This window comes from Tetrao urogallus (assembly GCF_951394365.1).
Source record: "Tetrao urogallus genome assembly, chromosome: 6".
Lineage (NCBI taxonomy): Eukaryota > Metazoa > Chordata > Aves > Galliformes > Phasianidae > Tetrao > Tetrao urogallus.
In genome coordinates, this window is record NC_136819.1 from 12,188,824 (window position 1) to 12,733,044 (window position 544,221).

The 544,221-nt window shown below is 41.0% G+C and overlaps 10 protein-coding genes and 1 long non-coding RNA gene across 12 annotated transcripts; 5 read left to right on the forward strand and 6 right to left on the reverse strand.

Annotated features, from left to right (window-relative positions):
* Window positions 1–514: 514 nt before the first annotated feature.
* Window positions 515–93,074, forward strand: OTOG (otogelin; the record flags this gene model as incomplete). The annotated part of the gene is made up of 56 exons (XM_079537080.1): window positions 515–566; window positions 643–703; window positions 785–839; window positions 2,317–2,407; window positions 8,801–8,893; window positions 9,103–9,257; window positions 9,623–9,741; window positions 10,051–10,256; window positions 12,118–12,248; window positions 13,059–13,165; window positions 14,020–14,129; window positions 14,894–15,019; window positions 16,068–16,176; window positions 16,627–16,673; window positions 17,601–17,746; window positions 24,732–24,864; window positions 25,706–25,883; window positions 27,295–27,419; window positions 28,225–28,437; window positions 29,837–30,002; window positions 30,364–30,438; window positions 31,741–31,784; window positions 32,504–32,657; window positions 39,209–39,316; window positions 43,302–43,440; window positions 43,668–43,799; window positions 44,822–44,968; window positions 46,104–46,223; window positions 46,988–47,104; window positions 47,656–47,812; window positions 48,839–48,865; window positions 50,544–50,711; window positions 52,602–52,880; window positions 61,182–61,293; window positions 62,159–62,238; window positions 63,290–66,801; window positions 67,402–67,570; window positions 68,483–68,619; window positions 70,033–70,122; window positions 70,513–70,696; window positions 73,452–73,672; window positions 74,594–74,732; window positions 76,715–76,909; window positions 77,486–77,698; window positions 78,579–78,683; window positions 78,975–79,085; window positions 80,345–80,446; window positions 80,909–81,007; window positions 81,756–81,796; window positions 82,875–82,950; window positions 83,900–84,078; window positions 85,265–85,369; window positions 85,833–85,952; window positions 86,760–86,805; window positions 91,535–91,614; window positions 92,874–93,074. The coding sequence occupies 56 exons, from the start codon at window positions 515–517 to the stop codon at window positions 93,072–93,074; spliced, it is 10,407 nt and encodes a 3,468-aa protein (XP_079393206.1).
* A 55,937-nt stretch (window positions 93,075–149,011) lies between these two features.
* LOC306948278 lies at window positions 149,012–183,637 on the reverse strand. The gene is made up of 5 exons (XR_013792588.1): window positions 183,561–183,637; window positions 180,638–180,866; window positions 179,393–179,457; window positions 168,857–168,952; window positions 149,012–149,099 (listed from the first exon to the last, which is right to left on the reverse strand). It is a non-coding gene; the product is annotated as an uncharacterized lncRNA (long non-coding RNA).
* LOC306948277 (ferritin light chain-like) lies at window positions 179,043–181,725 on the forward strand (the record flags this gene model as incomplete). Its single annotated transcript, XM_079537833.1, is given in 4 exon segments — window positions 179,043–179,225; window positions 180,801–180,947; window positions 181,221–181,705; window positions 181,707–181,725. Coding segments are annotated over 4 exon segments (834 nt in total).
* A 3,298-nt stretch (window positions 183,638–186,935) lies between the features above and the next one.
* MYOD1 (myogenic differentiation 1) lies at window positions 186,936–189,582 on the forward strand (the record flags this gene model as incomplete). Its single annotated transcript, XM_079537192.1, has 3 exons — window positions 186,936–187,496; window positions 188,645–188,723; window positions 189,320–189,582. The coding sequence occupies 3 exons, from the start codon at window positions 186,936–186,938 to the stop codon at window positions 189,580–189,582; spliced, it is 903 nt and encodes a 300-aa protein (XP_079393318.1).
* A 16,754-nt stretch (window positions 189,583–206,336) lies between these two features.
* Window positions 206,337–307,219, forward strand: KCNC1 (potassium voltage-gated channel subfamily C member 1; the record flags this gene model as incomplete). Its single annotated transcript, XM_079536888.1, has 4 exons — window positions 206,337–206,906; window positions 288,968–289,901; window positions 304,147–304,335; window positions 307,155–307,219. The coding sequence occupies 4 exons, from the start codon at window positions 206,337–206,339 to the stop codon at window positions 307,217–307,219; spliced, it is 1,758 nt and encodes a 585-aa protein (XP_079393014.1).
* Window positions 307,220–316,988: 9,769 nt separating this feature from the next.
* SERGEF (secretion regulating guanine nucleotide exchange factor) lies at window positions 316,989–443,897 on the reverse strand (the record flags this gene model as incomplete). Its single annotated transcript, XM_079536889.1, has 11 exons — window positions 316,989–317,179; window positions 370,377–370,413; window positions 410,512–410,672; window positions 436,013–436,171; window positions 439,232–439,294; window positions 439,596–439,709; window positions 440,024–440,087; window positions 441,502–441,596; window positions 441,894–442,049; window positions 442,699–442,837; window positions 443,874–443,897. The coding sequence occupies 11 exons, from the start codon at window positions 443,895–443,897 to the stop codon at window positions 316,989–316,991; spliced, it is 1,203 nt and encodes a 400-aa protein (XP_079393015.1).
* A 2,688-nt stretch (window positions 443,898–446,585) lies between these two features.
* Window positions 446,586–459,262, reverse strand: TPH1 (tryptophan hydroxylase 1; the record flags this gene model as incomplete). 2 transcript variants are annotated; one of them, XM_079537613.1, is made up of 11 exons in its annotated part: window positions 446,586–446,760; window positions 447,048–447,181; window positions 447,720–447,815; window positions 448,863–448,989; window positions 449,469–449,604; window positions 450,105–450,301; window positions 451,822–451,889; window positions 452,567–452,667; window positions 454,144–454,327; window positions 455,279–455,416; window positions 459,073–459,262. In XM_079537613.1, the coding sequence occupies 10 exons, from the start codon at window positions 455,396–455,398 to the stop codon at window positions 446,586–446,588; spliced, it is 1,338 nt and encodes a 445-aa protein (XP_079393739.1). The 2 variants fall into 2 exon arrangements, with proteins under 2 accessions (XP_079393739.1, XP_079393740.1); XM_079537614.1 differs by lacking the exon at window positions 459,073–459,262 and adding an exon at window positions 456,949–457,017.
* A 10,623-nt stretch (window positions 459,263–469,885) lies between these two features.
* Window positions 469,886–477,860, reverse strand: SAAL1 (serum amyloid A like 1; the record flags this gene model as incomplete). Its single annotated transcript, XM_079537812.1, has 12 exons — window positions 469,886–469,978; window positions 470,525–470,617; window positions 471,384–471,580; window positions 472,601–472,789; window positions 472,926–473,008; window positions 473,096–473,279; window positions 474,344–474,459; window positions 474,727–474,786; window positions 475,181–475,260; window positions 475,870–475,953; window positions 477,442–477,555; window positions 477,747–477,860. 12 exons carry the CDS (start codon window positions 477,858–477,860, stop codon window positions 469,886–469,888), a joined length of 1,407 nt encoding a protein of 468 aa, XP_079393938.1.
* A 248-nt stretch (window positions 477,861–478,108) lies between these two features.
* Window positions 478,109–479,426, reverse strand: LOC306947391 (serum amyloid A protein-like; the record flags this gene model as incomplete). Its single annotated transcript, XM_079536689.1, has 3 exons — window positions 478,109–478,250; window positions 478,463–478,601; window positions 479,324–479,426. 3 exons carry the CDS (start codon window positions 479,424–479,426, stop codon window positions 478,109–478,111), a joined length of 384 nt encoding a protein of 127 aa, XP_079392815.1.
* Window positions 479,427–485,140: 5,714 nt separating this feature from the next.
* On the reverse strand, window positions 485,141–503,394 carry HPS5 (HPS5 biogenesis of lysosomal organelles complex 2 subunit 2; the record flags this gene model as incomplete). Its single annotated transcript, XM_079536658.1, has 22 exons — window positions 485,141–485,201; window positions 485,616–485,904; window positions 486,370–486,476; window positions 486,783–486,896; window positions 487,218–487,337; window positions 487,784–487,939; window positions 488,135–488,258; window positions 489,322–489,923; window positions 490,464–490,538; window positions 491,262–491,408; window positions 493,049–493,172; window positions 495,104–495,263; window positions 496,388–496,546; window positions 496,773–496,951; window positions 497,682–497,770; window positions 497,860–497,931; window positions 498,215–498,426; window positions 499,729–499,866; window positions 501,024–501,216; window positions 501,820–501,884; window positions 502,746–502,856; window positions 503,263–503,394. 22 exons carry the CDS (start codon window positions 503,392–503,394, stop codon window positions 485,141–485,143), a joined length of 3,429 nt encoding a protein of 1,142 aa, XP_079392784.1.
* A 4,218-nt stretch (window positions 503,395–507,612) lies between these two features.
* Window positions 507,613–525,004, forward strand: GTF2H1 (general transcription factor IIH subunit 1; the record flags this gene model as incomplete). The annotated part of the gene is made up of 14 exons (XM_079537620.1): window positions 507,613–507,775; window positions 509,535–509,727; window positions 512,153–512,315; window positions 513,657–513,750; window positions 514,411–514,560; window positions 515,638–515,717; window positions 516,954–517,084; window positions 518,789–518,876; window positions 520,127–520,215; window positions 520,971–521,088; window positions 521,929–522,019; window positions 523,400–523,515; window positions 524,260–524,352; window positions 524,918–525,004. Exons 1-14 carry the CDS (start codon window positions 507,622–507,624, stop codon window positions 525,002–525,004), a joined length of 1,647 nt encoding a protein of 548 aa, XP_079393746.1. The 5' UTR covers window positions 507,613–507,621.
* Between the last annotated feature and the right edge of the window lie 19,217 nt (window positions 525,005–544,221).

Here is a 544,221-nt window from a genome sequence, read left to right on the forward strand (position 1 = left end):
GAAAAGGGAGGAAAAAAGAGGGTAGGGAAGGTAGAAAGAGCAGAAAAGAAAAGAAAAAAAGCTCTAAATTCAAGACTGAGTGTGCAGCTGTGAGAAGCTGCAGAAACAATCACTACATCATCAGCTGCACGCTGCATTCTGCACCAGCACGACTGTTGTTGTTAACAGAGTTCTGTCGGTCGCTCCAGCAAGCAGCCTCGAGCCTTCAGCTCACGAGGCACTGACAACCCCTGTACCAGCAGCACGGGCGTTATAGCATAGAGCTCAGATACGCAACCCCATCGCTGCGTAGGAAATGCGGGCAGCCAAGGCGCTGCGCGTGCCCCTCACCTGCAGCAGATGCAGGGCTGCACGATGGGGGGTGGTGATCAGGGTGGGGGCTCAGGGAAGGGCCGGGGCGGAGGGCGGGAGGCCACTTATACCCCCCGGCCGCTGCGCCTGGGAGGGCGGAGTGAGCTTAAGTAGCGGTCGGTGTGAGGGGCTGTTGCTTCTCAGAACATCCCTGCCTGTCCGCATGGAGGCTAGGTTGCTCCTTGGGGCGCTGCTGTGCGCCGGGCTGCCGCCGGGTGAGCTCCTAACTCGGGTTAGCATGGCACGACAAAGTGGTCTGACCGCCGTTAACCTGGTGCTTTTGCTTTGCAGCTTGGTCTCCGCGAGGTGCTAGCGCGAAGACTCCTGTTGGTGACGACTTCCCCATCCACAGGTAAGAGCAACCGGGGTGGAGCGGGGCTCCTGCGAGATGGGCTGCCCGAGCCGACCAAACCCCGCCGTGTTCTGCCCGCAGCCCAAGCAGCGCCGCGGGACCTTGGAGAGAGGACGGCCTCGGTGCGGCCATGCAGGTAGGGAGAGCGGGAGAGAGTGGGGGGTCTGCGCTCATCCCTTTGGACCATGGGGTGGTGTGTTACGAAGCGTGAATGGGGTAGCGGTAGGTCCTTCGTGGCACGAGGTGATGCCTCGTCCTGCCTGTCTGGTGGAGATATGAGGCGGGGCTGCTGTGGGGTCACGGTTTTAGGCATGGGTAACACCAGGTGCTTGGGGACTGAGGCTCCCCCCAGGGGGTCACTGTACAGAAATAAGCTTCATTTCCTTCTGTGGTGGCTTCTGGGGCTTTTAATACTTCTTCGGTAAGAAATATGTGCAGGAGGAATGGGAAAAAAATACATACGTTTCTTAATCAAAAATATGAGGTAGAACAAACCATTTTTACATGTTCTCCCTTTTAATAAGCTGTCTTAAAAGAAAGAGGTACAGCAATGCTAAGGTTGTTCTTACACTCTCTGCAGGGTTTATGTTCACAGAGACATAGCTCTTAATGTCAGTTTTCAGTCAGATGTGTCAATAGATATCTAGGGCATGGAAAGCACTTGCTGTTTTACAGATGCTTTATAGAAACCTTCACAGGACTGAGAAAACCCAATAAACATGATAAACATTGCATCCTTATCTAAAACCCCATAGATGCTGCTGTTGGTGTTCCTGGTGGGATTTGGGCATGTTTATTGCTATTTCTATTGCTTTGTAAACAATAAGAGGTAGATAGTATGTTATCCTATTTTACTGAGTGACATGTTTATTACTGAATTTACTTTGATGAAAACTGTACTTTATTTCAGTGGCATAGTAGTTACTTATATAACCATTGTAACAATGCAGCTGCAGTTCTTCAATCTTTAAAATTCCATGGTGGAATAGATGAAGACTTGAAATAGGAATGGCTGTAGTGTTTGTTTTACTTTAGTAAATAAGCTATGTAAATGAAAGTAAATGCATTTATAATAAGGAAGAAACTTATGACAAGTTTTAGGCTTCTGAGGATAGAAATGTCCACATTGACTTGAGAAACATGTTAGTTGCCTTGGATGCAGGCTATGATAGAACAAAGGTAGGTTATTGTGAAGATAAGGGATGTGTTTTTAACATAGTCATGCTAATTATTCTAAGCTGTAGCTAATTGTTATTCTGTGAATTACGTGATAGTCTAGAGGCAGTTAAGAGTTGATGGGGAAGATAAGAGTATGGGATAGGGTATGCAAGAAAGTATGTAGATGTGAGTTTTGGGTATTTTAGTTAACAGGCTGAAAATCTATTTGCTCTTTTTGTGCCTATTTTGCCTATCCTGTGCATACTGATAGTAGCTTACTGGAGTCATTGGAGTGATGATAGATTTTAATATACAGTAATGGTTTTTTGATAAATTTTTAGTAAATTAAATATGAAGAGTGAGGTTTATAAAATTGGTAAATTCATGGAGAGATTGGGAAGAGTTTTTGCTACTCTTGGCTTTAGCAGCTTAAATAGCTTTCTTCTTCCTTAAAGGAGTCTGGAATGACAGTTCATAATGCTTCAGCTACTGCAGTATCGTTGCCTCAGAACAGAAGACTTCACAGTATGAAATGTGGACCATCCAGTAAGCTGAACTTTTTTTTTCATGGAAATAACTTCATTTGTCCCTGATATTCTGCATGATTTAATTATTGCTGTGAAGGAAAAAAAGTTGAATAATACAAACCTGTTAATAATAATAATTAACATATAAGTTGGTGCTACAAAATTATGCTGAGAAATTTATTACTGCTGTGATTGTAATGCAGAATTTAGTTCATTGTGTTTCTTGCTAAGTTAATTTTTTTAATGGCACAAATGATTTTTGTGTTCTGCTTCAGAGAAAGCGACTGAAAGGGTTAAGAGTCATGGTCCTACTTGAATAGAACTATTGCAGAAAGATCATGAGATAAATCACTTCAGAGTAGGCCTAGTACTAAAGCAGAGAAGAAATCTAGAGTGGAGAATGAAAGTGTTTCAAGCTAACTCATCATGTCTGAGCTTTTAAAAGAGGATGTAGTTATGACAAATAATTGTTTCATTGCCCTCTGTAGATGCTATAGAATGAACCTCCTAGAATCATAGAAAGGTTTTGGTTGGCAGGGAACTGTAGGACCATCTATCCAAACCCCTGCTATAGGCCACTCTGCATGGCCTTGAATGCCTCCAGGGAGGGGGTGTTCACAACTTCTCCAGGCAACCTCTTTCAGCATCTCACCACCCTCACAGTAAAGAATTTCTTCCTAATATCTAGTCTAAATCTATTCTCTTCCAGTTTAAAGTCATTTCCCCTTGTGCTGTTGTTGCTAATTGTCCTTATAAAAAATCCCTCCACAGCTTTCCTGTAGGCCTCCTTCAGGTACTGGTAGGACTGTTTTCTTTCTCTATAATGCATTTCTACTGGTCAAACATTTCATAAAAGCTTTCTATTTTTGTTGTCCTTGCTTTAGCAGTATAAAGTTGTTGGAGACATGCTTTAAAAAAAAATCACTATCTATACTTGCAGGTGGAATATTTTTCTCCTCTTTGTAGCAAGTTCAATATCTAGACTCAGAAGTGTCCTTCTAAAATCCCAGTGAACCCCCTGTGGGAAATAGAATCCATTGTTGCCTGTTTGTGATAGGCACATATGAAAAACAAAGCAAAAGAAAGCCCTATTTTCTGAAAGAGTTTAGTTAAAATTTTCTAAACACTTGAAGTTTTTTTTTCAACCCTCTCTATCTGGAGGGAGATGCAAGTTGCTGTTGTTCTGTCCATGGGTTTCACTTTGCGCCAATCTGGGGATATATAAAATACTCAAACCCTTTTATTATTATTTTTTAAGCCAGAAAAGGAAGCTATCAACTTCTTTCTCCTAGTTTAGCGCTGTCTCTCTAGATGTGTTGGAGATGTTTTTCAAAACTGACTATCACAGACATATTTCACACTGACTGTTGCAGTCGTTCATTGTTACAGTGGTATTTTTCTTCCTACAAATGTCTGCATAGATAAAATCAAACATGTTTGATATGAACTCTTTATGTGATGTGTGCAGTGTCTTCACTATTGTGTTCTATTACTCAAGTATGTGCAGTTTAGGAAGCAATATAGTGTCTTAAGTCAATGGAACAACAGCAAAAGGTATAGGTAAGTATCAAGAGGTGAATTGTTGGCTTAGTTTCTTGTCACTGGGGAATATAGGTTTTGGTTTTAGATATTAATCACAATAATTGATTGCAGTTAATCACAAATCACAATTGACAGCAGTTAACTGTCCATAGCTCTTTAAGCTACAGCTACCTTCTGCACATCTGTTTTTAATTCTATGCCATGAGCTAAGAAACTCAACCGAACAAAACACACATAGGCAGGTGCATACACACCTCAAAATGTACAAACAAAACCAACCAAACAAAAACAACTGGTCAGCATGTTAAGAACTTGAAGTGACCAAAACTAATTATTTCTGGAAGTAACTTCCAAACTATTGCTGAAAATTCCTAACAAGTTAAATACTTTAAACACTTCTGTGTTGAAATGCTGAAGGAGGCCACGTTGGAGATTTATGTAGATTCTGCTAGATGCTTACAGTGTATGTGTCGTGATGGTGAATAGCAGAAAATCTGCAGTTAACTAGAAAGCTGTGAGTGAAGTGTTAAAAAATAACATCTCATTCATCTCAGGAAAAAGTTTTGCATCCTGAAGTAATGAGGTCTTTGTCCTCGTTTAAAGGTTGCATTGCAGCCTGCTGAAGACTGTTTCAGTAGACTTGTGCCATTACTAACAGATTCTTTGAAAGACTATTATTATGCTGAAGGTTAAAAGATAATGCGAATAATAGTAGTTGTGTTAATTCTCCCATAGTTAAAGTGATATCTGAAAGCACTCTTGGGAAAGTATGCAGTGGAAATTATGCTCTTAATAAAATCAAACTTTTGAGAATTTTAACGGTTAATATTCTATATATTATATTCTATATAGTCTAATGTTCTAAGCGTTCTTCCTGCTCTTATGAAATGAAAGTAGCCCAGTTGATGCTTCTTGCAAAGTCTGATTTCAAAATGCCGTGGTTTTCTTTCATTTTACTTTTCCATTTCAGAATAAAATTTGCTGCTTTTGAAGTAAAGAATCTTTTTAGTGCTTTGATAATTTTCAGGTCGATTGTCTACATTTGCTTGAAACTTTTTAATAGCTTATATGAAACTTATTCACTTTCAGATCTCCTCCAAATAAATCTTCCATGTTAACTTTTCTATCCAAGTGAATCTTAACCTGAACATCCTGAAAGCAAACCTGCCTTCAGTGATTTGTGATTTTTTTTTGTGTGTGTGCTCTGTCTTGGAAATAACAGTAACAGGCACTTGTAAGTATTAGAATTCTGCATTCTAATGCTTTGTAGAAAAATACCTAAATGAAAAGTCTACATCAATCAAAAAAGCTTTCAAGCATTGATGGTGTATTGATGATAATGGTGTATTACTGTTAAGTTGCTGGAGCGATTGGACTGACTTGATTAAAAATAAAGCACCCTAAAACTGATATGTATGGTAATGCGCGTGTCAGACATGTTCTTGAATGCTTGCTTTTACATTTGTTTAAACTTTTGAGTGTCTCCTTGGCTTATTATTTTAACTTTTGTATGAGATTAAGATAATGGTTTCCTTTGCATTCAGCTCTTTGTGGAACTGCAGGAGGACTGCTGTCCTTTAATGCCTGTATCCTGCTTTCTTCTGACGGACTTTATATCATATGAATTATTAAAGTTGTACTTTTTTCTTCTGCTAAGTATGTGAGCAAATTTGAAGAACAAACTTTGGGTGAGGGAACCCAAACTTGTACTTGGCTAACAACAGAATAGGTTCATACCTTAGATGCTATGTAGTTTGTTATGCCTTATTGCCATACTGATTCTCTAACTGAACACAAAATGTTGTGATATTCTGAAGTACATTTATTTTGACAAAGATGCAAGATTTCTTTGACCAGTTGCCATACAAAATCAGCAAGATTTATAGTCAGAGCCCAGGTGTTGAACACTTGAGAAGCCAGCCAGAGTTGGATGGGATTACAGTTTATTTCAAAATGGATTTTATAACATCCTTTTGTCAAGTCTGTATGATGTTGTTCAAGCATCTCTATTCAGAACAAAAACAGTCACCTCTGACTCTTGGACACTGATTGTCAGGAAACATTTACAACAAAGTGCAAACAGACTGGGTTATGGTGTCTAAAGAGCTGTAGTGATCTTATTTAACATACTAGTCCATACCGGGTTGGAATGCAGCCTCTTCAGTAGTTAAGAGATGTTTAGGCTTAATGAGAGAATAAGAGGAGCAGAGAACTCAGACCTTCTCTGTAAGATGGTTCTAAATCTTCACCTTCTTTAATAAAGGAGTTTCTGACACTTGGCTTTGTGATGATGATGCTTATGTTATCAGGGTGACCTGCAGAGTGTAAGGGTAGAGTGCATACATTCCTTTCATGACAGAGATCTATGTTAACCTTTTGTTATGGGATGTTTATTCTTGGAAGCTGAGGAATTTTTTCAATGTTAATTGAACAGAAATAGATGTTCTGAGTTCCTGATTAAAGGAGCCTATACTGTTGTAGTAAGATCATTGAATGTAATTGGTATTAACTCTATGTTTTTCTGATTACCTAATGAAAAATTACTTTGGCTTTGCACACAAATTTTCCATGCTGTGGAAAGATGCCCTGCAGTAATGTAAAAAGGGATATGAGCAGACACAACAGCTCAGTTTATCGTGTTTTCTTAGAATCACATTTGTGGAAATAAAAGAGGACTTCATAAAGAAGAAAACACTCTTCAAACTGAATTAACTGACTTCTAACTGGGAGTTGATTTCTTTCTAAAAGGAAGCAAGCAGCTTGTTTCCCAGCTACTGACTATGAACTTGCTGCTGACAGATCAGCTGACTATGTCCACAATTGAAATAAATGCAGCTTCAGGCAGGTTACCTGAGCCATGCTTAAAGGGGAATCGTTCAACCTGAAACATCAAAAGGGAGCAACTTTGTCTACAGCAAAGAGGAACATGACTTGCAATCTAATTGCAGATTATTGTAGCTTGACAGGCAAGAGGGTATAGTCTTAGAGAAGCCAAGAACAGAGACCTGAGCTCTGATTACACAGGTCTCACAACACTCAAGATGAAAGAGCTATTCTGCCCTTCTTGACAAGAGGGATAAGGTTATTGTATTAGTGACAAGATTGATCACTGAGGATGTAAATGAGGTGGCTTAGTAGGGACCTTTCTACATGGTGCTTGCATTAGTGCATGAACTTGCTCAAGCTGGCCAGGCAGGGGAAGCGTTCCAGCTCAGCAGTTTCTGCAAATAAAAATTGCCATAGGAAACACCAACAGTGTACTGACAAACTAAATTAGCACAAGCTAATTTAGGAGATTAGAATGAAGCTGGAGTTTATAATGTTTTGTTAAAATATTGGATGTTCTTGTCAAAAATACTGTTTCTGATCCTTGTTAGAAGTTTGGTTATTTTCACAGGATACTATCTTTCAAATTTAGTGAGTTTAAAGCTTTTAAGTATGGCTTCCTGGTTCCTTTAATGTTCTCTAGTGCAGGTAAAGCAAACTAAATATCTGCTCTTAAAATACGTTGATTCGAAAATTACTATTGATAATACATCAATAAAATGAGATTCTAGAAAGGAAAGAAAAGTTGCATTGGTCTTACTGGAGTGAGGAATTCAGCATCTGTTCAGCAGCAGTAGGTTGTCAGTGTTCAACTCTTGACCTGTTTGGATGCATTTGTTAGCTTTATGGAATTAAACAATTAGTTTGTGGAAAAACATTCCAACCATTCTATAAAACAGTTTAGAATCTACTTTTGATATTTAAATTTTCCATGCATGTTTAATGAATGTCAGCATTGAGAATAAAACCTGAAGATGGTGTGACCCATCAAATCATAAAGCAGTGTATTTTGTTTAAATAAATTGCAGTTTGTATAGATTTTTCAGAAATCAGCTTTGCCTGCATTGACAAAGCCTCAAACCACATTTAATTACTATTTCTCAAAAGCTTAAGGGGTAATCTAGGTGCGTTACGGCTTCTGTGTGTTAACTAATGTTAACACATTTCATATGTCAGGGTTTTAACAAAATGGAAGAAAGGTCCTTTTCTTTAAATTCTGCTTTTCAGAACAGCACTTATACAATACATGTTTTATTTTTCAAGACAAATATATTTTTAAAGGCAAAGGAAATAAAAAGGATTAAACTGCCTTCTCTACCTGAAATAATTTCTTCTTAACTTGCGTGCTTAGTTTCTGTCTTTACATATTAGTATATTTATTCGTACACGACAAATAATGTTTTCTCTGAACAACAGAACTTACTAGATTTTTTTTTGCATAGTAGGCAATTATTAAAATGCAAATGCTTTCCTAAATAGACTTAAATTTTAGAAGGTCAAATGTTAGAAAAATAAGTGATTATATTGTAAGAGTGAGAATAGCATTTGATTATAGTGTCTAAACTTGGTAGCAAGAAGCTTAGAACTTATGGCATGGAAGGAGAGCAGACAGTTGAAAGATGTATAGCTGGGATCTCAAGATCTATATGTCTGTGACAGAGCTGGCAGAGCTTACACATCCAGTATTATTTGTAGCATTCTTTTAAAGAAGGATATGGGCACTGAGCTGTTTTGTGTTATGATAACTGTTTACTTCATTTATTCAGTATATGAATGGACAGAAAGTATGTCAGAATGTCAGAACCCACAGCCATTTTGATTTGTCCTTCTGAATGAGTAATACGTTCATAGCATCTGGTTGTATTTCTTAAGATGGAGTTTTTTTTCAGCATGTTTCCTGCTGGTGGGATCCTGTGGCATTCTCTTGGGCTCATGCAGAATTTAAATGCCAAGACATCGTCTGTCTGTAAAGATCAGTAACAGAACAGGGTCGTAAGAATGAAGATTGTAATTTATTTTTGATGTGCCTTGTTTTTCAACTCAGGTTCATTTGTGTGTTTTAATGGAGGTGAATGTGTCTACAGGGAACTCTGCAACTGCAGTCGATTTAATGCATCTGGACCAAGATGTCAGACAGGTGTGTTGGGAGGAAACAGAATGGATTTCTGTGTAATTGCATGTGGGTTCCCACAGATGCAAAAATTACTTCTGCCTAAAGTTTCCTTCATCTTCTGGTATTTTTCCTTTCCTCTCCCTTCTGTGGTACTGTATTGCTCTATGTTACATTTCAATACAGATTAAATCTAAACGACAGCAGTACTTCTCAAGTGACTCTCCTTTTATTAGTGTACAACACAGGTGCTGAAAGAGATCATATATGCAGAACGTGGGGTCAATATCACTTTGAAACTTTCGATGGACTCTATTACTATTTTTCTGGGAAATCCACATATGCACTTGTGAGACAAACTGAATTAGATGAGCAGAGTTTTTCTATACAGGTAGGGATTGCACTTCTATATTCCCTTTTACTGTTTTTGAATATGCTGTTGCAATAATTTTAGTAGATTAAAAATAACTTGAGATGGTAGTATAGACGGATCTAGAACATACATGTAATTCTAACATAATATATGCTACCAGCTAATCTTGCAAAAATTATAGAGATCTGTAAGAAAACAGTTGTCTGTACTTTCTAAACCAACTGCTGTTGTGTAAAGACTGCTAATTGTACTCAGATTTTTGGGAAGAGTGGAATTCTTTTCACATGCTGAAGGTGGGATTGTGAGTTTTAGTTGTATAGCATATGCACTGTGAAGAATTCAATTATAGTCTTAACTTTGACAATAATAATTTTGTTTTACAGGTGAATAATGATCCTGAATGCCTTTCTTCTCCATACTCTTGCAAACGGTCTGTTAGTTTATTCTTTTCCGGAGATGAACAAATAAAAATGAGCAGTGAAGTCACCTATAAAGGATTTGGGTAATGGTACTCACCTTTCTGAGGCTGTAACAATAGTTGTAATTTCATGATATGGTTTTAATAAGATATAAACAAGATTGATTACTTATAGCTTAAAGAAAAGAAATAAATTCATACCACAGCTGTAACCAGCCCTCCTCAGCTAGAGGAGTAGTACAGATACAGAGTAGTATCTGAGGGTGGAGGTATCTAACTAAACAGTAGTAATGTCAAGAATCATTACATCAAGTAACTAGTAGTGGTATTCCTTATTTGAGGTGTGTTGTTTTTTTTTTTTTTTTTTTTTTTTAATCCTGTCTTGCTTCACAGACTTCAGTTGCCTTCTGTTATTGGAAACTTACACATCCAGAAACTAGCTGGATACTTTCTAGTCAGGCACCAGCATGCCTTTACTCTGGCTTGGGATGGTATATCTGCAGTGTATATCAAAATGGCACCAGAGTACCTGGGCAAAACACATGGACTGTGTGGGAACAATAATGCTGTCCTGCAGGATGATCTTGAAACTAGTTATGGTGAGTATTCAAAATAATTTCAGTGGTGTAATACATTTTTTTTCCCAGGTAACTGTTACTTTGTTTAGTTTTCAATTGCAATGCTAATTGAATTTAAATGCACCATTTTTTTGAAATGAAAAATGTTGTATGGAAGCACTTCTTGATGATACTGTCAACGAACAGGACTGAATTCAGTATGAATGGGAGCCTGGAGGGTTATGAGCTTTTAAAAAGCATAGCTAGAATCTGGAGTACTCCACTACTTACAGTGGTATTTGCACTTCAGATTCCCGGGACCTAAAAAATGCAATTGTACTTTTAAATGTTCACTGCGCTCTAAGCAGTTTTACATAGGAACCTATGGAAGCCTGAGGTATTACTATTGGAATGGAATAGATAACTTTATTTAGCAAATAATGAAGATTGCCAATTCCCATTTGATACAAAACTTCATTTATACTAATACTTTCAGAAGTGACCAGTGATTCTCAGAGTCCCAGTCCCTTAGATGCCAACTTCAGATACTTGAAGAGTCTTGGCTTTCAATAAATTCTAAATAAACACCTCTATGAACTAAAAAGAACAAGGGGGAAAACAAACAAACAAACAAAAACAGGTCCACTTAAAAAATATTTCAGTCTAGGCAATCAAAACTTCTGGAAAATTGTTGCTTTGGGCTCTTTAACTCTTCACTCCTTTAAAAGTAGGACATTTCTTTAGAATACAATTTCAAAGATCAAAGTACAATATATATAGTAGGTTTCCTTTTGCTGTTAAGGCATGTCACTCAATTTTGTAAAGCCTCAGCCCATTAAACAGTTAGCTCTCTAAATCAAAATGCTTTTAAGTTAATTCCGAGATCAATAGCTCGTTGTGCTCGTTGCCATCAAACATTTCCCTACCCTCTCAACTTCCTCATGGTATCTCAGTTGCATAAAGCTGCAATTGTAGCACAAATAGATGCACTGCATACTACTTTTATCTGAATATCTTGAGAAGCATTAGTAATGCAGATAAGGCATGATATGCATTTATGGATAATTTGAGCAGTAATCAATGTCACCATATCTCTTTGGATTATACCATTCTTACCTAGTTGAAAGCTGGCATTGGACATATCTACTCATGAAAAGGCATACTTGTAGATGTTTACATAGATAATGTAGATAATTATATTGTACCCTTGCAGTGACTCAGGAATGCCTTATTATTCTTGAGTTTTAGGCTATCTGTTTAGAAGCATTTTAGATCTATGCATATTATTACAGATTTCTTTCCTGCTTTCATTCAAAGATGGCAGTAGGCACAGTCCTACTCCCCTAATGTCCTTCTTTGTTAGATCACCTGTTGAGTTAGGCTCTTTCTGCCCTTCTAAAACTTTTTCTCTATATTCCCTTTTAAAGGGCTTTCTGTGTCTTATAGGGACCAGTATGTTTTCAGACTTAGACCTGATTCATCTTGTTGTAGGTAGTTGTATGGTAACTATTGAGTCATGGCCTGAACCACTGATTGAGCACTTGGGGAAAGGACCCAGGCAGCCCTGGGAGTGCAGGTGAAGGCAATTCAGCTGTGTGACTGGGAGGGGTAGAGCCTGGCTCCACCTGTCCCAGACCCACTTATAGGCTGACTGCCACTAGGGTAGGATCTCTTTCAGGAGATCCTTCCCTGGTGGAACTTTTGCCTGCAAACCTGGAATCTTCTGATATGGGTAAGCAATCTTCTTCCATTGTACTTTTCCGTGGTGTCAATCCTCCCATCTTATTTTTCTGTCCAATTTCTACAGTAATATTTGTCTCTTGTTAACATGATAGTATGTTTGTTCAGATGTTTTCTTAGTATAGCAGCATTGTCAAATCACTCTATTGACTGTCTTGTTTAGGAAAATTGACAGATGATATAACAGAGTTTGTGGAGAGTTGGCAGGAAAATCCTCCGCAAGGACAACCCACGTGGGATAACTCTTTTCTCAATGAGCCACCTTGCCTGACTCAAAGCCATGAATCTTTACAGGTTTGGATCCTCATGAAAGGATTATTACCATAGTCTATATTTCTTACAAGAATTTGACTCTAAATATTCTCAACTCTCCTTTGGAGAGGTGGATTAAGAAGGCTGCTGTAACAGCATGTAGTTTATTCCTCTCTTTTGCTATGCTGATCTTCTGTATAAGTTTGTAATTTAATATTTGTTCTTCTGGGGATATTATGCTGTCTGGTTAGCAGACAAAATAAGTGTTTGAATTTTGGCTTCAATTAGTGAGAAGTTGTGAACTAGAAGCTTGTTCCAGAGCTGATTCCCATTACTTCCTTTAAGAAGGATAAGAAGAAGCAGGCATATGAAAATAGAGCGAGAGGGTGTTTTATTTACTAGTATTAAAAAAAAACCAACAAATTCTGTCACTTTGGTTCACCACATCAAAATAGTTCTCATTTGTAAGTAATATTTTGATAATAATAATAGTAATAGTTATAGCCCTGAAATGAAGTTCTTTGAAACTGGTGATGTGAGGCATCTTATTTCTGTTAGCTTATATTTTTTAATTTGAATAAAATGAAGACTCTTGCATTTTGTCTAGGCTTAGTTGCAATACTATCTATCCTTTTCTGGGAAAGGATATATTATTAGCATTATTATGACCTTGTATAAAGTTTCAATATTATCAATACTCTGACATGTGGAGCACTACGTTGCTAGCCATAGCTTCTAGTTGATGAATGGAGAGGGATTCCTGGTCAGCCTGAGAGATGTCTGTTCTGTTTTTGCTTAGTATGTTATTCTGCTTAGGTTTACTTTTTAAAACTTTCACAACTCTAATTTCAGAGAGCATATGCTCTGTGTAATATTCTACTACATCCTCCATTTGAACAATGTCACGAATATGTGAGCCCTCTTCCTTTTATGGCAAGCTGTACCAGTGATCTTTGCATGTAAGTGAATGTTTTTGAGAGAATATTGAAAATTATGAAAAACATTGTCCTTTATTGTGAGAGTGAATTCTAACTAACTGGTAACAACAGTAACGTGGCTTTTTTATGTGTACTGATTATCTGAAATTCTTTTAAGAAGTTAAAATGCGTTGCTTTTCTCACTCCTGGTTGTACTCTGTAGTCAGATTTCTGTGGAATTGTTTGTTTGGTGTAAGGATTGCAAGATCCAGTTATTAGTTTATTAGTAATAATAAACATAATTTATTAATTTACCTTTCCTTCAGTGTGGCATTTATTTTCATGCTGAATATATGACATCATTAGTATTTTGAATCTAATGAAAGGTAATTTTGAATAGATTAATTGGGCATTCCTAAGCAGAAAACATTAATTGAACCAAAACTTGAAATTAATTACCTGCATGCTCACAAACTATTTGAGTTTATGCTGTCATTTAAAAATCTCATTTCAAAGCAGCTTTGGCTGTTTAAAAGGCAGGGCAGAAAACTATTTCTATTTCTTGCACCATGACAACACTCTGGTGGAAATCTTATGCCTTCTTCTGAGTGTTCTGTTGGATACTGTTTCTCTTCTAAAAACCCAGACCAGTATTCACATCTCTCTTTATTGCTGTATTGCTGGCTTCAATGGATTTAATGTCAGGTTTCCAATATATCGATCTTCTGTCTCCAAGCATAGTAGAATGACATATCCATTTAAGACTTTTAGCCTCTTCAGTAAACACATTAAAGCTATATTAATGTGAACTCAAACTGTGCTAGTAGGCAGTGTAGGAGCAGTCATGAGATTGAAAGAAAGACAAAAATAATATGACAATTTTTCTTTGTTGTAAGGTCAGCAGTTGATAATGCAACTTGGTGTCGAGCATTAACTGAATATGCCAGAGCATGTGCCCAAGCAGGGAAACCTCTTCATGGATGGAGGAGGCACTTTCAGCCATGTGGTATGCAGACATCTCAGTACTTGGAAATACTGCACAGTAGTTGATTGCTCTTCACAATTTACTTTCTTTCCTCCTATTATGAACAAATATAGTTACCAGTGAAAGCATAACTATGGACTCCAATGCTGTGTACAAGTTAAGAATTTTTTTGGTATACGTAATCTGTGGTGAGTATATTGGGTATGTTTTTATAAGCTTAGTCCTTAAAGAGTCCCTGATAATCAGTAAGATTGAAGTGTTTTTCTCATGGGGCTTCTCTTTCAAATATTGACCAAGACTTCATAGATTTCTGATATGTAAAATAAATTATGACTGTTAAAAATCAATTTGAATTACACTTGAAGTCTTCATGTTAGAAATCACAAGAAGTAAATTTGAAAGAGATCGTCTTAATTTGTCTGTCTGGAAAACAAGAACAACATTGTTTTATCATTCATGAAAGAAACATTTCCCACGTGCTTCCAGCAATGTTGGTTAATGAATATTCTATGGTTTGCTACGCTGATCTCACAGCTTTGCTGTAAGAAATGTCCTACCTGTCCTGTGACTTAAGATTTATTGTTTCTTGATGCACCTGCAATAGACAGACTATGGATATATGAATATTCTGTTTGCATGTTAGAAAGTCATTGTATTACTGGTACAGATAACATATTCGGTTGACTTACCAAAGAGTAAATACCTGAAATCAGTGTGTGCATCTATTCATGTCATGGGCCAGTAGCCCAAGAGATGTTTGTTTCTCTATCTTTTCTGTTTTGTAGTGATTACCTGTCTTGAACCACTGACCTACAATGAGTGCATCAGCTGTTGCCCTGCTTCATGTCATCAGCAATCACAGTGTATTGACAGTGAACTTCCTTGCATTGATGGATGCTATTGTCCAGATGGTAATAGTTTTGCTACTCAGATATATATTAGCTTGTGCTACTTTATTTTCTGATTGCTTTCCCCCAGGTTTACATGGCCTGTAAAGCATTCATAATAATTCTTTATAAACACCATGCAAAGAGGGTGTGGATAACTTACTGTGTTTTCTCATTTGGTGACAAGAGGCTTTTCCTCAATCTAGCAAGTAGGAATATTTTCAGCACAGATCCAAATTCCAGGTGTAGAGTTCTGTAGTTGGGTAAAAAATGTGCTTTGCTCTCGTGATTATTTTATGCATAGTGAAGCCAGCCTCCCAATTCTTGTGGTCGCTGCTTGGTTTCATTTTATTTTTTCCTCACAAAGGATGTCTGTGGTTTCAGGTGTTCATGAGAGCATGAGTAGAAATCATTCATGAGGCTAGAAACAAGTTTTATACTGAGACATTTACTGTTGTATGGTTCTGGCAAGCAAGATATTTGGTAATTCAGCCTATAGCAAAACTCTGCACTTGATATTTTTATGTCTAGTTTTCATCTTCTTACTGACTTCTTATGTATGTAATTCTATCTGATCATTATAGAGAAAATGATATGCCATAGATCCTTGAACCCTGTCTGCTCTAAGTGTGATCATCTTTGTCACATGCTTCATCTTATATGGGCTAGTAATCTCTTTTAGTTTCTGGATCTCTAATAGTTGAATAATTGAAAAACAAAACAGCCCCTTCCCTCTACACCTTCCCCTCCTCCAAAAACAACAACAACAACCCTGCTGTAGTAAAATAAGGACCAAACAGTGCCTTAAAACAGAGTTTTAAGGATAAAAGATTTATTCAGCTGTCAAAAAAAGTCAAGTATACCAAATAAAGCAGCATGGGGTTTTTTTCCACATTATTGAGCACTAGTGACTCACACTACTAATACATCTCAAGCAATTTAGGAATAGAATATAAAATGACTTCAAAATAGCCTACAACTTTATATTCAATGGAATATGACCATTTGTTGCTCCCAGTTGTCTGTTGATATTTATAAATATTTCAATCTTTCTTCCTTTTTCTTCTTCTAGGCTTAATTTATGAAAATGAATTGTGTGTCAAGCCTATGGACTGTCCTTGCGATTACCATGGCAGTTCTTTTGAAATAGGTTCTGTGGTTTATGAGGAATGTAATAATTGGTTAGTACTTTTTCTTTTAATACTGTAAACTTAATCCTTCCATTGTTATGAGAGGGAGAGATGGCACTTGAGGCCTATTGGACAAAATTGACAAATCACTACGTTTTCTACATACAAAACTGTTGTTCTCTAGACAACTAGTTGCTATTAACGGACATATAAAAGAAACAAAGAAAAAAAAAGAAAAAGAAAAAAAAAAAAGAAAAGAAATGGATCTGTTAATGGAGAAGAAGAGCAAATCATGGATATTGCAGAGAGTAAGGGAATATTTAGATTTTTTTTTTTACTTGAACTCTAAAAGCGATCTGGAATTAAAAGTTTTAGTAGGAAAATTACTTTAAATTTTCTTTCTTCTGTTGTTGCTCTTGGAATCCAGGAAAAACAACTGAGAATAGCCATATATTTTTCATATTGAGATTTTATTTTGTAACCTTTTTGCCTTTATTTCAGCACTTGCATTGGAGGAAAATGGATTTGTACCAACCTTACATGTCCAGGTATGTTTTTTTTTAAAAAAAAAAAAAGTCTTGGTTACTTTTTTCAATGACTATGAATTTTTGAGATAATATTGATGCTCATTTTAAATTTTCCCCCAGTGTATTTTCTATACAGTTGGGTTTTTTGTTTGTATCTGCTTATTAACATATTCACACACAGATTAAATTAATAAGTGCTCTAAATAGCAGACGTGCCTTTCAACTTAGCTCAGTACTGCATCTGCCCTTAGGTCACTATAGCGTCTCTGATAGATGACACTACCTGGTTGTTCTTGGCATTCAACTGAAGTTTCCTCTGCGGTCTCCAATTGATAGACTTACAGATATGTTTCATGGAAGAGTTTCCAAGTGCAAGAGTAGTATTTCATTGGTTTTGTGTTTGTTTGTTTGGTTGGTTTTTTTTGCTTTTCCTCATGGTATTCATGCCTAGTGATGTTGTAGCTAGGCATTAGATAAAAGCCTGTTAATTGTTTTCCAAGTTGCTTGTCAAATGAGGAGTGCAACTCTCATTTCACTCATAAACAACAAAGCTACAGAGCTTAGTTAAAAGGATTTTGCATGTTAGAGGGTACTCATAGCCTCATGGTTTATACAGCTATTAATAGAATTAAGCACTGATCTAGGAGTTGTGAAACAGTGTTTCTGGAAATCGGTTTTTAGAGCCACACATCACACTCAGAAGGCAAGGAGTGTACATTATTGTCTCATTGCAGTGGTGGAACTGCTTCAATATTTTGGGCTGGCATCAGATACTAGCTTTTTTTTTTTTTTTTTTTAAATAAGGCTAGGGTTCAGTTCCTCACTGTTTTCCTAGTTCCTGTTTATAATGTAAGCACAATTTTATAAATTATAGCATATATCAGGAATAACACTTCATAATACATAATACTTTGTCTACATACTTAATTCCATTGTTGTATTTCTCAGCTGAATGTTCAGTTTCGGGAGACATTCATTTTATGACATTTGATGGACGTGAATACACTTTTCAAGCCACTTGCCAATACATTCTAGCAAAAAGTCGTACATCTGGAGAGTTTACAGTATCCTTGCAAAATGCTCCCTGTGGACAGGTAAGGCTTAGAAATTCCTTGTTACGTTTGTATCTTGAAGGGAAAATATATATTAAGGAGAAAACAATATCAAAGCCATTGAATACATTAAAATTATTAGCAACAGTTGTCCTCACTGATGAAATAAATGTGAGCAAAAGCATTCAACTAATAGGAAGGATCATGCCAGTGTTCTCATCCGGTGTTCACTGAAGTCATTCAATAGCGCGCTGTGGTTTTTGTGGCAAATCTTGGATGACTTGTTTTCTTTCAGCTTTCTGGATCTTTGTGGCTTTGCAATGAGCACAAAACTATCTTACTGCTTATTACTACTAAAAAGAAGAATGAGGCTATCGGTTTGTTTTTGTTGTTTTTTTTTTTTTCTTTTTGCATTTAGAATATAGATTTCTCATTTGGCTTTGTTATTGCAGCTTGAAATTCACTTTATGTTGATGTGGGAAATTTTGGGTAGCTTTTGAACAACTCTCTTGGCTTTAGGTATAGATGTGTCTGTGTTACTGTTGGAAGTTTGTAGTCTGTACAGCTGAAAACCCATGTGTGTATGTGTAGCTGATGCTCTGGATGCTACTTTGTTAGAGTTCTGATATTAAATACAGAAGTCAAAAATGTTTTTCATTTGCTTTACACTGAAGACCACTTCTTGTTCTGTGTGTAGATTACTGAACATGTATGATGCTCTTGTACTTGTGAGGTATACACACTAAGATTTTCATTGAAATTGCACGTTGCTAGTATGCTTCTTTTGAGTTACAACAAGGTATAGTATTTTATTCAGTGCATTTCAAGTCATGTTGCAGTCATGAAGCTTCTCTGCAACTTATATTGTTCATACACTTGACACTGCCTTGGGAAGACAAGTGGTCATGCCACATTTTCTGAAGTCATATTTCAGTGAGATCTATTTGTTCTAGTGTGACAAAAGCTAAGTCACAGGGAAGACCTTTAAGTAGAAGGAAGTCATATGAAACTGTCACTGAAAGTTCACCGTAATAGAAATTTTATAGTATTCAATAGAATAAAATAGAGTAGGTAGAATTATAGTAAAAAAAAAAAAAAAAAAAAAAGTGATAGAATTAAATGGTTATCTGGACACAGATACAGGATGGGAGATGAGTGACTAGAGAACAACTTTGCAGAAAGGGATCTGACAGTCAAGAGTGCTGACTGCATTGTAGGATGTGTTGAACACAGTGTGTATACACCAGGTCACAAGAGGTGATTCACGTGCAGTATTGTATTTAGCGCTGATGCTACTTTGCCTTGAATATTGTGCGCAGTTCTGGGCTTCACAATATAAAAAGGATGTTAAAGTCCGTGAAGCTTGTGACAGTCTCTTGTATGTTTAAGTTGTCCTGTAGTACACTGTTACCAAAACTGGCAGAAACTTGCTTTTTGGTTTAGTAGTTCTAATGCTTTTGTTGAGGAGGGTGAGACAAATTAGTTAACTATCTGTAACACTCCTGACACTGCAAATGCCTTGTATATTCTTTGCCCTGGGTGAGGAATTGTGCTTAAGGCATTCAAGTGGCTTGGAGGTGGGGAAAAAAAGACTTTGGCTTTTACTACATGTGGGCTTCCTATTTCACTTTGCTGTTAAAAAATTAACCTGATCAGTCCCTAGTAAGAATAGACTTCTACGAAGCTTTGAATGGAGTGTTCTGAACATTACAGCCAGGTAGTTGAGCCAAGGCTTGGGTGATCTTTTCCAGAGTTAAATGCTGCTAAATCAGTTATTGGTAGGAAAATAGTGAGAGAATAGTAAGATCAGTTTGGGTGTACTGTAATTCAAAAGCCTGGGGTTTCAGTGCAGCTGTTTGGGTGCCTAACTATCAAAAGAATACCACTTGGCAGAAGGACTGCTTTACAGTTCTGTAGGCACCAGACAGACTCTCTGGCAGGGTCTGTGGTAGTAGAACAACAGGTAAAGGTTTCAAGCTCCAAGAGGATAGATTTAGCTTGGATTTAAGGAAAAAGTCTTATGCAGTGAGGATGAGGTACTAGAGCAGGTTGCCCAGTGATGTGGTTGATGCCCCATCCCTGGAGACTTTTAAGGTGAGGCTGAATACAGTCTTGGGCAACCTGATCTAGCTGTGGTGTCCCTGTTCATTGCAGGGGAATTGGAATAGTTGGCCACCAGATGTCCCTTTCAACTCTAAGAATTCTACAATTCTTGATTCCCATTTATAAAAATGAATGAATTGAAATGGGAAGCTAAAAGATTTGTTATGTAGAACCTCATCTTCCAATAGTTGGAGATTTGTATGCTCTTAAAATTCTGACTGTCTTTTCAGTTATCAGTCCCATGGCATTGAAGCAGATTAAAAAGCGTAGAAAGAAAATACCTGAGGAGATTTTTAGTTCTCAGTCACAAAGAGTTCAGTCATCTCATGCTTTAGAGCTGATGACATAAACTGTCATCAGGCAACAAGTGATTTGAAAATGTGGAATTTTGTTTAAGCGCTTCTCAGGGTGAGAATCAGTCAAGAGATCAGCACAGCTTAACCTTATCTAGGTTTCAGGTGACAACCTCGCTGTCTTTGTAGTCTGTATGATGAGAAAGTAGTCTGAATATAGGATTTTTTTTTTAAAATGTGGAGTGAGAGAAATGGCCGTCCTTGTGAAAACACTTGCTGAAAGTTGGCAAGGGCAGTGCTGTGAAAGGAGCAGTTCATTGAAATGGAGAATAATTGTCAAACAGCATTTCTTCAGTTTTGAGTATGAAGGAATAACGCAGCTTTTGTACTATTGTGTAGCAATGTATGTACTATGGAGAGTTGTTCCCTTGGCTCTGCTCTGTGGGTAGGAGCTTGCATGTTTTATTTTTAGCTTCTTAAAAGGTAGGCGAAATTCTGTATTTGTAGCTGCTATTTCTGAATGATATGCACAGAAACTCTTAGTGAAGAAGCTGGAGAACAAAATAAATAGGAGTGTTGTTTGGCAATTCAGATGCCTATCTTTGCCAGCAGTCTAGGTGAGGTGGTTGAACTGATGAAATATATCTCCATATTATTATTATAATTCAATATTTTAAAGTTTCATTCTGTAATGATGGATGACTTGCATTATTTTTTAGAGATGTTGAAATTCTGAATGCATTTTTTTTTTATTCTTACCACTTTGCATTCATGGTACTTGAAGGACAGAGAGATGATCACTGTCTATTTCAGCATGTGTCTGCCGCCTAGTAATGTTCAGAAATCTTGGCAGCTGTAGTGGCTGTTTTGGGGATATAAAGTAAGACTTCATGTTAGGCAAATCTTAGTGAAAGTCACTAGGAATACAGATCTTTGAGCTGAAAGTCTTCATCTAGTTTGTACTGTTAGTGGTGCCAGTTTGACTGTCCAAAGATAGGATTTTTTTTAAAGGAATTTTTGTTCAGTGCCTTTTTCAATGTTGAAGGTGCTTGACATTTTACTTGATAAAAACATCAACAGGTGAGTCTTTACTGCAAGCAGTGGGACTGTGTAGCACAGCCCCCAGCAACTCTCCTGGAGGTTTCTGTGTAGCTACTCAGGATTGAAATCCAATCAAGGAAAAACCTAGATCACACTCTAGTGATTTTTGCATATATCTGCATATGTTTATCACAAGACTTAAAAGATGCATAATCAAGAACAGAGTAAAATGAGCTTATGCAGTGTACCAAAAGTAAATAGCCTTACTTTTGTCTTTGTGCTTGAGTGTCTTTTAAATGGGTACAAGATCTTGCAGTGACAGAGCTGGAACAGAAGAAACAGCAGTTAGGTGCTGACCTCTTTCCTCAGCACAGTAAGTCAGTGTAAATAAGCCTTAGAATCTAGAGCAGAGGTATAACAGGAGTGGCAGAAATTTAATTCCTTCCTGAAACAAGGAGAATGTAATAACTCCCATTTTTGAAAGGAAGATGTGGAGAACTACAGGCTGGTGAGCCTCATGTATGTGACTAGAAAGATCATGGAGCACATCCTCCTGTAAACTTTGTTAAACCACATGGAAGACAAGGAGTTGATTTGAGACAGCGTAGCTTCACCAAGAGCAGATTGTTCCTGACCTATTTGATGGCTTTCTATGATGGAGTGACAGCACTGGTGGACAAAGGAAAGGCAACAGATGTTATCTACCTGACTCGTGTAAAGCCTTTGGTATAGTTCTGCACTACATCCTTATCTCTAAATAGGAGATAAATGAATTTGAAGGTTGAACTGTTAGGTGGATAAAGAATGGGTTGGATAGTCACATCCAGAGGATTGTGATCAATGTCAAGGTGGAGGCCAGTCATGAGTGATGTCCTCCAGGGTTCTGACTTGGAACCTGTGCTCTTCAACATCTTTATCAATGACAAAAACAGTGGGATTGAGTGCATTTATGTAGATGACACCAAGGTGAGTGCTACAGCTGACAGAGCAGAAGAAAGGGATGCTATCCAAAGGGACCTGGACAGTCTTGAGAAGTGGGTCCAGAAGAACCGAGTGTGAGATATTGTACTTGGATTGGAGCAATCTCAGGTGTGTGTACAGACTGGGAGAAGAACTCATTGAGAGCAGCCCTGCAGAGGAGGACTTGGGAGTCCTGGTGGACAAAAAACTGGATAAAAGCTGTCAGGGTAACTTCTTGTAACTCTAAAGACCAGTTGTATCCTGGGCAGCACTTAAAGAGGAGCTGCCAACAGGGCAAGGGACAGGATTGTCCCCCCTCTACTCTGCCCTTGTGAGGCACCATCTGGAGTACAGCATCCAAGTCTTATGTCCCCAGCACAGAAAGATGTGGAGCTGTTTGAGAGGGTCCAGAGGAGGGTCATGTATATGATCAAGGGGCTGGAGCATCTATCATATGAAGAAGGGCTGAACGGCTGGGCTTGTTTAACATGGAGAAAGCTCTAGGGAGACCTCATTGTACTTAAAAGAAGCTAATAAACAAGAATGAGGACTTTTTACATGGACAAACAGTAATAGGATGAAGAGGAAGGGCTTTAAACTAGAAGAGGAGAGATTTAGGTTAGGTGTTAGGAGGTGTTAGGTTTTTTCTTCAGGGTGTGTGAGGCACTGGCAGAGACTGTCCAGAGAGACTGTGCGCCCCATCCCTGGAGGCATTCAAGGCCAGATTGGGTTGGACCCTGGGCAGCCTGGTAACCCTGCTGATTGCAGGGACTTTGGAACAAGGTCGTTTTTAAGGTTATTTCTAATGTGTGCCCTTCTGGGGTAAAAGTAGATTCTGATTTTTTTTTCAGGATGTAGCAAGGTGAGAAAGTAGCATGCTGAGATGTCAAAGATTGAAACGTCTCAGTCCATCTCTATGCCTGCTCCACTATGCTAGAAAATTTTTCTCATAAAATTGATTAATTATCAGTTTCATTCTAATAATAAAATTCTGATAGTCTTCTGTCACTAATAAGCATTATTGTGTCAGATGTACTGAAAGCCAAAGGATAATTAGCTTTTGAAGTCCTAACCTGGAAACTTTGATAGTAACCAAGTAGTGTTAATCATCTCTCTGGCTAGCTGCCCTGTTATGTAGTACAGGTGTATTTGTTACTGTGATACACCAGATAAATTCAATATTTGGTAGCTTGTGCTGCATTCCAGCTGGTATGTTGTCTAGATGAAGATCGCTCATGTAACATGAGTTGTGCAGGAATATTAAGTAGCTTGGGACTTCATTTAAGTATCACAGGACTTTTAGGATTTTTCTTAGACTATCTCATGAGCAATTCTATCTGCTTATTTGATTTTTTTTTCTTCCTGCTGAAGTTTATAAATTGTCAGCTGTTAGGCTTTTATTTTGCTTTGATCCTGGGAATCATCCATCTCCAACTGTAATTTCATTAGTTTTAGGTCAAAGTACGCCCTTTTTGAAGTTAAAAATGAGTGACTGAAGGTTTGAAAATAAATCTATCTGTAACTTAGCTTAGGCCTTAAAGAAGTTCCTTAGAAATACACAAATAATGGGCCAAAATCACAAATGGAAAGAAATATCTAGTTTCACATAGAACACATGCTATAGTTGATTCCAGCTTTGATGGAAGCAATTAACTTGTATTAGACTCTTCATCTTTAAGCTGATATAAAATTTTCCTGTGCTGGCCACCTATTTTCTTTCTGTTGTGAGACTTTAGCACATCAGCCTCAATACTTTGCTTTTAGAATTTCGGTTGATTAGATTTTGATAATGTTGACAGTTGAGTGCTGAAGAATAAAATGTAAGTCGGTAAGGCAGATGAAGTTAATCTAAAATATTTTTTTCAATGTATTTCCTGCTGAGTGAAGTACACTTTTTTTTTTTAAATGGTTTTCCTAAATTATATTTTCTTTGAATTAGAGAATTGAAATTATGGGAAGAATAAGCAATGCAATGGTAATAAAAGCAAGTCAGGCCAGCTGGGTGCTGTGATATGTTGCTGCTTTTTTTAAAATCAGTATTAAATTAGGGAGCTTATGAATATATTCCACAATTCTTCTCTTAGAAATAATGAACTTAAAAGCTGGAGTGTGTGTTTGTTTGTTTGTTTGTTTAGAAATGAGTTACAAGATGGTTTTATCTTTCATTACTTTGAAAAAGTGATGTACCTTGAATATGCTGTAAGGGAACCTGGGTTTATCAGAACACTTTAAAGAAAAAGAATTCAAAATCAGACTTGTGTCCTGCTGTGTGGATAATGCAGCTTTGTTTGTATACAGGAACTCACCCACAGTGTGTTTTGAATCAGTGGATATCATGAATTGCACATGTCTTTGTAGTAAGCCCTGGAAGGGCTGTTTACGTTTTTATTTTCATATCCCACTTTTAAGCAGTGTTGGCTTAATGTGGTTGAGTTGCATCTAAACATACATTTGAAATGATTAGAAAATTAGTTTTATCTTAACAATTATGCTATACGTTTTTAAAGTGCAATCTGCCAGGAAGCAGCATAAAGCTGGTAATTTTCAATTTCTTCTTGTTAACTTGCAGTCTTATTTAACATTCATCCTGCTTAAAACCAACTGTATCTTTAAATTGCTGTCTTTTGTAGAACCAGGATGGATCATGTATCCAATCAATCAGCATTATTCTTAAGCAGGATCCCAAGAGGCAAGTGACTCTGACTCATTCAGGAGATGTTTTGATATATGACCAGTACAAAATTAACCTGCCTTATGCAGATGGTAAGGAACAATATATGAATGTACAATGCTTATCAAGTGCTGAAGCAGTGCTTTAATGCCATGTGTGTGTTGCGATATCATCAGTATTGTTAACATACTAATGCTAAGTGATTGTTGATGATCATTTTGGATGAAATATTTCATAATTTAGCTGCTAGCATATGTTGTGCTCTGATGTTAGGAGTTGTACTGTGCTAGTTTCTCTTATGTTAAGATAAAGTACGTTGTGTCCCCCCCCCAAATATCATCCTTCATAAGGCTGCTTAGTTATTTCTTGAGGCAACGTGATTTTCTCTAATGACTAATTTCTCTTTTTGTTTCAATGAGGTTTGTAAATGTTTCCCTCTGAAGATACTAGCAAGTATTTTACATATGAATATATGGCTGTGTTCTGTGAGGATTGGTGCTTGCTTTAGGATGATATGCAAACTATGAGTTCATTTGATGTCTGGGGGAAATGTGATTGTTTGGGAATCCTTAAAAGGGACTTCAATACAGGAAGAACATTGCCACTGCTAGAACTAGATTGTCTGAAAGAAGTGAATGGAAATACTGTCTCCAGTGTTGACATCTTGAAATTGATGTACTTTCTTTAGTTAATTTGTATGAATATTTTGGTGAACTCCAGATGCGTTGTTACTAAGTTTGACTGTCATTAATTTCTTACTTTTTTCTTTTAAAACGTTACTTTTTGTAATAAATCAAGAGTTTGGGGCCAGAGTATGAAAAAAGTCACTTATATTAAACAAAAGAAAAGTAAAAAAGTGAAATGACAAGAACAAAATGCAAGTTATAGGCAGGTTTCCTTTGCCCTTCAACAATCTCTATTCTTATTTACTAGATTTATTTGAAATACGAAAACTCTCCTCTGTATTTCTTCAAGTAAAGACACACATTGGATTACAGATACTGTATGACAGAGAAGGACTGAGGCTTTATCTTCAAGCTGATGGACGGTGGAAGGATGATACTGTTGGACTTTGTGGAACCTTCAATGGAAATATGGAGGATGATTTTTTGTATGAGTACATGAATATTTCCAATTATAACGGTGAATCAGCTGTACTGAGCTAAATAGATGGCTAAAAAAATGTTTTGAGATTTGGTGTTAGTTGGCTAGATAGTAGGTTTTGGTTTGCAAACAGAAAAACTGTCCTTCAAATACAGAATTTCAAAAACAAGTTCTGTATAGAGTATTTTAATGTAAAAACACAGTGAAATGTATACCATTACTAAGGGATAGTTTATCTGAACATTTGTCCAGAAGATGGACTGCCCTCTGTAAGGGACTACATCCCTCCCCACAATCCTTTGTCTGTTCAGCTTCTATTCTCTACTGCAAGTTCTAATCTGCTTTTGCCAACAGAGCCTCCTTTGTTCAGTGCCTGCAGGTCAGCAAAAGGAATTGACTGTTGCCTGAACTTCACTTGCGGTGTTGCAGTGAAAGATGGTCAGAGCTGCATGAGCATCATAATAAATGGGCAATTCGGGCTAAATAATTGGCCGCCACAGGGTGAAGAAGCCTCAGGGAAGAGGGGATAGGGGAATGGGAATTTAGAATACATCAGAAGGCTTGGTTAATGAAGGAAAAGTAATAAGCTTTAAAGAAGACAACAGGAGAATTACTGTCTCAGATTTGGAATATGAGTCAGAATTGATTGAAAAAATAGCACTAAAAAAATAGAAAAGAGGAGATAATATACTGAGTTTTCAAATAATTCATTTTTTTTGAAGTTAGAAGAATTTCCATAGACATTGCTGTCTTTTGCAGCACATCCACCAGAGGTATTACTAGTTGTGTGCCTATACAACTTTTTACCTAGTGTGCAACACACCATGTTTAAGATATAGTTTTGATTATTCTCTATACATAATGTGCACAGAGTTATTTTGATCAAAATCTGTTTTTCAGTTTCTGCTACACCTCTTCTTAACAGCCTCATGGATATCCAATGCTTTTTCACTTATCTCTGGCCCATTGAATTTCCATTCCCTCTTCCTCCTCCTCTCAGAGAATTGACAGCCAGAAAAGTCAGCTACTCGGTGTCAGTCATGAAATTATAGACAGAGGAGAGATCAAAATGGATCAAGTATCACTGAGGAGGCAGAAGTATGAACAAGAGAGTGCATACTTTCTGGACAGCAGCGCTATTTGCACTCCTGTGAAAGTGGAACTTGGTCTGATTTGATCTGAGCTTTCATGCAGAATATCTAATGATCCTAGATCACATCATCATTTTATTTTCTGTGCTTTTGCCTGGATAGAAAGAGAGAGGTCTGAAACTTTACCTGATGGTTTAGTGCTTTGGGGATGAGTGCAGTGGAAAGGGAACTTGAATTAGCTGTGCTGAAGGCTACAGTAGAACTGATATTGATTACAGTTCTGAAAATTCACTGTCTCTTTTGTGACTGATTTATATTTTGTTAAAGATCTCCAGTTGGAGTAACTGAAAGCACTCCACAGCTGTTTGGAAATGCGTGGAAAACATTATCAGCATGCGTTCTTGTGCATGATAGTTCACAAATGGATCCATGTGATATTCATCTGCAGTCAGGTGGGCAGTGATCAATTTTTATTGTCAAATGCATTAGTACTTATTACATCTGTGATGTTTTCCTAATTGGAAGAGAGAAATGAAACAAACCAGTCCTTTCCACTGACAAAATATAGTGAGATTTATTAAGCTCAGTCCTCTAACAAACCACATTATTAAAGTGTGTTTTGGGACTTGCGTAAGCACATAAAATACTCTTTTTTTCTAGTAGTAACGTTTTTATTTTTGACCATTACTGAGCACACATTAAATGCGTTCCAAAATAAGGTATTAAGGTGGGTGTTGGAGCTTATTTAACAATTTCTTAATATTATTGTCTTCTTTGTGGTGGTGTCACTCCAAGCTTGCAGCTCTAAGCATGGTTGCAGCCTTACCTAGTGTGAAACAATGTGTGACAACAGGTTATTCTTTACAATGCAGACTGAAGTAGTTGCTGACTATGACTTAAACTACAGAAATATGTACTCTTGTGTTGTTATGAAAGGAAGTGGATAGAGTCTAGTGTCTTGTACCTAACCTACATCAATGAATAAAGATAGATGACTGCCTGCACGTTGTACTTTTCCAGATATCTTAAAATGATTCTAAGAAAAAGCTCAAAACTGAGTAGCTAACTTTTCTATCCTTCAGTACAATTGTGTTGATATGAAGAATAGTAAGAGAGATAGATATATATATATATATATATATATATATATATATATATAGTATTTATCTGTGATCAATAGCAAAGATTTAAAAAAAAAAACAACAAAACTCTTCTTAAACTCCTCCACTGAAAGTGTTTTATCTCTTATTTGTGTAGCCTCTTATGCAGCGGAAGCTTGTAGCATCCTTACGAAAGACGTTTTTGCTCAATGCTACCCTTTTTTGAGTCCCATTCCCTATTTTGAGCAGTGCAGGAAAGACACTTGCAAATGTGGACAGAATTGTTTTTGCTCTGCTCTGGCTCATTATGCTCATCATTGCAAAAGATTTGGAATAGTAATAGATTTCAGAAGAAGTGTTCCAGACTGCGGTGAGTTGTCTTTAACTTCTAGTCATAATAATTACTCTTTGAGGACTTGAATTAATCCACTTCTGTCTGATACTCATTTAGTTTTATTTTCTGATTGTCATTTTATCATGGTGCACAGGACAAGGCTCTTTTTCTTGGTAGGAAAAATATGACTTTAAATGTCTCATCATACCTGTGTTACTATTATTCATTGGCTGTGTAAATATATTTATTCCTTTTCTCATAAACTTTAGGTAAATCTAATTCTTTAAATGAACCCTTGACAAATGAAAAATTTTGTTGCCATACATAGCAGTTTTATTTGGATTGTCATCAACTTCTACTCTGATAATCTCCAAGATCTTATTTTCTTACTGTCAATAGCACTAACGTGCATATTGACTGCTGACATACATGTGTATAATTCATCTCACTGATATTTTAATTAAGATGAATGGAAGAATATACGTACTATAGAAATAGCCAAAGCTCACTTCTGTTTCTGGTTTGTAGTATTTTCACCTTTAGAGGAGTGGCTAATGTTATTTAATTCCTCATTTTACATGAACTTTTGGTGATACCCTTGTGCATTTTTGGAAGTTTTAGGGTTAGGGACTCATAAAACAGCCCTTAACTGACACCTGTGTTGTGCTAATAGGCTTTGCTCCATAAGCAAGACTGAAAATCTTATCTAAAGAACATTCAGAAATTCCACATTGGGTAACTCATCACGTCATCTGGTTATCCATGTCATAATGTATAATAAAGAGGATTTTTGAAAGTTTGTCCTGCTGAAGTATCTCATGCCAGATTATCTGTATACGTACTCTAAAAAAAACCCAGCTTGATTAAATTTTGTGGCACAGTTGGTGGTGCCTACTGTTACTGAATGAAGTTGTTTCAAAATATTTAATTTTCTTTTAAAAAAGCAAGTGTAGATTTTCTAGAGCGTATGTAAAAAGTAATGCTTGTGGGGTTTAAAGGATTAATCTTTTTAATATAACAAGCACTTCAAATCTGTTTTTTTAATGTAGAACTTTATGGAATGTATAAGAAAAGATGGTATGTGCAACAGCTGTAAAGTGCACACATTTCATTTACAGTTTCTAATATTTCCATTAAGATGCTGTATGTTTTCCAAAGGCCATGTAAAAAGCCATACATCTTGGAGTTAGAGGAAAAAACTTGAACAGTTCAGTTTTCCCAATCTGGATTCTGGATTAACTGCACAGACTTAATTGTATCTGTTATTACTGTAGATTTACGTCTGTGTAGTGTACACAGTGTAGTACCAAGATAGCAATTTTAGTGGAATTTCATGTAATTGGGAATGAAAGAATGGAGATGTTTATCAGAAAACTGTTGGGAGCTACTTGACTCTCTTGCATGGTAATCTGAGAGATTTTCTTCATTTGGACAGCTCTTTCATGTGAAGATACAAAGGAGTACAGTACTTGTGTATCTACCTGTGGCAGAACCTGCCAAGCACTGTCTGTGCCAGAGACATGCAGCAGTGATTGTGTTGAAGGCTGTGCTTGTCCCTTTGGAATGTACTTGGACTCCAAGACTGAAAGATGTGTAGAGAGGTAGGTAAAGTTGCACTTCTGATAGTTACACTCACTGTCTTACACCATTGCCTTTACATGACATTTAAACATCAATTTAAACGTGAAACACATAGATACTGTGCATTAGCAAAATTGCCAGGAACTTAAGTACATGGAGCCTGCTTGTTGATCAAAAACAATTGGAGTATTTAAATTCATCAAGCACTGACAAAGCTGATTGTCACATACTGCCTGTTTCTGGCATATGAGAAACACAAAATGTCTCCATTGTTATATGAAGGTTGCTGATTGTTTGTTGCTGATTTCGCAGGGATTGCAATTAATTTTTTCCTTCAGTTTCTGTGGTAATCAGAGTTGCTTTTATTTTCTTCTACTCTAGAAATGAATGCCCCTGTTATTTTCAAGGAATCGACTATCCACCTGGAGACAATGTCATCACATCTTTGGGTAAATGGTAAGAGAATAAAACTGTTCTTTCATCTGACAGAATGTGCTCTCTGTCTCTGTTCTGAAAACTCTAGCAGATCGTTCTATTTACCCCATTTTTTGTTGTTGCTGTTAATGTTAAACAGAATAATCCTGCATTGATTTCTATGCATATTTGGATGGAGCTTCTTTAGAATTTAGTTTTTCAGTTTGCTGTGCTTGCATTTCTTTATGCTGAAGTGCAGATTAGAATGAAAAGCTGCTGTCATTAGATAGATTCATACTAACACAGAGCTCTGGAAAACCCCAGCTTTTTTCTCATTTAAGTATGCTAAGCACTATGGTAAACAATTGGCTGAGTCACACTGTTGATGTGATTGTCCACAAATGGATTTTTTTTATTTTTAAGAAATGGCTGCACATGAAAGTCATCTTTCTGTTGATTTCAGGGAATTTATATTGGAATTTGGCAGCTGGGATTTCAGATAAAATAACAAATGTGTCTCATTTAGTCATGACTTTTGCTTGCAACATTTTTGCCAGTGGCAATCAAATTTTCTAACATTACAAAAAAAAAAAAAATACTAGAGCATTTTGGCTGGAATTTTCAGATGGATAGTTTGTTAATGGCCCGTGATAGGAGTGGGTGAGAGAGGAATCAATCTATTCTTACTGTGTTTTGGTTGGGGAAAAGTTGCCCTGGTTTAGCACAAGAAATGCTGCAGTCTCAGTAGCTCATGTTTGTATTATATTCAGTGCTGAAATTTACCTGCAACTGTGGGATAATGTGGGGCTGTTGGTATGGTTCTAAGCTACTGTTGAAGAAAAAAAAAAGAGAAAGGAATACTTACAATAATGATATGAATGTTTGTATAATAGTACATAGAGCAGAGTAGCTTGCTGTAACTGTGTATGTATTTAAGACCTTGTTTTATTTTGCTACTGTTACTGCATTTTCTTAGATGATGATGATAATCCTATTTATAGGGCTTGGTTTGCTATTCCTGCACTAATGTCTTTGGGAGCAATATAGTGGTGTATTTCTGGAGATATTTTTGTGTCAACCCAGGTACTCTAAATCCTCAGAATAATACTTGTACTATTCAATGGTTGTTATTTGTAAGGATTATCCTACATCTTATATTACATAGAAAGCAAAAGATTGGAGTTCAATACTCTCTGAGATAATATATGCTTTTATCATAGTTCTAATTTTCAATGCAAATCTTACACAATTTTTAATTGATTTGTACTGTACATTTCATTATTGAACAGAAAATAGCAATATCTGACATCTTCCCGGCCCTCATATCTTATATTTTCATTCCAGCCATTGCAGTAATGGAGTCATGAATTGTGATAACAACATAATTGGTGAGTGAAGCAGCACAGGGAGATTATGTTTGAAGTCTAATGAATATTTGCCCTCGAATCTATGTGAAATTTTGTATTTGGTACAAAATGGTGCTATGTGTAGAAATGAATGATATGTTAGATGGAATCCCTGAGAACTGTCTAAAATGCTTTAAAATCTGAGCAACTTTTTTTCCCCAGTGCTCTGAAGTAGTTTAATATATTTTCTTTTTTAAGATTGCTAATGTAAATGAATTTAAGCTCATGACAAATAGCAGAACTTGAGTAGAGATTACAAAGGCTAGCATTATCACTTAATATCATTGTAGGAATTGAACACTAATTTCTCAGATACTTTTCTTTCACTCTACAAATTCTGAATAAGAGATAAAGACTAATATTGCATTTCTCATTTAAATAAAAATCAGAATTTCCTTTTCTTTTAAAGTATATTTCATGTTAAGTTTTATGGCCTAGACTCTGTGATGGTGCTCATTTTATTTCGTTGCAGCTGCTGAGAAAGTTATGTCCCTTATTAAATATATGTATGAATTTGAGTATTTTGTATGAGATTTGTAGAGGTACTGGGAAGTTAACTATGCTCAGAAAAGACAGTTGGTCAGAAGTTATAGAGACACTACATTTGTAGCTTTATTTGAACAGTGTATTGCAGACCACTGTTGGATACAAAATTTGAAGTGTGGAGAACTAATGTGTTTGTCAATTTATTTCCCCCCCAGCACAGCACTGCCCAGTTGGGCAGATTTATATTAACTGCAGTAATCCAAAAGTTGATGCTGAACTCAGCAGAGAGAGAACTTGTGAGAACCAACTGCTAAACCTCACTTTTTCAGCACACCTTCCTTGTGTTTCAGGTTGTGTCTGCCCACCAGGGTGAGTAGTATTTTGTATTGTGTTTTGGTGCACAACCACAGTTCGGTAACTTTAGTAGTTATCACTACTGAAGATGTACCATAGCATTACTTGGAGAACTTGGGTTGACTGATACCCTCCAAACCCAGCGGCTACTTTCAGCAGCACTGTATGGCTGAGAACTCAGAAAAGAACAGAAAGTTTATATGATCTACTCCTTTGCTGTGACTGGTCCTAGGATTATGAAAATTTTCCACTGCTTCCTGAGCCAAGTTAGTTCTTGCATTTAAGTAGAGAAAAAAAATGTCTGTAACTGTTGACGTTAAAGATCTTGTAGTGTATTTGTATGGTTACATGAGGGAGAGGCTTGTAATATTTTCAAGACAAAAATCAAAAAAGTAGAAAGTTCCTGTAGAAAGTTTAACTTTTGCAAATCTGTTTGTAGGACCACATCCTCAGTTTGTAAAGCAGAAGTAGGAAATGGTATCCTCAGGCCCAGGATTTTGACCAGAAATATTACTCTGTACTGCTGAGGTAGAAAAGCTCTGGGGAGACCTCACTGTGGCCTTCCAATATTGAAGGGAGCATGTAAACAGGAGAGAGAATGGTAGTTTACAAGGATGGATAGAGATAGAATAAGGAGGAATGGGGAGACGGGGAGTTTTAGGTTAGATGTTAGAAGGAAGTTTTTCACACAGAGGGTGGTGAGACACTGGAACAGGTTGCCCAAGGAGGCTGTGGATGCCCCATCCCTGGAGGCATTCAAGGCCAGGTTGGATGTGGCTCTGGGCAACCTGGTCTGGTGGTTGGTGACCCTGCACACAGCAGGGGGTTGGAACTAGATGAGCATTGTGGTCTTTTTCAAACCAGGCCATTCTATGATTCTATTCTATGAATCTATGAAATGTCTGCTTATTTCTTTCCATCCATCTTTCTAGGCAATCAGTTCATACTGGAGAAACACAAAACTGAAGCCACATAGTCAGCTTTACAAGAGTAAAATAGCTGTGGAATTTCTTTGATCTTAACATCAGCTCTTGAACTGAAATCATTAGTTTCCACTCCTTTATTTATGCTTTTGTGAGATCTTGCATCAGTTTTGTTTGATTTGCTGCCCATAATCTAACCTGACTTAATCAATAGTTAGGCCAGTTTAGCATGTTTGATTAGTTTTAATTGATATTAGGTAAAGAAATGGGGAAAAAGTAGTGTAGAAAATGAATATATCAGAATTTAAAAATAGCTACATTTATTGCGGGAGGAAGGATCCTTCCAATCTGTGCAATGATTATTTTGTGATATAAGGAAAGGTATTTAACATGTACACCACAGAAGGAGAAAACTTGTTTTTTTGCTGAAAGTAATGTGAAGACTTTAAAGGGCATTTTTTAACTTATTTTGCAGTCTATCTAAGATCTGGAGTTTGAAATATTCTTTCAAATAGATCACAATACTTGCAGCAGTACTCTTGTTTTTGTGCTCAGAGTGCATTCTAGTGCAACTTCTATGAAATAGAAGTTAAATACAGTTAATAAGTAAATCATAGTGAAATGTAGCAGTTTTCGTGTTACTTGACTCCAGTTTTAGTCTACAGTGGATAGATCAGACACAACTGTGCTCTAAATACTTTATGGGAGATCATTTTCAGTCTGAGTTACAATTCTTGCAGTATAAAAATTATGATCATATAGTCTCCCTCTAGTTTAGAAGAACTGAGAGCATTAAATCTCCTAGAATACACATTCTAATATTTCTCTACTCTGCTTTGCTGACACCTTTAAAGCTACTGTGCTTTTTAAGATCAGCACTTCTGTCTATTTCTCAGTTTCTCATCTCATATAAATAACATTTTCTCCCTTGCTGCATTTCTGAAGGATAAGTAGTACCCTGTTCACAACAGTTTGCAACTTTGCCATATTAGTCCAAGTTGCGTTTTCTGCTTCTGTGTTGCTATGATTCAGATGGCTTGTCCTTCCAACTTGAAGACTGAGTCTTCAGTTGGAGAGCAAAGAGTTTAAAAAAAAAAATAATATATATATATGTATATATGTAGAAATATGAAACGATAATACTTAAAGGAAATTTTTTCTTCCTCATATGCAAGTTTTAGTTGCTATTGATATTTCTTAATATATAGTTGGGTAACTTAAATGCATCCATTTAAATTTCTCTGCCGGGAGAAAAAATGGGATGGTAGAAGTACACCTGCTATGTTTTTGTTATCCATTTGCTGTCAAGGATTTTTGTCTAAACTGACTTAACTGAAATACTTAACAACCAGAAATAAACACTAATATATATTATCTATTCATATTTCTGGTATCAGAGGTATTTAATAAATCTAGGTATTTATTTTTCATTAATTCAGTCTTTCTATAGAAAAGAAGAGGCTGTTCTGCACAAACTCTGAGTTTTTTTTTCAATAACTTGCAATACATGTGGACCCAGTTGCAAATATTAATTTCCTGCTTCTGTTAATTTCTGCTACTACTTTTTTTATTTTGTAGTTTCAGGAAAAAAACAACACAAAACATGAGTTCTTCTTTCCTGAACTTTATGACGGTGTATTTCTTTAGACTTGGTTTGTGATTGGCACTCCCAACATTGGCAGTGTTGATTCATGTTATAATTCTTTTGGTGCAAGAGTATATGCTTTTTAAAATTACATACACCTTATGGTTGGCAAAATGAATTATAGTCATTAAGACACCATAGACATATAATTTTCACTTCATTTTTTTTCTTGAATGAGTGTTGTAGCATCACATGGAGTTTCCAGGTTGGTTGTGATGTTCTCCACCTCTGCAGGCATCTATTAATGATGGCAGAGGATGCTCTCCAGTTAGATGAACTTGGACAGTATTACACTTGAGCTGTTTTAACATAGTGAGAGTTTTTTAGGTCTGTTTCTTTTTCTCTTGCTTGCTCTCATGAAATGGAGCTGTGAAAATACAGTGCACTGGAGGCTGTAATAACCTGCAGTTGTAATGAGGTTTTTTCTCTAAGAAAGAGATATTGAATCACTTTAAAAATATCTGATTTATCACTGTGTTTCTAAGATGATGTACCGTATCAAATAACATGTAAGGAGCTTAAATACAATTTTGGAATGTTTCATTGAAACAGAAAAAGTTCTTATTCAGTTCCAGTGTTGCAGCATTCTTTCCAAAATTAGAATTAGGTTTTGCTTTAGGGGGGTTTTGGAGGAGGCAGAGGCAGCTGGGTGAGCCAAATACTCAGAAGCCTCTTGGAAGAGTTAATGAAAATGCATAGGAAGAGGGAGGAATCTACAAAAGAGGTTGCAGAGTATGGGAGCCTAGATGAAACTTAACCATTCCACTTCATTATTTTTCTTACTCTCACCTACCTTTTGTATCTAAGTTGTTAATGCTGTTTCTATCAATTTTATTTTTTATGGCCCATGCTGCTTAGCACTGATAGTATGCTGGTGGTAAGGGTTAGTGCAGGAATTCTACCATTACAAGGTGAAACAACAGGAGTGCAGGTGTCTCAGTTGAAGAACTGGAGGAGTTGGTACTCAGAGGGGTACAGCAAGGGCATGATAAAACCACTCAAGCATTATATAAAATAAACTTTACCAAGTACCTAGCATATTATTGATAAAATATGAAGAAGAAAGGAATGGGTGTATCTCAAAAAGCTCCCCAGACAATTAAAAGATTCAGCAGGATTGTAGTAACTCCTCCCAGCTAGACAGTGAGTGAACCAAAATGAAGTCATCAGGCACTATACTCATATTATCAGCATTTCATGCTTTAAAAAGAAAATAATGGTTTACCTATTTTCTTGTTAGAGAAGTTGTGTGCAGTGATTGTATTCTGGTACTAGAGACATGTTGTTTATTTCATTCCTTTTACCTCTCTTGCACTCTATCATTGGTCTTTACAGGAAATGCATAGAAATGTGTAGATGTGGCACTTAGGGACATGGTGCAGCCATTGTGGTGGTGATGGGTTGATGGTTGGATTTGATGATCTTAGAGATCATTTTCAACCTTAATGATTCCATTGTTCTATTGTTTGTGGGCATCTCAGACAGCAGAATTGTTGGTGGGCCAAAAGTGTCCATGGCTGTGTGTATCAGTTGGCAGTAGGCTGTTACTCAAGGGCAAAAGCTGGATATTCACAAACTATTAATAACTGTTCTGGTGGATGTTGTTGGAGACTTATTATTTTCCCTCAGATCTATGAGCTTTCCAAAAGTGAAGATCTCACTCACAAGATACATTTATTCTAATTACGACTTTACAAAAGCTATTTAATTATGTGGTTATATGAATGAATAAATATGTAGTTAATAAAACAGTAATGAAACTGAATATTGGTTAGGCACAATGAAATGCGATAGCTATCCTTGTATCTTTGGAATTCACTGTGGGCTGGACAGTAAAATATAGGTGTCAAGAAAAATGTCTGATACTTCAAAGGGGAACAGTGCAAAGCCTGTCATGCATTTGTGGTGAATTCTTAGATCACTGAAATCTATCCACTTGCTTGGCTTCACAAGAGAGAAAGCTGTTATCACCTGTTTTAGCCACTCTGAGGGAAAAACTGCATTTAATGTTGCCTTGCCAGTATGATGCTCTTCGTGTCTGAATGTTCTCTTCAGTTCTGAGCTTTAAGCCAGTGGGAATTTCAGTCTTCCAGTCAGTTGTCTTCCAGTGGCACAATAGTTGAATTAAGTATGGATTACAAAGAACATGTCATGTACCCTGGGATAGCACTGTGGTTCTTCAGTTTAGTGTAGGGTTTTTGCTAATGACTAGACCTTTGACTAGGTCTTTGCTCTTGGAAATGAAGGGAAAAAACCCATCATCACTCCGTAAAGATGTCTCATACCTCTGGTCTGTTGTCCTTGGTCCAGTGTCTTGCTGAAATTGCAGTGCTAAGTAACAGAAATGCTTAATCTGAAATTACTGCTGTAGCTTATCAAGAGTTCAGATTTACAAAAGTTGCATGTCATTAGACTTATTTGTCATCAAAGGTGTTCTATCAGTTGTTATGCCAGTAGGTCTCATGTATGGAAACTGTTCAGTCATGGCCTGAACCACTGATCTGGGGAGAAGACCTGGTCAGCCCTGGGAGCACAGGTGAAAGCAATCCATCTGTGCAACTTGGGGGAGGTGGAGCCTGGCTGCACCTCTTAGACTCCATTTAAAGGTTGATTTCCATTGTGGAAGGATCTCTGATTGGACTCCCCTTGTGGAGTCTTTGCTGTGAGCCTAGATCTTTGGAGATGGGTGAGCACCTTTATTTTTCCTGTGAAATACCATCCTATATGTGCTAGTCCCTTTTGCTGTTACATTCCTATATTGCCCTTCCACTGTGTTAGTCTTTCCAATTACAACAGTCCTATCTTGATATCTACTTGACTATCAAACAGCATTAAAATAGCTTTGGAAGAAATACTAGAGAAAAAACATTTAAATGAAAACATTCGATATTTCTGGTGTATTTCCTGAGACTTATTTGTAGAATCTGAGATCTCTCTTTTATAAAATACTGCTATTTCAATTTCTATGGATATCATTAAAAGCCACAAATATTTTACTTCAGAATGAAGACTGGCTGCTTTTTGTCTTGCTGGACATGAATTCTTCCTTCTTTTCTACTGGAATTTTTTTCAGCATTTTTTTTTTTTTATAATTCAGGTTTTATCTGCTTCTGTAGGAGTTGTAATTATTTCTAAATACAGATTTATAGCTTGAACTACAATTTTTTTTTTAGCCTTGATCTACAAATACCTGTGCATGTTGTCTCCCTTGGAGGCTTTTTTATAAGTATTTTTATGATTGTTTGCTTAAAGGTAAGAAGTCCTTAATACAGAAATATGTACTCATTTGATGCATTTGAGAAAGTTCTTTTGATAATCTCAATATGTTATTCATAGAAAAAGAGGTTAATAACAGATATGGGAAAACAATGCAATGTCTGAAAGCGCTCTAATTCTGATGGCTAAAGAAATACACATTTAAATCTACACAAATTGTTACAATGATTAAGTCACTTTTTTAAAATGGATTTATACTTCTAGAGGAAATGTCTGTTATGGCAATTCTGCTGTAGTTAGAATCATAGAAACCCAGAATTATTTGTGTTGGATGGGACTTTAAAGACCATTTAGTTCCAACACCCATGACATGGGCAGGAACAACTTCTGTGAGGTCAGGTTGCTCAAGGTCCCATCCAACATGACCTTGGACTTTTAAGTGACTAAATTCAAAGAAATTTGGAGAAATCTGTGGGAGGTCTGAAAGACCTTAGTTTGCATGGTCTTGAAGCGTGTACATCAACGAATGTTTTCAGAAGGTTACTGCTTGAAGAGCTAATGCCCCACGTGCTTGTATTTACTTACTAAAGGTACAACATATAGCTGCTGTGAGATTAAATTGCCAAATTACACATACAAGTATTACTAAAACTGTACCTACTCAGTCTGAGATTTAAAATATTTTTCAATAATAACATAATTTGCAGCTTCGGAAAATATTTTTGTATATAGGTATCTGGTTTGGATGTACTTCTATTGAATGTATATATCTTTTTTAATAGTCTTGTTAAGCATGGGGATGTATGCTTGGAAACAGATGAATGTCCATGTTTGTGGAAAGGAAAGGAATACTTCCCAGGTGACAAAGTGATTTCATCCTGTCATACGTGGTAAGCAGAGATCTGTTTATTTTTCATTTTAACTTTTAACTATGTCTTGACTACTATTTTGTTTTTTACCTTTGTCTTTCTAATTTGTAAGTTCACTCTAGATTCTTCTTATCCACCCACCATAATTTTGTATTGCTCTCATGTGAAGAACTATTGGAACTACATGTTTTTAGAGTTTGTTTTGAGAGACTTTTACATAGCAAAACAGCAATATGTTGTTTAGGAATAAAAATAACTGGATTTGGACAATAGCTTGATTTGGAAAAATCATGGTTTTGACTATTAGCCTACCAAGATTCTCTAAATAAATATTTCTTGAAGAGTGTTTCTAGAGCACAGGAAGAAGTCCTTCAGGTAGTATACCTGTATGGCATTTGTGAAATCAAAGCTCTCTATCTTGTTTTTACATTTATGATGGAATCTGAACGCTCTGAGGGCTCAAAACATAACCCTGTGGCCTTCTATGATAGAACTGTAGGATGGCTTGGGTTAAAAGGGACCTCAAATATAATCTAATTCTAACCCCTTGCCATCAGCATCACTAGATCATGCTGCCCAGGGCCCCGTTCAGCCTGGCCGTGAGTGTCTCCAGGGATGGGACATTCACTGCTTCTTTTGGCAGCCTGTTCTAGTGTCTCACCACCTTCTTGAGTAAAGAATTTCCTGCTAATACCTAATCTAAGTCTTCTCCTTTTGGTGTAAAAGCCATTCCTTTTTTTTGGTATTACTATCTATGTGAAAAGTCGGCTCTCTCCTGTTTACAAGCTCCCTTTAAGTATTGGAAGGACACAATTAGGTCTCCACAGAGCCTTCTCTTCTCCAGACTGAACAAGCCCAGCTCCCTCAACCTTTCTTTGCTGTAGGGATGCCCCATTCCTTTGATCATCTTTGTCATGAGAGATTAGGGCATTGTGCTGAGCATAGTTAGTTAACTTATTTGTTTTATTTGTAGGTGAGATAATTGACACATCAATTGGCTTCTACTGGAATTGGTGTAAATAGGTGATGGTTGATAGAATCACTGAATAACCTGCAGAAACCTAGTTGTTCACTATCCAGTGTTGCCCTGGTGCATGGTGCCTGCCTTGTAGCTAGGTTACTCTGTGGAGTTTCCTTCAGTGCCCTCAGTAGAACACTACACTACCATTTCAATAAGCTTCACTGGAAATAGGATGTGAAAAAATACCTGACTGATGGACCTACCTGTCTTGATCTTAGTCTAGTGTTGAATTTTGCAAGCTGGCACTAAGTCTTATCAGAGTCTTAGAAAAATGTCAAGTACTGAGATACCATGGTAGTGCTGTAGCCTCCAGCCTCTCAGCAGAGTAATCTGCCCTTTTGTCGCCTTATTCTAAGCTTGCCAGGAGCATTTAACAGATGTCACCTGGTAAACTACTACTTCTGGCCTGTGCAGTTCAGTACAGCCTTGTACAGTGAAGGCTTGTCCAGTCAGCGCTAGACGTTGCCTTGTCTGGATATCAATGCCCCCTCCAGCCTTGTGCTGACTGCCTACCTCTGCCTCTCGTCAGGTCCTCAGTATCTGCTCTAGAAGATATTTGTAGCCCTTTGGTCGACTGGTGAAGCGACTTACAAGCCATCTCCACTGGGCAGGCAGGTAAAGCGACCCGGGTTATTCACCCCGTTATTTCAAAAGCCATCTTCACACCAGTTGGACCTGGTGTGTTATTGCTTACATCAGAAAGAACTACTATATCTTATTTGTGTCAGAGTTTGCCAAAGACGGCAGCAGGGCAGGTGAAAATTCTCTGGATTTTTAGCTTGATGTTACTTTTCTGAGGCCAGGCCCATGAATTTCTGAAGGTTGTCATGGTTTTTCAATGCTTCCACATCCAAGAAGCAAAGAAATGTGAAGTGATAATGTCTTTTTGGCGATCAGTAGTTTGCTGATGAGAAGTCTGTAGCCAGCTCTGCTTCCCTTAGAAGTGACATACTTGATAAAAGATGGAGAAAGTCTTTGAGAATGCTGTATACGTATGCATAGATATGTTTTATATGGTAAGGGAAAGGTGTGTTTTTGCCTCTGTAAACAAAGAGAATACTCAGTAAGCCCATTAAACATTCCTAGTAGTTGTAATGATGTTTATGTAATTTAGTGTATAGAAATAGTGCATTGGTATTGCATAGCATTGGTATTAAATACCATTATTGTCATTCGTATCTGATTTAGTATTAACAGCACAACTACTAATCTGATTTCTCTATGGAACAGTAAAATGACAAACTTCTTAAACTGGCAGAGCTAGTGTTGGAAGGCTGATCTGCTATCGGAGATAGCAGTTTTGGGATGGCTAGTTTTGTTTCCAGTGCAACTGCCTGAATAATATGCTGGCTAGATTAAACACAAAAGGTTGTGGTAGCAGCTAACCTTATCAGAGCAGCATTTTGGTGCTGTGTTGTGCAATGTAACATGGGTGGTGCAGTTAGCTGTGCTGGTTTGCTGTCGTACATTGAGAATATAGGAAAAATGCTGTTTAGTTGCTGGGGGATGCTGAATTGGGCTTTCTGTGTACTTACAATACTACTTTGCAACGCACTGTTATAAAACAGCTAGTCAAAGTCTGAAAGCAGCCTGTAGCTCTGCTTTTTCAATTTGAACTCCCTAGACTCTGTTAATGAAATATCAGTTTACTTGATATGCAAGAAATGTGGAGAGTGGGACACCCAGGACATAATGTACCTCTGAAGCCCTTCATTCTGACTGTGACTGTGTTAAGGCTTCTGAAAGGGAGCTCTCCATTCTTTGCATGTTGAGAAATGTTTCTGCACAAGAGTGCATCTGAATTCTAATGTGTCTCAGAGAACGTGAGAAGCATCAGTTATTTTTTCAGCCCACATGTGCTTTCATCACTTTTTTTTCCTCTCTCCATTGGCTTTGGTAGGCTCCTGCCTTAGGTGATGCTACAGAATGACTATTAGAAGCTGGGTTACAGCCTGAACTTTTCACCTAAAATTTCTAAAAGTCAGGCTCATACGTAGTTGTAAATATAGAATGTTCATTTAATCAGGATATTAATTGTGTAATGTTTTTGTGAAAAATTTAGGTATGTATTGAAGTTATTTTATGTAATATATTTATTTTAGCCTGGATCTATAACACGTATCTAGTTGTGTCTGTAATAAAGCTGCCAGGGCACCAACTTGCTGTCTTTGTTGAGGACTGTTTTTAAAATGTTCATGTGGCTTAGAAACTTAAAATGTAACATTTAAAAAATTACTTGTGGAAAGCTGACATAATTTTATCCATTATCTATAAACGCTTATATTTCCAAAAATTATATTCAAATACCAAGAGGATGATGCACAGGGAGACACTGTGATTCTTAAGGTGAATGTAGGCAGAACCTGAGCTACTTTGAGGCTAGACTTAAGGGACAGTAATACCTACATATAAGAAAAAAAAACAAAAAACAAAGCACAGTTATTTAAAGGAGCCTAATGGAATAGGACCGCATATAAATATACATATAATTATAAATTATAATGTGTAATATATATATTCACTATATTATAATAAAGTTCATGTAAAATCTCTGTTCAATCAGGAAGTGAATAAGGACTGTAGTAATAGGACACATTGCCTATTGATTCTAAGAAATCAGCTAGTGTACAGACAAATGTGCTGATAGTTAGCTTCATCCTTGAAACACATCTCTGGTGTGTGCGAGTAAGGAATAAATTGTTATGTTGGGTGGCATTTTTCTTGCTTCAACAAAATAAATGCTCTTTCCTGATCTGTAGTGTCTGTATATTCTGAAACCTATTGATTCTTACAGGAGAGAACGCAGGCTACCTGAGTTATGTATGTAAAAACAAATTCTAGGGAATAAATTTGTTCAATCTGCTTTTAGATGAAACAATTGTCATTCTTATGCATTCTTGGTGGTTTTGCTTCTCAATGCAGAAGCTGTAATGGTTTGTTGGAGGTTACAGTTGATATTACCACTGTTGGTCATACATTTTTCAGCATTTGCCAGCATGGATCGTTTCAGTGCACCTTCCATCCCTGCCCATCCATGTGTACTGCTTACGGGGATCGTCATTACAGAACATTTGATGGACTTACATATGACTTTGTTGGAACTTGTAAGGCTTATCTAGTTAAGGTGAGACATTTTATGAAGCCTCTGCAAAACGGGGTTAAAATCTACCATTCTACTCATTTTTTTTATCAGTGCCACATACCACATCCAACACTTTTTTTAAGCTTTGCTGTGTTTTAGATATTGAGTTATACTTAACATAAATGCTGAAGTTTCTGCTAATTTATCTGTGTAACAATATATGTAGTTATATTAGTATATTTAAAAGTGCCTTTTTTTTTTCTCTGCAGAGCACTTCAGCAAGTTTCTCAGTAGTTATACAGAATATTAACTGCTTTAATACTGGAATCATTTGCAGAAAAGACATTTTCATTAATGTTGGAAAATCTTCTCTAATATTTGATGATGAAACTGGGAATCCAGTAAGTGTCAGTCTTGAACATGGCAAAAAGGTAGCAAGTATACATCTCTGAATATTTTTTATCTTGATGGCTAAAAAATGACTGTATCACTTAAGTAGCCAAGATGTAAATATCTTTTCACTGAAAGCTGATTACATCCGCATTGTTGAATGAGAACCTTCAGCAAAATCTTGGCTGTATTTCATGAAAATGTTAGATTTGACAATTATAATTCTTCTATTTTAGCCTTGATGTGTCTATGAAAATTATTTTGAAGCCAGTGGGAGTCTTGATATTAATTCCACTGGAACTAAGTTTTTAGTCTGTTTTGGAGTGTAGTTATAGGAGGAATGCATTTCATTTTTATTATAGTCAAACTGCAAGCTTTATTTCTGTGAATATTTAGTATTTATAGTAGTCTTAGTATAGGTAGTACTATTCATAGTTTACGAACCAACTACACAGAAAAGTGATTTGTTTCTGTATGAAGCTTAATGCGGCTCTGTGCAAAGCTGTATGTAGTTAAACCAGGCATCTTATTCTGTGGTATAAATAATTTGGCATCAAAATGATGCTGATTTAAAAAAAAAAAAAAAAAAAGCTTTATGTATAGAAGATCACAATCTCTAAACGTACTTAATTCTAGTGTGCTGCATGCATACTTATTCCTATCTGTATTCAAAAAAGCATGTCAGTGGTTAAGACCTTCTGCATGTAATGTTGTGTATTTAAGTTAAAATCATAGCCAGGGACAATTTGAATTTTGAACATTCCTGATGACCCAATAACGTTTTGACCTTAACTTCTCTTGTCATTACCATCCTGTGAATTTGATATAAAATGAACTTTTAAGGTAATTCAACACTGTTTATGGTCAAAATCCAGAGCACTTCAGTTCAATCATTTATTCCTGCATGACCTTCTGTCAGTTTTGAGACGCATAACCATCTACGTCATTTGTTTTATCACATATTTCAGTTTCTCTCAAATGAATATTTTGTGAAAATGTTACATTTTAAGCTGCCTTCTTTGATTTTGAACAGAGCTCATCTAGTTACATGGACAAACTACAAAAAATACAGTTATGGAAAGCTGGGTTTTTCACTGTTGTTCATTTTCCTGATGAACACATCACTATTCTTTGGGATCAGAGGACAACAGTTCATGTACAGATGGGTCATCAGTGGCAGGTAAGGGGAAGATGCCATTCTTAATGCCATTTCTTTGCAGTATGTATGTAAGTCTTAAGTTTGTGCTATGAATGTTTGTAGAATAGACAATGCCATGAATCCTATAGGAACACAGTAGTAGAGTCAAGGAGATAAGTATTCAGCTGCCTTGACAAATTAATCATTCTCACTGGCAATCTTTATTCATTTTTTAATAATTTCTGTAATAGCAGAAACAAATATCTTCAGAGGTAACGTTCTTCTTCAGTACTCATTTCCTATGTGACTGGAGCAGATGTTATTTTGCTGCAAGTTGCTAGCAAACAGGTTGCTTCTCTGAACAAAAGATCAGTCCTGTTCTCAGAGGCTCAGTGACACTCAGTCTAAAAGAAATTGTCTCCTTTTACTCTGCTCTTGTGAGGCCTCATTTGGAGTACTGTGTTCATGTCTAGAGCCCCCAGTACAAGAAAAACAGGGAGCTGTTGGAGAGGGTCCAGAGGAGGGCCACAAAGATGATCAGGGACTGGAGCACCTCCCCTACGAAGACTGGCTGAGGGAGCTGGGCTTGTTCAGCTTGGAGAAAAGAAGGCTGCAGAGTGACCTCATTGCAGCCTTTCAGTACCTAAAGGGAGCCTACAAACAGGAGGGGAATCAACTCTTTGAAAGGGTAGATAACTGCAGAACAAGGGGAAATGGTTTTAAGTTGAGGGAGGGAAGATTTAGGTTGGATGTCAGGGGGAAATTCTTTGCTATGAGTGCTGGAACAGCTGCCCAGAGAGGTCGTGGATGCCCTGTCCCTGGAGGTGTTCAAGGCCAGGTTGGATGGGGCCCTGGGCAGCCTGGTCTGGTATTAAATGGGGAGGTTGGTGGCCTTGCATGTGGCAGGGGGGTTGGAGATTCATGATCCTGGAGGTCCCTTCCAACCCTGGCCATTCTGTGAAATAATACTGAGACTATCGGCATAAAATATTTCCCACTGTTTTTATTATCACAAATAGCTGAACTTCTCAGGCTCAGAAACTGGTGAAAATGTGTTGAGTCCTGACAAATTTTGATTGAGCAACTGAAGACAAAAACATAGAAAGCATGTTTTGAAAATAGTTGGGACGGATAGCATTTTATATCATGCAGGAAAATGATTGGTTTTGTTTTCCAGGGTGAATTGTCTGGGTTGTGTGGAAATTTTGATTTGAAAACGGTAAATGAATTGAGGACTCCAGATAATTTTGAACTAACAAACTCACAAGAATTTGGAAACAGCTGGACAGCTGTAGAGGTACATAGTAAGACAAATATATTTGCTTATAGATTTTGGACGTTTGCATCATACAGTTTATCTAGAATGAAATCAGAAGTTGCTGGAAATCTCAGTCAAGCATCAGTGCAACCACCATGTCTGTGGTTCTTAAAGGTATCATAATCCATTAAGCAGAATAAAGTAATCAGTTTTTTACACACTACCAAAGTGTAGAGAAGAATGCAGTGTAGTATTCTTCATCTACAGCTGCTCTGTTTTCAGGAGGTTTTTTGAACAGCAACAGTTCCACAGTCATTCAGTGTGTATTTGTTATTTAACTAACAGTTCTGTATCTTGTAAAGTGAAATACTGAACTTTTTTCTTATGTGCAATGGTATTCACAGAGATTTTCCTTCCTGGTAGTTAGGGTAAAAAACCTGATTTCTAACCCTTCTAATGCAAGTTATCCAAGTCTTTGTCACTTATGTAAATTGGAGCAGTTCAAGTGAGTAAGGACAACAGATTAGGACTGCCTTGAATCTTTGTTTAGAGCTATGTATGTATGTGAATGCATCACACATGACACATTTCTTCAGATTGTGTATTTTTCATTTTCCTTGTATTAGCAGATAAGCCTCTTTTAATTCCTTACCTGAATCTCTTAATTTTCCCAAATGATGTGGGTTTTTTTGTTTTACATCTCTTCAAACAAACACTGACAAAACAAACCCATTTTGTATGCTCAAACATGAAGTACTAATTAAACAAGCTGTTTCTTCCCTGGATTTTACTTTCGTGTTAAGTGTATTGACAGGTCTGACATTCAGAATCCATGCTTTTTGAATCCACTGAGAGAGCCATTTGCAAAGAAGGAATGCGGAATACTCTTTAGTGAAGCATTTGAAGCTTGCCATCCAGTGGTGAGTTGTAGTCGCATGTAAAGAGATGTTAAAGTCATTGTCTTACTGCAGAGGAACTGCTCTTCAGCTCAAATCACTTTACATCTTCTCCTTATTTGCCATACCTTTGCTTTTTCATTACTACAGCAATAAAGAACATGAAATCTGAGCCATCCCTGTTTAACCCTGTAATGGGAATGTTTAATTAGATCTGTCACAAGGGCTACCTACAATTAGCTGACTTTGCCTCTATTTTATTATTTATGTTTTATGTATATTTAACTTTATTAATGTTTGAGATACATTTTCTTGTGGTCAGTTGACTCTCTCTTATTAAATAAGATTCTAAGTAGCTTATTATGGTTTAAATATTACTAAACCATGAGAAAACATCTCACATAAGCATCTGTGTATTTTGTGTTCTAATAGTTATTTCTCTTGTATATAATGCAGATATTTAAATTAAAGCCCTTAACACTTAAAAGTCTTATGTTAAAATTTTGAAGTAATCACAGGTTTGTGTGGAGATGATTGTTGCCTTTGTCTACGTGAGTATTTTCTTATATTTCTAGATTGATGTCACTTGGTTTTACTCGAACTGCTTGGCAGATACATGTGGTTGTAACCAAGGAGGAGACTGTGAATGTTTCTGTACAAGTGTATCAGCATATGCTCATCAGTGCTGCCAGCACGGAGTTTCTGTAGACTGGAGGACTCCTAGAGTGTGTCGTAAGTTTACTTAACTAGCACAGCCACTGCTTGCTGTTGTATTTATGAGATTTAGACCTGAGAAAACACTGAATTGCCTGGGGGTGTGAATTGCTAAGCCACAGTATCAGAACTGATATGAGAATGAGCTGCTTGGGGGATAGGAAAGCAAGTGAGTGCCTCGTACTGGTCTCCATGTTCGTTTTTTGTCTAGCTAGATTGCATGCTTCTTTCATATTGCTGGTAGGCACTTAGTTTTTCTTCCTTGTCCCATGATGTGGAAGAAAAAGTCATGGAAAATCTGTATATTTATGGATATGGTATGCAGGGCATCCCTCAAACCAGAGTTAGGCAATTAGCAGCTTGTGTAACTTCAGTAGAACTGTATTTATTAAGCAGGTCTTGAAAACATAGGTGTGACTCAGTGCTGCCCCTGGAAGTCTTCTAAATGAAGACAAATAAGATTTTAAACTGGACTTTGTTAGTCTGTTAGTATCCCCATTCAACAATGATGAGAGGTAAAACATTATCTGAGGCCTTTTTCTATGGCACCTGGGTCACGTGCTCGGCAGGAGAGAGTTGCTACCTGGAAATTGTATTGGAAGAGAGCAAGAAAGGAAAAAACAGAAGAAAAAAATCATTTTTCTAATTTTGTAGTGTCTCAAAGAAAGCATGTAGTTTGATCAAAGTTACAGAGGAAATTTGTTGTAAAGCAAGAGGTATATTCAATTTTGTTTTGTAGAAATGGTGCATGTGTTTTTAATGAGAATGGAAAGACAGCAAAGCTTAGTCTTAAACACTAGAGGTCGCAAAAAGACAACTTATGGGAATGTGTATTTCTTGCTGGGAAACAGTATTTAAATCAGTATGATTTGAGAATTTTATTAAGGTAGTAAAAAAATTTGGCAATAAATGTTACAATAAATTGTCATGTGTGAACTAACTTGACCAAGCAGTTGGCTTAGACCTTAACTAGCGAAGGGTAGCGGCAAAGCTGTTAAATGCAGAATGCCCACAGTTTCTTTTTTATTTCTTTCTATTTTTCAGCTTATGATTGTGAATATTTCAACAAAGGTAAGTCCTAAAGGACCTGATAAAAGTTCAGTATAATATTTGGCTTCCTTATACCAAAGTTATCTTTATATTCCTTGTTGCGTTTTGTATGAGAATAATTGCAAATGATGAATTTTTTACAGGTGATGTTTTACAGGTTCATTTTTTTCCCAATAGCTTGTAATTTCATGATCCTTTTAATATTGTGTCTTTCCCAAAAGTCTGATTAACTCAGTTGCTTTGCATTTATAGGTAATGGTTAAATAATTAAATCACTGTGTAATTTATATAATGTTCCATTCAAGTGGCAGTATGCTTAAAGGCTTACTGCAGTCCAGAGTTGATAACCACTTGTTCTGTCAAACCACTCAGCTCCTGTGCAGCCTCCAGATGGAGCTAGTTACAAAGATAATTCAGCTTTCTGTGATATGGAATAACGATCTATTTAGGTATGTCTGACCTGGCTTTACATTTTTGAGCAACAAGTTTTGTTGCTTACTAGAATTGATCTCAGAGGGAGGTGTGAAATTTGTGTAAGCTACTTGAGTAAAACATCAGTTGCTAATTTGTGCTGGGTGCTGCACTACTGCAGAAGTGCTGGAATCTCTATGCAGACTGTTTCAAAGTTATATGGAGAACGTCTGCATCGTTAGACATGGCAAAAAATCTAAGCACTGCAAGCCAACCTGATGTGAGGAGCAAACAGGATTCCTGCTGTTTATTCTGTAATTACTTTTTGTCAAGCTCATCAAGCAATCTGCATATTTAGATGGTCAATGATATTTTGATCTTCTGCTAGACTTCATACTGCAACAACTTAGCCTGAGAAAGATCCTGGGGAGGAATTGTCTTAAGCAGCAGCTGCCCCTACTTCCTCTCCTCTTTATCTAGTGAGGATGTATCAAGCTGTAGCCCAATATGTAGTATGAATGTGACTTAAGCAACATGTCAGCTTCAAATTATATGGCTAAATAAATAACCTTTTCTGATACACAGTTGGCTGAAAAAATTTGAAATTAAAATTGATAGTGTGGTGGAATTTAAGTTGAATCACGTTTAAGCCCTTAACGCGTAGTTAAGTGAGTTGACTGCAGTTCTGAATTTTTGTACTGTTTTGTCTTATATGTGCAATTTGAGACTAAGTGATCTTCTTGCAGTTATAACAGATTGGAAGCACAGTGCCCCTAACACCTGTGCTGTAGTGTGTGCTAGTGGTGAAAAGAACTTGGATATAAAGTGTGGTATTAGTTTTCTTACTGAATTTTTATTGGCAAAAACTTGTTGATATACTGAAGTGCTGTACATGTGATAAGCTTGCAATAAACATAGTTACCATATACCACTTCCTGCTGTTTGCTTATCCAGCTCATCAGTACTCCTCATAAGATGTTCCAGAGTGGCCAATGAGGGGACAAAAAGCTATTTCTGTGCTAAATATTTTCTTTTCTACCTGAGTAACTGAAGATTCATCTAACTTTGAAGTGGATAAGAACAAGGGAGAGAAGCTGATGACAATTCCCTAGAATTTAAGATAGGTAGTTTTGAGTGTGAATGCTTTCCAAATGTGTAGTTTTGTTTGTCATTAACAAATTGCACCTGGAGTTTTCAGCTGTAGTTTCTCTCTATATCATAATATTTAGGACTCAAGAACTCGTGACACTTGACATGAAAGGTAATTCTGACTACTTTTTCTCAACAGCTCTGGGAAGGGGCCCATACAAACTTCTCAGCTACGTCAATGGAGAATTTGTAATGGCAGCAAAACTGGTGAATGGTTTTGTTTTCGCAGTGAGAGAAGATGATATTGTTCCCGGACATGTAGTGAGCTTTATGCTTACTTCAGGACTTTATAAACCCAAAGCACATGGTAAAGTGATTGCAACGTAGAGGCTTAAGCCAAAGCATGTTCTATCCTTTAATACTTATATCTAAGTGTAGATCTGGGTTAAAAAAATTCTTTTCTCTTTATCTAACTCTGCACGTAAATGTCTGCTAAAATTTCCACTTGATTAATTTTAATTACGTGATTTCAGCTTTATGAACAGATACTTTTATTTGATAAACAGTCATCCCTCCCTAACTACAACTTTAACAAGCATCACAGTCAGTATTGTAGCCAGTGCCTCAGGTTTATATTGTCCACTCCACTCTTCCTCTGGGAGAAGAGGAAGGGGTGATATAAGAAAAGTACTCTTATTCACTTGGTCACCATCACGTATTTTCTATTGTCATGTACAGAGATGGCCATTGGCTCTAACCTGAGCTAAAGGTACTGTGCTATGAATTTGTCTACTTCACATCCTGAATTAGGTTTCTCAGTGAATGAATCTTGTTTATTCGGAAGATGGAATAAATCTTGCACACCTTCAGACAAGTATACAAGAATTTATTCAGCACTTTGTGACAATGATTAAATGCTGTAGTAGCCTGCATACCCAATTTCACTGCCCCCAGAGCACTCAAGCCTCAATAAAATTTTACTACAGATCAGGAATTTGGACAGTCTGAGTGTAGTTGTCACTTGTATAATCAGAAAAAATGGATGTAGGTCAGTTGAAAAAGCAGGCATTTGATTAACTGTTGTCTGTAGAACACACAGGAGCTCATGTAATAGAGTATCCAGGGCCAGACTGCTTTTATTAGTCATAGTTTTGAGACGCTTGTGCTCTTGTATTTGTTTTAGGCTTGGAAAGTGAAGGTCACTCCCAGTGTTCTACTTGTATAAAATCTCTCTCTCAAAATAGAACTTAACAAGTGGATTTTGTGTCTTATAATACAAATTAGGAGAATGGAATTTCATTTTTTGGACATAGAGGAGTTTGTAAAATCAATGCAGTAATTGTCATATTTTTCATACTCATTTATATTATCTGTGTTCTTGGTTGTTCACCTCCCCCGAATTGGATGTATTTCATCTGTTTAAGACAAATCACCGGTAGTAGAAAGTTTTGGATCTATAAATTATGGTGATTGTCTCATTACTTTCCAATCACTAGCAGACATCTATTAAAAAAGATAGTCTTGTTTTTTTCAAGTAAGTCATAGTTTTAATCCTCAGAAAACTCATCAAATCAAAATCAACTCTTCCAGAACTGTTATAGGAGAATATAAAGTATCTGTTTAATAGAGATCATTTATTTTCTGAGCTCTTTTAAAAATTTTCTAAGAAATGCTATCTAGGCCTGGTGAGTTAGTTGATTTTACACTAGTTTAATGGCTGCTTTCCACAGAAGAGCAGAATTTACAGCAAAACAGAATGAAGTACTTCTGTGAGTAACAGATGCCTGTAACAGGCTCAAAATCTGCCACTCTGCAATTGATTGTACAAGGGCTTGCTTGAAATCAACAGTACTGCTTTAAGGGTAAGGTATGGTGTGGGTATGTTTGTCAGAAGACAGACTTTGCTGTTGTTAGGGGGAAGGCTGGAGAGCTGGCTGCTTAGAGATGCAACACAAAGCTGCAAGCTGAATGCGAAATAGCATTTTTGAATTTATTTTTAATGCAAGGCTGAGCTCTTGAGCTGTATGCTTCTGATTGCAAACGTTACAAAAAGATTATTTTGTTATCTGTAGTGAATTTAGAAAAATAAACATTCATTAATCTAGGATTCTGTAATATATATATAGAATATTTCCTTAAATTCTGTTTTACTGATAAGGTCAATGCTGTTACATTGCTCATGCTACTGATAGCAATTATGTTACATTTGAATGAGTTTAGTTTATTAAAGAACATAAATGAGTCCTCTGTTTTTCAGATTCCAACTTGGTTTCATTTGAAGCAGCTGAGAGACCTAATTATTTTCTTCAGTTGTCCTCAAGTAATACCCTTGTTCTTTCTAAATGGGAAAAAAGTGAAGAATTTCACAAAAAATCAACATTTGTTATCCACAAGAATACATGGCTTTCAGGATATAGTTCCTTTGAGTCATTTGCAAAACCAGGATACTTCATCCACATTTCAATGTCTTCAGTTAAGCTTCTGAAGTATCATCATTCAGAGGAGTTCAGACTGTCAGTACTTCTGAAACTTGTGGGTAGGTAATCAAATTTATATTTGATTAACAGCAGTTTGCTTCCTATGGAAATACAGGCCAAATACTATTGGCATTTTTAAGAGGTGATGAACTTTTCCCTGACATAACTGGGAGCTGTTGTTAATCTCTTTGTGACACTCTTCCTGAAAATCATCTTTGAGCTCTGTAGAAGAACGTGATTGTTTTCTTGTCATGAGCCATTAAATATCCTCATGACTACACTGTATTTGCCAATGGTTTTGGGTATTAATAGAAGAGTACAGTGTTTCTGGGCCATACTTACTTTATGATGAAATGCGTAAGGAACAGGAAATTTATTCAGATAAATAATTTCATTGAAAAAAAAGTAGAAAAGAAAAAGAATACTTCTCTCAAAGATAAGGTCTGTGCATGATGTTTTTTTCCTTCTTTCCCTCCGATTGTCACTGAAAGAGTTTTCAGTACAATGAGTTCTCCTTGCAAACTTTGTAGCCTTCTTACTAGAGGTCATGCCATCCAGTGCAAAAGACAGCCTAAAGACTGCATTCCTTAAATCTTGCATTTCCCCTGAAAAGCAACTTTACCTTTATCTATGTTCCCATTCTCAAAAGCTCTGCCTTTTCAGCAAATAACTGCTAGCATTTCAAGTGCAGTGGAAATAGAGGCCTCTTCTTGGGGATGTAGTTGTCTGTTTCGCTGAAGTTAGACTGCTGCATATTCAGGAGCTGTAATGGAGATTGCTGTGAGACTGCTTTGGTTTCTGCCTTCTGGAGAGATTGCCATTCCTATAACAGTAATCACATTCTACTGAGTGTAAAGATCAGAAATGTAGGCAACGTTCTTAGGATCTTTTTGTCAGAGCTGGATGCAGAAGTTGCTCCAATAAGAACCAGTGACCAACACCATACATTTAGGATTCCATAACTGATCAAGCTTAGCTAGTTTTAGATTAGTAAGGAAAAACATACTCTTTAACTTTTAAACTTAAAAAAGAGCTATATCCTGAAGTGAAGATGGTGTTAAAGATCAGAATGAGACGCAATAAATTATATTGTCCTGTAAAGCAAAAATACAGCATATTATTCGTGAAACTATCACTTGCATTATTGTCAATTTGGGTTAATACATCAGATATTTATAGTGAATCTATACGACTTTATTTACAAACCTCGGTATCAACTACTACTTGCTGGCTCCCATGGCATTTATGTGGTATGTAAAGTACCCAAATCATCATAACTATTACTTTTATGTTCTAATGCTTTTTATTTTGTTGCAATTTTGAATTTAATGGTAATTAATTTGTTGGGATAGAAGAATTTTAAAGATGTTCTTGGTAATACGATTTTCTTAAATCAGTTCTTCATTCTCTGAAATAAAAACTGTTTAAAAAAAAAAAGAAAAGAAACAAAGAACAAAGGTGAAATATTTTAACAAATGAATCATTGCCTAGCTGTTTTTTATAGTGATCAGTTTGAATCTCTTGGCACAGGCAAATCTGAAGCAAGCACTGACTTCTGTGACAGAAGAGGCCAACTGTATGCCTCGTGGAGCTTCTTGTTATCAAAACATTGAATTAAAGTGTTAATGGTAGTATTGTGAATCTGCTGCTGTTTTGTGGTGCATTATGATGACAGCCTAATGCAGCTGTTGACTGGCACACTCCAACTTCTGAAAAAATGACAGATTTTGTCATTGCCAAATGCCTGTTGTCTCTTGACAAATGCTTGTAATTGCAGAGCTGTTGAGGTTTTTGAACAGCAGAGTTATGAGCTGAGCCTGTTACCAGGATGTTCGTGCAGCATTTAAAGCAAAGAACTTTTTTTGGATGTAACAAAAATATCTCCTTTCGTCTTTTATCTTTGAGACAGGAATGAAGAAGGTTAAAACGTGTTCCAATTCTCAGTGGTCATCCATTAACACAGAGTGGTATATCTTTTCAAGTGTGAAGTCTTTACCATTCAGTCATTATAGCAAAAAATCCTATCTATGCCAGTGGAAAACTAAAACAATTCACCTCAGCATGTGGGATCAGATCAAATGGTCGAGGCATTTCATTAATCACCACATCCGAGGGCTTGGGTTTCAGAATTTTATAAGCAGAGAAACACAGGGCTCGAATCTTTCTCCAGTGTACGTTCACAAGGCCCAGCCTGCTGATGTAGGGTAATTACATGGTCTAAAAATACAGCAGCATTTGTTTTAGTTAATGGAAAAGTTACACCGGCTCCAGAGTGCGAGGCAAAAGCATATTGGGTTTCCTGCTGACTATTGTAAATGCTTTGCATATTAGATCAGAAACCCTTGAACCAGGAACAGCTATTCCTCTGGAATCAGAGGATAAATATCAGGAGCAGAATAATAGGCCCAGTAAATCCCCTTGGCCAGAAAGTTCCTCATGAGACTTCTTCATGCTCTGTGACGCACGTTCAAAAGGAGGAATTTTAAATGACCCTATCATCACAGCAATAGATACATGGTCATTGAAAGTCAGCTGACGAGTCACTTTTTTCAGTCTCGTAGCAGTAAATATTGTCACATTCAGATACCTTGACTATGAATTACGCAGATAGGATGGGCTAAACTGGAAAGTGTTTTCCAGATATAGTCACTGCAGTTTGTAAATTCAGTTGTTTTAATTATGATCAGATTTCTTTGCCCTCCTTCCCACAAACATTTGAGAGTCTGAGTTGATAATGGAATTTGACTATCTAGAGTATGTGTATTCACAAGAAAATATTTATCTTCAGAAGAAAATAGACTTAATATTCTATGCAGGGTTTTGTTTTTTTTTACAACCAATGGATTATTACTCATTAAGCTGAAAGAATACACTTAGTCTTACCTTAGTCTTCTAGAGACAAATGTTGTGCGAGAGCTGTCATTAGTTCATCATTAGAAATCATTAGTTAGGGAAAGTCAGGAGGAAGAAGGAAACTGTTTTTTTTTTTAATGCATATACCTGTAGTTTCCTTATCTTTTTTTAATCACATGCTCAAGCTAGTTGATTTTTATCATTCACAGAGTGATAATAACATACTTCACATTTTAATATGGCTGTGGGTTAATATTATAAGAATGTGACTTGTTTTATATAAATTCTGTGGCAAAGCTTTTGTGGAAAGTGTTGCTAGCTATGTGCTTTAGAGACTAAGTGGCTGTAAATGAAAACCTGTCAGAATTTTCAGCAAAAATTTAAATCTCAAGAAGTAGGTGGGCATATGTGCACTGCACATAAGTATCTATCAGTATTTGTGCTTCACACAGGACATTTTACATCTTTGTAGTATTTGTACCTTAACTGAAATATTCAGAAATTATGCAAAACTGGAAATGAAAATATATACTTTAACAAAAGCCTTTTCCATCTTAAGTCAGGTTTCATATATAATGTAGTTGACTGGCTAAAAGTCAACTTAGTTTCAGCATTTCCACCAATATAACTCTTTTTTTAACCTATCCTGTTTTAATTACAATGCATTGCTTTGAAGTGTAGTTCAAGCTCTAATGCTTTGCCAGTCCCAAAGATTATGGCCTGGACTTGATACTGGATAATTCTGAGCAACTCTTGTTGTACCTGCAAATTCCACTGTGACCATTAACACACCTTCTGTGTAGCTCTTGGAATTGAACTGATGTTCCCTGGAATTATAAAATCTTTCTTACTTATACTGCAAATACAGGCATTTGACCTTCTGGCTTCTGAGTGAGTAAATAGGAGGAGATTAGATAATTACGTTAACAGGATTATATCAATCTAACAGTATAATAAACTAAAGCGTAAGTATTTGAATGGTAGGCAATTATATTTCATTTTCAATTATGTTTATGCTAGGCACAGAGTTCTTTTTTTTTTCCTGTGATATTTCATTACATTTCTCATTGCAGAAACTTGAAAGTCATGAGCAGAGTTTGTTGGTAGTTTGTGTGTGTTAAGTGGCTAGATAGGATTTCATGTTTCTAAACTTGTAGCAGAAGAGATTGGCAATCTGAGTTACTAAGCAGAGTTTTGCTGCTGTTATAAATAGAGGTAACTCTGAATCAGATTTTCTTCCTTCCAAATTATTTGAAGTCTGAGGGAAAAAAAAAAAACAAAGTGTCAGATGAGAATGAAAGTTTAAGTATTTTTTTTCATGTTTTAAAAAAGTTTTATTCTGAATACAGTCTTTTATAGCTCAATTTTTAGGTTCTTCCCCCTTCCTCTCCCCCTCACCCCTTTTAAAGTAAATTGGAATTTTTTGAGTATAGCAGAAGTTGAAAATATATCAAAACTCTGACAGCGGCAAATGTTGTCCTTGTGGTAGATGTCAACATTAAAAAAAAAGGCAGGATGGACTTGTAAACTAGTAGGAATTGTCAAAACACACAAATTGTGGCCAGGGTTTTTGTAATCAACATCACTAGCAGACTCTGATGTTATGAAAAATAATATTCTTTATCAGATCCAGGAATCAGAGAATGGCTTGGGTTGCAAGGCACCTCAAGGATCATCAAGCTCCAACATCCTGCTGCATGCAGGGCCTCCATATTTAATACTAGACCAGGCTGCCCAGGGCCCCATCCAACCTGGCCTTGAACACCCCCAGGGATGGGGCATCCACAGCCTCTCTGGGCAGCCTGTTCCAGCACCTCACCACTCTCTCTGTAAAGAATTTCCCCCTGACATCCAACCTAAATCTTCCCTTCCTCAACTTAAAACCATTTCCCCTTGTCCTGCAGTTATCTACCCTTTCAAAGAGTTGATTCCCCTCCTGTTTGTAGGCTCCCTTTAGGTCAGGCTGCAATGAGGTCACCCTGCAGCCTTCTTTTCTCCAAGCTGAACAAGCCCAGCTCCCTCAGCCTGTCTTCATAGGGGAGGTGCTCCAGTCCCTGATTATCTTTGTGGCCCCTCCTCTGGACCCTCTCCAACAGCTCCATATAGTAGTTGTTGTTTTTATTACCACAGACCTAAATTTGAAAGCCAGTAGGAATGAAGATCCTGAATGCTTCTCTGATGCTTAAGGAAGTGAGAAAATTATGTATAGGTTTGGGAAGTATTTTTTTAATGTATTGTCTTTGGCAAAGTGTATACTATATTGTTATGAAAGTTTTCTACAGTATCATCACGTGTTTATATGTTTAGCTCCTATTAGACAAAGTAAATGAGGGCATATTTAGTGGAATGTTTCCCATCCAAGATATACTTTACCATTTTATTAAGGATTTGTTATGTCACGAAGTAGAAGACAGTGCTGATAGACTTCACTGGGATGCACGTGGTTACTTCTAAATGACATGACAAATCCTTTTGAGGAGCATATACCTGATATAAGAACCATGACTCTGTGTGTCCTTCTTTTGTTGGGAGTGAATTGTACACAGAATATGGTAAGCTCCTATTACTGTTTGCTGGTGGGGGAATTTTAGTATAAAAAAGGGAAGCATGTGTTGGAGATGGCTGATTAACTTCCTGGGTAGCGTAAGGCCTTCATGCTATTACACTGGTGAAATCCACAGTTTTACTGGTGAAATTTTCTGTAATTGGATTAGCAGTACTCTAGATCTTACTGGCATGAAAGTTAATGTCTAAAATCAAAAGAGAGAGAAAAGGTGTATTTCTTTCAGTTTAGGGAGGGAGAGGAGGATTTAAATGGCTTTAGAGCATGTTTTTGTCATTTTTCTTTTCTTTTTCTTTTCTCCTTTGAAGACAGTTTCTATGACAAAGGTCCTGATTTCATCTGTTGTCTCTTATGTTCTGCAGATGCAGAGGCAAAATTTGCAGAAAAGCATAATTTTGTTAGTTCTTTGCAGAAAGTGGTATTCATGAGCAACAAATTATGTGCAGGTTCTCACCATTTCCTCCCAAGTCATGCAGCACCTGCAAACTCCATGAACTTAATCTGCAGGAGTACTTGAGGCAAATGTAGCTATCACTTTGAGTCTAAGCTCACGTGAAAAATAGGAAAAAGTATGTCAGTTCCACACTTAACAGTGTTAATTCAAGATCACTCTTCTAAACTCAGAAACTAACATTCCTCGTGAGGTTTGTGTATGTTCTCTACAGAGCTTGTGCATTTGTTGTTTGGAACTTCTCTTACTGTTAGTGGTGAGGTTTATGGCACGAGTTAGAAGTTATGGATCTGTGTACTTACCTTTGGGTAATCTGAATGAGATTTCCTAGGTTGCACTAGAATATTCTGTGATTGCTGGTCCACATTAGGGTGATGATAACCTGTTCCAGTAAATCTTGGGTATATTGTCTTTTTGTCACACATCCTCTTCATGTGTCATTAAACCTTTTCACTTCGACCTGCCTTTTTATGCAAAGCTCCAGGCATCTGTCAGCAAAATGTACAGAAATAATTCCCTTCCTCCATTAAATGTTATTTAAGTTGGCTTCACTAGAAGGGGTTAGATTAGTTCAGTGAAGCGTATTTAGTTTTATATAGGGATGTAATTATGTGTAAGTGCATTTGTTACTGTCTTTGAAGTCATGTTTTTGAAAATGGTGACAGTTTAAGTCCTTGGACAGAGCACCACTGAAAGGATAACACTAGATGGCAACATGCACATTCTTTGACTATAAGAAGGATGTAGGCAGCTGAGTTTGAGTTATAGTTTGTTTTGAAGAGAATTATTTTTACTAAGAAGAAAGATGTTTATGATTAATAATGGCAGAGAACTAACTATCCATGAGTGCAGATGTCTGAAATTTGCAGGGAAAAGCAATTTCTTAGGATCTTCAGGGAAGGATGAATGCCTTCAGGAAGATGTAAAAGAGCTAGCCACAAAACTTGAGAGCAAAAAAGACTTAAGACAGAAGTGGAAATTCTTTGTAAGCAGTAATCATTTCTTTCTGATCATTAACATAAATATTGTTCCATTGCAGTTAGACTTCACAGACTCTTAACCACGTAGGTCTAAAATCAGTCTTAATACTCTGTTATATATCATGGTAGTGGTCGTCTCTGTATAGACATAAGGAAACTGTCACTGTCTTGCCTTGGCTGCTACGGGAGGGAGCTGTAGTGAGTTGTAGTTCAGGTACCAATATCCAGATGGATCGCTTAAGCCACATAGACTTGAAAGAGCCTCTTGGCTGTGCACATAGCACTGACATGGGAGCCATTCTGCACACAAATGGGACAGGATTGTAGTGAAAAAGAAAACACAATGCATTTGAACATGCGAGCGTATACACCGTGTGTGTTATCCATATGACTACTGAGAATTTGCTTCTCTGAAGCTTTATATTCAATCTAAGCTGAGTCTGTTTATTTTTCTTCTTTACATTCATTCTGAATAAACTAATAAGCATTAGAACTGTAGCTGATCCTTACTTCCATTTATTTCCACTTTGAAGTTTAATTCTTCCTCTATCTGAATTTGCACTTTGAGTTTCAGTTATCTGGGCTTGAAATATTTCAGTAAACACTATCTATGTTCTTTAGATATTCTGAAGGGAAGTTGGGTAGGTATGAGTGATTTTTGGGTGGGGGGTTGTTGTGTTTTTTTTTCATTTGTCATAGTGTTTGACTTTTTTTGAAATACTTAGTTTGGAGAAATGTTTTTATTTTTTCCAATCTATGTATGTGATCATGTCTGAGTTGCTTTGGCATGTTAGGAGCGGTTAGGCATTTGAAGAAAACAATTTAAACCTCAAGTCATTTTGAGTCTGAAATTCTATCTTCTACTGCTTCTGAAAAGATGAACTGTTAAGAGACGTGGTAGTAAAGAGCCTAAATTGACCTCAGATCAGATTGTTTGTTTTGATTTTTAAAAGGCAGCTACATTACAAGTTATGTACCTTCTATCACCTGATTTTACACAGCAGGCAAACCACTTTTCTGATGCACAGTGTTAGTGCATTGGTGTGGTGCTGGTGCTTTTAATTTTGATTACAATAGCAGTAATTGTTCAGAATCTGTATCTTACCTTTCCGTCTTGTTTGAATAACCCAAAATACAGATTCATTGTTGACATGGTTTTTAAAACATAAGAAAGCAGCGCGCTGACTTACCTGGCTTTATTTTCAAGTGATTGTAATATACAGTAAGCGTGAGAAATTCAGTGGCAGGTTTTATCTCTGCTAAGAGCAAGACAGGTTGCAGAATACTCTGTACTGTATGTAAAAGTAAACTTTCACTTTAAAAAGAGCTACACAGTTTGAAAAATGCTGCTATTAATTTTGTTTGTAAAGAATGCTGGTAGAAATAGTGAGTGTTCTAGAGCTGCAGTGAACTTGAGCTATCTTTCTTAGTGAGATGTGTGTATGTTTTTAGAAATAAATGAGATTAACAGATTTTGGTTGTCTTTCAGATGTAAATTTTGGTTGTCTTTCAGATGTAAAATTTCTATCACGTTCTGCATGTGAATGGCATTATGATGCCTGTGCAAGCCCATGTTTCAAAACCTGCAGGGATCCTTTGGGAAAAAACTGTCAGACAGTACCAAAGTAAGTTTTTGTAAATGTAAAACTTTATAATTTGCATAATAATAGGCATATGAGTAACCAAACATAAGACCAGTACAGAAGGACCGTGTTAATTTGGAAGATGAGTAAAGGATGAAAGAATTGAAACTGCTGTAGCAGCTACATGTAACTGAAGTTTCTAGATGCCACCAGTAATAAGTATTGTCAGAGTCTGTAACAACAAGTATTTGTAACTTTGAAACTGGAGAGAGTGAGAGTGCACTGATAAAACAAGTTATGTTTGTTTCAGATAGTTGTGTCCTTATGTTTTTGTTGGGGTAGAATCACAGAATGGTTTGGATTGGAAGGCACTATGAAGATAATCTACCTTCAACTTCCCTACCACAGAAAGGGATACTTCAAACTAAATCAGGTTGCCTAAAGCGCCCCACTCACTGGCCTTGAACACTTCAAGGAATGGAAAATCCACAGCTATTCTGGGCAACCTGTTCAATTTTCTCACCATGCTCAACTATAGAGTTGCAACAGCCACATCTCTTTGCCTTTTCCCTTTATGTACTCTGTGCACTGTGCTTCTCAGCAGGATTGAAACTTGCACTAAGTCTTGTAAAAGTGACATTTGGACTTTGGTTTGCAAAAAAGGTTTCACATTTTTTAAGTAAGTGTTTACAATGTGAACTTTCATTTCACAAGCTAATTGCGATGTTCCTGCTTTAGCTTTGGTCTGTGAGAATGTATGCCATATCAATGACATTTTGAAGGAGAAACTGAGGTGATGAGAGCAAGGATGTCTGTTAAAAAAGATACTATAAATAGTGTTTGCCTGAAATTTAATTACTTGATCAAGAAGATGCTGTTCACCTAAATGATATTGTTTTTCTTTTAGAGTGGAAGGCTGCATCCCTGCATGTCCTCTCAATATGTTGTTGGATGAAGTCACTCAAAGATGCGTGTATTTTGAAGACTGTATGTTTGAAAAATTGTGTATATATGCATGATAGATTTAGCTTATTAATGTCTGAGGTGATATCTTAGTCAAACTTTTAAATAAGGGTGCTTAAATTGGTATAACTCTGACCTCAGTTATGCAAATCTTAAGATTCACTGAACATGCAGTTTAATTAAAATAGTTTAAGTCTTTGCAAATCTAACATTTTACAATATGAAAGATATTCTTCATAAAACATTTCAGTAACATGAAAAGTGAAGCAACTTATTGAAATTTACTTTTGAGTTTGGCTCGGAATTTCCAAAGAATCATCAAGGTTTGAGAACAAGATCACTGAGTCTAACCATCCACCTATCACCAGCAGTTCTCTCTAAACCACATCCCTCAACATGGTGTCTAAACATGGACACCTCTGGGGTCAGTGACTCCACCACATCTCTGGGCATACCATTCCAGCACCTGACCACTCTTTCAGAAAAGCAGTATTTCCTAATGTCCAGTCTGATTCTCCCTTGGCACAACTTGAGGCCATTCCCTCTAGTCCTTCTCTAGTTACCACTAGAGAAGAGGCTGACCCTCAGCTCACTACAACCTCCCTTCAGGTAGCAATAAGGTCTCCCCTGAGCCTCCTCTTCTTCCAGACTAAACAATCCCAGCTTCGTCAGCTGCCTCCCTTGTAAGACCTGTGCCCCAGACCCTTCACCAGCTTCACTGCCCTTCTTTGGACATGCTCCAGGGCCTCAATGTCTTTCTTGTAGTGAGGGGCACTCAAAACCGAACACCGTACTCAAGGTGTGGCCTCACCAGAGCTGAGTACAGAGGGACAGTTACTTCCCTGCTTGTGCTAGCAACACTATTTCTGATACAAGCTAGGATGCCTTTGGCCTTCTTGGCCACCTGAGTGCTCTGCTGGATCATGCTCAGCTGAGCATCAACCAATTTTACAAGCTTAAAGGTAGTTGAAAAGATCAGAGCTATATGAATTGTTATATAATCTTTCTAGCTTCACTAGCTTTGTCTGTAATTTAGCTGTTAATGTCAGACTACCATTTATTTGTCTGATTCCAGGCATTGAACCTGCAGATGGTATTTCACCTTTGCCTGCCAGCATTCAAACACCAGCAGTTTCCCACTTAACATTTAGTACAACTTTGGCAGCCATCAGTGAAGTAACTTCATTTCCCTTACTTGCAACAACGGACATGAAAACAACGCTTGCTTCAAAGTTGAAACTCCCTGCAACTACAGAGGAAACTAAATTTTCAACTGTAACATCTAATACAACACTTCTAGCCATAACTTTGTCATATCTTTCTTCACAGCCAAGAGAAATGACATCAGCTGAGAGAACTACAACACTGCCTGAGATAGCAAAATCTAATGTAAGCTTGTCTTCTCTTGCTGATGTTTCTCTGTTGTTTCCATCTCCTGTCACTTCAGAAACCTCCACAAAAATACAAATGATCAGTAGTAGTTCCACTAAGCTTCTGAGGGCTACAGAGCCTCTGATAGTAACTGCTCCACATACAGCGTCTAGAAGCCCAGAATTAGAAGGCCAACCAGTTTCTACTTTTATTTTTACTGGGACACCCGTTACATTTAAAACAACGGAAGTGCCAGTCAAAACTAAAATGATGGAAATATCAGAAATAGCCACAATGGCACTTCCTACAAAGGAAGCACAAGTAAAACCAGAAGGACTTGCAACGTTTACACACTCTTCATTTGAATCAGAAAAAACTACTGTGTATCAGCCCAAGGATTTCACCTTATCACCTTTGGGTGTAGGTTCATATACATCATCAACAAATGTAACATCAACTTCAGAAATGACAAAAACAAGCATAGGCCAGTCTTCTACCACAGTACCTAATGTTACAGTAACATCATCTTCTCCTGTGATCACTACTTTTTTTTTGCTAAAACCAGTATCTTCAGAAATGACAAAAACAGCAGTTGTTTTAACTGAACAAAGCACTAAGACTGTACTTTCACCAGCATCCACACTGCCTTCATCACTAGGTAAGGCAATTACAGAACTTCCTATTGAAAAGGTTCACCATCTGACAGATGCTGTGGGGGTACCTTTCTCTACAACTCTAGGTCCAAAGATGACAACTCTGCAAACAACTTTGTTACCTTTTACAACTGAAGAAAAAGAAACTCCTAAAGTAACACCTCACGTGCAGCATACATCTAGCTCCCATTTCCTTCCATATTCACTGCATCTTAGTTCTACAGTTGGAAAACCCATCAGTCTTTCTACAGAAGGGCCTTCAGAGTCGGTTCCTACTCCTGCTACTCCAGCTTTGACTGAATTAAAAAAAACATTTAAAACTGTGTCAACTACAGCATATCCATCATACGCAGTTCTAAATTCAACAGAGTTCTTGACTACATTATACACTAAATACCCTGTTTTGCCTCAGACTACCACAATGCCACCTTTGTTTGTTAAGGTAACTTCTGAAATAACATCACCTTTTGAATTAGAAGCAAAATCAACTGGAAAAGCATTTACCGATTACAAGTCACCTCTGGTTTTAAGTACAGGGAAGAGAAGCACTTCAGTGTATTCAGGTAGCATTGCCACATCAGCAATGAAAACCTTTATCTCATCAAAAGAAACTGCTACACTTCCTTCCATATCTACTAAAAGAGAGTCAGCTCAAACAATGTCCTTCACTGGATCTCCACATACTCTCCTTAGTGCAACTGAAACCACATTGTTACCAGCACAGCCTGATGAATCGGAAGAGGAAAGAATTACTAGCATCTCCACTACAAAGACATCTGTTTTTCCTTCTTCACCATCAAGCTCTCTAATCTCTTTAAATATTTCTCTTCCTTCACTGTCCATATACGGAAAAGAAGCATCAGTGACACCTCTCAGTCCTGTGCATACATCCCATGCTGTACTTCCAGTAACAAAGTCTTTTCACACTTTCTCTACCTCTCAGCATCTGGAAGACCAATCAGTTTCTTCAACTTCTTTAACACAATCGATACTGAAAGTAACAACCACACCAAAATATCCAGTAGTAGAAACTAAAGTAGTCCCTACAGCATCACAGTCTACAGTTGAAAGTATAACAATTATGGCAAAACCTGCCACTGCTACAGCTCAGACATCTCTTATTCCATCTACAGGAGATAAAGTTCCAGTACAGACCACAAAGGCTATGACTGTATCACATCTTCCTCCTACAATGGTAATGGAACTTGCTCATCAGACATCTAAGCCTTCCTTGACAAGCAAAAGCAGTATCTCAACTTACCAGCATCCTGAAGAAACTTTAACAAAATCCACTGATCAGCCACGAATTCTATTAAGCACAACTGAAGCTACAGTAGAATCAACTCTCTCATCCTCTTTAACTACTTCACTACCTAAAGGTATTCATTCAAATGTATTATCTATCTCATTGGACCCTACACGAGTTATTTTACCAACTGAAAAAGAGTTAATTTTAAGTGATTCAGTTACGCAGCCATATGTACCAAGAACTACTGTTTTCCAGTCTACATTCCCAGCTAGAAAAACAGCTGACATTATTTTTGGAACCAGTACTCTCCCTTCCTCACCAAAATTACTTGCAACTTCCTCTTCTTCAGCGACCATCGAAAAAGATGCCTTTCCTTTTATTTCCACAGATACTGGTCTAAAATCCACATGGCAGGCCCCAGTTACCGAATCACTTGTTTCAAGTCAAACTCCTAAAACAACTACAACTTCATCTGTTTTATTACCTGAAACAACAGAAATTCCCATCGTGATGGAAAGTGAGCCATCCATAGGTGCCTTTTTAACACCTGTAATTTCAACAGCATCCACATCAGTGGTTAAAACTACTACAGAGAAAATCGTTGTGTTGCCAAAGGAAGACATACTTTCAACCACTGCCTACAGTTCCACTTTTCTAGCAACTACAGTGCTTCCAGCTACTGCCCATTCATCACACGTATCTTCAGGCTCTTCAACAATAAGAGGTACGGGGCAAAGCATTACTGTTCCATCAGCAACATCTGACAAAACAGAAACTCTAACAAAATCCACCACAACCTTGGTGAAACCCACCTATTTTTCTGTTTCTTCAAAATCAAAAGAACTTATGTTCCCTGATACAGAAAAATCAGAAGAGCTGGATGTCCAACCTGTCCACGCTCAAGGTGTTGCCATTACCTCAGAAATACCTCAGAAATTTTATTCTCCATATTTCACAACCACAACTGCAGCTCCTTCTAATGTAAGTGTACTGATACCATTCACCATACATTCATCCTCTGAAACAAAACCTTTTTCTTCTGTAGCTGCTGCATCATTGGCCACTCAAACTTCCAGGCATGGAATAACATCTGAAGTACAAACACCTTCAAAGAGTTTGCTCTTAACAGTACCTGACTACTTAAATGATACAACAGCTCCATCAGTTTCCTCCTTTGCCTATTTATCTACCAAACCACTTTATGGGTTGCCTACAACAATTGCTGATGGATTGGCAACAGCTGAAGCCATGCCAGGAGTCACACAGCCAGCTTCAGTTCTCCCTACAGAAACAGCAGCTCTCCAAACCTGTACAGTGAGTAACATCATAACATTATTGCGTTTGGTTTTGAATAAATCCAGGTTACTTTTATATGCTGATAAAACCATCATGTGTGAGACATACTTTGATCTCCTCATGATTTAAACGTGTGCATTAGGTGGGGCTATTTGTTATTTTTACAGTTGTATCTGTAAGTCTGAACAACTTCAAAACTTCAGTTGTGCATGATGATTTTCATGAGGGTTACATTTCACTGTGTTTTGGACCTTGGTTTTCTGAGTGTGACTGTTACAGGAATGTTTGGGGTTGTTTTGGTAAAATGCAACGCTTCATGTAGTTCATGTACTTTGTATATCATGTAGCCTTCCTGCCCACATATCCATGTTACTTTCTTCTCAAATTCTTTTAATTAGAAGTAAACAAACAAAAAAATGTTCTGCACTTTACAGCAGGACAGAATTTTAAACTATCCTCAGAAGGGTCAGATTTTCAACGATGCTCTTTGCTTAAATCTTCCACCGTTGTTGTCATGAGGATTTATAAATATTTGGTGCCTGAAGGATGTGAGCCTCTTTTATGAGCAAATACTATGCATTATTGTGATGTTACTTGTGTCTTTTAAATACGTCTTAGCCACTCACAGAGAATGAGTGCATAAAATACATTTGCTTGGATGGACAACTGATTCAAGTTAATAAGTCACAGAACTGCCCATACAATGCAACTCAACCTAGCTGTGGAGTTTTAGGATACGCTGCTCAAGTAAATGGGGACAAATGCTGCCCAAAGTGGGAATGTGCATGTAAGTTTTAATTACTTGGTTCTTTTGAAGTGAATTTGAGTAACAATTTAATACATGTCTAAGAAGGCAAAGCTCCTATAACCATGGTGAAGAAAAGAAAGATCTATATTGTACAGATTGTTGCTTAATTAAATTTATAATTCTAGTTCTGCATCTAGTTAAGGGAAATGAAAATGCTCCTTTACTGTAGGATAAATATCTTAACTAGCTTCTGGTAACATCAGGAGACTTGTCTAGGTATGACTTAGACCTGTCTTCTGTTTAGTCAGATGAGATACAGTGGATATAGGCAGTGGATTTTGTGGGATATCTTGTATCTACTTCAGGGTGAGAAGTTAATTGTTAACAATTTATGGACTCTAGCAGCATAGCTGTGCTGTAGGCACTCCTACCAATTATGCAGAACTAGGCAGAATGAATCCTAACCTCAAAGAAAATTGAATTTAGTCCATAATGGCAAAATAGTTGTGCAGAGATAAGCAATGTAAATTTCCATTTATGAACTCCAGTCTCTGAAACAGAGCAGTATGACTGTAAAGAAGAGAACTTGAAACAAGATCTCCCTCCTTATGAATGAGACTGGAGAGAAACTAAAGATCTGGCATGGTTCACTGTCATCTGTGTTTTTGCTGGTTTAGGGTTGTGAAAGTTATAAATTTGTGCTGCTAAAAATTGTATGAATAGCAGAGCGCTGTGGATTGTGCCACTGGACTATGTAGAATTTGACTATGCTGTCCATTTACAGGGATGCAATAGTAATAAAACACATCTGAAAATGTGCTAAATATCTGAAACTGTACAGCAAAGAAGTTGGTCTTAGTTCATTGCTATATCTTCATATCTTTGTATTTGGTTACATTTACAGAAACTATAAAATAAGTGAGCAAATACAATTTTTTTTTTTTTCCTTAGGTCGTTGCACAATTTTTTCTGATCTGAGTGTTGTAACATATGATGGAAATCGTTTGGCTTTATTCAAAGAAGCATCATACATTGTTAGTCAAACTCAAGATGAAACTATAACCATCCATGTCCTTGACTGTAGAATGGTAATTATAATTTATCAACTAACGAAGGATGTTGAGTGTTGCTAATAAGATGCATCTTGGGAATGAGTTACACATATATTCCTCTGAAGTGCATCCTTGTCAATAAAACTGCTAGTATGTAATTGTAGTAAATTATTCACTCCTTTGCAATGTCTGTGAATTATACTTGCAATTTTCAGCATTTAAGAGTTGGGTAGAGTTCCTTCGGAAGCAGCAGAAAGGTAGGAGGCAGATCCATGTTATCTTGTATGTAGAATAGACAGTGTTGTGAGCGGGTAAGTGGATGATGTTTATTAGTCACTTTTGTGAGTACCGTCATGTAAAAAGTATTGATGTAGAGTTCTATTTTTTTGTGTATCTAGGTTTACTCAATTTTACTGCACTAAAGAGGCTATACACAGAACTAAAAAGAACTTTCCAAAGGAGCATTCACTCTCTTTACATTTCATCAGGCTATACCTTGCAGAGTAAGGATTCACACACCCGAATTCCCTATATTAATTCAGCTCTAAATTGGTTTCAAGACCAGTACAGTATTTAAATGCACCACTTTTCCGTATTTTCATATGGAAAATTTACTGGAATGACCAATCTTGAGAGCCCTAAAAGTATGTAGTATTGTTAGACTAAATTAGACTACCTTGTACATTACAAGTTTCAGACGGACACAAGTATTTGCTATTTCAGAGAGGAAAGAGAGAAACCCTACGGGATGCAATTACAGAGTATCCTATCCTAATGGATAGTATAGAGGTTGGCTGTATGTTGTGAAGAGTTAATTGCTCATGAGCATTTACAAAATTCTTTTAACCCCAGTTTCTTCTATGAAAGCTAGGCAATTCTGATGTCCATATAGATGTTCATCTCAAGAGTTGGTCGTGAATAGTACCTTATGAAAGTTAATTTCAGAAGCCCAGTATGATTGAAAGGAGAAAGCAGATCTGCTTCTGACTTTCAGAATTTTTGTTCTCCACTGTATTGAATACTATTTAATCCTTTGGAACCTTGAATCTCAACATGTGCATGTATTTCTGATTCATTTCTTCTTTAAGATTCGTTTATCATATCAATTCACCAGTCCTTGTCCCATTTCTGCTCACCTTGGCTATGTAGTTCTTATTTTTCAGTGTCCAAACAGATATTCTCCTGTATCTTTTCTTTTCCAGAATGAAAGAAATAAGAGGTGATACAACACAGTTCGTGAATGCAATAATATTACATTTGTAATATTTTGCAAGAATGCTATCTATTAACCTCGTAGACTGGACTTGAAAGTACAGTAATCAGCAACTTTCTTCACTTCAAAATATGTGCAAACAATCCTCAATGTCCCAGTACCTAAAAATATTAGACAGCTAATGTATACGTTTTTATGTTATAACTATGGCTAATAAATTTTTGCTTTCTCCACAGAATAATTCAAATTCCACTTCCTTGTGCCTGGCAATGTTGAATTTAACCTATGTATCAAACCAAATTATTATCAATCGTTTAAGTAGAAAAGTGAGTATTTTGAGGCTTTTTTTTTCCTCTGCAATTTAGATAGCGTCTTACTTCTGTAATCATCAGCTGCCTTCTCGTGTGTGTACTGAAGATCAGAGTAGGGCATGATAGGAAATGTATTTCATTGTTACCACTTTGGAGTTTAGTAAACTGCTGATAAATTCAGAGTCAAATTATGATAAAAGGACAGTTAATGAGGTAAGTCACAAAGCAAGGCATTTAAAATGACCACTGGTCCCTTTAATGCCTTGATAACTTTGTGGAGATGAGCCTGAGTTCTTTTGAAATTAGTTATGAGTTAGATTCCTACGCTGTTGAAAATCCAGCCATAGTTGTTCTTCTGCAGCATTCGGTGCCTGACATTTAAAATCTTCTCCGTGTGTGTTTTAGATAACAGTAAATTCAAGATTTGCTTGGCCTACTGTTAGAAAATATGGATACAAAGTAGAGGATTCAGGCTTCATGTATGCAGTTGAGACCCCAACAAAAATCAAAATTCAGTGGTTTCACTACACAGGTGTGATGATTATAGAGTTTAATACTACCAGAGAACCAAAAGCTTTGGGACTATGTGGTAAGTATTGAGAACTGCAAAATTAAAGACATTGAGATGCTTTTCTAGGAAGGCACATTTTCCTAACTGTATCTTTTGCTGGATATTGCTTAAAAAAGTTATTGTAGATTATTGCAAATTTTTTAGGTACTATTAACATGAAATGATTCATGATTTCGGTAGTTGTTGACATAAAGCTCAATACCTGTCAGTGTAATCACTTTTTAATGACAGTTCTGCTTTTAACTGTAGCCCGTTTGAATCGCAAGCATGGTTGCTGTAACCAAACCCAAATAAGTCAAGCATAAATCTATAAAGTCAAATAAGGTCATTTAAAGATTTAGTGTTTGCTATCCATCTGATAGGAAGCGATATGTGCTATTTTCAGTATCTAAAGGTCAGAATTCACAGGAACTGTTAACTTGAGATAAGCTATTTTAGTTTATCTGTTAGAAGAAATATTTTAAAGGGAATTTTTGTAATTGTAATGGGTTAAATAACCCTAATGCTGCACTGTCTCAAGTCTGCTGAATCACCTCGTGTAGTTACTTTCTCTTTAAAAACCATGAACTTGAATAATTTAACAGAGCAGTAGCTTTTGTAAGCATGTTTTTCTGTTGTTCTCAATCTTTACTGTGACACCTGAATCTGTAAATTTATCTGCTGTAATTTGTAGCTGGAAAACAAGGTTACAGGGTTCATAATTACAGTGGAAATCTTGCCAGTTTCAGAAAGGGCAAATGCCTGTAGCTCAATATCAAATACCAGTGATAGCTTGGTTGAGTTCCAAGTCCTGCAGACAGTAATGTGCTCCTTGTAAAGGAAGAGAGCTTAAATTTATTGCCATTTTGAAATTGGATTATTATCTGTAATTGCTTCCGTCTTTTTTAACATCATTCTTATTCTATGTGGCTGTTACTGTAATTAGATCAAACAGAAACAAGAATGTAAAGGTAGTATTTTTCAGTGCGTCTGATTCAAACGATTCTTCAAAGTCTGTTTTGCCTTTACGTACTTGATTACTGTAATGGGGAGAATTAGAGACACTACAGTCCTGGTATATGTGGCCTATTAACAAGATGACAGCATACCTCTCTGGCTTCTTTGGAGAATATGCTGTGTTTTTCTAGTATTCATCTCTGCATAAATCTGCGCAGTGCTGTCCACTGGGACTCACCAGAACCTGCTTTAAATGAGGTGGTTGCTCTGCACCTCTTCAGGGTAAATTAATCTATCTGAAGCTCCTGTGCTTGCTGTGCTACTCTGCTTCTTGTATTTGAGTTTTCTCAGAATGTCTTTAGGCTGCAGTATTCATGTATCCCAATTTCTCAGCTTTGTAGAAATGAAGGCACTGTTCCAGATTTGTAGCACCAAGTATCACTTGGAAGGGTCTTTTTCTGACAGCAGTGTATTTTATAGTGACTGGATCAGGCAAAGATGGCAATTGGTGAAGAGCTGATGTGGGAGATGGGGGATGTCACAAAGGAGCAAGGGATTTCTCTGTAGTAACACTGGTGGAACAGAGTGCAAGTGTGTCAGTGATGTAGGTGCAGCCAGATCCAGCCAAGCCAAATGCGAAACTTTAGTTTTGCTGTGTTACATCTTGTCAGTGTACAAGAAAGGTGGAAAACGGTAAATCAGACATGGTAGCATTCCCTTTAAGCCAAGTAATTCCTCTTTTGCTGTATAGGCTCACAACTTCAAAACATTCAAGCAGAAACATTTTTGATTGATTAATATTTATAGCTTCAAAAGCTATTTTACTCTCAGAATGATTACTGTTCTCCTTGATTGTCAGTGGCTTGCTTATAATGAAAAATGCTCAAACAGACCCATAATTATTGAACAGATATCCTTAGAATTGCCATGAAAGTCTATGGAAACATCAGAAGAATGCTTTCTAGAAGTCAATTACAAAATTATCAGCAATTGGGATGAGGAATAAAGAATGGGAGACTGATCTGTTACTCAGTTTTTGTATAACTATTGGCTCTCAAAGATAAAGTATCAGTAAGATGCTCTTGTAATACTTGGATGTTCTGTGTTGACCAAATCGCTCTCTCTGTGTTAGGATTCTTCCTTCATTCCATAGTCTTTTGAAATTGCCAGCTACCTTAATGTAAACAAAAACAAAATGTGATGCTGCCTTGTGTGAATCAAATACAGAAAAGATTGCTTTCTTCTTGCTGTGTGCTGTTATAAATGTTAGCCTGGAAGTGACAAAAGTAACACTTCTAGGTTAGCTCTTATGCACAACGCTGCCCAGAAGCGTAAGTAGAAGAGAGTATTAAATTTTTGAACTGCAGTTTCAGATAGGCATCTTTTTTGTCAATCTTAATTGGAATTTAATGAGAATTGCCTTTTCTGATAACATTTTTCATTTGTCGCTATACATGGTTGTGCTTTGTAACCTTCTTTTATCTTTTTATTTTTTTTTAACATATATATTTTTTGTGCTCGTGCAACTGCGTGGTGAAGGCTGTGTGCCATTGCTGGGATCTCTGAACCTGTCTGGTGTGATAGATCTTGTTTCATGCATGTGCAATTCACAGGTGCATCTTCACTTTCACTTTGTGTCATTTGTGTGCAGTTTGTGTATTTTGATCCTACTAGACTTTCCACATCTGTTGTGTTTTATGAGACTGTACATTTTTTGAAAGTTCCTTGCTTACTGTAAGTTTCTTAAAGGAGTTCACTTTTTGAATGAGGTATTTCAAACGTACTTCAGAATAAACATGTGCGGCGTTAACCAGCTTTTTCTTCTGTTCATACATAGGTTTTTGTGATAGAAGCTTGGAAAATGACCTGATGCTACCCAACAGGACAGTGTTAAGCAAAAGTGATGCTTCATCAACATTTATAGACAGCTGGCAAGTGCCAGACACATTAAAGTATGTTGGAGAAGACAGGCATCAGGAAGCTAATTGTTCAGTCATGGACTGCTCAGAGTGCTTAAGACTGGTGTTGAACCAGACCTTCAGCAGCTGTCATCCTTATGTATGTTAACTATTTTGGAAGCTTACATTTTGGGAGAGATGCAGTTCTGATATACTTTTGTACTCTTGATAATTTAATTAATGTGGAACTACATGTAACCACATCTGTGGAAAGAGATACATACTTTTCTGTATCTACAGTTGCAAGATAAAAAGAATTGAAGAGTGCTGCAGCTTGGTAGGAGAGTTGCAGTAAGCAGCTGACAATTTCAGAATTCCTAATAAATCTCTATTAGTTTTGCTAATAGCATCTAATTTATAAATCAGTCCCAGAAAATTCACTTGGACCAACAGGATGTACAGCAAAGTAAGATGAAGTAATTTTAGTATTTAGTTCTTACTTAAACATTCTGTAATTTAACCAGTTCCAAATCACATTAGATAATGTAAGGGCCTGAATTCTCAAAGGCTGTAGAGAGTAGGAGCTCCAGCTTAGAGTGATGAGAGGGTAGAGCAGAACCTTTACAGCAAACTTAAAGCAAAAAAAAACAAAGTGTAAACAGAAAATATTTATTTGTGCTCATTCAAGAATATTTATCATTTCAACTTTTGTATATTGGTGAGTTTGATGAACAGGAGGCCAAAAACAGACAAAAGCATAGAGGAAGGAAGAACAAAGTTCAATGTGTAATTATGTCTTCTGTTGGAAAATTTCTATAAGCTGTTCCTTTGGCATTTATAATACGTGAAACAGAAGAATATAAGGATGTCTTTTTTTTTCCTCATGCTCAGGAAGCCTTGCTTTTAAATACCAGTAGACTCTCTTTGTAGACCAATAAAGGCTAGCATTTTTTTCTTTTTTACTGTCAGCCAAGAACTTTTTACTTTGCTGTTTGTAGCTGATATTTACAAAGTTCAATTTTTTTTTTGCTACATACCAGAGTCTCTATGAAAATATGTTTTTCATTTTTTTCCTTTTTAGGTTCCACCTGAGATATTCTGTGATATCTGGGTTCAAGATACTGAGTACATTCAAAACCCATGTGTCTCACTAGCTGCCTATGTGGCAATGTGCAACAAATTTAATATCTGTATAGAATGGAGGAGCAACGATTACTGCCGTAAGTATTCCACATGTTTGTGTAACTCTAGTGTATGCTGAGACAAAACCTACCTAGTAATAAGAGTTAGCGTAAATTGGAACTATCTGTGCTCCCTGAGTTCTCAGATACTTTGGAAGTTATTACTGAGATTATAAATTCAGCAGCTTTTATCATATAATTCAAAGTAGCACGTAGAAGGAATCATGCTCATTATGCCCACTTCACAGATGAAAAAGTTAAGCTGAAGTGACTTGCTCATGGGCCACTCTCTGGCTTGCAATGTATTTAATTGTGGAAATTGAATCCTCTTCCGTGCCGTGTTCATTTATCCTAGTCGCTATTCATTAATAAAGCCAAAACACAAGAGAATTGATTTTGGAAAGGAGGAAGCCACAGAAACTTCACTAGTATTTTGAGCTGGCACTTTGAGTCTGCTTGATGCTGCTCCAGAATGCTGCATCTTGACTGGAGAAAACGTTGTAGTAAACGTTGTAGGGAACCTTTGTAATGAAACAGAAAGTAGGGAGTAAAACACTGAGAGCTTGTGGATCCTGTGAGAATCTATTTCCCAAAGGCCAAATGGAATCTGTAGTTGTCAGTGATTCCCTAGGAAAAGTTGTATGCAGTGATAACCCAGAGAGGTCTGCAGTTTCAGTATTGGAAAAGGAAAGACCTGTTGGTCAACAGTGATCACCAGATTGCACAATTGATTGTGCATAGTAATCATAAGAGCTGCCTTGGTAAAAGTGATTTCAGGTGAATATCTGCATACAGGCTCCATGTGGGCGTGTCATAATGAGCTGCAAGTTGAACCAGTAGTCATGCAGTCTAAAGCTTAAAAATGGTCAGATTTAAAACAAAACAAACAAACAAGAAACAACAACAAACCAGCCTCATCACCTCTTCAGTTTGTGTGGTTCTTACTAGCAAACACCATTTTAAAAAGATACCTTACAAAATGTATCTGTATATACAGAGTTAAGTACTGCGCCCACTGCGAGGGGACACATACTCTTATTTTTATACCACAGTGACCTCTGGTGGTGCCTACAAAGGAAGAACCATGAAGTCACATCTGGATTTTGTGATTACTGTGCATCGATGTGCTTTAGAGTGATTTTCAAAAGCCCAAGCTTTTCTATTTACAGGGCTGTGCTAAGTATTTCCTGTGGGGCATTACTGTCATTTATAGCAGGGAGGAACTGAACAGAATTGACCTCCACTTTAATATATAAACTGGAACGTTCTTTACAGTTGAGCAGGTAATCTCCTGTATGAACTGAACATCATCTCATTTGCCATCATTCCAGATTGGATTACTGGGTGACTTACATAGATAAGGATCCTATTGGCTGTTCACAGAACCATATTGTTGGCATTTGTAGTCATTTTCTTTTAGTCATATTTATGTAGCTTGTATACAATTGGCATTTAAACACTATTTTGAACCAATGAAGTATCATAGTAAATTCTCAAAAACTTATTCTGACATATACCCATTCGATACCAAAGAATTTACATTAAAATTATAATGCATGTTCAATTTAATTCTGTTGGTTCACTTTAAAATAACAAACCTCATCCATGAGAGTAATATATGTGGATGTCTGCTAAATATAATCATGAATTCATCCCATTTTTTATTATTCAAGGTAAAACAATGCTGAACTGGACTTTACATTTACCTTTTTTAGTCATAGACTAGGCTTCGTCCATTAGCAATCGCTTTTCTTTGTCAACTGCAAAGTACTTTGAATGTTTAAAAACACTGTATTACCAAACTTAGGTAGATCAGAGTGTAAGAAAAATGAAGTAGAAGTGCTTGCAGAATATTATTATGTTTGAATTCATGTGGAAGGTCTGCGTCAGTGTTTCAGGTTGGCAGATCCTACTGAGTTGGCAGACATCACGAGTTGACAAGGAGACAACAGTGTCTTCCTTTAGGTAGTACATGGCTCATGTGACTACATCTTCAGATGAGTGATTTTTTTCCTTTCTAGCCTTTGCCTGCTCTGAAAACTTCTCCTATCAGGCATGTATAGCTGCCTGTGAGGTTGCAGAGAGTTGTCAGAATAACGAGGTTGCTGCTTTGGACTCAGACACCTGCTTGGTGTTGACAGAAGGCTGTGTCTGTGCTGGAGGGACCATCCTTCACCGAGCTCACACTGCTGTCTGTATTCCTGAAGAAAAATGTGGTATGTTTTGATGTGATTTTCCTCTTTATTATCTTCAAGCTGGGGGTCAGATTCTTCACAATTAATAAATTCATGCCTGGCCTGATGTTGTGAAGGTTTTGCATATATTATTCAGTTGACGATTCAGGAGTTTTAGTAAATAATTAGCTTTACAATTGAGAAAGCATTAAGTGTCCTTGTGACATAGCATTTTGCTTACTTTTCTGAGCTGGAAGATGCTCTTCAAAATGGTTGTTTTTGCTTATGCACTCCATTATTGGAAGTATGTTAGTCTTAGCCCCCTTTTCACCTAGCCTTTTGCCAAGGAGTCCAACTATTGATATTAAATGGCAATCAAAAGCTTTGTAACAGTGAATTATATGGTTTGAATTATTTATGTCTTTCGTTCTTTTTGTGTTCATTTATATTTATTCTCATTACAATTCTACTTGAAGACACCATATTGTGGACAAATACTTAACACAAATCTTAAAGATGCCATTTATTATAAACAAAATTGCATAAAGGACTGTAATTAATAATAGCTTTGGAAATAAAAAGGAATTACTTCAATTTTCTGTTGTCCTCATTGTCTAGCTTGTACAGACAGCTCAGGAGCACCTCATGCAATAGGTGACATCTGGAAAACATCTTTGAGTGGATGCTGCATGGAAAAATGTGTTGACACTGAGACGATTATTCCAGTGGAGTACGACTGTTCTGATAGCCACAATTTTGACTGTCAGAGATTTGCAGAAGTGGTCTTGCTTGTTCCTGGTGATCAGACATGTTGTCCTCAGAAGACCTGTAGTGAGTATTCTTTAATGGTTACAATTAGATTACAATTGTTCTTGGACAACAAAAGGACGGGGCCCCGGGCAGCCTGGTCTGGTATTAGATGTGGAGGCTGGTGGCCGTGCATGCGGCAGGGGGGTTGGAGCTTCATGATCTTTGAGGTCCCATCCAACCCAAGCTACTCTATGATTCTATGACTATGATGCTCACTGAAATACATGGATAATCTTTCCTGTGGTTTGTTGTCATGTTACCTTATTTTTGAAGCGAATGGTAATTATCTGAATTCATAAGTTGTGAAGAAAACTGAAAACTTTTTATCACTGACTCAGAATCTAGTGGGATTTATCAGAGAGGTAGGAGGAGGGGACACATTTTAAAAGGAGTTAAATAGCTCTGTGATTATTTGGTATGCATTTATTTATCTCAGCAGTACAGTCTAGTGATACACTTTTAACATCCAAATACAAATCAGTGATGTAAGTAATGACTAGAAAAAAAAAGATTAGATGTTTGTGTATGTGTTTTACAAATTTAGCAGTAAAAAAAGGATATAAAAGCTTTTATTCATATTTAGGTTAGAAAATTCATCTTGAAAACAAGTTGCAGAGGGTTTTACTCTTTTTGCCATCTGGGTTGATATAGTTATCATGAATTTTCCACTGGAATTGCATTTATTAAGTGGAATTTCCAAAACAACTCAACTGTAGCTTGATTTTTACCTCAAGAGAGTGAGGCTAGACAATTCTGAACATAATCTGAGGGGTTTTTGCTAATTTGTTGTGGTTACTCAGAGATTTGTGTTATCAGACTGCAAATACTGCTTGCCACTACTCCATTTATAAATGCATAAAGTAGTTTAGATGTTTTTTTTTTCTTTCCTTTTATGAAATAGTTTGTAATCAGAGCCTATGTGAACCCCTAATCCCAGAGTGTAATGGCTTGGAAAAACTGGTCACTTACTACAATGAAGAATCCTGTTGTCCCAACTATGTTTGCGGTAGGTGACAGTAAACTAAATAGATCAACTTATAAGCAAAAATGAACTTAGTATAGAAACCATTTTTAAAATGTCAGCTTACAAAACTTTCTTTCATCTAAAAACTCATGGTTGGAACACGCCTCAGTGCAGACATAACGGAGTCCTGCGTTCAAGGATCAGGCGAGAATGTGTGCATCACTCTGTCATAGAAAGTTCTGTAGTACTTCAGTTTTCTCATTTCTTACTGATGTAGCAATACAAAATGGGAATGATGTACATAAATAAATAAATCTGTTGTGCTTGTTTCAGAATGTGATCCAGCAAAATGTGAACCAATGGAGCACATGCCAAGCTGTCAAGAGGATCAAACACTTATTGCTGCTCGGGTGGAGAGTACATGCTGCATATCCTATATCTGTGGTATAGAATCTTGGCTGGTTGAATCTCTAAGAGTTTTAATGCATGTGATGATATCTGCTAAAACTTAGCAGTTAAGATTACTCGTACTTTCTTGAGCTCTCCCAGCATAGTAAGGCTTGAAAGTGGTTAAGGAAAAGAGCATTAAGTTTATAGGACATAGGTAATGACAACTACCATCAAGTGTCATAAAGTGGCTTTGTGTAGCTGAGTAGTATTTTTAGGTCAAGTAGAAGATTGATGATGTACTACATGAATTAATGATTTGCCTTTGATCTTGGCCTTTGAGAGACTGACCATGCATTGTATGCAACTGTGGTTGATTGTTTTCCCTAAAGAAAGGCTGAAATTATATATGCTCTGGCTCTCTGTATCCTGTTGTTGTATCATCTATGGCCTATTTTAACTTGATGGTAAATATCCGATATAAAAGTATTATGCAAATTTGTTCAATTTTCTTGGGATTTGGTCCTTACTAACTTAATATAGTAATAAAATGGCACTTTTGGTATCAGTTTAGGAGTTCTATTTGCTATCAAGTAGATGTTTTCTTCATGATATTAAGTTTATAATTATATATCCCATATGTTTCTCTTGAATGGGTTCTGTTTTTGAACATAGAATTCTGTGAATCACAGACTGATTCATCTTGATTAGCATTTGTGTGCAAAATTTGAACCTTAAAAGAGAACAAGAGAAGTCTGAAATAAACTTCTGTCATTTACAGTATTTAGGAAGCACTCTGAACATGTTACAGTAGTGTTCTACCTTTGACTCTTGTTTATCCATGTAACATCCTTCTGTTTCTTTTTTTTGATATAATGAATCTTTGAGCTGGTATTTGCACAGAATATATCTGCTGTGATTTTGCCGTGTGTTTAAGTGGGAGGATAAAACCGGGATCACTTTTAACTGCCTTTAATTGAGGGTCAAAGGTACTGTATTTGTAGCAGAGGAAGCATTCCTGAAAATAGGTCCTGATTGGAGAGAAAAACCAGCAAAATTTTTCACAACAAAAAGTGTGGAGAGAAAGTCCTGTTCATTATGATCTGACACAGTTACTATATTTATTATTTTTTTTAAGCAGATGACAAAGAAAAGGCAAGCTGCACTGAAAATTAGCGTCTTCTGTATGGGAGGAACAACTTTACAGTACATCTGCTCTTTTTAATATGTCTGTGAGGAACTTAACGGGCGTGTGTTTCTAGGCAGTGATAAAATTTCTTCCTGTGTTTTAGATTTAATTTTTTTTTTTTTTCTAGCATGTGGGGCTTGCTCTGATAATATACCCAAATGTCAAGAAGGAGAAGTTCTTATTGTGGATGACAACACTACAGAAAGGTGTTGCCCTACCTACCAGTGTAGTAAGTTTGACTTGATTTTGTTATTTTAGGTAATAGAGAACATGGCAAATTTTGTAGTGTGGATGTTCAGTGCAAAAAAAAAAAAAAAAAAAAAGGTGGATTAGAGATACAGCTTCACTGCATATGAGCAAGCAATCATCTGCTTACTCTTTTAAAACTTCACGTGTCTGAAGCATAATCTGAATATCTGTATCATGGAGACAAACTTCATACCCCAAATTCTGGAAATATTTAATTTTGGCTTATTTTATTAAATATTTATTTGGCTGTGTTAAATATTCAGTTAGGGTAGCTGTGTTCCACACTACTGATGGCTAACAAATTTCAATCATCAGTCTATTCAACTAACGTGTTTTCTAAAGGTTTCATTAAATAAACCATTTAGTCTCTCTTGATTCATATTTCTACTCATCAAAATATGACATCCTTGTTTTTACTGGACTTTCTTTTCTTTAATTTTAGTTTGTGAAGTACATCGTTGTCCTGAATTCAAATGCATGCTAGGCATGTCTTTGGTGGAGGTATGGAGCCCAGAGAAGTGCTGCCCCTTTCGGACATGTGGTAAAATGACTAATTTTCATTTTAGTTGCCTTAGACAATAAAACACAGGAGCTTTGGCAACTTGTATTTAAGTCTAAGACTTTATTAAATACATGAGCCAATGATGATGTGATATGCATACAAGCCAGTTTTATAAGGGTGTCTTACTCATGAACAGATGAGATTGTAAATCATCTCATGGTAAAGAGCTTGAATCTGCCTGGTTTGTTTTTTTTCTTGCTTCATGAGGATGATAGCATACTGTAGAATTTGTCCATCCAAAATGGGTGACTTCCTATTTTGGCATTTTCTTAACAGTAATTTATTTATGGCTTAAAAAAAAGGGTGAAGTGTCTATGGGTCAGGAATTTTCCAGTTTACAAGGGTGGCAGTGCAACTGTTTATTATGCACTAGACACAATTCTCCATTGCTTTGTGTTGTTTATGAAGACTGTCAACACTGCAAGGAAGCAATAGGCTGCAATGATCATATTTTTATCAGTATATTCAGACAGACTGTAGATAATAAAGCACTGCAATTTTTTCTAAATGGATAAAGGTGGTCACAGAAGCTGGAATTCATTTTTATGATGGATTAGCAATCAGACATAATTCTGGACTCCCCAAGTTATGTATTTCAAATAGCTGCAAAGCTTCTTCAGTGATGACTCGAAAATGTGGAGCTTCTTTTTTCTTTGATGCTCTGTTTAGAAGAAATGGTATATAGATTTTTTTTAACCATTGTTTCTGTAATTGTGTTTTGTTTTAGAATGCTCATGTGAAACGATCCCCAAACCTCAATGCAAACTGGTATGGAATCTACCTCATCTGTCAGAATTCTTTTATAATTTTCTCATGGAATCAATCAGTATTTTATTAAAAGTTAAATGTGTCATTCTCTTTTATTGAAATTGTTTTACTAGAAGCTAGATCACTTTTTAAGAAGTCAGATTTAAATGTCCTGCAGAATAAAATGACCGTATGACACTGATATTTCTTCAGATTTTTTATTGCCTGTGGCCCCTGAGTATTCATGGAATGGATCTACTTTCATGCTTTTGAATACATAATCTTGTTCTTCAGTTATCGTACAGTGCATCAGTGTTTTGTTAATCCTATTTGTCATAGTGACAAATAGTCAAGTTAGTATGTGCTCATCTGTAGCACGTACTCAAATCATTGACTCATCACAGTGTTTTTTAAGTTGTATTCCACTGTGACTTGTTCTGCACTACAAAAATGCTTATTAGCATTATTGGGTTAGGTTCTCAGTCAATATCAGATATTTTATCCAGAAAACAATGCTGCAAAGGGAATAATTAATGAAAAATCTAATTGGAAACTCTCTGGATACTGTACTTAGATTTTCTTGAGGGTTTCTAGTTAGTAAACTTCAAAAGGCTTTGCAAATGATGTTGTTGTTAGTATTTCCATCTTACAGATGAAGAAACTTAGGCACAAGATATTACAAGGTACTAGGAAAGTCTTGATTTTCATCTATGTAAACCAGTAAAAAGTACAGCCATACAAGCATAATACTACTTGTGTCTGTTAAGTCAATGCATGCAAAAATAAACTCCATATTGCTTGGAGAGTTCTGTATAAAAGCAAGCTACTGCATTTCTTTTTTTTTGTCTTAAATGTTTCCTGTACTGACACCGATAATGGCTCCTATTTTTCAGATGTAAAACAAAAATAACAAATATAGTATTTGCTTTTCATTACTAAATTAAATATCACTATGGAAGAGCAAAGTGAATTCTAAAGTAGTTACTGGGTGTCAAGAGATACTGCTACTTGAATCCCAGAGGAAAGATGTGTAAAGTAAAAAGATACAGATGAGCAAACTGTCATTCCACTTCTCTTTTTTCTGCTTTTACATCCACAGGGACAGAAACTTCAGATAGATGAACAATTTCAGAACAGTTCAGAAAATATATGTAACTGTGTTAAATACAAATGTGGTAAGTCCAGAAATAATCTAATTCAAAGAAATACCCTTTCAAGTGTAAAATAAAATTAGTAGTTATAATTTGGATGTTTCAGCTTTGCACATGGTACATAGGAGGAAAGAATTGACTGACATAATTCACAAATAGCAGGAAAGGGCAAGAGAATAGGATCACTCACTAAATACTTGGTTGATTATAGCCTATCCTTGGATTCTGTTAGTTCCTGTAGCAAAGTCTGTGCACAGAAATAGTAGACAGAATTTGGGAAATGTTGGGTGGTGTTCACTGAGCAGTCTGTGCATTAGTGAGCTGGATGGAGAACTCCAGCAAGAGACTAAAATCCATACTTGATGTCTAGGAGTAGCCCCATTAGCCCATTTTGAGGTTACTCGGGAACTGGTTAGATACACTTACATGTTTTATGTGAGCAAGGAGCTGGTATTCAGTGCCATGCAGAGCTCGTCTTGGAGCATGCCCAGTAGTGCCAGAGAAAACTAATTCTGTGGGGCACGCAGCTGGCTGACAGTTGAGACTGTCTCTGCATAGATTTCTGCAACAAAGATACATACTTCTGAGCTAATTGTGCTCTATTCCCTCCATAATCAGTGGGGAGAAATAGACATTTACCAGGCACAATTCTTCTTACCATAAAGTAGAATTAAAGCCAGTTGAATTCTCCACTGTCAATTTTGTGGTGCTGCTGATAAAATGTTAAATTCATGAGGAATTATGTTTGAAGTAATTTGGCAACTGTAGTGAAACATTAGGCTATTATTATTAGCAGTTGAAAATCTGAAAATTTGAAAATCTCTCCCATAATTGTTGAAGAGGTAGAGTAGCTTTTTCCATGCCTATTTTACTCTTTGAAGCATATTTATTTAATGTTTTGGATACCAAGATAATTGTACTGAGTTTGTTGGTGTTTTTTCATTTTTTTCTGTGTGTGCTTTTTTTCTTGCAGTGAGAGACAAAGTTTGCCTGAGTAATGAGAGAGGTGTGCTGCTGCCTGGACAGACAATTGTGGAACGCAGTCTAGATGGCATTTGCCATATTTCTTACTGTACAAATGTGATTGATCCTTCCACTAAGTACTACAGAATAAACACTTCTTCAGTAGCCTGTGCTGTCAAGTGCAAAGCTGTAAGAAATTCAGATTCTAGACATGTATATTGTGACTGGTATTTTTAATTACTATTTTTTCTTGAGTAGACTGTAGTCATGAGAACAAGATGGAATAAGTAACTGTGAGACCCCCCCCCCCCTCTCCCGCCAGTGATTTACTACCTATCTTGGATAGAAGTTTATTGAAATCTCTCTCCCTTCACTGTTTTCCTGGAATATAATCTGTTTATGCTGTCTTTGTTTCTGCGTGTTGAATGTCATAAATTCATGAAGTGTTTTATTACATGATTTACTCTCTCCATAAATTACCAATTTTGATGAATAATAAGTACCATAAATGGATAAAATACCAGGTGCCTGGCTGAGGCACAGAACAGATACAATTAAGTCATTAATAATCACACTATTGCTCCTCTTTGGAAAGACAAGAGGACCTTATTTGATCTTAATTTTCTTAAAACTGCAATTGTATTTAGGGAGAGTTGAGCACTAGCCCTATGGAGAGATGGCTTGAAGGTTTGGACAGTTTTATTCTCACTGAGAATAAAGAAGGTGACAAGCTGTGTTACCATCTCATGCATTTGAACGAGCTGCTGCAGGGACCCAATGCTCAGCAGGGTCCCATACAGAGTAGCAGTGGACTAAGGGACTAATATCATACTGCCTCTGTGAATCTTTAGCTTTAGCTGTGTTCTGCTGGCACAAATTGCCAGACATAGCAGCCATTAGGTCAGTAAGAACTGAGAAGAGAATAATCAGAAGAATTTTAAATGCGATGAAAACAGCTACGTTAAATTTGGAAATGATATCTTGGTGGTTTTTTTACAAACCATGATACATAACCATGGGAATATTATATGGATTACTTTTCAAATTATGTTTTTGCTTGTTATCTAATGTGTAAAAAGTTAAAATTTCAATGGTTGTTGATGTAAGTTGTCAGACTAACATTTAAAAATTATAGAAAGACTAGTTAATTCTATGAGCTGGATCGTCTTCTCATTGTAGTTAGCATCAATGGTATTTCATATTTTATAAAAGGTTCCTGAACATACAGAGCATACAAGCACAAACTGTGTGCTTTGAAAGTTATTTTAAAACTGTCTCTAAAATAAAATACCCCTAAGAAATCTGCCCATTACTTTAATAAAATGTCAAGTTGCTCAGTAGTTTCATACAAGGAATAATCTGTTTATATTGGCAGAACCAAGTCTATCAACCTCCAAAGGATTTAACAACTTGCTGTGGTAGCTGTAAGAACATATCATGTCTCCACACTTTCAACAATGGCACAGTTTCCAATTTTAAGGTAAGTTTATAAATCCCTCAAAGTATTCAGAAGTAAAGAAAAAAAAAACAGATAATACTATACACGCGTTCCCAAATAAACTGTGCAAAGAAGAGATACTTTTGGCTAAATACTAGGAATAATTTTGCATTTACTCAACATTATTTTTTGGAGTGTCAATCATATAGCTGTCTACAAGGATTAAGGAATTTTGATACTTATTAATTATTATTATTTATAATTATATATATTATATATATTATTATTAATTTTGATTATTGGAGAATAATAGCTTGACTATTTTAGAACCTCCTTACATGATCTAATAGACTTTAAAAGAACTTTAAGGTGCATCCAAATCATATTTTGCTCTATTACTTTTGTTTCAGACAAAGTTTTATTCAGTGGAATTGTATAATAAATATTTGTAGTACTGTTTTTTCTGAGTTGCTGAGTATAGATTCTGTCTTAACATTTTTAACAGCCTGGTAGTACTTGGATTTCAAACTGCATGAGGTATGAATGCATAAACACAGCAATCGGATCAGTTCTGGTTGCATCTTCAGTTGGCTGCCCACCCTTTAATGAAACCGAATGTGTAAAGGTCAGTGCTTAATACGTTGCTTACATTCCACCTATGATTCATGACTTCATGAAAAGATTAACATTGACAAAGGATTCTCTGACCTCAAGAAGGGAGACATTCGTAAGTTCTTGCAATGCCTGGAGTTTTATCCAGATATTTGAAGATGTAAAACTCTAACTATACATGTACAGCATGCCACCAGACTCCCCATTTACACAGCTGCAGATGCTGCATTCTGAGAAGGTATTTTCACTTCTCCTGGAGGTTTGTAACATCAAACTAGTTCTTCATGCAGCTGTCTGAACTTGGATGATTTTCTGGGTTAAATAACTTTATAACTGACTTCATCTGTAGCGATTTATTACGGTGGTAAGGAACGTTGAAGAACAGGAAAGATTGTCCAAATATCATTAAAATTTTCAACATTCAGACATAAGGCTTTTGGGACTAGATTTGCAGGGGAAGCAACAGTTCTTTTAATTTGTGAAATTATTTTGGACTAAGTGCCAGCAAATGTATGCAGGGAACAACTCCATTTCACTCGAATTCTACATTTACATGGTACACAAGCAGGGAGCAGTCCTAGAATAACTAGGTGGTTATAGTTCTTTGTTACTGATAACAATGGATTGGTTTTTCAGAGAGAATCTTTTGCCCATGCAAGGTTATAAAAATATATTTGTATTAAATTTGTAAATTTCTATTAAATGTAAATTTGTAGAGCTTTCCTAATAAAGACTTCCCTGGTAGCGAAGACATGCAGATATACGTGAACAAATGTTTGAAAAAATTGACTTTTTTTTCCCTGTCATCTTTCTTGATCAGGTTGGAGGCTATGTTGTACCATTCCTGGAAGGATGTTGCAAAACATGTAAGTGATTAATGAAGCTCACAAATTTCCACTTACTGAGACTCACCAGACTGTCTGATCTGTTGTTACTTCAGAAATATGTTTGATTCCTTACTGCCTGGAAGCTTGATTCTGATCACAAAAGATGTGCTCTTCTCAATCACATTTATGTGAATACTAATTAAGCTAGTGCAATTAAACCAGAAAAAAGTGGTTTAGCACTGAAGGATTTACTCCAGTGACACACACTCTGGCTGGCCAAGTCTCTAACCTTGGTATCTTGAGTACTTTCTTCTTCTCATGTAAAACTCTTACAAATAATTTTTTTATTTATTATTATTTTTATTTTTATTGTATATATATTTAATTATTATTTTTTATTTATATATTATTAATATACTGCCTCTAATGCTACTGTATTTTGGAATGTGCCTTAAAAAATGCTTCAGCTACACTCACCTCTTCATATCTGGCTGAAAAAAAAAAAGAATTTATCTATGCTGTTTGTAAGTTAACGCTGCAAATACTTAACTAATTATAATGTAGTCTTGGATTCTGTTAATAGACACATTTCAAAAGCTTTCAAGCAATGTCTTTTAAAATAACTTAGAAAAAAAACCACCCTTACCTGATACCAAGATCTGTTTTTATGTCTATGAGAGCTAGTAAAGGGGTTCTGGAAAAAGTAAAATAATTCTTTACAGAACGTTTTCTAAATTTCATAATTCTCAACTACAAATCATGGCCTAAGTACCCTTTTTCTTCATGTCCTGGTACATAAATATATGTAACTGGGGCTCATGCAGTGAATGAGCCCAACACCTAACCTGTAGAAATTACGTTCTAATTCTTGAAGTTGACCACCTTAAAAGCAGTGTAAAAGGAGATTTGTTTTACTGGACAGTATTACATTATCTTTTTAAAAAGTACAAAATTCTTATTCTATTTGCGTAAGTGGGTGAAATAGGAGATAAACTGTAGGAGAGAGTTGGAGAAATGTGCATATCCTACTGGTTGGGATAAGACTTGATCGTGACTACCAGCTATGACATTCAGAGTTACTGCAATGAGGTATACGTTGTGAGTCAGGACACACTTTTTCATTTCATTTATTACGTATTACGCGCTGTGGTACAGAGCTGCTTGAAATTATAGATTGCTTTTTTTTTCTGCTCCCAATCACCGTAAGGTAATAGTACTACATCTTCGTGATTGAAGATGAAAGATTCATCTTTCATTGTAATGGACCTGTGCTTTAAGCACTTGTTCCCAGTTCTTTAGCTGACTCTCGATTGGCTCTTTGAGATTGGTTCTTTGAGATTATCTGACATTATTGTTCCGTGCCTTACTAGCCAGACAAGCCAGTTTCTGAACAAAACTTATTAACACAGCTAAAACTATTAAGCTGATTCTGATTTTCAGCAAGGCAGAAGATACTACTAATATATTTAGGAGGGATCATAACCACACTCTTAATTATTTAAGACAAATTAAACTTTTTAATGTAGGCAGAATAGAAAATTAGTGGTTAATAGAAAATTAACCACTTAAAAATAGCCACTGACTTTGGAGATTTGCTTTTACAAGTATATTCATGTTGTTGATTTCACAGCTGTTTATAGATAGCATGGCCAGTGAATCATGTAGTTAAGTCTGACTCAGAACAAATCTGGCATGAGAGCTATCAGTCAATTGTTATTGTGTGAGACACTTTATGAGAAGGGTTATCAGCATACCTTTTTTTTTTTTTTAAATACTTTATGATTAGAAATCGTTGTGATGTTTGCTTTCATTTTAAAAAATGAAGCCCTCTCTGTAAGCCTCAAGAGTTCCACAAAAATCCAAAGAGTTTTTTTTTACCAACATGGGTAGGAAAAAAAAATACTGTTTCTTTCTCACAGTCCCAGAGAGCAGCTTAAATCTGGGATACTAGATAGTCTTAGTTATACTGACATAGATCAGAAATAACTTTTTTTAAGATACCTGGGCTTGAACCAGTTAAACAAATAAAAGTAATAGAGCCATGATGTAATGCAGCATTCTTAGTGGTATGTTTGAATTGTTCCTGGCTTTGACATTATGCATTGCAAATAGTACACAGACTTTTTAATGTTGAATTCCTTTCTCAACTATGTTGAAATCTAATAGCTTCAAAGTGTTTCATATTGATAGGGAATCCTTTGTAACATATAAGCTGTTCAACATGTAATATTCTTACCAGGTTCTTCCGTGTCAATGCTCCTCCCATTCCCTGTTAGCCCAGTCACTCCTACAGCCTATGCTAGCTGTAATAAAGGTACATTTTCCTGAAATTAGTAGAATCAACCCAAACAGCATCATTGTTGATTTCCAACAATGTACTCCCTGATAGGAGCATCAGGCCTTATGTCATCCGGTTATACCAAAAGCTGCAGTGTAGTAGAGCTGCTTATGGTTCAGAATGGCTCACGTTGTGGTTTGGTTTTGTTTTTCATTTTGCACTGCGTGGGCAGTGCATTGTTGTTAGCCAACAATATACTGTTGGTAGTAAGCACTCGCGTAGTCTTTAGCTTGCTGCATGTGTAAATTATTGTCTTTGAAAAACGTATGCTAATTCCATTATGTGTATGGTGCTGTAGAACATAGACACTAATGGCTTTGCTTGTTAAAGTTAATTGAATAAATAACTTTTTTGCATATGCTGTTTCATATAGCTTTGCCTACAGTGGCATATTTAGTAGAAGCAGCTCATTTCTTTCCCTGCTGTAGTAGGGGCAGTTTACTGAAAATAGCAAGCCTGTGCTTGCTCCATGAAAACTGGAGATTTTATTTGTTGTGTTTAATAGAGGATGATAACTTCTAGAGTTGTAAATGGTATGAATGCGGTTAGCTTGGCATTTATTTTGTGAAAACATCTCTCTGTATTTCTGTAAGAAAAACAGTGTTGACTGTAATTTTGTACATTGCTGAGTGACACATTTTTCATTAAACTGCGCTCCTGATTCTAGGAATACTCCATTGAAGTCTGTATTACTCCTTTAAATTGACATCACTTTAAATGACAGAGCTGTTGAATCAACTCAACATGAAAAAGAAATTCATTAACACAACCCATACAAGAAAATTTTCACATGTTTTGAAAGGCTCTTCAGAGAAGAGTATACCATAGTTAGAGCTCATTAAAAGCCACTGGACATTAAAATACATACAAGGAAATACTTTATATATTTATTTCTATGTGAAATGTGATGCAGTTTTGCTGTAGCCCAGATGAAGTCATAGCCACAGCTGCACTGATTTCTGCATCCTACACACCATATGTAACGTAAGAGAAGAAAGTACATGAAAAAGACTGAGAAACGTAAAACAATGGTGAGTTTTTTATATTCAAAAGTATTTTTTTCTTCTTTTCTCAATTTCTTTTTTTACCTAAGGAAATATAATTCAATAATAGTTGAGCACTAGCAGCTATTTCTTGATTGTAGATGTTAATTTCCTTCCAGGAAAGTTCATTGCTATCCTTTCTTTCAGATTCTAGAAACTTATGCTATGCCTAGAGTCAGTAGCAGGTCCTCAAGTCCTTATGTTGTTTGAAAAGTGGAGAAAAAAAAAAAGAAAAAAGAAAAAAAACAAAACAAACAAAAAAAAAACACCCCCCCCCCCAAAAATTCACAAAAAATATTTCTCTTTTGGAAGCAGTTTTAACCTGAGTTGACAGTGATTAGAGCAGGAAACTGGACATTGGGCATGAAGATGCAATAAAACTCTGTCACACTTTAGTATTAGACATTGGTAAAGCCAATGGGTCTTTAATTGCCCTGGCTTTTCTGAAGCTAACACCTTTGGTTTGCTTAGCTGAAAGAAAATGCAGTTTTCTAAGTAGAGAGATGTGGGAGTGCATCATGCTGTGTAAAATATGTTAAACTGTGGAAGCTTTTATAGTGGAATGAACTATTTGTTTTTCTTGCAGATCTTCAATGTGATGTGATTTCTTCAACATAGAGAGGATCACCTTGAGAAAATACTGTGCTTTCTGATTTCAGACAACTGAATTTTAGACTGAACTTCGTTGCTTTTCTTCAAAATGCCCAGGATTCTCTCTTTAAGTCAAGTTTAATTGCTTCTATTTCATTTCTTAATATCTTTTGTTATTTCATCACATACTTTGTAAACACTTTTGTGAGATAAAATGAATGCAAATGAAAATGTAAATAAAATATTTAATTTATTCATCTATGTTCTTTTTCTTATTTAAAAAAAAATATGCAGAATCCCCCCCTCCCTCCCCCCTTCCCCCGCCCGCTCCCTCTGCTGAGCCCTAATTACTTTCAGATCCTGGTGTTGTGTTCATTTTAAAGCTTATTTACATCACTGGAATTTGGTTATTACTATTAAGGTTTGATTTATTTAATAGAAAATGCAGTTCATGCATCTTGAAAAAGCCATTTCACATGAGTAATTGATCAGTTTTACAAAATTTTGTGAAAGACAACATAGACTTACTCTGTAAAAAGATTCTGAATGAAGAATAAAACTTTCAGAGATACAAGATAATGGAGATACAAGGAGATGTATTTTAATGAGTGAACTAGAATGTTTTAAAAGCAGTGACTTCAATGCAAAGTACGGCTAATGTCACAAGAACTTTTGTAGAGATGTATGGGGTATATTCTTTGCCTCTTAACACCATAACACATTCAGGAATGTTCTTATCTCTGAAATGTTAAGAAGTTTGAGCTCATATTTTTTTCAATCAATACCCATTTTGCAGGTAAGGAAGATGGAAAATTCTGTAAAAAGGTGACTGTTAGGATGACTATCCGCAAGAATGACTGCAGGAGTAACACACCAGTAAGTAAATAACTATTAAAATTTCTTTGATAATAAGAAAAATAGGGTGAAAGAAAACAAAAATCTCACGGTGCTACTGTCTGCATCTCTCTGTATCACAGAGATGGAAGTCTGTGTTTCCTTATATTATCAGCAATCATCTTCCCAATTAAGAAGAAAAATGAGTATGTCTCCCCCACTTTTGAACACTTCTAGGCTGAAGTTAATTTAGTGCAATCCTAGCTCTCATCTTTCCCTACAATGCAATTAGTAGGGTATGATGCAGTTAACTTTAATATAACAGACACTTGCCAGTGATATACTGCAATTAAAACTACTGCAGATGTGTTTAGTTTTCCGTCTGTCCCGGGAAAGTGCTTCAATGCCATCTTAAATGCCAACAAAGAAAGGAATCTTGGCTCCTGAAGTTCATCTTTAGACAGCAGCATGAGCATATTGTGATATATATAGGAAGAACGAGGCGCTATCTGTATGTCTACTGAATGATTTATGGCTGGAAGACACCAACCTCTTGCTGGGCAGTAACGCAATGTGAGCAGTAACAAGAGTGCAGACGTCTTGGGTGAGATGTGCAAGAGCACCTGAAAAAGCTGTAATAGAAGAGTATAGCATAACAGCTGTAACCTCCAAAGTGACACTGAGCACATATTGCAGACTGAATTGTTGTACAGCCAGAAAATTTAGTCTCAGTGTTAAGAAATGCATCAAACAGCAATGCAAAACCTGGTTACTGAACTTGAAAAAATTACAAGTTTTGGTGTCTTTTTCTGTCACAGGGCATCCTGCTGTTTTAACACAGTGACGATTGTTGGCTTTTTCGTTGTATTCCTGCTTACTGCTGCCAGCATATTAACACCGCATGAGTATATTGCTGAAATTAATACTGTAGGAAGTTGTTGGGAACATTCAGTGCCATGTTCAAGCCACGGTTGCTATGAATACTTTTAAATTCAAAACTGAAGTTGTTTCTTTGTGTGTATTTATAGCCAAAACCTGCTGTTACTGAAATCAACAGGAAAGTCATCATTAAGCTCAGTGAGATGAAAGTTGAGACATATCTAGGCAACATGCTTTAGTGTTTATTTATTACTCAATTGCAGTGGAATTCCATAAGAGGATAAAATAAATACCTACTTTTTCATTGCTTTGCTGTCGGTTTGGGGTGCCTAATTTCTTTAGACTTCTTTTTTTTTTAGGAACTCCTAATATTATTTCCTAATTGCTTAATTTTGTTGATGTTCTTTATATTTTTTTACCAGGTGAACATTGTTTCATGTGATGGAAAGTGCCCGTCTGCAAGTATATATAACTACAACATCAACACATACGCAAGATTCTGCAAATGCTGCAGGGAGCTTGGACTACAGAGACGAACTGTGCAATTGTATTGCACTAGTAATTCAACCTGGGTCAGCTATTCAATCCAAGAGCCTACAGACTGTTCTTGCCAATGGTCTTAAGAATAAATAAATACAAGGAAAGTAAACAGTCCAGCTGCTGCTAGCATAAGATAATTTGAATGTCTGTAAAAAAAAATTTACCAGCTTAATGTTAAAAGATAAAGGAACAAAAATATTTTTGGACTTTCCTCTATTTCTAAAGAATGGGTTTGCATCATTTTTGTTGGGATTTGTCTTCACAGGCATTATTTTAAGAGTTCTTGTGATATGTGCCAATTTAGAAGGTGATTTATATTTGAAACACCTCAAGGGAAAGAACACCACCTATTTTGTTCTCTGAGGCTGACCCAGTGCTCCGAGGCACCCATTCCTGTTTTAAATCATTGATACATGGGTATATCTAGCAGCAGTCTACTATTTTGAATGCATTGCAATGCTGCAAATACATTCAGTGTCTTCTAAGAAAAAATGATTGGACAATATGAGAAGAATTTTTCAGTTCAAATCATCTTCCTAATGCAAAATAGAGTATGAATGGGAAATGAAGATACAGATATTATTTTTTAATCAGGGAAAAATTCTTGCTATTAATAACAGTATGTAATATTCCCTGGTAATAATTTCAATATTTTGTAGCGTATTTTATATTGTAGTAAAAAGTAGTATGGCCAACATGTAATGTATAGCACAGACAGACAGTTTTGTTAGTCATCAGTAGTAACGTTTTCTTTTTTCTAAACAGTATGATACAAACTGAAAATACAGAGATTGAGCAAATAAAAACCATTTTACATTCATTAACATAGCTAATACTTTAAATGAAAATGGGCATCTTACGAAACATTTACAATATTTCTTTAGCAGAATGAACTGTGTTTTACACCAATATTAAAGATGTGAAAATTCATTAGGGAATTAAAAAGCAGGACTATTAGTCTATCTAAAGGAAAAATGTAAGTAGAAATATTTTGTCATCAATATATGTCAAGTGTTTGATATTGAAAATGTACAATTATAAGACTTGGAATTTCAAAAGCAATTCTGTTGATGAATTTGAACAATTAACATTTTGTTGTAACAAACTACTCTTTTTTTTTTTCCCTCTAAGCTAATGTTATTGACCTGTTCATTCCTGACGCTGCAAAAATTTAGTTGCTTTAGTTTTGTAGATCAAACTGTAGATAGCACAGTGATATGCTTAAAATTGGAAAATGTAAAAATGGATCTCAGCAGAACTTGTTAGAAAGCTGCTTGTGTAGTTAATCCAAAGAAAAATGTGTTGTCAAAACCAGTTGTGAACAGTTTTGATATGAATTTTTATACTGTACATTTCATTCTTACAATATCTAATAAACAATAAGGAGTCTTATTTTGTTACAATTAATTTTCTGTCATTGTTGAAGCAGCTTACTATGTGATTCAACATGCGATGTTTACTGATTTGTTTTTCAGCAGTGCATATGCTTCAGAAATCCACAAACTGAGGAGAAGGAAAATGCTGTTTATGGGATGCTGGGTCAAGTCTTCAGTTGCCTAAAATTCAAAATTGCGAAGATGAACTTCAGCCACTCTTTATACCAACTGGCAGATGTCATCTTAGAGGGTAGGAATTAAAAGAAAGCTGCTGCTTTTGCTCTCAAGTAAGGTGTTTCTCAGCACAAAGTGCCAACCACCAAAATGAGAGACTGAACAAAACAAGAATTAGTCTTGCCACCATGCTTCCATGGGCCCTTATCTTGCTGCTCAAGCTAATGGTAGGATGCTTGTTGCTTCCAGCACAAGGCACTTACTTTGAAAGGCATTTGAGAGGCAGACATTTCTCTGCTGCTTTTAAGTGCAAGTAAATACTGGCTTCTATCAGCAACAGTAGAAAGTAGAGTGTGGTGTCCAGAAACCATAACTGAACACTGATTTGTTTCCACTTCGGGAATGAAATAATAAACATTGTGTTAAGTCCCTGCTTCTGGATTTGTAAACATTAGACTTATGCTGAGAGAAACAGGAGGAAAGATCCATACTGCTTATGGCATGACAAAGGAAGCCCCTTTACCCCATTGATTAGCGTTCAATTCCTTCACAGATGCTTGGCCTGTCTGTCTGTGGTTAGTTCAAAGCAATCCAAGCCCTTCACATGTATTTACCTTACTTGGTGTTTGCACAAAGCAACTCAGCTGGAAAAAGATTTGGCTTTATTTGTACTTCAGCATCTTCAGAAGCAAAGGCAACCCTAACTGATGGAGGAGTTTATCTGACCCTTGCTTAGAGGAGGCACTATATTGCCATATGGTTATGTAGGTGAAGTAGCCAAGGTGGGCAGCATTGAAGCTGTGCTCTTGAAGATAAATACATTCTACCATAATGGTGTTAACTCCAGTTTTTTAGTAGTGCAGCCGGGCCCCAGCACCCTGATGACTGGGCTGCCTCAGCTGTGTGCAACTGCACAGCTGTGTCAGGAAGGCTGTGAGAAGTTACACCTGCATCTCCTGGGCTCTCTGCTAAATTAAAGGTGCCCTGCTTTCCAGGCTAGCTTCACCTGCCACTGGGCTGCCTTGCTTCTGAGAGCCATATGTTGATACTAATTGGTTCTCCAGCGAGGGGCACAGTGCCTTAGAAGTTAACAAACCAACCAGAATTTGGGTGCTAGTCCTGCAGATACTGGGTGGTTTTGGAGGGCCACCTCATCTAGGGTAGGAGTGGAGTTGAAGGCTAGAGCGTACCATGCTGCCATGGGGAAGGGAGGAAAGTTTAACCAGCATAAAGCAGGAAAGCATGTTTGTGCTGCTCTTGTGGACTCACTACATTTCTGAAAGATGGGCACTGGTGGCCACAGCCTGGAAAGGGTTAAGGTGCAGTCTGAGGCAGGTGAGGGAGCTGAGGCTGATGAGCTACAGCTGGATCCTCCTTGTGCCCCTATAGAAAGGCTGAAGATAAGGATGTAGGTGCTACTGGGGTGAAGCACAAGAAGCATGGAGAGTGGCCTACAAGGTTGTGGTGAGTCTTGTTTTCTTAAATTGATCTTTAATTTTTAGGAGTGAGGATGGGGGGGACTCCCGGGTTTTAAAACTGAGGAGAGGAATGTAGCCTCTGGGGCTTTCCTCAGGTCTGCCCCAGTGGGTCTGTGGGCAGGTATTGAAAATACGACCTTTTTTTGTTAGGAAAGCTGAGTTCAAGTGGTGAAAGCAACAGGGAAATAAATACAAAAGCTGTTGGTGTAGCAATCTGTTTGCTTTTAAAGCTGTACTGAATTTTAGTAGCTTGCTGGTGTAGCTTACCAGGTTCTTGAACCTGCTACGTGGTGATGGGAGAGAGGTTTACCTAGTTTCTGCTAATCTGCACCTATAGTAACTGCAACAGGAAGGTAAAGTTGCCAGCTGCTGATGCCTTCTGGTTTTCTTGTAGTTGTCTTTAAGGCAGCCTGCAGAAGCAGACTTCAGGAATCAGATTAATCGGATTGCAAAAACAAATGGCTTGTCTGGCTTTTGGCAGGTCTGACAGGGTGCACTGTGAAGTTGTTTCTCCTGAACAAACAAAACCAAATCTAGATTTTGAAACGTCCTCTTTAGAAGCTGGCAGCAAACTTTTTTTTTTTTTTCTTTCGTTCTCTGCCCCCTTGAAGAAGGTGAGGGGCGAATGAAAATGTGCTGAAGTGTTTTTCTTTCGTTCTTTCCTGATCTCTAATGTCCGAATCAAGAACTTATGGCTTAACATGAAATTAGATGCTGTGTGAACAAACCCCAGTCTTCTGGAAACTGAGGGTTGATGCATGTTCTTCACAAGCCTTAGAGTTTTACTCCACTGCTGAGGGTTATATTCTTCTCATAAGTTTTTCTACACGTTGATTTCTCTACCAAAGTTATTCCTAGTGCAGATATGAAAATACCTTAGGCTTATATCGTGTTAAAGTTAGGACTTCATATCTTTCCAATGCTAGGCTGTTTTACATATTTACATAAAATATTCATTAAGTGATTTGAGTATGAGAATGTTACTTTGTTATGGTATTAATGTCTCATTGGTACCTCCTTTAAAAAACACTTCGCTTGCGTTACTTCAAATAAGCTTACCCAACTTGATTCATGGAACAACAGAATTGATTTGGCACCTGGAACTTCAAGTGTGATGAATATTGGCCATTAAGGAAGGCTCTTAAAAAGCATAATTTGTATCACTGTATTTCCATGTGAACTCTTACTGTCTAGCTTGTTAGTATGTTATTTGGTCTCAGAGTAACAGCCTCTTGAGTAATGATTCATGTAGTTAATGATACTGCTGCTTGGTAAATTGACTAATTGGCAATACTGGCATCTGGTAGTCTATAGTTTAAAGTAAACTGTTAATTACAAATTAAATAACTTGCATCTCCTTACAATAGTATGCAGTCCATGAAGTCAGACAACGTTCAGAAAATTCCATTCTCATTCTCTCTACCCACACCATCTTCTTTATTCCTAGTACAAGTGTCTAGACATGAATAATTAAAAATGAGGTAACAGCTGCTATGCAAAGGGTGATTGGGGGGGGAAAATCCCCTCTCAGTGCGATGATAACATCTAACCTGTTTAGAAATAGTACCTGACAGACTGTCATCCTCTCGGGTCTGGTTTCTGAGCAGACTTTGACCAAGGTTTTGATCATATCAGCTGACTTAGATCTGTGAATCTGGAAAAATGGCACCCGCTGACATTCATCAACACTTGCTGAACATTTCTGGAGACAGTAGGTGGTATATTTCAGCAGTGAAGACAGTGGGTCTCCTTTGCTGGTGCAGATGTCTACAAGGATGGCGTGCAGGTTGTTGTCTGTGTCTGGTGAAAATATATAGCTAATAAGGGTGATTGTGTTGAAAGTCAGGGTTTTGTACCTGAGCATTTGCTCTATCAGTCTTGTTGTGCTCTTTGTGTCTGTTGTACATGGAAATAAATCAGGGATGTGTAGCAACAGGATGAGGGGATGTGGTTTTAAACTGGAAGAGCGTAGGCTTAGACCAGATATTAAGAAGAAATTCTTTACTGTGAGAGTGTTGAGACACTGGAATAGGTTGCCCAATGAGGTTGAGGATGTACTTTCCCTGGAGATGTTCAAGGCTATGCTGGATGGGGCTTTGAGCAACCTGCTCTACTGGGAGCTGTCTCTGTCTATAACAGGGGGTTGGAACTAGATGATCTCAAAGGTTCCTTCCAGCCCAAACCATTCTATTATTCTTTCAGAGCAACCCAATGTACTTTGCCTTATGTAGCTTTTCCTGTATGTCTTAAGGTAAAGTCATTTATTGTGACAGCTATACTGAAATTATATCTGTATCTCCAGAGCTAAAGAAAGTTGCTATCATCTGCCGAATCTTCAAGCAGGAAAGGCACAGCTAGCTGCATTCGTTACCTGTCCAGCTGAATTTGGAAAGATGTACTGCATTTATCACCATTACTAGCTGAAGAAGATCTGGTCAGTGAAATTTTAAGTACTTCTGTTTTATAGACTTTTATAGCGTAAGCATTGGCTTGAAATCTTAGAATCCTGGAGCTCTTGTCCTGGGCAAGATTGTCATCCACCAGCTCAGACTGCCCAGGACCCCATCCAGCCTGGCTTTGAACACCTCCAGGGATTGGGTATCCGCAGCTTCTCTGGGCAGCCTGTACCATGGCCTCACTGCCCTCTGAGTAAAGAATTTACACCTAATATCTCACCTAACTCTCCCCTCCTTTATTCTTAAACCATTCCTTGTTGTCTTATCACTGTCAGAACTTGTAAAAAAAATTAGTATCTCTCCTGTTATAAGATCCCTTCAAATTCAAATCCTAAAAGGCCACAGTGAGGTCTTCCTGGAGCCTTGTCATCTCTAGGCTAAACAACCTCAGCCTTTCTTGTACAAGAGGTGCCCTGAGGAACTCCATCCATTAGCAGCATTCACAAGTTGTGTCATCTGGCCCCATAGACCTTACGTATTCAGTTTTTGCTGCTTTTCTTTCAAAATAGTTTTAGAACTTAACTATTTTCAATAGTAGTAGGTAATCTTTCTACCCTGTGTTGCGGACCTAAATAAGAGCTTGTATCCTTCAGGTAGACAGTAGTATGAGTCCTATAATTACCTACAATGTAAATGCATCCCTAAAGCTAATGCTCCATAAATACTGTACTTGATGTAATCTCTGGAATTAAATTCATAGCACTGTTTCACATTTATTTCTCTGCTCTATGACCACTGTGGGACAAGAGGGGGGAAGAGGGAAAGTAGTGTTCTTAGGCTTTGTTTGGCTGTGTTGCAGCACTTCTAAATCTTCTGTCAACACTGGCATGATGTTGCATTCATTAAAAATGCACGACCTTTTTAAAGATCCATCTGTTATATAAATATAAATAATGCAGCCCTATATTTTTATGGTATGCTAATCCTGTGTAGCCATGGTCTAATTATCAAATGATTTCATGCCACCCTGGTGGCAGGCAACGTCCAGACCACTGAACACTTGCTATGGATCTGTTGCTAAATCCTTCTTGCACAGTTTCATTCATAAATTTACCACGGCTTTTAAAACAAAATAGTTTGATGCTTATACAGCAATATCAAATAAGAGCAGTATGTTTCCAGAACGCAGCAACACTTTTCAGATGCTCTGCTTCATGCATGACTGAATAATTGGTGGCAAACTCAGTTATTGCTTTCTTCTGCCTTAAGTGGAAGCCATACTGCGTGGCGGATAATGCGTGCTGTTGTGTTCAAAGGCGAGATAGAGGCCTTGTGTGCAATTTGGCCATACCAAGCTGTGAAGCTTGAACATTTGACTGTCTGTGTCAAGCTTCATTTTGGTGATGGTTGTCCTAAGTCAGATGCAACGCTCCTGATCAGCAGTTGTTTTTCTTGCTCTGTTTTAACTGTCTTGGAGCTAGTGTAGGTGTGCCAGGTCCTGGGGTGCCTGTGGTTCTTGCCTCCTCTGGTGTTCCTTTAACACTGCCCTCTATCAACTCCCAAGGGAGACAGTCAAAATTCAAAGAAAATGCCATTTTTGTTAGTTAAGTCATTGCTTTATCTTTGAAAAAAACATAGAACATCACTTGATGGAAGTGATTGGTGAAACTGCTTGTTTGTTGGTTTTTTTTTTTTCTATAAGGCAATTTTATTTATTAATTTATTTATTAATTACCATTGACTTCAGAGTAACAATGGAGCTATTAAGAACAGAATTGAAGTGCTTTGCCCAGATGTAGTTTAGATTTCAATTTAACTTGAACAGTTTGATGTCATCTGTGCCAGTTTAGTGCCATCTGGTCACTTACAAGATGAGATTTGCAGCTTAAATGAAATTCTTCCTTTTCTTGTGTAACTGAGAGCGTTCTTGTAGTGTCATTTTCTCTGGGTTCACATCATCCACCACTATGTGGTTTTTTTTTTGTTTTTTTTTTTAAGGCTGTATGTATCTCATAAATGCATCTTTCTTTGTCTTTGGCTACAGTGAAATGTACAGAAATTTAAAACTTTAATAATTACATATGTTTTCAACAAAACCTGCTTCTAGCGTGGAATTGAACAGGATATATTTTACCTCTTTGTTTTTGTCCTGAGTGTTTCTGCCTTTGTATGAGGGCTGCTGGGGACCTAGCGTGCAGTACACACAGGCTTTGGTGTTGTGACATGGAAGAGCCACTCTCCTGGGGGATGTGGAGGCACTGCTGGCAGCAGGGAGCATCACATGCAGGCAGCAGGGCTGCTGGCCAGGCATAGAGGGTATGGTCTGGAGATAAAGCCCATGAGCAGACTGGAAATCTGAATTGATTTCCCAGTCTTTCTGCAGTTTGTCTTCTGCTCAATGAAATGTTTGTTATTTCAAGTACTTGCATATTCTAGTTCAAGCTGCCTGGAACAGGCAGAACATATTTTTATTAACCTTTTCTGTTTGCCCAGATAAATCTGCTTCATGTAAATCAGAGCTAGTAACACGACGGGAATGTTTTTCACCCACGTGTTACCAGCATCCTTGATCTCTTGTGAGAATTACAAAGTAATTTCCATCTTCTCTGACACAGCTAATCCTGATGTATTTGTAATAAGCTGGGAATTTCATTGAGTTGAATGCTTACTCACAGAAATGTGACTTGCTGGTTGCTCACTGGATCTGTTACCACGCCATTTGGAGCTCAAAGTAGTTAATGTCTGCCACATACTGTTCTGTGTAAGAAAATCCAGAACCCTTTAAGAAGTTTTTACAGGACATGGAATTCAAGCAAAATCTCTTCTAATTAATTTGGATGAGAAGTGGCTGGAGACCACCTTGGAAATTTTGCTGGTAGCGCCAGTGCTCAGGCCTGCTTAAATGGTGGGTCATGTCCTCAGGTGGCTCGACTGCCACTCTCAACAAAGGCTATAAAAACACAGAGAAGGCAGAACAGATCTTCTTTTTACTTATATAAATAGATATATACAAATATTTGTGTGCCAGTCTCCTTTGCAAACTGTCTGAAAGCTGCAGCAATGCAGATAATAATAGACTTCCAGAACTAGAATTTCAGGGCTTGCAGGGATTTCCTCCTTGTACCCATTGGATAGTTCACTGAAACACCTTTCATTTTATGTGCATGCCTGTTTATACAAGTAGGTAAAACTAGATACTATATATAGTATGTGAAATAATACATTTTTTTAAATTCAAAGCACAAGCACTAATCAGATTTTCAGGTCATTGACATTGTCCCATCTCTGGTGGGTTTCAAAATGATAAGAATATTTTCCAAATGGTCAAATCTCGTATTTAAAATTCTGATTTACTTTACATAACATAAGAGATTTGCAGTACCAGAAAAATTCCATTTTCCTCAGCCCAGTTTCAGGTTCCTAACCTGATTTTCTGGGCTTAATTTTCTTCCTGTTGAAATCAATAAGTACATTGTAATATAATGATTCACGTTCAAGGTTTGACCATAGAAAATTAAGACTACATGCTGATTTGACTGCCATTGTTGAAAGATGATCCCTAGAAATGTGTAAATGCACAATAAATTCTTTAACTCTTTCAGCCCTATTTTTTTTTTTTTCTTTCCCTTTTCATTGGGCCTAAATACATAAAAATGGATCTTTGCGTAAGACCTAACGATGGCAGGAAGATTTATGCTGAGATGTTGTTTAGACACGAATATCTTTTGTGGTTTCGAGTACTTTGTAGTGGATACTCAAATGCAAAGATCCTGTCACTGGGCAGCATAGATCGTGGTGAGGTGCCAGGGAAACTGCAGCTTACTCTGTGCAACTTGTCTGTCCAATCTCCAGCACTGCTTTTCATTAGAACTTTCTGTGCTGGATGCTGACATCCTGGTACTGTGTGGCTCCTTCCTGTGGTTAAATGCCTACACACATCCTATAGCTTCTGTTCCCTAAATCGTGAGCCAGTTAATGAGGTAAATCTACCTGCAGTGTGAACTTCAGACTCATCAGCATCCCAGCTGAACTCCTCTTGTTTTCTTCTAACCTCACAGTTTTCTAGGAAAGAAGGAAAATCATCTCTTTCTCTTCCCTCCCTGACCTGCAAGTCATTGCAAAGAAACCAGACCCTTCCTTCTAGGTTTGCCAGTCTCATTTGGGCTCAGGGATTTTCCCTTCAGCTGCTGAGCTCTCCTCCCTTTCTGACTCAGGTGGAGAATATGCTGCTGAAATATGGCCTTTTCCTGTTTTACAGGAGCAGTCAGGCACTCCTGCCCTGTCCGTGGCTTTAGGGCCCCAGAAGGAAGTATGGAACTCTGTACAGGAAAGTCTGTGTCTGCAATGTGGGGGAACCACGCTGTGCAGAAAGGGCAGGGAAAACAAATGACGTTTTCATGTATTCCAGCTGGCAGAATTACATGCTCTTGTTTCCTGTGATGAGGGGATGGGTAGCTGGGTTTTCCTTTTTTTTTTTTTTTTTTTTTTTTTTTTAATTGGTTAGTTTTAAACCCACAGGCTTGTGGGAAAACTGTGGACTGAATATTTCCAGCGCTTGTAGAGCCATACCTTCTCCTAAGGATGGTAGTCAAAAGCTTAGTCTGAAACTATATGCTACCAATGAGGTAGACTTGCTTTGGAGACCCCTCTTGATTCTAGTTCAAATATATCCATTATGGTATAAAACACTGTTTTCTTCCACTTTTTTGCCTTTTTTTTTTTTTTTTTTTTTCTTCCCTCTGGTGGTTTTCCTATGTTAGACCAGTGAAGCTCCACTGAGGAGAAAAGGCTTTGAAAGGTGAAAACCAGGAGGATAGGAGAGAGTTTGCTGTCTTTTGGGGTGTTTTGCTTCATTAGCAAAAGAAACGAGTTTGCGGGTTTGAAAAGGGTGGTAGGTATGTGTGCACAAGGCCAGAAGAACCAGTCTTCGAGACTCCTTAGTAAAAAGAAAACTATTAATAAGAACTAATTTCAAGGCCAAGAGCTGCTGATATGCTGGACTTCTCTGAGTACCATAGTAGAAATGAGCAATGAGAAAACCTGGAGCCTTTTTTCCCACTCATATTAGTGAAGAATACTTTGATGCAAATATTCTTGTCTTGGTGTCTTTTTTCGTGGGGGTAGGGGGCTTTCTCCTTGCTTACCACAGCATATTTCATAAGTCTGAGTCTTAGATGTAGCTCAGGGACACTGTAAGGTGGGTCTTGCTTCATTCCAGAATTTCTTTGACCATAATCATTCTGGCTTCTTTGGTAAGAGTGGAAGTAAGATGGTTGCAAGGAGCCAGTGTTGCTACTCTGCTTTCTGGACCAGAGGAAATTAACTTATTTTTAGAATGGTCTTGGTGTGGCTGTGGGCTGCTAGTACACTTCAGGAATTCATGTTGCATAGTTTTCCCAGCAGAATCTAACCCTTGACTTCTAGAAGTGTAATACAATATATGTCCTTGATAAAAGCCTCCTGGTGATAATGCTACTTGGATTCAGAGTGAAAATTTTGGCGCAGATGGGAATAATTCTTAGAAAGATGCTACAGGAAGTACTTGGAAAAGCTCCAATCAATTTGCAGTATGTACTGATATTTTTATATGCTTTTTAGAATCGCACAGAATCACTCAGGTTGGAAAAGACCTTAAAGATCATTGAGTCCAACCACAACCTAACCAAACTATCCTAACTAACCACCCCCTGCTAAATCAGGTCCCTGAGCACCATATCCAAGTGGTTTTTAAACACATCCAGGGATGGTGACTCAACCACCTCCCTGGGGAGCCTATTCCAGTGCTTAACAACACCTTCTGTAAAGGAGTTTTTCTGATATCCAAACTAAATTTACCCTGGCGCAACTTGTGGCCGTTTCCCCTTGTCCTGTCACCAGTGAGAAGAGGCCAACCCTGCTCTCGTTGTAAGCACCTTTCAGATATTGGAAGAGAGCAATAAGGTCTCCCCTCAGCCTCCTTTTTCCCCAGACTAAACAGCCCCAGCTCCCCCTTCACAAGCCTTGTTGCCCTTCTTTGGACCTGCTCCAGCACCTCCATGTCCTTTCTGTACTGAGGTGCCCAACACAGTGCTCGAGATGAAGCCTCACCGATGCCAGATACAGGGCAGGTTGACTTCCCTAGTCCTGCTCACCACACCATTCCTGATACAGGCCATTGGCCTTCTTTTTATTGGAGATCTTGGAAACAATACGATTTATAGGTAAACAGAGGTTTTTGCTACTGCCTATTGTGAAAGGAAAGGTTGCATAAAACAAGAGAATACGTGGTTATCTGGATCTTGGAAATATTTGGCTCTGGATCTAACAGCGAGAATACTGTCAGATCATATTGAAGATGGAGGCTTGCAGTTCTGTCAGGGCTGGTTTTGATGAAGAGGCTATTCAAAAACAGTATTAAAGTGCTTATTCCATTAGTGAAAAGCCTTTATAAAACAAACAAGAAACATAATCTTAAAAAAAAAAAAAAAAAAAAAAAAAAAACACTAAACCAACCCAATGGGAAAAAAAAAAAAAAACACCCTATGATTAAGTGTTACAGACTGGTAGAATCTAATTTCTAAGTTAGTTGAGGACATTGCTGTATTTTCCACCTGTGGTTGATGGTTGAAGTATATTCTGTATCTGGCTGTCTGTTATACCTACTCATGAGCCAGCCTCTGGGATGGAAGCAGGCTGACTTCAGTCCTGTGCTGGGTGGCAGCTGGGCTTTACAAAGCAGTGACTCTTTAAGATGTTTGTGAGAAAACGCGCATAGGTTGCAGTGTGCTTTTTATGTTTTTGTTTTGTTTTTAAATGCTGTAATTTTCATGCTATGTCTGTTAACTCAGGTTTTTGACTGACATGACAAACCTCATAGCTGGCATCCAGTTACAAATGAAGAGCTGGGGAATTGGCAGAATTTTCATTTGGTGGGTCCTGTTTGAAGTTAGATTGAAGACTCATCTGAGTTGCACAAGTGTTTGCATTGTTGATGTTAAGACAGAGCTCTATATAAGGGGTCTCATTAAGCTCCATTTCTAATTTATTTTTCATTCTTGTTCTAGCTTCATTACTTGCAAATTGTCATTTTGTGAAACAGATGTCTGTGTGTTGAATATGATAAGCTCTTGTCTATTGTGAACCTTTAAATAGAGAGCAGAGCAGCTTTGAGTTGGCGGGGGAGTGAGCCAAGGCCTCTCATGGTAGAAATGGATAGGGCTTCACTGAGGCTATTTGCAGTAGCTGAGAATTTGCTGCAGTGTCAAAGTGCAGGTGTTAGCATTGGAGCAGGAGTTGAGAGACAGAGCACTGACCGCAACCAGAGAGATGAATGTTTTTATGTGAAGTGAATGTAAAAAGTTACCTTATATAAATTATTTTTATATTAATGGAAAACATAAAATAAGAAAAATAAAGCCACGGGCTAAAAAATGGATTTTAAGTAGTCAGGGTGTCGTTACTTCTTGCGGGTCCGTATAGCTACATTTTCATTATTCAGACTTGTCAGAAGTTGGCAGTCTCTTTGGGCTCATATTGGTGGCTTTCTTTTTTCACTGCTCTTTGTCTGGCCTTTCACCTGAGATGCTGTAGTACCAGCTAAGGCAGGGCAGGTTGCCTTATGTTAAGATTATCTATTAGATAGATTATCTGTGTCTAGACTATACTTCAGTGTTGCTGAAATGATGCTTGAGTATTTAAGATAAAAATACTGCTTTGGATTTAATCATACTACTTCTGCTCCTGAGGTCCTTATGTAGTTCCACGTGTAAATGCCAGAATCAAGTGTGCTAAGAGTCAAGATGGGCAGAACTGCTATAGGTGTATTGCTCAGAAAGGGTGGTGGAAAAGCTCAGGCAGATTGTTGTAATGTGGCTATTCCTGTGAAGTGGCAAAGAAGGGGCCAAAGTCTGCAGACCAGAGAGGTGCGTGTTGTCTCCCCCATATAGAGGAGGCTAGCAAAAGTCTTCATTTATGAGGGAAAGCTGAGAAACCTGACAAGGAATTCAGCCCTTGAGCACAGATTGATGGCTAGTCCTAAAAATTACCACCAGGCAGAAGTAATTAGTGATATAAAAACTGTCTCCGTTACTCGGTTTATAAGCACTTCTGGTAAGAAAGAGGTTAATAACTCTGTTTATAGTAAGAAAAGACCCTTGCCCTTCAGTACACACACTTCACTGTACCCAGATAATCCCTGGAGCAAGGAGGTTTAAGGTAATTTGTGGCGCAGCTGTCCTTTTCTGGAACATGAGCAAATTCTCCTGCACATGGTCAGCTGCAAGAACAAATGTCTATAACAAATGAAAAAACAAGATGTTCAACCCCAGCCTTCTGCACTCGCAAGAGGAGCACATGAGCTGGGCTGTTCGTCTTGCTCGAATCAACTCCATGGCACGAAGGGGTTTAGCGCACAGCTTATGGCCAAGTGGAAGCAACATGTCAGCGGTGAGGGAGGAATGCTGGTGATGGAAACCTGACTGATTGACAGACGGTGGCCATACAGTCATAGGCAATCTATTGTTTCACCAGAAGGAAGCAGGATTAGAAAATGTATAATCGTTACAATCCCCAATATAAAGCTTCAAGTGACGGTTGCTTTGCTGTTGCTGGTGTGACTTACACTAGGTCTAATCCCACCAAGCCTGTACTTAAGCAAAATCTTCACGTGTTCCATGTGGCTCGTGCCTCGCTCCCTGGACGTCTCACTAAAAACACCTCTGTGGCACTGCAGAAATGAGCTCTGTGATTTTCAGGAGCTACTTCTTCCTGCGGTGTTGCTGCAGAGTGCCACTACAGTGCACACAGCGAGTCCACAAATTATGTTCTGGGAAGAAATTCTCACTATTAACAAAAATCATCTTAGTTGTTATGAGCAGCAGAATTCATTGCTCTGAAACAGATGTCATTTATCTACCAAAAAAAAAAAATTAACATACAAAAAAATGGCGAAGAAAGGTAATTGGACAGGAAGGCCAATGGCATCCTGGCTTATATCAGAAGCAATGTTGCCAACAAGAACAAGAGGTGATCGTCCCTCTGTTCTCAGCTTTGGTGAGGCTGTGCCTCGAGTGCTGTGTTCAGTTCTGGGCCCCTCACTGCAAAAAAGGCATCGAGGCTCTGGAGCTTGTCCAGAGAAGGGCAGTGAAGTTGTGAAGGGTTTGGAGCACAAGCCTTATGGCAGGGAGCTGAGAGAGCTGGGATTGTTTAGTCTGGAGAAGAGGAGGCTTAGGAGACAGTAAGCTGAAAGGAGGTTGTAGTGAGATGGGGGTGGGGGCTTCTTCTCGTGGGTCACAGTGATAGGATGAAAGGTGATGGTGTCAAGATGCACTGGGGATGTTTCGGATAAAATTATAGTTGATGGCTTTTTTTGGTTCTGTTTTGTTTTGTTTGAATAGTTCTCTTTGCTACCATTTCTTGTTTGACCTGTATTGAGCCTGAGCTGTGGCCTGCTTCCTGCCTGAATGCTGGCACCCTGGTTTCAGCCAAAACAGTGTTGGCTGGTTGGTACAGAAGTTCTGCTTATTTAAAAATGCTGAATAGTGTTCAGTACTACTGGTAAAATTTTCTGGAAGTCTCTCTAATGTGGCCATAACATCAGACCAGTCCTTCACTGTGTTTCTCCTTGGCAACTGAACAACTTTTCTAGCAGGAACTCATAAAAATGGCAATAGTGTGTTCTGTGTATAGGACAGAAATAGTTATTGGGAGCAAATAAAAATGTAGTGCTATTAAGTAAAAACAAAACTGCTGAAGTACAGTGTCAATGCTCAGGAACTACCCTGCAAGTGAAATAATGATGCTTGAATCTCATTTGCTGGAGAAGGTGGAGAAGTTTGATAATTACAGACAAAAACAGTGACATAGCACATGATGAAGTGATTCCATATCTACTTCTTTTTGTTTTAACAGAGATATCTTTCTTAACTAGAATATCAAAAGCACAAACCATATGTTTAGTTACCACGAGCTGTATGTAGGAGGGTGTTCTGCTGGATGTGGGCAGTGATGCCCTTTTGCACGAACAAGGCTGGACTGACAGACATCTTGTATAGAGTGCATATGGTCAGGACTTTTTGCATAGGATCTGAAGAGCTGGCAAAATAACTCTGTTTAGAGTGAAGTGAAATAATTACACTCCCTGTGAAGGGGAATTTTCAATAGTATACTAAAGCCATTTTGTTTTAGCAAATCGAACCTGAAATCCCAATGCTCCAAGCTGAATGGAGTTTCAGCATCTTGCCTTCACTCTGTTTTGGGTAAGACTCTCCACAAATTACAACTTCAAAATGTCTGAATTCAAATGGGAAATAGACAAGCTGAAGTTTTTTGAATAAACTTTAGCAATATGCGTGTTTTTGTTTGTAGCTTTTGGAGTGAGAAGCTGACAACATGAGCAGTGCGTGATGAGTGCCTCCTAAAGTTATATGTGCGTGTTTGTTGGGTAGGAATGCATGTCCAGAAACTTACGGGGCAATACCTCCATCTTTTGACTTAGAATAGAGCTTGCATTTGCAGTAAAATGCTGTGCCTTGTGTATCCTAGCTCAGTATTGAGGTTTATTCTGTTTGTTTGTTGATGCTGATGTCAACCTGCCCTTTGCAGCATGGAATAAGGAAGCTTTATTTAAACATTTCATAACCTGGAGGGCTGAATTTAATGACTGATTGAAACCTAGAACAACTCCTTGTTTGGAGTGGGTTCTGCTGGGTGTATGTCAGTGTAAATCTCATCCAGGCTTCTGGAGAACACTGAATTTCTCTTCCTTATTTGAAGTGGAGGGAGGACTACCTGCGCTCCCAAAAAATTTGGTCACAACAGGGGCTGTTGAGATCCTTGACTGAAAGGAGGGAGGAAGGAATTGGACTTCAAATTCATTATCCCGATATGTGTGAAAGTCCTAAAATGAGTGGGGGGAAAAATAAATGGAGGTGGGGTGGGATGTGGAAATAACTGTAATTCATCCTTGGGTTTTGCAAGCAGCTGAGCTCCACTGAGGTGATCTCGTGAAGGGTTAACGCAGCAGCAGCTGGCCGCAAGGCTTGGTCCTTATCTCACTCTTATCCTCTGCTATTAACTGGCCACAATTACGGGCTGTATCAGTTACTGCCATCTGTTTTTTTCGTGAGGCACTCGTCGGATTGCAGCCAGCAAAGGGGATTAGGTGGAGAAAGGCTGAAATGCCAAAACGGTTCCGCAGCGCCGGGCTCCCGCGTGTGCCCGCGGCCGCTCCGCGCCGCCCGCCTGACAGCTGCAAGGAGTGAGCGTAAAGATAAACTGTGAAGGCTGGTTCAAAGCCCTGCAAGGGAAGCGCATTTCTGCCTGCAGTTGTTGTAATGCGGGATTGTGCAGAGAGAATTGAAGTGTGGAACGTGGGTGTTCGGCACCAGGGGGGTGATTTTAGTTTCCAGTGTGGGTTGCTGCTGGTAGGGTTAAACTCCAGCATGAGCCGTGTGCAAATGGCAGCAAGAGGTGGGCATTGGGTGTGTTGAATATGGGGGCAAACAGCCACAGGCAGTGGGTTGAAATGAGCCTTCAACTCTCCGTGTTGCACTAGGTGTTGCTGTCTGGGTGCTGGTCAAAGACTGGGGCAAACTGGGCTGAGATGCATGACCAGGCAGGGCGGTGTGATCCAGTCCTGATCATCAGCGTTTTAAAGAGCACTGAGACTTTCGATAAGTACTGACTGTAGTGGTTGTTCTATTGTTTAAACTTTTGAAATGTCAAACCAACTTGCAGTAATGAGAGAAAGGAAAAGGTTCCAGTGTGATACCGGGGATTCAGGAATCATTATGGCTCAACAGCTGTACTTTGATTCTAGGTTTTACTAAGACCAGATTAATTACGTTATTCTGAAGTATGGCATACTGCCAAAATAAGGCTCTTTGGATTTTATTATTTTGAGTAAATTAAATTAAGGATAATACAGATTTTATTGTTAGAAAATTAATACTTAACTAATATTTAATATCCTTTCATAATTTTGAATTAATACATGTTAGTCAATATCCTAAGGATTAACATCAATGGAGGAACAAATCTATTTCTTTATAACACACAAGTTAAAGGAATAATGGGGGATGCCCTGCGCTACTCCTTCCCCTCTACCCTTTCCTGATAGATATGATTAGCAAATTGGAGAAATGATTGTAGACTCATAAAATGGCCTGGGTTGAAAAGGACCACAATGCTCATCTAGTTTCAACCCTCTTGCTATGTGCAGGGTTGCCAACCACCAAACCAGGCTGCCCAGAGCCACATCCAGCCTGGTCTTGAATGTCTCCAGGGATGGGGCATCCACAGCCTCCTTGGGCATGTTATATGATGCTCTAATGCCTTTGGTGTGCTCATCTTTTCAGATCAGTTGAAGCTTTTTGGATCATGCAGTGGAGCACTGATGCTCCAACCATGGTGCTGGCAGAACTCAGGTGATCACTTTCCTCTGGAAATGTCACTTCAGCCTCTGTGCCAGAGAACCATCTTCCAGGTCATACAGAGAGAGGCCTTTTTCAGCTTTGTGTGTGAGAGCTGGCGTTGCTGAGCTCTGTGTCCTCAAGAGTCAAAGTTAATCTCCCAATGGAAGTCACAACTAAATGTTAACATGTTCCATCTGGTAAAACCAGTTTACTTTTTTGTACCTTCTTTCCTTGCCTCACAGAAATAGCGTGCTCTTCATTTGCCAAAAAGCACAATGGGTTGTACTGGTACCCTGTGAGTGATAGAATCCTTTCCAGGATTTCTTCCTGTGTAGTTAGATTTCTATGAATGAAAACCTTTGCATAGAAGGTTGTGCTATGTACACATAATCGCATATCAGGCTGCACTGTGTTTGAGGACTTGGATAAAGTATTTGCTAGCCTGGCAGTAGCTCTTATTTTCCCTTTTTTCCTCAGAGAAAATTCATACCTCATTTACTGCTGCTTCAGATGCACCCAGGCCTCCTTTCTGAGCATCAGGTAACATGTGGCTTCCAAGTTGTTGGTATAAACCTCTTGTCGAACTGCAATATTCAGAGATCTTTAGGGGCAGAAAAAGCCTCCAATTTTTGCTTGAAGCTTTTAATTCTATTTAATTTGTAAACATTTGCAAAATGATGTGAATTTTGTTCCTCTTAAAAAAAAAAAAAAAAAAAAAAAAAAAAAAAAAAAGGACATTGTGAGTAATAGTTCAAAGCATAGATATTTCTTTGCCATCATTGTGCTCCAGCAGTGATGCCTTGGAAAGAAAAGAATAAGTTCTGAAGTATGTTGCCATGTTGACCCTCTGGGTTGGAGTTTTGGAAGGCATTTGCTGCCAAAGGGATCTGGTTGTGTTTGTCACACATTCCTGGGGGTTGTGGCTGCCCGCCTTGGCTGTGGCACTGCTGGTTGGTGGGCACAGGAGCGACCAGCCTGGGCAGGTGGGACCCCAGCACACTTGGCTCAGGAGGGCTGCCTGCAGAGCGGGGCAGAGGGGAGGTCAGGTCATGGCAGCCGCTGGCTGTCAGGGCTGTGAGCTGTGCACCTCCCCTCCAGGCAGGGCAGGATGTCGAGGAGGTGCAGCCCAGTGTGCAAAACAGAAAGCAGCTGGTGGTCCCGGCGTAGGAGGTCGGGCCATGCTATCGGTGCTCCCCTGCTATGGGGTAGAACTAATGAATGCCCATGCTGCTTCGTGGGTGGCAGCATCTCACAGCCAGGGCTTGCTGGTAGCTCTGCGGGAGGGAAATGATTTGTGAGTGACCCGGGTTCACGGCCATCACAGCCTCCCTAACGAGATGTCTCCTCACCTCGCCGTGTAAATGGGGCTGCGGCCCACCTGCCAGCTCTGCCCAAAGTGAGCACAGTATGTGAAGGAACTTAAAGGTGGTGAATGTGTGGAAAGGGTGGGTTTTTTGCTTTTTATTTATCAGTAGCATTATCTCTTATTATCCCTTGGCCTGGAGCAGTGGAGGGGAGAATGTTTTCTGCAGCGAGCTCGATTAACAGAGGGTGTTACAGACTGGAATGCAGAATGAGCTAGCATGACTTGTATGAGCTGTCACGGGGAGTGTATTGGAGGAGAAAGGGAGCTGCAGTGATGTTCTGTAAGTTATTCTTCTTGGAAGGCACACAGGGCATTGCTGGCCCCTGTACCGTGCTACTTGTAGGGCAAGCCCTGCCCTTGCCCCAGCACAGCCTTACAGGGGATCTGCCTCCCCATGGGGCTGGGTGATGGCTGCAGCTCTGCGTGGGTCAGGGGGGAGATGCCTGCAGTCAGTGCAGCATTCGGTGCCAGCTAGACTCTTCTTGCTGGGAGGGAGGATCAGCTCTTTCACACATCCTGTGGCATGAAACAAGATCTCTCCTTGCCCCAGCAAGGGTAGGAGGTCACTTCTCCAGCAGGTGACATGGTCTTGTGGTGCACTTGGCTAAATAGATTAGGCTGGGCTTGGTTTCTGTTAACTTACTTATTTTCCACCAAAAAAAATTCAACTTCTCTTGAATAGAGGGAGGCATTTCTGAAATGTAGGATATGTATGGTTATAGGCTGAAACCTATATAAAAATATAAACTATATAAACTGGATTTATTTTCCATGTATCCTGTAGGGATGGAGAAACTGTAGAAATCTCATATGTGTTAGTAAGCCAAAGAAACCTCATTTGTTTTCTTATCCTACATTTCAAAACATATTTTTTTGATCCTTTGGGTATTTATATTAATATATAAATGCATATATTATATGTCCAGTCAGGTTGTGGATGCCTCCTCCCTGGAAGCATTCAAGGCCAGGCAGGATGGTCTGGTGGGAGGTATCCCTGCCTATAGTAGAGAGTTGGAACTAGGTAATCTTAACAATCCCTTCTAACCCAAACCATTCTGTGATTTCAAACAGTCTTTTGAATGATTAAAGTAAATCCACTGGATTTGTTTGTATATATTGATGCTTTATTTAGGGCATGATATAGTGATCTAAAATCTCTTTTGTAGTGAAAAAATAAAGGTACATGGGTGAAACATAGCTAATATGGGGAGAGAGTGGTAATTTTATGAAAATCTCAGCAGAAGTAAATGATGTTTAAACAATGAAAACAGCAGTTTGAATTCAATAGGAAAACAAAAACTAGTTTCACTGAGGTCACATTTTAATCTATTCCAATAATTCACTTTCTTTAGCTTGAAGAAGAAAAATAGCCGAGTTCCAGTTTCTGCCTTCCAAAGAACTGATACCGACTACAGCAATGAGCTTACCTCATGGCACTGATCCCTGGGAATTAAGCAGCTTCAGAAAAATCACTGGTAAAGTTAGGTTGTTTCTTTGAACAGAAGGTGCCTTTTGTCTTTCTTCTGTTTGCTTATTCTGTGTGATACTGTTGTTTTTTGCTGTGGCAGTGAGGAATGATGAAGGTGAAATGTTATACTGCAGTACTTAAAGGTTTTCTTAGCCCAGGAATTAGGGTACAAATGCAGAGACTAAGAGGAAGGGAGTGTGGAGTCTTTCCTGTCCCCTATTTGGATTCATCTGGAGGGATAAGTGTAAACATGGAGGTGAAGCATGTGTCACTCAAACATGCTGTGCTATTTTATAGCATTGTAAGTAACCAAGTCACTATACTGAAAGAAAATAAAATCCTTTTTGAAATAGAAATTATTTAAATTTTAATGCCTGATAAGGAATCTTTTATTTAATGAATGCTGACAACTTTAAGGCTACAGAGTGTAATAGTATCCTTATAAAGGGCAGAAAAATATATGTTAGGCCAGGCAAGCTAGGCACCATTTGCTCTCTCAACAGTTAGACTTATAATTCTATACAGAGTATGTAACTTAAAGCTTCACTAAAATATATAGAGACATTTAATAATATTTATGTGTATATATATGCTTATAATTGTACTATACCAACAATCAAACCATATCTCTCAGTCCAATGTCCATTACAGTCTGATGGTGCATTTACAGAGAGCTAGCTCCCCTGGGCTCAGGTGCCTGCAGATGACAACAGAGCCCAGCCATAACTGCAGTGCTGGCTTGCTGTGACTTCTTTTCTACAGCTGTTTGGCACAGATGAAGGTAGGATAAGATACAGGCTCAAGAAACAGCAAAGGCCCTGTTTTTATGGCATCTGTGCTATGTGCTTGGTTAGAGAAAACTCCTGCAGGACTGGAGAAGAAACTCAGTTGAAGGTGTTTGGCAGCAACATTCTGACTGATGACAATTCAGCTTCACCCAAGGATTGTGCCACATGCCATTAAAGAATGGGTCACATACAACTGTGCCTGCTGTTAATGCTGCCAAGCACTCTGGATGTCTTCTGTGCTTCAGAGTGCAACAATGCCCTGTGGGGACTAAAAGGCCTCACTTAGTGTATCTTCCCAGATAGAGAAAAGGGAACCTTCAGAATGAAAAGGAGATGTCTCTTAAGGAAAGCATTCTTCCCTCTGCATTACCAAAAAGCAGGAATTGTTTGAAGCAGAACAAAAACACAGAACCAAAAAGAAATGTTTACAATATTTAGCGTTCAACATTTACGCTTTCAAAAGATGTTTCCTTGCAGAGCCCAGCAGTTGACTCCCTGCCACTAATACCATTATTTATAGTGTGGCACAGGCAAAGGGACTTAATCCAGCAGACCCCAAATAGGTGGGTAATATTTTTACACTCTGATGTTTCAGTGGAAAGTAACCAAAGAGGGACTCACATTAGTCACAGTGCAAGCGGTTTAAAAAAGTAATCCTCCGACTCTTTTCTCTATTTCATCACTTATACGTGCAACACATTTCTGTGGATAGAGTTATAGTTTTTTCCTTCCAGAGTTGTCGCATAACTTTCAAAGAGCCTAGTGTTCAGCATAACAGCTGCTCTTGCTTTTTTTAAACAGGGCTTCTTCATTCATAAGAAATATAAGGAAAGTGTGTCTGTACAGCGTCTGGCAAAGTAGTCCCCTGATCCCTTGCTGGACAGGGAGGAGCTGCCAGCATTAAGGTATGTTTTGATGGAGCTGGGTAGCAGCTTGATTTATGCTTTCAAGGGTTTTCTCCTTTGTGACCTTTTTGAAACACCCATATTCATTGTTCCTCCATTAAACACAGAGGTTTAAAAATCTCTGGCACATAGGGGCAGAAATCCAAAAACATTACACACAGCACATGGACAGCAAAAGGACTGTTTGCTGTTATGCTAAACATCTGTCTTGGAGCTGTGCACTTTGCTTTTCTGCTGGCAGCGTTTTTGTATTTGCCTTTGACCAATACTTGAATGTGGTGGAGGGTGAATGCAGGGCTGCAAGGAGAAAGCTGCTTACCTATCAAGACTTCTAGCACCTAAAAGCAATAAATACACGGGAAAACTAGCCTAAAAGCTTAACTTGGTGTGTTACTGTCTTAACTTGCCTTTAAATGTGCTTTCATTGTAGTCAGTAACAGAGAGGCAGCTGTTAATTACAGTAATACTTGTAAATACTCTCTCCTGTTGGTTATTGCCAGCATTTCTGCCTGCCTTCTTATCTCCAAGACAAAGTTTAAATGGAGCTATTTTAAATTTGAATAAGAACACCATTACATGTATGTAAAAGCATTTTCACATCCTCCAGTACACGTTTTTCAACAACAAGGAGGTACTGCAGTGCTTCTGTTCTTTGCCACTATTTTTGTGAGTGCGTCTCCTGCCTCTGTCTTGTGTGTTAGGCATCATGTCAGCATTTCAAAAGAGGGGGGAAAAAAATGATATTCCTCATTTCTGGTGTAGCTGTGTAATCTTTAGGTCTGTTCTTCCATGAATTGACAGTGAACTAAGGTTGTCAAGGGGAATACAAGTTTATCCCTGTCAAGTGAAAGGAAATAGCTTTATCCACTATTCTGAACTGCATTGTATTAGCCAAATACCTATTAAACCACTGCAGTGTTATTGCTTCTCCATGATATTCCAGAATGCCTGACCTCCTTATATTTTTTTTTTTCTGATTATAATTTTTTTTAAGACTGGGAACAGTATCATGCAAAGATAAAATCCTTCCACTGAATTCTACATCCTAGCCTAATGGATAGGGCTGTTTTTAAGGGCAAGTGCTCAGCTGGTGTGTCTTGCTTCAGTTCCATGTTTTCAGTGGATTCCTGATAGCTTATCCCAGCAAAGGGCCTGCCCTTTCCTCCACAACTATCAGATTACATTGACCAAGCATTCTGTTTGCAGCAGAAAAGTACAGCAAATTGTGATTAGTAACATCAACTGAATGCAGTTCAGAAAACAGCTTCAGTTGTACTTTTACATGACTTATTTTCAGCGAATGAGAAATGTATTTAATCCGATATTTTAGGGTATCTGTTAAGGAAACTGATAGGGTAGGACAGAGGACTGTGAAGATCACTTGCAGTATTGAACAAGGGCTGAATGTGCCAGTGACCCATGACACAGGAAGGTAAAATTGCATATTAAGTCAGAAAGAAAGATGGATGAAATTGGAAAAAAGAGACCAGGCACAAAAAGACATGGTTTTGTTGCCACTCAGAGAATGCCATAGCCCAGGGCTCATGACATGAGTCAACAAAGTGCTGGGGTCAGGAGCTGCACATCTGGGCTCACACTGGGGAACTGGGATCCTGAAGTTCCTTGAGGTGCAGGGGCTCTAGGCAGCTTCTCTGTTGCTTTCAGTCCTCTATTAAATGGTCAGATGAGATGCTCTACTTTTCTGGCTCTGTGGCAATGCCAGTGATGGGGGGGAAAAAAGGCCTGCTGCTGTGGGGCACTTGGATGCTGAGTGTGTCACGATGAAGCAAAGCATAGTTGTTTTTTTTTCCCGCTTAGTCATGCCCCCAGCCTGATGCTAGCACTTCAGTTTGGTTTTCCAGTTCTGTGATGGTGTAACTAAAGTTAGAGTAATGCATCAGAATTGGGATGATTTGCATTGCCTGTGATCAAGTTGGAAATTCTACAGGCATTAAGCATTTCTTGGTAGGGTTTTTTCACTGCTTATGTGTAATGCTGAAGGATATATCAGCAATAATTAGTGATACTATTTTTCGTTTATTTCTGGCTTAGTTGAATGTAATGTACCAGAAGAAATCCTGTTATCCTACCTAGTGCTTTGACTCAAGCTGAATCAGTGGCACTCTTTGGCCCTAAATTTTGTACTAGAGAGTTTATGGCCTGTATTTCTACAGATATTTACTATGACAGAACACTTTCTTCCCTGGCCTGTCTGCTAGACAACATAAACCATCCAGGAGTACTGCCCATATGTTGTGACTGTGCGTACTGCTTTTGTACACACAATAGTGGTTCTTGAAATGGCTTTTGAATCCTCAAGCAATAAAGATGTATGTGTCCGGGTAGCTGTTGCTGTGGTTAGCTGTATTTTTATTTATTTATTTATTGAAATAGTAAGCTATGAGATACAAAACCAAACTTTACTGGCTTACAACTTGAGAGCAATTCCAGAGTTGAGTTTATAAGCCTCTGGGAAGGATTTTGCAACAGCTTTTTTTTTTTTTTTTTTTTTTTTTTTTTTTTTTCTAATGGGGGTTTAGGTATCCCAGCTATGACAGGACTGAATTTCATGCTCCTCCAGTATCAGACACCATTACTTAAAATAGTTCCACCCTGCGGTGGGCTGAGCTGGTTTCCCTTACTCTGTGGCGGATGGCAGCTCCCTGGGAGAAGGGCAATGCAGGGGCATGCCTGAACTGCTCAGGAAAAATTCACTCAAACAGTGATCTGTAGATGAAAGTGAGAGATTACTGATCGGAAAGATCAGTTGTTAAACTGTTAATAGTACTGATGGAGTATCTTTGTAAGACACAGCCACGTGCCTTTGGGTATTTCTAGCCAGAGCAGCCCCTGATGAGAATTTGGGTGGTTTCTGTGGGCTTTTTCCTCAAGCAGCCCATATGGGTTGGTACAGTGGGATGTCCTTTGGAGCTCAAGTAATTTCAGTGGTTGAAGACTTTGCTTTAATGCTGCTTGGTGTTGCTGTAAGAGTGTAGTAAATAGTACCTGGTGAGCATGTGTGGTTGTACCTGCTGTTCTTGCAAGCTGTTTGCTTTCCCTAGAAAGGTTTTCCTCTGAAAAGTCTGGATTGTATGGAGCATTGGATATGAAATGGCTGCAGTGAAAGAGCAAGCTGGAGGAGCATGGCATTGTCTTCCATGTGCAGGGATGCAAGGATAGCATCCTTCAGTACGGGCTGATCTGGCTGAAAGGACTGAGTTAGAAACGAGACAAGAATGTGGATCTGTGCACAGCCTGCTGGTTTTGTCAGGCATATGCTATTTGCCAGGCATATGCTTTGCTGATGGAGGAGTCTTAAACGTCAGAGAAGTGCTACTCTGACATTCAGGGCCTCTTCTGGTTTGAGCTGTGGAAAGTAGAGTTGAGAAGAGGAAAGAATTCATGAGAAGAAACGTTCCTAGCTGGCTGATGCCCACCGCACTGCTTTTAAACATTGCTTATGTAACTGCTGAGGAAGATGGAAGGTTTATCTGACCTACAGGGAGCTCTAAAATATCTCCAATGTTTCCCATACGGTTTCTTTTCAAAGAAAATATTTGCTGAGACTGAAACAGCCACAAAATGCACTGTTTTGAGGCCACTGACAACAGCAGAGCACTTCCAATCTGTAAACTGCTGCCTACATCCTAAGCAGACGATAGTTCTGGAGCTTTTAAGAGAGTTTGCATGTTGAGTTAAAGAGAAGCTGCTATTGTCTGCAGTACTAATAGTAGCCAATTTGAGTAGCCAGTTATGTGCAAGAGGTTGCAGTGATGATGAAGTCAGACGCAGGAAAGAGCAGCACCTTGGTTTATAGATAAGGTCACAGCATTAGCAATGTTCAGAGTTTAATTGCTTGAATTATCAGGGGGATTTTTTTCATCTGTGAAGAAGAGTAAACTTAAGGAAAATGTTGCAAGAAAGTGCAGCTGCTTGTTGGAAAGGCAAGCAGTTGCTTGGTTGAGCAGGAATACAGAATATCTGTCTTTGTGCAACACTGTAGTGCTTGTTGAGCAGAAATTGTTTAAAGTTCAGGAGCTTCTAAAGAGCATATCCATATATATAAATTGATGGACACGTCACTACTCGACCTTTTGCAATAAACGAAGTGTACAAACACATGTTAAATGTACATGAGGCAGTCATGCATTGAGGAAAAATCCAAGTCAAGCATTTTTTGTCTTGGAAAGATCAGTTCAAGATCACTTCTTGGATACTGAAGCCTTTCAGAAAACTTTGAAATCTTAAAGCATAACCAAAAAATGCCTCTTTTAAGGAGGGTCAGTCCTGCGTGAGCGCACTTTTTGTGAAAGTCAGGTGAAAGCAGAAGTTCTTTTGCATTTGGCGAATGTTATCCAGGCCCTGAGCAGTGCATAGCGAGCAGTTTGGAAGGATCCATCTGCCTCTGGTGACTGTGAGAAGTCTGTTAGCCCAGCCCAGCATGTGAACCATCGCTGCTGACCCGGAGTAAGGCATTCAGGCCTTGTTTAGAACAGCCTGGGGAGCAGAACCCTCTGAAGAAGGGAGGGCAAAGGTTCATAGTGAAGGTGACTGTACAGCCCCAGAGAGCGGTGATTTCAGCATGCTGCTGCCTGGCTTAGCCAAGTGGGTGCATCTAGAAAATCTTCAAGTTATGTTTGCTGCTGTGGTCGGTGACATTATCAGATTTCCTAGTGCGAATGCTTTTGAGAGGAGCAAGCATTCAGTTTTTCTTCTTAGGATCACTTAATGAGTCATTATTTACTTTTGTCTCACAGCAACAAGAAACTGGATTTCTGGGAAAAAAATCTAATTGTGCCAGGGTTGGTGCTGAGCAGAAGCAGCATGCTTCCTGTAATAAAGTGTCAGCTCATCACTTGCATAGTTTCCAGATACAACTTCTGTTGTGATTTCTTATTCGCCACTATGATGCCCAAGGACAACAGCCTCCTTTCAGATAAGGTTTGCTCTGTCAGGAGCTTAGAAAGCGCTTCTTCTGCTTGAAAAAGGGAAATCCATTAACAACATGGGGAAAGTAGTATAAAATATTAGGATGCAGAGTTGAGTACAATCAATTTTTGGTTATGACAGCAGGAATTTTTGAGCTGATCGGATGCATTGTTTGCAAGGAGGATGTGCATTTCCCCAGTTGTGATTTTTGGGTTGGTGTTTTGCTCTGACTCTTGAAGCCAAGAAGTTATGGGAGTCTGAGCTTTCAGTACCTTGCTGGTGTCTGGAGAACAGAGGGAGAAAAAATTCACTTGTTTGCCTTAAACTCCATTAGTGTGTTTTCCCTCATACAAACTGTGGTTGGATTTTTGTTTTTGTTTTCATTCTCTTTGGTTTGTTTGTTTGTTTTTTAAAGCCAAATAATAAAACAAACATGCCAAGCAAGTTTACAGGGTGCTCTCAGACTTGAAAAAAGCTGAGTGGACTATGCTGTGTCCACCTCAGCTCTGGAGTGATGGAGGACAAGTGCTCATGTTCATAGTCAAACATGCATCAGACAAGTGTTGACCTTCCTACTGCTGGACAAGAGTAATTGTTAATCTTCGTTTACCTAGAGAACTTGTTTATAAAATATCCCAGTCAGCATGCAGGCTGTGCAAGAACGGAAAAGGCAGCTATAATAATATTGATTTAGGAAGTTGTTTAGGAAGAAGTAGGGAATGGTTTTTGACACCGTGACACATGTGACGTCTGTCTCCTTGGCTGCAAACCGAGTAGGAGCTGTCTATGTACAAACCAGCTCTTCTGCATGACTACAGGGCCAGAGCCTGACCTGTCATAAATAGATGCTGACTTCTGCAAAGCTACTCTGATTTGTGCCAGTTGGGGATTTGGCCCAAGGTGGCAGGCTGAAATGTTGCTAAGAACTTTCTGGTTTTGTTTTCAAAGACTCTTCAGTCCAGCAGCTCTTAATCCCTTAGGGCTACTCTTTGTTCCCCCACCTCCCCCCCCCCCCCCCCCCCCCCCATCTTTCTTGCTGCTCTTGTACATTCTGTTTCTCAGCTTTGAAATTGCATCAAATTAAATTGCATATATAAAAAATTTTTGTTGTTGTTGTTGGTTTTTGTTTTTTTTGGTTCCTAACTTTTTCTCCTTTTGAATGTCAACTCCAGTGGTAATACAAGAAGTTTTGGCTCAGCACCTGAGGAATGAACTGACTGTAGCCTGTTTCTAAGATGTATTTCTCTTAACCAAAATGTGTAATGGATACCTTGTAGCACAAGGCTGCAAGAGACTCCTTGCAGCTTTCTTTAAAATAGATCTAGGCAAGCAGTCAGCAATCTTACATGAGTCTCCCCACTTCAAGAACTGCTTGGATACAAACCATGGGTCACTTGCAGTGCTCTATTAGCAATTACTACTGGAGCTCAAATCATTACGTGAAAAATATGAAACAAGAATCTGTCTTCACAGAGCAAGACTGCTAAATTTTGCGAACTGTTAAGGCAGTTCTTGACATGCTTACAGGGATGCTTCTTAGTTGACGACTTGACTTGAGCTTACAAGTGCCACCATGAAATCTTGACTGTTTGCCCAAATCCTATTATCATTCAGGAAGTTCGTGATGAGTAGATTTAAGCACTAATCATGCAAAGCATAGGAAAGTATGTGAGAATACCCACCTTTTATGGCATAGCATTTGTTGGCAGTATCAGCTTGGTTGTAGCAGATGAGATTAAAGGATTAGGAACTAAGCCAGATACCAAACTGCTGCTGCTAAAGTTGTAATTTGCCAGTATATTGATTACAGTGGATTTTTCTTAAGCCTTCAGCACAGCATCCTGTATCCTTATTTCTCTGCTAGCTTGTAACCGTATATCTTTAATAAAATGGAGTCCATATTTCATAAGAAATGTGAGGTCTCCTATTGCTGATGTGTAACCCATTCATTTGATCTATTTTCGTAGCTGTGTGCGTGATTTTTTTTTCTTTCTCCCCTGTAATATTTGCTGTGAGAGCAAAAACTAGGCTTTGTAAGTGTTAATATGAGCAGGGAGAGTTGAGCTAAGTCTCTTCTTTCTGATATTGGAGGGAGAACAAACTTCTCAGCCTCCTTTGCTGAGGATCCTGAAGGTACTTCCTGTCTGTGATCCAAATTTGTTCCTAGAAGACTTTGCAGAAGAGAGCCCTGAAGTTTGTCCCAGTCCCCGACTGATTTACTTGTTTGCTATTATTATTATTTTTTTATTTAATAATGTTAATGTAAGGAATTGAATTTAAGCTCCAGACTTTCTATTCTGTGTAAGGTTATGCTTAGTCGGAAGCATTTCTGCAGGGCTCTCTGTCTGGGAGTGTGTGTTTGTTTTTTTAATAGCACTAAGGGAGCAAGCTGATAGGAAATGCATCTGACCTATTGAGGTGGCACAAAGGCTGAAGTGTGATCCTGGTGAAGGGGAAATTCAGAGAAATTGCTCCATCAAGTGTTGAAAGGTAAAACTGGCACTGTTACTGGCAAGCACATGAGTCTGCCTTGAGGCCAGGAGCAAAGTGCTCTACTCGTGTCTCATACAGGTGAAACCCACGAAATCCCTACTAAGTTTCCTAGGGACAGATTTCACTTTGAGCTGCATAGGGTGGGTGACCTTCTTTTTAATCTCATGTTCACTCTACTTTAAATATCCACAGGAGCACTCAACTCAAAGCTGCCTTTTTTTTTCCAACAAAAGCAAAATATCTTGTATGCGTATCTTGTATGCGTGCAAACATGTTCAAATGCAAGAATTAGAGGTAAAAATTCATATGCTTTGCAATTATGCAAGAACATTTGCAAGATCTTTAGGGAAAGAAAAGTAAGCAGTCATTTCACCTTGGATTTTAAGAGTATTCTGTTAAATGTTGGAAGATATACAAAAGATGATGTACCTGTACAAAATTCCCTGAAATAATGCATAGCCTTAAATTATCGCCAGCTTTGTTGCTTCCTTCCGTCGTGGAACCAGTACCGATGTTTCGCTTACTCATTTAGGATATTTGTACTGTTCATCTCCAAGGAAAAGTTCAGCATCCTTGCGTAGCCCTCGGTTTCTATCAGAGTGAATCAGCTCTCAAGGAGCTAATTCAATCAAGTGAAACAGTTTGTTAAAATAAACTTTTGACTTCTGGGGTTTTGTGCCAGGCAGCTAGACTGAAAAGGTGCATATCTGTATATTTGCTTTCTTCTTTTAGAAAACAGAGCATTCGCAAGTAGGAAATGGTCAGGAATAACCTATAATGGTGACTTGCTTTTTTCTTAAAAAGCAGTGTGATGAATAATTGCATTAAAAATGTGAACAGGGCTCTTAAATATTGTTTCTTCAAAACATGATTATTATTTAGCTTTAAAAGCTCTTGCTGTTAGAGACTTTTAGCTGTGCAATAGATAATATATAAATGGTTTCTTCTAGTATTTTCAGCTAAAGTCACTGAGTGCCTGTTTCTGCCTGCTTCCATTAGCTGCCTAGGACTTGTAGACCATACACTGCACTGCTGTATCACCTCTGTTCCCAGATGGTGAATGAAGTTAGTGGAGTGTACAAATCTTGCGTTTTCTGGTCAACCTCAGTAACAAGTGCAGAATACTTGTGCTGTTTTCCGGCCAGCACTGTGAATTCCTTCTCACTTTACCAGCACATAAGGTGTTGCTTGAATTTCATGTTGGTGTGAGAATGATCAGTGCAGAGATCATCAGAAACCCCAAATCCTACTTCTTCTAGCAATGTGGAGGGTGAGTTACCTGCATAGGGCCTCCTGCCTTCAATGGGATGCAGAAGTGTGCAGTGGAAAGGCTTCAGGTGCCTCCCTCATTTCAGTGAGAATATTTTGTGATTTTTTTTTTTATTTTTTGTAAATAGTGCATTTTTCAACACAGTTGAAAACCAAGCTGGTAAGGAGAGAGGTAATTGCTGGGAGACCTATCAACCAAGAGCAAAGGAAAGGAGGCTGAGTCAGAGCAGAGCAATACTTTTTTTTTTTCGGTCTAAAATCCTCCAAACCCCCTCCACTACTGTGCAGAGTAACAGGTGTAACTGCAGGCTTTCCCTGCTGCTACCCTCAGCCCAAACTAATTTAGATTTCTAAGCCTATGGAATGAATACGACGTGATGGAGCCAAAACTTACAAAAAATATCCGTGCTAATACAGACTGTAAAATAAATGTAAGCTAAAGCAAAACAGCCTTTATTCACATGAAAAAATAAACCTGTTAGCTCTGATAATCGATTAAAATATTATACAATCAGGCAATCACAGATGTAGAAGCTTATCCTCCTTAAAGTCATTATAGATCACATCCTTTCCTAAATCTCTCTATTCCCCCTTATTGCTTATATTATAATCCCTGCCTGGGTATCATTTTCATTGCTAAACATAGTGTTTGCCAGTCAGTTTATTAAGGTTTGTCTTGACAGTGCCAAAACAAATGCCCTTGTTCAAAGATAAAAGGAAGCCTAATATTAAAATAATAATTTCACTTCTTTGCTTACAGAGCCTAATTATTGCAGAAATTGGCACGTGAAATCTCTGAGGTGATATGGCATTAATACATCAACAGGAGCCTGCTTTGAAGTTGACCTGTCTCCTCCTCTCAGTTGTGTTGGATGTATGGGGTCTTCTGGGATGTCATGTTGGGGAAGAAAACTTTTTTTTTTTCTTCTCTTTTTTTGGGGAGAGGTTTTATGGAGGGGGGTGGTGGGAAAACAACAGAACTCTTGAGGCTGCCTTACCTTTGCCTTATACTAAATACTGTTTTCTCCAATAATTACACAGCCTTTGCTTAAATCTGCAACCGTATTCTCCTGGGTGTTTTTGAGGCATGTGAACTTCTTCCTGAGAAGTGAGTAAAACAAGAAGTATCAGTTGAGCATTCAAGAGTCCTCCAGTAGAACTGCATTTCACTCAGCATTAAATGGAAAATTTCATGTACCTTTTAAACATCAAAACAGCAAAAAAAAACATTGATGGTTCGTTATTTTCATCGAGTTGTAAGTTACTTCTGGTTTTATGTGAACTTTCCCCAGCTGGCAGTCTGGATACTACTTCCATAAAGGCTGACAGTACGGCAGCTTAGAGACAGGTAAATGTTTTGAGTCAAGTGAGGAGCTGTGGTTGAGCTGTATGCTTGTGCTAAAGTAACTCTCCTGATTTCAGTCACTCCTTTGAATTGGTCAAGAATAGTCATGTCTCTTAGGGTTTATCAGTGAGGCACTACCTGTTTAGCTGAGGAAAGCAAGTCTTCAATTTAGAAATACTATTTATCTATGGCTAAAGATGAAGCATAAATGCTGTCATCAGATTTGACTGCTTGGTTTTGTGTTATGGAATAGGATGGAGTCGCTAGGGACAACTGAAAGAATTTCACCTAAGAATGTGTCTGAAGTTAGTCTGTATTTTAATTTTATGCATGCTGTTGGACATTTCAAGCTTAGATGCAAGTAAGCTCAATCCCAATGTGATCAATCTTGCCTTGGATGTATTTGGATAACTCTAGAGAGAGAAACATGAGCTACCAGTTCCTTTCTTTAAAGCAGTAATGATGAGCTTATTGAGTTAATTTTCTGTAGGAGTTAGAAATAAACTAAATTTATCTTCCTCTGTTCAGAGAAGACAATGTGATGGAAAACTTTCTTATGTTTTAAAATGAATTTTGATTTGAATAATTCTGCATCTATATTAAGTTTTCAGTGGAGAGGGAGGAAGAAGGCTTTTGATAATTTGGTTTCTGAAATGATTTTCAAAGAGGAGCCAGGCTGGTGATGGGCCCTGCATGGCCAACTTCAAAAAACAAGCTCTGGTCCTTTCTTGACACGTGTGCTCTGGACGGAAAGAGATTCTGACGTTTTTAATGTCATGTGGAAACATGGATATGCTCCCATGAAATATAGTGAACTTAAATCTTTTATTTCGCTCTGCTTTGGGACAGCTGGGACTGAAGATGAGCTGTAATTCTGAACACCATTAGTTCTTTTTTGTTTCCATTGCTATGAAGCACAACCTACCTGCCCCACCTGCAATGACTGGGCATGGAGAGGTGCCAGGCCAGCAGAGGCACCTAGGCTATCGTCTGTAAAAGGTTGCATTAATATTTTCTGGCTCTGCAAGTGTTCAATGAACACTTGCGCCTTAAGATCATTGGGAAAAGTTCATGAGAGAGCTTTCAAGTTTTTGTATATTAAAAAACAAAAAGAAGAGGGAAGGGAAGTAAAACCAGGTTGCTGTACATAAAGTGAGGCTTTGGATCAAACAGGGATCGTTTCATGAGTCCCTCAAAAATCTGTGGGGTTTATTAAGGTACGTTGTTGCTGTCAAGTCCTAACAGGATTTTAACTGTTTATAATTGTTCTCTGTTGACCAAAGCTGAATTTCAGTGTTGAGCAGCAGTGGCGTGGTTTAATTTATTTTGTCTTTTAAAAGCAGTGTAATGTGAGCTGAGGCACAGCAGCAGCAGGAGAGTCTCTGGGGCAGTAACTCTCCTGTTACTGCCCAGAGACTGTTAGTCCCATAGAGTATGGGAGTAACAGTCTATGGGAGGCCGCTAGCAGAGATTGGAATGCTCCTAATTGTCAGGGCACAGTCAGGGGACGAGAGCCACAGCATGGCCACGGAAACAGGGACAGTCAGCAGGGTGGGGACTCCTTATGGACACATGCTCTGATGGAGCAGTCTCCTGAGCTTTCATCATGTAATGTCAGCAGTGAAGGCTGTTGCCTTGCTTTGGATACCGTGCACACTGCAAGTGCTGGGTAACAAGCACACCAACCTTGCTGGGTCTGCAGGCAGAACTGATGGCTGGAGGAGGGCAGTAGGCATGCATGTGCTGGTGAGCCCTCAGCCCCTGGGCAAAGCACTTCCCTAAAGCCCTTGGAAGGGGAGAGCTCCTCCATGCTGGGCTCAGCTTGCCCAAGGGCAGAGCTCCACAAAGCCTTTTGCAGCCGTTAGTGCTGTCCCATGCTGCAAGATGACTGCAAGGAGCATATCAACATCTCTGCAACGTGCTCAGATTTCAAAGGCGGTCCACCAAACCAGCTGCATCTAAAAAAATTTAGTATTTTTTTTTATGATTTTTTTTTTTTTTTTTTTTTTGGAAGATACCATGCCAAGCCTTTTGAAATGAAAGCTGGGGCAGGCCTAGTGGAGATTACTGTAGGAAAAATGCTGCTGGCTTGATAAGCCGCAGATGTCTGTGAGATTTGCTGAGGCTGCTGACAGCTCATGACGATTCACAGCTTGCAAAGTCCTCCATCCATGGCTTGTGTGCTGGGTACATGGCTGCTGGTGGGGCAGGGATTGGAGGAAATCTACAAGAAAAATGATGAGATTTTTAGACTTGATCTGGACCTGTTTTCATAATAGGCGTTTCTTGCAGCTATTTAGGCAAAAAGAGTGATGTTTTTGACAAAATAGCGTTGCTACAGACAACTGTGGTTATAGCACTGTAATGAAAAGATGTAAGCTGATGAAATTCTCTGAAAGTATGAGATGGTGGAAATACAGCTTATTACAGTGATGTATTTATTATTTTAGAGAAGACCTTCACTGGGTCTTACCAATTAGTAAGTCTTAACAAATCAGCAGCAATTAGTATGACTTCTTTTCCTTTTTTTTAATAGCATCCTCTCATCACAGTGTTGCAGTCACTGTGCTGAGTGTGACAGCAGGTCCCCCTGCAGCCCATTAGGAGACAGGATTCATGGAAAGATCTCAAATTTCTGTGAAGAAAAGCTAAGCAATACATCAGTCTCACAATAAGGCAATTAAATAGTTTTGCTCTTGTACTGGTTCACATACATATGCCCTTATTTTTTTGGACGATGCTACTAGTTAGACTATTTCTGAATCAAACTGTTGTTTTTGCCATATCAGTGTCTTCACTGACTCTTAAGATGTAGATGTGAAATTATCCCCTGCACACCGTCAGTGACCTTTCCTGCAGAAATCCCGTGGGTATTTCATCCTCTGCTCAGATTAATGTTCTTCCAAGCCTGCGCTCTTGAATGCCCTGATATCATGTGTTCAAGTTTATTTTAGACAAACAATGAATTTAATTAAATTTGATGTTAGTTTTAATTTAAGTGATGCTTGTTTTCCATCACCTTAAAATACCTTCATATGCTGGTGTTCACGTTGGACCTTCTTTGTCCCAGTACTTTGAGCATCTGGATAATGGGTTGGAATTAGTACAACCACAGTGCTCAGCAAGTCTCAAAAAACTGCTTTTCCAAAATATTTTAAAGCAAAGTATTCTTTGCATCATTCACCGGGATGGCAGAGTTCCCTACTAAATCGTGATAAACATCAGGCCAGAAGGGATATTTGCACGATCTTGAAAGGGATTTAGCAATTTAAAAGCAGATTTGACTCTTAATGTGAATCCCTACAGGTGTAGGGTAAGACAAAGATCAGTTTAAGGCTCTAGAAAAGAATATGTTTAATGAGTTTTGAGTAATTCATGTGTTCGTGTAATTTCTGACAAACAACTGTGCTGTAGCTGAGCTTTGAATTCCAAATGGTTCCTAGTGCCTTCAGTCTCATGCTTCTATTAGTTTTGTTTAATTTCATTATCTGTTGGGAGTAAAGGGTCTATAATGTGAAAATGTTTCAACAAAATGGGTATCTGAATAAAATGACAGTGCTACATAAAACCCCAGCAGGACGTTTTGTTAAAAGAGAAGTAATTTATGCCTAGATAATTAGTGGTGTTTTACCACCAAAATGTACACCACTTGGAAGAATAGGCACTGGAGCCTTTCACACCTGCATAGGATATGAAATCCCAAACAATTAAAGCAATTAATATTTCCTTCTGAAAAGAAGGCGTCCATTGTGCGTTAGCTAACAGCGCATTGCAGGAGTGAAAACAAATGTGGTGAAGCAGGATGTGCCATCAGTGGAAAATGTACTGCTGGAGATTTTCTGACACATCTTCTATTCCAGAAACACGGAGTGATTTTGTGAGTGAGTGGCATTTACAAGGCTGATTTTATCATAATATTCCTAGTGCAAGGCTTTGCTTTTAAAGAATGGTTACAAAGAGTTGTGGGTTTTCCTATTAAGAATTAAATGATGTTTGGTCTTTTGGTTGAAAACTGAATACAAGTAATATATGGGGTTAAAAGTAATCTTACAAAAAATAGAATCATAGAATGGCCTGGTTTAAAAAGGACCACAAATGATCATCTAGTTTCAACCCCCCTGCTGTCTGCAGGGTCACCAACTACCAGACCAGCTGCCCTCTATTTCCACTTTTAGTCTAGGTCCCAGTCAGGGCCTTTGGAAGACAAAAATTAATGATGTTGTTTGACTGAAAATGCCACATTTGACTTCCACCAGTCTGTGTTCTTGTGGTCATTTTAGCAAAGAGGAGGAAAACTGAAATCCCCTTTGCGTTTCCTGTGCAAAGCGGGCGCAGTCTGTGGGCGCTCGGAGCCATCCCTCTCCTGGTTCCCTATTTTTGGAAGCCTGTAGAAGGTCAGTGGGAAACATAACCCCCAGTTCCTAAGGCAAAAGCAGCCTGGATTATCATTCACAAGAAACTAAAGACGGAGAGCTATTAGAGAGCAAATAGCTATTCCTAATAGTATTTCCTAGATGAACGCAAGCAGCTTAAATTTCGGTGGTTCAAAATTAGTTGCTGAATTAGAAAAATGTTCAGGTCAATTTTTTTTTCCTTAATTACTGCCGCTGTCTAACTTCTGAAATCTAACTTGTTGCTGAGAAAAGACTTCAGGAACCTATCCACAAGAAGCCTTTTAATATTAAGAGCACAGTAATTTATCAATTGCTAAGAAAAATGAATACTATAGCATATATTTTTAATTGTTATGTACCGCTTTAACGTGCGGTTGCTGCACTTGCATTGAGAATCGTAGGATTGGCTGTAACCAGTATTTTGTGTCTTTTATTAGAAAACAGGTATTGAAAACTACATAAAATGCTTTGTTTCCCTGATGGCTGTCTTGTGTTGGAGCCTCATGGATGTAATCTCTGCTCTGAGCAGGATGTGCAAGACAGAAAGGTGCTTACTCTCTGAAAGCCTTTGTCTTTAATCAAAACAAAAACAAAAAAGCGAAAGTAAAAAATGGAAAGGAATAATGGTAGAAGAAAAAAGGGTGAGGGGCAGGGATGATTGTGATATGTGGTGGGTGAGAAGCTTTCTACACCTGTATTTTTAATGCCTGCTGTCCCAGGAGAGCATTGCAGAACTGTATGCTGGAGGTGGAAGGCAAAACATTCTTCTCTGTCTTGTTCAGTGAGACACAGGGAGGGTTTAACTTGGGTTTGTGATCCTGGAACACTCAGTCCCTGTACTACTCAAGCTCAGCTGCCCAGCCACTGTGGCTCTGTGGTACTCAGTGTGGTACTCTGTAGTACTCAGTGTGGTAGTGCTGGGAAGCAGCTGTACTGGGGCCATGGCTCTGCTCGGGGATTCTGGCTTCCATCTTCTTGTGCATATTGGTGACTGTGAGTATCTTCAGGGAAGGATGAGTCTTCTCCAAGAAAGCTGGAAAAAAAGAAAAATAAATTAAATCTTTTAGGTATTAATTAAGTAATGTGTGCTTTGTTTTTAAAGTTGTCATCCTTCAGAAGGGGAGAAAGCACCAAATTCATTGTTTGGTGAACAGCAGAAGTTGATTTATGGCTCCTCTTGACTCAGTCATGCAGCAGAGGAGCAGCTGGTAATGCGACCAGTTAAAATAACATAAAGAGGAGGAAATGCTATATAACCGAAGCAAAGGGATATTATTAGCTCCTGTACTCTGCTAGTGAAGATCCAGGGAATGAGAGAAGCTCATTAGGAGGCCAAGGAAGCTTCCCCACAGCTCCCATTCCCCTCTCCTGCAGGCTGGCTCCCAGGACTGTGCAGCTGTCTGCAGCAGGCAGCGTGTACCTGGCTGTGCTGTGCTGGGGGCAGAGAGGTGCTGGGCAGTCCTATGGAGGAGTTCGGCACTCGTGTGTTTCTGTTGGGAGGGATTTCTGCATTGTGCTTTGCTGTTCTGTGTCAGAAACAAAAATGTCATGCATTGGAGCAGCTTTGAGGATAGAAAACAGGCATTTTCTATGTGTTGTGTTGATCAAATTGGGCAGGAGACAAGTGTTTGAAGGTGTGGGGCAAGGTACTGACCTGCTGGATGGGCAGTGAAGCGGTTGCTGTGCTCTGAGGATGCCTCATTAGTAACGTGGCAAATTGGGATTCCTGTCCTATACAGCCCTGTCATGGGTACATAGGACAGACATTCCCCTAAACTTCATCTTAAAGTGCTGAAGCTTTTGCTCATACCTCTCTCAGAGAAACAGTTCTGGACTTTGCTTGCTCTGACAAAACAATCTTCTCCTATTTGTTTACTTGCTCTCTAATGCAAGCTACAAGCTCAGCAGGCCAGCTGTGAGATACTGCCATGTGCTCAAATTCCTACAAGGGCTGAAAAGGAAAACGAACATCAGTGATTTTCAACTTAAAATGCAAACCCACAAGACTTCACCAACTTCATTAAAACAAGAAGCTCTTCTTTTTGTTTGTTCTACGTTTTCCTATATGAATTTAAACCCTGGAGAATGTGCATGTGAGGCCATCTGAGTCCAGGTTGGCTTAGGATCATTCTTGTGACTGTGCTCTGTGTGCATTTCAGATTAAATTCCTCTTTCATGAATATTGGGAGAGCTGAAGCTTGTGCCATATGCTGCATGAGATATCACTGATACTTGCATAGTAGCATGAAGGCCTCCTTGTTTCTGCTTGAGGATGTTTCTAGTGACATTCTGCTGCATGGTTGTCCTAAGTGTATCCCACTGATGCTGACAGCTATTGCAGGATCACCTCAGGCACACAATAACAACTCCATTTTTGCAGCTTTAAAATGAGGTATCAAATGGTAAAGTCAATCCTTTCAACTAATCTCATGCTTCTGATATTGCATTTTATGTTATGAAAAGGCCATTCTTTTGCATTTTTTCCTTCATTCAACCATTTCCTTCCATACAGTAGTTCCCAGATTCTTTGTGTTGACAGGACTCTTCACCTTATTTCGTTGGACTAATTTGGTTTTGTCTCAAGATGCTGAAGAAAAATATTTGGACCATTTGTCCCATACCTATTTTTGACGATCTCCGCTAGCGAGTTTTCTCCAGCTTGATACCAAACTTCTCAAAAATGCTCATTTCCATTTTGTCTTGCTTCAATTCTCATTCAATTTACAGTTTCTCTGCTAAACTTTAGTGTTTTCTTCAGAGAAATGTTTTTCCTAAGTCACCATTTCAGGCAGTGCATTAATATCTAACCACAAGAGATCTGTTACATCAGCTTTCTTTGGTAAGTTTTTTAGAAAAAGTCACTTAATTGGACACACACGATAGGTGTCCATATACACAACAGTCTGTGAAGGTCTGTCTCGGATATAAATTCACCTCCCTTTTCTTCAGGTTCTTTACTCCTCCAAGATTTCTTCTTCAGAATGATTGACTAGAATATAATTGCTTGAAGTAATTTCTCAGCCCTGTTCATAAATATCAGTGCTATGTTCTTGCTCTCTGTTCAGCTGGAATCACTGGTGACCCGATGGATCTTTCATAAGTATTTAATGTAGCTTCTGCTGTTCTTTTGTTTCCGCTTCTGCCAGCCCAGATGTATTAAATCTTTTGAGTTTTGCTTCCATCTTAGTTGCGATCATCTCATATCCTCGTTGCTACCTATATAAACCTGTTTCATCTTGAAAACTGACATCAGATTCTCATTTAAACCTGTACCTAGATCCTCATTCTCTATCCTACCTGTACCATATGTTGCCCTTTTATTGCTCCCTTCCTGGTTCTCCTTTTATTTGGATGCAATGGACTTGTCGCTGTCTGTTCTGAGATACTTTTCAAATTTTGCAGAATCACATTTGCTCAAGATGTATGCAAAATGAAATATTTTTTCTTAATGTTTTTCCTGTGCCTTACATTTTTCTTAATCTGTTTTGTGCTTCCTGAAATCATGTGTGCATAGGCACTGTCTTAGTGAGACGTGTTTTATTTAAATGTAGTAATAAAAAAAAATGTAAAGAGAGAGCAACAGCTCCCAATCTCCAGATTGAAAATTAGTTTGTCCTTAGCAAGTGAGATGGTTTTGGCAGCAATCACGCTAAACAGGGATTTTCCAATCTTGGCTGCTAACATGAGATTCCTTGTTTAGGATCACATTGCTTGTAGATTACAGAATTGGCCACAGAATAGACACACTGCTCAAATGACAGATTTGTCCAACCTGTGCCGTGTTACAGGAAACGGGGCCATGTTTTGTAAACCAGAGCTAATATTTTCCATCTGTAACCAAGTAAAGACTGATGAAGGACATAAAGAATATTATGCAATGGAGAACGACTGAAAGGAGAAATCTCAAGTCTTAAGATATTGTGTTTCACTTATGTTTGTTTCTCTCATTAATTTTCAGGATGCTTCAAATAATACAATTCTTACCTAGCAAGTATATCTTAAACAATCCAAAGCAGCTATAATCAGATTCTCCAGAGAAACTTTCACAGCTATTCTGGGCTTTAAGACAAAATATTTCCATTTAGTAGCTGGCTTTGTAGCATCCCCATGGAAAGACATTGCGTGTGTTATTGGGTAAAACATTTAGGTTGTGCTTTTTGCCTCCCTCCTCGTTAAAGAACTGAACAGGCTCTGCTGAATTTCTAGCGTACTCAAACAGGTATGTTATGAGAAATCCAGGACTCCCATTTCTGTCCTAGCTATCCCCCCTGAAGATGACAAATTTAGAAATGAAGTGCCTGGTATTAGCCACAAAGAGCTTTCTATTTCTAATTAGAACAACAGTCAAGTCTATAATGCACATCTACTTCTACAAATGCCTTAGTACTCAAGGATTGTCAACTTTTGTCATCTGTTAATTGGATATTTGCTTACAGTGGTACTAAGAAAGCTGTGCCGATTCAAGTGTAGGAATGGTAGGGAGGGAAGGAACTCTCCTAAACAATTTGTGAGATAGTAGCAGAAATAAAAAATAATCTATTCCTGAAGTATTTCTAGTAGGTCAGATGATGCATCACAGGCTCCAGAAATGAATTAAGGATAGATGGGTGACCCCATATCTTTGGATGGGTGTTGGGTTGTGTGCCACCTCTTGGTTGTTGAATTGTTGGTTTTTTAATGGTGACCATTTCCTCAAGGGTTTTCCTGCTGGCTTTTTTCCCCTCTGCACAGAGGAGATATCTCAGGCATTGTATTCCCAAAATTTACTTTGAGGGAAGAGAGGCTCTGGTTTGGAGGTTCTCCAGGACAAACTCTTACTGAGCTCATCACATGAGCACCAAGTGTATACAGACAGGATTTCAAACCTGCAAGACTGGAACCGTATTTTGGAAGACAGTGCCTGGAAGTGCTGATGTGAAAGTATGGGCTGAGCAAAGGAGACTGTGAACTTTACTGAAGGAAAAAAAAAAAAAAAAAAGTAAAAGATGACTAAATGACTGCAAGGTGTGAAGGGAAAATGCTTGCCAGGCTGGGTCTTTCAGGGAGCTGGGACAAAGAACCTAGCAAGCATTGCTGGCTTTGCGCTGAACAGATGGCCACAAAAATGTCATGCTCATAGAAGGGGATTTCCAAAAGGGCAGAATTTGGCTCCGTTTCTTCTAGCTTGTGGTGTCTACAGCAGTCGTGGGGCTGTGTTTTAACTGCAGAGTGAAAAAGCTTTGTCTGTAAAGGAAATAGTCCTCTGCTAGGTTGTACTGATAGTGAATGAATGTATAAAGACTGAGTGGTGTGCAATTTTTTTCCTTTCCTACTGTAAACCATTTCAAGTACTTCTGCCCTAATTTCCATCTACCTCCAGAGTACCACTTGACCAGTCTAGGACTGTGATGATACTGTGTAAATACATTTAAGTGCTTCTAGAAAGCAAGTTTTCTGCACAGAACTATGGCAAATAATTAAAGAGAAAGAAAGAAGCATAGGTGACTTTCTTTTACCGGACAATAAACCCAGATATAAAATCTGGGGTTTCTAATAATATATTTCTGATGTATGCAGAGAATGATAATTTCTTGGTGCTTCCAGAATGCGTTTTCAAGCAAAATTTAGTATCAAACAGAATGGTTTTCTTATACTGAGCAACAAACTTTTTTAGGTGCTAAAAGCTTGCAGTGATGCTATAGTCTACAGTAAGATGTGGCTGCATAAGGGAGAGAAATGTTGGTACCCCTTTGTTGGTAACATTGCTGAGGGCTGCTGCTTCAAAGAAGTTGTCATCCTATCTCAAGCAGTCAGATGTGGAAAAAATGAAAGGTCAGTCTTTAAAAGAACACCCCTAAACTCCTTGCTGGTTGACGTGACAGGGGTATGTGTTTTAGGGGTAGGTATGCTCCAAAAAGTAATTGTTGACAAATGTGAAGTATAGGGATTCTGCCTGAAATCAGCTCCTGCCCATTGCATTTTCCCCTCTAATCCATGTGCTCCTCTCACACCTCATGCTTTCAGCAGTAAGACTTGTAAAGTTTGTTTTGATATTTTAGCACTTTCTGAAAGATGGAAGATCAATAAGAGTGCAGTTGTGCAAATTTCGTGTGGTAAACTACTCGTGTCTGCTGCTAGATAAGGGCACAGTTGCTTTCATAGCAGCATCTCAATCTCTGCACATAAGATGAAGTAGTGATGGGACTGGGCAGGACTCAGGGTTCGTTTCTGCTAGTATTCTACAAAAAATCTAGGATGGATAACAACTGTGTTGGCAGTGTCCTCCAGTTACAGGAAGCATGTATGCTCTGGACAGAAGTTTGGAATTGGTTTTCCTCTCAGTTGTAAGTTTCTGGGATTTTTTGTTTGCTTGTTTCAAAAGAAATTCCTTCATTTAATAATTGTTTCTAAATATCATTCGTTATTCTCACGTGTATGTTTGTCTCTTCCACCTTCCTGTTTTATATATTTAACCCAGTCATCGTGGTTCTCTATCACCTTTTTCACTACGGCTTCTCCAAGTAATAGAAAAATATACTGTATTGGGTAGTCCTTTCTGCTTGAGACCATGTTATTTTGGCAAATTGCGATCTTTGACTCTAAAACTTATCCCTCTTGCCAGACTCTGATTCAAATGCTGGTGGTCTGATCATAGTTCACACTGAAAAATTAAAGGTGAGCAGGACTGCCCTCAGGCCTCACACTTCTCTTTGAAAAAAAAAAACAAACCAAAAAAACAGCTCATAAATAACGCAGGCTCTCCCACCCTGCTCTTTAGCAACCCTCGCACATAGCCCTAGACCTATTCGCATTTGTCACAGCATGTCCCAAGAGCTCAGCCAAGGCAGGAATTCAGCTTTACTAATCCCAAGCAGCTTCCTGCAAGATCAAGTATCAGGGAAAGAAATATGTTCTTTTATAGCAAAACTAAATTTCTAACCCCTTGCCTCATGCCAGAACCAATGCTGCCACTCGCTCCAGTCTCAGTGGTGAGTCAAAGGTGGCAGATGTCCCTGCTGCCTTCAGCCTTCCTCCCCCATTTGATCTGGAGTCTGCGAGTTGTGAGTGGTAATTCATGCCTATTGGTTTCCCAGCCCTAACCTGTGCTGTATTCACTGGAGTCCCTCAGAAGAATCCAGATGCAGAGAGGGAATTGTCTTTATGCTTTCTGGAAGTGCTGACTTTACCAAATGCTGTTCCATCTCTCCTAGAAACAATCTGAGGCTGGAACGTTTGAGTTTGCTTTAAATTAGAGCTTAAAGTAAGAGTTCACCTTTCATCTTTGGCCAAGATGTAGATGTATTCTGTATTTGGTGACACTAATTCTTCTACATGCTGATATTGTTGTAAAGTAGAACCTTCTTCAGCTTATAAAGCTCTAACTGTTGATATTTGATTGCTTTTTTTTTTAAGGGTAAGCCTATGCTTCAGGCCCTGCTTAGGTCTGATTTGAGAAATAGAGAAGACTTTTGATACCTGTTCATTTTAGTCTCTGGGAGCTGGGACAGCAGGGCTGAGTGCTATTTCCCACTTGTGTAGCCTTTGTTGGTCACTGTTTGGAGGCAAAGTTAGGTTTGGAATCGGAGATCTTAATCTGACCTAAATAACAGGGACCACAATAAAGCCAATCCTTCCAAAATGAGAGGTGCTGCTGGAGTTGTTAATTGCCTCCTTGATGCTGGGGACAACTGGCTTTCTGTTTTCTGGTCTGGGCTCAGTTAGGGTGGTGGTCTGTCTGGTTCAACCAGGTGTGGGTCTGCTGCCTTGGAGCAGTTCTGAGGCAGTTTAAGGATAGATGTTAGTTGCTGTGTGCATGGACTTTACCTCTCGTCTTATTTTAAGGTGAGTAGCAAAGATAGACAATAAAGTTGCTTCAGAAAATCGGTGGCAGAGAGCCTCTATAACTAGCTGATCTGACATTTGCTGCAACAAGCTAAAGGCCAGCTGCAGCAAAGGGACGTATTCCTGTGCAGTGTTTGCTAGAAATACTTGTGATGACTGTGACAAGGGCTAGCACTGAGACAGGGGCTAGGACTGAGAAAAGCAGATCATCTTAAGCTTATTTATGGGGGTCCTGTTGATTGTAGTTTTGATTGCAAATGACTGTTGATACAGGGGATTGCAGGAACCCACTTCTCCTTGGAGCACAATTAAGTTTAAGTCTTCCTAAACCGATTAAACATTTTCATAGTGGTAAGACAGTGGTTAGCACTTGACATGGAGGCTCCAGCTCAGGAAAACCTTGGCTGTTGATTCAGGTCTTGGATCCTTCATCTAATTTGGATGAAGGAGGATACTTCACTATTTTCATTGCTGATCAGAGGTACAGCTATGTTACTGAATGGAGTCAGGAAACAGGTTCAAAGAATTCATAATGGATGGTGCCTGAGTTGGAAAGTTGGAACTGAGATGTCACAACAGAATTAAAAGCTGTCATGGCTGTGACTTTGAGTCAGATCTGTGGGCTGATTTATTGCCAGCCCTTTGCAGTTCCTCGCACCAAGATTCCAACTTATCCTGATAACTGGTTTTCCTGTCTTGATTCAAGACTGAATTGGTGAAGGGCAAGTGCAATGATAACTAATAGAGGTCGGTAGCAGGACACAACCCTGCTCTTTGCGCTGCCTTTAGGTTTGGGCTGAAGGCTGGGTGTGGGTGTGTGGCTGACTCACTCCGTGGTTACAGGAGGGAAAATATGGGGCCATAATGAATTGAACGCCTTATTTGTTCAGTAGTTCCCATTGTTTCCCATTTTCGGAAATTCACTATTCAGTCTGCGTCCAACTACCTCGGAAGCCTCATGTATGATACATGGATCTCTAAGAACAGCTCTGACCCTTTACATTTCTTTTCAATGGTAAAATGTTATTTATAGTAAGGAGTTTGAGGCTATGAAGTTATTGGCTGTATGTCTTATAAAGCAAGCCAAATGGGGAACCAAAATAATTCTGATTCAAGTTTCTCTAAGCCCAAGCTCTGCTGCTATTTGTGAGATCCATTTAAAAAAAAAAAAAAAAAAAAAAAAAAAAACCACCCTCATTAAAGCCTTTCAGATCTGTTCAGTTCTTTCTTTATCTTGCAGAATTTTGACCTTTCATCCAATTAAAGCACTGAAAAACAAGAATTTAGCGTAGCTGGAAATTTTGGGGGAACAAGTTATGAAGTTATGCTCTCCTTCTGTGAGAAAGGTTTATTGTATCTTTTGCTGGTTTTCTACCTGGATGTGAGGCAAGGGCATGTGCATACCTGAATCTACACAGTGGAAAAGTGGAGGCACTGGGGAAACATGCATCTTTTATCCCAGGAAACTGCAGATGTGGGATGCCTCAAAGGACAGAAGGGCAAAGGATGCTGCAACAGGAGACTAAAATTTGGTATTTCACTATTTCAGATGCTCAAGTGGGCTGGGTTCTGTTTTTTTAATTGAAGTCTCTGTCCCTACTTTGATCACCTGCTTTTCTGCTGAGTATTTCCCTTTACTTGTACAGATGTAATTGAGCAACCGTATGACAAAAAGTCCCGGATTTCTTCTTCTTGTCAGTTATAATAATGCAGGTTGGCATTTGAATTCAATGCCACGGTGAGCAGCTCATAGAAGAGCAAAGGTGATGCTGGGTTTGAATCGTCTTTGTCTGGGCAGCAAGCTGGCACTGGGCCTGGACCAGCCGGGGTTTACCAACTGAGAGCTGCCCATTTCCCTGCTCCCCAGGCACTGTGCTCCATTCGCACTTTCCTCCCCACGGGGCACATCCCTGAAGGCTGATATTTCATATCACCACGTTGCCACAACCCTCCATGACGGGGAGAAAATGTCAGTCGTTCGCCTCATTTACTTGCAAACCTTTATAAATACCGCAACTAATAGCCCGGGTGAGTGGAAGATTAATTTCCATACCACCTGGCGGCAAGCTGTGGATTAGGCTGTTGTCCCTCTTGTGGGTTTAATGTTCGAGGAACAGAGCACTCAAGTGCCCAGACAATTGGCCTCTTGTTTAAACAATGAGCTTATAGGTCTTGTTAGCCAGCGCTCTTAAATTTTCATTTTATTCCGGTATGCAGGCTTGTGTGATGTGGAGAATTGCTTCAGTGCAGAAAGACTGTAAACCTGTTCAATTAAAGGAAGTGCTCAGATCCAGCTGTTGGTGTCCCATGAATGCCAGCGGTCCTAGCAAAGTAAATAAGGCAGACACACTCCGCCTTTGGAACAGATACGAAGATTTGCGTCTTAATTCTCCTGAAAGAAGAGTCTTTGTTTGGAAAAGACCGTTAGCAAAAGTAAGAGGAATGTAAAACTTGATGCATAAAATACCCGGTTAGACAAAGTCTTCTGCAGATAACAGAGAGGGCTCTATAGTACGGGTCCAGTAAAAAAAAAAAAAAGCCACTGTAAATATCACGTACAGTACAAGATCCTGTTACAGTTACAGAATTTTCTTCTAAATTCTGAATGCCTTCCTCTCTTATGGGGAGACATATGTTGCAGATTAATTTATCCTATACTTTCTCTTCCAAGAAAGAGACTAACAAGCATAGCTGTGGCGTGCACACACTTGCAGCGTGTGCAAGAACATTCTCTGCGCTGTTTGTGTGCACTTTTGGAGATCTTTGTGCCGTTTTCTCTTGGGGTTTTCAGTTTCCTTGCTTTTGGTGACAGTGGAGCACTTATTCGTGGGTGACTGAAGGGTTTTTGGAGGCACTGAGTGGTTATGGCAAATGTCTTTGTAGGGGTTGGAGTATATATGTTTGTTTTTATGTATATATGTGGGCTGCTTTGAAAGTAGTGCCTCTTGTTTTAGAAGGGGGTGGTGGTGCTATGGCAGTAGAGTTAAACCTTCCTGACAATATTCTCTTATGTGTTGTTGCAGTGAAATAGATGGCAGCAGAAGGGCAGTATGACACAGAAGAAACAAAGGTGTGTCACTGAACTCCTCCATACAGGGAAAAAATGGCACTACTGAAAACAGAGTGAACACAAACATCAATAAAGCAAACGCAAATAAAAACAACACAAAGTTAACCTAAACGAAAAATAAATGTAAGCAAAGTTAATGTAAACAAAGTCAATGTAAATGTAAACAAAAACAATGTAAACAAAAAACAATCTAAACAAAATAGAAGCTAACATATGCAAACTTAATGTAAACAAACTAAAGGTAAACTAAAACAAAGTAAATGAAAACAAAATTAATGTAAATGCAAACAAACTTAACATAAATGTAAACAAAGTTAATGTAAACAAAATAGATGCTAACATAAACAGTTAACGTTAACCAAGTTAATGTCAACCAAAACAAAGCTAATGAACTTAAGGTAAACAAAAATGTTAATGTCATGCAAACTAAAAGAAAGCTAATCTAAACAAAGTTAATGTAAACATAAAATTAACATAAACAAATACAAAATATAAACAAAAGCAAAGTTAATGTAAACAAAGGTAATGTAAACATAAGCGAAGCTAATGTAAAGAAAAACAAGGTGAACGTAAACAAAATAGGAGCTTGTGTAAACAAAGTTAAAGTGAGCATAAACAATGTTAATGTAAAGAAAAACAAAACTAATGTAAACAAACTTAACATAAACGAGAACAAACTTAATGTAAAGGAAGTTTTAATGTAAACAAAGTTAATGTAATTGAAAACAGTTAATGTAAACAAGAGCAAAGGTGAAGTAAATAAAGCTAAAGAAAACAGACCACGTAAATGTAAACAATGTAAATGAAAATAAGGTTAATGTGAACAAAAACAACGTGAACATAGAAAAATCAACGTCATCAAAAACAAAGTTAGCATAAACAAAGGTAATGTCAACAGAAATTTAATGTCAACAGAAGGACGTTAAGGTAATGACAACGTTTATCTAAACAAAGTAAATGCAAACAAAGCTAAGGACACAAAGTTAACAAAAACAAAAACTAATGGTAAAGAAAGCTAAGGTGAACAAAAATAAACAGAGAGACAGTTAATGTGAACAGAAACAATGTTAATGTAAACAAGAACAAAGCAGGCTTCAGCTTACTGTAAACAGAAACAACGGAAATGTTCTCACGTTTAATGTAAAGAAATGCAATGTAAATGTAAACAAACCTAATGTAAGCAAAAACAAAGTAAATGATAACAAAGTCGAATCAAAATCAAGTGAAACAAAGCAAACGTAAAAAAATCAAATTTAACGTAAACAAAAATGAAGACTGTAGACAAAAACAAAGTAAGCATAAACAAAGTAAATGTAAATACAATCAAATAAGCAAAGTACACATAAATAATAAAGAAAACAAACTGCTATGAAATAAATATTTTGTTTATTGTTTATTTTTTTGTCTATGTGTGCTTTATTGTTTCTTGTTTATTCATTTGTTTTTGTTTATATTCATTATTTTTGTTTATATTGTTTATTATTTTTTACTGTATAAACAATATAAACATAAATAATAAACACACTAGAAACAATGTAAACATCAAATTAATAAGCGGGTCCAGAGGAGGGATCTAAGATGATCAGAGGGCTGGAGCAGCTCTCCTAGGAGGAAAGGTTGAGGGAACTAGGCTTGTTTAGCTTGGAGAAAAGAAGGCTTTGGGAAGATCTCATTGTGGCCTTCCAGTACTTGAAGGAAGCATATAAAAAGGAGGGGGAATGGCTGTTTACAAAGGTGGATAGAGATAGGACAAGGGGGAATGGTTTTAAACTGAGACAGCGGAGGTTTAGGTTAGATTTTAGGAGGAAGTTTTTCACGCAGAGGGTGGTGAGGCACTGGAACAGGTTGCCCAAGGAGGCTGTGGATGCCCCATCCCTGGAGGCATTCAAGGCCAGGCTGGATGTGGCTCTGGGCAGCCTGGTCTGATGGTTGGCGACCCTGCACATAGTAGGGGGTTGGACCTGGATGAGCATTGTGGTCCTTTTCAACCCAGGCCTTTCTATGAATCTGTGGTTATAAACAACAAAAATAATAAAAACAACAAAAAATAAATAATAAATAATAAAAAATAAAGAATATTATAAAAATTAGAAAACCCAAAATATAACAATACAAATAAAAAACAATATACAGAAAGAAACAAAAAAGAAACTATAAATAGCAATAAAAACAGAGATAAAAACAACAAAAAATAGAAATATTAAAATTAATAAAATACAAAATAAGAACAATTAAAAAGAAAAATACTTATGTTTACTATAACGTATAATTGTATTTTTTAGTACCTCAAAGATATTATGTATTTTTATGCATACATACACACACATGTGTGTATATATATACATAGTCTCCATATTTTTAAAGCATTTCCATAGACACAGGGCCATGCATATATTGAGTAACCCAACGCTTGCCTGCCTTGCCTGGTTTGGAAATGCCTACAGTGTGTCCAATAAGCACAGAAGATGCTTTGACCCAACAGTCAGTGCTTTGCAGCTTACCTGACTTTTGCTGAAGAAATCCCTTCTGCAAGTGCTCAGTAGCCCTCATCATCTTTATCTAGTGTATGGTGAAGCACTGAAAGGCCTCTGAAAGGCTGTACTGGAGGCAAGGAGGTTGTAGCCACCGGGTTCATCTTGCTGTGTAGGTGAGGTGTAACTGTAACAGCGGTGGCTTTGGCTTTGTTGTGTATTTTAAGTGTGCAACACATTGAAAGAGGTGCTCTGTAAATTAAACAGTAGTTACTTCCAGACTCAGCATGATGTCATGCGTTTGTTTTCTTTCACCTAAGATCTCCCCCCCCAGGAGGGGACAATCACCTCCCTCTGCCTGCTGCCTCTTCTCTTCTAATGTCACCATGGCATAAGGCCACACTGAGAGGGTGAGGTGATGGGACTGAAAGCACTGAATGTGGGACAAAGAAAGACGTTAGTAACAGAACTTGCAAATGAGTAAACAAGCTTGGTAGCTACTTACAGCAGATGTAAACAGCAGGAGGCCCTGGCTGTGAGCACCTGCAATAAAGTTCTTCGTTCTGCACCAGCAACTGAGACTGTGACTCTCCTGCTACAAATGACACCCAAACAGGGACCCTGTATTGATCAGCTTCAGGAGATCATCAGCTGGCAAGGAATTAGGGCCGCTGAAAGAAGCTGGATCCAAAAACTGCTGGATGAGGCAGCACAGCCAGAATCACTTCTGCAGGATGGAGGTGAGCAACGGGAACAATGGGAAGAAGTATAACAAAGGCGCAGGAGGAGGTTTGCCAAATAATGGAAATTATTTTGCAGAAGCACCACGCTGGTGCTCATGGTCAGCTTGTGGGAGCTGGAGCTGTGGGAAGTTGCTGCTGAGACGTGTGCTTGTGTTTGGACCCTCGCTCATTCCGGCTGTTAGCATTGATGCAGTGTATTTTTCTGAACCTTTTACCTGTTGTAGCAGTTGCTCAAATGCTCCAGGAAATTCTAAGATAAAAGATGATGGTATGCAGATTGAGAAGGCCCAACAACATTGGAAGTATGTTTGAAAACCGTGCTATGTCTGAATTCCTCTGATACTCAGTCAAATGCACAGCTGAAAGTGGTGAAAATACATTGCCTTGCAGATGTGAAAGACACTTCAGTAAACAGGTTCCTGATTTTAAACTGTTATTTTCTACAGTAGGTAGTATAGTCTCTCTTACAAGAGCAGCAATCTTTCACTTATAAACAGATCTCTTTTTTCTTTCTGTTAAAAGAAAACATTATGGGATACTTGTGGGAATCCAAAGATTCTCTTCTTTACAAAAAGGATCAGAGATTGACTAGAAGCAGATATTCAAGGTGAACATTGGCAATGTAGGAAGCTTTCTCGTATTTGGTTGTATAATCCAATTTGACAGGCTGAATATCTTCTGGCATTTAGGAATGTAATGTGTATATTTACAACTGTATATCTTACCTGCACCTGCCTGGCTTTCATAATTCTGGTTCTGAAGGTGTAATTTCAGTGATTTAATAATAGATTTTCCCATCCTTGGAAAAAAAAAAAAAGGGGGGGGGAGGGTGGAGGAAGAGGTTATACCTGTGTTTCCACAGGTGCTGGACCATGATGGGTTCCTGCCAGAGTCATAAAGCCCTGCTTGACTGAACCATCAGCATCTGCTGCTGCTTCTTCAGATCCATAACAACCTTCTGGGTATTTTCCCAACTGAAGCCTATGGAGGCAACTGGACTGTGGATAGTGCAGCCAGTCTCTCAGCATCAAGCAATGCAACAACTACCTCAGAAAATTTTTGGTTTGTGGGGCAGAAGCTACGTTTGAAAACTCATTTAGTTTTTAGGGTTTAGTTTGAGGGGTGGTATCAAGGTTTGGGACCGTGGGTTGGAAAGGTGATGGGGATTATTGTGTTTTTTGGTTTTTGCATGTTTAATGGTATATATTCTTTATATTAACAAGGTTATCAACCACCTGCTTATTGTTCAAACTAATAAAGAAGGGGGAGATGTGGGACAAAGAAAGACATGAACTAAAGACCTTGCATATGAGTAAACAAGCTTGGTAGCTACTTGCACCAGATGTAAACATGCACAAGGCTCATATACTTGTGACCAAGGGGTTTTTGTGTGGGTATAAAGGTTGTGAGCATCTGCAATAAAGGTCTTCATTTTCTACCAGCAAGAGAGTTTGTGACTCTCGTGACAAAACTGAGTGCTTCCCAAAGATGTGGCTTTGTGTTTTCATCAACTGTTGTTGTATTGTAGGAACCAGAGAGTCAGTGCACAAATAGCCAAGCAAGTGAGGATCCAAAGCACCACTGAGGTTCTTGGCTCTTAACTGAGATGTTTTCAAACTTCTCCTGCTAGCTATCAGGTTAACCAGTTAACTATCTAGTTATCAGGTTTATTGCTATTATAAAAATATTTACAGAGCAGAGTAAATTCTGCTTGTTATTTTTAAAAAATATTATTTCTCTGACATAAGTAAGTGACCAGCAAACAACAGTGGCCTCCACACACTGGGAGTACAGTGACTGCTGTGCAGCTGGCTTCTGGGTAACTTGCTGCATCTAACATCCTGGTTGTTCTAGTGATGGAAGACTCCAGCCATTACCCTTCTTCTGGCTTTGGCAGAAGTGCTGCCATCATGCTGTTCTCTGGACAAGGCAACCCCAACCCAGTATTCTCTACAGCTGAGCTCCTGCTCACCAAACTGTTGACAGGTCTATGCGTGCTCCTGCAGTTTGCTCCAGTTTCAGCACAACACTGGGGTGTTGTACAAAAGTAGCATAGGTTTCAGGATTATGGCTGAGAGCGTGGGTCACACTGTGCAAAAACAAGTGCTCACGTGCTTGGATAAGGCATTTGCAGGGTAGAGCCTTACCCAATCCACTGAGGACTCTCAGCTCCATGTGGCTGTGTGGTACAATGGTAGGAGGTGGGGACACACGACAAAAGTCCAGTCTTCAAAAAAGCCACCAGGGATCCTGGCAGTGTCCTGTTGCAAAGCAGTCAGACTGGCTGGCACCCCAACAGGGGCTTCTTCATCCCCAAACAGCTGCAGCAAGGATATGACGACGCACTGCACCAGTCAGCAGCGAGCTGGATGAAATCTGTCAGAGCACACCCAGAGTGCATGGATGCCAGCGCCAAAGAGCCAGCTGCTCGGGGACAGTAAACACCATTCCGGCTGCTGGAGGACAAGCAGCACAGCCAGGCAGCCACAGGAACCAGCAGCTCTGTGCCTCAGCCTCTTCCACACATGCTCAGGGGAGAGGGCTGCCGAGGGGACAGTGGCAACAGGACAGAGACCACAGGACCAGAGGAAGACAGAACAGGAAAGAAGTTAATGCATCACACAGGCCTGCAGTGGCCACACACAAACCCCACAAACAGGACACACACACAGCACATCTGTACCACCTCAGGGCTGTGCCACGCGTGAGATACACAACATCCATAGCACAAATAACACATGCTTTACAAACGCAATACAAATACACTGCACAGCACGTTCACACTCCCTTGCCTCTCTCCCCTTCATTGGTGAGTACCAAACCCACTGCAAACTGCTGCCTCTCACTGCCAACTCCCGGCAACCTTTGTGCCTTACTGCTATAGAAGGGTGCACTGAATACCACCACCAAACCCCAAACCAGTTACAACATGACATCACAGGGTGAATGCTGCCATGTATGAAGTACAGCCATTGCAGATAAGGATGCAATATGCTGACTCTGTTAGGCTATGTTTCTTCCACAGCTTTTTATATTCAGCCACTTAGAACCATAGTATGTTTTTAGAGTGACCAAAGCAAAACCAAACTTCACCCACAGAAGCAGTCAACCCCTTTTTAAACAACAACGAGACTGCATCACAACCTGCAATTTTGCTCTGACATTGTATCCAGCATGTATTTGACAGCTTAATCATTACCACAGCATCTTCCAGCACATCACACCACAGTGCCATGAAATCCCAACACCTGCTAAGCTGCCACCACCATCATTGAGGCGGCAAGCTCTTTCCACTAGCACACCATGGTCTGAGCATCTCAGGAGTGCGTGCTTGAGCCCTGCTCTCCAGGTCCCCAGCTCATGCACAAAGCCCCTAGGGAGGACTGAAGGTAAAACCATGATCATAGAATCATAGAATTGCTCAGGTTGGAAAAGATCTTAAAGACCTTAAAGATCGTATCTCAGTTCAATGCTACTTATTTTATTGTCTAAAGAGTTTTTCCTTTGCACAGCTACATTTCATCTGACAGGGTCTTTTTGAGAACAGTAAGTAGTCCCCTCACGCCACTCCCTCCCACCCCCCCAGTATCAATTTTCAAGGCTCAGTTATTGAAAATATAACTGCCAAAAGCCAGAGAAAGGCCAGAGAAAGCAACAACTTCCTCCATCTTTGCATAATGATTGAAGTCACGCAGCAAATCCACTTAATCAGCAGTTTTTACCCTGCGACATTTTTGCGACGTTTCTGTCACAATTTAGACAATATTTCTGGAGCAAGGTAGAAAATACCATTTGCTGGAGGCCACACCCTTGGAAAGGTTTCCTGCTCATCACCACACCTACCAAGGGCAAAAACAAGTTGTACATCTGTCTTGGGCATGGCCATGGTGGGAACAGAAGCCAGCCTGCAAGCATCCTTTCAGGAGAAGGACAGACACCAGTGAAACCTAAGGCATACACAGCTGGTTTATTATTTAGAATAGAGATTAGACTGGAATAGTTCCATTGGAAGAGACCTTCGGAAGGTCTTCCAGTCCAACTGCCTGACCACTTCAAGGCTAACTGAAAGAGACCTGTTTCCCCCAGTATCATGTCAGGCAGTGGAACACCACCCCATTACACCACACACACAGCCAGAGCTTTCAGAGCTTTACATGCACCTTTCTTTCCCAGCATCTACAGAAGCTCTGTTAGTCAGTCTAACGAAGCAGTGACCACTGAGCAAGCTGAGTGCAAGGCCATGTTTAGTCCAGGACTTTGCACCGAAGCACTGCAGCTACTAAAGGTACTCGAACCTGGGAAGAGCACTACAAGGCATCAGCCTTCACTAAAAGAAATGCCAGAAGGTTTGCTTTGCCCTCCTCCCCAGCGCATAGACACATCATATGTTCTGGAGACAATGAGCATCTGAAACAAGAGACAGACATTTGACTTTACGGGCTGCATCAAATGGCAGATTTAAAACAGTTGGAAGTGTGCAGAGCAAGGATAGGAATGAGGAAACATCGCTTGCTCCCTTGGTAACAAAATCTACAACACGGCAGGAGAATGGAGCATGATAATTAGGGAATTACAGCTGTTAGTCACAGAGAATATGCTGCAGTTGCAGGTCAGGGCCCTGAGGTCGTGGCACAGGAAGCAAAACTGTAATTTAGAGTTTGTGAGGAGCTCCCTGCAAGCATTAGGCTCCTTGCTACTTATAGCAGCTCTACACCTGTTTTCCAGGATGGCAGTCAAGCTGACAGGAACATTAATTACACACAAGCATGAACTTCTCTAGAAAGAGGGCTCCAAACTAGAACCACTTCCCTAAGAGTCATTAAAATAACTAAATAAATAAAAATTTAGAAAACCCATAACCAGAAAGTTGAGGTTTCACCACTTATGCTTATTGCCCTCATTTTCTACTGGCTCTTTCTAATCAGGACAATTTTAAGCATGAACTTTTAAAGAGGGAGATGACAAAACTCAATCCCCAGAGTCTCATCCTGGGAAACAGCAGCTCCCATACATAGCACCCATCCAGGCTCGCTAGAGATGAGCCCAGGGGCAGCAAGCTGCCAAGTGTTCATGTCTGCTGCCCAGCTCTTGCTCTTCCACTCACTGCACTTACACCTAAGGACATGAACTTACTTGGCATCACTCCCATGTCACAGCCAGCTGCAGTCTCCAGGTGCCTCAGCTTCTTGCACTCGCTTCAAAAACACGGTCATTCTGCAGACACCACAGCCTTGGAGAGGAAAATAGTGCAAAGATTTTTTTCTGACCCTGCTTAGCAGGCAGCTCTGTGCTTTGGTCTTGACTGCCTTTATAAAATAATCAGGGAACAGACTGGCACTCTCCCGTTAGGTCTCTTGCAAACTAGAAGGACCCCAAAGCAGAGGCTCGTCTCCTTACAGCTTGGGACAAGCTGACAGACACCCACAACACAGAACAGGCACTGGTGTACATAATTGAGGCCCCTAAAGCAAAAAGTCAATATTCAGCAATCCCTAATTTCTCATCCCTAAGGATGAGAACACTGAACCCTCCTGGCAGTGCCTTCCACGCTGTGGGCACCAGGGCAAGAGCTGCAACTGGAATAGCAAAGTACTGCTTTGAAACACTGCGGCTCTGGACATGATGGGAAGAGCATAAACGTGAGCTGACCACCATGGTCTCTGTATCAGAAGACTGCAGTCAAACCAGGCAGGACTTTCATTATTCTCCTGGCCTCCCCAAGAAGAGGAGCAGAGGTTCTGAGGCCCATATCATGGGTAACAGCTCCAGTGAGAGCTCTGAGCACGTCCTGAGCAGCAGCCTGGTGTTACGTGTGAGGGATTATAAACCCCACAAACATTACTTTGTGGGAGTTTTAGAGAACAGCCAGCGTCTTTAAAGCTTAGAAAGGAAAGCTCACTTGAAGAGGAGGTGCTGTTACCCAACTGCTGTTAAGAGAGTTATCTAACAGGGTGACCTGAAGAGAACATTGCAGTACATAGCAAAATTCCACTGCAATTTTTTTTTAGGTGTGTCCAATTATTTCCAGTATGAGTTAGCCAAAGAGTTGAAAGCAGGTTTGTAGGAAGTGAATTTAATAGTATTAGGACAGGTAAAGATTTGTTTCCCATGAAATATCTGTAGAAGACTGCAGACATGGAGCTCTCACACCTTGCACAGTCCTTCAGATTTCTCAGTTTCCTGCTGAGATCCGGGACACCAGTGATGGCACTTGATGGTTCAATTTGGGAAAACAGAGCAAGTCCTGTTGCACAAAAGCACTACAGCTCACTTCAAAGCACACCTCTGAGCACTAAGCGATGAGATTCAACCCAGCTAACATGTTGCTGACAGAGTCACGGAACTGCTGTCACAACCCACCCTCCTCCAAAGCCCTGCTGCAGTTTCAGTGGCCACTCGTGCCACCAATAAGACAGCCCCAGCTCCTCTGCAAGGCCAGAAGGCAAATCTGCACTTGGCTGCTTGCACCCGGGTGGAACCAGCAGGCACTGCAGGCAGCTGTGTGTGATGGAGATGGGAAGAGACGTGGCTCGAACCCCCCGGGCTGTCCCAGAGCATCCTGTCACCCAGCATAAGGATCACAGCAAAGAGCTGTCTTACCTGAGCTGGACATGAAAAAGGGCTGTCAAGAGCCAACATTAATTTAACGAGCGCTTGCTTGAGCAGAAGTCAGTAGCACAGAGGTAGGCCAGGTGGTTCCTGTATTAGCACCCAGTTTCAACAGGAAAGAGCATGCAAGACCAGAGAAATGAACCAGCTGTGCTGCACCATTATCAAACAGGAGTTCTGCTAGGGAATGCTTGTACTGCTTTGTTCAAGGCAGAGTTTCAACCACTGCAGGGGCACTAAGACCACATTATTTCATGGCAGAAGGGCTATTCTTCAAAGTAACATCTCTTGCTAGTTACAAAACTAACAAAATACTGATACTCCGCTGCAAAATACTTCCAATAACCAAGTTAAAGGTTATGATGTTTCATACGGTAGTCTATGATACTTTATCAGGAACAAGTGAAAGCTAGAGCCAAAGTTGGTAAAGCTATCTTGACTAGACAAGAACACTCAAAAGGTCTAAGAAATCCTGCTATTGCTCCCCACCACAGGCAGAGGCAGGCCCCCCTGCCCACAGCATCAGCCATCCTCAGGCAGGCAGCTCCCACAACAGCTCTTGGAAGCAGCCACAACAAACCCCATGGCAGAAAGCAGTCACAGCCCCTGAATGAGGGCAGGAGGAATGGAAGCCCTCCCCCATTGCAGCACATGTGTCCTCCCTACCATGCAGCTTTATGGCAGAGTTGGAGCTCAGCCTTGTAGTCCTGAGCTAGGAACACTGGTATTACAGGAACAGCTGTTTGATTACTGGAACATCTGTTTTCACCTACAGTCTGATTTACACAAATATCAAACCTTCCCTCTCTTGCATCCGGACCAGGCACTGCTTAATCAGCAAAATCCAATTACAGAAAGTCTTAAACTCGCTAAGAAAAGCAGGTAATGATCTCAAATCCCACGTACAACAGTGAGCTGATGTGGTTTGTGAGAGAGCCACAAAGCAGCAGGGGACATCCGAGATGTCACAACAGCCCTAATTCAGGGCAAAATTGTATTGCTTTTAGTCACGTGCAGTATGAAAGCTGCATAGCAGATGGGGTTACACATGGACAGAAGTCAAAGGAGTAGCAGATTACAACCTCCAGTGGGTCTGTGACTGGTGCTATGTGGAGTAGGTGGGTTGCACTGATCACACAACAGGCTTGAATAGGGAATCCCAGACAGGAGTGATGAGGTGATGAGTGCTGAAGAGGCTCTTCTATAAAATAAACTGCCAGAGAATGAGAAGAAATATGTCTTGTTCACTGATGAGTCCTGCTGCACTGTGGGAAAGCGCTGGTGGTGGAAGGCTGCTGTATGGAGTCCTATATGATGAGTTGCAGAAGCTACTAAAGGAAAGGGTGAATCGAGCCAAGTTGCAGAAGTGGAGGCCATCCAGGTGGCTTCAGGCATTGCAGAACAAAAGCAGCAGCCAGCGCTCTACCTCTGACTTGTGGCTGGTGGCAAATGTCCTACAGGGGTGGTTACAGCAATGCAAGCACAACTGGCAGTGCAGAGGCAAACCCAGGCATCTGGGTTGCTGCAGTATGGAGATACATTGCTGCCCATGAAGAGAACATGGTTGTAAAGGTACATCGTGTAGATGCTCACGTACCTGAGTTGTACCACTAAAAATCAAAACAACCAGCAGGTGGATCAGGCTGCTATGATTAAAACTGCTCAAGTATATCTGAACAGGAAACACAACTATTACTACATCGGTGGGCCCATGACACTTCAGGCCATCAAGGAAGAGATGCAACATAGTGATGGGCTTGAAACTGAGGGGTGGATTTGACTATGGACACTACTGCACAGATTGTTCATGACTGCGAAAGGTAGTTGGCAGGGGACCAAACAGGACAGCTGACCTAAACTGGCCAAAGGGATATTCCATACCATATGGAATCATGCGACAAAAAGCTACATACAGGAGTCTAATGGATGGGGCCAGGCTCTTTTCAGCAGTGCTCTGCAACAGGGCAAGGGGCAATGGGCACAAACTGGAATGCAGGAAGTTCCATCTGAATATGAGAAAGAACTTTACTTTGAAGTTGACAGACCATTGGAACAAGCTGGTGTATGGGAACTGTTGAGTCACGGCCTGAACCACTGATTCATCACCTGAGGCAAGGACTGGGTCAGCCCTGGGAGCACAGGTGAAGGCAATTCACCTGTTGACTGGAAGGGGTGGAGCCTGGCTGCACCTCTCCTAGACCCCATTTAAGAGCTGACTGCCACAGGGGAAGGGTCTCTTTCTGGAGATCCCTCCTTTGTGGAGTCTTCCACTGTAAGCCTGAATCCTCAAATATGGGTGAGTATTTCTTCTCTGTTTGCTTCTTCCCCTTTCTCAATGATATTCTTTCCAGCTGTAATAGCTGGCCAGAGAGGTTGTGTAGTCTCTTCCTCCACTGATGCTCAAAACCTGCTTTGTTTCCTGTGCAACCTATGTAGAGAACCTGGAGGGAAACTACTTCAGTAGTGAGCTGGACTAAGGTCCCTTCCAACCCCTACAGTTCTGTGACTCTAAAAACTGAGGGGGTTGGTCTGGAGGCAGCTGCTGCTTGGGGACTCGTTGGGTATCAGTCAGCAAGCAACTGTTTTGTGCTTCATTTGTTTTGTGTATATATAATTGTTATTCTTGTTACTGTTATTTCTATCTTTTCTGTTCTAGTAAAGGTTTTATCTTAACCTATGAGTTCTACTACCTTCCCTTCCCCTCTCCCTCATCTCGTGAAAGACGAGAGTGGGGGGGGGGGGGGGGGGGGGGGGGGCATGAGCAAAGGGCTGTGTGGTGTTCAGCTGCTGCCAGGTTAAACCACAATGCTAGTCCTTAATTATCGTCACATTTCTGCCCATGAGGGAGAAACAAGGGGACAGAGGGGCAACTCACTTAGAGGCTTCGCTCACTGCCCGCTTCCATGCGGTGACATCCTAAACAGTACCAAAGCTTTGTGAGACTTTTTGGAAGTTGCAAGAGACCTCACAACACCCCCGTGCAGCTAAGAAAAGGATATTGGCTCATGCCACCCACCATTGAAACAGACACCTCTGTGCTGGAACGAAGCAGCTGTATGACACCATGCAGCAATACTTCACAGCATTTTAGGGTAGACAGCAATTAACCTTTGGTTGAATCTCCTTCACCCCAAGCCACAAGAAAGTGTTTGTTCTGTTTTCTTCTCTGCCCCACCTCCAGAGTCTCACAGCTCTGGTGTTCTCATTAGCTGTCTGCTCAGGTTGTGTTCCGGATCCTAGTGCTGGGAATAACAGTCCTCAAATGAATGGGCTGTTTATTCAGATACTAGTTTTGGTTCTCTGTGACTGACCCAGAGTAGAGGCAGCTGATTCTGATGAAAGTAAAGGGAAGCTGTACAGCACTGTACATGTTTTCTAAGAGTTGAAACACTGCGGCAGAGATCCAAGTCTTCAAGTTGAAGGAGTTAGGGCAGCACCTTCTCCTCACAGGCCTGAAATGAGCCACTATTTCTGCTCAAGGAATGCATCTGTTCATGACAATGGAAACTGAGCAATCGAAACTCCCACAAAGGTTTCATCCTCAAGCCCTCACTCAGAGCATGGCTAACCAGGATTCAGGTCTGTAAGGCACATTTTGAAAGCCCAGAAATTCCAGAGCCAAATGTCTCTTAGGTTTTGAAGTCTGAACAAGGATCCTGTGCAGCACAGGCAAAAGTTGAGTGCCTTTGAGAAAGTGTGGAGGCAGGGAAGCAATGAGTCCAAGAGGGTCTGGCTCACCAGGAAGGCTTCCTTCCAGTTCAGCCTAAGCATGTATCTCTACCTTCACCTGGCCTGTAGCCAGGGGATTAACTCATCTCATGCTAAGACTGCCACCTAAGACAGGCCTAGCAAGTCCTGCCATGAAAGACCAGCACTTCCATCACTGTGGCTCACTCTCGTCAATTGAGCTCACAGACAATTCCTATACTGCACTACAGCAGCCATCTACATGCCCAGTTCTTCCCACAGCTCTATGTTTTTGCACAGACAGGAGCTGTGTTGTCTAAAAGCAGTGCATAAAGCTCCATGGTTTTCACCAATTAATGACTTGCACGCCATGAAATCCAACTGGTTCCCTGTTAGCATCAAGGAGTGGCATTAAGTGGCTGTAAAAGGTCGTTTCACACAAAGAAAAGATTGTGTAAGCACTGCTTCAAGTGATGTGATGATGAGAACGTACTTGGCTACCTCACTTTGGTGCAGGCTGCTCTTTCTGTTGGGTCTCACAGGAGCAATGCGGGCAGGAAGAGCTCAGGCGGGATAGTGTGTTGCTGGGGGGCTTGTGGGAGGAGGCACCAGAATGCATTCCAGGAGGCTGAGCACCAAGGATCGTGTTCACAGTTTAGGAAACAGTTTCACTACAGCCCCCACAAACTGACCTTGGCAGAACACTGTTTGCACATAACAGCCATGTTTCTGCTGTGAGTAATGCTGTACCCTCAGTTAACACTGTGTTGTTGGTGGAACAAACATCTTGTTATCAAGTGCATAAGGCATGGGAGGGCAGAGAGGATAAATCAAACCATGTTAGTATTATGATACTGATGAAAATATACAAAGTTCAGAGTGACACGATTGTTCTGCCCTTGGAATTCCATCGTTTTATGCATCTTCTCTTTCTGACGTTCCAATTGTACACCTCCCCACCTTTCCCAGTAAGCCAGAAGCAGAGCTCATATTTCTCGGGCTGAAATAATGCACACAGGTCAGTTTGGTGGGAAGCTTCTTCATCGGAGCAATCTGCACGATTGCTGGATGGTGGCCCACAGTTCAGATAATGGGGAAAAGGGAGGTAGCTGTACACTCAGAGACAGTTTGCGTTGCTTTACATTATCCCACTTCCTACTTTGCCAAACCTATTGCATACACTCAGAGATAACCCCACTCCACAGCAGAGGCTGGAGACCCACTGTGAGCAGAGCAGGCATCTATTTCCTGCTACTAATAGCCTGCAGGGAAAGGAAGAGCACACCTGAGCAGCCAACATGGGAAACACTGCTCACACCCATCCTAACAGGCAGCTCTGGCAGAAATTAGAGAGCCATGTTTAATGATCTGTAGCTAAATAAATTGCATTTGTTTATTATTCATCTCACCTCCTAAGTCAACCAGTTAAAGACCACAGTACATGGGGAGGAAATATTAAGAGTCATCTCCGTATCCTGGAAATGCACCAGGATTGCAAACCTCCACCTGCAAGACTTGCTTCTGCCCCTTGGGAAGACAGCAGCTTTAGCAAGGAACCTGAGCTGACCACATTAAAATCAGGCCAGGTGCCTCACCTCCAGCACAGCCAGGCTGTAGCCAGCTCAGATGCTCCAGACACAGGGTTTCAGGAAGAAAAATCTAAGATTTGGCCATGTAAGCCAAAGGGGCAGAGAAGTACCTCCAGGCTGATAAGGAGCTGAAGTTCAATTGAAGAGGTGCCTGCTTTGCTAATAAATGGCCATTTTGAGGATAGGCATTATGTTTGTTTGTTTTATAACTGCTTTTTAAAAGCCTGAATCTAGAGCCAGTGACAAGATCTTGCTGTGGCAAGATATTAACATTCAAGTCACAGCACACCTTGGGCCACAGAACACGTTGGGCTGTTCTCTGCACACAGGAGGAAAAATAATGCACTAAGCAGGATGGTATCACGGCTTCTCACATTCTCACAGAATCAGCACATTCTCCATACCTTTGGCTGCGTTAATGCCATGCTTATATTAGTACTAATGGTATTCATAGGCAACCTTTGTCTCCCATCTTTTCCATAACACTCAGCTGTATTAGGATTTATTCTGTAGGCAGATGCTTCCATATGAGTAGCAAAAACTTGTCCCTTTGAAAACCCACCGAGAAGGGCAGTTCCAGAGGCAGGTATGCAGCGTTTCTGCTGCTTGAAGAGGGGGGAAGCAAAGCAAGAAGAAATGCATTCAGTCCAGCGTTATTTGACAAGGTTTGAAACAAGAGAACAGGTATAAAGACTCAGAACTTTCATACCAAGGCACTCTGACGGGCGCCTGGAAGACCTCCCAAATGCCCCTTCCTTCTTGCCTGCCCCAAGAGAGGCAGCTGCAGGCGCAAGGCAGGAGTGCGGAAAGAAACTCTTAGTCCTCCAGACAGTACCGTCTCCGGAGCTGATGTTATGGCCAAACAGAGCAGCCCATAGAGCAGCCTCTTTCCGTCTGTCATCGTTCCTGCCTGATTGTGCCGGGCTCAGCTCAGCGCGCAGCACGCTCCGCTTGCAGCCCATGGCAGCAGGCAGGCTGGCAGGGCGCCCACACCCAGCGCCGCGCAGGCAGGATGGCGCCGCCCGTACTTAAACCAATAGTTACTGTTTTACATCATCGAGGGCCCGCAGATTATGTTCTAAATCCATGAAGTAACAGCGGATCAGCGTGCAGTTCGCTAATGCCGCGCTAGGAAATAATGCATGAGGGGGAAGGGATTAGTGCACAGCACATGGGGCTGTAGTTGGCATTAGCTGTAGAACAGTGTATAGCAAGCAACATGCTGCACGTCCTGGGCTCCATGGGGCAGTCAGCAAGTCCACATGGAGGAAAGCTACACAAGCATGCTGCTGCTGTGCTCTTCCTGTTCTGCCCTCTCTGAAGTCCTTGAAGAAAATTTTCTTTAGAAACAACCACTTGGATGCTGCCTACCGGTAGGAACATTCCAGCAGAGAGGATGCAAGTTCAAAACCCAGGAAACAAGCCTGCTTCATGTGCATGATGAAACCCAATGGCAGATGGTGAAGGCTCCATGGACACCTATTGTGGCCTTGAAGGGAGCATATAAAGAGGAGGGGGAACTGCTATTTACAAGGGTGGATAGTGATAGGACAAGGGGGAATGGTTTTAAACTGAGACAGAGGAGGTTTGGTTAGATATTAGGAGGAAGTTTTTCCACACAAAAGGTGGTGACACACTGGAACAGGTTGCCCAAGGAGGCTGTGGATGCCCCATCCCTGGAGGCATTCAAGGCCAGGCTGGATGTGGCTCTGGGCAGCCTGGTCTGGTGCCTGGCGATCATAGCAGGGGGTTGGAACTAGGTGATCACTGTGGTTCTTTTCAACCCAGGCCATTATATGATTCCATGGTAAATGATACTCTCAGGTTGATGTGTACCACTGTGTACCGTTCACCCTGCTGGCAGCCTCAGATTCATGCCTACTGAGTGACTATAGGTTTGTTTTCTGATACTGCTTATGGCCCAAGCCAATACCATGGCACTGAAGTGATAAAAAGTAAAAAATTCTAATAATTTTAATAAACGCGGTGTTTGTAACTAGGAGACAGTTGCCACAAGATATCTTGCATCATCTTCCCAGCTATATTTGCTCATTCAGTGATCAGCACCACTCCAAAATTAATTTCACAGGAATGGAGAGAAGTCCCACTTGGTGATCCCGGTGTCACTGAGGAGGTGGGCAGCGAGAAGCATTTCCCAAACAAGGGTTTGATAACAGAAGTCCGTCTGGGACAGCAAGGCTTGCTGAGACCTAAATCAAGGTCAAATTCAATCCTAAGCACTCCAATTAAATAAGTCATTGTGGATGAGTGCAACAGCTCCTCAGCAGTTACTTCAGTGTGTGACCAGCAGCAGTGAGATGTTGCCACGAACACCAAGATCAAGTGGGAGAGCAAGCTGCTCCCCTGGCAGGAGACACCGACAACAAAACAGCTTTTCATCGCAGTACTAAAACTCACTGAAGTCACCTCAACGCAAGTGCTGTGGGGCAGCAGCCCTCCCTGGCTCTGCAAGAGCTTCCCTGCAACTTTGGGACTTAGCAAGGACTGACTGCTTGAGTCACCCATTCACGTCTTTGTTGCTTGTTTACAGCGCAGCAACAAAATGTATTTTTGAAGACACCTTTATCACAGTTAGAACCACCACCCCAAGCACTGCTTCTTGTTGGCCTCTTAGAACCACCACCCCAAGCACTGCTTCTTGTTGGCCTCTTAGAACCACCACCCCAAGCACTGCTTCTTGTTGGCCTCTTTGCACTTTGCTAATGGCATTCTTGTATTACTTCTCTCCAAATGTTTCCAACCATAGCTGGACACAAAGTGCATCTAAACCAGTTGTGCGCTGGAGATGCACTCCTGCCCTACTATCACATTTTCCTCTAAAAGTTGGTAGGGAGACGTGTGCTGCTTTGCAGTGTGATCCATTTCAACTGTGTTCCAGTGCAGGTAATCCTACACTACTCAGTTTTGTAAGAATCCAGACAATCTGAATTAATAGCATGAGCACAGCACTTGCCATAAATATGGAACAGTTGCTTTATTGCACTTGTCAAATGCATTCCTCTCTTTGGTCACAGCTATGGTCAAACCAAGAATTAAAAAAAAAAAAAAAAAATTAACAAGTAATTCACAATAAAAAGGAATTCAGAAAGTCACAAAAACAAGGATCTACGGAAAGCATCAAATCCCTATGCTTTCCAACCAGTTTTCACTCTTACTTCAGCATGTTTCTGACCAGCTGTATCCCCTGCCCAACACCATTCCACTTCACACTTTGGTTTGGAGGATACTACTTAAAGGGAGCTTATAAAGAGGAGGGAGACAAGACAAGGGGAGGTGTCTTTAAACTAAAAGAAGGGAGGAATTAGATGAGAAGTCAGAAACTCTTCACTCAGGGAGTGGTAAGCCCCCAGAAGCTGCGAATGCCACATGGAGATGGTCAAGGCCAGACTGGATAGGGCCCTGGGCAGCCTGAGCTGGTACGAGGCAGCCTTGCCCACTGCAAGGTTGGGGCTGGATGGGCTTAAGGTCCCTTCCAGCCCAAGCCATTCTGTGATGATCATTTGCAAAATACTTAAACTGAGCTAAAAGCAATCTCATGTTTGCTGTAGTAGAGGCAAACAGCTTGACAGATCCATTGTAAAACAAACACCTGACCATTTTGATGTGGCATAGCAGTGGCAGAAAACACAACTCTATCTGCTTTTCCTGCAGTGACCTCTGGACCCCAGCAGCACCAGCTGTGCTCAACTCAGGACACCCCACAGTGTGCCTGAGCCCCAGGCAGGCACAGAAGTACCACTGGGGGAAGCAGCTCAGTCAGGGGACCCGATGTCCCCAACCCAGCAGTTGCTCAGTGCTTTCATGTTTTCAGTACATATCAGAGCTGACTGTTATCAGTTATCTGTAACTGCAATGCTGACCCACAAGAGCCCCCAGTGGGTTGTTTTTAGCATCACAATTGCTCCCTGCACAGGCCACTTCCTCCCAGCAGTGTAACAGGAAGGTACTGGGATCAGAGCTGAAGATACTGCAGCACATGTTCTTGAACAGAAGAGAAAGTATCCTATAAAAGCTAGTCTGAAGTCAACATAAACAAAGACGTTTCTGTCAAGTCTTCATACAAGAATAATCTTCAGGTAGTCCCTGGTAAAGCACAAAGCTCACAGCACAGCCAAACCTCATGGGCTCATTACCATGAGACTGTCTAACACTTAGCACCCAGCACTCATCAGTCACAGCTCTGTCAGTAGCCCCCAGCCCGGGGGTTCACCAGGGGTACCGAGCACTACTGGTTACTTGAGAGCATCAGGGCACCCCAGCTACAAGCACTGGGCCCTGATCCAAGAAAGCACTTAAGCACATGCTTAACTTTAAGCACCTAGCCACATGAAAGGCCCACTTAGTGAAAATTAAGCATCTGCAGAAATGCTTTACTCTATCAGCTTCTCCACTGAGCATCTTACAGGATTACACAAGTGACTCTCAGAAGGGTTACTGCTCCTGAACGGAGCACACAGGTGGGATCACCAGGGGCTGGGTCAGGCTCCTAACACCTGGGAGCACAGGCAGAAGGGGTGGGGAGGGGTGAGAGCAGCCCAGAACTCATCTCAAGGTATCTACCATGTGCACATTTGACTATTCCACATAAAAAGGAATGTGATCTAGCACGAGCTGTTTGCCTCCCACAGGTGCCTGGCAAGGACAGAGATCAAGGGCTCTTCCTTTCCCCTACTTGAATTTGTGTGGCCTCTCCATGGCAGCAAGCTGCTTGTTCCCCACGTGGCCCTGCTTTAAAGCAGGACATGTTTGTGTAAGGCACTGATGGCGAGTGCAGGCCCAGCACAGTAGGGCACCGGGGAACTGTCAGGGAGGAATGGCCAGCCCTGATTGACGAGCACAATGTAGTTACTCAGGTGGAGCCCAGGGCCGGGCAGCCAGCACTGCTGCAGGATCAGATGTGCTCTGAGTTCACAGATCAGCCTGATGTGCAGCTCAGCCCCACCGGGCTGCGGCAGGGGAACTTGCCCTCTATTTTTAAAGTGAAAAGCAGTCTAAAGGAGAAAGCCACCCTCCTTCTTAAACATGAGGGACCAAGAGCCTAAACCATCCTTACGGACATTGTTCTACAGCTCGATGGCAGCACATACGCAGATTCAGAGCCTGGGATGGTTGTGCTCAGCCACAAGCTTGACTTGTTACAGCATTCTTTAAGCCCCGTTCACACACTGCTTCTGGATACTCTGTCCAGCTACTTACAAAGATTCCTCCACTTCCTCCCTGTATGGGAACTGTTGAGTCACGGCCTGAACCACTGATTCATCACCTGAGGCAAGGACTGGGTCAGCCCTGGGAGCACAGGTGAAGGCAATTCACCTGTTGACTGGAAGGGGTGGAGCCTGGCTGCACCTCTCCTAGACCCCATTTAAGGGCTGATTGCCACAGGGGAAGGATCTATTTCTGGAGATCCCTCCCTTTGGAGTTTTCTACTGCAAGTCTAGGACATGGGTGAGCATTTCATTTATTTTTGATTGTCTCTTTTCACCATGATAATCTTTCATACTATAAACCTGTTAAATACCGTTTATCCACACCACTCTTCTAACTGTATGTTTGTTAATTGCACATAACTGCATTATGTGTAACAAGTACATGAAAAAGCAATGTTCCTTAGAGCTGTTTTCAAGGTGAAATCTGCAGTCAAAGCCCACCTGCTCTCCTGCAGCCCTCAAAAAAAAAAAACAAAAACAAAAAACCAACTTTGAGGCACCACCCAGCAGCCAGCCCCATTCCCAGCCTTGGGCCTGACCCTCCTGTGCAGGCACTCTTCATTGAGAGCTGAAGGTGTGGAGAAGAATTTTCTGCATTTCCTTCATAGTGTGAACAGTTTTGCAGCTTGTTCACAGCTGAAGCTTACACCTTCAATTAGGAGGAACTCAACACCACAGTTCATCCAAGAGCCCAGGCCAAATGCTACAAAACTATAGGAGAGTGCACTTTATGAGGAGGGGCAGAAAACTTGTTTTCCTTTCTCATGCTAAAGCTCATGAAATTAATTTAAATGGAGTTTTAGATGATGTTTAAGAAAGATTTGTCCTTGGGAAAAGCATACAGGACTCCAAAACCAGCTCATTTAGGCAAGGCTTATGCTACTGTTCTCCTAGATTGAGTCAGTTATCAGTCTCTACACAGCAAGCACACAAATGAACACTTACTGTCTTTACTATTCCTGTTGTAATAAAAGACCCACAAATACCATCCTCTCTGGGAAAAAAAAAAACAACAACACAAACCAACACAAAACAGGAGCCCCCTACGCTAGGGGCAACACACCGACAGTTCAGCTCAACATACAGTCCCCCACTCAGCAACAACTTGAAGCAGCAGTCCCTGCGACCATACTGACTTTGTACCCACCAGAATAACCCCACACCCACCATTTATTGCTTTAGAAGAACATACCTTTTAGATGCTAATTTTAAGCCAGCTCCCTTCCAGCAGGGCTAGCCTTGCTCTGTCCTGCCGAGGAAGCTGCCGTGCCTTTATCCCTACAGCCATCAAGCCTAAGTGCCTGCAGCTGTGTAGCTGGGTGGGGCAGTGCTGGGCCCAGTGCTCAGACCTGCACACACCACAGAACCCAGAGGTCTGCGCTGGGCTCCACGCAAGCAACCAGACGCGTGCCTGCCTTCTGCCTTTTCCTCCTGTCACAGCCTCAGGTGCACAAAGCTGACGGAGATACCAAAGGCCGCGTCTGGGGATGGCATCAGGCAGCTGCTTGGGCTGGAGCTCAGGTGAACCTCATCAGTGACACAGCTAGGAAAGAAGCAAAGGAGCCACTGGCAGCTAGTTTTGCTACTGGAGTTCTTTAACTTCTGCTACTTTTTTCTTTTTCTGGTGCTAGTATTACTTATCACATGATAAACCTAAGAGGTAAGGATACAAAATACAAGCTTGATGATTGCCCCAGAATATTCTCCTCGGAACAAGAGGATAACTTCTAAAAAACTTGAGGACCAATGAAGCATACCAGGTGGTGGGGGCTGCGTGGCTCTAAAGTGTGCTACCCCAGCTGTGCTGAGAGAGCAGGGGCTTCTGTGGGTTCATTCTGCTTTCGTTTGGTCCCCAGAGATACTAATTGCAAATGGAAAGCCTGGTCTGCAACTGAGATCTTGCAAATGTTATTTACCAGCAGAGTACAAGAGTAATCAAATGCTAAGAGGTCAATGAGCAAGAGCTTGTTTCTTGAAGAAATACAGAATTCCAATGTTTTTTTCTCTCAGCTGCTCTTCAAAAAAGTCATGTTTGGAGTTAGGTGATTTTTTACGATACATTTTTGTAATTATCCAAAAACTTCGGGCTATTGGAAAGTACAATGAGTTATTTTAATTAACTACCATTAAAATGATTCCACCTCCTCTCTGGGCTCCTGCTCCAAAGCCTAGCATGCTCTGAGGAGTACTTTTGTCAAGCACCCAGCTGGAAATTCCCTTGCTCCACTGGGGTGGGTTTGTTCCCTCTCCCTCTGTCCAAGCCCAGCCCTTACCTCCATGTACTCCCCCACCCCACAGCAAGTGGCTGTAGGCAGTGGTAGACAAGATGTCTGCTCTGCCTTCTCTTCCAGGCTGAATAGGCCCAGCTCTGGGTGTTGCGTGTGCCCCAGCCCCTCTCCGCTGTGGTGGCCTGTTCCAGCACAACAATAACTGTCTTGCACCAGTAAGACCATGATGCTTCAGATGCCATCTCTCAGGTGCTGTGTGGAGGGGAATAATTGCTCTTCTTCAGCTGCTGCTCCTGCTGGTTTGGTGCGGGATGATGCAGTGAGGATTAGGCAACTGACTATAGACTGCTTGTGTAAAACTGCCCGAAGAAGTTGTCCATACAAGTCACTGTTTGGGTATCAAGCTAGATAATTGGTAAGCACGTGCAGATTACATGGATTTTTCCATTTAATTCTAATAATTTATTGGTGTGCAAAACTAAAAATTGAATTGTGTTCCTGAACTTGAGGTTCTTGCACTCAAACGTTCATCTCTCTTTCAGAAAAGACCTGTAGGCAATGATGTGTTTTGTTTTTTATCTTAGTACCAAAGAGAATACAATAGACTGTGTGGCACTGCAGTTGTCATCACAGTGTCCTTGGACCATCAGGCCTTTCACAGCTGGACAATCTCAGTGTATTATTCGTGTTTTTCCTTTACGTATTCCTCTATGAGAACTACAGTTGCGATCTTCTCCATAATGCTGATCCTCAGATGGTAAATAAAGACATAAAAATCCAAGTGAAAACTGTAACATAAAACCTAGGTTGGATGGATTTCACAGGAGCTTAATAAAATTATGTGAACCAGAATTAGGAGACTGTTTCCTTTCCGAGTACAAAATAATTGAAGCTGAGATGTCCTTTAGTCCAACCTCCTGCTCAAATCAGGGCCAGCGTCAAAGTCAAAACCAAGAGGGGCTGCCTCTCAATGTCCACACTTCAGAGAGTCACAGTCTTTTTGAAATACCTTGTTTCAACTCCAGTGCTGTCAACTCCTCCATGACCCTGCATTGCCATATGAAATACCTGCTTCTTTTGAGGTATAAACTGGAAATAATGCAGGTGACATATGTTAGTTTACCATTTAAGTGGCGTAATTATCTTAAGAAAAATCACTGGTGCGCAAATGATTCCTTCAAAATCTCATGATCTGAGTTAGCACTGCGAGGGCTTTAGTAGGAACATACATACACAGCATTTTAAATCTACGACGACAAATCTGTTCTACAGAAACCAAACAGGAGCAAAAAAAAAAAACCAAAAAAACTGCACCCTGCTGGTGCCTATTAGATGGATGCAGCCAGATCTTTCCCTAGTCCTAGCATACTTCAGCATTTACAGATGTGGAGCAGCCCGATGAGCTGGTCCCTCTGTACTCACAGCTTCTTTGAGCATTCTGCTGACACTGACCACAGTGCTTGCATGGTATGAAGCAGGGCTGTGTAAGCCTAGCTGACCATCCTGCTTTGGTTCCAGGCTGTGCAAAGGAAATAAAAGCTTCCTTTTTTTTCATCTACTGAAATGCTTTTAGCTCCTTTCAGATTTGTCATAATAACAATACCCTTAAGGAATAATCTAACATTGGCTTAAACCTGTGTTTGGTACAGACTGCTAAAAATGCCTTTCTCAATTTGATATGCTACACTGACGTATTGCACCTTTACATATCTGTTTCATTCCCTTATGGTAGATGTAATTGAAAGGTATCACACGAAGTAATAGCTAGCCCCAAGTGAGTGAGCTAAACCTACAAATCTGGATGTATAATGAATACGGTGTAGTCAAAGATCATTAATTGTTCCACATTCAACATCATTCTGCCATTACAAAGTTCCTCCTCCTTTCTCGCAAGGGCTTTTCTCCTTCACTCCATACCATTTCTGACTTCTTTCCTCTGGTGTCCAAAACTCTAAGGCACTCTTAAATAACATAGGCTTCTCCTCCAAGTCTGATGACACAATTCTCATGTTTGTCTGAACTTCCAGGTTTATTTCCTTCCAAAGGTCTTTAGTCTTGAACATCTGAGTAACACAAGTCATCTGTGCCTTCTGAACATGGCTCAGTAGCACCATCTCCTCTCCTCCTGTGCCAGAGCAGTGATGACTAGGCAGGGAGCAGATCCTCAGACGCTCACAGCCTTTTGGAGCAGAGGCTGAGGCGCACCCGCAGAGAAGCATCACACCAACTGGCAGCTGGCACTGTCTGTCTCCCAGCAGCAGAGCATTAATAACCACTGACAAAATGCTATGCAGTTCCAGCATGATGTCAGCGGTGTTAACCTTTGTCAATCCTGTACCAGCACTACTGAATGACTATTTTTCATTGTTTTTCTTTAAAACATACCTTTGAAATATTCCATTTGAACAAAACAGTGGCTACTTAGAATAATTCTCTGTTTTTCTATATTTCTCTGTTTTTGAAAGCGAAACATAAGCAATCCCTACTGACTGTGTTGAACAACAGCTGAATTCAACCCATGTATGACTTTTTATTGAGCTTTAAAAAAAAAAAAAAAAAGGAAAAAGGAAAATCAACCAACCCAAGCCAACTTCTACTTATCACACACAGTTGTTAGCACCTTTTGGGAGGTACTGGTAATTTTCCATCTATTAGATAGCTGAAAGAATTTGAGGGGTTTTCTGGAACTTGCAGTGTTTGAACAAATTGCTCTGAACTGGTGCGTTACAGTAAATCTGCTACTGCTTTTAAGAATATGAAATATGTTTGTTTTTTTTTCTCAGTTCCAACTAGAGAACACAAAGAAGCATTTTTAAATGACATAACCAGAAAGCCCCGTTTACAATCTTACAGGATTTTGGTATTACTTGCTTCCCAGCTTGAAAAATGCCAACACTATAAACAGGTGAGATAAAGTCTAGAGGGAGAGATAGTATGGTTTATTACAGTAGCAAAGAATACCAGAAGAAAACAGTTTTCCACATATGCAATCAGATCTGTATTCTTAGTCCATTAGCAAGAACATCCCTGTTGAATTTCACTGTGATGATACAGGGTCAATAGGCATTCAGCTTATTTGAAAGGTAAGGATTTTTAAAGAAAGATAGGATTTTTTAGACTTTTTTTTTTTTTTTGTGCTTGCAGATTAATTAGTCATGTTTTCATTTATCATATACTTCATTATTCACTGGCAAACTTCAAGATAGCTACAGAATCACAGACCGAGTTCAGGTCAAGTGCAGTCACATCCTTCTACCTCCTACAATCCTTTAAGATGTCAGCTTTACCATAGGGAAATCTTTGGTTCTAGAAAACTGGATGGGTCCGTAAGGAAAATGTCTGGCACTGCAAAGTACTCCTGCCCATCTCTGTGCTTACACTTGTGCCAGTAGCTGTTGCATTCAGTATGTGCAGGGAGTGGAAGCACAAGATCAGATGGAACGCAAATGCTCTGCACTCCCAACCACAACATGTGATGCAGTTGTTTCTCCTGTTTGTATTTAACCTGCTTTTCTTAAAACAATAAAAGCTCAGCCTCTCCAAAAAAAACAAACCAGTTGATGTGCCATAAACTTTTCAACAAAAATTGGAAGAGGATGTAAGAGGATTTGCCACCTTTAACACCTGTGTGTAGAGCAACTGGTCCCAGTGGAATCAAAGCAAGAATAAACCCAAAGAATATTGTTATGAAGTCTTCTGTGCCAGCTCTGTACTTACTTCCATTGCAAGAAGCATTTGCAGGGTGAGCTAAGAGCACAGCACAGGCTCTGCAGTCACGTGGGACCAGATAACGAGAGGGAAAGGATGCAACACTTGCAACGCTTCAACCTGTTGTAGACCTCCTGAATAAGGATATACTTTGGGTTAAATCAGCTCTTAGGGACACCATCACCAGGCAGTAAACAAGCCAGCAGCACCTCAGTAAGAGAGGTAAATCACAAACTTCTGCAACCATGTGGAAATGGCAGAAGACTGATTTGCTTAATCCCATGCCCTTTTTAACAGAAGACAGAAAGAGACAGTGATGGGCAAAGTTCATATGAATGCACCAGCACCTTCTGCCTTCTTTGGGAGAGAAAAGGAGGAGCAGAGTCTACATGTCCACCCCTCCCCAAATCACAGCAGGCGGTTGAAGCAGGGGGGAGAAGGGGTTTTCTGCAAAGCCTGTGCCTTTGAGGGCAGAGCTCAGTTTTACGACTGCTGGCCCCAACACAATTTACCATTTACAAACTAATCCTCCTCCCTGCGAGAGCACAAGGCCTGCTAAAGCTCTCATGTCCACTTCTCTGATTCTTCATTGTCCACACTGACAGAGAGAAGCCCAGGACCTAATCGGTGTGTAATTCAATCGCTGTCCAGGCTGTGTCACAGCACAATGCTCTGCTTGTAGAGCCATGGGTTAACTCAGCCAGCTACTGTTATGCACCACAGCAGGTGTGAAGAATGTCCCTCAGCCTAACTGTATGTTGCCACTCTGTCAGAGTCCATTTCTGATACTACTTTCACTTACCACTTATTGATTGTTTTTCTTACTGGCAGCAAACTAATTGTCGGCTGTATGGAAAAAGGGCACTTACAGTATTTTTGATCTTGAATTGCAAATTCCTCAATAGCATAACATAGGTCTCACATGACGTCAAACACTCTGTCTTCCAGATGCCCAAAACACGGAGGGCTGCTAAAAATCTCTTTTCTTCCTTCGTCTTAATCCAGCAATTAATAAGTTATGACATCTAAAATGCTTCACTCTGTTCCTCACACCAGCTCAGATCTGCAATGCTAATTCCATTGAAATCAGCATCGGGAAGGTGCTCAAAAAAATCCTACCCACAATTGAAGTGGTTAAAAATCTCTGGGAAGTGAGATTATATGTACTGCCATATTTAAATGCAGATCAGGCTGCTCTGAGAATGGCATTTGGTGTGGGTCTTTTTGGTGGGGAGCTTTTTTTCATATTTACCACACTAAAAGGAGTAGAAAGTTGAACTTCCACTTCACTGAGTTAATACCACAATGCAAGAAAGCTGGGGAACACTTACCACTCCATCCCCAGTGAAGGAGTACTGGGGGTGTGTAGCACCCAGCCATGCCACTGGGCAGATAAGGAGACAGTGGGGAACTACTGTTCCCCACTATAAGCCTGCAGTGGTTAAAACACAGGGATGATAAACAGGAGAATGGCTGCCTTCTCCACAGATGGACCTCATGCACTTTTAAGTCACACACAGCGTTTCTTTCCAGTGACAGGCCCAAAGGCTGTGAGCACAGAATGAGCAGATACCACCTATTTCTAATGCATCTATTTTTCTAAAAGCCTTAAGTCTTTCTTTCCTGCAGAGAGAGCCAGCTTCTGACGCTATTTCTCTAAGCTTCTAATTTTAATGTGGAAGCAATAAATACAGGAGGAATACCTGATGGAAGAACTACACTGGGAAAGAAACTGTACAGGTCTGTAGCAGGACAAGCAGTTTTTAGTTCAAAAGAGCAAACTGAAGTCACCTGGATAGCCTAACTAATCCAAGTGGTAAGTAAAATAAAATGGCAATAATTTCCCTGCAACCACATAGATGATTTTAAATCAATGCATCTGGCTATCTGGAGTTTTAGTATGTAATTCCATACGAGCATTACAGTTACTAAGCTTACCCAATCCTGTGAAGGGATGAAATACTTCGTCACTCTTTCAAATCCTGGGATGGCAGAAAGGAGCTGAAGAAGGGCTGTTGAACTTCTTACCACTAGCTGCACAAAAAGTCAAAATATTCATTATTCAAAATGTGAATTGGACCATCTGTACTTACAGTGTTCAACAAGTCTTGCTCCGTGCTGAAGTCAAGCTGCTCATTTCACCCATACTTGTCTAGTGCCATCACTGAGGGATGACTTCCAAACATGGGCGGACAACAGTTTACATGGCAGGGGCCACGAGACATTCTTGCATCCTGAATCAGGATTTAGCAATGCCATATGCCAAGCCTTAGAAGCATGCACAGTATTTGCAACTGAGCACCTGCGGAAATCCCATTTCCTGACAAAGAAAGGCCTCTAATATTCATGTTTTTCTTCTGGGTTTGCGCCACACTGTAATGAAAAACGAAATATGGGAGTTCACTGAGAGCTTGCTTGAGCAATTAGCAAAGGCACGCAGAATGAGAAGCCAGGCTGATAGGATCTGACCAAAACCATATGCAATGTAGAAAGAAGAAACATGCATCCTTGCCCTGCTCCCTTCAGTCTAGCCCTCCCCGGGTTACCACTGCTCTACCTTTGGCATTGCCTTTCTATACTCCTTCCTCAAATTCTGGCTGCTGCCTTCCAATCTTCCCTATCTCCGAATGCCCACACGTCTCCTCACCCTCCACTGACCTGGCACAGTCCCCTGCACTCCTGTGGCAGCATCTTAACCCATTTCCCTCTGCTTTTGTCATCTTCCCTTGCTGCTGGTTTTGGCTGTCACACCTCACAGGTATCACCCTGCATGCTGCTCTGCACCTATCTCACCTCTGCCAGGCAGCTTTTAAAGCTTTGAACCAATGGCTGTAAACACTGAACAACTGTTAGATGCCAGCAGCAGTCTCACACAAGGCCACATAACTGACAAGACAGATTCAGCATCTTACAGATCCAGCATTTGTCAGGGTCCTGCTGGTCTCTCATTTTGGGAACCAGCATCCATCACTGGGTCATGCAGGCATGCTGCATGCAGAATGCCAGCCACTGTTTCCCATTTCCACCATGATATGCTGCAACACTGTCTCCCTGCTAAACGCTGGGTATAAGAAACACAACTCTGTGGCACAGTGCCTTTTCCTTGCCTCCTGCTGACCAGCTCTTCCCCTGGTAGTTCAGAGGACTCACCCTGCCTATTGGCCAGGACACTGTGCATTCAAACAGCTGCTCAGGCTGGATGAAGCACCTGCTCCGGGCACAGCAGCTGGAGTTCATTTTGGGTCCAAAGGGCCGAGGCCAAGCGGGCTGACCGCATGTACACTAATCCAGTATCATCACCAGCTCCTCCAACAACAGGTGCCTCTTTGAAGAGAGAGGGAAAAACTATTTGGGGAGGAATCAGATCTTTATAAAGAACATTATGGGCCAGGTCCTCAGCTGGTACATGCTCAATTCAATCATGTACTCTCTTTAAGTTGTATGAGTAATGCTCATATACACCAGTGAAAGATTTGGCCTGCTCTTAGTGCTGCCTCTCTGTTCAGTTTTCCTCGGAACTTTTCACCTATCTTTGCTCTGCACCGATCTTCCTTTAAAAAGGAAAGTAAATCTTCCTGTCTCCTGCTTCAAAACAAACAGCTACAAGTCAGAAGCTACACATGGCAAACCTCACTACCCTCCCTCTGCCATTTACCATGGCCTTACTGCTGCCTCACAAGACGTGTCCCTCAGTCCTGTTTGCATCCCAGACTGCAGACCACAAGCATCCTTCCACAGAAACATGGACGATCCCATTCTGGGACACATCAGACAAAATCCCTCGGAGCCCCTTAAGAGAAGTCTGTCAGCCCAGGCATCACAACAATGGCCACATACTTGCTCTGGCCAGTGGTCCATGTGCCCAGTGTTTTATTTCAATCAATGGCCATGACAAAATGATCTGGAAAGCATGCAGGAATCCTGCCAGAAGCAGTTATTGGCTCAGCTGGCTCCAAAGAAAATTTTCTTCTTATCTTTTTTTGCCAGAAGCTGATTTATGAAGCAACGTGTACAAATCTCTTTTTGTACTCTCAGCATCTTACGATTGGTTTGGGTTAATGAAAGCCTCCATGATTTCTCCTTCCTGAGTGCTGCCACACCGAGCTCTACACAACAGTTTCACACATTTGGTCTCACTCCTGGCAGTGACCCTAGTGCCTGTTTCAGGAGAACCAGGGAGCTCTCTCCAGCCTGAGCACAGAGCAAGACTCACACAGGTGGCCTTGCAGGACACTGCCGGGAGCAGTCCATAAAACATGAGCAAAAGTAGGCTTTCCAAAGTGCTTCAATGCACTGTTAGGGGAAAACACGGCCTTGCTACAAGCTGCTCATATTCACCGGTCACAACTTGCCTAACTTTGTATTCTAACATTTATTTCCCTGAACTGCATCTCTTTTCATTCGTGACCTTCTGAGGTTTGATTGGTTTGAGTCACTTTCCACTTGGAACCACGTCCCAGCTGGGTTATATTACAGAAAGAAGCAAAGTAGAGTCAGTTCAAGGAGCAGAGCTGGTGGCCAGAATGGCACAGGCAGAAAAAACAATCTCAAATCCAAACAGTCATTGACCTCACCACAAATACGCACAAGTGTCAGTGCTACTGTGTTGGCTTTCACATTTAAATAAGACTCAGAGAATCTCCCTTGACAAACACTGCAGTTCATGATCACTGACACCATTTGCTCACCACATTCACAGCACGGCAGGAACGCCCTGTGCTAGAAACATAGGCTCAGCTGCTGTGGACTCCTGGATTCCCTTTGAGGCTTTAACCACAGCTCCAAAGTTGGAAAATATCAAAGCATATCTAAATATACAAAAGAAGGCAACGTGGCCCAGTTATGCATCTGTTTTGTCCACACATATGCCTGAGGGAGCTGCATGTGATTGCACCCTGAACACTGAGCACTCTGATACTGCTCTGTCACTGCCTTGCACAGCATAAGACCCTACCAGCATCTGAGAGACCCAGAAAGAGAGACCCTTGCAATCCTCTCCATGGCGTGCTGTCACTGGGCACATTTCACGCAGACCAGCTGCACGGGATTTACGCAGCCCATTTCGGAGTATCAAAGCTAAGATTTTTGTCTCTGCCTCAGGCAGGCGCTTGGCATGTGGGATTTCAAGCGGAGAACAAACTGTTCTGTGAGAGCGTTAAATGCTCAGCACAGTAATTTCTGAATTACACAAATGATAGCAATGGGAGCTAGTGGTTTAAAAATCAAGAAGGAAAGCCCTTGAGCGCATCGCTGTGGGCAATGCCACAGAGTCCTACAGACCAGAGTAACTTTCCAAGAGTACCAGTTAATGTTGCTGGCTGCCTTAAGTGAGATGAGCCAGATCCACCCTATGTTATATCCCATAATTACGAGGAAATCAGGCTAACGCCCAAATCAACAGGTCCTCTGCACAAAGATAATGAAATCAAAATCAATCTGCCTGAGCTGCACAGAAGGATTTGCCACAAACAGACAACAATCTAACACCTATCACTGTAAGAACCTTATAATATATTGAAAATCATTAAAATTAGGCAAAATGTGATAGGGAAATAAATATCCGAATGATCTACACCTTCACTTCACTGGAGTTTAGCACAGTCTTTAAGGTCAGATGTTTGAAGGAAGTTATCCACTTCTGTTTTGTCTGACTCACCTCCACTAAATCATAAAATCATACAATCATAGAATGGTTTGGGTTGGAAGGGACCCTAAAGATCACCTAGCTCCAACCCCCTCTGCTGTGGGCAGGGCTGCCCCCCACCAGCTCAGGCTGCCCAGGGCCCCATCCAGCCTGACCTTGTATACCTCCAGGGATGGGGTATCCACAGCTGTGCCAGGGCCTCACCACTTTGAGCAAAAAACATATTCCTAATGTCTAACCTAAATCTCATCTCTTTAGTTTTAAGCCATTCCACCTTGTCCTGTCACTATCAGACCATGTAAAAAGCTGGTTCCCCTTCTGCTTGTATGCTCCTCTCATGTACTGGAAGGCAGCAATGAGGTGCCCACGGAGCATTCTCTTCTCCAAGCTGAACAAGCCCTCAGCTCAAATTTTCACAGCAGAGGTGCTCCAGCCCTTTGATCAGCTTTGTGACCCTTCTCTGAACACACTCCAACAGCTCCGTATCTTTCTTGTGCTGCGGCCTCCAGGCCTGAACGTGAGGCCAGATGGGGCCTCACAAGGGCAGAATAGAGGGGGACAATCCTCTCCCTCTTGCTGCTGCCACCCCTCCATTGATGCAGCTCAGGTTGGCCTTCCAGGCTGCATGAGTTCAGTGCTGGCTCACATCCAGCTTTCTGTCCATCAAGACCCCGAAGTCTCTCTCCACAGGGCTGCTCTGATACAAACCCATATGAATCCCAAATTTAAAACATTTACCTGATGAAAGTACACTTTAAAGTTAAAGAAGAAAGAAAGAAAAAAAAGAAGCTCAGCTTCATAGAAACTTTCAGGAGGCTTTTCCTCAAATAAAAACTGTGAATATGGCTCGCTCTCAACTTTTTGGTGAATGCAAAACCAAAAACACTTGGAACAATTTCCCCTTCACCTGCAACATCTTGCACACCTCTCTCCACAACTGTGGCCTCAATGCCTTCCCTCTTTAGCCAAACAGTAAAGGGCATCAGTCAAACCATTCAACTCCCTGGAGTACCTGCATTTTGGAAGCAGGTGCTCTTGGTACCAGCAAGAACTCTACAAACATTGATTGTCAGTGACATAGAGCAGCAAGACAATAAAGGGTTCCTGGACTTTCATCAGAAGATGTTGTTTACTACTGGCAAATATTACTGCAGTCTCAAACTCTGTGAACAAGTACAGAGTGCATCTGCTCATGCTCATCTCAAAGATGTCTGATGCTCTTTCAAGGGCTGCTGAGCATAGAGTGCACCACTAGAGTTCACACTGCCTGGAAGGCATTACCTGCAGTCACTGACTTCAGTGGCACAAACTGTACCAGAAAAGGGCAGTGCCTCTTCCAAAACGTCAAGTCTTATTTTCTCATTTGTCTGAAAACAAGCACAGATTCTTATTCATATCTGTGCAAAGAAAAGCAGAACAAGAAGGGGAAGGGCTACAAACCGTGAGAGACTCCAGGCAGTTGGGGACTGCACAAACCCCTTATGTAATGCATTGCCTGGGGCACACCACATGTTTTTAGAAATTCCTCAGAATCCCTTTATACTTGCTCCAGCTCTAAGACCCAGTAGCTCCATCCTCCAAAAAGTGACTGGAATTACAATGTACCATGGACAGAAGCCTCAAGTTTGCAGTCCAATGCTTTTTAAAATATAACTTGAAATAACAATTGCAGTATCTCAGAGGAGGAGTGACTGGAGATGAAACTTGGTGTAGGTAAATTGCCAAAATGTAACTCTACTTTGGAAAGAGCGACATGTGCTTAAGAGAAACTGGAGCTATACAGCTGGTGGCCACAAATTAGTAGTGTCCGCAGTGCAGTTTTACCAGAGAAGCCAGCATTAAGGAGCCTACGAGCATGCACAGTCACAGAGGTTCCAACAAGGCCTGTGTTTAGCCTGCCAGAGACAAGCTAGGGCTGCCTCATCTCTGCTCCAGGCTACCTGAAGTACACTCTTCTGCAGGAAGGGAAAAGACAGCATTAATTACAGAGAGCCTCACTTAGGTACTGCAAAGAGGAAGCTGCATGAATTAGGAAGCCCTTCTAGACCTGCTCCAATACACAAGGTTAAAGATAAGGACAATTTTAATCAGCAAAGATTTCTCTAAATAACACAGTGGTTTCAATTATCCAGCGTTTGAAAGTTCTTTACGAAAGAACTTCATTGCAGAAGAAGAAAGAGGGATCAGCCAAATTCTCCATACCCGTGTGATGCAGGCTTAAGTAAAAAGAAAACCATGGAACAAAACTAACCAAGATAAAGCTTACATCACAGCTGCAAACAGTGTCACAATTTTATTCCGCTACTGTTGCAAAGTGGGAAAACTAGATGATGGTCAGCAAGACATTCCATGACAACTGAAAAACATGCTTGCACACCTCAGCTGACTTCTAGCACTGCAATGTGGTTTGCATATGAAAAAGTATCGGTGAACAGAAGAAAACAGAAGAAAATTCTCTAGGAAAGGAAAGCAACAAAAACAAAGCTTTGGAATATTTGAGGCAAGCTCCAGAAAAATGCACTTAAAAAATGACTTCAAAATGAATCCAAGTAGTTGCATACAGGATTTCAGTGTGATATCTGGCCTTAGTAAATGGAATACATAAATAGTAGATACTGCACAGTCACACAGTAATGTCCAGTACATACGAGCCCCCAAAATAGGCTCCTGTCTGCTCTGTTTGACATCAAGGACAAGATACTTCAGAGGAACTACATTCTAGCTTGTACTTTTGAGAAGCTCTTACCTTGTATCGCTAAAGCATACTGATTTCACACCATTACAGCAAAGCGGACCTTTCTGAACACTTTACATTTGCTCAGAGACACAAAAATAGAAAATATATCCCAGAATGACCAACTCACAGCTCAGTCACAGGGCTATAGTCATCCCAGGGCCACCCCACGTTTTGTTGATGACGGTAAGACCATTTTTAAGAAAGCCCAGATTTCAGGCTGCTTTTTTAACTCTATGAGTCATACAGAACAAAAAAACAAAGAACTCAGAAGTCTTGCTGGCTTTTCTTCCATGGAAAACGGGAAATAAAACAGAGTGGGATCAGACAAAACATGAAATGAAGCACCTGTTAAGCGTAGCAAAGCATATGGATAAATGGGTAAAGTGACTTCATGTCCAATAGAAGAGATTATGAATTCACGGGTGCTCATATGAATCATTCTCCATTTCCTGCCAGAAAGCTTAGGTTTCACTTAATTATGAAATAAAATCATGAATGAAGAAGGCTAATTTACAGACATACATATCACACATTTATTTACAGCTTTTTGTTCATGTAGCCTTCAATCTTCATTATTGCTATTGATGGGCACAGAATGATCACACATGAAAAATATTTGGTGGCATTTGATAGATCACTTACAAAGCACACAGCTATAAAGCAGCTAACAGATGGTGGCTGGACAGAAGCAACAGCCACAATTTTTGCTACCTGTGGTTACAGAACAGACAATGCGATCTCCGAAGTACAACTTCAAATGACAGAGAATCAAGGCAGAAAGCAGCCAGATACAATTAAATATCTGCAAAGCACTCTCAGCAGAAAAATATTTTCAGGTGACTGCTGAAGCCTTTTGACAATAACTCTGTCCTCTCTGCTACTCTCAGCCAACAAATTCACAGGAGGGGTGTGTTGTACGAGAGCTTCTTTTTCTGGAACATGAACTGCACTCCTGCATACCATGCTGTGGTTGCTTGGGCTCCCACTCTGGCATACCACTTTGAGCACTTTAAAATGTGCTGTGTCAATATCATCCCAAATCATAGAAATAAACTGAGGCATGTGCCTAACATAACACATTTAAATAATCCTGGATTTTGGGGATAAGGAGGGCCAGTCTTGTCACCAATCCTGTTTGCAGAGTCCTTGTGTGCAATGGCTTGCACAGAACTATCTGCTCTTCTCTCCCTCAGCATCCATCCCCACCACACCGTCGGTGTCTGTTCATTCAGGATTCTTGTATGGCATCTTCATACTTCAGGACATGTGGGAATAAAGTTCTGAAGCTGATTTACTTGTACGAAAGTAATATATGGACACATCTCAAGTGAATAAAAACTTTTCTAAAGCATAGAGTTTGAAAGAAATACCTGAAGCCTTCCCCTCATGGTTAGTGCAATTGACCAGCAGTTCCTCTACCTTAAAAGCCCCCACCTGATAGCAGACAGTTGCCCTTATTAAAGACCATGCTGCAATGTTGTAACTAAGAAATTGAACAAAGCATTTGTCTCCTAGGATACAGCTTTACTTAAAAACCAAGATTTGAGATCATGTGTTTTTGGAACAGATGGTACTGTCCACCATCCAGATACTATCAGTGACACCGTCTCACCCTGTGTAGCAATAACCCCTATGTTACTTTGTATGGATTTTCTCCATAACAAATACAATTGCAGCAGAAATTGCATGTGTTTCCTTTAGTTCTGTGACGCAGAATGGAAAACAAACCAAACGGTGTTCTCATGAAAAAAAAGAAAAGGAGTTAAGGAATAACTGGAATTAAGGAATTCTGGAGTGAGTCAGAGCAGGCCCATGCTTCCTATATGGCCTTAAAAATGTCTTTGTGTCACTGCCATGCGATAACTTAAGACACGAACTTCCAAAAGACAGCATGCGATCAAGTCTACTATGCTCAGAAATTGAACATTAAAGGCCCACCAAACAAAATAAACTACAGGTTTCTCCAGAGGTACTAATTGGCTTTTAATTCTGATTTCACACTTCATATTATAGAATCATAGAATCACTTGAGTTGGAAAGGACCCTTAAAGGCCATCTAATCCAACTTCCCTGCAATGAATAGGGACACCTACAGCTCAGAGCCCCACCTAGCCTGACCTTCAATGTCTCCAGGGGCAGGGCATCCAACAGCTCTTGGGGCAACCTATTCCAGTGTCTCAATACCCTACCTGTGGAAAAAAAAAAAGAACACCTTTTCCTTACATTCAGTCTAAATCTCCTCTCTTCTAGCTTGAAACCATTTCCCCTTGTCTTATCACAACAGATGCTGCTAAAGAGTCTGTTCCTCTTCTTTCTTATAGACCTCCTTTAGACACTAAAAGGTTGCTCTCAAGTCTCCCCAGGTATCTCCTGCAGGTATCCACAGGAGGAGATCCCCATGAGCCTCTTCTCCAGGCTGAACAGCCCCATCTCTCTCAGCCTGTCCTCTTAGGGGACCTTATAGAGGTGTTCCACCCCTTGGATCATTTTTGCGGCCCTCCTCTGGACACGCTCTAAGAGGTCCATATCTCTCCTGTACTGAGGACTCCACATCTGGATGCAGTATTCCAGGTGAGGTCTCACCAGCGCAGACTAGAGGGGCAGGATCACCTCCTTTGCCTTTCTGACCACGCTCTTTTTGATGCAGCCCAGAATACAGTTGGCTTTCTGCCCTGCAAGGCCGCATCATTGGCTCACATCCAGCTTGCTGTCCACCAGCACCACCACGTCCAAAGCCAAGACCTTGCCTTTGGCTTTGTTGAACCTCATGAGGTTCACGCCTGGGCCCACTGCTTGAGCCTGTCTAGGTTCTCTCTGAACAGCACCCATCCTTTAGGCATGTCCACTGAACCACAGAACCACAAAGCTTAGTGTTATCCGCTAACTTGCTGAGAGAGCACTCAATCCCACTGTTGATGTCATTGCTGAAGAACAGCAATGGTCACAGCACTGACCTGAGGCACTGGCACTTGTCATTGATCTCCACCTGGACAGTGAACCATTGACCACCACTCTCCAGGTACAATCTCACAACCAGTTCCTTTGTCCATTAAACAGTCCACCCATCAAATCCATAGCTGTCCAATCTGGGTGGGCTTTAAGATCCCCACCAACCCAAGCCATTCTGTGATTCTAAGCACTAAAATATGATTAGTTACATTAAACAACGAGGGCAGAGTACTGCAGAAGATGGAGGCACCAAAGTGGAAATAGGCAGGTTTCTGCAGAGGAGCTCTCACACCCGTACCACCAGCTCTCAGGCAGTCGAACCCAATTACAATTACAGTGTGGAACAGGCTAACAGGGCTGCCCTTAATCCTCAGAACAGGTCTGCGAGGGAGCAGAACGAGCTGCTAGAATACATTGCACAAAGCGGCACGCAGGGTTGAGCTGACTCAGCACAAGATCCCACGTGAAAGTCATCCCATCTGCAGGGCGTTGGGCCACATTTCCACTCCAGCGGCTTCTATGCGTTGAAAGCAAACGCTCAAAGAACAGCACGCGGAGCTGCACCTCCGTGACATGGCGGCTGAAGGAGCCTAGCACAGTGCAAACCGAGCAGCGCCGCTAACACAGCTGACGTGACCCTGCAGGGCTCGGGGCGCGCCGCCCACGGGCACGCAGGAAATGGCGGCGCCGCGGCTCCCTCCTCCCCCGGTCGGGCAGGAGGCGGGCGGAGGCGAGGTGCGGCCCAGGTGCCCGCCGCTATATCAGCCGGGGCGGCGCGGCGGCGCGGCTGCCCCATGGCGGCGCCCACTATGGCCGAGCCGCGCTTCAAGCGGCCCCGCGTCACGCTGCCCGCCTGCACGGCGCACCGCCCGCTGCCCGGCAGCCGCGTGAGGCAGAACCTCCCGGCTGCCGTGGAGGAGGGCCTGTGCGGGGTGACCGGCGCCCTGCTGGAGCTCGCCTACAGCCTGCAGGAGCTGGTAAGGCGGCGGGAGGGCCGGGCGGTGGGTGACCCTGGTGGCTGGTAGGGGCGTGGGGTGGATGCTGCTCAGTTAAGAACAGACGGTGGATAAATTAAATAAAAAAAAAACAACTTGAAAACGTTAACATCCTATAAGTAGTTTAATTATGTACATAAAATATTTACCTGAGCGGTTAAGCAGGCATGGTAACTTTCCTTCTGTGGCTGCAAAATATGGAATCTCGTTGCTTCTGTGAACAGCAAGGTGAAAGTGAGCGCAGGACAAGGCTCGGGGGTTGTTAATGCAGCATTCCAGCGTGGCCCTGCTCTCAGAAGCTTTATTGCCATGCACAGGTTGGGGAATCCCAGCTGGTTATCACAGTAACAAAACACTGTCTTGCATGCGTAACTTTTCTGCAAGTTTTTTTAAAGAGATGAACAACACAGATGAAGCATTTACTTTGTATTTACACACAGCAACAGAACAAGGCGAGCAGGACAGGAAGAAGCAGAAAAACCTATGAAATCATAGAAGCACAGAATGGCTTAAATGGGAGCCCACCCAGCCCCAACTCCCTGCCATGGGCAGGGCTGCCCCCTGCCAGCTCAGGCTGCCCAGAGCCCCATCCAGCTGGCCTGGTGTGCCTCCAGAATTAGGGCACGCATTTGTCCTGTATCCCTCCTAGACTACAAGCATACAGCAGAGCTCCAGTCCAGAGCCCATCCAAGAGGCAAAAGCTGTGCTGTACTGCATATGCATACTTAGGGAACTAGCAGATCACAACACTGTAACTCCCTCAGTTCCACTGAAGCCCCTCTCCTATGAAGGCTGATGGAGTTGGGCTTATTCAGCTTGGAGAAGAGAAGCCTCTGGGGAGACCTTGTTGCAGCCTTACAGTACTTGAAGGGAACATACAGAGCGAGAGGACTGGCTTTTTACACAGTTTGGTAGTGGTAGAACAAGGAGGTGTGGCTCTAAACCGAAAGAGGGGAAAATTAGGCTAGGTGCTAGGAAGAAGCTTCGGAGGTGGTGTGGGCCTGGCACAGGCTGCCCAGAGTAGCTGCAGATGCCCCATTCCTGGAGGCATTCAAGGTTGGATGGGGTCCCGGGCAGCCTAAGCTTGTGAAGGCAGCCCTGCCTATGGCAAGGGGTGTTGGAACTAGTTGAAGATGCAAAACTGTGCTTGTTCTCTTTTGCACTTGCCTCATCTTAATAGTTTTGAAAGCTTATTTTTCACCTATGTTCCCTGTTCTGGGACTATGCCTTGAAATTTATTTGTATTCCAAGGATCTCTGCCAACAAGAAAGAACATCAGTATTGGAGACAAACAACAGTACTATATCAGTATTACAGTTACCTCTCTAGAATTAAAAGCTAGAGGGATTTGTAATAGAAGTAAACAGACTTTTTAGTAAAGACACCAAACTTACTGTATTGTAGAAACTTGGATGAAGGTCTTCAAAGTGATTGTGGGTAGATAAAGTCCCATTGGAAAAGTCTCCTGGATTCTAGCAAATCTTAACAATGTGTCGTGTGGGTTTTTTTTTGTGGTTTTTTTTTTTTTTTTTTTTTTTGTTTTGTTTTTTTTTTTAGGGTGAATATTTTGATCAGTCACACGTGGCTCTACCAAATGTTTCGAAGTTCTTCCTGCATCAAGCTCTAGAAGAGAGAAAAGCCGCAGAGGCTTTGATGAAGTATCAGCAAGAAAGAGGAGGCTATTACTGTTCTAAAACCATCCAGGTGTGTAGCAAGGAATGAGCTTTCAAGCATTTGCAGTAAGCAGTAGTTACTCTAATTTCTTGCATTATATTGTTGGTACTTCAGATCTCTGCGTTCATCCCCTTTGATTTCCAGGTTTAATTTTCTAGGAGTTATAAAATCCTAAAAAGAAACGCTCCAGACTAGGAGTTTTAAATCCTAATGTGACTTCTTGATAGGAAGCTGCAGGAAAACAGTGAGTATGGAAAGATGAGCTGTTCTTCTAAATAAATGTAATTCTGTCTTTGTTTCTAGAAACCAAATTGTGACTATGCTGTTGGTTTGGTGAAAGCTCTGGAACTAGCTATGATGCAGTGGAAAACAATGACACGATACTTCGAAGAGCTTTATGCCGTAAGCATTGAAAATGCAGACCCTCATAGTGCAAGCACTATCAAGAAACAATTTATTGGGCCCAAAATCCAGAAGATCAAGATGATGGGAGATCTCCTGACCAATGCTCGCAGGCTTGATTGTTCCCAAGTTGGCAGAAATAGTCTTGGGGATTACTTTATGGACCGGTTGCAGAAAGAGTTCAGAACAGGCATAGAGCCAGAATCTAATCAGCAGTGCAGCCCCTGTCCACCTCTCCAGCAGTGTGCAGGAGCTTCAGAGGGTCTGAAGCGACCGCAGAAAGAATTTTCCCAGCACAGGAACAGCATAGGGCCAATATATGCAACCATACACTGCACTGCCACACTGCCACAGTGTAATAACGATGGGATGGGAGCAAAAATGAAACGGGAGGGAGGTACTTTAATGCTGTAGCTCTTATCACTGTGGTCCAGCTCTGAAGGCAGACCTGCACAGAGAAGAGTGGCCTGGAGACTAGAACTCGGGGGACTCGATGATTTTCACTTCCCCCTCTTTACACCCTGTCCCTCATCCTCATTTGAGCCACAGCTCAAAATCCAGCCCATTCCATTGTTTTGTTTAAATGACAGCAAGGTTGCTAGTTACTGAAATTGATAAGCATTCATTGCATTTTTACCTATGCAATTCTTCCTAGAAACCAAAAGCTTCTAGGCCTCTTCTGTCTTAATAGGGTTAGCTAATGCAAATTATGTTAGCAGTATATACAACTTTTATTAACAACAACAACAAAAAAAAACTTTAGTAAAAAGAAATGTCTATATGGGAGGAAACTCAAAGATTTAGTTTTATATTATCAGATTTTATATTAGAAATTTTATATTAGCATACTAACACAATGTAATGGACTTTTTAAAAGACTTGCTTTAAGACAAGGTTTTATTTGCTTATTTCTATCATAGTAGCAGTTAAAATAAGTAGTCCAATTAATTTACTTACAACTCAGCTGTTTCTATAGTTGTATACTTCTCCAAGATGAAGGATGCAAATACTTCCTCCACAGCAGGAATAAGACCAATGCTCTTAGGCACATGGCTTAACTCTTACATTGTCCTGTGTGGAGTCAGGAGTTGGACTCGATGATCCTCATGGATCTTTACCAACCCTGGATATTCTGTGATTCTAAATTCCTTCCATTCACCTCCTACAGGAGTGCCTCTCTTTCACTATACTGGCTACCAAGGTCACCTAGGAAGAGCAGCTGGCTAGATCAGCTGTTTGCAGCTAGGTTGTGAATTGTTTTGGTTTTTTTTATATACCACATTTTATGCATTTGGGGTTTGCTTCCTTGAAAGATTCTTAGTTTTATGTAATGCTGCAAACAATGTTCCTATAATGTTTGACAATAAATTCAGTTCCATATTAAAAAATGGTACTTTGCATTTGCATTGTATTCCTCATTTTATATTATAAGCATGACAGTACTTTCCAAGAGATTTTGCATACGTACATGAAACAACACCAGTAACTGTGATTGAGAAGGTTGCACGGATGAATTTAAAGATGAAAGCAATAGACCACAGAATGAAAATAAATGCTAGAAGACTGTAGTAAGGTGAAAAAAAAGCACAATGAAACACTCCCAGTAGATGCTTTGACTCCCTTACACAGCTGCAGTTAAGTACTCATTGCTGTAAAGCTGTGTAGACCACTTAATTTCTGTTAGTGTTGCAACACAAGACATGATTACAGCACTGATGCTTTCCTCATCTTTCTAGTACAATGACTCAACTTTTTTTTTTTTTCTTTTAGTTGAGAAAATTTAAAACATCTCCTGTATTCTCCAGTAAAAATACTGCATTGTGCCACAAGAATGGTTTGAAATGCTTTTAGCAACATGCTGGATTCATCTGTTTGGGGTGGCTGCTCTCAAACACAGCAGTAGTTCAACAGATATTTCCATCTGGGCTAGATTCCAAAACTCACCCTCACACTGAGTATACCTTATTCAACAATTAGTTCCACTGACTGCAACTCAACATGAATAAGAGCAATGGAATTCATCCTTCTCAGTATTAATACATAGCTCACTAAGTATGAACAGACCAAAACTGCTAGTTGAGTTATAAACTACATGGCTAGTAGGCAACATTTGATATACAGCGGTCTCCTTTAAGAGTTGTTAACCTACAATACAGGCATCAGTTTCAAGTACTGAAGATCTTAAATGAATTCTAACAGAACAAGGAGCCCAACACTTAAACTTTTCAATGTGAGACTTACTTGCTGCTGCTTCTTCCCTGAAATATTGTTGGTCGTGCTTCTCAGAGGCTCTTCTCTCATTATCTTTGTAGCCAAACATGCCAGTACTCTTTCAGATTTTAGGCCTTTCTCTCTCTCTTCTGAAATACCTTCCAGATTCTGCCCGAAGAGACAATTGTTTTTAGGTAATCTCACAGTCAGCTGTTTTCCCAGTGTATCTTCTGAAAAAGAAAAAATCAGGTACCGTAGATAACCAAAGCTTTTCTTGTTCATGTGACAAGGCTGTGAGGCACATGTGCCTGTGATCTCTTTGTCATCAGTACCTGTCTGCTGTGTACAGGATGATCCTCTCCATGCTTCGCAGTGCAGGAAGTACAACCTGCCACTCTTTTCTCAGCTTCATTTCAACCACGCCCTGTGAAAATGAGATTAAGGCTCAGAGTAAAACAGGTATAAGGTCAACAGCATTTAGAGCAGCTGTACAGATACTCTTCCTCTGCTGAACGCTCGGTCATAGGTCATACATGCGCTCTGTATCTGTTCTTGCAAAGCAAAGCCCAAATAATCCAGTATGGCCACAGAAGCATCACTGCAGTAAATATAGCATTCAAACTGGAAGCTCTGAAGAGACCTATTCTTTACTTAAAATTATGAGTTACAGCAACAGAGGCTTCCAAAGAGGAATCAAAAGCGGTGTATTTCCAAATGCTGGCATAAGAAATTCCTGTGGTTGTAGGGAAAGGGAGCTTGCTGCTGTCTGCAACCAGAGTGTGGAATTCACTTCAAGTCCCTTGGAGAAGATCATGGCATACCCTTCCTCTTCTCCACTCTGGCCGCACAACATTGAGAAGAGCATCTTGGAATACTGTTCTTTGCTTGTTTCTGGCCCACAACATCTTTTTGGACAAACCTATCCTTGGGCAAAATATTAGAAAGATAAATGGACTTTTGGTGCCAGCAGCAGGGAATGCATCCTCGCAGAATCACAGAGGCCAGAAGGCCAGGGGAGATGATCTAGTCTAACCCCCTGTTAAAGCAGGTTGAAACTGCTCAAGGGCAGCTTCACTGCAAGACAATTCTGAGCAGAATTCACCAGCTGGTCATGGCTTTCTCCTGACTTTTCCACTTAGGTGAGCTCATGCACTTACGAGCATTCATAGGCAATTACTGGCAGTCTCTCAGTATTGCCTGTCCAAGTCTCACCATCTGTTACCACTCTGCCCAAATTAACCACTATGCGTGCCAGTCCTCAAATGCCTTTTCCTGGTGTCCTGGGGTCAGATACAACCTAGATGCACACTCACAGTGACAGATTATGCTGTAGCTTTAGGTAAATATTAGCAAAATTAGCATTTCCACAAATTAAACCAATGACCTGAGGAAAGCTTCCGTGTTTTGAGTGGATCAGCAAGGCCAGCACCAATGCTTGACAACCAATGCACAGCTGTTAAACCATACAACTATTTATCATTTATACTTGTTTTTTCTTACTGTATACAAAACATTGTTTTGAATACAAATTATTTTTACTTTGGCTGTTCTGTAAAGGTTAAAACAAACATTCTGTTCTCTCCTTCCGTATCAAAGAGCCTCTACAATAACAGTGGAGTGTTTTCATGAGCTTGCTGCTCTGCCTCAGAACAGCTGGGAGATACACTTCTGCATGTGTAGGGCTGATTAATAGCTGCTCTCCTTGGGGTGGATTGTTTTTCAGCACTGGATACAGTGAAAGAACAAACTTGTACAGAGTCCAAAACATCTACTTTAAAAAATTGATCTTTGGGGTAATGACAGAATGTGACTAACAATTCTTATCTCTGTACTTCAAAACAAGTAAGTAAGTAGAAAATGAGGGCTGCAGATTGGGAATTTTTGCAAAAATTGAATGATAGAACAGCAGAAGAACCCAGCATAGTGACAGCCCATCTGAGCTGCCACAGGCCTGGGGACCACGGGCCCGACCGCCAGCTGATGCTCTGTCACCTTCTGAGATGCTCTCAGCTTTGCTGCAGGGGGAGCTTTGCCTTTGATTTTAAAGGAGTAGGAATGTCACCAGCACTTATAACTGCAGAATGGAGGCTAATTTTAGCCCGTGGAATCCATAACTCCCTGAATCATAAAGTTAATGAAATCACACAGCTGAACTGCTGCAGTACTTCTGTATTGGAGAAAGACCCAAACTTCCCAGCTTAAGTGATATTCCAAACGCAGACTCCGGCAGCCTTAAGAGACATTACCAAAGCCGTCCTGCTCTTCCACATCCCTGACCGCCATGCCTATCGGCCCGAAGCAACACAGCCGTATTGCACAAGCAATAGGGCCGCAGCACCGTTACACGTGCAGCACAACACTACTCACGACGCAACGTCAATCTCTTCAACGGCTTTGGAATTAAGGTAAGCTGAGTCTCGAACTCAAAGAGAAACCTGAAACGCAGATGTACACACGTGAGCCGAGGCGCAAAGAGTCACTTACTGTAACTCAGGTGTGTCACTGCAGAGACACGGCCGCAGGCTCAGCTGAGGAGCCACGCGCTTCCCGCAGTCGCCGTGCCCGCAGCGCGCTCGGACAAGGCTCGCCCTCCCGCTCAGCCCCGCGCCTCAGCCCGAGCTCCGATAGCCGCGCCCGAGCCCCGCCCGACACCTCGCGGCTCCGGGGCCCGTCCTGCGGGCGCTGCGCTGCGGTTCTGACAGAACAGCTCCCGCCCGGCGTCTCGCGCCCGGCCGCCGACGGAAGGCACGCGGCAGCAGCCCCGTTGCCTCGCTGCGGGGCGAAGGGCGCAGGGCTCCGCGAGCCGCCGGACGGGCCCGGAGCCTTTTCCCGCAGCTCCGACGGGGCGGTTCGCTCCCCTTCCCTCCGCTTCGCCGAGCTCCGCCGACGGCCGCGAGCCGCTACTCCCCCCTGCAGGCGGCCGCGCCGCGCCGCAGCCCCGACCCCGTCGCCGCTCTCGCCCCGCCGCCCCGGCTCCGTCGCGGACGCCCCCTCAGTTACCGCGCGGCCGCGGCCGTCCCGCCGGGCGAGGCGCGGGACTCCGGCACCCGCGGGCCGCTCGGCCCGAGCCGTGCCGCCGCGCGCGGCTCCCCCTCCCCACCCCGCAGGGGGCCGAGGCTCCGGGGGGCTCCGTCAGCCGCGGCCCCCTCCCCGCCCCGCCGCGCCCCGCCCCGGCCCGCCGGGGGCTCCGGCATAAATACGGCCCCGAGCGGCGCTCCCGGGGCGGCGCGGCTGTAGAGGGGTCCGTAGTGGTGGTGGTGCTGGTGGCGGCAGCGACCCGCACCGGTAGCCTCGCCTGGCTCAGGGTGCGACGGCCCCGCTCCGTGCCCGCCTCATACAGCCGCCCTCGGGACCCCCCGTGCCCCCCGACCGCCGTCCTGCCCCGCTCCGCTCCCAATCGCCCCCATGGACTTACTGGGCCCCATGGAGATGACGGAGGGCTCCCTCTGCTCCTTCACAGCTGCCGACGACTTCTACGATGACCCGTGCTTCAACACGTCGGACATGCACTTCTTTGAGGACCTCGACCCCCGGCTGGTGCACGTGGGTGGGCTGCTGAAGCCCGAGGAGCACCCGCACCACCACGGGCACCACCACGGGCACCCGCACGAGGAGGAACATGTGCGGGCGCCCAGCGGGCACCACCAGGCCGGCCGCTGCCTGCTGTGGGCGTGCAAGGCCTGCAAGAGGAAGACCACCAACGCCGACCGCCGCAAAGCCGCCACCATGAGGGAGCGGCGGCGGCTCAGCAAGGTCAACGAGGCCTTCGAGACCCTCAAGCGCTGCACCTCCACCAACCCCAACCAGCGCCTGCCCAAGGTGGAGATCCTGCGCAACGCCATCCGCTACATTGAGAGCCTACAGGCCCTGCTGCGCGAGCAGGAGGATGCGTACTACCCGGTGCTGGAGCACTACAGCGGGGAGTCAGATGCCTCCAGCCCTCGCTCCAACTGCTCCGATGGCATGGTGAGTGCCCCGGGCAGGAGATGAGGTCCTTCCTCCTTGTAGTCCAGCAGCAGAGGGAGGCAGGGTCCCCACACGCCAGGTCTCTGGGAAGAGAAAGGAAATCTGTTAGATTCCTGGGAGGAAGGTTAGGCAGTCCCTGTGTGCCTGGGAGCTCTGTGGGAGGTTGCCTGGGAGCACATGGTCCCTGGGCACCTTTGATTTCATGCTCTGCTGTCTGTTCCTCGAAGGACAGCAGTGAGGCAGATCCCCTTGGGTATGGGAATTGCAGAGGAAAACACGCAGGGCAGCCGATCAAGTCTAAGGTTTGTTTTCTGTCATTCATCAGGGTAACAAGAGGATGGCCCAAGTAGCGGGAGTTGTTTTCCTTGACCCTTATGAAGAAAGCCAGCTTTCCTCTCACTTGATCCCTCTGCAGACATTTACTGGCAGCAGAAAAAAGAGCCCAGGCTTAGAGCCTTGGGTTATGGGGAGAGGACAAGGGTGGCTACAGGACTGCTGCTGAGAACGGGACCACAAGGGCACTTCTGGGATTTTTTCTGTTTTCTAGTGGGAATAATAATCACTGAGCTGAGTACTTGGGACTGTGAAATAGTTGGCAGATGGGAGAGAGTTACAAATGTCCCCTCTTCAAAATATAGCCTTTTTCATTGTAGATTCACATATTGACCACATATATATTGGTCAGGGTTTAGCGGTTTTTCTTTACAAAACCAGAGTAGGAAGAGAAACTGAAAGAAATCCAAAGGTAGAGTAGTGGCTTTCTCAGAGGAAAAGTGGCTTTCTCATGTTTGGGAAAGTCTTTCAAAGTTACATCAAAAGAATCCCTTCCTCTCTTGAGTTGCCTTTTCTAAACTGACCATAGGCATACATGAAACTGCTGGAAAACCTCATCTCTGATAAAACCACAGCGTCAGTCATAGGGATGGTGGTAATTTCCCTTTGGAACGAACACGACACACAAATATTCTAGTGTAAATCCATTCCTTTTTTTTAGTTAATTTTGTCTGCTTCATTCTACAACACAAACTTGACAGCATTTTGGCTGAGAGTGATGGCACAGATTAGCCACTGAAATACAAAATCAGATGGCTCCTGGACCTGTGGAATAGGCAGTCCCCCAGCCTCACTCAGATTATTCTCCTTTCTAGATGGAGTACAGTGGGCCGCCTTGCAGCTCTCGCAGGAGAAACAGCTACGACAGCAGCTACTACGCGGAATCACCAAATGGTGAGTATCTGCTGTTGAGAATATGGCTGTGTGAAGCATGGAGGATGGGGGCAGCCAGTGGCCTTCTCTGTCCCCAGTCACTTAGCCAGGCTGGAGAAGGAGCCTGACTGTCCAGCCAATGAGCTGCTGATGCTGGCAGAAGCACTGGATTTCATGTAAATGTATTTGCAAGTATAGGGGATATGTTAGAGCTGCATTTCCTGTTTCACAAATAGAGCATCTAGGTATACATCCCTCTCTGCGACTGATTTTTAGTCTTAACCCCATTTTGCATGAAGCCTAATACCTGTTCTAACCAGGTATCATTAATCCAAACTGGAGAGATGCCTGACAGAATTCCAATCTTCCATTCCCTTTCTGAAGACTGAATCCACCCTCCCTGAGTAGCAGCGTGTTTCACTTGGGTCTCTTCTCTGTTTCACAGATTACAATTCCTTTCCTGACAGCTGGCACCCTTCACTCATACTCATTTCCTCTGATTTTTTGCATGCTCTCAGACACGTACTTCAGCCGCTTGCTGGGGTTTTATGAAGGAACTACATCTTACAATTTAAGTACACAGTGGATAAATGGATCACATTTCTCTTTGTTTTTAGACCCGAAGCATGGGAAGAGTTCCGTTGTTTCCAGCCTCGACTGCCTCTCAAGCATTGTGGAGAGGATTTCCACAGACAACTCCACATGTCCAATACTGCCTCCAGCTGAAGCTGTTGCTGAAGGGAGTCCTTGTTCCCCCCAGGAAGGAGCAAGCCTGAATGACAGTGGAGCCCAGATTCCTTCCCCCACCAACTGCACCCCACTTCCCCAGGACAGCAGCAGCAGCAGCAGCAGCAGCAATCCGATTTACCAAGTGCTATAAAGGCAGGTCCAGCCGGACTGCGCCGAGAACAAATTGCTCCATTCAGCCAAGCTCCAAGACTTGCCTTCTAAAGCAGAAGGGACTTCAAGACTTGTTTCAGTTTTAAAATATCATGCAAAATTCCTTCTGTAAGTTTTCAAACCTGTACTACTACAGAATACACTTAGTTATTTATTGGTTGCTAAACTAAAGTTATTTAATACGTCTAGAGATAAAAGCGTATACGGGGAAATGGCCAATGTTAAATTTGGGCTTTGGAGAATAGGAACCTGGCTCTTGAATACGGAGGAAAAAAGAAATCTACAACAGCAGTGGCATGACAGATACTTCTTCTTATTACCCCTGTTCTGGCCAAAATAAGGTTGTGGACCATTTTTTATAAAACTTTTTGTATAATTGTAAATAAGAGTTGCTTTGCAAAAAAAAAAAAAAAAAGAAAAAAAAAAAAAAAAAAAGAAAAGAAAAAAGGAAAAAAGAAAAGGAAAACAGAAGAAAAAGGGAAAAAAATGAAAGCTAAAATTAAAAACAAACATAGGAAAAATTAAAAATATATATATTTAATGTTGCTTGGTTTGTTGTGCCAAACTTTAACTTTATATATTTATACGATGTGATTGCCAAGAATGTCTTCAACAGTATTCTAAATAAAGACCCTTATTTATAAAATCTGTGGCATTATCTTGACTTTCATTAGAGCTTCTAGAGTTACTGGTGCATTTAGGAACGGTGTTAAGATCGCTGCCTTGGCAGGAAGAAGACACAGGCTCTGATTCAGCAAAGACATCAAGTGCTTGCTTCAGCTGCGCCACTTTCAGTTAATTTGTGCAAAGACATTGCTGAAAAGGGGTTGGCTTTCTCCCTGTGGTATCCTACTGATTTCTAAACCAAGTCTTACACATCAGTGGTCTTCACTAAGAAGGTCTGTGAGGTAAATAAGCACATTTACCTCACAATTACATGATGAGAGCTTACAAAGCTGTAATAGAGGTGGGAGTTCCTAATAAATTAAACTCTCCAGATTCCATTGCAGCTACTATGAATTAAAGCCTTACGACAATATTTTGCAAGATCAGGAACTACATTCCCAAATATTCAGATTTTCCACGTAAGATCTAGTTTTAGGTGACTTTACCATATTCATATACACTCAGGCATTAGAAAACACTTAGAAGTCGCTTTCTGTCACAAAGTTCAAGGTACAGATCACAGTTTTCCTCAAGTTCAGATTGGAATTTAAGCCCAAGATTGGCAGTTTTAATTTGGATTTGAACTTTAAGCATCTCTGGCAGCACTGCTCCAGGGATTTGCTTCTTGTTTAGAGCCTCTCTAAAAATAACCGGTGGGGTATGTTTCATTCAGTGTATATATGTAACCTTGCAAGCTTGCCACAAAACTGAAAAACATGAAGCTCTGAGCAGATTGTCATTGATAAGCAAGTATCAGGGTGTATCTGTACATTTGGACAGTTGCTGAAGCCCACACACAACAACCTGATCCTTGTCATATCCCTGTGACTTATGGCTCTTGTTTAAACTTCACAGAGAAAAGAACAGCCAAACAAATAAACAGATACCATCATCAGCTCTGAGCATTTGATGACAGATCAGTCACTGTATTCCCCCTTAGGTGATTATTACTGAAGGAATTAGTGCAGCTTGTACCTCTTCAAAAGGAAGAAGGAAGGAACAACTCATGAGCTCCATCGTGCATGCGGCGGTGACCACAGTGGATGACGAATGGGGGCACAGAGGACACAGGGCTGCTGTGCAGGCACACCAGGCTTGGCTGGTCAGAGAGGCTGGGGCAGGGCTGCCCTCTCGGCACCTTAACCAACATCCAGCTTTGTAAGAGTCTCCTGTTGGCTTCGCTGTGGGCAGAAAACACAGTCCAGCTTGTAAAAGTTCAGCTTTTCCCTTTTTTATTCCCCGTATTTTCATTCATTTTTTCCCCCTAAAAATAAGAATTAAATGAATTTCAGTGTTCTAATTCGCACTAGCATGAATCAGGAGCAACTGCTAAGATCAGAAAAAAGTCCCACTTTAGTCTGATTGGAGGCAGTGTCATTGACTCACAAAAACTAAAGAAACACAGTCAGATCCCCGCAAATCAGAGCTTCCCATATAGATGATAATTCCATTGCCTCCAGTGAACAATCAGGCCCATATGGAAAAGATGATACTGAGAAGTACTATAGACCTTGCCATCCCTGTGCTCTGGGGCTGGTGAAAGTGTCATGAATTCAAACGTACAGGCACAGTAATGGCAATCAAGAAATATTTTCCAGAGTCAGGAACTAAGAAGATCCAACTAAGAAGAACAAAGATCACCCCTGCCTCACTCTGGGACCCCATGGGGTACAATAGGAAGCACCCTGGGTCCAGCTGGCATGGCACAGCGGACACAGAGTGCTTGTGCTCAACAATGTACATGCAGTTCTATGTGAAGTCATGTATATTGCATTTCACTGATTTATTTTAGCAACCCAAGTTTCCACATACTGATGTTAATGTTACAACAGAGAGCAAGCATTTAGCACATCCCAAAATAGATGGATGGATAAAGAAGAAAAAAGTATTCCTAGATCTACTGTGCAGAGCCCATCTTTTTCCCACTGATGTCAGTGAGAGAAATCCACTGGAGTAAGGCCAAGGGGCATCAGTGCTGATAAACATACCTTTAGATTACAGCTGTATTTATTTTTCAACTTAAGAAAACGCGTGCATTTTTTCACGTCTGTTTCTAAGGTGATATATTTAAAATAAATGCCTGAAGTTACTCCATGCATCAAGGGGACAGCACATTGCTAATACAGCCCTGCCAACGTGGAAACATCTCAAAGTTGGACATCATTTGGACTCAGAGCTTTGTTTTGGTGGTGACATGGGACACAGGCAGGGCAGAGAATGGGCACAAGGCTGACCCAACATTTGCAAATGTTGCTTCCTTAATTGGGATCCATTATCATCCCAGTTAGGATCATGTAGGGATCATCCTGCAAGACAGACTGCAGTCTAGCTTGACCTACAGGAACACACAAGTGTGCACTACACACACCAACACTCTGAAGTCATCAACTTATAGTATAATTCTGAATCAATGTGCTGCAGGATGGGAAAGACCAAAAAGGACTGAATCTGGACAATTGTACTGACATGCAGAGCTTGGGGAGAACTGAGGACTCTGCAAGCCTGAGTCCTCATTTATCCAAGCTGATTTGACAAGACAGGACAGGGCCAGACGGAACGTGGGTGGAAAACTTTTCAGTGAAGGTTTTAGAGCTGTCTGGCATTTCCTATGGAAGGCCACCTCCAAGGAAAAGTCAGCAAACTACTAATAATTAAAGGAAAGCAGATGTTCTGAATGTGAAAAAATATTAAAATATTTTATCTTCTGTATCTAACACTATTAAATAAATACAAAGTGGGCAATTGCCTTGTATCAGTGCTGCTCTTTTAGAATGACTTGCTATTTCGAAGACATGATAGGCATTGCTGAATGTGGAAGAGAAGGGAGTTTTCATTTTACAGATTGCATTTTGCAGAGATATTTCAAAGGGTCAAATATTGCAAAGGGGAGAGCTGGCTCATTCTACTCACAGAACTGGTATTAACATCTCCAGAAGAACATCATCCAAAGGTGAACCTTTGGATCATGTGCTTTCCTGTAAATCTCTTCCACAGCCAAGACCTTCCCTCAATGGCCTGTGCAGAGTCTGTTGTACACCTGGGAATGTTGTTGAGTAGAAACTTGTGGTTTGACAGTCAATAGTTGAGATTCAGGGCAAACGGCACGAAATGAGCCCTAGTGTCATACAGAAGAGCCTCCTTTGCCTTTTCCCACCAAGGTCTCACCAGCAGTTAGCAATGTCTGACAAAGCTATCTGAGCCAGCAGAAGGAACCTAAAGACATCCCTATGGGCAAGACCCAGAAATATAACTTTCACATATGTAGACATTTCTGAATAACATCTGAACAATATAAGTTAATGAATGCTGATCTACCCTATAACCACAGAGTTACAAAAAACCTGAGGGTCTTCGCAGTAATACAGCTGGCATGACACTAAGCTCACATTTCTTTCTAAAACATCACCAACTTATCTTCCTCGTGGGTCTTAGCAACATCGGATAAGACTCAACAAATAATCCTATATTCATCAACAGGAAGGAAAATGCTGCCTGTGAAGTGAAGCTTTCCATTACTTATATGAAAATGCATTAAAAACTGACAACCAATAACCCACTTCATCAGAGAGAGACAAAACTGACAACCAATAACCCACTTCATCAGAGAGAGAGAGTAATGGCAGTGGGTTTGGTGCTTTGCTTGGGTTTTTTTTGTTTGTATTTATTTTTTTTGCTTGGAATCAGATTGAATTATTCAGAGTTCTGGGGCTCAGCACAGTCACCTAATATTGCAAGCACATGGTTGTGAGATGGGTCTCCCAGTCTATACGAACCGGATTTGAGGTCTGAGTAACAACCTGGAACTGCAAAAGCCCTCTGAAGCACAGGTTCTCCCTAACCCACTGAAACTGACCTTGAGCTGTTTGGTTTTCTTTGTCCAACAGCAGCATCTGCTGGACACCGTGCAAATTGCAGTTATTTCCGAAACCCCTTTCGGTGAGTTCAATGTTCTGTTTTCTCATCTTTTCAGTAACAGGTAATCAGTAGGTGGGGAAACAGCAAAAACAGTCACAGCCTTCATTCAGCACCTGAAGCCCCATAAACCAGGAAAAACATGTTGGAAAAAGTCAAGTATTTCATTACCAAAGAGGCTTCAAAGGAGAGAGAGTGAAAAATTGAAGGAATAGCTAGGTTTTTGTCTATTAATGCACAAATTTGGGAAAAGCAACCTATTTTCATTTGGTTTATTTATGTGAAAAAGAAGACAAAAGGAAAGAGAAAAGGTTTGAACTCACTGCGCAGTAGAGATGTCAGAAGTGCTGGGGGAGACTGTTTACAAAACAGAAGGCACGTGCACAAGAGCAGGAGGTGGCAGAAGGATTGCAGTGCCATTCTCTGGTGGAGGAGTCCTTCAGCAGGGTGTGAATTTCCTGGCATGCAGTCACCTCCAGCTAAAATGGAAGTGTAGAACAGGACGTGCTGAGAAATGGTCTCACACGTTTGGAAAGAACATTTCAAGCCATGCAAGGAAGTGTGGAGGCAATACACCTAGGGATCATCTACCTTACACTTTGGTCATGCAACATTCCTTCACATTGACGCTTTCCTAAAACAATCGTAACGCTGCTTGCCATATTCGAAAGACAAAATCTGAATGACTTGTGCTTTACGTGTGGCTCAATAGGATTTATACTCTGCATCAGGATTCATATTCTGGGAGGATAGAATGGTCCCCTTGGTTGACTGACAGCCACTGAGTGCTGCACTGTCTCTGACTGACTGCCAGCCAGGCTGCTTTTGTTCAGAAAATCCAAACGTTGGGGAACAAATGCCCTCTGAAACCTGTTCGTTCAACTCATAACTATTTCCTCACATGAGGTTCTATTTGAAGTCAGCAGTTTTGACTGTCACTGAGTGGCAGAGCATTACGATTCCGCCATTAATGAGAAAGAATTTATTTTCAGCTGATCATTCACAGAAGAGAGCCAGTAGGCCTATACTGGTAAAGCAATACCCTGTTGTTACAGCTGCCTTCACCTTGCCTTATGCCACGTGTGGGTTTCCTGAGGCTGGAGCCTAGACAATCCAAGTGATACTGAGAGGTACAATTCTTTTCTACTTGCTACAATGTGAGCAGAAATTACATTCCTGCAATCAATAAGCACTGTGTTTATCGGTTGTTGTTTGGTGTGCTGTTTATTTTTCCAGACCACTGGAGGGCAGCATTTGTATAAAAAAAAGAGAGAGAGACCATTTCTCCAATGCACGGATCTATTTTTTTCCTAAATTTTTATATATACTTCTTCAATTCAGGTACAGAATATCTTCTCATGCCAAGACAACTGAAATTAATGAGCTGGATGTCTGTCTAGTGTAACTCCATCAGTCTTTCTTGCCAGTTGACACAACTTTGGTACCCTTATCTGTAGGAATTCATGACTTGCAAGATTCACTTACGTGTGAAAAACCACAGGCTTTTATGTCTATATGGTAACATGTCCCCATGAGTTGCATAAAGGTGATTGGGACAAAGACTATAGTATAGGCAAATATTATCACAGCAGCTTGTAGATGAAGTTCTCTTTCTCAAACAGAACATTCAATGTTCCCATTACAAGCGTAATGCCATAGAAATACAAATGTACACAGGGCAGAACATGTGTCACACCAGTCATTTCCTTCATTTTGGAAAGGAAGCATGGGATGTACTTAGCACAGATGTTCTACACTCCGAAGGCGGTCTTCTAGAGAACTAAACACTTGAAATAGCTTGCAGATCAGAGCCAGCTGTACAAAATGTAGGCCCAAACATGGCTTTAAAAAGCTGCACAAATGCCAATTACATTAAACAATGTGAAGAAAGAAACAAAGTAATGTGCTTAATTAACAAAGCTAGAGATGGAGTCAGCCATTTGGTTTAGAAGTACTCCCAAGAGAGAGGTTAAATCCAACAGCCAGGGCAACTCTGGAAGAAATAAATTAACGTGCTGGGTTAATATTTCAAGCTCTGTGGGAGTGAGCAGTGTGTTTGGTGAGGAGAAGCAAAGGTAAAAATATCACAGGGTGCTATTTTGTTTGTTTGTTTGCCAAGGACACTTCAGCTTCTGCAATTTATTTATTCTTCATGGTGTGCTAGAAAATATGCAAGACAACATAAAATTATCAGCATTACGTCACTGGATTTCCTAAATTTATCTTTTTGCCACCTGTTAAATCTTATCTCAAGGTCAAGAGAAACCACTGCTTTGAGTGAATGAATTATGGCACAAGCATATTCACAAAAAATACATTAGCAGTGTTCTTTTAATTTTAGTACTATGTACAACCACAGATTAAAGAAGCCTCTTACTGTAGGACTTCTCTGAGAAATAAGCCCTGGTGGCTTGCTTCCATCCAGGCAAAACTCACTTATAAGCATTACAGGCTCCTGTGGGGGGCTTTGACTTCATCCTGGGCACGAAAGAGGAAGACACTGTTCTACCAAAAGCACTGTTTGGTTCAAGTGCTGAGAAAGGTCATCAGGGCTCAGTTTTCCAACGTCTCTCTTGGTATCCTCTTCTGTAAGAAAGACAACCGGATTAAAAAATTGCAAGCTCCTATTAGTTAAATGCAATCCACCTGAACTCTCCATGCAGAAGTGTAAGCAAGACTTTACAGACCCAACAGCTCAGATCTGTTTTGTCTGGGAGCATGAAGGAATTCAGTTTGACAAATTTGTTCTGGAGCACTGTGGTTAGAGACGTACTTTACTTTTTCATACTGGAATTACAAAGATCCTGGAGAATGTCTTGTAGACGGATTTCATTCTATAGCAGCTTTTTCTGGTCTCATATCCAAGGATTGACCGACAGCTGCCTGGTTCACAATCTTAATACCTGTCATGGTAACCTCAGGCCTCTAACTCCCGAGTTGCAGCAAGTACTGTGGCTTGAATCCTTTCCAGTGTTCATCTGTTGGCAGCTGTTTCCATCTGTTCTTTCTGAGGCAGTTCTGCCCCATCTCCAGGGAAGAGCAGGACTGGCACGCACTGCATTACTTGTTGTGAGCCGCCTGCTCATGTTTTACCTGAATCTGTCATTTTGCCTCATCTGCTCTCTGGCATCTTTTTGCAGCCAGAATTCAGAATTCTGCTGCACATCAATGATGAAAAAAATTTCTGTATCTCAGAAATGAATGACAAAATAATGCTCCCTCTTTTAAATGCAAGTTATTGGATAGACAGGAAAGATTGATCAGTTCATTTAACCCTCATACCTCCTAGGTATGTAGTGTTCCTGCATGCATGTTTTGTAGCTAAAGCAAAATAACTTTGACATATCTTTGCTTTGTTGTGACTTAAGGCATATGCCTTTCAAGCAATTCTTGACCACCACCATTACATGGGGCTCTGGTATGTTTGTTTGTTCGTCTGCTGGTTGGTTGGATTTTGCCTCCTTTCTTTTTTCTTCTGGTACAGCATACAATATGGGAAAAAAAAAAAAACAACCAACAAAAAACAACCAACAAACAAACCCAACAAATAAACAACTTCTGCTTCCCTATCTTCTATTTTAGACACCAGTGGTTACGTTTCCAGACATGCAGCTGATCTTTTGGAAATCTTTGTTGGCTGAGCAGATGTCTAGCTACATAGGACTCATCTGTTAAGTTTTCCTATCACTACTTATTGCTTGTTAACTTGCTGTCTATGGACTGTTTATTGGCTGGAGTGAACTAAAAGACTGTACTTTTTTCTTTTTTTTTTTTTTTTAAGCCAAGGTCGTTAGCTTTATGTTTTCAACACTGAAAGTTTTAATTCATATTTGATATATCATCCCTAGCCTGATTTCCAACTGGATTAAATGCTCTTCAAACCTCTTGGACTTTTGCTGTGTGTGGCAAAAAATGAAAGCCTTTATGTCTAAACATTTTTTCTTTCAAACTACTTCAAAATACCTCTAAAAAAATTAGACACGTTCTGCAGTTCTTACTCAGACTTAGTGAGGATGGGGGGGAAATAATCAGTAGGATAAGAGATGTAACATAATGTGGAAATGAAGCTGACAAAGGTACTCATCCACATTTTGTCCCAATGAGTATTATACACATTTTTGTACATATGGACAAATACACCTGCTAACAACTGTATAAACATACACTGAGGAGAATGGACAGTAATTTCATTGAATTCCCACACCACCTTTTCTAGGATGCACTGTTCCTTTCAGGATGTATTTCTCTGCTTGTTTTATGCGATAGTCAGACTGAACTACAGAAGCACAGCACCACTGAGTACTTCTGCATGAGATCTCTTAATCTGCTGAAGGGATCTTAAGGGATTAACATAATAAACCAAATAAAAGGCTAAAACACTTTGACATTAATTTTAGGAAGCAATATTTTTCTCTATGTTTTAAATAGGCTGGATGTCTGTAAGCTGGAGAACAACTTTAAAATAACCTGTAGAAATATGTTTTGTTTTTAATTACAGGCTGGAAAATTTCACAGAAGACTGGCCCTTATGGATTTGCAAACTGGGTACCCCTTTTCTCTCATCCCTTCATAGGAAAGCCAGTAAGTACGCTCCTGCAGGCTCTGTTGCAGGACAGGCATCCATCCTAAAAGCACAGAAAGGTCCAGCTTTCCATGAGAACAGAGCCTGAATTAGGAGGACGCACTTCTGAATTCTTTTTGGCCAACTCTGAGCACCTTGAGTCACCATGATATTTCTTTGCTTCCCTGTTATTCCCTAACCCTTTACTTCAAGGATACCTACAGGCGGGGAGTACATCTGCAAAGCCTGGCAGAACCCACCCATGAATCATTCCATGAGTAAACAATGACTAAACAAGCCGTGTCTTAGGAACAAGCATAGCACTGTGCTTAGTAAGCCAACCATTTAAATACAGACCTGCTGAAAATCTTGTGTGCTAGCAGGAACATCAGCCACTATCTGCTGGGCCAGTACGGCCCTTCTGCACTGCGATTCCTAGAGAAGGCTTTTTCCCACGGCCAGCAACCTATGGGTAGAGCATCTTCCTGTTCCCTGGAGCACAAAGCTACAATACATCCTGGCACTATTAGCTCTGATCTAGCTCTCATTGGAACAATAGACTGCTGGTAGTGCTGAGCCACAGGTTCAAAAACAAACAAAAATCAGGAAATCTGCATGCCCAACAGCTGGCTGAAGATTTGTGTTAGAATGTAGATTTTGCTTTCCATTTACTCGCACTTGTATTGTATAAATCCTTTTACTTACAAAAGAAACACAGTCCATTTTACCCTTAGTGCCAATTATTGAACTACAACCATATGCAGCATGTAAGAATTACTTCAACAGGATTAAACATCATATTTCATGGCACTGCCCACATAAATAATCACAAAGCCAGAGAAAAGCAGAGACATCTCAAAATTATTGATCCATGTCAAAAAGTGAGGAGCTGGGTTAATCAAGAGACTTAACCAATGCTTTAAACGTTGGAGTCAGCACTGCTCAGATTTATTTCAACTACTCTTACCTTTCAACACCCAGCTTTATGAACCATTTATACCAATAAACATTTACAGGCTATTTTCCTTCTTGTTTGTCTGAGAACATTTCAGTTGCTGCTGCAGACTCAGTGTAAGCTTGAGAAATAATAACAGTTGTGAAAAGTGAATCATTCAACAAAAGTAAACCTCCCGTTTCATTTTAAAAACAGAGAAAGAAATGTTCTAATTATTTTGATGTATTAGAGAAATAGTCAGCTGTTAGGCAAGCATGTGTTTTGTGCATAATGCAACATGTTCTGTCCTCTTCCATTAGAAAGAGACCCTCATTTTTGCATGCATGTGGTCAAATGAAAAGGATGTACTTGAGGCACTGAGAACGGCACACTTTGCTCAAGAAAAGACCAGTGCCTCCTGTTCTGTATTCTGCAAATAGTCTGTGTGATGGGTTTGTGCCTGTTGCTGTGTTCATGCACCTGCAAGTTGGCTAAGATTTTAGAAACGTCACCCAGCATTAGCAGACTTTCATTTTCAGAAGGAAAAAAAAAAAGTTGATTAGGTCAATCTCAGAAAGTCAAGGACCTCATAGGACTCCCCCCCCCAGAACAGATCAACTACAAATAAAGCAAAGCCAAATCACTAGCCACTTTTGGAACTGCAGTGGTAGCACGTGGTAGGAGCTACACAGTTCAGCTCTACGTGCATGCATTTACTCTTTTGAACATGCAGATTTAGAGCCTTCAGGATTCCTGCACTCAGCTCCTAGTAACACACATTTAGCAGCTTCTATAAGCGTGTTTTCGCTGACACGAATCTTCCAATACTGTAAGTTGACTTTTCCTCATCACCAGCTGCTTGTTTTGTTGGATCTCTCCCAGATCAGCATCAGGAAGACAGAGACTAATCTATACCCTTCATAGAACAAAGCATCACATTAGCAAAGCTGCATGCTTTATTTCAGTTACTGAAAGCAGATTTTTGCTGTGATTTTGCTCCATAATTTCTTGATGATTTCTATGCTAGGGAATGTTCATATAAGATAAATCCTGTCACTTTTACTATGGTCTTGAGTAAAGTATATCATGAAAATCATTTGAGGTTAATACATGCTCCAAGAGCAGCACAGTGCCTGGCCCAGCCCACTTATGTGCTGCTTTCAGGCAGGTGCTGGCTCTCAGGCAGATTATAGCCATTTTTAGTGTTCACTGCTGCTCTCTCTCCCTATGAGAAACAGGGTCTGGACAGCATCCCAGGCCTTCAGAAAGCAGAACATTCCTGCCACCTTGCCTTGTGTGCATGCACAATCTCACACCAATTTACTCAGTTTCACCTCCCAGGAACTTTCAGTGAAATCAGATCATTGCAGGTGGGAATTCCACTAAGTTAACGGAACGAGTAAAGACCTGTGATGATCTCTAACATAACATGATATTACTTTCTTCTTTTTTTTTTTTTTTTTTTTTCTTCCCAGGACAACTTTCATTTGTCTCACAGTTTGATATGCATCTGTTCAATACTGATATTTCTACACTGGAACTCTTTGTTAAGGATCCTAAAGGGATTCTTAAAACAACCTTCACTCACAATCGAATGCAGCCCAGTACAAACGGATAGAGAACAAAATGCAGTCAGCAGGTGCAGCACAGCAAATAGTTCTCAGCTCACAGCAAAGCCAAGCGATATTTGAAGAACACAGATAAAAACGAAGTACATATTTAAGCAAAATTTAAGTAACCATATGAAAATAACCTCCAAAGCACTGGAACAAGCTGCCAAGAGAGGTTGTTGTGGAGATTCCATCTCTGGAGATACTCAAAATTCCTCTGGATTCTTCCCTATGCAACCTACTGTAGGGAACCATTAGCAGAGGGGTTTGGACTAAATGATCTCCCGAGGTTCCTTCCAACCTCTATAATTCTGTGCTTCTGTGAAGAAAGGGGAAAAAAAATGCCCAAACCTAGCCAGGTAAGCGTGCAGGGGCTAGCATTTAATCTGTCTAGCTTCTATTTCTGTGACTAAAAGCAGGATGACTTCTTTTGAATCAGGCTTTGTGACTGTGATGTGAGCCCTTCAGGCATGCGGCACCTCTGTGTCTCCCTCAGTCAACATCAAGCAACAACAAATTATTTTCTCCCTCATTCTCATTTTTTTCCATGGAAGGCTTTCATCCAACTATTGATAGTCCAAAAGGGTAAATCTCACCTTGCAGAAAAGTAATATCATCTTTGCAAGTGCAGCTTTGTTTGTTTTTAAATCAGTTTCAAGGACAGAGTGAGTACATTGCATGTTGAAGTGCATCACAGCTTTCCATTGATTCCAAATGATTTACAAAGATCAATATTAACAGACAGCAATTCACAGCATGATGTAATCTAGAACTGATAAAGAACTGCATTGGAATACTGTTGAATTGTCATGAATTTAATGCAAGACAGCACAGACTGAGTTATAGCATTCGACCATTGCAAAATCAGTGCTCCAACCCTGGCTGCTTTTTGTTTTGAGATTATAACTCTCAGAAATAAATCTCTCCCTCTCAGCTTCCCCCAGCTTTAAAACATTTTAAATGTGTTCTCCGTAGTTGTACATAAAGTCATAGGTTTTATAAATGTCTCTTTTCCCTCTTTATATTGTCACTTTTCTTAGAATTGGTCAATAAGTTTTTATAAGAAGCTGTGTCTTTGAGTACAAACTGGTTGATGAACTCTGAATGGCAGGCTTAAATTTAAGGAGTGAGCGTTTCATTACTTATCACTACTGTTGGTATGTCCTTGTTAAGTACCTCAGGTGCTCTCAGGTATGCAAAATGAGACACTGTTATACTAGGAAAGTACCAAAGCATAAAGCAAAGCTTCCCTGTGTATTTCTCGTGCCTACACAACCTTCTAAAATTTTGATCTACCAAAGAAAACAAAGCTATAATTTTGCTCAAAGGTGAATACTCACTAAATACAGAAATATTAGGGAATAAATGCTCAGTCATCCCCCCCATCCACTGAAAAGAAAACTCCTTCAACCCCTGTGGAGATATGATTAGAAATCACTGAAATTCTCAGCTGAATTATTAGGTAGAGACTTCTTTCTGGAAGACAACCTACCTTTCATTGTATCCTGTTACCCTGGGGATGCTGAAGCATAGGTCAGCAAAGGTGATGCCAGGACTCCAGAGACAGAAGCGAAAGAAAGACTTCCTCTGCCTGTATCATCACAACACAGGAGGCAGTAGGGTGACCTAACACAAAGGATAAAATTAGTAAGGGGACAGATGATCTTTTGCATAGGAGTTTGAAAAATAAAACAGATCCATGGCTCAAAGCTGTATTTCCACTGTCACCACTAAAAGCGTTGATTCAGATGAACAGCTAAGGTTGTAAGCACTCCCAGTGACTTTAATAGGGCTGCTCAAAGCACATATATTCTCTCCTGAACAGCAGCTGTGCAGCTCCAGCCTCTCACATTGAAAAGTCTTTCTGAACTCTGCAGCTGTTTTTCTCCTACTCACACCAGGCTTTGGTTAGCCACAGCTCGAGGCAGATGACCATCAAAATCTGTCACCAGTATCAGCTAGGGAAATAAAACACAATTCTGAGGCCAACATCATTTGGGAATTTATGATAACATTCCCTCCTCCTGCTGCTGTTTAACCAGAATCCTTTTCCAGACTGTGATCTCCTTGCTCAATCTACCAAATCCGTGCCTCCCACACAGGTCTCCCAGCGCTCTTAAAACTGTTTTCATTCCTTTTTAGCAAGTAAATCTTAGTAAGCTTAACTGCTAATTTAACTTAAATCTGACAAGAACTAGCAGAGAAAAATAAGGTGATTCCTGGACATGCATATCCACCTTCCTATAAAGTCCTCCCTGCACAACTTCTTTTTCCTGGGTAGAGAAAACACCCAACAGGGATACACAGAGGACTTTTTTCAGGTGGTTGACATGAAACCCAAACTTTCACTCTTTCATTCATTCTTTAATTGAAGTCAGTGGAGCTATATAGGTGATGCTGCTTCCACAAGCGAGTGCATCGTCTGTAACACAAGTCTGAAAGCAGAGAAGAGGAGCCACTGCTATTGAAACTGAAAAGGACGAATGCCTGACTGTGACAAATATATACATACGTTCATCTCATGTACACACTGGATTACAGAACCTCATTACAGCCCTGGAAAACACTGCAGAGTTAGGGGAGATCCTTCAGCATCCCAGCAGGTGGAGGCTGGTAGAATGAGACAGATCAAGGAATGGTTGCAGCACCATTATGGTTCAGTGGGGTGAGAGGAGCCAGGAGTGCCACGATGCAGTTTGGTATTGAACAAGCCTCTGTGGAAAACATTTTATCCCTAAATTTGACAATCTTTGAAAATGATTTGGTTTCTTTTATCCGTTGTAGTCCAAACCTTTATATCCATGGAAAAATATTTTGTTAAACAAAACCAGAATTTTATATTGCTACCAGACAGGCTCCTGGCAGCAAAGCTTTTTTTTTTTTTTGTCAATATGATGTTACTGTCTACGTTCCTTGTTCAATAAAGATCTTATTTTCTGATACTTCACCTCCCAAACTGCAATATAAGCTTTGGAAATGATGCTATCTTTCATTTTCCCCATGAAAATAATGTATAAACACAAACTTATGTTTCCACTGTATGTTTTTAAGACAGTTTCCTGTTTTTGCAGCTGTCTTGCTCCAATCCTCTGCTTCCCCTCACCCACCGATCTATGATTTGGAGCCTTCACACTCTCTTTTTGAAATACCCTGCTCATCTGCGACTGCCAACTCTCCTTTATCAATTGCAGCCTTTGTATCTTCAAAGAAACTTCACAGGTCACTTAAGCGTGGCCTCCCCACCTGAGCCCATGAAAACCGCCTTTGAGCAAACTTCCAATTTCTTAATGCACGCTTTCAGGTTCTTCTGAGGTCCTGCAGCACGCTCCTGCCAATGCCCAGGCAGAGAGGAAGATGGAGTGCCAGAAGCCGCAAGGGGCTCCTTTCATCCTCACCGCCACCTGAGAGCTCAACACTGATGTTCCTACAGAGGAAATGCTGATATGGGTAATGGATGGCAAGACTAAAGGGCTGGGAGAGAACCTCAAATCTCTTCTGGATTAACCCCCATGGCCCTCAGAACCTGCCCTGCTCTGCTTCCCCTTGGCCCCTGGATCCATCACCATAAGAAACAATAGGTGAGTGGGACTATAAAACAATTACCATCATTTTATCAACAAACTACAATCTTCATTTCCTTTCTCTTTCCAAATTTCAGGTTCGAGCTCACCGCTCTCCTCTCATTCTATGCTTTCCTTCTGCCAACTCTCAAGGACTTTGGATGGCCTTTCTGTTTTGGGGCTTCTCAGACCCCTCCCTGTACCTCAGTCTTCCATGTTCAACCCGGCGCTCAGCTGCTGCCTGGCCGCTCTTCTTGGAGGCTCTGTCAGCAGCTGAGGGTGGCTGCGGTACAGCATTGCGTTGGTTCAGCCTCATGTTCCTTAACTTCACCGTGCTTCAGATTCCCGTGCTCATTTCCCACAGTTCAGGCAAACAAACATCCAGCTCCTCTGGCCTTCCTTCTGTCCCGCCAGCCTCGTAACCAACCTGTTGCCATTCACGCAGGGGAAGCAGGCATTCAGGCCTCTCCGGTGTATCCTGCCACAGCTCCTGCAACGCTTCCCTCAGCACCCAAGCTGCTGCCACACCCGTCTCCTTCCCCTGCATACCGCACGGGAACACGTACCAGGGCAGACGAGGGGTTTTGCCGCTTTGCCCGAAGGTGAGCGGCGGGGATTCACCCCAGCGCCGCCGGAGTCGTCCCGGAGACGCCACTCGGGCGGGCTCTGAGACGGGGGCACGGGGCACCACTCCCGCTGGCGGGCAGCTCCGGACTCTCGCCGTGGGGGGGGCGGGGGCGAGCGGGCGCGGCGCCCTCGGGGCGCGGCCGGCATTAGGACCCGGCGCGCGGCGGCGGGCGGGAGCGGCGCGCCTGCGCGAGCGAGCGGGCGGGCTGCACCGAGCCGCCGGAGAGCGGCGGCGGCAGCGGGAGGAGCGGCGGCGGCGTCGCGGGTCCCCGCCGCCCGCACCGGCCCCGACCCCGGCCAGGCAGCGCGCTCGGCACGGCGAGGAGCGCAGGAGGAGGAAGCGGCGGCGCGGCGCTGTCCGTTCAGCACCAGCGGGGCCCCTCCGCCCCCGCCAGGCGGGGCGGGCGCAGCCCCGCCGCCCCCGGCTGCCGCCGGCTCCGACCCCGCAGCCCCACTGCCGCGCGCCGGAGGGCACCGCCGCTGCCGCGATTTTTCTTTTTTCCTTAGTATTTCTTTTTTTCCCCTCCCTCCCTCCTGGGTGTCTTGGCCACATCCAACCGGCACGGACCTCCCCCTCCGCCCCGTCCCCGCTCCCCAGCCTCCGCAGCTCCCGGAGCATGTCCCCGCCGCCCCTTCCCGCCCCACCGCCGCGGCCGCAGCCTCCGCGGCCCCCGCGCCCCTGACTGAGCCGACGGCGGCGCGGCCCCGGCAGTCCCCGGCCGCGGGCGCCGAGCGGGCGCGGGGCCCTGACCCGGAGCGGGGCTCGGCTTCGCAGCGCCTGCCGCCGAGCAGCCGTCCCCTCGCGGGCTCGCCGCCCTCCGTGCTCGCTTGGATGAGGCTGCGACATGCCTGATAAGAGACGAGATGGGCCAGGGCGACGAGAGCGACCGCATCGTGATCAACGTGGGAGGGACTAGGCACCAGACTTACCGCAGCACCCTGCGCACCCTGCCCGGCACGCGGCTGGCCTGGATCGCCGAGCCCGATGCCCACAGCCACTTCGACTATGACCCCCGCACGGATGAGTTTTTCTTCGACCGGCACCCGGGCGTCTTCGCCCACATCCTGAATTACTACCGTACCGGCAAGCTGCACTGCCCCGCCGACGTGTGCGGGCCCCTGTACGAGGAGGAGCTGGCCTTCTGGGGCATCGATGAGACCGACGTGGAGCCCTGCTGCTGGATGACCTACCGGCAGCACCGCGACGCCGAAGAGGCTCTGGACAGCTTTGGTGGGGCGCCCCTGGATAGCAGCGCCGAGGACGGAGACATAGATGGCACCGGAGACTCTGGTGATGGCGAAGAGGAGCTGGAGATGACAAAACGCCTCGCGCTTAGTGACTCCCCGGATGGCAGGTCTGGAGGCTTCTGGAGACGGTGGCAGCCTCGCATCTGGGCGCTCTTTGAGGACCCCTACTCCTCCAGATATGCAAGGGTAAGCTACGCAACCAGCACCCTCACAAAACGTTTCTCCCCTCGGTCCCACCTCCGCCCGGTGGCACCAGGCTTAGTGCCACAGGCAGAGTAGAGCAGGCATCCCAACAACTGTGCACAGGGCCTGGGGATGCAGGCCACACTCAGGAAAGTCCCATGTGTGGGGCCCAACTGGATGCCGTGGCATGAGCTCATGTACTTACGTGAGCTTCTGAGACCCTTGTTCTCCAGCGGGCTCCTAGTAATACACAGCATGGGGCAGGTCCCATTCATAGGCCAGGCAGTCCTGTGGGAGAACGGAGATCTCTGTTACACCAGGTATTTCCCTCCATACACAGGTTTCCACAGTCAGCTATGCCCCAGCAGAGAGGCATCTACTCCAGCCCTCTTCCTGTATGAGATGGAAAAGGGATCATGGAAACAGGGAGCTTGGAGAGCTGCTTAGCTTGGACTGGAGAGGCTGTCTGTTCCCTTCTCTTTTCTCATACGTATCATGTTAAATATTTATGATCCTGCTTCTCCGAGAATGGATAATTCAGTTGCTCACTTACCTCCCCACTCTGTCTTTTCCCTTGAGGGAAATGCAAAGTATTAATCAGAGGAGAGGGTTCATTCATGGTGAAGGGACACTGTCTGAGAGGCTTCTCACCTGGCTACCAAAGGCCAACCTCTCCCTCCCGGTGCCAGCAGTTTTGGAAAGGGAATGCACACATCAGTTCACCACATAGATGGCAATAAAGATGGCCCTAAATAGGCACCCAACTCCTCTAAGGAGTGCCTTGGTGCTTTTACATATGGGAATAGTGACATTGATTAGGGCCTGATTCTGCATGTGCAGTCAAATGTAAAGAAAAGATCAAGTTCAGAGAAAGAGAGCAGAATTAACCCCTAAGGCATCTGTCTTGGTAAGCAGGAGGGATAGGTGGAGGACAGTGCCTTCAGAAAGGCATCAGCTTGGACAGGTGTCACTTCTCTCCTAAACGTACCTTTATGGAGGTATAAAATTGCTGCTGGCCCTCCATGGTGATGGTTGGTGCTTCAGTGTTGGAGGATAAACATTGTTCCTGAGGAGGATCAAAGGAATCAGCAGATTAAGGAGCAAACAGGATGGATGGAGGAAAGAAGTGGAAACACAGGGCACAGAGATAGGGAAGCTGCCTGGACATGAATGGGGGGGCACAGAGCTGCTGAAGGCTGCTGAGCTGAGCAGAGATCTCCATCAGGGAGCCGCCAGGTCTGCAGCCTGAATGAATGGGAAAAGCTGGAGCAGAGCCTGCACTTATATCTTGGTGCATTTCTAAACGTTCTTGTTTGCATACCCTTTGGAGGTTTCCTTCTTGAACAAAGAAGTGAATATTTTAAATGAATTCTTTTAAACAGCATGGAGGGTAAAGGAATAATAAAATATTTACCACAACATGAAAGGATGATGCTGTTGAATTGCAGCTTTCAAATCCCCGATTTCTGCCAAGGGAACATGGACACAGAGAGGGAAGGCTGGAGGGCATCCTTCAAATGGCTTCATTAGCTTCCTTTAATCAAGCCCAACATTAGCAGGCATTAATTTGAAGAGCAGATCTCTGGTGGCCAGGAATCTGTCGGTAAATAGATCTCAGGTCAAAGCAGTGTTCTTGTCCAAGATGTTGTGGAATGGTCCAAAGGCTAAATGGATAAAGCTGCTCCAATGAAAAGGCTACAGAGACTAAAACACCGTTTTTCTTGGAAGCATTCCAGTATTTTAGTTTAGAGGGCAGAATATATAACTGATAATGAGTCTTTCTTTGTGATCTACAGGCTGGAATCCTAGGAGGATATAAATCCCATTTCCTAATTCTCTATGGGGATGGGGTATTTCCATTTAGAAACAGGCATTTTATAGACAGAATTTTTTTTCCAGTGGTTGCCATATCATTTATTCACAGTTACATATGCATACGTGGTAGAATTCAAGCCCTGATTTACCTTTAACTCCTTCCTTCCCTAAAGGATTGTTAACTATAGAAAATACAAATTCTGAACTTAATGTATATACTGAATATTTCATAGGTTAAATATCATTCCTTACCTTGTATCTATGGAGACACAGGCTCTATGCATTAATATTTTGTATGAAGGAAGATGGCTTTCATCATCAACACATGCACACACTGTCCATTAAGAAGACATTAAAAGACACTTAACATTTTCTAATAAAAGCCATACGTTATGGTTATGGATGTAAAAAGAGATAGGAGTCTGATTTATGCTCCTGTAACCTAATGACAGACAGTGCAAAAAGATCTCAAGCTTACAATAGCTAATTTACAGTAAAATAATTGATAGCATCATTAACAAGTGAATGGTATATTAAAGCAATCCTTAGTATAGCCAGGCAACAAATGATGCTGCCTCCCTTACAATTGTGTACGCTGCTTTCATTTGCTAACTGTATCCTAGCTTTGCAAAGATTTAGATTCACACTGCCATTTTGTCAAAAGTTTACATCACAAAATTTGTCATCCTAATACATCTTAGACCTGTAATAGTGATGATTACTGTAAACATATATATTGGACACCAAACAGTACGTCTGAGTAACATCTTAATATAAGCACTGATTTACATAATCCTTATACTATATTACACTTGGGCAAGTACTAGTACTAGGAACGTGATACATGAATGTTAAGTGAAACCCTGCAGAAAACAAGATTTCTCTGGACTATATGGGGCACATGAATGCAATGAACATTCAGGAACTGTCTGTGGAAGGCTCAGCATTTACTCAAACCTAGCCATTCCTGGAGGCCTGTGATGAACACTGTTTACAAATACAAGAACCTACAACTACCTTGCCTCACCAGCATCCATCTCATACTAAATATCTGATCTCATTGTAGATCTTGACGTAGGTGGCCAGGGGAGAAGGGAAGAGCACTTGTGTGTTGCAGGCAAAATCAGCTAACTGCACATTTTGTCTGTTCACAAACTTCAGCAAAGCATGAGGTCCCAGTTACTAGCAGTTTGTACTGGCTGGGTTTAATTACATTCATGTTTTCTAAATACTAATTTCTTAATATAGTTCTTTCTAAAAAGATCAAACGTAATAAAACTGCTGCATGGGCTTCCAAATCTTATGAGAAGGTGGCTTGTTTCACATCACACCTTGCCTCAGACGCCCATCTTAGTAAAGTAAAGCATAATGCGCTTCTCCATAACAGAAAGGCTCCATGTTTTAGGTAACAGAGGCCAAGGCAGGTACCTGGAGGTCAGAACAGAACAGCAGATAAGGTGGTGGGAAAGATCAGCTTTACAAAGATACCAGGTACACATGCAGACAGGTGAGCTTCCAGGTAGATTTTCCAAAGCATCTCCTCAGGCAGCTGAGTGCTGCCTCACATTCCAGGCACCCAAACTGGTGAGCCATTTCTTCAAAGCTTAATAGAAATCTTTTCACATCTTCAGACAACTTTGAGAATTTATTTTCTGCAAGTAGATGCAAAGGGAAAACCCTGCTCAGAGCTGCACAGAAAGCTGCACAGAAAGCTGCACAGACGCTGGAGCAGAGTATCTGAGAGTTATGTTGTAATAGTTCCTGCCTTCTGCACTCATTAGATGTCGCAGGCTGCTCTGCACACACACAGTGCATGGAAAATATTTTCCTAGCACCCTGTCTCCTTCATTTTTACATCTGGGCACGCTGTTTGTACACAAGCAAAGCTCCCACTGACTTCAGAGGGAATCTGGCCAGCATGTATCTAACATCTCTGCCCCCTTCCTCCTCCTTCCCAGCAGGATAAGATGGTGCTGGTGTTCAAGCACAGCTGCTAGGTTAGTCAGTGGTTGGGAATTTGGAGCTCTCAGCTGAGATTCCATGTCAGTGCTCACGTTCAGATTGGAGAGTTAAGCTTCATTAATGGATCCTAAGGAAAGCTTTGCAGTCCTTCCAAATAAACACTTGAACTGTTCTTAAACAAAAGCTGGTTGGGGTCCCATGGAAAGTCCTCAACAGCTTGACTTGCCATTCTGGCATGCGTTATATGGCTCTGATCTGGAGGAAGAGAGGCTTATGGCAAACATCACTCACTCTTCCCTCCTCTCTCCCTTTGCAAACCTGCTTTCCTCGGCAGGCGATTTCTGAAAGATAGATTTCTGACACAAGGAAGGAGGTAGTAAAAGGATAGCAGGGAAGAGATGAGAAAAGGGTGGTCCCAGGGACTTCTTCCAGCTTTCTTTTGAATATTCTAGAGTGCTTCCACCTTGCTGTGATCATTTCTCTGTACCGAATACATCCTGCAGGTATGAGAAAGGCTTACGGGTCCCGGCTCCTGACAACTGTACTGTCTTGGTGCTGAGAGGCTATGGGGATATTCCTGCTCATCCCTTAACCTGGCCAAGCTCAAGAGAGCATCACTGCACAAGGAGAGCTTCTCCTGCTGCTGTCCCACAGGACAGCCTAAGGATATACCAGGAACAGGTGCCTCAGGTGGTCCCACTACGTGTGAGCAGATAGAGAGGAAGAGGAGATCCTCTCCCCACCTCCCCTCCCCACAGGCACCCCTCTCCTGGGGGGGTTCTTTCAAGGGGCCCTGGTGGAGCTGCTGTCCCTCCCTGGGCCCTTCTGCAAAGCTTCCCTGCAGAGGCATGTCTAATCCTGCACTGAAGCGATTCTCACTGCACACTGACAATTAACCAGACAGCCTAATTTTAACTGCACGCTGCATTACAGCTCTGCAAAAATGAGAATCCTGCATAAAATGAAGTTTCCCCTGCGCTTGTAGTATAATGGAATTACAGATAGACATCTATTAACCACCATTCTGTCATTCATTATTAACACAGCTCCTAAAATCCCATCTTGTTCCTATTTTCTCCCATCGAGGGGAAAGCTACTACAAATCCTTACATAACCCATGAGGAAGCCGGGTATTGGCTCCTCTGCATGCTGTCCAAAGCAGCCTCTGCCATCCCAGCTGGAAAGCATTGGCCACCTCCCAGGCTCTGTCCCTGCTGAGTTAGCCAAGGTGGGAACAAGCACACTCACAAATAACTCCTGTGAATTGTTCCTCTGGCTTCAGAAGTAATAAATTGTAAAGCCACCGCCAAGAAAAAAAAAACTGATCGTGGCAGCTGTGCAGAATCATGACTTCATTGGTTCAAGTTGTTCAAAAACACACAGGAAGATGTGATGTCTGCCCGCAAAGTCTGACAGTCTTTGAAGTCACAACCTCACAGGGAGATTAGAGGGATGATGTTATCCACCTGACCAATTTCTGGCTGCGTAGTGCATACTTAGGAGTTCTAATTCATGGAAGGGTTGTTTTCTAATCCATTTGCCCATTTCCAATTTTATTTCTATTATTTTGAAACCTTAAAAAAGAACGGCATCTGTTGCCATTTTCATAATATTTTTTTAAATCTTACTTAATTATAATGTTTCTAGGTTACAAAATTTACTCGATTTAGCCAAGGCTAAGATTGCATGGATCATACAATCATATGCATACACATATATATGCCTTCCTATCACCACCACCTCCCACAGTGCTGAGTGGGACTTCCATATGAGGAAGGACTTCAGAACTAAACAATCCCAAAATACTTCTAGAAATGTAACCTCGGTGCCACTGAAATCGATGCGAATTCAGCGACCGGTTTCAGGATGGTATTTGGGCTCTTCTGTCTTTAATCCATCCCTATGTGTCTTCAGTTATTTTCCTTGCCCTTCTCCTGACATTTGCTGTTTTGGTTTTGGTTAGGAATGAAAGGCAACAAAATACTGTATTCTGTGTTGGTGCATCACGAGTCAAAGGATAAAAAAATCTCTGGATCATTTATAATATTTCTGTTTTAGAACAGCTCACAAAAATGCGATGCATTAGACTATGCCTAGGAAAATTATTTTCCTAATTTGTTTTTCCTTATTCTGTATGGTCTAGCATTGAGTGATACTCATCTTTTTAGCTTTTTTAAAATACGTGACTGATCTGTGTATATTTATGGTACTACTTCAGTACAGTCTATACATACTGCCTTTCTTTTAACATAAGGAGAGATGGTAGCAAATCAGCAGAGAGGGAGCAGCCTTACTGTTGCTGAAATTCAGTGCCAGCATTTCCAGCAGCTTCAAGGATAGAACTGCATCTTCCTGCAGTGTGGTTCAAGAAAACAGATTAATTGCAGCGTACTGCCTTTTTAATAAATGGATTGTGTATTTCCATTCCAGAGCACTGAGGTGTGATAGATGTTAGCAATTTATTAGGAATGTACATATTTAAATATGTATTTTCATAATCATTTAAAGTCCTGAGAATCTTTAGCACATTGCATCTAAACACTGAGCTCTGATATCGACAGAGCTCTTCATAATCTTAATGGCATTTTTCACTGCAAAGGGCTATAGAATACATCCCCATTCAAGCCACATGACTTCAATTAATACTCAATCAAATCATATCCAAGTGCTGTATTTCATAATAAGAAGGGCAAGAGGGGTATTCAGATTGAAAAATTGAGCCCTAATTGATAATCAAGTAAGTAATCCTTTCTCATGCAAATACAGATGGCAAAGCTGAGTTTCCATTTTGTATAGGCTTGATTTAAAGAAATTTCAGTGCATTCTTATGGTATCACACTAACAGAACAGCCATTTTGAGATCTTTGCAACTGTATTGCAATTAGCTTAGATGCTATATGCTGAATTTGGTCTGAGGAAAGAACAGTATTAGAAGGCTGACTGGGTTTTCTTTGCTGAATGCTGCGTTATATAAATATGTGATTCACTCCAAATGGTACCCAGGAGGTACAGTGCTAGGATCGCATGAAATCAGCAATATCTCTCAAGCTATGGAGAACCACCCCCTCTCCCCAGAAGATCAACAAAGCGCTGTCATTTCTCAGATAATTTGTGCATTTCTCTCCTGTGCTCAGTTAGGACCCAGATTTGGCTGTCTGTAGTCTTCGTCTCATAGCAATCCCTTACTCCAGGAATGTCCCCGTTTCCTTCAGGCTGAGCACAAGGCACTACCCAGCACGGGTAAAGGTGAAAGGGCCAGGTCCTAATTGATTTTTATTTCCTTCAGATATGAATTATAAGATATAATGGGGGCTCTAATAAATCATGCTATAAAAATGAAGAATAAATCTCAGTCCGAGGCTTTTTACAGCGATTGCTTATGATGTAAGGCCCTTTAATGACAGTAAGTTAAAATTGCACTGTAATGGCTCTTTGTAAATGCAATAAATCTCTGCTTTCAGTGCGCTGCGGACAGCCAGCAATGTGTGTGCTGCACATGATCCACCAGCACAGGCACCGGCTGCTGGCATGCACTTATGTAATTATGTTGATACTTCAGAAGCAGCTGCAAACCTCAGCACTGCTAGATTTACATTGAGGAAATGCTCAGTCAAGAACATCGTGGTATCTTGACAATGCGAAACAGTTTAAAATATCCAACTGCATTCTTATTTGAAAACCTGGGAAAGAATGCCCCTTTTAAAAAGAAGGGAGATGGATTGCTTGCTTTTAAATAACAAAAGGCAAAGCCTAGTCCTACTGAGTCTTAGGATTTCCCAGAGACAAATATGAGCTACGTCAGGCATTTTGGTCTGCACAACATAACTGAATACATCTTCTTTACCCAGTTTCCTGTATCATCTACTCAGCATTCACACACACAGGCACGCACACACCAAAACGTGCACAGAAATACACCAACAGAATAACAGCTCATTCTACTGCAGCAGAATCCCTAATCCTGTCCATCTTTGCCCTCCGAAGCATTACCCTTATCACCCCAGTTAAATACAGAAAGATCTAGTCAGATCAGGTTGCTTATTATTTCACATGCATCAGAAATTCAGCTGCAGATTTCACTTTGAAAAACTCATTCCATTAACCCTACTCTGTTTTTCACCTTGGATTCTTGCACTGTCTTCATTATGCCAGAGCAATTGACAGGTATGAATGGTGGAGGCCAGTGTTGTGATTTGTCTGGTCACAAATTAAATGAAAAACTTCAGTCAGAACGTTCTGAATTTATAACAGACTTCAGGAAAATGTATAAGGAGAAATCTCTAAAAATGCTGAGCACCTACAACCTCCAGTGGATTGGAGGTCATGTCTACAGCAGAGAAGGACACAAATGAGGAGCTAAGAGACCTTCAGCCAAATCCAACCCCAATGTGTGGGGACATGAACACAGCTACCACTGATGTTAATGGGATCCAGCTAGAGACCCTTGTCTCTGCCGAAACTTTTCAGGACAAGGACAGTTGTGAAATTGCCTCAACACTAAAGGCAAAAGGACTCATCTTCACAGCAGGCTTTGATCTCTACTCCAAAAACAAAACAACATATCGGCCACATTGTGCTGTTCCGCTTTCTTTTCTTAGCACGGATCTCCCCGTTGCTTGTAGTGTGGAGTTTTGCAAGAAACCTAGTGACAATACATCTTAGCACTTCTTGGCAATGTGTCCTGCATACTGCAGAACTATTTTAACTCAAGTTCTTTCGGTAGAGCACTTGTCAGGACAAACCTAACAACCTAACTACACTACAACTCAACCATTACCAGATTGAGTCAATTGCTCTTGTTTTTGTTGTTGTTGTCTGAGAGGAAAGGGAGGTAGCAGCTAACTTGTATCCAAACGTTGCTTAAGCAATGATGAAATCATGCGTTCAGCTGATAAGAGTTCAGTGTTCATCCTGCCAAGGAGTCCCAAAGGTGCTAGTGATTTTATTAAAAGACCTAAGGTAAATTTTAATCATGTATAGATCTCCTGAAATGTTAGTTATGTCTATGCAGCAGGAAATCAATACTGCAAAAGTGCATTTGCTGTTGCAAAGAAGAAAAAAAAAAACCCATCTTTTGGAGAACCTGCTTCACTAAGAAAAGCCTATTTTACTTTGTGTCAGTGTGACACAGACTGAAAGCAAATGTTTGAATTTCGGGAGCATTTCTATGATGTCTTCAACTCCAAAGCACATATTTACCTTCACACGTACATAATCATCAGCTATCATAACTCCTAACCAGCACACTGACTGTCTTCAAAAGATATCTGAGATAGGACAACAGGGTAAACCTTTGTTCTGATAGGGCATCTTTGGTGCTCATGCAGACCTGCCCACACACTGCACTTTCAAGATCTCATTTAAACAGAAATATACACAGAGCTACATGGTGTGAGTTTATTAGAAAGCAAATTAAAAAAAAAAAAACAACAGAGATTTGGAAAGATGATTGAGATGATTGCAAGCAATTGAATTAATGCAGATTATCAAGAGAGCATTTGTTAGCAGTTCTAACTAAAGTCATTATGTATGTGCCCTGTGTGATTGTGCCTGTTAGTTCTGAAGAAACCACTCTGGGGTTTTGGTTAGCATTTACAGCACACCGGCTGTACGAGGGAAGGCCTCACTCATGTAGCTCAGTGGAAGAACATTTGCAGTGAGGCACAAACACACAAACAGCACTTGGTATTAGCTCATTAATCCACATCATTTGGTTATGTCTCAGCCCACCTCACCTTCTATGAACTTTACTTCACAAGACATTGAGTCTTAGTACGTCATTTTTAAAATAAGAGAACTTTTCCTGGGTTACTTGCATTCTTTGGCTTCCCCTTAAGAAAGGGGAACCCCTTTTCACTTCTCATAAGTGAAAGAACAACGGAGTGCTTTCAAACAACTTAACTGGAGCTATTCAGCTTTCCATATTCTTCCCTTACCTAGCATGCCTTATATGATTTGTAAAAAGATTTCTTGCCAATATAAACAATGCTTTTATACTTTGATTGAGTTTTGAATGCATGCGTTGCAGTAACTAGCACAATAGGCTTCAAATTTCCACTGAGACCTCGAGATGCTATTGCCATAAAAACACCAAGTTATCAATAACCATATGTGGAAGGATTTTGTACTATGCTTAGATAGTTTCCCAAATGAACATGGACTAGTGGGGGAGTACACCTAAAGCTAGGATCCTTCTCAGGGTACAATGTGCATATGAGATGTACCAACCAGTGCAAGGACAGCAGGGGGTGGCACCCTCATCCCTCCTGCATCATGGGGACTTAGCACTTAGTTCCTGCATCCTTACTTCCAAAGCCATACTTGTGAAAGGATGTAGCCATCTGAGTTCTAATTTACAATTCTCCAAGCACAAGCCCTGCAGACTTAATTTTTTCAGATGCACATTAAAACTTACCAGTTGCCTACAGTACTGCTTCTGCATGTGCCCAAAATTACCTTAGTACTGCTAATAGCTACCTTCTATCCCAGTCTCATTAATGCTGACAACTTTTTGTCACTAACAGGCACAGTCCTTTAAATGTACTTGAGCACACCAACTACATACAGAATATAAGCTGCTTTCAGAAATGTGCTGAAAACACTAGGATACCAGTCTGTGTGCAAGTTTCCCTTACAGAGTAATCCAGAGGCTATGGAGGGTTTGGTGTCTTTGGTGTCTTTTTTTTTTTTTTTTTTTTTGCTAGGAATATAAAATTTGAAGTTCAGTAAATTTCTGTAACTGCGAGGTTTCATATTTTCATCCGTCTCTGCTCAAGAGACTTCCTGACTTAGAAAAATGCATCATCCAGACAGTGAAATTGGTAGCTTGTACAGCTTGAGGAATTCACAAAATAATACAGTGGGTACATGACAGAGCAGCATTTCCCAGAAAGATGGAACTAAGAAGCTGTCTCATGTGATAATTCTATGCTGACTTCAGCAAGGTTAACAGCAGATAATAGATACAGGTAGTAAGGTTGCTAGAGACCGCTCAGCTTAAGTTTTGTGGTTCTTCATATTCAATTTCTCACTAGTTCAGAGTTAGTGCCTGTTACGAAGTGACCAAATGTCATCAGGTGGCTCCACAATGAGCTTTAGGGGTCTCTGCACAGTCTCTATGGAGAAGGAAGGTACAAAATGTACAAAAAAGTATCATCTCAATGGACATAGAGAGGACTCTTGTTACCCCAGAGCCAAGGCAGTTCTGCCACGCTGGAATGCGAGCTCCCAAGTGAGCGTAAGGACACATTGCATAATTTGTTCTGAACAGACCTGTATTTCCCAGGGCTATCAGTCACCTTGTAGTCATGCCATGTAAATACAAGTATTCTCAAAATCTCTGAAGGCTGCGTTTTCATCAATATTTTAACATAAACATTCTTTTCATTTAAACTGATATTGATCTTTCGCATTTTATTACTTTTGAATGTTTCAAAGTGCATTGAAGAAAAGCAATCTCAATTAAACTACTGCCAGGATAAGCTTAACTTGGAAAAGCACTGGAACCAGTCTTTGCAAGGTTAGTGCCTTTTACAGCACATACGCCTTAGGTCTGGCATAAACAAATAACATGGAAATAAGTGATCAATAAGCATTCCTGCTATTACATTCACTGCCTTCAAGATACACACAAAACCAGTCCAAAATCTTAGTGGAAACTATGAAAGGTAGATTGTTAAGTCTCTTCCTACTGTAACTTACCTTGTATAGGAGTCTTGGAAAGTGCTCTCATGAAGCAGAGGCAGTTCTTCAGTTTTGCAACACTTTATCAAATCTTCTCCTGCTATAATAGAAACAATTGGGATAGAATTCAAAAGTGACAAATATCAGAAAAACAAATCGGTGCTTCAGTAGCTTTGTTGTGCAGTCAAAAGAGCAAAACATTGGCACAATAAAACATCTTTAAAAATGATTTCATTAAAACAAGATATAGCAAAAGAATAAATGCAATCGTAAGAATTGTTGTACGTAACCACGGCACCAAAAAGAGGAATAAATAAGAAACGATGTTTTAATCCACAGCGTTTGGATTTAGGATTTAATTCAGTGTAACACCTTATTTTTATACCCCGATGAAGAAAAACAAAATAAGAAGAAAAGATTTTGAAATGTGAACATCGTTGAACACTTTAAAACCACCACATTTACTCCATTTAATGTATGGCCATAAAGCCACATTGCAAAGTATTCTCTAAAGGAATCTGCCTGTCCCATTTCCCAGACCTAAGGAAAGACCTGCAGGGTAAAACTCCAAAGAACATTACAGTTTAGCTTCACTTATGTGCAATGGACTAAAAATGAATACTTAATATTTATATGAATCATTGTCAGTGTCAAGTAAGATGAAGTTTTTAAAAATAGAACCAAATCAGGGAAAGAGATTTAAGACTCAGTGGGTAAATGCCACTTTATGTACGGTATTATTTATAGGCATTTTTCTAATCTGTTCTGTCATCTTGTCTCTTAGATTATTAGAAAGGGAGAAACTGGGAACTACAGCTAATGTAGATGCAAAAGAACCTTGCTGAGAACAGTGGCACAAATATGAGCCAAAGCTGGAAAGTGTGGAGCTGTGCCTGTTGGTCTCTTAATGTCTGTGTGTACTACAAGAAAACCATTTCAGCCTATTTTGTATACATAGTCACCTGCATGAAGTAGCCTTCTGCACTTCCTTCATTCAAGTAGTATTTCTCAGTAGCTGTATGGTGGGAACAGCATACGCAGCTGTTCTTTGATTTTATGGCATTCCTTGCAAACATAAAGTTAACTAGCTCTTGACTTCAGTGGCAAGGTCCAGTTCAAGCCATCAAGGATTTTAATCTTCTCTCTTTTTGGCAAGACAGTCCTAAATTTATTTTAGCAGGAAGATGTATGTGTTTACAGGTGTGAGAACTGTGGTCAATGTAAGCAGAGATCCTAGACATGAACGTGAGGAACAGCAGCTCTTTTTTTAGCCACCATGATATCCTGTTTGTGTTCTTCATCCCAGGAGCCCAGGAGGTTTCTGCCAGCCTAGCAGGCGATTTCCACTTGCAGTGGCTGTGGGCATGTCACCAGTTCTCATAGCTGCAAAACTTCTAGTAGAAATCCCTTTTTCTGTGGCATCCCCAGCTGTTCATTTTGACAACTTGAGCAAAAGAAAAAAACTAAGATTTCTGCTTCGTGGCTGTGCACAACTTTGTCCAGATACAGCAGAAGTTTGGTGTAAAGATTTCTCTAAAAGAGCTGTAATGTACACAGATGGCACAAGGCTGAGAAAGATCTTCAGGAAAAACTCAGTAGATGATTTTTAAGCAGAAAATACCTTCCCAAGCCCTGTACCAAGTTTAGTGGAGACCAGAAGCTGTAAAAGCAATAAAGATTTGGATACGGATGGAAAATGAATCTTCTCATTCATTACCTGTGCTGCCTGTGATGCGAGCTGTAATCAAGAACAAATTCCAGATGACACAAAGCCATCAAGCTGCAAAATCCCTGTTAGTGCTCACTGCAAGTCCTCGCCACAGGCCTGCTATTAAAATGCCCACAGGCCACAGAAACACTCCCAAGCCAAGCCATTAGCTCCAATGACAAACTCTACTAGTTAAAAGTAGTCACCACTGACTTGCAGCTTAGGGTATAATCCTCTTTTTAATAACTAACAAACTAAGAAAAAAGGATCTCTCTTTCTAATTTCCTTTGTGTTGTTATTTCTGAATTTCATTCCATGTGTTTTGCTTGCAGTCCTTTAGCCTGTTTGAGGTGTGCTTTTCTTATTTGTTTGTAAATCAGTTGAGAAAAAAACAGGCTTCTATGTAGATCAGGAAGATAAGTGCTGGCTTGTGAACTTTCATCACACGATTCTCTGCCTGGCTTTGCATTTCTGTAGCTCTTTCTGGATACAAAATTGCTCTCCCTTTAGAGGGATCAACATCTTGCCTTCTGGCTGTGCCCCTTTCACCCGGAGTCTGGGGCACCAATTATGTTTTTAGGCAATGTTTGTCACTGGATAACTGACTAGCAGCACAGAGAGCACAGGCTTATGCAGGAGGAACAGCACTCATCAGCAGACATTCAAAAGACATTGTGTTGAAGCAGAAGTACAGAAAATAGCAGGTCCAGTGTAAGCAATAAGGAGGAAAATGTAGGAAACGGGACAAAGCAACAAGAAGACAGGCTTTAGAATTAGAAGAACAGATGACTGTGAGGATGGGGAAGTCCTGCTCTTCAATGTTCTCTGCCGAAGAACAGCGCTGGGACACTGGAAGGGGAAAGCAGGATGACAGATCACCTGCCTAGTGGCAGAGGAACGAGACAGTCAAGAGCACGAAATCTCAAACTGTGTTAACTAACAACAAATCCCCCCTTCTTTTTCAGCAAGGTGAGAATGACCTAATCAGAGTAATTCTAATGACAGCAATATGCCATTACATTCTGCATGTGCCACAAGCAAGAAAGCAACCCTCTCAAGAGGCCAGGAAGAAGGGAATTTGCAGTAATAGATTTTGTGGTCAAAAGAGCACATTTTGCTGTTGCAAACTTGCCAATGAATAAAAAAAGGGTTAGGCTCCACAGAGAAAAACCTCGTGTATTATTACCAGCGCTTGCACAGGAGAAGTCTTTGCTGTAAGGACATTTGAGGATTTTGGACAGTGTGTTCTGATACACTCATTTTTTACTGTGGCATGTGAAGGTCAAACATGTTGACAGCTGGCACAAGAGCTTGGCAGAAAGAAATGAAAAAAAGAAAGTCAATTTCATCTCTTTAAGAGCTCTACCAGCAGAGGCGTCACCTTTCCAACCTGGCCAAAACAGCTTTTCCTCTTAGGAGTCCTGCACAAGCATTATGGCCACCACCACGCACACATGCACACATACTCACTCCTTTTCAGCTGTGATCCAACACCAAATGGGATTATGGGATTTCAGTAGGAAAACAAAACAAAACAAAACAAAAAACCTGGCATAATAACTATATAGGGTACTCATGGACATGAGAAGGAGCCATAATCTCTTGCCCTGTCAGACCAAAGGAGGCAGATGTCAGTGTCTAACCCCATAAGTATTATTCCAGGGATGATTCTCATGGCACATTAAATCTAGGGACAGTTAGCAGTCCTCGGCCCTTAACACACATTACTCAAGAAGAAGGCATGGAATAAACAGGCAGTCTTTAACTGAGGATATATGCTGTCTAATGAAAAAATGTGGCTTCTTATAAGTCTGTTCACTGAGGACTCCAATATGAAATGCCTAGGGTCCAGTGACAGGTACAGCATGGAAACAATAGGCAAGAGGCATGGTAGAATAGAGAAGCAGTACCATCTCACATAGGAGACACAGGAATGCCCCAAGTCTTGATCTGACTTCAGAAGTGACCTCTGACTACTCCCAGCTTCCTGAAAGTGATTTTTCAGCTATAATCAAGATAATAGAACATTATTTATCTACCTTTTCTGGGTATCCTGATGTATGCGCTGTAAATTGGTGATAAAGTTTTACGAATTTTCAGATCATGTTTGCTTTAAGCAGGTGATGCAAGGACATCATTTTGACAGCAGAAAGGTTTTCTCAAAATAAAGTTCTTATCAAAATAAATTAGGTGGACCAAAAGGTAATCTTATCTTTGCTCTGTTCTGATTATTCAGCATTCCCCAATAAGATTGATGAAAAATGAGAAAGAAAAGCTTTAATGATTCAAGAAAGTAGAATTTAGGACAATTTAAGGCCATATCTACAAAACTTATGCCAACAGTTAAAAAATCAGAAGATTCTTTTTGCTCTGTCAGATGAAAAATTAATGCAGGATGCTCTTAGCAGATTACGGACACTGTTGACTACTAAATAATATTTAGGTAATGATAGAGTTCAAAAATAGAATACATACACCCCCAAGTTAATATTCCAAAACAAAGCATACAGAATTCAAGCTCTTGGTGAGCTTGAATTCAAGCTCACACCCCACATTTTAACTGGCCCCAGTTTGTAGGAACCTCATAAAGCCAGAAAACAGTCAAAGTGAATCAACCTCTTACTTTCATAACCTTTGCAATCTGAGCAGAGATCTCAAACTGAAGGAGGAAGTGGCAATGGGATGAGCCCTTGACTTTCATCTTGCCCACTGCTGGAAAACACACATCCTTCTCAGAACAGGCAAACTTAGTAAGAGCTGAGGGCAGCATCTAAGCAGAGTGGGTCTCTTCCAAGAAGCCCAACACCCTACAGAATGAGATGTCAGAGCAGATGATGTGCACACTGAAGGCAGACATACGCTGATACTCCCTGAGCAATTGCAAGAAGGCAAAAAGCACAGTGGGATCAGATACATTTTTCTCAGCTGGGGCGGTCTTATCTCTGGGAAAATCTTTAGTATTATGTGCCCTCTGACACGAAGGCAGCAGACAGATACTGAGGATAAACTAATAGCTTCCTGAGGAAACATTCAGCTGGAGGTGGTGGAGGTACTGCTACAGATCAAGATGAGAGGCAAAGCAGTCAAGAGGGACACAGAGGAATGACACTTGGACCTTTTCTGTCACTTGCAGCGTGCTGGAACAAGCAGTAATGTAGCTATTCCCCAGAAGACTCAAGGAGTGAAGCAGACAACACAAGAGTGCACATCTCCTTTGGAGATACGCAGACCACAGAGTGTTAGAGGTGCGCAGGACCTCCTCCCAGTGATAGCCCAGTAAGTCTTGTAGGCAAGCAGCAAATGCCTAGGGGTCTGGTACTGCTCAGGGAACATTGTGTTCTTCAAAAGAACTGCACTGATTTAAAAGAGTTCATTCTAATCACTATTTGATTTTTCAGTATGAGATACAATGATGGACTGTAATTGCCTTTATCCTGGTTGTCTTATTCAAGGGATCAAAACTGGCAAATCTGACCTCCCTGTTTGTTTTCTAGATCTGTCTCTGAAGGTGTCGCAAAATAACTCATTTTTTATATGGAAGAACGAGGGAAAGCTGCTGGAAGTTTAACAAAATAATAAACTTTCTTCTCCAGTGTTCACTGATTAAAATTAATGTGAAGTTAATCAAAACTCAGAGTGAAACAAAAAAAAACAAAAAAAAAAAAAAAAGGTCAGAAAGAAATTATATTAGAAATATGTTCCCCAGTCAATTGCTTGCTTTTCAGGCTTCAGCAATGCTGTAATTTCAATACTTATGCAACCACCACAGAATTTTCTAGCTCTGAATTTTACTTTGAAGGCACCCATGAGCAGAAACTTCTCAACAAGCAGCTCCTTCATGTCTAAGCCTAAAAACATTATTTTTCCTAAGAAAAAATTTAAAGGAATAAAATTCCTTTCAAGTCTCCTTCATATTTTCAGCCTCCTCAGATGCCACTGCTGCATCAGAGAAAAAAAATACCAGGCACCTTCCTTCCTGCTTACTGCAGATCAAGTCAAGGGCACTTTGATTCACACAGGAGACACTGCCTCACAGCACGCAGCTCTTGCAGAAGGAAATCCACTGGGTGAATCAGTTTGTAGCAGACTTTGTGTTGTGCCAGGTTAACAACATACGCATCCCTGTCCTTGTAGCACAGACTGGAAAAAAATGCTATTTGCTAAAGCGACGTAGCCACAAACATTTTAAACATATACACAAATGTCGGTGTGTAACATTTATGATTCCGCAAATTAACTTGCGCCTCAGGCACACATTTTGATGGTTAATTTTGAGCCCTAATGCAGCAGAGCAGTCTTCTATCTGGCTGGTGTCTATCCTTTTCAAAAGGCAAAGGAGTGCATAAATTATGTTTTAAAAGAGGTAGGCATTTTCTGCCCACGGTGTAGAGTCACCGTAGGTGGATTATTACCCAGGAATACCAACGAGGTAGGAAGTCTGTGATTTAACCCATTCTTTGTACTGTCTCTTTGCCTGTTTTGTTTTTTTCTTTTCTGCTGATAGCCTGAAATTATCCATATGACAAGATTTTTCAGGTAGTACAGCAGCACCATAGCTACATTTCAGAGAGTCAGCAGGAGTTAAAGCCCTAAAGCAAAGATTTTGTTCTGAAATAATACCAGGTAAGCCCTGCAGGAGCATCCAGTTGCCTCTGCTGATGTTGGCACTGAAATTACTATTTATTAGCAGGACAAGGTGGACTCTGAACCATCCTGCAGATAACCGGCAAGATTTTGAAGACTATTTCTTCAGCAGGTCAAAAGCAAGAATACTAAATTCATGAGAATCTCTCATGCTTAGTTTGAAAGAGCACTGCTCTAAAATCCAGTGATTCTTCTCACTGAGAATGTCAGACAAGACTGAGTAACTTCCAGGCAACCTGGCATCTTCCATGCTACCTTGGGGCTTACCTGAATACTCTTTTTATCTCTAGAAAATAAACAAGCATCTTATTAGATTCAGCTAGTGCCACAAAGGTAAAGGTTGGGACATAGGGCTGCCCAGTCCCCTCCCATCACAGCGAGGATGCAGAGAGCTGCTGGGCAGCTTGATCTCCATGAGAAAGACCAAGGCAGACTCACTTTATGAAAGGAGAGAGGAAAGGTATTTTTCTCTTGCAATGAAAGTAGTAGCTACAACCATGTTAGTTCACAGATCTAGTCATGCTTGAGGACACCACTGGGGGAGAACCACCCTCCCCCGAGGGGAGCACAGGAACATTTCACCCCTGGGTGGCAGCAGCACAGCAGCTGCCCTTGCCACCTTTCTTGCCCTCTTTGATTTTAAGCTGTCACCAACAGGCTGAAATTCTCATTTTTCACTCTGATCCTCAGGGGACACTTGGCAGAGGTTCAATCACAGTCAGAGATTTCCTACTTAATCAAAACGGATGCTAAACAGCACCAGACCACCTTTCCTTCCTTCAGCAGCCTGCACACGGGATTGCTTAAGGGACCCGTTTTAAATCCCCTGTGAAATTTTTTCTTCGTATCCCAGTTTCTGCTTGCAGTGTTTGTAGAACACAAAGTTATTTCAATTAACCTGCTGAAATCAGCCATCACATATGGAACATTAGAGTCAGGCTCCTTGCTAAACTGAAATTTGGGCAATGGCTTTCTGACCACAGTAAGCTCTTCAGCTCACCTCTTCTCCTGAAGTTGTATTTTGTTCAATAATTGACCCTATCACCCTGTATGTGCTCATATAGCTGAGCTCAAATTCTCACCTGTCATCTCGTCAGGGCTGAAATTTCTACTTTGCAACTATTTCCACTCAAGGCAGAGGGAATACATACCACAGCTTTTATCACTTTATTGCCCTGAATGTTATTTCATATTTGTTTACTGAAACAGCCAAAGGCGCTGATAAAGAACAAGGTCAAGCTATGCTTGCTCACTGAACTGAGAAGACTGAGATTTTTTTCAATGGTAATTAATATAAGCAAATGAACCTTAATTTACATCTGCATACCTGTATATAGATGTGTGTGTGTGTATTTAAACTGAGAAACACTTTTTTTTTTTAAACCTACAAATATGGCATTGTTCTGCACTAACAACGCATTGATGGAGACTAGAAAAGATGTATTTCTATAGAAAATAGACCTTTTAGAATTAACCTCTTGGAGCTTAAGCCACTCCATGTTTTAATTTAGGAAAATTATTGGGAATTTTACAGAATTCTCATACTCCTCTTACTGCCAGAAAAGATGAACTGATAACAGCCAAGTTTTTTTTTAAATAGGTATGACTAGTTGATTATTAACTGATCCTCACACGTGTCTCTAGCATTCATAAAGTAGTTGTGTAATACAGACCCATGTGAGGTAAAACTATTGACTTCCTGTATCAGAGTCCTCTAATTATTCTAGATTTCTTTTTGTTTGTTCCTAAGTTTGTGCCCATCTGCATGCATAGGATAACACCAATGGAAATAGGTGTTTAAATGCCACTGCTCATTCATGACCTGAAGCTGTTTCTTTATTGCCTATATTCTGTACCTTTTTCTCAGCAGAACAGTTTCTCATCATAATAAGACAAAAATGTAAGACAATACATTAATACCTGTGTATCCAATTTTAAATCCCTTACTACAGCCTATCAAAACCAGCTTCCCTGGGTGATGGACGTTCTCCTCAAAGACGGCCACCATCTTACGCTTCATCAGAATTCTGCTTTCAGCTTTCTTAGTCAAGCAGTTATTACTAGGTTATTAGCAGTTATTAGGTACTTTAATTATTATTTTTAAAGTCATCTTTTAGCAAAGACCATCCTAAAAGGAAAACACATTCAGAAGCTTCTGGTTAGAGAAGCTGAACACAGAGAGGCTCAGAGCACAGCTGAACGCTTGTAAGGCATCTGATGAAGTCAAGCACATGGTGTAAAGTGCTTCTGTATTATCTTCAAAGCATTAGATACCATATTGTTTATATACTATATGCAATTGCAGCTTTCTCAGGAGGTTGGTTTTACACACCGTCAGCGTGCACCCACTTTAAAAGAGACCAAATGCAGAAGCAAAGCTGTAGGTTTTATCCAACTGAAGCAGGATGTGTTAGGAGCCACAATAACGGGAGCTCATGGATCCAGTGCAGCAGCCTGGATGTTATCCGTCTCATTTCAGTATCTAATCTCTCTAGACACTTATAATATGCCACTCACTGGTGTGCTCCATCTTAGCTGATAGTGAAATCATTTAATAGAAGTGGGTAGTGAGGTAGGTGACAGGCTGATTGATGGCAGCGTCTTCATTTAAAGCTATACAACAATGCCAGACAGAGGTCTAGAGCAGCTCAGGATTACAGCTCTGCCTAAAGTTGTCGGTATCCATGCAAGTTTATCGTGCTGAGTGTGGCCTATACAGTCTAGCAAAGTGTTTTCCTAAAAAACAAGTTGAGATACTTCAAATCCATTTCTCAAAACAAAGAGCATCAGCATTTCACAGGATAGCAAACGGTGAGACGATGGTGAGAACAGTCATTTCTCCCTCCTGACAGTGAGAATCTGCTTTTCTGCTTCCTTAGAGAAACAAGGAAAAGTACCAGGCTCTTGAAGCTACTTCTGATTTCACTGATCCCTAATATCTCAGTGGCAAAACCAAATACATACACACCTCGAGACTACTCACCCTCAGTGGCACAGCTCCGTCCCACATAGCATGCACACTGGAATCTCACAGATCCTTCAGGACAAATTTTATTTCCTACAGATAGATGAGGGAAGCCAACAAGCATCAGAAATACAAATGCTAATACAGTCTAATCCTGTAGAGAGCCATTCCTGCACAACAACAATTATTATCACAGCTCTGGAAAGCCTTTGCCTCTCTGTCTCTTCATGGTGCTCCTGCTTTAAGATCCTGTGAGGATGGCAGAGCCCACAGGGATTGCCATAGAAAGTCCATTCTTACTTGATGTGGCTCCAGCCAAAGCCTAAAGACAGGTTCTCACATCAAAGGAAAAGGGTATTTGAGTTAGGGAGCAGGAAAGTTTGTTCTTTTCCTTTCTTAAGAGTCTTGAGTACATCAGGTTAATCATTCATGGTCACCTCTTCCCTGTTCCTTAAAGCCAGCTGGTTCTAGGGAAAGTAAAGGCAGAGGAGTCCCTGCCCACCCTTGTACTTTAATGGAGATATAGCCTGACTTCAGCTTCCGCTGCAGCAAATTCCCTTGAATCCAATGGCTTTTCAATCCATAACCAACCTCTTGTTCTGCCTTAAGGAAACAGACAAAGATGAATCTGGTCCTTTCCACCTCCATCAGTGCTCTCACAGAAACTCTGAGCTCAGATCATTCAGTAGTGACCAGCTCAAGAGTGTTTGAATGCATATTTATTTAGTCCCTCTGGAAAAAAAAAAAAAAATCAAAGCACATTTCACTTAATTTATAAAAGAATATCTGGAGGTGGTCGCTAATTCTGTCCCGATTATTCCATGCTCCATTCAAGCTCTACCTTGTGGGGCTCTTTCCAATCCAACAGTAGCACAAAGACAAGAATTCTGTAAAACTAGTATTGTCCAAGGTGTTCAAATGGGCATAATTGAAAATATTTCCTTACCAGAGGCTCATCTGCAATGAGACTGTGACATACCAGGAGTTTTACCTCCTTCAAATGGCAGCAATAAGATGGAGAGAATTTGTCTGCCTATGATTGACTTTCTTAATGAAGGAGCTTTATCTCGCCCAGTGCCATGTGTTGTTGCAGTTTCTGTGGTAACGACTGACTGCAGAGAGCAAGAAGTGGTGGCACAGAAATCACTGTGAACTGCTAGCATGTAAGCAAAGGCTACCTTTGGCTATGTCTTACATACATACATTTTTTATTCACTTAATGTTCATTTTCTGGAATGCAATTGTTAATGTCTATGATATTTATTACTTGTATTTTGGAAGTCACTGACTAAATGTCCTATATGACGTATTTTATGTGCCATCCTTTGCCAGTACGTAAATGCAGCTTCTAATTTAGGATAAAACCCATTTGATTTTTGTCCATATAGTCAAAATTCAATCTTTAATCTAGCCTAGAAAATCAGAGGAAAATCTCTCAATAAAAATCAGAAGCTACTAAATATAAAAGCATAAAGTATAAAAATATATACGTGTATTAACATATATGAGCTAACCAAAACAAATAGAAGCTGACATGAAATGGAAATTAGAGCAGGTAAAGCTTTTTTTTATTCTGTTTGCTTGGAAGATATTGATAAACATTAATCTCAGGAGCGAGCTCAGGTCAGAGCACCAGAACTGTGTAAGCACTTTAAGTGACTGAAATGAAGTGCTGAGGAAGACTAGGCTGAATATCTTTCATTTAAAAAGACAATTCATATTCTGAGTTAAGATTCCAGCAGCCATACGCAAGACCTTTAAAATAACTCAGGAAATGCCTTCAGAAATCAAGACTGCAATGGTTGGTGCCATTTCTTTCACTACCCACATTTACTCACACCCTACTTCTCTAGAAACACATTCTCAAAATGGAAGCAAATTCTCAAGCACCAAGCCGAGATTCCAGTTTACTAAATTCTTGCAGAGTACTGAAGTTCCATTGAATAGAAACTAAGGCATCTAGAGCAGTTTGTTTAGTCATGAAAATACCAGAAGAATGGAAGACAAACAAGTTGCAGGAATGGAAACTCCTGAACTAGTTTCCTACCAGCTTCTCACAGTCCACATATGCTTTATGAAATGTGTTTGTGTTGGCTAGGAGAGAGCTGCTTAAAAATGGGGCAGTTATTCCGTTCTTACAGTCCAGATCTCAAGAGGGCTCTTCCACAGAGATTTCAGGCTGCCATAACCACAGTATTAACTAAATTATTTTCTTACCTAACGGGTAATAGCAATATTAAACATCCCATAAAAATATTCTGACATATACTAACTGCTCGGAAGCCCAAATCCTTTGTAGTCAATGGCTGATTGATGCTCGCAGAAGCAAGACGGAGCTGTTTATGGACATCACTGAGTGTAAGAGTTACATGGCCAGAATCAAACAGTGTTAGCACAAGATAGTGTGCTTGAAGCATCCAGTTGTTCTGCTGCGAGATCATACCACAGTAGAGTCAACTTCACACAACTGCCAGCTGCAGTCCCTGTAAGCTGGGGTGCCATAACGGAGGTTTCCAGTTTGTTCTGCGACACTCAGCTTGTGCAGTGCTACAGCTGCATTTCCAGCTGGTACAGCATGTTCTTTAATATTATATTACCTCAGTTTCTGAGCAGAGGTGGACCTTGTGTTGCTTTTCACAAAGGAGTCCTCCTAGGCAGTGTTGCTCTTTGGCTTTTAGCATCTCCTTTCACAATGGGCATGAGCTATTTCTGTCACCTCTTGCCTGTTTTGTCACCATGATGTCAGCCTATCAGCAGCAGGACTGCTACTGAGCTGCTAGCATAATGTAGTCCGTGCAGCTTTGCATCAAGAGAGGTGGCCACAACAACCCTCCTCATCCAGCTCAACAGCTGCTCCACTGGGAACAGCCTCAAGTCACCCAGAGCCATTCTCATACCACCTGAGCAGTGCAAAAGAGAGGAAAAAAGCAAAGTCCTAAAGGCCAAGCTAACGAAGCCCCCATGGATTAACTTTGTTTCAACCAATTGAAATTACACAGCTGCCATGTGTCAGCGTAGCCTTCACTCCTCACTGTTCCTTCTCCTTGGTCTCACAGCACTATCGTGTAATCTCCCTCATTTGGCTCAGAACACCAAACATGGGCCAAACCCAGCTTTCTGTTTAGGCCTCTTCCTCCTCATCCCCAAATTTAAATAATAAAGAATGATTTCAAGAGGGGCAGGTATCTAAGCTAATAACAAATCCCATTATGGATTTCTCCATTTGAAGAATGATCCTCTGATTAAGTTTTTTAATTGTAGAACAACTTCAACAGTTGACATTTTCTAAACAAAGAAGACAAAAGATGAATAACCATTCTTGTACAGATTGCTAACTCTCATTTTACTGTAGGTAATGCAATTTTTTTTTTTTTTTTTTTTAATGAAAATGAATGTAATTTGCAAGCTAACTACAGGTTTTCTATTTATTTGGCCATCATTTCATCGTATCCAGAGAAACATCATTCCCAGCTTTTATCCAGGGTAAATACATCTCATTGCTTCAGTACATAAACCATCATCTACCCTTTGGCTTATGAGATAACAGCCTTTAAATTATGATCAGCTAATATTTACTCTAGAATTAAAACAGTGATAATATCTATGCCATTCCTTGGACCTAACAAATCGGACTATTATCCCCATGCAAGCAGAAAGAAGATGCAAGTTACGTGCAAAATGATCAAGCATTTCAGGTTACTAGTGACTATTTCAATATGTCATGGGTTGACATGGTTTGAAACCCATGACATCCCCAGATATTAATTACACTGACCTTGTAGATCTGTAAACATTTCATTATCTACTGCAATGGGAACAGCAGCTCACTTGTATTCTGCTCTCCATACTCAACCAAACAATTCATTTGGTATTGACAGATGTCTAGGACAGCAAGACTTTTATGTTGCACTGATACTAAATACAGCAGTTGGCAGTGATCTCTCTGGCCAAGTGAATTTGGGCCATCAGACATAGCTCCTAAACCGAATGACAAGTTGGTGCCAATATCTTTTATGGTTTTGTTCAGAATCACTTAGCAGCCTACTTTTGAAGGAAAAGGCAGATGATCTTCATGATTTCCTGTGATTTATGAAGAAGACAATATATCGTCAGCCTAAAATCCTCCAAGTCTTTCAAGTATCATCGGAGCACTATAAGAAGAAAGGTCCTCAAACCAGTGCCAGCCAGGCGCAGGCTGCTGCCACCACTATCACAGTCCATTTCTCATGTGCTTGGAAGTCAACATGAAAAAACATGAGACTGCTTCAGGCTTCTGCTCATCCAGGTCTGCTGAGGAGGATGCTAGGGCATGTGGGGGTACCCCATGCTTATTTAGGCAGAACAGTAAGGTCAATAATAAACGAGCACCTCAGGTGTTCTAAATGCATGCAGTCCATCTTTTCTGCACATATGGAAGGGCACTGGTCGGAGTGCAGCCTTATCTTCTGCTTCTGGCTTAGGCAACACTTTTTGGGAAACAAAGATGATCAGAAGAACAATATATTAATGATCAAGGTTTCACGTTTCTGTTCAGCCGGTGGGGTTATGGCTAGAAGCAAGCCTTGGATGCCAAGAGATCTATATAAAGAGCATAGCCTTAGTGATTAAGTCCTAAGATGTGGGATGCAAAACAAAAACAAACAAGAGAAGAGAAAAAGATCTAGATTTACGACCCAAACCAGGAAGCAAGAGGACCTGGGGAGATTTCCACAGCAAGGGAAGAACAATGAGTGAGAACATGAAGTACTACAGAATTGTCAGTTGTTTAAGGCTGAACTGGTAAAAATGAATTGGAAAGTTTCCAGAGGATGCCTTTTTGCTCTATTATTTATAATGGCAACTACTTTGTATAAACTACCTTACACAATTGTTTTTGCCTTTACCCTGATTTATCTTGCTTTCCTTGACAGATTCTGCCAGAATTGTTTAAATAATAATTTGATGTGCTGCATGCAGATTTCCCCTCATCTGCTCTCTGCCTAAACATGCACTCAACCCAGTAGTCTTACTGCACGTTGCGCAGGGATCAGCCATACAGTTTCTCTAACATGAAAGAGGCCACTGATTTCAGGCAGAAGAGGCTTGACTTTCTCCTAAAACATCCAGAGATCCTGGAAATTAGAGGAGGGGGAAAGATGTTACTACTCTGACACTTAAAGAGATTTGTCTCATTAGAGATATATCATGCTCCCCATTCACACACTCCCCTTCATCTGCATGCAGAGCTTTCAGCAACACTAGAGAAAGAGTCAGAGAGCGAAACACAACTGAGACACAAAACTGGATGGTTAACAAAATAGATTTTCGCCTTCTGAATACTTTGCCCTATTTGAAAAAAAAAAAAAAACTCGGTCAATTTATTTGGCACGGACTCTTTAACTTTTTAACTCTTTGTTTTCTAAAGTGCTTTGCAGAATTTGAAAAAGAATATTAAAAAAAAAAAAAAAGGAGATTGAGAAGGAGTACAAAGAATAGAAACACAACAAAACAAGTAGTTTAATTTCTAAAAAGTAAATACGCAGAAGAAGATTAAAGTGGCAGGAGCTGCAGGAACTAACAGCAATGGGTGATGTGGAGCTGCAAAGACTTTAGACCACTTTAGGATAACCAGAAAATGTGCAGGCAGACCGAATTTGCTGGATGGGTTGAAGTAAGCCATGAGACAACAAACAACAGGCCAGATGTTAAAAAAAAAATGACAACATAATTTGTTTGTCAAAGTAATTTTCTTACAGTTGACAGTAGTAAGAAATCACAACTGTGTTCTTTTGAGCAGGGTGAGCACAAAAGGACACGTTCAAACATTAGGTGCAGTTTTTTTCATTTGTGTTCAAGTCAAATGTGAGCTCCCTCAGTTAACTAAACATAATGGCAGCATTCCAGACCATGTATCTGATTTTGCATGGATTTTACACGCTGAGTTCAGATTTTCTAGGATGAAAGGAAATAAAACAGTCACCAGATCTTGATGAGGTGCTAACTAGAGTAGGAGAAAAGTGGTGCTTTCATATACACAGCCTGTTAGCTAACGTCACTTAAACTTACGGTTAAGAGTTACCAGCCAGGCTGTTCACTTCTAGTGGTGCTTTACAACAGAAATCTTACTTCCCTGTGTCGCCTCTGTGAAGCAATGACTTGCAGATATCCATCAAGCTTTTTCAAACAAAAGCTAAGAGCTTTAAGTATACTTGAGACCATGGCACACTTCAAAGGTCATAATTTATCACCATTCATCAAACAGGAAGCAATTAATTTTAATGGAAAATCAAGTCAATACATCACGGTGATGGTGGTTGTTGTTTTTCAGCTTTATGAACTGCTGGAAGAAAATGAAGTAGCCCATAGGACAGCAGGAAATATTTTATTTACTTGCCAGGAGAATCCCTCGAGGTGGGGATCAGGGAAGCAAAATCCCTTCCACTGTAAGAGACAGAACAATTCCGAGACCACCTCACAAGACTGAACATGTGCAAGGTCCATAGGGCATGATGATATGAACCCCAGGGTACTGAAGGAACAGCCTAATGTGGTTGCCAAGACTCTTCATTATATTTGAAAAGTCGTGGCTGTCAGAAGCAGTCCCCAAGGACTGTAAAGAGGGAAATATCATTCCCATTTTTAACAAAGAGAGAAAAGAAGTCCTGGGGAACTATAGGCCAGTAAGCCAGTTGTCCAGCTGCAGAACAACAGATAATGCCCAACACTGGGGGAGCACCTAGATGAACAGGAGTGAGACTTGCTTGTGATGGCTATCATACTCTCATGGATGGGACTTGCTCATTCAACAGCTCCAGGCTGGTGCCTACTGAAAACTTCATTTAAAAAAAAAAAAAAACAACAAACAACAACAAAAAAAAACATCATGGACTCTGAAATAGTTAGAAAAAAAATATTTAACTGTACATGAAGAGGAACAAAATAATTATTTTTCCACTTCAATCCAATTTCCCACGAACAATTAATATTGTTCGGGCAAGGTAGAAAAACATGATGCAGTGTTCTACAGCAACAAGGATAAACAGGATGCTGAACTCAGATTAACTCTCAGAAGGATCATCTAACAAAAACACAACAGAAATGAAACGTTTCTTAGACCTTTTGTGTATGTTATTGCTCCAAAACTGCAGAGCATCTAAATGAGGCTGTGACATTAAGCTCAGTGTTAACCATTTTGCCATGGAGATCATGGAGCAAATTTCAGACCTTACTTTGTGAAAGAGTGAAATCTTTATGTCAGTAATGATTTTTTGATACCAATGGGAAAGAAATTGGAGGAAGACTTTTAATTTGAGTCTAACAGGTGGCAACGTTTTGGGAAAAAGAAAGCAGAAAGCAAATTCACTGCCACCAGGACATCATTGTTATTTTACAGTTGCCACTCTGCAGTACTGCACAAATGCTCTGAATATTTAAGGCAGTTGGAAAGCCAAGCAGAGAGACAAGTATGGAGGAATGAGCAGTGATGTGTCAGCTGGACCAGGTGGGTATGAACCAAAACTGAGAAAGCAACAATGCATTTCACAGTGATTTGAGAAAATACTACAGTCTCAGCCCTTCCATACTGACTGGAATTAGGAGATAATGGATCTGAGTACATTCTCACATTGCTATTACCACTGCTACTATGTTAATTTTAGATTGGCTTACTGATTTATGGAAGTCCCAAGAGATCAAAACCAAACCACTAATCTCCCCACTCCTTCCCTTCTTTTATCTTACTGCCAGAGAATCCATAACAGAGCTGCTCAGACTTAGTCTGAGCATAATTCTAACTTCAATCCAAAAGCTCTACTGTAATGTGAAATTTGCTCTTATTTACTGTACTTACAGTTTTAAAGAGATTATGCTAAGCTTAGTATAAATCACTATGGAAGAAAGTCTGCATGCAAGAGTGGGGATTTACAGGCTACTTAATGACTTATCTCAACTCTCTATTTCATTTTAATGAAATAACTAGAGTTCTCTGACCCTGTGAAATATCTCCAGTACCAAAGAGTCTTTATTAAAGATACATAACTGTGATGCTAGGAAAAAAATAGAAATAAAAATCCCACAACCTTGTATCCCTTGTTCTGTAGTTCTAAAACTAGCATAACTTCAATGTAGTCCATAAGCAAGACAAAATATTGAAAGTCTGACAGTGTCCACAGGAAGATTAGTGCTAATTGGTAGTGATCTTTGAAAATAAATCAGATTGGGAATGTTAAAAGGGAAATAATAAAGAGGCGACTTACCACTAAGTCATGGGAAATATCTTTGCTAAGCAGTTGCACTAATTAGTGGATAGGGGCTGGGAAATGACCCCAGTCAAGCAAAGAACTCAAATAACTTGAAGCCATGTGAACCGGACATCAAAGTTACTTGCTCTTAAGAATTAATTCATGGTTTTTATTTGCCTAGCTGGACAAGGGCCCAGAAATAGGAAACATAATGTAATTGAAGCAGTTTTCAGAATGAAAAGGAGAATTATGTGCTGGTGATCTAAGTAAGAATTGACCCCCAGCTCTTTGGGAGCAGCCTTCAAGTTCTGCAGTTCTCAGCCTGCCCAGCTTTAGGTTCACAGGAAAAAGCATTATGCTGGGTACTTGCAAAAGGCCCAGGTGCCACCTTCCCCGGATCCAAGTGCCTCCAGCCATCAGCCCATCCCTCATCCAGAGCCACACAAAGCCGACATCCTGTGGCCCAGTTCTGCTCCATCTCTCCAGCCTTGTGTCTCACAGTAACCCACCCCATTTCCTGCAACTCCTCCTTATTGCAAATAATTCTGTAAATTCTGAATGATGTGTCTGTTCTCCTCAGGCTCTGTGACATTAGTTAAAGGAGAAAAGCCTGGGAGTGGGATCCTTCTCTCATTAAAGAACTAGTGACAGGTATTTAAGATCATTTTCTGACCCAGGAAGATGGTCAACAGCTTTGAAAAATAGGTCCATTTTTAGCCAGACAACAACAGGCATCTTTAAAGTCCAAGAAGCCAAATTAAAGGAAATGTTCCCTGAAGTGGCATCCCATTCTTCACTCCTGATTTCAAAGGCAATGTATTCCTTTGTCATGTTGCAATGAAGAGAGAGGGTTTCACACCATCTTCATTTTATTTTTCTCTGTTCAAAAGGCCTACAGTAAAGAATAGCTTTCACTGAAGTCAGAGCCATCCGAGTGTGGTATTGAAAAATGGACCAGAATTTCATTTCACACTTCTTGCTTTAAGGCTAGTTTCTAAATGTGTGTAAGGACTGCAGGATAGTATGGCTTCATGACAATGTGATAATCCCAAGCTATCAACAGGCCAGGGACTCTGCTTGTGCTCTGATCAATAGCTTTCACAGACAATGAAGAGTTCATCCTCATCTTCAGTACAGAAGTGGCGGCCAGCACCCCTTATCTGCTTATTCTCAGGTGCAGAAGTAGTGGTGTTACTGGTTGGGCACATAAGATGATTCCTATCTATTATCACACTCTAAAACTCACTGAAATGCAATAACATTGTTGCACATTTATTGCTTTTAACCAATTGTAAAAACTAAAATATAAGCCTAGTTTCTCTCCATTGGTTCTGGGAGAATGCCAACCCTTACTCCACAAAGCATTATTTGCAAAGTGTTCCTGCCTTGCCAAACCATTAGATGTAAACCTTTTTAAACAGTGCACCGGATATCATAAACCATAGATAGGCTTTGAATGTCTTTCCATCTCCATTCTTTCCCTTCAGTGTCATACAAGTGCTGTTTAAACACGATACGTGATTTAATACAACATCATTACTTCATATCTTTAGTCAATTACTTCCCAAGCACAACCAAAGCAATCCTTTCTGCTTAACATTAAGGACTTACTGACAGGGCTGTTAAGGAGAAGGAAGGCTTGTCTTAAGGACATACGGAGATTCTCTAGATAACCAACCATGGAGGAGGGACGACGTGAGGAGTAGGGTCTACAAGTCAACTCAACCACTGTAAATCCATGATTGTGTCTTGACTCTAATGTTAACTGTGCATTAACTCGATTGGCCTTAGCAGTCATCCTTTCCTTAGTAGTTATTTTTACCTCATCACTTTAATTTTGGAAAAAAAAAAAAAAAAAGGAAAAAAAAGAGGAGAACCTCAAATCCAGCATCTGTAGGAAGCTTGAAACCTGCCATTCAAAAGAAACAGCAATGACAACCACTTGATCCAAAGAGGATTAGAAAAAATATCCGACCGGTAATATTTTCTTGGCTTTCAGAAAGAATGCTATTCTACTTGAAATCCATTCACACGGCAGACCAGAATTGCCTAGATGCAGTTCTCTTCTGCATAAACTTTACATTTTTAGTCTCTTTTAATTACTTTGATTTAGACAAAATGAAGCCACTTAAGAGCTGGCAGGAAATAACCCAATTATTATTTCCCTTCTCATCAAGTCTGGAGATTAATTATGCATTCTAATAAAGGCTTAAGGACTTGTTTCTAACAGCTGCTGACCATTTTCATCTTAAACCAACAATGCCTTTAAACACATCCTTAACTTAATTGCTTAAATACTCCTTTCAGAGTAAATGGCTCTGAAGTTAGGCAGCTGAGATGGCCAGAACTTGAGAGCTCAGAACCTGTCAAACAAACAAAAAACCAAAGAACACATATCAAAACATATTGTTTTTCTCAGCACCACTTAGAATGTCAGTTATTCCAATACTCTGTGTAAAAGATGATAAAGAAATACCATTGTCTTGTCAATAAAATTTAAAAAACCCTAACTGTTAAAGTCTATCCTCTCTGTAGTGCAGAAACCAGGCTACATAACAGGCAGATCATACAGTTATAGAAGGGTCAGAGTTGGAAGAGATCCTCAAAGAACTGGACTGAGACAACACAGTATACATCTCCTGCCATGGGCATGGACACCTTCCACTAGATCAGGCTGCTCAAAGCCCCAGCCAACCTGGCCTTGATCCTATGAAGTCTCCTCATGAAATTTCACTGACTGTTAAAGCAATTCTGAATGCAACAGAAGTATTTCTAACTAGAGTTTAAAATAGAAATATACTCATTCCAAGTTTAGTGCAAAACACAGGTTCAGTAAACTGACATAATCTGTGTTGCTACACAGTGCAAAATAAATCAGCTAGTGAAAATTAGGGTAGCAATGGACCAATCACCACCAAGTGACACAAGATTTGCAAAAGTCCAGGTAAATTAAAATGTACAAAGCCTCTAATTATTAAACAGCAGTAGAGCTAAACAAATACAAATCTTTCATGTGTCTTGATGGCAGGTACATGTCAGCCTTGAAAGTACGCAGGTAGTCTTCCTTGTGACTTCAGTACAATGAACAAAACATACATATGATGTTCTGCTTGGCCAGGAATTCAGGGACTGTATTCCAAGTGCAAAAATTAAGTAATATCTTATGTGCTTTTACAAAGGAAGAACTTCTAACACAGGAAAAGAGGGGATAAGGGAAGACAGATCCCACTACCTTTGGCAAACAGTTTCCCATGAGCTGCTGGTAGGTAGATAGCAGCTGTAATCCTAACTGTGACTGCCTTCAGCTCTCACATACATCACTTGGAAGTGAACAGAATTAGAAATACTGGATGTTTTCATTTGTCTTTGATTTCCTTGCTTAAAAAAAAAAAAAAAAAAAAAAAAAGGAGATAACTAACCCATGTAACTTGCCCATGATTAAAGCAGGTAGTGCATTTAAGCACTTTAAACAATAAAAGTTTCCCATGAATTTAAGCATGAACAAAGCCCACTAAAACAGGGCTAAAACTAGACTTCACATCAGGATTTCACCAGTGCAGTTTGTGGTATCCACAGAATGCAGAAAGGTGGCAGCTTCTTAGTGCAATGATCGCCAACACTGAGAGACAAGCGTACCCTGCCCCACACACCAATAATGACTGTGTTTTTAAAAACCAAGTGTGGTATTAAAAAAAAAGAAAAAAAAAAAAAAAAGGGAAAGCAGAAGCAAGATTACCAGTCCCATAATTTCACTGAATGGTTGGTCTGATACAAGTGCACATCAGAACTGACACAAAACTTGCTGAAATGAGGGGCAGTCTTTAACTAAGCATTATGAGAGCTCTGCCGGACACATGCTTGTGTGTTAGTGACAGTTAATCAAGTAGTTATCTTCTGGAAGAACTCTGCACCTCTTTACTTTGCTGAAAACATCTGAAATAGATCTGCTGGTGGAAACTATGACAAACATGACACAGTGAACAACTGAAACAACAACAAAAAAAAAAGAAAAATCAAACCAAAACCTAACTCCAACCCAAACTAAGACTACAGTCCTCAGATTTTATTTATCAGTCTTCATGGTGAGAAATAATTGGTTATCATTCTGGGAGCAAGGTCTCAGTATGAACCCAGGATTACCTAACAACTGCTCATTACAGTTCCAGTACAGCTAGAGCTGCCTTGATAAAAGCAAAAACAAAGTGACTTGGAATTTGATTTCAACTCTGCCAACGTAATCAAACAAAGCCATTACTGAAGAAATATTTTGTAGTTTCTCAATCCAGCCTTATGCTTCCGGTGTTTGCTATGAATTTCTTTTTAATTAGAAATGAGATAGCTTTCCCTCCTCGCTCTCCTACATTGTACTAGCTCACTAAGCTCAACACTGAATGGGCTAATGCAGTGTTCTTCATTTATGCCCTAGAATTTCTATTTGGTACTGAGCCACTGCTGTCAGGTCATTACATGTTTTCACTCTGTGCTCCAAATGCTGCTCACAGGATGCAACCTGAATGGAAAACAGCAGGAGCCTGAAATGCAATAACAGAAGTTCACACAGGCACTAAAAGGGAAAAAAAATTAGTGCCCAGTTACTCTTTAAGAATCCTAAAACTGAGAGGAATAAGAGGACCAACAGTACATTGTCCACTGCTTTTAAGAACAGATGAAGATCTGTTAGACTTCCAACAGAAAACTCGCTGGTCAGAAAGCACAGCTCCAGTTTTGAACTGCTGAAATTCAGTATTGTTCAGATAGCAGGTTTTAGCTTAGGACCCATTTGGGTGTCTCCACATCCATACAGAACTGCTTGGAGAATGTTTTCATGTGAATAAAATTATTCTGTCAAATGGCTGGATGCAATTGAAACTACTTTCCTGGGTACAGAAAATAAAATCTGCGCAGGAAAGATCATCTGAATTCACTGCAGTGGCTGAGTCTGGGCTGAGTTCCAGTCTCATTAAAATCAGAGAATCATGGGCCAGTCCAGTATGTTGGCACAGACACATGAGCAATAGAGAAGTTCCTCCCTGCTTTCCTGATCTTGACATTCACAGATGAGGACAAGGACGCGTGCCGGTGTCACCCCACGCATTAATGTAGTGGACTGTACAAATGAGTTGGAACTGAAGTTTTTGACTGGTGGCCAAAAAAAGGTGGCAAGCGTCTCTTCTGCAGGAAAAGGTAGTTTTGAATCTACAGTTTGCTATTCATAGGATCACAGAATGGCTTGAGCTGGAACGGACCTCAGAGTCCACTCAGTTCTACCCCTGCCATGGGCAGGGCTACCCCCCACCAGCTCAGCTGCCCAGGGCCCCATCCAGCCTGACCTCGAGCTTTCGCAGGGATAGGGCACCACAGCTTCTCTGGGAAGCTGTGCCAGCACCTCACCACTCTCATCCTCACTCACCTACTCTGGAGATGCATTCTGTTCCATCCACATATCCAACTCCAGCCCTTTGGAAATTTGAAGGAATTCTTCTTTTGACTTAGATAACCAGGGAACAGCGGGGAAGTGGGGACAGAGTATGACTGTGGAAAATGTCAGACTGTAAGGCAGTTTTCTTCCAGTTCTGCTCAGGTAGAGGCCGCTACATACGCTGTGGCTGTTTGCAAAGTCTAACATTGCCCCTTAGGCAGTAGAGAACATCTTTCTCCATTTGTGAAGAGTTCAAATTAATGTGATCATTTGATCAGTAGCTAGTTTTCCTCCACACAAGTGCACGCACACACACACACGCACACACACACACGCCCTACCAGCACAGGTGGACGGAGGAAAGATAACATTAGAAAGTTGGGTGCGTGTTGTACTATTCTAATATAATTGCTCCTCTCTGAGAGAGCATCCCCACTGAATTAGAGGTAGTCACTTTATTTCTGACAGATCAATGCCGCTGCAACTAGACTGGTTGTGAAGTTGCTATGGAATATTGTAACTTCAAAGAATCTAATACAATTACTATTGCTATCCTAATTTGCTTTCTTATGACGCAGATTTCTAATGGAGAAGAGCTTCTGATGACTGATCCTTAACTGATATGAAGGAAAAAGGAATTTGCTTTGTCCTTCAAGCAGCTCCTTCTTTCATCTAACATTCAGAGCAATTCTCCAACTGGAAACAATCCTTAAAAAAAAAAAAAAAAAAAACCTCAAAACATTATGATGTCAAAGAGTTTGATACAAGCGAAACGATTGCTTTGAAAGACAATCATTAAAGATGTACCCTGCACAGAGCACTTGTCGTTAATAACATCATAAACTTGAAGCTGAAATTGGGAGCAGTTTTAAAATGCAAAAAAGAATCCGTAGATCAAACACTACAAAGGAGGAGAACATAATGTAGCTTTCACACAGATGCAGATGGAGCTGATGGGGAGAGGTTAACTTGGGTTAGAAACATTTTCTGAGGGGAAGAAAGTTCAGGGCATGTAACTCAATTTTATTGTTAATTTATTTGACTGGGCCCTACTTAAGTGATTCTTTTCATTTAGATATTTTTATTGTGGCTTTCTTGTCCTTTTAAAAATGCTAGTGCTGGGGCAAGAGAGGAAAGGGAGAAGGGGCATACTCACTGCGCAAGCACAATCTGGGATAAAACTCAATTTATGTTAAATTATTCTGCTGAAATTCTTAAATTGTTTTCAAACGTTTAAATTAGCAACTAGAGCCTGTGAAACTAATAAGACATATTAAACCAATGTTATTATTAAAAGGAGATTACAACTTGTTAGAAACTCAGTGGCAGAGTTGAAATTTAAAGGAATAACCTCCGTTTGGAACAGGGGAACTGGTAAAAACCACTGGTTTGTCAACAGCATTTGGTTTTAGCCTGCCTTTGAGATAGGAGAGATGTCTAAGAGGTGTTCTCATTCTGCTCTCCGGATCAGTTGTAATTTTTACCTTTTAAGTCTGGGGAAGAACATCCCTGACTCATTTTCTCCAGTAATGAGATATGCCTCATAGGAATTACAGGGTTGTTTCCTGTGGTTACAATCAAGAAGCAGCTTTACCCATGAAAGGCTGTAGTCCCATCTCAATATGTGAGTTGCAGAAGCTCACCATACAGCTAAACAAGGGTGAGGCAAAAGCATCAAGGTAAAGGTGAGGACAGTAAGATAAGAATAGATCATACGCTTATCAAGAAGTCAAACATTTACTGGGAAAATAGATGCATTCTCTACTCCTATGAAATGATCAATTTCTGAATTTACAGTGGCTTTTTTGCAGCTCAGCTCCTGTACTGTTAGGACCACAAGAACGCTGAAGACTGCTAGACTGGGGGAGTTGATGGATATTACAACCCAATAAAACACAGCTACATTAAAATAGTAAGGAAATAATTGTGCAGGTATTTTTGATAAAACTTGTTTGCCCATTACCCACTTTGCTTAAGTTTCCAATGTCATTTTTCTTCAGAACAGCTGTACAGACTCTCAACCTCTAGCTATCTGCAGGCTGGCTGCTGGCTATGCCATATCACATGGCAGCAAACCCACCCATCACGCACCAACAGCAGCAGTCTGTGTGCTGCTGTGACCGGTCCTTCTGCCACAGCCACCACCCATACTAGTACCAAGGGCATGGTTACACAGTGCTGGAGGAAAAGCTTGAGGAAGAAAATACCTCCGGCAGAAAAGCATTCCTGCTTTCAGTGCTCCTCTTTGCTTCTCCCTCTGCACTGCAGGGGTGCAACGGGGAATACTGCTAAAAAGTGAATGCAGAGCAACACAAGTCTAACCATGAACTAAGTAGCATTTGAAGGTCATTTCTACCACTAATTTGAGAGTAAAAAACAAATCTTAGTAAGCCATATTCGCTACTACAATGCTAAAGATCTAAATGAAGGTACTTACCATGCTGGAGATTTAGGGCATGTCCTCCTCTCCCAGAATACAAAGGAGTCTGGTAAAGATGGCACACAGCAATTTTAATTCGCCCCAAATTAGGGGAAAATTAATATGATTATAGCAACTCATGGAACAGTTAAAAGGAGATTGTTCTGTATCATGGGAAAAACAATGTGAGCTCTCTAAGTAGCCTGTAAAAGCAAGAGTCAAAGGAAGCAGCAGAATTCCCACCAAGCACTGAACTTCTACCATATAAAGTCTGATTCATTTTGAACAGATCACAAGTGCTATAACTTCAATTGCTGTTTCTCTAAGAGAGGATTAAAATACTTCAACTGAATTGAAGTTTTCTGAGATAATACTGAGATAATACAAAAGGGAATAAAAATCAGATGTTCCAGAACATGCAAATTTAATTAACTGAAATCTATCTCAATGGAAAATTCCCAAATGCTACCACCTAGTCCAGAAAGACAGACAGTCCCCCACCACCACCACTATACAGCTATGCTTTGTGCAAAGGGGTGCAAGAAGCAAGGATGCCTGCTGAGCTCTGACTGCCACTTCCCAGGTCTGCCCCCAGGGCTCAAACGTAGGCAGAAGACCTCTCCTCCCCTCACTCACACCATACTTCAGTCCAGGACTGTGGAGCTGGAAACGAGAAGAAATCATCAGCTAACCCTCAACTCTAAGACTGCTCATTAATTGTTTTTGGTAAGAATATTATTTTGTTCCTCCATTATTAGGAATAGTGTGAGGCAATAGACAAACACATTCTTTTCAAAAACAAAATCATGAAATCACTGCACAAAGAAATACATTTTAAGAGGCATGTGTCTCTGTAAAACAGTTATGGAAATGCTGCTGACTTGCATTCAGTGAAAACTCATCTGAAAATGACTAATTCCGTTTTAAGTCTTCCAGACCCACAGACAGCAAGGAGAGAAATTCAGTTTTTTGGAAAAACCTCCTATTTGGAAGATTAAGAGGTGGAATCTGCGATACGTGACAATGAAATTTTAATTGTCGGAAGTTTGGCACAGCAATAGATTTTGCTGCGCTGCTTTGCCAGTAGACTCTGTTCCAGAGTCCCAGCTTCACACCCAGCCTCGAGCTCTGTCTAGTTTGTTGCTTGAAGCCTGCCTCTCTCCAAGGTGCTCCTTTTCAGAACTGATGAGGGAGGAAACAGTCATTTGCTATTGATAAAGGCCTCAGGGTAGCTTACTCACTGCAGTGATATTGGCCCTCCTGCAGTCACAGGGGAGAGGAATTTCTGCATCTGATTCTCGGGGCTGGTCACCCTCGGGGAAAAAAAAAAAACTTCTGCAGCACAAAGTGAGATCTACAGACCACTCTCTCTGCATTGACAGGGCTATCATTGCTCGCACCCTTGTTCTCCAAATTCCCTCTGCACTGAAAAGCAGTGGGTCAGTGAGTACAGTAACAGGTGCATGAGCTCTGTGCCAGCACACCATTCCTTTTTGCCTGGTAAACTCCCAGATGGCCCTCAGCATCCAGCTATCAGCTGTATACTTTCCAAAGCACATAACACAGTGTCTGCGCTCATGCCAGACTCCCATAGGGTGATCACAACCATACAACGCTCACTGCAGCTCCTCCAGCAGTTTTGTTTAGATGTGGAGCACACTTTCAGTCCATACTTTCTGTCGATAAACATACTCCATGTTCATTCCCTTTCATTCCAGAGGTGAGCCAAACTCACTTTCGTATGTTATGTACCTGTGTTGTGTATGGCTTTCATATTTGAGAGTTGGATTCTTGTTTGAGTTAAACCAGAGTAGCTTTAGAAATACGCTGATTTATGGCAAAAGAATTCTTGCAGATAGAAGCTTTAGGATAAAAGGCAGTACAGAAAAGATGGACATTCTTAATAGTCTGTTTTAGCCCTCCTACATAAAAGCAAAAATTCAGTGTTGTGAAAGCAGCTCAGGAGAAAACATTGTCTTGATAGTAAAGAGATTAAGTATGCTGCATGTTAACTATATATTCTCTGCATGGCCTTTCATAGACTACTGTGCTATTCACAATCACTTTGTCTGTTTAGGATAAAGCTCTCCCTAGGGTCCTCATCCAAGAGTAAATAGTTATTTCAAGAATTAAAATAGATTGCTGGAACTATATCACACTTTATGGCAACTGCAGTTTTTCTCTCAAGTATGAATCATAGAGATAAAGCAAAGGTCTGCAGCAGAAGTAGGGCTGGAAAGGGGCAGACCTCAGAGCAGCTGCTGGAAACACTGTCTTTTAAGAAGTTCTTCCTCCAGACCTTCCTAGTATTTCTCGGCTCAGCCCAAGTTGATACCTGGAGTTAGGTTTGGGATAGAGAAAATGCCAGTAGCTGCTTTTGGAGCAGGGCTGGAAAAGGGCCACAAATTCTGCTACTGAACTTTGGTTTTAGTTGAGTACCTTGAAAGAAAGGGTAAGAAATGCATATTCCCTCTTAGGGATCTCAGAAAGGATAAACTTCAGAAAGGACCTGGGTAAGCTTGAGACCTTGTAAGGTTAAGACCTTGATCTGGAAGGAAGGTACAGCTTTCTGAAGCTAAGCAGAGCTGAGGAAATTCAAGCACTCTCCAGTTTGCTAGGAGTGAAGAAAAATAGCTTACTTTGTTAGCAAGGAGAGGCAAATAACCAGAGGGACTTGGAGAATCACACCCACTCACCTGCAAGGAAGGACAATTTTACATATAAAGAAAGAACTAAATGTAATTGTTGTTGATCTTCATAAGAGCTGGAAATAAAATAAGTCAAGTGGATCTGATTGTGGCTTTGCAATCTATATAAAGAAAACCTTCCCTATTTTTTTTAAATAACAAGCTTATATTTAGGATCCTAAATCTGTATTTGGAAACCTAAGGAACTGACCTGATTTTCTGAAGTGTTCAGCACCCACTGAATGAGTGGAAACATTTGAAAGAGACTTCTGTGAGAACTGCTGGATTCAAGAGCTTTGGATGGGGAGAGGGAATCAAAGTTTCTCTGTATTTCTTAATTTAATTTCTTGGCTTAAAAATTTAAGCCAAGATTTGCATTTTCAGAATTCATCACTCTACACTAACGTCTACTTTTACTTTAAAGAGCATGCAGCTAGAACTGGGTGTACAATCTTTTAAAGAAAGCTTTCAGGCCTATTGCTACCATTTAAACTGGGATATTTAACACAGAGTAAACACTTTGCTGCAGTGCTAGTTAGAAATCTAGATAAAATAACCCTTACAGCAAAAGCAAAGCCATATGAAAAAGTCATAACAAAGCCAAAGCAAAGTCATGTGAAAGCCACCAGCAATCATATTTGGGAACATTTCTATTAAGTAAAAGATAAATCTCTAATATATCAGTTATATATACTATACTATAATATAGTAAATATCTAATTATCAGTTGAGGATGAAAGGAAAATAGGTAAATTCTGCAGGACTCTCTTTCCGTAGAAATGGCCTTTCCTCACCAGATTCTCAATTATTTTTTGAGACAATTTTGTTCACACACTGGAAAGGGTGCTGGTATCTCTTCCATTCACAAACTTTCTTTTATCCTCTCAAGACCACAACAGTATTTGAAAATAGACTACACAAATCTAGGGCCTAGCCAATCCATATCAAAGCAAGGGGCACATGATGAATTACTCATCCCCTATTTCCACTAACAGCATGGTTACATGAAAATGCAAGAGATCTCTCATAATATTTGCAAATGCTAACATTTTTCAAGTGCCTTTCTTTAGAAGTTCTGCAAAATGGGAGAACAAAAAGGCATATATGCACTGCTTTCTTCTTTTTAACTTCACAGTGATTACTTCAAAGTTTTAATCAGATTAAATTAAGAATTGAATCCCACCAAATGCGTCACAGAAGCATCGGGGCCTACAAATCTCATGAAAACCTGCCTGATAACAACCTGTACATTGAATCCACTAATGCAGGCACTCTAAATTAGGCGATTTTCTACAGAGAGAAGTTTTACAGTTTCACATACTCCTTGTATTATAAACACCATTATCAGTAGTTGTGAAGCAACTGGAGCCTTAGGTTATTCTCAATGCGGTAATGCAACTACCCAGGACAAGAATAATGTCAAGACTGTTATTTTAGGCATAGAAAGGTCTACAGGCCACAAGCAGGGCTGGCAACCTGTTCTGGTAGGCTGCACAAACACCAGCCAAAGGCAGTCTTTACATTTGTAAGCTGACAGACAAAAGACAAAGCGGAGCAGACAAACAGAGAGAGATGATCTATTGGGTAAGACCAGCGAGGAATTAAATAGATCCCTCAAGTCCCTCCTGCTATAACAGCAGCTTTACCCCCAGACAGCACTGCCATTTCTACAGCATGCTTTAATACTAACTGTAACTAAAGCAAAGAACAACTCATTTTTCTACATCAAAGCCTTCTTTTGAAGCCTTATCACCTGTTTCCAAATTCCCTATTGACTGTGGATTGCCACTATACCCAGGCAAACAATTTGCCACCCTCTTCAATAATTCAGTGGCGTACAGATCACAAATTCAGGCTCTCTGCTGTCTGAAAGCTTTTATATCACTCTGGGGCAGAATTTCAAGGCAAGATTTCCAAAGCACTGCAGAATATAATTGCTCCGTGCTATTTTCAGTGGAAGACACATGAAGCAATGCCTAGGAACCCTCAAAGAGTTTAGGCCAAGCCTTCCATCTAATCCCTGCCCAAGTCTTCACTGAGCAGTCTCTCAGACTCAAACTTATATCTATACTGGGTTTACTGTTCATAACATGACTTTCAGTAATCATTTCTTACATTTCTTTTTACTTCATATTTTAGGCAACCCTTAAGGCATCCCTTAAAGCATCACTAGATGAAATACGTGATCATGATACCTACAGACCAGTTCATTTATGAAGTCAATTGATAAGTGACAAGGGATAACTAGAATAAAAATTTCTGCATTTCCAGCAGATACTACAGATGCTCAGGGGCTGACAGCTCCAGAGGTGCAGGAGCACTGGAAGAGAGGCTTGTAAAGGAAAGGGAAGTGACAGGAAGGAAGCATTAACTCTTCAGTTTAAAGCTGGTTACAAGAAGCCTCCACAAAGCTCAGCATTACCTTCAGCATAGGAAGTAGTATCACAGCTTTTCCTAATTCCATCCTGCCAAGTCACTGTACAGCCCAAAACACTCCTGTCTCCAAGATTTATAGTCCATGCTACAGAATGGAAGTGGTCTTATGGATGTCAGGATGTCACATAACCAAAGCCCAGAGGAAATGCATCAGAAATAGGCTGCTGTTTACAGAGCTTGTGCAGAACTGATTTGTCCACTGAAAAGCAGCAAAGTTTTCCATTAAATTGTTGGCTCAACTGCTAGGAAAGGACCCATTAGAAAGGAAATAGATTTCACTGTTAAAAGTTGCAAAAGTTAAATGACAAAGCTGCTTAGCTACAGGAACAAATGGGATAATACTTGAAGCCAGAAGAGTAGACTTCACACAGTCTATTCCATCCCTTGCAAAAAATATCTAGAGAGGAGTATGGAAATAACTTTCGTAATCAGAACTCCAGTGAAATAGTAACGTTCAAAGCTTTAAGTGTCAGTTACCCATAACTATCCCTTACATTTTAAGTCAACTGTTTCCAAGTGGACTTCTGAACTCAAGCTCACAAATCTCAGCACAGACAGAGGACCAACACAATCTATGAATAACAGCCTGCCTGCAGCTGGTAACGAGCTGTATAGTCTAACATTCTCTGCACTGGAGAGGGGCAGCTGATGGTGTTAAAAATGATTCAGTAAGCCACAGCATTTCAGACTGAATCTTCAAATCAAAGGGAACTTTCCAGAATTAAAGTCTGCCTGACTGAAGCAATGGCCTTCCTTCCCTACGTGGATGGCACAGAATTTCAGTGCAAGGAGAACAAGAAACACACAGCAATTTCCTCCTGAAGTTACCTTCAGTAACATCAAAGAGAATTCATGGAAGAGGCAGCCAAGTTCTATTTCCTCCTGAGATGTGTCTGCCCAGCCAGTTCTGTAGGGCACAAGTAGGCAAGTAGGCAAAGTCTACAGAGAATCAGCTGACAACGAGACATTAGTCAGGGGAATGCACAGATGTTACAAACACCTACCCTGCATTCCAAAATTAACTTTTCTATTAGCAAACATTTGACAGTCTCAGGTCTGCCTCAGAAAACACAAAGAACAGGCTGCTTGTGAACACAGATTGGGAAAACAGTACCTATTAGTTCAGGTAATATAATCTTAGAAGATAGATGTATAATATTAACGTGAACCAATAGGCAGAGAAAAAGTGCTATTTAATCATATCCTCAGCACTACTCATTACTTCTCCCTAGCCTGCTACCAGTGATTAGTCATTTATTGTACATCGTGATGTGTTCTGGATGGTTCAGATGCAGGATTATGGCAATGGAACCATTTCTGATGAAGTTCTCAGGGCAGCTTTCCTGCCAGATTTAGTATTCTCTTGTCCTGAAGTTCAGACTCCCATATACCGATTTTCTATATGAATTGCACTGTCTTCCAGGACGTTTGGTCAGACTCTGATCTGATGTAAGTGAACCTGGCAGCACTGCAGGGAAGAGAGTGATTTCCATTTCCACCAGCTGAGTGTCTGGCACGTACTTTCTCCTAATTACTATTCATCTTTAGGTCTGTTGAATTTATGGGAGGGATTTTGCTGCCCATGGAAGTCCTAATTGTTTAGAAATCTGGACAGTTTCCCTTGTAGCCTGCAACCTATTATATCAACTGTACTCAAAAAACAGGATATGCAAAATAACATAGATCTTAAGAAGTATTTAGGAGACCTTTCACCTTCTCATATCACTTGATTTAGCATCTAAGCAAAAAGCAATATTATAAATGAAAGATCTTGACAATGTCTTTAAATGGAGAAATATTTAAGGTGCCTGCACCCAAGTAGCAGAGTTGCCACGCATTTTTTTGTTCCAATTCGTTCCAAGAAGAGTCATAAGAGTCAAGACAGATTGTCAGCACTTCTACCAAACACAATTATGCAGGCAGCTCTCTTTAGCAACAATTGGAAAAAGTTGATGGTAACAGCGGAGCCTTCAGTCTTCTACAGGAGCAGATCCTTGTCATTCAGCAGCGTAGCGAGAGTATAACTTGCTACAAGTTTTGTTGTGAAATCCAACAGAACTTTTTCAAAAAAATATTTTGGCTACAAGTTAATGAGAAAGAATTGACCCATAGCCTTGAAAGTGCCCTTCCACACACGAAATACAGCATGTCAATACTCACATGGAAGGAAAAGGTGGAGCAGAAGCCTCCAGGAAACTAAAGATCTAGATACTTCATGGCTTTAGATAATCCTCTGCATGTACTAATTTATGGCTCAAAGGAGTTTATCAAGCAAGATAGAAAGCTTAAAAAGAATTAGAAATCTTGAATGCAGGAGGTAGAAAAAAAAAAATGGTGAAAGAAATCTCTGAGGTACTTTTAAATTCTGTTCTCACACTCCAGAAATCTCAACAGAGCTAACTGCCAAGGCAGTAATTGAAGGGACAGAAGCCCACTCAGTGCCTGCTGCCCAGGTTTGCTACTCAATGGAAACAGATTAATCCAAATAAAACATATCTTCTGCAGCCTCAGGTCATTTCAGGTGCTAGAAAATTCTAACCATATCCAGATAAAATTCTTTTTCATTTAAAGAAATTTGTGGATAAATTACGGCAACTTGGGAAGGAAAAGTAGTCCTGAAAAGATTTTAAATGCTTTCTAGAAGCACTGGTACTGGACAAGCCAAAGTTGACTTTATCAGAAAGCAAGAGACTTCAAATCCCACAGATATTCTAACAAATATAACTCAAATCTGGCTGAAAATGCCCTCAGACTAAGTCACTTGGGTACACTTACCATTTTAAAATCAGATACACACCGTATAATCAAAGAATATTGGGATGTTGTAACCACAAAATAAACAAGAGAGTTAGGCAAAGTAGACTATGACAACAAAAGAGAATAAATAGAAGGCTTACCCCTATCCTGGGCTCACCCACAAAACACCAGTAGAGGCAATCTCCAGAAGAGATCCTTCCCCCCTGGTAGCCAGCTCTTAAATAGGTCTAGGAGGGGTGGAGCCAGGCTCCAACCCTTCTGGCAGCACAGGTGAATTGCCTTCACCTGTGCTCCTCTGGCTGGCTCATGGCTTGCCTCAGGTGGTCAGTCAGAGGTTCAGGCTGTGACTCAGCAGTTCCCATACACACACACTACTCTAGACTTTGAAAATCACAAGGGGAAACATTCATGTATGAAGAACAGTTACAGGGAAACTCAGGAATGCTTTCTGTTCTCTCCAGCCTCCTGTTAACATCATCATGTAGCATGCAAACTACAAAAATATAAATTTTTATTTTTTAGTCCATTTAGGCCATTTATTTTTCTGCCCAAAGAAACATCTGCCCCAACTTTCATTTAAGTCATCATTTCCTCGTCTTCTTTTGTTTTCCCTCATTTTCTCCTTTTTAGCTCCTCCTATCAAACAGAATAGACTTTCATGGCTAAGGGACAAAGTCAGACCTTCTGTAGCATGAGTGATTTGCTTAGGTGGTAGACCAACACCAACACTAACACTGACTTCAACAAGTGCTCACTCAACACAGGCAGAAATGGCACCACCTCCTCCAGATTTTGTACTTGGTTGTAGACCCAATAGTGTTTCAGTGTAGACCCCCAGAAGTATTTCACTTCTCTCTCTCCTCTCTACCCTTCCCAACATTTCATCTACTGTAAAGTTTGAGTGAGATTTTATCTGCAGGTAGTTTGGAATTGAAAGAGGGCCACAGAGGCAACATGTAGGGTACAACCTATAAATATATTTTTAATCACTTTTCAATAGGGATGTTCCTGGCCTTTCAAAATGATAGTTTCAGTCTGAATGAACACATCAAATACCACTGCAAAATAGCACTGGTTTTTCAAACTCTGAATAGATTTAATTTGCAAAGAGTTAAAGACACGTGCAACACAAATCATAGTTCTATGAAAAATCTCCGATACAACCACGCATAACTTCACCTAAAAAGAGAAGCCTTTAACTAAAAAAATGCACATTCGTTGTTTGACAATAATACACCTGGCAGAAAACATTAGAAGGTAATAGCTTCCATCAAGGATTGCCTTCATTAAACTCAAGTTCTTGGTTCATACAGGAAAATTGCAGCGATTTGTGTGAAATTTTCTTCTGCGAATGACAACTGAATTCTACTGTATACTTTCTTGGGAGAAATAGCAGCTGCAACCGTATAGTTAGGTTCAATTTAAAGCTTTTTATTCTGGACACCTCTCAACAGAAGTCCACATGTTTTAAATTAAAAAAAAAAAAATGCAAAGCTGACAAGAACATTGTCCAAGACATGGCAAAGCTCCAGACCTGGTACAGGATGCTAATTAATAGCTCCTTAGCTGATCATTACCCATGTGCGCTAAGTTTTATAATTAATATTTCAGTTTGGACTAAAAAACTTACAGTTAATTATACTGAATGCCTAATAATAAGAATTTAATTTGATCTCTCTGACCAAACTTGCACTCCAGGAATCAGTGTTCATGACATGTGGCAACGCTTGAAAAAAGGCAGTAAAGAATAAATGAGGATATTTGAGTGCAGAAAAATATTAAAATTGCTTGTTTTCCTTTTTAAAGAAAATCTCAGTTGTAATCTTAGCAGCTATCTTCAGCTATCTTAGCGTGGATCTGCCTGGGGGTAGCGAGGCCCTACAGAGGGATCTGGACAGGCTGGAGAGCTGGGCTGAAGCCAATGGGATGAGTTTCAACAAGGCCAAATGCCGGGTCCTGCACTTCAGCTACAACAACCCCAGGTGACGCTACAGGCTTGGGGCGGTGTGGCTGGAGGACTGCGTAGAGGAAACGGACCTGGGGGTATTGATTGATGCTCGGCTGAACATGAGCCGACAGTGTGCCCAGGTGGCCAAGAAGGCCAATGGCATCCTGGCTTGCATCAAAAACAGTGTTGCAAGCAGGAGCAGAGAGGTGATTGTTCCCCTATATTCAGCACTCGTGAGGCCGCACCTCGAGTACTGTGTCCAGTTTTGGGCCCCTCACTGCAAGAAAGATATTGAGGCCCTGGAACGTGTTCAAAGGAGGGCAACAAAGCTGGTGAGGGGTCTGGAACACAGGCCGTATGAGGAGAGGCTGAAGGAGCTGGGAATGTTCAGCCTGGAGAAGAGGAGGCTCAGGGGAGACCTCATTGCTCTCTATAACTTCCTGAAGGGAGGTTGTAGTGAGCTGGGGGTCGGCCTCTTCTCTCTTGTCATTAGTGATAGGACCAGAGGGAATGGCTTCAAGCTACGGCAGGGGAGATTCAGGCTGGACATTAGGAAGTATTACTTTTCAGAAAGGGTGGTCAGGCACTGGAATGGACTGCCCAGGGAGGTGGTGGAGTCACCGAGCCTGGGGGTGTTCAAGGAAAGGCTGGATGTTGTGCTGAGGGACATGGTTTAGTGGGAGCTATTGGGAATAGGTGAACAGTTGGACTGGATGATCTCTTAGGTCTTTTCCAACCTTGGTGATTCTATGATTCTATGATTCATGTTTTACCACTGTCAGGTCATCCCTTTCTCACACTCCCAAACATCGTCCCTGCTCTATGTTTTGACCTAAACTCTCTGAGGATAGGGATTGCATCTAGATACCATGCTGGGATGGTTCCTAGCAAAACAAGACTCCAGACCTGAACAGAAAAGGAGATTTTCCATTGGCAGACCAGTCAAACACAGAACTCAGAGCTTTCCAGCTGGGAATGATCAGATTCCCACCAGGGACAAACCATGCAGCTCACAGCTTATCACTAGAACTAGAATGTGATGGAGAAACCAGTGAGCATAGAGTTATCTGGCAGATGAGGAAGATGATGGGGTCCATTAAGTCAAGAGCTTGGTGTCACTGGCAATGCAGCTACAGCCTTTTATTACAGGAACAATCTGCTCCACAACAAGAAGTAACATTTCTTATTTTCTCCAATAAAACAACCAAAGGCTCACTGTGAACTATTCAAAATGATAGCAGAATTTTTCCTTTGAATGATCTGTAGCCTAATATTGCTTCAGTGAGGAGCAAGGAGGATGTTGTCAAACTAAGTTCTCCAGAAGAGAGTTCCTTCAAAGCACTCTGTAACAAACAATTATGTTTTGCATCTGTTTGTTTCCCCACTCCCCCTCACACTTAGGAGAGAACTTTTAAGCAGAAGGCATATGCAATTTGATAAATCTGCATTTTGGATACTTGCAATTAATCTATGAGGATGTATTTTTTTCATCAGAGAAAAATTATTTTAACAGCCATAATCAACACCATCAAATATAATCAGTCTGTCAAGTTAATCACAATTTAGAATCACTTACAATAATTTTGTACCTTGCTAGCTCACTTCTATGTGAAGATGATTACATCTAGAAAAGATATACAACTCCAAAGTCTTCCACCTCTATTGAAATAACAGTGCTGTTACATATTTTGATTTTTGTTCCTTCTGTATCCTCATTCCATCCTCCCCCACTCTGTCTTTAATTTGCTGAGACTTTTATTGTTGGCCTTTTCTTCCTCCTTCTGCACGCTCCTCTGCTTTATGCATAGCTGTATGCAAATGATTAAGATAATCAGTGAAAATTTTCCAAGAACCTCAAGGAACATATTAGCTTTGCTTCCTAAACTTACTTTTTCCTATTTATCCCCTAGATCTATGCACAAACATGGCCATTTCCAACCATGCCCAAGACATACTCGGTTGTGTTGGCCAACTTCTCCTTTTAAATTTTATTCCAAATATCCCTCCAGTGCTCTTATTCTGAATCTGCCACAACACAGATATCACCTTCTCTCTCCCATCCTACAGCAACGCAGTATCTGTTCCCATGCCTTGTTGTCATTTAAATTTTTCATTGCAGTCTTCCACTCTTGATCCCTGAAGTCCCTTCCAACCCAAGCCATTATGTGATTCTATGACTCCTTTTCCTTCTTCAACATAAAAAAAAATTTTTTGAAGAGTCCCATTCTACTGCTTCAATCCCTTTACTTCTGCACTATACATTTAGCTGCCTTTGCTTAGCACTGACAACCGTCAATATTAAATTGAAGCTTACCTTTGATTCTCCTCTTGAGTATGCTACACTCTGCACAGACTTCTCTGACTGCAGCTCAGATCTCTGCCTGTTCTCAGTTTCTCCTAAGCTCCTCATCTTTGCTCTTGACCTCTCAAGTCCTTTTTCTCTACCCCTGCTTTCCACCTCATGTTTTTAACGAGAACAGTTTGAATTTCCTTGGCCAAGAATTCCCCCTTTTTTTTCTTCCAAAGAAATCTCTGGATGCCCTCCCTCGCTTTTCAACAAAAAGCCTGTGTGTCTTCAGTTTATCAGTCTCTGGAAAAAGATAATTTGCAATGCAATCTAAGTAGAGACAACTACAGCAGGTAGAATTCTCTCTGTAGAAATACAAGTCCATTTGCAGTAGTTCATGTTAATGTAAGATACAAAATACACCATGCTTACATGGTGTTAATAATTAATAATAATTAATACAATTATAGCTTTGATCTCCTACATTTTGACTGTTCTATCAGAGTCTTCATGGACAGATGATCTTCTAATTGAAAAAAAAAAAAAAAGGAACGATAAACTTAAGTTAATGCACTGGAATCTCTCTACATCAGGACAGCCTCCTGGTTGCTACTGTTGCAAAAACTTGTGTTTACACTTCTTTCATTAATGAAATGTATGATTTTGATGATCTAGTCAACAGCTTCTAGTGCAGGAATTAAACCGAGTTAATTAGGAGAAAATATTGCACTTTACAGAGATAGGTGAAAAAGAGCAAGACAATACAATATACAAGACACATTCCTCCCTCCTTGAAACCATTATCTTAACTTCAAGAATCAAATGAGGAACTTAGCAACTTATCTGAGCACTCAGTCAATTTTGTGACAGAAAGTGAAAGAGGAGAAGCCTTTTGCCCTGGTTTAAATTATTGTGATAGACTAAGAAAGTGAAGTTAGGTTGATTTTAACACCGGGGAAGACATTCTTTCATTATTGCAGTCTACAGATAGTAATAAAAATTGCAGCTGTTGTTCATCCAGATGCCTCATTATCTAAATAAAACAATTCTGTTCAAAAACATACACTATAGACCCACAGTAGGTCAAAGTATCATACTGAAGTCACAGACATGATAGAAAAGTGAAAAGACAGGAAGGAGGCGAAAGTACTCAAAACCTATGCTGGAGACTGATGTAGTTGTTCTTTGAGCACCTTTATCTTATCTCTTGGATCTACTTCCCACTACTATACAAGTAATTTTCTAAAATTAAATGGGAAAAAAATCACATTACCTACCATAGGGCCACAATATATTAATGTGTTTCTTGGAGGTTGCATTTTTGTGATTTTTTTGTGGGGTTTTGTTGCCTTTTTTTTTTTCCTCCTTCAAACAAAGAACATCTAGAACCAGTCCAAGGAAGATGGGCAGTCTGATGGAGATGCCTGTTATTCTTTTTTGTAATAGTCTTCTTTCCTAGTCATTCAATATGCAAACAAACAAACAAACAACCTTAAGATGCTTGTGAACTCTAACACTTACTGATTGTTATTGATTCTGCTTTATGATGAAATGGAAGCAAGCCACATTCCAATCAGCATTATAGAAACTGTCCACATACAAGTGATGACAGCACAATCACAAATCTTGGCCATATTTCCCTTCTTGCTAGAAGGAAGCCTCGAGCTCCTTCTGAAATTCTGTTGCCAAAAGCAGACCTAAACTATCCTCTTCAGCTGATCTTAATTTACAAGAGCGTTTGTCCTAAAAGCTCAAAGTGCTGAAAACTAGAAAGGTTTGGACTATATTTTTGAGGGATGATATACTATATCATGAAAGCGTAACAAAGAGCTTTAGATGTAAACAACTTCTCAGTATACAATTCATCAACATGTAACAGAGATCTCCCCTTGCTATTCTCCTACTTCGCAGTTGACCTTACCTAGGGCACAAACCTACCTGCCCTGAGAGACATGGCTGAGGCATTTTATTGCCATGGCAATCCCAATAGCTTCTGCTTTCAGTGCTAACAGTGTCTTCTCCAGGTTCCTGAGATGACAGGTACAGTTCTGAGTATAGTACAGTAGAAGAAACAGACCATATCTAGTTTACAGTCTTAGCGGGACTGTCAAAAGCTATCAAAAAAATGGAAGTACTATGAATCATATTTTACCTACAATTACTAAAAAAGACTAAGTTAAACACCACCAGAAGGAAGTTTGTTGCAGAGCTGTGAAAAACTTTGACATCATCAGAGTCTTGGCCAAGCACTTTGACTGATTCTGGGTACTTACTCTATTAGAAGCTTTTTGCAGGGAAGTGGATCTGGGAGTGAGGAGGAGCATAGCATGGAAAAGGACACTGTATATTGTCTCATGAGCCCTAAGCTAAGGCAATTTATGACAGCCTTATGGGGCATTATGGTACCTAAGCGTAGGTCAGTAAAAAAAAACACTGTGGAATTCTATGTAACAGAGATCTGTCTCCTGTATAAGAGTGAACAGAGAGCTTTTTAGAAGGTTTTGACATCTTAAAAATAATTTTTGATCCAAAGAAAAATACAGAAGGTAAACGATCACCATCCCAGATTTATCTAACAGTGGTTGCATTTGGAACATTGCTAAGTTTCTCAGGTATGTAGAAGCAGATGTGCAGGCATTGATATAAATAAATCTCTACGTATTTCAAGGAAACATAATTCAAGGATCTCGTCATTAAATCACAAGACCAAGAGCCAGAAAATCTGTTTCCACTTGAACCACATATTTAACATGCGAGAATGAGAGACAAAATACATCAGTAAATATTTGTCTTTTCACAGTTCAGTATCCAATCTTCGGCAACTCTAAACAAATGGACCACGTATTGGACTTATTTCTGTCTTTAGACTTCCAATATTTAAAAAAAATAAAAAATATCTTCTGGAAATGGTACCTGGCTGGTGCCTCAGTATCTTTCCTGAGTAGATGAGTAATTTGGGGAAGAAGGAAAGGGCATGACTTCAAGTTTGTTTTCTTGTTGAAAGAACCCACTGCCAGTGTTCTAGGAAGGTTCATTACCAAGGTCACTGCAGTCATTCTGGAGACCAACCAAGTCAAATTCCTGCGAAGCAAAATGGCTTTTGAAACGCAACCTCCCTATGCATATACTAACAATGATACCACATAAGGACTTCAAAATCTATTCCAAAATGTAAGAATTAAACCAGTCAGTTAAGATGAAAGCTATCAATGCTAGCTTGAATTGTTCGTGTTAGTGTAGAATGTAACATACCTACTAAAACATGAAGGTTACATATTTACTATCAAATTCAGCGTAGCACGTGTCTCCTAATTAGAAAGGCATTTAGGTATTGTCAGCACCAGCTTTACATTACATGTTCTGAAATGTTTAGCAGAGTGTTAACTAGGTGTTGAAAGCCAGGTGAAATCACAGCACTGCTGAACCTTAAATTAAGCAGCAGGGGCAGCTTTTGCTGCAGTGCTTGCTCAGAACAGAGAGAAGGCGGGCAAGGCTGACCGGGAGCGCTGAGGGAAAGCAAGACTAGGATTAGCAGACCCAGGGGACTGGCAGAAGGAGCCAGGAGACCAGAAGGAGCCGAGGAAAGTATAAGGAAGAGAAGAGGATAACAAATAAAGGGTATCTGTACCTCTGTGCAAGAAAGAGCCAAGTTCTAGAATATGAACAGTGAGAGAGGGGGAAAAAAACATTTCGCCATGAAAATACGTTGGTGTCACTTGAAGATACCCCACATGCTGAGTCAGTGATAAAACTGCCATACATGACAGCTAAAAATTAGAAAAACAATGTAAGGATTACTTCAGTCAGAAAAGGAAACACCACAACAATGAATGCTGACTTTCCTACCTTTGGTTTCATAGCAAAAGAACTGTTCTAATTTTCAATGGAAAACATGCATAGAAGTAATATATACTTTTCAGCAAATTCTTCAATGTGTTTCAATGAAAATAATTTTTAAAAATGCTTAAAAACAAATAAGGAGTTTTCCAAAGTTTAAAAAAAAAAAAAAAAAAAAAAAAAAGTGCTTAAATTTTCAAAATAGAATCTGCATTGGTCAAATACTGTAAAAATATATCTGTGGAGGTAGACAACACACTACCAGGGAGGATAGCTTCATAATGTGAACAATGAATTTAAACATGTACTAAAAAGGCAATTAGATCTAAAATGATTTGCACAGTCCCTAGTTGGCATACTGAAGTGAGGTGCATTCTGCCTTATCAGCAGTTGAAATGTTTTGGCCACAAGCTGGAAAAGTCTTTATTTGTTGTGCGTGCTCAATATGACGATCCAAGGTGAGGTGAACCTCAAATTTTTGCAAATGCTGCACATATGCCTTCTGTCATTTGGGTGCCTCATCTTGCTGTACATAAAATCCAGTGCATTGGTCTTGGTCTTTTATACATACTACAGCACAGTGATTTTATAGATAGTCTTCTACTATACGAGCATTTTGCTAGAAATGGAAACGCCTGCCATGCAGCATTGCTGGTCGATTTTCAATGACACATATGGTTGTCAACAATGTGAAGTGAAGAATTTAATTTCTGGTGCTGATCTTACATGTTCCTTTATTGTTTAAATATACCAGACTCATTTTTACATGTAAAAATAGTACCTCTGCTTGCTTGGGAGCTGAAAACGCAAACGAATAGCTGAACAGTCAAGTCCTCGTTCTGCCTGAGCAAGCGTCAGTTTTGGGAATGTTCGTATTCCCCTGCAACAGCTTTAGGCACTGAATATGAAAATCCACTCCTAAAATGGAACAGATCTGCTAATTATGTGAAAAGAGTTGCTATAAATATAGGAGAGAAGCACAGTTTAAGTCCAAAATGTGTTCTGTAGATAAGTAATAGCTCAGTTCTGCCCTTATCAACCTGAGGAAGTTTTTAATGCTGAGATGGAATATCAGAACTGGTTGGATAGAACAGAAATAAACACAACACTAATCAGAAAACATACTTTGCATTCTTCATCCACTCTCTAGTAGCAGCTGTTTTGAGATATTGCTATAAGGATGATCCCGCTGCAATTCTGGCTTTTGAAAGCCTTCCAAATCCTGTAAAATGTATTAATTTCCAACACAGATATGAATAGCATAGACAAATGAAAGCAATTACTTTCTCCTCTTCATTGTGATTTGTTATCTCTGTTTAATACAGATAGTCCATGCCAAGCACCTATCAGTGATACTTTCATGATCTGGTTTAAAGGTTTGTGTTCATTTTTTTGTTTGGCTTTTTTTTTTCTTTAATATTTTAAATATTTAGTTATTTTTAGGCTTTAAATAATAAGTGAGGAAAATGGAACAGTCTTACGACGTAATAAAATAGATGACTGATTCCCTTCCTCCCTCCAGTACCTCAGATTTGGAGGCCTTTGTTAAGCTAGCTTTTGGAATTAAAAAAAAGACAAGAGTGGGAAGGAATGGGAGGGAAGATCATTTTCCCAACGACTGCACAATCTGCTATCATCAGCAGATCTCTACAAAAGTCTGAGGAGAAGGAGAAATTACTGCAAATCATAATGGAGAAACATTTTTAGAAAGTTGCAGAAATGCAGCAGAAAGCCTCACTGCAGAATTCCTGGACCAAGCCAGAGGTTGCCCAGTCTATGTTTTTTCTTCCACTGATTAAACATGATCAAGAAGAAGGAGGCCCTTCTGTCTGTCCTGAAGACAAAACACGAACAGTAGCAGCTGCATGGATTTAGGGGACAAAGGGAAATGGCACCACCTCCTGCTGCTGGAACTTAGGATACTCTCAGAGCTGTTTCAGAAACGTGGCCAACCCCAGACCACTCCACTGCAAATTGCTAATGCTTAGTGAAAGGCTGCAGGAAACATTTGAAATCTGCAGAAGCCCTGTTAATATAGCTCTATCTCCTATGGATGTCAGTGAGCTCAGTGCAGAAAGGAAGGGCAGAAACATAGGGACAAGGTGCAGAGGCTACATATCAGAGCTCCGTGGTTTGGCTTCCCATCCTAAAGCAATGAGATCTCTCCTCTTTGGGAAGCACCTGGAAAATCCCAAGAAAGGCTAGTGGCCATATTTTGAAATAATAGAAGACAGAACCATTTTCTAATAAACAAAAGTGAAGGGAATTGAGAAAAGGACTGCCATAAGGCAGTCACCAGAGGAAGGCAAGGGAATGGCAAGCTTGGAGGGCTCTTTCTAACATCCCAGAGTAGCAGGCTCCTGCTTTTATAGAATCATTTGAGTTGGAAGGGACCCTTGAAGGCCATCTAGACCCAAGTCCTTTGTAATGAACAGGGACACCTACAGCTACATCAGGTGCTCAGAACCCCATTCAGCCTCACCTTGAGCGTCTCCAAGGATGAGGCTTCCACCATCTCTGTTTTGCTGCTTCTTTTCTTCTACCTTCTGAAGCAGTCACATTAGCTAGGATACAATTTGGATACTAATTGATTTTCACCCTTGCAATGCACAATTTGTTAAGATAAAGGATGTGAGGGGAGAGAATTCTCCTTGACGAGGCTAAAACGCTTGAGAGATTACTGCCATCACAGCTACATGTACTTTGTAAAAACAAATAGATTGGTGATCTGAAGCCAAGCTTGCTCAGCACAGAGTCCCCAGCCTTGCTGCCAGTTTTTAAAACAAAAGACAGGATCCAAAAGCCCAAATGGCTTTGGATCACACCCTAAGCCTGCAGCATAGCTTATGTCCCTGGCATTGTTGAAGCAGCATGTGAAGGCAAGGCTTCCAACTGCCCTGGATCAAAACTCAACCAAATGGCAGAAAGGGAAGGGGCAGTCCAGGACAGGAAAACCTGACAGATGCAAGCCAGTTGGTAGTGCTGCTCTCAACGGGCACAGCAAGGGGACAGGAAAGAAGGGGTCATGAGCCAGGGGCGGACAGGATGGCATGAAAAATATAAATAGTTCTGTCACATATTGTGTTCAAGGATTAAAGATTAGAATTTGCTCCTGACAGTGGTTTTACGGAGGTTTTGGTTTTTTTTCTTTTTTTCTTTTTTTTTTTTTTTTTTTGTTATGGCCTCTTTTTTTTATTATTGTTTTTTTAAATGCATACATCACATTACCCCAAACTGACAACTCAAGTCAACCGTTATGGCAGAGCAGCAACCCTGCAGATCCCCTTCTGTGCATTCTGCTTGCCTGGGCGCCCTGATGCCTCCTTCCTGACAGCTCTGGAGACCTTAAGACACTCTCCCTCTAATGCACAGGCACAGCTCCCAGGAGTGCTGATCGTCATCACTACCCAGGCTAATCGAGCTTCTTTTTTCCAGTCCCCAGCAGGTGTCCTTTCACGGGAAACCCATGTTGGTAGGTCATGCAGTCTTTCACTGCGTACCACAGAGGATGTCTGATGTTTGTCTGCTATTGCTACTCCTGGCCCACTTTTCTCACAGACCCTTAAGAAAATGACATCCGAGAAGTAGCTGTTCGTAGTCTGCCACAGAAGGCAAGAGCAGATATAGAGGAATGAAATGAATGATTGGCTCCTCAAATTAGACTCCAGTAATTATTTCTAAAGACCTGAATGCATCCATTTGTATCTTATAAAGGAATACAAAGTCAGCTTTTTGCAAGGAATCCTTGGAAATCGCAGGTCTCATTCCATTCACTCGGGAAGAGTGCTGGGTTCCCCCTGTACTTTGGTTCACTTAGGAAAATCCTAGCTCCTGCAGATAACACCCTCAAATCTGTATTCTATTTCTGGCACTGTCACCACCTGTAAATTTGGACAAAGTCAGAATTTTCTGAATGACTCATCCCTAACAACTGGGAGCAGCAAAACCTGAGCTCCCAATGCAGTAAAAAAGCCAAGAGTACCCCCTAGTGTTCTGGGTACAACCTCAAAATTTGGCCAGATTCAAATTGGAGACAAGCTCTTTTTAAACAGCCTTTCATCTTCCTCTGGCAGAGGACAGTTGCACCGCAACAAGTATCCAAACACACCTCCAAACCTTTACATTACTATGGCTTAATCATTAATATCCACTGTCATGATTTAAATTAACTCCAGCGGATTTATACCACTGAACCCTTCTTTGCATTGGCAACAGATTAAGGGCACTCCCTGTCACCTAGAGTCGCTCAGATGACGTTCAAAACTCATTAGGGTACAGTAAGTCAATAGCTTTTGATGCACTACAGATCTCCTATGAAAGTTGCATGCCTTAATTAATCTGTCGAGTGCTTCAAAATCCATGGAGAGGAGGCAGAGTATAATGCAAGAGATTATAATTTATAACTCTCCCTCCTTTCTGCACAAAAATGCACGTTATCTCAGATTAAATCCTACTTTAATAACAAGGTTATAGCAATTGTGTAACTTCTGTTAACTGAAAGCAGTCCAGACGCCTCACCTTCTTGCCTGGAAGGTCAGCAGACCTGCAGGTTCTGCCATTAACCTCCTGCTATGCAAGCATGCCACCTCTTGGAACTCCTCTGGACTTTTATTTCTTTCAGCTCATTTCAGCTGGAAATGATTTGTCAGGGTTTGTGGCCATGTGCATCTAGTAACAGTAACTACTTAATCAATAACAAAGGAAATCTGCCCTTGATATTAGCAATAGTCTTAACGTACTTAGTCTTAATTTCTTTTCTGGAAAAACTGGAGGGCAAGTTTAATTTAAAGTCAGGGAGGCACACGTGGAGTGCAGCACCTTGCAGTACATATGCAGCTGATACCATGCTTGAGCAGCCTAATCAACGGGGCACTTGTAGTAGCTCATATATCAAGACTATGTTCTAGCAGATGATGTAAATTTCAAGATTAAACATAAAACCTTAAAAAGGCAGCTAGTAGCAGGTGCTTATGGTGCAAAAAAAGTCATGAAAGCTCATCACCTAAACTTCATGCCATATTGAAAAATACCTTCCTGTAGCAAGGCAAGCACATTAATAATGCAGCAGCACTAGCTGAGAAAAATGGCTGGTTTATAAAAGCAATTCCAACTCTAAGGGTCCAGGAAATGGAATCTCAACAGGATAAGCAACACTTACAGGCTCCTGCTAAGATGACTCCTCCTGCAAGCCAGAAAATAACTTACAAACAGTTCACGGTTTGCACTTCTGCAGTACTTTGTGCATGTTTCAAGAGTCCAGCTTGGAGGAAGAAACATTGCAATTATAGAAACACTGTAAATTATGCAGGCAAGCGCCCACAAGATGCCCATTGTGGGTCTTTCAGAACTTCTAGATTTGCAAGAGGTGACATTAACACTCAGGGACATTAAAGCTCAGGGTGGTTTTTGCTGCAGACACTGTAAGGCATGCTAACACTTCACTTGCTGTGATTTCTGCAAATACTGATCTTTGAGATGTTAACTTTTTGGGATAGCCAGTTTTGCAGCTTGTCTGGGATAGTACTTAGTCCAGAGACGTTTTGCAATTATTAAGTTATCTAATTGTCTATGCTTAAGGCTCTAAATCAGTTCATCAATAGCCACTTAAATCCATGCAAATTGCTTTGAGCATAGGAAGCACTGAGATGCTGAGCAGCTTTACTGTGTGATACCTTATAATGCTCTTGAAGCATCTGGTCAGTCCTCTAAAAGGCAGAAAGGATGAAAGCTCTGGTGGTTATTTTTGTTCGTTTGTTTTGTTAATGGACTGCATAAAAACTGTTTACACTTCACATTGTGCACAAAAACTCCCAGAAAAATAAAATCTCCATCTCTAAACATCCTCAGGTAAAGCTAACCCGCTCCATCATACTATTGTGCCACCTAAATACTATTATGTCACCTAAACAGCCTGCTATGGGTGCACCACACCATAATTAACTGCAGAAAAATGAGAAGGAAGAGAAAAATCAATGCAAACATGGAAGACCTCTCACTACACCTACCAGGTGGCAATTTGTTTACTGTGGATTTTTTAGCATGCTAGATCGCTTTATTTTTACTACTCCATCATTTGCTGAGTTCACTTCCCATTTTATTGGACTTGCTCATTGCCTTATTACATATGAAAAGGCTTTTTTTTTTTTTTTTTTTGTATTGTCACACATCCCTTAGCTTAGCAGCAGAAAGCAGCTTCTCAAAGAGCAACATGAGCATGGCATGCAGGCCATCGGTGTACACACCACAGTGCCTGAATGTGTTTGTCATGGTTCAGAATTACACAGCCCTGAGCAAAACACACTCTAGGCACTGTGCTTATTTTCCTGTCAAGAAGCTGAACTGAAAATAAACACAAAACTCACATAAAAAGATAATGCAGTTTTCCTAGCTATACGAAGAACAAAAGAGCAAATGGGATATGTCCCATCACTTATCCACACTCCAGTTCACCTGTGTATACCCAGTGCTCTACAGCACATTCACAGATAGCCCACCTTCTTCTGCTGCCCCATCCACTACAACCTCAAAAGTGATGATATGTGCTGCACAGATATCACTTAAATTGTGCACTGAGCCCCTCTCTGCACTCCCATGCTGAACTCTGCTTCACTGGAAATTCTGCTGCAGCTTCAAGGAAAATTAAGGAGAGCATTTTTGTCAAATGGAGTCACTCAGCTATTTAGCTAATACAGAACTTCTCGCATCATGGTGCAACATCAGTGTGCCACGCCAACAACTCCCTTAAGGTGGACGGCAGAAGGTGGATGATGTCAGGCAGAAGGCATTCAGCATGAGAAGGTGGGGATCAGGTGAGAGGAGGCTGAACCTCTTTGTTGAGAACCAGAGTCTGAGGATTGTTTAGAGGCTGCTGCTTCCACTGTCAAGTATTCATTTTTGTGCGTACAACTTGCAGCTGTTCCAGTGACCCCTCCTCCCCACCATCTCCAATTCCAATTTATCAAGGATTAACAAAGGTACAGCATGCTGAAAAAACACAGGACTGCTCCATATAACAGCTACAAAGGGTGACTTTCATCAGATTGGGTGACAGATCAGTGCAGGCTGTTTTCCTGATGCTTCATAAGTTAAAAAGTATACATGAGTTCAGAGAGAGCTATTAAGCCTGGATATTTCTGCTAGTTTCTTGAAATGATCAGCACACAGTCAAAGTATTAGCAGTGATGTTTCTGCCTTTTGCTACCTGCTGTCAAATGCTCTCATTTTGGCTAGGAAGAAAATAATACCAACTGTAACCTAATAAAGGAATAATAATAATAATAATAATAATAATAATAATAAAGGAAAAAGCCTTGGACTTTGCATGCATAACCATACTTGCTGCACTGACACAATAACCCTGCTGTTGCAGGGCTTGTGTTCTCAAGAACATACAGTTGAGCATAAAATGAAGGGTGACAGAGGAAGATACAGGTATCTTTACTGCACAGACCTACGAACACACGCAACCCAATATTTGAAGCTGAAGCCAATAATGTCAACTTGATGTATGGATTTTGACGTGAGATTTGCTTAGCACTTACACTATATGTATTTTTGCTTTAACTCAGCCTCTTTCTCTCCCAACAAAAAATAAAAAAAATAAAATAAACAAGTGCCAATCTCTCACCTCCCTCCTACCAGGAACTGGCTGCTTTCCTCCTTATCGCTGGCTCTAGCCAGCCCTGAGCGTGCCCAGGAATCTCACTGCCTGCATCACTGATGCTATTTCTTGGCAGTCCCTCATAAGTATGGGACATCATGTTCTGCCCTCAGGAGACCCACACCACTTGAGTGAGGAACCTAGTCTAGTTTAAAGGATAGGTATTCCCCTGCATGAGGGACCAGTATTTTGGGCTACATTAATTTGGGTGCACATCCTCTGGCAAAATGTGGGGACAAAGCAGTGGAGAAGGGGAGAAAGCTTTATTTATGTTCTCATCCAGGTGTTTCACAGGTGCTCTTCAGAGACGGAACTGATCAAACTTCTAGGTTTGGGTAGTGGGTTAGAAGGATATTTCTGTTATCTCATTATCCAACTCAAACTACTGACTAACAATATCCACTAGTTCTGTCCTCATAGGATAGCAAACTTCCATTTCAGCAGGTCTCTAGTGTTCTCTGTTGTATTCGCAGATGGAAGAGCACTGGTTCTATTATGGAGCATAGGTTTATCCCAGATGAAATACCCAACCTTTTCACTCATCACCTACATGCACCCAATACATCAGACAAAGATGTTTCTCCATCAAACCCAGCAATTCAGAGTTTTGGTATCACTTCAATACCTGCTACGAAACATAGTTAATCCATTACAAGTAGAAAAGGTGAACTTTTCCATCCACGACAAGCTCAAAATCAAATTCATGACAAGAAACTGAGAAAGGAAAAAGCTCTAGACTGAGTTTTTATGAGTCTGGCTTGAAAATGAAAGGTTCACAACTAATCTAGTGACTGCAAACAGCTTTGGACAGATCATGCAATTTACTGCTCCACAGACACCAGAAGCTGAATTTTCCACTCACTGAAACAAGTCACAGAATATCTACCAATTTCAGCCACAGCATGATTCTGGCATAGCTGGATGTTCTCTCTGAAAGAAGGAAAATATGACCAAAATAATAGTCTTGCAATTGGAGCACTGAATCCAAAGAGTCACATGTAGCTCCTTACTCTTTAACAAGGTTCTTAAGACATTCAGGAAAGTTGCTTCAGAGTAAAGTCATCTCCTCTGGGGCGTAAATGAGCAGACAAACTCTATAACCTGTGTTCTTCCTTTGGCCACTTTAGAAAGAATGGCTTCTTGTCCCAGGTTAAAAAAAAAAATTAAAAAAATGCATGCACTATTTTGTAAATATAACTTTCTGTGACAAAGAAGTCTATTATGAATATCTTGATGCTCAAGTTAAAAGGACAGCCTGCCAAGAAAATTATGATCATCCGTCCAGTCTGCGAAATCCTACTTTTTCCACTAGACCTATTCTGTATACCACATGCAAGCAGAATTTATATGAATTTTCCCCAAATAAAAACAGTGAGCAGACTTGGAAAGTACATCATATGCATGTACAGTTTGTCCTTGCTCTCCCAGCAGTCTCACTGCTCTGTAATAGCTACTCAGGAATTGATTTCCCAAGGGGCTCATTACCTTCAATTGTGATATTCCTGTTATCTCACTAACCTCCTTCGTTACCACAATTTGGTCTGATGTGGACATTGGGGAGATAAAAAACACATGTATATAATTTTAAACCTATGGTTGAGAGGCATAGCCTGAATGCAGCCTCAAATATAATAAAGTACTTTCCCAAAAACTGCTGCATTTAGTCATACCAAGGATTAAAAAAAACAACCCATCAGCTAATGAAAGTGATGTCTCAACCAACTTCATTATTCAACTATGTTATGTTCTTTTAAATAAGTTACAAGTCTGAAAATGACATTGTGAAATGAAGCCCATTTCATTTACCGGTTTCACTAGTTCTTTAATTAATGAATCAGGGGAAAAATAAGCCGTCAAGCAATATCCTTTTTTTTGGAGACACAACATCTTTGAAGTAGTGGGAAAATGTTCTTGTTTAAGAACAGAATAAGATGGACTACAAACCTTGGTTTTCTAAACAGTCTTAGATTCAAGTCATGTTGAACAAGGTAAAGCCATCGCTGACTAACATTTGCGTTTTCTTTTGCCGTTGTATTGTTAATGCAGTAAATGAATAGAAGCATCATAAGTCATAGTGCTCTGCTACATCAGGAGTTGGCTGGCTCCTGCTCCACATTTAACACAACTTTCAAAGAAACAGACTTAATGAATGTTTAGTCAAGCCTTAATGCTCACTGCCACCATAGCTTAAAAGCAATACCAGCTCTCCAGGGACACTTTTACCACATCTGTGTTCCACGCTAAGTCTAGAGTTGTATTTATTTAGCTCCTATGATAACGTACATTTCACTGGAGAAAAAAAACCAAGAGTTTCATCCTTGTTGCAGAGTTCTCCCCATCTGCAAGTGGGAAATTAATACTAGCCTACCTCTTTCGTAAGTCATTTGAAGATATGGGAAAAACTACTTAACACAAAGCTACTACTCTTTGCTATTGGTTGGTATGGAAAGAGAAGCAGGACACTGACTGTTTCTTCTCTTTTTTCCAACTATTTCTTTCTCTCCTCCTTAGACTAGTTCAAAAACCCGCAAATGCAGGTAATGGAACTGAGGTGAGCTCTGCAGCTTGACCCCACTGTGAAAGTAGGTTCTACCAGACTGAGGTTTGGGAGCAGCTCTGTTTGCTGGATCAGAGCCTATCTAACTGTGAAACGAGAGAGAAAGTAAAAAGAATCACTAATATAAAAATCAATACACACAGCTATCAAAATTTCAGACTCAGTGCATCATATTGGGCTTTTACTCAGGAATCATGCTGCCTCACTACATCTTCTTCCAGGTCCAGAGCCCAACAGCAAGAGCCAAACGGTCAGTGCCAGCAGGAAGATGGCCCAACAGCCAGTGCAGTGGCTTCTGCTGCGTATGCTGCTCTGAAAAACTGGTTTTCAGAGATGATCAGCTAAATACCAAAATCTAACGCTAGTCTGAAAAGCTTTCACAAGCAGTAGTAGAAACTTTCACTAATTCACTGGTTTCCAATCCTTATGCATTTTTCTATAATTTTAGTGTAGTTTAGTTGCATTGATGTTCTTATCACAAAAAACAAAACAAAACAAAAAAAAAACCCATACACCTCACACACACTTAAAAGCTACAGAGCTCATCATAATAGATGAAAAATGCCACTGCCTTCTGACACATGCTAGGCAGCCTCATACATCTGAGATCCTCTACAGCATTAACATCAAAAACTGCCAGGAGCATACCTTGCACAGAAGGTTTTTAGCTGCCTGAAAATTAACGTGCCACTTGCAAACAGAAAAGGCATAAAAGTGTCTGATCCAATTCTGTGGTGAAGGGAACAGCTGGAGCAACTGAGGGCGAGGGGTGTGAAGGGAGAGCCAGCTGTGTCCTTCGCTGGGGCACTGCAGAGGAGGAAGGCTGAGGAACAGCTCAGGGCATCCCAGCCAGTGCTGCAGGTGCCATCAAGCACAAACCTGGCTGCAGACAATCTCTGTAATTTCAGTGGCATGTCCTAGGTTACCACATGAAACATGGCTTGTGAGGCGATTAGGGTGAAGATTTTCTTTTAATACATTTTCTATATTGTCAATCTCTTTCCGAGCCAATTATATCCATAGTAATTAGATTTCATTTTTTTGTCCTTTCCCCAGTGCAGCAGAACAGGTTGTCATTTCTAGTCTGACTTTGCTAATTCGGGGAGAAGAAACATTACAAGTTTTTCTTCCTCAATTCAGCTACCTGCTCCTCTTTTCAGTATTGCTCTTGTTGCTCTCAGTATGTATTTGTTGCCAAGCAGCAGAGAGCTAATTAATGCAATGTCATGTTTCCTTGTTTTCTTCACTTGCTCCTTCCCTGCTTTATGCACGCTGCTCCTCACTTCAGCTTTACAGGATGAAATCCCAGAAAAAGGGAGAGAAAGACTGGCAGCAAGAAGCAAGACACTGAAAGCACAGCCTTGCACTCAACCTATACAAATACCTCATTCCCTTACAGAACTTGCTCTTGTGAGTAAATTACTCCTTACATTTTGGCCACGGACGAGGTATTAAAACCTCTTGCCAAGCAGCTGGCAGGCTTGTGCTGTGCTGCTGTGCCGCTGTGCCTAGCCAAACCAGGCAGCTGGAAGCTAAAGCAGGCAGCCTCTCAAGAGACACAGTCACTGCAGTACTGGTGAAGCTCCTGTTGAGGGCAATTTAGAGAACTCAGTATTTGTGCTGCAGCACACGTTGGAAAAAAGGCTGCCAGATAATCTAACAACAGCTTCTGTCAATCAATTTGCTAGAATAAAAGAGAAGTCTTATTTTAAACTACCCACTATGAACCATTTAGACACACCACCTTCTCCCCATTTTGTCTTTCTTTGCTTCCTCACAATAGTAATCTTCTTCAGAGTGGGAGAGAACAAAAAGATTTTGTCTTCCAAGACACAGACTAGTTTTGTATCAGCAATTTATTTTTTCTTCCTTTTAATACAGCAATATATGTCCCTGGTGTTGTAAGAAAAACTCGCTGTCTTCTCAGAAGGCTCCAGTATATTCCTCTTTTTGAAATGGCAGAAGGACTTAGGAAGAAATATCCCTCTCCTTTCATTATTTGAAAGCCCAGAGGAGAAAGGGATCCCGCAACACAGAAGCTGACTGCACATTTTAAAATAACATCGAAGGAAGAGAAAGGGTTTAGAAGGTCAAAATAAGGCAGCCATGGCAATGCCAAGCACAGACTGGCTGCACTGCAGACTGAGTTCACCCAAGTATAGTAAAACAAGGAAAGATGTTTTCCAGCTCTCATTGCCACCATACTTCACCACTGCCCAGAGGCTGTATTTTTCTGTGCTGTTTTCTATCCCAACACTTCTGCCAAATGCTATCAAGTTATGGTGAAACAGAGGCTTGGTCTAAATTTCTGCTTATAAGACTGTTGCCTGAAGAGTCAACCCAAACACCCTTTATACCTTAGAAAAACGAGTTAATGAAATTAATTGTGTCAGGAGCAGAAGGAATCCCCAGTGTGCCTTCCAGCAGAAGAGCAACAGTTAACCTCTCATTTTCATAACTGCAGACATACCACCTTCCACTACAAGAGGAAGTGGAAAATAAAGCAGGTGTTACAAAACAAGGAACACCTCTCTGCATGCCCATCTTTGACCCAATTATCTTCTGTTTTAGCCCTGCCTTAACTGAGCAGCTCACTTACAGGGTTCCCTGCCCCACAGGATCGATGAAAGCAAGCAATTCCCAAATCTCTTATGTAACAGTGTCAGCTGGCATTTTCAAAGCCCAGAGTGGAAAGTCCAGCCACCTGGCTTCCATTAATTTTGATGAGAGATGGAAAAGAGAAGCCCCCTAGTCGTTGTTGAAAAATATTCAACCTCAGAGAGCCAGCCAGGAATTCAAGTCCACTGATAAGGGCATGACACTAACAAATGCATTGCACGATACTTCTTGCACCCATGTGCCACTGAATCAGCTGAGATACTCTTTATGTTCAGGCAGCTCAGTTATCTCCATACAGATCCCTGTCTGGCAGGCAATGGGGAGGGCTGGGGAAGTGCAGCAGATCTGTCAGTTGCAGCAGACAAGAACATCTTGTACTTGAGCTGCTTGTTGAGTAGCTTTGAGAGGCAGACAAACCGGCAGACTAATTAGATTTTTTAACCACAGTATTCAAAAGTAAAATCCTCATAACATGCTATCAACTTACACATGCCTGTTTGTGATGTCAGATCATCCCCTTCAACCACATTTAAGCTTCAACAGAAATATCAGGGAAAGGGTTAATATTTGAATGAAAAATATTCCAATTTAAATTGAGCTTTGAAGAGATTTCTGCATTCCCCTTCTTTATTTCTTACGGTATTGTGGTTAAAACCAAAAGATCTCTGCAGGCTGGAACTGAGACTAAGGAGACTGAACGAGTTCAATATATCCAGATTTGCTGAGCACTTACTGAAAAGATAACAGAGCAGTATGCAGTGACCTGAAGGGCACTTGACAGAAGGAAAACGAGAGCAAAACAAAGTGGCACATAAATAGGAATCGATGGTTGAAAAAGGGTGGTGAGGCTACAAAACATTCCACTCTGGAATTCTGCCTCAAAGGAAGAGATGTTCATCTCACATAATCCTCTAAATAACCCTGGAAAGGCCTCCCAGCTGCAGCAGGAAGTATAAAATACACCTTTTATCACTTCTAGATTTCAAGATTTGTAAGAGCGGTGACTCATCTGATATGCCAGAGACCCAGGTTAAAGCAGCACCTATTAACAGATTTGTTCGTCTTTGGTACTAATGGGAGTTTTGTATGCATGTGAAGAAAAGAATGAACAGGATTTTCTGAGTAAGCAGCAATGACTCACACTAATAGCCATTACACAAGGACACTGAGAGTACTGTAACATCATACTCACAGGAAAGCTTATGTCGCACAGAGAAAATAAGCCAAGCATCTTTAATGGCTATATTAAGTCCTATGACATCTGGCTAAATATTTATGGGTTTTTAAAGACATCTTAGTCTAGTCAGTCCCCTACACCTGAAGGAACTGTGGGTGACTGAGCTGAGAAGCCACTTGAAGGTTAAGAAAAAGGCAAAGAACAAAACCATGGTAGCTTCCATTTTTAATCTCTCTCCACTTGCTTTTGAGAACTCTCTATGCAAGTTGTTCATATCAGTTCTGTGCTGGTCCATCACGTGATCTTGCAGCATTGCTGACACCACTGTTCAAACAACTCAGCTCTTCAATAACTTACAATTGTAGAATCGTAGAATGGCTTGGGTTGGAAGAGACCTTAAAGATCATCTATTTCCAACCCCCCGCTGTGGGGATTGACCTTATTTGATTTCAGACTCTAAGCTTTTGCATAATTATTGAAACAACACAGCTATAAACACTGCTCACATTTTTGAAGGGAGATAGTTTGCTCCCTTGCCAGTGACCTGCTCACCCCATGTCTCTGAACGAGTCATCTGTGCGGGACAAGCACCTCCAAGTTGGCAGATGAGGAACAGCAGTTCATGCAGTCTTGGGCACAGTGTCAAAGCCACACTTCATGCAGATCTGAGCTGCCTCTGCGCACTTGTGGCTTTGATAACCACAGGTGCACATCCCAACAGGGCCACCTTCTGCTGAGCATCAGGCAGCATAGAGTATCAGCATAACATTCCACTGAGACAAAAAAAAGCATTGACAGCTCATTCTGCTACAAGGGCACTTCTTCCTTTGTGTGTCTGGACAGAGAGGAGAGACAGGAAGCGCAGTGTATAGCCCTGCTGCACCCATTCTAAGCAGCACTGCAGGTTCAGAAGGCAGCTCCTGGCCTTCGCTGCAGATCTACTCTGGGACACAGGTGTGTGAGCCAGTCCCATCCCCTGCACTGAGTTATGCAGACCATAAGGATCCGTTAACTACCAGATGCTATCACCAGCTATTAGTGAGAACGATCTAACAAGGGGAATTCCTGAATAAACATGACCTGTTTTAACAATATGCAAACCATGACCAAGCAATCATGCAATTATCCCCGAAATAAAAGTTAATGAGCTAAACAGTGACTACTAGTATTGGGAAATACACATCTAGGAGTATGCTTATTTGCATGAATTGTAGTTGATCTTATTTGATAAGAATACAAATGTCCTGATTTGGTTTTAAAAATAAAATCAATTGTAAGTTTATTTAGAGAAATTTACCTGCCTGCCTGTTATACATCACTGAGCCTGTATTGATTGTTTGAGATGGAACTCATTCCAAACTGTATTGATTTAATTCATTAGCAAATTTTTAGCAGAACCTACTTGGTAGTTCTAGGCCATTAGTATGGAAGGCTTCATTTAGAGACTGTAGGACTGCAGGGGGAGCGTTGGCAAGGGGGTAGGGCTTCTCCAGTGTAGAAGATTTATAGGCAACAATAATGTGAATTACCTGTTTTGGACAGAAGAGTCATTTTCCAAACAATGAATGAGGAAAAGCCAAGAGTGGAAAAAGCCTAGATATATTGATAGGGGAAAAGAAATCCAGTTGGTGAAGATAAGAGCAAAGTGAATAATTCATAAATAGTACAGTGCATCAGTCATTTTAAAAGACACTTAGGTTTGTAAAATTAAGTGTGTAAAGTAGCTCAACAGCTTACAAAGTACCTCAAAACCGACAGCCCTGGAGCTGACCTGCAGACCTGCCCAGTCTGGCACCCCGCAGCTCACTTCTGTGGCTTCAGCAGGGAAACAACTCAGTACTGCATCAGCTCCTGCTGGAGACAACAGGTGTGCCAAGTGCAGATGTCCTCAGCCACAGGGCCACGTGAAGAGCCAGCAAATGTTTCTGCTGCAAATCATTACCTGACTCAGCCTGTGTGCCACAAGGAAACAAACCACCATGTACCCAAACAACAGGCGCTCTTTGCATCTCAAACAATTCAAGCACAGTCATTCTTTTTCCAAATTCTGGGTTTCAAGGCATATGTTCTGAAAGGCATCCCTCGATTTTGCCCCAACCAGAGACATTATTACTGGTAGCTGTGCAGTCAAAATTAAAACAATGTACTTGAGAAACATCTCCTGTAACCTCTCAGCCCCCCAGTCACCTTCCCTGTAAAACAGAAATAGAATCTACTTGTTTTGTCTTACAAAATGGCTGCAGACTGATTTTTAAATCAACATTTCAACAGCACTTTCAAGGTATAAAGGGTTGCACAATGTTATGTAGTATCTTTGTAGCACAGGTAAATGCACGATACTCCAAACAAAGCTATTCCAAATAAAGAACGTTTCCCTTATGGCAGAGGATAGCATTTGTAAACTAAGTTGGTTCTTCAGCTGTGGTTCACATCATACCTGCTCATGTGCTTGAATAAACCAAAGACAAGCAAATAGACTGCAGCTGGTACAGCCAGAATGCAGCAAACAGTAAAAGATGAGAGAATCAATCCTATTATCCCCCAAGATGTTCGGCATACTGCAGGACACAAGCTAAACAGTTGCATAACACAGCTGGCATACTTCTCAAAACACTGCAAATTCCTTTCATCTTATGTAGAAAGCTCTGGGTTCAGGCTATGACTTACCTTGTATTCCTTTTCTAATATTTTCAATGGTTTAATTTAACATTGAATGCACAAGACATTATTTTAAGTAGACGCGTTTTCTTGTTGCTTATGCAATGCACCTCACAGTAAGTGTTGAAAGGCCTCTCTCTCTCTCAGAAGCCTTTTACAGTCCCAGCCAAAAAGCCCTGACTATAGGAGTTAATGGAGAGCAGTCCTTAACTCAGCACCAGACAAGACAGTAGCTCTTACAGCAGTTACCTGCAAAGGGCTGTTGGAAAACCTTCTGAACTGCTGCAAGCAGGTCAACCATACCATAGGATTAATCCACAGTGCCGTAATACCCCTAGAAATCTTTTCTCTACAAGAATTTCACAGCTGCTAACACAGTTACTAATGCTCAGAGGAGAGTCATTGCACATACCCCATAGCTGGGTTAGTATCACGGGTTTTACACATTTCTCATCAGTGCTCCTTGAAAAGCAGGTGACCGTGTCAGCTTGGGTTCTGGCTGGTTTCTTCCTGAAGTTCTCTATGGCTGCAGTATGTCTTTAATGACTGAATGTCTTAGACAGGCAATAGTATTTCAGAGGCTGAATACTGAATAGTATTTCAGAGGCTGTAGTAGCTTTGTGGGCAAAATCAAAAACCTACTAGAGTTTCAGTGCCAAGCTCAAAATAATTCTTTCTACGTAGGCAAATTGAAATTCTCAAAGGCATCTTTGAAATGTGATATGTTGCCTAAGCTAAGAAAAATTATTAGAACATCCTGAAAAATAGGAAACCTAACTAGTGCCACCAAGGTGTATAGCAAAAGGATATTTTCCTTGTTTTTCACCTACAAAAGCAATAACATCTTAAGGCAAGGGTCTAAACATTCTTTAGAGACTTTGAGAAAACACCCTAGGATACTTAAAACAGACTAAGGTGCTCACTGTTGGGAAAAAAAAATATGTCTTTCTCTAAATATCATATATGCATTTGAACCTTACCACAAATAAAATGAGCCATTTCTTATGAGAAGTGAGAAAAATGAAATCTACCTGGGAATCGAAGTGCTTGACCACTTGAACAGGTGACAAAATGACAAAGCTGCAAACTAGCATAAAATGGCCACCTTACTGGCTCCAGCTGTTTACTTCCAGCACATTTAAGAGCTAAGCCCCAGAAACATCAGCATGAAAACTCTCCACTTCAAAGAGACAGAAGAATTGATGCTGACAAAAGAGGGTGATGAAATACCAGATATCATCACCGTAACACCTTCATTCCCTGACAAATATGAAAACACAGCAGAAGAGGGTTCTGCAGGTAGGAAGCTATCACAAGTCTAACTTGTTCCTGGGAACAAATGAAGCAGAACACCATAAAATGAAACTGTTAACTGCCTCAGCAGGAAAAGCCGAGACAAAAGTTTGTACTGCAGAGGACTCGTGGTCAGATTTTGGAGCAGGAATCAGATGGTTTCACACAACTACACTTCACACATCAACTTGCACTCAGGTAGCAGATGCCACCTCCTATCCATGTCTCTCTAGTAAGCAAATACCTGGAAGTCCATGCTGCATCAAGAGCGCTGGCAGTAAGGAGGGCAATCACCTTGTCTGGCCCCAGGTCTGTCCTCTTGGTGAAGCCTCATTCCAGAGAGCAGTGTTTCCAGCAAGTTGCCCTTGCTTGGGAGGTGCAGCCCTGGCATACCTGGAAGGGAAGAGAGGGGCTGTGTCTGACAGAAAGAGAGGTAGCATAGAACATAGAAGTCAAGGAAACAAGTCCTTCCTCTCTCTGTTTAGAAGAGGAAAAGCCCAGGAAACACAGTGACAGAAAAGTCATAGTACAAATTTGAGGCTGTAGTGATTTCATGATAGCAGGTACATTTCCATAAGGTCTCTGGTCCCCCCAAATGGCTTCTGTCTTCCTCTGGGTAGCATGTCCTTCCCATTTAGAGGGTTCTCTTAAACCTAAGGACTCTTCTAGTAATTACTGCTACTGCAGGGCTGTGCACAGAGGAGAGAACAGGCCCTCTGTGTGCTACAGCCAGGCATCGCCAGACTTCTTGAGACAGGCATTAGATACTTAACATACAAGGGCTCTCCAAAAGTAATGCCTCTTATTTTGTTGTATCAGCCTATAACTTAAGAGGCAGATGTTGATGGTATGGCAGTAGAGGTTGAACCTTCCCACCTATATTCTGTTACGTTTTCTTGTGTGACAGACGGCAGCAGAAGGGCAGTCTGACAAAATGGTGTCTGACATGGAAGTGCGGATGAAGCAAAGGAGTGGAATTGAATTCCTCCACATGGAAAAAATGGCACCCGTTAACATTCACATACCGTTATTGTGCTCTTTGTATGTGTTGTTATTTCCATGGAAATAAATAGTTGGCATTACTTTCAGAGTGACCTATGTATAAACACATAGTTAGCATATTTCTCTGTGTTCTAGCAAATAAGAGTTTATATTTATAATAGCATAATATTTACAGCACATACTACATATGATTGTAACTATAATATGAATAAGTTGTAGGACATTACAACAAAAGAGTCTAGAATGCACTGGTAAGCATAATCCAGAAAATAAAATTGATGAGAAAGGTTTTCACCAAACAACGTGAATTTATCTAACATGAAATAATCACTGAAATGTCTGGGTTTGGACATCTAGTTGCCATCCATTTTGCTAAGAAGCCTAGCTTTTCAAGGACTACTTTACCTACCGCGTCTTTCCATATAAACTACAGTGAAAACAGGAAATCCTGAGCTTAACATTTTGTGGCACTCAGAGCTTTCAGTTTTCAGTGATGAGTTATTTTGAGTGCTTCAGTTCTGATGTGCTCAGCTGAATGCTCAGATGGTAAAAACTCATCCACTCCTTGAATTTAAAACTCTGGAACATCTCTTGTGGAGCAGTCAGAAATTGGTGTTGCAAAAATCCATGGTCAAATATGAAAAAGCTTGGTCTGTGCCTCCATCAAGGAATTTTACAACTACTTTTGCTACAGTGTTGCATTGGGGGAGAAAATGAAGTAGGGACTTCACCTGTGCAGGTTCTGCTCACCTCTGTATGCTCATATTTTCTGAATCTTCCCCTTAGTCTTACATAGGAACCATCAGTATCTTACTGAATGAGCCTATCAGTCTGCTCATGGAAGACAAGCAGGTAGATTTCACACCTTGTTCAAGGGTGGTTATGTAGCCAGCCTAGCCACATTTTAAAGATCTGAGAGCTGCTTATTCTAATTTGTCTTGAAGCAAAAGCATCGTTGTCTAAATGCAGGCACAATCTGGCACATACTCCAAACATCTTGGCTTAAAATCTACAGGAAGTAAAGACTGCCTTGTTTATTATGTTAGAGTGTTCTGTATTCAGAGCAAGGACTCACTGCATATTTCAAGTGTCTCCTTGTGGAGTTTTGCACTTGGCAATTTCACACATTGGAGTGTTTCTTCTTGTAAAAAATAAGTAAATCGGGTGTGCTCTTTCTATGGAGTTGAAGACCAACAGGCATTCTGCCTGCTCCACACTTGTAAAAATTTCATTCCTTGAGTGTATATTCCTTGTACATCTGATGTTGGTGAATCAGCCCTCACTTGGGGTGGGCCTGAGAGGCTACAGAACTATTTCATCTGTGCTTTGAAAGCCTTCTGGCACCCCAGTAATGAGATGTAGGTTTGAGAGAGGCTGTACTTCTTAGAATCGTGAGTGTATGAATTTAGCCACTCTTAGGCAAGCCACAGTGCAGAAGCTGTAGCAAAAATGTAAGTAGAAGGGATTCCTGAGTTAACAACTGAAGAGTTTTTGTGCATGCTTGTATGAGAGTAAGACTTGTAAACCAATCATCTATTTTCACACTTTTGAATTCCAAACGTGAGTCTTAGGCAGAGATACATACTTAGCTTAATCTGGCTGCGCAGGATCATAAGCACGAGCACATGCAATTTCTATTCAGTCTGGAAGAAGAAAGACAAAAACAACTCCTAAGCCATAGGAAACCTTAGAACTAAGCATATTTTGCAAAATCTTTGAGTTTTCCCAGTTGGATTCTGCCAAGCTCTAGTCAGGAATTCCCCTCTCTTGTTAAGGAGTTGCATAAGAAATGGCTCTTCCTACAAAGAAGGACTGGCAGTGAGTTAGAGAGGGAGGAAGTGTGATATTCTCAAGAGATAAAATAGCATCTAGTACAAAGGTAGTGAGGCAAGATCCTGAGAATCATAACTCCTGACACTGCCACCAGTCATCGCTACAAAACTCTTCAGCTAAGAACAGAAATTGTGCCTAGCACATAGTGTACAAAGTTGCCTAACAGAAAAGACTGAAAAACCTAGTAATAATGAGCAGTTGCAGAAAAAGTTGCCTAGTTTCATTCGTCATGCTCCAGTGTATGAGAGATTAAATGACTTCTCAGTTTCTTTAATTCTAGAACATTTGACAGAACTGACAGCATAAACGTCTGTAGCATCATCTGAAAATGAGATTAATAATTATATTGATTTTATGCAGCAAAGTATGAGAATATGAGAACATAAGTCTAGGACTCGTGAAAAATTTGAATGTTTTGTGGCTGTTAGCTTAGAAAAAAAGGAAAACATCTACAGATTTCCAAATCCATAGCTGTCTGTGACAGATAAGACAAAAGCAAACACGCTTAAAACGTAGCAGAGATGATTTATGTTAGGCATTAGGAAGGAATAATTACAGATAAAATATTGTGAAGTACTGGGCTAAATTTCTTGCAGAATGTTTGGAATATTCACCACTGAAGGTCCTTAAAAACAGCCAATTTAGCTATCTTTAGAGAATGAACAAAGACAGCTTTGGGACAAGGGCATGGCCAGATAACATTTGGAGGTCCCTTCAAAATATAAGTTTCTGCAGTCCCTTGAAGAAATGCAACATTTCCTTTCAACACTTGCAGCTCTTTCTGCAGTGTCCCATATACCTAGGTGCAGAATTCTTGGGGCACTTTTGGATAAGGAATCCATACGTGTTAAGATGACAATTTCGCACTGAGCTGTTGCTGAGCAATATGAAACATTTCTCACTCCCGCCATACTATCTCTATACAGTTCTCCCTAGCCAGACTAGGCAGCTAGCAAGAAAGCTTACAAAATAAATTCACATCCCTGCGTTGACCATGCATGGTGCTCCTACTAAATCACAAGATTGAGTCTATCCTAAATAAGACTGGAAAACTTGCCTGTGACCTACAAAGAACCATTCCAAACTTTGCCTGGTGACCAGCTGGCTGGCCATGTGGTTACAGAGAAATACTGTACGTACTACACTTCCAGTTCTGATTCAGTCTTGCTTATCCCTGTAACTACCTTCTCAAAGCACATGGCTGCCTGCTAGGACTAACATTTGAGAGATCTGCTTCTCATTTACTTATTGCAATGTCAACACCGAATAACTTAAGCATATTTTCCACAGATGACTGCACATTTTTTTTAATATGCTGTTTCATGTCTGCATGCCAGTAAGCGTTCCAAGATTTTTCTGCAAGCTGTCACATATTTTTGGGGGACATTACATAATCATTCCATCCCTGAGCTGCTAGTTGGACTAGCAATTTATCTGACTCCAGAGCAAGCTCTGTTTATCTGTAAGTTTATCTGTAAGAAGTCTTACTTCTTTCATTAGCCTCAGCTAAGATGCATGACTTTGAACAACCTCATGACTGAACCAGTGTGTTCACAGAAGTGAGCTGTATTGATTGTCTTTATTATACCACTGACAGAAGACAGACAGACAGATGGACTGCTAAGGTGGTCACCTGTCCCTTCAGAGACAAAGGCTTGGCAGTTACATCTGATTGTGCCCTTGTGTACTTATTTCACACCTTCAAATGGATTTTCCCCCTTTCAAACACTTTCAATTTCATAATTGTCACTCAGAAGATCTGCAAGCATCTTATATTAGGATTAGTATTAAGGAAATGTTGCCCAAGTGGCTTTTTTGACAAAGTCCTTGCTTTTGCTCACTTTCACAGCACTAGCAGGTTGCTAGTATCGTGTGCCCACATTTAGTCATTTCATCAGTCATACAGATTCAATATTTCTTTCAAAAATTCAGCAAAATTACTTAGATATTCAGAATGAATCATTTGCTTGAATCAGGATTCATATCTCTAAGTGAGGCTGGAGAATCAGTCTTGACAGATTACAGAGATGTTATAAAGTTCAAGTAGCTTTCATTTAACTCAAGCTTTGGCTGAGCTGTGACAAAAAGATTTCTCTATTGTTATAAATTTTGTTAATATCTGAGCTAAGTTTTGAGTGAATAGTGGTTAAAATATAGTTTTAAAAGTAAGTTAGAAAGGCAAAGCTCAGCTCAGTGATTCATGTCACAGACAGGCAAAAGTTGGCAACTTCAAGCAGGCTTAACAGGAGTTCCAGACACAAACTTTAAATAGATGAATACTGATGCTTTATAGAAAACAAGCTCATGAGTTACCAGACCTGGGATTCTTTTCAGTTGAGAGAAAAAAAATAGAAAAACGAAGCATGTAGGATCTCAATAGTGTCATAACTTACATTTATGTAAGCACTGCAGCACTAATGGCTCCACCATTCCTCCTTTGGAGATGAAGATTTATGATCAGAATGTCTTCTGCTCCCATTTTAGTCTTGCAAAGTCCTTGGTTCTCTTGTGGGAGAACTTCATGCTCAGAGGCCCTGTTCATACTAAGAAGACAACTTCTTAGCTCCTGTGCTTTGTGTATTCAACAGGACCAGGATAATTGTGATCTAGTAGATTAAGTATTTTTGTCACTAAAACCATAACTCACCAGAATAGAGTAGCAGAAAGTCAAGCTGCCACTTCTATCGAAAATGTTCTGATGCTTGTAGTTAAAGCAAAATGCTATCTTCCTCTGTCTTTCATTCAGAGGTAGGATAGGGTAGAATTTTATGAATTTCCCTGCAACATGAGAGGGATTAAGAATCACTTTTTAGAAAATAGTTCTGTTTGCAGTTGCAAAGTCTGGCAAACCTCCTGTGAGTGTCATCTGTTCCTTTTCTCCTCTCTAGCTTTAGCCAGAATTGTTATATGTTTCTGAGCAGTATCAAAGGAGAAGAGTCCCCATCTGCAGTGCGCAGTTTCTACCAACTCACACTGAACACATGATCTAGAATGAGTAATGAATGGTGTGTTTTGTAGCTAACTGTTTCCTAGAAAACAGACTCTGTGGTAACTGAAACTTGACTTGCAAAAGCAGGGCTCCTGCTGCCATCACCAACTTCTCTTGCCTATGGTCCAAGAGCAGTGTCTCTATTGCAAAGGACTCGGTCAAGGCTTCCCTTCACAGGTCTCCACGCACACTGAGTGGACATCAAGCTACTGTCAAACAGCAGACAGAGCCAAGCTCTGGGATGTTTGTTGTTTCACTTTTAAAAAGTAGATAAGCAATGGTACAAAAGATTCAGGAATACATGTTTGAAGGCAAGAAATGAGTCAGATGCTGGAAAAGAGACTCAATCATTTAATTTCTATCCCAATGTTTTAAACACCAGCCTTCACTGCCTATTCTGCATTGAAACCTGGTAATTCCAGGCACTATATTAATGAATTCTAGGGGGCTATTGGGCTTATTTTTAAAGTGGAACATAAAAATGCTTCTTATCTTCAATATAAGAACTGTCTCAGAAATGCAAGATGAAGTACTGTTTTAAAAGGTGATTCTCAGAAGCAGGCAGTCACACTTAGGTATTTAATACTACCCGGTCCAATCCTCAGACTTTTTCCTGAATCAACCTGGTCTCCTAATCCTCGTGTATTACAACCTTTATCCGTGTTTTTTATCCATCTGTTTCCTTTCCACAATGAATGGAAATATACTGGCTGATCATGAGAGGCTAGATCTGATTCTGTTATCTTGCACCTTTCACAGCAATGCAAAGCAGGTGTGAAACACTACTATATATGAACTAATTCACATGGCACTGACAAAAATGGCTGGGCTAGATACATGGCAGTGGAGAAGCAGGCCATATAGAAATACACACATATGTATGTATGATATGTATATGTATGTACATACATATATGTATGTATGCTTTTTTATCATAGAACAGCTTGGGTTGAAAGGGACTTAAGAGACTCATCTAGCTTCAAGCCCCTGCCACGGGCAGGGTTACCACCCACGAAATCAGGCACCAGCTCAGACTGCCCAGAACTTCATCCAACCTAGCCTAAAACACCTCCAGAGATGGCATCCACAGCTTCTCCGAGCAGCCTGTGCCAGCACCTCATCATCCTCTCAGGGAAATATTTCCTCCTGACATCTAATCTAAGTCTCCCCTTTCAGTTTAAAGCTGCAATATAAATTAGATGGTGAAATTCTCCACTTTATGGGCATGATGCATTTTAGCATGTTTCAAAATAGCCTTGTTGAAAAATAGAACCTCTATTAGCAGAAATTATGCAGAAGTGTAATTTTTTTTCCTCTTCATAATGAAGGCATTTTAACATAATTTACATTTTAATCAAAACATCCCTTTAAAAGTCTTTCTGTCTTCTCATATGGTTTCTGCCATTCTGGACAATCTGAGAATTTTCTTTGTTGGTATTAAAGACAGAAAAAGCAATGGAAGCACCATCTCCGGGCTAAGTAGGAATCATTCACATGTGTCAAAGCAGATAAAAGAGTTTTGATCACTTCAAACACATTACCACAGTATTTTCTTTAATTGTAGAACATTTTAGCTGCCATTATGTAACTCAATAACACATGACATCACTCTTTTACCCCAGCAGATTCTGGTCCTAGAGATTCTGAGAGATTCTGTTGTAAAATGTAAGCAGAAAGAAGATTAAGAAACACTAAATATCACTAGAACAATCCACTGAATCAATCTGGGTTTGGGCTGTTATTACTGATATAAAGAGATAGCCTTATTTTCCAAGACAGAAAACAGATAAAAGTCCAAAATCTTCACTAGATTTTACCAGCTTTGCTCATCTCTGGATCTGACTAGCTATCATGTTAGGCATGATAGCTGATTTTAGTTTTTTGATAGATGGATAATGATATATCATTAATATATTTTTATACCAATTATATATTACACATTCATTTACAGAAGGCTTCCAAATTTCTACATCCAATCGTGGGTAAATGCACCAGAGGTGGGTGCCAGTGAATGAACTATCAGGTGTGGTTCTCATTCACTTCTGCACTTCTTTGGATCAGCCAAAGGACTGGGAAACTCTAATGGGACGTTTATTAAGAGGCTGCTCAGTAGTTGCTCTGTGTGCAGTTTAGTAGAACTTTCTGGTCTTTTTAAAGTCCCTTTTGTGGGATGCCTTGGTAGGAAGAGCACTGAACACCAGTTTCCATCTTATGAGTGGCCCTGTGGCAATGGAGGCAGGAGCCTTCTGCAAAAAATCTATGTTACGTTACCAAAATGTTGTCACAAAACAATTGTCTCCTTTGCAGCTTACAGGGCACATCTGCTTCCCTGACCACTGAGCTGCTATATCTCGAGGATATTTCTGGAGGACTATACATTGCTGAAGTACTGTAATTTGCTTGTACAAAACAACCATACACTACAGAAGCTGTAAATTTCACAGAATCACGGCATCACAGAACAATAGGGTTTAGAAGGGACCTTTGGAAATCAACTAGTCCAACCCCTCTGTAAAGCAGGCTCCCTGCACAGGAAAGTGTCCAGGAAGGTTTTAAATATCTTCCAGAGCTGTGAAATGTAGATAGCACAAGGCACATTCTAGACGTGGCAAGATGTAAAAATACTCATTGGGACACATTGGTATAATTGTTACATTTAAAATCAAGGGCCTTTCAGTACTGAAGCGTGGAATGGCTTAGGAGTATTTTTTCTTCTCAAACACAAAGTAGGCTTTATGATTAGATAGTAATTTGACAGTGAAAAAAAATACAAAATTGAGATCCATCTTGTCAATAACATTGCTTGGAGTCAGTTTTATGAAATCTTGAAAGCAGACCTACAGCTCCAAAGAAGCAAAGTATTTAAGAGCACACTTGTATGTGTGAAGGAACTCTGCATGTTCTTAAATACAGACAGAACCATTCATGCTCATTCAACAGATACTTCCCTGCTCTGCTGAACCGGAGACTAAAAGTTTTCAATTCCCCTCAGAAACCAAAGAGAACGCACACAGCTAACAGCAAGAGAGAGGATGGTTGTGATGTTCTCTACTGATAACACTGCTGGCATTTACCACTGCAGAGAATTTAAATATCCTGTCAGAATTGGTCATTTCTTCCCTTCACTATTGGAAAACAGCACTTTTTAACACAGTTGATGTGAAAGAGCAGCCTGACAGTTATCCTAAGCAGGAAAAACTCACTCGGGAGATGTATTCATATATGAGAAGAATCACATTTTGAGTCAGCATAAAAGGGCCTTTTCACAGATCCCTTAAAATGCAAAATGGTTCAATTCCCCTCTCTGCTTCTTATCGGCGAGTGCTACCTGGTTTAATGAAGTGTCAGCATTTCCTTCTGCATCCTGAATTCTCAAGGCTCCAAAACTCTACAGTAAAAATCTGCTCCAGGCTGAAATGGAGCAGCCATGCTCCAAGGCTGCTGGGAACATATTCCTGAATTCTTGTTGAAAAATGTTTTTTGGTTCTTGTTTTACTGATACTCAGAAAATTGGGCAACTAACCCTTGCTTAATTATGCTCTGAACATTAACAATATCATGCACAATCTGACTTCGACCACTCAAAAGACTCTTTGACTTATTTTTCAGAAAGACTATTGAGAATTGGTGAAGTCAGTAACAAAAAAATGAAAACTGGGCAACCTGATTCAGCTGTGCATATCCCTGTTCATTGCAGGAGAGTTGGACTAGATGACCTTTAAAGATCCCTTCCAACTCTAAGGATCCTATGATTCTATAACATATAGGAGCTGTTCACCTAGGATCACAAAGCACATACCACAACTTATCATTTTTTAACCTATTTTACAGATGAAGACACTTTGCCTCGAGAAATTTCCCTAATAGGACAATCCAATAAAAAGATACCAGCAGTCCTACTTCTTACCTTCCCTAACCTCTAGTTTGCTTATCTTCCTAGACTACCATATTAAGCTGTGATTTTAGCATGTATTAACATGTACATTGGACCATTACATAAGAATGCTCTGATAGACTGATGCAAGGGAAGGTACTTGGTTTTGTATCTGTGACAGCGGCTAAGTTTCTCATCTGTTTGGCAGTAAGGCTGGATTGAAAATGGAGAAAAGCCTGTTTGCTTCTGTATCTTCCAAGCTTATTTCCTCATACTGGTTAAATACTGGCACAGGCTGCCCCAGCTATGGAGATACTCAGGATCTGACAAGGCCCCAGGCATGCCTGGGTACAACTTTGAAGTTGCCCCAAATGACCTGCAGAGGACCCTTCCAACCTAAATAATTCTGTGATGTCTCTCTATTAAACAGCTTACTTTAAACTTGGCAAATACTTGCTTTTGACTTTGTTTGCTAATAGGGAAGGTCAAGTGCAGTTTTGTACTATGTCTACCTAAAAGAGCAGACAGGAGGAACTTCTCGATTGCAGGAGAGCATTGGTAGCATGAAGCAGAAGTTATTTTTAACTATTCTATTCCTTTGGCAGTGATTTGTTTCAGAGTATTGCTCTGCATTTACTGGCAGCAGACAATTAAAAGAAACCAGCTCTTTTTAACCTCTGCTCTGGCTACACTACTAAAAAAGGGACAGTACAATTAATGGAATACTACGAGAGTATCTAAATAATATTTTAATTTATATAGTTCTTCTTGTTTATACAGTGATCTACTTGATCTGTTAAAGGAGGATTGAGCAGAGAAAGTGTGGTCGTTACAGTTGCTAATTTCATCCTGACTGTTCCCCTCAGTTATAATGGAATATAACCAAGGGATCTCCTTTAAGATGAGGAGAGCAGGAGCTGAAGCAGAAAAAGCAAATAATTCTTACAAAAACATTCACTGACTTTGGGGGCTGCTTCCGTCTTCAGCATAACTTGGTTAACCAAACTGAAGTCGTGTACTGCAGGAAAGCTTGGTTTGGTAAGTGCCTGTTCCTTGACCTGTCCCTAGGATTTAGTAATATAACCTAACAATGCCAAACCAGACTCTGATCCTTACTGTGGAGGCCACCTGAGACTGCCATTTGTATTTACCAGCACCTTACTGAGGAATCTGAAGTGCCACAGCTCTCACCTGGCTGGGAGCAAGAGGCAGCCACCATACCTCTGACACAGTGCCGTGAAAGGACTCCTGCATGACCACTGTCCTGGGAGGTGTTCACTATCTTTAAGACCAGAAAGACTCAGTTTAGGCAGGTACAATTTGACTATGTTCTTAAACGGAAATACCAAAGAAAGCTCTGAGATTCAAATGCTTGCTTAAATTCATACTCACACTGAAGCGCTATCTGTAGAGGAATGGACATCAGCATGTACTTGTGTACTGGTTTCCCTCCAAGTTTGAATGTCAAGCTATCTTTGCTGGTCAGACTTGGCACCTTCAGTCCAGAGGAAGAAGGCTTGGTATAATCTTCAGTTCTAGCACAGCTCTTGTCTCTCTTTTTTGTCAGAATCAAAGCTTCTGTGCTTAACATTTCTCTCATATCTTTCTTTTCACAGTACGTGGCATTTGCCTCCCTCTTCTTCATTCTGGTCTCCATCACCACCTTCTGCCTCGAGACCCACGAGAGATTTAACCCCATTGTGAACAAGACAGAAACTGAATTCATCGGGAATGACACCCAGGTGCGGCACTACAGGGAAGCAGAGACCGAAGCCTTCCTCACCTACATCGAAGGTGTCTGTGTGGTCTGGTTTACATTTGAGTTCTTGATGAGAGTCACTTTCTGCCCAAACAAGGTGGAATTTATCAAAAACTCTTTGAACATCATTGACTTTGTGGCCATACTGCCTTTCTATCTAGAGGTTGGACTCAGTGGCCTGTCTTCCAAAGCTGCTAAGGATGTCCTGGGCTTCCTCCGTGTAGTCCGTTTCGTGCGAATCCTGCGAATTTTCAAGCTGACCCGCCACTTCGTTGGGTTGCGGGTCTTGGGACACACCCTCCGTGCCAGCACAAACGAATTCTTGCTGCTCATCATATTTCTGGCATTGGGCGTCTTAATCTTTGCCACGATGATCTATTATGCCGAGAGAATAGGTGCTAAACCAAATGACCCTAGTGCCAGTGAACACACACACTTTAAAAACATCCCCATCGGCTTCTGGTGGGCTGTTGTCACCATGACGACCCTGGGCTACGGAGACATGTATCCTCAGACTTGGTCAGGCATGCTGGTGGGGGCCCTCTGCGCTCTCGCTGGCGTGCTGACCATTGCCATGCCTGTCCCTGTCATTGTGAACAATTTCGGAATGTATTACTCCTTAGCTATGGCTAAGCAGAAGCTACCAAAGAAAAAAAAGAAGCATATCCCGAGGCCACCCCAGCTGGGATCCCCCAATTATTGTAAATCTGTCGTAAACTCTCCACACCACAGTACTCAGAGCGACACTTGCCCACTGGCCCAAGAAGAAATTTTAGAAATTAACAGAGCAGGTAGGAAACCTCTTAGAGGAATGTCCATCTGACCGTTAACCTCCATCCCGCGTAGTGATTTAAGATTCAGCCAGACTGCTTTCTTAGAGCAATGGGTAGCACATTTATCCATTCTAGTCCCACCATCACACAGTGAATAATATGTGTGAAATCTAGGTTGCAGGGACAAATGGTACAAGTGGAGGCTGATCAGCAAAACTAAGCATGAGAGCACGCTCTAGGAGCCCAAACTTTGGTCCTGGTTAAGGGCATACAAGTCTCAAGATATTTTGAAGAGCTGTTACATCTAGTGGAAGAATTTTGAGAGTTCTACAGCTATTTTGCTGGACTGTGTAATGCATCTCAGAGGCTCCTGAGAGCTGAATGCTTCATAGAGCAGAGTAGGAGCCAAGTACTCAGCAATTACAGAGTTCTCTGACAAAACAGGGCTGGAATTCGAAACAGCCAGATGCTTTCTCATTTGTTCCCAAGTGGGACCTTTCAGCTGTTTTAAATGGCAGATATTGTACATCTCATTACAGAAACTAGGTGCCTAGTAAGTTGAAGGGACAACTATACCACTATACCATCATGCATATTCATGAGACGATCCGTCTCTTTCTGATGATTAACTGCAAAGTAGAACAACAGCTCAAATTCTTGACACTAATACAAAATGACTCATTCTGAGACAAGACTAGATGTAAGGATGTTTATTCCATGGCATGTTAACCAGTTATTCTATAATATTCCACTAGAAATTAGCATTTAGAACTATGAAGAGTTTTGAACTACATTTTCTAAACCACACTCCTTTTTTGGGTTGGTGAGTTACAGCTCTCAACCTAGCGGCAGAGGCTGACTGGAAAAGGTCTGACTGGTCATTACTGGCTGGTTTGACCTGAACAGTGATTGCCTCATATTATGGTATTTTTACTTTTAATTATACTGATTTATGTCAGCAATAGGTGAAACCAGAGCAAAATTAATCATACTAATTCTACCAGGGGGGAGGGAAATGAAAAAAATACTAGTCACCATGGAATATATTATAATATCCCATGGCTAGTGGTTAATTATGGGAATATCTCAGTTTTATGAGAATCCTCCTATAGCACATAAAGTTACGGGGCTCCAATTTGATTGTTTCAACCCCATAATCTACCTCTACCCACGGAATATCACTATTTATTCTATGGAGTAATTTCAAAGTAGATAATAATGTCAAAAACAAAGCCAACTGCATTTTTGGCAGATGTCCCAACCGAGATGCATAGTAGACATTTTACAGCCTATTCAGAATATTCCCCTGTGTTGCATTAGATAAAACAGATCTCCAATCAAGTGATTTTAACTGACATCTAGACAAGGGATGTTTGGAAAGAGCTAGAGTATACCTATGATGGTCTTGTGTTATCATTTCTTTTACTTTGAAGAAAATTCTAATTTGTTACTCATCCTGAGTGAGGTATTTTCTTGTCATCTCATAGCCATGCATGTTGATGTCATTGTGAGAAGCACAAAGAAAGTGAGACTTTCCTTTGTGTATAACTTCACCTATGCCAATGCTAATTTTGGAGGGGAAGAGCTGGTGGGAACTTTTCTCTCTTCTTTTGTCTTTTTCCTTTTGTGCAACTGTGTAAAATCCATTCAGAAGGTAAAGAGCTTTCTTTTTTTTTTTTTTTCTTTTTTCTTTTTTTTTTTGTTAAAGACTATTCCATTGCAACAGGCCAATCACAATTCACGTGACTGATAGACTGTCTCTTTCCTATTGTATCTTTGGTGCATAAGCGTATGGTTTTATCATCCATTCCCTTCAGGTTGCAAATGCTTATCACGAGTCATGTCCAAGCAGCAAACTTCCTCGTAAGTGATGCCCATGGGGCATCATGTATCAAGAGGGATAGAGTGCACAGACAATATGGTGCATTTTCTACCACAAGCAATATGCCAACCACCCTCTCGTAAAGTGTGTAAGACATCTCACTTCTGAGTACTTTAGCAAACAGCTACAGAGCGACCTTCTCAGAAATCCTTTCCTTTATAAAGTTCCTTCCATTACATATCCTGGTCATCTCTGGGAACTAGAGGACTAAGAATTCTACAAGTTCAATGCAAATCCACACTGGTATCCTGAGAATACATGTTATTTTGGTTCAATGTGGAACTGTTTTGCCACCACCAGTGCTCTAAAATCAGCTGTTACCACGATATCCATGAAATATCGACAGTAACAGCAACTTATCTATTTCTGCAATAATTAATTAGAAGAGGCTATTTTTATACATGTGTACAAGCATATACATTTTGAGAAGTAACAAAGCACACTTGTATTTCAGCTAACAAAATGGACTTGGTAACACTGTTGCTGAAGACCTGTTTCTGATAATTATTATGCACCACTAGCAGCAAAAAATATTGCCTACATCTCTCAGCTTTCTCACAAGGAAAGATCTATATGTGTGCAAGAGATAATTGCAAAATGATAAGGTCAGAACTAACTGTTAAAACAAGATCTGCACTGCCTTGGATGTCGAGGTTCACTTTATGTATATGAAGCTTTCATAGGCTCTAACTTGTTCCTGAAACTATAACCGCACATCATATAAAAACAGAGACTTGCAAGTAGTGATGCTCTCCTTACTGTAGAATATTTGCATTAGTTAACCCCACCTAGCCGTAGGCAACCAGTTAGCATCATGCTAGGTACTCAGAATGGGTCCTTCAGACCTAATGCTTCTGAAATAATGCTGAGTTGCTCAAGATATTTTTTGTAATTTTTAACAGGAAATGTTCGGTGTGGCGGTGTCTACGTGATATACAGCCATACTATGCATATCTAATTACATTATTCAGACTCATAAAAAGGCCTATTTACCTGCTCAAGAGTAAGAGGCATCACATGAAGTTACTAATTCCATATATTATTTTTGGTGGAATGATTAAATTCTTCACAAAACAATGATGAGTATGAAATAGTTCCATGTATGATTACCTCTTCACAGCCAAATGCCCCCATCCGTACTCGGTCAGTAGTTCACAGCTGTTCTCAGTCCATACATGCAGGGCCAAGGGGTCTCTATGGAGATCTCTGCACAGCCATACCCCAGTGCCTCCTCACAGGCTAAGGAGCACTTTCCTGGCACAGACATGCAAAGAGCAGAACTTTGCCCAACGGCTGCACAGCTGCTGCCAATGATACTATGGTGATTTGCATGCAAAGCAAATATGTTTTGAATTGAAATTAGGGTAAGTTTGAATTGAATTTTTAAATAGACCCCAACACTTTCAGCAGCCCAGTCCTGTGTAATCTACATCTGGCAGGAGATATCTTTAAATAACTGCTCTTGGTTTTAATTTCACAAAGAGCTCTATCATGCCCTTCCCTGCCTGCAACAACTCTCCCTGCTCTCCACTTTATCCTTTCCTGCCAGTGGGCAGCTGGGAGAGCAGCAGAAGGGGAGGAAAGGCATTTCAGAGGCCCTCACCAGTAGCATTAAGAAAGCAAAGATTACCCCTATAAAAAAAACGTTCTCCAAGATAGCTTCTGGTGTCCTTAAATTCTCAAGATAATGTTTATATAGTGCCAGGAGGAACTGGGCCTATGACAGCACAAAGGAGCAGATCTTCATCTTTGGATATCTGTAGTGTCCAAAGGAGGGCTACAAAGATGGTGAAGGATCTGCAGGGCAAGACGTATGAGGAGCAGTTGAAGTCCCCTGGTTGGCACAGCCCAGAGCAGAGGAGCTGAGGGGAGGCCTCATGGCAGCCTATAGCTCCTCACAGGGAGCTGAGGGGCAGAGCTGAGCCCTGCTCTGTGTGACAGCAACAGGACCTAAGGGAACAGCATGGAGCTGTGTCAGGGAAGGGGCAGATGGAGGTTAGGGAAAGGTTCTGCACCAGAGGGCTGTGGGCATGGAACAGGCTGCCCAAGGCAGTGGACACGACCCCGAGCTGCTGTTGTTCAAGGAGCACTTGGACAATACTGTCAGACATAGGGTTTGAATTTTCCACGATCCTGCATGGAGCCAAGATTTGGAATCAGGGGACTTTGTGGATTTCAAAATTGGGATATTTTATGATTCCAATATTTTCATTTTATACAGGGTGTAATTTAACTGAGCAAGATCATATGAAAGGTCTGTGACAAAGCTGTTAGTAGAACGTAACAACTGAGCAGCAGTCACAACCATAGTGCCCTGTACTGCAGTGTCTTTCATCTTCATAACAAAGCAAAATAAGAAGACGGGAAGGGGAAGGCAAAATTAACTTCAAATAGAAACAAAGCAGAAGAAGACAGACTCCAACAGCCAAACTCCATGATTTCTGCTTCAAACCACACATCGTCCTACAGATACTAAGTAATTTATCTCAGTAAACACAAACGGACTTCAAGGTACAAGTTTGTAAGAAAACCTTAAAACACACAAAACAAATATTGAAAGTTTTGCTATGAAAATGTTACTTAGCTCTTAAGGCTCTCTCTTCTGTGAGCTGTGCACTTACCTTAAGTATAGGCTGTCTGCACAGTTACATCTCAAAGGTGATGTAGATGAAGAAATGAAAGTCGTTTTCCAACACTGCAAAAGAAATTAAAATATGAATGGAATTATAATTTCATTTGATGTCTGCACACTCTCTAGTGCCACAGAGTAATGATCTTAAAAATGTATCCTTAATACACTACCAGAGATGAAGGTTATTTGGGTTTTGCTAAGAAGCCAATCCCAGCCTTTTATTATTTCTGTAGGTATATTTAAAACATCTGCACACAAAATGCTTATGTTAATTTTAACATAGCCAAAATAAGAACTTGTCATCTCTGATCAATTCTGCACACAGCTTCACATAAACTGTACTCCAAGAATATTGTATCTTTATACAAATGTGTTGTGCAGACACATTTGGTAACTTTTTCATAGTGTACTGATAGCAAAATTTCCTGCTTTATTGCATAGCTTGAAAAATTTCGGATAAATATTATTAGAATTCAGGAATTCTAAGAGGAAGTGAAAAATATCTATTCTTACTAATGTATCTTTAGCTTTGGAAAAACTTCTGCAGTTGTTTTAGTTCCCTGCCCCTCAAACTTTTTCCAGAACCCACTCCATAACTATCCTGCTGTCTGAATAGTTAAGGCCATCTTACTCCTGACAGAGAGGAAAAACACTGCTATAGTGACTTCATTGTACTCCATGGGCAGATGAATGGGAGCAAGCTGTGACATTATAACTTACCATTTCAATGCAATTTACTGAGATAGAGCTGATTTCTTTTAAAAGAAATAATGTGGAGTATTTCAATTTTATCAGTCATGTCTTCTGGAAGCACTGCTCTTTTCTCAGGGTTTCCTTTTTCTTCCCTTCTGTCACTGTAACCTAAATAACCTGTATTTTTTGTGCAACGCATTGGTTCTAACGTCAGAAGTCTGCTGAGCATTGTAATTCCAGTGCCAGTGCTCAGTGGGAGCTGGAGAGTCTTGGCAGATCTTGTCACGGGCCTATTATGCTGCTTAACATATAGCTGTAGACTGTGAACTTCAGTGTTGTGTTTTTTTTTATGGATAGCAAACCATTGTTGAAGCATAGGTATGCAGTCACTGCGGTGGTCCTTCCATCCACAGGAAAAGAAAAGGTTGCTAGATTTTGTGTCATAAAATCTTTGACCATCTCTGCAGGAAGGACTGTAGATAGCAGTGTAACTGCAAAGAGTTTAGGTCTGTTTCAGCTCAGATAGCTTTGATGTTTGTATACATTGCATACCAAATATGCAAAAAGGCAGTGAATATAAGATAGCAGGAAGATGCTTTTCTTTCCTCCTTGTATTTAATCTGTTTGGCCTTTAAAACATCAGAATTCATCATTCCAAATAGCAAATGAGGCAGTGATTACATCTTAACATTACTGAAGATGGGGGCTGGTCCTCAAGATCTAACACAGAAATGTTAACAACTCAAAAGTAATAATGCTCAGTTCTTCTTTTTTAGATTAAAATGCACTTGCCTGAGGTCCCCCCATATGTTGAAGGAAGAATTAGGAGTCTCAGAGAGTAACTTACTCATTTATGACCTGAACTGCTCTCCAGAGGTGGTTTTCTCAACAATTGATCTCAGGTGACTGCAGCTCTAACTTAACTTCAGTTAAGTGCCTACAGATAGGTGAAAATAATTTGGACTTTTTTCTTGCTTACCAAGTAACATTTCTGCAATCTCACTGCTGTGGATCACACACAAAGCAGAATTTATAACCAATACAATGTAATATTTTCTTGCACAATTATTCATTTATCATTTCCTGTAGAGATAAAATCAGTGGCTGTCTCTTGTACCACATGCTTGTTTACATTAGGATTTGAGTAGGAATATCAGTCTCTGTACCATATCTATTGAAAGCAAAAAGGAAGAGCAATGAACTCAAGTACAAAACTTCAGGTTTCTATTTTTTTTTGGTCCACGTGCATGCCAAGTCCACAATGGCTGAAGAGTTTTGCCATCCAGTGAGTTAAATGAAAGTGTGCAGTAGCCACAGCCAAATCCCTAATGAGGAAGGTTTGGACAAAGCCCCAGAGCCGTACGAGTAATTAATGAGAAAGTAAAAAGAGCCCCTTGCAGCTCTGAACTGGCTTCTGTCCCTCTGCCAGCAGAGGAGTCTGGGGATTTCCTTCAGCACTGCTGTCCTTTCGCTGTTGTTTCCCATAGCAGATACATAGACACATTTCTCTGGCACTGTGTGAAAAACCGATAAATAAATAAATAAATAAATAAAATTAAAATAAAATAAAAAGGAGAATCTTATTAAACAGTCCCCTGTGGCCCAGCCACAGTCAGACATAATTATGGGGACTAGCAGGACTATACTGAGCTGAAAAACAATCCTAGAACTAAATAATAAATCTTTGGACTTTTCATGCCTTAATAATTTAATGAGCACACGAGACACTTTTAGTGATGGGAAAACAGAAACAAACACTCCAGTCAAATAAGCCTAGCCAGTGCCAATCCTGCAGTGTGAGGCAGCTGTAAATGTGGTAAACCATCTTTCTCGAGTGCCCTTTCAAACACATGTGCCTGCCACCATAGCTTCCATGCCATCCACTGCCAAATGCAATCCTGGGATATGAAAGAAGTACTCTTGGCATCTCTCCCTCCTGCTGTATTAAGTATGAATGATATTTGTAGGATAGATACAACAAAAGGCATCTTTGCTGCAATAGCACTAGTCAGATGGGGTATCCATTATTACAAAAGAACAGGGGAAAAAAGGGCCTAGGGTATGATATGATAGTGCTGTGCCCAGCCCATTATCTTATATCCCTCTTACTTTGTACATAATGGACATTTTCTCCATTGGCTATTTGCTTGTCTGTTTATAAGAAAAAAGCTGAACTAACAAACAATCCACCATTCCTCCATTCTCACTGTCACTGTTCACTGTATTCATCCATGTTCCATGTCTCAGACACTCTCCATACTGTACAGATCATCATACTGTATTCTTCAGTCAGGGCGGTGTTACAAGAGTATAGCATTCCTCACTCAACTGCAACCCGTACCTGACAGGTCGAGGACTACAGAATTTGCTGTTGATGGGGTTCTCAGAAGGCCAGAATGAGAGCAAGTGAATCCACAGAAGGGTCAGGATACAAGTAGGAGGGATCTTCCAGAGCTCTTTGCACTGCAGCATTTCCAGGAGAAACAGTTATCAGTACTGCATTAAGCACATATCCATTACTAAATCTGTAATGGCAGAATGCACTGGATCTACTTAATTAGAGCTCCTGTATTTCCTCCAGCATACCGGTAGGTAGGCAGCCAACATACTGTCACCTCACTTCAAGATGTAGTGCCTCTTAAATTTGATACTCTCTGGGAGTGATGTTACTATGTTGGTCAGTTAGTTCTGGGAGAGGTGGTCAGCACTGTCACTGGAGTGCCTTTCCTGGGGGACACGGCTTCCTGGAGGAACCCAGGTCAACAAGGTGGTGAGTAAATGCTGAAGAGGTAGGTTGGGTCGGAAGGCCTCTGCGTATACATGTAGCGTATTAAACTCTGCTCTCGTTTGTGCCAGTGTAAAGTCCATCAGTGTGAAAGCTACTCAGAAGAGCTTCCTAGTAACTTTCAAAAACTGCAGTAATTTAAAAATCAGGAAACCTTAATAAAGATACCTAGAACTAACAAACATTTTTGCATTTTAATGGCCTTAGAATATTGGGATAACTAAATCGAGTTGTTATATAGGAATCTATTAATTCTTTTACATGTTCTTCACCTTTTCTCTCTCTCTTTTTTCTCTTTCCCTCTTTCACTCTGTTTGTTAACATTTGTTATTACTGTGCGTTGCTTGCAACTTGTGTATGTTACAGACTGTCACTTTTTATTCTGTGAAGCTTTCCTCCAATTCCCATCAACCTGAGCTCCATTGGGCAGCCGAGGAGATTACAATACAGTTATTAAATGCAAAAGAACAAGGAATGTCACAGACTATAGGTAACTTCATTGAGGTTGTGACACAAAACCTGATGCAAGGTATTAATGCAATGAGTAAGTACTTGGTATGACAACAGAACTACTTAGTTAAATTACTTTCTTTTTTTTTTTTTTCAGATAGTCTGCATGGAAAAAATAAAAATGTAGAACAATTCCCAAGCCTACCAATTTAGGATTTTTTTCACTGTCATTTTGAAAACTAATGATGCCCACATTGATGCATCATTATTCATTTTCAGAGGCTTATATCCATATATTCACTGTTCTCCTCTATGCTATACTTCCTTCCATACTGTCCAAGCCATCATTTCATCATCCTTTGTCTGTGGTTTACTATATCTTCTTCATAATTCTTTTTTATAATTTAATAAAGTTATATCCCTTTCACTCTAAGGACCTGCTTTAACAACAACAAAAATGAGCCTCTACCCATGGGATCCATGTTTCTTAATCCTTCATGAGACTCTGGAGCCCATAAAAATTGATTTCTGCAGCCAAAAATGATCTGACACACAAGGGTAATTATTATTTTGCTGAATCAGGTCCTGACCAAGGTATTTTGTTACAATCTCCCCCAATTACACAAACAATACTTTAGAAGAACAGTAAAAAATAGGTGATAGACATCTCTGGCAATTTCCTAGAGGGAGAGCATCAAATCTATTGCTTCTAATTGTCTTCTTGGATGCTAATAAATTCCATGTTAACTCAGAAATCACTATAGAGAAATACTAATTCAAGAAAAGCTCCATGTCTTCTCAGTCTGCAGCTTCTTTGTTTCCTAATTGGCTATTATGTTCTGAGCCTCCCTTAACCTGTGAAAAAGTTTAGATGGAGTCCAGTTTCAGAGAAAAATAAAATGACGTATACTGATGCAACTGTTGAGAGGCCAACGAATATTAATGGCCTGTTACTACTATCCAGGCAGCCAAAAGAGAAACAACTTGATATCACAGGGGTGAAATCTGAGTTAAGGAGACTTGAGAGAACAGGGAATTGAGCTGTGGTTACTGTCTTTCTACACAACATCGCAGAGAGAAATAAAATCAATGGGGAGTTTCTCAGTAGCTCTTCATTGCACCACAGATTAGAGTAAATGTTTTTGGAAAGTTGCATTCACACCCTGAGTTTCATCGTAATCATATATGCTCAGCCTAGAAATATCAGGCAAAAGTTGCACTACAGAAGCAGGATGCAAAAAAGGAACACAAAATCTTCGCATTTTGTCTACAGCAGTAAAATAGCTGGGAAATTTTCTGTTCTCCATCAGCAGCTGTAGCAGCCTCATAACTACTCTATTGTGCACTTCCAGTGAAAAGCCTTGTAGCTGAGAAAATCTAGAGCACAACAGTTCTCCAACCTCACCTTTGCCATGTCGTCCCTTTTCCTATATTATTCTGTTAGCCTGAGACAGGAAAGGCCATCGTTCCAAGTATGCCATCTTCAGTATAGTATGACATTGTTTGCCACATTAAAAGTCCTTTGATACCATCAGAAAAGTGTAAAAAGACTGAAAAACAAGAGAGTAATTAACTCATTAAATGGACAATATAACATTGCTTTCTTCAGAGATCCAGCTGGATTAAAGGTCTCTGCTGACAGGGACCTCACAGATTCTTCTTCATGAGAGACTTCTGGCAGCTACTGAATGTTAGGAGCCATGCAGAGTGACATGGGTTGAAATTGGGCAGATGCTTAAGCTGCAAATGAGTAACAAAACACTCTCAATTGATCAGGAATGAGCTTATCCATAGACTGAAAACCAGGATTGGGATCAGGGCTATAAGAGTACAGTTGAGATCTCAGTAAGTGTAGATTCATTTTTAGGTCTACATAAGATGGTGGGATGGAATGTAACTTCAGTTACATAATGTTTCCCTAGTAAACAGATCTTCATGTTTCAAGCAGCTTTCACAGTTTTAGCACTGGTTTTTCACTTAACTGCTCCTACCTCCTTCCTGTGCATCAATCCTCTTCCCTGCAGGCCCTTCAAGTCTCCTGAGTCGTTGTGAGATGGCAAAAGGCTGCTCAGGGAAGTTGTAAATACTCAGCCTGGGTTCCTGTCTCTTTTAATCCTTAAACAAGGGTGGCTAGGAGGAAAACAGTCTGTTTCCTTCTGGAAGAGATTGCTAGTGACCTACTGGGGCCGAAGAAAACAAATCTATCTAATTGCTGAGTTTCTGATCTGAGCCTGTGAAGGCCCTATCTTCTTTAGCACAATGCCAGTAAACCTGGAGCGATTCACAAAACCAGTTAAGTAAAGCCAGTAAGGTGACTGTGATAATCTACTAGTTGTAATTGGTGTATTTGAAATTGTTTGTAACCAATGCTATGAGCAAAGAGAGAGCAAAGAGACAAGTTGTGCACTAGTGCGTGGATGATCTCTCCAGAGCTTCTCCCACATTAAGCAAAAGAAGATACCCTAAGTCTTTTTCAGAACACCCCCCAATTTAAAATTCTTTGTCTGCTTGAAAATAACTGAGGCATTTCAACTGTAGTTTTCTGCAAATGGAGGCTGAGAAAACAGGAAGGAGGAGGTTAAAAAAAATAATCAAGTGGAAACCATACAAATGTAGCTGTGAAACGAACTACACACCCGGGAGATCTGCTGAACACTTTCTTCAGCCTCTAAGCCAAATCTCTGCAGGAGAATGTTTTAAGCTGGTGCAGTTAACTAGGTATTCGCAGATAGGATGATTATGGAGATAAGGTTCCATGCTGTGAGTCAGAAGATTTTGTTGTAAATAACTTCTTACATAGCAATGGGCTTGTCGTTTCACTGCAGGGTAGTTTTACCCATCTGTAAAACAGAGATGATAACACTAGCTTTTCATCACGGAACAGTATATGATACAAAGAGGAAAAAGGTTAGACAAGCCTACAAAAATGTTATACAAGCCTAGATTCAATTCTGCTAACAGGGATGGAAAGACTTGTAAATCCGGTAGGGCACAATCAAGTGTGTGAAATTTTAAGTGCCTAGAAGTTGCTGTCATTGGTATAACTCTGCTAATAGTCACCAGACAGTAATTATTTCAGGATCTCTGCCTTGTCTACAGTCCTCTCAAAGCCCAGGTCAATCTTGGAAAGAACAAATCAAAACTTAAGAAATCAACCTCAATAATGTAATTTCATTCCATCTTTAGACTTAATACCTGAAATTGTTCAGCATGTGGGTCTGCTAATGAAAGCAATGAAAACTTCTCACTGTTGACAGATGACATCAGAGAGGTTTTCTCTATTTGGATAAGTTATTAGGCATCATGTGATTCCTGAGTCTAGCCTTTACTGATTTAGGTGCTGCAGAGAGTGGTTTGGAACAAAACTACTCTATCAACATCTGCTTACACGCACAGCTTTCTGTGCTGGTAGTTTAACTCTTTCCTAAGTATTCTGAAAAATTGCTCCTGAAGATGACCAGGGCTGTCCAGAATGTGGTCCTTAGGGCACAGCCCATGCATGGAATAACCCCAGGGATGTTTGAGGTTCAGCTTAATGATTTGTGCACATCGCCAGCTACTTTGTTCTCTTTCTATTCAACAGAACTAAAACAAAAAGGTTGCAGACTTTCAGCAGCAAACACACAGAAAAATTCATCAGCATTAAAGAGCCCTGAGGAGGCTACTAGAGCAGCTTACAGCTCAGGTTGCTAGGAATGTATGACACATCTTAAGAAATAAATTCCAAGGTCAACTTTCTTGTCAGTGAGCACAATAGAGCCAGAAAGCTGCTTCCATAAGGACCGATGGCTGCTATTAGCAAGCTGTGTGACCCATAGCCAGGCTTCTCAGAGGTGTTTTGAGCTCCAGAAACAGACCAGTGTCCGTTCCATCACTAACCACTTAGTTTACAAACCCAGGCTCAAATGTGGCAGTGGGGATTTCAGAGATGTCAGTGCCTCGTTCCTTGTAGGATTAGAGCTACCTGCCTGTAGCAGTCGAAGCTTATGAAGAAGCCCAGTGCTTTGCTCTTGCCCAGAAGGCCAGCAGTTCTCCCAAAACAGTTATGTGATATGAAAAGCAATAGTTCAGTACCTGCAGTGTCACGGTTACCATGGCAGCTGTGCCAGGCTTTCATGCTGATAGTAGTACTCAATACAAGTCTTACAAACAGAAAGGAATTGCAGTTCATTGCAAACATCTACAAACAACAGAATGCCCCCCTAGTTTTTTTCAGGTTTTTAAAATATATTGAGATATATTGAGAGACAGAAAATGTTGCTACCTCTCTATGGGGAAATAATTGGCTAAGTCTACATGGAGAAGAAAGGAGGCAGAGGTGAGATATGCAGAACAGACTATTTCTTTATCTGTAGTGACAAACCAGTGACATCCAAATAAAAGTAAATGCATAGAATGCAATTACTGACACAGGGATGGATGTATATAGCACATGCTGTATACATCTGTGTGTGTGTGTGTGCTCAACTGTTGTTTGAAAAGGCTTTTGCCTCTTATTCATCTGTCTTGTCCATCTGACACAGAGGAATTGTATCTCCGAACCCCACCTAATGCCGTTTCTCTTTTGGTCTTGTATTATTACTTGGCTTCAAAGTCACTGAAAAATAAATAACAGTATCATGTAGCATTCAGAATGAGACAGTATGTAAATCTAGAAGAGGCACTGGAATTAAGTTTACTTATTGACTTTATCTTTCTCTAAAGACTTGCAGGACCACCCATTGCCTTACAGTCTCTAGTTAATAAGCATTGTGCAACCAAGGTTTAGGATGCTGCCTACAGTTACTGGGTCTCAGCATTTGGAAAACTTCAGAAAGCACACTTGGACTGCTTTTTCCTCCCTTCCACCAAAATACTCTTATTGAGCTGTGCCATATTTCGAGTATATTCTCAATGTACCAAATTGCACTTTAAACTCTAAAGTAAATCCTACAGTAAATAGCACTTTGAATTGTTTTACAAATATCATACAAGTCACACAGAGAAAACGTACTCTTCTCAGTCTATCTTCATGGGAATGTGTGGAGCAAAATGGGCAAATCTGACAACCTATTTTCATTATTTACAGCCAAGCATAAATTTGACTCCATCCATTTTCTAAATTCATGGCCTGCTGTAGTGTTTTCTATATGTAGTGTCCCGTGCTGGCATTGCAAATACTGTGCATGTTTCAGATGAGAACATCAGAAAATTGATTTTTTTTTTCAAATCCACGTTCTGCTGTCTTATTCCCATCCATAATGTACTCTGTGTGTCTAAAACGTGTACAGCCATTCTGCACGACTGATATCAGAAATAATATTTCAAACACCTGAGGTAAATTGAGGGAGGGAAAAAGCAAGGATCTTTCCCTCTGGGAATATTGCACAAAGGCATAAATCAGCATAAACAGAATATACTCAAATGCTCAAACACAACTCACAGTCCACTGCCTCTCCCAAGCTCTGAGCAACAGAAGGCTTCATGACGAGCAGGTCATTCATGCACCATCTGTCGTCATGCAAGCACATGATCCGATCTCTAACCGTGGTCTTCTGCTCGCAGGACTAGGAACCACTGCAGGCCCGTTTCCGAAACTGCCCCTCTATGCGGAAGTACAGGCGGCGGCTGTCACACCTAACGCGATCACGTTTTGTTTCTCCTCCCACTTAACAGACTTTATTTTATTTTGGTGCAGTGCACACGAACGCAGTGTCTAGGACAGACGTGCTACCTTTTATAGTGTCGCTATAGAACTCATTAGCTGTGACCCCTTAATTTGCAGCTGGAACTAATAAACAGTGCATAGTGTTTCAATAGCCTTCTGCTTATATGTTTGAAGATTCGAAACTGAATGGTGAGGTGGCCAAGGCGGCGCTGGCAAACGAAGACTGTCCCCACATAGACCAGGCTATTACGCCTGATGAGGGCCTGCCCTTTACCCGCTCTGGCACTCGGGAGAGATATGGACCCTGCTTCCTCTTATCAACCGGGGAATATCCCTGCCCGCCTGATGGAGGAATAAGAAAGGGTATGTAGCTGGGGTCCTGTAACTATGTAGTTAGCAACCGTTTTAAACGAATAAGAACAAGTCAGCTATAGCTCTAGCACGCAATAGTGCGCTTGCTGTAGAGATGCACGTTTGGGCTGGAAACCACCACTTGATGTCTGCATTTGGAGTTTCTAACCTATTTCTTTCAGAAAGAAAAGCCTGAAGAGCTGTAACTACCCCTTGCAGTTATGCTAGACAGCTGAGACTTCCACCCTAACCGGTGCAGTGCAGTGAGCTTCAGTGGAGAACGCTCTACAGTGCCCTCAAATTAGCCCATTCTTTAAGGAGAGGCCAGTTAGCATTTGACAGCAACAAAAGTTTGCCACTTTAAAAGCTCACAGATTTTACAGACTCTGAGGAGCAAATACCTGGGAGGTAGCAGACAAAAAAAAGTTAAAACACAGAAGCAAAAGATCCTCAAGAAACATCAAATGATTATTCGGCTACCTTAACAGAGCACTAAAGGAAATTATTTGGATCTTCATCGCTGTTTTGCTCAATAGAGGAAGAGAAGCACACAAGAACATCTGTTAGCACAGGTGTCTTCAATCGCAAAATCATTCACCTAAAATCACTTTCTTTTCATAAATAAATCATTACTAGTTAGTTTCTCTGACTTCTGACAGCTACAGATCTCTCAGGAGTCATTTCATTTTAGTTTCATTATGGCCAGAATCATTCATATAGTGGCAAGAAGTCAAACTGAATGAAAAAAATACCTTCCCTTCTTAAAACAGGCTACGTTTTGTTTAAGTTACTTAAGCTGAAGAAACCGTACAAACCAAAATTAGAATGACATGCGTATGCATAAAAGTCAGTAAGAAATGGGGAAATTGGAAAGGTCTGTCTCTTCAAATCAGTGTTTATCACTGGCGTACTGTATATAGTATATGATACAGTCAATATTTTAAAACTTCAAAGATTGTACGATGTAACCATACGCTGAGTATGGAGTATAGAATTCCCATGTGCCATTGTATGATGGGCAATAGTTATAGTAAATGCCAGTTATAGATAGTGTATGTATTTCTAAGTTTAAAGCTTATCATCAACAAAGATATAGTTGGACCACAACACTTTCATGTGAAAGTATAACCTCTTAAATTTACCTTTGTAGCAAAGTGTTTTACTTGATTCTGTATTGGATAAGCATTGGCCGCGTTCATTCAGCCTGGGCGAGTTTGGGTGGTTCCAGTGGATCAGGGGAACACTCCAAATGGCACATCCTTTGGGATGAGGAATGTATGGTTTTCACGATGCACTGCAACTGCCTCTCGTTACTGAATGAAACAGAGGCTGGTTGGCTAAAGAGTAATATACGTCAGCATATTGTTGGCCTGTTTGAAACACGTTGAGAGCATCTTAATTGTTGTTCCAACAGAATTTCACCCATAGTTTGTGCAACTCTCCGTACACTTGCTGAGCTGTTTACGTGCATGTCTGACAAAGGCGGGGGGTGGGGGAGGGAAAGAAAAGCATGCAATTTTGTTTTCTTTTTTTTCTTTTAACGCTGAAAACAAAGGAGTAGTATCTCTATAGCAACAAAATAAATTACATGGATTGCTGCCTTTTTTTTTTTTCCCACCCTTTCTCTCTCTTGTCCTCCTTCCCCAAAGCTACCAGAAGTCTAAATTCTGCCTGAAGTCAAAATGCATGAGGTGACAGGGAATGGTATGCGTGAGTGTATGATTGAGACATCAAAAATCCCCCTCCTACTGACTTTGTTTTAGGGTACAACCATATCGCTGCCTGTAGGATCAATTACACAGCCTGACTATCCTTGAAAAACGATTTTTTCTTGTTTTTTATTTAAACTTATTCTTTACTTCAGTGGCCACGCGAGTCAAGTTGCAAGCGATACTACTCTAGCATGTCTGTGCATGCAGTTGCTATTGAACTGGCTACAATGTTGACCTCATTCTTAGTCCATTCTGTCATTGATCCAATGCTGTACTTTGCATTTTTCTTTTAAATGAAGGTTACGAAATGTCACGGAGCCTTAACAGCATAGCTGGCATAAGTGGAAAAGCGATAGGATTATCCTCAGTGTCTGCGCCCTACAGCTCTCCTAGTCCAGTGAGACGCTCTTGGTCTCCCATCCCATCTATTTTGTAGCATGGATCAGTAGCAGAGAATGGTCTAAAAAGCTTTATTTTCAATTAGCCTATGCTATGTTGCATATAATCCAGGTGACTAAGTCTGAAGATGCAATGTCTCACAGTAGCACCTGCTGGGAATGGTGTTACTACTGATGCTAGGTGACAACACTCCTAAATTGCACTCAGATGACAGTAGGCAGGCCATTCACGTGGTACTGGTGGGCCATAATGTGCTGCATGGTATCAGTACATAGGATGAAGGGTAGATGCACCAGATAGCTTCCTTCCTGGTGCATCGTGCTAGTCTATGCTTATTGTGGCTAATGGCGGATCTACTGGCTCGGTATGGAATGGGTTAGGCATATAGTCGATGCTGAAACATGCCAACGATGGAAGATTTTGCTTTTCTCAGGATATTTTTGAGCCATAGGAACCCTGCAAGAGTTTGAGCAAACAAGCACAGTAGGATGAAACTTTGCATGGGCGCCTATCTTAAGCTGAAAGCAATACTCAGACACACTGTAGAGAGGTCTCAGTCTGGCTGACTGCATGGAAAAAAAACCCTGTTGAAGAAGAATATGGCTGCCTCTGCATGTAGCTATTTCACCTTTTCCTCCTTCCTTTAAAACTAAGATGCCGAGCTTGATGTGAAAAGCACAGGGAAGAAGCTCAAGTACTGATTGTATTCTTTACATGCAGATCTTTGCAAAGAAAGTCCAGTCATTGCTAAATATATGCCAACAGAGGCAGTCAGAGTGACCTGACAAGGCAAGATGGAGATGAACATTGATGGCAAATAAACATCTGTGTGGAACTGTGCAGGCATAGAAGACCTTCTCATTTGGACAAAGTTAACTCGCTCCATGCAGGTTTTATGGATGATTCTTCGTGGTTCTGGAGTTGTACTAGAGATGCAGGCTTTTTCTACGGCCAAAACGTAACAAAACTGTAGAAGATCTCTTTTTTTTTTTCCTTAGTCTATTTTTTTTTTTTTTTTTTTTTTTTTTTTTTTTGTTCCATAGCATGAATTGCATGAAGACAAAAATTAAAAAAATAAAAAAAAAAAAGCAAGAAACACTGCAAATGTATGATTAACTTTAAGGAGAAAAAAAAAAAAAAAAAAAAAAAAAAAAGCAAAGTTATATATTTTCTTTCAAAGCTCTTTACTTTTACATACATTGTTGTAGCCAAAATGTAAAACAAAACTGTACATTTCTTTGCTATGGATCGCTTCTTTTTGTATACGAGATACTGAGTAATGGTTTTAAAAAGTGCAATCAGGCAGTCATGGGTCATATTGACCACGCCTTCACAGATCATCACACCGACATGGAAATCAAGAACTTTTAATCCTAGATGTGTATAAAAATAAGAAACTATTTTCTGTCTGTTTTTGTTGGCATGCTTGTGACACATGGGATCTTCCTTCGGACCTGACAGTAACAGCTGGTCTAGATTTAATTTTCCAGCTCTGGTTATGTTGTATTTTATTGATGTATAGATCCAACGTAAAGACCCTTCATAAATTGTTCATATTAAGTAATCAGTATGAATTTTTAAAAAGAAAAAGGTGTTATTTTAAAACTGGGACTTATAGTACAAAAATCAGGAAAATACTCAAGTATAAATTGTCTCAAAGTTTAAGAAACAAGACAACAGCATTGTATGCAATTTAGTACTGAGTAAAAATGCATGCACAATGTTATGCAAAACAATTCTAGCATGAAATAAATTTTGTATCATGGTTTCAGTGCCTGCTGTATAGTGTTAAAGGGAATCCTTTTCAGAAGTGATCAGGGGTTTCCAGAGACTTGCTTCTAAAACCTTGAATAAATACAGTGTTCTCAACAGAACTGTAGGAGAAAAGCTTGGTATTGCTTTGGTTCTAAAACGCTAACTTGGGTTAGTAGATAATAAATGAAGCCTGCAAACACTTGATACAACCAATGTCTGAAGAATCCACATCATTAGTAATTTTATGAGGAAAGATTAAAAAGCTCTATAATTATCTAGGTATCTTCCTTTTCCCTCCCCAAGAATAATAAAAGTTTGTCTTTTTAGCTGATGAAATGAATTCAGTTTCTTACTTTCTTGGACCTCATCCTTCCCTTGTTCTTCATTGAGCCACAGCAGTCCACCTGATACAAAACCCTGAAAGAAATCCAGGTGCCCAAGTAGTGCTTTATTTGCTCCACAAAACATGCAGCAGTAAGAACCAAGAAACACAATAGGATTGGGTTTCACTTTAGATCCTGGAAATGGCAGCTATGGACTATGCGTCAACAACATTTTGGAGAAGCACTTTCTTGAAGGAAGGATACATCTTTATCCTCACATGAAGCTCTTTGAAAGAGTTAGAAACCTTTCAGACAGAAGCTACGACACCTGGGGCTGCGGAAGTGAATGAAAATGGAACAGCGTCCCTAAAGCTTGGAGAAAGTAGAGATTAAAACAAAATAAAAACACAAGAAACTCTCATGGCTCCGGTAAGTGCTGAACCATAAGCAGCAACAACAAAAACCAACTGCAGCTGGACTTTGTCTTCATAAAACTGCTACAAAAGAAGAATGAAGGAGACCTCCAGCTGTATTTTAGGAACAGGAGAAAGGCTGATGATGTGAACTAGAACATAATTAGATGAAGGACTGCAAAGAAGCTTTCTAACAGTACGTACTCAATTTCTACTTCAGTCAACTATCCCCTCTCCTAAGAAGTATTTTTCTCCTACTGTCGTTAAGCTGTTTTTCACAGCCGATGAACGGACAATTTTCTTACCTTCAGAGACAAGATCCAGGTTAATCCAGGATCCAAAAGTTGTCTAATGAACAACTTTCCCTCTTATAGCATGTTAAGAAGCCAGAAATAGATTTCCCACATTTTTTATTTAATGCTAGAAGGGCCTAGGGCCTAGTGTGAAGACTGCTCCATTACCATAATAAGGAACATGAACAATTCAGCCTTGTAAATCCCACATAGGTCTTCCCCTTCTGCAGTGCTTTGCATATATATGAGCTTTAGCTATAATGAACAGGTTTGGGTACACGTGGCCTAAGGCAACTGTAATTTTGTGCTACTTTTTGCACTACCACATCTACCAGCCCCATTTTCCTTTCAGTATTCCTTTTTCTAATTCAAGGTATCTGTGCCTTCAGGCACTCCCTGTAAACCCTTCAGAAACTCAATGGCACTTCCTACCTGGTGCTCCTCAAGAGATGCTCTGCAGCTTAAGACCCTGCTTCCCCTTGCACCATAGAAGCAGCACCAACAACTGGAAAGTTTCAGTAGGATCTGCTGCACCAAATCCTGACACTGAGTTTAGTGAGAAACTTAACACAGCATACAAGCTGCTTTACATTCAAAGAGGTTTTCTGGGTTATTAGAACATTAAACTCTTCAAACATGCTCACTCCCATCACAGGGGGTATATATTTTAATAAAAGAATTAAGGTGCGTGGCTGAATTCTGGCCTCACACTTGCAATAATGCCACCAAATGCTTCTAATGTCAGCCAAGGTAAAAAACAGTAGCACAGTCAGCAGCTGAGTTGAACTCTGCCCCTTTCCTGCTGAAAGTGAACACCCGGGTTTCTTCCCCTGGAACCTCATCTCCCAGCAATGGACAGCCAACCAGCTGAGCCAGCCTCAGTACTACTGCTTCCTCCGACTGGCACTCACCGTGGGCTGCTGTCTATCACAGGCAGCTCACCCCAGCCAAACACGTGCAGCCCTGTGCCCTTCTTTTCCTGGGCAACCCAGCTGTGCAAAGCACTCTCCACAGCTACCACTTTAGACAGCATGGACCTGAAGAGTGGTTTCTGCTCCCCCACTCCAACAAAGAACCCAGCTACTACCACTGTGGTAACAGTCACGTGCAGCAGTCATTAATCTGGATAAAGTGATTCTTCACATAAATTGCCTTCTTTCTCCCTAAAGTTTCAGGTCCAAGAAGAAAATACATCACTGAAACAAATGTCTGCTAGGACAAATGAGAAGAATGAAATACAACAGAGAGCGAGCAGGACTAAGGCAAGGATGCTCACAAGGAAACTGAGAACTGAGCCGCTTATGAAAGATATCCTGAGGCAATCCCAAGCACAGTTATTAGCCTGCCACTTTGCATATCCTCTGCGTGGTTTCAAAGCGCAGCAGCACCCTGCTCTGCTTTCCATTTATACGCTGAGAACAACTTCGCCTCTGCACTCCCAGAAACTAACTTCATTTCGTGAAGATGTGCTTCAATTATGTAGGTTATTTTTAAGTCACTCATCTATTTGAGTTTGGGCATAAAACACCTGTCTGTTCAGAAGCCCCAAAGCTTCTGCACTCATCTAGGAGTGTAGGTGCACCCTTTCTCTTTCATGGGAATATGAATGCTTGTTTGTGATCAAGAGCAATATTTAAATTCAAATTCAGCCTCAAATTACAAACTACATCCAGGAACTGTAGCTCTTGACTTGCTTTGCTTATCACACAAAACACAGGAAGATGAGTTTCCTGGCCCTGGCTGAGCAGGCCAGGCTTCCAGACCTCAGCTCTCCCAAAACTGTATGCAAGTACTTAGGGCCCAAACATCTCCATACAAAGAGCATGTGCTCCAAGGCTTTCACTGGCATGGCATTACTGCTCGCCATGGGGTTTGTCAGTCAGCCACAGGCAGAGCGTTGCTGTTATATTGGCACAGTTACCGCTGAGGGCACACATGGCTGCAGGCATGCAGCTCAGCTGTGGCAATGTGACACCAACAGCTATGGAAAGAGGAAGGGATGGCAGGAAGATAGTGGTGCAGGGAGAATAGAAGTACACAGGACTGGTCTAAAGAGTGGGGTGAGCAAACAGCAGGGTTGGGAGTATGTGAAGAACCAGCTTTGGGGGTAGTGGGGAGGATGAAGAAAGCAAGGAGAGAGGGAAGTAGGAGCACGAGGCTGACCTATAAACTTCAAGGACCGCTGGCCTGAAGCAGAGCCCTGGCCTGGGCATCATAAGACTGGAATTTTATTCTTGGTTCTGCTGTAGACATGCTGAGTTACCTTAGCTGGGACTTGTCAATTTTTTGTGCCACATCTCCTGTTTCTACCGTGTTGCCTCTTTTTAAAGTGTTCTGAGGACAAAAGATGAAAAGCAGAATTTAAGTAGAAATAGTTTTTCATAATTACGTACTCAGAATTAAGGCATCAGAGGAGAGCAGCAACTAGATTATGTAAGAGACACCATGCTTCCTGGTCTGCAGAAGAACACTGTGCTCTTATAGGGATTCCTTTTCTTTAGTACTTTAAAGCAAAGTATTATTATGGAAAATGATTAGGCACCCACACAGTTAAAATGACAGAGCATCTTCAATACTGATTGGCAACTCCTCTGCTGCCCTAATTTAAGTACCACACGTCTTCATGCATTCAAATCAGTACAAACAAAACAAAAGCTAAACTCATTTGTCATTTGAAGCAAAAGAAAAAAAAATCATTTCAGAACATGAAAAATCTCCCAATTCTTGATTCTACTTTCAAATAATAATAATAATAATAGAGTAAAAACAGTCTTTTAGCAAAGTGTTCATATACACTTAAATTATGATGATCAGGGAACTGTCATCATACAGATTGTGCTGTGTATGAGTAACAGGTTGGTCTATAGACAAAGCAGTCTGGAAATAGAGGAGAAAGATGAAAATTGAGAGGCTCACAAACACAGGAATTGGATTTAGGCGTTTCCAACCTGCAAAGGCTTGCCTGAAAATGAATCAAAATCCAACAAGTCGCAAACCAAAAATGCCTAAAGTTTCAAAAAAAAAAAATAGATGCTCATCTCCATGGCCAGCTTTCATTCAGGAATTACTTTGTTGCTCTTGATGCTAACTAAACTGAATAACATCTTCCCCATGACTCTGCAAATACATGTTTCCCCCCTCTCCCATAACACAGCACAAGGTCCATCCAGGTCACAGTTCCAATACTCAAAGACCATCTTCACTGCCGAGTACTCTGTCGCATATTTTGTTTCAATGTTCCACAGAGGCAGAAATGAATAAAAATTGCCTCTGCATTAAAATTGGGCAAATGCAGAAATGAGTGAAAGATGAATCCGTGAACAAAGTTAGCAAACAGCTGAAAACGTCCTTTGGTTCACTGAATAGCTGACTAGCAGGGTTACAAAATAACAACAGCAGAAACCTACCCAGTTTCTTCCATCAAATTCTGAGGTGCAAATGGAAAACACCTCCCTTTATTGTTATATTTTAGGGCCACTTCCATACTAACTAACCATTTCATTTCAGGACTATTAAATCGTTCTTTCTAACACAGAGCAAGATGTCAGCATTTATCAGGAATTAAGAAAAACACAACAGCTATTATAAAAAGAACAAAGCATGTACTTCCATGGTTATTTTTGGAAATAAATTAAGAGTTTGGTATGTCTAAAGTTCCAATCTCCAGTTATTTTTTGAATCAGCTGTAGTCTTCTATCAGTCTGGCATAAAGCCCATTCTCTACTGTACATATTTTTAAACCACACCAGATGATTATCTGCCATTTCTAGCCTTTGGGAAGCAAGTCATACATTTTCTTCTTAAGTATTTTTCTTCCCTTTTCAGCTGCTCTCAACTATAAGCTGATAGTAAATAACAAAAGCATGACTAAAAACTGGTGAAGAAATTTAGAGCCTTTTAAAAGACATCATCTAGTCAAGAGAAAATGCATGAGGCTTGCCATATGCCACAAAAATTACCAAAATTGCTAGGAGAATGGAGAGGGCTTTTTAGTGAAATCATAACCACAATATAATGAGAAAGATCTGCCATCATCTTGATGATGAAACTGACTTGAAGTCTCGCAAAAGTCAGGTAAAAGTTTGACCCATAATTTGTGGGATTTAGTGGAAAAGTAGAAAAGATTAGCTTATGTGCTGGGCAGGTCTCACAGGTCTGAATTAAAGATTTCCAAGACTGGAAGGTGAGAACACATGATGCTGTTTCAATTGAAGAGAACTGGAAATTTCAAGATGCCTTATGTGCAAGAACAAAAGCTTACAGCAAGTATAAAATTCACGTTCTTAACAAACAATGAGAGAGGGAGAGCTATAACATCCAGAAAGCAGAACAGCTTGTGTTTGTACCTCAGCTTACTTGCATCATACCAGTATGAATGCTGTACAGGGCCTTCATTTTGAATTCCTGCCCTCCCTGCTTTACCTGACTATGCTAGGCTTTTTCTACTGCCACTCATTTAAATGTTTGTCCACAGTCTCCTTTCTTCTGTACATCCAAACTTATCTCCTTCCTCCATTTTCCATCCCCAACTTAAAGTCTTATGTCTCCAAAATGTCAAATAAAACAAAACTAGAGCACATTCCAAGCAGAAAAGCATAAAGTCAATCAAGGAACTACACAAAGTCAAGTAACTTAGTGACTGCTAAGTGGCCTAAACAAATCCTCCAAGAAAAAGAAACTTCTGAACCAAGGATCTTCCTACTTGCAGCATTTTTTAAAATGGCACAGAAGTGTCTTGCACAGGTTCACATGGAGGTTGGTTGTGTAGCAACTGCAGATGTCCTATGGCTTCAAACAAGAGAAATACGTACAGCAGCTTCCTTCGCCTCCTCTGCCCAAAAGCCTAAGATCTCTCTGGTCTGAGGGCAAAGAGTTCAAAACTTCATCCATCTCCTCACACACACACCTCATTGGCATGAGAAGGGAAGAGAGAATGGCTAAACAGACACTTCTTGCCTTCTTCCAGTGTTACACACTGGGAAAACATTACAAACCTTGTTAACTTATTTGCATCTAAACATATCTTGCTTAAGAAAAAAGCTTGTTTAGCACTAGAGACCTGCATAAACACATCCTCTTTGCACTGCAGAAACATTAGCGTAGCATGCTGGCTCTGCATTTTGCTTTGCAAAGACTGACCTTCTCCGGGACACCGATCAGCAATATCTCCTGAGCAGTAGCAACAAAGAGCATTTCTTTGCTTGACTGAAAGCCTTCCACTGTGTGCTCCCTTCCTTAGGGCAGAAAGACTTTGCTGATACTGTACAATGTTTTATTCTGCAAACAAAGCATGCTGACATACAAAACATAGCATTCGTTTCTGAATGAAAAACTTTTTCTCTTTCCACATTCAACCACATAGAGTCTACAATGAGCTGTCATTCATTCTTCGTACTACAGCAGCATCTTGAGATCCTGACTAACTGCAAAGGATGTATGCAGTACATCAAGTTCTCAAGACAAGATATTACTTCCCAGCATTTTCAATATATATAGGCAAGAGAAAGAAACAGAGAAAATGCAGTTCCCCTCCTTTGAAAAGATTAACAACACAGGCAACATGAAACTCAAGAACAGAACCAGGAACAAATAAACAGACACTTTCTTCTTTAAAATGTCAAAACATTCTTCACATTTCCAAAGGCAAGCATGAAAGAATGACCAGTTCAAATAACCACGTCCCATTTATTTGTTACATTAGTTAGATTCCTCTGAAAGGGACTGCACCAACAGCTTACTCAACCAAAACACACCTAATACAGCAAAACCTAGGACCTGTGGGTCACATACTAGCTATCATTAACCAATGAACAAAATTATTCTCAGCATACTTCCCACTGAAACAAGATAATGTTTATTCAGTGCACAGATCTGAGGAAAATGAAAGAAGGAACTCCAGATGAAAATGCCTAAAAAGCATGAGCAACTGTTCAGTGCGTGTATCAGAGAGGTTGTTTTAGGCAGAAAATAGTACTGAGGAGTCAATAAATAGCAGCCTGGTCAGAGAAGTAAAAAGTGTCTGAAGTAGCAGTCTAGAACAGGGTATTACTGTGAAGAACCACAACCGACAGAGATGAGAAAATGGAAGATTAAATCTTGCACACAGTGGAAGATTCAATTTTGCACTTTTTGCAGTTGGTCCCATTCAGTTTTTCTAACAGTTTCCTTCAGTATCTGCAATGCAGTTATAACCAGCTTCTTACTACAGATTTCTTCTCCACTGAACACAAAGACAAAACATCTGAAAATGAGGCCATGAACTGTAACCACTGAAAGAGCAAGGAGAAAAAACCTCAGAGCCCATATACCTCCCTCCCCCTTGTGAGTTAGCTGACAGGTCAATACAGTTTTGCCATCCTATTTTCTAACAGCCCTTCTCTTAGTATTTTGCAATTCTATAAAGCCTCCTCCCTGGCAAACCCTCATTTAAAAATTAAACCACTGTTTAGTAACAGTAGTTCTCATTAAAAGGTGTGTTTACCACACAGTAGTACTCCCTACATTTAGAACTTGACATACATCAAATATCACAGCAAATTTAACTATCGTGGGTGGTAAACATCTAGTTTAATGGCATCCACTTTTGTATGTGTGTGAAAGAGTTTTATAAATAGCTTCCAAAATTCTGCTCACCATAGGTAGTTAATAGTATCTGAAGACAACTTACACTTTTCTCCCACCACAATCAGTGTAAGGCATATGTTTCTCTACCCAGCACTCACCTGGGGCTAGTATTGTGGGCACACTGATCAGAATCTCAGATGGACTGCCAAGCTGATGTGAGAGCTGACGCTACCAGGAGCATTCTGGTCTGCCTTTTAAGCTAGAGAACTTGTAAAAAGTTTCTGTTTATATTTGGAAGCCTTCCTATTCAGCTGCAGCTACAAATACATCAGCTATGTTGGATCAAACTGTCCTCAGCAGCTACAACTGACTTACGCTCTTTGACAAGACCTCTTCTGTTGTTTCCAAGGGCTCTCAGAAGATTCTCTTTCCTATCAGTAGCTTCAAGAACTTTAGGTTTAATTTTCAAGTTAATAATAATTTGTGTGGATCTGCAGCTCTGTGAATATATATTGAATGGATGTCTGGCACAGAAGATAATTCCTCAGAAACGCTGTTCCTCTCAGTTTAATCAACATGTAGCTTATTTCAGAAGGGCCTCATTTTCTCCTTTTGCCAGTCTTCTAAATCGTATCTACTTTTTCAAAATTCTGATCTTCTGTTTAAAATGTGCATATGCCTCTATTTATGTTCACTGGCATTTCTCTTTTCAACTGGATTTCTCAAGATGCTGGGAGCTCAAAACTTCAATAAAAGCTGCCAGGTGCAACACATGCTCATCGTGACATACAGATACAATAATAAAAGACCAGAACTGGCCCCATGTTTCCACCTTCTCACATTGTTTCCTCAATCTTTTTTTACACTAGACTGAATTTTTACACTAATGATAAGTGATTAGACAGGCAGTTTCCTCCTCAAAGACTTCTTAAAAAGAAAAAGTCATTCTTTCTTCAATATTGCATCAAGGCAAAACGTCATTCTACCTGTGGGTAAGAAAATCAATTCCTGTACAAAGAACCCATGACATAATTTTTTAAAATAACTGTTTGATTTTTATTTTTCCCATACTCTTCTAAGCACGCTCATTTCTTATAGTTTGGGAACAAACTTCTGCACTTTCCAGCTGCCATGTTAATCTCAGGCAATCTTCTTGAAGAACTTCTGAGCTACGCAACCCAACGACATCCATCCACATCCATGTTGCTAAGATTTCTGGTGTCCTGAGTCTAACGTGGAGTTTTGACAAAGAGCCAAGGAGTGTCCTGCCCCACATCCAATTAAGATCTGTTCTGCGTAACCAAGAGCTTTCACTGGCTTTGGTACATGAACGTTTGCTTCTGTGCCGTCACCACACATCCCATGTTCGTTCCATCCCCAAGAGAAGCAGCAGCCACCTAGAAGAGAAGATACAAAACACTGAATAAAGACAAAAACTACAACAGTTTTTTACTAGTTTAAGGAGGAGAATTAGCCATGTTGTCTTCTAACTAGATTCTAATAAACTCTGCTTAGGTGAGAAAAAAATGTTCTCTTTCTCCTCCTGAAAACTTCAATAAAACAATGTGTTATTCTTTATCACTTCATATTATAATAGCATAAGAGATTAAAAGAATAAAGACTTTTGAAAATCACTTAGTAAATACACTGTTCAATATTTATCCAGTGCCCACAGGAATCACTCAATATTTTAATAACCCTTCCTGAAATGGGATTCCTACCTTTCAAGTTCACTTTTGTAAGCAAAATTTGGTAGCACAAACTGAACTTAGTGACTTTAATTCACACAGCACGGCCTGTAAGATTGAGGGACAAGGGCCACGAGGCAGAAAAACAATAGTTCATTGCTGCTTTCAAGTGAGTAGGAATGAAATCTCACCTTCTCCTGTACATGGACAACATGCCTTACTTGCGAGCAGCACACCTCTTCTGTTTGCTTTGGTACTACTATACTGCTGTTGTTATCCTTATTTTCCTTCATTACCCTTTTTTTATCTCCTCTTTTATATCCCAAATCATGGTCCATGCATTAACATTATCCTACAGTACTCTTTCTTAAAGCACAACATGTAAATTCTGTCCCATAAATAGCTAGCATAAGAAAAAAACAAACAAACCCCTGTCTTCTTTTATTAACAAGGGATATTTCTTCCCAACTTCCTTTTCCTTATTCATCCATCACAGAATTGTCTGTGAATTTATGTAAAGAAAAAGGAATCCATGCTGTAAGAGAGTGATGTTTCTGATGCCAGTGTTATTTCTGATATGCAGCAGGTATGACAGCGTGAAGCGCCACTCTGGAGTACAAATAGTCAGAAAAAAAGCCAGAATTCACCAAATTTAATCTCAGTCACAATTCTGAAATCATTTTACTTTCCAAAATTGGCAAATCAATTGCTCCAAAGGTATACTCTCCTTCAAACTCCACTCTCATCCTGTGTCTCTACATATTACTCTATCAAAAGTTCTCTTCTGTAACTATTTGTAAATGTTACTAAAATCAGATAAAGAGCTTTTATTTTCTTGATGCTCTCTGAGGAAATAGACTACTGCAAAACACTGCTAGAATGCCACAGTGAGCTAAATACAGCTCACCTCATCCAGAAATAGTAGTTCTCATCCTAGAAGGCTCCAAATTCTCTCAGTAGCATGCATGTGCAATATCAACAGCTGAACATACAGCACAAATGCACATGCTGTAGAAATGTACCAAGAAGAATGCAACAGATCACATGTAAAGACCACTGAATAGAACATCTAAGAGGTTAACACTTTTATTTTTATTAAGGCACCAGGTAGAAATATTTATGTAGATACTAACAAGCAGCAAAAAGTCATCATTAACAGAGACTAAAACTCATCACATACAAATTATTCAGGGAGATTGTCAAGCTCAAAATCATCTGCATGTAAGGAAAAGCATTCTTCTGCACAGTTGCTAAAACATGGATCCTGCAGAATACGCCTAATGAGAGTGGGAAGACTTCCAAATTTAATGAAAAGGGAATGTAACATGCTCTTACATTAACAAGATGACTATAGTAAGCCTTTTGTGATGAGGCCACTAGCAATTAGTACAATGACTAAATGCAGCGTGCTGATTTGGTGGTATGGGGACTCACTGCATCTGAATGGTTGTGGGGTTTTTTTCATCCTATTCCATCAGGACAAAAGAAAGGAAATAAAAAATTTTGTTCACCTTCAATTACAAACTGCTCAACAAGGTATTTATGATATAATAAATATATTAAGAAACAGATACTAGTCTCTTGAATTGAGAAACAGACCTAAACATCTTCTTAAAAAATTTACAAGCTAAGAAAACCACCCACAAGAATATCTGCCAGAGTCAGAAACACTGAATCTTCTACACTACTCTCCAAGCATTCTCCCAGCATGCAAAAAGGGCAACAAATGCATCCCTGCATCCAGCTCCAGCAAGCTTCATGTTAACTGAGACAGGCTGAGAGGGAAAGCTGGCAATAGGGCATATACATGCAGAGTAACTAGGATTTATGAAAGGCCACGCACAGATATATGGGGAGCCAGGCAGGAACCTGAAGGGCCGAGGGGGGAGCTGACAGATATAGAATAACAAGGCACAAAGAGGGCTCTCATCAACATTGAGTCACATTTCCCAAAGAGCTAAAAGGCAGAGAGTCTTTCTGGCACAAAAAGGAAGGTGTGCGATACCTTAGATACCTACATCTGCCTGGGGAAAATGTTCTGAAAGGTTTGGGCACAATGAGGCCAGCTGCTAGATTTCTGTCAGAGAATGTGCAGAGAACACACTGAGGGCATTTTTTGCCCTCTCATTAACGAACCATGCAGGAGGGCCAGCAACATGGCCATGGGGCACTGGCTGGGAGGGAATGTGCAGATTTGGGATTCACTGGCACAGAAGCTGAATCCAGTGAAGACCAAAAATAATGAAGCACTTACTAAAAAAAAAACTACACAGAAGGAATAGATGCAGAGCTCAATGCCTTCATTAAAGGGAACTAATGGTTATCCTCTGGCCAAAGGAAGCCAGTTTCATTTTAATTCCTTTTTCTTCCCATACACACACATTTTGTTTTATTTTATTTTATTTTAGTTTGATGGGGGGAACTATGAGAAGGCTGGGGATGGCAAATGTTTCCTGCTCAGAATAGAAGAATTCATTTGGAAGGGACCTACTTTCACCAAGTCCAACTGCTTGACCAGCCTCAGGGCTAACCTAAATGCAGTTCAAGCATTTTCAATTCTTTCTGTTCAGTTTATTACTGATAAAAACCTACAAGTTTGTCAGCCTAGGTCATGATGGCAAGAAGAAGTTGCAGCAATGACTACCAGGCTTTTCTCAGTGTAACTTCAGTAACAGCTGCAATCCACAGCTTGATTCAGCTGGAGGGACGCACTCTTGGTTAAAAACAAGCTGCAGTATCTTGGATGGGATTCTGGGGCAGTGGAGGTTTAATTCGCTCCTTATCACCAAGTACTCCGTTCTTCAGATGAGAAGACTGAATGCTAGGAAATAAGCAGCTTTGAATGAGATTTCAGTGCATTTCAACCACCTACAAGACAAGTGATTTAGCTATAGGTACCCTCAAGTCTTCTTTAATAGTCAATGGAGGCAATTCATCTTACCTAAACACCGATGTCAAAAGCAAATTTATCTCACTCTGGTGATTACAGGAGACCAACCAATTGTCTTAGCCCAGGCAGATCATTTTAAACAGCTGAAGATAGGTTATGACAAATCACATCTTGCAATGAGTCTGAAGGTAAAGTAAAATCCCTTGGAAACAAGAAATCTACAAACACTGCTGCTGCCTAGTTTCAGGCTGCAACCTGTCTGCTTCTAACCCACTGTGCCCTGGAAACCAACCAGTGAGATCTTTAAAAGCCTCTTTCTTTTCTTTCTCTGTGCACCCGCTCCCACTCTTCCAGCCACACATACACAGAAGGAAGCTGGCTTTAAAGACAGCTCGAGTATCTTGAACTAAGGTATTCAGCAGACAAATTTGCATATTAAGGATACATCAAAGTATTTTAGCATCGCTCTATTATATAAGCTCTGCGCTCTTAGCAGTACTCCAACATTTCAAAAAATATTCTCTTAACTTTCAATCAGTGCTACTCTACAGATGGTCACAGATAAAGTTATAGTTGGCAAGAGACTGGCAATTTGCTAGGAGCAAATCTGAGAACTTCAAACAGAACCAGGACAGAACCAAGAACAAAATGCATTGTATCAGCCACCCCTTCTGACTACTAGAAAACGTTTTAAACCTCACAAGGCACAATGTAATATACAAAGGATTTAGACTGTATCTCCCCTAAGAAGTGGTAAAATACAAAGAAATAAAAAGTCTTCCTATGTTTTCATGATACCTAGTATCCAGGATTATCATGCAAAATACAAGTATAGAAATATCTCTACCACTTCTGCATTTTCGTTAGCAAGAGTTATTCTGCCATTAGAGGAAAACATTTGCAATTTTAAAACATAAGAAACAGTTACTATCAACTCTTTTCCGCAGAAAGACATGGAAACATAGAAGTAACTACAAGAACACTCCAAACATTCTGCAAAGTCTTGTAACAGGCTAAGTTTAGTAAGTGGAATATAAGACAATGTGACTCTAAGGCATTTGATGTCACCTCCCAAAGTAGGAAGCAGCCCCATGCTATGCAGCACCCGCTTCCTTGCAGAGCTGCACTCACACCCACCTCTCAAGAAGTGAGTTGGCATGGCCTCCAGGCAGCCTCACCAACTGCTGTTGAAGTTTCTCAGGACCATGATGCTCAGAAACATGCACCTGACTTCACTGAAAGTTAGAGCAAACCCACGGGCACTGCAGCTCTCACTTGAAGTGCAGATAAGAAAAAACATGTCTTGATATCAAGCATGAACTCAAGTTGCTAGAGACATGCTGACTTCCAAGTTGGCCTCCAGACAGTATCCCCAGTGTCCCTCCCAGACACCAGACCAAGATCACTCATTCTCTCCCCAGCACAGTGGTATCCAAGTGACAAGTCAGCTGCCCTCATGTCAAGCACCCTGGCTGAGCCTGGCACCTAAGGAGGACAGCTTCCCACTGCCATCCAGCAGGGACTCACAGCACGCACCTGCAGCAAGCACCACATGGATAGAAGGATACACATCTAATGCAAATTTCACTTGAAATGGTAAAGCCCAGTTTATAGCTTCTCCTTCAGCACCAGTATCCATTCCTCTGCAGAGAAACAGTGAAAGACAAAGCAACAATAGCCCTTATTAAAAAAAAAAAAAAAAAAAAATTGTATTCTCATACAAATGTGATACATTTGCCATACACTGTTTTTATGCATCAGACAAGTAAGCCCACTCACTAGTGGTAGAGGCATCTTGCTAATACACAACAGGAATGGAGATTTCTTTGTTTTTACAGAGCAAAAGAAAGCAGTAGCTCAGTGGCTCACTGCACAAATTAGCATGCATCTACTGAAAAGAATCCTTCCGCATTATACCAGACAAGCCCTGGCTTAGGTCCATCACAGTTCTAGTTCACAAGGGATTTTATTTTCTCCTTCACAGTTATGCATTGCCATTCTGAAAACAAAAAGCCGAAGAAATGCACAAAATTACATTCCAGGATTTAAAAACAATGTACTTGTAACTTTAGATTCCTTGCGTTTCCACATTATCAGTTTTTGTGGAAGAACTGAAGTTCTGTAAGAGGGAGGTGTTTGCTTTGCTGTGAGTAGGTAGCAAAAAGGTGAATCTATTGCAAGCATTAATTGTTCACATTTCTGTTTTCACAGGCAAACGCCAGTGGTACTTCTTATGACTAAGGCTCACGGGTGCTGCACAGGGTTTTCCTTTTGGTATTACTCAAACATTTCAATTCCTTCCAGCAGGAATGCATCTCCACCTCAACACCGAACAAAATGCGGACTCACGACTGTGCAAGGCTGAATGTATCTGGCCCACTGACAATACATGAGGATTATATCATACATGAAACTGCTGCAGTGCAGAGAGGAATAAGCATTAAAGATGCTTGCTTTTTACACCTGTAGAAGATGAATCTTTACATTTTGCTCTCACAGCATAGGACAAGAACACCTCGCAAAGTTGTCAGTGAGGAGATTTGTCATAAGGCTCTGAATGCAGCACTACTGTCTGCTCCATCGGAACATCAGGTGTGGCAGTGACATTCCTACCCACAGCTTCCATCCCTGCTTCTCAGACTGACAGGCATGACATATGTCAGTGCTCTAACTCTGTATGACCAGCACTAGGCAATCGCGGCCACAGCACTGAGACAGGGGCTGCAGTCCCATGTCCATTTCTGTGTGACGTCAAGAAAAACAAATGGAAAATGCCTGTTACTAAATGCTTAGTAAGAGGATGCCCATGGAAAGTAAAACAGCCGAAGCAATATGTCAAAACACACCAAGAAGTGACGAGTCATTTAAGTGCCCCAGACCACATGGTGCCACAGCCATTTGTGCCAACATGGGCATAACGCATTCCTGTGTCAAATTTATATATGCTTTAAACAGAAATAAATGATTATTCAAAGAAAAGGAAGGGACAGCTGCAACTTGTTCTGACCTAGAACACTACAGCCAAGACCGAGAACTGAAGGAACTGAAGGCCATCTTCAGCACAGCCTAGGAAAAGTAACAGATAATGAGAAGTACAGAGATGAACACACGCAAGACTCTGACAAGCCCTTCAACCTGTGCTACAGCCACATGCAACTTACTGTGTACACAATGTAAACCAGAAAGGCAGAAGTTACAGACAGCAAGGTGAGCAGCAGCGTGAAAGTGAAACGGTGCTTCCTTATCTGTTGGTTGAAATTAGAAGAAATCACGTTGGGGTCTCTTAGGAATCTTCTCCTCAAGCAAGAAGAGCTAGGTAGAAGAGCATTTTGGAAATAAATTGGCACTTTGTGGTTTTTAGAAAGCAGCTCTTTGTACACACCCCAGTCTAGTTACAAGCCTGTCATTTTAAGGAGATCATGCATGTTAGGCTGTCAGCCCTTGGCAACTTATAAAAAATAAGTATGATAAAACAGAAGGTAAAAAGACATTTATCTCCAATTTCTTCTTGTCTGACTGCTACTCCCTTTCCCTGAAGGGCTGTTTGCACCAATAAAAGAGAATGTTTTGTTCTGGGATTTGTTTCTGAACATGTCCTTTTCTGGAGAATGCAATTCTCTGTAACTCAGAACCAAGAGGTGACACATAAACCTTCTGGCCATCTTCTGTAGAATAGCTTTGTGCTTAAATGGGCTTTAGTTTGGATGTATCCCCTTTCATTTTCCTTTATAACTGCAAGGCTGCATTTTGGTCTAGCTACAAGACACATTATATGAATGTGTGTTACTGTTGAGCGAAGATTAAACAACTGCTTGCAGATATTAAAGCGAGGGCTTTTCTTTTTTTTCCCATGCTTAACAGGTGGACTGGACTTCGAGGTGAAGTCCAGAAGTCATGAGCAGAAGTGTTAGAAACACAAGAGCAAAGTTGAGGAAAGAAGCAGGCATTGAGTTTCTCAGTTCCCTCCATACTGATTGTACTGGCAGACTTGCTCACAGCTATGGAAACCTCACCTTATAGAAGCAATTAAAACCCAGCAGTTAAATTATTAGGTTACCTTACTTTGACAGAGTTTCAAGCTGCAATGTTAGCATAGCACAACGGCTCAGATAATAGCTCCCCGCAAGAGCAGGCACTGCAGTTTCAACAGTGATAGCACTGCAGTGCATGTGTACATGTAAGAGCTTTAAAATACCTAGCTTGGTGCAAGCTATAGCATAGCTGGAAAAAAGGGATTCAGGACGAGCTGATTTACCTTCCATTCTGGGCAGGATTTGTGGATTACTTTTTTGTGCTGCACTGTTGTTCTTGATTTAGGCTACTTGTATCTGGTTCAGACGTGCCTATACCACACTGTACTGTAGTGCAAGTGCACATCTAATAAATCTCCTACAGACCATGTGCCTTGCCTGTCTCTGTTTTTGTGTCTGCTGTTATGGGGATTCTTAAACTAGCCATCATGCTGGGTGTCTGAAGGGGTTAACTCAGGATCTGCTCAGAAGCAAAACAACAGCTGGGTCACTCAGGCACCTAAAATGAGCAAAAAGCAAATGACTTAAGACAGTGTTAACATTAGGATGTTCACTCTGCTGCCACTTAAAACTATCATTTCCCTCACACAACACAGTCTTGGGAACTAATCACATCCCTTTCAAAGAAGGAAACAGAGAGTGACTTTGACAGAGTTATGAAAAGAGATGAAACCAAGCAAGCAAAAAAAAAAAAAAAAAGAAAAAAAGAAAAAGAAAAAAATCCCATGATTCAGACTTCATAGAGCTTAAGTGGTTTACTTCAAGTGCGTGCACCAAAAATAAGCTGCATTTGTTTAGACACAGATAAAGCACAATGGTTTGGTCTTTTTTTTACCCTAGATTGGCTCTGCTGGGCTGTGCTTCTCTTAACTTCCAATTGCAGGTAAAACAGAAATTGAAGAAAAACACCTTACAAAACAAATAAAAAACCCAATAATAAAATCCTACAAAGCAATCCCACCACAAACTGCACCCTGAATCTCATCCACATGGTTTGGCTGCTCTGAAATCAGCGAGTTTTCAGCAAAAAACTTTCTCTAAAGCAGAACCCAAGTGTTCTAGCTCTTTCAACTCCTTAAGAGATAACAAAAGTTTGGAGGCTTCAGCCGTATCATTCAGGCAAGCAAATTATGCCAGATATTATTTATCAGAGAAGACACACAAACTCTTTCCTTTTCCAGGTAACCAATAGCTCGGAAGACCAGAAACCTAAGAATATAGCCACTACTTTTCTGCTGTAGTTTTCAAGCAGTATTTGAAATCCAAGTAAGCGTTCTGGAAAACCTAAGCAAATGATCAATAGCAGATGTAGAAGTAGTGGGAGAATAGGCTATCTCAGGTATGGTGGGCAAAAAATGAGCAAGAGAATAAGAATTAAAAGCGAAAGAATAAGAATTAAAAATGCTCAGCAAGAGAATCAAAGCAGACAGCTTCAAAAAAGAAAGTGCCCAGGAGGCAGGATTGGATCTGTTTCTCCAAACATCAATTCCATATATGACTGCTGAGTGAAGTCCAGGGGAATTGCTTGCTGATATTAAGCAAGGAAAATGTTCTGCCATCCATATCCATTAAAAGCCTGGACCAGTTGCATAAACACCAGTTTTGACATGCTTGTTTTTCTGGTGAACAGAGACTCTGGGCACGATGAGAAGCACAGCTTACCAACTTTCACCTTGTTATATTCTTTATGTATTACATTGTGTTTCAGCTACTTTTATCCACTAAACTATTTAATTTCAAATCCATTATTCTTATTTAAAAGAAAAGCAAAGGAGCTTCAATATTGAGTTGGCAAAAAAAGCGTCTCAGAAAAACACAGGACTAAACTTTTGCCACTTAGCTGAGCAGCATCACCATCACAGAGCAGCTTCTCCATATTTGTCCTTGCAGTGCTCCCTTCAGCCTCCTCTGCAAATCCCAAGTCCATACATATGCTTCCTTTTCGCACCACTTCTTTCCAGCCTTCTCTTGAAGGTAAGCAATACTGGGAAAGAAACGTCAGAGAATTTGTGATGAAATGTGCAAATGGCACCATTTGAGTTACTGTGGTTAGGAAAGACAAATATCTCTGTTGCAGAAGGCTCAAAGTGCATTCTAGGGGCACCTCAATGCTTTCACAGAGTCACAGAAACACCAAGGTTGGAAAAGACCTACAAGATCATCCAGTCCAACCATCCACCCACCACCAATAGTTCTCACTAAACCATGTCCCTCAACACAAAATCCAAACGTTCCTTGAACACCTCCAGGGTCGGTGACTCCAGCACCTCCCTGGGCAGCCCATTCCAGTGCCTGACCACTCTTTCAGAGAAGTAGTATTTCCTAACATTCAGCCTAAATCGCCCCAGTGCAGCTTTAAGCCATTCCCTCTAGTCCTGTCACCAGTTACATAAGAGAAGAGCTCACTATAACCTCCCTTCAGGTAGCTATAGAGAGCAATAAGGTCTCCCCTGAGCCTCTTCTTTGTTCTTCTCTTTGTTTCCACAAGTGTTACAGACACCTGGATTCTGAACTGGGAACTGCTCCTTAAGTAGAGGGAGCAAGCAGAGCTGGTCTTTGGAAGAAGGCAAGAGCTGAAAAGCATCCTGAAATGAAACTCTCCTGCCTGTAATACTGCAGAGATGTTTTCTGAAAGTTCTGCTGTAGCACCATTTTCTGGACCCTGGCAGAAGAGCCACATCGAAAACAGCATTTATACATCAGGTGCAGGCATCTGAGGATGGAAAATAAAATGTCTTTGGCATAGTGACAGTAAAGACAGCTGATGGGCAGAAGGATCCACAGGCTCCATGCCAGCTCCAGAAGGTCAGAGGATCAGAACAGAGAATGCAAGCTGAGCCCCTAAGACACTCTTTGGCATTGTCCCATCCAATCCACTGCATAACCTCAGGGTGAAGAGGAAACCAGCTGGAGTCAGGACAGGAATATCTGGCACCATTTTGGAAGGACTTTCTCTGCCAGAAATCTGGGGTAACAAAGTATTCTTCAGAACAACAACAAACTATGACAAGAATATTTGACCATATAAACAATTCAAAGCTTTTTTCTCCTGCCTTGAGAGGAAATGGAAACACTGGAAATAGAGCATCTCCATAATTGGCCTCGCTGCTCTTTCTCGTGTCCACAAAGAAAGCCAACTTCTTCCCTCTCCCTCTGCAACTTGTATAGGTTAATCTCAAGGTAGGATCAGCCATATAGACAATAAGCTGAACTGGAAACCATACTCTTGGTGAGAACAGCAAGCTTCAGTTGGCAGCAAAGAAGGCCTGACATGATATACATGCACTTTGCATATAGTATAGAAATAAATGAATGCTATACAACGTAGTTGTCACTAACTTGCCATGTGTCTATGTAAGAAGCTTGATTCACTCTTTACGATGTTGGAAAAGAGAACAACCAGCCAGGAGAGGACAAATGTCAGACAATGCTGAGGTGTCTCAGGAAGCTTTTGTTTGTTTTTGGCACCACTTCAAAAGTCTCGTGATAACTTAAGATCCATCGAATAGTAAAGAAAACACCATACAGAATAACCAAGATATCCTTATTCTACACGACCACTTATTGACAGACCTGTCCAATCATGGGTAAACCAAGACGCCGCTTCTCTTGACTGCTGGTTTCTTAAATATACTCAGGGATAGGAGACACAAGTACTAAGATTTTCAAGTGTCAAATCAATTTTGCAGAAATCTTTAACAGATATGGCCCATTCCCAAACCATTTAAACACTTAGATATGCTATCTTACCCTAAAAGAGAGCCTCTCCCTTTTTTGTGTGTGTGTCAGCATTTTAAAACTCTCCCCAAAGAATTACAACTGGCAGGCCCTACACAATGCCTACACTGAAATACAGACTTTGCATATGCGAAAAAGGATATCTGTATCTAGATCAGGTTTGTTCCTAGTATCTGCATATGCTGAATAACCGTGGAGGTAAGGCACTACATTTCAGTAACTGCTTAGGAAACAGGGCTGACTTTAACTTGCAGCACTTTACTGTTTAGAACTGTCTTTACATCGTTGTGCTGAAATATGGTTCCATTAATGTCAGCAGCTCTGATTTTCAACACCTTCTCTGTGAGGCAAGGCGTCCTGCTGAAAGGCTGCTGATTGAGCTAAATGTTTACTTTTCAACATGAAAGGCAGAGCTTTTCACAAATTTTGCAGGAGATCCTTCTAATTAATTAGTTCTCACAACACATTCTTTTCTTTCTTCCCCAGAGCTGAGGTTGTGGGGAGCAGGGTTTGTGTTTGTTTTAGAAAGCTCCTGGAGCTTCCACTGGCAAAAATCTTTCTTGCTGTCTCCAAGAGATGCTTTTCAGACACTTTTGTTACCAAGAATCTTTTTGGCTCTCCTGAGAACAACTAAAAGATGATGACTTGGCATCATAATTCAACTTCTGAGGATTTCATTTGATTACCTGATACTGACCTCAACCCTTCAGCCACAGGAAAGCCCAGTGCATCCACGTCAGCCTGACCCAGGTCCCAGACCCAAGTCCCAAGGGTGTGTGACTGATTTCTCTGGTAATGCAATTAGGCACCAGCTCTGCTGCAGGCTGGGTTCAACACTGCTTCCCCAGTTTGTCAAATGCAAAGTTCTAAACAGGATTTCAGCAGCAAAGGCAAGCCTCGATGGGAACAGCAAGGGGACCAATTGCTTCCCCTTGAAATGAGAAAAGAAGCTATGAGAAAAAGGGCTGCCTGCAGCTCAGAGCAGAAACCTGACTCATGACTAATTCCTTCATTTTCAGCTATCAGTTTCTCTCCCTAAAGCCCTGCACCTCTTAGCCCTGTGACTCTAAACCTTCTCATAATATATGGAGAATTCTGCCTCAGAAAGCCAAAACATAATCCCCCCATGAGCTCTGAAGGGATCAGTCAGATTTTCCCAGTGAATGGCAGAAACCATCACAAGAGGAAGCAGATACCAGGGGACTAAGTCGCTGAGCATGGCAGAACTGCTCGAGTCCCAGGCAATTCACTAAGTGCTGCTTCTACATTTTCCCACCTGGTCTGGACTATTTTAGCTACTCATATTGCTGCCTTTTTAGGTTTTAGGCCACAGAGCATCTTTCACCACCTCCTCTACAACATGGTGTGATCTCGCCATGAGCCCATGGATGTTAGTAATGAAAATAATAATGAAGCAACTGTAAAAGAATTCTGTTTTATTTATTCATCCATGGGATTAGATATTTGTTTTTCTTCATGTCTGGAACTTAAAGTGAATAAAAACCCTGCAGAGAAGGTGTTACTGGGTCCTGGAATCTTGGCTCACCTGTATATTTGGAACATACTTGAAAAAATGAACATTCAAATTTAACATAAGATGAGACATCATGCACTTACTTAACTGTCCTTTCTCACATGGTGACTGATATGAAATAAACCTGTCCTACTTCATTCAGTCACAAAAAGAACCAGAAGGGAATCATGAAGGTAAAGATGCCCTTTATAGGCCTGCTTTATGGAGCGATTCTGTAGGAGAATGCTCCTCAGTGCTTTTGTTTCCTCGTCTGCAGTCCAGGGACATTGGTCTAACCCAGGGTACATTATAAAGCCAATGGTTTGTAGCATTATCTCATACCAAACTCTACATTTCATGGCCTTATAGAAAAAAGAAAATAATGCATAGGAAAAGCAGAACTGAGTTAGTAAGTTTGGTACAGACAAGCCACGTTAAAGGACATTTTAGGCTTCTGAATGTATGACCTGACAAAGACAAAAATCTGCTCCTAAGAGTCAATATTCATTTCCACACCTGCACTAGTCAGACCCTGAGGATTGAGCACTGAATTCCAGCACCAGACTAGCAGCAGCACTCTGTGAGCACAACATTTGTATCTGTACGGAAGATTAAAACTTAGCAGGCTTTAAAAAGCACTTAGCTCCTCTTCTGCTTTTAGTTCAGTTTGGTATTTATCCCTTGTCTTCTATGTGCTGTGAGTGACCTCATTTGCCCACCACAACGTCCAGTTCCCTCTCTGTCCTCTTCCCATCCACAAAGCATTTCTGCAGATCTGTGCACAAATACAACATTAGCGGCAATGATTTCAGAGCAACACAGAATCTGTGCGGTACCTGCACATCAGCACCATCTCTTTCAATTTCTCTCTGCCAATAAAGGATCTAAGGAATTGCAGGTGGTTTTGCTTTCTGAGCAGCAGGCAAAGGGCTGCACCACATCACTATAGCAACAGCTGCTGTGAACGCTCTCCATTTTTATCGGCAGTGCTCGACATGTCTCACGGAGCCTCATGTAAAAATTTATACAAACGGAGAAACACAAAATGAAACATCCCAAAGGCCAAAGGAAAATATTGTGGAGATCTGCATCTTCGTGCATTGCTTAACTACTTCCCCTGTGGCAATTTGCTACTTTCCCTCTATAGTGATAACACTAAAATAGCATTTTAAAATTCACAGTTTCAGAAGTAATTGAAGCCTCCACAATGCCAAAAGAGAAGACATGGCTGCGATTGGCTCCAGAGACACTTTAGCACATTGCTGTATTTGACAAAGCTTCAGCACTGGGAAACTGACACTACACAAATGGAGAGAGAAAAATCAGGCGCATGCACGTTTTTTCATGGAATAATTTGCATAGGGACGTACTGAATTATTCATGTCTCTCAGGCAAGACAAAAGAAGCACCCTTCTAAGAGAGATTTCTCATTACTGAAATGATGCACTTTTACAAGGAGTTTTCTGCACTCCCAGGAGCTGAGACCTGTGTGAACACAGCACTGGGATGCTCTGCCCCAGTCTTAGAAATCTATGACGTGATGGACAAGTTCAACATCCCCAAATCAAGCAAGCAGAGTTGAGTTCACAGCAAAATATGAATATGCCACATTTTGAGGTGGCTTCAAGTATCCTGGAAAGCTACCAAATGGATGATGCTGAGCTGGAAAACGTCACCTGCAAGTGTGTTTCCAAGGCTAAGATCCACTGGGCTGGAAAACTGGTTCTTGCCAATGACCACCATTCATAGTTTTCAGCTTTATTCCAGTCCCATACAATACAAATCAAAAACACTTCCATACATTTTAGCAGTAACCATCGGCCTGAGAACTATTGCTGCTAGAGTCTCACCTCATTGAGGAGGAGCATTAACACGGTCACACCAATTGTTTCCCCCCATGCTGGTTATTCTCCTGTTTTCAACTCCACTGCCACAATTTCCTTCTCAAAAAAAGCACTTGGATTGTCCCAACCACTTTTTTATTCTAACAATCATCTAAAATAGCTATATTTAATAGCAAGGTTTAGGGAAAGCAGCCGCACTGTTAACACAGCTCTTCTGAATGCAATACCCCTGCAGTACACAACGTGATCAATCTCTGCTGCCTTGAAAGGATGAAAATGATGTGCTGCCATGGAAACAGGAAGGCAAATGTTTAGGCTGCTCATCCCTGAAGAGCTGCCCCACCACCGTCTTTAAAGCCTGCTAATAAAATTTTAATCAATGATTAGAATGAAGTGAATTTCACCTCCTGCTTGACACCACAATCTCAGTTCAGACAGTGTCAAGCTCTTTTAATGTTCCCTGTATCCAGCTATGCCGTGTAACATTAAGAATGAATTTATGCACAAACAGAAATGTCAACATGTGCTTATCTAGTTCAGCTACTCAAAACAATCATTCCACCCAGCAATAGACACCGGCTTCCTGAATTGAAGTTTTGTGCATGTAGGAATCTGCGCTTTGATTTATTTATTGATGCACTGTACCTCCACTTAAAGCAATACAAAAACACACAACAAACAGCCAAATCAAGCAAATCCATCACTAGCAACTGATGGCCAGTGACCAGGAATATGCCCTTGGGCAATGTGACAGTCAGCCCAGCACTGAAGTGATCCCTCGCCAGCACCCCTAAACATGCGCTATTTCCTAGAAATGAGTTTCCATCTTAACGTGATTTACCTGCAGACAGTTATTTCAAGACACTGCGGCTGAGGAAGTAAAAACACATTTCCAGGCAGCCAACAGAAAACAGGCCAAGCTGTTTGCTGGCAAAATTCCATTTGTTTCCACCATTACAATAGCAGAGAATTTGCCTCCAAACACGCAGCCATTAATTAGCTGTACAGCTAACTATGTCAGTAAATCTATTTGTTATTACACTGGGAAAATGATAAGCAAAATTTTGTTACTCTCTTTTCTAGTCTATTAGCTCAGTCACTATAAGTAACGAAGTGCAACGATAAGAATATCAGAGCACACTAATAAACTGTTATGATTTGTATTCTCAGCCATAGAATGGTAAGGTAAAGCAGAGAAGACAAAGAATCCATACTGTAAACAAAAGATATACATAATTTTTAATGCAGTCACACATCATGAACGACTCTTTATATTTTCAATTGATTCCCACTAAAGTGTATTGTATTTATCTCAGCTTCAATATTGCTGGCAGAAGGACTTCAGTGGTCCATTCTGGCACAAAGAAAAGCAGCCCCCAAGCCAACTAACTGCAGCAGAATACGATAAAGGCCGATGTCACAGGTGATACAAGTGACAAGAGGAACAACATACCCTTTACAAGAGGACACAAACCACTGCTTTCAGCTTCAGAGACTTAGAAACAGGATGATTTCCCACACTTCCCCTAGAAAATGCCAGTGCTTGCAGGAACATGGGTGGCCCCTACCTGCTGGCACATTTGGCCTTCAAGTTTTCTAGAAAAAACCTCGACTCGAACCTTCTGCTCAGCTGCACAAGATGTTTAAGGTGCTCGTTATTTTTAAATTAAATATCAGATACACTGATTTCCTCCGAGAAGAGGAACACCACTGCAATTTCCTTTTCCTGGCTTTGTAATTAATATCAAGACTTAATAGTTGCAGGCCCAGCCCTCCTGAAAACCAGGATCCCACTGTGTAGGCACCGCATAGCAGCACGCAACAGAAGATTGCTGAACACCAAGACAGCCAAGGAGTATTAACATAATGGAAAAGTCCTGAACCTTCCAGGCCACTACATTTCCAAGGAAATAAGCAATTGTACTGTGCCCACCTTGCCAATGCTTAGCACACTCAAATGTCTGCTTTCCAATACTATTTTGTTTTAGAACATACAATACCAGATGAATGCTAATTCAGGATAATTTACCTTTAGAAGTCTTCTTTAACTTGGGCTTATAAGAACATATTCCATCAAAGCTCTGCAGAATAAACACCCTATTCTTGATGGAATGCATTTATCTATAAACTTACTCAAACTAAAGTTGTTTTCATTTTCACCCTATAGAGCTCTATTTTTGTATTTGAATAAATCTGATACAGTGCCTGTGAAGCCTGCATTTTTCAAGAGAAGACAAAAATGACAAAAAAAAAAAAAAAAAGGTAAAATCCAGATTTCTGTTTAAAGGCTACAATGTTTTCCAGTTGCTTTCATTTCCAATGCATTTGTTTCTTCCCCAAGGAACCTACTGCCGTGATATTGAAAAGGATTTATTTGCTCACAGCTAAGCAGATGATATTTACTCACATTACAAAACTCCTGTCATACAACACCAGCACTGTTTCACCACCACCTCGTAGGAGGCCTCTCGTACTGGGGACAGCAGTTGGGACTAGTGTGAGCCGTCTGGACAGGCTCAGCACACACAGTACATGGCTACTGCTCCTTCTCCAACTATGAAAAAAAGTCTGAAATGTCATTATTCAATTATTCAGTTATATCTGTAGGGCACAATACAACCCACTCCCTATGCATTTTGCTGAGCATACTAATTTAGCCCTTTTGCAATAAAAAGCAGATATACAGTTCCCCTTGGCTCAGAGGGTTCATAGGACTCCCCATGGTTCTTAAGGGGCTGGCTGCTCCCTAGACATCTGCACTGGCTACCAACTTGGTTTTCATATGCCCTTCCATTCAGGCAGCAGCTCTTTCCTGAGCGGTTACAGTCACAACATCAAAATAAATGCTTCAGATGCAACAGTGCTAGCTGTGGCTTTCCAACAGAAAATTTTGGAAACAAACAGCTTACAGAAAGCAGAGAATGACACCATGACATTTGGAGCGCAGTGCCCCCAGCCTCACTTCCTCAGAAAGATTTCCTTCCAGTCATGATACTTCAGCTCCTTCACACATATACAGTTCCATGTTTGCTGGTCCCAACCAAGTTTCCCATGTTTCCAAGCCTGTAGGATCTCACTTTCCCTCCTCTAAGCATTTCTCGACAGCTAGCAATCTTTGTTCTTTACTGAGAAAACCAATGTGACTCTGCAAAAACAAAATGCTGTGCATTAGCCAGCCAGTTCCCAAGTTGTATCCTTTCCAAAGAGGGTTGGGTTTTCAGAATTATTATTTTTTAAGAGCACACGTGAAGCTAACTTCTGCAGATGGAGTAAAAAGAGTACTGTGTGAACGAGGCAGGCTGGTTTTCTCGTTGGACCCTGAAGGGTTGCTATGATTCAGATATTACACTTAATATTTAAATTTTCACAAGGTAGAGGTGCTGACATAAGAACAAGCGTCAGAAGGCCAATCTATTCTGAGATCCATCTCTCAAGAAGGCAGACAGTACACTCTGAATTCAGGTTCTGTTTCTGTCTATTAGAATTTGACACTTTTCAGTCACTCGAGTCTGACAAGATTGCCAAAGGGGAATCCAACAGTACACTGCAGCTTTCAAGTGATCATGAGGGGACACCATACCATCATTTTTCTTTGTCCTTGGTGGGAGTCATAAGAAACAGCAAATGCTTTTATCTACAGATATTAAGGAATCTTTGCCCTCATTTTCTTTCAAAGTATCATTTTGAAACTAGATTCACACTTACTTACATGCTTGAATTTTGCAACAGCACCATAACACACTATGCAGGAAACTTACTCTGTAGTGTTATTTTAGTCTTCTCTGAATTTTGGCAGAGCTGTTGAACAGGAAGATTCGGGAAGACTCCTATAGCTCAGGTTATCAGAACTGGGAAGTATCAAACTATTCAGGTTTGGTTTGGGGGTGTTTTTTCCCCTCCCCTACTTTTTTTCCTAAGGAATGAAATCCTTACACTGACCCTGATCTTAAACATTGCATCTCAAACAGTGCGACAACTGGGGAAAACAAGATCTACAGTGTCAGCCACTTACATGTGTTCTCACGTAGTCACCATCTGCTCGGCAGTCCCAGAAGTCAGCAGCTCGGATCACAAAAAGCACTGTCATATTAAACACCCTGCTGACACAGACTACGGAGTGAGGAACCAGCCCGCAAGCTGCTGAGCCATCAGGTTATGGCCTCACAGCGTATCAGCAAAGAACCATGAAAAGATCATCCTTCAAGGCCTTTTCCTTCCCTTCTTTCCCCAGCTGTGGGCTTCCCACCTGTGATGAGACTGCTGCTGTTCACGCCGCAATTGTTTAGCAAATGTATAAAATTTTACAAACCTGCATGTTCACAAATGTCTCCTACTGCATGAGTTGGCAAGAATGAGTTTATGTGGAGAGAAAGAAAAGAAAAATGGAGACGTAACACTCCTTGTTAAAATCTGCCCTTTGCTCAGGACAGTGACTAAGTGTTGCCTGAGCTGACCAGGAACTGAAATCATTGCGAATGCTGGATGGGTCACCTTCAGGGCTCTCAAGGAGAGACGATCCAGAGCTTTGCAGTGTTGTAGAATTTAGTTTGCTTTTTCCAGCTTACTGGGCCTACTTGGCACTGGCACAGCTGCCCAGAGAAATTGTGGAGGCACTCAAGGCCAGGTTAGATGGAGCCCTGGGCCGCTTGATCTACTAGGTGGCAACTCTGTTCATGGCAGGAGCTTGGAACTAGACGATCTGTAAGGTCCCTTCCAACATAAGCCATTTTGTGATACTTGAAGTGTGTGGAAGAGCTCTAATCTTGGCACCCGGCTGTCCTCAAGGCTTTAAGCAACACAGTACTCCCTTCATGACCACACTGCTCAGGTCTGGATCCTGAGAAAAAAGCTTTTCTAATGATCATTGTACCAGCACGTGATCACTACATATGTAGTCATGGCGAAGGACTAGGAAGCAATACCTGCTACACACAGTAACAAACATTTCCCATTTTAAATGGGAAAAGGAACAAACTCAATGGGGATAACCTACTAGCTCCTTCATACACAGATGTACATTTCATATGCACATCTTTAAATGAGAGCACGGATTTATCAAATAGTTACTGCTCAGTACAGTATCCTATTTACCTTACAAGATTTTAGAAAATCTCCATATCTATGTATTTTCTGACATTTTAGAGTTCTATCTGGAAATCTTATCTCAGTTGGTTTTCCAGGAATAAGAAGGCCTGACAACCTTCAGCCTCACACTCTGGCTCATCTTGCCAGCAGAGATGATGAGCATTTACATTTCAACACTTGCCTCAGCAGATAAGCACATTTCTGCTTTTGCAGAAATACAACAATTGTATTTATGCTAAGTATATACACACCTATTTCCCTAATGTCAGTTCCAGAGCATCTGTGCATAAAATCAGAATGAAAATCTTCTTAGACATGCAGTTCCTTTTCTAGCAACTACTATTTGCCAGCTGAACTGAGCAGCCTTCTCCTCCTCTTTCTCCTCTTCCGTTTCCAGCCATGCAAAAAGACCGGAGCAGCTGACTCTGCTCCTTGGAGGGATCACCAAACATAACTGCTTCAGTAATGAGAACCTTGTTTCCCCCCCCAAAATAAGTAACTCAGCAATATACAGAAGTGTCGGCATGGAGACATAAGCAGATAATCCTGGAAAAGCCTTCAAATTTTTCACCAAGTTCTACATTCTAATCACTGAACTCTCAGCTCCTAAGCAGACCATGCTAACAGACAGCTCATACAGTCCGATCTTACAGAACCACAGACAGGTTCAAGTGGGTAGGGTCCTCTGCATCCCTCTGGCTCCAGCACAGACACCCAGAGCAAGGTGCCCAGTCCCACATCCAGGCAGCTTTTAGACATCCCCAAGGAGGAAATTCCACAGCCAGTGGGCAGCCAGCAGTGTTCTGGTACCTGCACAGCACAGCAATGCTGCCTGGTGTTCAGAAGGAACCTCCTGTGCTCCACTTTGTGCCCACTGCCTCATGTCCTGGCAGCAGGCACCACTGAACAGAGCCTGGCTCCATCCCTCCATGTCTCCTTCCTGCAGGTATCCACGGAGGAGATCCCCATGAGCCTCTTCTCCAGGCTGAACAGCCCCAGCTCTCTGAGCTTCTCCTGACAGCAGAGCTTTCCAGTGACCTAGAGGCTCCCTCTGTTAACCTAGAGGCTACTAGAACACTACCAATTATTTCCCTCATGGAGCAGTGTCCCTGCAGGGCTTCTGAGCACCTTGGGATCCATCACATCCCAAGCACCAGTCCACACCACAGGCACTGCTGCCACTCTCCTAACTTCCCTTTCTACAGCAAACCTGAGTCTTCTTTTTGGGACTGCTTTCATGGCTATGCTCAGAATGTTCAAGCAAATATAGGCCCTGAAGGACAAGAGGCAGCTAGAGCAACCTCACAGTTAAGATTTCCCTGGCTGGAGACGAGCAAAGAGAAGTTGAACAACACAGAATCAGCCGAGAGCAGCAGCAGGAGATGAGCAGGCTTTCTGCTCACTGCAGGGGATCAGAGATAATTCAGAAAACAGAGACAAATTCAATTTAATACAGTAAATTAAGAAGAAACCAAGAGAAAAATTGGGGTCAATCCAGCACACACATGGCATTCTCATCGATGAACAAGCAGACAAAGTTTTTGCATTTCATAGATCTCCAGAAATGAGCAGCACCCACAAGCTCAGCAGATGGCCTCGAAAAAGCGGCCTGTTCTCTTCAGAGCCCCAGTGGGAGCTGAACCCTTTCACAATCATGGGATCAGTCTCTAGCTAGCAAGCAACCACCAGCAAAAGAAGTGAATTTGCTTTCACAGCATTTCCTCTGGTTTGTTCCAAGTTTTCCCTGCTCATTTCTGCATCTTCAATGCAAATGCCATTCATTTTTTTTTTCCCCCTAACCAGCCTTGCAGTTACTGGCAGCAGGGGAGGCAAGGAGTACAAACAAAGCACTCGGTAATTCAAGCCCAGAAATGCACCTGAAGCTCTGTCTCCAAGGCTCTGACAACAGCACTGAAAAAACACGCTGCTCCCCTTGACATCCAAGGGGACGTCAGTCCATACGCTCCCTGCCACTGCTCCTGCCCTTCCCCTCTCTGCCCCTCAGACACCCCTAAGCACTAGGAAGGGCACATGAGCAATTGCACTGTCACTGCCTGGCAGGGACAAGCCCAAGCCAGAGAGATGACACGGGACAGAGCCACATCTGACATGATATGCACAGCTCTTGACATGCCTGTCGCTGTGCCCGCTGCACTGCGGTGGGAGCTCACTGGCAGACGCCTTCTGTCACTGCAAAGAAAAGCCCTTTGTCTCTGCTGTACACACTGCATCACAATCCTGGCCTCTTGCACTTCAAAAAATTACGTACAGAGAGATGATGCATCGGTTACAAAATATTTTCCCATGCCTACTGCAAATCTGGCATCTCTCTGTGACCGTAAATATTGCAAAAAAAAAATAAAATCTGGGATAGAGAAGATAAGGCTTTGCTAAGTTTCATTTCCATTTGGAAGCGAAGGAAGCCCTCATTGAGAAAAAAGGCAGGGGAGATAAAGTAAGATCAGAGATGGTGAAAAGACATCCATAAAGGGCACGGGAGGAAGAAATCAATCACAAATGCAGACAAGATCAAACAGCAGCACACCAGTCACAGCCGTATCTTCCTGGGGAAAAAAGCTGCAGGATGGCAAGGCAGCACAGCACCATGCTGCGAGGAGCGCTGCTCTCTGCACCCACTGCATAGCAGAGAGTCGCTCGTTCTCCATAGCAACAAGATACTTAAAAGCCAATCTGGAAACCGAAAACCAGCTTAAAAACAAAACAAAACATGGATCAATTTATTATCTCTATTTTAAGCCTCGGCTGCGAAGTACACAAGGTGGCGTTTGCTCAGCTTGGGGGAGCATCTTCATGGAAAGCTCTTCTCTTCCATCACATCCCCATCCTAGAACTGACCCCTGGTGTGAAGCACACTGCACACACATGCATGTTCCCTGCCCTCACATAACACCAGTGCCCCATACATAGGCCAAGTACATGCAGCCAGAGCTGACCAGTTGCTGCAGGAAGGTGCTGACACCTCCCAGCCCTTCCCAAAGGGTTCAAGAAGAAAGTTACTGTCTTTCACTGCAAAAAAAATAAATTACAATCTTTCTGTTCAGTAGCTATCAGCTCAAGTCTCTGCTTATAAGAGCTCAGGATGTGCTCATATCCTGACCTTATATCTGCTTGGAAACACCTCTGTTCAGGTACCTGAATGACTCCAATAAAGCCGCTGTGTTGACTTCATCAGCAGAGCTTTGGAAGTACTACAGAGCTTGTCTCCACCTCAAAGGCAACGAGGGAGCCCTGCACAGCACATTACAGAGTACACCAGGATTACTCAAAAGCTCATCAAGTGGAAGTGAATGGATCACACTGAAAAAGCTGCAGCACAGTGAGGGTTTCAGTCTCAGCCCCAGTTCAGCTCTGCTGCTGAGACTGGTTTCCTCGTGGAAAGGGGCAAAAAAGAATGCTAGCAAATCACAGCTCCTTAACCACAAATATCACAGCTACATTTTGCAAGTTAATCACTCTACTCATCTAAAACTCTCTGCATGTCTACACACCAGCCCCAAACAAGAATCCTAATTCAACAACAACCTTCCTTCGCATTTAAATAGCACAGCAAAGAAAAGAGCTGGAGCAGAAGAGTTTACTCAGAGTGGTTACTCCCCAGTCCAGGTACCCCTCAGCCTACTGAAAGATGTTCTACTCATCTGCAAGGAAAGCACACAGCAGTGTCAGAGTTATTTAGAACAAACGCAGCTGAATGATAGTGCACAGCACTTTCTGTTCCCAGCTGGAAGTGCTTCACAAACAAGTAACGCAACAGGGCTGCTGCAAGCAAGGCTGCTCTTGCTCATTCAGTGTCTCCCAGAGCACGACAGAGCCATACAGAAGGAGTGGGCTCACACAGCACCCGAGCAGGCAGGCTTCTGTCCAGTGGAAAATGAACAAAACGTGCAGAGGACTCAGAAGCACAAGGCTGAACCCCCTAACTGAAAAACAAGGTATGCTGTGCTAGTTCCATTTGCTTTATGGCTTCTCTGCCACTGCTATAAGGAAGGAAAGAAGAACCTGCTTCAGGATTAGGCAGAGATGTATTTCCACTGTCATGAAAGCCCTCTTCTGAAGCATTCACATTAATATTAAGATAGTTGTAGCATAGATTCATCCTCAATTTAATGAGTCATAAGTTTAAAAAAAAAAAAAAAAAAAAAAAAAAGGCATCGCACTCAGCAATTTTGCCTTGGCTCAGTTCTGCTTTATCTGCATGTCTGTTAAATCAAGAATTCCAGAAACATTTGATCCACATATGCAAAACATCCATTTGTCTGCTTCTTCTGTGGTCAACGTATGTGAATGAGCCTTTGGACTTAAATGACAGAAATTTTCAATCAGCCAATCCTTAGCCACAGTATTTATTAGCAGAAAAAAAGATGTTGTCAGTCTTTTCATTTCCTTATGTAATCATTTATTCAAGTATAAAATATTAATTTTTAAGCCACAGACCAAATCTACCCTTATTTCCGAAGAAAATGATTTCAAGAAGTACTTCATGGAAAGAATAATTTTCATCTGCATAGATTATGAGGTAGAAGGAAAAGTACCCTCATAAAAACACATTTACTAGTCAAACTCTCTTTCCTATATGATTAGTTACAAAGGAGGAATACTTCTTTTAATACATTGGTTCAAAGGTTGTCAGGAGCAAACCTCTTTCTGGATGGCATACAAAGTAGCTCTACTTCCATTTACATGGGATACCTGACTGACCTCAAAACTGAGGTATGCTAAGAGCTTTATAAGGGAGGAGGAAGCCACACAGCTCACGCAGATGTCATTTTTCTGACAATCAGCATGGAAAATAATGGCATTTAAGTCTTCAGCTCAGAGCTGACAGCAGCCCCAGGAAAGCTATCTCCCATCCAGCCAAGTTTTACCCTGGCTATGGAAATATCTCTTCAATCAAAGAGACAGATGCCACCCCAACCTCTCACGCACTACAAGGCCTGAATATTCAAGGTAACCCTCCAAATCTGCCTCAAAGTTCTGCGGGACTGCAATGCAGAGCAGAGGGCTGCCCTAAGTGCTGCACTGCAAGTGCAGGCAGCTCTTGCACATGGCCATACCCATGTCCTGCTATGTCCCACCACTTACAGTACAGCAGTGACAGAGACATCGGCAGCATGGTGAGAAGATGATGTCCCAAAGAGCTCCTAAGCAAAAACACTGTCTACAAACAAGCCAAAACCACACTTCCTTAGGAAGTGAATTTCTGGTCAAATCCTGGAGCACATTCCTAAGAAGAGGATTCTACAGGACTCTCAGGTCACTTGCCCCTGTCTTGTGAAGTTGCAGCTTTGGCCAGTGCACATCAGAAAGCCTCTCCACACTGCTGGCACACGTGTGTAGGTATCCAACGCAGCACAAAGTCACAAGGCACAGCCTGTGAATCACAAGGGCTTACTTGCTCCATCTTAGGAACTTTAATTATTCTGATGATGTTATCTTAATTAAATAAAGTTCATATTTAAGTCTGAAACATGAATATATTTTCAAAACTCTTGATGATAGCAAACCTGAAGAGACAGTGCAAGGAAAAGAAAACTACCAGAGAAAGTAGGGCTGGCTGGATATGACAAATGCAACTGTATTTCTGAATGCAGGCAATTACAGCCCAGGTGGCTCACTGTTCAGGGCCCTCTAGGTCAATCAGATTTCCAAAGGGGAAATGGGAGGGTCTAAAACAACACTGCTTCGCTTAAAAGCAGATAACCAAGACATAAAAGCTAAAGAAAAAAAGTAACCTATTGAGTTGGAGGTTAGCAGACCATCTCTGAACAGTCCTGCTGTGCACATAATGATTTACACTTTCCTAGCAGAGGAAACGCTGTTGGTCTTGTAAAAATGTACAGCAATCCAGCAAGGTGCCACACGTGCAGGCCAGAAGCCAGTCTGAGTAAATAGGAAATGGTAACCTTCCCAAAAAAGGAAGAAAAATAGCTTAGCATTTAAGGAATTACTTCTTTATTAAAGAGTGAGGGAAATTTCAGTTTTTCACTATGCTGTCCATGCTAAAGCCAAGAATTTCAGCTCCAGCCATTACTGAATAAGGATGATTGCTAAATGGAGACATCATCTCCACACCTGAGCAGTGACAGACACTTGGCACCCCAGTCCTCCATTTGACCCAATCCTAACAACAGCTGGGATCCTCCAGGTTTCTGGATCACAAGCCAAAACTCTGGTGACATCTGGTAAAAAGAAACACAGAAGAAACACCAGTGCCTGGTGGTACTAAGCCCCATTATTCCTTTCTGATTCTGACAAAGCCTTACAAGCCCTGGTGACGCCAGGACAACTTCTCCCCTTGCAGTGATGGGAAGCACCAGGAACAGGGCTATGCCCCTTGCTCTCCTGCTCACTCCATCTCACAGCGCTTCTCCTTCTGAGCCAGGAAGACTCCCATGTTCGCATCTGCTTGTCAGTAATACAGGCTGGGAGCAGCACAAGGAAGCATGCTGCATCACTCCAAGTCGAACAGCAGGTTTCCCATCAGCTCTCGTGCTAACTTTGGCCATTTCTCTAAAACTTGAATCTCAAGAATTTAGTAATTACTTCTGTTGGCCTTGGTTCTCTGATGAGCCTGAGATAGCAAGTTTTACTTCCAACCTGTGTCTGAAACAGTTACTAAAAAAGAAATCTCTTATAAAAAAAAAAAAAAAAAGCCAATGAAAACAATCACACTACTGCCTTTCTCCTTTTTTGAAAACTGAAATACAGAAACTAACAGAAAAGCAGACCAGAATACAGTCATGCTAGAAAACAAACAGGTTCATCTCCATGAGGGAGAATGATGGTTCAGCAGTGTACACACAGGCACAGGTATGACTTGCATTCATTCGATCCACATGCGCACACAAAGATGCCTGAAGTGAGTTCAGAACATAGAGCTATGGTCAAGTGAGTATTTTCAAAGTTATCTAGCTACTCCTGATGCTCAGTTTGGTGCTCAGTTAAGAAACTGCAGCTTTAGGATAGGCCCTTTCTGCCCTCTGGAATCAGGGACCCCCATTGCCCATTATTACTATCTCAGGTAACCAAGAACTGAGGACTTCCAAAAACCATTAGCAGTCACTGCTGTGAACACTGAAGGAATAAAGTGAGCCAAACGAAGCTTGTAAACAGGGAGCTCCTCATACCGTTAGCATGAGTCATTATTATTTTGTTTTCTTGTTATTCTCATCCAGTTAAAGTCATTATCTTCAATTAAGAAGGTTTTTTTTTTTCCTGGATGTACAGCAACATTCAGACCATACTAGGTAACTTGAGGTTTGTAAAAAGCTAGGATGTATCTCTAGGAGCTTGCACTGGTTGGTTCCAAACTACCAACTTGTTGGACAAAACAGAAGCTGCTTGAGAAGGAGCAGCACAAAAGAGAAGAGGCAAGTCCCAGCACAATGGTGATCATTAATATGCTGTGGTTGTTGAGATCCCAAGAGGCCAGGTGTAAGTGTAGGAAATGCAGCTCAGCTTTAGATTCAAGACTGGTAGGAAAATTAAGCGATAGTTTAAAATATTTACGTTCACATAGAGAAAATCAATTGTAAGACTGAGCACAAGTTCTGAGCAGACACTCCTGCAAATATTAACTTGGGATATTTCATTATTATTGTCCTGTGTCATATCTCAGACACTGAGCTTTTGCCAATTCAAGGAACTGTTGCTTATTTCAGCTGACTCAAGAACAATTCTAATCTTCTTCTTTACTCTCAAAACATTTGCAAGACAGAGTGGAAGACCACATTGCATTAAATCTTCATCATCCATTTTTAAGTGCTGTTGGCAGTAAGTACCCCATTTGATCAAGCTGAGTGCATTAGTTGAGGGATAGGCTTCTGTTCACAAGTCTGACTGTTCTGACCCAAGTGATATCAATTGCTGCTGTCATCTGCAGACGTTGGAAGTGCTTTGCTGCTGAGCAAACCTTTGTGCTGACTGTTAACTGCTAACTTAACCACAGAGGCCTGAACAGGCCTTTAAGCATTGAAGTCTTCATGGAAACTGCATGGGAATCTATAACCAAGTCATGTTAAACTGAAAGCATCTGAAAGCATGTTCCAATTCCAATTTAAAAAAAAAAAAAATCCAAAGTATGTGGGAAGATAAAGATTTAATTGTTACACACTGAAATACAAAATGAGCGTAGAAAGAGCTGGCTCGGGCTGGGGATACACCATGGTTTGACTTCACTCATTATTTGTGGACAAACTTCATACAGGCCTCAGACCTGCCTGTACTAATGCAGAGACTCTTACAAATGGTCACTGAAGGAACTGTTTGTATTTTTGTTCTCATCACTGGACCCTTTCAACACTAAAAAATTTAAGGTGATTTTAGGCAACGGTGTCAACTCTTCCCGTTTCCTTATCTCTCTGATCCTCCTGTTGCTGTGCATAAGCTCCTGAGATAACGCAAGCTCTGTCTAGAGCTTAGGGAACACAGCGTAAGCACTGATTCTGATCTTGTCTTGCAGGCAGTCACCATCCCGGCCATACCACAAAGCAGTCCTGGCTGTAACCCAGCCCTCCTGGAGCAGTTAGCATGGGGCTTTGCATTCCCACCTGCCTGTGGATGGGACAGACCCTATCATCAGCACTTTTCCCAGAGAGAAATCCAGTAAATCACAAAGCCTGCAAGACCACACAACAGGTGACCTCTCTGTTCTTCTTCCTATGCAAAAAAATATACAGCATTGCAACAAAGGAACGGAAGGAACAGAAATGTGAGTTCTTTCTAAAACGTCTCGTTTGCAACATGGAGGGAAGGTTGCTTTTTTGTTTGTTTGTTCTATTTAAATAAAGGGTACTTTTATTGGAGTGTAAGAAGAGAAAACACAGAAGAAACCTCAATTCAAAAAAAAGGTAACATGATAAATCTGGCTTACCTCCCACAGATACAAAGCAAACTGCCATTAAATTACCCCTCTCTGCACAGGAATTGAAGTTGAGCCCAGTCTCTCTCCTTTTCTCACACAGGATTAGGTGCTAAGTTAGCCAGAAACAATCTGAAAGAGCTCCAAAACTATTCCTTATATGGCAGATACTTTTGAAAGTCCCGTTCTGCCACTGATTTTGGCAGTTGTGAAGAGAATCTGTCCCATTTTTCCATATCATCTCTCTCCTCACAGTACACTGACTTTGAGGGGGTGCAGCTCTCCTGATGTCATTGCACAGCCTGGAAGCAAGATGTTATGCCAAGGCCTGAATCTCTACCATTTCTGCAGTTCCCCGACTATTATGATTTAAAGAAAAAGCCCTCAGAAGCAGTCTAAAATTATAGAAACCATGACACAGTTCCAAACTGAATAAATATTAGAAGGAAAAAAAACAAGCAACTGACATCAAAACCTCACAGTAGAGAAATGTCTGTAGTGACACACTGCAGATTCAGCGTAGAAAAGAAAATAACAAAACTTCTGCTATCTTTAGTGCTGACTCACCAGATTCTGGCTGAGGGATCTGATATCCCTGAGGATGTTTGGGCTTTGGAGATGTCCCTAATGAATACACATTCGTCACTGTGCAAATACATTGCCTAGAACTGAGATAAAAATCCGTGCTCTTGAGTTGTGAAGAAGGTGGCTTATATCCTGCAGGGAGTGGAGGCAGTTATTAGGACAAGAGTGGGAAGTAACAGGCATGAAATGGGGCTTTTCCCTGCTGAGGGTAAGTGAGGTCATATCAAGTCTGAGCTGCAGAAAATGATGAATGTGTCTAACTTTCTCATATTCTGTCTTCCCAGGACTGAAAGCCATTTTTTCCTAGTTGCCTTAAGCAGCCATAAAAGCACGTATCGGCAAATGAGCAGCCAGAGGCCTCGGTAAAAGAGGAAGCAGCTGGAGTGCAGCAAGGACATCTGCCCCTTGTGCAGCACTACCACAGGCCAGAGGCGTCAGGAGGCAACAGGGACCTCATATGCTGCAAGGAAAAAATCTCATCTCAGGCTAGACAGAGAAGTGCAAAAGTATTCTGCAGGTACTGAAGAGTATTTAGCTAAAATGAAGCCACAGCCACAGAAATACCAGGAAAAAAAAAGAAGAAAACCAAAATAAGAGCGGAGCCCTCTTTAAAGGTCATGCACACATACATCACACAATTACATGTATACACGCACTCTGCCGTGCATGCTAAATACGACCCCAGAAGCAGCTTTCCATTCTCAGCCTTCATCAACCACAACAGACTAAATTCCTTGACTGTCAAGGCCAACTCATTGTCAAGGCTCATCCATTCAGCTAGGTTTTCTTGTTAAGCCTATTTGCCAAGAGGGCAACTGCTTTTGACTCAGACTCACTCTGATGAGTCCTACGCCAGAGAGATTCATTCCCACCCCTGTCAAAATTAGTTTGCCTCTCAAATTATGGAGTGAAGGTCACTTACCTAACTCTGGAACGGGATTAAACTCAGGATAAAAATAGGATGGCACCGCCTCTTTATTTATCAGCTACATTCAGATCAGTTTCATCCTTTATGTCTTTTGCTACATTTCACTCTCAAAGTATATGATTACCAAGATAAAGCTTATTTAATCATTCTGAAATACAGTTTATAAATAATACAAATGATCAAAATGAAGACTTTTGATACAAAGTAATACAGAAATGTTGAATTTACTGCTACATGATTTATTCCTGCATCTGCTTAATAAACTATCCACATGTACGTGGTATAATTGTATTTCACCAGACAGCTCTCTGCATTCTGTATCCACAGAGCAATAGACCAGGGAGCATGGACCATTATTCCAGTTTTGGAATCCAGTAAATAAGATGCAAATAAGAGTTTGACATTGCAGATACGTTTCTGTGAGGTGAAAGCAGAGAAAAAGCAAGTCACACACATGGGATTAGGAGCTATCACTGGCTGACACGAAATGGAAGCAGTGCCTGCCTCTCATTGCCGCAAGCAGGACCAATGCTTCCTACCCAGGCCCCTGCCTATCATGTCCATATGTTTCTTTTCTCGCAAAACTCCCCTTTTTCTATTTTTTGTTGGTATCACACAGGCAAAGCTTGTTCTCGCAGAAAACAAAGTAATATTAGAAGTGTCAGAGCCCATGGCAAGAACTGATTTATCAGAACATCACAGTAGCCTCCACTGCCACAAAGCTGACTTGGGGATTCACCCACCCCGTCTGCTATACAAGCGCAAAACAGGGGTCAGCAAAAGCCAAAACTGAGGGGGAGAGAAGGGATGACATCGTCCTCATCTTGCAGTCTTTTACAGCTCTATGTTCTACTTGTAGACACATGACCTGAAGATGTGGGCTAGGGAAAGAAAAAAAAAAGAAAAAAGCAAACCTGAGAATTTCTCAATGCTCTTTTCTTCTCACTTTCAGGAACACCCCTCAGAAAGCACTAGATTCCTAACACTGGTTTCTACACTGGTGTTCTCACAGACATAGTGGCTTTCCAGGGACTGCTGCCCTCTGGCCAGAAGGACCAGCCAGGTCACAGCACTTCTGCCCTGCAGCCTCCAGGGGATGACCATACCCACACAAAGCACCTTTAGTAAGTGTTTCTACTCCACACAGCTCTGATAGAGATCCTCAAAGAGAGGCATTTGCAGACCATACTGTTTGCAAGCTGTCCAGGAAATGAGTCTTTCCTATAAAAGTGTTCCAACAACAAGCCAAGACATTCAGGATCTCTCCTACGCCATTTGATTTCTTGCAAATGCTATATTTATATTCTTACTCACGTTGATCTGGATATCATGACCTCTCATTCTACAAATGCAGACACAGAAGCACTTGAATGTCAAGTGTTCTACATATTTCCACAGTGTTTCAAAAACAAGTCTCTGCTCATCCTTCACCATCCAGGTAAAAAAGAGTCTTCCAGTCCCACACCACTATTTAGAAAAAAAATGTAACAAGGAACATAGCAAGTATTTCAATATTTTCTTTTTTAGTCCAAGTAATGGCCACAGATAGATAAAACCTAGGTTTTTGCAATCTAAGAGAATTTTTCTGCAGTTTGTAAAAACCACGCCATGAAAAATACCAATGTAAAAAGGAGGTGCTGAGCCTCCTTAACGTTTCCATGTATTTAACTTTGGATGATAAGAACATCCCTAGGAAAACCTCATCCAGTAATGAAATCTGTAATAAAGAATGACCACCCAGAAGTAAAAACATTTATACACAGTTAATGAATTTATTCAGCCAGTCACTAAATCAAAACAGCAAACCAGACTCTCTTAATCATGCAGAGAAACAGTTTTCAGTGCTTCTTATATTGTACTTTGCTCAAGGCCTGTATTACCAATTGGTTATTTCTACAATTCTTAACCACTTACAGAATAAAGTTATTTAAAATTTAAATGTCATTCAGTGATACTGCTTAAGAACATATTGTTCTTTCCAGGTTTCTAATTCTGAAGGAAATTAATATCGGATTTATTTTCTGGGTCAAAAAAAGACAGAATATTCAGTAAGTCAGTAAGTTATTACTGCACTATTAACTTCAGATTTCCAGAAAGGATCTCAACTCTTCCCTTTGAGGGTAGGCACTTGGTACAAACAGATCAGGCATTCAGAAAGCCATCACTGCCTGAAGCTCACACGTTCCCTTTCCACCTGGGACAGGAGGGGCCCTTGGGATATAGATGCCGTCTTCAAAATTTGTCAAAGACACTTTGAAAGTTTTCGCCTACTATTCAATATTACACTCAACAATGGACATTAAAAGTAACTCTGACAAAGCCCTGAGCAAGAGAATATTAAGAAACAGCTGCTTGACTGAAGGCCAAAGAACAATCAGATGTCTTTTTCCTTTCCGCTGTAAATGCCCCATAGCCCATCTCTTCTGCATTCCAGTAGTTCCCTCATCTAGTTTGCACAAAAAAAAAGAAATAAGAAGGAACACCCCTACTACACTTGCTCCATCAAACTTTTCAGAGGAGCTCTGTGCACTCTTCCCAAAAACACACTATCAACTTTAGATGGAAAAGACAAAATCCATGACATAAAACTTCAGAAGTGTCACTGAAGGACAAAGCTGTCCAACGCTCCCTGGCCACCTCATTGCCATCACACTTCTTCATGCTGAAATCTTAGGGTTTTTTCTTTCTTTCTTTCTTTCTTTTTTTTTTTTTTTTTTTTTTTTTTTTAATTAAAAAAAAGCTTTTTCCCTTTTGGATGCAACTTCTACGCACCTGTGACTTAAACCAGAACCAACTGAGCACAAAGTGCTGTGCTGATTCTCCAGGCCTTTTCTAACAGCAGGGTCTAGCTACTGCCATTTTCTAGTGCCAGCTTGGTAACAGAAAGTCACAAATTCCTCTTCCAGTTTCCACTTTCTGAAGGACAGCAGTCAGGAGAGACCCTACAAGGTGACTCTTAATCAAAAACCTGCCTCCAATTACAATTATTGCAGTTATGATTCCTGAGTGAACCTATTAATCAAAGTCTCTGCACATCAAGATCTTTAATCTGACATAAATCCTTTCAAGTCACCTCCAAACCTGGGAATAAAACCAATTTTCTTCCTCCCAAATAATTTCAACAATATCCAAAACCCTCCCTGCCTGCAACAAAACACATGTGCTCTCATTCATAATTGATAGACCATTTCTGGGCCAAACTTGCAAAGCTTAGCTTCCACCTGTGCTGGCACTGCTGCAATCAAGTTGCAAGTCCACACTTAGCCACATTTATCACTGTCGCGTCAGCATCTACAAATCCAAATGTGAACCAAGATCTTGCCACATGCAGCCCTGAACAAATATAGGAGAAAATAAAGGGCATGTCTGCCCCAAGAAGCCCGGGAAGTACATCTAGAAAGGAAACCCATCTGTACCTGAGCTTAAAATCATGTGGAGCAGGTACACTCTGGGGTGTGCAAATCCAAACATGAAGGGAGAAAAAACAGGCCTCAATGCAAACACAGCACCTCAGTGCTTCTTTAAAAATCTTGCCTGTGGTATTATTGACATGGATCGTGCACTGAAGACATATGTACAGAATTTGAAATAACTTTTTTCAGGTGTCTTAAAATAGAGTGTGAATCAACAGAACCAGCAAAGAAAACCAGAAGATATGTATGCACGAGCAGCTTCACATATGCTGGACAAAGCCCTGAAAACTCATTAACTGAGATAAAATATAGAACAGATCCCTGAACAATGACTGCTAGTGTTGAGCAAGCCAATGCACTTGCTGCTGCAGTAGGGTTTGCCCTGTATGTTTTCTGACCCTAACAGTGGTCACCCCACCGCAACCAGCCTGCTCTGCAGGCACTAAGTTATGCAATATGCAATTGTTTTCTGAATAACTTATGATCAGCAAATCCACCCACACTTGCCTCAGAGTTCACCACTGAATTTCCCAGCTTAGGCACAGCAAGAAGCATCAGTTACAAGGATCGCCTCAGGACACTGTGGTTTGGTACAGAGGACACAGTTGCCTACTCTTGTAGCCACACACTGCTGCTTGTCTGCCTTCTCAAACAAGTTGCCTCCTTGAGGCAATACACCTCAGAGTGACAGGCAACAACACAATGCCCTGAGAAGCAGCCGAGCCTGAAGGAAGAACAGGGATGCATTTTGTATTTTCCTGCTAGCATATTAATTTTGCAGGTCTTCTCACACTCCCAGTATCACTTATCCCACACCATGGGCCCACAGCCACCCTCTTCCAACAGCTTGGAAAGGTCAGACTACAATTTTACTACTGATATACATGGGATAATATTGATGAAAAGCATCAAATCACTCCCCTTAACCCCCCAGAGAAGACTACATACCATAAGCGAAAAGGGAGGAACCAAGATGGAGGCCTCACATCACCTAAACACCAGCACCTGGAATGAGATCTGCAAGACCGTGCTGTGGCCAGATGATCCAAAACTAAAACTCTACTTACACTGATCTGGAAAGAAAGAGACTGGAATTAGACTCAATCTGAAGATACACTGAGTGCTATCAAGAAAGGGCTGACTTCTCCACCAGATCTCCACTGCTGTATTGTCAGACAGTGCCCCTCAAGCTCCATATCCCCCAAATACACAGACGGTGAGGTGCCATGAAACCCACAACAAGCTGGATGGGCAGAAAGACAAAAGAACTAAACTAATATGCAATGCTACTGTTGAGTTTTCTTTTGCAAAACAAGGTTAACAAGAAAAAAGAATTGCTGTCCCCTTCAGATCAAAGGAAGATGCAGGACAGCAGATCTCCCTTAGAAGCACATTACATGACACTAATTATGGAATGTGACTAAAAGCCTCCTCAAATTTTCAGTGTTCCTGAGACATTCTCCACTGTTTTGATCCCATTGGAATTTGTACTTTTGAAATTAATCTCAAATAACCATCAAAAAGCCACTTGATAGCTGAGGCATGCAGTGTTTATTTGCAGTACAAAAACAGATTTCGACTGTAGGAAAACGCAGCAAGTAGATACACATACTATGAAGCTGTTTAATCATTTTTTTGATACTAAAAGATAATACAGAAATTCCAATCTTAAAAAAAAAAAAAAAAAGGCATCTTAAAAAAAGGCATCAAGGTCAGACTGGGCTTAAAATTTTTCCGCCAGTGATCAATATCTAATATAGTTTCCTTATCAAAGTGATATTATCCATGAAATTCTAAGAACTATCAGAACACTGCTAAACAGTACTTCTTCACAGCCCTCACCAGACAGGTCTGAATATTAAAAACATCTTGCAAGGATGGGAGATGAAGGCAAGGGAACAATTTAAGGGCATGCCACCCCAAATCATACAGCCACACCAGTGAGGACACAGTGTAAGGCAGGAATAGATACACGAGAACCAGTGCAGGCCTGTACATTCACAGAGCAGTAAGTAGCCTCTGGAGGGGTATCTGCTCAGTTCTGAAGCAGGAGAGTTGGGCTGCCCAGCACACCTCACCAGGGCTCACTGATTCCTGAAGACAGCTTCAGCAACAGCCAGAGCATCCTGGAACTGTACTTTGTTATGAGAAGTGACACCCTGATAGAGAATGAGCTGCAGGAAGCACTGGAGATCTCATTTTTATTTTTTTCTGAGGAGAAAATCAATCTTTAGGATCAAGCCTAACTCTGGTATTTCTGCTGTTTACATGGAATCAACATGCTCTGCTTGACACCTAGAGCTTCCAGGGACTCTTCCATGCCGCTAATTACTAATGAAATAGTTTATGTCAGTGTATATAAGCTACCAAAAAGTGCTTTCATCTGCACTGAATTGCAATTTCAGAAAAAAATGAGTATGGAAATGCAATACATTATACTGTAGTCTCATACTGCTCTGTTACACAAGAACTACTGGGCAATCAGATCCTTTGCACGCTTCTTTGAAATTACCCAAAGACTCAAAGGTACAGAGTAAAGCAGCTCCTCATCTCTGACACTGCAGGAGGACTCTGGAACTCATGCTAAGTGGTAATGGAAACAAATTAAAAAAAACAACACATAAGAAGAGCTAGTAGAGAAAAGCAAAAACTGCTTGTCACATGGCCAACACCACAACACAATGTTTCCAACAGTACTAAGACCAATTCTAAGGGGTGGGTTCAGAACACCCAGCTCTCTAGCCTGCTTTGCTTCCATGAATCCCTAAGCAAAATAATTCTAATATTTTACCACTAAAATAAAATGAGGAGCTTTTCCTGAGATTGCTTCACAACAGAAGAATTCTAACACTGATCATGTGACAGCATCAAATCTCATTTTCCCCTCATCACAGAGCTGCTAGTCTGGAGCAAAAAATCCCCAAAAGTGAAGGGGAAAACTATTCATTTATCAGTTTGCACTGCCATGTCCCCTGACCTATTTTATTACTAAAAATAGTCCCTCTTAGGTCATTGCTGCAAATTGAATTCTGCTGCTTCATTGCCCACTGCAATCTCATGGAACTGCATGCTGCCTACACACAAAACACTAAGTAGGTTGACTTATTCACTGCCAAAGATGCAGCCAGTCTTCTCATTTAGACAGAAAGAAACAAATCATTTTCCATGTTAAGTGAAGTATGTTTCTCTGCAATGCAGTTTAAGCCCAAATCCAATTATTTATACTGCAATTTGAATACAAACATAACTGCTTGGTGCGGCTTCCCTTTTGTTCATGTTTGCAATATGTTCTGCAATAGCCTATTTTGCAAAATATGTTTTCAAAGGTATTCACTTTTTTTTTTTTTTTTTTTAATCAGCAATGGAATAGCAGCCCTAATGATATCTATTGATTAAAAAAAAAAAAAAACAACAACAGAAAAAAACCAGAAAAACACAGCAGGAACAACAGCCAAGTCTCTCTCATCAAGTCCTTTCATTACGACAAGTCTAGGAAAGCATGAGACAAGAGGCAGTAAGTCAGAATGTTCCAAGTTCAACACATCTTCTTTCTAAAGACTGCCTTTATTTGTAACACTGCATTTGTAATTGTCAATCCAAAGCACCTAACGATTATCACAACACAAAGAAAGCTTGTAAATTCGGACCCAACAAACACAGTGCTATTTAAAAGAGGGAGAAGGAAGAAAGCATGAATTTAACAAAGCAAGAACTTACTACAAGATCCTGAAGCAGAAGACTGAGGTAGGTATTACTAACCACTTTATGCATAATGCTAAATAAATACATAGCATACACTATGCCCTTGCTATGTTATTTGACATAGACAGAATGTGACTAACATTAGCAATACGACTTACAGCCCCTGGGCTATTATCACATCTTCATTTCTCCAACAGCTTCTCGATTATAAACAAACACAGCCCCCCTACCACCCAAAAAAACCCCCACAAAAGATCAAAGACAACAGATGCACTTCATGTCAGTTTTCTGCTTAAACCACAGCATATTCTGGTGGGAACCACAGATGCACACAGAGCAGAACCACTGAAACAATGTGCAGCCTCATTAAACTAACTTCCTTGTTATGTGGTTATTAAAACAAGTTTCTCACTTCCGTCTCTACTAATGCTGCCCAGATCTGTCAATCTGGGCTTTTATGACAGAGAAATTCCCTTGTTTTCAGGGGACAAAACTCTCGGTTCTGCATGAGGTTCCGCTGGTGCCATTTACTGAGATACCAAGGGCACTGATATATGTTCGTTCAAAAAGCATTACTCACTTCAGCAGCATCAGGTCACAGAGCACAGGCCTGTCTAGCATGAGAACAGTTGTTCTTAAACTTTTTTTTCCTCAACAGAATGAAAGAGAGAGGGATGTTAAGTTACTTACAGAATCAAGACAGGGAGTCCTCATTACTTTTAATGAGAATAAGCATGTTTCGCAGCTTTAGCTAGCGGAAATAATGACTCCTCTCAACATGATGTTCCATCAGACCTTTAGCTCCTCTGAGATGCCACAGCATTACTTGCCTTCGTATTTGTTATGAAAACAAAAAAGAGTTAAGTTGGAGCACTTTTAATGCAGTCAACCCACTTGAAAGATACATTACTTCATTCTCTGAATTTTCCCTGTAATGTCTCTGTTGTATAGCAACTTCCTCTATTAGAAATTCCATTTATAGGAACAAGATATTCTCAGAGATACTATCAAAATACTCTGAGGTCATGTGAGATCGTGTAACGTGCCAGATGACTAACAAGATTATCAGATAAATTAGGATCAGCACAACAATTGACAATCGTACTTGAGCAACAATGCTCAGTGCAGATGAAAATCAGCCATTTGCAGTTTTTCCACGACGGCAGTACATAGCCAAGAGACTATTTGCCTAAGTATTTAACTACCTAATTAATCATACGATCAGCAGCTTGGAAGTATCCAAGCCTTCTTGATCATGGTTAATGTCATATTCCACAAGTCAGAATATAAATTTGCAAACCCATTGCTTACAAAAAGAAAAAAAAAAACACATCAAAATATAGGTCATGAAGCTCAAAGGTCTTCCAAGACCTACCTGTACTTGGATTATTAAAACGAAATCCGTTCAGCTTTCCAAGTACCTGAATATATTAAAACATATTTAATAGTGCTATGGAAGCACATACCCATCAATTTTACAAAGTTTTGTGGGGGAAGAATAGGAAACATGTATTTGTGCTAAAGATCAAAAACAACATGAAACTAAGACTTTTCAAAGTCTAATTCAGTCCAAAACTCTGCAGTTTAATATTTAAAAACTTCAACCAGCTCATCATTCAGGTTGGGTTCTGCATGTCACTCTCTTCTGACTGCGGGGAGTTCCAAAATCAAGTCTTTTGTGTTTCAGCATCCAAGAAAATGTAGGACTGTTACCAACCATCTGTTAAGCCCACACCACTCAGAGGTACTAATTAAATTAACTGCCAAATCTTAACTTTTATCACAGTGAATTATAAATTAGAGAAATACTGGCACAAAGACAAAAAAAAAAAAAATTCTTGGAACCTGAACAAGCATTCAAGGTAAGTGAAGCAACATGTGAGTATTTTAACACCTGCATCTCATTGTGCCTTCCATCCTTGGTCACTTTTGCAAGTGGTAGACTCCTAAGCTCACCAGTTCCAAAGCCCACGTAAAACCAAGCACAGGTCACTGCATCACTACAGGGTTCTGCACTGATCTTTCATTTTGAGCTGGGAAGTCAGCTCTAAAAAAAATCAGTTGGGGTTGAGCTGAACATGGAGATGCTCCTCGTGGCCAAGAAGCCATGCTACTTTTTCAAGGAAAGAAATATCCTCCAGCTAGATGAGCCTCTGGAACTAGCACTGCTCAGAATATACAGAAAGTGCAGGAGGCAGGCAGTTCACCATCACACTTGGTCTTGGTGATAAAGTAATTAGTTACCATCTCATACTCCCTTTTGAACGCCTGCATGCAAATACTAAACCAGCAGAATGCCTCTATCCGATATTACTGCTTTGCCTCACACTTGCTCACCCTGTCCCCAGGAAGCATCACTGCAGTGAAGAGACCCTTTGGAAACCCCACATTTCCTAACACCTAAAAAAATACTTGCGAAGTAGCTGCGTGATAGAGATGCCAAATCATCAGCTGCAAAACCACCTCATCAGCCTGTACATATTTCCGTAGTCTTCAGCAGCTGCAAAATTAAGAACAGCTGTCATAAGCAAAACATCACTGAAAACGAGAATGTTGGTTCACTTATTTGGGGCTGATAATGGTGTCACTGCTGGCATGTTTGGGCTCTGAAAGGAACACTAATGAGGAAATGGACAAAATTATAAAGGCAGAATAAGGAACGTTCTAAAATAGGAACATGAAAATTACTTTTACACAGCAAATCTGACTAGTCATGACAAAATAAGCTTATATGGCTCTCTGGGATGAATTGTTAACTACTAGCAGAGCCATCATTTAAAGTAGCACTGTCAACTCTTCAACATTGCTTCTCACCCTAAACAAATGTTACTATTTTGTCAGGTATCAAAACTATACGTCATCCTTGATTCCTCATGACTTCAGAAAGATACATTTAATATAAAATAGTATTATTGCAGAATTTTCTATTCTGCTTTTGCTAAAAGCCTGGCAAACCCCAATGTTTACACAAGATACTTTCAGTTCAGAGAAAAGAAGCCTTCTACAAGAATGAGAAATTGTGTTTTATCTGAAAGCTGAATTATCTACATTTCATGTATGTTTATCCTGTTACATCACCTATATCATTCTTATTTTGTGAACCAGACATAGAAGATGTGTATAAAGGCCGCTCTGGAATCCACCTGCTTCATTCGTAGAACACCAGTAGTAGCTATTTAGCTACATGTTTCAAGGGAACTATTTCCCAAGGAGAAACTTGGGAAGTTTCTAACACACTGATTAGATGCGTTAGACTCATCTGTCAGATTTTCTCTATTACTATTTAGCCATGTAGTCAGACCTTGGTTAACCCAAGGTCGCATCTGCCTCCTGGAGAAAGCCAGGTCTCATATATCCTTGGCACAGTAGAAAGATTGAAATTTCCAAACCATTTCTGAGCTACTACTGCTTTCCATCACTGTACAAAAGGGAACACAGATACCTCAGGAAGAGTCAGGTTCACCTGAAAGGCTACCTGACATCCAGAGACAGGAAAATAGCCAACCTTCTCCATCAGATTATGAAAGGTAACTCTGGAAGCCTTTGCATCAACATATTCCCAAAAGATACAGAATTAAACGCTGCTAAACCAGCAGAACAGCATCAGTTAAAGTACACCTACACACTCACAGGTACATTTAACTGTCCTTACAAGTCATTACAAATATGCGCAAGAACTTCTTTACAGTGAGGTGACGGAGCACTGGAACAGGCTGCCCAGGAAGGTTGTGGAGTCTCCTTCTCTGGAGATGTTCAAGACCTGCCTGGATGCCTACCTGTGTGACCTGCTGTAGGGAACCTGCTTTGGCAGGGGGGTTGGACACGATCTCTGGAGGTCCCTTCCAACCCCTACAATTCTGTGATTCTGAGATTACATTTGAGAAAAAGGCTGGAACAGTTCTTACATGGCTGAGGAGTGGCCACGGATACAAGGTGCCCCATCATCACTGGACCCCTACCAGGGCAGCTAGGACAGTGAAGTGGAAGCTCCCTGCTGCTCTGCAGCCTGCAGTAACAGCCCCAGTGCTGTGCTGAGCTAACCCAGTGCAAGGGCTGCTCAGCCCAAGCCGAAACCACAAATACAAGCTGTAAGCATGAAATTATATTAACATAAACACAGCTCATAGCTGGGATTACACGGACCTGCATGCTCTTTGACATTTGGACCACAACATAGCACAGACTGCTGAAAACTTGCCACTTTTGAGAGGACATCCTGACCAATATAATAGATTTTATCTTTTCTGTTTCCTCACTACATTTAAATATCGTATTTTGAGTAGTAGAAGCATATCTAAAACAGGTCTCAGAAATAAGCAGGATCACTCACTGAGATCTACCTGCTGTGTATTCAAAATAGAACAGAAATTTTGACTTAAGTTGAGAAGTCCCCTAAGGTATAAGCATTCTGGTCCAGTTTGTGTCACTTGTATCTTAGATATCTCCCTTCTCCTCTGGTGCAGCTGTCCTGAACTAACAGGTTCACTGACGAGGATGGACAATTTGCACATGCCAGAGTCTAAAGTCTTTTACTTAGCTACAGATCTAAAAACAGTCCTAAAATTCTCCAATGAGAAGCATATGAGAAGATCATCAATTGTGGACATATGTTTCTAAGGGATTAGGATGAAACTCAGCATATTCACTGCCACTCAACACAATTGTCAGGTTTCAGCTCCAGCCCTGGAGACGCGAATGAATGCACAAAGTTTCTGTAATAATTACAGCTTTTTTGTTCTTAGGCTTTAATTGCTCACACTGAATTTGCAAGCCAGCATCAAGGCAGAAGCAGAAGATATCTTGCAAAGGGAAACAATTCTAAAAGTTAGAAAGTGACAGCTTCACAAAGAACAAGTTCACAATGTATGGAAATAGGCAGCCTCTGAAGCAGGATACTTCAACATGAGGTACAACATATACTCCAAAATGGAGCATCCATTTTAATTATAATACTTCAGCTAGTTACCCTTGTTAGTCAGAGAAAAAAGAGCTCGTTTGTTTTCTGTCCTTTAATTTGCTTGCTGGTAAATCTCTACTTATCTGGCATGTATGCTGCTTTCCTTACAGGGAACATGCTAGCTTGAGCACCAGCCAAGGGAACCAAAGGCCACTGGGACCTCAGTGAACAATTCTGCCTGCCTGCTTCCTTTTTTCAATTCAATATCTCTCACTGGAGAGACCGCATCTTACCACGTTAGCCTTAACCTTTTGCTTGGTATTCAGAGCACAGCTATAGCGAGCTGTGACTACACAAATTTGTTTTGATTTCAGTGAATGGCCTCATCCAAAACGTGCTCTTAAAAGCCCTTTCTCATTTTTCACTGGCACTTTGCTTTGACAGAATGGAGTTTCCTTTCTTTAGAGGGAGAAGGTGGCAGATGGGAGAAGGAGGAGGACCCAAAGCAGACAGAGAAATATTACACAAGACTCATGCTGAACTTGTCAACAGAACAAGGTTACTTTACTACAGTGCTTTAAAAAGAAAAAAAAAACTGGCTGCCACTTTACTCAGCAAAGCAAACCTACACGGGATATATGGTAGTATTTCACCTTTCTTGTTTTAGGGTATCCAGAATTTAGTTATGAAGAATCTTGCATGGCAGTCAGTTTGACCAGCAGTGTCTTGGGGAGACTGAGGAAGACTCAGTGTCATCACGGAGACAGCAAACCATCCTACCACTCCTGTTACAAATTGCAGATGCCACAAGACTTGGATATAAGCAGAACAAATTTGGATTCGTGCCTCCTTTAATCAGTAGGTGGTGAAATGAGTATTAGAGCCAAAAAAAGCTTAAAATAAGGTGAATGGTAGAATAGAAAGGGCATCAAACTCTGATTTAATTTTTTTTCCTCTTTCAGGTCAATAGAAAAGTTTCATGCGAACTTTAAGATTACAACTGGTAAGATGAACCCCCAAAAAATACTGTAAATTGAGAACTATGCTTTTATCTTTAGGGACACCTGCAACTGCCTTCTTCCTGCCTGCTGCTTTTTTGTACAACTGTACTGCTGGGACTGAAGGAAAGCTCCAGGTTAAGTGAGCATGCCTAAGGGCTGCATCAAGTACAAATCCTTTCACTACCAACCAAAATATCCTGTAACAGAGGAGGCTGAAGTCACATTCAGTGATCACAAATGAGACCGTGACAGAGCTGTCCAGCAACTCATGGAAGGACACAGTGACTAGTGAGACTTTTCTCCTCCTCTCTACAAAAGAGAGGAATAAAACTGCTCATTTTCTTCCCCAAATACAAACTTTTACTTCTAGGAAAAAGCCAAAATTACCCCTGCAGTGAGCCCTGCCTCACTGAGTGCTCTAAATTTGCTGTGCCTGTTCAACATAGAACAGAAACATAGGAATTCATATGCAACTGATTTCTAAAATAATCCCATCTGGGGGGCTCAGTTACACAACTCTCCTCAAAGTTCAAGGTCACAGCTTTGATCTACTGTATTTCATCAGCAGGAACAGTACCAAACTACGAATTAGTCTTATCAAATCTAGGGAACAATTTTGAGGGTTCAAGTAAGCACCTATTACATCAGTATCACCCAAAAATACACACGTTGGCAAAAGCAACAGCTACCAACTTCCTGGTTAATACAACCAAATTCAGCAGCTACATTACAAAACTGTCCTTGCCCCCTTGCGCATATGTATGTCTTTTACCATCAGCACATCTCACAGTGATTTTCCCATGTGTTCATTTAGAACTACAATGGGTTGGAAAGCCTTAAGAGATGCGCCTTTCATCTCACTCGATTTAAAAAGACAACCTTGAAATGTTCAGAACTGAAAAAACAGTACAAGAGAAACAGCTTAAGGAAAAAGACATAAAGGAAGTTGTAAGCCAAAGCAAATGTACCTTTCAAACCAAGTGAGCTCCTTACACAGAACTGAAATATTATATGGATTTGTGTTGCTTGTCATCCTGCCCATTTTCTGAGATGTCTCAACTCAGCAAGACAGCAGCTGGTGTCACTGAAAATCAAAAGCACAGAGAAGGCAACCTCTAAAAGAATATCTTCTACGTCTATAGTAAAGTATCTACTTCCTTGTTCTGTCCCTTGGTAACTCAGATTTGCCACTAAGATCATGACAGTCTAAACATTTTGAACACCATTAACAAAACACCTAAAGGAGAAGGAAAGGCAATTAATGCTGTACCTTAACAGAAAAAAAAAGTCAAGTTCTAGTAAGCAGGTGTTCAGAATATGATTCACGTGGTAAAAAGAACAAGCTCATCAGGTTCAAAATTTGAGTGACAGAAGTTCTTCCTCACTGAGAAAATAGAAACTAAAGTCTTCTAGCCATGCATGTCCTTCACTCATCAGAAAAAGATTGTCTTGCATTACAGAAAGTCTCACTGGTAGCAGTACACTGGGGAATAGAGAACAGCCTAATTCACTTATATAAGGTAAGAGGAGATTTGAGAATAGCTCATGGATTTTTAAGTCACTAGTACCAGAGGTCATATAATACCAAAAAGGAGAATCTGCTGTATTTTGCAAAGTTCCTCAGCAGAGCCTGGGTCTGAAAAGCCCAAAGGAAAGGTCATAAAGAACATCGGATGTCACTCTTGTGGCTGGTAGAAGGATTAGAAATTTCACTATGGCAGATCATTGTGTGAGCCAGCTGAAGATATTTTAGAAAAAAAAAAAAAACCAAAAAACGTTTAGAAATAGCAATTATATCTGCTAGGCTCCCTCACACTCAGAGCAAGTGAGTATTAGCAATCTGTAGGAGCAGAGTTGTAAGCGCAATTTTGTGTCTCTGTATCACTTGATGCGGGAGTTTCATCTCTTTCACCTACTGCCTTAGGCTAGTGTTTCCCATCATAATAATCTTATAGCAATCTAGGAATTTTTTGCAACACAAGGCTACACAGTAGGGATATAGTAAGATGCTAAATCTGCACTAAGAGGAAGGACAAGCAAGCAAAGCTGAAACATGAACTCTTGGCATCATGTGAATGCCTTCCTAGAAAACATTCCATTTAGCAAATAAGTGCTGTAATATATGTAAGTTATGTTCAAGCCAAAAATCAATACATCACGTATCATCTTCTCAAGGTAATTAATCCATGAGATTTGTAGAGGAAAGGAGACTTAGGCCAGAACACTTACTACGCTGTGGAAAATGTCACTATCTGTACTGGGAATCTATAGAAGAGGACTTGTCATACTACTTTAAAAATCAGTAGGGTTTGAGGATGGTTTTTTCTGTTGTTTTTGTTTTTTAAGAACACTGACAGCTACCATCTTCAGCAAGGATAGATGTATCACATAAATGTTATATACAATACAGTTGCTCCTCAATGATTGATAGGCACCAAGAACTTCTGAAGTAGCAGCAGTCTCTCACTTCATTCAGCTTCTTGCTTGCTACACTTATGTTTGAGCTGTGCCATAAACAACTAGCGCACTTGACCTGATTCCCTTTTAATTTGCTTGATTCACATAAACATATCAATCTTTCTCATGGTTCCACTTGAGAGTTCCACAAAAAATGTTACATGTGTTGTGCTAAATGTCTCTTAATGTCCCATTGATTGTAGCTGTCTGTCCTCACCTTCTCACTGTTTAAATAAATCCAACAGCCCAAAAATATTTTTCAAAAATAAGTCATGGTTTAGCCTGGGTGCTCCTGAGAGACTCTGCAAAAAGGAGAGGAAAAAGGACAACAGAGAAAAGAGTCTCAAAAGCATTTTGAATTTCAATTACTTTGTTAACTCTCCTAGATAAAGAAGCATTTGAATGAAACAAGTTTAAAAAAAAAGTCAAGTTGGCCTAATTGTAAAAGTTACCCTTTACTTTTCAGCACTGATTTGACTTTTCTGTCCTAATCATTTAGGAGATACCTCACTAGAGCCAATCAGATTTAATCAAAATGCTGTATTTTTACCCTGAAAGTTTGCTCCAGGCTTGCAGACTTGAATGGTGTTTTTTTTTGTTTTTTTTTTTTTTGTTTTTTTTTTTTGTTTTTTTTTTTTGTTTTTTTTTTTTGTAGAAGAGCTGCATTGTTAATAAAACAATCATGTTTGCCAACTAGTACTTCTGGATTTTCTCTGCTACAATTTCCAGTACCTTTAAGTTCAAAGTCCTATCTCCCAAAGCAGGAAAAGACTACCCTTGTGGAACCTACCCTTGTGGAATCTACCGAATCTACCCTTGTGGAAAGCTGGAGAAACAATTCCCTGTCCACCTTGCTATACAAGACCATGCTTTGAGACATGGATTTAATCCTGTGCAATTACAGCCAGCTTTGTAAGCTGTGTCAGGGACATGTGTCCTATCCCAGGAGCAGCTCTGTTCATCACCAGTCTTGCTATGTATTCATACAGCAACATCTCTCAGACCTAGGTCACATACATTGGTGGGTGCATTGACAGAAAATACTCATAGTGCTCCATAAAGGATCTGGCTAGTGAGTACATGTAAACATGCAGGCAGCAGCCTAATCACTAAGGTTGCTGCACACACAGCCTGGAACTATCAGTACAGCTCACTTGTGTGTCACTCAGTTCTGAAGCCTTCAACCGTTCTGCTGGCCTCATGCTTTTACTTCAATGCTCAGTGAGCATTCCCCCTGCATGCTCTAGAGAACTCCCTGAAGCTAGACATCAATTCTTTCCCTCATTCCATTTTATAAATAACAAACTCTTAAATCTTTCTTCAGTGAGAAGGGTGACTTTTTGTTACTCCCATTTGCTTCCTTAAAAATTAAGATAAATATGCCTTGGATATGCTGGATATATTTTTATTCTATTTTAAAGTAATTGCTGCACTTAAAAGCCTCTGAGTGAACAAATATAATGAAATCTAATTTGCTTTCTAAATACTTATATCAATCCTCCGAACCCTCTGACTGAGGAAGGATTGCATGTATCTGTACTGTGGCTCCTTCTCTTCTGATTCTCCATCATTTTCAAAAATCAGGAGGAACAACCATTCCTGTTCACCAATACCTATAAGAAAGGGCTTCCCTCATCCTGCTTCAATGAAATTCTTGCCTAACATTTGCTGGTTGTTTCCAAGCTTCTCACGATAATTACCTTGTCTAACTGCTACTCATAGTTCCAGCTGGCTGATTTTAGCTGTCACTAGAGGTTAACATTGCATGCTTACCTCTTACGGGGTTCTTGATGAAGCACAGTTATCCCCATGGATGTGGCACAGTGTCCTGCAAGAAGCGTAATGACAGCCACTGCACAAGAACTTAACTCTACACAAACTGTGAGCTAGAACCAGGATCATACGTGAGGTTCAGTGAAGGCCTTGTACAACTGGGAGCTTTGTACACAGAAAAATATAATGGCTTTTTCTTTTCTGAACCTGTACCTGGTAACCACAGGAAATCATTCTGTAAACAATGTGACAAGCACTGCATTATTACCTGTTTATATGCCAACTGATATAAATTAAGATAGAAACATACAAACAGAGATTAATCATATTTTAAAACTGTCTCTCTGAGGGAAATTGATTCCAAGTATTATTAGTTATACTGCAGTATTAAAAAAAAAAGAAAAAAAATCAGATCCTGTTATGGTAGGTAATACTAAAATACAATCAGAGGCAGCTTTTCTTCTTAAGATTTCACAACTGAAATTGACAAGACACACAGAGAAGAGAGGAAGGTGAACAAAGCTTCTTGCTGAGTCAGACTGCCCCAAATCATGGAGCACTGGAATGACAAAGCCTGAAGCAGGTGGCAGCTCTCAAACACAGGCTTTAATTCAGACAACTGAAGATGCAGTGCAGGCAGGTCTTGTTTTAAGCTCTAGAATGTTCTTGCAGTCTGAGTCCATTTTATCTGGTGCATCTAGTTAGTTTTTGCAGCAAAGCATCCTCCCTTGCCTATGGTCAGTGGCTGTGTCCACTGACTTCAGACAATTTAGTAGATACAAAACTTTCTTTAGTCTCGTCCAAGTGTTTTTCCAGATGCTCAAGTCAGTAAATCTCCACACTTCTCTCCTCATCACCTATGCCCACAAATTTATGAAATAGCTGGCAGCTTGGTTTACCATTAACCTTGGAAAAGAAGCTCCAGGAGATTAGGGAATCAGACTCATGAGTGTAACTTGCTAAAAGTAACAAGAAATCAAACATTTCAAATTACTTTTGAGCTTCTTTCCTACCAGAAAACAATTCATTGACCTGGATTATGAAATACGCTGTGAAAAAGTATCATCAAGTAAAAGATATTTGAACAGCTCTCTTTAGGCTCACAGAATCTAAATGCAACAGCAGAACTGCGGTGTCAGACCTATGCTTAAGTAGGCAGAAAGCACCTGCACATAGGCAGGTAATTACAGAAGCATGGCAGCTTTTGACAACAAATGGTACCAAGGCAGTCTGTATCTCAAGGAGCTATTTTAACAGTTAAAGTCACATTAACAGACAAGTGACACGCAAAATTCATTCTCTCTGCCAGGGAGCAAATTTAGAAGGCTGACATATAACCCCCATGAAAACGACAACAGCGATGGTTACTCAAAGTCCTGCCAGGTGCCCTTTAATAAGCAGAGAATGAGATTAGTGCAGCAGTGCAGAGACAGCATGCTGCAACATGATTCCATGCTGCTCTGCCAGGAATCCTTACAATAGAGACCCTGGCTGCACTGGGATTTTTCATGCATAATAAATAAAGCAATAGAGGATCAGACTGAGGCTCCTTGCTGAACACCAGTGCCCTCCGCTGTGTATGCTGCAGTTTCCTCCGAACGCTATGCCAATATGAAAAGAGAGAATTTATGATTTTCTCTTTGTGACAGCATGCTGAGCACCCCTGGGACCGAATGACTACATCTGCTGCTTCAGAGGGCTGCTGTGAACATCTAAATAATGCTGCCACCACAGCAAAGATCTGCCCAGCAGCCTCTCCCAATTGGTTCTCGCTCTGTCATAGAAGCACGCCTTTCACAATCTGTTACAGTGCTTCCTCCACTGATTCTCTTTACAATAATTTAGTTGGACTCACAGAACTTAACTAAACAATGTTAATTATTGTTTTTGTTATTGACCTTGTTAATAACGAGGCAGGGGCTCCAACAAAAGAACCCTTCAGCTTTCTCATTCCAAAGAATGTGAGCAAAGCATGCAGGATGCCACCACTTCCGTGACCACTTCAGGATGCTTATCACCAGTTCCCAACCAGTTTGAGTTTGTCATTTTGATCACATCTGTTTTCCAGTCCATAACTGTTATGTTCTTCCAGCGTAACGACATAAGAAGCAAACATTAACAGCTGATGCAGTAACTGCTTTTAGTCTCTCTAAAGATACTACACACTTTACTCCAGGGGATTTGAAGCACTACCTGCCACTTGAGAGGAGATATATTTTTTTCCTCAAGTTTCCTTGATGAAGAGTGTTAGTCTATAAAAACTTAGCATTGCTGTGCACTCCAAAATGACATCTTGCAGCTTCAGAGGAACGTGAGCACCTGTGTCAGGGTATCTACAGCAGTGTTTGCATGTGAGTCACAGATGAGACAATTCTGAAATAGAACACATGCTCTGAAATACAGCAAGCATGGCTACAGTAGAAAAATCTGAACCTTTTCTGAAAGGGGCTCTTATTTACAAGAAAGTTGAGAAGTAGTTTTAAAAGTGTTTTGAAGTCTCCAAGAAAGAAAACAATATAACCCCCAGAGAAAAACAGAGTTCACCACGCTGAGTGCGAAAATGCCAGGAAAAGTCATGCTAGCCATTTCAGGCAGCCACGATTCCCAACACTTTTCAAGATGCCTTACTAGAAAAAACTTACCTGAAGAATTCATGTCAGTTTCACAGAAAAACACTTTAAATCCCCAAGTCACCCATTATGTTAGCAGAAAAATCACCGAGCAGACGTGGTACCAGGAACTGCATTACTGAAATCATGCACAAACCAGCTAGTAAGCTTTTAAAGTTGTGTTTTCTGTTTTTAAAACAAGAAGTTCTCCCCACACATCCTCCAGCAGTTTTCTTTTAAAAGACTCTTAATATGTTATAAAGGTGAGAAAATGATTGAAAAGATGACCAAAAATGGATACATTATATTCCAGCAGATTTTTGGAAGCCAGATAGAGAAGCACCGTTCTTGTAATTACTTCAAGGAAGACTAAATAAAATTTATGCGTTTAATTTTTATTAAAATAGCACATCTGCATCTGGGGGGTTTCATGGAGGAATCCTGTCCTGTGCCCTGTGGTTATAGTCAATACATGCCTATTTTTATAGCAGCTGTACATTCGTATGGCTATTTGTATGGCTTTATTATTTAAGTAGCAGCAAGGGATGAGCCATATGTGGCACGTTAAGTGTTCTCTTAAAGCATATTTTATTCTCATCAATTTTAAAAAATCTTTTCTTGGTTTTTTGTTTTGAAAAGGAAGATCTATTCATAGTGGGGGCAAGTAGGAGGAACCTGGTAAGAATCTTCCCCATAAATAGAATTTTTAACCACATGCTTTTCAGGATAAGAATCAAAATTTCTTTCTTCTACTTTTCCATTCTTGAAAACACCATAGATTCTCAAACCTGAAAGCACTCAGCTTTGTCACTGTGATTTGGTTTCACACCACGTTTCAATCACTGTCTTAATATCATGACATTCAGTGCTGCAGAGTGCAGCTATGAAACTCAGGCTGAACAGCCAGCTTTTCTCATCCCGAGTACCTGGGCAGTTCTCAGCATCAGATGTTTTTCTGTGAGATGTGAGATGTTGCCCAAAATTTGTTAAATAGATATATTCTCTACCAAAAATAGGCTGGATCCTACGATGATTAATCCTTGACTGAAATGAGAAGTGCAAGATTCTGTCATATTAAGTAGGGATTTTCCTTTTCATGTAAAAAGTCACAATACTTTCAGATACTCAAATCAGTATCCCAAGACAACTCCAAACAAGTGCTGTCATTTAAAGTTAGCACATGAAAAGGTATGAATTTCTTCAGTTGTAAGCATTACTTATAATTCTGTTAATTCTATAATTCATGGAGTTATCCAGATCAATCTATTCAATACATTTATAAATAATAGACACCATACCTCACCCCTTCTACAACATTAACCTTGTGATCAAATGAAAACCAAATTTCTTTCCATTTACCCATGAGAAAGGACTTGGTGCCATTACAATGAAGACAACAACCAAATTTTGCTCTTTCAGTAAGAGGAAGCAAGAAAAGAAAATTAAATAACTGAACAAACTGGATATAAACTATATAAGGTAACACGAGAAAAATCACCTGCTAGCTAAGCCCTATGAATCTGTTCATGTCTCCAGCAAGATGACTGGAGCACAGATTCAGTATTCGTGAAATGAATGACAAATCTAGCTGCTCCATCTTTAAAGTGCTTCTGATTAAAAGACAAGACCACAAAGTAGGTACAAACATCTGTATATGCAACCAGAAATCTCAGCTTGAATATTCTAATATTAAAGGTGTGCATTTTGGTTTGCCTTTCATATTGAATCTGAAAGCTATTTCAGTCTAAAAGTCTATCACTCAAGCATTACCAATTAAAAGAGAAACTTATTATACAGTTGTTGTAAATAAACGCTGCTTGAATGATAAGTTACTATGAAACAGTACAATAAAATAGAAGTACTTAATGACAGCTGTGTGTAAAACAGCTAACTGCTTTTAATGAAGAGTGACACGCAATGGAGAAATCCTACCATAAAATGTTCTAAGAAGTCAAGCTTTTAAAAGCCTGTACAAAAGATCAATTCAAAAATAAAATGTATAATAGTACTTTAGTTCAAAAAAGTAATGTATTTCCATTGTTCTTAGAATAAAAATGACCGGCTTCTAGGACTGATAATTTTCCCACTGAATTCTATGGAGGTAGGGCAAAGCTTTAAAAGGTATATGATATGATTGTGTGTTTGGAAATCCTACTTTAACATACCTTACTTCTACAATTTCTCTCCTCTATCCATTTGTTCCCAGAGATTTTAGACTAAAAGGTAGGAAGCTTAAAAGAACACAAGGAGAGAGAAGGTTGTCCAAACTCAGAGCTTAGCTTTCACACACTGGAGGAATCTGCAAGCAGTACACTTCACTTCATCAGTTCAGCAAGAAACACAATGCAATTCTTCAGATTGCTCTTCATTTGACATTCAGAAGCACCAACTTGAAAATTAAGAGATGCAAGTGACACTGAACCAGTGGGGAGACAAAGGAAAAAACTTTTCTTTAAGCCTGTTGTATAAATTAAGTAGAACTTTAAGAAGTTTGATGTAGGGTTGAATTTTAGAGTCATTATTAGAAAATTACGTATTATGTATACAGGAAAACCCTTCAGTGTCCACTTAATGAAGCTGACAATAACCAAACCAAAACAAATCAGGATATGAAATGCAGGTCTCCTACCAAATAGCCAGTTTTTGCAGACCTGTCATATTACACTCAGGAAAATAAAGGATATTCTTCCTTGAACACCTTAATACATCAGTGATGGCAATCAGCAATGCCTACATGGATGCTGACTGAAATTGATGGTTAATGCTGGTTTCATTATCAGCTCTGATTAGCACAGCATTCCTCTGTCTCTCTCACCCTGTTAACCAGGATGGTTATGCTGACCTTTATTACATATCTGAAAATCCACAGTTAAGAGCTTTTTTTTTTTTTAACATGTAAATATAAACAATAGCAATCACGTACCAAGCTTCAGTTATCAACTCCTCACATGAAAGCAAGAATCTGTTATTGGAATCAGTATACAAAATTCAGTTCTTTCAGTCACATTAGCTTCCTAATAGTTTTACCATTGTCACTACAGCAGCATTATAATACGGTCCACTAAAGAACCTACCAAGCATTGATCAAAACACCAAAGACTTTCCAAGCTTAAAAGAACAAAAGACTCAGGATTTTTTTCACTGAAAATTTCCCTGTTAAACAAAGATACTTTTGACAAGCTTCAAGCTTAGATGCCACCCCAAATCTGTGGTTTGAATTGTTACAATGGCTCCATTCGAACAGCAAACTGAGGATGTATTTTGCTGTTACATCCACCAATCCTCCTCTCTCACTCTTCCCCACCCCCCTTCCCCCTCTCTCTTTTTCTCTCTCATTACAGTGGCTGGTCAACAAGGGCATTATTTTCATCAGCACCAGTCAGGCTACAGATTTCTCCTCCTCTTTTCTCCCCACCTATACACTGCTTTCCTTCTCCCAGCTGGTTTGCACAACGCCCTTACTCACTCGATATGTTTGATGTGCACATTCTTCTTGCATCTTGTGCTACTTATAAATGAAAAAAAGGTGACAGAATTGATATAAAATCAAGCTACTTACCAACTACTGCCAGATTATGCTCGGAGCCACATGCGATCTGAAAAAGAAGTACGAATGAATGAAAGAGATTCTCCTTATCAGTATGAAGACAACCACAATTATGACAGGAAATTAAAAATTAACCTGAAACAAACAACTACTGTTTGTAGGATGTAAAATCAAGGTTGAAATGGTTCAGTTTTAAAGGAAATTTCATTATATATCCCACTTGGGGGCGCAGGGACAGGCAGCATGCTTGTTTTTTTTTGGTAAAAAGACTTTATTTTCAAGACCTAGTCACGTTTCAATCTTTGAGAGCTAAGCTGGACACAAGCCTGCAAAAGCATTCAACAAGGCTACTGGAGGGATGGCAGGGATACAGATTGAGCCTTAGCAAGACGAGAGGTATGCAGAGGCAGTTGAGAATCAAATGGGCGATGAAGAGCTCCATTTCTGTCATCCACACTGTTTTTCATATGATTCCTGTACAACTGCACAGGTTCATCATGGTAAACAATGAAGACAACAAAGAAATGCCGTGAAGACATCAGATGTTTAAGCTGCTTTAGCACACATCCCGCAGTCTTGTTTGCTGAGCTTTCTCTCAGATCCATCACAAATGATGATAACACAAACACGTAGGGGGCAGCCACTGCCCTGCTGCAGAGGTTCTCCCTCCCATCAGGCTCTTTTGCAGTGCCAGTGCTGACACAGATGTCTGACATAATAATGACATCACCTTACTCTACAGAGCACCCTCAAGGTTTTTTTCTTTAAATCTGTATCCTGTTCATTGCCTTGCATCTAGCTGCCAATCACATATTACCAAGCTGGAAGAAAAAAAAGTATATTCTATTTCTTGAAAGTAGATTTGCAGTGATAAAAATACAAAATAGAAGTATATATTAAGTTACAGAGTTCTTGTCATCTAAATTATATACCATTTTACACATGCATAACTTTATAGATTGTACTACCAGTGAAACTACAGTGATCACCATAGAATCTGCATAACACAAACCCATACAAGTACCCATAGAAGTTCACCAAAATTGTACTCAGCTCCTTGTTCTTGAGTGCCAGCTGGAAAAAAGCCAAAGCTGGCACACAGATTGTCTCAAGTGATCACGTAACAAATGAATGCTGCAGCCACTACTATGCACCTGCACCACAGCTGTGATGCACTACTTAGTGCCAGCTTCATGCAGCATACTAGGAAGGTAAACCAGTCTCATTAGACTGGAGGTGCTGAGCCAAGAAATCAAATCACTTGGGAAGATGGAGCTGCAAGTGTAACGCAGGTGTGTGATGGCCCCATCTCCAGAAAAATCAAAAAAAGGCAGCAGAAAAAACAAAGTCTTTGCAATCTTGAGCAGGGTAGCATAAAGCCATTCACCCAGCAGTACTGAGGCAGGCAGAGCCCTATGCCCTGACTGGAAAACACACCACTTCTCACCATGTTCCGCAGCACTGCCCTCCCTGCTGCTCTTCGCTCGAAGCTGATGCCATGGAAACACAGATGATGGCTTCCCAGCAAAGAGCAAATCCTGCGCCTTCATCCAGAGCTGAAATGTGAGGATTCTGAAGCTGCTGCTAGTGAAGTAAACCATCAGTTCTGATGGCTGCAAATAATCCCATCTCAGCTAAACTCCTCTGGAAATAAGCTGAACGCAAGCACCAATCCAGAAAACTTTGAGACAAAAGAGTTGCTCAGGCTGGCTCTAGCTTACTGCCCCCTTCAGAAACACTGCATTTCAACCTGGAACCAGGCACAACTGCAGACTGATGAAGGCAGTGCCCTGCTTCACCTCTGTACCCAGAGCTGGGGCTGTGGGCACCACATACAGCAGCACCGTGACCCAGAAAGGAGCTCACTGTGATTCACACAGAGCATCTCCACTTTGTGGCAGAACATCACCACCAGACAACGCAGACCAATGCCATAGGAACCCCAGACAGACAACACAGCCAAAGGACACTGCAGTCAGCTCTGGGTAGCAGCACTCTCACCAGCAGCCACACTGCTCGCTACGACAGCGTGCCTCTGGCTCCAGCCTCAGAGACCATTCTACAGAGGTGAACCAAGGCTGCTGCTGCTTACTGAGCAGTGCTGCCTTGCAGATTTTTTTTTTTTTTTATCATAATAATAGGCTTTAAAATGTGACGCCTTTTCTTCATGACCACCCACAACAATCAGCCAAGAACAGTCTGCTGGTACAGATGCAGGGCAGCCAGAGAACAGCACTGCCGAGTTGATGTTTTATGCTTGTATCAGATGTAATAAGCTCTGCAGTCAGCACAGGTCACTAGGAGAAGCCTGGTATTTACTGCAGCAACAGTGATTTTCTGGCTACTTCTTTTCTGTCCCCACCCCCAGCGTGCTGCAGAGAAATTCCAGCAGACATCTGCGTGCTCCCAGCGGACAGATAAATACATTCAAGGATACTTACAAACACACCATTGCTTTCTAATTGGACGATACTTTTACATTCTGTTTTAATTGAAAAAAATCACTAATCTTACAGCCAAATTGGAGAGACTGCTAGTGAGTGAGGCATTCCGGGAGCCTAAGGAACATGGACAACCCCTCAGCCCAGTAACAACCCATATTAAGATTTCTCCTCCACAGAGACAAAAATTTGAGAAAAGTTGCATGAGGATATTGTGATCTGTATACATGATCTCAAAACACTTCACAAACACCTGTGAGGCAGGCAGAGAATGCTCAGAGACCATCTCACCCAGAACCCTCCCTCATAATCCGTGTCCTTTCAACTATACATAAATTGTGTGTTTCTTCCCGTGTTATATGTTAGCAAGCCATTTTCTACCTAGCAATGGTCGTAGCTAAGATGCATCCCTCCATACAGATAAACCAGGAGCAACCAAGGCCCCATTTTACTGTCTCAGACCTTTAGCTGCCTGAGCAGTGAGCAGAGACCTTGTAACAGTGACCTCTAACCTAGGCAAAACAACAGCATCTTTCTGTAGCCTTTTCTAAGTACTACAGCAAAACAAAACAGTATTAAAGTCAAGATTCAGACTGGCACTTTGACCACAAGGCTGTTGTGTTCTTCTGTCTGTACTCCCAGAGCTCAGGCTGAGGATCCACTGTGCCACCCCCATCAGGAAAGGATCAATGCAGAAGTGCAGGCAAAGTTGCTTCATGCTGCAGCCAAGGGGAAGGAGCAGGACACCAGGACAGGGGCTGAAAGGAAGGGGAAGGGAGCTGAGCTCCCAGAGGGGACTGTGAAAATACACAGGAGTCAGCATCAGGATACTTATCTGAAACAACAAAAGCATCTCCAGACTACTTTTGGTTCAGTGCCCTAACAGTGCAGGTTAATTCCCTGCAGGGTAATTATTTCCCACAATATTCAAAGTTAGGGAGGCCTCCATCCATTCTCTAAGGGAAGAGCAAGACATACAAAGTCAGTTTCTAAGGCAGAATGAGGATACGGTGTTTAAGAAGCTGCATTCAGATTTTAGCCAGTATCATTTCCAACTTCTAAGTGCACAAAACTCAAGAGAGAAAGGAGCAGGGGAAGAAAGCCATTAGGAACGTGTGCACTTAAGTACTTTTACCCAGGGGTTCTGTATAGGCCTTCAGCATGGCACCCCATGCCTTCTGATAAATTTCACTGCAAAGAAATTGTCAGCTCCATAAGGTGGCTCATTTTATTCCTCTGGGGATGAGAAGTCCTAAGGGAAGGAGATGAGGTGACTGAGAGCCTGCAGCCCGATACTTATGTAACACAGAGGGATCCTTCCCTCAGCACTGTTCTTCCATGCCCTTGATTAATGGATTGCTACAATGATTTGTACACTGCCTAGCTATATTGATATGCAGAATTCTAGTGATGTAAAAAAAAAAAAAAAAGAAAATAAAAGAAAGCTAATTAGCCAAACTGTCCTGTTTGCAATGATCCTTCACTAGGAACTCTGTGTTCCTCTTCTGGATCATTTGACTCCTGATTGATAAGAGCAGCTCACTAACCTCTTCACAATCCTTGGCGAGAACAAGGCTAAGTGCAGCATAATACAGCACATTAGCAGCAAACCAGTATGACCTCACCTAGAACAGCACACCAAACTTCTGTTGGCTGTATCAATTGAAAATGTCCTACAGCTCAGTGACTTACAGCTCGCTTGGCATTTTCCATCCCTCTAATCAGCTATTTAGGATAAATTTTTTTGTTGTTGTTTGGTTACAACGACACTAAAACATATTTTATGTATAAATAATATATAATATATATTATAAAATCCCATAACAGCAAGAAAATTCACAATTTAAACAGTGCACAGAGGCCCAAAAGAAAACTACCTTCTCCCAAACAAATCTGACCTACAGCTCTTCTGCCACAGGAAGATCAAGACATCAGCAGGATGCAGTAAGCCTTCAAAATAAAGATTCAAAACTCTTCAGAGTGCTAGACCTGTGGTTTATGTGTTCCCTGCCTGAAATTAATTCCAAACCTGCCTTCACTTGTGCTCAAGATACAAAATGAAAAGTGCAGCATTTCCATTGCTTCTCCATCTACTGTTTCAGAGTCTCACCTCAATGTGGTCAACATCCTGCCCTTCCAAACAACTCATAGCTTCCAAAAAGCCAGCTGACCAACCCCAATATCTTGCCTTTACATCCTCCATGCCTTAAATCACACAGATTTAAATCCCTGCACACACACTCTCGCTGACATGAACCAGACGTGCCAAACTGTGGTATGCATTCACTCACTGAGCACCGTAAATACAGGACCAGGTTCTTGGGGGTAACAGGACCCAAGTGCACTTCTGATTCACTTGGTGCAGCTTAGATATCAGGCGCTCGTAGGAGATGGGAACAGTTACAATTTCAAGGTAAAAGGAAAAAAAAAAAAAGTTTCTTAGTTTTAGTTAAGTCCCACATAAAGCTATCATTACAGAGATCAAGTACAGAAATCACGAAATTAAAAGGAAGAAAGAAAAACTTCAACTGTCAAAACATTTCCACTAAATCTTCACATCACACCATCCCCCTTGTGTACCCGTAGGGTCTACTTGTGAGGCAAGCATGCTCATGTTGAGAAAATGAATTATATACTGCTTATTTAAAGGGAGGAGGGATGGATTGAGATGTCAAGGCAAAGCAAAATCCATGTCCACCACCAAAAAACCCTCATCATCAGATGACAGTAGGATAATAAAAAAGCTGCTGAGATCCCAGTAGGAATGCCTTGTGGGATTAGAGTTGAGCACAATGGCAGAAATGCAGCCAAGAAAAGTGTGATAAAAATCTTTACAAGTCAGTAAGGTCAGCTGGCTCTTCTCCAATGTCTGAAGACTTTTTAATTAGCTCTTATATCTTCCTTCTAACAGTTCCCTTCCATCCTTGATGCTTTACTCAGTGATTGGTGAGGCACTGGCACAGGCTGCCCAGAGAAGCTGTGGATGCCCTATACGTGGAGGAGATCAAGGCCAGGTTTGATGAGGTCCTGGGCAGCCTGAGCTGCTGGGTGGCAGCCCTGCCCATAGCAGGAAGTTGCAACTACAGGAGCTTTAAGGTCCCTTCCAGCCTTATTTTATGATTCTATGACTGGGGCTCAGAAAGCATCAGCACTTTCAATCCTGGAAAACCAGGCTGCCTCACCCCTGCACCTCTCAGCCCCTCTAAGCTTCTTCTTTAAGTCCATCAAAATTTTCCCTTTATAGCAATCAAGACCTGAGTCACCAATGAATTTTTGCTCATCCTTGCACAGGTATCCTTATGCTTATAAAAGGTATTAAGTCATGGTCAGTTAATCCCTCTTTGTTTCCTGCAATACAATCCCTTCAATCTTCGTTATTTTGTGAAAATTATCACTTCAGACTGATAAAAAAAAATTCCCAAGCACATCAGTCCTGACTGCTATCACGTACATATTCCCACATCTCTGTGCAGTGCAAAACCCCACAAGGCCAAAATCTTCACTCATACAGATATCTGTATGCACATCCAAATAGAGCTAGTGGAACAGGATCTTCACCAGATGTACAGTTTTACCCAAGGGAACTTCACCACCATTTTTCTCAGAATGATTTTTAGATTGTTTCATTCACACAATTGCTTCCTTGCTCCCTACAGTCTCAGTGTCCCTCCCTCATAGCCTAAATGAAGCTCAAAGAACAGCTTCTTACAAGGTGTTTGATGCTTGCTTTGGAGACTACTAGTTTACTCATTATTGAGTTCACAAACAACACCTTACAGATGAAACAAAAGAAGCCAAGAATGGAGAACAAGCAATTAAGCACAAGTAGTTTAACAAGAAGTTAACCACAAGTAGTTAACAACTGACCACCTGAAGTCTTCAGGTCCAGCATGCAACATATACCAAAAACAACTTGGTGTCTGTCTTTTCCTCATACGCCATTACTGGCAAACAGCAAAAAAAAAAAAAAAAAAAAAAAAAAAATCAAAAATTATTACAGCATGTAAATATCATTATCTACTTGAATGTGTGCACTTCTAGTACTGTGACCTTACTGAAATGAATGGTTCTACTACTAAACAACAGCTGCAGGCAAACACCGTCCAAATCCATATCATTACACAACTTTATATGTGCTTAGCATACAAGGCACAATGGCAAGCACTATTTGATGACAAAATACCAAATTTTACTTAAACAACTACTTCCAATGTGTTTTTGTGGATGCATATCTGCAGTCTGAAGTTCTTGGAAACAATTATGGCCCCACATTTCACAGTCCACCATTTTGAATTCATTTGGAGTATTTCCTGGAGTGTGTCAGTGAAGCTGCCTAGAATCACCAAGAAATCAAATGCACAAATTGTGGGAACTCTGCTCTTCCCTAGCCATAGCAATACTCATTACCATTCTTCTACATTAAAAAAATGCAGAGACTTTGGCACTCACAGCCTGCAAACAGCAAGGAATCCTGCATTTTTGTAGAACTAAAAGGAAAAAAATAACACTTCTCCTGAAGTTCATACCTTCAAACAATTCACTTTGAATATTTCATTTGGGTGTTCAGAACAGACAGACACAGTCCCTTAGAAGATCCCCTTACTGGAGAGCAGCATTGCTATGGCTGGGGCCACACATCTTAAGCCAGCAGCTGCCCCCTGGCCAGCCCTGCCAACCACACTGCCTGGAAAGAAGTGGCCTCACTAATGTGAGGCGAGGCTGCATGGCTCTGTCATCTTCCTTTTTCTAGTGTGCGTTTCTCCTCAAACCTCCTTACAGTATCTGCTTCTTTTATATTATTTTCACCCACGATATTCTTCCTTAAAAGCTGCATCCTGAACACCAGGCAGCATTAAAGTATTAGCAGGAGAATATCATCAACAAGAAGGAACGCTACTCTCATTCTAAAGCTTTTTTGCTTCTTCCAGCAATAAGTTCAAATTTATTACAGCATTGTCAACATCTTGGTTCTTCACCACACAACATTAGGATGTGGGAGGCCTAATTTTCAGATAAATTGTTAAATGATTAAGGGAGCTCTCAAGCAGAACCAGACAGTCCTCTCATCTTGCTGCCAGTTCTAATGACTTCAGTAAGCACTGCTGCTTGCACAGACTGCCTGTGCACAAACATATTCTCACCAAAGAGAATAAAAAACTATTTAATCTCCAAAGCATCGAATGTTCTTTGAAAGAAGTGAGCAGGTTACTGGAAATACAGGACCACCAAATGTTGTAACACCATTTGAAGTTTGCATCATTGGACCCAATGCTTTTGGGAAATACATTATCTAGTACATCATCCATCACTTGTTCAGGAACGCAAGACTTTGCCTCACTTCTAGCACCACTCTCACTCTCTCTCACATGATTGTAAATGTAATGATCAACTTCGTAGTTTAAAAAAAAAAAAATCAGCACAATAAGATTTCCTCTTAAAATATAAGAAAACAAATAAAGGGAAAAATTTTTTCATATACCAAGTAACTGAACATGGAGCGAGTTCTCTTGGTTCATTTATTTTCCAGCAGAGCTAAAGGCATGCAGCTTCCACAAGGCTTTACTTTGTACAAACACATCAAGCCATGAATTTTGCTGACTGTCCACTCCTTTACCTCTTCACACAAACGGTGCTGATGCCTTCAGGGTGTCATGTAACTCTGTCTACTTGTGACTGTTGACTGTCTGTTTCTGCAGCTCTTAGTAACAGTACTGTTCCCTGAAGCAAACTTACTGGAAACAAATATAAACTTGCTAAGACCACAATCCAAAGATGAATAGAAAACCTCTTGCAGATAAGTAAGTATACTCTTTAGAAAGACTCAAAGAGACTAGAGAGAAAATGAGGGGAGAAACAAAAAAAGTGAAGCAATTCTACAGAGCTGATAAAAAGGCATTTATTAAGAAGCTGAATTATCATTAAGCTTTCAAAGTTTCAACTTGAACATTTTTGCTATGACTACTGCCAGAGCATGCTGTCAGAAAGTCTGCACGAGAAAAATGGGTGTACTAAAGTAAATAGACAACAAAAAAAACAACTCACAGAGCCCTGCTGCTGCTCTACCAGAGTTAAGGCCAGAACACACTCTGGGCTGGAAAGCACACTGCAGCCGGTCAGCATCAGTCAGGCTGGGGAGCCCACCAACAGAACTCCCAGTTTTTCTCATTCAGGAGAGCTATCCATTTGCCTCAGATGGGTTGGTCTTAAGACCACACACTCCCTCCACAGTTTATTGCGACTTAGCAGCTGCCAAACTGTAAAACGTTTCTATCTATGCTGTCTCTCTCCCACAAGATACCCACACATTATCCACTGCTTTTTCCCCTTTCATTCTACTCTACCTTTGATACACAATCCCTTCACTCAGGTACTAGTGCTTTGGTTTCAAATAACCTTTACTTCTCTTGTTTTACTAAAAGAGAGAAAGTAGCAGCCTGCTCAGCTTCAAAGTTTGCTAGATGATCCAAGTGCCCTGGGAGCAGAGTATGCTTAGAGAAGAGTCTCATCTCACAGGCTGAAGGATGCACTGGTTGGTCAGTTAGTTGGAAACTTTTCCTGCCTGTCAGATGGGGCTGGTCATCCTGTGGTGTTGTGGCTCACAACAGGCTGCTGCTGATGCCTCCCTTCCAGGGAATGGAAAGGCCTTCCTACCCATAAGGATACAAGACCTCTTACTTTTATCTTTTTAATGACTGAAGAACAGGTAGTGCAGTTTTTTATTTTAAAATGCCCCTTCTGCTCCTACAAACCTACTCAATTCTTCCCAAATAAACCGTAACCAAATCAACATTCCAAGCATGCAACTTTTTCCATAAGTTTTTGTACCGAAATATTCTGTTATACTATGGCCTAAAGAATAGTGCTTTATCCTTTGATATATACCTCAGACTACAAGTGACAGGGCTAACATGAGCAAGGTAGGGAGGACAGGAGGACATGCTATCAATGTCTTCCTGCATTAGCTCATCTATCTTCCCACTGCTCAGCTCAGGAGTACAATCACCATGTTTCCACACATGCATGCCGCCAGGCTTCCATGCTCAATTATGTCTTTACTTCAATACTTCAACTTTTGAAGACAATATGTTAAAGTTTCTTTAACATATCCAGAAAATTACTGGGAAATGTGAACAGAAATGCCTTTACAAGACCTATTTTCTTTTTCAATGTATAAAACGTCAATTAAATAATGTATTTTCTTTTTATTTTAACTCCATCTGATTCCACAGTCCATGCCACTAGAATAAAAATTACAATAACTGAAGAATGGAGTTTTCATATTTTATTCAAGCAGCAGCATTTTTGCAACAGATGAGAAGTACTACAGGATATATTCCAGTCAGCAGCCCACCAGATTTCACAACTAATTACAAAACACACCCACTTATCACCCATTTGTAATTTGAAATGGCACCTCGCCTCAGACCGAAGTCAAGAAGCAGCACTTCTCCCTGTATCAGAACCTTTCAGAAATCCAGTGAACTCATTCAAGCTCAAGTGACACATGTGACACAGCTAACAGGAACAATAATGAAACCTTTTTGTGGACATTTTGAGACCTAATAAAACTGAAACATAGATGTATGACAACTAAAATCTACCCCGTCTGTCCTGAGTTCTGAGGCCATCAACTTCAAGAAAGCTTTACTCTCACGATGAAAGTCACAGTTCAGGAAAGATTAAAAACTACTCCTGAGAATGAATTGAAGCATGTGTACTCGTGCCTAGGTACATTGCTTTCATTTTCAAACATGAGAGTCAGCTTGCCAACTGCCAAAGCTGTTGCTGTTTTGACTTTAGAGCTCTCAGGCCAACATACCTTTGGACACAGAGCAGAAGGTTGAAGGCAACTTCTCTTGAACCTCTATTGATCTTCACAAGCTTTAACACTTACTTTTTTGCCCAGCCTCTCCAATACAAGCTACTTGCCTGTAACAGAGGTGGCACATGCATGGCTGCCCTGCTACTACAATTTCAGGCAGCTATGGGAATTGAAGTGTGTTGCTTCCAGTGACTCCAGACACAGTCAAGCACCATGGATAAGAGGAACAATACAACAATTTTAAGCTGTTTCCATATACTGGATTAGTATCTTCTGTAGCAGATTTCACCACAAAAATAGCTGAAGTGTTCTAAAGTACACCTTACTATCTGGCCAAAATTGATTAAAGGTAGCTCCCTTGCTTTTCACAGAATCACAGAATGGCCAGGGTTGGAAGGGACCTCAAGGATCATGAATCTTCCAAGCCCCCCTGCCACATGCAGAACCACCAACCTCCCCATTTAATACCAGACCAGGCTGCCCAGGGCCCCATCCAACCTGGCCTCAAACACCTCCAGGGACAGGGCATCCACAGCCTCTCTGGGCAGCCTGTTCCAGCACCTCACCACTCTCTCTGTAAAGAATTTCACCCTGACATCCAACCTAAATCTTCCCTTCCTCAACTTAAAACCATTTCCCCTTGTCCTGCAGTTATCTACCCTTCCAAAGAGTTGATTCCCCTCCTGTTTGTAGGCCCCCTTTAGGTACTGAAAGGCTGCAATGAGGTCACCCCGCAGCCTTCTTTTCTCCAGGCTGAACAAGCCCAGCTCTCTCAGCCAGTCTTCGCAGGGGAGGTGCTCCAGTCCCTGATCATCTTTGTGGCCCCTCCTCTGGACCCCCTCCAACAGCTCCCTGCCTTTCTTGTACTGGGGGCTCCAGACCTGATGCAGTACTCCAGATGGGGCCTCTCAAGAGCAGAGTAGAGGGGGACAATCACCTTCCTGTCCTTGCTGGCCACCCCTCTTCTGATGGAGCCCAGGACACCATTCGACTTCCGAGCCGCAAGGGCACATTGCTGGCTCATGTTAAGCTTTTCATCCATCAGGACCCCCAGGTCCCTCTCTGCAGGGTTGCTCTCAAGGACCGCTCCTTCCAGTCTGTATGGATGCCTGGGATTCCTCCGGCCCAAGTGCAAAACTCTGCACTTTCCTGCATTGAACCTCATCAGGTTCACCCAGGCCGAACTTCCCAGCCTGTCGAGGTCCTTCTGAATGACATCCCTTCCTTCTATCCTATCAACCACACCACTCAGCTTGGTGTCGTCAGCAAACTTGCTGAGGGTGCACTCGATTCCATCATTGATGTCACTGATAAAGGTGTTAAAGAGCACCAGTCCCAAGGTGCAGTACTGAAATCCTAGAGACCAGATAAGGAGGAGCTTGGTTACTCATGATGTGTTTACAGCTACATAACCTGAGAAATATTCAGATGAAATAGACAACCCTACCTTGAATGTTCCATTATTCATAAGCCAACTAAATTCCTTTTAGATTTTAACACATTGTTTTCTTTTCAAACCAGAGATTTCTGTACGTCACAACATTACCAACTTTGCATAAAGCACGTATCTATTTTTGTTGTAGTAAAGCTTTCCCCACCCCACCTACTGTCTCCTCAAAAGAGCCTGCAACTCATTCCAGTTTCTGAGAAGAGAATTTCACAGTACTACTGTATGAGAGAAATAACTCACTCTCTAGATCAGAGAATCAAAACTTTCTAACTCAGCTGCTGAGCATCACTCAATGTAGGTGCAGGAAAGCTTTCGCCACTCACTCGTTGCTGAATTCTTCATATGATTTGTGTGAGATGAAGCAAAGCATCTGCAAGAGTCATACAAACAAAATATTACACACTTCTTTTTTCTAGACTACTTTTCAATTTTCCATTCACTTTCTCCTTTCAACTCTGCCATCCCATATTTTGTTTTTTTGTTTGTTTGTTTTCCTATGTGCACATATCAGAATTCTTACAAAAAGGACATCTTACATTCTTTGTTACATTTTCCAGCCCACAAGAAAAACTAAGCTAAGCTACTGGAGCAAAAAGACCAAATAAAAACATACTGTGTGTCTGTGTGTGTTTGAGATCACCTTAACTGAAACTAAGGGAGTAAAACATTCTGGATGTCTGATGCTTGATATTACACTGTATTCTGCAATGAGGAAGAGATCTGCTAAAGCTGAAAGGAATGTTCATGCAATGCATTTCTTTTCCATTCCCACCTCGGAAAAATCATCAGGTTTTTTAAAACTCCATATATATTGTTTCTATATTCTTTTCCAATTCCTCATTAAAGACCAAGAAATCTTGTATGCAGAAGAAACCAGACTACAACTGCTAATTTACCCATACAGAGGAAAATATTTAGCATATATCCTTAAGTTTACCATTATTAGGAATATACAGAAGCCCATAATTAGAAGCTAAGTTTCTGTTCTGGAGGTTTCTGAAAACGCTGCTAATTTTAACACAAACATCTACATCTACAACTGATTTAACGAGTGCACAAATTATACTTAGAATTATTTTTAAAGGAAAAATTTTTTACGTGCTTTTCTTCACAAGCTCCTCTCTGACTCAATGGGAGCTAAGAAACATCAAAAGCTAAATTGTTCATGAGACTGCCTGAAGGAAAAGGTTCTTTCAGGTCAGCACCAAGGGTAATAACATTCACCTCAGCCTCAGCAATTAAGGAAATGGTTTCCCTCTCTGCAGGCATCAGTCTCTCGAAAACCAAAGGAACAATGTATTCAACACAAGCATGAATGAAATGTTGACCACATTAAAAAAAAAACTAAAAATACACTTGGATAACAAAAGAGTTTTTTGGAGGGGAAAAAATGAGTAGCTAGGCAATGCATTAAAATTATTTCCCTGGCTTCTGTTCAGATGCTGTCCAAGCACAGTTCATTGTTTGGCACGTCACTTCCATCCCCTCGTTTCACCTTCACTCTCTCACTCAGCTAACCTACAGATAAAAACGCAGAGCCTTATTCTAGCATTCAGCAATATTAACCCAGCAGCCGGAAGCAAAACGGGGGCTTTCCTGATTCATAAAGAACTTGTGTGATCCCTGTCAACCAAGGGAAGGCAAAAGCTCCCCATCAGACCAAAACAGCTGGTGCTTGGAGGTTCACTCACAAGGAAGACGTATGGTGAGCTGCAGCAAGAGGGCTTGCCTTCCTGCACCTGCTTGTCCCCACAGAAAGGGGCTGCTAAGGGGGACAGGGAATGCTCACTGACACGCATTTCAGCAGCCTGAGACTCTTTACATAAGTGGTGGAAAATTATTTTACACTTCATGTCCACATCAATGAATTGTTTTGCTGCTGCTCAGGTCTCTTTAAAATGCACAGCACTGGTTCCCCTCAGCCATCTGCCACTAACACACGGCCAGAACAAAACACTGGCACACATTTCACACATAGGTAAGGAAAGAAAAAGGGGAGGGAAAAACACAGGTAAAACAGGAGACACAGAATCCTGCCTGACGAAAAACCCCAGCACCCTATCAAGTCGCAGAACCAGCACCATAGAGCAGGTGGCCGCACACAGCCACTTCACTGCCCTTCTCAGCATGTTGTTCAGGTTTGAACAACACGCCTGTGCTAGTGAGCACACTGACAACTAGGGGGAGACCTTGTAAGCCTCAGTTGCCCTCAAAGCCACCAAAACGGGGAAGGGAATTGGGCAGGCAATCCTTTCCCTCAGTGCAACGTGACCTGGCTGCTGGGCACAGTGCAGCCAGGCAGTTTCCCTGGCAACAACATTGCTTTCTACCAAGGATTGTCACTTAGCACAGTGAGCAGCGTTGGTCAGACAGCACACCGCATCTACCTTGGACATGCCTGCAAGAAGTGAGGCCCAGCCACAGCAAAGGATTAAGAAAAACACTGTACAAGTCTGCCGGGGCAGCAGGTGCTCCAAACTCCCAGCATATCATCTGGCAGCAGCAGCCAGCAATGCTGCCATTTCTCACGAAGCCAGGGGGTTGTTTTCTTCACAATTGCTAGCGTCAAATAAACAGCTAAATATATCTGCGCCAGATTTTATCATAGAATCATTAAGGTTGGACAAGGCCACTAAGATCACCAAGTCCAACCTCCGGCCCATCCACACCTGAGCCATATCCTCAGTGCCACATCTCCACAGCTCTTGAATACTCAAGGATAGTAACTCCACCGCCTCTTTGGGAAGCCCGATCCAATGCATCACCACTCTAAGAAGAATTTTTCCCTTATATTCATCTTGAACCTCCCTGGCACAACTTGAGGCCGTTACCTCTTCTTCTTCTGCAAGGAGAGACTTAAGTTTTCCATACACGTTGTCACCTCGATAAATATCACAAATGAAAAATTAAAAATAAAAGCAGAAAATATCTAAGCTGCTTATTTTTTACACACACTTGTTGGTTGATGAACACATAAAAAAGGCGGTGAAAATACATGGTGCAGCATGAGTCTTCAAAAATTTTGGTCATAAGATCACCTGAAGAACTGGCAAGCTTAACCCTCACCAGTGATCACCTTGCCTCGTTTGGTCTCCCCAGCTTTTTCAGATGAAGAAACATGCACTCCTTGAGATGCAAGAAAAATTTTGTTACACAAATAATTTGTGATCAATTGCTTCTCCCAAAAAGAGTAAAAATTCAAATAAAGACTGCTACAAAATATTAGCGACCATCCATAAGACGCTTCACCACCTCTTCTTCAGCAAGGAGCAAGTTTCAAACTGGCCTTTTCAGGTTTTTCAAAAGTAACCTCCTGCCCAAGACAAAGCCAAGTCAGAACCATTGAACAATTGCTAACAGAATAAAGAAATTTGGTCAAGAATCACAACTGGCCAAAATAAATGGGGCTGTTTCTAAACTCGTCTTGCCACATATAAAATGTTTTCCAAGAACATACTGTTATGACAAACAATAGATAATTTCAGCATCAGTTGAATATATATAGCTCCAACCAAATGGTTGTCACACCGTAACAGATAGCTTCATTAGAAAAGAACATTTCAGGCTTCACTAGAAGACAGGCACTCCAGAAATTATCTGCTACTCAGGTTTGCAGAGACCCAATTATAAATCTAATTCTTGACTGTTTGGGGGAAAAAAAAAATCATTAATTTTGATGAGCTGTAGAAAATCTTCAGATTTCATGATCTCATTTTAATAAAGAATAATGCAAAACAGATATTAACTTTACCTCTGGAAGAACACACAAGCATAAGACAAAAGGAGCAACTGTAACTGAGTCTTTGAATTTAAGCTTATAATGGAGATAAGCTATCTCTTACAATGGAAGACATCTTTAACAAACAATATTCTACAGAGGCAAAGCAAAAGACTGTATGTAGGAAGAAACTAACTCTTGACGGGGCTGTGAGAAAGGAAAGAAGATAGCCTCTTGTTATGTACATTTACAGTGGTCCTTCCACTGCAAGTTAGAGAATTCTAAATGAAATCTGTGGAGAAAGATAGATCTCTATTTACCAATACCTCTGCAGAAGGAATTCAATCTGAAAGGACTGTTGTGATCTCCAGCAGGAAGCAAACAAAGAGCTTTACCCCATTTCAAACACTGCAGACTATTAAAAGTAAATGCAAAATCACAAAACAAGGGATTTGTATATTAAGTTACGTACTGCATTTACATCTGAGTATATTAGCAATCCACTTCTTCCAGGAGATGAAAACAAGTAGATAGATTTCCTTTCTCCTCACTTAACTTCTGACTGAGACTTAAGACTGGAAGTTCTACATCTAGCCTAATTCAGAGTTCTCACATCACCTTAACTCACATTCTAAAAGTAAAATACAAGGAGGAAAAAATTTAGTTTACAGCAGAAGTCTGCCACTCCTACTCATATATTTATAGCACCAGGGTTGAGCACAAGGGTAGTAGAATTTAAAATAACAATAAGGATATTAAGGACTCTGAAGTCAAGGAATCAGAATTGACAGCATAATAGGCAGAAAGAAAAAATGTATTCCAACAACGCAGAGAAAATCACAATGCAAATATCCCACTACCTGTGAAAGCCATCTGAAGCACTGGAACACTAGAATCTTCATTAGTAGACAGGGTTAGCTTATTTCAAGATATTCTCTGCCAATGCAGTGCTACGAGTCAGTATTCTTATTACAAGCTTTTACAGAGAACAGAAGTTTAGATCTCTGAATTCTTACTGATGCAAAATTTCCTGAGGCCGTTCTTGTTTTTAATGCGGATTTTTCAAGTTGGTGGTTGGTGGGTTTTAAAGCATTAATACTATATTTTCAATATGAAAGAGAGTTATTAAGCTGAATGTATGGAGTTGTGCCTTTTTTAAACAAATTAAAAATAAGATGCACTTTTTGAAACATGCTGTTGGCTTTTTTTTTGTTTGTTTTTGGTTTGGTTTTTTTTTTTTTTTTTTTTTTTTTTTTTTTTGTTTTGTTTTTTTTTTTTTTTACTATAATACCAAAAACAAGGAAGGGATTTGCACAATCTAATTAAACTTATTAAATCAGAAAGTTTATTTATCTCCAGAAGGAAATTCTTGAAGAACTGCTTGTGACACTCTTATACATAGAAATCTATTCAGAGCACTTCTCTTAGCAATCAGAAGGGCCTATCCACACATTCATTCTTACACTTCTTCATAATCTTGCTATCTATATCATCTCAGTGCCATGGAGCACATTTCATAGAAACCAGGCTGTCCATACAGGCTGTCAGCTTTAGAATTGGGAAATGGGATTTAGAAGCCCCAAATACAGTTACTGAGGGATGCCATACAGTTTCAAGCTTCAGCTCAGCCAGTACAATTCTTTTGGGCTGAAGTCAGAGAGTAGGACAGCATCTCTCCTTACAGGTGATGCTCATCAGCTGTCAGGACTGAACACATTATTTCAACTCCAAGGAAAGCCTGGAGAACTTAAAATGAAGAAAAGAGAGAAGGGGGAAAAAAAAAAAAAAAAAAAAAAAATCACATCTGTCCTCAGGAGACCTCAAAAAAAAAACTTACAAAAATCCATCTACAGGTCTGCCTGCAGTATTGCCAAGGGATCTCTATTCTTTCCAGACAAGCAGCCAAAGAATAAAACTTTTTTTTTTTTTTTTTAATGAGGTCTGATTAAAATTTAACACTGTTAAATAACATATCTAGCAGCTCAGCAGCCTACTTTTATAAATGTTAAGTGGAAATTGCAAGACAAGTAGCATCTTTAAAGACTGGCTTTTTTAGGAATCTAAAACAACGCAGAGGAATATGATCTATGCCACAGTTCTAAAAATTTGAGCCACTACCTGGTCATTCCTATCTCAACTGTCACAACATATTGCATAAATGTGGCAATGTCCAGGAGCCTTTCATTACAACTTTGCTATTCTAAGCTGAAAAGTTCTGTCTGAAAGCATTTAACCAAGGTTCAAGATGGAACACACAGCCAGAGTTCACGAAGTGACCCATATATCACCTTCTTCAGTTACCACATTAAGCTCTATATCCGTGATTAAAGGCAAAACAGGGACTAAAAGTCTTGAGTGCTTAGCAACAACTTTTGAGCACAGATAGCGTGTAAAGTACCATGCAATTCTGCCTACAGCCTATGGTGGATGCTGCAAGTTATATTCTGGAAGTGAAGTCATTTTACTATGGAAGCCAGGGAATGCTGTCATTGCTACCATCAGCACGCTCTTGCTTTCTTCTGTGTTTGTTTGCTTTTTCAAGGTCTGTGAGCTGGAATAGCTTACAGCACTGTACAAATGCAAAACTGGACAGATTAGAAAAAGCTGTTTAATGCAATAGGTGAGAACAGGGCAGAATGTCCACCACAAGAACATTTCAATTCCCTGAGCAGCTCAACAGCAACAGTACTGTGTGGTGCTGCCCACTTCAGTCATTTCCACTGAAGGGTTCATAGGGTTTATCTGCTGTGACCATGGCTGGAAAGGAAGCTCGTGCGTTCTGTACTCTGCTGAACCCATAGAATCACAGTCACAGAATCACGTAGGTTGGAAAAGAACTTGAAGATCATCAAATCAACATCATCTACCACATCCCATCACTGTACCTTGTTCCTCAGCATCACATTCATATGTCCCTTAAATACCTCCAGCCAAGTAGATCACTGCAAAACTACTCTCAGGCTTAAACATAAAACTAACACTGCTAGACTTCTGAAATTTTCAGTTCTCTAAACTGTCTACATCACCACCAAGAGAAAGTGTTGCTGGCAGAAAAGGCAAACAAGTTCTAGGCACATCACAATACCATGATCACTCACCTTTTCTTCATACTGTACCAGTATCAATGTATTACTTTTCTACACAACAATTCAAGCAAAAATGAACCCAAGTAGATTCAAGACTGCATTCTCCGCCTTGCTAAGCAACTATCAGTTGCCACACACAGGATCCAGCCCAAGGTAGCAATGGAACCTGTCCTTTTTAGGACATTTTGCTTTTGACACCACACAGTAAGGAAGGGGTCTGAGCAATAAACCAACAGCATTCTGATGCTGTATTTATTTCATAAAGGCAATTCACACACCCATCACTGCCCTGTTGTATACCAGGAGGCCTGTGTGGATGGGTGGTACAATCTTTCCTCAGCATGATGGCATCCAGCACTTCTAACATCGCTTTGCGATTCTACACCCTGAAATGATGTGGGCATCCCATCTCCTTCTTTCATCACCTGAGATCCAAAGTTCAAGATGGGGCAGGAGTTCAACCATCTCCTTCCCTGCCCCTCCTCCCCCCCCCCCAAACCCTCATTTTGTTGTTTGTTTTGTTTTTTTTTTAACCTAATTGGTGGCAATCCTTCCACTTAACAAATGCTAAGACTTCCAACTTCCACCAGTTTAGCCTCGCTTCGATGGAAGCTGAGGATATAAGAACCTTGTAGGATTTGGCAAAAAACACAGGAAGAAAACAAAATGAAAGATATTTCTTTTGACATAAGCCGAATACAGTTAAAATAATTATGCCTAAGAAAAATACAATTTTTTTCTAAAGTTTATTTTCCCCTGCATTAGCTCTCTCTTACAGTCAGGACACAAAGGAATCTATCATATACCAGAATTCTTCCCAGACTGACTGTTTTGAGCTCCATGGAGAAAAACAGAGGCAGCAGAAGAAACAGAACTCTGAAATGATCTTATATGGTTCATTTCACCATTTCCTCTTAAACTCAAGCAAAAATCCTTACTGTCACTCTTGTGGGGGCTTCACTGCTTTTCTTCAGTGTTTATCATTCAATCTATGTAGTTTCCATTTTTTCAGGTAATTTTGGCAGGTCTCACTGCTCACTTGAGATGCTTCATTTTTGTGTGTACTGTAATTTTATTCTGAATGTCACCTCCAGCAGGATGAGAATTGCAAGTGAAGCAAAACATGCTCAGAAAAGCCTGCTCAAACTTTCAAACCAAGGCCTATGGAGCAACATGCTATATGTTTTCTCCTCTGCATCTGAATGCTGTATGAAAGAGCCTCAGAATCCTCAACACCATGCAACTGTCCCATGCAAAACAGCAAGCATCCTGACTTATAGGACAGGATGGCTTTGATTTTCTAAGGTAAAAGAATATGTTTGTGGACTTTTTTATGTGTAGAATGAAAGAATAAAAAGGGCACTGCAAAACCACGCTGCAAAACAAGTACGTGCATTGGGAGCAGGGCTTGTGGGGAGAGGAGAGGAAGAAAGGCTCCCAGCTGTGCCAGCTCTCCTGCTCTCGATGCTCTGTAGGACAGTGCCATGCTGTGGCCGCTCGGCTTCGCTGCTGCTGTGCTCTGCAGTCCCTGCAGGTACAGTAGGCCTGCTTCCTGACCCACTTTCCTCACCAATCTCTATTTAGCTCTACGCTAGTGATGCTCCTGGCATGACAATCAGATACTGCAGCCTGCAGTGCAGTTCGTTACAACACATTCACAAGCGCCTAGTAAATCCAGTGGAAAAGTACTGTATCAATAAAGCCTAATTAAACTGAAGGCATTTTCATAAACTTATGTCAAATGCAACAACAACTACAAAGTGCTCCCCTGAGATTTAAAAGGTACCTTTTTCTTTTAAATCTACTAGGCATGAAGTAAATGCAAAAGATCTTTTCTCCCCAGGGTCTGTGAAGGGAGAAAGCTATTAGAGCTAGTACCTTTGCTCTGGGTTAGCTCATTGATCTTATAACTTGTGCCACTTAACACCTGCCACAGTTCCTCCCACAGTCATTTATTTCTCCAGAGAAGGGCTCCACACCTCAAAGTCCAGTTGACCTGTAAATTAAACCTCAGCACAGCTATTAGAGTTATCTTCTTACATGTGCTAGAACAAAATTCCTCCCCCAGATACAATCACCTGCAATTAACTTCAGGTTTTACTTGAACATTCATGGATCAAGGTAAAATTTGTTTCAGGACATGCACTTCACATCAAGGAGGACAGTTCTGATTCAGAAGATCTGATTTTTACTATTATTTTTTTTTTAAATCACTGAGACCAAGTAACTGAAGGCCGACCATATTCTACATATGTGCAGAAAAGAAGCAGTAATCTTCCTTCCTCCAGAGGGAAATAATCTAACCAATGGCTGTAACCCAGACCTCAGCTAAAAAATTCATTTTCCCAGCCCATACATTTTATGGCAGTTCATTACAATAATACATGTCTATGCTTCCTTCTTGTGCACCCGGGTTAGCTGCAGATTCCTGTAGTGAATGGAGCCAATGCAAGCAGGCCATACACACGCGGTGATAGCATTTTTCATGTAAAGGCACTGAAACACAAGATGTGTAAGGGTCTCACCATCCTTCTCTTTGACACAACGCTGTTTCAAGTCAGTGGAATATTTTTGTACTTGCAGAACTCCCCTCCTCATCAGAAACGTGCATTGAGAATTACTCAAAACAATTACACCAAAGGATTTTGAATTAGTAATCTTAGGATTAGAAACAGTGAATTCAAAAAGTTTTAAGGAGAACATTAATGGTGTATGGTTAAACATCAAATGGTGTATCTGAGACAGACATTCTGGAGCAGTGAATGGATTGCAGGAGTAGATCATTTATCGAGGATATTATGCAAGGGAGAGAGCCTGGGGGACAAGCATTCACAAAGCAGCCCCAGGGTACTTGATGGACAATCACAAATTCAATACCTTGCTGGAGTTTATTCATATACAATACAGCCAGTTTTGCAGAGGAATAAGAAATATTGCTAAAAAATTCCTGTAGTTTGGCACATGCCACACAAACCAACACTGTTTTTTATTTGCACTATCGTAATCACACTAATTTACTGAATCAACTACAGATTCCCAAAAACGGACCCCAAAGTGCTTATGTAAAGATCTCTGCAGCAACTAGTCTGATTATCCATTAAATGGGGTGATGCCAGCCAACAGCAGGAGAAAACAAAATTAAACATCTATCAGAATGTGCAATTCATCCAAATTTCATACCACAGGCACCTATAAATATATGAGTCATTATAATAATGTACAAGGTAATTATATTTCATCACTCATTACCTTGACCCATGGACGACCTCTAATCTTCAAATGGAAGACAGAATCCAGACTTGCATTTTTATGACTAGGAACTCTGCAAGGAGCACAGCTTACATAAAGCAACATCTTTAGTAGAGCAGGCACAGAAGAAACTCAGTGTTGTCAATCTACTGCAGATTTTACCTTTTACCTGCCTATGGCCTGTGACACCACCAGTGACAAACAGACCACATCTTTCACTGGAATGCTCAGCCTGGGGTCAGATAGTGCACACCTTCTCCTAGAGTGCTTTATGCGTAATACTGCACAAGCAGGCAGGAATAATGCAGGACATAACAAGGTAGATGCGAATCTATCCCAGCTCAAACCTGCAAACAACAGTTATTTGAGGGTATGCAGTCTCTTTGCTGCTACTCATGCAAAAGTCCCAACAGCAAAACGAAGAGATTATTTTGATGCTTTGTTGCTTAATAAAGAGTTGGTAGGATCATGCTTCAGGGAGTCCGGGGCAAAAATTCTGGCAAAGCAGAATGAACAATTTTTCCCATATAAAATTCTATGCTTCAAATAGCTTTTACTGAACCACAGGCCACAAAACTAAACCTAGACCTCAACAAGCCACTTCTCTAATCTCATGCCTACTCAATTCCTGCAGACAATACAGAAGATACATGGTAAAGCTCGGGAGGACAGAAAGAGCAAAGGAACTTCTATATTGGATCAGTCCACTTCAGTGACAGCTGTTTCACAGGCACACAGCAGAAACTCTCAGCAGACTGCCACAGAATAAACTTGCAAGTTTATTCTTAGGGTCCATAACTTTATACCTTTGAGCATGAAAGTTTACATCTTTTCAAGAGACGATACAGAAGTTTGCTTCCTTTTCCCCTGCCAATTTGGATATTCTCAACATGAGCATCCAAACATTTATTGACCCCTGCTATATTTCCTTCTCTAACACGTTTGTTATTGTTTCTTTGTTGTTGCTTTTTAATCAAACAACAACTCTCTAGGAATCCAAGAATGTAATCTGAATTGTTCCTGCCTGAATATCTGGTAAACAATTTCAACTGTAAAAATTGAATGGATTCTGGTTCACACAGAAAGCTACGTAACTAATAAATACCAGGCAAATCAAGAAAGAACTTCAGGGGACGTAACCTAAGAAGTAAGCACTAAATTCCCTCTTAGTCCTGCAGCATGGAGTCAGACTAAGAAGAAAACCACAGCAAGAAGCATTAGTTTCAATGGTTAATTTCAATATTACTGTGTTTAGTATGCTGACTCTTGGTTCATTTGCAAATAGGCACATGCCCATGGGAGTGGGATCTCAGATCATTCAGCACCATGGCAGATTTCCAGATCTTGGCAGGAGGGTTGCTTTCCTCCATGAATCAGCAACTGTCCATCAAACTACAATCTGCGAAGAGGAAAAACCCACCTCATGAGCATAAACTACGTGCACGTACATGTGTATATATCCAAGAGAGGATGTTTTGGTCTATGTATACAATCCACACACGAGGATTACCATTTGCACAGACAACCACATCCACGCTCTTAAAGCAAACAAAAGTGATTTCTCCCAACTTCTGTCATCATAAAATACATTGATAATGCACCACATCATTTGCAATGTAAGACTTTGGTAAACAAAAACATCAACCCATCTTATTTACTGCTTTTCCCCCAGCAGACGGCTCCAGGTCCCACTCCTACTGTGGCCAACTGGAGCACAGCTGATGCCTTGCCTGCTGCAGAAGAGCAAGCTACATTTGCATTTAGAAATGATGCTTACCAGTGAATGTTTCTAAATACCCATCAGCAAGGAAAACAAGCAGCAAGAAAGTTACATTTGAAACATCTTTGTGAAACATGCTCCAGAATTTTAACAGCTCTCTAAAATATAAGGTAAATACTTCTAAACACGATAGCAAATGAGGTGAATGCTGCCCTAGTAAGATGAACTTCTTCTCAGAAATACGCTGACAAGCAAATCAGGCACTTTGGAAATACATTACAGAAAAAGCGTGTACCAATAATTCCTCATTTTATTCCTTCCGTGTCTGTCTCTCTCTGATACACAAGAGATTGCAGTATTCTTACTGTACAGCACCACTGCACCGATATTAAATAACAGCAGTTCTGCTGGCTCAGAAACGCCACTCTTTAAAGAAGGCTGAGGGACAACTACTATGATCTGAAACCCACTGCTCAAACTCAGGAATGATTCACAACTTGAACTGCTAGCAAAATTACAGCCTAATCAAGGGCTCAAGTAGTTGAGCTCCTCATTGCTTCCTTTGTTTGAATTATATGTCCAGGGCGCTGCAAAATTTACCAAAACTGTATCTCTTCCCCAGAAAGTAATCATAAAACCTGCACCTCATGGGTACAGATTCATGATTTGAGGCCACACATAAATTCTCTCAATAAACTGCTTTTGTTTCTTGCAGCATTAATTTGCACATGGGCTGAAGCTCATTGAGTACAGAACAGCCAAGTTATCAAACTGCAGCAATACAGTTGAAGGGGAAGCACTTCTAAAAATGCAAAAACGTATGTTAATATTATTAGTTACGTAAGGGCGATCCATGTTTACACAGCTCAAAACTGGATTCAAAGCCTATTTTAATAGCCAACTGTTTCAACTTGCACGTAAACAAACATACTGCATTTCTTCATTAGCTGGAATTTGCTGCAGTCTGTCAGCCATCTGTACTGTCTTGCATTCTGCTCTCTGCTCAGAGCACCGCTATCAAATGTTGGTGATATAGCATTGCTCTCTTTGGAGACATCATGACTACACTATAAATAGTTTAGAGACATAAAATGCTATTTCTTACAGTTCTCTTAATATCAGTGTTCTCAGATTGTATTAGGTTGTTCGCTTTCTCATCCAATTTTGGTTTTCTCCATGGCTTTTTGAGGTAAGAGATTTAATTTTGGTGCTCTCAGAGGCGCAGAGCAAAAACTGCAGCCCAAGCACAACTTTATTCAACTTGTGCACCCTCCAACTCTGGGCTGCAGAGGCCGACGCCTCCAGCAAAGCCCTGCAAATATCTGCAGTGCAGTCACAGGGGTGGCTGCTTAGCACAGCATCCAGGCTGGTGCCAGATCAGCTGCTTGGGGTGCCAGTAGCAGCCATGGGGAAGACATCATCCAGAAAGCTGAGCGGTATGCATGTGCTATTGTCAGATTTCCAATGGCAGGTGATGGCATCTTTAGAAAAGCACAGCACAAAAACCCCACATATCTTAGAAGGGCTTTTGTAGCTTGCCGAGTCATTTCCTTTATTTAAGGAAGTGAGGAGAAGCAGTGGTGAGGCAATGACAACACCACTTACATTGCAGATTTCTTTCTCCTAGGATCAGCCAAGCACTGGGATGCTACTTGTATAAGAAATAGCATTTGACCAGTGACACAATACAAAGCACACAAGGTGCTTGATATCTACATTAGTTGTCAAAACCAAATGCTACCACTTCAAGAAGGTCTGTTTAGTTAATTTGGTCTTTAACCTCTCAGTGGATGAGTTGATAACTTTTCTGGAAGGCCAATGTTCTGCCTCTAAGCTGACTCTACAATTTAAATCATGCTTTTCATTTCTGCAATGCTGCAAACCAGCCTTCTCATTGGAGAAGGAATTTGCAGCCCTCCAGGAATGGACTCATGCCATATTCGTGCAACACATCTCGGCTACCCCCACCAGGTGTGTCAGATCTGGGGGGAAAATCACTTAGTAAGAAGTCAAAGTGCTGTGCTTATTCTTACAATGTGATTTCTGTTTCATTTCTCAGCTTCTGGCTGAGGACAGCATGGTAGAAAGCTGTCTAATTTTATTACCCTGTCAGCCACATACACAGCTGAGCAGGACTCACTGACAGTCAAACCAGGAGAGCAAAAATTTGCCATCCAGTATTCCCTGATGGGAACAGACTCTTAGCATGCAATTCAGCAGAAAAGTTACGTGGGTTTCTAAAAAAGTCCCCTCTGGAGAAGTTGTTTTTTTTATAGACATAGCTTCTAGTAAAGCTGTCACTGGAAAAGCTGCCCTTTTCCTAACTCGTCATCCTTTTCTGGAACAGCAGCATCAAAAACACCCATGTCCTTGCGTCCTGATCATTTTTAGCAGAATTTTGCTATTAAATGCTATTAAACAAGTCAAGCTGCAGGCTTGAAAGCAGGCTGCTAGGCAAACTCACTGCCACAGAGTGCTTCTGCAAAGCTGCAAAGTGCTACTGCTGCAGTGAGGAAAATTAACTCAGACATGCAAGCATTAAGAGGACAGGAAACAAAACAGTTCCTCCAATTATTTCTTTCTTCTGTATCCAGACTTACTAGGCACTAGATTCAAGGAGGTCTGGGGGGATAACAGGAGACAGGTCTGCTCAGTACTGTCACAGAAAGAACAAAAAAATGCAATACCATTTTCTAAATATTCCAACTCTGTTTTGGCACATCATACCTCAAAAGCAGTCTGGCATGGAAATTTCAGGCATGTATAACTCAAGAGCCCTTGACAACATCTAATGCACAGGCTGCTCCTCATACACTGAAGTACTTATTTTCGGGCTTCACCTTGGAGCACAAAAGAATCAGTTTTGTCAGCACCAGAAAAGTTTGTAAATTCTGCCAGATACATCAACATTATGCATTTCATCAAAGGCACCTTACATACGTTGCAGAGATATCCACAACTCTGCAAAGTTCAGCATTTCAAGATTTCTGCCTGCTCCAAACAATGTGAAATCAGGTTGTGATGTTAGCCACCAAAACCTCCCCTCTCTATAAGAATAATTTGTGTTTCACAGCTTTCATATCACTAGTGTGATTGCCAACGTAGTATTGCTTCTCCTTTGCCCACCTCACAGTTCCTAAACACACTTTAATTTGGGGTGGAACCTTCTCAATTATGTTAGTAAGTGCATTAGCCCTCTGGAGTTCTGAAGGCGGCACAACTTTGGGAAGCCTGCAAATCTGTGAGAGACATCCTTCATAGCACTGGACTATGGAAAGACAGCAATCTTGGAGCCTCTCATTATTACTGTTTTATTTAAATTTTTGAAAAAGCCTTCCAAACTACAAACATCTAATCTCTCCTCCTGAATTTTTGCTGCTGTTAGGATACCTACAGAAAGAGGTCCACTACAAAGCATGCTAAATGGTACTGCTATTGTTTACTTTGTGTCCTCATATTATACAGGCCACAAAATCCTTGAGAAATAGTTTTGCTTTTTTCAATTCCCTCTGTGTACCAGCTAGCCCAAGATTCTACATAGATACTCCAAGTCACCGTGAGAATACAAATAAAAGACATCTTACTTCGAATTGTTACCGAGAACTCCAAGAAAATTATATTCTACTGCCCAACACCAATGATCTGTGCCAATTATCACACTTGAGCTCCTTGGGCTTCATTTTGTAGCCCTCTAGAGCATGAATTCTATTGTAGTCAGACTTTCCAACCTCCATTTGCAGTAGGTACCCAAACCCTTCACAGAAATGCTTTACCCACCATAAAAAATTGTCAAGTGCAATTCCCTTCCTTATCGTCTTCTCCAGGTGGAAATTTCAGGGAAATAAATACCAACTACATGCTATGCAATCAGCCTTGGAAAGCCGAGGCAGCTCTTAGAAGGAGACCAGTGCTTTGAGTGATTTGTGAATACAGGGCTCTTCAAATACTAGTGAGTTCATGCCAAAACCAAAGCTATGGCAGTGATGCTGCTCTTACACAAAACAGAAGAGATTCCTTGTAGTTGTCTTGCATGTTGCAAAAGGAAAGTCAGAATTGTTTTTCCACAGAATTCACTGTGAAGCACTGAATTCAAACCTGAAGTAGAAAGTTCAGGCATAACTATACAAAAAATAGAAAAAACAAAAGCCATGCAGCAGAGCTATTTGAGGATACTAAGCCAACTTAATATGTCAAGTTAACTGAGATGAAAAAAACTAGCTTTGTGCTTAGAGGTTTGTATACACCAGGCTAAGAATAAAAATTAAAGGAACTTCTTCAGACAAGTGAGGATCCTTAAAAAGAACTGCAGACAGCATGCATGATTCCAGATGAGTAATACTGTAACTGAGAAGAAACATTCAAGATTGATTCTCATGCATCTGGGCATGTCTTCTCCAAGGAACATTTTAATGATGACAGCCGCTTCGGTGTCACCTCTGAACAATGCGGTCTCCTTTCGGCTTCCTGTTTACCCTTGTAGAAGAACACAACCTTGCAGACATCAGGCTTTTTAATTTTCTGAAGAGCAGAGGCTGTGCTTTTAGTCAACTAATTTCAATAGTGTATCCATCATTCAGACTGGGCACCTATTAATACTCAAAACAGGGACTATGAGAAGGGCATAGACACACACAAAAAAAAATCTTACACAATGAGATCAAATCTGTCAGCGTAAGCTAGAGATGCTTAATTTGATACAACCAAAGAGTAATTTATGCTGAAGAAGAGCATGCAACTAGAGAAACGGCAGAACAAACTCTGAAAAGCAAACGATCATTTCAAGCATCCCCATCGAGGGCTCTGACTTTCCGTGAACGTACAGATAGTTTAACACAGCTCCTTGACACGTTTTCTGCTTTGCAGACTTTGGACAATAAAAAGAGTAAGAACAAAGAGGACAGCTAATGTTAGAGCTGCTGGGTTAAAACAAAATAACAACGAAGACCCACTGAACCATGAAGCTTTTTTTTTTTTTCCAAGCTGCTATTTCAGTTACAGCCTCCATCTCCACGAGCCAGTATAACAAATGCCAGCTTCTACCCTATCACTGAGTAATATGAATACCTTATTTTATCCAAAGGGGCACATTGAGAGCTCTGAACTGCTTACATAATTTTTCTATGCGTTTTCCTGCACCCAATATGTGTATTATAGCTGACAGGAGGAAAAAAAAAAACACAACAGCCTGATTTCTTTAACTTCCCCTTCTCTCCTTGGTTGCCTTCCCAGTAAGAAGCATCGCTTCTGCAACCTGAACTTATCTGAGCAATGCCCTATGCATTTAAATAATATGAAAAACCATTTCTCTGACAGCTTGCTATCTTACAGCATGGGACAGAAGCTTCATATTTCTGAATTTTGAACATGTGTACAAACAACTTTGAGGATAGATAACAGGATAATTCAGGTTTGACGGGACCTCAGGAGGTTTCTAATCCAATTTCCTCACAGGCAAGTCAGTTATTAGGTCTGACCACACTGTCTGGGCTTGGTCCAGGTTGGTCTTGTAAATCTCTAAGAATGAAAACAGTACAACGTCCCTGGGCACCACTGCATGATCATCCTTGTGGTGAAAAAGGTTTTCCTTGCATTGAGTACAGGCTTTTGTTCCAGATTGTACCTCTGTTTCTCTGCCTCTCAACTGACTCTGCTTCTTGAAGAACATCCTCATATGCGCTGGCAGGCAACTACTGCATGCCCCAGAAATCTTCTCTTCTCCTTGCTGAATAAATCTTACTTGTGAGACTTTCACTAATTAGTTCCCGGTTGAAGAAAATGTTTAAAAAAAAAAAAGGCTAAATACTTACTCAGAACAACTTGTATTTCCAAGACCACCAATACTATCCAACAGCAGAGTAAGCTTCCCACAGTTTAAAGATGAGTGGGCTGGTTTCAGTTATTATCCAAGGAAAAGTCAATTCAAAATACAGAGCAGGCCTCGAAGTTTCCCACCTGAATGGCAAACTTCAGTAAATTTTAGCAAACAGAGTTAAAGTAGAACACAGAGAAGCTTCAGCAACATTAAAATATACTGATTCAGGTTCACAACATTGCTGATAAAGTTCACTTTTCTCCAAGGATTTACTTACTATTACTGCACAAATCTTCACAAGAATAAATTACACTTTCCAAGTGTTAAGGACACATTAACATGACATAGGTCATAGAAAATTCAAATTTCAGATACTTACTGAATCCAATAGATCAGAGACCAAATCAGTATTAGAATGAAAAAGAGGCCTGCATTAACTGAAATAAAGCTCTCTGAAATGATTAAATAATTTTTCAGTCACTATGATAACATACATTCCAGTGACTTAGATATCACAGAAAGTCATTTAGACATAATTTCATTTCTAGTCGTTAACTGGAATGCATAACTCCCTGGACCAACTCCAGAAGATTTTTCAAATCCAATACAGAAAATTTCATGTCAGCTTGAACATCAACTAATAATCTGCACTATACCTCATGAAATGTGAGCTGTAACAAGACGGGCACAGCAATATGGCAGCACATTTTAAACCATCTTCATTCTTGTGCTCTTCAGTTGCGCTGAAAATCAGAAAGGACTTGGCAACAAACTTTCACTTCTCTCACCAACTCTTTCATCAAACAAGTTTAGATAATTCACTCACTTGTACCTAAATGACCAAAACAATATACTTATTCTTGCTTATAAGTTTAATTCTTTTAAAACACTTGCACTGTGCCAAAACCTGCTATGCTTAATCACCTTCAGTTTTCCCTTACATCTGAAATCAACTGGACTAATCAAGCACGCTCTGCATAGTGAATGTAAAACCGGATGTTTGTCAAATGGCAACAGAAACGTTGTTATCCAAGAGCATTTACAGAATACTTCTGAACACTTGAAGCTACAACATAATTGTAAAGCTGGCTTCAAAGCAAAGAATTGCCTAAAATGGGTCTCCAGTCTTGCTATTTGCATTTGGTATCAAAAAATGAAGTTTCAGGTTTTCAAGATTAAAAAAAACCAAACATTTGTTTTCAAATTATCACAGTTCATTCAAGAGCAACTTGCCTTAACGTATGTATCCAGTCTCTCACAGATGACCACTATCTTCACTGCCTAATGCATCTCACATATTGAAATATGACAGCCACCAGACATTGAGTGATTGTATGACAGCTCTGCTGGATGTTGTGAAGCCCTCCACTGACCAAAGTGTGCCCCTCCAGCAACACTGAACTTGATCCAGAAACTCCTGCAGCATTTCAGATCTCTAAGTCAAGATCACAACAGAGTTGTGTTGTCTGCAAATACATACCAAAGGATTCTATACAGAAGATTATCTACACACTGGAATGCTTGCTGATTTTCTTTTTCTTTTCCCTTTTATTCTACTCTGGCCATCAGAGACCCAAGTACCGAGGCTTGCTCTTATCTAACCATCTGTGTTTTGCTCTCTCACTTTTGTTGGCTGTTTCCTTAAGGCACGCTTTGAACAAGGCTGCTGTTCAAAGACAGCTCACCCACACAGGTATTTTGCACTTCCTACCTATGGGTACCTATGGGGATGTGACTCGGGGCAGAAGGCAGGGACAGAATGCTTTCAGGTTTTAGCACGGCAACAAAACAAGAGAAGCAGTATGGGTTCTCTGCAGCTTCTAGATGCAGTTGGGCTAACTGCAGACTTGGCTAATAAAAGAGTTTTGCTTAGTCACCTAAAACCACTGGTGCATTCCTCCTGCTCTTCCAGGCTCAGGCAGTTTGCCCTGCTATCACTGGCAATGTGCTCAAGGTGCTGGTCTAAAAATCTTCGCTTGCCTCCATCCAGCAATGCAAGGCTTGAAGTCACTTACAAAGACAGGAGAGAAGCATTCAGGGATTTTTCGGATTTTTCTACACATAGCAGAGCTGTAGAATACAATTATTGACCACCTTAAGCCTTCTATTCATTTCAGTGATCTGTCTGTGGGGAGCAGGGGAAACGTGCTGCTACATTGCCAGAGGAAGGAAAAGATTATTTAAAGACCAGGCGGGTCTGCTCTGAAACAGCTGAAAAGTCTGACGCTGATCCAGGGCAAACTAAGCCCCACTGCAACTCACCTTGAGGTACTGCCCTTGGCTGAAAAATAGATGAGTGAGGAAAAAGGAAAAAGTACACCTTTGGGTTTCTGCAGAATGAGTTTCTTCTCTTGTCAAAAACAGTGCGAAGGAAGGAGGATGCACAGAGTATGGAAAACGTGGCCCTGCTAATTTCGAAGCGCCAAGCATCCCTGTTTATCTGCAGTTTTAGTTCTGCTTTTCCCAAAACTTTTTCCAAAATAATGCACTGAAGTATGAAAAGGTTTACGACCAAACATATTTTTGCAAACACAAAACAGCTGTGTCTGCAGCCCATCTCTCCCAGGTGCTGGGCCCAGCACTATGACAAATGGGAGCTGTGTGCCAGGCTTGTTCAGGTGCTGCACCAGATGGCTCTCAGTAGGTCTGAACAGGAACTACAACTCTCCTGGGCAAGAGAGCAAGAGAAAGGCACAGGGGAAAGCGCTCAGGAACAAAATATCTCACAGGAAGCATCAGCTAAGTCCCGTGTAATGACTGCGGTCCTGCACCAGAGATCTTTGCTACATCAATTACGAGTGAAAGCAAATTACCTGAATTGTTGGGAGGCACGACTCAGACAAATGGAACACAACCGTGGGTTTTCTTACACCGCTTCTCTAAAATCAAAGTATTCCTCTTCAACTATACTTCAACTAAATTGCATTTAACTACACACTTGTGTTTTTACTACTTCTGACATCTGCCTTACTAGGAATTTAATTAAAAATAACTGAATGGCATTAAAATAGTCTGATTGAAGATCCAATCTGGGATTCACAGATTCATTTTTTAGCTCAAACGTAATAGGAAGTTAACGATAACATTCCAATTGTTTTAATGTTTCTGAATCATTTTCTCCCTGAACATCAGCCAACATACAGCACTGAATACAGAAGAAAATAAGCAAGAAAGACAGACGGATCCAAGCTTGAGTTGTTTCTCTTAGTGAGTGTATAAACATACAAGTGCATCACAACAAATCACATCTATCTAATGTGAATTAAAGGTTTTCAGAACTTGGTCCTGTTTTCTCAAACTATCACAATTGAGCGCTCAGCCCAGAAATAACAAAAGAAGAGAAGGCAAGCTGTTCCTCTCTGAGCCAAAGGATTCAAAGAGAAAGCTGACGCAGTCTCACTGTCTGAAAGATTAAAAGACATGGAACTCGTACCACATCCCATTTCATGTTTCTATTTACACCTAACCACGTAAGTACAATTCTGCACATCCCTACATTTTTATTAACATCGGTTTTGTGTAGCAGAGATCCCAGAAACAAATACTGCATAGAATAAGCAGTATGAAATTGGAAAGGCTCTTAGAGATGCACAACAAAACTTAAAAAGTGACGGTCATCACAGATCACCATTTCCTTGTTTAAGGTTTCTTCTATTTCCCCATGATACAATAAGCCTAAGATTTTGTGTCCTTTCAAAACAGAATTAAGAATAAAAAACACAACAGATGTCACGAAACCACAAAAAAAGAGATTGTGAATTTTTCTTTCATGAAGACTTAAGAACATCCCCTCCCACCACAACCCACATGATTTGCATTCCCAATGAAAACATCAGATTCACTTAGAAGCAGAAATCAATCTTCACGCTCTTAAGAAACTGGCATGCGGTTTCAAAATAATCTGTTCAAATACAACAAAGTTTGACTTTTCCAAAGACAAGTTGACAACTACTAGCTCAAAATCAGATCATAAGTAAGACTTCAGCTCCTGCATCCCCATATTACTGCAGGAAATAAGAATTATTTTAATGAATGTTCTCTTAGTCCAACAACCCACTCAGGAACATGAAGCAAAGGGCAGGATCAAAAGAGTTCTTAAGAGTTCTTAAGACATGAAGAACCAGTTCTTCATAGCAATCAACACAGACCACTCCAGGTGAAAAAATGGCCTTTTGCCAATTCCTTTAACTACAAGATCTGAGAAACACAGATTTGTCTCATAAATCCACAGCAGAATCCCTTACATATGATATATTGTACTAAGGCAGGCTGTTTCTTATCACCGGCTACCGATGATTCAGTGCACGAAACCCAGCAGACGGAAATTACTGTAATGCCTCCCAGACAAGTTCAGAAACACTTTTACTCCATAAATTTAAGGTGCAGAAGTCTAACACTGACTAGGTCAGGACCCAAAACGTCTTCACTAGTTGTGGATGTACAATGAACTGCAAATTGGACCAGATTTTTAAGAAATGGATTTTGTAGAAATTTAACATATTTGACAACAGTGGAAGATGTCAAATTGAGAAGGCGGCACTCGTCTCCAGCAAACACATTCATTCCACTTACATTTCTCACAGCTTTCAGTAAGTTGTGAGAAGACATTGGTCAAATGTCTGAACTGGTGACCTTACCACACCAACACTATTTCTTCCCCCTGAGGAAGGGACAACAGCAGGGTTCATGCAGTGCCACAGAGAGCAGTAGATGTAGCTCAGCAGGATCATATGCAGACAGGTGAGGAACTTCTGCTGCTGCAGCAGCTGTCAGCCTCAGCAGTGCAATCCAGTGAGCAGAACAGAAAGCCACTGCAGTGACATGCCCCGGAGGAAGAGCCACCTACCAACCAACATTGGTTTCATGGCAAGGAAGAAATACATTTAACCAAAAACTGAAACATCTATGATAATTAAAAGCCTTGTAATGCTTTCTATTCACTTTCTGTTCTTATTTGCTCTGAAAACAGTGAAAAGTTCTCTTCACTACTCCCAGAAGTCATGAAGGATGCGTTTGGAAAAGGGTTGCGTGTTTGTTTTTTGATAACATTAACCCAATTATCATCTAAGTTTCATATACTTGCTCTAAGAAAGGGTACTCCATTTTTCCATTTTAAATCCATTACCACAATGAGTAATGCATCTTTAAAAAAACAGAGATGCCTTCATCAGTTCTTTGTAGTGGTTAAGTCATAAAAATTGGGCAATAGCTAAGAAAAAAGGCAGGGTGGAAAAAAAAAAAAAAGATCAATTCACTGTTCATTATTTCTGGAATTTACTTTTGTGGGTTTAAATCAGAAAGCCCTTTCCTGAAACTACTGAATAAAAAGGATTTTCTTCCACACAGAGAAGAAAATAGAAGTGCCACAAGAAATTGAAATAGGAGAGTGAACAGGAAAGACATGAAGGGCAAAGGACTCAAGAATTAAAAATATATCCCATGCTTTCACCCGTACAAAAAGCAAAGTTATAAGCATTCATTGTGGCACACACAGAAGCAATAAAGGAATCGCATCCTTATGTACACTCGCAATATATCTTGTTACAGCAACCAATCAAATAGTTCTGACTTAAAGTGGCTTAAATCTGTTAGACAAAGTTTGTTAGATGGCTTTCAGTCCTTCTCCCTCAATCTCCATCAAGGTCCAGCAGAGCCCAGCTTGTTCTTTTTTCCCTTCCTATAGAAATAAACCAAGGTTTCAGGTTTTCAAGGTTTTGAGTGACTTCACACTTCCAAAGCGTGAAAGGAACTGACAGTAGAAGCTGCAGGTAAACCTTGGACAGCTTAAATAAGACGGAGAAAAAGGATTTCCACTGAAGTAACTGTAAGTAGGAGCTGGCACGCTAATGCTTGTCCATCTAACACTAAAGAACACAAACACTGTGGCAAATATTCTGGTAAACAAACGCATTTTAAGAACTCCTCACAGGCTCCCTATACAGTTGTTGCCAAGAAGGGATCAGTTCTATTAGCTATACACCTGGAGACAGAAGGACAGATGGGATTTGGAGCTGGAGTGATAAAACACTGGAGGTGGCATTATCAGATACATACCACTAAGGAACTATCACCTTTTTCTCCTGTATAATAAAACAAAAGTTTCTCATTAGAGTTTTTATTTGCTTCTTCTGCGACAGACTATCCTCCAAGGCATCAGCAACAGGAGCACAGGTCTTAGCACTCTTTGCTGCTATCTGATTACATGCCATAGCCTCTGAATTTAGTGACACCTCTGCAATCAGCTGCCAGGAGACCAAAAACAAACCCTTCACCACGGTTTAAAGCAGGAGACACATTACCACTTCTTTCCTCACGAGATTAGAGGCATAATTTTTGCTTTCACTTCTCCCTCCTCTCACAAACAAGCTGCACTGGTTGATTGCTGGGGCAGAGACATGGGCTATGTTAGACTCTAAAAGCAAGCACCGAGTTCAGATATCGCTCCTGCATTGGATGACTTCAATTTCAACTAGAAGTGAGGCACAGGAGATGAAGTACCAGGTGAGAGAACAGACAGACACCTGCCATTTAGCAGGCTGCCTAGTGAATTTGGTGTTTGAAACCTACTGCGTGCCAAGGTACTGACATGGCATAGCAACAGCTGTAAGCATTACAGAAGAAACACGAGCTTCTCCCTCTTCTGAACCCTCCTTTAAGCAATAGCATTACAGCAGCTTACAGAATAAGCACAAAGGCCAGCAAGACCAGCAGGGCTCACAGCTTCAATGCCGCAACGATAAGCAAAAGCTGCAAACATCAGACAAATGAAAAGCAAAGCCATCACTAGTGTGACCTGAGTTCAAATCAAATCTCAAATCCTGAAATTAAAAGCAAGGAGAAACAGCCTGCAGGCTGGCCAGAACAGCATTGGCTCAGTGAGGTTATGGCCCCACAGTGACAAGTGACATGGCAAAGCCCCGAGGAACACGCAGAGGAACAAGCAGTGTCGCAGCCACCAGGACCCCCCTCACCTCAGCCATTTGTTGCACACCACCCAGCAGCCCAGCACTACCCTGTCCATTTCTTTTCAGCTATGTAATACATACAATCCAGCAAAGAGAAACTTTTATGAAGTAACACCTGGTTTTTGGTTGTTGTTGTTGTTGGCTTTTATTTTGCGGGATTTCTTTTTAAGAAAACAAGGCAGAATAAAAGAACTAGTGAAATCACTTCTACTAACACAAAAGAGTAAACAAAGAGAGCACTCCAACCAACTTCTAAGAGTAATACTCTCTGAATAGGCTGGTTTTTGTTGCTGTTTTTATGAAAAGATTCCTCTGTTACAGAACCAACCAGCAATTCATCAATGCAACAGACAAAAGAAATATTACTATTTACACCCAGAAGGTTTTTGACCTGAAGTTCTAGGGTCAGGCGGATAAACCAGAACTCATCTAACCCCCAATAATCATTTTAACATTATTTTTCCATTCTTAAAAGAAGATACTGATGAGATTTCTTTGCAGAGAATGCTGCAAATTGATAGCTTTGTTCCAGTTCACTACAGTTTCTTATTGATTTTCTCTCGTTTGAGCCTGCATTGATTTGTTAATCCCTTCTCTGTAACAGTTTTAATGACAAATTGAGAATGAAAAACTGCATGCTTTAGGGCATTTTCCACCAACCTCTTGCCTCAAACCATAATTTCACATAGATTTGGAAAACATCCATACCCTAGGTCAGACCTGACTTAGCTCATACTAAGATAATCTTTACACTGCAGCCTTTCCGCTTAGGCTTCCCATAGATGGACAAGGCAGCTACTGAAAGAACTCTAGCAAGGCAGAAGAGGATTTCTGCATTTAGGACAGCCCCCTTCCAGAGCTGTTGCTTACACAGGCTTTGTCTTAACACTGACTAGATTTTTTTTAAGCAATTTTCACCACAAAACCACAGCAGGGTCAGCAGAAGCAAGGCAGGTACAGGCTGCCACACACCAATGGCTTATTTTTGTTCCCTGACACAACTGGCCCCCCTTCAGTCATCACTGCCAAGAGTCAGGCTTGGTGGCTGTGAAACCGAGAAGGGAATTAAGTCCAAGAACTCAGGTATCCAAAAATGACAGCGATACAAGTTTTTCTAGTTTCCTAACTGAAACTGGAGATCTCAGTCCTCAGCTGTAATCTAGCACAGCTTTCTTTAATTACAGAAAGGGTATAATGAGAGCGCGGCTGCATATGAACCGTGCTGCATATCCAAAATGACCATAGACTTCCCTTCCATCCAATTTAGTGAGAAATGTTCAGCACTGCAGGATGATTTCTTCTCATTTGTTTACTGCTGCAGCAAATGCTTGCTGCAACGTGAATGACATGCTGAACATACCCCAAACAGTAAAATGATAGCTATTAAAACCAAAAATATCAAATTGGCCTGGAAAAGCATTTTGACAAGGAGGAAACATTAAGCCAGGTCTTTGTAGCATTTGCTAAATACAGAGGCTCATCATATTTCAGGCCATTCGTATTTAATTCTCCTTTCATCTGAAGAGCAGTGGCTGTGAATGCACATCAGGCAGCAGATGAGTCAGATGTTCTGAAGAGGTCCAATCAAGGACGCCCCACAACATAAGAGCACTGCATGCATAATGTCTCACACAACTGATTCTGCTACAGCCCCAAGTTCCTTCTCCTGTCTCATCCTATTCCATGGAGGTTTTGCACAAAAGCACTAAGAGAAAAACAATAAATCGGCCCGCAGACTCTTATTTCAGGAAGTTAAAGGCAGGAGACTACAGGAGCCTGATGTTCATGCACACTTAAAGCTGATTAGCAGATAATCATCTTAAGTGCAGGCTTTTGTTCTTCCATTGTTTTGGATGAAAAACAAACAAAAAAATCCACTTGTATTTCCAAGGTCAATGTTTCCAAACGAATTTGTGAGATGAAGTCAAACTCAGTGAAAACAGTCTTCCACAACACTTCAAAATTCAATTTTGGAAAGGTAGACAAACTGCAGATACAGAGACTATACTCATTTCAGCACAAAGAAGAGAGACTCCCCAGTCCTTGGTGAGGGTATGAAGACAAGTCACAGCACAGGTTATCTCAAGGACAGCACAGTAGACTTAAACTAGTGTGCCTTTTATACTCTCCTCTAATTTCTACATCACTTTCTCCACTTTGGCTTTAGCAGTATTAACACAAGTTCAAAGGGAATCAATGGACTAAAACACAGTTCAAAATTTTTATTCAATCATTAAAAATCATTAGTTGTAAGTGTCAGCTATTAAATTGGTCCTCTTTAACAAAGTGCATGTTGGAGTTGATAATTCACAGTAAGCATGGAAAAGAATTCATCCTCTCTGTGTCCATTTTAACTCAAATCAAACCTCATCTCTATATGATGACAAATGGAAGAAAGGATAGTTTGTGTGCAAAAAAAAAAAAACAAAACAACACCAGCTCACACACTACATAGTATAAACACTGCAACTTAACACAGTTGTAGGTATAAATTCTAACTCTGGCATTATTTTGTAACCTTGAAGTGAAGTGATTTAGGCTCTTATCTGTTTGTTCCTTTTCCCATCAATGCAGATCCTCTCAGCGTACAAATGATGCTAGCTCTTGATCACACTCTTCTTAAATCATCTTCATGCTGTTAGCTCTGCAAAGAATGATGCCTGCCCCAGAACACTGCCATTGCTAATCACTCAAATCAAGTCTCTCACAGGTGTACAAGGAGGAACAGAGCTGAGGGCAGCAGAATGAAGATGAGATGTTGTTTTTACTCTTTCTTTTCAAAGAATGTTTCTGATTGCATCTCCTTCCTTCACCTTCATGGATCACTCGTCCTGCCAAGCTTAAGTTCCCCTGGCAAAAACTACAGCTGCCATGGCTTTGTATTGTACAAGGGACAAGAGAACTACTTCAGGCATTGCCCAAAGCTCAAATGAAAAGCAGCACAAAACAGGTTTAACAGTGGTGTTCCTATAGCTATCCAACAATAAAGGCAAGGATGCCATTCTCAAAATAAGTTAGACTGCTGCTTGAGACTCAGCGGAGTCAACATCAACCACACAAATTATTTGTCAACGCATATCCTATGCTCTAAGGTTCCACTTCTCATCCAAGTGCACACATCTGCTGAACGCTGATGACAGGAAAGGGCTGAGGCTGACTCTGCTAGCTGAAGTCCTGCTGCAAGACACAACCTGAAGGCAGAGCAGCAGTGCATGCACTGCAGCTGAAGACCTCAACCTGTACTTATTCCTTGCATTCTGACTGCCACAGGGACCTGCACATTGCCATCCAGCAGGCCAACTGCCACATGCTGCTTCTCAGACACTAACAAGCCAAGAATACAGTTTGCAGGCAGTATGGGTTGCAAACAACTTTTGAGTTCCTATGCAACATTCACTTTCCCACCATCTTTGCGTCTGTGATTTTCTCAGTCATACAAAAAAACCCTCCAATACAGCTCAAGGATGTTAGGAAGCAGAGAAATCTTCATACTTGCTTAGTCAACCTGAGACAGAAGCTGCAATATGATTTATCAGCTAGAGAACAGCCATTGGCTAAATTGTTACAGAGGGCTTCAGCAAGAAGTAGCGCCACACCTGGGCAAGGTCCCACCCCAGCTGTGAGACTTCATCAAAGCTGCAGCTATCTCCAGTATGCATTTATATGTGAAAGAACTTGGCATCTGGTTCAAACAAGAGAAAATCAGCTTCTTAATGCAAAAGCCTTTTATGAAATTTGAAGTAATTGAATCATTAAGTTCTGAGCTTACAGGAAGAGCAACAAGGGCATGTGCTGCAGCATTTGAAAGGTTTCTATTAGGAAATTGTTCTGATTATCTTAATGCACCCAAGAAAAACCTGGAAAAATGGTAATTTCTTCATTACCTGAGATGCTCCATTTAGGCAAGACAAGGAAATAGGAATGTTACAAAACAGCTTCACAGATTGTTCAGATGCTGTGCACGTCTCCTGCCCATCAGGAACCACTGCATGTCTTCCAAGCTGTCCGTAGTCTGCTCTGCCCCAGGTGAATACCTTCCCGGTTTCTAAAAACAAAGCACATTTCGAGATTACTTATTCACTAGGTTCCTGGAACATCTGGATACCAATTCAAAGCTAGAACACCACTTTCTAATGCATCTTATCTAAAGCTTCAAAAACCTAGTGGAAACTTATTTGCTTCTGGGAGCACAAGAAAAATTATATTAAAACTGAAGATGAATTGAGTTGCACTTCCACACAGTTTCTCCAACTTCATTAACTTTCCAGCAGAATGCCAGCTGTGTGGTGGCCTGGGCTGTAAATGAAACCACTTCAGTGAAGCTGCTTAACTTGTATATACTGCATGCAACACACACAATTTGTTTGTATAAAGGATGCTGTTTTTTAGCTTCACAGAAGCACACACAAAACAGCTGTTTTTGAAGCACAAAAGATTGTTTTCTATTCTCAGTATTTGCCATAGAAATATCCATCCTATGTCCTGTATTTAACATATGGTTTGTTTTCCTGATAGAAGTCAGGATACCTTCTGTCATAACTCCTGCTAGCAAAGTTATAGCCCTCAGGGCAGCAGCTGATTAGTGAGGAACTCCACCACAGTCATCATTAAGCACTGCAAATACAACAGTTTGTTCTCACAGGAATCACATTTTTACCAAGACAGTTTTAAATGAAATCAGCAGCATTTAGATCATCCTTCTCCCCACATTACAAAGGGTTGCACTGCTGCAGGACTGACACCCCAAAGTCCATCCTACAAAATAAACAACATTTATAAAGTAACACTTCTTACCTTCCATTCCTATTTTGAAAGAACATGCTAGGTGCAAGCTTCTTTTTTCCTTAATGACATAATTGCATTTGCAAGGAAGTTGGTGAAAGCTCTCCTTCCACGGCTTCCAACTTAAAAAGTTATATATACACAATATAAACAATATGCTCTTAAGTGGGTTTTTACTAGAAGCAGCAATCCCATCACAGCCCAGAAGGAAGCCTGCAGTGACCCTGAATTCCACGCGTACTTTAGCTAAGCCTCAAACTTCTCCTGAGAACACGATTCCTCAAGTCACAAGCTGAACAATTTTAATTTTCCTCAAATCATAGAACCACAGAGTGGCTTGGGTTGGAAGGGTCCTCAAAGATCATCTAGTTCCAACCCCTGGTGTGAAATCTGTGAGAAGTCAAGCGAAGCAGCTCTAACACTCACTTCTACCATTGCCCTTCAGTGAAGACATATCCCACAGAGCCGAGGGTTTCCTTAACACGCCCTAACACAAACCTCAGGAAACCTGAACAGCTCTGGCTTTTTTGGGTGCTGTTATACCATCTCAGAGGGAACAAAGCTAGGCACTGCTGGTTTGGGGGATTTAAGCCGGTAACGCATTTCAAACTGGAAATCTCTGACTTTGTAGAAATGTACATGAAGAATATCCATCTTCCTTGCAAATCTGCTGGTAGTGGTATCTTTCACTCAGATCTTTCAAACAGTTTTTCAGATTCATTCTCTCAGTTCACTGATAACGCCTTCCCTGAAATAATTAAGGGATAAAATTAGTTGTCCTTTTCTTTCAAGGGCACAAAGATTTTTTTGCCTTTGGAGGCTCTCTAGCACTTAGGGAGAAGCTGAAACCAATCACACATTGCTTTCAACCAAAGAAAGGTCTTTTAATACACAGGTTTTGTTTTGTTAGGTTAAAGCACTAGAAGATTTTATTGATAGAACACCAGCATGCTCTAAAACTTGGAGGGAATAGTTTGTAGCTTAAAAAATGTATATGCTTATTTTGTGGGTACTATATTTATTTTATAGTTTGTATGGATCTCTGCTAAAAACGCCTGCAGCTGCAAAAGTGTTGCAGGAAAGCTCCTGTGTCAATATGTTCTGCAGCAAACCTAAACGTAGATTGAGTCTCGGGCTTTTACATCACACCAGATTACTGCACCTATGAAGAAGTCTGTGAGCAGACTAGAAATGTGCAGGCAGGCTGCTCTACTTTGTATCAACTCCAGGAACTCAAGCTGATTTTTATGGAGGATAAAGCCAGAAAGAATTTTTGTAGCATCTAGTTAGATCATTAACATGCCACAGGCTCTCAATCCCTACCCAGACACTGCTGCATTGACCTGTAATTCAACTTAAAGCATTTCAACCCTCAGAAGCCGAACACGTCAAGTGCAAGAGAGACAGACGTCAGCAACCCACAAGGCCTCCAGAAAGGTGAGCAGGATATGTGATGACACATCCAGATTCTCCCAGACCAATGGCAGCACTGCCTCGGACACAGGAAAGAGTCCTCTCCAGTCTGACTTTTTTCCCCAAATGCAAATCGTGTGTTCCATCTGGACCCAGACACTCAGAGAAGCCCCAACCGCTCAAGTAACAGTATGGATCCTGGGCATGCTCACATCAGAGCACTGCCTTGTCTAAATTCATGCCTACTGCTAGTGTTCATGGATTTGGATGAAGGCAAACTAGAATTCCAAGATACATCTGACCAGTTACTCATCGAGAGAATTATTTTCCTGCCCTGTAGCTGACCAGTCGATAGATCTGTCTAACTACAGCTGCCATCAGCTGTTTATTATGTTTTTATCAGCAATGAAGACTAGAAAAAGCTCCTTTACCCACCATCTCTACATGCTCTATGTTTGGTTTTGGTTTTTTTTTTCCTTCTACTATTATTTACGTGTCGGTGCCCTTCAGGTTTACTGCAATTCTATTATTTGATCAATTTTTGAGGCACTACATTAAACTTTCAAATAAGTTGAAATATAAATAACAGGCCTGGAAACAGTACGATGCTCATGATTTTACTCCTCCACAACCTTACAGTGGCTTTGAAGTGTGTTCGTTATTATTACTGCAAATTATTCCAGCAAATTTGGTGGAAATAAAGAACATGAGTATATCAGAAGGATTGAAAACAGACAGTAGTAGGGCTTAGCTACAGCAGAACACCTCCAATGCCCAGATTCTGTTCTCTTTAACTGGAAAAGCAGCACAGAAATACTTACACATTCAACACCAAACAGCCTTTAGCAGTCTCACTGTTCACAAGCAGAAATAACTAATTTCACTTTTTTCCATTTTGCAACTAAGGGAAACAAGTTTCAGGTGGTTATTGGTAGGCAAACACAGAGAATATCAACCTTAAATTTTAAACCAGGTGATTTTTTTGTTTGTTTTAAGAAGAGATTAAAAGTTGGCCCAAAAAGCCAACTCTTCCTTTAGTTCTCACAAATCCCAAAATATCTTTTCCGTGAGAGAACCTAATAGAAGCTGATTTAGAAGTGCCTCCTCTACAAAATGCCAATTACATTTTTAGCTAACAGACCAACAAAAAAATTTCAGTCACAAGTGGAAATTTCAGGCTGAGGCAAACACCAATGCATGGAAAATTCCAGCCAAGGTTAAAGTCTTCTCAAAATCCTAAGCGAAAGAAAGCATTGAGTTATGACAGAAAGTGTTAAGCAACTGTAATGAGAGGTATTGCTACTGTGCTGCTTATAATATAGATGGTATTTTAAAATGTTCTAAGAATATTTGAGAAAGACATTAGTCATACAGAGTAAGGAGGCTGCAGGATGAATTACTTAAGAATGAAGGGTGATATAACAAGGAACGTTGGTCTAATATTAGAATAGAACAGATTTTAATTAGAAGTCGAGAAAACATACACAGTGATGAGTCAACTGGACAGAGTATATCAACCATGGAAGTGGCTGAGGCACCAGAAAAAGGTATTTTGTACCAGACTCCATACAGTAAAAGAATAAAAGGCAGGAGGAATTTCTTCAGCTTGTGTGAAAGAAAGACGCATACTACATCGGCAGTTCTTGGAAGATACTAATGATGCTTCCTAAGACCTTGATCTTGCCATGTTCTGAGCACACAGGCCTCGATTCCAAAAGGTTCTTTAAATCCTCAACAGTGAAGGTCAGCATCGCCTCAGAAGACACTATCACGACTCCCTCTTTTTTCACAAAAAAAATCATAGAATCATTAAGGTTGGAGAAGACCTCTTAGGATCGTCCAGTCCAACCATCTACCTACCACCAACACTGCCTACTAGGTCATGCTCCTAAGTATGACATCTACCCTTTAACACCTTCAAGGACAGTGACTACAACAATCCCCTGTGCAGCCTGTTTCAAAGCTGACCACTCTTTTTGAGAATACATTCTTCCTAACATCCAATCTGAATCTCCCCTGGTGCAACTGGAGCCCCTTCCTCTAGCCCTATCACTGTTACCTGGGAAAAGAGGCCACGCACCACCTTGCCACAGCCTCCCTTCACCAGCTTCGTTGCCCATCTCTGGAAATTCTCCTAGGCCTTGAAGTCTTTCTTATAGTGAGGAGCCCAAAACAGAACACAGTACTCCAGTTGCAGCCTCACCAGGGCTGAGTACAGAGGGATGACCACCTCCCTGAGCCTGCTGGCAACACCATTTGATACAAGCCACAATGCCATTGGCCTTCTTGGCCACCCGGGCACATTGCTGGCTCATGTTCAGCCAGGAGTTGACCAACACCCCCAAGTCCTTTTCCTCCATGTAGCTTTCCAGCCATTCTGCCCCAAGCCTGCAGCATCGTATGGGATGGTTGTGATTAAAGTGCAGGACCTGGCACTTGGTCTTAAATTTCATTCTATTGGCCTCACCATGAAGGTGTGATAGTATTCACTGGAAATCCAGCATCAGAAAGGCTCCTCTGTGTTTTCCTCAGTTCAGCCTTCTATCCTTACGCTACGACAAAGCATACACAGTTAAAAACAGCCTCAAGATTACAAGTTTACAATCCTCAGAATTTTGCAAATCCAGCAACCTTGCATAAAGCACCTCTAGTTGCTTCCTGCCTGCCTGTCTCTTACTGTGCTCTATGGTGCTGCCGAGACTGCAGATTATGTCATCTGGCACTTTCTCAGTCAGCCTCCTCAGCCATATAAATACTTGGTGGAAAAAATATCTATTTGGAAAAAGCCTTTTTGTTTTAGAAACAGCTTGGTTTCACTGTTAAGCAACAGGCGGACAGGGACATTAAAATTTACGCCTTTTCACACATTGATTAATCTTTCTATCAATTTTTCTCTTTTAAGATGATACCATGATTGCAGTAGTATTATCTCCTTGAAGCCTCTCTTCAGTACGCAGACAAGCTTAGAACTATGCTTTCATAAATACAAGATGAAAGAGTTCATCTAGACTATCTTAAGTCACGGTTATATTAACAATTACTTTGCAAATGAAGCCTGGATATCCATGCTGAGTGCGTAATCTCATTCAGATCTGAAGTAGGATCTTCTATATTAAATTCCCAATGTCTGCTTTCTCATGAAAATTCACAGTAACATCTATTTAAAACTGGCATTTATAAGGAGCACAGAGAGCAAGTCAACCCTTGTCCCACAGCTACACACCTCTGCCATTCTTCAGGACAATCATTCACCCTCTAACCATTCTGTTTTCAGCAGCTGGAAATCTGGCAACACTACTGCACCTACAACACTGTACTGTGCAAGGTTCTGGGACAGTGCAGGATTAGCAGAACTGACAAGGGTTTCCATGGCCCCTTTATGCTCTTACACAGGAGTCCAGTACAACAGAGCTGCTCAAACCCCTTAACAAACCTTTCTACATGACCTCCATAGAGCCTTCTGCATCTTTACATAATAACCTATTTCATTGCTGGGTGTTTTTTTTTTTCTATTTTGATTTAAAGCAGCTATTAAAAACATCGCGAAAGCACAAATCTGTATGTGATGCTGAGGTCATCCCTCTTCTGTCAGAAAAATTCAACAGAATAGAAGTACACTACCAGAGTTGTCAGCAATAGAAACCTCCAGATAGGACAATTGGCATTTTCAGCCTTCTGCAGTCACAGGCTGTAATATGCTTCTAGTTCAGAAGAGTCCACAGCCTTCAACATGCAGCAGCTCAAGAGGGCTTCCAGGCTTGCAAGCAACCTATAAGCAGGATTAAAACTGCAACGAGAGGCCAGCAAACAAATGCCAATGGAAGAGAACCGTAAAAGCATCACCAATGTTCCTGCAGCAGCTATGGATACTTTGTCAAACTTTTATGTGCTTTAAGTGGGTCAAAAACTGCTGCCACTCTCAGCTGCATAAGATATCCCCAAGTCTGATGACCAATTGAACCACGTGGGAAAGCAAAACAAACAAAAAAGACATCTAATGGGTTTCACACCACTAGAACCAGTGGCTCATAGCAAACAAATGGCTTCTCTTTGTGACCCACCTCTACTGCCCAAAATACTAATAAAAATTAAAAGGAAACAGGAGAAAAATCAGCCAAGACGACAATTATGCATTTATGAAGGAAAATTCTACAAACCAGGAGGAACTATAATACATGACACGGATCTAAACAGCATAAGAAAATAACATCCAGCTGCCCTCAGAACATCCTGGAAATATCAAAACACTAAGCATCCAGTGACTCCTAATAATGTAGTGTAATGGCAAACACTCTGCTAGGCAGGCAGTGCCATTAGGATGTGTGACTTTCTCTTAGAGAAGACAATGGCAAGAGTAAGTAGTGAGAAGGCACTGCCCTTCTAAGTCAGTTTGATACTCTGTGATAGGCTGGAGGTAACTCAGTTTCACATGGCATACTAAATTTACCAATAGATCCACCATCATCAGGACTATCAACGCCATTAAAAACATGAACTGCTTTGATTTTCATTCATTAAAAAGATAGGGAAGCTTTCCCTTTTTAGCTTCCATATTTACACCAAGTTATGTATCAAGATGGGCAACATTTAGTTAACGTGATTATTTACATACTTAATTGCATGCCTCACTGCTTTGAAAAATTGGAAAAAAAATATCTTTCAAGTATGGAATATTCCAAGACACTCCAGATACCCGCTAAGTCTTGCCCCTGGGTTTGGGCTTTAGCTGGGATAAAGGCTGTTTTGCTTTTAGAGAAACTGGAAACATGAAATATTGCATGAAGCTCTAAGCTGGAAGAAAAATTACAACAGGAAATTTAGTAGATCTTAAAATTATGTACATGTAGTTGATACTAAGCAGATACACGATCCTGGTTCAAAAAAGAAGGGGAGGCCATCTATTACCAGACCAGGTCCACGAAATGATGAACCAAAGCTAAGAAAGCAGGGTGGGGGGCAGGGGAGGTGTTGGAGCACTTTTCCCACTTTGCATTCATCTGCAAGATGAGAAAATTCCCTTCTCATTTCTCTCCACTCATGATTAGAGTCATGACTGCCTCACCAGCTGTGCCTCTGGCTCATTTTAAATTCAAACTACGATGCATATCTCACTTTTAGACTTTTAATAGCAATGCCTTAAAATGCAGATTGCTGGCTAAATTTAGTTACATGATTAAAAACAAATCTAACTCATCTCTACCCAGCAAACAGATCTGCTGCATTCAAGGTTCAATAAAGGACTTAACTCTTCATCTAAACACAAAGCCAAAGCAAAAAGAAGAGGGAAAAAAAAAAAAAAAAAAGAAAATCAAAGCACAATTTAGCAATGTCTCTAAAAAAGCAAGATGCATAAAACATTAACCAGCTATGGAAAACTATCTGCAAATGCATCATAGTATACCATAGGGTTTTTGTTCTGTACTTCTGCAAGTAAATTCAGCACTGTGCTACTACAGCAGTATGAGTCATACTCTTTTACTGACGTTCTATATTTGTATCTCCATGCACTTCTGCTCTGTTATATGCTTTCTTGCATACAGGCCTCCCTAACCTGGAATCTCCTTGCTGCTGCAGTCCAGCATCTCTTCCCCTAACGTGTCACAGAAAAGTGAATAGGTATTTCTTTCTAAACACGTTCAATTATTTCTGAACAGCACTTTGAAAAACACAATGCAGATGCTTATATTCATTCACAGCGATTTTCTTGTCTTGTTTCCTGCTTATTCTCTGTAAGCGGACTGCTCAGATGTTCATCACTTTATAGGTATGGTCCACGTCCTATTTCACTAGAGTTAACATGGTACAGTGCTACAGAAAATGTTATTCAGACATTACAAAATGCAGTACAGCCATCTTTTCCACATCATTTTATAAGAAGCGTTACCTAAAGCCCCAATATTGCAAACATTTACAAATCTGCCTTATTTGGAGAACCCACATAGGCCTACTCTTCTCAATATCCCATTTCCATCTGAGTCTATCTAGGAAAGAACAGACATCTGTCTAAAAGAGATCAACAAAGCGAAGGCAATTAAATTCTAAGTGCTAATATTTACCTTGTCAAAAAACTCAAGGGCATGCTGTAGAGAGACAGACACAGAAACATCACAAAAAAAACCTGGAATGACAGTCTGCAGGAACAGCAGGCTTTCTTCACATTGCTCACAGCACGCACTCCCAAGAGCAAATAGTCACAAGTTTTGCACATTGATTTGAGTACATAACAACCCTCAGACATGCATGATTCTGTAGCGTTAGAAAAGTCACAATATCTACAAAGAAATAGGTAGCATTATGAAAACAGTTTTAAATGATCAATCCTGCACCCTCCTAAGGGGTTTTAAACTTCTTAACCGTTCCCAGAAGCAGCTGAGTTTGATATGCAATGGAATTCAACCCTAATTGTGTGTCGTTCTTAAGAAATTAAGTACAAAACAAAATAGAAAAGTATCACAAAGCCATCAATAGCACCTTCAGAGCCTCCCAGAAGATCACCCTGCTAGTTCAGAGTCTGAACCATTACAACAGCAACCACTAAGACAGAGTGGGCTGCTCACCTCATGCAGTGAGCAGCTGTAACTGCAGCATTGTCACTGACAGGAGGAACAAAGCAGTCTAAAAATGGATGGGAAGCAGAATTTGTGTCCTTTGAAGTCAAGAGACGAATAATGAGCAATGAGGTGATGTATTCCCTCCAGAATACTATCCCCATTTTTTCCTCACCCACAAAAGAGTTTAAGAGCACAGGAAAAGAAAAAAAACAAAAAAACAAGTTCTACCCTAAGTTACATGTGGTCAAGATGCTTAGTGTCAAGAAGACTGCAAGGAGAGAGGGGGGAAAAGGTGTAAACGTCTGCATAATGGTGCAAGTATTTATAAATACCATTTATGCCCCTAAAAAGCTCCATCACCTACCAGAACTCGCAATCCAGCTAGCAATATCCTTTAACTCGCTCATTCTTGTTGCAACTCAGACCTCTAACTCTACACAATTGATATATTAAGAGACTGTCCAGGAAATGCATCCAACATCCCCGAGCCATAGGATGCGGAGCAGAAGAGGAAGAAGTTTAGATCTGGAAGTTTAGCATTAGAGATGTTTCTACCCATAAATACAACGAATGCAATGCAAGCCCCTCGCATAGGAAACCTGCCACTTGCTGCAAAGGGGGAACAATACTAGTGAGGCTTAATTTGGATACCTACATAATCAGTGATTGTTTGCAGTGCCAGCATATCTGTGTTTCAGGATTACCACGTACATAAAGATGTAAGAACTCACAAGCTGTGCTGCCCGTTAACAAGAGAGCTGCATGTTTGAAAGCAAGACGGGAGAAATAACATAACACATCTCCTCAGGAACACAAAAGGAACAACAATGAAAATAAAAGCAACAAAAAGCTCTCGGCTCTTCGTGGCCTTCTTTTCCTTGACATTAAAAAGGATGTTGATTGAAAGAAGCAGTACCGTCACATTCACGCTTCGCAGAACGCAATGAGATTGGACAGCTTTTAATGATACCCTGAGCTCTCTCCTGCCCTAAAGCAGCTGGACAGGTGGGGAAGAGTCATTGCTTTGAAGTAAAAAGTTCAAATAAATAAATAAAAATATAAATAAAAATCAGACACTCTGAAAGCCATTTTACATGTCAAATTTGTGCCTACACAGGATTAGCTCACTGCAGGGACTTGAATCCCAAGGGCATGGGGTGACCTGATTTGGATGAACACTGCTCCAGCTCTGGTGGATTGCAAAGTTTTTAAATAACTATCCTAGATTCTTAAGTTGGACACAGTTTGTTACAGATCTCAACTATCAGCTTCTGCTTGTGTGTATGCCCACAGTGGTTTGGGCTCGTTTGGTTGAGTTTTTAATCTTCAACTAAGTGAGCAAGCAAGAAGAGACAAGCACAACAGCATTTAACATCCTCCTTTGTACTGCGTGACTTGTCAAGATGATTCTTCAAAACAGATGAATGACTGGTAATCCACACTGCCACCTTTATGTCCTCCCCACAAGCTTGCCCTTCTCTTCTGGCAGTTTTTTTTGTCCATTTTCTTTCAAACCAACTGCATCAGCTTCAATCAGTTGCATCAGCAGCAGGCACAAGCCTGAAAGAAAACATTTACGCACAGGCAAACTCCTACATAACAACCAACAGCTGTTAAAAAGGTCAAATTATGAAGGCAGAAACATAAGATGAGAACAAAATGATTTTCAGTTTGCTTAATATTTTGGGATGCAAGAAGTAAGTAGGAAAACATACTCCTAAATGTGTTTCTGTATATATTTTTCCCAAATTTTTGTAAATGTAATGTTCTGTTGGATTTTTTTTAATAAAGAAAAACAAGGTTTCCTATGTTCATTAGAAGAAGAATTTAGCAATGCTGATAAAAGGCACTGACCCTGAATCAACCTGTCTTTAGCAGGTTTTGTACCATTTTTCTTATAATAAAGTGACATTGTGTACATAATATCCCCTTCCCATGGCTTCTAATCTGCACGAATCAGATGCTAGCACCTTCTTAGTATCATCCAGGTCTTTCTCCATCCCCCAGAACAAAGTAAATTTTTCTCTGTTATCATTTATTCTCAGTACATACTGTGCCCCCTATAGCATTAGACAGACAAACAAGTCCCCAAAAAAGCAGCTGGCAATAAAATGTTTTTTCCTTCCTCCAGATGGAGACTATATTCTCTCAGAAGATGAAGAAATTATTAGCAGCTGATTTTATGAAGGCACTTGGACTGCAAATTTGAAATCATACACGTGAATCCTGTATTTCCTAACTTGGATTTATGTGCTCAATTTTGAGAACAAAAACTTCAAGTCGCTGTAAAGCAAGCTTCCACCTCTTTGTCAGCACCACTAATGACAGTGTATAGTTTCTTGTAGTAGAAAGCATCCTTTCATCAATAAATGAAAACAACCAATTTATTAAACAACAGTATAGCCTACATCAGACTGCTTGTGGTCAAGACCAAGAGATGGTCACAAGGGATACAAATAAAACTGCTGTTACATCAAGATTATCTTACAATAGAAAAATAGAACAGAATGAAAGTTCCAAAAACCTGCCATATAATTATGAAGTACTCTATTTGGAGAAACTGAAGCCTGAGTGATACTGGCTTATCAAAGCAGTGATGATAAAAGCTTTGCATGGAGGAAATCAAAATGCTTTCTCACATAGCAGGTCAAACGAGCCACTGCCTTACAGAAAATCAGTATAGTGCCATTGGTGCTACTTCCTATTCCTCTCTTTTGAAAGCATTTTTGTTTGGGATTTTCTGTATCATTGTTCTGTACTGATGCAATTGTTTCCCCACGGAGTTGTCCATGGCACGCAATTTTAACAAGCTTCAGTTCCAAATACCTCCTCAGCTGCTAAGATTCAAGTAAGGTCATGCGTGAGAACAACTTCCTACAGCATTTCAAGTCTCTGCCTAGCTACTGCAAGGAGAGATGGTCAACGGCAGAAATGCTGAAATAAACATGCATGGAAATTTCCATACAAGAGCTTACAACAAGAGAGAAAGCCTGGACTTGAAACAGGAAAAAAAAAAAAAAAAAAAAAAAATGTAGACTTGACCCAAACAGGCTCTTCAATCTATCAGAGCATCCCAAAATCCTCAATCTCAGCTGTTTGGGATCTGCACAGAATACACACCCTTAATCTTCGTGCAGATGTTCAAATATGAACCACAAAAAAACAGATGAAATCCCATCTGAGTTTCAACTGTCATGACACAAACTGGACATCTCTTTTCCCTGTTATTATACAAAAGAACTCTTCAAAAACACAAGTGTGCAACTGTCATAGTCTGCAAAGTCCCCTTCAAATTTTTCCTTGGGGTAAGAGAGATCTGTTTATTCTTCACGCCATTGAGACTGAGCCTCGCTCACCAACCAGAGCTTGCTGCACAGCAGCTGGGGGCTGGCCCTGGATCATGCCTCTGAGCAGGCACATTCAGTGTCCAGCCTGTTCTCGAACCAGGGATGACCTCAGGTTGTTGGTTTGGCTCTCCTCATCTTCTGGCTGCAAACTTCTCAGAGTAGCACATTAATCCTGCAGTATCCTATTTGTGCTTACATGCATATAATCATAAAAAACGAGTGCCTGAAATATACTGCCAAATGAAAACTGCTCTGGAGATCAACATAACTCCAGGTCAGCAAAACCAGTACACATCCCTACCATATAGCACGAGTTAATCATAAGGCTTGGATTTCAGCAGTATTTATAAGAAAAGCAACGTGACTTTTTTTCATGGGGTGTATTAAAAAAGAACTCCATCTTTTAATTTAAGGAAATCAAGGCACAGAGCAGCATGGAAAATAGTAGAAAGAAAACTGACTTTGCTTAAGAGACATAAGAAATATTGATGGCTATCAGTTGCTAATCAGACTTGTATATGTACAAGACTTGAGTGCTAGAACATAAACATCAGTCAGGGTATTTTCAGGGCACTCAAATCCAGCTGCATGCATGCAAATGCACAAAAAATAAACCCCCAAGTACTAGAAAACATCTATTTGTTCATACGTACATCAGCACAACTTCATGCTGTAGCAGCACAAAGTCATTCCCAGCATTCATACAAGCATGGTTACTCCCTCCAAAAAAAAGCCTGACTTAATTTTTTCATGTTGGGCTTACGTTAGATTATTTCATGGCTCCTCACAGCTGGAGTAATTCAAACAAGAAAAGTCACCAGTCTGGCTACCAAATGGAAGGAGCAGCTATACCTGCCTATCAGATCTGCATCTGCTAAGTAGCAAAGAAAGGGAAAGAAAACATCCTACATGACCACAAATGCAGTACTCAAAATTCATAGCTGCTAATATATCTCCTGGACTCAATCAGAGCTTACCTCAAATCCACTATTTGAAAAGTACTTGAAGGTAATCATGAAAAAAAGAAGCCAGATGGTTAGGATTTTTGTTTGGTGTTTTTTGTTTTTGTTTTTTTTGTGTGTGTGTGTTTTTTTTCCTCCATCCTTGCTTTGTTTTTGTTCTGTTTCTTAGGAAAAGGAAGTCCCAGAAGACATTGCTTTTCAGGAACACTCAATTCTCACTAAGCTTTTAAAAAGCACATTACCTATGCTCAAATAATAAGATTCATTAGTGAGTGTTAACCGTGTATAATTAATTACACCATACAAAAAGTGTCATTTAAAAGGTTAGGAAAACAAGTATTTAGCAAGTCTTAAGATGCTACTAAGGTTAAATGAAATCTCTAGATCAATGCACGTGTATGTACAGATTGTGTACAAGTAGGCAGTTCCTTCCAACAGTGGAGCTTATCAACAAAAACATTACAAATGCACAACTTTAAATGAGTTACATTGAAATATAACAGCCATCTCTCTTGCACACACGGCTCAGAGACCAACAAGGCAGAATAAATACACATCATGTCTGGAAAACATATGTCATGCAGATTAGTTTTGCTGTTATGTAATGACTGGTTTCAGCTTTCACATTATTGTTTCATGAATGGTGGGTGCAAAGCACTCCTACTTCACATAATTTCTTCAGTGCACATTCTTACCATTCGTTTGCTTCACATCAGTGCTTTACTCTACTAAGGGCTTTGAGTTGCTGAAACTTCAGACAATTCTGTCATTGCTCTGCTATATGCAACTATGTCATGTGATGTGATAACATTAAATGCTCAAAATAAAACTGCCATTCTTTTGCCCAGAAAGATCAGCAGCCAGGTCAAATAAGGCACAGTGTATTTCTAGTTAAATGTGATGAGGGCTGACAACACTGATTTGTCTGCATTACATAATTCACCTACCAAATTTTTCCATACAACAATTGAGGTTTCTCTGGTCTATGGCCTTTCTTTTCACCTCTGTGCAAAGTACAAAGTCTCAAGTAACAAGTCTCCACTTAAGTGGTCTTAACACCAAGACACAATCCAACCAAACTAAGCTACCCCAGCTTATTCCTCACTTTGCTTCCCTGGACTGCAGACATAAATACCCCTATGAAGGTCACTTTGATTCCAGATTTTCCCAATCACAGAATAGGCTTCAGTAGCAGTGAGAAGCAGAAAGACTCAGAATCCAATGACAATCAACATGATCTCCATTCTACAGACCACAATACCAGTCTGACAGGAGTGTCCTATGTCTCTCAGCTGAAAGGGGATGTAGGGAGGAATCCTCCAAATGAGCCTTCCTATCTGTGCTCACTCCTGAGTGACAGAGCCTAATGAAGAGGTGTCATGGTGGAAGCCACAACACATGAAGTCTGGAAGCTGAATTCAAACAGCTGAAACAAACTCCTATGTGCTGGTATAGGCTGCCCAGAGAGGTTGTGGATGCCCCATCCCTGGAGGTGTTCGAGGCCAGGTTGGATGGAGCCCTGGGCAGCCTGGTCTGGTATTAAATGGGGAGGTTGGTGGCCCTACATGTGGCAGGGGGGTTGGAGATTCATGATCCTTGAGGTCCCTTCCAACCCCGGCCATTCTGTGATTCTGTGAAAACTGTGAGGCTGGCAGGCAGAGACTCAGGTTATTACTGCCTCTTGTTCCATCTACCAGAACAACAAACAGCAGTCTTGTAAGTTACTTACTCCACATTTGGATCTTTCTCTAAAAATATAGTGGAGAAGGAACTAGGGAGCAGTTTGATGGAAATCAATAGGGCAGCAAGTTCTCTTGCCTTCACTTCTTTTCAGCTTCATATAGGTGAATTGGCAGACATCAGTACAATGTGATTGAAGCAATGTCTATGATACATGTGTGGTTTAACACATACACAAAAAAATAGGACAGTATAACAAAATCACAAGTGGCTCAGGCAGTGGCAATAACTTCAGCCACAAACACACAGAAGAACCAGAAAGACAGAGATGTTTACAGCCAAATTCCTCCTCTTCTGAGTAGAACTTAATATCACCTTTGTACCCTGATTAGACAATAGCTGTAAGATGGGAGGTGTTTCTAAGACAGTTATCACTGCAATTTCAACAGTTTAATTTGCATTAAGAGAAAAAGAATAAGAGAAAGAAATCCCAAGAAATTGCTTGGAACCAATAATCTGCTCTTCTGAGCCCTCCAAAACCACAACTCTTCTTGACATTGACTCAGGATATAGACAACACAAAGAAGACCACATTTACAGTTCCTTATAGGCAGTCAGCTCATCAAGGTTTTATTTTTGAGACAAAAGGAAGCCACTGCTACTGAGAGCCCAGGTAAAATCTTTCAGCAGACAAGATGCCCAGACACGGCTCAGATATCACAACCAGGAAGAGATTGGGTCTTGTTTTCAAATTGAAACGGTAGGGAATACCCAAAGCCACTGTCACACAAATCATTGCCGTTGTGGGTGAACAACTGAGTCTGTTTTCAAAGAGCGAGGGATCAGGAGGTTCTCTGCTTCATACAGAGTCTGTGCTGTCAGCAAGATCCCATTAGAACCTTCTTACTCATAACCTTCCACATGCTTGCTAATGTAACTGACCTTGTTTATTATGTTTGCAAAATATATGGCTAGCCATAAACTGCAGCAATCCAACCACAGAAAGCAAAGGAAATGAACAAAAAGGGGGAAAAAAATTTATCTTACACTCTAATGAGCTAAACAAAATCTATACCACATCTACACTTTACAGGTTCATTTTTCTGAAAGCTTTTTAAGATCAAAGTTCCTCTAAGCCAGGGCAGACATTCACATTGCTAGGTGCACAACAATCATCATTTCCAACAGCAAAAAAGACGATATGGCAAGGGAAAAAAAAAAAAAAGAGGAGAGAAACTGAATATAACGGAGCCCTTCTTCCCACGCAAAATCTCTGTTCAAAAAGCCCTGAAGTGTTCTGCTGAACAGGAACTGAATCGCTCTCTAAGCTCATCCAGTCACACAGTATTTAGCAAAATGCACCTGGACAGGTGTAAGCAAGCATGAGGAAGTCATGGCCAAGATAACCTGGCCAGAAAAGCTCCACGTTGTATCTTTCCCTTCTACTGTGGGAAAGGAATTCTATAGGCTGCCATACACATAAGTGAGCAAACAATCACAGTTATTTCTTCCAGTTTTACAATTCTTGTTAAAAAAAAAAAAAAAAAAAAAACCAACAAAACACCCTTTGTCATTTATTGTGAAGTACATTTAACTAAAATCCATTTAAATCCTACCTTCCATAAGCCACCTAAATCTCCATTTGCCAATATACTCGTAAGATAATTTACAAGGGAAAGAGGGGTGGAAAGCAGGGAGAGGGAGATGACGGGCTCTACTTCACCCCCTGTGAGGTCCCTTCTGGAGTACTGCGTTCAGGTCAGGGGCCCACAGCACAAGAAAGCTGCTGGGTCCAGAGGAGGGACACAAAATGATCACAGTGCTGGAGCACCTCTCCTTTAGCTTAGGGAGGTGGGCTGGTTCAGCTCAGAGGAGAAAAGGGGATCTAGGGAGATCTCATTTCGACCTTCCACTACTTAAAAGGAAATTACAAAACAAGAGGGAGATCCAACATTTTACACAGTCTGCTAGTGATAGAACAAGGAATAATGGTTTTAAACTAAAAGAGGGGAGTTTGGATTAGCTGTTAGGAAGAAATTCTTTACTCAGAGGCAGCGAGGCACTGGCACAGGCTGCCCAGTGAAGCTACAGATGTTCCACCCCTGGAGGTGCTCAAGGCCAGGCTGGATGGGGCTCTGGGCAGCCTGAGCTGGTGACTGGCAACCCCCTCATGCAGGGAGTTGGAACCCAGTGATCCTTAAGGTCCCCTACAATCCAAGCCATACTATGAGTGTATGGTATGCATAACTACTTAATGTAGTACTTAATGTACCAATTGAAAATTACTAAAAACAAAGAGGAGCAAAAGAGGGATAATTACCAAAGAGATATCACAAATCACTCAAAAGATTGTTACTAAATAACTATGGAGAAAACAGAATATATGAAAAACCGAACACTTGATACGATATGATTTCAGAGACAACTTTCAGTTCACATTGAACCAGGCCTGCTCCTTGATTCATAAAAAGAATTTCTTCAAATGTTTTACCAAAGTCATGTAGAAGTCAGGGAGCAGCACAAATAGGTGCAGCAATACACAAATACACATAGACTCACCCTAGCTACAAGTTTAAAAATGAAGCCAAGGAATGATGCCAGTTCATGGCATGCAGTCAAAGAAAATGCCAATCCTTTCTACCTATTTGTAGGAAACTTGAACTCAAATCCATACAGTTCTGAAAATAAAATCCAGAATGTTTTAATGTTCAGTGTGTTAGAAACTCATTAACTTGGTAGCAACAGCTTGATATTATAAAGCAAGAAAAAGTGATTGGCTGCATAAGCAAGATACAACTTAAAGGTCCTGTTTACTTAATTCCTGTTAAAGAACAGGAAAAAAAATACATGCAAGATGCACACTTGTGTTGTCAGACAGAACTAAACAAGAGGGGCAGAGACAGAGAGTGGGATGTAATAGAAAGCTCCTGTTGTGCTGCTGAGACGTAGCTGTTGGAAACAAGACTTGCTGTGCCTCACGAGTGCAAACACTGGAGGGAGATCCAAGGTTTACTGTGATCTATTTGTTGCCAGCAGAGCTTCCCCAAGACTCTCCAGCAAATTGGCAGTTACAGGAACAAAGCTCTACAGCGGCCCTCACAAGATGCAACCCCCTGCCACCCTTCCCCAAGGACAGGTTGTATCATTTGGCTTTTGCATCTCACGTGCAGAAATCTTCCACATATAAACAGTCTACAAATTTCTATGTTCTAAGTTCTACACATTTCTATGCAGCCCGATGAATGAATTCCCATCAAAACCCCAAAAATAGATAACAATGTGATAAACTCCTTTAATGTCTGATGAATGTGGCTCTTCAGATCACCAGCTCAGGTCTTCTGGGTTTTTGTTGTCGTTTTGTTTTGGTTTTTTCCTCCTTCTGCAGGAAACACTGGCTGACCCTGTACATTCAAACCCTCCCAGAATTCACAGCACTGGGGCTGCAGAGATGCAGACTGGCCCATAGCCGAGCAAGTAGCAAGAAAAGTGATTTCAGGAATGGAAAACATCAGTTCCCGTAAGTCATTGATGCTTTCTGTTTTCATTCAGTTTTCCCAATCACCTCTAAATATTGATGCCAATAAATGTCCTCAACTCATGAAAACCAGGTTGTTCCTGGAAGCAAGGCAAAAGATGATCAAAACTGCAACAACAAAAAGCAATCTTTTGGGAGCTCAATTCAGGATTACCAAAAGACATGGCTGAAGACCACACAGTGGCACATCTGGACATTCACCTTCACAGTTTTCAAAATGGCAGGATTTTGATTCAATTCATTAGCTTTACTGCATCTTTCTCAAAGCTTTTGCATTAATGGGATGATTTGCAACTGGAATGGAACTGTCTGTTAAAACATAAATTACTTAAAAAAAAAAAAACTCTATAGATGTGGCCACAGAAAACAAATGGTAAACTGCCACAGATATTCAGAGTATAATAATTTATGCCCACATTTTGCAGAGTTTAGTTACATGTGTCTACTGAAGAAGATAAAATGAATCCAATTTCCAATGAATCCAATTTCCAATTCGGAAGGTGAACTCCAGACACAAAAAGTTGAAGTATAACAAACATCTCGTCAATTCAGTTTGTCAGTACACCTCTTTACACATGTAGATCTTACGTGCCCACACAATGCTGAGTAAGTGTTCATTTCTATGTATTTGCACTCCCAGACATTTCAATTCTCAGAGCACCCACAGAAGGTGCAGCCCTGACACCAATTTGACCCCAGGCCCCCCCCCGAGATCTGGTTCTCAGCTGGCTTCCAGCCCAGAACTGGCTTCCTGAGTTACAGGTTGCATGCTTCCCATTAACCTTTGCTTCAGCAGCTTATATAAGCTTCTCCTAAAAATAATAATTACCTAAGTTGAAACAGCAGTGAAAAACTGGCGATGGAGCAAGGAGGCAGCTTTGAAAACAGTGCAAGAAATAAGGCAATTCCTATAAGCACCTTGAACCTCCAATCCTGTTACTGCATACTGTAAGTTACCCACAAAACCCGTATTTACTGCAAAGTTTTTATCTCTGAATTTTGGTTCCCAAGCTTCTGTGTTTCTTTTACTCCTCTCTTCATGCTGCAGCCTATATAATCAAATACAGGACCTTCAGGGTTTGCCCTCAAGTTTGAAAACTTGCCAGCCAAAAACATATGCATCCAAAGATACAGATAGATATTTGTTGGTGTTTTTTTTTTTTATACTTAATGTAACCAGAAATTTCATTATCAGTCAGAACATGAGATCTACCCATAAGGAAGCCACTTTGAAGATGGACACAAAATCCTTCCTGCTTTCTCGCAGGCAGCAAATAATCACAAACTCTCCCATCATTTGAAGCAAGTGGAAAGAAAAAAAAAAACAAAAACATCAAGCATCAGAGCTGTAGAATCATTAAGGTTGGAAAAGACTACTTAGATTTTCTAGTCCAACAGTCAACCCATCACCACCGTGCCCACTACTCACGTCCCTCAACAAAGCATCATAGGGAGATTCAAAGATTGCAGAGCATTCCTTATCCCTTTCCTCCTTTCCTTATGTGCTTTATCTAAAAAAAGAAGGAATCTAACCTGTCACATTATTCCAGAGATCAAAAGATAGCTAACACTAACATTCAAGTCCTCTTGGGGTCACAAACAGATACTTTTATTCTCAAAACTGAAAATTCACCAATTCTCAGCCTTGTAGACCAGTCCTCAACTAATACTTACACATGAATATATATACAAGGCAAATTAGTATATGAAAGTGCAAGTGTGCATAAAAATTAATACACAACATCCTTATATGGCTCAGAAAATCAACAGCTTACCCCACCAGATTATGCCCCGTGACATCCTACTGGCCAAACTGACATAGCTGGAAACAGCACTAATTTTGCTCTTCCATCTAAACAAGCTAAATTCAGAACATATATTTGATGACCAGCCTGTAAATACACACTCTGGCATTCCATTTCTTCAGTCCTGAAAGTAAATACCCAACCTTGCTGTGTGTGGTGTTGCTTTAGCAAAGGCAATCACTCCAAATGATCCTTAGAAGCAGCATTGCTGTATTATCACTAACCACTAAGACAAAGACCCAGACCACCTCTTAGGTACAGCCACTAAAAGATCTTAAAAAGCAGAAGGAAAATAAGAAAGGGGTTTTGTCGTTATCGTTTTTCATAGGGATAATAGCAATATCAGCATTTTGACTTAGTTTTAAACAAACACAGTCTCTAGAACACCAGAGCTCAAACTCAGACGACTGCAACAAGATCTCTAAACTATTCACTGTTCAAAAATGTCATTTCCCAACTGCAGTTCCTTTTGGCAGAACACTCTATAGCAGCTAACAGGACAAAAGAATCCTCATAAAACAGATGCCTTATTGGTATAGCAGATAAGGTGCAAAAAATAAAATACAAAAGTCAGGATTTGCTCTCAGGGAGCTGCTGAAAATTTCAAGGCAAAGACGTATGCTTTCCAGCAGCAGGAAGGCTGCAGAGCCTTGATTCAAAAGAAATCTGGAGAGGCCCTCTAGCGGGCTGACACCGCACTGCTCGGTACCACAGAGCAGCGCCCGCACACCTCACCTGGCTGCAGCTCCATCCACTGCATTGCTTACAGCAAGGCTGGAGAGCTTCGCTTACTGACTGCAGAAAGCCCAAGTGCAAACAGAGCACGAAGCCCCTTCTTCTAGCCTCCGATTAGAAATATTCCATCAGCCTGTTCTCAGCCTTTGGATGCATTCTCATTTGCTTCAGAAAAACAGAAGATAGGCTTGTTTTACCATGTAGGTCACTAGCCTGTGAGACCACCCCAGGGCTTTCATGCAGACTAAATGACATCAGGTCAAGGGAGGTTTGCAGGAGCACAAACTCCGATGCGCATTTAGAATAAGGATTCCAGACATTATTCAGGCTACGTGAAGGGGTCTGAAGTATGCTCTGCCAAGACTTTTTAGCCACTGGCAGTTTCAGATAGGAAGCAGATAGATCATTCTAACTGCATTCTTAAGGCAACTCCTTCTGGGAGAAAGAGTTTGGAATTCTTTACGTGAACTCAAGCAGACCACCATTCCATGTGCTGTCACATGAAAAATAACCTAGAGAACATATTCCAAACACTTAGATAATAGAACAGGGCAGCTTAAGAAGGCCTATCAACAAGATCTCAGAGTTAAAAAGGAAATCGCTTGTTTTGAAACGAGTTGATGATTCACCTTTCAGTCTTTAAAAGTCTTTTCTTGCTGTTTTCAGGTTTGCCTCCAACTCACATCAGTTCTATATTTTTCCAAATTCCCTACTTTGGAACCTTCAGCATTACAAGCTACAACTTAGCTCTCTTATAAATAACTTTTGTGATAGCCTCTCTTTCAGCTGCTACATTCAAAGTGTCTATCAATCGGAGAAGGACCACAAATTAAAGCAGACATTGTTAAGAAGATAAGCAAAGAGCTGACTGTTCTTCAAAACAGTATCAAATACATGGCACTGGTATCCTTGTGCCATAAAGCAGTCCTTTGGGAAAGAAACAAACCATTTTACAGAGCAGTCACCTGTAAAGAGAAATACTTGCACTCGGAGTCCAAAGTCAGAAGAATGCATCTGGTCCATCCTTCACCTAAGAAGCATTAACAGTGCTGCCATAATGGAAACGCACACCTTGAAAGTCACTTGATACAAGCATTCATGCAGCAAAAAAGGAATAAACTAAAGACACTAGCAAGCACATATCTTATCATCAGATACCTGATCAAAAAAACAAGCACAGTTTCTTAATCTTTTTTGGACCAACCATCACTGACCAGGACCATTTCACAGAGCAATTACAACAGCAACTTATTTTGAAGTGGTTCTATGAAGGTCTAGTATGTCTACTTGTGTACATCCTTGGGAATCAGTAAAGGGTAGGAGCTACTTGGAAGGATTCTGAGTTACTTTAAAGTAACTTTGCAACAGAAAAAGTCCAAAAGAGACCTCTATGATTAAAAAGAACTGGATCTGAATAGGATCAGTTAAGGATCCTACTCTATTGATGATGATCCCATCCTATTGATGATGAACAACACAGCACGCTATGAAAATGCTCCTTAAATTCCTTGAGTCAAGCAATTCCTATCTCAGGAATTAACTTCTTGAAACTGACCTACTTTATGATAGACATAACAGAAGAGAGAGTTTACCAGACTCTAAGGACATTGGAAGGAAGGAAGGATGGACTGGAAACAGAATATTCAACACAGCTGCTGAATGAGATAGAAGATAGCATATTAAAAGAGATGCATGCATTTGAGTGATTTCAGGAGCAGCTGAACTCATTTATAAGGACGTAGCAGGGAAGAAATAGATAAAAAGTTTTTTTTAAAAAGCTTTTTGTATGTTTTGTTTTAAGTCACAATGAAAAATTTTGGCAATAGTTTGAAAGAAAAAATAAAGCAAGTCTTTTTAAAAGAGGGTGGTCTACATAATAGGGAGAACTTAAAGAAGAAAATGTTTAGGAAATGTTCTTTCTTGTCTGATAAGTTGGTAACTTGCTCAGACTTGCTTTAGAAGTATTAATCCACAGCATCCACTACAACTCCCACTGCTCCTCCAGATGGTTGCTTTTACCATCACACTGAACCATTTCAGTGCTCCATGGTCGTGCAGGCAAGCGCTGCTCACCCGGCACATAAAGATCCAAGAGCCATTTTGAAATGGCAACACTTGTGAATTTACAAATGAATATTTCAACATCGAAAGTAGTATTTTACATAGTGCTTTCAATAGCATTTCATCTTCTTATTCATCCCTTAATTTCTACCTCTATGTATATTATTTGCATAGTACGCTACAGTAGTAAAAGTAATGCATACTCTCAAATAGTAAGTACACTTGGAGTGGAGGTGCACGAGCAAAAAGTTCTGCTGTTTTGTGTTGGTTTTTTTTTTTCTTACTGATAGGGATTTGTGATCAAAGTCGTTTGGAGAGCACTGCTTTATGCAACTTCAGCAGCAGCAAACTGGAGCACCATTTCCACTTTTGCTGGGATGCAGTAAAAATAATGGAGGGAAAATGACACACAGGGAGAAGCATTCGATTGGGCTGCATTTCCAGTTACTCAGAGAACTGCAAGTTTATCCGTAAGCAATTAGTGATTTTTCAGCAAGTTAAGTGCTTAGCTTACACTACATCTGGCAGATGAGCAACCTTTGGAAGTCCCATAAGGTTCTGATTTGTGTCTGGATGCTGCCAAAGTCCATTCAAAACCTTATTCCAAATAATTTAAGACTCAGGTCCGTTGACTTCCAAAGAGATTTAAAATTCAAAATACAGCAGTAACTTACAGCACTACACCACTTGGCCAGTTCTGATGCAGACGTCAAGCCAGCCTATTTAAATCCCTTTCAAACATTTACCAAAAAAAAAAAAAAAAAAGAAAAAAGTACCTCTGCTAGTCAGTCAGCAGAATTCCACCCTCCCCATCTTATAACCACCTACCAGAATATTCCCTTCAGATTTGTAATGGCCATGGATAAATAAGTGAAACACTGCAGTTTCTAAAATCTCGGGGAAGTTTTATTCCATGGATATACATTATTATAAGGAATAATGAAGCCAGGCAAATCACGTTGACAAGACCTTCTGTTTAAAGAATAGGCTGTCCTGACTAATGTCACTTCTTCCACCATTTCTATTCCTGTGAGAGTGACATTAATTATCAAGAATCATGCATTTTGAGAGAAATTCCTATCTGCCTGAAATGCTTCCAAGCAGTACATTGCATTGATTCTAGCTAAGAAATTTTCAGTATGCATCCTCTGGAAAAAAAAAAAAAAAAAAAAAAAAAAATCAGCATTCAAAGCTTTCAAATAGCTGAGAGGACAGGAAGAGCAATGCCTTTCACATAGCACTTCTCTCACGTACTTTGATGTCAAGCAACGAACACCATGAAACAGAATGATTAACCAATTTGTTTTTCCAGTCATGCATCGCATCTCTTCAAGTCCTACCACCAAGAGTTCACAATACACTGTAATTAAAACAGGCAGTTCTCTCCCAGAGCAAGGACATCACTGTGTGACCATGTCATTATTTACAGCGCCAATTTAATACCACACTTCAGCACACTGTGACGTTTGAGCACACAGTGACCAAGGAGACTAAGCACTCCTTGAACCAGTATCCATAACTACAGAATCCAGTAATAACAACAGATCTGTGTCCCCTCTGTAGGTTTTTAATGAACTGGTTGTATCCTGACAGACCAGATCCTCTTAAATCTCCGACACAGCTCTAAGAAAAATGTTTCCATCTGTTCTTCATTTCCTTACCTGGCACTCTGCACAAGCTAAAACAAATGTATGTAACCCCTGCAAATCTAATTCAGGCTGCTCTTTTTGTTTCATAAAATAATAATCCTTTTGATCATCTTAACTCTCATACCTCAGTACAGATACTGCACATATGCACATACTATTCACATATGATAACAGCAAAACAGTTTCAGATGCTTTACCTTTCTCTTCCACCTTTGCATTTCACAACAGAGCAGCAGTGCAAATGCATTTTAATGGCCTTCATCAGATCAATCATCATTTTACATGGATGTCATTAGTACACAGCATTCCTTATCTATTTCTAGGAAAGAATCTGACCCTATAAGTCTTCTGCATGCAGCAATCTTTCACATTTTCTTTTCCCAGGAAGGTACAGCCAAACATGTTCAACAAAGTCATTTCATCTTAGCATAACACTTTTCAAACTAACAAGGTCTCCTTTTACTTATCTTTTCTAAACACTTTCCACATTTGACCACAGAAGCAAGGCACTCTAAACCAGCTCAGTTTGTTTCTCTTCTGAACACATTATTTTATTCAATTTTAAGCACCCTACTACAAAAGAGCAAGGGCAGCACTAGAAGGTACGCTCAGTCTTGAAGTATAAAAAGATCAGCACAACTGTGCTCTGGTGGATCTTTAGATCCTCAGCTAAGACTCAGGTATGAACCATTCCCTGGTTACTTATGACCCCCTCCATGCCTTTCAGGCAAACACTTGTTCAGGATTATCTTCTCCCTCTCCCTCATTCCTGCGTTCAGTTAATACTAGTAAGATCACAGTTTGCATGCAGTGTAGGCTATTTGCAGATCTGCTGCCACATCTGGCTGCTTTTTACACATCCTACCTGTCTGTGCCACCAAGTGAGTCCAACCACTCCAAACTGCTCCAATCTTTTCATGTGAGAAAAACTGAGCGTCGATCTTCTTGGGCTCAACAAGAAATATCTCTTTGCTCACCAGCTGCCCGTGTTTGTTGCTACCCCAGACATAGAGGTGTCCTTCACCTGCAGTTGATAAAGAAGTAAAATAAGCTGAAAGTGACACACACAGAACAACACCAGATACATTACTTGACTCAGCTCACAGAATGGCCAGGGTTGGAAGGGACCTCAAGAATCACAAATCTCCAAATGCCCCTGCCACATGCAGGGCCACCAACCTCCCCATTTAATGGTAGACCAGTGAACAGTTAATGAATATACCAATGTTACGGTATAGCAGTGTACAATTAATGAATATACAGATGTTATGGTATAACAGAGAGCTTGGCTATGATGTTATTACACCAAAGCAGGAAACAGAAATGATAGGTGCACTCACCCTACCCTGGGCTCATATGGGAAACTCCAGCGGAGTGGATCTCCAGAAAAGATCCTTCCCTACTTGTGGTCAGCTCTTAAATGGGTCTGGGAGAGGTGCAGCCAGGCTCCACCCCTTCCAGCAGTACAGGAGAATTGCCTTCACCTGTGCTCCCAGGGCTGACTCAGTGCTCGCCTCAGGTGGTCAATCAGAGGCTCAGGCCATGATTCAGCAGTCCCCATACAACCAGGCTGCCCAGTGATTTTGAGAAAAGGAGGGTCTCTTTACCACATGCACACATGCTCTAATCAGAATATGAGAAATATTTGCCAGGGTTTTAACAACAAAATGTGTTTTCTGAGGGCTACACTGACTTCCTGAGACAAGCAGGGTTTTGAGGTTGAGGTCCATCCAGGCTTAATTTCTACTCTGAATTTCTGAAAGATGACTGAAACACCTTTACAGCAAAGGCAAAGTTTTATAAGAGAGCTAAGTAAAGTAGAAAATATCTTAGAGAAAAAGCTTTAGGTATTTTGAGGTCATTCACCGAGCACTCCCTCTCTGCCCACTCTGTCCTTGCAGGCCAGCTTTTACCTCCAGCCCAAAGCTTAGACTCAGCCCAGTAGATAACCTGAAGAGCAGCAAATAACACAACTCCCCTCAAGCGCTTGGGAAACTTGAACAGTCTCCCAGTCTCTTTACAGGAGCTACAGGCTCCCAGCTCCACTTGTAACTCTGCTGCTGAATTCAGCTTGAGCATATTCAGTAAATCCTCAAAAGCAGGGATGGTCTAATGCTCCCTACCCCATCCTGCTCAGTCGCTTCCTAAAGGAATATGACACACAGCTAAGAACAGGTAGGTAAAGCAGGTACTACCCATCACAAAGCAAAATCAAAGTATTATCATGTCTGAAAGCACTACTACACAACTACTAAGAGACTTCTGTAAGTAATTGTCTTCCCCCACTCCCTTTGCAGAAGAAGCATTTATGCAAGTACACACTCCAGGATTCCACCCACAGGGATAATTATATTTACAGAAACATGCATTTGCTTCGTGTGGCTCCCCAGTACGAGTTGGAGATGCTCACAGCCTAACAGCCAATTGACAGTAACGAGGTAAGTGTTCAGATGAGTCCTTCTGCAGATACTAATCATCATTAATCCAATCTTTTCAGCATCAGATGATTCAGCTCAGGTTCTAGACCTCCATATTAAAAAAAAAAAAAAAACATAACCTGTAATAAGTAGAACACGAGCTGTGCCAGCCCTCCTGAAGTCAGTTCATTCTGCACAAGCAAGAGAAGTCATGCACACACCAAGTACATGTTCACAGGCCAAGAAAGTCTGGAGATTGAAATCTCCAACACAAAGTGTCGTTCAGATCTCCCTGCCCCCTTTATTTATTGATAAAAAGAAAAATTAACGTTTGCAACAATACACTTCAACCCTTGTATCAAAAGCCTCCCGCTGACTGGTGTTCAGTGTCCTACCAGCAGGTGGCTCGTGGGACAGAGCCCAAGAGAACTGCATTGCTCAGCAGGAAATTCCTAGAAAAAAAATCTGCAGTGATGCTCACTTAATAAATAGTACACTCTACAGTAACTTAAATAAATAAGCATCCTTAGAAGCTAATGCAGATGGAAGGGCAGCAATACCAGCATATCATTGAAAGCTTCGACACCTACTTTGTTAGATGTGGTTGCCCTGTTGCCAAATAGATTGCTCTCAAAAAAAAAAAAAAAAGAAACAATGATTTGCTCAATCTAAACACACAGAAAGTGCTAATTAGCTAAAGCAGATTCTATTTGTCCTGCCAGTTCTTCACTAATCACATACAGACTTTGCATCTCAGAACTCAGTGTAATTCACATCTAACGTTTCCCCATGCAATTCCATCTCTGCATAAGTGTAAGCAGGCTCTGCAGCACTCCATTTGATGATGGCAGAGGTACCAGATGGCTGCATATTTGCAAAGAACTCCTGACGTTCTGTAAAGATTTGTTTTCATACAGTTCAATATACTTCCCACATTTTAGAACCATAAGTTTACAGATGCAAAGCTATTCTCTTTCCCCATCTCTTGGTCTGCCAAGAAATAAAAATAAATAAATAACTTTTCTTACACTTGCACAACCAGATACTTAGCACCCAGAGCAGGAGCACTGGGTAAGGAACAAATGCCCTAAGTTATGCAAATGTCTAAGTGATAAAGCAATTTCCCACTGCTTTTAATATGCTTGGAGCTCTTACACCACCTCACACAGGTGTGTGTGCATGCTGTTACTGCAGAGCCAACAAGACCTCTTGCTCATGCACAGCACAGCCAACTTTCCAGTTGCAGGAGGACAGCCACAGCAGCCTTCCACAACACAGCCCCATAACACTCCTTCCCAATGGCAAAGGGTTGCCCTCGGGCCAGGGCTCACCCATTCGGTCACCTGATGCAGCACCGCTGCTGCAGAAATCTATGCAACCAAGTGCTTTCACAAATCTCTGCAGTTTCTAACCACTAAGAGCCCAGAGCCTTGCTTATTTCTAAGGGCTGTGTCATACCTGACCCCATGAATAAAATACAAAGAACACAGCGAATCCAGGTCTTATTAAGATGGAAGCTCCCAGAATCCAAAACTACTACAGGCTGGCTAACCAGCATTACGCCACAACACACTGATCAGCCAAGCCAAAGCTGACAGACACTTCTAAAGCACAGAACCCCCTTATATGTTGAGACAAGGACTTCTATGCCTAAACCTAGGGCCTACCTGTAAGAGACACACAATGGTAGGAGCCTGCGGCAACTCTCTTCGCCTTCACATCTTCCAGGCCTAAGGAAAAATTAGTCTTATAAACTTGTACAAAAGATATCATTTTGTGCACAGCCATGAAGTTATATCAACGTATGCTTGTATGATAATGAATTTTATAACGAAAACCCCTGCTTCTGGGTCACAGATGCTAAAAGACTCAGCATCATTGTTCCCTGTGGATTATGAATTTGTACAGATTCTGTTTCAGATGCTCCATACTTATAACACCAAGCAGCTTCATAAAAAGAAACATTACATATCACTGCAAAATATATTTCAGCTCTATCACCTTGACAAAGAAGTCAGACTCCAGGATTACCTTTTATTTCACAGGGTTCCTTTGCAGTCCAGAACAGAGGGAGGCTTTTCCCCTGGTGCGCACGCTTTGCCCGAGATGCCATGCCAGTTCCCCACTGAAACACCAAACCACTCTCTTCCCAAAGTGAACACACAGAGATTAAAACACAATCACCACCAATAAAATCACTTAACTCAACTGAATAATTAATTAGTTTTAAAAGCACTTTCGTTTTCAGTGACTCGAATTATGCTTTGCGTGTTCTTTATGCCAAAACCAAACTTTACCAGGGTTATCCTTCTAGACAACAACTACAGTCTCATCACACGAGTATAAAGAGTAGCTAAAATTCACCCTTTTTAAAATTTTTTCACCCCACTTAGGTCATTAAAACACATTAGAAGTGCTCTTCATGTGTTCCAGAAATGAGAAAACAATAACATATTTACCTGTAGCAGCAAGGGCATGTCTCAGTCCTGCAGCAATACCCACTACTTTCTCTTTGAGGGACTGCTCAAGTAAAGAAACAAAACAAAAAAAAATGTTTCTCATATTTTTGCCTCTAAAAAGCAGAACATGCTGAACACATTTGTGGGGCACAGTGAAAATAGCTCTCGATTCCAGCCTGCACATCATAATGCACACCAACATATCATTGTTTGCTTTTAGAAGATGTTCCTATTAACTTTTGTCAGCCATGCTTCACTTCCATCCAAGCACTTAAAAGGACACAAAGCAAAAGAAAATATTTCAGATGAATGAATGGTCCACACTGCCACTGCCACCATTTTCGAGGCACTACACTGGAGTGATGTTCTGTACCCTTGTTGCTTCCTGGGTGCATCAGGTGAGGAAAGCCCTATTCACTAGAGGACCAATAGCTGTCCTTCCTTCCCTACAATAACCAGACTGTCACAAAATCCAAAAATCACAACAGAGCAGTGACTGGCATAGACCACGAGGCTACTGTTCCTGTCTGAGAGTCCTTTCTGCTCTCACTTGCGTTACACGGAGAGGATGTAAAAGCATTTCATTAGCATTCTTCAAGTAAGAAGCTACAGTGTAAATTAGGGATTAATTAGAATTCCCATGAGAAATTTATTTACACTGTTAGGCTTACAGCCAACACTAAAGAAGCTTTTTTTGGTATGGAAGTCTCAGTTCTTACCACTTAAAGCATTTTAATGCAAACAGTTTGAGGCTACATTCGGAGCTCCCTACCCACAGTGGTGCCTCACCTCCAGGTATCACCACAGATCTCCACACAACCTACAGGAGCAGCACCAGCTCTGTTGCCTTTAGCACTTACAGTTGAAGGTAGTGGACAAGAGAGAAACTGTTAGTTAACTCTCTATCCTATTTCCTTGGAAGCTCGTTGACAGAACTAATTTTGTTCAACTTGGACACAGGTTTTTTTTCCAAGGGGGGATTATTGCTGGCCTATTTTGTTCTACATGTTCCACCCTTCAAATTGTTAGTCACAAATGTTGAATGAGGTATAGCAAAGATAGCAACAGCCTGCAGGCATATAACTTATCTGGTCTCTTACAGAGTCAAGGTAAAACTGCAGCTGAAGTAAACTTCTGTGGTTTTGGTAGCTTTAGCATCACTTTACAACACCTGAACAGACATTCTGCAGATGTTATCAAGATGTGTTAATGAAACATCCTCAGCTCTAAGGACAGAGACAACTTTCTGTTGTAAGAGGGCAGCTCCCTCACATAACAAAAGAAAGCAACCGTAGCATTTCATTTCTGGGTCAAAGACCATCACTGGTTGTCTACTCAGTAAATTTACTTCATCAGATAGACTCCTTTAAAACAGTTGAAGAGTCAAGCTTAAAAGCTCACTGAGGTCACCAGACCTTGTCATTGCTGTAAGCAACAGAATGCACAGAGCTATAGAGCAGTTCCTTTTAAATCCTTACCTCGATCTTTTGTGGAATCAAACACGGGCCTGAAATTTGAGGAACTCCTAGTTGCCCAAAAGCATTAGACCCACAGGACAGAACAAGGCCAGCTCCTGCAAACGAAAGCATTAGAGAGTGATCGCTGTATCTTTGAGCAAAAGCAAAGCATTATAACATTACAGCAGGCAAAAAAACAGTGAAATAACTGGAAAAAAAAAGACCATCTTCTCAGGTCTCTGAGGCCACAGACTTCTGATTTTACAGCATAATGATCAGTTAAGATCTGAAGCTCACGCACAATAGCTTTCAAGCAGCTTAAAACCTGTGAGTGCACAAGCAACAGCAATGTGAACTGTCAGCGTGTTCTCCACACCCCCATACTCCCCCAGCTCCTGCAAATATGGGCTTACCTCCTAGTATGATTGTAAAATCCCAGCCACAGGCCACTTCTTGCACACAGAAGCCAGACAGGGCAGCGCACAGTGTAAAACAGAGCACATTTTCTGTGTGATTCAATCCCAACTGCCCTTCTTTGTTATGGCCACATACAAAGAGTTCTCCAGCACCTGGAACAATTAAAAAAAAAAACAACAAAATCATGCTCAATTCACAGAGAAGCAATGAGATCCTGCAACAAAGACAGTAATGATGTGTCATTTAATACACTGAATCGCACAGAGACAGCTACTTCTGATGAACCAGAAACATCTTTGAGTAAGCACAGATGTCAAGAGCCAAGGAGGACAGCTCATACAGCAAAACAAGAACCTGTTCTCAGAAGAATTTCACACCATTCACACCTGCTCATACCCCTTTGTTCCCGTAGTTAACTATGGCATATAGCAGAACCTTCTGAAGACCAGATGCTATTTCCTGTTCCTTACCTTCTTCGGATTGAATAACATCCCATTTGACTCCTTCCCTCCTCATCCTCAACAGAGGACAAGTAACGGTTTTGTATTAAAAGCTATTCTGTCAAACGGGTTTAGAAATTAGCCTCACAAGGTCATTAAACAGACACAGAAGATGAGTAAACAAAGGAATTTCTCCAAACTATTAAGTTGATAGGCCCAGGGGGAGCCTGTTTTACAACTAAGAATTGATACTTGCTCAGAAACAGAAGCAGCATATAGGTGGCAGCACCGCACCAGAAAGGAAAGACATTTTCTCCTGGCTGTTCAAGTCACGCACTCCTTGCAAGAGCAATGATCTTACCAGTGATAACTGCAGAATGTCCTCCTCCTCCAGTGATGCTCCTGATGTCTTGACATTTGCAGGAAACATCTTTCAGTGTCTGAGGTACCAGCACATCCTCTTTATGACCAAGGCCAAGTTGTCCGTAGCTGTTTGCACCCTTCAAACACACACAGACAAATAACATGGGGAAAAAAAAGTTAACGACAAGAGATGCATGTAGCTCTCCTCCTGCACCACCGGGTTGATCGGGAACATGGCACGGGTTAACCTGACACTACCTGCTCCCAAAAATCCCCCAAAGGACAATCTTCACTCTTACAGCCATCACACAGGCGCTCATAACTACAGAGCAGGGCCGTCCCAGATCTGCTGCCACTAAGGCCACCCTTGCAGCCCATAGATCACTGTTCTATACAGGAATATGCTTGCTAAGACTGCAGGCTAACACCTGGCAAGGCTGAACGCCTCCTTACAAATGAGAGCCACCTGTTCAGTGCTAATGGTGTTGTTTGCGCCAGCGTAAGGCACCAAAATGAGGTGAGAACGACACGCTGCATCGTCCGGGAACGTAAAACAGCAAAGCAGAAGCACTTATCCATCATTAAGTGATTCTTCTACCTTACAGCGGACAAAACAAGAACGTGCCGGCACGCTTTTACACACGCGGCACGGCGGTGAAGCACCAGGGAGCTTCTCAGCCACTTTACGGTCTCCAAGACCGAGACGACCGCAGACCAAGAGCCCGAGCAGCACCCCGCGCTGCCGCAGGTGGAGGCCCCGGGTGGGAGCAAGCCCGCCTCGCCTGCTGCCCCGAGCTCCCCGAAGGACTTGCCCCGACCCCAGGCAGGGGCTGCTCTCGGCGCTGGCTGGCGTGGCAGACACCTAATTCTCCTCAGAAGGTCCGACACGTGCGGACTCCGCGCGCCCTCAGGACGAGGCAAGGAACGGCAGCAGCTGCCCGCAGCACAGCGCGCTGCTCTCCTCCCGCCTCACAAGCAGCAAACCAGCGGGCACCGGCTGTCAGAGCCCGTCTGTTTACCCGCCCTACAAGGCTCGAAAGCCCGTCCTCACGCCGCTCGTGCCAAAGGCCGGGCAGACCCGCAGCACGCAGCCCGGCCGGAGGAGCCGCACAGCGCACGCCCTCGCCCTCCTCCCGCCGCCATCTCGTGGCGGCAGCCGTCGCGCCCACCTACCCACGCGCGCAACACCGCCTCCATGGGGCTCGCGCCCTTCTCGCCGCGGCCAGGGAGGAAGAGGCGGGGCGGGACGGGACGGGGCGAGGCCGCGGATCAGCACGGGCGCCCGCCTGGAGGCGGTCGGAGAGGCAGCGCCTTCAGTTGGGCTGCTGCGCCTGGAAAGGCTCGGTGCCGTCGTGGCTGCGTGCTGCTCACGCGGAGCCCGAAGCAGCCCGGCTGCATCCAGACAGCCCGGCTGGGCACCGCGGCCGGTCACGCAGCAGAAAGACGAGGAAACCTTTAGAAGGGAGAAGACAAATCGCTTCTCACTGAAGCAGTTTGCAAGAGAATGAAGGCACGGGTGCAGAAAACCCCTTTGTCGCAGTATAAAACACGCAGCCTCAGTCAGAATGGTTTGTGTTTATTGCTGAAGTGGTGAAGGAAAATTCTACCTGTTCTACCCATTCCCAGCAGGATGGTACACGTTTACTTAGTTGACATTTAAAGCCTCCACAACGGTTTAAAATATGTAAATTGTTAATACTCTACCTAGCCAGAAGGGTTGGATGTTGAAGCTGAAGGTACGTGTTGTTAACAACGCGAAAACGCACCTGCCCTACATTGCTGGCAGCACATCGCTGCCATGTTTTGTTACACTGATGCAAATAAAGACAACATTCCTGTTTCTCTCCCCAGCAGTACCCGTGCTAATGCAGCAGGTGTGAGGTCTGCCGCTCACAGCGTAGCTCAAAGATTTCAAGTAACACAAACCTGTATTCCAACACCGTAACAACCTTATCGTTTCTAAAATGCAGCTGAATGGTCGTTGCTAGCACAGAAGCAGACAATACATCTTCCCTTACTACTTCAAACAGGTTTCTTCTTCAGAACGAGGAAGTTCCTAACATCTATTTAAAAGTGTAATGTAAGCTGTAGACCACAATTTTCATGCATCCAAAATGTTCTTAGAAAAAAAATAATAGCAATGGTGGATTAATAAAGTCATAGGAGAATTATCTAGACTGGATTTAAATAGTGAATGTATTTGGAAAGATGGCTTACAAAGCAGATGCAGCTTATGGAAAGGCATATGAAACAAGGGGAGGGCCAAGAACAGAGGTTCTTGAAAGTCCTTTCCAATTCCCAAAGGACTTGGACCAGCGTATTGAAGATTCCAGTTAATTTTTCCAGCGACCTCCACAGTTGCAAGCTGGATTTTCTCGTAAGAACCACATATGGAGAACCAGGGTCTAGCACGCACTCCACAAATCATCAATTCAAATTTATTACACCGTCTACATACATAAATTAACTTCATAGACAGGGTTGGCAGCAACAGCAGACAGCACAGCTCCATACAGCTCTACAGGATGCTTGGAAATATGCAGTCCTGAAATCAGGCAACTTTACTGCTATGCTATACAGACAATTCAGCAGGACACCACTTCCCAACATTCATAAAGAGTTCTTTAGAATAAAATCTCATAGCTGAAAGTATAAATATTTGTGTTTATAGCCACAAGATCACAGTCACAGAATGGATTGGGTTGGAAGGTACCTTAAAGACCACCCACTTCTAATCCCCTGCAGAGTCACCACCCACCAGATTATAATGCCCAGGACCCCATCCAACCTAGCCTTGAATGCCTCCAGGGATGGAGATTTCCATCAAATATTTCTACCTTTCACTTATTTGCTTGATGGGGAATACAAGTGTTCAGGCCTAGCAAGGAAGAAGCTAAATTTATCTTCATGCAGTTTGCAAGGTTAATAAAACAATCAAAGGGATGTCTACGAGACTACAAACTTTTAAATTCTGGTGTTACTTTAGCACTGGGCTTCTCTTAGTCCTGTGAAACTACTTTGGATATAGGACTGTAATTCTGAAATGGTTTTAGGCTTTGTGCTAAGTCAGAACCTGATGGCTTGCTACAATCCTGGCTACATTTACTCAGCGAGGGAAAAGGCAAATGGTATTTCCTTAGTGTCTTCCCTCAGGTGTAACACCATGGACAGCAACAAAACTCCAAACTCTTTGAGGTGACAGAAAATCTCCTGAAATAATCAGTTAGGCTTTCACATAATAGCTCTGTACCTCTGTGTTTTACTAGAAACAGGCCACTCAGTACAGCTGCAACTCTTTGGGAGCAAGAATGATCCCTATGAAAGGGAGATATGACCCCTCCATTTTGTCATAACAAACTTCCAGATATTTGTGTCCCGGTACCTGAGCTGTAATCATTCAAGTTCTGAACCGGAACATTTAAACTTAATAGCACAGACTAAGAAGCACTGATTACTATAGCTTCTATGTTATGAGGTCTACACTACTGCAAAATTAGCAACATAGGCTACTAGCATCAGAAAGACATTTCCCTGTGCCAAATTGTTCTACAGTTGCCTCATGAGCCACTCTCTGAAGCATCTGATCCTAGCCCTGATCCACAGACCACAGTTTTGCTCCAGCCTAGTGATTTCTCTCTTCCTCTGCTAGCTTCTCCAAGGCAACACCAGGACTTTATCTGCAGGGAATGGAGGTGAAGGAAATACATTCTGTAAGGGACTTTAAACAGAAAAATAAGTTAAAGTGAGTTAAAGTGATTATCTTTACGGGCTATTCACTCTTCCATTAGTAAAGGAAAGTTCTGCATACAAGACGTTACGTGCCTAGAAAGAGACAAGTGGGGAAAAGAAAGAGTTGCTGAGCGCACAACGCGAATGATGGGAATGTTAAACTTCCAGCTGCTTGCCCATCTTGCTGAGGGCATCGCTGACAATGTCCAGCTCATGACGCAGCTCATTCACCACACTGGCAATGCTCTTGGTGTCTTTCAGGATCTGCACACTTTGAGTATATGGATTGTACTTCATGCCAAATGGACGTTTGATGGTTTTTGCAAACTCTCTATTAAAGCAAAAAAAAAAAAAAAAAAAAAGAGGAAGTTTAACCAGAAGACAAATGTATCCTCTGTGTGCAGTCAGTATCAGTAATGACTTTTCAAATCACTTACTTTCTTAATGATCATTATAATTACTACGAAGTTCATCATCTCTCCCATCCAGTACATGGGAGACCAATTAAATATTAAACTCAGCTTTCCAGCCCCATAAAAGGTTATTATAAAATTGTGATAAGAATGAAAGGATCTGGTGCTGCCTCTGAGAAACACAGGAAGTCAAGAAAAAGCATACCTCATCTTCTCCTTTGCTTCTTCAAAGCTTTCAGAAACAAAGTAAACCTCCTGGAAAGTTGTAATGAGGCATTCTTGCTTGCAGGTGATCTTTGGATCAAAAGGCTTGACTTTGGCACTGCCAGAGAGCGAGTGCTAAGTAACATCATGTGTTATCACGTGCCAGAGGAATATCGCCACCGAAAGAATCCACAAGGAAGATGATACAGATTAAAAAGTGAATTAAAAAAAAGATGAGGTGAGACCACATTTAGTGCATTGCCTCTTAAAACATGTCTGCAGCTGAACAATGGCTTAAGCATAACAAACGTTATCTCTAAAGGATTGTGTTCTGCCAATACAGGTCAAAGCTGCTTTTAAACAAGAACAGTATTTTCAGAATCTGGTTAAAACAGTAGAGTCTTTTTCTGAAAACAGGTTACTTGGAACTGAACATACATCAATCATCCATTCTGCTTCCTCAGAAGGACACAGGAGCTGCTCAGCACATACCCAAAAGCACATGCCCTGTGACTAACCCCAGTGAACTCACCTAAAAGTCATCCCCACAGTAGGTATTTTCAGAATAAATATTTTTAAGAATTATACCTGATAAATAAACATGGCAGAACAGCGACAAAAATACTCAAGTATGAGCCAAGTAAAGAGGGAGGTAAGCCGTGGATATTCTTACCTTGAGCTCACTAATAGAAGAGAGCAAGCCAGCCCCATAAACTCTTAGCTGTCCCTCTTGCTTGCACAGGCCAAACTCTACAGTGAAAAAGTAGCACTGAAACAGAGAAGGGAGTAAAATAAATTTATCCTTCAGCAAAGGTTTTGTGGTGAACTGGATGGGGGCTCTTCTACTCTCAGGAAGTATCAAACACCTGCAAGTCATTACTTGGTTATCATTCTCAGATATCTAAAGCGAAGGGAACCTAAATAGAAGAGAGAAGAACCACAGGATTATGCGCTTCTAATAAGAAAGTCTGATGACATAGCTGGGACAGAAGCTGCTCATCCCAGTAGAAATGTGGCAATTTAATCTGTTTTGAGAAGCACTGTAATGATATGAGAGATTCGGCTTAAAAGAAACACTAGATAGACAGGACCTTAACAATTGAAAGCATCAATCCAATACAGGTTGTTCCTTAGTGGTCTAAAATGTTAAAGATGTTCAGTTTCCTGATGTTCAGGACTCCTGCAGGTATGTGGCAAGGAATGCCATTTTCTTAGATGCTTTACTTCTGGTCTCACTAAAGGTAGGAGAAGCTTTACCACTAGCTATGACTGGCAGTTCTTTTGTAGCTGGAATCAATTATTTTTCATGTAAAGTTTTCACGTTTCAGTATTTCTGTCAATGTATCAAGAAACTGTTATCCCAGAACTAAGATGAGTTTGTGTTATTTATTTGAATTTCTCGGCTGAAATGTACCGAGTGCTAGTTTCACATTCAGTGAAAACACAACATTTCAATTCATTTTACACATTAAAGTAACAGTTCAGTGTTTTTATATCTAATCTATGTTCTCAGAAGTAGAAAGATATTTTCTGGAGGAAACAGACCACAGAATTTCAAGCTGGAAGAAGTTATCTACCCCTAGAAGTTGCATACTTACTTGACCTAAGTGAAGTAAGAAAAATACCTGTCACATCTTTCTTAAAATGTATTTTTTGCCTAGCATGGAAACTTGTTCTATGCTCTAAAGCTAAGAGTCAGGTCTAGCAGCTGGTGCAGCTAATGTTGAAATGAATCTCCACATTAATTAGAGCTAGAGGGATCAGCTGAATGAAGCGCCAAGCTTTAAGTGGGATCACTGGGCACTGAAACACTCACTGTTGCCAGTTTTTGGACAGCCTCATCTGATGCCCCAAGTGATGCAAGACCAATTTCCTGGGAGAACTGAGCAAAACTGGGTTCAGCCAAAAGAGGGACATGGCCTAGGAGCTCATGGCAGGTATCACTGGAAAAGAGGGAAAAAAAAAAAAAAAAAAAAGAAAACTCATCTTTCTTTGTGATGGAGAGAAAAAGTAGCACCACTAAACAGCGTCTTGTGTGAAACTTCATTATCTGAATAATATCCCAAATACAAAGAAGCATCAAATCAGGTTTAGCTAAAAGCACATCACACCATTTCTACAGAAGTACAGCTGCTCCAGTTTTCAGATGAAGGTGTCTAGTATTAAGAACACAGTTCCAACTGAACTTTAAACTGCCCACGATGACAACTGCTAGAGTCCTTCAATTACATGCTCTCCTTCTGAAAATCCCATGCTTATGGAGGTGGCACTTGAGTATGCTAAAACATCACTACATTCAGCGTGAAGACTGAAGTCTTCAGCACCTTCGAAAATAAGTTTTCTTGCTGGTATTCTTGAACAGATTTTAAGTAGCTTGGTATTGGGTAGCAATACTCAGAAACACACGTTTCATTCTACTCACGGCTCTGGTGTGTAGAGAGGGTCCGAGCTGTGTCTAACATACTGAGTGCAGTGAAAAACTCTGAATGCTAATCCTGCCAAGAAGTCTCTGGGTGACAGATACCCAGCAACAGGGCGAATGGTGAAACCTGTGCGCTCTAAAAAGGAGTGGAGAAAATATATGTTAGTTTAAAGTAGAAGTCCATAACGTTCCCATCTCTGCTACAAATGGGGTAAGATCCACATCACTACTTTGGCTTAAGAGCACATGAAAAAAATAGGCATGACTAGAAAATTTAGGCCTAATCTTGAGGATGGCCAACATTCAGTAGAAGTGTCCCTACCTCTGCGTAGGTGGATTTCTTAAGATTTCATGCCTACAACCAACAGAATACAGTTAGGTATCACTTTAACCAGTCCTAAGTCTCTTTAGAGTTAGCATGGCCCCCCAAACCATCACTGCATATATTCAGGACATAATACATTAAAAACAGAGAGGCCAAAAAGCCTCTTAAATGACCAGAATGAATACAAGCAAACATTTTGCTTTTAGGTTTCCCAGCCAAAACCAAGAATCTTTTTTTTGTGCCCACATAGTAACAGTGTGATTTGCAATGACTTTAGTTCTTCTCCATGTGAGAGAAAACTAATACCCTACCTTTCAGGAACCGGGACACATCTTCCAGCTGGGGGATATTGTCTTCCCTGTACCCACAGTATTTGGTGAGCAACGGCAAGTTTTTAAGGTACTCTCTGCAGGCATGAGTTGGGTAAAGCTTGTTAAGCTCTCGGTACACAGTCCCCCAAGTCTTGATCTCCTCCTCTGTGAATTCAATCTTGGGAATTGGGTCACCACTACAAGGAGATGAGGACAAAGGGACATTCCTTGGTAAATGGCTTATAAGGATGACTCATTTACTTACTATTATTGTTCAACATTCATATGGCTGGGACAGCTGGTCAAGCTTAAGATTTCATTACACTGTCAAGTACACGGGTAAGATCAGGTCTGTGCCCTGGAGAACTTTTAGGCCTGCTCACTCTTCCACCTAAATCAACAGATAGCAATCCTTGCATTGATTTCACGGGGGTCTGAAAGCTTCAGTTGTGTAAATAGTTTCTTAAGTGTTCAAACAGTAACTGCAAAATCTTTTGTTTTGGGAGCTGGGAACACATCTTCTTCCTTGTAGTATCTCTCTGTCTGTATACAGTAACTTTCCACTATCTTTTTTTATTTATTTTAGGAAAAGATAATCCCCTAAATTAGCAGCACATTAAGTGGAAGAAACTAAACATGCATGTTAGGTAAAAATCATGCTGCCGTGCAGAGGAGACAAGTGTATGCCTGAACATATCGACTGTGGTCCATCCTAATCAACCCTTAAGATCTTGATTAAAGTAGATTAGAGCAAGGCTGTGATTTGAAGGCTGCTGAAAGCAACTGGAGTGTCATACATTGCCTCCACTGCCAGCCAGATAACCAGCACGGCTGCTGCTTTCCCAAAAAAAGCTCTGTTAACAACACATCTGCAGTAACTGCCTGCATGCTGTGGTGGCCAGCTGCATGAACACAGAGAGCCATGAAGCTTTAGATATCTGCCATTTCTAAGTCATTCCCAGTTGAGGAATTTGGTGTCAATATTCACACAGGCAACAGTAATGCAAAAAACATGTTCAGAAAAAAATGCTTAGTGCTGGGCTCTGAAACTCCTCCAGCTTTAAGAGCTCCCTCCCCCAAGCAGAATCTCTAAAGACAGAAGCTCTTTGAATTCCATTTCACAGAATTCTTATCTACGCATCGCATGCTCTATTCTAAACCAGGAAATAAAACTCAAGTATTAACATTTGCCCAGAGAGTTTATAACTCCGTGGTCAATGGGCTGTCTAGCAACTTTTCCTCCCCTTCCTCTCCTTTGCAAAGGAGATCAGCCCTGGCAGCGTATGCATGTCCTGGACAGACAGCTGTGTAGATGTGCTGCCCACTCCCTTCCTTTGCTACGCCCATTTCCAGAAAAGGGGGGAGAGAACCCAGTGCCTTAACACACCCCACTGCAGGAAGCCCATGCTGACATTGCTGCCCGTTTGGGGATTAGTGCTGCCACAGATACCACAATGCCCATGCAGCCATGAGCTGATTCTCAGACTGACTAGAGACCCAGGAAGCTGTAAGGTGGCCTAGATCTACCTTTTAATCTTGCATTACCTAGATCAACCTTTAAATCTTGCATTAAATCTCCCTTCACTTTATCCTTCTAGCTCTGATTCCTGAGACAAGTATATCTCAGTGAGATCTGAGCCCACGGAACATGTACCAGTCCACTCTGTTGCTATTTCAAAGCACCTAGATGGCTTTCGCTGGAAGAAGTTGAACTTACTGCTTGTAGTTCATAGCCAAGTCTGCAAAATACTTTCGCCTCTTACGATAGACATTGTCTTTGAAACCCTGGGGAGAGCAAGGAGGAAAGAAAAAGCAAAGTTAAATGGGTTTTCAAGCTGTAGTATATAAGTTAATTTAAAGCAAGATACTTGAAAGTTCTTCAGTGGTAAATATTAAAGTATACTATATAAGATGGAGAGGAACCTCATAGCTGTAGATCAAAATGTTTATTAACTGTAAAATAAGCAAATATGTCAATTCAAAGCAAATATCAGTCGTTTTATGCATGCAGTATATATTCAGAAGACAAGGCTCCTTTTAGACACGTTAGCATATACACAAACTTGGTCACTTTCTTGCTTATTTCAAATTACGAAAGAAATTGTCCATTTGTACTGTGCAAATTCTAATTAGTTTGCTCCACCTGTAGTAAGGAAGAAATAGAGAGGAAAAACCAAGCCTGTCTCACAACAGCATTTTGTTTTTGTACTTATGTGACTGCTCAGGGCCCAGCCCCAGTCTCCTCTACATGAGCAAGCTTCACAGAAAGGCATAGGAGCCACATTCAGTATCAGCCCTGCCTGAACTAGGAAAAGACATGAAACCCCCACGAGAAGGTTCTTAGACCCCCAGAGACACTGCGGAGGGAACAAGAGAGAGGAGGAAACGCTTCATGTTTTAAAAGCAAGTTCCACAATGTACTTTTCACTGAGCGTTGTGCATGGAAGGGGTAAGATACTTACTGGATGGTCGGCATCCAAATCGGACCCGTACATCAGCACTCGGTTTGCACACTTATCCAAATCTGAGATCTTCTTTGGATACCAGGGAATGTTCTCCATCTCTATGGAACGCATGGAATCCACAAGGTTATTAATAATGCCAAGCGTGCTGACGGAGGAAATGCTACTTTCAAGTCTGGCTATGGCGGTTACAGGCAAAATCTATAAATTAAAAGGGTTACAAACAGGACAAGGGAGCCTGCTGCCTATCTGGCACCAGCCTCCAGTTCATACTTCCTCCTCTGTCACTGCCAGTTTGCCCACAGACTGCACAGCATACTCCAAATCAGAAGATTTGGGGAGGAAACAGTTAATATGGGTTCTCAGTGGCCCTGACTGTTGTTAGTATTAATGTTAGAGCGGCAGCTAATGGCTGCCACGGAGCAAAGACCTCCTTGTGCACAGCCTTCCAGGGCACAAAGCACATAAAGGAGTAAGAGAACTGATTTTCATGCAGTCCTTGGACAGAGTGGAGAAGGTTAGAGTCCTCCCATCCTGCTTCACTGGCAAGAAACGCTGCTCTGTGCATATGTGCTCCAGAAACATCAGGCTTTACAGAGGGAAGAGGAAAAGAAGGAGGCAGCTTCAGCCATGTAGCCTCAGAGAGACGCATAATTAATTTCACTACTGAGGATTTTTGGGGTTCATTTCTTTGGAGGCGATTTTTGGTGTTGTTTTGGTTTTTAGTCAAAAAGCTTTTAACAAGTTCTTGGCACAGCTGCTAATACACTGTAACTACCAAAGGATTTTTTTCTCTCCTAATGCTCCTCAGTTTCCTTAGCAAGGATGGGGAAATTGTTCAGATTGAGATTCTCCTTTCCTAGAGCTAGAATAAGAAACTTTTACCCAGCAGACACCAGATCTTCCCTTTCCATGCCTACTAGCCTGTGCCAAGCATGGTGGCTGAGAAAAATATGACACTGATTTTGTGCTGCCCCGAGTTCTGAGCACTTCATCGTCTAAGAGCAAATATGAAGAAGATTTGAAGCATCTCCAATTACTTTGGAGAAGCCACCTTCTCTTTCACACTGATATAAGCAACCACATATTATGAAAAACGTTTTAAAAAAAGTCTTTAAGTCAAGAGCTGCATGAGGAAATGGCAGAACCCATCTCCCACACTGTCCAGTACCTGAATTTAACTGGTGTATATCAGTATGCCACCTCTGATGTCGTGGAGCACCAGCCCAGCCCTCAGTCAGACTCTGCCTGAATGTGGCAACATCACAGTGGCTTGCATCAGCCTCTGCTGGTGCAGGGACCCCCACTTACAACAGTTATACTGTGCTGAGAAAAGCCAGGAGAGCAGATGGCCAAACAGCCAGCTCTTCTAGAAGACACCAGGCAACAAAGCCCTGCTCGTGTCAACCAAACCATGCAGCGATGGCACAGAAATACAAACCTGACAGCTACCCATAGCTGTCTGGAGCTACCCATAGCACTATGCATGTGCACATACAAAGTAAAAAGGTTTCAAATTAGCACACTGAGAAGAGCAGTAATGCCTTCTCTTTACCAGCGCTGCCCCCTGTACTTACCATCTTCCTGCACATTGAAATGCTCTGCTGGGTTCATAGAGACGATGCTGACGTGGGATTTGAGGAGCTGGAAGATCTCATTCAGTTGTTCTCTATTACTGTCACAGTCAACAAAGATTTCAAACTCTGAATTTCGTCTCTTGGATTTCCGTGACTCGATGTGCACCAGGTTCACATGCTTTTCCTGTTTTTTAAGAGGTAATGTTTTCAAGCAGAACGACTAAAATCTAAATTTCATTCTTTAAAAACAAAAGTATTCTGCTGACACAGCATATTCACCATCTACATGAAGGTATTTTAGTTAATTGGCTCTCCTGGTAGTAGCCTGGTTTTTGCTAGTGGTGAAACTGATTTTTAAAAAGCCACCTATTCCAAAGAAAATGAAAGACTTTGAGTTCTTTTGGTTTCATTTCATTGAAGAGAAACACACTAAGGATGTTTAATTTCACAGACCTTTTTTCTTTCATCCTGTCCATAGGAAGCTGATCAGTGACTTGGTCTAGGAAATCCACAACAATGCCAATCACATTGCCATGGAATTATCTCACAAGCAAAGGATTTAAAAGCAGTCATTTTCCAGACATGAACTTCACTTTTCTTTTATTTGAAAAACGATTTAATCATACGTCTTACACCAGGATCATGCAGCAACCCCCAGGCTCAGACAGGCAGGGCCAAATGATAGCACAGTAACAGTGCCACGTTCCCTGCAGGACAGCAAGGAAAGTCAAAGGAGCACAGTGGGACTGCTGCACTACCTCTGCCACCTTCAGTCCAGCCAGGCAGAGTGACAGCAGCACTGCAGGCAGCTCATCAGCACCCCAGGTGTGTATCATCAGCACGTCCACTTCTTATATGCAGCAGAAACAATGAGTGCAATCCTTTTTCGTGAAGGAACAAGAGGAATCTGTTCCAATTTTTTGTTAAGTGCAGAAGAGTTTTTAAGACATTGAGCCAGCATCCAACTTCTGAGGCATACGTGTACGTTTGTGGATAATTTTGGGTGCAAAACGGGAGGCACGTTAGGAATCACATCCTTAATAAACAGATGTAATTAATTCCACTGTGTGCCAAACCTACCTTTAAAATAATAAACAAAAAGTAGATCCGTTATAGAAATATAATTATTGCATACCTGAAAGAGTTTTAGAGCTTTTACAAGGCCTCCGACTTCATTCTTCAAGGAAAAAATGATGGCAGTTCTTCCCCTTTCAGGCACGTGGTCTTTGTTCTCTTTATTATCTTCAATCATCATGTAGTTGGACTTATTTAGCTACATGTAAACAAACAAGGATCTGAATCACAAGGAATAGGTGCTGAGCAGGGCTACTCCAGGCAGAAAAGAAAAAACCAAAACCCCACAATACATGGGTTATTAGCTTTCCCCAAGTGCAGACACTGCTCTTTGTTTAAACCTAACCCCACTTGGATGATGCTGCTGTAGAAGCAATGAAGTGTCCGTCATAAATGGACAGTGGATTTTGAAGGCATAAACCACAGTGGATTTTGAAGGCATAAACCATGGGGCTAATTATTCAACATGATTTATAAAAAGCAGGGTGGTTTGATTCCACACTCAGGATCACTGCCTTCAGCTCATGAGATCTAGTATAGCTGCAGGTAACGTTACAAGGTGCACAGCTGGGACAAACCACACGTACTGAAAACGCGTGTTCTTATTTTATATTTTAGTAGTTTAACTTTGTGCTTAGGGTCGGGTGACATCATTTATTAAGCAACATTTCTAAGAAACAAACAAATAAAACACAACACCACGCAGAGTATCCTTACACTAAATTCTACCAGTGACCTCTAACATAAATTTGAACAAATTGCAGAAGAGAAATTCAGATGCCTGCCATGCCAGATGCACATCATTTGCACCTTTAACCCTAAACCAGCATTAATCTTTGGCTTTTAGTACAAGAACGGACTGCTAACAGGTCTGCATTAATGCAGCAACCATGTTGGTGCAGGACCAGAGCAAATGCAAACGCAAAAGCAACTTCTCCAGTTTCACTATATTCCCTATCAGTAACTGAGCTCTAATCATGCCTGACACCCTGCCTTCGTGTGCCATCACTTACCAGCCCTTAGGAGGGTATGGTGGCGAGGAATCATTATTGTGCTATATTAACTGACCTGGCATCAACATGACTTGCCTTCATGAAAGCACGCAAAGAGGGCCTTTCAAGTTCAAAAAGCTATTAAGTGCTTTCTGGATAAAAACTGCTCCTCCTGAAGCCCATAGCAATCTCTTCCCTTTCCCCCCCAGGAAAACATCACTCCCCATAGGATGGATACTTAGCATTACGTGCTGCGGCTCAGTTCTTTGTATCGGTAGGTATCCAACATTTAAAATTACCCAAAAGCACCTGTCTAAAGGAAAGTACATTGCAGAGCTGAAAGCTGAACACCAGAACACCTTTCAAACGGGTATTTGTCACAGATTGCCATTACCCGTACTCCTTACGCAGCTGGCTGCTTTCTCGCTGCACTCCTCACACCCTTCCTAGCAGGGAAGGATGAAGACATGTGACCCTACAGGTGGCTGCAACTCAGCATCACCTTACAGGCGCGTTTTTCAGCCCCACCGAAGATCTTCGCAGTTTTGCTCTGACAAGAGACCCAAGCCTTTGCCAAGCTGTTTTTTGTTGCCCGTTTGATTTTTTTCCTCCACGTGCCGTACCGCCGACCCGTGCCGACATGCCTCTCCCCTGTCTCCTCCAGAAGCACGGGCCGCCCCCAGCCCCGCTCGGACCTCCGTCCCAGGGCAGCACGGCCCGCCCGCCCCGCGCAGCTCACCTGCCCGCCGGCCTCCCGCGGGCACGGCGCCCCCTCCAGAGAACCGCCGCGCCGGGGCACGGCCTGCATGGCGCCCTGCGACGGGATGGGCAGGGCCGGCCGGGCGGCCGCTTTATGGAGGGGAGAGCCGGCCCTAATCCCCCCGCGCGGGGCGGAGGAGGAGGCGGGGGCGGGAGGGGCCGCCCGGCGAGGGCTGCGAGAGCCCGCCGTGGTTTTTCCCTCCTTCCTCTCCCACTCCCTCATCGCACCCTGCGTGCGCCCGTGCCCGCTGTTTGCTCTCGGGTCAGACGTGGAACGAGGGGATTTGCGCTACTCAGCTGAAGGCAAAGCGCTCCCCGGGAGCGAAACCCCTCAGAGGCTTTAGGGGTGCAGCCCTCCAACACTGCAGGACTGAATGAGCACGGCCCTAAGTTGCAATGAAGCTGGAAAAGCCAACCTATTCCAGCTGGGAACAGGATACATTTCATGACCGGGTGCCTCGATTTTCCTTTTCATACAGCACACAGTACTGCATTTTCTTTATGTCTTAGCTCTACACCAGACGGTTTCCCTTCTTGCTCGCTGAACATTTCACCCCATCATACAAGCTGACTCAAAAAGCAAACAGTTCATATCACCTTTATGCAGAATCTTAAACATATGAGATACGATATTCATCATGAATCTGCAAACAAGGCTCAGGAAGGTGCTTGTGATAGATGACTGCTCCACTGGCTCTCCCTGACCCATCACACACAGCAACAAGGACTGGCATCACTCTGCTGTAACTTGCTGGCATTACGCCCTGGGTAGCCCTGCAGATGCAGGTGAGCATCTTTTACTGGCTGGGTGCTCCCTGACAGCAGCCAGCTCCGTTGCCCCTGTTTTCTTTTCTATCAAAATGCTGAGCTCATCCCTCATAGTATTTCCAAAGAAAACACAAAATACAGTTCTCATTTCCTCAGAACTGTCAGAAGACAGTTGAGTTCAGACCGCTTTAACTGTGCTTTTTTCTCCAACAGCTGCTTCAAGGCAAGCAGCACAGCAACAGCCAAGGAAATTTAACCTAACATGAAAACAGCTCATTACATAAAACGATAACCTGGGCACCCAGAATCTCGTGGAACTGATTAAACTCAGCTCACTGGTTGAGCAAGAAGCCCTCACTGACCACAGCTGATGCTCTACGATCTGAAAAGGCAGAAGCGTGCAGCATGAACTGACTCAATTATAGCCTGCCCTCACTGGGTGCTCACTGGAGCCTGCTCTGCTCTCCACAATTGGCTTCCAGGTCCTGTGCACACACAGATCACTTGGGATGAGAACTGTGTTTCACTCAAAAGCCAGCAGCATAACCTACTATGTCAGAACAGTAGCCTTGGCCCCCACGACAGAGAAGAGCAACATGGCACAGCAAAGCCACCAGCAGGTAAGCGTAGAGTGCAGCGCAAAGAATATTACCACATTTGCAGTGCTGCCCATCTCACCCTAGGAGGTAAAGAGTGACCCCGAAAGCATCCGAACTGGCATAGAGCTGAACAGGAGCTGCTGAACAGGAGCACTGACACGGAGAGAGGCCACAGGCTCTCAGCAGGATGTTAGAAGCCTTGAGGGACCCTGCAGCAGGAAGGAATTGGGGAGGACAAAGAGAACTTGGGGCACAGGGAAACAGCCCTCTCCTTGTGTCACAGGAGAAGGCAATACTGTGATTTTTATTTTCGTTTTTTTAAGCCCACCAGAGATTTCTCACATATAGCCTCTCATACATGCAAAGCCCTCCAGACAGATAATCGGCACCTGAGGATCAAGTGCAGGTCTGACCCTGCTCAGAAGTGGGTCAAGCTGATCACCGTTTTGCAAGGCAACGTTTTGTCAAGCAGGGCTGCCATGAGACCTGTCACACTGGCACCGAACAACCGTGAATGCTCCAAGAGCTGGCTTTCAATTACATTATCCGCTCGTAATTCCTCCTGTTAAATGAATCCTCCTTTCCTCAGCAGCCTCTGGCTCCAAGTGAGAGGGGGTGGCAGAGAGAGAAGTCCCATGCCTTCTTGGCACTTCATGGAAATAGCTCCAGGAACGCAGTTGTAGATAAATGCATAGGGAAACATTTAGGCTGATAAGAGTTGAGAGAGGCTGTCGCACATCCAGGCTTTGCCCTTGATAGTAAAGAGACTTTCCTTTTTTTGCTGTTCTGTGAAACGGACCAACATAAACCTTCAGTGCCACATCTCCTTTCCTCCCACGGGGAAGAGCTCTCCATAGGGCATAGGTAAAATAAGTAGGGGCTCATCTCAGCTGTTACATCTTTCCAGACACAGGACAAGCTTTCCATTCACCAACCCTGGGAGAGAGGTGGTCTGTGGAGATTAAAACAAAGAAAGAAAACAAAAACCCAATGCAGCGCAGGGGTTCCTGAATGCTCCAGTGCTAGGGGAAAGAGAGAGACAGAATGAGAGGGTGATTTTGTTCAACAAAACCACTCATCGTAACTGATGTGGCAAGAGCCAAGGAAAATCAGAAGAGAAATGAGCTGCAGATGTTAATCTTCTGCTGAAAAATGGGATTAACAGCTTGGATGCTGCAGCACTGAAGGAGAGAATCAGTGAGCCCTAAGGCTCAATCCCATCAAGGTCACCAGTGTGAATTACCCCTTCTCCCTGACTGGCAGGAGAAAGTGCTCTAATCTCCAACGTGGTAATTTTACAGCATCACTGCTGGGATAGAAACATCTTCAGCCATCCTCTGGGCTTCACTGGTCCAGCCATCTCCCTTTCCAACTAGAGCATTTGCCTGAGGCAATGTGGCCACTTTATACCTTTTTCTGAGAAAGGTATAAAGTTTTAAATCCTTGAACAAAACAGGTTTAATACGATTTAATACTAAGTCTGCCCTTATCATAACTACCTTCCCCAGGAAAAAAAAAAAAAAAAAAAAAGCCAAAACACATTCTAATCACAACCCTCTGTCTTTCCATTAATTAACAAGTCATATCCAAGAACCACAGAGCATTTTGGCAAGCACTATGGAAGTCACAGGGAAGAGTGAAGATGAACATCATCATGCATTCCTCTGAAACTATTTAAAAAGTCCTAAATTTGCCAGAACTAATAATGAAGAGAGGGAGTTCAGTCATTTCCTGAAGATGCCCACCAGTCACGGAATGATAAAGTGGTTTGGGTTGGAAGGGACCTTTCAGCCCCAGCCTGTCCCAGCCCCCTTGCTGTGGGCAGGGTTGCCCCCACCAGCTCAGGCTGCTCAGGCCCCATCCAGCCTGGCTTTGAAGGGGCATCCACCCTTCAGGGATGGGCATCCACAGCCTCCCTGGCAGCCTGTGCCTCACTGCCATCTGAGGAAAGAATTTACTCCTGACATCTAACCTCAATCTCCCCTTTCTTAGCTTAAAGCCACTCCCCCTTGTCCTATCTCTATCAGACCATGTGAAAAGTTGTTCTTCCTCCTCCTAATTATAATCTCCTTTCAAGTGCTGGAAGGAGTCATTTCTTTTCAGTTCAGCTTTTACACATCTTCATATTCTGCTCGTGTTTTATAGATGCTGTCATTCATGTCCTGGTGCCTGAAAATCTAACTCATTTTCTTCTACTTGATTTTCATCTTCACGAAGCATGGATCATAACAACACCTAACCAGCAGCACTCATTTCCATTCACTTTCTGATCTGATCCTCAGTATCCCAACCTTTGACTTAAAAGAGAAAACTTATCATTATGTTTCAGATCTTTGTTTTTTTTTTCATGGCTGGGAGTTCAACAGATACAAAATCAAAAAACTTTTCAATTTTGTCTGAAAATGCACAGATCTAAAAGCCTCAGCTTTCAACAGGGGAATTCTCCCATCAGCTAGTTAGGATGCTCTTTGGGGCAGGGGAGAAACCAGGTTCTGCCATGCTTTCACCAGTGAATGTTATCACTAATCTTCTTTTTCAAACAAAACTGTTGTCTGATGGGGAACCAAAATCCTGAAAGAGCTCTCTATGCTGCTTTTGTTGTTTGGTTTTTTAAATCTGCTCATTGTTGGCCAAGCAACCTCAGGTTAAACGTGCAGGGAGTGACAGATCTCTGGGAGAGTGCAAGTCAGCAAAAATTCCCATTTTTATTATAGCAAACGGCTTCAGTCCAACCACAGCCATGAGCCAGGGCTGGGGAAAGCCAAGAGGGAAATTTGGCACATCGACCTACGTACTGCAACTCTGCACGTAGCTTAGAGAGGATGGGTAAATACTGCATTTCCAGCAGCATGACCTGAGCATTATAAGTACCGTTCTGCTTGTGGGCAGCACCAATTCTTCCCTGCTGGTGCAAGTGACCAATGGTCAGCTGGATGGTAAGGCTCACACGTCCACACCCCTTCTACAGCACCATTTAGGACTGCTCACAGCAGGTGGGTGGGCAGTGCCCTGTACCTGAGCAAGGGGAGCAGGGCAGACTCAGGGCACAGCAACTGAGTGCCACCAACAGATCTCCAGAGAGTCCCGTGGTGGTGACAAGGCAGGTCTGAGGCCAAGATGGACCAGTGAGGGTCGAGGCCAGCACAGCTTGTCTGCAATGTGACTCAGGCTCTACTATTTCATCATTTCAAGCCCTCCAGAATTATCCAATTCTTTCACATCACAGGCAAACCCCAAGTGAAATAGTCAAATGCACAAATAAGGATGATGATAAGAGAAGCAACTGAGTGTTTGTTAACCTCAGCCAGTTGGCCTAATTAGTATAACAGCAGAATATTTTGCATTCAAAGTGAGGTGGAAAAAGCTAACAAAGGAGGAAGCTTTGTACCTCCTAATGATATGAGTAAGCACAGCTCAGAAAGCGATTCAGCAGGCTTTGATCCACTCAGAAAAGAGAAAAGGAGCTCTTCAGACTCTTCTGACAACACAGGCTTACCATGAGCGTGCACCAGCATTCAGCCTCTACTGTATTCATATTCATCTGGGAAGTTTGTCTCACATTAGATTTGTCACAGCATAAAGAAGGATTCAACATATTTCATACATCTTAAACATAGCATGGCCAAGGAAAATCAGGAGTCTACTCTAAGGTCCAACCAAACAGATGTTAGTTCTGACTGCTGAAATAATTTTGCACTTTGCCTCCTTGCTAAAAATGATCAGACTATCAGAAACTGAGGATGAGTCCAGATTTCTACTTGCAAGCCAATTGTTTATGGTCCTCCATTTATGTTTTGAAGTGAAACGAGCTTGGAGGATTGTTCTCAGCACAGAGGCTTTAGCTCCCTCCCCAGCCTCTGAAATCCTCATATTCACACAGCAGAACAAACTATGGAGGTGCAGTTTTGTCTAAACTCTAACACTGACCACTGGTCAGCACAAACAAAGTGAATTAATTCATAGTCACCTTCTGCTGTAAGGATGAAAAACAGCGAGCAATGTAAAACCATCAATTTCCTGTAGGGACTGTAAACGCAGGCAATTGCAGAACGTTCAGCCTTGGAGCTGTAAGGCAGATCATCATTTCCAAGATTAGCAAAAGCTGTTTGTCGCACCCTGTTCTCACAACAGCTGTTTTTTCCATCAGAGTTTCTTTTATCTTATTAGATTTAAGCTCCCATTACAGTTAAGATGATTTTGCAGTGGGTAAAAATTAATTAGTTTGCATCAAAGAAAGGTTTTTTGAAAACACAACACTAATGAGCTTCATCTGCCTGATTAGAAAGCTTTGCTTTTAGTAACACTTGGGCACAATTCTGTTTCAGAGAAATATGGCATTAAAAGAATACTCAAAGCTAAAAGCATTAGCTAAAGAGTAAGCAGGATAATGGATAAAAGATTAGGGTGGTAAATTGTGATCAGACACGTAACCGTGAACACTGACAGGAGGATGCCAGTGTAAATCAGGACAAGTTTGTGGAGATCGAACAAAGCTGCATCTGTGCAAGCAGGGCTTGGTGCGATTTGCAGAAGTACAGTTAGTGGCCTGATGAACACTGAACCTCTCACCTATTCACATTACCTCTAGGTATTAAATGGAAGAGAGCTAGAGAGGGACAAAGAAAGCACTAACTTTGAGAAGAGAAAGATGGGGAAAAAGTTCATTAATAGTCTTTACTATCTGGCAAATTCCATGGTCAGAGCATTTGCTTGTTTGTAAATCTGTTTTTCAGTCCAGAACAAATTGTGTTTTATAATCTTTGTTGTAAATTTAGTAACTGAATTAGTCCACAAAGGGCTAATTAGAACATACAACAGAATTAGAGCACAAAGGCCATCAGATTTGGTATTCCTTGCCTTTTTCACCTTACCCATTTCTTCTTACTTTATTAACACACAAAAGTACAGTCGAGAACGAATTTCCTGATAGGCAGGTCCAAATCTACCTGAAAACACACATGATGAAGGCAGTTGTCAGAGATTTGCTGGTAAATTGGACTATAAGTAACACCTGCATTGATACATGCTATATCATTTGAGCTGAAAACAACAAGCAGGTGATGGAAGTGCTTTCGTCTGTTTTGATAAGGCTCCAGCTCCAACATCGCTGCTGTTATTCAAAATCATCTTGACCTGCAACAGGCACCACTGACACCTTGATGGCTTTATGCTTTTGCCAACTTACTGTAGAGATTTACATTCAAAAAACCCAGTTTCAAACACCCCCACAGGCTCTTCCTCTGATCCTGTGAACATACTACACCTGTGCACGGTCCTGCCAGCCTCCTGCAACAGGTCAAAAAAAAGGACAGCAGCTGTTACTCATAAGCCTTTTGTTATCTCTCAGTAGAGGCAAGAGGGACCAGAGCATGTTTGCAAAGAAAATGCTTTGTTTAATGTAATTAACTTTACTTCTTTTAAGTCTGAGTAAACATGGGGATCGGCAGAACGACTGGAAGTCACGACTGCGGTGCCTTTCCCTGTAAGGGCAACCAACCACTTCATGCCATACTGCACTCAGCAGGTTCTTCCAAAAATGCTCTCTCAAACTTCAGACCGTGGACCGAAAAAAACACACCAAGTCCACCACCTGAACACACTGCAGTGCTAAGTGCTCTTCCAAAGCAGAAGCTGACTGCTGTGGAGCAGCCCTGGGTTATTTTCAGTCTGTTGCTACTCTTGTAACTACGGGAGAGCAACTGGTGTAACACTGAGCTCTAGCAAAAGGAGAAATCTCCCCTTCATTTGGGTTTGGGATTTTCTCCCACAGACAGCTCCATCACTCAGAGCCAATGTGTTCTGGGGGCTCTGAAGACCTTGCTTGGATCTGCACCATTTTATAGCTCACAGGCAATTAAGCCATGTTTCTTTTTCGTTTTCCCCTTCTTACATATTCCACCAAGAGAACCCAGAAAGCTCACATCTTCTCTTGCTCTTCCTAGTTTTCACCATTCATTTTTCTCCTTCCCTTTACTCCCACTGTTTCTATCCACTCTTTTACCTCCTTCCATTCACTCATTCTAGTGGCCTCATCCTAAATGACAAAATAGAGATATTTTGCAGTTTGCTCTTTTCCCACTTAACCTGAAGTGTTTTTCCTTCTTTTCCACTCTCTCAGCTCACGGAATTTTACAGATCAGGTCAGGACAAACACAGCACTTGCACTCAGCCTTCCCACCTGATTGATGAGGAAACTCTTTCATGTTGAATGAAAGAGTTTGCGCAATACAGAGAACTCATAATGGAAAATAAAAGCCACTGACATCATGGCTAATTACAATTTGCTGCACTAAAATACAACACCGAGACTATACTGCAAACTGGGATCAACGTGTGTGTGTGTATTTTCCTGTACGTCTCAATATCCTCCTATTGACAGAAGATAGGAGGACTGGGCTACAGCTGGAGACAGGAAATGATTTTTATGATTTCATTAGAGTAAGCGACAGAAGCACTTCCTTTCTATGAAAGGTTAACAGACAGCTCATTAAACTTACAGCTGCTTTAAACAGGGTTGCCACCAAAAACAGTGCGCACGACAACATAAGTAATGTTGATATAAGCTCAGTGCAAAATTAAAATGGAGCTTGCGTAACCTGAAGCACAGAATAAATGACAGCTATCATTGCAACACAGGACAATGTCAAAGCACCTTCGCTTTCCTAAGGTTTCTTGGGACAGTGGATGAAGGGGCAGGAAGTAGGTGAGTGCCAACTACATGGGACATCAGTAATGACAGGAGCAAACCTGCAGTCCCTTATCAAACGTACACCACATGCACAGAGAAACTATCATAAATGTCAGAGATTCAGGCTTTCATTTTAAGCCCCGTAGAATGTAATAGTCACACAGTTTTCAGTTTGTGCCATGTAAAGTTGCTGAAGTAAAATTCAAAATTGTAGATCTGTACTTGGAGTGAGTGGTGATAGAGGCTGAGCAGGTTTTAGTTCTCCTCAATTAAATACAGGTCCCTACTCTTTGATACCCAGCTAGTTATTCAAACCCATTCTGCTCTGCTCAGAGCTGAGTGCAACACAACCACTATCCCTGCAGGGCTCTGCTTAGCAACTCACCTCAGGCATGTGCAAGGCCAGTGCTATTCAGGGGGAAAAAACAGCAGAAACCACCTCCCCTCCATCATGGAGGGCTCTGCACCTCTGTGCTGCAGCCAGTCAGCAAAACTGGGGGAAAACAAGCAACATTAGCTTGCCCACCTGCTGTGTGGTCTCCACCTTTAACTTGTCTCACTGCCACACAAGTAGAAAAAACTACGAAAGAGATTCAACTTCAAAAACAGAAAATGTCATCAACATGAGACCTTTTCAATGGGCGATCACACATTAGATATTCCGCCTGGACAAATCTAGAATCCTAACAGTACTGCTGATAATACTTTCCTCTTTCAACATCACAATTAGTTGGTATTTCTCCCCTTTGTTATAATTCTTACAGTTTTTTTCCTGTTTTACGTCCTCTCTCCTTCCTCATCAGTTTTTCTAGTGTTATTGCCTCACTTCACCTAGCACAGTCTGTTTTTCAAGCAATCTTGTTTGCATTGGTGTCTGTATAGAACTCAGTTCTCAGAGTTTGCTGCTGCCCAGAATTGTGACAGCTAATTTCTGAGATCCGAACTGGAAGAAAGAAAGCAGAAAGAAGCCCAGCAGCTTTTTTTCCTGCAATTGTTCGTTTTCTTCACAAGCATTCAGAAGCACATCTTTTATCAATCTCAGATGTTACCTCCCTGCTAACAACAACAACAACAAAAAAGGTAAGAGATGAACCATTTAACTGGGGAGGCAAGAAGGAAAAGGAACAGTATTTCCCATTGCAAGACCTTCACTGATAGCTGTTGGAAATAACCTGGCTTATTTTACCAACCTTGCAATGTCAGGTTCACTTAGTACATGCCTTGTCAGCTCCAAGTGATGGGCACTAACTGCATGGCTGATGCACAGCACTGTGACTGGGGAGTGAATAAGCAGCTGCTCAATGCCTTTTTCTTTTTTTTGCCTGCACATGAAGGATTTTGGAGAAATTGTATAACATTACAGCTGGCTGCTCCTCATCCCAGGTGACGTAGGCTTGTCCTTTATCAATGAGTTTAGCTGAGCACATGAATTTCATCATCATCTAGAACAAAAAATTAAGTAAACAGCAGACATTAAAAAGGAAAAACTGACACTATTTAATTTTCTTTGGAAAACAAAGGATGTGCTATGGAATTGCCATGACTGAGACAAAACAACAAAAATAAATAGAGTGAAAGTATCACGGAGATGCTGCTGCCTTCATAACTCTACCTCCATAAAGAGCAAGGAACTAGTGGGAAAGAGTATGGATTTTCAAGACATAAAAAGAAAACACACACACACACAAAAAAAACCATACCAGAACACAGCCAAGGTACCATACTTTTTTCACATCAATATCTAACTACGAACGTGGTTGACGTACAAATATTTGGAACATTTTGTGTGTGCTTGGCTTAGTTATAATCAAAGGTAGTTATACCCAATTAATGCTAACAACACACAGTCTCAGAGAAAAAGGAATTACCTAGCAGTTATAAGAATACATGAACTAAACATGTAATGAAAGAAAATTAAGAAAGCAGACTGACATGGATATGGAGAAGCATAGAAATTCTCAGCATATTATGTTTCATGGTTTAGTTTATCAGAAATGAAAGGTCCGAGACAAAAATATTGTCTCAGCAGCAACAATCTCCTCATACCATGAAGGGAGCAGATTAAGCGTTTCTTATCAGTTTTCTTCCCCACACACCAGATTTCTTTGGATATATGTTGCTTTGCCCCACCAGGAGCACATTGCTGTGTGGGATAAAGATGCCAGATGGACACAAAACAGGAGTCAAAAATAACACCAATACTCCTATCTCTGAGTGAAATTATTACACCAATATTGCAAGCCTTGTGGTCCAATTTCTACCTCAATTTTCTAGGTGTTCTCATACCACAACTCACATGCAGCTCAGCCTAAGCAGGACCAAGTTCCTGTTACTTTAGTTCAATGCTTCATACAGCCACTTATTGTCTGGAGCTCTGCAGAAGGCACTGAGGATGAATCAGGTCTTTGGTTTGCAAGAAAGCCGCTCTCCTGATTTTACAGATAAAGCCGTTCTGAAGCAGCAAGCTCAGCGAGTCCTGACTTGACAGAGTGTCAAAGGATGGGTAGGACGGAGGGAAGAAAATGAACAGGCATGTTATGTTCATGAAGCACAAGCACAGAGAGATCCCTGCTGGCAAGATGCTGTAATACATGGGCACCGTTGCAGATACATCACTCACCTGATGTCACAACGTTTCTTCCACACCTGTCTGAATGACAAAAACATTGCGCATTTCCCTCACAAACAATTTGGCATCAACTTCTTTCAGCTAAAGACAGCTCTGCCTCACCCACACAGCACAGGTTACACAAGAACAGCTGTTTGGTGGGGTAAACGACTGAAGTCTCCTTCCATTAAGATCAGAAAGGATAAAAATGCCAACATATCTGAATTTATATTCTGCAGAAGCAAGGCTGATGAACCTACTTCTACAGTTCCTTCCACCATGTGGAAGAGGATAGGACCCAGCTGGTTTGCCATTCATGGAAACCACCCATTTGTCCTACTACTTGACAGGCTATTATCCAACTTAAGCAATCCCATCAGGAAAATGCTGCAAACAAGTTGGTGGTGGGCTATTGCGAAGATACATGAAGATACGTACAATGTGTTTGGGGATGAACTAATTCAGACAAGCCAGCAAGTGGGTGAGAGGCATTGACTTCCAGACCATGAGAATGGCCAAGCAAAGACAACAAGAGATGGTTAAAGTGAGCATCCAAGGAAGAACAACATATTTTAGAGGACAGTGACGGGATGAGGAGGTTCCACTTTGCTCCTTACAAAGGACATGTTTAAGACAGTAACGGATGTTTCCAGCAGCCCAGGAAATGAATTCATTTAATACCTGGAATGAAGAAGAGCGTACGGATTTCTTTTTTTAAAAAAGAAACTTTATTACAAATCTGAAGGTTTAAGAAAATATCCCAAAACTGTCAAAGTAGTATGAAAAATGTTGTCATCCTATTCACAGTTACCAGTTTTCTCCAATAAACACAGCATACAAAAATTCATAGAAACCACTGCACTTCTTTTTGGTAACACAAACCAGACTCTTTAACTCCAAACCCCACACCAACAATTCAGAAGTTGCTGGCAGTCCAAAGAAAAGATTAAAATGTGCTTTTTGCTTTTTTTTTTGAAAACCTGAAGTTTGGATGACAAGTCCATATGCATACACAGATACTGTATTTGCCACATGTACGTGAAACTTGGGGCAAACAAAACATGGCCCAGCACAATACTTAAAAGCCTATAAAAACCTGAAGTGTTGGGTAATGTGTGTACAGTGGTACTGTTATTCTCTATGCTCTGGTTTCTAGTTCTCTTTACACCCCAAATCTGATGAAGACCAATTGTTTTCTCCTCCAATTTACTGAAACACCTGAAGCTGATGTGCTGCTCACGCAGACACAGAATGTTAGCTGCTCTGCATGCAGGAATGTGAAAAGGAAACACAGTTTAAAAAGAAAGTAATTAAAAGCATGGTTCTTAGAAGACTCTGTACACTGAATTCACTGACTGCAAGTGATCTAACACCTTAACTCCTTGAAAAGCCAGGCTCACAAGGCATTTCTGATGTCCTTCACAGAGGACTCATAAAACACACAAACAAGGAAAGAACCGTGATAGGTGTTGTCTTCCCAAAATGAAGTACAGATCACTTTCAAAAAGCAAAAAGTTGGCAAGTATGCCAAGGATTAAACCAAACCTACATCATTAACTCCAGGTAACTGGCTGCTGTGGCTGGAAGCTGCAGCACACATCTTTGGAAAGCACATTCTCAATCCTTTGAAATGCATGGGGCCTGCATGTCAGGACTCAGCGCTGCAGAGCAAAAGAGGCTTCAGTATCAGACACAAAGATTCTGAAGGTGCAGGATGAAACATTTGTTACTATAGCTGTTCAAGGTACTGCTGTAAGAAGAAAAAACAACTCTTCACTGTGTAATTTAACTCCATTTTCATCAGGTGCATGAAAACGCTTGGCCAAAAGACATCTGAGATTTCCCATTAGTTCATTTTTCTGCTGCCAGCAGCAACTTGGAAAATGCCAGCATCACGTCAGGAACAACTCAGTGTGTTTAATTCATTTTGCTGATTCAACGTAACTTGAAAAGCACAGGACCAAGAGTTATTCAAACAACACTATTTTGCACAGGAGCAACAAGAAGTGAACAGTCTTTCGTCACCAGAGCAAACAGGATGGAAGATGCAGAACCAAACTCCAAATAATTTCCTTCACCATGTAGACCAGGCAATACCTTACTCAATCAGGGCTACATTTCTTAAAAGCCACCTGCTGGTAAGGAAGTTGCCCCATTCTTCCACATGTACTGAAAAATTAATTTCTGAAACACTGTAACAAACAGTCAAAAAAAATCTTCCTTCCAAAAAAGGAAAAGTATTTCATGTACACTCTTAGGTGGGGACCTTCAGGCTTGGGAAACGTTTTTCTAGATTTTCAGCAAGTGTTCCATCAGCCTCACGCAGGACTTCCAGGAAACTCTCCACCTGGAAATACAATTGCAAGCACAAATGTACACAAAAGAATAAGGAGAAGCCCGCTTGCATGGACCACAAATCTCATATTAGGTTTAAGAGTATTTCTACTTCTGTATCTTCCTACCAACAGCAGCCAGCAGTAGCTATTATAAAGAAAAATGAACAAATGTTCCATTGCAAATGCCTTCCCTCCTCAGTTCCACAGCTTCAGTTGGCTGTTATTTTATTGTTCAAAAGTAGATAAAGAGAAGTTTCCTACATGAAAACAATACCAAACATTATGATTATTCTGTAAGAATATCCAGGGCAGATTCCCAGCAGGCAGACCTTTGCAGTCCTTCTTTCATTCCAGCACAGTTTGACCCTTTGCCTAGCTAGTGACCTTGGCAAAGCTCTGGCTGAAGAAAGCCATAAGATAGAGGATGAGACTGCCTGAAGTGGTGCATTACCTGTGCCTGAGCAATCCTGTCCAACCTCTATTCTACACCTGATCCTCAAAGGACTTCCAAGAGCAGTATTTTTTAAGCTATCTTATATGCTTTACCACATACTCACTGATGTGAAATACAGGGGCAAGAGGTTCTGGAACGCACAGGAACACGTCTGTTCATTTAGATGTCCCTGGTTTAGTCCTTCTAATGTATTTTCCTAGAAAATTAAATGAGAAGTGTAACTAGTATATCCTGAGCAGCTGTCAAAGAAAAACAACAGCTGTGTACACAGTGGCTTAAGGACGTTCTTCATTCACAGAACAAGTGAAACAACACGAGCAAGTAGAACCTGAAGAGTTCTGAGAGTACCAAACATTAATACAATAAGGTGTGAAAACTCACACCTTACACAAGTCCCTTCTTCTGAATGAAGGCTCCTATAGTAAAGAAGTCTTGGCCCAAAGGCACACCCCTCAGAAAACACGTGTCTCTGCTATCTGACACACATTACAGACTTTCTGATCAGTTCTCTAATGAACTTCCAGAATGCCGTTTCACTTGCTCAGAAAAACGCCCCATTACAACAGAATCATAGAATCACAGAAAGGCCTGGGTTGAAAAGGACCACAATGCTCACCCAGTTCCAACCCCCTGCTATGTGCAGGCTTGCCAACCAGCAGACCAGGCTGCCCAGAGCCACATCCAGCCTGGCCTTGAATGCCTGCAGGGATGGGGCATCCACAGCCTCCTTGGCAATCTGTTCCAGTGCCTCACCACCCTCTGTGTGAAAAACTTCCTCCTAAAATCTAACCTAAACCTCCCCTGTCTCAGTTTAAGACCATCCCCCCTTGTCCTATCTCTATCCACCCTTGCAAACAGCTGCTCCCCCTCCTGTTTATATGCTCCCTTCAAGTACTGGAAGGCCACAATGAAGTCTCCCAGGAGCCTTCTCTATCTATCAGCAGAACTTAAATGATTTTTACCTTGGTCAGTTCTTGAAACATATTGGAAAGTAATTCACAACAAATATCCTTCAAAATTTTCAAATGAAAATCTTCCTCCTTTAGTTCAGCCTTTCCAGTTTCTTCTTGTTCAGATTCCTTTGAGTTATCAACAGATCTCTTCCCACAGCCCTCCATGTATTGTAAGATACGAATCAAGCTCCCAATCAGAGGCATATCTAATATAAGAGAACAAAAAAGGGAAAGTTTAACACTAATTTTTTTCCTAATTCTTTCAAGGAATTTCAATTCTGAGGCAGATGGGAAGATTTTACAGAAAGGCATAGGAATGTGTACTCTGACACTGTTATGGCTTTTAATCAAACATTGTTTCAAAAAAAAAAAAAACAAGTGGAACAACTTGAAATCCAAGTCATTCTTTACTGCAAGCTAACCTGGATCTATTAGCATTCTACAGTAATGGTAGGGAATAGAAGAAAGTGTTTCTCCATGGTAACCTAAAGCAAGCCTAATTATTTCTAGAGTCCTGTGAGCAGTAGTGTACCAAACCCACTTCTAGTTCCTGAGAACACTCTCTGTGTAGGTCTGTCTGCAGAAGTAGCAGGGATGGTGAGGACTGGAGCCCTCTGTGCCATTCTCTTATGTCTTTCATCTCTCTGCTGTACCAAACTACAAGCAAACCTAATGACAGCCAGACCTCACTTAGCACCTTTAAAAGAGAAAAAGGGAAGCTTGTATGTTAAATTTGCACCATGATAATCCCATTTGATAAACAAAACTGGCAAAACGTCTTTCTGCTACAGGTGATGCTGACTCACATTCCCAAAGAAGCCTTTTAATTCTAAAGACTTCTCAATGGACTGAAAAGTTACAAGTGATTAAATGGATTCAAGTACAGAATTTCCCCCTCTTGAGAAAAAAGACTAGCAAGACCTCTTATTTTAGCAAAGACAAATTCTGCAATTCTCATGCACTTGGCCAGTAGAGAAGGCTGAAGAGAATGTACAGATTCTAACGCCACAACTGTTCAGAGGTATCCAGGACCTGAATTTTGAGCTACCCGTGATTTTCAGATTTGCCACTGAGGAGCCTTACTGTATTCAAACATGCATCTGAGTTACACATTCTGAACTGACCTATTACTAAACAGCAATTAATTAACCATCTTTCACTCCATCGGGTCAACTGTAACAGCATTAAAATAGCAAAAGGAACAACAACAAAAACGCATGACTTGCTTTTCCTCATCTTGATGTATTCCTGTTCTGTCTGTGAAGCAAATATGGCAGACAGCACGGACAGAACAGAGGCCAATACAGTCTTCTGCTCCTGCACAATGATTGGCGGGTCATCCGGCTGGCAGAGCTCGTGGCAAATGAGGTCATAAAGTAAAGTCCAGGTCTCTTTTCCTCCATCAGGAGCCTGCACTTGAAAAAGAAACAAAGAGAACCCATCAGATTTAATCTGGGCACGCTAACTGTTTTTCTTCTCACTCAACATCTGATGAGCTGGAAGTTACTTGCATTCTTAGTCCCATGATATGCAGCAAGTCAAGTGTCTTACCAATAGCCTGTATGCCCTCATCCACTGTAGTGAGGAGCTGCAAGATATGCATATAAACATCAAGTCCTTCTGGGCTATCTGAGCTACATAGAACAAAAGAAGAAACAAAGCCAGATTAGATTACCAAGCTAACACACAGGGTTACAAATCCAGACAGAACTCTCACATACCGGACTTGTTTGGCTGCTTCAAGTATACAAGGCACAATTTTAAAGTCTGGAAGCTCTTCAGGGGAGTCATCTGTAGATGGTCCCACAGGCTGACAAGTGCCACTTTTAATCCAGTTTAACATCACCTCTTCATCCAGATCAAAGAGTTTGTCCACCACTTCGCCCACTTTTACCAGCAATTCAACTGCACAAAAAAGAAGAAACCAAAAATCAAGCAAATAAAGAGCAGAAATTAGTTCACAAAATGCTAACACACAAAAGTATCCAAATAAATTAAGTGCTGAAATACATCTGTTTCATTCATTATCTCCTAAGGGTTGCTACGCTCGTGTTCTTTTTGTGGCACAAATGAGGTGAAAAGCTTGATAGATAGGGACTGCTGGAAAGCCCACTGATACATTATACCCCATCATGCCATTTATAAAGTAGGATCTTTTTTTGGTAAAGGGACTTCAGGTTTCTAAAAAGTCAAAACCTCTGCTTCTGAAATAAAACGTGACAAAATTTGTCCTTAAAAATGTATTTTTTGCCTGCTCACCTCTATTTTACTCGGGTAGATCTGGGATTCCAGTGGGAACAAGCATGACTTCTGAGTCATCAAACAAACAAAAAAACAACATGAAGTTGGCATTTTTCAAATTCTAAAAGCTAAATTAGCTGAGTCCTGTACATGCACAAGAAGGCTGCAGGGTGACCTCACTGCAGCCTTCCAGTACCTAAAGGGAGCCTACAGAGGGGAGGGGAATCAACTCTTTGAAAGGGTTGATAACTGCAGGACAAGGGGAAATGGTTTTAAGTTGAGGGAGGGAAGATTTGGGTTGGATGTCAGGGGAAAATTCTTTACAGAGAGAGTGGTGAGGTGCTGAACAGGCTGCCTAGAGAGGTTGTGGATGCCTCGTCCCTGGAGGTGTTTGAGGCCAGGTTGGATGGGGCCCTGGGCAGCCTGGTCTAGTATTGAATGTAGAGGTTGGTGGCCCTGTGTGTGGCAGGGGGGTTGGAGATTCATGATCCTTGAGGTCCCTTCCAACCCTGGCCATTCTGTGATTCAGTTTATATATGTGTATTTATAAATCCTGCAAAGGAGGGACAGATTTATGTTGGTGTCTTTCGAATTCAGGAGGCTTCCTTTAAAGATGAAGAAATCTTGTACTCCCAAATGAAAACACGTGGCTTTGTAATTGCATAGTGCAGTTCTTATCTTTTCTGCAAAACATGAATGCAAACCATTCATTCTCAGTGGCAACTCACCATTTGTAGAGCTTGACATGATAAAGCAAACACAGTCATACACTGAAGGGCTGTCTCGGATCCTCTCAACCCAAATGTTGGCCACCTCAGGTTGGGAGAGGCAAGTCAGCAACAGCCTAGGCAGAAATTGCCCACAGATTGTAACAGATCAGAAGCCAGATTACTGATCTTAGCTGTACAAGTGTAAATCCAACGTAACAAGCATGAAGTGACAGAAGACAGGAACCGAGCCACAGAAAATCAATTCCAGAATAAAGTGGAAATGACAAAAGGATAGGATGGGAAGACATTAAAATTATGAGCCCGCTTGCCAATCTTTTTCCCAGGACCTCAGAACAGAGCAGAATTACACTAAGGATATGTTAATTTCTGAGATGTCCTACCTGCTTGTTTCCAGGAGAGTTGGAGAGTCTGAATCACACAAACGTTGCAGTAACACTTGGCTTTAAGTAGAAAATCCAAGATAAAAATATTAAGAAAAAAAACTTTTAATACCTTTTTAAAAACATACATTCCAAACTTAATTTCATAGCTGCAGCAGTGCACTATGATTAAAACTAGCTCTTCCTTACTATGCATGCATGCATCACTGGTGCTTCAAGATTGCCAGGCTCAGAGATTGAACATGCGAGAGTTTGACAAGTGGCTATAAAACATTACATCAATAACATCAAGTGGGCATTCATTTCATCTTCACTGAACACTTTCCAACCACTAAGTGTTTGTCAAAGATGTGTGAACAAAGGCAGTGCAAGGAAATTTAGTTCCTTTTGTAGTATACAATGTGAGAGCTTATAAAAGCAGTACTTGGCTTGTATAAAGTACACACACACCTACCCGAGATTCTCATCTTTACTAATGGACATGCATATGTCTTGGAAACAGGCCATATTGCCCAGTATTCCCACACAGATCTCCTGAAAAGTCAATGCACAGTACAGTGAAATATCTGCAACACAGTTCACAATTTTATTTCCACAGCCATAAGACATAAGAAAGGTTCAAAGCTGCTTTCCAGTTTGGCTTTCAAATACTTCTGACTTAGCAATGTCTAGATAGGTACAGATTTCCTAAGGGATGTTGTTAGGCTAGACTGAAGTACACAACAAGTACTGCTCAAATATTTAGCACAGTTCAGGCACTTCATAAAAGCAAATATACCTTCAAATAGAAGTTCGCTTGCATGGCACATATATATTGTTTGGAAGTTAGACTAGCATTGCTATTATTAAAGCAATAACAGAGCCCTAGGGACAAAAATATACTCTTATTTCCCCCTCTACAGATGAGCCATATAATAGGTTTGATACCATTAGTAATGATGTGTATCAGCTTCATCATCACCAAAATAGCTGCTAACTGGACCATATTGAAGACACCGTGCTGAAAAGCATCCTAAAATTAAATTGTGTTTTCTCCTCGTTCTTCAAAAGCGCAGTGGGAGGTGGGAGCTGTTTAGGAATGCTGGCACAGAGGTGTCTGCTGTTACTACTAGTACAGGCCAGTTTTTGACAGCCCATACTTACAGTCAGACGAGGACATCTGGATTTGGCAAAAACTCCCATGAATATATCGGGGGCATTGAACTCCTGAAGAAACAAAGCAACGTCCTGCGGAGAAAATGAACGACAGAGCAAATGAACCTACCCATTTTACAATTTCAGCACACAAATCGAACCTTTTCTCACAGATCAACGACTGCATCAATGACTCGCTACAAAAAATGAGGCATTTATCTCATTGTGTGACTACGCCCTGCTGCTGCCAGCTGAGCCAAGGCACGACCGAGGGATGCCTGGAGGGCAGCTCAGGCAGATCACAGTAGGGGGCCGGAAGCCAGGACTGACAGAAGGCTTTTCCATATTGCTGCTGGACTCAGAAGCACACAAAGCATTTGTTCCATCTGAAGAGAGCACTGAGTCTCCTCACAGGATCACAGAACGGCCAGGGTTGGAAGGGATCTCAAGGATCATGAATCTCCAACCCCCCTGCCACACGCAGGGCCACCAACCTCCACATTCAATACTAGACCAGGCTGCCCAGGGCCCCATCCAACCTGGCCTTGAACACCTCCAGGGACGGGGCATCCACAGCCTCTGTGGGCACCTCCACTCCAGCACCTCACCACTCTCTCTGTAAAGAACTTCCCCCTAACATCCAACCCAAATCTTCCCTCCCTCAACTTAAAACCATTTCCCCTTGTCCTGCAGTTATCTACCCTTTCAAAGAGTTGATTCCCCTCCTGTTTGTACAGTACCATGGAAGAACATTTTGCAAGATACTAAAATGCTACGGATTAATCTTAGTGACTCTGAATTATTCAATGCAGGAAACATACAAGAAGTTGCAGTAAATTTTAGACAAACAGTCCCAACTGCGCCAGACCATAGAAGGAGAGTTTACATAATCTGCTTCTTGGGAAGGAGAATCAGCACAGGTCTCCCCTTTGTTCCTTCCCATCTCCTATTACACTTCATCCACTTCTACAATTGAAGTATCTTTGATTTGGCATACACTAAAGCCCTGAAAAGCATTTGTGTCTCCACAGCTTAAGGCAATGAGGCAAAGGAGACAGGTCAGACGGGCAGAAATCTTAACACACAAGAAAAGAAACAGCATTGCCTCCTGGATAATAAACACTACTTATTTTCCTGCCCTACAGTATTCTCAGTGAACTTTTTATTGTTATGCCATTCCTGTCTCTGATTTTATATCTTTCATCCTCAAAATATTTTTTTTCCTACTTGCTGCATTAACAATAATAAACCACCATATTCTCTTTTTATCTCATAGCATACTTGTCATTCACAACTGTGAAATACGCAAGAACATTCGAAAGTTCACAGCATGCATCATTCTGACACGGCTTCTGAATTCCTACCAACAAAGGTGTTGTTGCGTTGTTTCCTCGGTGCCGGGCACCTCACCTGCTCTGCTGGGAGACTCCGAGGACGCTGCCAGCCGAAGCAGAGGGGCGGAACCACCTGAAACACCTTCAGCCCGCACCTCCACTCACTCTTTCCCACAAGACTTCAGATGGATAAAACTAAGGGCAGCGGTAACACGGCAGAAGTGCGACCGCACCGCCCAGCTCCTACCTCATCCATGGACATGTCCCACACCTTGCAGATATCGTTCTCCATCTCCTCATCCAGCTCCGTCTGGACCCCCTCGGGGTTCCCGCTGGGCTCGGATTTCTCGGGGCTGATGAGCTGGAAGGGGGGCGGGGGGTTAAAGGCCACGAGAAGGACGAAGAACCGCCAGAAGCCCAAGGAGCGGCGTGTCCCGCCCTCGCAGCGGGCTGACGGCTCCCGGTCCGGGCAGCGGGCCCGCTCACGGCCCTCACGCGCTGCCCACTCCGGAGCCGCGGGCCTCAACCCTCGCCCCGCCCCACGCTCCGCACCTCGATGAGGCGCGTGAGGATGCTGAAGAGCCAATGCTTGCTGTACACCGTGCTGCCCACCGCGTCGCCCTCCTCCTCCGCCTCGCTGGAGGGCGGCGATGGGTTGCGATCCATGGCGCCGGGCCCCGCCGCCTCACCGGCACCAACGAGACGGCGGCCAGAGCGGCGCCTGCGCTCATGGCGCCCCACGGCGCCCCCACAGCGCCACCTGCCGGCCGGGGCTCCGAGTCCACCTCGCCTCCCTCCCGTCCCCGGAGAAGACGCTCGAACGCAAGATAAAGCAGATGACCGCGAGTCCTGGAAACGCAGCAGCTTCTTTATTGATCTGCACAAGGGAGGGGGAACAGGGGAACGGAGCAAGTTCAATATTTCTTGGGAAGGCCTGCGGGCCTGTAGCGATTGGGATCACCGCCTCTTCTGCCCCATTCGTTGGCCTCTTGGTCGAGCCGGGTGTCCTCCGCGCCTCTGCCGCTTATACCGCTCTGCCAGAGCTCCCGGGCATCGCTGCAAGGACAGCACGCCTGAACCGCCGGCACCCCGCCGGCACCCCGCTGCCAGCCGCGGTCCTGCCCCGTGCCGGCTCCCTCCCTCCTGGAACAACATTCCCTCCATCCCCCTTCTGGATGCAGAGCTTCGTGTGTACCGAGAAGGATTTCGCTCCGACTGGGGCGCCTGGATCCCTACTTACTCCCTGTTAACGAGGTGGATGCCGTTACCTGATCTTTTCGGCTGCCCAAGCACCACCGGGTCCTCGCCGGGCAGCATCGTAATTGCCACGAGCGTGGAAATACTTGTCAGCACCAATGTAGTTTGCGTCACGCATGTCCCGGTATGCTCTCCACATATCCTTTGTGCCTGGAGGACAGAACGAGGTGACATCAACTTTGATGTCCCGTTCCAGCAGCAGCCAAGCAACCGTTTCAGCCAGAAGCCCGTGGCTGCAGCTGGGCCAGAAAGCCCCATGTGTCCCCAGGGATCCCCGTGTGTCCCAGGGACTCCACAGAAAAACCTCTCTAATCAACCTCTACTAAAGGAGTGAAGGTTAGCAAAGCAGAAGAAAAGGGACTCCTTGCGGAGAATTTCATGGAGACATGGAGGCTTTGCTTGGCTCTGATGCTTCAAGGGCTGGAGGAGTTCTGTCTCAAAGCAAGCTGGCAGTGACAATTTAGATCTGTAGTGTGCATTAGAGAAGGGACCAGCTTTATTCTGAGACTTTAGCAGTAGAGGGTTTGTGCACCCACTTGGTCCACAAAAAGCGCTCCATGAGCACGTGCCTATTCCTGCAATCCTTTTTCGGCTGCAAGGGTGTCCCTGAGCTTAAGCCCAGGCCTGCCATATTCTTTGTGCTGTGCTTGGAAAGACCCAAGGAACACAGAGGCACTTGTCCAAATGGGCCTTTCAGTGGGAGATGCCAACTGAAAGGGCCTGTGGAGGCTGATCAAGGTTCTCTCCCAAAAGCAGAGACCAACAGGGTCCCTTATGTGGAGCTACAGACCTCCTTAACTGGAGGACTGCACGTAGCCTGTGCTCAGGAATTGGGTCCTAAGAGGAAGACCAGTGGTGATGGAACAACTTACCTCCAGCTGCATCCTTGATAAACTTGAAACCCCTGGAGAATGGGTTGTCAGCACTTGCATATAGAACAATGGAGAGCAACACGAAGAAGATACAGAGCCTCATGGTTCCCTGCCCAAACCTGACACAGAGCTGTAAGAAATTAAGAGAGATTAGCAGTTCTAGAGCACCTCTTAGAGATCTCTGACATAACATTCATCACATCCAAAGCTGTGCCCAGGCAGCTGCAGGAGCATTCACGCAGCCACCCCAGAGCCTGCCTAAGAGCTCAGCATAGGACTCCTCAACAAAGGCAGACACAGAGGAGAAATCTGCATTTTAGCATTCCCTGCTGCTTCTTCCATGAGAGCAGAGAAGTCCCACATGCTAAAACATCAGTCCTGTTCCCAAATACCAAAAACAGTGCATGCATCACATAAATTCAGAGTATCACTCACCACTGCAGAAAGGCAAAGCCAGGAGGCCAGGTGAAGTGAAGCCCGTCTTGTCTGCTTTCAGAAAGGGTATTTATAAGGGATTTAAAGCCCAGAAAAGAGGAAATTGAAAAGGATACCCAGGGCTGGGAATTTCCCAGTACCAGCCCACTTTCAACACAGAATTGCCCTTGTCCTGTCTAAAAGTTCATAAATATGTTACACAATTTTTTGTAAAGTGTACAGTACTTTGTTTTCACAGGAAATTTGCTCCTCATAGCAAGCAGATTGAGAAACTTCCACAAAGACTGAAGTGTTTGAAATGTTGTGGCTGACTTCAGTTTTTTGGCTCTTATGCTAGAATGAGCTCAGAGAAGCTGCCTGATCATCTGCCTTCATCTTGAAGTACAAGATTGGGTCTGTGCCTTTGCACGAGCATACAAGCTTGGTTTGTATGGCCAGGTTTTGGTATTAGGGGGCTATAGGGATGGCTTCTGTGAGCAGCTGCCCCATGTCAGATTAAAGCCAACTCCAGCTGCTCCAAGAGGAACTTGCTGCTGGGCAGAGCTGAACCATGAGTGACACTGAGCATGCCTCTGGGAGAGCAGACTGAAGGAAGGGAAAAAAAGCTGCACAAAATCAACTGGGAAAGGAGAGTGAGAAATGTGAGAGAAGCAGCCCTGCAGCCACCAGAGTCAGGGCAGGAGGAGGACAGAAGGTGCAGGACAGATCAAAAGTTCCCTGCAGCCCAGGAGAGGCCTGCAGTAGAGCAGGCTGTCCTCCTGCAGCCCATGGAGAGACCCTGCAGGAGCAGCAGTGTGTGGAAAGGAGCCCACGGTGGGACAGGAGGGCTGGGGTAACTGCTCCCTTAGGGGACCCATGCCCCATGGTATTGAGCCATTTTGGAGCAGTGCTTGAAGAGCTGCAGCCCGTGGGAGGCCCATGCAGGATCAGTCTGGGAAGGATGGCATCCTGTGGGAGGGACCCCATGTTGGAGCAGGGGCAAAGAGCAACCACGGAGGAGCAGCAGAGACAAACTGTTATGGATCGTCCACAGCCCCTGCTCCCCTGTGCAGCTCAAAGGCAGTAGGGTAGAAGAGGGTTGGAGGCAGGTAGGAAGGCGATTTTAATTTGCTTTTTAGTTCTCACTGCTCTAGTTTGCTAGCAATAGGCAATAAATTACATTAATCTCCCTTGCACTGAGTCTGTTCTCCCTGTGACAGTGGCCGAGTGAGCTCCCTGTCCTTTCCTCAATCCAGGAGCTTTTTTCATAGTTTCTTCCGTCTTTCTGAGGATGCAGAACAAGGGAGCAGCACGGTGGACCTTAGCTAGCCAACGCATGAAACCACAACAGGGAATGGTCACTGGCATTACCAGAAATGCTGCAGGAACTGCTAGGTGTTGGGGGGACAAGATGGATCCGAGATGACAGAACATAACTCCACTGCATGCAACTATATCCTTCTTGGCAGCACTTTAAAACAGTGCATTCTCATGCCGCCACAGAGAAAGCTCATTCTTCCTTTGCTTGCTCCCACAGACTCCTCTTAAGGAGCACGAGCCATCCTGCTTCCACAGTGGCTCAGTGGAGTCCCAGCAGGATAAAGGAAGGAGAGTAATGCAGTAGCAAACGTTTTAATGAAGGGGAAATTCAAAACCATATAGCCAAAACTCTGCTCAACTGTAAGATTAGCACATTAATAACCATCAAGCCCTGTTGGTGTGGTTCACACCTTGAGCACCCAATATCCTCCTTTTATGTTTGCATCAGGTCAAAAAGTGCTTGATGCCTGCTTCCCTTGTTCAACAACCAACACAATTCCTCTGCAGAAGGCTCTGGACAGAACACGCAGAATGCCTCCCTACACACAGTCTCATATGTGATTTAACAACTACAGAGTTCCTTTAAATGTGCAGAACAAATATGTGTAGCTGTCCCATTCACAATTCTGTCACTTAGTAAGTGGCTGGAGCTGAAGTGCTGGAGCATGAGGTAAAAGAGGTGCAGTAACAAACAGGGCTAATAAAATACCAGCAACTATCTTCTTTTTCTTGGACATCTCTGACTCCAAACAAAAACTTAAAGGAGTGAGAGACACTTTGCAGAGACAGGCCTGGAGCAGAAGGACATAAGCTCTGAATAGAACAACTTGAGATGAGGAGAATCTATATCCTAATGCAGAAAGGAAAACTTTGCAAAAGCCATGAGGCAGACTTGCCTGTGCCATCCACGAAGCTCATACCTAACATACACCTTAGCTACTGTAGGGACTGCAGTGCTGTTTTATTACAATTGTGTTTAAATCCTACAGATGACTTAAATACCTTTCAGCACCTATCAGCCCAAGTTCCTTTTCTGCTGGCTGCAAGCTGCCCTGTCTGTCTCCTCTTCAGTTTTAATTTAAATCAAGTCCCTGCTGGAAAATGATTCCTTTGAACTTGGATAGAACTCAGCAGAACATAAGTCACTGTGTCCAGGGACCTGAGAGGCACCCACAGGACTGACCTAAGGAGCTTTCTGGAGCACCGAAGGCATTTCTGAGTTTTCAGACCTGGTCTGATATTTCACATTCTCATCAAACCACTGTTTTCTGAAAGTGGCAAAAACATGAGGATAACTGCAACAAGATACGAACTGGCCTGGAACTTTAGACTGTGAATTGCTTATTCCTGACTGCCTGGAAAGCACTGCTTTCTCAGTCACAGCCCTTGGCCCACAGAAGCAAGCTGCAGCCAACAACTGCTACCTTTGCACAAAGACATGAGCAAGCTGCCACGGAGGAAAGAAGGGTGGAATATTCCTGCCTGTATGCTAGGTACATTTAACTTACCTAAGACTGTCTTCTGACTTTGGATGCTCTGATACAATTAAGACAAAAGCATAATTTGGAAGCTCTACCCCTCAAACTGGCCTTCAATTTTCAATATCTGTAAATGCAGTCATTTCGCAACCTAGGTATTTTGCAATCTAAGTCAATAAGCCTCTGAACGGGAAATGTAAGGTGAATTCCCAGCCCAGGCACAGCAGCAAATGCTGTTTTTCTATCTTCTGGGAAGTAAGACGACTTCATCTTAGCTTACCCAAACAAAAATACACCTTTTTTTTTTCTTTTTTGTAATGCTGCTCTGCGCAATACTTGCTAGCATTGGTGTCAGGCTTGCAGAATGATTGCAAGCTTCCTAATTTCGTAAGATACAGATTGCACACATAAATATGTTTATCTTTAATAAAACTCATTTACCAGAAGGTTTCTGATGATTCTAACAGTGAAGTTGCATTTTGAGGCAGGTTAAGGACTTCTACTTAAAGTTGCTCTATGCAAAGCCCCGTTATTCATTTCTGCTTCTTCAGGGTCCTTGCTACCAACAGCCAGCAAAACAAGAGAGGAACCACAGCCCATCTGCTTCAGTGCAGGCAGGCTCAACCCATGAGTGAAGTATGCTTGGCTGGTTGATGAGAGGTGGTAGATGGGATCCCTCAGGGAGCCTTCTGATGATGGCACTGTGCTGTACAACTGAATTCTAGACATGAAACTATTTCACATCGTGTTCAACTTTTCTTCAAGAATGAACTCTTTCTCTTTACTGACAAGTTGACTGAAGTCATCAGGACTTCAGGCACCAGATTTTAACAAATGCTTCCCATTATGTTAGCTGTATGACTACTCCAACGCAAAGTTAAGGAAAAAAAAAAAAACCAAAAAACTTTACATGTAAAGTTATGATTTATTGTTAAAGAAAAAAAAAAAATCTACACCCCAGCCCTCACCAGAACTGAAGTGTACAAGAACTTCACAGAAGCAAAAAAGAGATTATGTATACAATGTACACAGGATAAAGCAAAGCAGTTAAGTCCAGAAATAAGGCAGCTTCGTTATTATGAAATCAGCAAAATTCCCTATTAAGGGCAGCAAGAGCACTCAGCTGAAGATATGACACACTGCAAGAAACAGTTAAGCCACTGAGGTAGCAGCACATTCACTTGGCAGGTAGGATAACATGACCTATTTAACCTCCCTACACTGCAAGTGCCTGGGTTCTATTCTAACAGTCTTACCATAGTGTAACATGAGGGTGTGGGGTGTTTCTGACAGACGGATTTGGGCTGTTTCCAACGTCAAAACACAGAACTGAAAACTTTTTAACTTTTCTTTTTTAGCAGTACCTTTTTTCCACAAGCAACGTTATTAAGAGATGAAAGCCTGCTACCAATTCTCTATCTGTAGCTTCATATCCTCTAGTGAAATAAACTCCTCACAGTAGTCTTTCCTGCAACCGAGATGAAAAAGTCAGGCCGTCTGAAAGCTGTATTACTACAGTCCTATCTTGATGAAAATAAAAGCATTACTTCCCAACAGTGTAAGAGCTGCAAATATAGATAAGATTATTCCTAGATCTTCATAAATATTTTGAATTCATTTATTGACATCAGTTATGGATGCGGAAGGATTAGAACTCAGTGCCAATGCATGCATTAATTCATCGTTTAACTGACTTTTGCAAACATCAGCTGCTGACTGCAACCTTCTGCTAAAAGGGTGAGAACGTCACAGAGAGAAGGGCCAAAACCAGTGACCTACACCAAGATCTGTTCAAATATGTATTTAGTGCAGAAACCATGTTCATACAAACCATAGTTCTGTAGATGTGAAATTAAACCCAGGTGATTTTATAAGCCTTCATATTCATATTCTAGCTGATATTCAAAAAGACTTCCTGCTTGATGGCATCAGTTGAACAATACTTTAAATGTTCAGGGCTGTTTCTTTTTTTTTTTTTTCCAGGGTTAAAGTAAGGTGAGGTGTTCTTGCTTTCTAACGGTCAAAATGCATTGGGGAATACTGTTGTCCAGAGCTTTATTGAAATAGCACAGCTGAAACCTGCAGTCATATTTTGCAAACAGCTATGGGCAATTTAGAAATATCTTACAGTTCAACAGTGAATTAATTTAAGTGCTATCAATCAGTACTATTATCCGTTCTGAAAAATATCAACACAATTTACAGGAAAATAAAAAATGACATGCTTGGGTGTTTCCTAGGAACAGCTTCTCATGTTTGCAAACAGACAACAAAAAATAGTTTTATACATCAGAACCTGATTTTGGGGGATTCACAATCTTAACACTAAGGTTGTACAGACTCAGAAAATAAATTTTCATCCCAGAAATACACCAGCTCAATTGTGAAATAGACACTGGATTGTTTTTAAGTTTTAGAGTGCAAAATTCATCTCCAAAGGAAGAAGGAAGAACTGTGAATGGCTTCCAGTCAGATAGCTGCCAGATGGACACTGGCTCAATACAATCAAATCTTTTGAGAGAAGCTCACTTCTTTAAGAGCCTGTGAGTTTCAGAGGCACTTTAACATACAATCATTACAGTTCCCAAAGCTTTCCCAGCCATCTCTATGCTTGCTGAGACCACAAGAACCGGTCACACTTGTCCAACATGGACAGAATCAGGGCTCTGCAATAAAAGCAAAGGAAAAGTTAAACAGTATAAAAAGAAGCTAACAACAGAAAGAACAACACTTCTTTTTAAAGCAAAGTTTATCAGAAATGCGATTACACTTCAGAGGTGACAGCAACACGCATGCCTTCTTTGAAGGCAAGCAGCAGGGCTCAGCAAGACAGACATCTTCAGAGAATCTTCCTCATGTATATCTAGTTTCCTACTTCCCCTCTTTTCCCCCCTTTTAAGGTGCCTATATTGCACAACACGCAGTTCTCAAGAGGTAAAACTTTCAGCTGAGTTTTAAAGTCAAGAATTCAATACAAGAGTGAAGTATTTTTTTTAATCCATTAACTACAAAGTTTTAAGCACGAAGATCTAAAATAAATGGTGTGCATACACAGATCTTCCACTGATGCATCATCTTACCTTTGCCTTTTCTCAGCAATTTTCAGTATCTCACAGACACCAGTAAATCTTTCAGATGATTCTAGCATCAAGCCACATTCTTGTAGCAGAGGCAAGGCACGATTTGGGCCAATGGCCTTGGCTAATAAAAGAGCTACATTTTCCACAGTGATGCAATTTGGCCAGCTAGGGCTACCACTGTTGCTGACAGCTTCTCCATTCTGTGGGCCATCGTTGTGGAAAGCACTGCTGTGATTTTGTGCAAGATGCAGAAGAAACTTCCATTCTTCTGTGGTCTCTGGAATCGAACCTGGATGCAAAATGAGTTTGTTACGTTACTTGCAAAGCACAGTTTGTTACAAGCCTACTGCTTTAAACATGTCTGTAGTTTAAAAGAACATAAGCTACTCTGTTCTCCCTTTGGAGACGTAAGAAAATCAGCATTATAAGTGAAGAAATTTTGTACAGAAGGGTACTGCCTTGACTGACTCCGTGTAAAAATTCAGTGCTGAATTACATGCTAAGTTTTGCAATGCTTCACTATTTAAGGCTTTTTTTGAGTCAAAAAGCAAATAATTGTTTTGTCCATCTTTAAGAGCATAACAGCCATTTATGTTTTTCAAATATGCTGCAGTACACTCAGCTAGTGGAACTGTTTCCAAAACACTTACTGAAAAAAAAACAGAAACAACAGTTGTGACAAACTTGATCAGTAAAGACTAAGGGCAGTTGCAATATTGCAGAAAAACATTCATATTGCTTAAGATTCACTAACCATCTTCTTCATTCAACAGGTTCAAATCATCCAAATGAGCAATATTAGTAAAGGCTTCTTTTCTTCTATCCAGCTCCAGGCAGAGAAAAAGATATCCGGGCCAAAATCTTAAATAGGAGAGTAAAGATTTCCAGGAATCAAATTTTCAGTCTGAACTGCAGTCAACAACAGTAAAGCACTCACTTAAAAAGATGGAAGTGACTGAATTTCCTGAATGCCAGCAGCAATACTACCCAGTGCAGCAATACCACCCATCCAAAATGGGTACATGGTGCATCGAGTTGGACTCTTAAAATTCACCCTCAAAAGAGGAAACACTGTTCAATCAAATGTGCTTGTGGAAGGAGCAGACAGGTGGTTTTCATTTGTATCTTTTCAGGGTCAGAGTATAAGTATGAAGTTTTTTGTCTCACCCGTGTGATTTACAAACATCAGCCATCTTCTCTTTTGTAGCAAAATCAGCTGGGAGTTTAATCAAAAGCAGAATGAGTTGGCTGTACCCCCACGTAAACAAATGCGACCGTGGCCTAGAAGATAAGAAAATCTGTTTATATCCATTAATGTTTTCTTCAAAAACTTCTGTTTTCTCTATGAGAAAATCAGATGTATCACACAACAGAAGGGAAACAAATGAGAGATGGTGTCTCACTGTGTTTCACTAAGAGCAGTCATTCTCTAAAGCATTATGGACAACGTTATTTAGTCCTTTCGTTGCTTCTGCTCAACTCTGCAACATGCAAAATGCTCCAAGGATTCACTGACATCATAACTTCCATATAGAACTTCAGCCAAAAGCCCAGAGAGCAGCTTTCTGTCGCACTCAGGACCTAGGGCAAATCCCAATTTACCTGGGATTTCCTTCTGCATCTACAGTGTTTGCTCTTTGTGGTGCATCGTGAGAAACCGCCAAGCACAACCAATCCAGTCGTACTGATTCTGGCTGCAGAAGAGATCTAAGGAGAGATGACCTAGAAAACAAAGCATGTAGGAAAAATACTGTTTTTAAGTACACTGGCCATATAGAAATATGAGAAATTGCACTTGGACAAGAAGATCACCATGATATGAAATTAAATATGGAAAAATCTAGGAACTGAGGGGAACCACAGGAAAACAAGCTGATGGGTTACAGGTTGCATTTCCCCCCCCCCCCCCACACACACACTCAGTAGACTGAACTGCAGGCACAGAAACAAAACCATTTTATTCAAAGCATTATTTATAAAAACTCTGTCAAAATTAGCACCTAAGCTAACAAAACCCAGTTTGAGAAAGCAACTAAATCTGGCAGAATGAATAGGCATCTAATGCTTGAGAACATCAGAGATACAGAAACAGCTGAAAACAAACAAATAAAAAACCCCACAGCTACAGGACAAAAGATACAGATGAAGAGATTCTGCATTCCATTTACCTTGTATCCTCTGGCACTGACTTCAAAAGGCTATCCAAATATGCTAAAAAGTGAGCTGGATTATTCCTGCAAAGCTGCTTGATATCAGAAGGCACAATAGAAGGGTAGAACTTGGTCAAGGGCCGAAGAGCTGTTTCTCCAAATTTTTCATAAAGTCTACAGAGAGAGAGAGAAGAAAAACAACAACAATTCTCAGTGCCAAACAGCAACATTATTGACTTGCAAAGATCTTTCAAATTCAAGAAAGGTGATCTTCATAAAAAGATTCCCAGAATGCTCTACAAAACGTTAAGTGACAAGCTCTCATCTAACAGCACGGAGGATAAGGGAAAGGAAGACTTAGCTACAAACCTTTGAGCATGTACCAGCAACAGAGGGCTATCATCCCAAGGCCCCAAGTCATGCAGCTGTTTCAGTATTTTCAACATATCTTCATTTTCCATTGCCAAAGTCACTGGACTGTGACACGTTAGCTCTGAAATAAATGAGCGCACGTCTTACAGGCACACAGCCGCTGATAAGAGTAGGGAAGTTTTATATATATATATATATATATATAAATATATATATGCACTGTTGGATAAAACACATTATCAAAAGATCTGCATTTTTTCAATATACAACAATTTGCTTCTATTAATAAACAAAAGCTTCAGTTTGGTCACTGATGTCACAGAAAGCAGAGCTCAACACAAATGTTGCTTGTGATGGAACATGGGTATTAGCCCACAGACACAAGTCCCACTGAGGATGAACTAGGAATGCATCCATCACTTTTATCTTAAAGGCTCTCACAGAAATGCAAATATTGAACTAATTCCCAGGAGCCCAGAAGAAGATACCAACCATCAAATGTTATGTTCCTTGACTAATCTCTGCTAGTTCCAAATCAATGCTGAAACTATTTCACTCTTACAAGAAAACACACAAAGCAGCAGCAGAATACAGACAACAGGCATAGTTCTGGTTTCCAACATTATCGGGAAGTGTGAATTTAATGGGGCTAAAGAATTTTTGCAGAAAAGAAAGTCTGAAGTGATCACAAGCCATTCACTTGCATAGAACCATTCAGTTTTGTTTCACATTAATGACAAGTCAAATCATCAATTGCCAGTGCAAACACTGAAGCCTCATCTCCCACCTCTTGCCTATTACCATTTACATTTGATTCCAATTACATTATTCTGCTTACTGAAGAATACATACTTGGTTTTAAGTAGAGCAGTTCTGAAACTATAACAGTTTTTAACCAACAAACTCCATCTAAGCTGAAAGTTCAAAAGCAGTTCCTGTGGAATTGCAAAGAGAAGGCAGGAACAGTCTCTCCTAGGAGCCAACAAGGAAAAACACACAAACCACCTCAAAACAGAACAAAAACTTCCATCCACCAATCAACCTTCCCCTTCCCTACATCACACTGTAACACAGAAGGAAAAGAAGAAACAAATGGATGTACCTTTGAGTGTTTTTCCTCCCCTCTTTCCTCCCAAACAAAACCCTGCTCTGAGTTTATTAGTAACAAAGCCTTCATTAGTTACCTTTCAATCCTGTAATGTATGTTTCCCATACATCAGGGCTGCTGGTGTACATGGTTATAATACACCGCTTTAGTCTTTTTAAATCCAGAAGAAAGAAGTAGTTTTGTATAAATCTACAAGCAAAGGTCCACGAAGCTGCTGGGGGCAGACTTGGATCAGAGCTTTCCTCTGCATCACCATTCCCACATGAAAATACACGCAGTTCAAAGCACAGCGTTGTCAACTCAGTCAGATCTTTGTGAACATCTGGTTCTAGGTCACATGGGGGGGACACCTGAAAGCAGCCATCCAGAAGTCCCTTCAAATCAGAACCATTTTCATGCATGGTTTGACTTTCATAGGTTTCATCTTTGTTTTCAGTGCAGTCTTCCTCTATGCAACCTGGTTCTTTGCCTGCCAGATCTCCACCATTTGGATTTCCTTGCAGGTTTTCCTCCAGGACTTCCCTCTGTTCTTCAGCACATATAGTCTTGCTCTTCTGAACAGAGGAAGCAGACTGCTCTTTGCTGCCAAATTTTTCTTCCAGAAAGACAAGCCACTCCTGTAAAGCCCTTTTCATACACTGCGGTTCTAACAAAACCAGGGGATCCTGCAGTTTGGCTCTGTAGAACAGAAAGCTGCTAAGTTACTTGACAGCTCTAAGAGGTCACAAGTGAAATATTATCTGTTTTGTGTAACTCTTAAGTATACTCCAAAACTTGACGTATAGCCAGTAGCTGTTCTTGTGGTTCCAGTTGAATCAGATAGAATTTAGGCTAATCACACCATGTATGTTTGATTTTAGTATATCATTACTACTTCGCCAAGCTTCCTTTTGGAATTGGTTTTTGTTTGTTAGCTATGGGGTTTGAGTGTTGTTTTTTGGTTTTTTCTTTTTCCATTTTTTTCCTATGCTTTTTACCATTTTTATTTTTGGTTTGCTTGCAGTTAGGATAAAGTTATTTCACTGCTATCCTTTTGTCTTAAGCAAGCTTATAGCATTCTGCTTGGTTTTAAATAGGGGTAACAAATCACTAGCTAAAACAAAAGCCTTATTGGTAACATTAGAAGACATCTACAACATTATTCTTTCATACACAATTAAAAAGTCATTTTTCTACTAAAACCCAATGTATCTAAACATTACATTTTTCTTAGCTTACATAGCTTTTGCTGTTGCATCCTTAAGATCTTTTAGATGATCCTCCTCTGGAAGCTGGTGGTTCTGCAATTCTGATCTAGAAAAACACATTAAGTCTTAAATGATGTATATACAATTATCATGAGGATTTTCCTCAGATTTGTCAAGAGATGACATGAATCTCATTATTAAGAAAATGGAACATTTATTTCTAAAGAAGCTCAATAGGAATTATCAACATACTGGACATCAAGAACAACCACTAATAACACACCTGTAGCCTTTATTAAAACTTCTGCTCTAACTACAGTTGATTTCTGATGATGCTAAATAAAAACAATTGCGTCACCATATGAAAATTTGGTGAAATTAGCAAATCACCTGAATATGAAAAAATTTAGCCCTGTTTTAATTGGACAAACATTAAGGCAGACGTTTTATAGACAGAATTTAAAAAAAAAAAAAAAGTTTTAAGGGCAAAAAAGAATTTACTCTCTGCTCAGAAAGGATATAAAACTGCTGGACTCGTATCCATAGCTATGATGGACATCACAGAACCACTACCTAAGAGTTGCTGAATACACCGCATTCTTGCTCGTCACAGCTCTGTGCAGTCCCCACAACATCCAGACTCATTCATAGACTGAATCAGCTTCAAGGTTAGGAGTCAGGAAAATCAGTGAAAGCCACTGGAGTAATGACAGCAGCTGGAAACACAGCAAGCTCCCCATTCTGCTCAAAAGGTAGGTTTTCTTTAGATTTGCTATCCCCAGAACATCCAGCAAATACAATTGCTAAGAAAATGAGGTTTTGCACTTACTCCTTTTCTTCCTGTGGACATGCTACCGGATTAACAGACACCTCCTGCTGTTGCTCGTCATCCTTTGCCTCTTGTTTCCCTCTGCTATCAGGACTCACATGAAGTGTGCCAATCTTTTCAGTAGTTTTGCGTACAAAGCTGGAAACACTAGAAGTCAGAAGTTCAAACATTTGAAACTGAAAGTTCATATCTAAAAGAATCAAGCAATTTCTTTCTAGATAAACCATAATTTCAGAAATCTTTATAGCCTGAACAACTCTTGAAAAAGGATCAAAAATCACTAAGAAACTGCTCAGAATTCATACTTCATTTGCAATTCTATATATAAGACTTGGGGGGTTTTGCTGCTTGAAGAAGAGTCACATACTAACATTTAGCACTTAGATTTTGACATGCATTTGTACACCAACAGACACAGATTGGCGACATTTCACTCTAGGGCTGATAAGGCATCATTAGGAGCTTACGGTCCTCTGGTGGTGAGAAATGGTTTTGCAGTACTCAGAAGTTAATTTTTCAGATTATAAAGCTCATTAAAAATATCCTTATCACGCCATCGGTTCCTATCCATTCGGATACGTTAGGAGAAATCTCAACAGGAATACAGAAATCCACTGCCACAAAGAAAACCTGGTCACCAAGAGCTGAGAACTCAGCCTTTTGCTTTCTGACTAGCTTAGGACATTAAAAACTAACAAACAAACAAACCAACAAGCCAACCCTTTTACTTGCACTCAGAGAGAATGTGGCATCTTTTATTATACCAAGGAATAGCTAAAGCTAGATGTTCCTGCATACGAGAGAAAGGCTTCAAACAAAAGACTGGACTTTAAACGTATGTGAAGAATTACAGGGAAACTGTAAAATATGATAGTGCTTAAATCATGAATAGAATATAGCTGGTACTTGAAAGTTCAGTTCTAAATATTATCAATAATTGCTTGTACTTGATCTCTTAAGAACTGCTCATGGTTTTGAAGGAATTCAAAGCAGTGCACGTACATCTGAAAGTTCTTCTGAGATCTTCTTACTACTGATATCAGATCAGTCTTTTGTTGCAGAATATATTTCACATACCTAGTAATCATGGGAGAGGTATGCCATTTCTCAGCCCATCATTATGGACCAGAAACATTTTGAGTAAGAAACATACACATCTGAAAATAATTATTTAAGTTATGTATTTAACACCATCTGCTTCCCATTTTATAATGAGTTTTTTAAAAGCAAATTGATTTCTACACAAAACAAAGTATAAGCTACCATTATTCCATGAACACTTGGGAAATTAACTAGATTTACTGAAAGGTGCCTATGTGAGGAGAGGAAGGTGGTAGGCTACACAGTATATCTTGTGTGTTCTGACAGTATCTAGCATCAATTACATATTTTAACTTCTGTCCATAACAGCCTAGAAGAAGCCTTCTCTGATTCCTCAGAAATCCAACTACCAGCAAAGCTGAATTTCAAAGCAGCATTTAGTAAATTTGTTTCAAGTGCAAACCACAAGCACAGTTTACAAGACGATGTTAATCATTCCTAGATATTTAAAAATCTAATGGTCAAAATCTTAGCTCCACTGAAGTTCACAGCAGTTCTTCACAAATCAAAGCTTTCCTCTTGACACCAATTAAGTAACTTAGCAAATTAGACTGCATCTCAAGCCTTTCATGTCAGATGCCACATTTTTACAGAACAGAATATGAACTATAGGAGACAATGTTACAAATTCAAAGGACAGAAAAGGGAAAGATGTAATGGATGAGTGAACGTCCTGCAAGTTTTACCTTTCTTTGACAGCTTGGAGAGAGACGAGAGGAGATGGGGAACGAAATGATAAAGGAATGCTGAATGGGAGAAATGTTTCACTCCGGTCAGCCTCAATCGTCACAGATGCATGAGATGCATTGTCTAACAAATGGAATTGAAACAAAGAAACATGAAAGAGAGGCCTGGCAAAAAACGAAACAGTGAAACAAACACAAGTATTTCCTTACTACATAAATTACATAAGATACTGTCATACTTTTTAGTGTTTCATGGTGATGATTCCAAGGAAACAAACATGCTACGTGGTCTCAACAAACGTTCTATTATTAACTTTGAACCTTGCAGGTCTGCTTTGTTAATGCTCTTTTGGCTCTACAGCAAGGCAAGCGATGATGACAACTGCCTGAAAACTACTGCCACAAAACATAGGCTTACAGCTCATTTAGAGGACAAAAAACTTGATTTAATGCACCAGTAGTTATTTAAGCAGTTAGGAAAATTGTGATATGTACCAATTTACATTGTCCTATTTCCTAAAAGCTAAATAATGCATGAACATAAACACCATGAGCCATGGCTATGGTCTAAATCACTCTTCTATTTGACGGGATTTCAAAACATGACTAAAGGCACTGACTTTTGATAAGAACCACAGGAAATACAGAACCACTGATCATTTCCCTTTCACTCCCATACACCTACTAGTATCTACAATGTGTTTTGATTAGTCATTTCCTGTTATGAACAAGCTGCACATTTAAGTGATTAAAATGAAGAAAAAAGAACACTTGTGCAACAGTCAGAACTACCTGCAGTGTGGAGCAGAAAACATGCTATACTGTTACAGAAATTCCATTAGAATTCACAAGCCTTCTAAGCAGTGCCTGAAGATCATAACTGATTGTGCCTAAAAGGCCACTTTGTTCATCATGCAAGTTAATAATCTAAAAGCTTATGATATCTTACGTAAATGTGACCAGGGAAACCAGCATCACTGCAGCAAGAAAACAGAGTTATTCATTAAGTCCACTTCTCTTAAATACCAAATGAGGGACATATGCTTCAATAGGCATCTAGAATCTTTCTATCCTGAAATAATCAGTAAATTTGCTATCGCTTGTTGAACACACACAACAATTTTTACTCCTAACGTTCAAAAACTACAACTGTTCATTTTAGAGTTTTAACATTAGAAATGATGGGCTTCCTGCATATTTTCTCACTTCTCATTTTCATGGTGAAGACGGTTAAGAAGGCCAACGTAAACTTAGAAGTACAAACATGAAGTAATCCAGTCAGCAGGACTACGTTACTGACAAACAGAGATGTAAAAATCCTATTCCCTCTGTACCCACCATGTTTTTTTCCCCAGCAAAGCACTAATGTTGTCTCCCTCCTCAAACAACAACTCTGTAACAGCTAAGGGTAGATTTTTACTGGAAGAGAACATACATTGTCTCACTTGACCCTTCATCCAGTGACAGATATTTTGTAAGAAATGACAAGAAGGTCCCTAAATAGTCTAAATGTTAGTTATTAACTATTATATCATTCCCACAACAACATACAGGTATCTAACAGGCAATCCCCCTTAAAAATGAAAGCATGCAAGAAAGCTAATATTCCTCTCCTAAGCCTACAGCTAATTCTGAAGAAAGAATCCCAGAGACAAGATTAACAAATAATTTCCTGGAGCTGAAATTACCAGAAAGATAGGGACAGAATACAAATCTCATCCGAAACTCAATCAACACCTTCATTGTCAGCCAGTATAACCTTAGCATTTATGCTGAACTGTACACAGAGGTGGAAAATAAGTATGAATTTCTAGTCTGGGAAATGCTCTGTGCCTTTTGCTTTCTTTCTCTGTTTGCTTTTCAAGTTCTCCACTCTGAGGAGCCAACATTCCAATGTTTCAAGAAAGAGCTTGACTAGAAGGCGGGATGACTGATCGAATCAGATTGATGGATGACTTGAGAGTGGAAAATAAAAGCAGAGAGAAAAATAATCAAATTCTTGTAGAATACATAAGTACTGCATCCGAAGAACATATTTGCATTAAAACACATTACCAAGTTCCACCTGCTCGTCCTCCTGGTGTGCGTGAAATTCTTTAAGTCTCTCATCTTCTGAGAACGTTTGACTGTGGAGAGAACACGAATCGTCATCTGACTGACTGCCCCTCCGGCTGATAACACGGTATATTCCAGAGTCCAAGACACTGAAGCTCTCCTGTCAGACAAGAGAAGAGTTGGACATTTTTTGAGTTGTACTTTCTCATTAAACATCCTGCAACAAATTAAAACAAAACAAAATAATCTCCACATAAACAACCTCACAGTACTTCATAATTCACTATCTGGGAAAGACACATGCAATGTCTTATTTCTGGCATATCCAGAATGGATAAGTAAACACATGCTGCTAAGTGTGTAAGTCCAGAGACTTGATCAAGATGTAAGCGTTGCAATTGCTCTTAGGAAAGTAGGCTGCAGAACAACCAGTGTATTTAGCACAAGACTATGAGACAAAGCCATCTTGGCTGTTGTGTCACATACACAAGAGTCTGTATTCTTTTTAATGTTTAACCGTGCCCAGGTAGCACAACTAAAGAGCCTCCAACACTGCCTGCTTCCAGAACATACATACATCCTTTGGCTTGCATCCAGTGAAATTACACAGACTTTCTTATTTGCTAATGGAAAAAGAAACAAAACAAACCAAATCTAAACTTGTTTCCCCTTTACATTACTGTTTTTCAAGCTTCACTTCTTAAACACTCAGAGTGAAAACAACTCATACAACTCAGGTTGTATTAATTAGGGAATACGACCCTTTTCTTGAAAAGCTTCTGGGCACCCAAGTCAATACCAAGCAGCTAAATGTATGAGACAATGTAAAAAAAAAAAAAAATCAAGCATGTTTCTCTGCAGACCTTCCTGCTTCAGCTTCATGGAGTCAGACAATTTTTTTTAAACAGAGCTAGGATAGTTCTCAGTATTCACATATTCTGCTTTCACCAGAGGAGACCACAGTTACAATTGAGATGACCTTCACTGAAACACTGTAAGATACAAAATTCAGCTGTAGAGAAAGCCTTCTTTGTATCAATCTTTGTTCACATCTCAGCCACTAGTCATAAAATAATACAGAAAGAAGATAGAAATACAAGAGCTTAAAGAAGTTCAGTAGTATTCCATACCTCTCTACACCAGTGAAGTTTAGAAAGTAGCATTATCATACACAGTAGATACGGTAAAACTGAAAGCCTCATCTTCAAAGTGAGCAACGAGATGGCTATAAGCCATGAAGATAAGGCTTCTGGATAACATTTTGAGCACTAACAGTGCACTTACATGAGATGAAATGCTGCTCCTCCTACTGCTGCATGCAGAGTCCAGAGGTTCCAACTTCAAGATGAGTTCTTCCAGATGAGAGATGAGATCCTGCTGGGCTGAAGCATCCAGCTGAGACTTCAGGTGCTCCAACTTTTCGAGAGGCAAATTTTTTCTTGCCTAAAAATACACAGTAAAGCAGAAGCATTATTATTTCTAATGTCTACTTAAAAAAAAAAGAAAAAAATCAAAAAGGCACTATATAAACAGGCTCATTTTCATACTAAATGTATAACGCCCAGCAGACTTTTAAAAAACTTCAAAAATATGAATTTCAGAACTTAATAGAAGAGAGGGACTGGAAACACTGGAGTTACACTGCATACTTCAAGAGGTATTTACTCACCCTGCAGGAAATAACTGAATTTTGGAAGAGACAACAGACCCTAGCAGCGAGAGTCCAGAACCCTCTTCTCATCAGGCGCTCTATGCAGCGGTCCACCAGCAGAAGGGAAAAGCGTGCAACTTTTCCATTTGTATGCAGACAAAACAACTCATTCTTGTGAACTGTTATGTCCTGAATATCTGAAAAACCAGATGCACAAAAGCATCTAAGAGTCTGAAACCATCAGCCAGGATTCCCTTTTATTCTTGAAGGAAGCCGAAAACTTACTTCCCACCTGAGCGGATGCAGAAGTCGAATACACTGCAGCACAAGTGGTGTGAGGAACTAGCATTTAAGAGTGCTACACTAGCATTTAACAGCTATAAAGCAGAAATACTAAAACTTTCCTGAGCTCCATTTCTAGAAGGGAGCTAGAAAGGCTGGATTCTATTTAGTTTTCTTTTACCTCTGAAGAAGGATAAAAAACTAAATCAAGGCAGAACGAGCACATGAGAGAAATGCACCATGATCAGCTTTGAAAAAAAGAACAAAAACATTTGCTAGGAGAAGGAACACTCTGACCTTTCTGCAGATTGCCCTCCTCCACAGGAGGTCTAAGAATAAACAGAAATGAGGAAGAACTATGGAGATGTGGCTATTACCTTGTAGCATTTGATTATTGTGCTGTATGATCAGCTTACACCAGGTTTTGGTCCTCCTAAGTATGGAGGGAAGGTTGGCGGGAAGGGGTAGGGAGAAGGTCACTACTCAAGGATATAGCTGACAGATGACAAGAAAATGAGTTTTGTAATAAACATTCTGCAATCCAGCTGCAGAAACAGAGCTTGAAAAGGTTCTGTGTTAGACAAGGACTTCATAAGTGACAAATGTAAGAGATAATATTACAGAACTAAGACTCTTAAAGTTTACCTTTTACTTCACTCCACAGCAAGACTTGAACACTTTGGGGAATAAAGATATAAACGCCTCTTTCTGTCCAGGTCAACAAATAATGCTCACTGCAAGCAAAGCAGATGTTACTCAGCCAAAAGTTAACTGTGGTAGTACACTACTTCATCAACAGGAAGCTGTGCTGAAAAATACTCACGTCAAATATAGTAGCTTGGAGAAAGATAAAGATTGTGCAGAGCAGATGGAACTAGTGTAATGAGGATCTGTCCTATAAAGAAAAATTATTGTGTGTTACAAGGCCTAACTACAACAGCACCACATTCATAATATAGCCTCAGCTCTTCAAACCCAAAGCCGGCTTAACCTGTTGCAGTTACACAGACACCTACAGAACCAAGGCTTTGGAATTTTTAATTTAGTAATCAACTTCCATTATTACAGGAGGACGTAGTAATAGGGCAGCTAGGATTAACATCTGAATCCACTGGGAGTTCTCAGGGGGCCTAGAAGCCCCACGCTGCTTTATCACCAACAACACACACACACATTACCTGAGAGAAACAACAGGGAGAGGCGGAGATGAGAGCAGCTGCTTGAACTGATGTGTGCTCTGCACTTCCCCATCAAAGTTCACCTCCCACATCCTCGAGCCAGGCCGGGCACAGTATATTAATGGCTGCTGATTCCCACTGCTTTTTCCAGCAGGGAAGAAACACGCTCCAAATTCTCCATCTCTCTCCTTGTTACCAATTTTCCAGAACTTCTCTCTTTTGGAGAAAATGCATTTGTTAAGGCTGCATTAATAAAGGCTCTCATTAATCTTGTCTTATTTTTCAAATATAAAAGAGTAAAAAAATTAATCACTGTTATGGTATTTTTTGTTTTGTTTTTGTTTTAGTTCTGCAGTGAATACACTAAAGTCTGCATGAAATTTATAAAAGACCAGGTACAGAAATACTTGTTAATTTATGTAAGTGCTCAGATCATAAGCCTCTTTCTTTTGCAAACGCTGAAGACAACTTCTGTGGTCAATCCATCTGAGTTTAGTCATAACAACCAGGGGAGGTTCCTGTTAATGGCAGAAAGCAAATGTAGCTCTGAGAAAGGCAAGAGGGAGGATCTGTGGAACTAGCCAGACAACCTCAGCTAGATCCCTGGGAAGGCAATGTTGCAAATGATCTCAGAAATCACTTCCAAGCATGGGAAAGATAAGAAGCAGATTACAAATAGTAAGCACAGGCTTATGAAAGGAAAATCATGCTAACAGCCTTTTGCAAAAGAATGACTGCCTTGTTACATTAGAGGAAAGCAGGTGTGTATCTTGACCTCAGGAAGGCTTCTGACACTGACTCCCACAACATCTTTACAGAGAAGCCAAGGAAGCATGGGTTAGATAAACAGCACCAGCTGGCTGCAGAGCAGCTTTCTAGGGAAGGATGTGTGGTCATGGCGCACAAGCTAAGCACAAGCTAGCAATGCTCAGCACTGCTCATACATATCTGGGGTGCTGGGGTCAGATCTGGGCTCCCCAGTACAGGAGAGCCGTGGACATACTGGAGCAAGTCCAGCGAAGGGCTACAAAGATGATGATGGGATTACAGCACCCACCACCTGAGAAGAGGCTGAGAGCTGGGCCTGCTCAGCCTGGAATAGGAAAGCTGATGGAGACATGCACATCTTATCTGACCTTATCCATGTGTATAAGTACCCCAGGCTGGGTTAAAACAGTACAGCAAGCAGAGCCAGGCAGTTCTCAGTGGTACCCAGACAGCACACAAGAGGACAAGAGGAAACAGGCACAGACTACAATATAGGAAATGCCATTTCAACATAAGAAAAAGCTCTGATGAGAGTTGCAAACTGTGAGCAAAGGCTGCCCTGAAAACTTGTGGAGTGTCCACTCCTGAAGATGTTCAAAACCTCATGAAACAGTCTCACGCAATCTGTTCTACTAAACTGTGCTTGAAGCAGGGAAGTGAAAATAAATAATCTCCAGAACCTCCTCCCAACTGTAGCAATCCTGCATGACTCTGGAGATCTCAATATTTTACAAAGAAAATGTAACTTGCCTCTCAGTATCACATAAATAAGTGCGGGTAAGTGAAGATATGAGCAATCTTCCATCCAAATAATCCAGCTGAACAACCCGAGAATCTACGGTGGTTATAATCTGAACAGGAAACATCACAAAAGTAGCAGCAGCCTGTGATTAAAACAAGAAAAAACAAAAAGAAAAAACAACAGATTGATCATCAGTTTAGTGTAAAGACTATTTGAGGTTAAAAACTGCAAAATTCAGAAAAGGCTCACGTATACTATGAACAGAAAGCACAAGACAAAGTGAGTCAGTGCAGTTCCTCTCTTCTCTCCCTTTAGAGAACAAGGTTCTATTGCTCAGAGATACCTAAGTTCGAATTATCCTCTTCCCAAGATCATTACTGAAGTCTTCAGAAAAAAAGATCATCTTATCCCATTGCATCCTGATATTTGTTGATAAAAAGAGCATGGCTTTTGTAACACTACGAGGTTTCTTTATTCCTCTGTAAGCTTTCTGCACTTCTGTCAATTGTTTCAATTCCGCTCACGGGTACTTTCAGCTAACAGTCTTATGAGACATCTAAGGGATTACTGAATGCAAAACAAGAACAAACAACTTCCACCAGATTTTGGTGGTTCATATCAACACACACTTTTTTTTTTTTTATTACTCTGCACCAAACTATCCAAATGCTCCATGTTACACAAGTCTCCCAGTTTGCATGGGTGGCAGAACAGAGTCATAGACAGCATTCTCATTCATAAGAAACTACTGGGAATTGCTCTCCCATTTTCTAGTGGACTGTCTCCATATCTGACAGCTACACGCTGTCATCTTTGTTTGGAATGCATAGATTCCTTGCTCTGAACGAACTGCATTACACTTGAGACTCAGCAGTCTTAATAGGCACAACCAGATGTTGCTCTATCCTACCTAAAGGAAATTCTACAAGACCGTGCTCTACCTTGATCATAGCAAACTCATTTAAGACACACTGTGGATTTGCTCAATCCCTGAAGTCTGGACAAACTTAGGTCAGAACTTCTGGAAAAGCCTGCTGGAACCCACTGTTTCTTTGTATTGCTAAATCATACAGAGTTTTTAATGCTCTAGATTCAAAATCATTTTCTGCTGAGTTACAAACTTGGCTAAAGCAAGGGTAGCAAATTTAGAAGTCATCACTTCCACTGTTACGAGACTGTTTTTCATCCCAGCAGACAAAGCTACTAGAAGTTTTCCTCAGTTCTATATCACTTAAACAAAGAAACTCACCCACGTCCTCAGGAACCTCTCAATCTCAAAGAAAGTAAGCAATGCTTTACCTTCCCTTGTTTGGATGTGTTAATTTTGATGGCTGATACTTTCCCTACATGATCTCCTACGAAAACACGGAGGGCAGCTGTATCCCAACACAGAGCTGTAACTTTTCTGCCCTTATGTTCAGAGGAAACATATATCCGTTCTGGCTTCCCACGACGTTCCTGATTCAGCTCCCACACTACCACAAGCCCCTGGCTGTAAAATTTAAAAGAAAACACAAGTGGAGAATAAATCTTGTAGAGGCATTCAGCACTTTATCAGTTATAAAAATGTCTTACACCAAACAAATGGGAAACCTATACAAGAAGTCCCCCTCAGATCTGGCTACATTAGAGACTGCACCCTCTCAAGAAGTGAAATGTCCTTCCTCGTGCTACCCAGCAGCAGCAGCAGCTCTGATTGGCTCCTCTTACACTGAATGGCATTGCCAACAAGGATGCTAAGCTTGAGGAAAAGTGCATATTCACATTTTAAACAATGTAAATGGTATCAGCTACAAATTTCACTGTGACAAGTCAATAAAGTCAATAAAGATCTTTCTTCCAAGGCTGAATGGACTCAGAAGAACGTTTACCATCATATCTTTATGTGTATTAGCTCTCAAATAGGTATTCTGTTACAGAAGAACAATTTCTTCTTAAAATAATTACTCTTGAGATTTATTCTGTTGAGGCATCTACCAGTTAGTTTCCTACCTTGCCCCCTCTCCCTTCAAGTTCTCAATAGACATTAATCTGAAATTTAGAAGTTACTTCACAACACTGAGCCAGCATTCAGGTTTGTAAGTATATTGCTCACCTGGTGGCAACAGCAACATAGTCTTCATCGTGTAGACAACATGCAACTCGGGAAATGGCACCCTCCTGAAAGCAAATACAGCAGTGAGTGCAAACGAGAGATGTTCTTGTACTACCTCCACCAGGCCACAACTTTTATCTCTATGAAATAACACAGATTAAAGCCAACAGCTGCTACTGCTCTGGTGTGGTGCAGGTGCTTTTGTTTGGATTTTGTCTGCACACAGCGAGCTTTCTCTAAAACCAACCATATATCATCCTCTAATGTGGAAACTTAAAAGCAGTCCCTTTCTGTACGTGCAGGCATTGCTTTGCCAGAATTAAGCAAGATGTTTCTTGATCTTAAAAGATGACTGCATCCATGTTACAGAGCGGGCAACCCAGAAAACAGAATCCAGATGTAGAAATAGCAATCCCCCTTTCTTGACTTCTTTCAGAAAATAAAAAAAGCATGCTAGCTTGCTTTTTCTTTACTTACCCAGAGAGTTAACATTTTGGTACCCAAACAGCACTGTTATCTACGTGTCAGCTGCTCTGGTGTCACACCGAATGGTTTCTCTCTAACTCTTATATATTCAGGTGACTTTGAGGCTGCTGTTAACTGGACTTAGTCTGCCCCTCAAACCACCCCTTTCAAACCCCATGCAAACCGTTACACCGCACACTGTGCCAACACCTCAGCACCACAGCCTTTTTCACAACGCAGCACTATGAAATCTCACCTCGTTTAGACAGCTCAACAAGCTGAAAGCACACCTCCCCCAGGCCTGTTTCCCCAGGTTGATTTGGTGCAGGACGTTACAGAATCACAGTATCACAGGATGGCTTGGGTTGGAAGGGACCTCCAGGATCATGAGTCTCCAACCCCCCTGCCTCATGCAGGGCCTCCGCATTAAATACTAGACCAGGCTGCCCAGGGCCCCATACCTTATGAGTAAGGAAAAGCCTCTGCTTCCAACCATCTTTCTGGATAAGGTTCAGCCCTCCTCCTGAGGTGCCGAGAGCCAGCCACTTCTTTGACACGGTGATGCACGTGCACTGCAAGAGACAAGGGCACAATGCAGAACCTGAGCAAGAGCTACAAGAGGCACCTTTTGTTTCTATTATAGTTCTATTTTCAGAGTCCACCACTTGCCAACTTTGCATGCTGCTCGTGAAACGCTGTCAGCACAGCCAACAGGGAATTAAAACGGTGTTCTTAGAGACTGAACGGAACTGCAAAAGACAGAACCGAGCAGAAGACATGTTTTTGCCCTACGAGGACACAACAAACACACGCTCGGAGCAGGGCTCTGCCTTCACTTCCCCATCTCCTGCAGCACCCACACACGGGAGCATGGCACACACCGAAAGGGATTACGCGTGGAGCTTAGTTAAAACAACAACCCACGCAAGGAAACCACGCGAATTAATTAAAACTAAAAGCAAACCGCTCATCACACACCTTCAGCCGAGCGGAGTCCAGCCGCAGCGCAGACAGCAGCGGGTCTAAGCACTCCAGCTCCGCCAGCACATGGCTATAGGACTCCGGCACGGCTGCGGGCAGTGCCGTGGGTGCGGCCGGCACCGAGGCCATGGTGCGCAGGGTTACAGCGGCACACGGCCAGGCGCCCCGCAAACACGCGCCGCCGCACGCCAGCAGCCAGCGGCCAGCAGCCACCGCCTCGCGGCACGTGACCCGCGGAGGGGGCGGGGCGGGGCGAGCCGCTCGGGGCCGCCGCCCGCTGCGTCACGCCGGGCGCGCGGCAGGAAGCTGCGTCACGCGCGCCCGCCTGGCCCGGCCACGTGACGCTGACGCGCGGCGCCCCCTCCCGCCGCGGGCCGATGCCGAGGGGAGGCCCCTCCCCCGCAGCGCGGCGGCGCCGACCTGGGAGCGGAGCGGCGGAACCGTCCGGCCCCACGGCGGGGGACGAGCGACGCCCGCGAACGGCGGGGCCGGGTGACGGCGGCAAGGGGGGGAGAGGCGGGCGCGGCGGGATGGGGCGGGGGGGCGGCGGCGCGGCCGAGCCCCCGGGTGCTCCCCCCTCCGCCTCACTGTCATGGCGGCGGGGGAGGGGCCGTCACGTGAGCGTGAAGGGGGGCCGGCGGCGGGGGAGGGGGGAGCGGCCACGTGATCGCGGAGGACGCGCATCGGCGGCCTGCGTCCTCGTCACGTGACGCGGCCTCCCCCGCCCTGCCGGTGCCTCGCGGCCCGTTCCGGTCACGTGTCCGCCCCTGCCCGCCCCATGGCCCCAGCGGCGGCGGCGGCGGCCCGACCCCCTTAGCGCCCGCACCGCCCCGGGCCCGGCCCGGCCTCCCGCGGCCCGCAGCGCCCGCCCGCCCGCCCGTCCGCCCGGAGCAGCTCCCGCCCCACGGTAAGCGGCGCGGCGCGCGAGAGGCGGCGGCGGGCACTGCGGGTGCCGGTGAGGGTAGCGAGGCCGATCCGCCGCGCCGCCCCGGGCCCCGAGCAGCCCTTACTGGGGATAACGCCTGGAGGTCCGTGGGCGGCGAGCCCGGCCCGGCGGGTTGCGCCGTGGCCTATGGCCTGTCCGTCCCGGGGCTCCCTTGGCCGCCTTCTCCGCTCGGGCCGGGCCCGGCACCGCGGCAGCCCCTGCACAAAGGCGGCCCGGCCCGGAGCCCCCTGGCACGGCACTCCCGGTGCTGCGGACCGGGCCCTGCGGTAGAGCCACCGTGTTGATGCCCCGCAGAGAGCCCAGCCTACGTGACCGCGACTCCGGCCTCCCGACTCCCCGGCCTCGCGTCTGCGGCGCGGCGTGGGCCCTCGGCACCGCCGGGTACGGGCCCTGAGGGAGCTGATCGCGGTAGAGGGGCCGACCCCAGGCCTGCCCCGGCTGATTACCACCCCAAGCGCATCCCCAGCGGGGCCAGTGACAGCCCTGAGGGTTGCTTTTATTCCTGCTCAGAACCCGAGCGCGACGGCGGTACTGGAGAGCTCTCAAAAGAGAGCTGTGAGATGCAGCGGTTGTTAGGGAGAGGCTGTGTGTTAGAGGAAAGCTCGCTGTTGGAATGTGATGGCGTTTCCAGGTGGTCCTCCTTCCAGAGTTGGGGAAGAGTAGCTGTAGGTGGTCAGCAGCCAGCACCCCATACTTTGCTCCGGCACAGACCCTGCCCGTTGCAGGCTGCAGCCAACAGTGCCAGCCCAGACAGGCACGATGACAAATAGGAGCCAGGCATTAGGCCTGCTGCCTGATCCCTGTGATCTTCGCAGCCATTAACCAGCACTTTAAAAATTCTGTCACTGGAGAACTTGGAATAACCTGTGTCTGGTTATCCTATTCAGGAAGATGCTTTAAACCAAAGAAACATCTCTTCTGAAATTCGCAGTTGAATGACTCCAATGCTGCTGTCTTCAGCAGCAGACTAAAATTGCTATTAGAGCTGCAAAATAGCAGAATTTCTCCTGTGCACATTGCAGTCCTTGCTTCTTGGAGCAGCACTGCCACGAACTGCAGCACCAATTGCTGGAAGCTCCAGAACAGTGATCAAGCACAGATATGATGATGATGAGGCAGGCAGGAGCAGCTCACTGAGGGCTTTAACCTCCACAATGTACCTAAGGTCTGAATAAAGAAAAGAAGACAGCGTGCTGTGTGAGGACATGGTCTTCCTCTCAGCAGCAGCTAGGAGTGTCCTCGTGCTGCTCTCACAGCTGGGTGAGATTCTATTTTAGAATTGTACTGGTACTTCTTGTAACAAGAGAAGCCATCTTGTTTGCGTTAGTGAAAGATGGTAGCTTCACTAAATCCTGATTATTGTTCCTTTTTTTTTTTTTTTACTGATACATTGTTCAAAAGACAGCTGGTGGCTTTCTGCATTTTGTGTGATGCTGGCTGTGCTTGTGAGTTTTATGATCCTGCTGCCACTATTAGTTGCTGCATGAGAAAGAGAGCATGACAATGATAAGTATGAGTGTATGCCCTCCATGCCCTCCCAGCAGGCAGAAGGAGCCACTTGTGGGATCTGTGCTCACTGCCTGCATGCTGCAGGCATGGTGCTGGCAGCACTGCGGCTATCAGCGAGAAATTGCTGCTGGTTGCTCCGTGCCGCAGCAAAAAGGCTGCTTGTAGGTGGGTGAAATAGCACAGTACAAAAGCAAGGCACTCAGCACAGTGAGCCCCAAATACTTCTCTTTCTGTTCTGTGCAGTTTAAATTCCTTTGCATTCTGTGGCTTTGTCTCTTTTGCATTTGATAATAACATCCTTGAAGGACTGCAAAGTAAAGGCAGAAAGAAGTGAAAATCCTCAGTCTTGCATATATGGAGGTTTCTGGTCTGTTGGAACATGTGGGCAGCTGTCTCTTTCTGGTAAGGATGAGGTGCTGATGGGAGACCAGAGACCACGATAGAAAATTCTGCATAAAACGGGAGCACGAATAACACTGAAGGATAATAGTGCTGTTGGGGAGACTGTAATGGATTGTGCTGAGAAACTGTTGTGAAATGATGCCATGTGGTTTTCCTTGAGAAAGCAGCATTAGCGGGGCTGCTCAGCGTGGCACGGCCTGTTGTGGTTGCTGCTGCAGTGGTGTGGATGGGAACCCCCACAGTCAGATCTGCACTGTTGAAGTGTTGGGTGAGGCTTCAGCTGATAGATGCCACAGAGGGGTGAAACTGAAGTGCAGGATCCTTTCACCACAAAAGCTTTCCATACGCTATTTTACGTAACACGTTCTGATGATGGGCTTGCAATACTGAGGAGAATGCTGTGCTGCTATACGAGCTGTCAGAGCCAAGTCTCAAAAATAAAAACCCCGCATGCCCCCACCTCTGATTTTAAATGTTCAGAGGCATCATTCTGTGCTAGGTAATATTGGTGTGATGAGCTGTACGTGCTGTACAATGCAGGCACCAGCAAATATGAGAGGTACTCTTAAAACCCACAAAACATACTGGCTTTTGAAAATACTGTTCTGTGTTTCAGCGGGAAAGTTCATGGTGTACAAAATATATTAATTGGACAGACAAAACATTTTCAACAAAGATGTCATTTTTTGATGGGCGTGCAACAATATGTTGATAGAATCTGCTGCGCATACCTATGGTGCACTCATTCTCTTGAGAAATTTGAAGCTGTAGGGTGAAGCTGTAAAGAGCGAGGGATAATGACTGCTGGAAATGTTACAGCAAGTATTAAAAGGCTTCTGGATGTGAGACAGGTGAAAAATCCCATTCTTTTGAAGCAGATACAGCATTTTATCCCTTGGTGTTCAGGGGGAGAGGGGTAGGGAACTGCCCAGCCGACATTAAATGTACAGAATATTGTTGAAACCCTCAGCAAAAAGCACTGCAGTAAGAGCAGGGCTGTCACCCAGCTGCGCTATCTTTAGTGCAGAGAACTGAAAATCCATGATTTTTCACATACCTTGTATCCCTCCCTCTTCTGAAATGATTTAGCATCTGCTGCTCATGCTGAGGGAATCGCTGCCAAATGCCGGAGGAGATCTGCAGTTTGTGTTTCTGCATAGCTTTGTTTTTTTTTTTTCTTCCTGATCTGCAAAGAATAGTAAAGAAATATTAAAACTTGGTTATCAGTTTAAGGTTTGGGGGGTCTTTTATTGGAGCACAAGCAGTGTCAGCTATGTAATTACATGAATTATTTAAATAGCTGGCAGTATTCTGTTAAAATAGATTTGCTAATTGTGTTGTCAGTGGGGAGCATGTCTGTCTGGAATGGTTCAAAAATGATGTGGGCATTAACAAGTACATACAAGCCATAGTTCCTTGACAAGAAAAGTAAAAGAATTACAGCAAATAATGATAATAATTAGTTCTATTATATGTTTTGGTAGCTCCTTGTAGCCACGATGGCAACGTCATCAGAAGAAGTGTTACTGATTGTAAAGAAGGTCCGCCAGAAGAAGCAGGATGGAGCTCTGTACCTTATGGCTGAGAGGATAGCGTGGGCACCCGAAGGCAAAGACCGCTTCACAGTCAGCCACATGTATGCAGACATAAAATGTAAGTGAAGACATTCCCTATTTCAGTAGGTACTTCAGTGAGTAGTATTTCAAGAAATGTTGACATACAACCCAAAGCATATTGCCATAAAGCACTGGTACGTTGTTTGGGAAGGTTGCAAGGATCTGGAGCTTTGGCTGGGTTGTTCTATACAGCAGCAGTGATCAGGACCATAGCGAATGATTATTGGTTTGTTAAGGATGTGACAGCAGAGCTTCTATACTCTGCAAATCATCTATGCCATATGCTTGTGGAGGGAAGGGTGGGAGGAGGGTTGAGGAAGAGTATAGGATTTTCAAACCTAACACAGAAACTATTAAGCTGGTCTATTAAGTCTTTTAAGCTATGTGTCTAAGGCTGTTCCAATCTGCTTATAAAATGAACGTGGCTTATATTTTCACCCAGCTGACCATAACTTCAGAAGTGCTAGCATCTGTACTTTGGCCTGACAGTAATTTACCAAAGAAGCATATGCTGCTGCACAGTTCTTGCAAGTCACAACTGAACAGTAAATGTCTATATGCTGTTTTTCTGGCTCCAATTAGTACGAATGTTCCATGTGTTGCAATGCCAAAAAAGGAATGAAGCATGTTGTGTGCATCGCTTGGTTCAGCCTTAGTGAGCACTGCTGTCAGAAGTAATATGCAGGTACTGCAGCATGAACAAAAGTGGATGCAGTAAATCAAATCTAAGTTGCTGTTTTCTGAAATACACTTGCGATAAGTTAAATAGTCTGTTCACTCATGTTCAGTTTTGTGAAGGCTTTATCCAGCTATTTAGCTTTTGTGTAAGCAGCTTATATATTAGATGTTGAAGCGTGCAGGCAAAGAAGTCCTTATGACTTAAATGAAAGGTGTTTTTTTATGTCTTTTTACAATCCAAAAAAGAAAAATGGGATGGAGGGAGGGGGGCATTTGTTCAGTGGTGGCACTCGGTTCCATTCTCCTAGTTGCACTACAGAAAGGGCACAAGATTGGAAGTTAGGTCAGTGCTGTTTGCAGTGCTCTGTTGAAGGCAGTATCCATAAATGCAGTTGTTTACGATCCACAAGCACAGTTGTTCCAGCCTCTTCTCCCTCTAGTTACAGAAAAGGAAGCAGAAGTCCAGTTTTCCTTATGAGTCATTAGGGTGTAGCAGCACCTTGGAGGCACTGGGATCACCTTTTAGGAATACCTGTGGCTAACTGCTTAGCAAACCACTTGAAACCAGCATGCTTTTGCTGTCAGCATCCTGTTACCCCACCCTGCTTTCTTAGTACTGTTCTTCTGTGGAAATTGATCCAGCTGGAAAAACAAAAGGGGATGCTTCTCAGTGGATCACTTCCTTGGTTTTGGTTACTGTACAAACATTAACACCAGGACAAGAGAGGCAGCAGGAAGGGGTGGAGAGGGGACATGAGGCTGTCACCTCTCAGTAGCAGCAGCCTGGACTTGTACCAGCTTGAAGCCTCCAGGTGACTGGCTTACCAACAGAGAATGTAGAGAATGCAGAGATGAATCTAGGCTCCTGAGGTTTGGTGGAAGGATACTGAGCGATGGGCTGCTGGTGGCAATGTCCCGTGTTTTGGGCTGACTGTGCAGCAATGATACTAATTTAAGGGGAAGACGATGTTCTACTTGCATGGCTGGAGTTCACACACGCAGTAATGATATTTAATTGGAGGATGTGGATATTTGCTTATAACCAAATACTCTAGGGAAGAGACTTTCCACTATAAGCTTGCTGTCTTTTGCTAATTAATACTCTCTGTGCAATCTAGGCCAGAAAATCAGTCCAGAAGGTAAAGCTAAAATTCAGCTTCAGCTAGTATTGCATGCAGGGGACACAACCAACTTTCACTTCTCCAATGAAAGCACAGCAGTGAAGGAGCGAGATGCGGTAAAAGACCTTCTTCAACAACTCTTGCCCAAATTCAAGAGGAAAGCTAATAAAGAACTTGAGGAGAAGAACAGGTAAAGGGAATTTGAAAGCTGCTTTTCTTATTTCTTAGTTCTTATTTAACCATAGTGTGTTTCTGCCATCAGCTGTAAAGTTGTATTGAAGCATTGTTAGTGATGTTGCGTTGGTGAAAATCTTTCCACTTTCAGTTTCAGTCCTCGGGGTTTATATAACTGTAACATGTTGAGACTGTCCCTGCATTCTCAGTGGCGCGTTCTCAAGGTGTGAAGGCAATCACTCAGCCTTTCATACCTGAATGAGATAAAAGCACCCAAGTGGCAGTCTGTCTCTTTAGCATTCCTGAGTACATACTTACCAGTTTAATAAGCTGCAAGCACTTAAGCGCTTTTTTTTCACCAGAATTTGTTACATTCCTTCCCCCCTAGCCCCCACCCTCCCTGCATACCCTAATCACTCCTTCCTCCCTGCCTGCCCAGATGAATCTTCTGTCCTGGTATCTTGTGAACTCCACTAAATTGTTGTTTTTTTTTTTCCATGCATCTCAGTTGATATGCAGTAGTTTATTATTTGGCATACAGGATGTTTATTCTAAAATAAATTTGAAGAAAAGAGTTTCAGGAACCAAGTCATTTTCCCAGAAGGGCTTTTAAGATACCTTTGAAATGCTCATTTCAAACTGGTCCTTGTGGGCATAGGACATACTTCTCTCTGCCACTCCAGATGAGTTTCACTGGCATCTCATTTGAATCCTCCACCCGCTAGCTTCCATTTTCAAAGACAGGTTAGTTCAAAGCTACAGCAAAGTTAAATGTTTTGGATTTTTTTTTTCTAGAAAATAGGAATATTGCTTCACCAGGCAGATTAAATCTTCACAAAGGGAAGTCTTTACACAGGCAAGAGCCCTTGTGTAGTAGCTCTAATAGATATGAGTTATTTTGTTGTTCTCAGTACTGCTGGGACAGTCAGCATCTACAGCAGTGCAAACTGCTTCGGCACTATTACCAAATAGTTTCTTTATTGCTCCTTCCTTTTCTCTGACAGTGATAATAGTGAGTAGTTGTACAGCCTCAGCTCTGAGTCCTTGCACCCCTAAATGGAGCTTTATAGTATTTTATCTTTTGGCGTTAAAAGCTTTTCTAGTTATAGAAAAGTGGAAGCAGAAGAGGCAGAGTCTCTGTATGCAGTCTGTGCATTTGACAGTTGTATCCCAAGTCCAGTAATAGGACTTTACTGCTTAGTTTGGAACAGATGAGGCCCAAAGTCTCAACCTATTCTGGAAGGGTTCTGCATTCCAAGTCCCTTTGGCACTTTCTCCATTTATTGATAGAAAGGGGTGAGGTGTGTATGAAAACTCCAACATCTAATGAGCTATTTCAAATTGAACAGACTGCTGTTTGCTGCTCTAACTTGTAGTCATTGTCACTAATCTGTACTTCTAAGAAGAAAAATTGAATAGGAAGAGTAACATGGTGTGAAAACACACCAGGAACGTTTTGTCCTAGAAAGCTACCGTTTCTATCTCATCCTACTTCACCCTCAAAGCAGCTGCAGACTTCAGTCCAAATTGTCATTTATCCCCATTCTTCCCATGTCTACATAGTATGTTCTGTGTATTCATAAGACTCCTCATTGTTTATCTTTTGTTCACAATCAATATCCTGAGAAACATGCTTAAGCTTGTTGAGATTTTTGGCTAACTGTCCATACGTATACATGGATCCCAGTAAATAATCTGCTGGGCTTCACATTGGGTATACAGCTTCATGAAAAGAAGCACACGAATCAGCTGAAGTTTCTGATCCATACATTGTTTGCATTTTGGACAGTAAGGATGGTAGTTGTGATTTGGATTGTAGCTTTTGTAGATATTATCCCCTGGTGGATGGAGGCAGCAATACTGAATGTTTCTGCAGCACTTGTGCTGCATGTTAAAGTTAAGCGATGTCACCAACAGAAATAGCCAAAAAACCTCACAGTAAGATGCCATCTTAAGGTATCATGCATACTTTGTAATCTGTACTCTTGTGCTAGAATAGAGAACTGTAGGTACCAAATTTTAAGATTTTAATCAAGAATTGGGCAGTGTCCCAATCCCCTTTTTCTACCATATGACCTTTGTTATTCAAGTTCAGGAAAATTAATTTTGCTTTTGCAGTTCAGAAGACTGCAGTCCAGGGCATGCAAAGACACGTGCTTCACCATATTGAGGGACAAGACATTAATCCCACCTTAATGCTTTGCTAGGCGTTACTTTTTCTAGCATTTAATGCTACCCCTGAAAGATTTTGAACCCTTTCTTTGTTCTTTTGAGACAAATATCATTATTGAGGTTGGTTGGTTATACATTCTTGTTAAGAAACACAGCATTTTTAAAAGAAAAGTTAGTTTCTGTTCCTGTTGTGAACTCATATTAGCTATGGAAATCCTAGCGATTTATCCTGCAGCATTTCAATTCTATTCAATACATTCTTTTACCAGAATGCTGCAAGAAGATCCTGTTTTGTTTCAGCTCTATAAAGACCTTGTTGTGAGCCAAGTAATCAGTGCTGAAGAATTCTGGGCCAACCGCTTAAGCCTGAATGCAGGGGATAATTCTGCAGCACCTAGTAAGCAGGATGTGGGCATCTCTGCAGCATTTCTGGTATGTTGAACCTCTCATTGAAAGCATTTTAGAGCAAACAAAATGGGGAAGTGAAAGTTCTGCTCCTGTACTTTATTCCTATATACTTGATTGTTCTTTCCTGGTACCTCAGTTTAACATTTCTCTGCCTGTTGGACTGTTGCAAGCATCAAGGAGGAAAAAATGTAAAGGTATTGTGTATATCTGCAACCTCAAAACTGTATTGATTTAGCTTGCTAGATTTAACTTAAAGATGTAACACACAGGTGCTGTTTAAACTGCTGTTCCATCTTTCATATAATAGGAAAAAAAGACAAGTTTAGTCACTAGATTGGTGTCTTAATGCAATAAATTAAAAAGCATCTCTTGCAGTGTCCACCTGCGTAAGTGAAGCTGCAAAGAGTCCCACACAAACGGTCTTATTTTTTCCCCATGTTTGTGTTTTTATTTAATCTGGCACATGCTTTCAGCTGGTCAGAGACCCAACTTGTACATCTGAAAGCTTGTTCCATCTCTTCCCCCAGCTCACAGTTACATTACCCCATGTAGAATCTCAATACAACTTAAGACATTATAACCCAGATACAGTCTTCACATTCCTCCCACAGGCCAATGTTTTTACACAGAACTCATACAGATAACGATTTGTTAACAGACATCCCATTTCTGTCTCTGTAATGACTTGTGCACACAGCAGAGGTTTGGGTGGAAAGGAGGAGATGGGAATTGTTTTTTGACATACCTGCTATACACTCACTTTTCCCCCCTAAATAACAAGAATTTGAGCATGCTGAAAAGAAGAAAAAAGCCAGAATATGTAGGCACCTGCTTTGTCCTCTTACAGAGAATGTGACTGTGCTTACTTGCTCCACAAATTCCTAAAGAGGTAACTCCAAGTTGCAGGTTCTAGCTAAGGCAGTTTTCAAGTTCAGTGTTACTTATCATTTGTACTGAGATGCTTTTAATATATAAGAAGAGGAATAACAGCCATAAACTATTACTGATTCTTCACTAGATGAATTGTTGAGTAAACACCAAAAGATTAGGCATACACAGTACATATGCCTCTTTTTACTTGGATATATATTAAACTAACTACCTCTCGATTGTTTTTACTTTCATCTTTAAAATTTAGTCTCCTTGAATCATCCCTTAGGTAGTAAGTATAATAAAGTAATTAATGCACACTTTCGTTTTGTGTTCTGTAAATATTTATGATCAAATATGCTATGGATTATTGTAGGAAGATTATTTATCTACAGCAGAATTTGACTGCAGAATGCCAGTATTTTCTTTTCCTTCTCCTCTTACAGAAGATATTCAGACTTAAGCTGTTTCTCCTCCCCGTGTGCTTTTTCTTAGGCTGACGTACGACCTCAAACAGATGGCTGCAATGGTCTGAGGTACAATTTGACTTCAGATATCATTGAATCCATATTTCGAACATATCCTGCAGGTAAGAGTAGTGCATTGCTTTACAAATACATTCACGTGAGATTTGTTTATTACCACTTTACTGCAGGAAGTCAGAGCCTTCAAGTATAAAGAACTGGATGATTTTTCCCTACCAAGTTTCCTTAATTTGAGGAGAGATGGGAAGAAGCATGTGCTAAAATACGTTTCAACTATTGAAATTGAGTTTTCTTTTCAAAAGGATTTTAATTTGTTCACCTACTTTTCTTTTTAATTGTAAGTGGAGATTTGGCTCTCTCAGTACAGAGTATCGTGGATTTCAATTCTTTGGAGGGGAAGAGTGATTTTCACCCTTCCCTTGCAATACACTGGACACTGACACTGGTTCATTTGGGCAGTAAGTTAAAAATGCTAGATCCATCTTGAGAATAACTAGAAGTCTGTCAAATAAGACTTCTTGTGTGTTTAAATTGGAGTATTCAAATTTGTGATATGCATTTCTTTTCAGAGCATTAGGTAGCATTACAGAGCATAGAAGAGTACCCATTAGCTGGTGTTTAACCTCTGCATTCCCTTACACTTAACTGGCATGAATGACGATAGCACCAGACAGAAAGCTAGGAAGCAAGTAAGAAAATACTAAAATAAAACGCTGTATGAAGATTTGCAGAACACCTTGTAATCATTACTTGTTTGTTCACAGTGAAAATGAAATATGCAGAAAATGTTCCACATAACATGACAGAAAGGGAATTCTGGACACGATTTTTTCAGTCTCATTATTTCCACCGGGACAGACTCAACACAGGCTCTAAAGACCTCTTTGCTGAATGTGCCAAACTGGATGAGAAAGGTAAGCTTTGGGACTCGGTTGCTGCAGTAGGCTGTTAGCAGTCTTACAGAGCAAGATGAACAGCCAGTACACCTTGCAAAGGTGAAGTCTGCGTTTTCTTATGTCCATTTATTGGACATTTTGTTGAAGGGAGAGGCAGAGATCGTGACTGGAAATTGTCTGTAGCTTTGCTGTTCTTAGCCTGACTACAAATGCACTCCTCAAAATAAATGGGGATGTGCTAGTGCAAGACATACCCTTTATCACAACTCTTGCAACAATAAATTAGTGATAAATTCCAGTAACTTACCATCGTGACAGTTCAAATATGCTCAGCCATCAGTTACTATGGAATAAATTGGTTTATTTATTTACTTATTACTATTACTATTTATTACTATTACTACTTATTATTAATACTAATAATACTTATTATTATTACTATTTATTTATTTATTATTTATTTTATTTACATAAACCTTCCTTTTGTGGTTGTGCACAACTTACAGCCGGTACAGCTTTTATAATAAATGGAGTGATTAGCAACAGAAAAATATGGATCCTGTCCCATATTTTCCAGAGGAGTTGCCGTTCCTATTCTGTCCACCTTTTTAAGAGAAACTTAAGTCAGATGATATATAATCTGTAAAGTTATTTAATGATACAGACATATGAAGAGGTAAGATCACTTAATGCCATTCCTTAGCATGTGTTAGAATTCTGACAAGATATGGATTCTACTAGGAATCCACAACCTTTCACAAGGAGAAGCTATCTTAAGTGACCATTCTACCCAAAGCAATACGGTGCCAGAATTCAAAGAGAAAAGTTTCTACTAACAACTGATACTAAAGCGTCCTCCATTTTAATATAGAACAGTGTACAGTGATGAGCAGAAGTTGATGAGAGCTGCTGTAATTAGGAGGCTGATCTCTTACAACAATTTTCCAAGTTTATTGCTTATTTTAAAGGGAACTTTATAAAGGGCTGAAAGATTTAATTGGTGATATTTGAGCATATTGATTTTTAAAGGTTAAATAACAATCTAATAATCCCACACATCTGTGGTGGTTTTTCTTTTCTGCTGCTCCCATACAGGGTTAAAAGCAATGGTGTCTCAAGGAGTGAAAAACCCTATGATAGATTTAACAGCTTTGGAAGACAGAACGTTAGATGAAGTAAGTAGTTGCTAAAAACAAATTTAAGGGGAAATTGGGTCCTTCCTGTTCAAATTACTACAAATGCTGTTTCTAAAACACATCACTTAAAAGGCTGCTGCACTTGTTCAGTACTCAATGTTTACACAGCTGTATGCGTGTGAGGAAGCCTGTGCCCAACTGCCTGTGTTAATGTGCTGGGTATACTGCAGCACCTCTTGCTTTTCAAAATGAGTTCTTTCACTATGTATGGCTTTTTTTTTTTTCCTATCCCTAGCAGATTCTCTCTGGTTTCTTCCTAACTTTTAGAACCTGGGGCCACATGCAGAAAAGTAACGCAAAACGGGGAAAAAAAAGTTTTAGCCTTTCTCCTTACTTTGAGTGTTGCTGTTGCATTCTGCTTAATTTTATGCATGCTGTATAGAATTTTATCCAGATTTAATTATTGTATTTTGCAAAAAATATCCTAACTTGAAGTTACCTGCCTTAAAGTATAAACTAAAACAATTTTTATAATGTACCACAATATGAAATATTTGAAGGATACATTTTCTGCAGCTGATTAATTAAATCTTTGAGTTATAATTAATAATAGTGCTTTGTTTCAAAAGGTTCTTTTTCTTCCTTGAGCTGTACAGAGCTATCACTGTAAAACTAGAATAGGAGTCGAGAATATGCATGTTTGAAGTGCTGTGCAAAGTGCTGTATTTTGCATTTGATGCTGGTTAATTGCAAGCATGAATCTGAGTACAGATTAAAGTGAATTGCTTTCAGCCACTTGGTAACTGGGGAATGCTGCCAGCATTAAGGCTTGAGGTTTCTTGAATTCCCAGTGCTATCACATCTTCCTGACGCTTAGCCTGGGGGCCGCTGGTGTTCCACAAAGTGTTAAAGAGTCCATACATCAGTTGCTACTTCTCACTTGCTATCAGTGTCTGTTTAGTACAGGTGGTTTCCTTTTTAAGCTAGTTTTAATTTACAGCAGATTATAGTCCTATAAAATATACTTTTGAGATTTATTTGTTCTTCTTAAGATACCTCTGAACTGCCATGAGTTAGCAGAATAAAATAATCTCTGGAGGTTTTTTCCCCAAAGCACCTGGGAGTCACGGGCAGGGGAAGGTAAGAAAGTGCTTCAGGTGATGATACAGTACCAGTAAAACTCAGAGGAGACGGCATGGCTTCCTGACTCACTGGAAAACAGAATGGTCTTCTAGGTTCAGGAGGAGGAGGTAACCCATGTTATTCTCTTTATAGGGCTATGGTGTTGCTCCTGTGGCCTCTACATCCAATGCCTCAAAAACTGCTAGAGAAAGTAGCAATGCTGCCATTATAAAACGCTTTAATCATCACAGTGCCATGGTCCTTGCAGCTGGCCTCAGAAAACAGTAAGTTTCAATGTTGCCTAAAAGCTAAGTATTTTTAACAAATTAAAGAATTTCCAGAAGGAAAATACATCTGCTGTTACTCATCCAACCCTTTCCTGTAATTTTTATGAATGAACCATTATGTTCTAGAAATAAAAGTACTATTAGGTTCTATTTTACTTTTTATAAAGTTCTTCAGATCTCTCTGAGATGACAGGTGCTATTTTTAGCTGAGTTGCTCTCCTACTCTACAAACATAAAAGAAAAAAATGGAAAGGATGTTTCTGGCTCTCTCCTCTATCCCTGCTGAAGGCCGCATCAAGGAGAAGATTTGATTCAGGGGCTCCTCCTGCCACCTTCCAGGAGTGGATCTGTTGTGGCTTCCTATAGCAGGTTGCATGGGAGAAGGCAAATGAGGAAGTAAAAACATCAATGTAACTTGTGTGGATCAAATTAAAGGTTTATCTGGGGTAGCATCCTGTCCTTGACTGACTGCTGTAGTTTAACCCAGCAGGTGGCTGAGCACCACACAGTTGTTTGCTCACTTTCCCCCTTCCCAGTAGCATAGGAGACAGGACCAGGGGGAAAAAAAATAGAACTTGTGGATTGAGATAAAACTATTTACTGGGATAGAGTTGAGGGAAATAATTATGAGAAATACATATAAATGTATACAACTAGTGGTACACAAGCAATTGCTCACCACCCCCAAACCAATGCCCACCTAGCCCCCTGAGCAGCAGAAGAGAGGCAGATGAACTCCCACCCTCTTCAGCTCTCCTTCCACATGATGTCATAAGGTATGGAATATCCCTTGGGCCAGTTTAAGTCAGCTGTCCTAATTGTTTCCTCCCAGCTCCTTAGGCTCATTGCTGAGAATGGCCTTGGCTCTACAACACTGCTTAGCAGCAACTATAAACATACATCACTGTTACCAACATTGTTTTTGTCCTAGAACCAAAAACAGTGTCATACCAGACATTCTGAATACTTCTTTCCCAACTGAAATTAAGACAACAACCAAAAAAAGTGTCTTGTCTGGTTACATATGTTTATAGTAAAATCCACAGGTGAAACTCAAAAAAAAAAAAAAAAAAAAAAAAAAAAAAAAAAAGGGGGGGGTAAATGGGGTTTGATGTGAGGTCTGCTGTACAGCTAGTTTACAGACAACCACCTAAATAGATTACTACTGTATCCAGGTCCTACAGACCTTACATGTGAGAGATCTCAAATACTTTCTTCTGTATAGCTGAGCTCTCTGACAACATTCTCATATTTTCCAAATGGCACAGTGGATCTCAATCTCTTTTGGATAATACAGGTCTCTACTCCTCAGTTTTGAGAGGAAAAAAAAAAAGTAATATTTATTCTGAAACAGCAGATTTTCAGCACTCCCATAGCCCTGCTAGTGTGTGATAGGCGTAAGTACATATGCAAATCATTTGATTTGCATGATTTTGCCATGTCCCACTTGCACTGCTGGCAAGCCACTATTTCTGCAGGAAGGGAGAAACTCCCTGCTGCTTAGTTTCCTCCTGGACAAAGCAGCGTTATTTGAGGTGTTGGTTCCATTTATCTATATAAGCTTCTTCCAGAGAAGACACAAGGGGGGGAAGCTGGTGTACAGTATAAGCATTTTTGAAGCATATATTTACTTTGTCTCTAGCTTGTGTCTTAAATTTCCTGTAAGGTGAATTCTTCTTAATGCTGTTTCTCTATTTTAAGAGAAGCACAAAATGACCATTACAGTGAGACCAGCAGTACGGATGGAAACTCCAGGGATTCAGATTTCTTTCAACCACCAATGAAAAAGGTATAAAGTTAGATGCCATTCTAGTTGAAAGAAATTGGATGTTGTCTCTTAAAACGTTGCGGAAGGTTTATTATGTGTTTTAAGAAGCACCTAAAACAATACTTGTTACTCTGTATGCTTCTAAGCTAAATAACTAAGGGCCAATGAGAAGCTTTGAGAATAAGAACATCTGTTAGTAGACACATACTACACCTTGAAGTATTGTGCTGTTGATCTGTTTAGTAGGGTCCCCTGAAAGCAAAAGTTTCCAGCATGATTCTGATTAGACATAAGTATTTTTTTCCATACTGTGCAGTTGTATTTTTGCTGTTTGCCTGAACAGTTCTAGAAAACATCTATTTGAAAGGAGTAGGGTGTTTGAGAGTCAATATTAACCTATCAAATGTATAGAGAATGACTGAACTGACACATAGCAGCCTTCATCTCAAGGTTAGAAGCTGGAGGAAGGTTAAACAAAGAGTGGTGATGCATAGTGCACTGAAATAGAGCACCAGCCTGTTTTAGAACGACCACAGCAACTCATAAAGTGGAGAGAAAATACTGTAATTGCTGCAGAGATTCAATAATCCTTGCTAGAATTGACAGTTGAAATAGGTTGACTCAAAGCCTTCATATATTGCTAAGAAAAGAGCGTAGAACACATGTTAAATGCTGAAGAAGGCAACAGCTTTGACTTACAAGAAAATTAGTTTTAGTTAGAAGGATAAACATAACAGCCCTGGAACAAGCATGATGATGAGAGGAATGAGAAAAGAGCATAACAGTAGGAGGCTCTAAAGGTAGGTTTCTCATTCTTTGAAGTCCATTGATGCTGTCCTGTTACCTCTCACCACTAATGCTCTAGCTCTGTTGTCACCAAACAGCTTGGATAATTATTGCTGCATCAGTCCTATACTCCTGGACTCCAGCAATTAAGTTATTACTATTTCTGTTTACATAGAGGTAAATGACTTAAGTAGAGAAAACAAAGAATGGTGTATGTATAGCAGAACACTTCCTGGGAGTAGCAGGGACTGCAAGTTTTGGTGACAATCTACAGAAAAAGCAGTAATGCCAAGACTGTACACTTTAAACAGCATTGGTCACACCTCCCTCAGGAAGGTAGACACAAACTGTTCCAGGTAATTTTGTTTCATTAAGGTATGTCTAAACCTTTCACTCAAAAAAAATCTGAAGTGAGAAAAAAAATAACACCGAACTCATCAAATTGTGTTATTAATAATGTCTATAATTTTTTTGGCTTATTGTAGGTGAAACTACAGGAATCCATTGAATATGAAGATTTAGCGATGAATAATAGCACTAAAACTATTGCACTAAATTTAAAGAAATCTGACAGGTAAGTTAACAGTAAATGCTGGCTATTTCAGTATGTTTGATATGGCAAGTCTGTTATGACTTAAGAATCAGGAGATGTAGTTCCCAGTGTGCTACTCAGCCAAGCACTTCCATTTAAATTTGTACTTTGATTTCATTTCGCTTTTCAGTGAGTTTCTGTAAACCTGCTGGGAAGGCTTTGACATGTAATTTCTATTTAAGTCTTAAGAGACTGATTGTCATAGTTCAGCACTTTGCTGCAGCTCATAGTAGAGAAATGGATGTGATGTGTACCTTTACAGTTCCAAGCAAAACAAGCAGCATGGGAATAGTTTGAGCTGGTCACTGGTCTGTTACTGTTCTAGTAATTGTCCTCTTGTTTTCTAGACCATTAAGCTTGAGAACCATAGAGAAGGACAGATGCCACAAGAAAGACAACCAATTAAAACATATACGTTACTTCCTTTGTCTGAGGTTCAAATTGGTGTGAAGTCCTTTGTTACAACGCTGTTCCCAAAATTGAGCACAGTGGATGGCAGAGCTTTTCATGAGCTTGCTTGCAGATTCACTGATAGAAATTGCAGCCTCTATTGCTGCCATACCCTTCCCTCTTGCCATGTGGCACTGCATTTTATGTTTTATGTCAATAAATAGGATTTAGGTAGCAATGTCAGCAGTTGCAAAGCATCCCAAACTGGAAACGTTTCTACTGTCCACTGAATTTGGCGTCCATTTTATGAACACTCCTATCAATATGCTTCTCTCCTTACCTCACAGGTATTATCATGGTCCAACTCCAATTCAATCACAGCAATATGCAACCAGTCAGGATATAATTAATTCTTTTCATAGTATTAGGCAAGAAATGGAAGCATATGTACCCAATCTAACTCAGGTATGTAAGAATTCTCCAGAAATTCCTTTCTTGATGTTAGCATCTTCTTTCTATACAGTTTTTTGTCTCTTGACTACTGGAGTTTAAATTGTTCAAGATAAACTTAGTTATCTCAAATAGTTTAATGTCAAGCTTATTTTGCAACTTCAGGTGGGGTACCTTTTCAAATATTGTGTTTAAGATCTAAACATGAAAAAAAAGGAAAGAACTGAAAAAAGCAGCATTTCTGATATTCAGTTATGTTCTACTGTTACCATGTTCTTTTGAAGTAGTGGTGAAAGCATAAAGTAATAAAATAAAATACAGGATAACTGACTTGAAGTACTGGCAAATATTACTGATCCCACCCTCTGAACTTTAGGAGGTAATGGCCTTAAGTCATTGTATGCAGTATATAACTAAATGGGTCATTGTCCCAGAAGGCATTTAAGTGCAGGACCTGCTTTTCCTTGGGCTGCACTCTTTCCTGGCAACTGGAGGGCAGCAGAGCCACCAGATGATCCTCACCAGCCAGTAATCGAACTTCCCCTCTTCATAAACACACATTTGGCCCTAGGAGAAGCAGCCACAATTGTGGCTGAGTTGCCACAATCTGTACTGTAGTGATCAACTTCATCTCATTTTGCACAGCCAGTTCACATACTAGATAAAGATGTGTTCATTAATTGGGGAGCTTTCTCTGAAAAATGAGTGAATGCTTGCATTTAATTCTGCAGTACAGTAAGCTCTTCATCAGGATTTCTATTGTATGTCCCCAGTTGCATCTCCACAGTTAGAGCTAACCTGTGATTTATTTTTAAGGCATTTTAATGCAAAAATTCGTTCCCTCTTTGCTTTCAGGTTCTTTCAAGTGGTGATGCTACTAGCACAATTGCAGTCCTGTCACCTGGAGGAGCACTTATGCAGGGTGGAACACAGCAAGCCATAAACCGTAAGGATTTGAGATATGTAATACTTCAATCACTTCTTATTACATTACAGAGCAGTTTGCTGTTTTATCTCCCTCTTAGATTATGCTACACTGATACATGAAATTTTAGAAGGTGGACTGTAACTGGAATAACACTGGTTAAAGAAACAAAAGCAAAGCAAAAACAGCAAAAAAAAGCAAAGCAGCCCAACTAAGAGGCGGCGCTGGCTAAAACTGTGCTGTGGCAAGTAGGTGACAGAACTTCACAGAGCAAGTGAGAAAGGATGCACCCAGTACCGAGTCCTCATACAGTTGATGGGTTTTGTGTGTACAGCATTTTTATTTTGTTTTTCTCTATATTTTAATAATGCCATACTTTGAGAGAACTCTAAGGAAGTGTACTGTAGATAGGAGTTTTGAACTAGTGGAACTTCTGCAGCCTGAATTAGAATCCACAGCTTGCTGAAAGGATGACCTACCTGTGGACTGCAAGGACAAACAAGCAACCCATCCTCCTCTCATCTCCACCCGACTACTCCATCCCCCCGTCACATTTATGCCACCTTGAGTTCCTTTCCCTTTCATCTCACAGTAGATGAATTTCTGCTCTCACAAGGCAGGGTTTAGAATAGTTTCCCTGTTTTGTACTTGATCTGAAGGATAGCAAAGACTATTCAGACAGCTGAAAAAGTATGCATTCCCAGTGGTAATAAGTGGAGTCATCAAGCAGTAACAAAGCTTTCTTACCCTCCCCAGCTGACATTCCCCTTCAACCCAGACCACCTTTTCTTTTAACAGCCTTATCCTAGAGTTCCCTTTGGACTGTTCAGGTGACTGCTCCTGTCATTCTCGATGACTGTGGGTGGTTGTTTTTTGTTGTTTCTTTTTTTAGGGTTGTGGTAACCTCCCTGTTTTTGAACCATGTTACCATTTTTACTTTAAGACACTGTTTGAAAGATAGTTCCTTATTCCTTCATGTGTTGTATCTGACAAGTGTTATTATTGTTTTCTCACTGCCAGTGAGAGAGGGAAAAAAATTACACTAGTTTGCATTATCTGCTGTACAGCCCATTTAATATTAGACTTAGAATAGAACTGTCCGTGCTGCCCCATTTACTAGTTTTGGATTAAAGCATGATGTCCATCCTTTGCCTGGCATACATCTGCCTGAGTAATATACAAGCTTCTACACATGCTAGCCATAAATAAGCAGCTGACCTGATCCAGTACTGCTGGCACACCTCCTTCAGGTGTGAAGCCCCTCAAGAGTTCCCTCCCAACCAGTCTTTCTGTGATTCTAATCAGAAATGTGTATTACATTGCTCCTCCATTAGCCTTACCTTCTCACTTTATGTATCATAGTTTTGAGTGATACAGAAAAACCTTTTTTTCCTGTTGCAGAGATGGTGCCAAATGACATTCAGTCTGAATTAAAACATTTGTATGTGGCAGTAGGGGAACTGCTAAGACACTTCTGGTCCTGCTTTCCTGTTAACACACCATTCCTAGAAGAAAAGGTAAGGTCTGTCTCCTCATGTGACTCTGGTTATGATATGGCCAGATATGGTTTAAGATGACTGTCATTAACTTGAAACCTAGAGCTAACGCACATGTGTTAAGTGAGCACTTATCCTTAGAGCTAAAGGTCACAAAACAATATAAAACATTACATTTATCAGCAGTTCTGCTGGTGTTACTTGCTACAATCATCTGCATACCTCTTAACCCCCAGTAGGAGCGTTGGCTGTTCACTAGTTTCTAACCTAATTGTCAGCTGTATGCCAGCCACAGATTTAACACTGCCAATTTAAAATACAAACTACAGCCCCCCCTTCTTCTACTCTAAGACATAACTGCCACAGTAATGCTTACAGGAAATCTTCCTTATCCTTCCATCCATTGTAAAGTTACTCAGCTTCAAAATCTGTACTGTTTCTAAGAACAGAGTGCCTTCATCTTAGATTTTTCTGCTGCAAAATGTGACCAGAAAACTCACAGTATAGTCTTTGCTTGAAGCAAAAAGGGTGTTTTTGTTAACATCTTATCTGTTTTGCTTGCTGACAAATAATGATGACATTGCTACGCTGCATTTTCAGGCACATTGCACTTGCCTCAAAAACAAATATGGACTTAATTTTTAAGTTAGAGACAGATGACTTAGGAATTTTTCTTCCTTGAACCATACATATTTCAAGCATGCCCCAAAATTACTTACAAAGTGTTTTGTGCAAATGATTACAAGATTGGTTCCTTTCTTTCAGGTTGTGAAAATGAGGAGCAACTTGGAAAGATTTCAGCTTACAAAGCTCTGCCCATTCCAAGAAAAGATTCGGAGACAGTATTTAAGCACAAATGTAAGGGAAAAACACTCTAATTACAATGGTGCATGTTACTAATGTGAATCATAATTATCAAAGGACGGTGGCTTTGTTTGCTTCTTATTCTGGGTCATCTTAAATTTGTTTACTAGGAAACTGGCAGAGAGAAATTAGTTACATAATTAACTGTTCTCTGACTTTCCTTTTCTACACTGCTCAATAATAGATTACCCAGCAGAAGGCGGAAGTCATGTTTCATTTTCTACTTCTGTCATGACTTAGGACTTCAGCTACCTCGAAAAAGTCTCCCACCATTCCAGATTTGAAGTGGTCATAGCCTAAACAGTGGAAAACAGCACAACCAAGTGCTATTTCCCTGAACCTTCACAGCTTAGTCACTGTGAATTACCCCCTCAACACAGTCTTCACAGTAGAGCTTCAAAGTCCTTTCTCTGTTAATCTGGCATACCTCCTTGATCTTAGTGAAATCACTTCTAGTGAAGGAAGGGAATAATCCAACTGAGTGTGTTTGATCAAAGGGAGGGTGATGTATTCTCCAGTAGCTGTGACATTTACTTCCTTTTCCCTCTTAATCTTTCAGTTGATAAGTCATATAGAAGAGATGCTGCAGACAGCCTACAATAAGTTCCACACGTGGCAGTCCCGGCGTATGCTGAAGAAGACGTGAGAGTGCATGCTGTACAGGTTTGAGAACAAAAATCTGCAATAGGGATAGGAGTACAACCTAGCACATGTGCAGATCTTATAGTTGTTGCAGGAAGACCTGCAACCTATGGACTTCTGGAAAAGATGCTAACTGAACTTGCACATTTTTTGGAAAAAAAAAAACAAAAACAAAAACTGAGATTAAACTTGAAAACTAGGGAGAAGAACAAGAGCGAACCAAAACAGAAGAGCTGAGGCGCAAAACTATTTAAAAGACACTGTTTACTGCAGTTACTCAGGAACTGCTTTTGATTTGCATTAAGAGCTGCTTTCAGAAATAAAAAATTTAAAGAGGGCGTATTAATAAAATCTGTTTTTGTCTAATTTTTTTTTTTTAAAGAAATGTATGGCACAGGGTAGAAATCAAAATGTTTTCACTGGATTCTGACATTTTGTTGAATTGTTTGTATCTTCCGCAACCATTTAACAGTGCTATTTTAAAACAGAGCTGAAACTGGTTTTACTTCAACCATCCAGGAGAGCGTAGCTGTCCACAGATGAGCTACTGCCATGTTTCCCCCCTCAATTGGAAGCAAGAAACATTGCACTGAAAGCTGTTCACGATCTGGGGCCCCTAAAGGCACATGGGGGCAAACTCTCACCTGAGATCTTGGATTTTTATGCAAAACTTTTTCAGCCATCCGTTTTGCATGTTTTCCTCTGAGTGCAAGTGTGTGCTACTGCAATCTTCTTTTTTTTTTTTTTTTTTTAAAGGTGGCATTTGTTCTGAGGAAAGAATACTTTTTTTTTAAAATGAAATTAAATAAAGTTTCTTACAAAAGTCACTTATTTTCAATCATTAGACTTCTTGTTTTGAATTTCTTCTCCTAAATCTGTTTTCCTTCACTCTCCCCATTTGACTGTTACACTGTTTTTGGCGAATCGATAATCATGGCAAAGAAAAAATGTTATTTACAAAATGTGCATAAATATTGGGAATCTGTGCCATACTTTGTTCCAAATAGAACCAGTTCACCGTTCAAACCAACTTGTCTTGTATTAAACGTGACTCAAATGCAAAGTGAACCTGTTTTCTATAATATATGCAGTTTAATGACATCCTTGTATTTTGCTGTCATCCTGACTGTACTAAGGCTCAGTACAGGCTACTGAATTTTTTTTTTTTTTACTTCTAACTAAATGTGACTGTTAGAGTATAAGATGCATTTACAAAGACAAATCAGAATGACAATACTTATTTAAAGCAAGCACAGCAGAGTAAGACAGAAGAAATCTCCACTAGCTTGCATAATGACTTAATACTGGGTTCTGCCATCACTGGTATGATATTAAAACATTACCGTATGATGCCAAGTGGAGGATTGTTGCAGATGTATTTGTATAGCCAAGTCTGTGCTTGTTCTGTGCTGCTGCTCCATTTATGCAAGAGGGGCTTTTCTTTAACCGGTGCGTGGAAGGCGGCAGCTTCCTCATTTCCGGTGTTCTTGGATTTTTGTATTATGCTACTATTTTGATAAAAGCTGAGTTTCAGTTAAATGTCACTGTCTGCACCAAATTCTGTCTGGAAGTGTATGCGTATTGTTAAGCCCAGTTTCCTGGTCTGCTTCTGCAGATAGATGCATGATACCTGCTCTGTGACGTAATGTGGTTTGCTACAAGAAGCAATGGCTCTGCAAGAGGGACACACTTTCTTTGACACGGAGAAAGTGTTACTGGGAATAAATGGATGCATGAGGGAAAGAGGTGCACATCTTGTCAAGGTTACCTCTTGTAGATAGTGCGTGTAAAATCTAGGCTTAGAGTAGGGCTTTATTAAGCCTGATACTCTTAAAAGTGCAGGCAGTTCACAGAAAGAAAGGGTAGTTTTGTTCCCCTCCCTCCCGTTTCAAAGTATTTGATCTAGAAATATTGTGGCCAAATTTCAGCTATATTGTGAAAGCTATCATTGCTTTCATCATTATCAGAAGAATACAAAAAATATCCGATTTGTGTTCTAACTTTGCCTGAAGCTACGACCAGATGTGAGTATTCAGCTGCACTGAGGCTTTGCAATAATTATTTCATTTTAAAATCAGACAGTTCTATATTCAGAAATAATTCACCTTTGAACTGAATCACTATTTAGCGTTCCTGGAACACTGAACAAAACGCTGAGCACAGTGCAGAAAGTTTCAGTGCATCACAAGATGACGTTACAGTTCAGAAGGCTGTTTGCAGTCGTGATGGGGGATAGTATTGCTATAGCTTTAAGTTATTGGCATGATGTCAGGCTATCAAAATGTATCTTAATTACTAGAACTGTGGGGGTGGGAGGAGAGGAGGAAGATAGTGAATTCAACAGTTTTGCCTAGAGACTGCACAGGCAAGGCTGCTATGCACTCATACTGCTTTTTCAGGTATTGTGGCAATAAGGCACAGGCCCCTCCTGAACTAAGGGAGGTAAACTGAATATCCTTTCTTCTACATAGCGCTCCCCTTCTCTGTAGCATGGTCCAAATCCTAGATTCATTCCTTAAGTTTTGAAACAGAATCATCATGCATTATATTACTATTGGAATCTTTATACTGACTTGTATTTTTAATGAGAATTCATAAAACTTGTACATTGGCATTGATCTAAGATTTGTAGAATAAACCCTACTGAATTCTGAAGTCAAGTCTTCTCTAGTGCTTAGGCTGTGTATTTTCTGATGTTCTGTTAAACCCCAGTCTATTCAGGCCTAAATTGAAACAGAACAGTGCATAGCACTAGCTCAGCCACCCCCTCGTGCTGGTAGAGCATATCAGGAACAAAACAGTTATAATACATTTCCTCTTAAATTGTTTCATTTTCAGAGGTTGAGAACTTCTGCCTCATGAGGAGTCTACACCATTATTCTCTACAGCTGTGCCCGTTACTGATCACAAAAAGCAGGCAAGGCTCCATGGATTAATATTCTGCTTGTTCCTTATATCGATGTAGCAGCTGTTGTTCCAGGAATGCTCACAGGCTGCTTTGTCAGCCATTCGCATCCAAGCTTTCCTAATAACAGAGGATAACTTGAAGCAGATATTAACACAAGTCTGGCTTAGCTTATTTGCAGCCCGTAAATTTAAGCAATGAAAATACTTGGACACACCACAAAAATACTGCACTTTTTCTCTCAACAAGAACTCTGCAACAGCCAAGGGAAGGAAGTGAAATTGTTTCCCTGGAGCCATTCCTACGAGTAGCTGCCTGCATGCTCAGAGCAGCTCTCTAGACAGTGACCTTCAACTTCCCAGCGAGGCAAAGCACCGCGCGACTTACTTCCTCCCACCCCCTTGCAATAAGGTGCTTTTACAGCTGCATTGTCCCATATTTATACTGTAACTACATCCTTACAGCTTCTATCCTGAGGTATTGTTATTAGCTAGAAAGCACACCTTATCATTTACCAGATCTCTCAAACAGCACTTGATCCAGAAAGTCACTTCTGCAAGCAGCAGAGGTGACAGCAAGAAAGTCTGAGTTTCCCATTACCTCTCCTGTCTCTCTCAAGGTAAAACCTTACTCAAATGTCCCACTACCCGCAGGCAGCATGTGAAGGGGCTTTGGAGCCCAGTCTGAAGCACAGTTTCAGAGGTGAGACAGTTAACCTGATTCCAGGCTCTAACCACACAGTAAAAGATAGTGATTAATAGAAACAGAACACAGCAACTTCAGTTTTTGACAGCAGTCAGACATCAGAGGATCTACAGAGGTGTTTGTCCATAAACTCTAACAAATAGTGGCAGACGTGCTCCTGCAGTAGGGGTTAAAAAGCTGGGGAACCTTTAGGTTTTCTATTTCCTCCATCTTTTTCAAGACACTGCATTTCCCTCAGCTACCTCCGAACACATAATTTCCAGAAAATAGCCCTAGTATGAAACACTGCAAAGGCAAATCACCATTCTCCTTGCTAACAACCTAAACAGAAAATACCATGTCAAGGCTCCCTTGGGTGCTCATCTGCTGCAGAAGGGCCAAACATGTCAGCAGCAGGGCAGACAGACAGCACAGTGCTCACAGAGCACCCAGAGCCCTCCCTGTCATGGACCAGGGCTGTAGAGCCAATGCAGCAGGCACCCTGCAGGCAGTCAGAGCTCAAATGCGTACAGAGGCTCTTACCTTTGCACCCCTTCAAATGACACAAGGCAGGTTTAGGATGATGACTGAACTGCACAGTGTCATGGTAAGGCAGTGATGTGAAAGACAGTTAGAAGAACACAGCTGAGGCTGAAGCTCTTTGCTGGCATCCTCCCAGCCCACATGTCCTTAGCTGCTACCTTTCTCACACAACAACCATCCCTATCCCCTCCAAAAACCACACGGGGTCAACTGCACCCACAGCTATGCATTTCAATCCTTAAACAGCAAGGGAAAGTGTCCTGCCTTTAGCAATGCTCATTGTCTTTTCTGCCCTATGACTACCAGTCCACACCAGTTTGACAGGTCTCCGACCACAGATTTCAGAGATGAGAGGGAAGGATGGGAGCATTTCGAGGCTATAGCTTCTGCTAAAACAAGATCCAAATACACTCCATCACTCCAGGAACTAGCCAGATATCAGCAGGTTTCAGGTGAAGGGGCTGCTCCTCAGCATTGCAAAAGGAGTGGTGCCTCAGGGGATTTGCATCCCCACTGCAGCATGAAGCACAGCATGTTTCCTTCCTCCTGCCCCAGGCTACAACCTTCTCAACTCCAGCTGACTGGAGTAGCCAGGTAAGGGAGAGCTGATAACAGTTTCATTGGACACATGGCACATCCTGTGATCAGAATTGACAACTCTGACACCGCAGTCCAGTCCACAGTACACACTTCCCATTGGGGACTCCTCCCATTTCTACCTTTGCCCAACTTCTGCTGATAATAAATTACGGAAATTAGCACCAAGCTGTAAAGTCACGTGCTCTGTAACTGACAACCCCTGGGCCTGGGCACAGCCAAGCCACAGTCCCCTGCCTGCCACATACGCAGGCACCATGCTCTCCTCCCCTTGCAGTCACGAGCTGATCATCCAGTGAGCCAGCAGCAGATGAGGAGGGATGGTGCCATCAGGTTGGCTGTGTGCACGCGGCAGGGGCAAAGATTTGCTGTTTACTTCTACCAACGCACGTCACAGCTGGTGAGCACCAAGCACCCTGCTTTGCAAGAATGGAGCATACAGAGCATGGCACAGTGAGAAATGCACTTTCTTTACAGCACTGTAGCATGGGCATCTGGACATGAGACAAAGCAGGCACCCTCCAACACTTCACACAGAGTAGATGTCCACACGTGTCTTGAATACTTTCTTAGAAGGAGACTCCACAACCTCTCTGGGCAACTTGTTCCAGTGCTCTGTCACCCCTACTGTTAAGAAAGTTCTTCTGCATGTTAGTACAGAACTTCCTGTGTTCAAGTTTCAGGCCAACTTATCTCAACAAAAGCAAACACACCACAGTCCAAAGACTAACACAGGAATTACTACTACATTTTGTAATAGCCATTCTTAGGTGATTGGCACTGCTTTACACCAATACACTGGAGTGATGGAACAAGAACCAACTGTGAGAGCTGGGATCCAAGCCTTAAACAAATGCCTGTTCAGCTATAAGTATGGGGATATCACTATTCAGCAACGCAAGAGTCATTTTTCACAAGGAATCCCTACAGACACAATCCTTCTCTCCTGTATTTCACACTCTTTATCTCAACGTGCAAAGTCTGGAGGAGATGCAGAAGAGGCAGCCAGCTTCTCTGCAGCCTTCCTGGAAGGAAGGGTGACACATGGAACACCACGGCCTTCATACGGGTCAGTGGCCAATTGTGTTTGGAGACCTGCCAGACGCACCCCTCTCACTGAGCAAAGCTACTTCTCAGCAAGTCTACCACAGGATGCCATTTGAGTGCAAAACCAAGCCCCCTGGCCTGCAGCTGTTTGCTGTACACAAACAAACAATGACACAGGCTTATGAAGCACTGGCCTACATTCAGAAATAGCACATTTCCAGGGAGGCAGGCAGGCACGCAAGTAGGAGGGGTGAGTGATGCTCATCTGACACGCAGCCCCTGCCTGCATCTCCACAGATGCTGCAGGGTACAGCGTGAGCACTGCAGCACTGGCACTTGTGTGTGCAGCTCCTGCTTCCGAGGATCTGCAGCACGCATGGGCAGAGATGCTGTAGCACATACCAGCCCCTCAAGCAGCCTATCAGCAGCTTGGATATGGCTTCTGCGAGGGAGGTTTGGAGGTACGGTGCTCACCCAGGCACAAGGGCTGCAGATTGCCCTGCTGCTCCAAGAAACCTTCGCCCACTCGAGCATCAGATATGACTGTCTCAGCAGCAGTAAACCTGATTGTGAGCAGGCAGCCTTTCACTAGATAAAGTAGTGATTGTGAAGCTGCTGCTCATTACAATACAGTGGCTGGTTTTCCAACAGCTCGTTCCTCTCCAAGGCTAAAACGGAAATCACAGGACAAGAGGAGCATCGTGCTTTGTGCTTCTAACCAAGACTGTCCAATGCTCTTCCCACGAAACATCATGGAAACAAGGAATAGAGCTCACAGCATTGAGCAGAAGCAGCATGCAGTTTTGCTTCCACCCTAGTCAGATTCCCATCAAATCCTAATGGAGACAGCATAACACAGAAACTGTGTTCAAACACTGATGTTTTCTGCTCTCTCACTGCCCCAGTTCAGAGCACATCCCTCACCAGCACACCGCAGCACTCCAACATGGACAGCAGCTGCTCAGCCTGGGGACACAGCATGCCAGGAACACCACCCTGCTGCCTTGGTGTTTGTGCTGCCGCCCAAATTGAAGTTCATTATTGCTCTCTCCCAGACATGCCTCCTTTTTCACTACGGGACATTGATCTATTTGAAATCAGACTTTGATGCTAGGATCAGACGCCTTTCAGGCACACAGTGCTTCAGTACACAGCTCAGCTATGAGATCTGGCACTTAATGAACCTACAGGAGCATTTTACTCCCACCAGGAATGAACTCTTAATGCAAATCTCCCAGGTGTTAGACACGCAGCAGATCAGTCAGTTCCTTAGAATCAGCCACTTGTTCAATATCTGCCCCATTTATTGCTCAGGGCTCACTAATGCAGGCAGGGCTGGGCAGTCACAGCCCTGTGGAATTCTCAGCAGCAGGAAGTACTGCTAGAGTCTGTCTGTGGTTGATTGTTCTAAAAGATCAGCCTAAAACAAAGGTCAGGGCCCCCAACCACAAGGTCTCACCACTCAGCCCCATTTCTGCTTTCTCATCCCAGCACTAACAGAGCAATTCCTGTCTCAGTGTGTTCTGCGCAGCAGCACCAGGACGTAGAGTAGCTGAAATAACTCACTTTCAAACCCCCTCCCCCCCCCAAATAACCTGGATAAATATTTCACATTGCTCTCAGTTTCATTACTGCAACAGCAACTCTGCTCTATTTAAAAAGACTGTGCATAAGGGAGGCCTCCAGGCAGCGACAGAGGACCGATGGCACTGCAATCAGACAGCTGCACTGTTGTGTGAGCTGCAGACACTGGGCCCCATGCAGCTCTCCCACTGCCTGGCACAGTTTGTAACAAAGAATTTCAGCACCTGACTCCCACAGGATTCAGCACAACTACAATATATTCAGGTTCTTCAGAAGCCCCAAGGGCAGCCCTCCTTCGGATTGCACCTGGCAGGAGTCGATGTCTAACTGGGCAGCACAGGACCCAAATCACACACAGTCTGTTCAGCTAAGTTGGAATCCATATCTACCAAAAAATAGTGTGAGGGGAAAAAAAAAAACAACCAAAAAGACATTGCAAAATATTTTAGATATGCCATTTCTCAAGCTTGCCATCAGCTATTCAGTATACTTATGCAATCAAGAGGGAGGTAGCAGTAAAGGGCTCTTCAGCTGCCTGTAGTCAGCACCCTACTTTTTCTTTTTTAAATAGACTATTACCAAATTCAACCCCAAATTGGATGATTTCTCCCAAATGCAGACTGTTCTTTTATTTTTATTTTGCATTATATGCAAGATGGGATCTAACTAATTGAAAACTTCAGTGGATCTAGGTCACTGCCAGAGGTTTGTTTTACAGCAAAATGCCTCAGAGGGAATGGCTAAGGGTTTGTTTTTATTATTTTAAATCTTCACTGACTTCCAAAATCATACCTCAGGCTACCCAACAGCAGACAAAGGGGATGAGATGAGGAGGAAAAATACTGACCAAGGCAAACGCCTTGTCAAACAGAGCTCTTTCTCAGCCTTGTGGAAGATGGCTCCTCTGCAGGATTTATGTCTGTCACCCCTCCCAGGCTAACTGTGAGATGGGTGAGAAGTCTCAAGAGCAGCAAGTGTTTAGCTTCTACTTGCAATGTGAGGATCTAAATGTGCTTAGGGGAATTGCCAAAGCCACAATGCTTAAAACCTTGTTTCAGGGGAATAGACATCCATTTCAGCTCTTCCCACAGAAGGAGCTGCAGTGAAAGTGCCACTGCTGCACCAAGGATAATCTTTTAGAGCATCTCTCGGAACCACCTTAAGGCTTATTATTAGCATTATATGCTTTACAGAGGAACTGCCGAGGCAGATCTTTAACTTTGCAGTATTTCTGTGCATGCTTGGAACCACTCCACACAGTAAGATCAACCATCGGACTCCGTACATTCAATTATGTTGTTTTTTCCCTGATTTATCTGCATGTAATAATAGCAGGAACAAGTGTCTGCACAAAGTTCAAACCAATTTCCTTATTGAACACCTTGCACAACTGCTTATCCAAGAGGCATTTAACAATATATTTGGTCCAATTATGGGACTGACATAGAAGCATTTTCAGGTACCTCAGTATTAGCTGGAAAATCAATTTTCTTTTTGACATTTCTTTATCAGTGGAGATAGCAGCTATGATGTTTCACAGAAACCAGGAGATGCTGTATCTTAAAAAGAATAGAAATCACATGAAAAGTGCTTTGCCTCCATTTGAGACCAAGAATTTTTCAGAGCTCCTTTATCAAAAGCAAATCGCTTACACCTTAAGTACCAGAAAGGCATCCAGCTGTTTCATGAATCAGCCAGTATTAGGCATCTAACAACTTTCACACACAGGTTCATGAAACAAACAGCTTACCACTCTGCCTGAGGTTTCTAGAGTAAGTCAATCAGGGGACAAAGAGCTTCAAGAAAACACCGTACAACAGATTAAAAAGACTCATGTTTAAAGGAAATGTTGGCTGTCCAGGCAAGAAACCCCAACCTCCAAGAATCTTCTCTCTGCAGAGAGAAGTGTCCAACTAGACACAAGAATAGACATTAATACCATGAGTTACATAGTAAAATATTAGCTTTTTATTTCTCAAGACTCTAATTTAATGTCCCATGTCCAGCAGAAAAGCATAGGAAAAAGAGGATTTATATTAGAATTATCCAACTAATAGTAGTCAGTTAGCTCCAGCCCCATGGACACCCAACAGAACACAGTGCCAAATCCATTCATGCTGTCAGTTAATGTTTCTAAACATTTCTTTTTCAGCACCCTGACTTCAACGGGTGTTTTGTACCAATGCTTTCCACATTATTAGACCTTCAAAGGATAAGATACCCAATATCTTAAATGGTTAAATACATAATTGCTTGTAGGCAGTAGAGCCACTGCCCCATCAAAATTATTATCAGCGCAAGTAAAACCAAATCACAATTATTAATTCCCAAGCCTCCAAGTTCTTTCTCATCTACAACCAAATAATAGCAGCTAAAGTATAAAACGTAACGTTGACTTTTAATTTGTTTGCTTTTTTAATGACTTACCAACCTATATAGCTCGCATGCCTCTCCCACAGGTCCAGTCATTACCTCATGACTGGGCTGCTGCACATGCCGTGAGCCATGCCTCTGTATCACACATTTCCCTGGGACATGCAGCCATATCCACCAGCCACTGCACAACTTAAACAACAGAGCCGCTATTCCAGCGACTCCTGGCCCACTTTGTCCACCAAGGTTTCTGCTTTTCAGTTTCCTTTCAGTGCTGCCTTGCCTGAAAAAATCCTGCGGCTTTGCCTAAAGCTCCATCTTCTGGAGTCTTGGAACTTTGTTGAGAGAGAAAACAGTACTAATTGAAAAGTAAAATAGTTCCTGACCTGTGAAAAAGCAGCAAGAGCTGTGCAGTGGGAGCAGGGCTTTGCAATCTCCACATGGCTTGTAGGCACCTGCAAGGCCTGGCTCCATGGCAGCACAAGGCTTGATAGACCTTGCTTTTTTTTCTCCATAGCCCTTCTCAGGCAAAAAACCATTGCTGGTGGTTCATTTCCTGTCACCCTTCATTCACATGGGCATGCAATTCACTTTGTTGCATGGTCAGAAACATGTAAAATCACATCCCAAAACCAGAAATCACTGGTGCAAGTCTGCATTTGCCAGTGCTTCTGCTTTTAAACGAATGTTTTAGCATTCACCTGGCTTCAAGCTACAGAAACACTTTTTATCCACACTGTTAACAAAACAGGCTGCTAAAAAAAAAAATCTCTTCTCACAGATACCTGTGTCTCAGTGGAACAGTGCACCACGAGATTTGAGCAAGGAAACTGGCACACAAGACTGAATTAGGCGTGCTTGCATGGCGTGGCACTTCCTGGCAAAACTGAGACATTCACTTGGTCCTGAGCCAGGAGCAGAGCATTAGAGAAGCAGGGTTATGCAAAACCTCCCTGGAAATTCTTAGTCTAGAAGGGTTTGATTTTGAGCTTTTGGATAAATTCAATCCCACGACAGAACGCAGAAGCAGACCTGCAGATCTACATCCTGCCCCCCAAAAAACACAAGTCACTGCACCTGGTTCCCCCAGTAAAACTGATTAAATAGAGTTGCTTGTCCAGATCCAGACATTAAAAAATAAATAAATAAATAAATAAAATCACATTTCAGGAAAGATTTCAGCTACAAGTTTGATTCTATACACAAGTCACCAAAGTGCTTTGGTTCTCAATCCCCCCCCCAGTCTCAAGGTGGGCACTGCCCATTATAGATGGAGATGAGGGCATTTCCAAGGCATGCAATCCACTCTGAGGACCCTGCAAACCTCAAGGCTGATCTCCAGGATCACGACACAAAGAGGGCCCAGGCTTGCCAGCACAAGAACACAGCAGGTGAACGATTCTGGCTGTGTGCATGCAGGCTCCCTGTTTCCCTATCTACCTATCACTGCAGTAGATCCATCTGTGCTATTTTTCTGTGGCTTGCAGCCAAGTGTTCAAGAGGATGAGTGCAGAAAGCGTCACTGCGCAGAGGCATTCAGCACAGACAAAAGCCGTGTGTGCTGAAACGACCTGCAGCCTCCCCCCAGGATTAACCACTGTGTTTCAGGCAAATGTCAGGCAGAGCATGCTCCCCCACGGACTCAGCCTCCTACAGGCTCCCAAATGAGTGCTTGCAGAGGGGGGTGCTGCTGATGGCAGAGACTGCTCATGCTTCCAGGCTGAAGCACAAAAGGCAAAGTCACTGCCTTTTGGCACACAGTCTGGGAGGGAAGATAAAACATGTCAGTGCGACAGGTCAGAGACATCCCACAGCCATCCTGCTGTGATCTTGGGAACACTGCCAGAGGGAAGCTTTCATTTCTGGAGCATCCTCAACCCACTCTTGCTTTCAGAGTGCCCTTCTCCTCCTTTCTATCCTCCCTCTCAACTGATGCTGCATTCTGCTTGCTCCTGGAAAGAAATAGGGCGAACATAACCTGATTAACCAAGGGGACTTGGACAGAAGGGGGCGGGAAGTAGGGGATTAATGCAGAGAAATACAGAGCCCTTCCCAGCTGTGTTAGCTCTTGCCTATTCAATAATTAAAGTGCTTTGTGGTGACTTTGGAATTCGCTATGAAAGCTTCTCGTAAACTCTGTTTCAGCATGCACACATCAGAAGAAAGGGAACATTTGGTCTGACAAGCTGAATTTTCTTTCCTACTTCAGGGTCAGTCAGGAGCTTAATAATCACTTGGACACGAGCCTATGGCTCCATTTTAAAACATAAGGGTCCCCCTTGCTGTTGTTCATCTATCGACAGCTCAAATCCAGCTTTTATTTCGCCAGCCATATTTGAAGCGTGGGTTGGAGGTTAACACAGACTTTCTCCCTTTCACATGCAGAAAAACCCTCAAGGCAAACAGCAGTTCCTACAGGTTTATTTGAATAAAGAACACATTAAATAGGCCCCGACTTCCTTCATTCCCTTTTTTCTTTCTAGCCATTCTTGTTTGCTTACCATATAGATGTTTCAGGAAAGTGTTTCCATATGCAGAAAAAACGCCTTTCCCAACCTTCACGGAGCTATTTTTGGCTACTCTTACTGCTTAAGAACTCTTACTGAGGTCACACACCGAATTAACCGGCTGTCCGTAACCTTTCCCTAAAAGATATTGAATGCTACTGAGGGATTTTTGGTTTGTTTTTGCTCTAAAAAGAAAAAATAAAAAAATCATCCCCTAACATAATATCCTATTGACTCCAGATCTCCAGGTGTTCTCCTTGCAAGAGAGCATATTTTAACAGGGGATGCAAGACAGATTATTGGTCAAAGAATGCACGTTCAACATTACTGCTAGGCATGTACAAACAGAAAGAAGAGAGTAAGGACATATCTTTCACCTAGAAGATCCTAAAAACGCATCGAGTACCTTCAGCTTTCACTTCTCAGGACCAAATCTGGGGATAGAAAGACTGTTTAGTTCTACAAGCTGCAGAATGAGAGAGATTTTTCTTCCTTGTAACACTGGGGGCACAAACAGCTGATAAGATGAAAAATGAAAGAAGTCTGGACTGGCAGCAGCCGAACACACAGAATGCTACTCCATGAGATGCAGCAGACACAGCTCCTTGTGTCTAACATGTAAATGCATCACATCACACCCTGGCCACCAGAGACCCAGGCTCTGCTCCACCTCTCATCTCACAAATTCTAATGCTGAAATTTTCCTGCCTGACTCTCATTGCACTGCACACAGATACTTCAGCCTGGAGGCCGAGAGAAGAAATGGGTGAAGCCCACCGCCCCAGAGACCAGTTTAAAGCTTTCACGTGGCAAAGACAAGCTCCAAGGGAACTGCACATCCCTGTTGCTCTGCAAAAACTGTTCACTCTCACACTAAGCAAAAGACAATGCATGCCAGTATCTTTCCCCTTCTAGCGTCAGAACATTAAATATCAAAGGTCTTCCACAAATACACCATGAATCATGCAGACTGTAGGATGTATGGAACAGAAGTGACACACAATTAGAAAAAAGGGATATGAAGAAAGTAGTAGGTAGGGAGTGTTCAGGGGGTACAGTATTCAGAAACTGAACTCTTGCAAACACACACCTCAGAGAAAACACAATCCTATCTTCCAGTCTCTCACATTTTCTTTTTCATCAAACTGATGCATTTTAAAAGGGCACCTGCACTGAGATACTGCTGCTTAGGGCCAGAGCGACACAGGGTCTACAAATACAGCTGAGTCTGGATAGAAGTATGAGAAAAACACAAGGTTGGAGAGAATCAGTGAGGAGTGGCATACCATGCATTTGCCACACCCAGGACACAGGCTGACCATTCCTTTTACCATTAGGCCCAAGCTAGAGAAGCAACACATTCTGCAAGCAACAAGACTGCTTCTGCAGCAGCTCAAAATCAGGCACCCATTCTCTTTTGTAACACCCTCCTCTTAAAGAAAAACTTACAGAGTGCAAAACAACAGGACTATGCCCTGCAAATATTTGCTAAGTTCCATCTAAACACATGAATCAAGGCACCACAAACCAGCAACTCCAGGCTCAGCACAGTGATGTAGAAATGATTTGTTAGCAGCCTGTATGCAAGCAGCAAGATTTCATTGCCTGTTTAAAATCTAAGCGCACATAAAAAGAAAAAAACAAATTGATAGGACTATGGGTCAATATTCACATAACATTCCTGAAAATATCCAGTGTGCTAACACTAGAGGCATGTTTAGGAACCATTTTGCCCTTCTGTGGTTCCAATTCCACTTCTCAGCTTTGTTTTATCTCTTCAGTTAGCAAGCTTTTGCTAAGGAGAGCCACTGCATGTCTGCACAATGCTGTGCCACTGCCAGAGCTGTTGGTACCTGCCTGGAGGACATTAAAAAAGTCTCTGTCATCGTGTAAGGAAACAGAGTCAAAAGACCAGTCAGTGCTCTTCAGCCACACAGGTTGCACCTCTCACTATTCAGTCTCATCTTCCTTTGCAAACATTGCCATATTTTAGACCTTCAGTACTGAGTCATCATGCAGCATATCATGTTTCAATTAAGAATTAGGGAGGTTTGAAATTAAAAAAAAAAAAAGAAGAAAAAAAGTCTATGGAAAAATTTATGACCATCTTGAAAATAACCACAAATCAGCCCCCTCTTACTGCCACACCACGCCACACTTTGAACCTCTACCTGAGGCACAGCAGAACCTCAGAGCACATGCTTATCTTTGCTGTAAAAAGAATGAAGTATACAGCAAAAACTCCTGTGAGGAAAGCACAGACCACATAATACCTATGGCAGTCAGCTAACATAGAACTACAACATACCTAGATGATAGGGTAAACTTCTAACAGGTAACATAAGCTAGGAGAACTTGGTCGTTAAGAAAAAGTTGTGTGTCTTTCTTTCTCTTAGCTACCTTCTGCTTATAAAATAAAATTAAACAACAAAACATAAAAGCCTGGGAAGCAGAACTCCTTAAAAGATAACTTAACAGATCTTCTGGAGCCTTGTTCTATTTCCACTCTAGCAACACATTCTGCTGGGAGTACATATGATATAGATGGTATTTAAGAACCCTGCCCCATAACCTCTCAGTACAGTACCTGCCTTCCACCATCTGCCCACAGGGCTGCATTCACCCACAGAGAGACCAACAACAACCAACCACCACAAAAAAAAAAAAAAAAGACATAAAAGAGTACCTTATGCAGAGACAGTGAAGTCATTTCTCCCATCTGAGAACAGCAGAAGAGTTCAACTCTGTAACACAAGCCGCAGCCGCCCCCCAGGACTGCTATCATCCTAGGGCTGAGCCAGCCCAGCTGCAGTTCTTTTAAAGAGCCTCAGGTGTGGGGAACTGAAATGAAGGCAGCTGGTTGCCTGGCTCCATTCTATTGATAAGTTTGCTGAACTGTAAGTTAAGCTTCATCTTTCTTCTCCCATAGCCCTTCCCAGGGAATGAATAATCATTTATTGTGTAGTCATTCGTAGGCACACATGTTTTCCACATCTGCTGGAAAATGTACAAAACCAGAAGGTGATTATGTCCTGTTCTCCAGCTTTTCTACTCCAGGTACAGAACTGGATTTTATTCACCAGGATCCACAAAGAGCTACAGGAACTAAGCCATGTATTACAAGCTCCAGAAACCACTATGAGCTGTAAAAGTTGTATTTTTATAATTTTGTAATTTTATAGCACTGATGTCTGAAGCAAAAGCTTTGAGGAGAAGCATCCTCTGTACTGAAGCGTGTCCCTCAGGAAAACATGGAACAAACTATTTTTGTTGTCTAGGACTTCCTTGCCCATCCAACTTTACGCTGCTGAAGAGTCCTGACTATGATGCTACTGTCTCCTAAACAGATTAAAGAGAGAAAGGGATGAGTTCACGTTTTGCTTGTGCAGTTTCTGGAGGGCTGGTAGGGCAGCAAGTCGCTCCACCATGCCTGTATGTGTGTAATATTCAGACGGATACTCAGTTTTGTACAGTGGTCATATGGCTCAGTATCTTCAACTACCAGATGCCAAGTTTCCAAAAGGATAACTTGGCATTTTGTTTCATAGAAATGAGAGTTCTGCCATAGTCATATTTGCATGGGAGAGAATATATAACCTGCTGTAATTCTGAATGTGTCCAGGGTCAATCAGATATGCAAAATCTGGAATGCTGGAAAGTATCTTTGAGAAAGAGAATACTGTGATGAGACTTACTCTGCTGTCACTTATCTTGCTTTTATTCATTGGCTCACACTAAGCCACAGACCACTCAAGCCTGTTCATGTGTTCCTTGAAGAGTCCATTATCATCTTTGCTGTCATCCCTCTTATGGAAGGAATAACAAATGACGTATGTTCTTCGTCGGAGGGGAGACCAACGCTGTCCCATTAAGTGCATTGTGTCCCAAATGGCAAGAACCAGTGAAAAAAAAAATTGCCTTTACAGGACTCCACAGCTCTTTACCCTGAGCTAGCCATCATGCTGGCATGAGATGTACTGAGAAGGATCCTGGGAAAATCAAAACTGACAGCTGCAGAATATGAATATTAAAATAAAGGCAAGGAGACCTCTGCTCCAGATGGAATATAGGGACATGCCTCTGACCTTTTGCTGCTGAACCTGCCTGCCCTCTGGAATTGGCAAGCTGCAGAGGCAGCGGTCTGCAGCCCTCCTCTCATATCCCTTACTGGCTCCTTACTGTAATTTATAGAAAGTCTCCACTTACTGCAACCTGCCAGGCACTCAAAAACAGCATGAGAAACAGAAGGAGTTTTGCTACTGCCAGTTTAGAAGGCAGCAGTGAGGATGCGTTAAGGCTTAAGCTCTCTTGACAATCAGTGGAAGGCAGGTGCTGAACCAGCTGAGACTTCTTGGCGACTTTGTTAGGCAAAGACTGAGTAAAAATTCCTACCCACCAGGCTGCCCTTACTCTGCTCTCTGACCATGTGATTTATCTGAGCGTCCCATTTCCTGCAGTTCCTAAGCAAATGAGTAAATATTCAATTATGTAAAAGGATGGATTTGGCTTGAAGAATTCTGCACAGTGACTCATGCTTCCATGAGTAAATTCCGTCCTTTAGAGAGCAAGACAGTCATGTATTCTGTTTTGTCCAGTGACAGTTTGGGAAGCTGCTACAAGAAAAAACGTTTTCTTTAGCTTTATATAGAATGCGTAATCCTTTGCCCTTGTGCTAGCAAACATAACTAGCCTTGTTGGGTGAACAGAATAACTGATGAAACTTGGAAGTTCTGAGTATTGAAACATCAGCTAGAAACCAGGTTGCAATTTAAAAAACAAAAAAAGGTCCAACAACAGGACACTGGGGAAATAAAATCTTCAGAAAATGACAATTATTTACACAGGTCTCCATATATTTTGCCTTAGTGCACACTTACAGATAGTAGGCTGCAGAAATACAGATGCATAAAACACCCGGAAATGAGAATTGCATCAGCTAGCACATCCCCCCACCCCACCCACTTGCCACAATGACAGTGCAAAGAAAGAGAAGCAGCAAAACAGGAGATCTCTGCAATAGCAGTGCCCTTATTGTAACATGAATGCATGGAAACGTGGGAAGAGGGATCCAGTGGTGTTCAGACTGTGGCTAATCAGTTATGTGTAGTGATACCTGTTAGTGCAAGCCAAAGTGAAACTCATCCTTCAGCTTTTAGTTTTCTTAGGACAGTTCAAATGAGGCTGAGGAAGGGATAATCTTCCCTGGAAACACATTTCAAACATTTCCACCACTCTAGCTTCAGCACTTCCCACTACTGCAATGGAAGGTAACAGTGAAAAAATAACAGGAAGAATAAAATTCCTTATGTATACAAGCGAGGAAAATTGACCCCATCCCTACAGTCAAAGTCAATCACTTAAAAGCAATCACAACAAACCTTGCCTCCATCTTCCACGTGCAAGAACAATACCTTTCATTTGCTCATCTCATTCTGTGGTTTTTTTTTCATGAGTCTGTCAATCATGCCAGATGACTTCTCACCTCCTGAGCTTCCACTGCTGCTCCTAAGATCATAAAGGACACACAAAAAGAAAAATTTGGCATTTGCAACCTTCACATTTTTATAAGCCAGGCTAGTTAACACTAGCATATTAAAACCTGTAACTCATTTTTAACAAAACAAGGCTTCTATCTGCTGACCATCACTGAAGACAAATTGGGACCATAATGGTACTGAAACATCCTAGTCAGCTTGCTCTGACCAACTGTATTAAAGGCAGGCCCTCTGGTATTTGAATAGGTACTAGACAGCTAAGAGGAACCTGATGCTATAAGTTACCCTATGTTATAAATAATGGAGATTTGGTCTCAGTTCTGTTCTCAGTAACAAGCAGCACAAACACGAGCAAGTGAAGATTTTACTAGAGCCTATGCCCCAAAAACCAAATCCAATTTTATTTGCCTGAGCCACAGAATTAGAACAGTCCTACCATACCAACATTTTTATCTTAAAAACTTTGGTTTCACCATGACAGTAGTAACAATTCTGTGATTCTGTGAAAAGTACCATTTGATCTATGCTAGTTACATATTTAATGTACCCTATCCAGCCAGCCTTGTCTTATCTTACATTCAGAATCTTTGGAAGCCAAATTTTTTATTGAGAGAAAACGTTTATTGGTGTTTTTCTGTCAGTTGTTTGTTTTCTATCCTTCCAGACAGACACTAACACTTACAGCGTTGTGTAATGCTGATGTCTAGAACTGGATGAGATGTTCACGCCCATGCACACACAGCATCAGTGTGAATTCCTGGGATGCAGAACTTAACTTCCTAATGTGCCTTTGAGACTGCTGACAGAACAAGGTGCTCAGCGAACCCCACGTAATACAGAACAGCACAGCTACATGCCACAGCTGCCTTTTGTTCTGCATGCAGGTGGCATTAGGGCTGCTCAGCAGCACCTTCCCCTCTGTCCCACAGCTCCTGCAGCCCACCCTGCTCTCCTCACAGCAGTCACTCGTCCCCCCAGCACCAGCAATGCACAGAGCACTTCTGGTTTTTGCAACCAACACGTCCATTGGTGAAAGGACCTGTCTTTATGGTGAGAACCAAAACTCTGTGTTTCTGGCTTGAGACTGATGTACATCTCTCCTTATCCTATTTTTCAAGCCTTTCCAGATGTTTCCTCAGCTGCATTTCTTGTTTCTTTGGTTTCACTAACAGACTCTCAAAGAAATGAGGCACTGTCCCCATCAGGTCGCCATGGCAGAACATGGCTGGGATGTCAGTGAGGTGTCACAGCAGCAGCAAGTCCCTTCACTTGCAAAGTGCGAGCCTTACACACAATAAGATGCACCCACGGGCACATAAATGGCACGGGTCGCCGAGAGCGATGGTGCAGGCCAACCCCGTACCATATGGCGGCACAGGGCACGCTGTGCGAATCCCCTCAGACGGGCGCCCACACGGAAGGCAGCGCAGCGCTCACCACACCGCTCTCAGCCCCTCAGCGGGCGCGCGAACACTGACCGATACGC